This window comes from Danaus plexippus, chromosome 12 (genome assembly GCF_018135715.1).
Source record: "Danaus plexippus chromosome 12, MEX_DaPlex, whole genome shotgun sequence".
Taxonomy (NCBI): Eukaryota; Metazoa; Arthropoda; class Insecta; order Lepidoptera; family Nymphalidae; genus Danaus; species Danaus plexippus.
The window spans coordinates 7,098,427-7,656,213 of record NC_083545.1 but is presented as its reverse complement, the minus strand read 5'-3'; the positions used below and the strand labels follow the sequence as shown (position 1 = coordinate 7,656,213).

Here is a 557,787-nt window from a genome sequence, read left to right as displayed (position 1 = left end):
AAACGTAGCGAAACTCGCTTACAATTTGCCAGATAATACTACATATTAATAGTTTAATGCTGTTGAGCGACGGCCGGAAATTGTGAGCTGTTGTACTCGAGCTTTAAGGCTTAGCCTGAAACGCCACGTCGAAGGAAAATCTTTTTAATTAACTCGCATTGTTTGGAAAATTCGATGTTGTACTCGTTACTATTTCTACTTATTTGCAATTTAACATATCGTTAATACGATGTAGGTGTGAAATGAGAGAATACTTTTTTCTCTGTCAGTTCTTTAGCTTTAGTTTTCGGTTTTACATTAATTTAACATTTCGGGTGAAGTTTTATATATGTTTATTTTAACATTTTATTAGTCTACGAATTTTAATTACATTTCGTAGACAGTATTCTGAACTGAGACTAGTAAATTACGCAAATATTTAATATTTACGCAAACTCATGTCACCTCTATGTAAATAAAATCCTTTATAAAGGTAAGGATATATAATAATAGGATTAAAATTAAAAATATTTCTAAGATAATTAAACGTGACCGTAAATATAAGCAAAGTTTTTTTTGATGACACATGTACAGGGATTGGATTTAAATGAAGAAAGACAAACAAGTCTTCATGATAATTGACAACGATATCTCCACCTTATAAGAATTAAACGGTTGAAATGTACTTAATTGATGTGCAAAATGCAGTTGTTCCAGCTCTTCGTTTTCAGCGTGCTAATATAAATAGCCGTCTCACATGTGATGGCTGGCGACGAACGCCTTGCCGATCACACTTTCTTGGACGTTTCGTCTGTCATTGAGACTCCGGTGGCCATCAACGTTCGGTAAGATTAATTTCTATTTATTTCGAAATTTTTTCCAGCACAATAGAGTAGTAAGTAAACATAGCTCGCCGTTTACAAAAAGATGTCTATTTTGATATGTAAATAATTGATACATAGATAAATGGAGAAATCTATCCGTTTCTACTATTAGAAAGTGTAACAAAGCCCGGGAACTTTAACAATGCGGTGTAAATAGAACGGCTTCGGAGTACTTTATATGTAAAGGGTCGAGTCTAGGCAATTGTTTTGTAAGTTTTAATATAGACAACACAATGTTTGTATCTATTGCAAGATACACACAATCCTACAAGCCACAGTGGTAAATGACCGCACGTCTTCTAAGAATATGAATTTAGATATTATTATTTTTCAGGCGTTTTGTGATGAAGAAGACATGTTTATCGGAACGAAAGTGCTAAATTCAGTTCCCTAGAACTGTCCTCACAGATCGTCTAGTACATGGCGTAGTATTTTAATTCATGTATACAATAATTTAATGTATAAATGTAATGTCTGCGGTCCCTACGGACAAGTTTATCATTATAAATAAAGATCTCGTCTTAAAAATAAACAGAGAATATTCGTATACGAGCGAATATCACGATCGCAATACAATGTACAAGTTGAAATAAATCAGAGTCGGGTCATCGAGTCGCTATCGAGGGTTCGAGAGATCATTGATTTGACAGCCTCTTGCTCGCAAGACCTCACGGATTCCACTTGCAATGGGAGAATCATTGGAATATAACCCGTGTGTGTTACACCGTAGAGTTGTTAATGTTTTTCGTGGTCGATGTTGGTAGTTTGTCGGCATGTATCGGTATCCTTTGGTTTGTGATATAGACGTTCGGCACTTAAGGTGCCTTTGATGAGTTAAGTTGTAGCCGGAGTACCTTCACATCATATAAATTAATCATTGCTCAGGGATCCTCTGGAAGGGTTATCGCCTTTCTGATTATTAATTTGTTTTAATTGAATTTAGCTACTGTGATTATTAATCTACGAGTGATTTTGGAATGTATGGTATCACAATTTTGATATCTTTCACGGAAGACAATAAGTAGGATGTTAATTGTAGCATTCTGAACTTATAAGGAGAAGAGTTTTTATCTGGTAAAGGAAGTTTGAACTGTTATAAATGAATTTATTTTATATCGTTTACAAAGGGCTGTACACATCACGTCTAGACCGCGACCTTCTTGAGAGCCCTCTATATTATATTCTATATTTATACAGACTTGAGTCGTATATATTATTGTTTAATTTTTTCTAACGTGTATTTCTGTCCCACCTCACCGCGTGTTGGCCGCTGGCCAGACTTCTGACACGTAAAACACCCCGCTAATAGCCAATTATTGTCAGCAACAGTCTACACTGCACACTACACACTACACACTATACCACGGAAGTGTTGATAGTTCCCACTCACTTGAATTACGTTCGTTTTTAAGTTCAAAGCTTTGTTCTTAAATGTTTTGACTGTTTAGGTTGTATATGACAGTGTTGATATAATTTAACAAAAGCGATCGTTGTTCGAGTATGTGAGAGGAATAGTACTATTAGAACACACACACGCACACACACACACACACACACACACACACACACAGACACACACATCTTTTTATATTAGTTATAACATCATAATTAATTAAAACATTTTAAAATATATATTTATATGATTGTATTGAATCCATAGTTTGCACACGTATCACTCGTTAGCTATTGTAACATAATCCGTAGAGCAAGTGCTCCAAACCTGACTATTCCAGCTGTAACAGAGTAAACAGAGTGTGCTTGTTACTGTTGCTCTGTTTGCGTTCCCGGGGCGTTGGAAGTTGAGTTGAGGCACTGCAAATATGACGTTTCCAGCACAAAGCCTTTCCCTGAATTTCAGTCGTGCAAATGAAATTATGCGGATATTTTAGCATCGTGCTCCGTTGGTCTCCAGTTAAAACTTTGATTTAATTTCGTTTCACCGTCTCAAACTGTTTCGTTAATTGGTTGTTTTCCACGGACTTTACAACAGAAAAAAACTCCATGTTATAATGACGTTACAATATGTAGAGTTAATATAATATAATAGGTATTATATTTAAAAGTAAAATAATATTCGTTTCATATCTGTATGTTACTAGTATAGTGTCTTTATAGCTCTGTTTGCTGAGTGTCATCCGTGCTGTTATTTCGAGGACTGAATCACTTAGTACATGACAGTATGTTTAAGGCTTTATTTAAAAATCGGATATTATATTTCAAACGGTATATTAATTATTACTTAATATTTCACTACAATCCTGTTACACGCCGTATTGTTTGTTGTTTCGTTTATTAGTTATCTTAGGGACTTGGCAGCGATCATCTTCTTGGGATATCATTATATGGCTCCACACCTATTCTCTAGCGGGAGACTGTACTGATACAATAGTATGAATATAGTTGAAACAAATCCGTCTGGTTATATTCACGTAGGTACATTCATTATTTTTCTTGCCATAACGTTAAATTTAGGCTTATAACTTAAAAGACATTCTTGTTGTCTCTCCTCAGTTAACTACTGAAATTATTCGTATCAGATAATCCAAATATATCCTAAGTAAGATAGAAATAAACTCACAATAAAGTAACAATATTTCGCAGTTTTTGATATTAACGGTTTAAAAATATTATACTTATATATATAGGAATCAACTTATATTCATTAGCATTAACTATAACTGAGATAAGAAAACAGAATATTTTGCATGTTTGAAACGTGAAACACATTAGTCATTTCACGGAGAACTTTAACTTAATTAAAACATCTGTAATAATAATTGTATAAGCTATTCAGCTCATTTGTCTACAAGTATTTTTTTTTTATAAACTAGATATATATATATATATATATATATATGGACGAGCCACATTGTGAATGGTAATTTTGTTTTCCAAACGTACTCAAAGAATCTCATGGCTATTTTATAATAATGTTGAGTTTACAGAAATTTTAAACGTAACCAATATCAGTCGTACAAGCAAGATTTATTTGTAACTTTTATTGGTACGATTGCAGTTTATTTATCTAAGTGTCATATGCCTACTGAAGTAAATCTTTTCTTTCTACTTATCAAATAATCCGTAATTATATAGAGTGGCAACCGGAGGTTCCAGAAAGCTACGAAACATACTTATATGTATATTATAATAAGAATTACGTATTATAACTTATTACCTATACCTAAGACTACATGGTTGCCCCGATGTTAGGATAGCAATGCCATTCCGTTGCTTGTGTGGCATCAGGAATCTTCTGGTTATGATATTTTGTCCATACAGCGATGTTGCCCCGGCGATGTTCATTTATTTTTTACTACGTTACGTACGTAACGCCGTTGTAAAGATATTATCAAATAGAATTTAAAAAATGTTTCTCTTCTTTTCTAAATCCTTATTATTTTTTAAATACTTTAAATTTAATTATGCAATGAATGCTAATTTGGAAATCACTCAAATCTATTTATACGTCCTTGCCTTATATAATGTTAAATGATCAGTACATATTTTGTTCGGGCTTTTCATTATTATTTCATTTTTATTCATGTAATTATATAAATTTTGCTTCTCCTGAATCCAGTTTACTTCAACTGAATACGAAATTTTGATAATATAATAAAAGAAGAATTCAAGGAAAGGAATCATCTTTTCGGAAAAATATCATTAGATGTACAGTATTAAGAAAATAAAGAGGAATAGAGATAAAAGTAATAAATTTAGCTCGAGAAGAATAAAAAGCCATAAATAATATGATAATATCAAGTGAAGAGTGTTTTCGGAGAACGGTCACTGAAGTTATCTTTGACATCTGACATACTACCTAAATATAACTACTGCTTATATGTGTTCCTATGGATGGTTCAAGCTGTGATGGTTCTGGTTAACTGAGTATTCATTTTACATAATAGTTATAAGGAAACGTAACGTTCAGTGGTTTCTTTAAATCTCCGGTAACTATTTCTGTAAGATTTAATTCCTCACAATGAGACAGTTTGTTCTGCGATAAGCCTCGTGTTTTTGTTGTAAAGCGCATATTGATACCGGGAAGGAATGTTGTCGTGGCGTGACGTCAGCTACCCTATTTGGTTCCGCAGCTTACTACAATACATGCAGTAGGGTTCCGTGGTTAATGACTATAATATAGTTTTTAAGTTCATTAGCTGATTGAGGTTTGGATACCATTTCAGTGACTAAATGATGAAACTGCTAAAAGAATGCTTTTTTCAACATTTTATATGACAAAATTAATGAAAATGAGTAAAATACTGCAATAACTACATAACATCACTAGTAATTGTAGAATAATTGACTTGTTGCTTTAATAAAATCATTGCAAGTAAATAGTTATGAAAAATGTTCCAAACATTAGGAAACTATTGATTGTTCATTGAACGGTTATAGAATTATGAAATGTATAGTTTATAAGTGTAAATTAAGTGTTGTATTGAGCGCTGATATAAAACTGTCTGCGGAGCGACATCTGGCGGTAAAGGACATAACCACAAAAACTGTATTACTAGGAAGAATGTCACATACAAGAAGCAGTGAGCAGAATTGAGCTAAGGACTACGACATCGGCATGTAGAAGATATAAGCCTTACAGATACGTAAAGTACAAAACAAATACGCGAAAATATATTAAATGTATTGAAGTTGAATAAAACTATTATTATCTTATTATTTATTATTATATACGTAGCTTAGTTTAGTGTAAGTATTTTAGAGTGTATGTATTATCTCATTAACAGGTTGATGTTTATGAATGCTGTGAGCATGAGTGGAGACGGCCGAGTTCGAGGGCGGAGAGAGGGCGTCGTTGGTAAGTAATTGTCGGATAATCTGAGACACTGATACGTTTTTGTTGCTATCGAGCCTGCACGCCGTAATCGGCGATAAAACAGATTAATGAAAACACACACGAGAACACTTTATTGATAAAAGAATATCGGTAATAAACGTCATATAATAATATATAATCATTATATTATTGTGATTGTAATGGTCAGCGAGGCTACCAGGCGGCGGGCACGGGCTGTAGCCTCCATAGTATAGCTCCATTTAATGATGAAAGGAAAAGTTTCCTTTACATCATCTATTTCCATTTCCTGAGTGTTGCTTTTATTGTCACAGCTTAAGAAATTAAGTTATATTATATATTTAGTAAAATACACATTCAAACACTTTTTTCTTTTTCTATTAAATCTTTTGTCTTTTTCGTTTGTTTATCCATGTATATATTATAAAAATTTTAAGTATGACCACATCTAAAGCTGTATGTTTGTCTGTTCAGTACACTACGTGATATGTTTTTGTACTATTTTATTTTGTTTCTCGACTATCGTTTCGTTGGCAGCCTCTGTACGCAGCTCGTCTGTGCCGTAAGTAGTCGATGTCCATACTTAGATAATGGCATCTATTAGCTGCGGCAGCACCACTTTTTTTCTCGTTTCTCTTTCTCGTCGCTATAATAATTATCCTATTTTAGACACCGACTTAATCCACATTGTTGTTTCGCAATAAACTTAAGTATGTATCTCCAATTTGTCAGCAATGAATGTTTAATAGAACTTTTTGTCCGGTTTTTATTGTCTGATTAAAGTTACGGAGTGTTTGTTTTTACCGGCCGGACGTCGTATTATCATCAAATCCTATTAGATCATATGACGTCACCCGTCGTTCTGCCATCACACCTATGAGGATGTCTGTTTCCAATCTTATTTCGATTATCACCACGAGTCCTATCAGACACAGATGGCGCTACAAGCTACTTATTAATATCGTAACTGAATCGTATTATTGTTCCGACATTATTACATTCTCTTAAGCCGTAATTAATGCGCCCAGATAACTATGAAAACAATATTAATGAGCGATATACATTTCTGGCATTGTTGTCATCCATTGTTGATTAAATATTTAGCTCGTCGTCAATGGAAAGGCCTCTTTTGCTATAACTCGGTAACAGTTTGCCTCTCTCACAATGCGAAAGTCAACGAACGCGTGCTCCACACAAGTAATGAACGCAGTCTTAATACAATATTGTCTCGACGGTTTTAATATTATATTACTTAACACACAAATAACGACGGATTTGTTCGATTGATGAGGTTGATTGTAATTCAATGTTGCTATTGGGTAGCGTTCAGTGTAAATGAAATAAAACTGTTCATGAAAGTATAATGTCGTCTAGACTCTAGACCAATAAGTAATCGTCAGTCTCTGATATATATCAGGGTTTCGCGAAATCACTTTTTTTAGTCCTTTTATATAATAAATCTCATCCTTGATAAAAATGTCCGTCTTCTAATGTTTTTATTTCTGAAAAAATTATAGATTTATTTCTGAAACTTATAACGCAAAAAATGTGTGGGATAAATACGAAATGTATAATATTCTGCAGAAAGATAATCGTAGTGCAAGTCTGTGTTGAAGTTACAGTGATGTTTGTGTGACAATGGCCATAATGGCCGTCATTAGGCAAATGTAGGAAACAAAGAGCGACCTAGGGAGCATTGTTTTAACGTTTGACATATGTACATATCTCGTGTTAAGGATATGTTAAGTTTTCATAGTCGTTCAAAAACTAATGATACGCTTTGATGAAGTTCAAAATGGCGATCGCGACATTAAACTATTTATTTGAGTGCTTTCATTTCAATTTAATTCCTTAATTTGTTGGCGGCGCTCGTCCGTTTGAATAATGGCCCGAATATAAGTTAATTCCGCAAAACATTATGCTATTAAAGTAATAAATTAGGCAACCCTTCCCCCGGCCTGAGAAGTCCTATTTCATAATCAGCAAACGAGGAATGACAGCGGAGTTTAATGAATTTACCACCCGAGATGAGATTCTACACCAGCAGAGGAACAATTGAAGTTATCTCATTAGGGGCCGTTGGTCAATTATCATTACAATTGATAGATTTTTTATATGAAGGTTCCGATTCAAACTATAATTCAAATGTGAATAGTACGGTCTATGTATAAACTAGGGTACAATGTACTGGTAATGCTTGCTTATATGCGGAATACAGTCGGGTACAGTCAGCATAATAAGATGGAATTAATTGCCGGTCGCTGGTGTCTACGACGTACATATACTTTGAACATAATATTATGTATCTTCAATTTTGAAGCGTTAAGAGCCTTGATATTGTGTTAGCTATAAATACTGTAAGTATATATGTACTCTGAATATTCATATGCATTACAGGTATTCTACTTAAATATTCTAATATAATAATATATAATAACAACAAATCTCTCACAAATTTCGATACATAGAATTTATTTGTCATAATTTTTTTTTATATAATTTCAATTTTATTATAAAACATTTCTTATGTTTATTACAAATGAAATTAAAATGGCGTCATGTTTACGAAAACGGTTAGGAAAACGACAACTGAACATTTTGTAACAAACATACAAACATATAACGCGCCTCCAGGGGGAATAAGCTTCAAATAATTATACAAATACGTTTATTAAAACGCAATAATAAGTTTTTGATATCGAGCGTACAGAAAAGGAAAATTAAAAGTTGTCTGTAAGCGGGCACAGTGCATGCGGCACGTGATTGTATTATCTTCACGATCTTCTAGAAATAATAAAATCTATAGATATTCTATACTATACATGTCACTGACGAGAGTCAAAGTTCAACTTGACTTGTTTTTTTGATATATACATTAGCTAGTTGAGCTTTAACTATAACAATGACAGAGACATTGACGTTTCGCTATATTGTAACAGAGGTTCTTAGGCTTTAAATCCAGAGTTTTGTTATTCCAAAATATATTTGATTGTGTACTGGTCCGAGCAGTAGTGGTCTGTCCGTATAGCTAAGTTATTGATGGATTAAGGCAAGAATAAAGTAAATTCTATTGACTTATTAAGTTAAAATGAACTAGAGTCAGGTTTTTAGAATTTTATTACCTTCAATTCTTTATAAATTTTATATCGGAATGATCGTTAACTTAAAGAAATATCAAAAATAATAATGCTATTTACTGAGTTATTTAATTTGTAAAGCGATTTAAAGTAATTGTCGGTTGCAAAAAGTCAATTGACACGACCACACGAACTACGTTTTCTCACGGTTCTCTAAATTGTTTACATCGGACTGAGGTTTAAGAGATTTTGAAATGAAATAAGAAGTTCAGGTTAATCAAAAAACATAATGGATTGAAGTTATCACACAGATTATAATATTACGGAAGTAATTTTTGAATAAATCAATGTCAGGCATAGTAGTTTGTGATGTTTGTGGGGATTCAAGGACAACACTCAAAGATTTTTGTTATTTACGAACATAATGTGGACAGCCAAACTAAAAGTAAGTTTCACAAGCATCGGTAGTCGGCAGCTAAGTGAATAAAACGTCCAACGTCACATAATAAAAGCTAATATAAGTATTGCTATGTACTTCAAGTTCAGCGCGTATTAATTGAAGTCATAATATTTAATGTCATTAGTCCTAATAGGTTGAATATGTTTCTATTTTAAAGTAAGTCTGTTTTTTTATTGGATTATATTGAATGTTAGTAAAGTATGCGGGTCTCGCGTTATCTGAATTGTAATTTACAGTATTGTGATATGTTATAATACTTATGTATATCACTAATTTCATTAATTGTGTTTATTTAAAAAATATTTTAATTATTACGTGTATTGTCTGCTTTATTAATTTTCGAAGGATCTTTCTATCTTAAAGTAAATATATATATTTCTTTAAGGTAACTGGGTTGTAGGTTCAATTCCTGCTTGTGTCAAAGAATTTTTCTTTCTACATTTTGTAATTAAAATTTTGATTTAAGTTATTGCTTTAGGTTAAGAACACAACCGTCCGAACCCTCGAAGAATGTAAAAATCTAAGTCTATTAAAAAATCTCGGTGTCCATTACAATACTTTTTAAATATTTCAGACCACCGAGAGGTGTTTCAATAAAATTGTAATTCCAGCTGTGTTTCCGAGATTACTCGCAAGGGGAAGGCTGTGACAGACAAACACATAAATCAAGATAACCGCTATGTCTAAGACCTGTTTAATTTAAAATTGTAAACCGAGTTATTTGTAAATATCGTATTTTATGGAGAAAATTTTATGCTTTGAATCTTTCTTTGTTACTGTATCCTGTTTTTATTAATACTATTTACCGATAAATTACGTTTATTTGTGGGTTTTAAATTAAGGATTTGTATTCGGGATTCATTTATGTAAATAACAGTATTATCGTCAGATTTGAGAGGGGAATTCATGTTTCCTAAATATACTACTCATATACACCAGCTTGTATATCTCCTTTGGAAACAGAATCACATGTACTCAATTGATTCTTCATGTTATATACAATATATATACATATGAGTATATAACAATCGTCCTATCACATCGTGAAGAAAGGTGTTATAGGGAAATAAGATTTCGCATTTATAACACTAAATATAAGCATTGATAACTATTAAGTAACATGTCTATTCGTGTGTCTGTGTTGTATTAACTCAGTTACTGCTGGTGTACGGTAAGAGTAAGTAGTATACCGCTTCATCATAAACACCACAATGGGTTTATGAAATGTTTGGACGCGTTCGGAATTATAATATTTGATAAGCTTTCTCAAAACTGATAGGATGTTAGCCATAGGATGTATTTTTATGGGACACTCCTTCCTTAAGAATTCAATAGATACATCTTATTAATATAAAAAAGGGATATTAAAAAACTTTCTTATAACTTACAAGAGCATGAATCAAAAGGTAAAAACGTTGATAAAAGTTAAGTTTGTGGGATATATCTTTTCTTTCCTTTATATTTCCTTTCCAAACTTGTGCTAGTTATATGTTTAGGGATACGTATATGCTATATTTATATATATGCATATTACGATTACAATTGTACTTCACAGTTCCAATACTATGAACAATAGAAGTAACTCAGCATTGTTGTTAATGAAAGAATGCCCCTAATGTGGTTAGGCACCAACCCAGACGAAAATCAAAACCCTTCTTATTCTAGAGGTCCGTGTGAATGTAGACTCTCGTTATTAGTGCTTAAATATATTGTACGTGTGAATCTATCTTATAAATTGTTAAATAGTGAAAAATGAATGAAAATTATTACAACATTGTATAAAGCTTTAAGATTGAAGGTTTTCGAATAGATAGTAAATGCTATAATGATCTATGGTCGGCAATTACAAATTACTTATATATTTTTTTGTTTTTACAATATGTAAGACACAATTAACGGAAACAATAAAAGTAAATAAATGGCAATAAAACTACTAGAAGAAAAAACTTTCACTAACAAAGTCGCTGGGCGCGTAAGCTCGTAAGCTCCCGCCCCGCTAGCGAGTGGCGAGTCAGTCTGCCGGCGGCGTCGGACCGGAGTGTACGTGTGCCGCGAGTGAGTGCCGAGTGACATGCCCGCCCGCGCCGTGGCCCTGCTCGCCACCGCGGCCCTGGCCCTAGCGGCCGCCCCGCCCGACCCCTGCTATGAGGACACTCGGCCTCGTCGGTGCATTCCTGACTTCGTCAATGCCGCCTTCGGGAATCCGGTCGTCGCTTCCTCCATATGCGGAAGACGAGGGCCCGAAAAACTCTGCGACCCTCCCGGGGATCAGAACCCTGAGAACTCATGCAGGGTCTGTGATGCCACTCGCCAAGATAAACGGAATCCCCCCGCTCATTTGACCGATCTGAACAATCCCCACGACGTAACCTGCTGGAGATCAGCCGCTCTTCCTCCCGCCACCTACGACTCTCCCCCTGATAACGTTTCCCTCACTCTGTCCCTTGGGAAGAAGTACGAGCTGACCTATGTCAGCTTGCAGTTCTGCCCGAAAGCTGCGAGACCTGACTCCGTGGCCATCTACAAGAGCGCCGACTATGGTGTCACTTGGCAGCCATTTCAATTCTATTCTAGCCAATGTAGACGAGTCTACGGACGGCCGAATAAAGCCACGGTGACCGCTGCTAACGAACAAGAAGCTAGATGTTCCGATTCTCATAGATTGGCCGGTGAGAGTTCAGGGGGTGCGAGATTGGCCTTCAGTACATTGGAGGGTCGCCCCAGCGCCGCCAACTTTGACATATCTCCGGTGCTGCAAGACTGGGTTACGGCGACCGATGTAAGAGTCGTGTTTAACCGACTGCACATGGTGAACGAGGGTGATGAGGTCGACAGTAAAAAGCAGTCGGCCGCTGGAAGCCAGCACTATGCGGTCTCCGACTTCGCTGTCGGCGGGAGGTGCAAGTGCAATGGACACGCGTCCAGGTGCATCCCTTCCAAGGACGAGGGTCAGGGGACTCAGCTGGCCTGCGACTGTAAACACAACACCGCAGGAAGAGACTGCGAGAGGTGCAAGCCGTTCCACTTCGACCGGCCGTGGGGGCGAGCGACGGCCCGCGACGCTAACGAATGCAAAGGTTAGTTCTGTCGTAGATTAGATTAGACCTTCAAATATAATAAAAATGTTATCTTTGTTACAGAACTTATAAATCTGTTGCCGCTTATCTCACACTCTGTATTTATTCACATTCGGAGATAAATAATTTACATTGTGTTATCTGCCGTTAAAACAAATATATGTCTTGACGATGTCTTTGCCGTTATCAAAATCTCGTGTCAAAGTTTAAATAAGAAAGTTATTGAATTTTTGTTGAAAGAAGGTTCCTCAGCATTATATTTATTTACATAAATAATTGTACAATTTGTTTAATCGTGTAAATTACCATAATCATACCTAGGTTATTCAGGATAAATTAACATGGAAAGCTTTAAAATTAGAGTTATTCAGAATCAGCCAAAAGATAAATAATTTATTAAAGTTAGGTACTTACTCTATGAACAAAAATAAACAGACGTTAAACGTTAACAATTAGAAGTGATAATTGATTATGCCAAATAATTTATTGTACTATGGAAGCCGTATTAAAAACGATTGTCTTTGAAAAAGAATGAAAAAAGATCATATATAACTTAATTATCCTATTTTTTTTAAACTAAAAAGCATCTGAAAAGTCTTCAAGGCATTACTTTGACTATACGTTTTATTTTGAAGAAAACTTAAAAACAAATACAGCTTCACTTAAAGTGTATAAAGTCTATAATTTTCTAAACAATGATTTATCTTGAATATTTTTTTTCTATATCTTAAACGGATGCGTTAGTATCCGTAACTGCGATCATGTCGTAAAACTATCTATTACCATAATGGGAGCACCTCTTAAGTTTGGTATATATATTCACTAATGATACCCCGGTAAGGTATAATTTTTACTAATCAAAACTAATTTCATTATATATTTGTTATGGGAAATAATTACAGCCATAACAAGCCAACGGCAACGAGACCTTATTATAGTAATTTCTGGTACAATTCCGTGTTACCGTAAACTTCTCTATTGATAATATAACAAAATTGTTTTTGCTATAAGAATATTTAGACCTCCTCGGAGACCTTAATGTTAAATTTTCACGTTTTTTGTCTATTTGTCTTGTTGAATACGGTGATCTGTAAATAATAATAACACCGGCAATCACACTAACTAGCTTATTGAATTGGATCAGTCTTGTACACCTATTAGATTATTATCAAAGTAAAAGGAATTGTTTTATTTGTTGGAATAAGGTAAAATTTTGTCGGTACTTTAAAAAGTAGTACTACTTTGGATCAAGTCCTCACATTTAGTGAAACAAAACTCTGTATTATATTTAGTTACTATCTAAGGTAAAAAATATTAAACCTTTAAAGTTTAATAATAATAAACTGATTTATTGACATCAATTAAAAATAACGGCTATTTATCATTAGTTTGAACGGCCATAGAGATTTCAACAGGGTATCTTCTTTTGGCTAACGCTCCACCCACGACGAGCCAAAAATCGAAGATCTAAATATTGAACCCACACGAAAGTGATCAGAGGTTTCTCAATCCTCGTCTCATCGATGCTTAAGGCTTTATAAACACGACAGACTACAACAAACTCCAAATTTGTTAAGGTTCTAAGCTAACTGTAATCACAAATCACGGTTATTAAGCTAAAAACAACTATAAACAACGTGATAAATAAGAAACAACAACAGTCAGTAAGCTGTAGTCAGTATAACGTATCGAGTTCACATTAATTGAAGGCGGAGATAGCGTTAATTTAAAATTATCTCTATTTCACCATAAAACGAATTATCTCTGCCCAATTCATAACAATATGAGCTAAGTAACCCATATCTTCGCCCACGCAGCTCTATGATTTGTGGCCAGCGGCATTATAACGTCGTGCATTCTATATTATAAACAGATTTTAAAATTTGTAAGTGATAGCATTAAGTGAGTAGGAATTTATACTAAATGGAGTGGATATATATTTTTTTATGGAATATAAGATATGGACGGGAATTTGACAAAAAAAGACTTTGTTATATAACATGGTCATCATTAGAGATACGACAGAAAATATTCCAGAAGAGTAGTAACTAAAATTTCGTTACAACCGCTTTTACAATTCCAGTATGTTTCTGAACAATGGTGAGGCAATGTCAAAGGGGTGCACTCTGGCTGGTGTAATCAACGCGGCCCGTTTTGGACGGGTTTTGTTTCATCAGTTACAACACTATCACATACACAGACAGTTCCGTCTTCTTCAGTCAATTAGTAGTGGTAGAATGTGCTAACACAACAGCAACTATTAACAACATTAATATTTATAATGAGATCTAAGACTTTCGCGAGTATTCATTGAAATGAACCTTATATTTTGGGATTTCCTACGCGATTGTCATTATTTTAATTACACACTCCCTACGTTTCGGTTACTTTGCAGCAACCGTGATCCGTGATCACGTGACGGACAGACGAGTTGAGAGATTCTCATCATAGTGTTATTAAAATCGAGTAGTAAATCCAAAAATGTTAGTTTTATTTCAATTAATATTTATAATTACATCGTTCCACGGACAAGTCACAACATTTAGCCTTTAGGAATTCTTGACGTATGCATTGGCTGTATTCACAGGAATGATTAAGTTGGTCATCAAAAATAACCCGAAATGAGATCGTTCCCGATGTTCAGATAGCGATGGTTTATTACAATGTTTTAGCGTTAAAAGTTGAGAGGAATCTTTATGGGTCCATGAGATTTATTTTATTGGTCACACCTCAGTTTATTCAAATCCGGTTTAACGACCATTGACAAATCGTTTACCAATAAAAATAATGCAACGTAAAAAAACTTACTGCCTTCACAAACAGATGTGATTATTTTTATTACGGAACTGATTCTGTTAGGTAATTCAATTTTTTATTCTCATATAAAACGCGCACAAACCCTAAATTGTATTCAATGTTTAGTACAAATGACCAACATTCGACAATTCTCACATAACCTACGAGAGGACAATGTACTTACTAAAATCACACAGTCAGTATCATAGACAATAAATCTTTTCAAAATCACTCGTCTAAAAGCATAGACAACACGTCACCGAACAATGCCAGCACAAAAAAAAGGCGGTCTGCCTTTTTTGCCTCAGCAAAAATTCCGACGTCACCGCTAAAGAGTCATTGTTTTAGTCTAAACTCAGAACGCATCCGCTTTAATCCTAGCGTAAATCTTATAACTCTTTAAAATCTAACATCACATAAAAAGTACATCGTAACTTAACGTAGTGCAATATATAATAAATTTGACATTGAAGTAAATATTTTTGTATAAACTTGTTTAAGAAACTTGTGTTTGAGCTATGTTAGCTTATATGTAAGCTCTGTCTTACTATTCATTTTAAAATAGTAAAGATGTTTTATGTTGGCGTATAGGCAACAATAGTTTTGCAGAATGCAACAATTGTGTGAGTGATACGCCTCGGAATGCACTAATATCGTTACCAAAAAAGCGTAGATAAGCTTTTATTTACAGCAGCGTGTTTATGGCGAGTTATCTCTCACTAGCTCACTAGTTGGCACGCAGTCAACGTATCTCGTCCACTAGAACTATCAAAGATAGAAAGTAAAAAAGGAAATGTGGCGTTCGTTGATCGAACTTCTGGTTAAAAATAATACTATTATCATCGAACGAATACGGACTTGTAACGTTGCTCGGCATAAAATTATATTAGTGTCTCATTACACGTTTCAATTGCTCGATTTACGTCGGTTCAAACTTAAAAGTAATAAAATTATGAAAACTTTAATCTAACAAGCGTGCTGTATTCACGTTTCAATGCAAACCGCATTGCATCCCCTGTCAGCGTTTAGAGAGCTCTAAATGAATATGGCGCGTTTAAAATGACGCTGTCAGATCATTAGTGTTGAGCAAACAACGCGCGCGACGGGGGAGGGGTTGGCATCATCACAATGATGTCGTTTACTGTTACGGTGTTCTGTAACTATCATTGAGACGTGCACACACGCAGGACGACACGTATAACGCTATTTTCATTAACGTATCTACAGATTTTCTTTCAATTCATACTCCACAGTAAACGGATGAAGTGCTTATTTTTTATTACGATAAATAACTTTTGAAATTTACGATTATATTAGTTTTAGTAGTCGTAACACAAACCGGTGATTGTTTTACCGATAGATAATATTTATGCATTGATAAGACCCAGAGGTTATCGGTTTAATAATTTTATTGTATAATTAATCATTCCTTTCATAATTACTGTATTATTAATATACAGTGAATCAATCTTTTATAAATTTATTTGCTAGGCTTATTGATGGCCAGCCACACAGTCACTTTTAAGTAAAATATAATTAATTTATTATAATATCGGCTCGGGGCTCAATATTCTCAACTTGCTCATTTTATATGAGTACGTCCGCCATATGTTACAAGCAAGCGAACCAGACATCCTAAATTTCTTAGCTCATTACTCGTAAAAAGCTCTCAATCCTGGATATTCCATGTAGAAGCCTTTGAAAGTGTATATAAAAAATTAACATATCCTTACAAGATATACATATTTTAGGAGGTAGCTTACTTTTAATAGTTTAAATATAATTTAGAAACGGACATTTGATGTAGAGAAAGCATGTTAATATATCAACGGACGCCAAAAATGGGATGTGTTTATTTATGAGGCGAGTCGCTTACCTGTTTCATATATACGTATGTATGTATGTATGTATATATCAAGTGACCAACTCGTTTGTCCATCGCTCCAGCTACCGAATATCTTGGAGACCGACCTCGTATCAACTCATTGTTGTTTTAAACACCAGAAGCTTTTAGTTCGGATGAAGAGATGACAGCGAAGGGAACAGCTGTTTAATACAGCAAATAATATGACGTTGGAAAGTCTTAAGACTATTTTTGTGCTTACGAAACTATTTCATAGCAAGCATATTTATTTTCGATTTAAAGTTGACTAGGTTACGCTTGTATCTTCCTTTAAAAGTCTTTTTGTATGTCCTTCGCGAAACGCTTTTCTGGGTGAAGGGTATATGTTATTTACAGGTTTTTCTCATTATTCCTGACGGCTTTAAAATATCCTCAAACTGTTATATTGCTATGTAGTAAGAATGTATTACAGTAATAAACACTGCGGCATCCCCGAAATTGATTCAATGCGGTAGTTGATGTCAGGATAAGGCAATCACATCAACAACTGAGTATTATTAAGAATCCGTCTGAATGCAACGTCTCCGGAAGTCACGAGAGCATCCATCTTTCGTAGCCAACATTTTATCTCTTATTTTTTGTGTAACAAAGCATGTTATTCTCTGTTTTGTTTGTTTAGTGACTTTAATGTTAATACATATAATTGATTTAGAGTCTGACCGCCCACTTGGTAGGTCTGCTATTGTGTGGACAATAATGCGAGCAAGTTTCGATACCTGTGGTTTTATTTGTTTGAGGTTTACTCGGTAACACAATAGTTACCAGAAGATAAAAATATATCACACGTTTCAATATTAAAGTTCCGAATAATAATATGAAAACACATAGAACAATTAAATCGACAGATCACAGATGTTATATTTGTGAGCAATCATATAATCATATATTAATCAGTGTTCGTTTTGCGGTTATCGGAAAGGCGGGCTGTCAAATGAGCCATTGTGTTGCTAGACTTTGATTAATTTACACACTATCAATTAATATTCATTTTTGTGATGTAATCACTGTTTTTTATAACTATACTCAAGATTTAAATTGATCTTAAATTGAATAACAGATCAATGTAAATTAAAAAAAATGAAAGATTCGGTTAATCCATTGATTTTAAAGTAGAAATTTGTTCTGAATCTATAGAATTGAAATCCTCATTGTGGTTTATCCATTCACGTGTACAGTACGAGTGGATTCAGAATGCAAACAGCACACCCGACAGAGGTTCGTGATCTCTAGGTTTTATTCAAATTGACTCATTGAACTCAATACTTTCTATTTTTAAGTTATCGCTTAAAGGTTTTAGTATATTCACTGTTATAAACTTTTTTATGCGTCTCTAGCGGTCCTTTGAGCTCACTGAAAGAAAATCTGTCAGTTGACAAAATATTGGTATGCTAAAATAAAAATTATATTTAATCTGTGATCTTCATGGCTCTTACTATAAAAAATACATACAATTATTTGACTTCATTTATTGTTTTTATGTAAATTTATACTTTAAATATATTAACAAAAATAAACAAATTAACGATTGACTTATGAAGTGTGAACACGGTGTTTGTTGGTCGGACAGGAAGCTATGAAAGATTATTAAAGATGTAAGCTTTACCGCCGCCTTTGCTTAGCGACGATGGAGTTTCGTATATCAATAATAAATCCATCCACTATTGTAACTATAGACTCTGTTAGGGTTTTAATGTGTCAAAATGTTACTTACTCTTCTTTTTAATTAATTTTATTTCGTTTTTCTTCACATTATCGATACATCAATGAAGAGGTGACTCCCACAATAAAGTACAATGACACGTGACACAATTTTGAAATAAAATAATAGTGATTGTGAAATATAATTATAATTAATATTTAAAAGTAAATTTTTATAACTCTGTGTGTATAAGGCCTAATGTCATTTCTGACGGTACTAAACGTGTGTTATGTCAGGATTTATGACGTGTATTGTAATTTGCTTTTTGCTCCTTTTGTACGTTACTCTCAATGAAAGGGGTCAGCTTTAATTTAAGCGGTAATAACTATAGCGATTTAATATAATCTGTTCGGTTAAAACATTATATTTATGGCTTCGAAAAATTTTCTATATAATTTGCTTTTTATTTTTAGGACAACGTAAACTAATAATTCAGCTTGTGTAATATGATACAACTCTTTTAAGAGAGTACAAAATATGTACGTCAGCATAAAATATACTGCCTAAAAAGAAAAAACACAAACGATATTGAACGAGTTATGTTCTCGAAGACAGTGACAAACGGGGTTTAACAAAATATCGCATCTAACAGCCGCGAGGTGTTAATACGTCGCCTATTAGTACTATTTTAGTCGTAAATCATTCATTAACTAAATGAGAATGTTATTTTCATATATTAAGTGTTCTACTCATTCTATTCTGGATTTACCTGCGTCCTTTCTATGCGTGAAATATTAATTAGACGTTATCGAACACGTGTAGCTTCGATTAAAATATATATATTGTTACTTAATTCTTCTCCGAATGAGCAATATTTTTTTTGTCTTTGTGAATAGATTTCCCCTTGTATAATATTTTTATAAACAAAAGTATAGCACCGATGCCAAACCATTTATAGTTTTCTGGTGATTATATAATTCATGACATCAAATAACTATTATTCCGAAATACAGATGTTACACGCGTGCACATCGCCCTCGGAACAACTGACCTCTGCCATTTACAGACAGTACAAAATGGCCGCCCCCAACTGTCAAATGCATCGAATTCGCGTTCGATTTCGCATTGTTACCGAACTAATATATACGTTAAATTTGCGGGACAAATCATAATACGACAAATAATTTCATATATGAATAGAGTTAATTACGGCGTTTATTTATTGTATCCGTTTCACTGGTCGGGGGTCGTCCCCGATTTTATTAGCTCCATCCCTAAATAGGGGTGCACGTACTGTTGATTTATATACCGTGGAGATCGTGCGTAAAAAGTTTTGCATCCACAAAAAGAAGGTTCGTCGAAAAAAGTTCGAATAACTCTTGCTGAGCGTTTTATTTGTTGAGTTTGGTTTGTGTGTACATCATGATGTTTTGATCAAAATGGTACATGGAGAGGAAACTTGCGTTATAACAGATTTGCATGAGATTTTCTTATTAGGAGGTCGTTTATTACGTCGACGTTAATTTTATTTAATAAATCAGTTTCGACGGCGGGACTGCCATTAGTCAGGGGACTGGGATCCTCTCCGGGATCGCTCGCAGCAACGTGGCGGCTGAAGTACAAATGATCGCGTATGACGCTGATGGATGATATATTCGTCTGTCTGTCGGCGTTTAAGTTGTATTGTATTAAACGGATCTCTCTCTATACATAATTGAATGAGTTACTTTGTTTCTAGATGTCTCTAACTGAAATGCTCGATCCATAGACGCTTGTCCGTCGCTGGAGTGTTTGTCGTCGCACTTCATCTTAAGCAATGTTCATCTTAAGTCTTTTAATCGTCTGGTACCATTAGAAACAATACAAGAAGTTTAAAAAACATGAAATATGATTTGTACAGTGTAGTGATATGTGTCATTATAAATGATTGATACGACTGGTGCTGTAATTTAAATTTTCTTGTGGCAATTCGTAATTTTTTATTTGAATATTCATATTGTTTTGGATTAAAAAATGAGACAATGTTTACATTTACACGTATAGGTCTGATTTAAAAAAAAATCCGGAAAAATGCAACACATTTAATACAGAAAACGTTACAATTTTCCGTTTTTTAATCTCCCTAATATTTTAAGGGCACGTCTTGCTCAACGCTCACGCACGCCTCCAAAGGATTATCAATCTAATGGAGTCCAAACTCTGAAGTGTTACATACAAATGGCACCTCTATTGCAGTAATTATAAAGGTGATTTAGGCGTATTATAAATACAATTTTCCAATACAACTCAACGTTCCCGTTGTAATCTTGCAACCGGGAGACGGGGTTTGATTTTGTGTACATTGTAATATTAGGTAAATATCAGTCGCCCCGCACGCGTGTCCACGCATAATATTATCATCGTTCTCTTATTGGTGATGATTTGTCAGTTCTGATACGTACAATGAATTATAGACTCTATGTCCGGACATTAAAATATATTCTGGTGTTCGGTAACAGTCGGTAAGTTTATTTTCGTTGATGATAGTTTTATTAAATCCTTCACGGTATGATCTCGGAATGTGGAAAATTATGAAGTCCGTTTGCTGGTTGACGGTAAAGATAAAAAAAAACTCCTGTATGATATACCGCGGAGCTTTATATCTGTTGGGATATATTAAATTACGCGTATTTTCTCCGTTGTAGGAATAGAGAGAAGGAAATTTGTTACATCTTGGTATTAAATTAGTTTATTTCAAAGAGGCGGTAAGCAACGAGGTTTCTCTCAACCACCATCCAGCCCAACTTCATTACAATATTGTATATTTTTATGAGAAATTTAATTTGGATTTCACTTAAAATAAAGTTATTAAAAGATACGTAACACATTAAAATATCTAGATTACGATAAGGGTATTAATGTTTTGTAAAGAAAACTGTGTCTTTATTGGTCTTCAACATATTATTATGGAGTGAATGCAAATGATTTCTATATATATATTTATTAACTTACTTTATGCATTATATTAAACTTAAAACTATTTTATTATATATCTAATTAAATAACTTGATTAATTAATGAGCTAATTAACTTGACATAGTAGAATATTTAATACATAGGTGCAAATACATCTTCAGGCAGGCAGCGTTAGAGGGAAGTTTTCATAGAAAGTGCATACAGACGGACAGAATAATAAGGACTTGTGTAGGGTTTGTATGAATGGTAATAAGAGGCGTCCATAATTGCCTGCGGAGTCAACAGACTGTAAGGAGGGTAGCCGCGGTGAGACCTTCCATCACTCGCCATTTCGGTAATCAAAACCCTGGCCATGAATAATCAACTCGATTCGTTTATAACGCACGTTTAAAGCTTTTCAATTCACGTCCACTGATTAGAACAGCTACGTGCTTTAGTTTCTGTTCACCTCTTCATACATAAACCGCACGAATGTTCGAGTGAGAAGTATATACAGTGCTTATATACTTTATAGATTATGAAGGAATATAAGTTTTATGATAATGACTTATATTATCTTCAAGATATCGCTTAGCACAACGGTTTCCTGGTCTGTCCACTTGCCTTACTTTCTCGTCTGCTTTACAACACTTTTACGTCTTTTTTATTGTTAGTGATATCAAAGATATAATGTTTTACTTATATTATAGCGTTGCATTCAAAGATGCTATCGAATTTTTATAAAATGAATTAATTTTTTTATTAAACAGTGTCGAAACCTGTGCTGCCTCGCTTCAATTGTAATGAACATCGTAAAAATATTCGCAAAGCCTTCGAGGGATTGTAATGATGATGATGTTTATTATTAGACAGTATAGATGTTCTTTAAGAATTTTAAGATAAATTACTTTATATAGCGATGCTACGTGGATCGAATGCTGAATTATTTTATTACACTTCATGCCATTTGCTTTTAGATTTATGTCGGAGCTCTCTCCACTAATAAGGTTTTATGGCTATGTATATTACGAGAATAATAACTATGAATATTTCGAGTGAGAGCCTTTCTTAAACATTTAAAACGTTTATACATTTGATTGACCTTGATATTACATTAATACGGACACGTTTTAAAGCATTAGCTAAATATATTTTCTGCGGATATAAAACCTTCTTCTTATAATATTAAATATAACTACGAATTATAATCTGTTGCAAACCGAATATGTAACGTTACTTAATCGTAATTTAAAGTAATTTTAACTATTGATACATCAACCAATTGTCATTGTTCAAAATATGTATAAGATCTTGCTCAATGTAATTCATCTCAGTGCAATCATTTTATCAATGTACAACGAGGTCTCCTATCTATAATTATATCACTACAATGTTTTATTATTCGTCAAACAAATCTTGGATGAGTGATAGATGACGTGTCGCTCGCATTAACATTCATAAATACGAATTTTTATTGAAACATTAAATAAATGAACGGCGATAAGACACAGGTGCTGTTTACGAAACCCAATCGTTTCAATATTGTAATGGCGGCGTCACAACATTTATGCGGATTAATTATTAACAGCGATTAGATACGTAGCGATAAATTATAAAATATTCACGACCCAACTTATATTATCGACTTAGCCCAGACAAGATTTCCTGCAATTAAACAACTTTATGAATACGTACATAAAATGTAAATATTCTACTGCGTAATACATATACAAAAATTATAATACATATATATTTATGAAAATTAAGGAAATATTTACAATTTACGATATATCTGTATGCAAACATATTCTACCAGTAATTCTGATGGCTTGTATAATTATTTTCATCGTCAAATCAACAACAAAAGTATTAACTGTTTTCATTTTTCAATTCTAAGCGAAAAGTAAATGATTCTGCGCCAAAACGACCGAACTTTAGGTGTTTAGGTAAACACGAAAACTCATATTAAAGGTACTGTCGCAGTGTAAGATTCAATTAATAGAAATACTAATGTTGGTACTTTTTGAAGGCAATTTTTATAATTAATGTTTTTAGAGTAAGCTATAGTGCAATCCAGATCATTTTCTGGTCACGTCCCAGAGGTAGCTGTTGGTATAAATTCATTATAAACATGTTTTTTTTAGGAGTTATTATCTGGAAACTACATTTTTATATTCCCACGGTCCATAACTTTGTTTGTTTCATGCAAACATTACTGAACGTATTGCTTAACATCTCTTTAGCTACTGATTTTAGATTAAGACACGTATAAATAAAAAAATTCAACAAAATATTCGTTTTTAAAAATTATTATGTTAAATATTGTTATCGGATTATTGTGATGATTTACAATAGACACGCTACATAGAAACTTCGACAGAAAAACGAGGTATTTTTTTGAGTGATATTATTTAATGAGTGTCTTAGTCCTCGTTGTAACATGTTAGCGAAGTGTTAGTACGTTTAAGAAAACACAATTACGGAATACGCGGTGTTTACATAAACGTTTATTTCTTAAAACTTTAACAACTTTATATTAAATGATAAGCATCGAAATGAAACAATAAATGCGAATGTTATCTATATAATATGTTGGAAGATTTAAACTCTAAACTCTAAACGTGTAATATTAAGAATATTATTAAAATCACGTCAACTTAATGAATGACTCGCAACTTAAGTCATATTTCTGCTCGTATACTGTCAGCGGTAAGAATATTTCACAAGGACGCAGCAGCTTTGAACGTTCATGTGTAATATTTAATCGTGCAGCGACATCTAGCGTCGTAAATGATGAAACAACACTAAAACTATAGAGAGGATGTTGCAAACTCCTCGTTTATAGTTCTTACTAAACATTTTGTTGATTCGAGATGTATTATGTAAAGTATTTCGGTTTTATTGTCGTGAAAATGTCATCTGTTGCAATATTTATAAATGTATTAACAAATTTTTAAGAATCATTTTAACACTTTTATACAAAATATATTAAAAGGTAAAGTCCATTACTTACAGTTTAAAAGTAGGCATGAGATGAATGAAATAACCATGTATTAAAATATTTTAAATTTTTTGTTTATTTTTAGGGAATATATTAAATACACGACATTCTGTTATTGAAATGGACAATTTTGTTTATTAAAAACCGATTAGATCCAATAATGTTAGGTAACATTCGTATATATAAGTTTTAAAATATGAATATTGAAATTGTATAACAAGATATTTAATGCGAGGAACGCGGAATCCCATTAAAATATACATAAATATGTATCAGAAACCCTCCCCGACGTCCAGCAGTTACGGCGGACAGTCCGTGCGATACATTTATATGGAAATATGTAATTCCTCATTCAACGCCATTTAGTTATTTTGTTGAAGAGGAAACTCAAGATCTGCAAATGCAGGATTTCTAGTAAAACTCTGCGATCCACCTCAATACTAAAATTGATCTTAAAATCGTATTAAACTTATACGGTTTTCTCGTAACTAATCAATTAACCTATTACATTAACTCGCCATTTAAACGAAGCAAATTAATTACAACATTGCATTTCCTGTCATAAATGACAGACAGCTGTTATTCTTTTAAATTATTTTTTTATGTTTAGGTTTTCCTGCCTCTGCCAATAAATCGATTAAATTGTTTCTTACAGCCAAAAAGAGGTTTTATATCTGTATAATATGGTTCTATAACGTCGCGTTACAAACAAATTGGTTGTTGATTGTCCAACAGCTAATTATTTAATGTCGATGTCTCGCCAGTTTCCGCGAGCTTGTGCTCAATTTGTCATGTTATTGTTGGCTATGTTTAGTTTCTAATCTTTAACACTGTTTAGATTAACTTTATAACCCACGCTGTAAAGGGATCGTTGTAACTCAAATACCTAGTAGTTTACCACGACCCCATTAATATTACGTTTGAATACTACGAAAGTGAATTAAAAAATATATTTATTTATAAGAATTTTATTTTATTCAGCCATATGATGAGTCCTCAGGCAACGCTACATGGATCAGTTCGCTACGATATATATTTTCTCTATTTGTTTAATTTGAAAGATTTTTTACAAGGAAAGGTAAATACAAGAAAAAAAATTACTTTAAAACTGATTAAACATTTTTAATGCTTCAGTTATAGATATTAAATTGAATTAAAATTGCGTAAAGCAGATAGACCTTATACATACATTTAATATTATTTATATATAATATCTCTTTTAAATTAATACGAGGAAAGTCAAACACAGTCTTTAGGGGATGTAAATTAATTTTTTTGCCTTATTTAATTATTTCCGCCTTTACACCTGACTGTGTATATAAGTTTGTATTTATTGTTATTCTATACCCTGGCTTTGCACGTGAGACGAGTCCCGCGCATATCACAGATATCTTCGAGATCGTTTGTTGACATCACTATTGGAAAATATATTTACTTTACTTAGTACGTTTTCTGCTTAATCGGTTGGTAGCTGTTTAATGAGATAATATGTCCAAGGATTTTACCTTCGTAAGAATACACCATATTCTGCATGTAATTTGATATCCTTATAAAAAAACCGTATTTTTGTCATTAAAGGTTAGTCAACTCATTATATTTAAGTTAATTTTCCTTCTTCAGTAAGAATATCAAGTGTCGCGTAATGTCACCTCTCTTTATTTTACTCACGTATCCCAGGCCGTCATACTTTGACAGGTAATTTGTTCTGACAGTCTGCGTGTCACAATCAATTAAACGTTCAGTTTTCACAGATCATTAATGTATTGATTGATGTTCTTATTACTTTTCATTCTTCCATTCTTTTATTCCTGTTATTTTTTTACTCTGTTAATAATTCAAGCCGGTGTATTTAATGGAAGGAAAGTTATTATTTTTATTTAAGTTTTGTTTTCGAATAAGCGTATATGCATGTTTAAAATAGTTATAAAATATTCATTATGAAAGTTAAACCATTCTTAAAGGGCGACAGTAAAAGTAGCTTTTACTCAAACCTGTAAAAGTCATAAGTGAATGCCCGCAATTAGGTTCAAACCAGTTATTTATGGAAGTTAGATTTTATAAAATATATATAAGGGTAAATAAATTAAAATTTATATTAATGTCTTTGTGAAAGCATTCCTCTCCGAAGGCAGGATCCATTGAGATTCATCTGGTGTCACTAGTATTAGCATTTGCGACGCTCGCCCACGTGGCGATGTTATCACTAACGCTGTGGGTTTGTCCAATAAATATATTTAATACTATACTTGGATCAATAAGAATTAAGATAACGGACAGACGTTCATACATTCATTCATAAACTAAAAGATTTCTATTTGATAATCGTCTAGTCTTACACTCACTAGCAGATTGGACATTTGTTTAGATAAAATATTAAGTACCGTAAATTTAAAAAAATCGTTAAAAATATACATGTATTATTTTATTTAACAAACTATTATTCTTGTTTCAGGTATGAGAATTCAACGATAAGGTGAATTACCTTGGTCTATATAAATAAATATTAATTTAGTATAAATTTGTTTAATAACTTATAAAGTGCTAGTTTCTGAACGCGACTATTAATAGTCTGTAATTCCTTGTAACCATACGCTGTCATTTAATTTTAGAATATGTATATATATTTTTATTTGTCATATTAAACGTCAATCAGTTATTTGACAACTTGAAAAATTAAAATGTCTCGTTCAATGGCCGGCAATAAAGACATTTAACAACACGTACAAATAAATGCTTCTCTAACGACAAATTTACGCAACGAGTGACCCTAAAGGTGGAATTCCTGACCTCGGGTGCTGTATCGGCTTAGAGACCATTTAAATATATTTTTAACGGAATAACTCTCATATTTTTTAACGATATTCTGCTGTTAATATAACTAGAAATGTCCCAAGGTATAATATTATATCAATATAAATCTTAAACTTCGAATTATTCTTATAAAAACTGACTTTGATACCAAATTTAACTTATTTCTTAAACAGTATCGTGTTATGAAATGTTAAATAGGTTTGTTTTTGTGCACATATCTGTAGAAAAATAAACAAATGGTTAAAGTTGGTTTCTACTTTTAAAAATTAATGTATAAAATAGCGTACCACATACTAGCCATTACGTTGTGAGTACAAAGACTGCGTTTTTGTAGTAACACTAGCTGCGTAAGCCAGCCTTATAGCTTTTATTTAAGTATTTCAGCGTACCTTAAGTCTTTGAAGTTTGTTAATTACGGCAGTCAGTGTTCCAACTCGGGGTGACTGCTGGCTCTTTAGTTCTTAGAATGCCTTCTAATTTGACTTTTCGAGTATAGTTCTACAATTGTAGCTTATAAAATTTTCGTAGTATTGTTACAAATTCACAAAATCACGGAACAGAATAGCAAATATTACGAAATAAAATCCGCGTGTGAGTGCATTGCTTGAGGATATGCTTATACACATATACGTATCTTTCGTACTCTTTAAACAAAAATATATAGTAATTTATATTTATTTAACCACGAGTAAAAGCAAGGGTATATCTAGTATAACAGAAATACAATAATTTAATATGTAAATAACAATTAGTATTAATATGGTAATTATTATACTGTTTCGAATGAACAAAATTGATTTATTGCTGAATGATTGCTTGTCAGTAATTAGTTAAAGCCGCGATCGTTACCCAATGCTTCATGTATAGATAATTACAATTTCATATGACGTACATGATTAGAGAATTTGAACTTTATGTGCATACATATATGGAAGAAAATTATATTAATAATATTTTTTATAGTCATAAGCAAAACTGACCACAGATGATTAAATATTGAGACACACGTTTATGTTATAAAAATGTTTTATAGCGACTGTTGTGTTACACAACGTGTTCGGGTGTTATTAAAACAGATTAGTCCACCAAATTGTTTGATTAGGCAAAATAACAATTTAAAGTATTTAATTCAAATGTCAGTTATATACGGCTAAAGAAAAAAAAATGTTTGTCATATAACATTACGATAAATAGGAACTTCTTTGTAGGTACATTTCCCATTTGAAAATATTACTAATCTGTGTAACGAAAAGGAATCATTGCAGTTTTGATATTGTTATAGTAATAAAAAATGCTAATTTCATTATAAAATACAAAAAAATGTGAAGTTTAACATATCGATTTGTATTTTTATGTTATTTATATCGACAATTATGGTTTGATGATGGAGCGGCGAACAGAATGTAGGAACCGAGCGATTTTGAATGTCTTATATTTAATGTAAGCATTTACTTTTGTTTTAAAATTTTGCTGAATAAATATTGATATGTATTTCAAATTAATGTTTAAGTATTACGTTATAGCTATGTGTTAATGTTATGTAAGTTTGTTATATCAAAAGTAGTCTCCGATGTTTGGGCCACGTATCAAGACTGCGGGGGACAGTAAATACAATCTAAAGCTTTATTGCTTAGTAGTGGCCGCTGAGGATTTTTTGTTTGTTTTATAACAATATCTGGACGGAGTCAACCTTGTCCTCACACATATTATGCCGCACACATTTTGTTATTATCAACATAACTTTTTATGTACATATAAGGAATTTGAAAAAACAAGTTTTGATCAAATTCACATCAAAAGAATATGAAATATTCAAAGTGATTTAAATGAAATTTGATTTATGTTGTCGGTTGAGTGTAATAAAAAAAACATTTCTCAGTAGTAATTCATGATATCATTGTCGCTGCGGCCTTCCACTGCTATATTGCGTTTCCCTCTCCCCGTGTCTCTCTCCTGATGAGGTTCCACCACCAGTCGTAATCGAGGTCCCAGTAGCTGGACCTCTACACCGTCCTCTCTTGAGTATCACCATCTCAGAGTATCGCCCACGCTAACGTCAGCCATCTTCACACAATATATTTGTCTCTTTGCAAGTGCTACACACGCAACTAGCATCATATCCGTCAGGATCAGACTAGTTAGCTTCATTGTGAGCTGTGAACTGTTGCGGTTCCTCTGTTGATAATGGCGTCTGGGGGAACCTTCCCCGTTTCATATCACTCCGGGTTCATTAATATTCAACGAGGTATCCAGAGATCTTAATGAGACCTGAATATGAGCGTGTGGGTTGTGCTCGACGTGTATACTTCAGTGCTCATTGTGAAGACATGCGTGAGGGCTTAGTTTTTTAATTCCGTTACGATAACACACAGCATTTTCTATATTGTTTTAACAGAGCTGTCTCACTTTCCACCTCAAAAGCAATTCATTAAGTGAAAATGAGCACAGATTATTTTGAAGTATGCTTCGCTAGCGGCTTCGTCTGGTAGGAAACTGGTTTCATTGTTCGTTTTGGATAATATGTAATGAACGGAAAGTTAACAAACAAACAGACGGAGCTCTGAATTTAAATCCAATTAATGATTACTGAGCCATTATGTATATATCGAGTTAATGGAATTATTTTATATGTACAGGAATAGGATCACAACGAGAAATCAAATTAGCTTTGGTACAATAAGAATTCTTTATAAGTTTATTGAACATGTAACAATATAATTAACAAGCACTCAAAGTATCCATTGGTCGTTTCATAATGAGAACTGATGATAACGATTATATCTTTTGTATTAAGGATCATTTTTGAATAACAAACGTGTGAAATCCCGTGAATTCCTAGAACAAACATAAACCAATGACTTTACTCAGTTCATAAAACAGATGATTATCATCACTAAGGATCGCAAGGCCACTTTATCGTTGGATTTAAACTGTAAGCTTCAGCATTCACATATTATTTATTAGGTACTAGCTTTGCACGCAACTCCGTCCGAGCGGAATAGTTTATTTTTTATTGATAGGTATTCTAAAAAGAAATTATTATTTGTAATTCTTTATTAAATCAGTATTCTACTGGTGGAAGTGCTATCAAAATTGGTATGACCGTTTCAGACGTACGCCGTAACAAATGAGTTCAATCTCTGTCTGTGAGTAAGTAATGATATATGTATTTACGTTTTGTGTAACATTATAGACAGACATTCTAATTTTATTTACTGTGTATATATGTAGGTAGGGATGGTCACCAGATCACACCTGATAGGTCAATAACCTATGTTGCATTTTCTTTGACGATTGAACAATTTTTATTCCGTCCTAATCATCTATTGCCAACATATTTCATATTGAGAGGAAAACATTCGGTTTCTGTTTAATTCTATATGTATTTATTTATTTGTTGCAATTATTTTTAATAAAAATATAAATGGCACACCTTTATTAGCGCGTGTCGTATTGCAATTCTCGACTTATAGCTTCCATTTACAATTACCGCTTCAATAACAACCCGACACTTGAAAGTGTTTGCTTGTTTTATTACATTGTTTAATAGCTACGGCTAAAACTTAAGAAATATACATACATACATACAATATTATAATCATTTGAATATTTCTTCCTTGGGCAATTCTTCTCTGAATGCAATTTAATTACTTTTTCTTAAATAGAAATATAAAATAAATATTATATCGGCTTAATACTAATCGATTATAGCGTTCGAATAAAAAAAGTAATCATTGTAGCTTTTCCCACTTAAGTAATAATTTATAACCTTTATTTACTTAAATTTTTCTAGTAATGAGTATATATTGTCTTATTATCTCGTGACACATTAAAGTGTTATCTTCTAATACATCATTATCAGTGGATATCAAATAAATCACAGATAAGTTCGGAAGCTGGGAGATGAAGTCATTATCATTAAAATGAGAATACATTGAAATGTACTATCGCCGGATCAGCTATCTAAAGTGCTCATTGTAACGATAAGACGGGAATACACATACAGACATACATATGGTAATTGGATTCTGTTAATGGTGATTATAAAGGTTTTGAAAGATTCCTTATATAATGGAGACAAGAATAATATTACAGGATACAGGATTACATATACGAAATTTAATATAGATTATTGAAAACAACGTGTACAGATAATGTGTCCGTCTCGTCGTAAAAGTGTTATTCACGAGGAATATGTTAATATAAATATATTAGATAACCGTGTAATATTATATAAAATTAATATTGATAACACAATAAGAAGATATTAACGAGGTGCTCGTCTAGAGCTGCATTAACTTTCATCCCATCAAACTATTAAAACTCATCTTACGACTCACAAATTGTGGTTTAAATGTGGCGCAAGGTGTAGAATGTCGCGTTTTGGATTCACGATTGATCGCTGTTGCAAAATAATAGGATTTTTGGAATCGATTTATTGTGTTATATATGAAAAAAATAATATAATCTTTAAATGATTCAATTGTTATGTTTTTATTTCTATATGTCTGGCCAAATCCTCTGTATTCGGGGCTGTATTTCTACATTTTGCTTTCTTTTACAAACAATAATTACCTTTGAATGCACATGTTTCAGTCACTTGTAATATTTAAATTAATATAAATATATTTTTTTATTTCATTCGAGTCTTTTCGCTTATGTTTTGCCGCTCGACCAACTGGCTCGAGGAGGTATCACACTTCCCCGAAGATCACTATCGATACTTATTATCGATACAAATTATCGATGCATCGATACCCTATTAAGGACTGATATTTTGAGATATAAATTATATGGCTGGCATCGTTTGGACTCATTATTCTTTCTAATATGGCCGGTAATTTTGTTATGATATGATAATAACGTAAATGTCCGTCAAAACTGATTTCGAATTATGGTAAAGTTTTGCTACATATAGTTACATCATGTCATATATTACTATATAAAAAAATTGGTTTCAACGAATTCAAGACGTTTGTGCGGAAAAATATAAATGAAGCTTAATGTTGAAAATTTGAAAGTCTCTTTAATGAAGTTTGTACTATTGTGTGTCAGTCGTAAAAATGTTAAATAATAATAAAGTTATGTGTAACAAACATTTGAATAATTCAAGAGCCGCTTAACGTTTGATCGTGAAACAAATCACTGCGTACGGAGTATGCGTGTATGTGTGTATGTGTGTGTGTGTGTGTGTGTGTGTGTATGTGTGTATGTGTGTATGTTTATTTTTGTACAACAATAGTGCCGAAATTATAATTCACATCATACGATGATGTACACTGAATACAAATGGGATTTATACTTATTTAATATGGAACTTTTTGTTGCAACATTACCCTCAGACGCGATTTAAATGTTTTTATGTGGTCGGAGTTCTTCCTGGTGTAGTTGGCTGATTTCAGCTGGATCTGTTCTGGAATCGTCTGAGGAACTATTGCGTTGTTACAGAAAAGTATTCTAAAGCTTTGAAATAGTTTTTTTTATTTCAGTTATGTATATGCAAGGCTCATTCACCTGTTGACCAGCTTGTCCTAGCAGGGACCGCCTCTGTGCCTTTGTTCTTGTAAATTGCAGATTTGAAGTATAACATCCGTAAAAAACTCAAGTGACTGAATTAAGTATACTACATATTTTAAGGTAAGTTAGTGGCCGTAAATAAGACAATATAATAACCTGAAATAAACGTTTGGAACCGAACTGGTGACATTTTAATGTATGCAGTGGCGGCTGTAGTGTTATAGCAGTGAAAACTGAAGTATATATTATTGGCTTACATTTTCGCCTTTTATCAATACGTTAACATGGTAGAAAAATAAAATTCATATATTTTAAATAAATACATAAAAATTATGTATTTATTCGGATTATATGTTTTTATTTATTTAAAAAATCTTTTTAGCCAAAGCCACCCATATTAACTCTACGTTTTATGTCGTGAAGTCTTAAAGCTCAAATACAAAAACATGTCCGAGTAAGGTACTGAAGTAAGCGACATTTTTCCGGGTATAGTATTATTTAAAGTGGCGGAACATTGTCGAAGTTTAATTTGCGTTCTGAATGTTGGTAATGAATTGCTCATTGTGTATCGGAAGGTTGCTGTTCCGAGCCACACAATGGCGTCCGGTCGGAGGTATTTCAACTCAAAGCTGAGCTTGGTTAAATTGTATTGCTCACTTTAATAGAAGATTTTAATAAACATTTTAATAATATCTCATAGTTTATTATATTTTTAAGAACATTAATATTATATGTACTAAATTCTAACATGCTCAGTTTTACGAATTTCAATAATATAAAGTTATAACGAACAAGTGATAACTATACAAGATATATTTATACTGTATAGTAATAGATAGTCAATTGACTTAAATTTGACAAATTAATTTGCAGCACCGCTAACATAGTTCAACCTTTAAAGAGGATATAGTTCGAAATTAAAAGACCATTAAATTTGATTTTACACTGGGAGCCGTGTGAATAAACGTGCAACTCATGTCAGCGAGTTATTGTTTTATGTGAGGCGTTTTAAACGGGACAAATAGTTGTTTTATTGAATGTCTGTGCGTCCGTGACATCATAGCGTTATAAATGAACCCGTCTTCAAGTAAACTCGTCGTTTTAGTCAACATCGCAACTATAACACATTTATCATTACAATTACTTTACATTATTACAGCTACAACTCGCCGCTGAAAGATCCAATAAAGTATATCAACTTTCATTTTATTCAGAAATATTTCGACATGTTATGTTTTAAGAGATTAAAAAATCTTTTTTTTTTAATGGGATATTAACTAAAAGTAAATTTATATTTTGATATACATTTCACGCCCTTAAATCACAAGTATAATATAGTTAGGATTCCTTAAAAAAGCCAAAATCAAATTCCAATCAAAATCTTCTAATATAATATTTTTGTTATTATCGATCTCCAAACATCTCTACTCACTATTGTTTCATAGTTATCGATACGAATAGTGAAACAGCTTCATCTCACCCAGCGGTATAGATATCTATATTATATTTCCAAACTCCAAATTAAGTGAGTCATCGATAACAGTGATCGATGCACTATCACTTGATTCGTCAGTACGCAATGCGTCTCTACGTACGTAGTTACGGTTACGCATCTTTATCTGTCGTTCTCTACAATATAGTATTGTTGCTTCTAAGATAAATAAACCATTGTTTTCAGATATAAAATTATAACAGAGAGTAACGAGATCTTAGTGGAAATCGGGCAAAAATATTAGTAAAATAGTCGCGTCCATCCCCGTGTATTAATATTTGCAATCAAGAAACGGGAAAGTATTTAAGTTTGCTATTTTTTCATCGGAACCATTGATTTGTGCATGTTTTGCGATCCATTCATTCGTAACATTATGTTATGACAGAATTTTTAAAAGGCAGAAGTAATATTACCTAAATATATTTATCGTTCCAGGGATATCTTTCCAAGTCCATTCCGCACAACTCGCCCCTACATTTAATATCAACTCTTTTTATTTTAATCAATGCAACTGTTTTTGGTTTAATTATATTTAAGATAAGATCGATAGCGTTCATTGTTCTATATATTAATTATAAACGATGATACTTTAATATTCTGGCATCGTTTTCGTTCCTTAAATATGTTCACTCAAAGTAGCTAATTTGATGTTATTTTAAATTTCTTTTTTGGCGTTTTGCCACAGGATTATACAGTATCAAAGTTTTCATTAAGTCTATTTAATGAATTTCACTAACAAATACTCTCAATTATAACTCGGTGAACGGGTTCAGAGAAACTTTTAGGGTTTAATCTGAGTCAGATGAGCAGATTGAAAATGATTAGGCGGCTTTAACTTTGTACAACATCCGCTTGAACTAAGTATTGTTTGATCTGCTTAGGCACTTGACTCGACTGTTCAAATAAGATGTTTCTAATGGTCTTAATGTAAAAATATTATATAGTTTACATTGCGAATAAAGACAACAGAAATTCTCCAATCTACGCTACACACTGTACCCAAAACCTTCACTACAAGTTTAATTTAAAATATAGGCAGATTATTAGTATTTAAAAAAATATGATTGTAATTTTATTTAAATAATACAATGAAGGCTACAGTGAAACCTGTCACAGGCTGTGTCAAACGAATTGTTCAATGTATTCTGTAATCATACCAGGAACCAGGTTCTGGTCAGTGGAAAGGTCTTGCAAGTACGTTTATATTGAATCGATAAGTCTGTATTATGTATGACTATACATTCAGTGCTCCACATTTGTATGAAAGGTTAAGCTTTAAGTCTATAAGAGAGGCTTTTTAAAGAGATATGTATAATAGCTGATTTAACTGTTCGTCTGTTCCATTTCTTATTATTAATTAATATATATATTTGTAAAATGTATCGCGATAGTAAACAAAACTCAAGATTCAAAGTAAATCATATCCCAACCAACGTCGCAAATCCAGTTAGCGTCTGTCGGTTCGTTGTGACCTCTTTATCTATAAATTGCATATAAACTGATGTAATTATAAAAGCGTTTTAATAAATCTTATTTATTTAATTATTGAAGTAGTTTAATAGTGTTGTATGTGATCACGGAACTGTACAATGAGGTTACACTTGTAGTGTTTCAATTCGCTATGAATCCAATAAATAAAACACGCGTCCTGACAGCTTTAATACAATGCTGTTTTAACTTATGTTGGATCTCTTTAGAATGAATGAGTGAATGATTGATTAAAATATATTACGTTTATGGATTTTAAAACTCATTTGATTAAAGCTATGTTTTATCTGTGAACTCAATTAATACTTTTACTCGACTCCATGTTTTGTATCGTTCGATGTTCTGTTTGTTTCGTATGCACCCATCGTTTCACTTCGTTATCCTTCAATCGATAATCGACTTTATGATGCACACTAAGAATTTCTTTTTCTTTACATCAATGAACACATCAATCTTGAACAAGCGGCTAGGGAAATTGAATTTTCTTTAGTCGAGCATGAAGTTTATTTTTCTTTGTATATATATTTTTGATTAATAGTTTTCGCATGTCTTCGTTTTGAAGCTTTATTGTGTGGGTGTAAAGGTGATTTTTGAATGCATTACAATATTGAGGGGAAGTCAGCGTTAATTGGACGTACTTGTTACGGTTACCGTTCCGTTTGATTCGCATATAGTTATAATCTGTGATTTTGTTATCTGTTGTTTGTTTTTGTTTTCAAATTGAATGTTTGTTAGACATTCTGATTTAAAAAAAAACATGAAGTTTTTTTTTCATTATTCTTTTATTAACAATATTGGCTGTATAATGTCAGACATTAATTATTATCCAATAGTAAAAGCAACCTATCATTTTTTACTACAACTATTTAACTAATGTGTACTATATGTATTATTATTTTTATTTTGTTGATCGGGAAGCTTAAATATGTTTCCACGTCCCTCTGCCACCGCAATCCATTGTCTGCTGATCTGGTCCTGGGCTGGTCTCGTCCTGGTAGCGTGTTACATTCACCACATTGCATTGTTGCAAGCTCGATTGTTGCATAAACATTTTATTTTTCTTTTTACTTTTTCAAGAAAGGACGAAATTCTTTTCAAGCAAAAGTTTGATAAGAATTCTACAAATGATTCTTTATATTGTGAGATTCCACACATCGTCTATTTTCCATATGATATATTGCATGTGTTATGACAATAGATACATATATTGTATTGACATTTCTCCTATATCCGTCTGTCAAGACGAAACTACCGAGGCCACTGGCTTAGTTGTAAACAAAAATAATTTTATTCTGTAAATGATACGTTTCAATAAACTTAAATAATGTGCAGTCCGTGTCAAACGAAGTAACGTAACGAAAGTAGTGCGAAATAGTATTTTATTTTCTCATGTTTATAGCCTGTCGTTTAATCCAGAACTCATTTACAATCCTTTACTCAAACTATTTAAAAATAAATTTTCATTTCTTACTCCAATTTATTTATTATTAATCTCAATAATATTTTATTTGACATACATTTTTAATAGCAATTTTTTTTTAATTTCCAAACAGTTTTTCATTTTATAAAATTGAAAATACATACATTATAAAATAAATTAATGTCTTATATAAGTGATAAATATGAGTATTTCTTAAGATTTTCATCAAGTCGTGTTAAACACTACGTATTGTGGGAGTCAGTCGCGTGGAATCTCAAAATCTAAGGAGTTTTATGTATCAACCGACTTCATGAATTGTAATTATGTTAACAAATTATTGAAACTTAATCTTGTTCCACTTCACTCTTTTATTGTTTGTTTCTCGTGACTTCGGCAGCGTGAGATTTGGATTTGGGCTCAGAGAGGAATGCACAAAGCATGTTAAATCAATAGATGTAGTTACCGACCGCCGTTGATATCTATAGTCTGTCACGAGACTTCATAAAATAACTATTGTGCCGTGATCTCGCGTGAACAACTTAAAATATCATTTATAGCCTATGGTTTGACAGAACTCAGAGTGTTTAAGCAACATCACAGCAAAGTTTTATAAAAATTCGTTGAATAATTTCTGCAGACAAGACAACAATCCAAGCAGTTACAATCATGGTAGGATCTAAATACAAATGGCGGTCAACAGTACACAAAATATATTTATTAGATCTCATTTTGTATTTATTTGTATGGCAACGTTTGTAAACTCTAAACTAAGCTCACTCCAACTATTTATCCGATTTCGAATTATTCTTTTACGAGTATTTTTTTTAACGAATTCACCGTTAGTTTGATTTGCTTTATGGCAGGATTCAAATTTGTAAAGTGGGACGGAAAAAAACGCGGGAAAGTATTTTGTACGTTGCTGTTTTGAATGTAACTATTGTATGGAAAAGTAATAGGAATTAAAAAATATGTAATGGTAATTCCAAGATAATGTTTTAGCTACAACTATCTAATGCTTGTGAATTTCATTACAAAATAGGTGAAATAAAGTATGTAAAATATAATATCCACAAGTCAGGTTATGTGCAACAGTTTAAAACGTAATTTAGTTAGTTTAGGTAGGTTATAATGTTAAGTGAGTAGAAGATGAGAAAATTTTGTTTCTACGTGTGTGTGTGTGTGTAAATCACTCAAAACAAACGAATTTTAAGCGAAGCCAAAGTTGAAAACTATATAAACTAAGTATATAGACGCTACTTATTCAAAAAGAAACGTAAGTATTAGTCCCTTTATTTAAATGTAATGCGTTATTGAATATAATCAAATATTAAGACGATAAATATATAATATTATAATGTATCTATGTCCTGTGTAATACTTAGCTTAATGATCTTGTAACTAACGCATATAATACGGCCGACATTTTGTTGAACTCGACTCCACACGTTCTGCACCTAATGTAAAATGGCTGCCAATTACTTTGATGACGTATAATTAAACTTAACATGGAATTTAACGAAATAGCGGTTTCTGAACGAAATTATAATTTACTCGTAAAGTTCATATTATTTTCATTTTGTACTCTAACATCACCGAGTTAGATGACTCTCATTTAATTTAAAATTAAATTTTATCTATATGTACATTACACAGGACGTTTAATTTATTATCGTTTCCGTTTAGTAAGTGAAACCTATTATATGATATTAATTCACCATGACATCGAATAAATATTTTTTTTCGCAGTCAATAAAATATATCGATTTGAATTTTTGTCGTAAAACTGTAGGTATTAGCGTCATTTGCTGTATGAAATACGACGATGGTTTACGACTTGAATTGTAGCTTCGGCGATCTCAAGTCGTGGCTTACAAAACTTCTTGGATGATTAATAGAAGAATAAAATTATTTAATAACTATCCAGTGGTACTTCTATATGATTGTAGAACTTATAAGATATATATAACAAGGCTTTTACAAGGCCTTTATTAGTACTATCTCAGTAATATTATAGAAGTGAATGTCGGTGAGGCTGTCAGAGAGGCGCTGTTCAGGCTTTCACACAAAAATTTCTTAACGGATATTGATCTTATTTTACAGTAAGGAATGCTAGAGATCAGAATAAGTCATAGACTATAATTTATAACGAATATTTCGTGTAGCTACACATCTTTTGCATTAAGAGTTTTTTTTAATTTCACTCTGATCCTAGATCCCAACTCCATACGGACGAACTCGCAGACAAAATACTGCTTAGAAGAAAGGCTTGTCACTTGTAATTTGGTTTATCGATAGACTGATCTAGGCGCGCAAGAATTTAAATGCCCATCGCAGGGACACTAAATATATTTAAAATATAAAGAATATTTGTCGATATATTCTACAACAATAGTTTTGGTGATGCTTGTGAGGAAACAATTACCATAAATGGTAATAGATGCTATATCTACAAATCCATATTTTAACGACGCTAGGTGTGGTGACCACGGTGGTAGATCATCGCGGATTAATCGACCGTTAAAACTTCGGACATATTGTTTATTTATTTAGTAATGTTTATTTACACTATTATCGCTAGACAACGGTACTTTTTGTCATTTTTATGTTATTACAGCTTTGCATGCGGCGTGGTGAATTCGGTATGCGCCGTACGGGCTACAGAAACACATTTTTCTTACGGTATACGATGTTAATACATGAACTGGGACGTAACAAATCGTACATCGGAACGGACCATTAATTTACTCGTGTCAAAATACTATTACACGAATCACCATTGAGTTTGACGTTTCACTCGTATTCATACTTGGATGAATGTTTTTTTAAATATTAATTTTCTTATCATAAATATATTCTTTAAAATAATTACCGTTGAATTCAATGTTTTAACTTTTAATCGTAGTTGTGAAGCCGGTTCGTGTATTGCGTATGTAATTGATACAGCGCGCTCGTACTCTGCCATTGTAATTTACAAGCGAATGTTTGAGGTAATATTTTTATGTAAATTATTACTTATAATATAAACTTTCAAGACGGTTAAATATATAGTTTTTGCTTTATAGGTACTGTGTACATATGAGAGATGTTAAAGGATTCGCCAAAGAGGTTGTCGGAGCAAAATTATTAAATAATTTCTAAGGAATTTGCCATAGGACGAACAATTAAGTAAAATAATATATACTGTTTTTGGTGGACCTTATAACTTTACATAGATATTTCATTTTTTTAAATAATTATTTATGCGTTATTTTTCTTTTTATTTCTTGAAGAACTAATTTTGATTTCATCAAATCTCACTGCTACTATTTAGAGATTGAGAAAAGAATATGATCCAATGGAAGGTTAACGCATCAGAGAGCAGCTTTCTTCAAAATATCGTAAAAGAGACATAAAAATCCGGACAATTTTATAGTTAGTTTAACATTCAGGTAGTTAGCGCGCCATCTTGAGACATCAACTTTTTTTTTCGTTTCAACGGATGACGATTTACGGTAGACGTCGCGGCAACAAAAAGAATTATTTTTTCAATGAACATGACTGGCCATTCATAAAGATTTTTTTCTTTTTAAGTAAATATTTATGAGGAATTGAAATTCTTATCCCAATATTCATAGAGGTGATATTAGTGTACATTTTAATTGTTGTTTTAGGGCGTCTTGGAATATAGGGACGTTTTAAATGCTGAGATTCCGGAGTTTAACTGAATTATCTGTGGAAATAATATAAGTGGTCTCTATTCGATGAGATTGTATTATTATAAAATTTGCTAAACAAAGAAAAAAAAAACGTTTAGCTGTCGAAATAACAGGTTTTAGAAGTAAATGTGAAATGAACACAATAATTATTATATTGCTGCTGGTCACATTAATAAAATTAATGTCAAAAAGATTTTAACTGAACCGTTGTTATTCCAATAATTGACGTAACATTATTTTACTAATAAGCGATGTTATCGTTATTGAGTACAAATGCTACTTTTTCTTGAAGGGTTATTGATCTATCATTAATTACAGTGTCTATTTTTGTTCATCTAAATTCAAAAATATAAAGGTGAGAACAACAATGTGTATCTTTATTACTGGCAAGGTTTACGATCTGTGTAAACACGGTTTTATAAGCCGTTACAATGTTATCATGTAAATATTTGTCCGTTCGACCTGAGGTCGGAAATATAGTTTAATGCTCACCATATTTGATTGATGCTTTACAGACTTATCAATATGTCATATTCCTTTACGTTTCGTAAAAAATAAAAGGTATTTAAATATTTAAAATTTATTGAAAAAATTTACGTATATGTGACCTCATGACTGCTAAACTATGAGATAAATGTCCATATTTTTTTTAAGTTTAATATTTGGATACTTGACAGTTATAAACAAAAAAAACTTGTGCCATATTATTATTAACAAAGAGGTTTAGAAAAACTCCAGTGCCATGTTGTGTTGCACATACGGTGACGTTATTAGTATATCAGTGTATAGTCAGTGAATAATGAATATAACCGTGCTGTCACGTGACTCTCCTTCAAGTCAAAGTTAAGTCAATCCGATATTTGATTATATTTGTTATTTTTAAAGTGCACACCTCACCGTCTGGTTAACGGCAGACATTTAGTTATGGATGTGTTTATTAAACATTTCTCAGTAGAGTTGTTTAACTTAATGTATGTTTGTTACGCAGGTGTTAACCCTTATGTCCGTACAGGAATAATTTCTCTTTGTTACATCGCTCTGATATGTTATTGTTTATATTCGTCTCAGAATAGTACGCTTTAAGTTTAACTTAACGGCACCGTCAAGTTTGTTGATTTCGGATAAGAAGGTTCATGAAAATGTTTGAAAAGGTAATTTAATTTGTTAATTTCCTGTAAGCATTATCATTCGTTTTATAATGTGAGAGAAAACAGACAAAACCTCTTAGCACTCAATGGATTCACCTTGCGGGATGCCAGGTCCATCGCGTTGCAGGGCTTGAAGGAGCTTCAACAGTACCTGGGACTTGCGATGCAGAAGTAGGTTTAAGGTGCCCCTATCAGTAATGTGCTGGTTTGTCATAATTTATTCAAATTGATTTCAATATTATTTTGTTGAGATCAAAAAATTTTACGATGAATTTTAATGGAAATAATGATGACGTATTGTAGTAAAATCTTATGGTTTATCGTTACTGACGTCTTAAGACGATTTAAAACACACATTGTTTGCCACATACGATAAGAACTTTTATTAGGGAAGATTTAGGAAGAAATAAAATATAATTTAGTTTATTTTAATACATTATGTATTCCGTAACTATTGATTAAGTTACATCTCCACAATTATTTCAACTAACTAACTATGAAGTTATTAAGATCTCAATACCATATGTACGGCATAATTCTTAGTACGAGTCCATCGTTTTATGAAATACTGACAGTTTTAATGCTTTGTCGTATCACCGGTAATAAGTGTGTGACAGTTTTTTTATTTGAATATATATTTTTTTCTACTTTTTCCGCATTCATTCATCCGTCAGAAGTATTTTTTTGACGTAACTTATTGTTTTAGGACTTGACATAAAAAAGTAACTGACCCTCGTTAGACTATCATAAATCTCAATCAGAAGCAAACAAAAAACAAAACTATATTTTATTTCCGTTAGGTCGAAAATTGTTTATTCTTTCTGTATGATTATAATAAGCAGCAAGGAGTTCAGTTGTGCGGAAAGACAGATGGCTGTATAATGGAGGTCGTTGTATTTCGATTGATGACTTATTGTCGTATAATTACTTCAGATATGATTGCTTCTGAATCGTCTGTAAATGTAACAGAGCTATGACATAGAGCTTTAAAATGTACTATAGCCTCATCTCTTCTTAAAGTTTTCCTTTGTACTAGGTTTATAAATTGAATATTTAACTACGGTTCCTTGTTTCATATTATCATGGATGAAATGTTAAACATACTAACTGTCTTAATTTGTATTTAATTCCTCTGTAAACATATTACTCTGTGGTTGCGAGGTACGTGCGTTTTTCACAAAGCGGTCTCCGACTGACCTCCGAAACCCGTTGAGGGTACAGGCGATTAAATCTTCTATATGGGAGCCGCTTTGACAATTATAAGATGTCAGCAATTACATGGATGGGAGCTCGTGGCGGAGGGGAATATGCTTTAATTATATTACTCAGAACTTTTCGGTTAACTTTTAACCAGTCTGTGATGCGAAGTAAGGTCTGCCTGCTGGGATTATAATAGTAAAATATAAAATCAGAATAACCTGATCTCTCGAGAATAATAGCGTGAAATATAAAATAATAATAAAGGGGAATCGACGAACGATTTACGGAATGATTGAACGAAATGAGAGGCATTTTATGGAGCAACAATATTATTAAACGATACTCATGCAAGTACAATAGAATTAATTGGTACTCTTTACTGCCAAATATAAATTTTAAGTAGATCCAAAAATATATTTTCAATTAAAGTGTAGGTTACGATCTTAGGAAACATAAAAAGCAACGTTCTCTCCAATGAGATCCGCATCTGCTTGTAATTCACAGTGATATTATTTTTTTACATCCGACTACCGTCATTATATCTGATGATTGCTGATGCCAGACTCCTGATCACCGAAACTCTGAAATAACATATATTTTTTGTTGTTTCCGTAGGTCTTATAATGACACAGCAGCGAAAACATATTAGTCCTTCTAGTTACCTTTATTCCTAGTATTTTAAAATAACATGCATAGTTTATTAATTATGTAAAATATATGTATATGGTTTTTGTTATAAATCGAAATTAATTATCTTCATCAGCTAAAGTAAAAAATTAAGTATAAATACATATGTTACCTGCTGACTCTCCGTCCTTGTTATGATATTCCAATTTTTCTGTTATTACGTTCGCAAAAACTTTAATAACCCCATTGTTTTGAACAGACGTCACGGGCATTACGAGTCGATTGTTATACTTGTATCGTAATAGGTTCCAGGGAAATGATACAAATGGCATTCGTTCATTTGAAATATTTAATGATATGACATTATATTTTTTCTTTCATGATTCATGTATTAAGATGTAAAAAATATGAAAAAAAGGAGCAACATATACTTAATATTTATTTATTTAACAGCTGTTGTTTCAAATATATTGATTACTTATATACACGGGAGAAATACAATAATATTGAATACTGAATTATCATTACCGACTGATATCACTCAATGGATTGGATTGATTGTCGCGTTTATTTATTTTCAAACAACACAACTCAATTCATAATTGGAAAATTAAAACAATGCAATTAAAAAATCTACTGAACTGAACTCGTATATGTATTCATCAAATAAATATAATGTCAACGTAAACATTCAATTGCCGAGGGCTATCGATGTCAAAACAAATTAAAAAACCGCTAAATTCCAACGCGAGTGTCAACAAACGATCATAGAGGCTAGCTTGTTGAGTGTAAACAAAGCTGTAGAGCTGTTTGTGTCAAACAAGTGACGTGACAGTCATTACAGTTGTGTCAAACATTTGGCCAGTCCACAGTCCACAGGCCACTATACGCTGTAAAGTGTAGAGGTGCTTCTGATTTAGACTGAGATATATGTCGCGTCACATTTTGGTGTATTAAGCTCGTGTTTTAATAAATCTGCTAGCGTGTTAGTAAGTCTCCAATATTATATTATTATACTTAAACCGGTAAAAGTTTGATATTAAAATATACGAAACACTTGAAAGTAGGAAAAAAAAAGTTAAAAACAAAATTGAAAATTAAACCACTTAGGTTTTATATAAACGGTTAAAATTCTTAAATGGTTACAAACCACAAACCTTTCTTTTATGTTTTGACAGCTGTGGCGTATAATGTCACCGCCATATTTATTCCCCATTTCGTTAACATTAGTACATATGAAGAATTTTAACACGCCATATTAAGTTGTTGCGTAAGATAACACAATGATAGATAAAATTTTATTCATATTTAAATTTGTTTCAGGTAATTCAATATCCTCTTATTAGCGTGGTGACATACTTCATGGGTAATGTATTACAAGTGACAAAGAGATATAACTATAAAGTTACATAAGTAACACACAAAAAATATAAAAAAAAATATGCTTTACAAACACTACCTTCACTGTTATTGTAAAATCATATACACGCTCATCTAAACGCCAGTTAAAATTAAACTTTTTGTCGTCAACTCGCCTAGTAATTAACGGCAGTCGAGTATTCTTAAAGATATAAAGTCTACTGGTGACAATGACACGGCACAAGCACGTCCGATGAGAGATTTAATGGACCACCGAGAAAATTTGTTCCCGAGAGAACCGCACTGAACACAGAGCGTGTCTAATAAGGTTTTTTTTTATCTTTATAAACAAAATAACGATATCTTTTTCATTTCTCTATTAAAATTGTCATACTTCTTTCAAAATTAATTTATAAAACCAATTTGTGTACTCAGTTCGATAGGGAAGAGAAAAAAGTTTACATGTCTTTTATAAAAATATATCTGGAAAACAGCAATACCATAGACAATCATTATCTATATTTGAATCCAAAACAAAGTAATTGGATATGTAAGTGCAGGTGACCTGATTTCAGAATGATTTACAATAAATTATATTAAGGATGATTCAGTTCTGGAACAGCTCAATCGTTCAGAAATAGCTGGAGAGTGTCGTTAGCAGGTCATAAATATGTTACGAGTAAAGTCAACATCACACGTATCGTTATTACAAACACATGTACACCTTAATTAATATATCTATCATTACACTACTGACTATTGCACGGCGAAACAAAACCCACATCAAAATAGATCATGTATTTGATCTGTATATCTGAAGGTTTAAATCTAATACACAAACTCTAGGTTGTTCATATCTAAAAGGACAAGATATTATAGAATTAATATCTCTTTTTGTGATTTAGATTTTTCCTTTTTCATTTCAAACATTATCGTTTGAACAAGTGGATTCATAACATTCCTATATTGTTGGCGTCGACAAGTGAGAACGGGAACCTTTTAATGTGAATAAAAAGTGAGAACAATATTTAAGTGCTCATTAGTTTTGTTTGCTAACTTACTTGTACTTAATTCGTTTATAATACTAAATAAATTATTTTGTTCTCTTATAATAGATAAATAAAAGAATACTTCTTATTGGTATGAGAATATAACTAAATTATAATTGAGAATAATAATATTTTAAAGCTTAATTAATAAAATTAACTTCTAGTGTTAAATAATAATAAAAATTTAAAACAAGTAAACAGATAAACAGATTCTCGGAATCGCTATCGAAATAGAATCGACTGGGACGTATCGATCAATCGCTCGAGAGATCAGTTCTTTGATGGAGTCGGTTGATCAAAGACGGCTCAGCTGTTTTATGGACTTTCTCAACTGTTCAAAAGCACATGCGCTGTATCACTCTCATTGCACTCAGGAATTTGAATTTTACATTATTTATGTTGTCTGTCTTGTGTTATAGTCTATGCCTCCTTAATATTGTCTATGCCAAGATATTATATAGTTGATGTCGTTAAATTATTTTGTTTTTAATCTATACCTTCTTAGATATTTTAAATGTTTCACAGTTTCGTGTATTGATAATAATACTTTTGATGACCTTCGCAATACAATGAAATTAAATATGTAAAATAAACATAATAAATAATCAAAGTTTTAAATTATATCAAGAAAATGTAAGTTTGAATGAAAATAAATTAATTCCAGACGGATTTATTAGTTCCGATTGCGCTGAATCTCGCGTTTTGTTCACACTATAATAAATTAGGCCGAATGAACGACATCTTGCCTTTTCAATCTCAGTTATTTATTGTATCTTGTTTATTTTATCATTCGTAAGTAAATTGTGTAATTGTTCAGTCGCTAACGGTAATTGGGAACTGACCTTTGTGATTATTTATTACATTCTGGACGTTCGAACGAGATCACAAGCATGCTTTGATCGGTTACCGATTCTAGACTTTCTCATATATAAAAAATATAAATTTAATAAACTTGCAATACTTTTCATTCTGTGAGGCATTATACAGAACCCAAAAGGTACATATCGTGTTATATAAATCTCTATTTTTGGGATTGTAACGAACAAAACGTATATTTAAGTGTGCCATAAACTATATAACTTCTGTACAAATATTATTTATAAAGTTCAATACAAATTGTGACATTAATAATAAAAACACCGCCGGCCATTACCGTCCACCGTGACGCAACAAAACGCGGACAAGAATGACATAAATACTGACAAAAAGAAAACTCCACGGACCTTATCGCGACAATTTATCGTACACATGCGACGCGTTTATCGCGCGACAAATCAGTTAGGGCTTTATGATTTCATTCCTTCGCTATCACTTGACACTTGCCTAAATTATGTCAGGTGTAATGTGATTGATCATAGACAACATTGTTTTTTTTAATAATGTATTTTGAATCATATTGAAGCGTTCACTAACCGATGTTGGTGATATCATCGCTAGCAACATTGTATTTTGTAAATGCTCCATTGACGGCTCCTTACTGATAGTGTACTGCCTCGTAAAATATACATTTGATTTTATCGTCGGCAAATACTGTCCAAACAGACGTTTGTGTAACACCTTGTCTAATAAATTATGTAATATAACATTAACTACTTAGAACTATATCTGAGAACCGAACCGTCACTTAAAAATATAGTAACATGTAATGTATAATTCATAGTGTATACAACCCCTAATGTATAATTCAGGATGTATACAAATTCTTATATTTAATCTGTGCAAACATTGCGGACAGTAACATAAAGCGTGCGGCCAGTTATTTGATTAAATTGTTGATAAAGTCTCTCGACGAAACTTAGCAGTCTGTTAGTGAAATATATTCAGAAGCCTCGGCAGACGGGCCTCGTAAAACAGACAGTAAATTATAAATATGTCAAGAAGTTTTATCCTCGTTATATTCATTAATTAAAAACAAATCGTTTTTTGATATTAAAACGCCTTTAAAATTAATTACAAAACAAATATGAAATGAGTTAATGTTTTATAACTTCAATAAAACGTTAATGTAACTTTCAACACAATAACCGAGGATTTAAAGAAAAAAAATACAATTATAAACTCATCTGTCATTTCAGACGGCACAAGATGGCCGGTAATTACTGTCATTATCCGCAGTGTATCTACGGTTACTTGAATTATAAAAACCGCTTAAAAAAAATCTCCATTGTACGTAAACAAACATATTTGTAATTTGAGCATTCATTTTGGTTTGCGAATATGACTTCTGATTTAATTGTTTTTTATATTGGCAACACTTACCTATACATATTTTTATATATTCATAATATTATTATAATGTCGTAGTCGACTGCTCGTCTCGCTATGGACCGGTCGTGGTGTGATGATATTTTTGTTTGTAATCCCTCCTAGCAGATGTCGCACGTTCATTTGTCGGCCTGTCATCGCTTACATCATGCGATGTAGTTCACTGGCGGCGCGCGATTTACTTATAAAATTACCATTACTATAATATATAAATTTATGAAGTTAGTAATAAACTGATAACAGAAAAAAGGTACTCATACTTTTTTCATATGAAACTAATCGGAAATAAAATTGACAAAAACTTATAATATAGATGTTAAGATATATATGGCAATAATAAATTGTTTTTGTGAAGTAAATAAAAAAAAATATCGATTCTATTAAGAATACATATCGTCGAGAATTATAATTGGAAAAGTATTTGAGTATATTTATTTTGTGCCACACACTCTGCCGCGGCCGTGTTGACAGCGAAACACCACCTGGACGTAAAATACAAACCTAAGACTATAAGCTTGATTAAAAAATAAAATAAAGTAAAATAGATATATGTATTTGTAAATATTTTGTCGATAAAATTATCTTGCTATTTGTAATTTAAGTCACCGCTTTTTCTTTGTGTTTTTAGGATTATTGTTAAGGTCCATTTTTTTTTTTTTTTGATGACGCAGGGAAACTCTTTTTGCGAGCCGTCTAACCGGCCTTGGTGGGGAAGGTCCATAACATAGACTTCCTTAATCAGGACTAGTGAATTAATCGTCATATTTGTAAAACACAATCTTTATTGTGTTAAAAAGTAAAACGCGCCAAAATGGAGCAATCTTATTATATGCTTTGAGTCGCGAAACGTTGTTGATGCGTTTAATTTATTAGAAAATATTTTAAGCGTGTGTTTATGTCTTTTTAATTTCATTCTAAAGATATATTTATATATATTATTTATCAAAATTTCATCTGTAGAAATTTGTTTCTTTTGTGTAGACTCTGAATGAATTGAACTTAATCGGTTAACCAGGAAAAATATAGTTATTTGCATACGTGGCGTGCACATATATATTTTGCACATGGTAAAAACAACCAATGTCATATATTTTTATTGTTCCGTAACCCAAATGCCTCAACTCCGCAGCAATACCAATCAAAACACTAAAACCCATTAGAGCACAGGACATAGGACACAGGAAGTCGATCACTAACAATAATATTTACAAACCGAACCGAATACATCGCAAAAAGTTATTTTTTTATCAATCCGTATTGCTATTTCATTCTTTCAATATTTATTTAGAATGTATCGCCTTCATAACACATGTTTCTTTTTTTTTTAAACGAAGAAATATAATTGATAAAATCTACGGAAAGTTTCTAGTTAAAAGAAAAAGTTTAAATAAAAAGAGTTCATATATGAATAAAAAAAAACACGTAACAAATAGACGAAAGTAAACGTTCAAAATTCCTGTCCCAAATTAATTTAATGTGGGGCAAGTTTTTTTGTATGTTTGTAGGAGCGGCGTGCGGTGGTCGGTGGTAGATGGCAGAGGGTGTTTTTCTAATTCAATAACATTCAATTAAGGCGTCCCTGTAATTATCGCCCCTTCACACGCCAATAAATACACATATAAATATATTTTGCTCCTGTAGCATGAACTTAAGGAAGAATAATTAAAATATAGAAAAATAGTTTTAATTTGTAATAATATTATACACAATGAGTATTACGTGTGTTAGAGATGACGCATTCCATTGAAAAGGTTTAGTTTTTATAAAATTTTTGTAATGCTAAAATAAGTCTTATCCACAATATATAAACCCTTGTAAAACATCGTTACAAATAGTTACGTCATGTCTTCTTATATTTAATTATAACTGAGATCCAACAGCCGATTATTAAACAGGATGCGTTCCGACTCCTCACACGACATTAAATGCTTCAACACCCTGAGGCAAAATAAAATGATGCTATTAAGTAAATTAGACTCTTATAGATTTTGATTTAATAAAAAAATTCAAGAGGACTTGTAAATGTAAATAAAATTTAAATTTAATTCTAAAGACGATGTCAATTCGAATTGGACTAAAGAAAACATTGAGACGATAAAAAATAAAAGCAGCAAATCAAGTTCGAGATATTCTGAGAAGTTTTTAAAATTCAGTAACGGGATTGCCAAAGACAAGATACACTCGACCACGCGACATACACAAGTGATGGGAGGAATAGAAGGATCTGCAGAATGGCTTTTGTTGTATAATACTACTATATAAATCTTATCTTTAATACTATTTTATAAATCTTATCGGTTTTGTTGTAATTTTGGCATTGATTTCTATTTAAGGTAACTCTTCCCAGTGCTGTTGTTTTTTTATTCTACTGCTTGACGCCATAAAAGGAGGGTTATGTTCTTACCTTGTGTATAAGATGGTTTTAAAATGTTTGGTATTTGTCGGATGTCATCCAGTTTACGTTAAAGTATCTTGGAGCTGGTGAATGGACCTTTCAAGGACGTTTCTTAATACCATTGCTGTGGTAACTGATGAAGGATTGGTGAATGCTGACAACGAATACTGACACAATCTAAGACACTTAGGTTATCTCCAACTAAAAGAATTTATCTAGATGCAAAGTCTTACAGGAGCTTGAGATTTTTGATGTTTTTGAGATGGCAATCTTCAATCCCGTATGATCGTCTTGGTTGTTCTAGACTAATAGTTTTGGGACCTGGAGGAACATAAAGAGAGCGTTCTTACAATTGTCACATGTAATTCTCTTGATAGTAGATAAATTTGTATTTTTATTAGTAGTGTTAAGCGTTTTGATGCAAGCATTAACTTTATATGCACCATTGTCATTATTATCTTTGTTAAAGCAGGCCAGAAACTGCATGAGCATTTGATTAGAAACTTATGATACTTGAGACCTTTAGCTTTCTCAGGTGAAAGTCCTGTCAAAATATATCAAGTATAACTTTGAACAATTTGATTGCTATTTTCAATAACATGATGATCTTTATCTACAAGTATACTCAAAGAATGTTTCAAACCCAATTCCTCTTCCTTCATTATAAAGATAAACTTACAGACTCCCAAAACACAAGAAAAAAATCTTATGAAAAATCGCGAGGTACAAACATTGTTAATTGTTGTTAAAATTCATAGCGTTGTTTCTCATAAGTGGAACCTTTTTGGTATCATAATGGCCGCAAAACTTCTGATACGTAGTAAACACCGCCAATTAAAATGTTTCGATCGGCGGTGATTTAACGAGCTTTTAAGTGATTTTAAAATGGGCAGCTTTATCTTTTTTAAGTGCTGAATTACCTGAAGGCGATTTATGTAAAGTGAGAAGATTTAAACCCGCAAGGTCTTATCTGTGGCCTGTTTAGGAGAATTGATTAAAGTGGAACATTTTCTTTTCGTTTATATTTTATAAATTAGGCGTTTGATGTTATGTTTTTGACATTCTTATATGACGTAACGCAGATTACATTATGTACATATTTTCATTTATTTGTGTTTTCGAGCACAGAGTTTCATTAAAAATGTAGATCATATTATGTATTGGGTGAAATAATATACAACCAAATTATTTGTCACACGACACACCGTAAAATCCATACACCAGCGTATTTAATATGTTATTTAAACAATTGTAACAATTATTCGAAATCGGTATTGTTTATTAATAAATCGGTTTAAGTCGATAAATAATCTTTGGCTTTGAATCGTATAAAAAAGCTTAGTCGCGAAGATTATCACGGACGTCGTGATTCGATTGTCTCGATTCAGGATTTATTCGATCCCGCCGATAGTATCGAGAAGCGTGAACAGTTCCATGTTATTTTAAATTGAGTTATATTCTTATCATATGAGAGCTGCACGATCGAGATCCAGCCAATTAGAAATAAACACGGATGCTCCTGGATTCAGACAATTTGATTTATACTAATTACGTTGTCTTTGTGAATGGTTTATCGTCCAGTAAGGAGTTCGGTTAAACACAGCGTCTAGTCCGAATGATTTAATAGAAATTATTTGGATGTTTAACGAAAAATGCATCAAAAATCCAAAGCCTTCAAAGACTCCTCTAGCACACATGGTCAAGTACCGTAACTCGATATAAGAATCAACTTTCACAATGTTGTCTATACTTTCATTGTCTTATCCAAATATTAGAGTTCTCATAGCATTCTCAACTTTATGTATATAATAATAAGAGTCTCTGTATATATAGTGATCCTAATCGAACATGCATGTAGTCAATGTTAAAGCATAGCTAGCACATTATCCGTTTTTACGACTCCAGCTAATAGAAGCGGCTGTCTTACATCTTTGCAACGTGATATGAAAGGTATATATTCGAATATATGCCTTAATTCGTATGTAATAAAACTCGTAGCGGCCGCAATACAACGTTGCGGTCGTTTTGATTAGCAAGCCTTAGAGCCTTTAAAACATTTAGCATTAATCCATCTTCGAGATTTGCGTTAAACTATTCGTGATCAGTTTACATATAGACATGTAGGAATAGAACGTTAACCAAAAGGTTTACATGAACATTTCTTTATTTTATTTTCTTTAAATAACAGCCGAAGTAAACCTCCTTTGTAAATTATTATTTTTAAATGCACTTCAAACCCCGAGGGCAGATTCACGTCAGACGGTAAATCTCAAATAAGTATTCTTATAAAATGTATTTAAATAATATTTCTGCTCTTTTTTACATCCCGTCAAGTCCAAACTGAACTTTATGTGCCGAAGTATATAAAAATTACAAAGGAATACTTTTGTTAAAGCCGGGAATTATTTTATTTAAGCTTTTGTTCTGTATTTTTTTTTATTAAATATTATATAAATATGTATTGGGATCATTAAATTAAAATTCATGAAAATCCTAATTTACATTTCGCGAGATTTTTTTTTCGTTGTTTTTAAGGATAATAATTTTGATCGAGGTAGATACCGAGTTCTTGATATCTGGGGTTTTGAAACTATGATCAAAACTTATCTCTACTCTATATTTTACATAACTTTTGCCGTTATTTGGCGTCCGCTGAACCTTAAGTGAAATCTTCGCAATTCTTTAAAACGGCATGAAATTGTAACATATATCTACAATCTGTAGTAAACATATGCAATCATAACAGAATTTATCGCAAGTAAATTCGCCGGGCGCAACTATACCACCGATATCAGGGAGGTGTTATTTCCAGCGCTAAACCAATATTAGGTGAAACTCGAGAGTCCCCCGGGCGGCGGCCGTGGTCTTGACTTATGTGGTCCATGATTGTAAACTTTCAGCCGTGAGTCATGCAACCATATCATCTGGATGTAATCTGTGTATTATTTTGTTTGTGCAGTTCAGCCGCGGGGTTGACTCGATGAAATTATCTTCGCTTGCTATTATTTACGATATTCTTTGAATGAACTATTCTTCAATCGAAGAACCTGTCCTCTAGACTCTTGAGGTAATCACATACGCCCAAGCACTCGTTATTTAATCGTTCCGAGTGAAACATCGATTGATTTCTATTTCACTCTTTCGTATCAATGTATTCGTACCCCACTTATATCTAATCTCCCTCGTAAATACAAGACCGGGAGAGATTTAAACGTTTTGCGATGTTCCCTTTGTTACTCATTATATTTTAATTTGCCTTCGGTGATATCTGTTTTTGACACACTGCTTGAGTTGTAATAACGGTTTTGTTTAGATATATAAATAACATGTTTTCTATGTTGTATAATGTTTTGTATTGTTTATCTTAGTTAGGTATCACTCATGTATTTATTGTTCTTCTAAATTCTTCACTCCCCAAACAACTCATGGGACTGTAACTTTTGTCGCTTGAGCGGTAAAACTGCAATTATTTCAAAATTAAAACCGTGAAAACACAATCTAAAAGTTTTGCTCCAACGATGGAAGTTTCTTATCTGTTAGAGGTTTATGAAATTTATATTTAACAACGGTCCTTTGTTGAGGTGAAAACAGATACAATACTAACGTACCGAACAAAGCAAGTTCAGTAAACACTGGATTAAACCGCTCTATTTAATTAAAAATAATTTATATATGTATCATTATGAGACGAAATAAAAATATTAAAACGAACAGATCAACTATTATCTGTATGTTAATGATTAATTACTCACAATAACATATGCGAGAGCAAAACGTATAAAACAAAATGTCCGCTAAATGCTTTCCCCGAGGCAAATGAATCCTGTGATGCGAAGTACATTACAATCAATAATGAGTGTTCTCTTATCGGGTTACTTTGATGTCCGATTATTAGTATTTAATGTATAAACATTGGCCTTTGTGATTAATAATTATTAAAATACGACCAATTAAAAAAATACGACAGGTAAATACAATTTTAGAATAATATTGCTGTACAAATATTACTTTAAGTATACCGTTCATGTGTATATATAGAAATTACTTAAACGATCTTGATTCTAGGTTTGTATAAGTTATTTAATTTATGGCAACACTTAAAATTGACATGTGCCATGCAAAGCAAACCTTGCTGTCTACTTTACAATCTGCAGGATATTATTCAACGCTCGCAGCATTCTCATTTCCATCCATCAGAAGGTATCTTCGATCAGGTTATAGCCTCGCCAGCTCGTACGTTATTGGACTCCCACGTGGATAGGTTTTTGCTATTCCTTTTGACAATGGGCTCTTACAAATCACAGCACTGTCTTTTTAATTTCAATATTGTTATGGGTCAAATACTATTGAATTCAAGATTAATTTTTGTAGGCTATTAACAAAAATATGTAACTGGGCCTGCTATTGAAACTCACAGAAAACTTTCTATTAAAATTATAAGAGACATAATAAAAACATATTTGTGTCAATTAGTTAAGTGACATTAGTTATTTGGCACGTATTTTTAATGTGTTCAGTGAAACGCTCAAAGTATCTGTAAGTTTCTATCGCCTCTGACAGTTCACCAAAACTGACAGCAACGTGACGCCATTTTGAAAATGTGTTTCCGTGAGCGAGGGTAGGATGGCTGAAGTAAAGTGACAGTGGTCTTTATGTTGTGATGAATAACAACTTTCTAGCCAAGAAAAAGCAAACAAAACTTTTTACAGCTTTAAAATCACTTTAAAAAATAATTATCAACAATAATTGTCTATGATCAATGCAGACGGCTGGTTATAATATATATTTTTTGTAAATCGAAAAAGGACACGAATTAATCGTACAAGAGAACTGTGTGTGTGTAGTTGTGGTTAGACAGCCACTAGGCAGTAGATGTAAAGGCTACAAAATCTATTATAACATGTGTTGAACTAATCTATCACGTAATTTTATGTAGCGTCATGTAAGCTCAGTATCCGGCTTAGACACAAAGCATCACCCCTCGCAGGCGACTGTCAGCTATATATCAATTAAAATAAAAACTATATTCCCTTCGAATAATCTCATTCAGCTGTTCATTTCCAATCGGTTTCGGTTTCAATAAAATCGCTTCATTCAACATTGCGCTAAATACGATCAAAAAAAGTTTAGAAGACCGTCGATTCAATAGACGCTCAGTGAATTGGCTGCACGGCTTTTGCTATTTTTTGTCGATTTAAATAGATTATTGATGATAACCGATCCTTTCAATGGTTTTGTACGTATTTCCTATTTTGAAGAAATATTTAGGGATTAAAATGTTTCGATAAACGCGACAATAAATGTGAAAACGCCCAAAGAGAAACATTACCATTATAATATATAACCGGTTGTAAATCTCTTTTGATGTGTCAGATTTATTTGGCATTAAAAATTATTTATTGATCTTACGAAATCTATGTCACCTATTAACGGTGGACGATGGCGGCCATATTTTTTATGATATCTGTAATATGCGACCTCTGCACTGTATGACAGACAAAGTTATGGCGGGAGTCCTCCGTAATGAGGTCTTTTTGCATCGTTTATAAACAATTATTTATTTCTTGCGCCATTAACTACATTTCGCACATAACTCACTCGTAATTACCGCACGACTATATACATACATTATAATATTTAATGAGAATAAGGAAAAGGGCTATCAGAATTATATTTAATCTTTCACGTGGGCGTGAGGATTTATTTAAAAACGTTCGACACGTGAACGACCTCACCTTATTAGAGGAATGTAATTTATTATTTTAATTCGCATTTATTTATGTGTATTTTTATATAAGGACTGGTCGGTGTTAATATGTCTATATAAACTTTTTAATGAAAATTAAAAAAAAAACCTTTATCCCTATTCACAACATGTGATAAGAAATTATAAACGAATACAAATAGAGCGGTTAAATGTCTGTGGAGACGTCAAGAAATACATTAATATAAATATATATGAAGTAAATACAATGTTATATATTATTGATCCTCAGCGTGTGAACGCTTTATTCTCAAAGCCCTTGAATCCGCGCCGGTATTACGCCTTTGCGTTTGTTAAAGCGGATCTTTCTGCGATGTTGGTGAATGTAAAAAAGCTTTCTATTTTTAGAGTGACAATAATCAATTTAGCATGGCACGTCAAGCTGCGTGTATACGCGTGTCTAATCGGAGGAAAAGCGAATAAAACAATGAACTCCGCCGACCTTGACAGAGAATAGAAATGTAGCGTAAAATGAAAAAAATTGGTTAGAAATTTTTTAAGCATGTTTTTAACAAAATAAATATTCATAAGAATAAATATTTTTTTATGTCCACTGCCTCAAGACAAAAAGCCGGGCTTCCAATATGATAATTATATATTTAAATCAAACTTAAAAGGGCATCATAACAATATCTGTCTGGAGCTCATTAATTTAATATTATAATGGGATTTTTATTTTCAAAAAGTAATTATAACGAATTAGCATAATTGTTAAAAACAAAAAAGTTCAAACCCACATCAGATGAGCTTCCGAAATAGGACCCTCCTAAAGACCGATTGTGTCTTGTTGTATTGTAATTAATATCAAGTTATGTATGTTTGTTATCCAATTACTCAAGAACCTCAGAATTGATTTGTGTTTTTTTTAATTTATTTTTATATGATGTTAGAAAAACTAACACATATAGTATTGAATAGTTAATACAAAATGTGATTTACAAGATATTTTATAGAATTAACTAAAATATAACCATAATTCAAATATTCTATGAAACGCCTGAAGCTGAAGTTGAACTTTAAGACCCGGTCATTTAACGTGATATCTGAGATTAAAATCTGAATCAATTATCAATAATGGTTATGTCTCAGCATATGTATGTCTATATTCTTTAACAAACGCAGTTACTACATATACAGAGTAATTTATAATATTATCTAAGGAATGTTAAATCTCATTCCTCCCGACCGCTTCCAACACGCTCCCTAGAACAATTTTCTTATACATATATATTTTCGTGTGTAATCCTTGTTATAAGTCGTGCGAAGCCGGCGGCTAATCACTAGCTGGTAATAGAGGCAGACTGTGGTAATATCAAAATGAAATACTTGCACCGCCCGCGGCGAGCTCCTGTTAATAATATTATTATAGATCTATCCATTCTATAGAATGTAGTGTTTTTGTATTTTACCTCACCGACAAAGCTGAGAGGAACAGATGCATTATAGCTTTCATTCGATTTTATACTCCTTATCGCTGAAAACTGGAACATACTTTATTTCAAGCTCTTTTCTAGAAAATGATATACTTTAATAAAAATAATTTATTCTATTATATAGAAAACAATCTTATAATGTTAGAATATAAGAACAAAAATAAAAGTTTCAAAACGACAGACATGTTTTTAATTTTTAATGTAATTTCGAGTATTATCAATTTTATTTCTGAGAGATCCAACTCTTGTATCAAATATTAATAAAATTGTATATTGAAATACACACAATAAATGAAGGTAATGAAAAAATATACAGCACGGACTTGACAAAACAGTCTTCACAAAGATCTTAAATCATTTTATAATCGTATTGAGAATACTATTCCTGCAAGATGTTAACGTGAGGCTGATATTATACGAGAGTTGAAAGTTTTAAAAACTTGGGATAAATATAAAGCCTTATATAAAGCTTAGTTCGTAACAGGATCTCTGCGTCACGTATGTGTTTACAGCGGAAAGCTTTTTCAAGGATATTGTTGAGCAAATAACGTGATCACGGCGAGTGTAACAAACGTAAAAAGAGTTGTATATTATTGTATTTAATATATTTGTCCTATAATAATTTAAAGTGTATAAAATAGTTTATGCACGTGTAAAAAAAATGGATTTTCTTTTGAAATCTAGAAAATATAAGTCACTTTTATTCTTTCGAGTTCAACACAAAGACAAATATTTATAAAACTTGCGTGATGTAATAAAAAAATATATAAGAAATAATAATTAATTACATTTGGTTGTTTTATTCCGAGCGAGTCACTTGTTAAGAAAGTGTCAGCGATCCAAGAAATCGGATCTTATTTATAAACGTGAGGTATCCTTCGATGTCGTTCCGAAAGATTTACAGTAAAATTTGGTGTCGAACGATACGATAAAGGTCCGTGCAGAATGCTTACAATAACTACCAATTAAATTATTATTGCATGAAGTTTACGAAAAATGTAATGTTAATGAAACTAAGGTTTGGAATAAAACTAATATTTTTCGGATTTACTACGCGTTAATAATTATTTTTGACACAGACGTTCACATCTCGTCTGCCGGTGATCGCGGTTGCTGCGAAGTAACGAAAACGTCGAAAATATATTTTTAAAAATAATTATAAACGCGTAGTAAATATGAAAAATATATATTTTAAGTTTATACAATGAATACTCGCGAAAATCTTATATCTCATTAAACCTAGAAGAAATTTGGATGTACGCATTTTCTGATAGTATATTAAATAAGATTAATTTATTTATTTAATATGAGTACAGAGACTGTGCTTTTTGTTTTCCTTTCTTTAATACCGTGTAATTAAATTGTAGACTGTTAAATATAATCCCGTGATCGGTGGCGCAGGTTAAATTCGAATCCTTGAAGACACCTCGCTGCAAGGTTCACGCACTTCATCAAGATTAACGCTTTAGTAAACCCCTCGCGACTTACCGCAGACATTGATCAATCGATTTTGTTACGCGAATCGATATTGTCAGATGTCTCCGAGATGCTGTTGTTTTTATAATTTATGAAGATTTAGTGATTCGCAATCATGTTTTTGCTATGGAACTATATAAATTTAAGTTAGTAAGACTTATTATAATTGACATTATTTTTTATGTATTATGTAATCGGAATTAAAATATTATTTCTTTAAAGTATATATAAACTTTTTACTATATAAATGTGAAAGAATCGCAAAATCCCCGCTTCAGACTCAACCTCTTCGGATCCGAAAGCTTTGATTGACTTAATCTCAGCTTTGGGCTTACTTTTTTAGTTCTCGTAATATGTTCCGAATATCTTTTTGAATTGACGTGGGTTGTGCATACTTTACAATAAAACCGTATTCTTACTTTCTGAACTCGTTTTAATGATAAAATTAACGGTTAGTTTATCAGACAATTTACGACAAATGAAAAGTAAAATATTTTTTTACAAATTTTTACTTTAATATTTTAATAGATTTCCGTCGTCTGTATTTTCTGAGTTCCAAACTTTATATGATTTATTACTGTAACTAACTGAATACATAATTTCGTTGAAATCGAACATGTTAAGAGATAGTTTTTGAGTTATTTTTGGCAAATCCATACACGTTAGTAATTTTCGCGTCTATATTTCTACGTTACAGGTGCGATATAATTCTCTGCTGAGAAACCTTCGTTACTTAATATTTAATGTCGTTAAGCAGATGGGGCGCTAAAGTGACTATAATCTGATAAAACGACGCGACATTTAAAATTAAATCACGTTTCCAGGGATCACTTTACAAGCCGACATCCGAGCTTGACAGCATCGAGATGAAATCCTCATTAAACCCGTTACAAGTAATGATATTAAAACGAAAATATACTTCCCTTTCCCGAAACGGTAAATCTTGTATTGTCTAATGACAACTCTCGTTTGTGTTTTTGTATTTTCAGGACATTTTCTTTTTTGGTCACAGTAAATTAATTGCTATATATATCAAATGATTTTGTCTCAATCTTCGAGCCAAAACTACAATTCTACTAACAACAACAACTAACAAACAAGCATTAGTTTATATTTACGAGGACCATAATATTAATTTATATATAAAAGAAATAAAAAAAATGATGTTAAATTGTTTTATAAACATTTGCTATTAAAAAGCATGTCTTTGTATATTTTTTAATACACCTCTGAATTTCATGTTTATGTTTTTAAGGTAATTATTTCGACTGTCCTGACAGTTTCTAAAATATGGTTTGTGTTCAAGGTTCAATGTACACTGTGTATCTCTCATGTACACCATCTCATTAATTGGGTACTATTTAAACACACGGGATTACAAATTGCTTTGAGTTTTCACCTCAATACACCGATTAACTACTGCGATTCGTTTAATACGAATTTCTGCTTCGTAAACCTGACATGGGCATGTTATTCTGTGTACACAGCTATAACGGATTCGACGTAATCGGTTTAAAATGTTCCTCGAAACAAATGGAGGTTCCTCAAAACAAGATAATATTTATAACACATACGTTTAAGCAAACACAACATTCAGCCACACGTACGTTCAGTGGTTGGTTCTGAGAGGCTTTCATTCCATTCCATTCATTCATTCGGTCATGTGCCACCTGTCACCGCAATGATAACTCACTCATTACCGCTCACGCTAGGGTTAAGTAATTTATTTTGACGGTCGTTTCGACCCTTGACGTGTGAGGGTTCACATCCCCGAGCAAATGGGTTCGTAAAATTTGTCATGATTATATTTGTATGGAGGCCTCGCCTGGGGCTTTGCAAGTCTTAGACCCTTGCATAATCCCTAACAAGACATTTAATAAAATGTACACGTGATCCTTATACCGTAAGACCCTCGGGGTTGAAGTGCAAAACATATAATGATATATATATCAGAGACAGTTCAAAGAAATGTTTTGGTTACTGTTCAAGGGTTCTCTTACTTCTAATTTAATGACAAAGTTTCACCAAAATTAATCATAAAGAAAAATGATTCAAGTTCGCTTTTTAAAACAATAGCAAAAAAAATCTTACGACAGCTATATTAGGGTTCGAATTACTATAACTTAATTCATTCTAGGCGATATGACATGCAGTATAGGTAAATAAACAAATAAATTGCATAACACACGTTAATAATATTAAAACGAGTTCTGGTCCGGTGGATAAATTCCGTGTATTTGGTCACGCCCTCGCGACATATCACAAGACTGATTGCTTCCGACGTCTGATGGCGACCACGTTAAGACTGAGTGGAACTGCGCCTTCGCATTATGGCTTGATATAAAAACTATAATATCTATAATATTATTCTTATGTTGGTAGCCTGTCAATGCTTATTATAAAAAAAATAATATATCTATAGCAATAGTTTTCTTATGATGGCAGCTTGGTAGTCTCTTAAAAAATGCATGCAAACATTCTTGACATTTAGTTCAAGGTACTGAATAACATTTTCTCTGTAATGGTTAAGGTGTTATAAAATTTTATGTATATAAACTGTCTTCCTTACAAGGAATACTTTTGTTTACTAAATAACTTATTTGCAAAAAAAATATGATAAAAATCTTTAATATTTTTCGAAATTAACAATGGAATCGAAAATTTCCGTCTTGACCTTTTATTTAGTTAATATATTATTATAACCTGCGAAGGAAAGTGCACAAGTTGTTAGTAATAAATGAAAATAATAAAGAAAAATAATTGAAGTGTCCATTCAAAAGTCGCAACTAACACAAGTTTACGATCTGCGCTGAAATGAAGTAGACATCTAAATATAAAGAGCTGACGTTACGTTTGAAAGATTTGTCTTCGTGTAATGAGCTCTTTTGATAAAATATATGAATTCACATTTAATAAATCCAGCGTAATGTTGCACAAATGAATTAAATTTTAATTAAATGCATTAAATTAATGAAAAAATTTAATATTATATTAATATATATATTAATTGTTCGTTTTGTGTAATCTGTGTTTTATTGCGAACGACGCTAATAACGTTTCGTGTATAATTTAAACAAGGCATTGGTAAAGTCGCTGATATCTGTACAACATCGTTTGAAGCGACGCCGCGGGCAAATCTGCAACTGATTTTGTAAAGCTCACATATTGTAATAGCATTTTGTTGCGCGGACGGATTGTACTGTCGGATAGGATGATGGTATTACGTTTTATAATATTCATAACATTTTCATTTATACTAAAGCAATGAGGACATATGTTTGTTTGTAAACAACTGTAAATCTATAAAGATATATTGAGAATATAATATAGAAAGATATGATTTAAACAAATGAAATATTTTAAAGATTTGAAATATATTATCTGTGATTATTTGAATTCCTCATGTATATAAAGTTAAATGATCTCTATTCGCAAATTTTAATATATATATATATGTATGTATGCTGTGTGCTTGTCGTAATCCACAAATCAACTAATTTTTAACATGGCTTTATAATAAATGTTCGCGGGTAACATTAATTTATGATCCACAAACAACACCTCTAGCCAACAACACCTTATAACTTCCATATGGTTTTCTTCCACGACAAAAGTCTTTGTTATATTCTGTCAGTTCCTTATCCGTCCGTCATCATCTTGTGAGGTCGTCTGTACGCTGAAATAGCTTGGAGCTCGTAAACCTCATAATCGAGTTCAACTCGTAAACCTCTGGCTACCGAAAATCTGTTACGGTTTTTCTCAGTACGTTCACGTGATTCGCAAGATATTACCGCTTTGTTTTTGATATTTTAAACTGAATGTAAATAATACTTTAAAAGACCTTTTTATTTTGTGTAGCTATAGATTTAATAGGGACGCTAATAATATCATATAAATTAATTCTAAATGTAGTTAGGTGTTAGACTAATCGATACTAATGCTAGCTCTGCATCTTCCTGTGTTTCAATTATAAATAAATAAATATATCGTTTCTACGTTTTAAGATAATTGCAATCCCTTTTTCATCCTCGTGTTTATGATTTCATGGTACTTCGAGAACACTGTATATGAACAAGTGTAGTAATTAAAGGTATTATAAAAGCTATTTTGATCCCGTTGCATTGTTCGGCGGATCATAACATTAAACAGCCCCATTTTGAGGGTAGTAAAGCCAAACAGAGAGCTTATCTCCGTCTTATTGGCGTATCTGTATTTGCCAAACATTGGGATAAAGATGAGGGGTGGTCTTGCGTTTGGGGATGATTCCGTTCTGCGAAATTTAAGATTTAAAAAGTTTTAAATTAGTTTTTCAATAGCTACCCATTTTTAATATATCCCCCTAGAGATCCATCTTTCGTAACAAAATTTTCATTTTAATAAGGTCATAGAAAATATACTTCGGGAACAATGAAAATAGGATATTACAATACTTTAATGACTTTCAAATTGAAATGTACGTTTTCAATAATATGAGAAAAATAAAATTGAAGCTTTGTAAAAACAAAACAAAAAAAAATAATAACAATATTTATCATATAATAAAATTGTTCGTCAATATCCTTACCACGCGTTTGTATTATTTACAGACGCCGAATAGTTTCTTTTGTTTTCAATTCATGTTCCACATCGTGTTTAAACAGGCGATTCACTCTCCTAATAAGCGCGCGTTTTTCATCACGCAGCATCTGAAAGATTTTTATGTTTAACCGAATTCAAAATGCAAGAGTTCGTTTCTTCTGCATGTGTTTTCATTATGTTCCTAGCTTATAGATCTACGAATCGATACTCACAATAGCTTTGATTGTTTAAAAACGGAATTTGTGAGAGTACTATTAATATAGTGTTATCAATATCGAGATCAGAATACATTGGCTGGAGTCTGTCTCTCTCTAACATAAGTAATTGTAATCTTTTGTCCCTGTCTTAATAATGCTGCAGTGTAACTAATATTTCTGACACTTTCTCCGATGACCCGGGGGTCGTTTGTATATCCGGGAATTATATCTCTATAAAGCTCTTGTATATTATAATTGAATTCAGTACCTTTAATTGTTTAACACGTCATAGCTCTGACTTCAACTACTTTATATCACATTAAATTCTAAGCTCATTTCATATGAAGCTCACTCTATCTGTTTGTTACTAATCTTTACTCTATCCTTACTATCTTTACTCTCACTTATTCCTTAATATCCTTAGACGATAGAAACTTTTCTTTAGTAGAAATATCTTACGTTTTATAGTAAAATCAAAAAAAAATTATTAAATCATTTCTTTTGATCACGTCTTCATTTTGAATGACGATCAAGCAAGAGTCGCTGGTCGCTATCGTGAAAATGGGAAGTGTTGAGGAATCATTACATTACTGTGAGTTCTGTTGTAGCCGCAGTCCATGAAGCGGCTGTAGTGCAATTAACGCGCCGCTCGTTCAAGTTCCGCGACAATGCACCCGCTGATTGAAATTAATCACACCGAATCCAATCGCGGGATCTCTGAACTACATTTACAATTAATTTGACAGTTAGCACCAAATTTACCGCGAACTGCGGTTTCATTGTCCCGCGAATTTCGTCACTGAATTCGGAGTCGACTTTGAGGTATTTTGAACGCAGTTTTTAATTGTTTTTAACTTTCTAATCTTTCTCTCATACTATCGAGTATCAAGTAGATGCGACGTTTTTTCCGACACTGGCACGGCATATGAATTTCAATAACTTTTATATTTTATATCGAGGGTGCAGCTAACTCAATAAGGCGACATCTGTATTAGGCGCGGCCGTGAAAAGAATATTTTCTAATGAATAAATTTACAATCGATCAATAAATATAATCGTAAATCTCGACGTTTCACGGAGCTTGTTTCCGCCGGCATTAGAATCCGGTAAACAACTTTAGCCAAATTGGTTTCGACATATTAATGGGATGGAAAATATTTCTTTGCGGAGTATTTTATCATGAAAGCAGAAAGTTAATTTAAGGTTTCCATATCTCATCGAAGGAATGCGGGAAAATTTTAAGACAGCCATAAAACGATTTTTTATTGAATTTGACTTTACTATATAGACTTATGTCATGGCTAAATAAAATGTATTATAATTAATAAACGTTTTAATGGAAGTACTTCTCAAAGATAATTTATTTTATCTGTTTCACGTACGCCTCAAGGTTAACATTACCACCGCAGTCAGTATTAAATAACTTCAATATTAGCGTCATCCACAATTTAAAATAAAAAACGCTTACTTTACTGTAATAGTAAACTTTATACGTTACGATGCGAACTCTTGGTAAGGCTGCAAAACAGTATTTGTGCACAATTGCTTCATATCCCATTATTACATATTAACATCCTCTAAGACGTACATCGTTTATTAATGTGATATTCTAAGTTATCAATTTAATAATATATATCTCGTTTATATGAAGTATTCGGTGGACAAGTCGATTATTCTGGTTTAAATATATACTCTAAATCCTATTAAACGTAAGATTAACAATCAAAATATGTTTAAAATCAAAGCAAACACCATAAAATATTATTTAATATTTTTCGTATAATTTTAAAAAGAAATTGACATAATTATTCTCTTAGTGATAGTAAAAATTACATATATTTTTTTAAGTTACAAAGGGTTTCGATATTAAATAATTCTAATTAGCGAAAGAGGTATTTGTATTTCGCTTAATGACTTTAGATACAGAGCCGTTCAACATTCTATAGCTAAGTTGAACTTAACCCACGCAATGATCACAGAGGATCATGTTTCGCTTAGAAGTCATAAGAGCTTGTAGTAAGTAATTGCTCAATAGAATAAAGTGAAACAAAACCCGTATCAAATCAACGCGTTACGTTCACTGGAGCTTTCTCTTCTTAAACTACATTTAACGGCTAATTACTTTCCATAAACCATCGCTAACAAATTAGTGATGTGTCGAAGCGCATCCCCGATTCTATTTTAACGTTGCCAGCGTTTTACGACCTCGTAAATGTTCACCTGCGCCTGCGCCGGTAACGACGCGACGAAAAGTGATCTAAAATTAAATAATATAGTAAACTATAAAAATATATTGATTATTTGTTACAAAAATAATTTAAAGGCACAACTATATATGTGTTAATATTTTGGTTTATATCGATTAGAGTAAAATCAATGGATAAATAAAAAAGTGTAATACTTTCGTGCACAATGTTACCTGGCCACGTGGTGTCACAACGATTGTGACTTCCTGGATTTATATAGTGCCGGTTGGGGTGACTTGTGTTACCGACTGTACCTTTTAACTTTTAACCGGCGTCTTGTTATTATTCGATTTAGAGTTTTACCATGCGAGGCTCAGGTTAGCGTTTAGTCCTTTGTAATAAACTGTTCAGACCATTTAAGGTCGGTACGAGATTGTGCTTAAGCAATTTTTCTAGTACTTTATAAGGGTTTTCATTTATGTGTCTAGTATTTTATGGGAAGGCTTGTAGGTAGAACATTCCACATAACTACACGTTATGACGGTTTGGGAAGGTTCTAACTTATTTTTAATAACTCTCAAACAAACTGACACCCTCTTTAAACATTTACATAACACTAGATCGAATCATATAATCAATTCGTTAGTTTTATATGTATGAATTAAAAGGCATTTATCGGTTAGCGTATTGAGCGAGTGGAGCAATATTTGTCTGACAATTACCAACCTTATAAAACGTAATGGAATTTTTATTAAAACCAGTTACAAAATATGTACCGGCCTGTGAAAGCTGAAGCTGAGCTGAGTTTTTTTTAACTCTATGAACTTATAAAGAATCTATAACGTCCGATTGAATTGGAAAATGGTTTACGAGATCGAAACACATTTTAGTCGAATAGTTTAGATTGATAGGAACGATTGGATTACAAAGATACATTCGTTGTGAAATACATTTTGGTTTTCATTCATATATATTTTAATAGTAATGTTAGTTGGACCGCGTTCATCTTTAATCTTCTAGCGTCGTCCAGACAAGTCTTTGAAGACTGTTTATTAAATTTCCTTAATCCACATAGTCAGATCAAAGCTGCCTGTTATTATCCGTGCCAGCATCTTAATACTCATAGTGTTAACTTCTGTGACGATTTAAAGATTCACATCAAGTCTTAATATATTCTTGGTAAATATTTTGTTTGTTTTATTTTTGATCCTTGCCCTTTACTGCTATTGAGGACTGAAAATCCAGTTTAAAGGTAAAATTGTCTTTTGTGGTCCATTGAGAAAAAGCTTTCATCTTCTAGAAAAATAATGATAAAACAAATAAATGAATACTTTAAATAAATATTTCGTTGCGTTTAAATACCACACATTTTACTGGTAAATATTGTGTAAATATGATTTTGGTTGTAGAGAAAATGAATACTTTTTCTACGAACAAATTAATTCTCATTCCATTCATTCACTCTTTCTGTTATGGCGCGGCAAAACATCAACAAATTAAACATTTTATATAAACTATGCGGGTAATAAGTTAGAGCAATCAAGGTATAAACACAACACTTTATTGACGCACAGAAATACAGTCGTGATGTCCGCTGTTAATGTATAATAATATCTGTTAATGTTCTTCTACTTTATTTCATTTTAAATCATACGAATATATTGCAGTGGAACTTAAAGCTTTTGCAACTGATAAAAAAAAACATGGCATTGTAAAAGAAAACGTTCTAAATAAAACTCATTTTCGTTGAAATAAAATCCAATTTTACCAATCCAATAAAGTTACGCTCGTAAACATCTTTAATTATCTTTTAATTGTAAATAAGTCATTGGATAAAAACATATCTTTTCTGTACTAACGTCTTATATCTTATATATTTTAAGGAAAACTGTTTAAGAACATCGAACAACGTTCAATATGATTGTACAATCGTTAAAAACTTCGCCAAGTTACATCATAAAGTTAAAAATATATATTGAATAGAGATGGTGAAGCGGTTATTACTTTACGTAAAGAGAATATTGAACAAATACTTTAATGAATCAATGCATGTATCGCTAGTTATTCATGGATGTAGTTTGAATATCGGATTGTGAAATATTTTATATGTTTTTGAACGAAAAAGCTAATTTAATTTGTGTACCTCACTTACCTTACCTCGTTTATCTTATTTATTTATTTATTATTACATAAAATTTTCGAATTTCTGCACTGTGTCGCCATTTTGTTTAATATTTTATGTACAGCGATAGCTATAAGTTTCATAATTCCACGAAGACGGTATGAATGTAACATTTCCTCTTAATTGTTTCGCGAGTGAGAGGACATTCCTCATTAAATGTGTCTCAAATCTGGGTTCTGTCGTGATTCGTGATCTCAAAAGTATACCGGAGATAATGAGCTGGTACGAGACAAATTTGAGCTGCGTGGCCACGAAGTTTATATATGAGCGGTGTTACGAGCGAACACAACACTCGATAGATACGTTCTCATTCATCTTTACTTGACTTATATTATTTTCAGATTTGGTTACAAATCTCGTGGCCCCACATCGATTGTATAAAGACTGTTTCGTACAATATTTATAATATATTAATACTGGTCTTTAAAAAAAATGCTCAGCGTCCTAAGTGTTCTGCTCCTTCCATTCATCAATGAAAAGTAGTTATCGTATTACTAATGTACCGTTGGAGCTAAATACAGTATTCTCACAAATAGCTAAATATTTCCGAGCAGTCCGTTTATGCATCTTTTATTCAACTCCTAACCACTCAGAACATATGATCGCCAAGTATACTAACGTTAGCTGTTTCTCACAGAGCATGTTTTATTCATGGTCTCAGCTCGCTCCGACCAACTTACTCTGTATTTATATTCGTTGCATTTTATTGGCTTCAATTTGTCAACATGCAATATATAAACATACACACACATATATATACCCATCATACTATATACAGTTCAGTTCAAAACCTTACCGAAATAAGATATTCTTTGACTGTCTTCTATTTTAGATTATCGTCAGGTTCAGCCCTATCATATATAAGAAGGTTGTATAGTTAGTCTAATCGATGATCAATCAATTTCCAATGCAGAAGTAACTGGGCGAGAAGTATCATCACACTTAATAAATCAGTTGGGATCGCAAATAGTGAACATTCGCGCTGGCGACGCTCCAAACTCAGATCTATGGGACCTAGTTGGCTGTGAACACTCTTAGTCACTGTTAACAACTTTAATACCATTCATACATATATATGGATTATATATAGACTAAGTGATAGTTCCCACATAACTTTATGATAATGGTTATACGATAAACTCATTAGTCATAAGATATAATATGTATTTTATAACTTATATATGACGTATTATTATGTAATACAAATGAATATTTAACTATTATTACTTAACAAAACCAATAATTGGTTAATTTCAGATTGAATCACTTAAAATTTACGTTTTTATAATTAGTTGAATGCGTGAATTGAATGGGTGAGTGATTGTGGAAAAAAATATAAAAAAATAAATTTAAATTTATCAAAGATAACAATAACGTATCGTGTAACAACAATAACAATAACGTATTTTGTGCAAGTTTGCTATTCCGTGTTTTTATAACAATTGTGACATGCTGTTTTTCAACACTTTACACCACTGACTCCACGTTCATCAATGGCAAATATATACTAAGGAAAATTATATTAAAAGTACATTTCTAGGATCAAAGATTACATTATATATATATAAATAAATATCAATTTTAATATTGAAAATTATTAATATAATAATAACGTTATTATATTTTAAATTCAAATATCGCGTATAGCTCGTGCCAAAAGAAATTAAGTTTGCTAACCTCACACAATTATCTAATTTCATTTATTTATTATAAGTCTAATTTAATACGAATGTAAAACAATAAAATATATCCAAATAATATATTGATTGGATCCAAATCCGTGACCAAAGCTGTTGAACGTCGTAAACACGGTCATTTGAAGATGAAATTAAAAGAGCGTAATCAGTCAGAATCGCTCCCAGCGATCGGACACGTTGACACTGATTGACAAACGAGCATCGAGATATATCGTTTACCTCAGAACACCCTTACGTTGGAAAATGCTCGACCACAAATTGTTTTTAAATTGTATTCGAGCTTCAGTTATTTAAAACGTACAACGGTGGCTGTAAAATATTATTGATTCTCGTCGATTCTAACGGACAGTATATTATAAATAAAACGCAGCTTCAGTTCAGCTATCTTTAATTCTTTCTGATCACTAACGTTCTCCCATTCGTACTTCACATTCAACTTGGCGTTATCGAAAAATAACGTTTTAAGTTGATTAACAACCCAATAATATGAAATTGTTTCATATTGTTACTCTATTTAAACATGTATATTTAAGAGTATATTTCAGTATAACTTTTAATTCCTCTATCGAACCACCTTAGTGCTCACTGAGAACAATACGTCCGTCGTTCAGAGCTTCTAAAGTTCTATCACGTGTTCCGTTGAATTACCGGAGCGAATGTCAAAATTAATTACCATGTCTTGCTACATTCTACATAATTAAGTACGGATACACGGGGTGGATACAAATTTAATTAATAAACTCGTTATCTGAAGTGGCAATTCGGCAACCCCGCTAATGTTGTTACCGTCTGCCGGTCTTTGGCAACTTGCTACATAATGTGCTAAGTTAAGGATTATTGCGAGTACATGACATGTCTTTAATATCTAGGGAGTATCACACTCATATTATAAATTTATCTTGCTGCCTGTTGGTCTCTCAATGGACCCAGAATTTGGAAGACTGTTTGCGACAAGGAGTCAAGTTTGTTTAAGGATGGCTGACGAATACTTACGCTTTATACTAAATTTTATATCAGTTCGGAAATGATTGATTTATGTTATCATAAATGTATGTATGTCTGTATATGACGTATGTAATGTAGTCTAATTATATGGTACCAGGAAAGGACTAGGGTTCCGACCACGTGTGACGCGTGCCATACCGACGCCGCCGGTGCTTAGCAGCAATAAACGTGACCAAGAAGAAAGTCTACCTAATTTACTCTTAGCTCACATCCGACGAATTTCTTAATGATAGTTACGTGTTGGTACTCTTGTTTTGTGATTTAATTTGTACCAGCAACCGCTCCATTAAACGTTATCTCAGAATGTGCTGTTGAATTAAATACAAATATGTATGTAAACTATAATTTTTCCGTCGCTTGAAGTATTAAACGTCGATACAATGAATTAAGTCATAAATCAAGTAGACTGAGTGCAGTGGAAGCGTCATCAATTACAGGCTGCCTTCAGAAAAATGGTCCCTTCACTAACAAGCGACGTATAAAATGAAATATGGGAAATAGGAAAAAAAGATAGTTAAAGAATAACAAAACTAAAACAAAGGTGAAGGTTTCGAGGGGGATGGTTTGTTGGAAACGGTTTAATCTTCAACAGATAAAGTAAAATGACAATATTTTTAAACCTCCATAGATGCAGTCATATTTTAAACCGATTAAATTAAATATGATATTGAATTGCAACAATGAATAGATTAAAATGTTCACACTAAACCGTAAATAGGAATTATGTTAACTAGTAAATAGAAGTTATACCGAATATTTCACTAACCCAATAACAATGGACTCAAAAGCGTCCGTCCAATGTGAACCAGATCACAAAGGACGGCATCTGCTCTCACAGATGATACGATGACAGCTTTACACTGCGCGTACGCAGACCTGTTTGAGTTATGAGCTCTGGAAACCGTTTCGTTATTAACATTTTTATGGAAATGGTGATGTACTACTGTGATTACTCTAGATTTTTGTTTTCTTTTAACATTACTTATTGTTGAATCTGCAAAATTAAATATACGTATTTAAAAAGTTCCCATTATGTATCTTCAAAGTAATAGAGGAATAAGTCTTTTTTAAATATTGACTAAATCGGTATTTGGTCAGTTTTATTTCATTCAATTAGCCAAGTGAAGTACAATATTAAGTTTTTTTCAATATTTCGTTGTTATTGAAACTTAATAAAGGCACCATTTTACTTATTCCTTTGTTATTTATTACTCGTTAATTCAATCAACGATTATCGTCTTCAGAGACGTAATATCATCGTCAGATGATCACTCCCCGTCATTTCACAGTTACTTAATTTAAATTACAACATTCATTAACAGTTGTTTATTCAGTTGTTGGAATCGAAGTTTTTATTGCTTCAAATTTATTAGTTAAATTATCTTAAGAAACTGGTTATATGTTTATTGCTATTTACTGTTAGTTTGAATATATATGAGATTCGTGTAAAACAAGGAATGAAGGAATTGAACGAACGAATGAATGACAGTAAGTGAATGATTTAAGTACGTTCAAATGAGACTTATGATTTAAATGCATTATCTATCTCCCAAACAAATACAGTACTGTGGATAATTTTAATCTGTAGATTATCTTTAAACGAGATGTTAAAATTAACGAGATGTTATTTGTGGGCCCATTATTCATTAATTGGTGCTGTAGAATATGTTATACTTCTGTTTTACTATATTATTATACTTATAATAGTAGTGGTTGGAAACACCGCTAGATTGTGTATAAATTAGCAATAGGTTAGTCGTAAAAGGCTAACAAATGCAAGCGGCTGAGATGTGAAAGCTCTCTAGGGTCGCTAGTTAGTAGTTTACGAAGCTCATTCCGTGGATTTGCATACGGAGCCCTTAATAAATCACTTTTATATTTTAATTCTGTGCAACAAAGGAATTTCTATATCGTGTTATATTTTAACTATATGTCAACTTTTATAATGATCGCACCTTTCATATACCGCTGAACAATAAAATAATATATATGAATTTTATACACACGTAAAATACTTTGTGTCCTTGTTTCTTTCTTGATGAGCCAAAGTCTAGTGAGTGAGCAGTCATTCAGATTTCACGAAAATGACAAAATTTATAGCCAGAGTGTTTTTTTCTTATAAATTCTATATATTCAATGGACAGTTTGTCACGTATTTATCTATAGGGGTAGTTATACGTGCAAGCGAGGCAGCTCAGGCTAATATAAATGGTCTACATTCCCGTTGGACGTGTGCAACAGTTGGCTAATGTCCTCATATGTTATGTACATCTAGACACGGGGGGTCACTCTAAATTATCCTGGTGTATTTGCTTTACTGTTGAAATTCCCTCATATTATAATTAAAATTAACATTAAACATAATATTCCTGTCAGCCAAATAAAGACATGTCTTCTATGTGTTAAAGCAATATAAGTTTTACATTTTTATAAAGTAAATGTAATTAAAAAAAAGGTATCTAAACTATTAGAATGTGAATCAGAGTCCTAATTTCAAGAAAAATTATATCATTGAATGGGATAAATTCCATTTGATGGTGAGTAGTTTGGTGCACAAAATTAAAGGAAGCCTTCTTACAGAATGCAACTGCAATGGTCACGCGCGACGCTGCCGCTTCAACATGGAGTTATACAAGTTATCAGGTCGAGCGAGCGGTGGGGTCTGTCTCAAGTGTCGACATTACACAGCGGGTCGACACTGCCACTACTGTCGCGAGGGTTACTACAGAGACCCCACTAAACCCATCACTCACAAGAAGGCTTGCAAACGTGAGTATTAATATTATTGGTAACATGATATGGCGCTTAAATATAGAGATATACGAGATGAAATGAGATAGATGTAGCAAAGGGGAGGGTAATAGAGCAGGGTAGATGACCGTTGTCGAGTTAGGAACTAAATAATTAACTATATTATATCAGCAATTTTGGCAATTCATCACTTCTTTATAAATAAAGTTATGTCAAAATCAACATTATTATTAATTCAATCAATGAGACATACTAGCAGATAATACTATTACTAGGATATATGTATGTTTGATCTTCCTTTATTTAGGGATTTCTAAGAAACAAACCTAATGTAGGTCTCATAATAAATACTTCGTATTACAAACAACTTTGGAAATAAATAATGCTTCGGTTTCTGCGCTCGTTTTGTCCCCGTTGCAGTTCATAAAACTATTTAAAGCAACGAGCTGAAGTCATCATGAAGTGAGTATAAATATTCTGAAATCTTTTTGAGAATCACATGAAAATGTTGATATTTTTAAGCACATTCGTAATAATATGAACACAAAACCGATGGCCTATTGTAAGAAAATCAATAAGAACGTCCATTAGTTTCAGAAAAAGTTTTTATTTTCAAAATAACATGGGTTGTGTTCATATGAGAGATAAAGTTAAATATATATATATAGTTTTAAAGGAATAAAATGCTTTTACAACACCGTTTATGGTCGTCCGGAAAAAGGTAACGTCTGACGGTTATAACGATAATATGAAGCACATCGTCCCGAATCCATTAGTGTAGCAACAACTTGAGTTGTAAAAAACGTTCAGAGTTAGCCATCGGGTCAAATACCGATCGCAAAATCCAATTACGGGAATGGCTCGGAAAGGTGACCACTTGGACGGGGCGTGGGAAGGTTTCAGCTGGTATTGGACAATAAATACTAACATATTATATATATATGGAAATTGTCCGACTAAAAGATGTCCCACTGACCATACAGCAAGCTTACTTTTTCCTCAATAGCACCCAAATACTAAGACTGATACGAAGATTTTAAAAATCATAACTGCATGAAATGTATTTAAATTTTGATATTGCACTAACGAGTTTTATAGTTATTTATTACACCAAAAATGCTATTTTTACCAAATAACTTTAATAAAAGAGTAACTTATAACGAGATCTGTCGGAGATTTTTCGGTTGATTTACAAGCAAGCGTTCATCGTCACAGTTTAGATTCATTATATTTTCGACAGCGGAGCTCAAATTGCTGACCCGATTTGAGTAATTTTAGGAGCTTTTGATAACCGAGACTGCAATACGACGCTGTCAGAAGATCACTCACTACAGTGTTGGGTTAATTGTTACTTTTGTATATGTACGTTACATTGAAGAGCTAGGTTAAAAACCATAAAGTCTACAAATAGTTATAGTAGACAGTATGTTTAGTATATGGATATAAAAATTATTTCTTTATACTATACAGACATTCGTATAATACTCGTAACAATATTCTTGTAAGAAGTAATTTTTTAGCCATCAATATCATATTATAAGAACCAACACGAACAATGTTAGAGTTCTTATACACAATGAAAAACATTTCCTGCAAGTTTTTCACAATAGCAATTTAGCGGACCCAATCCGATTTTTGTCCTGAAATTTTGCTCCTTACATAACCGTGCCCTGGGGACCCATCCAGAGACCCATTTCCTAAGGGCGTGCGAAGACTTTGCTCGATTTCCGTCGGTTTTTATGGCGAAACTATTCGGACAGGAATGGCTTGCGGGCTCGTTTATTCGAGTTTTACAATGTCAGTACTCTCGTGACTTATGAGGGTTTACTTGACCAAAAACTATGTGATGATTCGGGAACTGCTTTCGATTATTTGTTTGTGTTCCTTTTCGGGATATTTTCACTTTATTTAACATCTATAAAGCCCCCGTATTATTTTTATTTTTTCTGAAACAATAAGTGTAAAATCTTTCCTGTTTATTGTGTTTCGAATATGTATCCAATATGTATATGTATATCAGATTTTTATCAAAGATAATGATTATATTGTGTGTTTATTTATGAAACGATTCCAAGACTTTTTGCTTTTAATCAATATTTGTATGTCATAAGGACCTATAGTCACAATATCTTTCATTTAACTCGGTAATTCCACCAGCTTGTGACTGTCACCCGGTGGGCGCCAGCGGTAAGACCTGTAACCAGACGAGCGGCCAGTGTCCCTGCAAGGATGGCGTCACAGGAACCACCTGCAACCGCTGTGCCAAGGGGTACCAGCAGTCTAGGAGCCACATTGCACCTTGCATACGTAAGATTAAATATTCAGCAAAAGAAATTTCAAGTACTCTGCTTATGTCGAGAAATAATACTATATTTTATAGCAAATTATTTCAGAAGAATGTAAATATCTTTTTAGAAGTTTCACTAAGTCTAATATATTGTTTTATAAATGAAGCTGTATTTTAAAAACTTGACTCAGGTCACACCGAGATCCATGTCTGTTTTGATTGCTCGATGGTCTTTATAATATTTTTTTTTACAGATATTACATGTATTTTTCGACCTTTTCCCTTATAAGTATTTTTATATATCTTTATGGTCTGTCTATCAGGTATACCTCGCGTGGTGACTGCGGTACAGGCTATGGAGGCTGTGGACTCGGAGCCCGGCCGCGGTAAGTAGTAAGTGGACCTTCATTGCACTCTCGCCTCATCACACCGCATGCTGGCATCAAACACGGTACAAACATCAGGAAACCAGGACACACTTAATGAGATCTAAGATTTTCGCGAGTATTCATTTAAATGAAACTAATATTTTCGGATTACTATTTTTTATGCGTTATTTCATTATTTTTAAAACTACATACTCCCGACGATACGATTCGGTTACTTTGTAGTTTCCGTGATCACGGGCAGACGAGATGTAGATGTCTGTCAGTTGGTCTTGTTATTTATGATCTACTGCCAACGATTTCTTAAATTTCTGGCGTACCGCTCTCGATGCCTGCAGTATGCACTTGTTAGAGAATAAATGAAAGAATAATTGAAATTCCACTATATACTATTTCCGAGAAACGTTACATACGTTTAGATATGTTATTGTCGAAAAATATAAAATCACAAATCTGTTCATACAAACATACTTTCATAAGGTTCTCAAACACTTAAAATTAATGGAATCGGTTGAGGATTTCATTATATTATAAAAAATTACTTATAATTTTTATTTTGTTTCTAAACGTGATTAACATTTATTGTCAAAAAAACACAGCTCACAAAAAAGCCTATCAATAAATAATAAAAACTTATTTTTTTATCGATTATTATCATAAATCAAGAGACAATTTTTTTAATGTTATCATAATGTCATCGTTCAAACAATTCCTACCAATAAAAATAATTGTCATTTGTATCAGATCCGTCGGAGTACTTTCACTTTATAACAGTTAAAAACGGGTTTTGTTTAAATAATAACAGATATAAATCACTTGCACAATATTGATCGATACATCCGGCGGTAGTGACGTTACTATTAATCAGAATCACTCATTACTTCATTACTTTGGCGTCATCTTTTTGATTCCCATCAGATATAAAGAGTTAGATATTAGTCTTGCCATAATTAAATAGTTGACATTTAAGCCTTAGGCCTTTTTGTGTTTTTTTTTATCTATCATATAATAATGAAGGTTAACATATATTTTTAAATCTTTCGTTGTTTTCTGTAACTGTACCGTGATTGAGTGCGTTTCTGAGTTAATGTATTTTTAAATAAATCACATTCAAATAAACGAGAATAACATAATTATCTTATAAGGTATTCTAATACATGAACTCGAGTTAAAATTGTTTGCACTTTACCGACATACAGAAATGTATTATCCAGTTTGATTCCAGGCTTGCCATATTATTCATCGCCAAATCATTACCCTTTTATTTTGTACCCGATCTGTGTTTTGTCAAGTGCGTGAAGGTAAACGATTTGTAGTATTATATGTGTCGTATTTATTAATAGATGTTGTATGTGCTTTAGATGTGTCCTCGTTTACCGCATTACAGTAGATAACAAAATTTAAACATTTGTTTAGTTAGAAGTTTTTTTATAAACCTGTCCTCATGTATTTGAAATAACTATAATTGATTTTTATTCTATTTAGAGGACGGTGTTCTTAATCTAGTTTGTTTTAATAGCGGAGCAGTGCGGGCGATGCCGCGCCGGCGCACGCACGCTAAATCTGAACAAGTTCTGCAGCCGAGACTACGGTGAGATTATAACTAAATGTATAATTTATGAGAATAAAACATATTGTACTAAAAAAGAGCACTACACGCACTACTCTTACAGTTTAAATTTAAATTTTAACTTCAACATCTACGTTGCTCATCCATCTTGACGAATACTCGTACATAGGATCTCCTATCGTAACAAGGAGTGAATGAAAATTCCAATTGAGACAGTATCTTATAAACATTATATCTTATATCTTATAATAACAATATCCCTTCCCCTTCGACGTCTAATTATGATGTCCAGACCGTAATGTGTCACGCTGTAATCCTTTAAGTCTCTATAACAATCAATTCGTCCATTATACGTGTCCCTGTTCCAGTCATAATGGGGCGCGTGACGGGTCGCGAGGGGGGCGGCGGCGGATGGGCCCGCCTGGCTCTGTCCGTTCAGGCCGTGTACAAGCGCGGTCCGCGAAGTCGCCTGCGCCGCGGAGGCCTACCCCTCTACGTTCGCGCCGGAGACCTGGCCTGCCGGTGCCCCAAGATCAAGATCAATAAGTAAGTTCACTTCATGCATAGGTTCGCTGTTTTAAAGTTGTTTTTGAATCCATAATTTATCATCTAATTCGTTTTTATAGCCCTTTTGTTAAAATAAAGATTTTACAGTTACGTACTGAAAACTGCTCTGTGCATAATGAGATCTAAGATTTTCGCGAGTATTCATTTAAATGAAACTAGTGTTATTCGGATTTACTACGCGGATTTTATCACGGGCAGACGAGGTGTGATCACGGTTGCTGCAAAGTAACCGAAACGTCGGGATTATGTAGTTTTTAAATAATAAAATCCGCGTAGTAAATCCGAATAACACTAGTTTCATTTAACTGCTCTGTGCAGTTAAGAAGTAACCTTCCAGCTTGTTGTACGTGACAAAAAATTGTTATTGAAAGAATGATATTGTAGAATCTTTCGTGTATTAAAACTAAAATTTCATATTTTTCCGTAGGTCCTATTTAATCCTAGGAGTGGAAAAAGAAGGTGCATCGTCTGGTTTGCCGGGACTGACGGTAGGGGATAGAACATTAATACTAGAATGGCGAGACGATTGGCACAGACGCATCCGACGCCTGCAGCGGCGAGCGATCAACTGCCATTAGTCGACATCTTGGAAGGAAGCGAAGCAAAGGACGCGCGTGATACAGCCGACGCTATGGCCTATTTCAAAGGAGTTTGTATTCCGTCTATGTTCCGTGCATTTGAAAAAATTACTGCCATTATAACAATAGTTTTGACTAGTCGATTAAGGATATGTCTGTCCGTATGAAATTGCGTAGTTTTTTTTCTATTTGTTAGGGATGCAATATCGACCCACTTTCATTGTATCGATTTTTAAATTCAATTTCATTGTTGTTACTTAATTTCTTCCTCCCTAGGATTTCGTTATGCGTGTACTTTTAACAACAAAGCAAATATCACCGAATGGATCTATTTAAATTATTTATATTTAATCTTTGTTGTTAACAGTACTCTATTTTAATTTGATAAGATTATTTATTCTAATAATTAGATGCTAGAGCTGACAAAAGTTTCGTTCCATTTTATGCATTTTATGTAAAATTGTTATTTTATATAAAAATGTGTGTTGAAATTGTTTTTTAGTACTGGCAACATATATCATGTAACAAAATGGACGCGTTCGTATTTACGCGCTCTCTTGATAAATGATATTATTTTTTATTGTATAATATAGTTTTAGATCATTTTGATAATGTCTCCACAAAGCATAGTCATAATGTTTTAATGTACCTCATTTATTAAGAAAACATAGTTAGGAGTTACTACCTATTATTTAATAACTCTTTTTGACTTATAACAATAACGAATTTTTTTTTTCTATGACGTTCTCTTGCCAAAGTGACTATTTGACTTCGAAGTATTTCTATAAAATAATAATAATATCAAAATAGTATCCTTCTTTCACAACCTAACAAAAGGTATGTACAGTATTATTAGCTTTACTAAAAATATTTTTTAAACTTAAGTATAACATTGCCGGAATGTACAGACGTGGGTAAAGGTGAACGTATAAGAAAACAATCCCCAGCTACACTCGAGTAATCATGTTCAATTGAGCCGTCAAAATTATAGGTTCGTGTACGGTTAGCAGCACAATGAAACAAATCATTCGACAATCCGAATCCATTGTGCCGCAAATAGCTGTCGGACAAACAAATATGGCGGTAATTGTACCGTGGGCAGAATGTACGAGAACACTTATCAATCGTTTGTACTTTTTGGAAATGTTTGAAAAAAAAATAATCGTCTAGATAAAGTATTTAAAAGTTAGAGATCGCTTGATTGTATTGCGGATTGTAAAAAGTGTATTTAGATGTAGAATCTATTATCTATTAACCTGTTTCTAGTTATGCATATCTTTAGATTACGTAATGTCCCGTTCAAAGTTTTATCGAATCTCGGGGCGTTCGGGATGACTAAGGCTAAAATAATGAATGTATTCAATATAAGTATCTGAATGTAAAATTTTTATATATATATATATATATTTTAAAATTTCTTTATATATGTCGTCATCAAAACTATTAGGGCTTACGCACAAATACTGCTAACCCAATATTCGGATTCATTTCACTCAGAAAATTATTTAGGCTATACTTATTTATTATAAGGAATGTCAATTGAAAGCGGCATCAAACACGAAAGAACCAAAGACAAGTTTTGTTATAAAACCATTGTCTATGGTCATCGTGTCGTATTTGCGATCAAATTGTGTTTATGGTACCCTGCTCCTGTGATGTAATAAATGTTATTGGTTATATTTATTTAAAATAAAAGTACATTAATATACGGAATTTTTGTTTTATTCAACATTCTCTTCTCTTAAATTATCTATGAAAAAAAAAAAAACAATAAAATTTTACTGTAAAGTTACGACTTACAAGTAAAGCTATAACCGTCCATAACATAACAAATGTACCTGTCGAAAGGCTATTTCTTGATTTCCCTCGGGAGCTCCTGCCCTATGGTTCACGTGTTTGATGGGCATTGCTTTATAAAATATTGGCACAACTTATTCAGAAGCGAAGGGAAATGAAATCAAATTTATATATGTACTACGATTTCCATATTTAGGCTTTTTTAAAGTATTGAAGGCATTCTATTTACGAGCATAACGAAGCGTCACATTTAAAGTATTAAATAAATATATTTCTGTTTGATTCGCTTCAAATAGCCGACGGTACTCAAACTATTATTTGTTTAAATCTATATAACAATGCGGTGCTAAATGTACGTTTGTATTTCACAACTTATTATGGGGTATTGTGCGAGCTTATAATGACCGGCTTCAACTTAGAATAAGCCCGTGATCACACGAGTCCTAAATGAAGAAACTGTTATTTCGCTTATATATTTTGTGACGTCTTGAAAATTAATTTTGATGGACCAAAAAAATCTATTGTTTTATACTAGTAAATTTTAAAAGTTTCCAAATATATATATCTACCTTTTAATATTTTATGATATAAGTATTTTTAGCACGTTTCTTTGGGATAAAATTTTTAAAGCTCAGAGTGGTATTGAGTAAAAATGTATTAAATATAAAAAAAAAATATTAAATAGAAAGATATAGAGGAGTTATGACTTCGGTTTTATAAATTAAGAAATCCATCCATTAAAAATTTAACAACAAAAATAAAAAACAAGAATGGTTGATCAGTTTTTCTAAAGTATAAGTAATTTTTTTAGAAAATTATAAGGGATAGAGAAAAATAATTATTATATTAAAGCTACTAAGTGTATACTGGACTTTATGCTATCCCATCAGTAGGCAGAAATGCGCCCAATAGATTCGGAATCCGAACTAACGGCATTTATCTCGTGTTTAGTTCTAAATATTTGTAATCTGCAAAATAACAACCATTCGTAAATGATTTATAATGAGTCCGCGAGATTTATAGCGATGTTTATTGTTAGACGGCCATAAAGTGATAAAGAAATATGTAAAAATCTGTTTACGATGATATATTGGACGTTTTGATTTGATTTAGCATAACAAGCACAAACAATTAGCTCGTTTCCTTTTAAACAAATCCAGTTATTGCTGAAACTAAAACAATGTATGTTAATGTAAATAAATCACGTATGAACAATGGTGTTTCGTTCCCAGTTCATACAAATAACATGTTATAATAAACATTGAAACTAGCGGCTTGATAGCGTTCACAAAATACCGGCACTGTTCGATAATTAATAGTCACAAGGGTTTTGCAATTAGTTTTCATTCCGCACTCCGATACTGATAGCTATAACGATTTAACTGAAAATATGTTATAAAAATCTTAATATTAAGACTGCAGTGAAATATTTGTATGTTTTTACAAAAAGCCCCATTCAATGAAGTCATCTATCAAGCCTCTAACACGTTCTTCAAAGAGTGTGCCGGGCTCGAATGATACGTCGGTCAAACACGTGTTCTCTACATCATGACCTTCCACACCACCAAACAGGAAAGGAGCGCCAAAAATCATCATCAACAAACCATAATCCAGTCGTTCCCTATACATCTGTTCGAACTCCTTCCTCGGAAATACATCTTCGGCTGCTATATCAAAATAGTTTAGGAAATTTGTCATAGTGTCGTAATAGAGATCTTTAAGGTGGTTCATGTGTTGGCGCCTGAACTTCTGGTCAGTGCCAGAGAATATAAAATATAGAAAGTCTCTGATAGGACAACCGCAGTCTAGTAACTGATAGTCCACTGGGACTACTTCAACCGCCTCACCGTCCTACATTAAAAAATATTTTATTTCATTTCGATTTCAAAAAGGCAATTCATTTAATTTAATTAATATCATTTTTTTTATTAATACTTACTTTTTCCCGTACCATTACATTGCTTATTCTGAAATCGCCGTGTGTCATGCAGCATACACAATTTCTGTCCAAGTTATATTTCTTAAACTTTTGTAATATAGAGCATGCGAATTTCTCAATTCTCATTTTTTCGTCACCCTCAAATAAATTGATTGTGTAAGCGGAGTTTTGCTTCACTAATTTTTCTAATTCATCGTTGTAAAGTACTGGATGTTTTAGTGTTTTAATTCTCTTATTAAAGAACTCTGGCATTTTTTTCTCTATGACGAAGGAAAGTCCATGGAATCTTGCCAGCTGTTGAATACATAATTCGGCAAACTTCAAAGGCATCACATCCAATCTATTGTACACCTTGAAACCTTTTCTGTTCAAGTTCTCTAATACTATCATATTAGAATTAGTCTGTTGATACGACCTGGCGATGTTGAATCGTTCTGTGATTGGTACTTTAGCCTCTTCTTGCAGATCGTGGAATATTTTCGACAGCTCATTGTATACAAACAATTCCATCAAATACAAATCCTCAATACAAACGGTAGTTGTAACTTCTGGATTTAATATAACTTTGGCGAATATATTAGTTTCTTTCTTTTCATCTTCAACCACACCCTTGATGTCTATTTCGTAGAGACTGCCCATATAATTGTCGCCATTTGTTCTTAATTTTATTGCTTTAATATCATGATCTTTATATCCTTCTTTCTTAACAATGTTTCTGATAGTGTCCTGAAGTTCCACTCGCAAGTCCTCGACGCGCTGAACAACCCTATTAGCCATTATATCACCGATTTTACAGTTTCTGAACTTTCGTCACAAAAATTCTGTATATTATAAAAATTGTTTCCACAGTATCTGTTTTTATATGACCTTTAAATTAGGGTGTAGACATAATATGTTGTAATCATTGAGACAGTGAGATGAGCAAATTATTTTACTTTTAAAATACACTTATTGGAACATAAATTCAAAAACTTATATCACAGTTTAGAGTCAGTTTTTAAAACGATCTCAAAAAAGATTGAAGAAGAAAAAATCGTATTTTTATGATAATAGCAAGCATTGATTAATTTTTCATTATGAATATGCCCTAATATAAGACAAATCAAACAAAGTGATGATTAAAATTCACAAAGTTGTATAAATATAATATAGATTATTATGTTACATCATAATAAAAATACGATAAGATTAGATTAAAACGTCTCATAAGTTATTATTTTGCGTTTAAGTTTCCCCCAAACTTTTCCATCTTGAAATAATAAATTTTAAATATTCATATATTTTCCTTCCAGTAATATGTAAGACTACCTAAAATGCATGGATTTTTTTATGGTAAAGGGGCAAACTAGCAGTCGGCCTACCTGATGATAAGTAGTTACCGTCGCACATGGACATCTACAACATAAGACATGTTGCGGATGCATTGCCCACCTCGAGATCAAGGAAAGGATGCTAATGGTCCAATAATCATCCTGTTAAAGAGCATTAGTCATTAGTCTGATCTGAGAGTCGAGTTTTGTGTATCATTGGCACAGTTTCGGACGGGCTCCCGATACAACCAGCCGTTGTAGGCTCTTCCTGGACCACATGAAAATGAAACATGCTTAACACCTCAAAACAGGCGGATGCAGGACAGAAGTTCATGGCAAACATCAACATCCTGGGAAAGGAAAGGTTGGGAAAAAGGAAATCGGACAAAACGCCGATTTTCTATGAGAGGGCGGTACTCCGCAGGTCAAGCTATCCCATGTTCGAGCTGTAATAATTGACTACAGCTAGGCTCTACCACCTCCATTAGTAGAGAGGTTATAGAAATTTTCTTATAAGCCTTCTCGTGTGCCAGATTGATGCACATAGACGGGTCTCAAAAAAATGCACCAGCCATTAAAAACCACATTTAAGCTACAAAGTGCTACATAACTATATGAAAAGGGAGTTGCTGATAGAATTAGAACATTTTGAATTTTTTTTCTTCTTGGAGAAATTCTTGGAAAAAAGTAAAGAAATTCTTGGAGGTACATGACAAAAGACGAGACTAAGTGACAGATTACATTCGAAAATAAAAAATAATAATAATTTTATTTATTTACAGGAATTTTAAAATTTCGCTAAATGTAATGAATTCGATTATTTCTCTATATAATTTTATTATTTTCATTGAGTTCTTAAAGTAACGTACCATAAACTATTTAAATTCTAATATTGAATCTCAGAACCAAAAATTACAAGATAATAAAACTTACGTAAAAAAATAATAATATAGATTTTTTTATTTTATTTTGAATGTATTATTATTACTTTTAATATAATTTTGAAAACATATATATCTTGTATCGTGTAAACCGGCTGTTATCAAACTTACATCACAGTTTATTTTCATCAAATTCTCACGAATCATTCAGACTATTAAATATTTGTTTTATTTAATAATCTAAGCTCGTGTTGATTTGTTAAATAAAAAATTCTTTTGTTTATATGACATTTACTCACGGTAAATAGATTACTAATTGTCAAGAAAACAAGCATGATAAAGAAGTTCAACAGAAAAATACTTTAATTTTATTGAGTACGAACTAAATACAAAGAGAAAATTAATATATGAATTAAACAAGTATAAGGTTTTATCTCCCTTCATAAGTTTTATATAAAAGTCAATTCACTGATTTAAAACGACCCCTACCACGAAGTTACACGTCAGCATAGATTTGCAAGTGAAACTTAGAAGGTTTTTTCACAGTACTTAAGATCATAATTCGTAAATTAAATAAAAATGTTGACATAGGCAAAATATTCAACTGACAGTTCGAATGAGCCCATAGCATATTACACTTAAACTAGTTAAAATGATTTTTTTTTATATTATACATTTTTTTACTATCTCTGGGATGTAATTACATTTTAAAAACAGTGTCACAGACTTGCTAATAGACCCGTTTTAGCAATTCTAACTGCTAAGAAGAGAATATAAATGAATCACGTAAAAGTAAGCACTTAAAATGATTATCCGATGTTAGATGAAATTTATTTGGGACTAAGAAAACCGATTTAACAGTCCATAAAACAAACGGGGCGGATGAACGACCCAGCAGCATTAATACGTCATTAACGACTTGGATTTACAGAGTTTTTCTCATAGTTTCCTAATTCATGAAGTGAGAATTCTCAGGGGTGACTTTTATGTCGTTTGGGAACAATTTTCGTGACTACATTATTAGTTTCATAGATATTGTCCTATGCTGTTGCTTTTGATCTGCTATATACACTTATCTCAGAAAATATACAATACTTAGTTCTGGTGTTAAACTTCTATTCCTGAACCAACAGTTTTGATCTTTATAATTAGTAAAAGTACATCGAAAAGAAATAATATTTTAGTAACTTCATCTCCCAAACAAAATTGCATCCCAAATCATGAAGTGAAGCCAGTCTACACCACACGCACCAGGAAAACCATAACACAACTTCTTATTAACTTAACTCGTATCTTACTATTGACTTGCTTACAAATACGAAGCATACTCGAGGAAAATTAATTACTGCTTTGAAAAGGAAATCTGTTGATATAATATAAATATATATTATTATTTATATAAAGTCTCCAATATGTGTTGGTACATAATTGTAGAGCACAGAATAAAAAAATTAAAACTCTACATAAACCTCTTCAGCTAACAGACCTCTTTGTGCACACTTCTTCACGTTTGTCATTGTTTATTTCTATTAAACTTTTTACACGGCTGCTGGAAAAATGAATAATAAATGATGAATATACCTTCAGATCTGATCAATGAAAGAAACAAAAAAATGTGTAAACCGTGAAAGTTTCTAAATTATATAAACCACCATACCGATTTGGAAGGGTATGGTGGGATATTTTGCGTTCAACTTTCATATTTTCATTAATGTTTATGCGCGTTGAAACGTTTTATCGGCTTACATTTTCTTATCTTTATTTATATCTTTATTTTATATGAGAGGAGTTAAGTAGAACATCACTGCAGGTAAAAAACAAAATATAAGCATTAATATTTATCATACAGACAGATGCTATAATCTATATAGTTATAAGTTCCAAGTATTTCTATTATAACACAGAGATGTAAATTTAGCGTCTGTCGGTAGGATACAATTACTTCAGAGAACAGTAGAGGCGAGTTAAGATAATAGCGGTATATGTTAAGACTACCGATAGCGCCATTATTCACACCTGGCAACCCTGAGCCCGCGGGACGTTATCGCTCCAACACTCACCGTGATTTATATCGCGATCTGCGGATTAGCAACGGGTTTACCGCTCCTCGGGGATTCCTTGCGATTATGGCAACACTGAAACGGTTTCCTAGACTATTTAAGTGCATTGCTGTTCGGACTGTAGCTCACTTAGCGCTTAGCAAATACTTTTATGGAGTAGAGGAAATAGTTGATACTTTATCAATTATTTAAATGTGTAAAAAGTTAATAATTAATGAATAATTCTGATATGATCAGATAAAAAATATTTAATACCTTTTTTTTAACATTACTGTGATGTTCCATAGAAGTCGGATGTGTAGTTTTTGTATACAGCGTTACGTTTTTTTTTTTTTATCAATTGGTTAATTCTTTAGTATTAGGACTAATGTCCTCCAAAGAAAATAAAAATATAAAAAAATAAGTTATTACTTAAGTATTGTATATTATATATAATAATATAAGTCGGCGAAACGTTATTTAAATCCGTTATAAGGGTGATTGTTTTATAAGTATTTTACTTTAGAGGATACATGTGACATAATCAATGTCATGGCATTGTTTTAATAAAATTCTTTGTTCTACAGATCCTTGTGTGATTTGTATTAAAGAACAGTGAATGTTAATTAGTATGGTGATTTGTAAAGATTGGTCATTCTGTAAGTTTTAGTAAAAAGAAAACTTAAAACCAATTCGTAATCAATGTTAATCAATCAAATATTAAATTGCATTATAAAGATTGGATGTTTTAATAATTAATTACTAAACTTTATGTTATGATTTGTGCGTATTTGAATAACTAACATAACTCGTCGTAGCTTAATATTTAAAATTAAAAGACTAAATGTAATGACTTCACAAAGACCATTTTTATTCGCAAACGTTGGTGGAAGAGACACGGTAGTGTGAGAGCCATCCCGGAGAAACTTTATATAATTACAAGTGCAAGATTAAGTCTGAAATAAAGTAGGGCAAGTGTTTGTGAGTGTTTTATTAGTTAATCGAAAATGGAAAGAGGATGAGTCGGCTGTTGAAAATAGCGATAGTGACGGCAGCATCGCCGACGTAATATTTCTTAAAAATCAAATATGTCATGAGCACCAAGCCATATTTGATTTTTAAGACATATATAACACAGTTCCATCATACACATCCGGCAGTGCATCCTGCTGAGGTAAGTTCTGCCATATATTTGTCAAATAATAATAAATAAAATAACGAAATTTAATATAACAATATTAATAATGAAATTATTTGTATAAATTCTTTTTATATGTGTTTAAATTTAATAACTAATAATGACTCCATAATAATAAATATAACATGTACTTTTGATCTGTCATGTAATATTGCACTAAAACACTGTAAAAATAACAAACATTAAACAAAAAGTTAGTGAAATGAAGGTTTCGTAAACGTTTAAAGTAATAATTAAAATTACATTCACAAATGCATATAATCAAGAATGTTATCCAGTATCATAATCATATGAAGCTACGGCTATGTAAATATGGCTTTGTAAAGTGTGGCTATGTGAATATGAATGTATGGCTTTGATGTCGCCGCAGCTGGCCCGTAAATCTGCGCCAGCGCAAGCCCCATTCAAACTATCTATTCATACGAGGCTCGCTATCTTTGTTTTTATGATGCATTAAGCCGACTACATCAATAACAATTGATATTATTTATGTATCGTTCATTATTATTTAATAACTAGAAAATATACGTAAATAAATGTTTTCGGATTGCTACGCGTATTTTATTATTTTAAATTACATACTCCCGACTTTACGGTTACTTTGCAGCAAGCGTGATCACGGGCAGATGACATGAAAAATGAAAGTTTATAGTATAAAATAAATAAAAAGGCGAAGTAAGTCCAACAATATTCCTTAATAAACCCAAATCCCCAAAGACCACGCCATCAAGGTCAACAAGTATTACGAGCTCACTAACGAACTCACTAAGAATAGGTTCGTTGTAAATCTGTACGCCGTAGTAGTAGAAGCGAGAGGTATAACACTCAAATCTCTCTACAACCTACTAAAAGACTTGTCCAGAACTGACATCATTTTATTGTTGGAGCGTGCGTCGAAGGCAGCCCTAGCAGGTTCGTTTCAAATTTGGTTAGATAGAGAGAGGAGCTTGGACGTTGGAAAAGAGCGTTTAACGCGCGTTAGATAGGGGCCCCTTAAACCTACACCTAGGTCGCAAGTCCCAGGCACTGTTGAAAGTCCTCTCCCTGCAACGCGATGAACCCGGCTCCCGCACGGTGAATCCATTGAATGCTGAGAGTTTCGTCTCTTTATTTAAGAGAATAATCGCGAAAGTCTTAGATCTCATTATGTTATCGTCTTGTTATTATTATACATACATACAGGTATAGTGCCAAATTTAGTTAAATGTCTCCTCCCATACTTTTAGTAACCCATGTTTGGCGCGACTCGTTCCACATAATTTAAACATCTTTTCAATCACCAAGTCGCAGACGACACTTATGCTATTGCATATTTTACTGATGACTTTTCTTGCCTCTAAAGACTTTCATTACAAATAAATTCTAAACATAAAACTGAATTTTTTCTTCAACTCTTATGAATATTCTGCACTTTGAATTTATTCGCTTCAAGTGCTCTTTTGTTGTATCGCTCAGAACGTGCCGTTATGATGTATGTACGTGTGTTGTACCCAGTGACACTTGTTATACAAAAATAAATCAAAAGGTCAAATGTCAAAACACTACACACATTGTATTAATGATAAATCTTAAAATATAACCTTATACACCACACAGAAGCGTACCGTACCACTTATAAAGGCATTAAACATAAATTCATGCAATTTAACTTATTAAGAATATCTCACTTACAAACATTTTCTCATTTTACAGAAAGTTATGCTCTTAGCGTCTATTAATGGGGTACTTTAAGAAAAATATAACAAGCAAACTTAATGTTAACAAAGAATGAAAACAAATTTTTCAAGTGCTACCAACTAAGGCAGGAGAAAAAAATAGCAAACTATCAAGTGAGCTCCTCTCAAAAGATGTTTCAAACCGGTGACATGACTGGCTGTCCTACTGGCTGCATTCAGCTTACGTATGAATGTATGTAAAATTATATAATTAAAAGCTATTACTCATATAATTATTATTTATTATGCGCTCATGCGCGCTGTTCGGATGAATGTGCCGTGAAACGGGATACGAGACGGTGTAGAGCACTCGCGCTATAGAGCATTCGCGATATTTACTTTTAATTATTTTAATACACATTAATTTGTAAGCTCAAAGACATTCGAATAATATTCGTATATTTTGGTATGAGTATAAGTATTGTATGTCTTGATTTTTTTGATGTGTTATGAAAAAATAATAAAAAATTAATTATATCTTATGTAAAAGTCTTGGCTGTAATTTTTGGGTTTTTTAATTCTGTTGTATCTAAATATATCTTGTGAACGTTTCTAAACAGACTGCTGCAGCCAGTCTCTGAAGTGTGGTGCTCTGTAAACTTGAATAATATAGTCATTCATAATGAATATATGACCTACAAACTATTATATGGTTTAATAATTTAATTGGTTGCGTAATAGGTAAAGTGACCATACAGAATTAGCATTGACGAAGATTGAGGTAATGTCAAGTCACTAAAGATATTATTCGTGGAGGGTTTTAAACTTGAAGCCATTTTATTCTGGACGGAACGTTTATAAGAACTGCTGCGTTTTATAGATTGTATATCTACCTGTCTATAGAATAGTATAGAATAGTATAGAATAGAATAGAACACCTAATACACATATTATTACAAAAGCAGGGAAAGCCTTTTTGCAATGTTTTCTAAATATATGTATATATTTTTGTCTATCAAAGCATAACAAGAGGAATTTGCAAAATATAAAAGAAGTCGCAAGTCTAGAATAGAATAGAATTGTAAAGTAATAAAAGTCGTGATGTAAATCTCTGGCTGGTGGTTTTAATATGGCCAACATTGTAAATAGTGGTGTTTGTTCTTTCCGATATTGAACCGATAATGCCAACACCACGCTGTGTGCCAACGGCAAACTATCAGATACGTTGATATTTTGACATGGACTCAATACAGAAAAATATATTGTTGACACTATTCATTTGAATTTAAACCATATTAGTTTTATTTATTTTTTATTCAATTGATTTTAGGTTATTTAAATGCGTTTTATTTAAAACAGACACTGCATTTCCTGTACTTGCTCCAATAAAAATATACCATAGCTATTAAATATTCTACAATATGATTTATGAAATATCCTTCGAGTTTCTGGCAATAATTTGATAACAGACTCCATCATAAATAGCAAATGTCAGAAGGAATAGAAACGTCACATGAAATTGCCGGACCATGAAGGACCGCCGAAATAACAAGCTGCACTTTTTCATTCCCTTCAAACCTTTAGGGTAAGGGTCGAAAACATACGGCCAGAGAGTGTTACACTACAAGAGATTAAAATTAACTTTAACATTATACGTTTAACCGCCTTTAACTTTAGACACTTGAGCAATGTGAAAGTTCATCCTAAGTTATACCACAGAATCACAAGAAGTTCAAAATTTGAATTCATATTTTTAAACTGTTAACGTCAAGCTGTCAATGGTGGCCAATTCAATTAAATTTAATCATCACTTTATTTGACCTTTGACTTAATAAAATATATCAAAGTGAATATCGCCGCAATGTATCCCCATGTTTTTCATCAGACCCTCGCAGCAGTCGGGCTTCGCAATCACGGCTTTATCAAATAAATATAAACTTGGGGTTTATTAAAACGACTCTGTTATGGGAAGGAAGGTACGAGCGCTTTATGAATCTACTAACGAAGTTAAATGTTTCTCATGATAAATGTCTTACGTGTAGTTTTATTTGGGATGTCAAATGTCTACTTTTATATCAATGCTTTTTTCAATTTGTTCACATGCAAACGACTACAATCTTAAATATAGTGATATAATTTGTTTTAAATTACATATAAGTGAAAATATTATTGTACACACGCTTTTTTTAAAATAAAAGTAATTCTTTAAGGTTGTCGTATACTTAAAAATAGTCACTAATCTTAAAATAGTGAGGTTCTATTGAAAAAAAATATTAACATAAAACTATTCTGTTCCAACAGGAATCTCAGGCGTAATGATTGTGTTTGTATCGTCTGTTGTTGTGTCAACACACACGGCTAGGTTTGATTGGCTTAACTAACATTTGCTTAAATTAGCCTAACCGAGACTGACATAAGACAAATGGAAAGTGACTGACTTAGGACAAACAACAGAATTAGGAAGCCAAACTGATAATCAACATAGCAAACGGGATTATAGATTGTTATTTATTTATACAATACGAAGATTTTTATGTATGTTTGTTACTGTTATTATCAAAAGCTACAGAACCATTTTTTGTACTATATATGTATATACAATATGTACATATATAGTCATATGTACTTTCTAAGAGTATTTAGTCACCACTGACAAACGATGAAGGAAAACATCGTGAGGAAACCTGGACTTATAATTTCAAACAATAAGTTTAAAATCGCAAATCCGCCTTGAGCAAGCGTGGTTATTGATGCTCTAACCTTCTCCATGTGAGAAGAGGTCTTTGCTCAGCAGTGGGCTTGAATAGGCTGATGATGATGATGACTTATAAACCTATAGTGATAGTATAACATAAAAATACTTCTTCTCCGAGGAAGTCTACCTATCTGGAAAGTTCCGGTTAAGAATCATTTATATCCTCTATAACTTATTGCCAGTATTATATAAAATTGATGTTTGTGTCTAGAGCGCATATATCACAATCTATACAAATATCAACTTTGTTTGTTGTAAGTTTCAAATTAATAAATTGTAGAAGTTACGGTGATCGATACGGTGTAGTTAACAGCATCCTAAGTCCGAGTTCGACACAGACAATTGCAACGTTTTGCTTATACATACATAGAAATTGTATGTTAGATATCTGCAAGATAGCAACAAGTTGAAATAATTACACTGTATGTGGAGCTTAAAGAGTTTATCGCGGATACTCTCTCTTATTATAGCATAAACGCAATAAAATATAATTCTGACATTAATAAAACGAATTCATTTTATAGGAACAAGAAAGCGTAGTCCGAACAAATGCAATCAATGTTCTTCATGTTAAATTTATGTTAACCTAATTTGATACAATAATCTCTGTGTTGCCATACTTTAAGCTTACAAAAATTGTAACAATTCTAACTATAGCTTTACACCCGACTCTCCTCTGGCTATAATTAAATGTGTATCGCATAATGTATTGAGTATTCATAGTAATATTCACAAGCGGCATACATCACGCCGTAATGAGAGCGCATCAGCAGCACCTGCCGGTGATTGATGCCGTTAATGTGATCTGTAAAATCAATCTGCCGACCACCGCTGACCCATAAACTTGATCTTTACTGATGAATTGCTTCGCTAATGCACAATGTTATATATAACTCTATATACTTTCTTTATTTTTGCTTCTATATACTATTTTCATCGAGTTTTCATTCACACACAGTTTTCGTTCATCAAGCCAACTTATAGTGGTGCTGCTGATTTTGTGTTCAGCTGAATCTGCTCTGTATTTATCTGATCCAAACTCAAAGAAACGTAAAGAATTTATATTGAACTTATTCAATTCGATTTCAAATCTCTCGACTATCGAATATTTTAAACTGAAATTTCTTAAAGTATAAATATGAATTAAACTCGACAATTTTATATACAACATGAAAAGCGGTCAGAATCTATAGGATTTCAAAGGTATGGATCGCTTGGAACCATTAATTAAATAATTTATGTGTGAAATAATAGTAAGTAATGAAAAAATAAATAAAGTATATTATACACATATCTGTAATTAATTGCGAGTGCAGTAAACGATCAAGATACATTTTCAAAAAGGCTGCATGTCTCCTTTATCGCATGCCCCCATTGTTCTAAGCATCTTTTGTGCAGCATAACCAGTATATTCTGACCCCTCTTCAGTTCTTAACCCTTTTTATAACGTTTATGCTATACTGTCTAAATGCTGAACTTTGCACGCTTACATTTTTTTATTACATAATATATGTTCTCTAATATATTAAATAGTACTACTGCTAAAAAAAGATTTTGTAGCTATATCTTAATAGTATATGTTATATAACGACCTATCAACCTTATTTTCAAAACGAGTATCAAATATTTTACAACTTTGTAGATTACCTCATTAGTATTGAAAAAACTGTGTATTGTATATAAAATTTATAATGATCTAATTAGTCTGGACCTCGTAAAAATATGATATAATGAAATATCAACAATTTGAATAATGTGTGGGTATTTAAAATCTGTACGTAACATATTATACTAAGGGACGAACGCTGTGGTTCACGTTACGCTGGCTCTTAATCTCTCAAGCGCCCTCTGTCGAGAGCACGTTGGACTTTTCGAGATATTTCCAATAAATTCCTTTTCTAATACGTTATTTTAATGAAAATTCCTTTATTGAATCCGGTATATGAGATCATTTTTATCATACTTTAAGCAATTTCTTCTGTACAAGGTTGTGTTATATAAAAAATACATGAAACTACGTTATTTCCAACAAAGGTTGTAAATAAACTTCGCTTACAAAATTAATCTAAATGAAATATTAATTATTTTTTAATGCTCTTGCTCTTAATTATAATTAAAAAACATTACCTGAATGAAAGGAACACGTTTGAAGTAGTAATTGACAATTGTCATGACATATGACAAAATAAAATTATGCGATTTTAATGAAATAAAACATTTTTAATACAAAAATGCTATCAATTGAATCTTTCCTTTATACACTCCTTGTTTCTTTGTCTTTTTCTTTATTTTCTTTTCTTTACTTTAACATTATTTTGAGATAAGAAAAGATTGAAAAAATAGTGTAATAGATCTTTGTTCATAAAGTAATTGAGATCTTTTTATACATGATTTAAGAAAAAAATACTTGTACTTCTTAACTTTCAATATATAAAATGAAATTTATTGTTTTAACTTAATGAAATAAAGTTGTCTCATAATAAAACTACTGCGACAAACAACGAGGCTAAATGAAGAACGCCATATGTATGTAATGTGCTGTAAGACACAGCCTCGTGTTATTGCCACTTGTACCAACAAATACCACACCAAAAAACATTGAAAAACGCAATATTTTCTACCAACAGTAGTGTATTCTGAGTTTTATATATTATATGTACAATTAAATTCATTTTTGGTTTTGTTGTCCAATTCGTTATTTTTGGCTAAATTGACACAATATGACATTGACAGTTGGCACATGACAATTGACAAATGACACATGACACTGACTTAAATATTAATAGCCATCATCAATAAACTGAAAAATTTCCATGAAATAAAAAAAATGCTAGCTATCATAATACATATAAGTTTATACAAATATATAAAATTGTATATATTTTGCTGTGTAATTTATTCATGGAATTTAAATTTCTAAATTCATATTTATTCTAAATCAAATAATATATATGTTGTGAATGAAAAATTAATGTTACGTCATCTTCACGAAATATATTTCTCAGTGGAATACAAAAACATTAAACACAAATGAACACAGACTTTGGAAAACTATGAGCCAGTTATTAGTGAGTGATAATTTGACACGTAGCGCTACGAAGATGCTACGTGAGCTCTACGAACTACTACGACGGATCTACTCACATGATTGTCACTTAAAATAAACATCATTTATTGTCTTTATATACATAATAAATAATTACAAGTGTATATAAGTCGATATAAGATTGCACCAGTTAATTTTGTGGCTAGGAGATTATAAAACAGATTATAATACAAGTATTAGTATATTAGTTTTATTTAAAATAAATTATAGTAAATATGAAAAAATATATGTTTTGTTAATATAAAATTGTTTTTCATCTGTCATCCGATTTCATAACATATTTAATCTTAAAATGACGAAATGATGAAGTATATGCCATTATTTTTAGCTTGTTACTAATATTTGAAATGTCAGACATATTTTATATATTACTTTAAATCTTCAACGATATAAATCAAGCCAATAGTAGGAGACTGATCAGCGAGATTACGAACTTCATCAACCCCTGTAACAATCGGCTATTTTTAGGGGCAAATACGCACAACGGATGTTCGTGACGAACAAACTTAAGATCCGGTACTTGAAACTAGTTATAAATAAAGTATATTAGAATATACTGTGTATTAATATTGTTAAATTTAATTAACAATACTTATCATAGGATATTCTGTCTTCATAAAAAAATATTTTCTTTTATCAAACAAGGGCGTAAATATTTAAAAGCATGACAGAAATGACATGCATTAAAAAAATACTGTTACGAAAGTCAAGGGACTTTCTTTTAGACTGTAAGTTTCTGACTAATATTATATAAACAAAGTGTCACAAAATATATCGTAAAAGTATTTCCAAACGTGAAATATCACAGTAAGTAGATCCTTCGTTCTCACCGGAGGCTATTTACTCCGAGATTTTAAAGCTCCTCCTCCATTCAACCTTTTTATTTCTAACAAATCGTGTTACGTTTCGTTCTTTGTTTATTTTTGATAATGTTTTTATCTTAATTAAATTCTCATTTTAAACACTCACGTGTCTGTTACTATACAAGTTTCAACTAATGGTTGTATTCAAATTTTTTTATTATTCATTTTTTTGTAACTTTTTTTTATAACTATATATAATAAATATTTTCTGCCAAAGACCGTGCAAAGTGGAGGAGTTTAAGCAGGAAGGCAGACCCTGGCTAAAGCTGGGATAATTGCCAGCAAGAAGAAGAAGATTTAATTAATATTTTCATGAAATTTCATACAAGAGTTTTTAAACGTCTGATTTAGAAACAAACAAACACACATACAATAAAAATCGTTGAACAGGAATAGACAATAATCGTATAAATACAAACACAGCTCGTGGATGTTTAAATTAATAATTTTGTTTCCTTACATAACTCAAATGTTAAACTTCCACAGAGCCGTTATACCACATCCAGAGGATAAGGTGACGACCTCACTTTAATCTTATTCACTTCTCAATTTCATGCAAATTGAAAAATGTAGGTACTAGAAAATATTGTATACTTTAGAATTATTTGGATCCCACTCTCTTCGACGTTACGTTGTATGATGCGGTCTCGTTAAACAGAATGGCTAAAATAAGTATACGAATATATTAACGCGTCCGTGGAGTGAAAATGTTTTATTTTTGAAATAAACTGAATTACTATTTCAACCTTACCGTAATGAGATCTAAGATTTTTGCGAGTATTCATTTAAATGAAACTAGTGTTATTCGGATTTACTACGCGGATTTTATTATTTAAAAACTACATAATCCCCACGAGGTGTCCTCGTCTGCCCGTGATCACGGTTGCTGCAAAGTAACCGAAACGTCGGGATTATGTAGTTTTTAAATAATAAAATCCGCGTAGTAAATCCGAATAACACTAGTTTCATTCAACCTTACCTTTTTTTACAGTGAAGATGTACAAAGTAATGCATATTTAGAAGATAATTTTAATTTAAACATTAGGAATAAAAAAAAATATGAACTCGTCTTACATGGAATCCGTCTCAAATGGAATGACACTCCGGATATGTTACACGTCTTTCCCAAATAGAAAATGGAAGATAGATTTAAATCTTTGGATAAATGAATTTAAATTGAATAGAATTATTTCACATATCAGAAGTATGTTATGTATGTACATACATAAGTATAAATTACTTAAAAAATCGATATATCTGTTGATATTGAAGGATATATTAATGGAGTTTAGACAACATATTAATGAACCATATGTACGTGAGTTAGATTTAATACATAAAACTGATAAGGCTGTGTGTAAAGTCCTTAAGGGGGAAATCTGCATGATTGTGATCGGTCGTAAGAAGCATTAAATCGATGGCCGGGAAATTGGAGCGCGTGTCGCGAATACAGTCTTCTTAAATTCGTTTTGAATTGTGCTATATAAAATTTGTTTCAGCCCACTGGGTCGGATGATAGTGCGTGTCTCTGGATCACGTTGGATACATTTGGATCACGTTGGATACGATGTACGTGTAGAGGGGAATACATTAACGCTCAAGATAACTAGCACTGAATCTATTTACGGTTAGATTCATGAAAATTATGATCATGTTACAGATTTTTTATTAAATTTGTCTTTTTATATTATTTCTTTTCGAGAAATTGACGTAACGGAAGATTTAATGAACCTGATCGAATATTGAAAATGAACCGAAAATTTGTACATGAAAGGTTCCGCACCATTATCAATGACAAATACTGGAAGGATGGAGCATCCTTAAATGTTAATTTATTATATTTTTATTTATTATTTATCTGTAACAGAAATATTCTTTTTTCTGTCAAAATTTCAACTTTTTATCAAAGTTCATGACGTAGAGCCTGATGATAAGCAAACAGATGACTTGTCAGCGGAGTCTTAATAAAAAAGCCCCGTTTTACACTTTGAGTAAGGAACCCTAAATCTATAAACAATTACAAAGTGAAGTTAATATTATTTGTATTCGCAACAAATTCAAATAATGTATGTTTTTTTCATACTCATATTGAACAAAATTTAAGTGAAGTTATATAATTTCCGTTTATAGAAATTACATTTTAAAATCAAGTGCTTGTTGAGCAGATAGTGTGCAAAAAATAAGAAAGTAAAATCTTATTTCCAGCTCGTTTTAAACTCGAGACGAGAACGGATTGAAATAATTCTTAAAATATATACAGGCTGGAAATAAATGTTTTGAAGCCGCAGAAATATTTAGAACTTTTAAGAAATTCTAAACTTTAAAATGAAATGAACATTATAATTAACATATATGAATTAATAAAACTAACATTTTCGGATGTTCTAGTCGTTTTTTTATTATTTAGTTTAAAAATAATACAAAACGCATATTGATCCGTAAATATAAGTTTTATTTAAAATTTGAGTGAATACTCGCGAAAGTTTCAGATCTCATTACATATATAAATATTTTTATGAACACCTTTCTTTATATTATAATAGTGAATTCAATCTGCAATAGCAAAAACTCAAACGTTTTAAAATATCAAAATAGTAATAAAAGTAATACACATATGACACTTAACATAATATGACACTTCACGTCAAAGTCGTCAAATTCTCAGCCAACGTTTTTTTTTTTACGCTATGGCTTCAATCAAACTGGAATCATGGAATATTTCCTGAATGTCAACGTTTTATTTGTGTGACGTATTATAATGTTGAGTACTGTGTGAGAAAGTATTATATTTATCTTAATAACGTCAAAATTGACTTCAATTCTACTTCCATGACGTCCTGGTCTTTTCTGATTGGTGTTCGAAACTTAAGTAATAATATTTTGATTCGAGGGTCATTGTGTTGAAGATGGGGAGCCTAAGTAAATAGAATCCAAACAAATATAAATAAATACCCAGAATTAATTTCGGCTACCATTTAAATATTAAACTCGATAAGTAAAATATTAATAATTAATTTATATATATTATTATTTACTAGTAGAACAGACCTTTCTTCAATAAATTTATTTATGTACTTAAAGAACTTATTACGCTATAACTTATACTTTTCATAATTTATTAGATATTAATGTTAAAAATATATCTATACATATACTTAATTTCGCATTTATTTTGAATAATATTAGGATCCTTACAATATTCTCGTACGCTATAAGCAGAACAGTAAATATAGCAGATTTTTACTTTCTTACTTTTAGCGCGACAAGAAATCTTTTAATCGCGAAATAAATAAAATTAATAAAACTTAAATGTATAAAAAATATTGCATTATAACATCTGAAATATTCAAAATACAAGTTTCTCTCAAATCCCTTATTTGTGTATCGGGTCGTGAAAAGATCACCTTAACATACAAATAGGTTTAACGTAACAAATGTATATAACCTTTTCCGAGAGAACCTCTTTGACGTGAACTGACTGAACCGTCTACAATTTGGTGCCGACTTTTAGGTTATTTTACGTCTCAAACTTTGATTGGGGGCGACATTCGGCCGAATAAAAGGGAACGCATCTTGAATGTTAAAACCTCTTTGTTGGAAAACTTTTTAGTACCGCTCTATTGGAGATCGAACGAACAATTTATTAGTATTGAATCCCGTTTATATTCAAAGTTGGCATTTAGTTACGGAAAAAGAAACGAAACATTTTAATGTTATTAATTCTCATGAATATATATAAAAATGTGAGAATATTAGAAATCGGATGTGAAGATATAAGATAAATGGAGTTTTATTTAAAAAACGAATCCCTATGTAAATTATTTTTCTGGAGTTATAAGAAACAGACTATAGAAACATATCCTGACACGTTTAATTTCCACGAATATTAGAACGTAAATCTGAATGCAATTAAAATTCACCGGATCGCGGACGTTTGAGAAAACTCAACTAATTGCTGGATTCAGTCGCCTGATGAAATCATCTGAACTCTTCCTTTTCTGTCTGCCCATTACTATGTTAAGGTATTTAAGCAACCAGTTAAAACGGAATCGCTTTGTTAGATTTGACGTTGGAAACATTAAATTACAAATCACCAAATTTTTTATGATGTCAACTTAAATATACTTTTAATTTACTCTATTAGCGTATTTCATTAAAGACCACGAAAATTCTGAATTATTATTCAAGATACATTTATTGTTCTGGCAACACTGACATTAATACAAATATAATTTACCTCAATAATAACTACGCAACCTTTCAGCTGAATAAGCCTAATCATCGCCTTCCTCTACGTGACGGGAAAGTATAAACTGGGATGAGTTATACTTTGGGATAGATGTCTCTCGTTTACTTAATACATATGAAAATTATTCGTCCGTAAACTCTGGCGACTTTGATGTAACTCCAGAAGAGCTGAAAATTTTCAATTACATTTACACTTATATTAAAAACTGATATTAATTTATACTTGGGTGAAAATAATTTAAGTTTTAGATTAATTCTATTAAATTTTTATTTATTAAATCATGATAAAATAGGATCAAATATGTATTTGTAACAAATAATTATTGTAGTGCTAAGTTTGTTTTTTTTTTATTTAAAACTATTTTAATATTTATAAATTTTTCTTTTTTGTCATTTTTAGGTTTTTACCGCTTTCAGATGCTAGACATAAATTTCTGTGTGGCCATTTTATATTTTTTAAATATTTTAATATAACATATAAAACCTTTCTGGACTTGCTAACTGTAACATACAGTTGGGATGTATTTAATATTCAAAACTATTTTATAATGAAATCATTGTTACATATTCTTGTATATATTGTATTAATATGTTTTGCTGTTATTCATATCACCTAAGCTCTAACCACACTTGTGATGAAGCAAAACGCAGACGCGCCGATGTTACAATCACCAAGAACTTTCCCCATTAGCATGTTATGGGAGAAGTTTGGAGACGGCTACCTTCGAAAGCTTTCTGAATTATAGATTGAAATTTAATTTATTCCTAATATGGAAAATCATCTTCATAATAAGATCTATAGAACGTCATTTTATTTTCATACTTAATTTTTATAATTCCACGTTTTCAATCATTAGCTATCCACGAACTGTACATTTAAAAAATCAGAATTTTATAAGCCGTTGGAAATATCTGCAATCAGTAACTGATTTATATATTTAGGAAATAAAAGATTATGAGTATAAAAGCGTGCAAACTATACTTAAGGAAACAAGAGATACACAGAATAAAACATGGTATTGCATTAAAACTTTTTATTTAAGTCCATAAAATGTGTGACATTAATAATTTTCGTCTTTAAAATAATTTTTTTTAATAAATATAAAGTCAACAAATTAAATAATAATTCACGACACGATCTCCATTTTTTATATTATTATAATATCAGTTGCTCTGTGATAGGAGCCTATTAACATACAACAAGAATTCGGGTCGTGACCAGCGAGGGTAGTGGGATCCTAAGACAGGCGCTCCGCTGGCTCTCACGCAGTTAGTAGAAGCCTCTATTCATGAGCTATCCACTCTTGAAAAGCCTACTCCGCCAATTGTGTTTATTCTCTCTATCTTTCTCTCTCTATAAACTATCTATCATCTATCGGGATTTCGGAAGTCTCCAAATCAAACACCCACTAGTACACCAAGTCTTGCTGAGACGTTGGGTTACAATTCTAAGGCCTTGTTCAACTTCTATCTTCCGTACTTCTATTAAAGGAAACACTTGGTCTATGTCCTATAGACTCGGAATATTTAATGTACCTAGGTTACGCTCTTCGGCGTAAGTTGACATCTGCTATCAATATCTTAATCAACTTGAACTCTCCATATTTTCAACTCTGTGGACATTGACAGAACAAATGTGAGAGAAATAGTTTATGCCTCTGTGTGCCGATCGCACAAAGGTACCAGATGAAGATTTTTCTTATTTTAATATGTCAGCAAGACTGCTGATGTGGCTCTACTTCGATACTATTTACCAAAGATGGTCGTCTGAAGACTTTAATACATCAAAACTGGCTATTTTCAGAATCACTTCAAGCCTTATATTTCGTTATAGACTATCCTCGAACACGGACGAAGCGACACGGTTTCTTTTATATCATGCGTCCAACAAAAGACTGGACCAGTTGCTGACATGTGTATTTCCTTCCAATCATAATTTGGGTGTATTGAGGCCAGAGTAAAAAGGCTGTTAGTTAGGTTGTGCATTGACCTAGGACTTTATTTTCAACCAATAGATGAAATGACAGTCAAGCACTATTCGCTTGATATAAAAATTAGGAACATAAATCGTAAAAATATGACTTTATCATGAGAATAGAATGTTACAAACCAAGTGCTTAGTGCCTAATAAGACTTCATGGTTTCAATAACGGTCTTCCTAGAAACTCATTTTTGAGAGTTATAAAGCGCGTGACAAAATATCTGAGAATTCTTTTCAAAGAAGTGTTATATTATTAATCTTGTTTTAACCATTACGATCCTTAATTATTAGACACTATAACTAAAATTATAAATCGGATATTGGCTGCTGAAAGAAGTAAATTTCCAATCCAAAAACTCGTATACGTATTTACAGGTGTTAGTTTCGGCTCAAAAAACATTCCCTTATTTTCTATTTCTTTTTATATACATTTGAAGTCCTCTACTATACTTTGTAAAACTATAAATCATTAAATATTAAATTTCTGCGTTGCTTTACTGCGCCTGAAATGGTGTGAACGCAAATTGGTATGTCAGAATTTAAAATTATTCTTCAAACAAATTACACAATTCCTATTTTTATTATTTTTTACCCAAAACAGAAAATTGTAATTACATTATTAATGCTATTTATATGTTACTTGTCTTTCATCTACATATTTCTAATAAAAGAAAAATGTCAACATCAATCCTAAACCTTATAACGGAACGTTTTGTACTCGTTCAGAAACACAAAATCAATATCTTAAGTTATAAGTCAAATAAAACTGCAACTTAGACAGGTTTATGTATAGAACAATATTGTCTAATTAAAATTCATCAAGTATAATTGTAAATTATGGAATAATAGGAAAAACTCTCTAACATATTTTGACGTCAATGATGCAGCAAAATGTGTACGTGTGACGCAGTTTCAGGACGACTAGCGATAAATGTCAGTCGTCAAAATCAGTACCTGCGTGTGCTTGAACGTGAATAAAACAAATTGATCACTTTTTTAAGAAAAAAATTGTTTCCTACTCTACATAAACTCAAGTGATGTCTCTGAAGCTGAACAAATTTGAGACTCCAAGCTCTGCTAGCTCAGATAGGTAAAACGTGTACGCTAACCTTAATTATTGTTTGTTTGCACAGCTGTCTCGTGTCAACAAATTTATCGTTTTGCAAAGGTTCTTTGAGTTCTCGTTCAGAAACTACTATACGAATTCGTTGATTTGATGTTTTTAGTAGTAGTACCAGTAATAAATACTGTTAGTAATGTGTATGTAGTCTGAATCGATCACTTTCATAACCTATGCATCCACACATTGTGATTTATTTTTAGAATTGTATTTAGTACTCAGGCATCTCGCTTAGTTCTGTACAGTTTCGCTATAAATCGCGCACGTGCTTCATACCGCTAGTTTTCAGGAAATATATCTTATTCATGAGTTATTTAGTCATTTACAATTGATACAGATCATGTACCATATCCTTCGCAAATTCGTCCGTGACGAAAGTGTAGCCGACGTCAAAATATTATAGACATGACATTTGATTTTCCAAGTATTCAAAAAAAATGAATTGAATCTAAAAATATTAACAAATCCCACAAATTCAATGCACATGTTATAAAACAACAAACATCCATGTGATAACCATAATGTAAATAAACACACATGCAAATACTATTTGATAAGATAAATAATTTTTAAAGTACTGACTTAGTCACACATCATGATAAAAAATACAGACTCAGATTTTGTATTGCTGACATTGAAATTAAAAAAAAAAGCAAGGTAAAACCTCATTTGATTGTTGTCCAACAATTCAATATAAAAAAATTCTTTCTAAATGAATATAGCAAAAACCATGATCTGTGAAAACAGTATTAATAATACAGATTGATCTCATACACCAGTCCAAACAGTGACAAATATTATTAATGACAAAATAATGAAATTTGATTGTACTCAATTGTATTATACTGGCCCGAATGAATCAAGTGATTTTAACTCGATAAAATAAATGAATGACTGGTCTTGTTTTGTGTCCACATTATAAACAAGGTTAATAGATCTCGCACATAAAACATTCAGCGGTCTCTCTCTTTAAGTTATTGGCATTTCCTTATATATTTTATCAATGTCGTGTGTGAATATTACACTGATATATGTAAAGAGGTTTTGTCTTGAAAAATAAGATTTTTACTGTACATTATTAGATTATTTTTAAATTACTTAAAGAGAAGATTGGATTAGTCGGTTATAGCACATAACATCAGCTCTTACAGTGTCTGAGAGCCTTAATGAGGTCGGAGAGTTTGAGAAACATAATTAAATTGCATTGAGTTACTACACTAGTTATTATCAACGACTTTCCTTGTATTCTTCCTGTCTATATTCATGTGTTATAGCAAAACATGTCAATGTACTATGGAGTAGGTGGAGGACATTATCTTATAATTTGCTAATTATGGAGCAATGTGGCATAATGAACTGTCGTAAAAAGGATTTGAGCGATAATAAATTGAATTTCAATTCTTAAGATTCATGCTTCTTTTATTTTTTAGACCGAATAAGTTTTACGTTACAAATACGTAATTAAGATAATTATATAATAATGTATTTGAACATAAATTTGTTTATTTTCATCTGTATTTCTTATTTGCAAGAAGGTTAAATGTTTTCTGTACTGTCATTTTGATGATTCGTTATAAATTTTTCAATATAGCAGCATTGTCACTTCTTTGTTTAACTAGTGACACAGAATTGGCCCTAGAGCCGGAGCAGGTGTTCCTAGATGATGAGGACTACACACGAGCCCCGGCCTCACCTACAACCGTACCCAATGTACGGACATATAGACCACCTTCAACAGGTATGTGTTTACTTAAAATATATATAAGTATTGTTAATCAATTATACATAATCATATATATTGAGATACTAAGAATTTTTTAAAATATTTTTAATTTATAAAAACGTAGTTTTTTTATTAATTAAATTAATATAATCAGCTGTATTAGAAATTTATTTTTATTACTTAAAATAAAAATATAGGAAATATAGATAACTCATAAAATTATAACAAAATAATGGTTATATAAATTTATTCTCGGTACGACTATTGTAATCTATAAGAAATCTATGAAGGTGTAATTAAAATATTTTTTCAATTCAACTAATCTGTTATTGTGTCTATCGACTATCCACTTTGGTTGCACGTTTCTACTCGGCAGTATCTTATCATAGCTATAACTTCAGCTCATTAAGATACCGGCATTAATTAATTATAGAGAAAGACATGATAATAGTTACATTAATTTCACGACAGTTATCGTCCGTCATCATAACAATGGCGTTATCGTTGGGGATGTTAATAATGTTGACCTCCAGAAGACCAAGGTTGCTTACTTGTTTTAAATCAACAAAGTTTTTAAGAAATTAAATGTTCGTTAATATGTTAAATAATAAAGCACTTGACCTGCTTTCCTTTATCTCCACGTTCAAAGAAATCAGGATTTTAAAGGTCAAGTTTGAATGCCATTAGTTTTTTTTTTATTATTTTTAACGTAATATGTTAATGTATGTATAAAATTATGTTTCTTTCTATTGGTTTTATTAGGTTCGAATATAATGAAGTCCCCCCGAACGCCTCGTGTTCGTACAGCGTCTATGTCGCAGTCGAACAAACGGACAGCGGCGGGTAGCATTTTACACGCGGACAGACGGACTATATATACAGCTGGAAGGCCCCCTTGGTATAACTGTACCGGGGGTCAGGAGGTGGAGCCCTTTCTTATAGGTAAGTCAGAAAGCGAGAACCTCAAAGGCCCCACTACGTAACAGTCAGGGGGCCTAAGCTTTACAGAAATAACTTTTATCTGTAACTTGCAAAATGCACGTCTAGTAAATGTAGTTTCAATGGAAAATTTATTCTTTAGCTGATCTCTCACTCATTGGACACGTCACGACAGTTAAAAGCATAACTTATTGATACTAAAGTCGTGTGATGTATATACAGGAGTTATTTATTTGCTACGTGCAGCCCGCGGCCTCGCTCTCCTAAATCGATATTTCAGATATAAGTTGCAGTTTTACTCGGGTGTCATATTTCTGAATAACTACTACTCGTGTTTCAAAACGTTGGGTTACTGCTTTTTCATTACGAATAGCATAAATCGATGTCGAAATTGAACCCTGAATATTTAAGAGATATAATTCGATGCAATTTTTTTCAGCCGTTACCAAACAAACAGACAAACAAAAAAAATAAGACTGCTTTTTATACCAAATAAATTGTCGAAAGTAAATGAGTAAAAAAATATTTTAAAATGTCGAACGACATTTATTTTAAATGAAACTAATATTTTGCGGATTACACTAAGTACGCGTATTTTATTGTTATAAAAACTACATACTCCCGAGGTTTTGGTTAATTTGAAGCAACCGTGATCACCAGCAGACGAGATGTGAAGTAAGTTTTTAAAATAATAAAATACGCGTACTTAGTACAATCCGGAAAATATTCGTTTCATTTATATGAACACTCGCGAAAGTCTTAGATCTCATGACATTTATTTTATTTATAAGACTGAACGACGTTATGACATGAGGCAAAGTTCAGAGATCGGGAATCGAGATCGTGACGAGGAAAACAGTTGGTAATTATAGACTATGAGAAATTGAATGTTACTAAAGGTATCTGCGGAGCGAGCGCGTCGGGGAAGACGACTGTCGCCGAAAAAATAGTAGAATCCCTTAACATACCCTGGGTCACCATCGTCAGCATGGACTCCTTCTATAAGGTCAGGTCACTATGAATATGTAAGTAGGGGTATTGTGACGAAAGACTTTTATAAACAGACAAACATTTAACTATCGAATCGCGTTCCAAACAAGCACCGACCATCACTGACCTCGTCATATGCAGGTGCTGACGGAGAAGCAGCACATAGCCTCGATGCATAATGAATACAACTTCGATCACCCGGACGCGTTCGACATGGACCTGCTGGTGGGGGTGCTGCAGAGGCTGCGCGAGGGGAAGAAGGTCGAGGTGCCCATATACAACTACGTGACGCACTCCAGGGAGAACAGGACGGTGAGTGACACGGAAACGAAATAATACAGAGAATATGACATAACGTCGACTGAACCCTGATGACTCTTCCATGAAACCCAAGGTTCCGTACCATCCCGATTGGGAATTCCTATTCTGAACGAATATTTTTTACCTAGTCTTGTACTGAGTTGGGAATCGTGAGAAGGAAAAGCACTGTCAAGCCACCCCCTTTCAATCTGTCAAAATTTTCATAGTTTACGATTGCGTACTTATGTATTGTAAGACGAACATACAGTTTAAGCCTCGTCTACACAGCGCGTTTAATGTTAGTTGTGTTTCAGAAAACAATGTACGGTGCGAACGTCATAATATTTGAGGGTATTCTGGCGTTTTATAACACGGAGGTGCTGAAGTTGCTGGATATGAAGGTGTTCGTTGACACTGACGCGGACATCAGGCTCGCGAGGAGACTGAGGAGGTGAATATATTACCCAAAACACATTGCTCTCAGATGATGTTTTTTTTTTGGTACCCTCAATTCCTCGTAACAGACGTAACATACAGAACTGTCGATTCTGTTAAATCATTACTGATACAGATTACAGATACCATGCCCTATATTTATTAGACCGGCATCGAAAATTATAAGTATATGTAAAAAATGGGTTTCGAATGTGTTAATGAAGTTCAACTTGAGAGTAAACAGACTGTTTGCCACGTGAGGTTACGTTATAGACTACCTTCAGGCGAAATGAAATTCTAGTTAATTAAACTAACTTTAAAGCTATAATTGAGGCTCTAGTAAAGCGGTGAAGAAGTAGAAAATATTCATTGTTTTTGGTCACAGAGATATCGTCCAACGAGGTCGAGACCTCGAAGGCGTCCTGAAGCAGTACATGACGTACGTGAAGCCTTCCTACCAGAGTTACATAGCGCCGTGCATGGCACACGCGGACATTATAGTGCCGAGGGGCGGAGAGAACAAGGTGGCCATTAGCCTCATAGTACAACACGTCCACAAACAACTACAACTGGTGAGCATCTGCGGACAGACAGACATACACACAGTTTTGGAAATATTTAGTATGTACACATAAATACACACATCACTTATTACATAGCTGTAAAAACATCACAGTGCAAATACATATACAGTCGTAGAGAGTGTTTTATACTCAGCCATGGGTACATTGAATGTACTACACTTGACTAACTCGCTAAAACAACCGATTCACATTCGTAGTTTTAAAAATCATTGTCTACACAAATACTTCACAAAGCAGAATGACACATACAAGTAACGATGATACGATGTCTGTTCCAGCGAGGCTTCAAGGTCCGGGAGAAGTTGGCGGTGGCGCACATAGGCCAGCCAGTGCCGGACTCGTTGTACGTACTCAAAGATACCCCGCAGGTTGGTGTTCGATATTTTTTTATATAAATGTATAAAAATTTCCTTGTATTCCATGGCTGAAGAGAGAGAGAGAGAGAGAGCATTCCATGACATAAAGACCGATCCCACACACGGGTTTTATATCACAAAGTGATAACCTTGAGGGAAGTTAATAAACATGTGTATAGTATTATTCGTATATAATTTTGAGATAAATCTTAATATCATTTGCCTGACATCAAGACAAGTCAAAGGAATTTATTCATCAACCCTCAAATTTTAACAATTTTCTTAATTTTTTTTCAGTTTTATAAAAAACATTTTTAATTCTTTAAACTTTCATATAATTTAATTATAACAATATCCGCATAGTACTGTAATAAAAAGCAGCTTTCATTAAATAGCTCTTCCGAAGCTTCACACTTATAACATACGGATAGCCGTATAGTGATAGTAATAGTGAATAACGAGTATGTATCTCCCCTCCCAGGTCCAGGGTCTGCACACGTTCATCCGCAACAAGGACACTCCCCGTGACGAGTTCATCTTCTACTCCAAGCGTCTCATGCGCCTGGTCATAGAGTTCGCCCTGTCGCTCATGCCCTACTCCGACCACTCCGTGGACACGCCGCAGGGGATTCCCTACACCGGTGACTTACATTCAAATATATCATGAGCTACACTGTTGTGGAATAGGAGGAAATTGTACGAAGGTTAAGAAGACTTAAGATTCGACTATAAACATAGAATAAAGGTGTATCGGCACGAACAGGATCTGACCTGGCGTCTAAATAGACGATCAGTCATCATTCAGTTGATGATTCAGACGCCAGCTGCCTCCGACAGAGGGACGGAGCACGGTTTAAACTCTAGTTATTTTAGTTGTCCTTAAACCTAAGTAATATACCAACAAATACCACCCACACTTATTTCCAGCTGATATAGATATTTCCAGGTTTTAAATAATATGTTTTGCTAGGTCGGAAGTGCGACGTGGAGAAGATCTGCGGCGTTTCCATCCTCAGGGCGGGAGAGACGATGGAGCAGGCCGTCTGTGATGTGTGTAAGGACATACGGATCGGAAAGATCCTCATCCAGACCAACCAGCAGACGGACGAGCCAGAGGTACGGACTGTGTGGAGGGAGGGCTCGTGTTATAATGGTTTCCAGCTTAATGTTGTGCGGCAAATATTTATTGAATTAGAAATTAATTAGTTATTGAATATTAGCATTTGTATTGCTAGGATTCATTAGTCAGGGATCGATTTCAGGGTCACCTCAGTTCATATAACAGTTACCCTGAAGTCTGAGCCACAATGGCGTCCTATCGATCGCCACAAGTGTAGTGTTCGCCATTAATACTACGTTCACCTCTCCAGCTGTACTACCTGCGCCTGCCGAAGGACATCAAGGACTACCAGGTGATCCTGATGGACGCCACGGTGGCGACGGGCGCCGCCGCCATCATGGCCATCCGCGTGCTGCTCGACCACGACGTGCCCGAGACCAACATCTCGCTCGTGTCGCTGCTCATGGCCGAGATCGGCGTGCACTCCATAGCGTACGCCTTCCCGCAGGTCGGTGGAGGGAGTTAATACGTCACTGTGTCTGTGTATGTGTGCGCGCGTATGTGTGTGTCAAATTCAGATTAGATATGGCCGAGACTGGAGCGCTTACTGGTGCCTCACGCCAGGATGACATATTCTATTGTATCTGTATACAGTCGCATAGTTGTAAGTTCCGCCTTGAAGTGATAGCTATATAGCGTATATAGCATACATGATTGTCAAGAATGATCTAATCAATAGTATAATACTTAACAGAGGTTAGACTCCAGCTGTTCGACGTGTTGCCATTTTCGGTCAGTTAAGCGTCTCTCCGGACACTTTGTCGATGTAAATAAAGAAGTATAACATTATATCTCAGGTAAAAATCGTCACATCGGCCCTGGACCCGGAGATAAACGAAAAGTTCTACGTGCTGCCGGGGATCGGCAACTTCGGGGATCGATACTTCGGTACGGAACCCGCCGACGACGAGTGAGGAGGAGCCGCGACAGACAGACGGACACGCCTTCCACGCCAGTGCTGCACGTATGTGACGGAAGATGTTGGCAACACAGCTTCTAGTGTTTATCATAGGATATATTTTCTTACCGCAGCGACCAGGTCGGGACTGGAGGCAGTTCTGTGTAGATGAATGTTAACCATATGATATAAAGTGCGTGCACAAGCATTGTATTGCCGATATCTGTCCGCGCGGATATAGACTGAATGCCGTTCACTTAAAGGCCAGACTCGCCTGCCGGTGACGAGCGACTGGATCTTCGTACTGCTCGCTTCGTTCTAGCTTCTCCGATGCTATGGGAGTGTTTATATACCAAATATTTAATGTATACAAACGTGTATAAAACGTCTAGTCATTTTTTTTAGTGTCGTAACGTTGCTATCAGCGAAATTATATTAGTGTATTATTATTTAATGTGAATTAAATTATTTATTCTTGTGAATTACTATTATTGTCTTTAATATTTGTTATCTATTCTTGAGTATCGTATGACACTTCCATAGCAACACCCCTGTATGCAAACGTGCGAGCCATATTGTTTTAATATAATTTTAAGAACTGTAATCTTCGTACCCAAATCACTTGATGTGTATTGAGAATAACATATAATATTGTATTATAGGTGTGCTCTATTGGAGAACCTAAATAATGTTCTGTTTGTAGATATAGTACTGATAGATTGTATTGAAAATTAATATAGCACAAAGGTACATGGATCTACTGCTAGGGCTACAGAATATAATCAAAATACATTGCACAATCCGGAGCCAGGAAATAAAATGAATGTATATTTAAATAAATTTTCCCCTTTTTATTGTGACATTTAAAACATTGTAAAACACTACATTAATTATCTATATGTAAGTACTGGAGTGATACTGTCCGGATCAATAAATGTCTATCTTCAATCAATGTATGCTATACTAAGAGTATTTCCGAGGTTTACTTGTTACGAGCCACAAATGAACTGATCCCATGGAATTGTTCTATAAACATTACAGGAAATAATGTTGTCCTGGAATTCCATGGAGAAGTTGCAACGCTAACTCCAACCCAAAACATTATGGTGCTTTTATGAAATGTACTGTGTTCAAATACAATAGATGTAACCTGACTCTGATCTTAAACAGATTGTAAAGCGCTCATTCCGTTCTCTGCCACACTTTATTTACTGTAGGTGATACGTTTCTAGCATGTTTTTTAAGTTATATGAGTGACAGACAGACTTACGTTTGTAAGTAGCTTATTTTTAATGATCATATGCTGCCGAATGACTGTTCCGTTATGTGGGGAACTCGCTGTAAGATAAACGTTTTAGTTGTAATTTTTATTTATTAGTTAACTTTAATTTATAAAACATTTTCTCTACACTTAAACCGTGCTTAATTACTATTATAAGTTATGTATGTGAACCTGTATTTATGGTGGGTGCGACTGTCGCGCGACTTATCTGTCGTTCGTCCGACTGTCGCATATTTTCTCTTTGTTATTCTAACTGGTTTATGTTATGTACATATTATGGCACAAGCGTGTTAGTACCACATGTAAATTTCTGTGAATATACAATTATAATGAAACAAAACCAATAAAACTTAAGAATACGTCACTGTCTTTTTTTTGGTCGTTTTTTATTAGAAATTTTAACTGAAATCTCTACATAACAGTTCTGAAGATCTCTACATAACAGTTTTGAATTAATTGTGAATTTCGTTATATTAATTCGTGTATGAACCACTTTTTGACATTAACCAATGTCACCCGTCACCGAAAGTTGCTATCACAGTTCCTGCGAGGTCCGTAGCTGGTAGCATTACAGATATTCTAAATATTATAAAATATACTATTTTAATTCATTACGTTATAATTATATCCTATTAGATTATATAGAAACAATGTCAAGTAAGTATTTATTTATGCATTTGAAACTAAACAATGCTGAAAAAGTCTTTATAGCATAACAATAACAGTTAAATAAAATACTCCAGCTGTCTGTACTTATAATCTAAGAAAACCTTAAAAATTAAATATAATTTAATAATATAAGTAAATCTTATTATTCGGTCCTAAGTAAACGAATCCTTTGACAGCTATGTCATTTAGTTTTGAAGGTTATTTTTTCATGTTCACACGTGGTCGCACGCGTCTAGGTATCGTTGGAAGACCAATTCGTAATTCCCGCGCCTCCCGCTTTGTATTTCAGTTTGCGCTTGATTTTTCCTAAAGACAATATTTTTGCATTTTAGATAAGTTGATAAACTTTAAAATGATAACGTTTTCTACGTACTTGTATAATTCTTCACACTCTTCCATAGACACGTCTCCGCTCACTAGTCGAGCTCCGAAGCCGCTGTAGTATGAGGAGTAACGTTGCTGAAATAGTCCGATTTTGTTTAGGACTTTTAAGACGTGACGTACGGAATAATAATAATCTATATTCTTCGATTACAAAATCAAACTGTTAACTAAATTTTGTATAAATAAAGTATATATAAAAGGTGGATAGTGATAGTCGTGTTGAATGAAAGGGGGTATTATGTTAGAAAACTTAATAAATAACATAAACACTAATTTAATTTACGTATAACTTAAATTTTTAAGATTAAGCTGAAATAACTACGGTGTCTTATTAAATATAAGTTAGTAAAAATAATCTCGATTTGTTAACCTTATCACATCGACCAACCTGTACATGCTTCACGAACACCTGTTCTGCGAGCACAGCGGCTGCGACCCTGAGTCCTCTGGCGCACTCGTCGATATAATTAATGTACATCGCTAGCTGGTCACGGATGGTACCGCCGCGGGGACACAACACTCGCAGGGATATCCCACCCGGGGGGGCGGAACCCTAAACACGAGTTATAGAAGAGTCGAGCAAATTATATATTAAAACTTAAAAGGTCTAAAATAACGACAACTGGGATAATAAAATTTTTGTATTGTTATAATATGTAATCTATTTCTATCCTATAAAAAATATTTTTTTTCCTTAAATAATGGGACCCATGAATAATATGATAATGATGATACAGTTGTCTTTCAAGTTATTTTGGAATCCTTATTTTTTGGGAGGACCTATTTAAACATAGTAGCTTTGAACTATGACTGATGTTGCCACGTCAAAAAATAATTTTCAATTCATCCGTCAATTAATGCACGTGGACAATATAAAGTACTTGAAATTACCCAAATTACATTAATCTTTGTCCGTTTTAAAATATTTCTTTAACACTCACTTGATCAATAATACATTTCAACATGAGCGTCATAGTCTTAATGTCCGAGGGATCGAAAGTATTAGTCATTGTCACTCCTCCGAACGCGTTGTAACTGTGGAAGAACTTTGACATAAAAACGACGATTTTTGGATATTATAGTATTCGGAATGAGCAATAATGGATAAATAGCTTTCAAATAGCAAGCAGCTAAAATTGTGATGGATCTGACAATAGTAAAACAATAAACTTACACTCCAGCTAAATAGACATGTTGTCCTGGAGGAGAGCACACTTTATAATAGCGATCTAAACTATGGAACTTCAGGAAGTACAAGCAGCTGGTCACGTCCCACATGTACCTATTCAGTGTATCGCTATCAAAGTCACATCTCGGTCGCCATATCTCCGTACTTCTGCAGTTCTTACCAAAGCTCGGGTACGGCATCAGCAGCAGCTGACATTTATAACTCAACCTGTCCCTGTATTCCGCTGTTATCTTTAAAAGTTTAGCGAACAGTTTGATCTCTCTGGCGACGTCTGTTTGGAACACAGCGTCGTAGCCCTCCCTGTACGGCCAGAGGAGGAAGCATTCGGCGTTCAGACGCTGAGACACTTCCAGACATTTCTTGATCTGACTGGCTGCTTGCAAGAAAGTTGTCGCTTCGTTACTCGTGAAAGCTCCTGACGCATATCTAAGTATGGAAAACTACTTTAATGTAAAAATTCTATTTATAATAAATCCATAGATATTATATATTCTATAACCTCTGATGGGAATGCAGGTCGGGCGCCATCCATAACAATTTGATCTGTGTTTTTTGCGCCATTTCCGTTATATAATCAGTGATTTCATCCCAATTACTTTTGTTTTCTTCCCAGTTGTCTGTTTGTGGCACTAGATCATAATCAAACGCGGTCCAGTACTTCACTCCGAGCTTTGTACAGAAGTCGTAGAAAGCTCTGATACAACGTTTGCAATTATCTATGGTGTTTGTGTGATCATCCCATTGCCGGTTAAAAGTAGGTCTTCCTTGAGCATCTGAACCTAAGATATCGGGATTTGATCTTTTTTAATGTTTTCTAAATACAAACCTACATATTGTTTACCCACGTTATACTCAATATTATTCATAACTAGAGAATTTCTTACCGTCATATTTAAATTCTGTGAAGGATACACTATATTTAAGCCATTCTTCCATATCTTTGGACAGTATTTTCTCTCCGCTGTTGTAATGGCGATAGTAAGCTGTGTCTGTTACAGTGGCCATGTTGTTGTACTCTATTCTGTCTATGCCTTAAATTTAATGTCACGAACTATTACACTTACAAAAATTAACACAGGTTTAACGTGTATTTGCTTACTCAGAGTTTCAATACATGCGCATATCTCAATTACATACAACAATCACTTAATGACCGGATTAACATGATATGTTAGCTGTTTGCAAACAAAGAACGATCCTACTACAATAAAAATCGGGAAAAAACTCTAATTTGTTTTTATTTAAACAAGTATATTAAAAATGATTATCATTACTATTTACCTTGAAAGTAGTCAATGTTTTCTGTCCTTGCATCCCTAGTTTTCTGTCTTTTCCCGGCTTGGACGTGGGACATCGTTAATTATTAAAATTAAAACACAATAATGTCATATAGTCCGGGAGTGTTGCCAGCTCAGAGCTTGTGCCCGGCCAACAGGCGTCAACACTCTTATATGTGATGGTATGAATGGAACCAGCGAGGCGTTGTGTGTCGGGTTGCGCTTTGTTTTAAACCTGTCCCGAATCAGCAACCAGACATTAACATTGTATTCAAATGTAATAAATACTATACGGACACAAATTTTTTTTTAATGACTTCGTTAAACACATACATTATATACACGTAAGAATTATTTTAGTAAATCTATTTTACGGTCGTTAGATGTGATCTGTAGATTCTGTTTCGTTTTATAATCAATAGATCGGAAAGGTTTCGCTGTCGGTTCAAGGTCGTCGTAATTTTACGCTTTTGTATCGTCATAACCAAACCACAGATTTCATTTATTATTTTTTATAGGAATCGTAAACGATTTGGCGTTTCACACTTCGTGATAACCAAGTTTTATTTATATAAATATTTCTTGGTGCTGCAGAAAATACATATGACTGGTGTCGGCGGGGCGACTTACCGTATGAACTTCAATAAAGTCATCTAAAAACCACGAACGGATTCGTGACCCAAAAGAAACACCAACCATTCGACGAAAATGGCCGAATCAAATAATAATAATAATATTTACTTACTCACAGTGTAATTTTTTTTAATTACCTCCATAATATAGTTTTTTTTTTTAATAAAACAAATACGAAACTGTAAACTATTTTATTGTTAATCCTATATAAACATCCATAACAAGCGTGCGACGACGGCTATTAGTAACATAAGTATGGGCACAGGAAGCGAGGCCTTGCTTTGTTTCCAATAACCCGACACTTCCCCTTTCTTCAACGGTTTCACTAAGCCGGGCATTTTAGGTTTATCAACAGGGTGTCCCATCATGGAGAACTTCGAGGCGCTCGTTATTCTGACCGTAACCAGCTTCCCCATGTATCTCTCCTCCTTGGGCACCAGCACCTGTTCGTAGAACTCGTTGTGTGCCACGTAATAGTTTTTGTCGTGGGACACGTCCGTCACCAGCACCTCCTGTATCTCGCCGACCTTGTGACCGTAAGGTTCATACGAGCGGAAGAATTCCGATAATTTCTTCGTCCTTTTCTTGACGTCTTGAGGCGGGACCTGGTCGTGAGAGAAAATTTCACTACAGACAACAAATATATACCGTTATATATAAATATATATTATTGGCTCGTTATGTAGAAAACCACGAAAAAACTTAACTTGACTCTATAACCAGTAGATTAAACATATATATATAAGCTCACAGAAAACCTGTAGTCACGGAAGTCTATACTAATGGACAAAAGCTAAGCGAGCGAAAATGTTCCTTATTTGTTTGTCATAAGGTTCTCACTCGTGTCATGTTAGCGGCCGGCGTGCCCGGGCGAGGGAAGAACTGGTTGATGAAGAGCGATGAGAAGCGATACTTCATACAGAGCTGCATGGTATCCTCGAAGTCCGCGTCCGTCTCCGTCGGGAACCCGCAGATGATGTCCGTGGCTATCGTGATCCCGGGGACCCTGGGGACGACGAATCTCATCTATATCTATACTCTATATCTCATCTATATCAACTCAGTGTATAGCCATTCCATTCTACTAAACCCTTTCCAATCTCCAGGCCATGTTTTCGTATATTATTGTACACAGATAGTTCCACCCTCACTTAACAATCCTCTAAACAGTATTAAGTAATACAAAATCTTGGAAATCTTATAACAAGAAACCATAACGTTACTGGAACGTAAAACGTTAAGCTCAACTAAACAATTAACCAATCCACTTACCTCTCTGCGAGGTAGTCCACGACCCTCTCGAAGTCCTTCCTGGAGTACTCCCTCTTCATGTCGGCCAACACCTGGTCACTCCCGGACTGAACCGGCACGTGGAGGAACCTGCAACATCACCAGCTGTCACCCCAGTACTTCCAAGGATCTCCAACGTACCACAAATTACACGGTGACTTACTGTTCACACTCGTATGTGGTCATTTCATTGACTTATTTCTATATACATATTTTTTTAAATTTCTTTAATTTTAAATATGATAAGATGTATATAATTGCTATAAACGACGTCACAGCATTAGCTTTTGTAAATACTTTTTTCCTTTCAATTAGATCGCAGCATTTGCAACACAATAGTCCACAAATGTTCAAGTTGCGTGTTTGGTGTGGTCGTTTAGATTATACATATAAGTTACTGCAAGCGAAAACTACTGTCGACGAGTGATTTTGACCAAAAATTGGTAATAATTTTAAGATTCCTGAAAATCTGTTTTCTTTGTTGGTACTATAGGGGAGTGGAATGTATTATATGTAGAGGTTTAGAAAAAAATAATTAAAATCAATTAGTGTTAGTTTTATATACTCTTCTAGGGGAGTTACAAATGTAACCTGCGATCGACAAAGCCGGCGTAATGAATTTAAAGCACGGGATATTACAAGAGTGTGTGACTCTGCGAACTTCACAAGTGCTAGTGAACGCATTTAGTCCCCACAAGAAGCGAATCAGATCCAGCAGACCGCAGCCATAGATACATAAGCTAACTTAATTTCTTCTCTGAAAATAAAAACCGTCGAGAAACAAAAAGAGGTGTGGAGATATTAAGAAGATGCGGCGAGGAGGTTTTTAAAATTTTTATCTAAATTCAGTTCGAAATACTGTTTGCGACGGGATAATTCGAAGAACAGAAATAGCGCTCAACCCGGTGTCGAGTCGGTCAGGGAATTTTCAACTTAAGTTTGTCTTAAAAACATACATATAATACTATCGGCGTGATTGTTTTCATATATTTGTTGGCTGAACTTTTGACATTCAATGTCCCAAATACTTGTATTATGTTTTATGTCAATCATCCAAGGTAACAGATATCCTCTAAAAATTAAAGTCTATGGAACGGATTAAAATTTTCTTGAACATTGTCGTCGGATCTTTGCCTTTCTGTTCTATCGTGCCTTCATCCAAATTGACGTTTTTTCCCGCACAGCCGGAAGTTGTACATGATCACTGACAGTATACACATTCTTAATCAGCGTTTGCAGCGCCGCCCTCAGATATACAACAGCGCTCCGTTATCAATCCAGAGAATATTTCGAATATATTTTATGAATATTTTATTTCAAGCTATTTCATTAGTATATAAAAATTGTGACGTAAGAAGAGTATAGATTCATTAAAATAACCAAAAGTCTGCAACTAAAATAAACTTAAAACGTTCAGTTAAAATAAAATACATTAAACTTTCTCGTCGGTTGTTGATCGCTATAGTCACATTTTTTATTCACACTAAGCAACCTCTGATGCGCGGAGAGGTCAGTCGTGCCGTCTACTCACTTATATACCCTGGGATGGTGCATGATCTCGGCGACCTCGGCCAGGTGCTCCAGGATGTAGGGAGGGTTCGTCATGCCCAGGCGAAGACGACAGCCCTCAGGAATAACGGCCACCAGCTGTTTGAGGAGGTATGGGAGGGACGTGCCTATGTCCCGACCGTATGTTCCTTGAACAATATGTCGTTGTCAAGTGAGACTGGCGTATACGATGAGGTCTAATGTATGGAGTAGTGAGTATTTCTTACCGGTGTCTTCGCTAGTCAGCCATATTTCGCACACTCCCTCCTTGAAGGACTGTGTCGCCCTCTCGACTATTTCCTCCGGGGGATAACTCCCCAGCTCGCCCCTCGCGTGTTTCGTTTTACAGTATGTACACTGGTTCAAACACCCTGTATTTATCGGTATGATCTCTATGAGGGGATTTTTCCTCACTTTCGGGAGCAACAAAGAAGCCCCGCCCGCCTTCCGACCCTCCTCCGTTTTCTTTTGACCAAAAAGACGCACTGTGTGACCTGTTGAAAAAAAAGATATATATTATATTATATATTTATAATTTAATAAAAAAAAAGATCCCAAACAAATGACACTGGGCAAAAATTTAATAAAAAAAAAATATTAGCAACATTATAGAAAAATTATGAAAAAACTGTAACGCGAGCCGACAACCCATACTATAGTTATTGAGACGACTGAATCAGCATATTAATATAAGTCACACATATGACTCCTTTTGAGTATAATGTAACGAGTACTTTTTGAAACTAAAATACCTCATTATTTAAACAGTTGACTAACAGTATTTCTGTTCGTTTTATTTTATTTTATTAATTTTTAATATCAAATAAAGTATTCAATGAAAAAATGTTCCGTCACACATGCTTGCTATTTGAGTAAATTATCAACAAATATTTTTCCATAAAATTGATACTGTTCCAACATAGTCAATATGTCACCGGTACACTCATCTTTATATACAAAAGAAAGTTGTGTTAGTTACACTATTTATAGCTCAAAGACGGCTGTGTGGGTTTCGCTGGAAAATTGTGGGGAGTTAGGTTGGAATCAGGAGACGGACATATGATACTTTTGAATTCGTTCAACAAAAAAAAATAAATTTGCTAACAAAAATCAAAATCTGTTTATTTACTGCCTCTGAACTGGAACACTTCACCTGGTCACACGAACAGAGTCGCGGGCAGAAGCTAGTATTAAATAAAAATTCTGTTATGTATTATTAAGACTAGAGCGGTGTTGTCAAATAATATGGTGTCAAGTGTAATGTAGGGAGATCACTTTATGTCATGAGCTTCTGTCATTCAGTCTTGATACTCAGCATGATACACATGCTACCAATTTGATATAGTTCTATTGACGACTACAAATTGAAAATAAATAGCATTTACCTTTCAATGTTTCCTCAACGATCTCAACGATTCTATCAATCTGGTGTACTCCGACCACGCTGAGTCCCGCAAGATATCCCGAGCGTGGGGCTCCCTGCGGCACACATCCGGCTAACACCAAGTGGATACCGCGCCTCTGAGCCAGTTCAATCTCATTCCTGAAGAATATTAGCTTCATCAGTTTAATATAGCTCCAGTACATAAGAAATAAATGGATACTTATTCAGTTTTTTCAGACATGGTTTGGATTACTGAAAACCTATCTGTTTACTATACTTTATAATTTGAACTCTTGCAAGATTGTCTCACAATTAAAATAGACCGGATCTTTATTTAATTTTACTTATTCAACTAGAAGATGGATATCAATATAAAGATTATTAAACAGCCAACTAAGATTTACCCAAGTATTAATTTAAAGAGATTTTTATTATTTAAACTACATACAACTGCAAAGCAACCAAATGTCAGGATGTTTCGGTTACTTTGCAGCAGCCGTGCGAGATGAAAATGTCAGACGTTTTCATAAAATAAAGCATAGTAAATCCGAAAATATAAGATTTATTTAACATATTAAACATTATTTGTTTCTTTATAGAAATAATACGAGTATCATGATATTATAGGATTAGTGAGTGCTATACTTCATTTTTAAAACTGTGGGTTGTAGAGTCACTAACTATGACATATAGACTTACTTAAAATGGTCTTCAGCAGGGCTCTTCACAGTACAAGAGTTCAGCAGCCACAGCTGTGCAGAAAACTTGTCTTCTGTCAGTTTGTAGCCATGTGCAGCCAGTAGACCTGCCATATACTCTGAATCCGAGTTGTTGTGTGCACAGCCCCATGTTTTCACGTAAATTGTTTGAGTTCCTTCAATTAATATAATTATGCCGTATTACATTTTACTTATTTTTTTATTTTGCGGCAAACAAATTTCGTTATTTGATGATAAATAAATAATGAGTAGGTTTATTAATGTTACACAGATGCTTTTTTGTTAGTATTATCATCTAATCATTATAAACGGAACTTAAATATGTTACAGATATTTTCTTTACATTTTATACTTGTAAGAGGTTACTAATAATAGTAGGTTACCTGGTACAACACTCTCCAAAATAACCTTCTCAACACATTCCGTCTCCTTTTTTTCTTTCTTTTTTGACCGGACGCTTACACTTTTCCTACTGGCGTATCTTTCTTTTGGTGTGATATCCTGTGAAGATATTAAATCCTCAATATCATCAATAAACTCCGATACGGCACCTGGCATTTTCACGTTTGTCAATGTGACATTTGACATCTCAGACCAAAACAAATAATGTTCAGAAAAGATATCTTTTTTAAATGTGTCATCAGCATAATAAAAGAATAATAAGATAGTAAAATTTTTAATGAGTGATAATTATTCAAGACTAAGGATATTTTGAAATAATAAATTTCACTTTTAAAAGTACTCGAATTTCAAAAACAGGGTCTCTCATGGATTTGAAAGTTTATATATTTTTTTATAATATTAACTTTCAATAAGCATAAGCAGAATTGATATTTTAATTTGGTATTTTTACGAATATACTTCTCTTCTTAAGATTTTTTTTTCTGTAGACCCATTCTTCTTATTTAGGTACCGACTACAAAATTTATAACGAATATATTATAATAAATAAAGAAATGAATTGATGGACATGGTACACAATGACAGCAGTAACCCCTGTGATGTACGAAGTGTTAACGGATGTATAACTTTCTTCATATGGAAGTAATTATCCTGCTTTACATTTATTTAAACGTCCAAGGTATATTTCCATAGATATATTACCATATTCATATAAATAAAGTATACCTTGTGCAAGCCGCTGTAATACCTCAATATATATCCTAAAAAACGATTTAAAAAGGATACGATATCAATTGACAAAAGGCTCATTACAATAGGACCCCAATAAAATGGTCGCTTCCGATAATAATACCGCAAATATATTATTCAAGACACAAACACATTACTGTGTAATTTTAAGTTGTATTGCAAGTGAATAAAGTCTAGTTTTATTTTTATATAACGATTATTTTATAATGTTGACAATGGGTCGTACAGCTGCTTAGGAAAGATACCCTTGGCCTTACTGATCACCTTTGGCGCCTTTATCCTGTTATAACATTGCTTTTAGACGAGAGTAAACTTTATAAAGTCAAACATTGATTCTCATATGAATGTGTATGAGATAAAAGTAGAATCTATTATTTTCCGTCTTAAAGATTTTGGATATAAATATTTATTTTGTCTTAAATATAAATAACTTCCTATATTTAACCCTAGTCCATTGCTAAGGTCTAATTATAGATTTGGTATATAACTTACCGGTAGTTATATTTTTTAACGTATATAAAAACTATTTCAATTCTTTTATTATTTTTGAAGTGATTATAAATCAAGTCGAATTAGTCAATAAAGAGTACAGTTACACCTATCTACTATCTATTTTACATGTTCTGTTGTAAAAAAATAAAATTATTGAAAAAAATATATATTTGCTTGAAATGACAAGTCATTTTATGTAAAAGCAAAACTTTTTCCCTCCAATTTTTTGTTTCTCTCACTTGTCATTTATGTTTCAGTATCACGCCAGTCTTCGTCCAATAAAGTTGTGTGTTTAGTGATCGAACTGCGGATAGAATTTTGTGTTCGTTGTTGTGAATTTTATAGATATTTTTTTAAATGCATTTCTTAAATGTAACATCGGTAAGTTTAATTACATTTTGGTTATATATTTCAATAATTTATAAAATAAGTTAATTTTATAAAATACCCGCCTTTATTCTGATAGTTTGAATTTTATTTTAAATACATACACATTAAAATTTCTTCAGTAGTTGTAAGGGTCAAAATATTCAAATTTATTTAATAAAAAGTACATATTGAATAATTATGAAGGATTAAAATTATTAAAATTTGAAAAGAAAATAATTTCATTCAATTTAGCGAAAGCTTAATAGTATTAATAACAAAAATCCCTCTTTTAATTTGTCTCTTTTGACCTACTAAGGATATATGTAAACATTTGAGAGTTTTTCAAACAGGTTTTAGGACTTACAGTATGTATTATGTTTATTTTTTGTGTGAGATGTAACGTATTAGTATATTTTTTTGTAAACAAGTCCGTTACACTCCGTCTGTCAGGGAATCCTTACCGCAGGGGTGGATCGGGACGGCACGCGTCAACCACCTGCCCAAATATTTTCCAAATTATAAAACATAACAGCAACCTACAATATAGTAACGTTTTGTTACCTAATATAACCTCATCGCAGATTGAAGTTAATAAGAATATTATTTAGTAATTTAATGACGTTAATTGGTCCTGCTACGTATAATTAATAATTTTATATAAAACAACAAAGTTTTCAAAATCATTTAGTTAATATATTCAACATTCAGTGGTTTATTCGATATTATAAAAAACTAAACACGGTCAGTTTGTAGTTTTTTCATTCGTATATCACATACATATAATCATATTAATGCAGCCACATATATCAGAACATTATTTGAGAGTTCTTTCCTAATGCAGTTTTTTAGTAAACTAATTTTCACATCACTGTCGGCTAGCAATAGTAAGCACCAAATTAACTTAACTCACAAATCCTTCTTTGAATCCTTTGAATATTGTTCCCCATAGAGGTTCCATTTTTGTGCAGAAGTAATAGGCCTTCTTTGAAATTTTTAAGGATATCCCCAGAAATGTATGTATGAAAAACACTCGCAATTTTTAAATTAGGTTAAAAAACAATCTGACATGTTGTAATTGATGAAATAATTATCTTTAGTTACTTAATTAATTTATTTTTTAAGTTTTGATAAATATAAGACCTCTTTTTCTCTGATTAATGTTTTAATAATAGACTTTAAAGCAATGTTTTTTTTTGTGCAGTAATGACGTCACCGAGATTTAGTTTTGCTCGCCTACTAAGTGTCTCTTATTCTTGACTCTCTATATCGAATCAAATATTGATTTAATTCTGATCTTAGGAAAAAAAAATTATGGATATTCTATAACTCAATGAGAGTTCCTCACATAAAGATTAACTATACAGTAAATGTTCTTGTTACGGTTTTATTTAGGCGTTCAAAATTGTTTATGTCAATTACATTATAGCGCAGTGTACTTGTAGCTTGAGCATTTAAAATAATGACTATCAAGAATAAATATTATTTTTACCATCGGTTTGTATCGTAGAACTACCAGTATAACGTTTCTTTTTCACACATCGTAACACATGATAAACTGGGAACTCTCAGTATGTAGTTTATCGTACCAAACACATATTAAGGGTGCGGGTTTGAGTGTGCCATAACTCGTTGGTGATAACAATTTAGTATCTGTTAGTGGTCACAATCGTGCGAGAGTGGTGTCAGTGGTGATCTGATAAGTCCGCGTTCATATTCGCAGACTTCGATTCAGGTCGTCAGATCGCGATAACTCTTGACCTTTCATAAGTATTTATAGAAGACATCACGGAGAGTGTTTATTATCTCACATATTTTTGGTAAATTAATTAATATAATTAAATATCAAACCACGTTTTGTCTATTTTTCAGGATAACTTCGTAAACCATTTCTTTATTCGTGATATGTATATTAATACAGTTTTTGTTATACAAACCTAGCAATATATATTAATTTTAAACTATAGAACGAAATCCATTTAGGAGATAAATCATTTGCAGCTTATTCAATAGCTTAATTCTAAGTTACGAGTAAAAAGCTACACCAGGGCTGGCAATGAGAAAGATTTGAATAAAAAATAACTATTTATGCGATAAAATAGCATATATCAAATTATTAATAAACAAAGCAGTCTCATATCAAATTTTCGTCAGACCTTAATCTTTCTGTATTTGGTCTCTTGAAGACTACATAATGCTTCATGAGTGGATCGCCTTGATAGTTTTATACGGTTAAACGGCCATAACAACATAAACACAAGAGTAAAAACAGTTCTGTACTAATAAATACACACCGTACATTTTGGACGTAAGTTTACTTTATCAGACATATGTCAATTTAAAGATAAGCGTGGCTTTAAATGGGTTTGGAATTGATGTACAAAAGCTAAAACAATATTAACTATATATATATATTGTATTACATAATTTGAGTTGAGAGTATTGTCAGCAGAGGTTACGTCATTCATATGTCATAGCTCTAATTAGTGCTCGGGATAGGTGACCCAGATCTAATAATTACAACGCTCTCGTTAATTGCATGTTATATTTAAAAGTATACACTTAAAACGTTGGTTTTATCTGTAACTTGCGTCGGTTCACAGTTTAAAATAACTAACATAAATGTTAAACTTTTGTTAAGTATATTCTTTAAATCACACTTACGTGATGTTAGCGATTTTCGAAATATTTGGATGTTTATACGATAAATATATAATACATATAAAACGTATACATTCCTCGTTGCTAAGAAAGTTCTTAATGTTTGCACGGAATGACAAACGGCTCGTATTTGGGGGATGGCAATTGTACATGACTTAAGGGGCAGCTCTGATCGATAATATTGTTGAGAAATTAGGGGAAATTTATTGAGTCTCTGTGAGAATGTGTGGATATAAATTCTGTAATAGATTAATCGTCTGGAATGACTTTAAGGACGGACAGCCCCCCGTCCTGGTGCTGCAGGGAACGTACGTCTACATTGACTTAAAACTAACAATAAACTATTCCTTTTATATTCAGTTTTAACTGATGTTAGCTGAAAAAAATAATATCGCATATAATTATATTTAATTCACAATATACTGATTTATTAATAATGAAGTTGTTTTTCTCCGCGACTAAATCTAAAATGAAAATTTTGTTGTCAAAAATGTTGACAAACCGCGTGATGCCTATAGAAACTGTATCACAAGTCCTAATACAACTGTTACGTCGTGATTTTTATATTCTTATACATATATAAGAGTGATTGGGAAGCTAAATCAAATTCCTTTCAGTAGTGTTTGAGAAGCAAATGCATACGTGGAGACATGCTTAAAAAATCGCTTATATATCTCAGTAGAATGTTATGATAGACAGCTCACTTAGTACTAAGATATAAATCATATACATCGGCTATCTCGGCATACACAGTGTTCCTTGAAAGCATATATCATAATCAAAATGGCGCCTGTCATGTTTAATCCTTGACGTAACAGCGGTCCTTCAACAAGAGCTTTTATTTCGGTAATATAAAATTTAAAACAAATATGGCTCTGGGTCGAAATAATCGATTTATTTAGTCACATTAGTGAGTGTACGTGTTTGACATCAATTCGTCATCACTCATCACACACCAGGTATTTCCTTAGAACGTAATATTACAATGTCGATAATTCACTTACGAAAATGATTCAATATGAATACTTGGTATAAATGTTACGAAACGCAGCGAAATTCCCCAAAAATATATTTTCATTTGGTTTCGTATAATGGACGTTTTCTCTGGACGTAGCAGTTTAGCGCCATCCAATCGTTGGGATGAGGATAATCCTATTTTAACTAACTTGATCTATATTTTATGTAAGAAATAAATTAAACTTGCTATTTGAATGTCTATATATAAAAAAAAAATATATAAATAACAAAGCACGAATATGTATACGAATATGTATACGAATATTAAAGAAATCTTCTTTAAATTCTTGTGAAAATTAATAATTTTAATCAAAACGTTGTAACCATCCCATCGCTTTCAAAACTTATAATATCAATGTTATATAACATGTAGGTCAAAGCAAGTTTCACTAATACTTATATTAAATGTGTAAATGTATTTTAATTCGGTCATTAAAACCCTTTGATCGGCCTTTCATGTTAAACCATAAACTACAGTTGAAATGTATGTAAGTCTCCACATCAAAGTACCAATCATTAGTAACCGACATGAGCGGGCTCTAGAGATGCAGCACGCTTACCTCGAGTCCGCATCGTCCCACTACACGCAGCGTTAACAGTATTTCAATCATACCTTCGCATTATAGTTTTAAAGTAGCTTGTTAAATGTGAAACATTGAACGGGTTTGTACTAAGGATCCGACTAGTAGTAAGGAAGATAATTAAACACAAGTAAAAAGGAAAATCACAACCATATAATGTGTCATAATTAGATAGGATCCCCTTTAACCTACACCTGGGTGTCAAGTCCCAGGCACTGTTGAAGCTCCTCTCCCTACAACGCGACGGACCCGGCACCCTCACGGGGAATCCACTGAGAAGTTTCGTCTCTGAACCATAATTATACTCGTTTATTATATACTACGTAATATCGCAGATCTTAATACAGCTATACATTATCTATGAACCTAAGACCGATGTTTCCAATTTTATTATGATTAAAAAAAAAATCACTTTTCAAATTTATATGACTTAGGAACATCTTTAGTTACTTGTTAATAAATACTCTAGTTTCTACAAATGATCCATTATGTACGAGAATGAAACACGTAGATGAGATAAATTAAAATAATAAATTAATTTAATGTAACAGTGATAATAATAATATTTTAGCGATCCCCATCTCCATGACTAAGAATATTTTTATATGGAAAACTGTCAACATATGGCTTAGACTTAGATCATTATTTTGTGTACTTGACAAATGTACCGTCATATAGTATTCTAATAACTAACATGTATAGAAATTTATAGACATATATGAAGTAAATTTTAAGTTTCTAAGCCCCGCTTTATAAAGATTTTTATAAAATTCTTATTATTTCGACAAATGTTATGTTTTTAGATCAATGTTAAGTACTACTTTTTTATTAATTTCTATCCTATTCAGAGCATCGATTTTATCTCGGATTTAATCGATTTCGATGTTATAGATTACAGAAAATATAATTCTAATTTATTGAAACTTATATAAAATATAGGTTTAGTGAAAGCTCTTAGAAGACACAACGTTACTCTGCTATTGCACATATGATACTGAAATAAACAGTTCTATATATAATGAATAACAAAAACAAACAAACTAACAATAGGACATCCGTTTTGTTGCTTTTAGCAAATTAGTGATGCGATCAAATACACTCGATGGAATTATATTGACACGTTACAATGGAGCTGGTATCGTGTGACACGCGCCCATCACTAGCGTTAAGTGGTTATTGCAATTATTGCTAATGTAGAATGATTTTGATGTAACAGTTTAAAACCAAACGATACCAGGATGTGTGTATGTATGTACTCACATAATCACTAAACTGATATTAATATAAATATAAGACAGTAGCTTGCGTATCAAAGTTACTTACTCACTTTTGTTCTATAGGCATTTGATTGGGATTTGTTGTCCGGAGTGCTGGCACAATTACCTTCTTCAACTTCTACTTCTCATAAACTTAATATTGTATGAACCGGGTTACTCATAAGTGTTTATCCAAAAGAATCAATATCGAAAAAATCCTTCTTAACAATCAACAGAATGATATCAAAATCGTCTATGTCAGCACTAAAACAAATAATTCAAATAATAATTTCGTTAACTAACATACATATTAAAGATTCAAGTTTAATGTGTCAATGTATTTCTCATACATTATTATTTAAATTCATTAATACATAGTATACAGGACTGTGAAGAATACTCACTTCTGATAACATTTAAAACGTATTGTTGGCTATTAAGATATACAACACGTAATTGGCGACGCTTTATCCAGAACCATTAGCGTCGCTATAAATTATTCCAGAAGAGATAAGTTTTATATTTAAAATGTGTGTGACAATTTAAACAATGTCCTAATTAAGTATCTTTAAGTCTCAGTCTCAATTCAATATACTTTTAAATAATGGAGATGTGCGAGTGTATGGTGAGCTATGGTCGTCAGTGCCATAACAGTAACTTAACAACTTGCATTATTGTCCAGCCATTGTGAGTGATAAAGCGACCTTGCTAGTTGGAAGCCATAAATACAGTGACCTCCAATATTGTACGAATGTTTTCGACTAACAAGCAACACAAAAAGGTAACGACGGGCAGGTAATATTTAATTTCAAAAGATTAATCGTTATAATTTTTATATTTAAGACTGATTGCATCACCAGACTAAGTTTTTCGGTTACTATGTTTACTTGTTATTTATCATCTACCGCCAACTATTTCTCAATTTCCCAGCGTACCGCTCTGGATGCACGCAGAATGCACGAACTCAATCGGTTTGATATTTATCTTGAACAAGGAATGTTCAGAAGTCTAAACAATCGGCGATATATAATAACGTAATCTGAGTCAGTAGACAACGCATTGTTCTGTTTCGGAGATGTATCTTAACGAATGTAAATACAAACAGACACGCAACAAACGCATGCGAGGTCAACGAACTGCAGACTATCGCTCGAATATATTTTACGTTAATCTCCATTACGCTTACTCCGAGTTCTCATCCTTACAATATGCGTTTCCGATACTCATTATAATCTACGTCAGTAATGTACGATGATTATGAATGCAAAACTGATAACTCTGCGTATGTAGTATTGTACAAACCCCTAGTAAAGGTAGGAAATACGTACAAAATTATTTATATCAAATACTTTTTTTATAATTGAATTATCTTTTAGATTTAATGAACTATACTAACTAGAGTTGAACAATTAAATCTATAGTTATAAACATATATAATAACAATCAATAATTGTTAGTCTCACGAACACACTGTCCGCACTCCAATCTTTATAAGTCGAATTATATTTTTTATCATTTATATATACATATATAACAATAAATAAGTTTTCTAAAATAAAAATAGGCCTTAATTACTAATGGTATCAGCCTTTTCATAGTAAAGATCCGGTGTGAAACAGCCGTTTCAGAGCTCACTGGTATCACACAGACGGACAGTAACAAATTCCTTAAATTATTTTGCTACACATACTGCGTGTGTAATGTATTGTAAGTATGAATAAAACCATTCATAGGAAACGTTTGTTTCAGATAAACAACGCCTCCAAATGGAATTGAGAGGAGGTAGAGGTTCAACGTTTGAGTTCGAGTGACGTGCTCGAGTGTTATCGATAAAACAAAATGGATTTGGATTGTAACTCGACGATGGACACCATTTACCCACGAGAGGCGACCATCATGGCGGCCGCCTGCGCCTGCATATTCAGTGTAGTTGGAGTATTAGGTAAAGTATACACAAACAAGTAACGCGTCACTTTATAAAAAAAATCTCAATTATTTAATCTTTGCTATGGATAAACAGTGCTACTTATATGTAATAAGTTGATACTTACTACTTACGACAGTCGTCAACTCATGATCTCCGCTTTACACAATCGTTAAATCAATCGACACATGATTTTCAATTTATAGTCATGACATTCGGTAGGCATGATGTGGCGATAAACGAATTCATATACTATACAAATACGGACAATGGCGTTGAATTGATTCGTTTTTTTTTATTTACGTAACGGAAGTCTTTTTCTTATAATGAGTTTTAATATTTGTTTAGATATTAAACGTACACGCCATTTCTTTTAGCACAGGAGAAATGATGATCAAAAAAGTTTTTATTTACTGCACTGAATTATATTGAAATATATATATATTTTAAGGGTTGCATTAAAGAGGAAGGAGACTTGATTTACAAGCCTTTCGGTAACCTGTACCTGTAAAATATATTAATTTACAATGTTTAACTTGAAGTATTGAAAATAAGATGATTAAGAACTACTTAACTAAGAAGTTTCTCTAATAGGTAATGAAGTCGGTTAAAATCCAGAATTAAATTTTGTTGAATGTTTAAGTTATTAGTACCCAAATATTTAATTTCTTTAATAACATCCAACAAGGAGTTTTAAAATCAATATTAATATATTGTCATAAGTGTAAACTGTAAACAATTAGGTAATCAACTATGATCGTTAGTTTTTAAAGGGCATTCAGTGGTACGTAATTGGACTCTCACTAAGGACCTGTGTTATCCCTAATGTAAGCACTAAATCTAGATTTATACCAAGAAAATATAGTTAAGATATTTATTTGTATTATAGTAAAGTTTTGTTAAAATATATTCGTTAGTTTTTATATTAAAGTGTAATAAACATACATACATACATACATATTAATTCAATCAACTCGCAGGCTCAGTAGTCAGTACGTGTTATTATCATCCATATATTTTTCACGCCAATACGTTACCCTATAAGTTTCGCAGTAAAACTTTCTGCTTCATGAATATAAATCGGTATTATTTTTTTATGAAATACCATTAAACCGTCGGTGTTTAGTTCCACAATGCGAACATGTGTTAAGGTTGGTCTAATGATATCGTTAAAGTGTGGTGTATTGTTATTATAACAATTACTAATCAAGTAAAAGCATACAAAATGATAATTATTGTCATAACTTTATCATGTCTTCAACTCAACAAGTGTATGAACGACCTATTTGTCGATAAATTGTCATAACGCCCGTCACTAGCGGGGTGTGTTCACTAACATGTCCTAACATTTACAAGACGCTTCCAGCATCAGCTCGCGTTGGTTTCATGACTCAAAGCGACCGACTTTATATACTAAGTAAATAAAAACTCTGTATTCACTAAGTCATATCCAACTTTATGTACACCAAGCTTAAACATCTTTCGATAACGCTTACGTCATCTAAGAAATTTCTCTTAACATACCAATGCAAGAAAATATATATGGAATATATAAACAATACTCTTGCCTAATGACATTTAAGACTCGCGACTATTCATTTAAATAACAATAATATTTTCATTTTGATCTCGTCTGGCCGTGATCACGGCTGGTGAAAACTGTGAAGTAACAGAAACGTGGTGAGGACGTAGTTTAAAATAAAAACCGCGTAGTACATCCAGAAATATTAGTTACTTCTAAAGCTTATGTTGAGTATACCATGACCGTAGGTTAAATTAAATATAAGAAAAATGCATTCGTTCATAATAAACACGTAATAGTATTTAATGTTTACATGTTAAGACAAAACAGACATACACACATACAATCTTAAAACACGTGTGATGATGTCATTTCAATAGATGAATTCATCGGTCGAATTTCAATACAATATACATATATATATGTGTATATATATATATATATATATATATATATATATATATATATATATATATATATATATATATACATATATATATATACATATACATACATATATATATACATATATATACATATATGTATATATATATATATATATATACATATATATATATATATATACATACATATACACATATATATATATGTGTATATATATAATTGTAAAGAAGATTATTTCAGAAGTTTAGAGCTCACAGATAAAGAAAGTATGGGGTTTTCCAATAGGGACGCTTGAACTTTGACAGCTGATTGCGGCCATGTTGTTTGAGTGACAGCTGTCAAATGCAGTGTGTTATATTCATTCCGTCCTCCCAAACCACCATGGCAGGTTACAGTGTCGAGCAGCACGTGCAAATCATAAAATTGTTTTATGAAAATGGGTCTTCAGTTCGAGCAACGTTCCGCGCACTTCGCCCGTTTTACGGTCGCGATGATCGTCCTGCCGAGTCGACTATCCGTCGATTGGTGGACAAATTCGAGTCAACCGGGTCAGTTAACAATCAGCCGGTTCCCGTGCGTCAACGTAACGCGAGATCTGCCGAGAATATCGCCGCTGTGCGCGACAGTGTCCTCGAAAACCCGCGGCAGTCAATTCCGCGTCGCGCACAGGAACTCGGCCTTTCGCAGACGACAACTTGGCGAATTTTGCGTTGTGACTTGAGCCTGCACCCGTACAAGATCCAGCTGACCCAAGAGCTCAAGGTTAATGACCATAGACAGCGCCGTGTGTTCGCTGACTGGGCATTAGAGCAGTTGGAAGTTGACGCCGATTTTGGCAAAAAAATCATCTTCAGCGACGAGGCGCATTTTTGGATGAATGGCTATGTCAACAAGCAAAATTGCCGTATTTGGGACGAGACCAATCCACACGAGGTTCACCAAGTGGCAATGCACCCGCAGAAAGTGACTGTTTGGTGCGGATTTTGGGCCGGAGGCGTGATTGGTCCGTATTTTTTCGAAAACGATAATGGTGTGGCCGTCACCGTCAATGGTGAGCGATACCGGTCGATGATAACCAACTTCTTTTGGCGTGAAATCGAGAATATGGATCTGGACAACATGTGGTTTCAACATGACGGCGCTACGTGCCACACAGCACACGCTACGATGGAAGTTCTGCACGAGCAATTTCTGGACATGGTCATCTCGCGCGGAGGCGACGTGAACTGGCCACCGAGATCGTGCGATTTGACCCCGCTGGACTTTTTCTTGTGGGGTTTTCTTAAGTCGCAGGTCTATGCCAACAAGCCGCAAACCACCGATGCCCTCAAAGTCAACATACGCCACGCCATCGATCAAATACAGTCCGATTTGTGCGCCAGAGTCATCGAAAATTGGACCTTTCGTGTGCGCGCCACCAACCGAAGCCGTGGCGGTCATTTGAATGATGTTATATTCCATACATAATGGGGTCGATAGACCTTCCAAATAAAAAAAAAATTTCGCAAATATCTTTCCTACATGTATTTTTTTTTGCATTTCAAAGATCAAGCGCCCTTAATGGAAAACCCTATACTTATATATGTGGGTTCTTGTGTCTGGTGGTTGGAAATATCACTTTAAGATTACGTCATTATCTTCTCAATTAAGGATCATGAATTCTTAATTTTGTTTATGTCATACTACGTCCGAAAACCTCCTTTAAAAACGTGTTCATAATAAAGTCCTCTATGATAGAACATGAGGACGTTTCTTTAACAGCATGTCAATAATATGAGCTATACAGTATGGCGTCCGTGGAAATGAGACAAACGTGTAAAGAGATGGCATTTGAAATGGTAATGAGCCTGACATTGTTTTCATAATTCTAAAGCCGGTTTGAATCAAACAAACAAAACAATATATATATAACATTTTTGTTCGAGCAACCTCTACGCTTAAATCCGTCCACTCGTTCGCTCAAGCGTCAAGGCCTCACACGTCTTTCACTAATTGACATCGGTAATGGAACTTATTTGTAAAAATATTTAAAGACACTTATTATGTATTTTCGTTAAAAATCATCATCATCGTCGCAAGAGTCTTTGCAGACTCGGCGTGGTCATCACGTGTCTGTGTCCGTATACAGGATGACTTTCATGGGAAGATAGTTGCAGTGGTTTCCCCTTGCCTACTGCACCAGCACTTTTTGGGGCTATTCAGACCCCAGGGCTTGCTGTAGCCTGTTCCAGCCAGAAAAGATCACATTGGTACTTGCCAGGTTTCGAACCCGCGCCCACACTTATGAGAGGCGGGCCTCTTAACCTCCAGGCCACCACGACTATCGTTATAGTTAAGTCATTAATATTCATTAAATAATTTCGATACATAAAATTACGATATAATAATAATTTTTTAATGGCTTATCTTATACAATGTACTCGTATGTATGTATATAGCGTATCAAAATTAGTGACAAAACAAATTACTCTTCAACACAAACATGTCTAATATATAAAGTATCTAATATCTTATAATAATATAATGTCCATAGAATAGTTACAGTTGAACCGAGTTCAGGTAACACTCAAAATTGATCTGCCGTTTGAATAGTAAGTTACAAATAGGTTAAATCTGAACCGGGAATCGAAGTCACGTCCCACACGGATCCTAGCTTTGGACAAAACAGACGGACATATTGTGAATCATAAATAATGATTACACGGTAGTTTAAACTGCTTCAAGCTCAAACCGGATGTTGTGATTAAAAAAAATTAATACGTACCTTATACATAACCTTTCTTCGATAAATCATTTTATTTGCGTTACAATATATACTTAGTCTAAAATAAATATTCTCTAACTGAACTGTCATTAAATATTTTGATAAAACTATACAATTATTATTTTTTATTTCAACTGAAAGGATAAATAAATATTTTTTTAAAATGTTACTAAGATTAATCTTACCACTGGTTTTCATATCGAAACTAAAGACAGGCAGTTTTAAGTTATTCATTATGTTGTGAATAGATGTGAACAAAGTAGTTATTACAAACACATTTTAATGATTATCGCTAAAGAAGACGCAAATACACACACACATAAACACGCTAATAATGTGATTACACACACATAGATTTTAATTACATAGTTACAGTCACATACATACAGACAATCACAAAGCATCACGTGCTCCGTCATAGCGGAGTAATTAAGGCCCCGGCACACACACATATTGTTCACACATCTGATGGGATCCTTCGTTCCTATGTTGCAATACATTCAGTTATTGTCTCTACATAGGAATGTACACATTTAAGTTATGAATTTAAATATATACGACATTAATAACAGACACTGCCTTCTGAATGTGATTTAATTATGATTTTCTGCTTAATTCACAAAAAGTTCCGAAAGGTTCAGTTTTCTTGGAGATAAGCCGATACAAGTGACAGATCATTTGAGTTATACTTAGCATTGCGAGCATATTATTGAACCCACACTATCTTCAATTTAATATAACATATAATAATGAAAACATTCTACAATTTTGCCTGATATTTTTCACTTAATATATAAATAAAATTTACTTTTGTTTCTTTCCTATTTTATCGTTATTTTTTGTAACCCGATCACTTATATAAAAAACATCAACTTAATATTGTGAATTATGACATAATAATTTAAATGTAAAGGAGACGGATCTCTCTCTTCCCGGGATATCCGGCACGTTATTAATATTGAAGAAAATACGATAATTGTACCCTTACTTCTAAGTACGAGTTTACGTTTTAAACACAGACAAACAGTAGTTTCGGAGTTTTGGTTTTTAAAACGTTGTATATAAATAATAGTACTTAGTATTTAAATATAATTTTATACTATTTTCCGTAATAAAACAATATGAGCTATTAAAATAATAAAAATTTATTAGTATAAGCCTTCCTCCAGTCTCCTGCCAGGGTATGATCATTTATCTATATATATTAATCATTATATATCTATTAATCATCACGTGTTATAATAACTATATTTTATTAAGTAAAAAACACCTACGATTGATTGTCGTTTAACGATTTAATTATCGATTAATCATAAGACAAAAATGTATTACATTATTTTTGAAACAGCTGACACTCCTACACCCTTAGGCCGATATGTACGAAACATACCCAAGATCAAGTGCAAGGAATTGACAATAAAATGATAAAACAGCATCGAAAGCGGCCGATCTGTTTGAGAGCTACGATTCTAAAGCACACAGACCTCAACGACAAACTTATAATTAATTTTTTTTTTGGGTAGGAGGTTAAAACCAAAATTTTGATTAACATAGGATTTTTTTGTTATTTCATGGATTTCATTCAGCTCACAAACAGATTTCAAAATTGAGTCCAATACGAGTAAGTTAACAATATGTATATATATATGTATGTATATTTTTTTATTTGTATGACAGTATTTTAATATTCTGTACTGAATGAAATACTAAAAACTCAATAAGTATATACGGATTAAAAAAAAAATACACAAAAGACTTCATCTGGAACAAATTATAATCAAATGGATGTGCCCCATACTAACGAACCCGCGACCCGACATGTGGGTCCCATACATCACGGGTCAAATATTATGACAGCCGGGGTTACACCAATAATATCCTGTCACTAACTATTGATACAAACAATTAATATATGAATAGGAAACATGTATTTTTATTTTTTTATTATACGAAGACGTTGTTTATTCAACTCTATTTCTCCGACCTTATTTTCTATCTAGACTGATGATTATTTTTCTTTCCTCCTTGATTTTAAATGTACAGTGTGTACGACACATCAGGAACGTATTATCGTCCTTAGTACTAGCTCTTATCGTACAACATACGCAGCGTTTCCAGTTCTCCATCCATAAATATTCGCATACGACGAAAATCATCTGTAAAAAACCGTTTACGCTCCGAATGTAGTGTAACAAGACATGCTCGTACTAACGTTACTGGGAATTAAAGCATTTTATTTAAGCAAGAATTAATATATGTATGTATATATATATATATATATTATAAGCGTGTTCTACGCATATATAGAGTACATATAGTAATCTTATTTATGATTATGTAACGCTATGTTAATCATTCTTGTATTTTTCCCCGGTTCATCGCCCGGACGACATCGCTCATCAGTCAGAGCGTCGGATCGCATTTCGCGTTAAAAAAAAAATCACAAACAAACAAACCTCTTATTCATTATTGTCGTTTACTTGATATGGTGAGAGATAATGACATGACAGGCGGACAAACAATACATATTGTAATATTTTAATATATATGTCGTATATGGAAAATATTTAGAATTATATTAGTGTATAGATTTTTAATACACGATATAGTATTATATACTACAATAGAAATATCACTCTGAGAGACATTTGTGAACTTTTATAATTTGTTGAGATTCGATATATTATGTAGATTTCATCACAGCAACGATGAAATGTTATTAGGTGTGAGCTCCAGACATTAAGTCTTTTTTGAACTTTTCATTAACAATTAAAGATCACCTATTCTTACACCATTTTCATAAAGATATTAATAAACGCTGAACAATTGTTATAGAATTTAAAATAAAATTATATTATTTTTATGACTACTTACGTTCTATACAAATAGATTCAAAATAACAAAGCTGCGGAATTAGTAATGTGATCAAACTTACAATCACACGTAACATTTTATTTAATATCATATAACAGTAATCATATCTAAAGGCGCCGTACACACTGGACACTCGAGCCTTATTCACAGCCAGACTTCCACTCAACGTACAAATGTACATGTGTTAGTTGCTCACATTCATTGGGGATTCAGTCATTCAATGAGTGCTAGTGAATCATCGGTCGTTACAGGATATGACAGATCGGCTCACTCGAAATATTTTTCAAAAAATACTTTAATTTTGCTCCATGTTTGTATTATTTAAATCATATTTGAACTGTCCGGGCTGATTCGACTTTCTCGAGATGTTATCGAGCGTCAATAGCAGTTCCCTTTCTATGTCTTTGTTTGTCTTAAAATCCCACTCCAAATTACTCTTTATTGTACTTATGTATAAGTTTGATTATCCTCTGTTAATAAGACGGCCATTTTTTTGAAAATGAAACAGTTTTAACAGTCTCAATGGCATTACCATAGTCAAACCATTACAAACTAAGACATCAATATACATCTCAGAAGAAAGCGTGAAACATTAAGCTAAAGTGAACGGTATTCAAGTAAATGTTTAACGTAATTAGCTTTCGTACATTCACTCACATAGAGGGCATAACGAATATAATACGCCAGGGAATAGAGACAGACAAATATGCTCATCAAATATAATAGTAAAAATGATATTTAAAAGAGAGAATAAGAATGAAAAAATGATCTACACGAGCTGGAATAGAATTTGCGACCTCCGGAATGTTTCGTTCTACTTGCTGTAACAACTGAGCTATCGTGTATTTAGTAATTTTGTTAGCTCACGGGCTGGAACTAGATGGTTAATAGCGTAAATCCACTGATACGGATTCCATTTTTATATTACCCAGATAGCGCACGACTGTCTGACTTTATAGTGGGTGTGAATTAAATCTTAGATTGTTGCACTATCCGAGGGGAAGAATATTTACTTGTCTTGAAGATATACAGACATTAGATTCATTTTCTATGAAAAAATATGTTAATTAATTGTCTAGACTTAGTCTGTTAGGTCAGGGAGTTGGGTTATATTAATGAGATCTAAGACTTTCGCGAGTATTCATTTAAATGAAGCTAATGTTTTACGGATTTTACTACGCGTATTTTATTATTTTAAAAACTTACTTCACATCTCGTCTGCCCGTGATCACGGTTGCTGCGAAGTAACCGAACGTCGCGTCGGGAGTATGTAGTTTTTTTTAATAATAAAGTACGCGTAGTAATCCGAAAAATATAAGTTTCATTTGGTTAATATTATTTACGTGTTAAGTTCTGAACTCATTCCAGGTAACCTCATAACGACAGTGGCTCTCATGATGCATCCCAAGCTACGCGGTCACGTCACCACCATGTTCGTTCTCTCTCTCTGCGTGTCTGATCTTCTGTTCTGCAGCATCAACTTGCCCCTCACCGCCAGCCGGTGAGTCTTACATAACATTGACCAATATACTTGGAACTAAATACTTGCTCGACTCATTAATTGGTGACCTAGCTCCAAGCATTGCATCGAGCTGATTATCAATGAAAAATAAATCCACTTTACAATGAAACGATAGATTATTGCGACATGGTTTCAATTATTAAGTAAATATAATAAATACATCAGGTATATAAAACAGCAGTGGGTGTTGGGTCCGCGGCTATGTCAGATGTTCGCCTTCGTGTTCTATGGGAACGAGGCCGTGTCGCTCCTGTCCATGGTGGCCATAACGATTAACAGGTAACGAAACATGACATACACACACGCGCGCGCATTGTACCTTCTTGAAAAATGAACTGACTTCGGCGAATTAAAGACATTAAAATGTATGAAAGAATTTAATAATTTAGCTGTCATCTGAAGTCATGTTATATTCACTATGAAATATATATGTTTCTGAGGAACTCTCATGTCTCATTGATATAAAACTACAGATAGGACTTTGTTTCGTTACTGCGATATAAAAGCAATGCTCTCATACAAACACGTGTATTTTGTTCTTAATATACAGAAAAATATAAATAAATCTCGTCTAAAACGCTCTCTTAAAGTTGTTTAATGCCATTAGTCCGCATGAAAGAAAACAGTACATCTCGATACCGAACGTAAATTACAGCCAAAGATGTTAGTAGTACTGGAACGGACAAAGGATTTGTACAAGTTGATGCCTCAATATATAACGTCTCGAAGAATGCTCCCTTCCGTTACGACCAGGAAGATATAAAAAAGATAAAAGTGCTATCAAACTGCACTAGGGCTGGCAAACATAAAAACTTTTAGATTGAAAAAGGGATAAAATTAAGACGTTCCGAATACAACACATCGTTGTACACGCGAGTCTATTGTGGATGAGTTCAGTAAATAAATATCTTTCGACAACCCTGATCCCAACAACATTAGAGTGTATCGTAAAATAAAAATAATTGTTGGGAACACTCAGTTAAAGTATTTCCGTGTTTAATTTATTGCGCGTCGTGTTTACTTACAAACTGTACGTGTTCCAGTTCTCATGATACGAGTTTAAAAAATTATACACATTTATTACAAGATGACTTAAAACAAGATTACATTTAACTTTCGCTGCCACATAAGGAAGTCAGATATGTGTGTTACCACAATGGACCGTGTTTATGACCAAACGATTTAAAATAATAGACGGAAGGGCATAAAGCAAGTAACAAAATATATTTACGACACCATTTTTTGTCCTTTTTTTTAACGACGTTAGGTTTTGGGACAAAAAATCAATGGAACACAGTCACACACATATACAATCGCACCAAGATGAAAATCCCGCCCTCTATAGATTTAATTCAATTTAAATGCACCATTGTGAAGACGGCGTATTTTCATCACAATTCTTATTGTCATTCCACTTCCTAAGCAACCTTCTTAAATTATATACTATCGCATAGATAAAAAAACATATATAACATAATTTAAAATACATTTAACCGTGTTTCCTGCTTGGAGGCTGATTTGTAATTATTTTTATCTCTGAAACACAATTAATGAAACTATAGAAGTAACTGGTTCAATATTCGATTAGATTTATAAATACTACTATTGATTTCTAAAATAAAAACAATAACGCCGTTAATCGCAGCTTTCTAAACGAGAAAAATAATCGGTTTCTCTATTGTTAAGCATTTTAACTTAAACGATATACTTAATTAGACGTAATGTTTAAAAAACTGATAGATACTTTCTACTTCATATATTTTCACAGTTATCCCTCATATATATAATCCCTCTTTAACATAAATACAGGAGTTTAATAATCTTATTTGTACTAAAAACATAAACTAAAAACGTAGCGAGCGTATCGCCTTACCGTTAGTATGAATTATGAGATCTTATGATTTTATCTTAAGAGGAATATATCACAAAAAAACATTCGACTTCTGTTAGTAACGACACGCTTTAATGAACGTGCATTAAAACCTCATTTCACGTTAGATCTTTATATTTTTGATCTACATCCGAATCTGGATAGTCTATTAAAAAAAAAGATGTCAAAATGGCATATAATATTTGACGGCTAAAAGACTCAATTTGAAAACGAATAAATAAATCGTGCCATCTGACAGAGATGTGTCATTGGCTGAATGTAAATATGTTTTATATTTTTTACCACGCGTCCCGATTGCCACCGTCCACCTCCCGTCATAAAAATACTCCATTCATGGCCGGGGTCGGCAGCCCGAGCACAAGGAGACGTTGTCTTGGACCCCTCAGCTTTCATCTCACCGGCGCGGCGCACCAAGGACGTGCTGAGTGCCAGTGATATCATGAGATGGATGTTAAAACATCATTCTATTTAATATCGCAAGTTGAACGTGATTCAGCCACATTATTATTAATTAAAAACGAATAAGTTGCCATTAATTAATTCATTTATTATATAAATTCAGTACAAAACAAGCCCTTCATATATATATATATATATATATATATATAATAACCACTCGATATGAAATAATATTTATTAAAATATAAAACTTACGTAAGGAAAGAGTCAAAGTGGAAATTATAAAGTCACTAAAAAAAGCGACTTGAAATGATTCAAAAACGTGATTTTGTTTAAAGAAAATCTTAATATGTTATATAATATAAAATTTAATCTTCAATTATTTGACACTAAAAAAACTTTTTTTTTATATAATCAATACGACAATCGCTTAATTTTTATCATAATTACCTTATATATAATGAAATAATATTAACACTATAAAAATAATTAAAAAATAACTTAAAGCTATCGATATCAAGAAACGAGCCCCAAAACAAACTCAACTAATCTTATCTCAGAGCAAACAGTCGATTCTCACGAGGATAAGTGATTTTTAAATGAAGTAACCGAGGCGGTTATGATTTATGTAACACTTACACGAAGCGTTGACTGATATTAAAAACTTATAATACACAATACAGAGGACTGATATCGATTTATTATAAAATATTTCTTTATACTAAACAGTATCCCAATTAATATGCAACACAATTTTTTTTATTAAGTCTATAAAGATTCAATGTTTAATATTTTCTTTAAATATTTTAGTAGATTCTTCTGTTACACTATGTATTTACATGTTAAGGTATTTTAAAAAACATAACTAAACTAAATTGACAAAACGTCCAGCGTAGCGTCTCCAATTAAAAATCACGTCTTCTGAGACATAGAAACTATTTATTGAATGGAACGTTGTTTTAGTGTAATAAATATCACTTAATATAAGGGCACCAAATAATTTCATAGCACATATAACATCCGTGACTATTCCAGGTACACTCTGATAGCGTACTACGACATGTACTCTCAGATCTATACGACTACGAAGATTTGGATCCAACTCCTCTTGATATGGCTGGTTTCCTTCGGTCTAATGGTGAGTAACTGAAAAAAAAGAGAATTAAAATTTATAACTGGCAAAAGTTTAAAGTTTAGAGCCAATGTACTAAATCAAATCTAAGTAAAAAAAAGTTTTAACTTCTCCAAATTGTTCATATTTTTGTATACTAATTTTGCTTAAGTATTTTGAATATTTCTTTATCATTTAATGTCGTCGTAATTTCCCAAACCTATAACACCACAGATAATGATAGAGGAAGTCTAATACAGAGACGCTTTAACGCGGTAATTGTACCGAATTAAGGAACATCCGCGCGCTACAACACAATGGAATTAGCTTTAATGTCGCTTCCATCATTTATGTTAAGTCCAAATACTTTTATGACATCACATAAAAAAGTAATAATATTAATTGGTCGACACATGTTTTAATTCGGAACTGCAATTATGTACAGTACTATGATACATAAACACGATGAGATGATTTTTTCTAAATTATACATTATAAATATATTAGCGCAATAATAAATTCTATGAAGATTTTCATCGATGTGGCGTCAGATGAGCCGATGATATTTAAATACATTTAACTAAACACACAATGGTTCATATTGCAGAATAAACTGAACCTTATATTTTGGTAGTTCTGTTGAATTTTGATTTTGTTTTCTGTATCCATACAAACAAATATATAATTTGAAAGCGTCACAGATTATACAATTTTAAAGTGATCTGCCATCTTGCATTAATTTTCTTTGTAACCCTAGAACGAGTTGCCGAACGTTGCGAGTTAGTCATGATCAGTCATTGAGAGTTTAAACTTGCACTAATCAATTTACATTCGTCCTATCGTTAGTTCAGCAGCGTTTCAGCCGTTAATATCCGAGTTGACAATTACAGACAATTGTCATCATGGCTGACACGATGTAAGCGCGGCTAGTGTCACGTGACGTCACCACACACATGTCATTAGTTACGTTTATGATCCATTCGAATTAGACGCGAGCGGAACGAAACGACCACTCGAGATGCAGGAGTCGATGAACTGTAGCCGGTCGTAGATGTGGGGCGCGCGACGTGTAGGGCTCTAGATCTGATTCATCAATTATATATTCTGAATTCTAAATTATTATCCAAAATTAAAGGAGCAAAGTAAAATTTAAGTTAAGGGTTATTTTTCATTGAAATGATATTAATCAGGTGCCCCCATTGCTCGGTATCTGGGGCCAACTGGGCCTAGACCCCAACACATTTTCCTGTACCATACTCCCCAAAGACGACCGGAGTCCTAAGAAGTACCTGTTCGTGTTCGGGTTCGCGTTGCCGTGCGTGGTGATCATAGTGTCGTACAGCTGCATCTACTGGAGAGTCAGAGAGAGCAAGCGCAAGCTGGAAGGACGCAGGTGTGTATGTGGGTGAGGCTTACTCTGTGTTGTCTATACTCACTGTAACGTCGAAGTACTCACATTTGTCCATAGTAATATTTTTAATTTATACTTCGTAAACACCTTATAAATATTTGCTAATCGATAAGTCGTATTAAATTTTAGACTGAAAGCCTTAAAATATACTGGAATTAGTTAAAATATCAATTTAACGTTTTAAAGTTATTGTGGCACGGTTTGTATCTTAATGGTTCAAACACCGTCCTTATTTTCTGTTGCAGCAAACTAAGCGGACAAACGGCCAGAGAGAAGGAAGAGGACTCGCGCCTGACGACGTTGATGCTAACAATATTCCTGTGCTTCCTCGCCTGTTTCCTCCCGCTGATGATCATGAACGTGTCGGACGACGGCATCCGCTACCCCTGGCTGCACATCATAGCCTCCATACTGGCGTGGGCGTCCAGTGTCATCAACCCGCTGATATACGCCGCGACCAATAGACAATACAGAGCGGCGTACGGCAATCTGTTGAGGTTCTGCAAGAACAACCCCGTAGCTCGCAGGACGACGTGGGGTAGCAGGACGGTCGGCCATTCCTCCAACTCGCCGCACTACGTCGACAAACGGAACCCCGCTAAGGATAAGCCGACGAAACTATAAGACATTGACTGAGTACGATTAGACTGGGACCACTCGCCTTACGGAGCTTACTTTAGTTTCGTAGATAATATACGATATATTGAAGTCAAGGAAATATGTAAATATACGTTGTACATAATATGATAAGTGGTACTTATGCGATACCAAAGTAATTTATTGAAATAGTCACACAGATTATAACATTCACGGTAAGTTGTGTCGAGTGCAGCAGGCTGGCGCGAGATGCTTATGATGGACCGTCTTTATTCCACAAGAAATATCGCTCAGAACAAGTTTTTCATTAATTACAATAAAACTAATTAATTTCTTACACTTCTTTCTAAAACCATAAAAAAAATTTAACCGATTTGAAACCAACGGGACGTGATAAATTTTGTAAACATTATGACTAATTTTTGTTTCTAGAAAATCACATAATATACATTGATTTGGGAAATTACGTCCGCGCAAAGTTATAGGAGATTTATAGAAAATTATTAACAACTGATTGACAATTGTAGCCGTTAAGATTTAAGACAGACGAAGGGTCGTTATTCTCGTAGAAACATTCCGTTCAGAAACACGTTACGTCATTGATGTGAACATTACAGAATTGCCTCAAAACTAATATTATTCCTCAAGACTGATTCTAGAAAGTCAATTAGAATATAATGAAACGCGGTTCTGCTAATATTTTATATTAATAATGTTTGTTTTGTAATTCATATTAGAGCTTAATATTAATTTAGTTTTGATTTTTGTAATTTGTAATACTTATTTAGAATAAAAAATACCAAAGGATAAATAAACATATTTATATATAAAATGGTGTCATTTTTACTTTGAATGCTTTATTTTAGTGGCTCATTTCGTGAATATTGATAAATAATATAAAAACAAAGTAAACAAGCACAATATTTAAAATCTATTTCCACATTTGTAGAGAACAAAATATTTTGTAAGAAATATTTAAAAGATTTTAAATTTTAAACCTCGTGACATATAATGAGTATGCCAATAACATTTACTTGTCTTAACTACTGTTGACTAACATTTTCACTTTGGTTTTTTTTTAAATATAAATAATAGGAAACATAGATAGAGGAAAAAAAGCTCTTAACCTGAAGATATTAACGAAAAAAGTATAGTATTCTTTTTAATCAGGATTGTCATTAAATTCATTCTCATAATAATATCAGTATAAATAAAAGTACATGCAATCGATACTACATATATTTTAAAAATATAACTGGCTTTTCATTCAAAAACCGCTTCGAATTTTTTATCTTTGGTTGAGTCTGCCGCGATCTTCTACAGAACCGTTTTATTAGTCAAACCGAAAGTAAATATATTAATCAAGTACAAGGGAAAGTAAGTAGGAGGATCAGTTATGGGAAGTTTATAAATTTATGAATTTCAAAGATTGAATCTTGCTTAGTTTAATCGATACATTTGTACCGTAACCCTTAAGATCGCATATTCATAGATAATATGCAACTCTAAAGTCTCCGAAGTGACCTGATTTCGATACAATGGTCAATATTTCGGGGTATTCTTGGACATCTTCCCATTATAAACACTATTACTATTACACTCTTCGATGGAAATAGCATTGTCGACCACATCATCAGCGAGTATTTGATTGTAAGACTTCCTTTTATTGTTATGGTATGTTTTCAAAACTTTTTAATAATTAAAGGCGGTAACGCATATCTAAGATCCTTTATGATTAACATATTAGTGGGTATTAAATAAATGACAATAATATTTAAAAATCTGTGCGGCATTACTATTTTACATAATATTAATAAATATACAATTTATTGTCTATGTATACCTTTAAAACAACAATGAATCTGGCAACATTTTTTGACAGTGACTGCGTATTCGTTGACAGATTTGTGATCAAATTTGTCTTTGGTTACTCGTAGTTGTCAGTCGAGAGGTCTGCAATTTATAGAAAAATTTAGCTTCAAATATGGCGAAACGTATAAGCCAGAGCTCTATCAACTGGGCCGCCCTAGCCGAGAGGGTCCCTGCGGAACAAAAGTCGAACTTAGCTGCTTTTAAAGTTAAGTCTGATGGCTACCTTCGCAGGTTAGTTTTGACGTTCATGTTACTGTTACATAATTTTATCATTGATTTTTTTGTTTCATGAATGATTTTACAGGTTTACCTCAATTTATCCATCAATAACCCATTAATAAACATAATTGTGAGGTTAAGGAGTTGAATAAAAAGAAAGAATTTTTAAATGGACCACAAATATATTCCCTGCGTTCATTATTTTTGAAATAACTTCATAGAACTTTAATATGTATATTCGATCTTTATAGGGTATTGGCTAGCCCTCCGGAGCCACCAAAGATCAACTGGGCAAATTACAAGCAGGTTGTTCCCATACCCGGCATGGTGGACAACTTCCAAAAACAGTATGAAGCCCTCAAGATCCCATACCCCTCGGACACCATGACTGCTAAGGTTGAGGCTCAGTGGGGGGAAATTAAGAAGGCCATTGAATCATTTGTCCAGGAATCAAACAAAAACATTGCTAAGTATGAATTTCATTATATAATTGTATATATTTTGTGATCACTTACATTTGAAGATCTAGCTAAGATATTTTCTCTTACTAAAACAGTAAAACTATTCTCACTCTTTTAAATATGAAAAAGGGTTGCTGAACATAAACTGCATCTAGAAGTTAAAAATATTATATTTTGTTGGTAAAATAAAATGAAAAACATTGCTGTGATTCTTTGAACAGATAGAAACTATTTCATTGGCATTTGTATATAATTCATATGTGTTTAATTCAATTTTAATTGGAAAGATATCACTTGCATTGTGACATCACCTCAAAATATAAATATATATTCTTTGACGAAATATTGCTCGATTTAAATAAATATATCAAAATATGTTAATTTACAAAAAAATAGTAATATCATTGACCTTAACCTCAGTTACTGAGCCAAGATGTTCGTGACTCCTGCTGTATATTGCCATGTGTAAATGGTGAATTACATATACCTTGCAATCATGATTAATAATATTTCAAAAATTTCAGATACCAACAGCAAATTGATGAACTCAATGCCCTGCTGCCATACAACCAGATGACTCTAGAAGACTTCAAGGATGCCCACCCTGAATTGGCCATTGACCCCATCAACAAGCCGACCTTCTGGCCGCACACACCAGAGGAACAGCCAGACTATGTCGACCCCGAAAAACCAGCACAGAGCGGCCACTGAACAAATCATGGCAATACACATTCAATACAAGTGCATTAGATTTTTGTTTGTGAAACACTCGGTGGTTAAATCTGTATTTATAATGTAGGAATAAATAACTGTCTACATACAAGGGATATTTTATTTTTATATTCTGTATTCCATTCAAAGGTTTCAATTCATCTGCAAACACATTTATCATTAAAGTCAAGTCAAGTTAAGCAATAAAGACTAATCACATTTACAAGTTGCGGCTCAAACGATAAGCTGTGGTAAATTTCAAAAGGTTAATAAAATAATGAACAGTACCCTTTCAATATATTTATTAAGTGATCCCTAGTAAAACAGTATTGTAATTGTACAGGAATGTTAAAAATTTAAACAGTTCAAAGTGATGTCCTAGTAACTTCACCGTTTCACAATATTTTCCATAACGTTTATTTTCTCTTGGGTGTAAGTGGGACTTAATAATACAATTTCCACTAAACGCTAGACTATCGTTACTCAACTTTAAACTTTATGTAGTATATACACGATAACGGCTTCTGTATTAAGAGAAACATTCAACTTGATATAATATATTGCATCTCGTTTCCGAACGAAACAGATACGCTAATGTAACTGTATACTGATTGTTTTAACTCGTGTGTTTTCATATAGAGTAAGGAATCTTTTATTAATGTGAGGGTGGGGGTTGGGAGTACATGTTGTAGTAACTGTTCGGGGCCGAGTACCCCTGGCCCTGATTCTGATTGTTGCCATAGCCGCTCGAGCTGAACCCCCTCCCGCGACCTCTACCCCGGAACCCCTCGCGGTCTCTACTGAAGCTGTTTTCTCGGCTGCTTCCAAAACTCTGCCGGGTGCTATAGCCGTCTGATCGACTGTAACCCGAACTGGAGCTTTGGTTGTATCCAGAACCTTGTCCATTACTACTGTCCCACCTCGAACCTCCTGAGTATAATGATTAAAATCAGAGTGTGTTTTGATAAATATTTCTGAACAAGTTTCTGTCTTGCAACGACGTAAGTTCAAAAATTATGAAACTGACAAAGAAAAATATATAAGTAGTAGTTATCCTCGGACATAGGCTGTATATAAATAGCGGTTATAGTTTAGAGAAGTCAAAAACATGCAAAACTAATATATTTTCTCACCTCTGTCTCCCGTGTACCGCCCTCCCCCTCGACCGCCCCTACCGCGACCCCCGCTGTCGTCGCGCTCACGGAACCTGCCGCGACCTGTCACACATCAACATTGGCAGGGTAATTGTCGTCACAAATAATAATTCTGCATTTTCAAATCTTTATACACTAAATAGCGTTAAATGTCAGATGTCTGTAGGATTCTTTTTCCAAAGACCAATGTTGGCCAGGGCTATTCTGTGCCAGCTACATTATGTGACAATCCTATGAGGATAAACTGTATACTAGAAACAATACCGACCGACAAAATGAGTGAACTAATGTAATATTGTAATACGAACCATATTTTCCCTTGAATCCCATCCCGCACTGCGCCAACTCTAAGAGCTTCGGATTGACAACTTGATTCGCTTCTTGTAGGACTGACAGCAGGTCTTTGGCCTGAAAAAAATACATAAATACCCAAATTGGAGCACTTTTCCGATCAAAACCGTCACAGGAATGTCACAGTGCTACCTTAGCGGAATTGTTCGGTGTGAAGAGCGTGTAGGCTGTCCCCGTGTTGTGCGACCTGCCAGTCCTGCCGATGCGATGCACGTAGTCCTCAGAGTTGTTGGGATAGTCGTAATTGATGACGAACTTCACGTCTTCCACGTCTGTATGGAGCTGGTGTTAGTGTTTGCCAACGCCGCTGATGAGAGGACGGGAGGACACGCCACCCTTGAGGGTGACGCGCTGTCTTGGGAGGGATATGGCTTTAGATCGATTTTCCGAGCATTAAATGGAAGGCAATGGTCAAACGAGTGTCATAAGCGTGTAACCGGACCCAGAGCCAGCCCCTCCCGTCGTCCAATCAACATATTTACCTCATGTCCGTAGCCGTACACTGTATATGCCCGTCAGTCCGGGCGCGACGCGACCGTATCTGGTTCCTAACGTCAGCGGCGTAGCACTTAGTTTAGTTCAAATCTCTCATGACATCTAACCAAGCAAATATTGCTCTATGTAGTCTCGTTTTGGACTGTCTATATAAGTCATGGCTCTACATTTAAGATTAATTTGCACCCAGATTATTATTATATATATTCAGTTAACAAGCCTCCCTTTGGATATCGATCCGCCTCACGATAAAGTGGAACAAGTAACGTGGATTCGAGTCCCCAGTGAAGTTATCGTGCGTTGCGTTTAGCGCGGCCTCTTTATATAGACAGCCGCTGTACCCCACAGAATAAAATCGATTCAAGGCTATGATCGATGTCAACCCCAGAGTACGTTAGAGGCAGCATGCTCTCAACAGTGTGCGCTGACAATTCACTGTCATAATAGTATCACGAGACCGTGACGTCATCATCGTTAAATGTCAATCAATAATCGGAGTCAGCAACACACCGCAAAGTTAGCCCTGTCTGCACGCATGCGCCTCTGAAATGAAAACATTGAGAATAATGCTGAGTAGGTCATGGAAATTTTACAAAAGGGCCGGTTTCGTACCTTATGGTGGCAAACATAAAGCACTCATCCCCGTGGCCTTGGAACATCTCTAAATGGACTTGGGCCATTGCTGTGTCATTTCTGTTTTGTCAGTTCCAATATTCACAGCGTTTGAAACACAATATTAACGACAGTCTGTGTCGTGTGCATAGACTTAACAACGTGACGTGTTGTGAATACTGGAACACAAAAGTATAAAATTGTCACCAATGAAAAATGTTTAACTATTTCTGTGGATGCCTACATAATAATGTATTGCGATTTCGAACAACAATTAATCAGCAAATCTTGCTATGTGCTCATCCTAACTCATCTATCGTCCTCTCGCTGGATATTCCTATCGATTAGGTATTTTATGTCAAAACTACTAAAGTACCTTTAATAAAGTCGTCCTCACCAAACAAATACTAATTTTACCACAATTAGGTCCAATAGATGTGGAACTATGATGTCACCCCCCCCCCCACATCATATCTTTGAATGCTCTAGATTTTTGTACTATTGGCATATTTTCTAAATCTATTTGAACACAAATAAGCGAACGGCTACCGAGCTCGGTGTCCACAGAAATGTTTTATCTTCATTGGTAGTTCATGTTCGTGGACCGCACATAATGTAACCACAGACTTGCCATTGGACCACAGACCTCGAGGCTTCCTAATGACTGCGGACCCATGACAAGTCTCCGTCCCCGTGTATGTGAGGCCCAACGCTACAAATCACTTAGCAATGGCGAAGACCGGAGCTACGCTTCTGACGTTCTATCTTTATATCTTTTGTTTGTGAAATATTCGCAAAGATTTCTTTCATTTCTGATAATACCTTTTTTGTTTTATATTTTTTTGTTCTCTGTTTGTTGCCGATGATTATTATTTGCGCATATTTCAAGTTCTTTTTAACAGACAGACAGCATGCATGCATGCATGCACCACCTGCATCGCATAAAGGTGGCACAAACATAAGAACAAAGATACATCCACTTCTGGGCAAGTACAGCGACAAAGGATATACATGTTTGTGAAAGGTTCGGTTTGTTCGTGTTACCAACTTAAAAAGCCGTCGCGAACTAGACATTTCTTTGACTAGTGTCAAGCCATTCACCCATAAACATTATGGACGACTGGAACATATAATCTAATAGCTATATGAACGCGCGCGTGTGTGTGTGTGTGCGCGTGTTGATATCAGCTATTACATATATCTATATGTGTGCATGTGTCCGTTTGAGCAGTCTGTGCGTGAATTTATAAAAAGCTCTCCGCTCGCACCTCAGTTCATTTCTGTTCATCTTTAGGAGAGTGTAATCTGAGTGTGTGTGCTGTACATATATATTTATATTTTGCATCAGTTCTTTTAATTATAATATTTACGCGGTATGCTTCTAGATGTACATGTTCTATCCCACAGGTCCTACACGTAGTAAGAGTTTATTGTAACCCACGGATATCGTCACGGCCCGAATAGTTTATGCCGGCGTGTATGTGTGTGTGTGTGTCTGCGTGTCCGTGTGTGCCCGCGTGTGTGTGTGTGTAGTACCGAGTCCTCTCGCCGCCACGTCGGTGGCGACCAGTATGGCGGTCCTGGAAGAGCGGAACTGCGCCAGCACGTAGTCCCTGTCCTGCTGGTTCTTGTCCCCGTGTATGGAGAGGGCGCGCCAGCCGGCACGGTTTATGCTCTTGGTTATGTCATCCACCTACAGAACAAAAACACATCCTTAATACTACACACTTTAGCAGCCTTTGCTACAGTTACCGTAGTGGGATTAATCTGCTTGTATCGTAAGCTCGTAGCACCAAGTTTTTAATCGAACACGTCAGTTTTTGAGGAAAAAAAGAAAAAATGTTTAAAATTTATTAGGTATACAGCGTGCGCATCAAGCAAATAATTGATAAAATATTTATTTGCATCGCTGATTGCAGCGACTGCGTTCACCAATCCGCCTGTCGTGTGTGGTGGCTCATGCAGTATCCCCAACGTGCAACTCCTCAGAGTCAATGCATCAGACCTCGGCAGTTTTGGTCATTGCATCAAGGAGACGGTATTTTGGATCGCGCTTAGAAATTTCAGGTTGCGCAGGAAACCAAAAACGACATATGGCTATTGGATGATACTGGATGAACAACAAACACTGGAAAACCTCGTCTAATTGAAGGTACAGTTAATTAGAGTAGATTTGTCAGAAATTCGAAATAAGTTTCGTACTTTACTTCCGACAGAGACAGCAACCGTCCCAAAGTGCCAGAGGATTTTTAAACTTCTAGTTGGTTTAAGAATAATGTCATACAAGTTTAAATTATGTCGGCCAGGACATCAGTCTTTGATAAAAAAGTGAGCAACAGACACTGCCATAAGGCTAGACGAGAAGACAGTACTACAAACACACACCCCGACTTATTGTATTGAAAAAGGCAAGCAAGATAGCTTAAGAACTTTGAAGGAGGCCTAGTGTATAAGCCATTTAAAATAGAACGAGCATCACAGACAGGGAGAAGGGTACTCTGAACTAACAGAAACTCTTTTGTAAAAAAGTTAGACAATAATGGAAGAGCGATATCACACTCCTCATATCATAAGTTGGCTTGCCTTCCGTTTCGTCTCAGCAAAGATGATGGTCTTGGTTTCCTCCTCCGATGATATTTCAGTGAGTAGAGTGAGCAGTTTGTCGTTCTTCTCCCACTCCTCGCAAACGTCCACTATCTGCAGGATGTTGTGGTTGGCAGACAGCGACAGCGACCCAATGTTGATCTGGATGTAATCATGTAGGAACTCCTCCGCTAAATTCTGCACCTCCTTGGGCCAAGTTGCCGACCACATTAGGACCTGAAGTATTGTTGAATAAAATTATTGGATTTAAGACGTGTTTAACGTACAATGAAAGTTTTGTTTGTGGCCGCTATCCAATGTAGACTTAATATAACAATTTACATTATCCTTTTTATGGCATTGCAATAAATTTCAAGATTATAAGGACTACTTTATATATCCCATAGTTATGTTATACCGACCTGCCGATCAGGTCGTATCTGTTCAATGATCTTCCTAATCTGAGGTTCAAAACCCATGTCCAACATCCTGTCTGCCTCGTCAAGTACCAAGTAGGTGCAGCGACGGAGGTTTGTTGTGTCTGAAATAAGATAACATGCTAATAATATCCTTTGCTCTTTTATCTCAGATACAAATTTTTATTTGACAATGACAGATAAATAAAGGAAGTGTCCACGAGAACATTAAATTTGAAAAATCCTTGTTAGTTTTCAAGAAAATATTAAAAAATACACAGAATTTTTTCATGAAATAATGTGTGATGGGTAATGTCCTATTGTTAGTGCTGATTTAGATTATAGCTTGTAAACTGCGACTGTAACATTGTCATTATAATGCATCTAAATTTCCAACCAATATTGGTTGCAGGGATCACAACCAAATATTAATGATGAAGCAATTACCCTTCTCAAGGAAGTCTATAAGTCTCCCGGGGGTAGCGATGACAATTTCAACACCTCTTTCCAGTGTGCGCCCTTGAGGACCCTTGGGAGCCCCGCCAAATATACACGTGTTCCGTACTTGAACGCTCTGACCAAATTCATTTGCCACCTGTAACACAAATGTTAACATACAGGTTAGTTGCTACGGGTTAGGAAACATGATTAATTACTGTTCTAAGTATAATTTTATATATATAATTATTATTGGTTTGCAAGATACAATCAAAGATAAATGTTTTGATAAATTTTCAATCATCTTGGACATAGAATTGAAATCGGACACTTATCTTTGATTTAAATCAAAATAACACAAGAACTGTGAGTGCAAGCAGTACTTGTGACAATTTATAGAGAAGAAAATACAATAAGCAAACATGTAAACGAGATCAAAATAAGTCAGTGCCTTTTGAAAATATCTATTAAAATGTCAAGTCTACTGTATGTATGTGTACGCAATAAAGTCCTGCTAAAGTACAAGCTAAGAAAAGAAACAACTAAATAACTAAAAACACAAAATGTGCTCATAAAATAATTTGAAGGTTACGTTCAGAAACCTTAATACTATAAATTTAACAATGTTTTGTTACAATTGCAGGTTTTCGAACATAGCCTGACCGAACTAGTGTCACTACAGAATATATTAAAAATGTTTACTATATCCATGTTGTTTGAATTTCCATCTGAGACATCTGTTGTTATCCCATTCATGGATAGAAGGGCCTTGGTAGCGTGACGGACAAAACACATTCTCAATTAGATTATATCTTAAAAAATTATTTATTCATAAAGTAACGATAAGGATCTGAACTCGATTGCTATGATCAATTTATTAAAGGTTTCTGAATGATATGAGCACACGAGACAATATAAATTAAATGTTTTTTAAATCTTCCATAATTCATGCATCTCTAAGTTAGTTGCAATGCTTCTTAAAACTAATAGGCTTTTATGAATTGTGATATACAATTTACCGTTTGTATTTGCTGGGCCAGCTCTCTAGTTGGAGCTAAAACGAGGACTATGGGTCCTTCGTCTCTCAGGAGCCGAGGCTGATTTATAATGTGTACAATAGCTGGCAGAATATAGGCTAGGGTTTTTCCGGAGCCTGTTTGAGCAATTCCGACCATGTCCCGCCCGGACAGAGCAATTGGCCATCCTTGAGCCTGAATTGGAGTCGGATTAGGGAAGCCTTGTTTAAGTATTTCCTTCATGGCATAATCAGGAAAGCCACCTTCATCAAAAAACATACTGGGTGCAGGAACATCCCTCCCCTTGACCGTAATCTGATGTTGACTACGGTATGCTTCCACTTCAGCCTGGGAACGCATTTCGACATTAGGATGGGGAACGTAAAAGTTTTTCTGGAACGGCGTCAACTGGACATTGTCCCAGCGGATTTTCCGTAACGCACCACCGGGCTGGTCATTCTTATTGAATTTACCACGGAAGTCATCGCGGTTATCACTTCGTCCTCCTCCGCCTCGGCTTCCCATGCCCCGTCCTCCCCGACCGACATCTCTTCCGCGGCCGCCACCGCTAAACCTATTGCCTCTCTCTTGTGACCTATCGCTAGATCTACCACCCCTAGAACTCATAGACCCACGGCTACCACCACGCCCACGTGGGGCACCACGTCCACCGCCACGGCCGCCTCTTCTATCATCATACCTAAATAAATACAAAAAATTAGACTATTGAAAAATAACAAGAATTAAAGAGGATAACATTAACGTACATTTTAAGAGCCGTTTGACGAATGTCACGAAAAGAATAATAACTAACACAAATATTTAATTAATATTTTAAAATTTTTAGTACGCATAAGATAAATATTTAGGAAAAACTCAGTCCAAACACCGAGACAATTACGAAGCTATATAGCCGCCATATTTCTTAATGAATCTTTTATTTTGGCTTTGGACGTTTGACAACTGACGTGTCATGAATTATATTTTTTGTCTATTGTTATAACGATAACGATACTATAGTTAATTAAAACAATTATTACTTCTCCATTGGCTCATTTTCCTCTAATAACACTCCTGAAAACGTCTTTGAAAATATTTTATTTAATGACTATATAATTTTAATAGTTAACGGTTCTGTTTAAAGATGAATATAGATTGACAGTTTTTAAAATACATATTTAACGATTTAGTAAAGAGAAATAGTTCTAACTCTGGTAATAAATAAAGTTTACTTGAGATATATGTTTAATATATATATATATATAAAACTAGATTTTGTATGGTTATCGATTAAACAGTTCCCAAGTAACAAGTCTTCAATTTCCGTGACATGGACTCGTCTGTTCCAGTTTATGAAAAGCCTCATCCGTCTTTAACCGTTTTAGACTGGACAAGAAATATACAAAGATTGCAACATGAGGCAAGATGTCGTCGATTTGAATCATATGAACTTAGACAGAGAGCTAATCAACTCCGTAATGAAACTTCTGTCACTACACGATGGGATAATTATGTTAACAATGAGTTGATGAGAGATAGGTATGACAAAAAATACGAATAATTCATTTTTCCTATATAAAGACAACAGTTCCGAATTTTTTTTTCTGTTTTACGTTATGGATTATTGGATACATTATGGAAATATAACAATCAATCTGAACTTGTCCGTGTAGTAGGAAAGCGGACCTAAAAAAATAAAATTTAACTAATATGTTACAGTCAATAAAAAGTAAAAAACTATGGTTCTCATTTGATGTATGCTGAGATTAAATCATTTTGCACACTTGTTTTATATCAATTTAATTTATTTATAATTTTAGAATATTCGAAGTTACGTCGTTTAGAGAAAAGCAAAGATTTACAAAAGAGCAAGTTAGAGATGAGACGAGAGCACTAAAAGAAGAAAAGAATAACACTGAATTGTATTTAGAATCTCTACAAATACCGCTTATGGTTGTGTCACAGTGTCTCACTAACAGGGACACGAGAGTTCCCTCTGAACTAACCAGGGATCAGCTGGGAGAGGAATTAAGAAAGGTATATATAATAATGTAAAAAAATCGGTATTCCTAATTAGATAGTACGTGACTTTCACTTGAAGATTAAACGTGCCATCGCAGTAAAATACTATTAATCTTGCCGTGAAAATATCCAAATTGTAAGTGTAAGGGAACACCGACAAAATATCAAACTCCAAGTTCGTTTTATGTTTTAATAACATTTTTATTTATACCTACATAGGAACTACACATTATCGAAAACAACAAGCGTGTTCTAACAGACGTCTGTCACATGGGTTGGGAGAAGATAAGGGACCTCAACAACGTGTTCTGTAGACTTGAGAGAGAGATTCAGAATAAGGATGACGCATTGGAACTTGAGTACCAAGTTAAGGATCTTAACAGAGACTGTTCTGATATATCGTACAAGATGGACCCAACAAGGATACCCCCGGAGTAAACTTCTCTTTACACTCCATTTAAATATTACTAACTAAATTGTTCCTCTAGTAACTTAATACGTTTAGGGATTTCTTATAGCCTAATAAACTAAAATGCAGTCGAAAATTGTTTCTAGAATTACAAATAACACGTTTCATACGACCATCCTATCAAATCTGTCGTCCCATAAATCACCAAAAAAACCCCATTTAATGGCCCTCCTAGCAAAATCATCGACTTCCAAACTAAATAGTATTACAAATATTTTCAGTACAATGACAGAGGAGAGCTATGTCCACTGCATAGAGAATACTATACAAATAGCGAATCAACTAATGAGGGAGTCCAAGACCTTACGAGAGACTATGTTCAGGTCCTGTGAACAGGCCCGCAATCAGATGTACGACCAGAGCCAGCGAGTGGAGGCGGTCATGAGAAGACGAGTGTATGACGTGCAGAGAGCGCGGAACGAAATGGAATGGCAAAAATATAAGGTTTGGTGGTTTTACGTGGATAAGGATTTAGTTTTCTAATAACTTTTTTTGTATAAGGATTCTGTAAATCCACTTTCTTATTCAGCAAAATAATATCTTGTGATACTTATTTTCTATAACACCATCAAACTATAATTACAGTTGGAAACAAACCTTCAAAAACAAGATCGCGAAATAGAGGCCCTACGAGCCGCTGTCGCAGATAAAATAAATCCAACAAAATTAGTACACACGAGACTTGAAATACGCACTAGACGACCTGTTTTGGAGAGAGTGGAGGTAATAAATGAATTTTATATGGACAAATTAACAATTCGTTTATACGTCAAAATTATTCTTAAAATTTAAAAGAGTTTGCTAATGTACTTTATTTATTATGAGTTTAGACTTTTGGATAATATAAAACATTTGATTACTGTCATAGGATAAACCCATGAGAGGTTTGATAGAAGAAACAGAAAGAGTCCAAACCAGCTCTAAGTTATTGGAACAGAAATTGGAAGATTCTTTGTAAGTACGCTTATATTACTATATAGAAAATTAATTGGTATTCATAGTACGTCTGTACAAATTAATTATATGTTATAACTTATTAAGGCTATTAAATTGAAGGCAAGAACTCTAATTTTTTAACAATTTTTTTCATAGATCTATATACCACGGAATGTATAATCATTACGAACGACTAATTAAAGATCTTCAATATAAGAATCAAGCGCTGGAAACAGATCGACGGTTGATCGAAATAAGAAAACCGCTACACAAAGACAACGAAACTGACTTCAAACGAAACGTCGGTTACTGTCACATGTCAGATGAATTAGTCACTGATTAAAATGCTAGATTCCAAAGCTGACAGAACATAATAACAAAAACTTGCAATGAGTAGGCTGCACATGTCATGTTTGAATTTTTAAAAATGGAAGCTGTAATTCATAATTATAAAAATACCTTTAGTTAATTAGGACAATCCCAAAAAAAAAGTTAGTCGAAAAGTATTATTGTTTTTGTAATGTCGAAACTATAATTAAAACTTGTTTATGCAAGCACTGTGAACTGTAGTAGAATATAATAAAAAAATCGTTTAATTCATAACAATTTATTAATACAAGTTAATATTTTATGGTCACCGAAACACTATTTAAATATATTAAGGTTAGTTTATAGGAAAAAAATTATGTTTGGAATGTATTAATTTGTGATACAAACTTTGTGCTTTAAATAAATTGCAACTATTGTTTGAAATAAAACATCACATATATTAAAGAAACATAAAAAAATATTCTTTTTATTAAATAGTACTGTCTAATTATTTGTGCAAAAAATATATATTTCAATAGCATGTACTTATAAAAACCTTAATTTACTATTACTATAAGGCAATACTTAATTTTTTAATGTAACAAATTATTTTCTACCTACGACTTCACTGGGGTGTGATTGCTCGCCTAGCATATTTATTGAATATTATTAAATGCATTGCTATTCATATTTGAAGCAAACTAAAATAAACCTAGAAACTCACAAACTGATAGAAAGGAATTAACAATTAAGATAACAAAAATAAATTTATCATTATTAAAAATAAAAACGTTTTAATTTTGTGCCCTACAATAAAATCTCAGAGGTTCTCAGATGTGTAATACCATAGACAATGAATAACAATAAAAATGAGAACATGTTCTCTGGTAATTATTACTATTTAGGACCAACTCTTTCATAGGCCTCATCCAAAAGTTCGCAGATCTGCTTTATATTGTCATCAGTTAATTTTCTATTTGAGGCCAAGCGTATGGAAGGTTCCGGACATTTGACCTCCTGGTCTTTAAGGTAGGCAGCTGTCGTCATAGCTATGCCTTTCTCCATACAATACTTGGTTATCTTTTTGAGATATGATTCTTTATCGTTGTGTGACATATCATCTTTGAGGTAAACATGTTTTACAGGTGACAATTCATCCCCGCTATATGTGTAGTGTTTCAGATTGTCGAGGGCCCTGGAAGGTAAGTTTGATAACGGATTTAATTAACCTCTCATTTCACATCTTAATCTGTTGTGTGGGTTACTTTTAAGATACAAGTGGTTAAGTACTGCATAATAAAAATGTGAATTAAATCTGACCAATATTTTTTATTTTAATATTACCTACTAATATATAATATAACCTTTATAGGTGCTGTTCAATTTATACTACTTCATTTTTCTAACATTTTTTTAAGAAAATTAATAAGTTAAAAATAATATAGTTCCTAAATATTCACTTGTTCAATTTAACGGACACTTCGTCCAACTCCTTAACCACGACTGGTTGGGACTCCAGTATATCCAGGGCGGTGATGGCCGCCTCTGTTAGCATCGGTGGAAGGGACGCGCTGAAACAGTACCCTGTAAGAAATTGTTCATGAATACGATGGTTGGATTAAGTTTAAAACTGTCTCAGATTTGGTTCAAATTTCGGTGTCCCTAAGACACCTTTTCGTCACCTTTGCTTTTCCCTGTATTATTAAAAGAAATTGTCTGTCTTGTCTCTATTCGTAAGTTACAAATGCTAATTCGGGTCATAAAGGATCAAGCAGATGGCAAACTTGTTATAATCATTGAAAATACGAAGGTACGTAAAAACATATAAATGTATATTGTATATTGAGGCTCATGTAAAATAAATATACCTAAAAATGAATTTCCAGATGTATGGACAGCACAAGCTGAAGGATTATAATACATTCTCTAACATGTATGAATAATATATATATTATGTCTCGTAAAACTGGTGATTTTAACAAATTTCAGTACATAATTTAATTTAGAATTCTTTAATATTAATTTAACTAAGTGCCGTCGATCTGTCTTGCGCCTTATATATCATAAGATGTTAGTACATTAACGATATCTATGTATTTATACGAGTTATATATCAATATGTTTGTCAATTAATATTATTTTGTAGTGGCAACATTTTTATATCTGGTAAGTATTTTTAGACATACATTTTAATCGGGTCTGCAGTGTTTAGGTACGCAAGAAATAAAAATAATATTTTCGGGTGTACTATAACATTTTAAACCACATACACCCGACGCGATCCCGGTTGCTGCAAAGTAACCGAAACGTCGGGAGTATGTGGTTTAGAATAATACAACCGAAAATATTACATATTTTTATTTAAATAAATACTCTCGAAGGTCAGCAATAGGTATGAGGTCTTGATACTAGTTGTACCACTAACCTAGGCCTGACAGCCTTTGGTGTTCTACGATGAAGTGCGTCCCAGCGCAGAAGCCGCCGATGGTGGCGAACGAGTGTTCCAGCGAGCCCATGATCAGATCCACTTCATCACGAGGCACGTTCAAGTGTTCGGTCAGACCGCGGCCGTTCTTACCTATTACCTGAATATTCATAATTATACTTTAGCTTTAATTGCCCATGAGCAAAAATACCATTATATAACAAAAAGTTGGAACGAAATTAATTTACACATTAATAATCGAGCAAACTCTAGGTCAGTTTTATTGAGCATCAATTAGCATAGTAATGTTGTGAATGTTTTGTGTATCGTCTACTCACACCAATGCTCAAGCTCTCGTCCAGCATGATTCTTAATTTGTACCTCCTCGCCAGTTCCACAGCCTTCCTCAAAGGGCACATTTTACCGGAATTAAAGTATATAGCTTCAACGACCAGGAAGGCACGTCTCTTAGGATGCAATTCCTTTTTCTGGACGCCCTCCTCGAGCAACCTTTCTAAATCCTTCATGTCGTTGTGTTTGAAGTATTTAACATTGCTGCGGGACGCTTCTATGCCTTTCTGGATTGCGAACCAGACCTTTTCATCTCTAAAAATATGCAGCATGATACGTTATTAGGTAACGATAAAGCAGTCATTGCATGGTTTCCTAATTTATTGATAAAAATGTCTCCTCGTTCGTTTTTTAAAACCAGGTTCTATTTGAAGTGAAGCTTCTTATGCGACTTCGACGTGAGACATGACATTACGCCATGATAAATAAATATAATATATTATAGATTCGAATATTTCTCCACTCGAAAATGTTAATTCAGAAAAACAACCACTTGTGACTTGTAAGCAACGTTAATAAAGTTTGTCTTATAGAAACAATACGAGTACATTAAAAATCAATTCCTACCCTGTCTCATTACCATTTCCACATTACGAATTTTCATTTCTCCCGCGCGGAGGGACTCAACGCACTATTTTTTTTTTTAATTGTACGACATATTATATTTTTTTTTAATTGTACGACATATTAAAGCGGCTCACATCCATTTATATCCAGAGGGTGTCCTACTAAGTATTTTTCCGATATTTAGCCTTGGGCATACGGGTACGCGACCCCGGATCCTCGAGCCACCACTTTCATACCTCTATCCTCAGTCCATGAAGGTGGTGTCCTGTACCTCCCCTCATTCCCCTCCCTAACCTCTTTCCCCCCTTCTCTATCTTTTCCTTTCCTGGTTTTACCCGTAAAACGGGGTTTTGGAGGTCAGACGGCAGTCGCTCCGTTAAAACCACTCCCGCCACTCTTATGGTTGCAAAAGTTTATGGACTGGGTACGGCTAGGGTGTCGCCGAGAAACGACGCGCAGGCACATCGCCCTACACCTGCGATAAGTGGGCAAGGGCTACCGTGTCAAGTACGGGCACGGCTAAAGACGTTAGTACCCCAAAGGAAACTCCGCTTTGCAACGTGGAATATTGCCTCTCTAACCGGACGATGCAGAGAACTCGCAGATGTACTCATGAGACGTCGGGTCCAGTGTGCGTTCCTCCAGGAAACTCGCTGGAAGGGCAATAAGTCTCGGAACATCGGACAGGGTTACCGGCTGATATACACTGGGTCGCCTTCAGGTAAAGCTGGTGTAGCGGTAGTGCTATCTGAAGAGCTTCAGAATGGTCTTCTTGAAGTTGATCGTCGCTGCGACCGCCTGATGCGGGTGCGGGTACTGATCGAGGGAGTGATTACTAACTTGATCAGTGCTTATACTCCTCAGGCTGGATGTAGCAGGTCCGAAAAAGAGTCATTCTGGGAGCAATTTGAAGAGGTTCTACGTGCTATACCAGCTGCTGAAGTAATCATAGTTGGGGGGGACTTAAATGGCCACGTAGGTAGGGCTGCGGAAACGTTTGACCGTGTACACGGTGGTTTTGGTTATGGTCGCCGCAATGCAGAGGGAGAAAATATTCTCAGAACCTGTATTGCGTCTGACTTAGCCGTCGTGAACACGTTCTTCCAAAAGACTCCACAGCACCTTATCACGTATAAGAGCGGGTCCCACTCAACCCAAATAGATTACCTGCTAACCAGACGGTGTCATATCGGCAAGGTGACTAACTGTAAAGTCATTCCTGGTGAAAGCCTGACGGCCCAACATCGACTTCTTGTCATGGACTATGTCGTTACCCCGAAAAAGAAAGTGGCCGAGAAACGTAAGCCTCGCATCAGGTGGTGGTTGCTGAATGGAACGATGCAGACCAGCTTTCGGGCAGAGGTTGAGAGTCAAAATCTGTCGACTAATACCGAAACTGCTCAGGAAGTTTGGGATCGAGCCCAGTCAGCAATTATTACAGCAGGTAAACGAGTTCTAGGCCTTTCTAAGGGAGGACGGGTCATTGACAAGGAGACATGGTGGTGGAATGACGAAGTGCAGGAGGTGATTCGTGAAAAGAAGACTGCCTTTAAGAAGTGGCAGCAATCAAACTCTCCTGAAGACAGACTAGAGTACATAGCAGCGAAACGTGCCAGTAAAAGGGCTGTTGCCAGAGCCCGCAGTGATAGGTTATCACCATTATATGATACACTTGAAACTGCGGAGGGGCAGAAGCTCATTTACAAATTGGCACGAGCTCGGGATAAGGCGACGCAAGATATCGCAAAATGTCTTAGCGTCAAAGACTCCCAAGGCACGTTGCTGTGTAATCATGCCTCTGTGAAGGAGAGATGGAGATGCTACTTCAAGGAGTTGCTAAATACTCAGCACCCGTGCAGTCTTCCAACCGAAATACCTCCTAATCTTGGACTTATTGCCCCGATAACACCTGACGAAACTCGGAATTGTCTTCGACGCATGAAGAATCGGAAAGCGGTGGGACCTGACGATATTCCGATCGAAGCGTGGAAATCATTGGGCTCTCTTGGTGTGCTCATACTGACGGACCTTTTTAACCGCGTCTTGAACACTGGGACTATGCCACATCAGTGGCGTTATAGTTACATTACCCCTATATACAAAGGCAGGGGCAGTGTTCAAGATTGTGGTAGTTATAGGGGCGTTAAGATCATGAGTCACACCATGAAGCTCTTTGAGCGTATGATCGACCTCAGGCTCCGCCGAGAGTGTACTGTCTCGGAATGTCAATATGGATTTCAGCCAGGATCGGGCACCTTGGACGCCATCTTTGCCATCAGAACTCTGATGGAGGCATACAGGGAAAAAAGGAGAGCTCTGCATGTCGCATTCCTAGATCTGCAGAAGGCCTTTGACTGCGTGCCTCGTCAATGTATCTGGTGGGCATTGCGATTCAAAGGGATCCCTGAGGCCTATATTGACATCATCAGAGACATGTACCGCGATTCCGTTTCAATGGTTAGGACTGCTGTTGGCGATACAAAACCCTTTCCGATCTCAGTAGGGGTTCACCAAGGCTCGGCTCTTAGCCCCTTCTTGTTCAATGTAGTGCTGGACACTATCTCGGCTAACATCCAGGACCAGCCTCCTTGGCTGATGATGTATGCCGATGACATAGCGCTCATTGATGAGAGCAGGTTGACGCTAGAGCGAAGAGTGAACCTCTGGAAGGATACGCTTGAGAACGGTGGTCTTAAACTAAATGTGACGAAGACCGAGTACATGGCTTGCGGAAGCCCGGACTCTTGCACTATCCATATAGGTCCTGAACCAGCCGTTAAGTCGGAATCGTTCAGGTACCTTGGATCTATTCTGCATGAGTCCGGAGGCATCGATCACGATGTCCAAGCCCGGATCAGCGCTGCTTGGGCGAAATGGCGTGAGGTCACAGGTGTGGTCTGCGACCGCAGAATACCGCCCAAGCTCAAGGGACTAATATACAAGAGCATAATCCGACCGGTTCTCTTATATGGAAGCGAATGTTGGCCAACACTGTCCAGGCACACTCAGGAGCTTCACGTCACGGAGATGAAGATGCTGAGGTGGATGTGTGGCGTAACGCGGGCTGACCGTATACGTAACACATTTATCCGAGGTAGTCTTGGAGTCCGTGACGTAGCGGATAAGCTTCAAGAGAGTCGCCTGAGATGGTATGGCCACGTTGCACGCCGGGCTGAGAATTACGTCGGAAAAATTTGCCTTAATATGTCGGTCCCTGGAGCAAGACCCCCAGGACGCCCAAGAAAGCGATGGCTGGACACCGTGAAGCAGGATATGAGAGCCAATGGACTTACCACCGCGGATGCTAAAGACCGTGCAAAGTGGAGGAGTTTGAGCAGAAAGGCAGACCCTGGCTAATGCTGGGATAATTGCCAGGAAGAAGAAGAAGAAGATTAAAGCGGCTCACAGAATTTAAACACCATCTTATAATGTAATAACATCTTACGCCTTATCTGGTGTAAACTATTTAGAATGCAAGTCTATTAATGAGAGACTTCGTATAACGTCGCGATTGATTGAATTTGATTTTAATTTATTTTCCGCACCAAAATACACGCTGTATAATGCTTCACTGACGTTAGGTAACGACGTTTATGGCATTAAAACTATTTGGCATTATCTTTTCAATTATTACTGAACATAACATTCTAAATTACATACTAAAATTGATGAGTACTTTAGCGGTCAAAGTTTGTTTGTCAAATGTTTACTTTGTCTGTGGATCAGATTCTATGAAGTTTGGTTTTATATTTTAATAAATTACCTTAAGCATGAAATGTTAGAAAAGTTGCTGCATATTATCTTGGCTATGGTTAGTTTAAATTCAGTTGCAGTTGCAGTTTTAAGTATAATGTGTAATATATTAAGTATTATAATGGAACAACAACATAATATTTTCATTCAACATGCACTCCATACGGTTGAAAATGCTCGGTTCACTAATTACCATTATGAAGGGTTTAAAGTCATAGAAAGATGGTGCTCAGAGTTTTAATAGACAATATCTTAATTATATTCATTTCAAAGGAACAATGAGATAAGAATATTATTTGAAAATCCCAGAACAATAATTGTCCCTATTGATAATTCCGGCTCAGATTTTCCTGCATATTGAGGAAAATAATAAGTCTGATTCACATAAAATTGTCTTAGATTTTCCCTGTCTGTATGGCACATTCACTTGATCATATGTATTATATATTAGCTTATTTAGAATGGAAAGTACAATACATTAAAAAATATATCTGCAATATAACAAAAATGTGAATGCATGTTTTAACTTACGCAAATATGATGTCCCCTTTCTTAGCATAGGCTGGTATGGCGCTGGCCATGGTGGAAAATCCATATGAATACACACAAGTCTCTTCAACCTGCAAAAACTTTGCCAATCTCTCTTCAAGTTCCAGATGCACATCAATTGTGCCATAAAAACCTCTCGGCCCACATGATCCTACACCATATTTATGGAGGGATGCAATAGCATTTTCCATTATTTGGGGCTCCTTATCAAAATTCAGAAAACTAGTAGCGCCAACATTGAGAACATTTTCGTCAATTTTACCCATCAATGGAGGCTCATCAACTTTCAGGTCGTATTCTACAAGAGGTAAAGGTTTCCATTCATTGAACTTTTTATAAGTCAACTTATCTTCCGGTTCTCTCTTCTTTTTAGTCCATAAGAAGTACGCGCTGCCGATAACCACTTGGGCTGCAATTACCAATGTCCACCAACTCGCCTAAAAATTAAGAATGTTATCAACTAATTGTTCATTGATTGGAAACTAACCTTGCGAATTTATTTCTATGATAGCTTACAGTATCGTATATGTCCATTAAAATCATTATTATAACTGCTTCCAAAAAGGTACAATAGAACAGAATTCTTGAAATTATTAATCAAAAAAAGTCAAGTATTAAGTCTCTGTTGTAATCTTCAAACGGTTTGAATTCTGAAATTACAGAGTACAGCTCCCGAGTCAAAAGCGTACTGAGACTCGAATATAAACTACTAAGTAATAATTACCAAGTTATGAAATGTCAATTATGATTTGAATTCTGACTTCGGTATTTATGACGTGATTGTCATTGAGAACGTATACGTACGAACGAGAATAATAAATTATTTTTTATATATGTACGAAATTGCATGTTTTAGAGTAGCAATAAATTTTTACAATCTACAAAATGGTTTTCTATTCAAAGAGTAGTTGTATTTATCAAATATCTACATATTAAGTATATCCAAGAGTATTCTTATCAATTGTCAAAAATTGTCATGTGTCAACTTCTACTTGTATACTGTTGTACCTTAAACGTTTATTTGTAAATGTTGTGAATGACGACTTCTCAAGAGGTCTACGACATTAATATTATTTTTTAAACAAACTGAATGATTTAAATTAAAAAAAATTGTGAAGTTATAGCTGGAACCTAGAAAATAAAAACATAATGAATTTCGGCGGCACTCTAAGATTTAACAAATTTGCTTGTTTTACGCTAGGTTTTATTTTATTTCTAATTATTTATTGGCGCTCTGGTGGTTCAGGATATCCCATTGAAAAAGAAGACCTCATTAATCTGAAATCTTTACTTAAAGCTGCTATATATGCTGCCGAGCGAGGTGGTAAGAAAGTCATAGATGGCAAGAATCACGACTTAAACATAAAGAGTAAGGGGAAAACGAAGGAAGGTCTAAACGACCCCGTCACTGATGCAGACTACGCATCTCATTGTGCCATGTACTATAGCCTTAAAAACACATTTTCAAATTTAAAAATTATATCAGAAGAACATTCAAGTGATGACCCGAGTTGTAAAAATCAAGAAAAGATAGATGTTGACTCGGTGATACCCGAACACAGGATTATAGAACACTTGAATGATGAACATGTGTTAACCAATCAGGTCACTATGTGGATTGATCCCCTCGACGCAACTAAAGAATATACAGGTATATCAGTGTATTTATATCAGTACCTCAAATTTTGTGTTCCTGCATTTATTATTTGCAGTGATGTCAAGTAAATAATTAAATAAATTGTAGTATAGGTATACCATATATGTTATAATAATTTTTGTCATACCTATTGTTGTTATTTATTATATAGAATTAATAAAAGGTGCTTTATCAGCAATCTATTTATTATAGTTGCATGTGTACACCTTACTTCCTAGCTTACCTGGGGCAAGATGACGACTGTCTTAGCGCTTTCAATAAGACTGTGTCCCCACACAGAGTATAGAGAGATAATGTTTTTTTTTTAAATATATACAACAGTTTTTTGTTGCAAAAAAGTCATTAAAACTTTGAACAGTAGTTTAAAATTTTTCATACAATGACTTTCAGAGGGACTATATGAGTATGTGACGACCATGGCCTGTGTAGCCATCAATGGAGTGCCAATTGTGGGTGTTATACACTACCCATTCCCTCCTCGAACTTATTGGGGCTGGTTCACAAAGAAAACATCCAGTAACATAGCTAATATACAACATGTAAGTGAAATATGTATAGTCTCAATCATCCAATGACAATGTATTTAAATTTCTACAGATTTAAGTACTTCTAAGTTTGAATTTAATGCAAAATTATCCTCTACTTATTATTCCATTGGAGCAGTTAAAATTGTGTTAATTTTTAATCTGTGATATTGCTTGAGTATTTATTTTTTTTTATCTATAAAATATCTTGATACATCATAAGTTAATTTTTAAATATTATATTTGTTCTTGCACTTGATATATGAAGTTCAAGTTTGAATGGTTTTACTAAATAACTTTAAAATAAATTGTCCAAACAAATTTCTTTCACTTGATTAATTATTTGACAGAAAATGTGTTTCCAAGTAATATTTAAAATAAAGATACATTGTCATTGCATATTCTCAATAATCATAATGTTATTTTTTTAACAAATTGTGTCTTTATTTTCTAAGAAAAGATTAATATTCTTTATACTATCTCTATTCTTTTGACTACAAGTTTTTCAAAATTACAATAATAGTTATATATTATCGTATAAATTCTATGTTTATCCTATTAAGATGGTATTTTTAAATTTCTAGTCTCTCAAATATTTTTGGCACATTATGAAATATTGTGATTTGTGCTGTTTTTCATAACAAATAACAATTCACAGATAGCTGAGAACAAGGAACATCCAAGAGTTGTTATCTCACGTTCACATCCAGGTAAAGTTGAGGATTTAGTTAAAAGATCATTCGGCCCCAAGACTACAGTGATCCAAGCGGCCGGGGCGGGAGACAAAGTCATGGGAGTGGTGAATGGTAACTTTGACGTTTACCTTCACGCTACTGCCATCAAGAAGTGGGATCTTTGCGCGGGAAACGCCATCATAAAAGCCGTCGACGGTAAAATGACGACCCTGAAAGGCGAAGACATTAATTATTCTTCCGACAGCGAACCGAAAGTCACAGATGGCATTTTAGTATCGAGATACGACCACGATTATTATTTGAGTAAAATTCCCAAAAATGACGCCTGATAATGATTTTTTTTTAGGTTCCACGTTGTGATGCATAATTTATTAATAATAACTAAACTCGAATATTTATTGTGACATTTTTTTATGTTTTATTTATTTAGATGATATATCGGATTAAAAACTTAAATCATATTTGTGGGAATAATTTGACTGGCTCTTATAGTATATCGATTGGTTTGACGTTAAGTACATAGGAAACGCATTATTTTTTCTGATAGTGTTGTGCAGCTAGTATCTTATAAATCATACATTTCATTTAGAACACGAGACGTCATCAATTTATTTTACAAAGCTAATGGTTTATGTTTATTCAATGAGGATTACTAAATATTATACTTACCTAAAATATATATTTTTGATGTATAATTTTTTTTCTCATTTTCATAACAAGTTATAAGGTTGCATAGGTAACCTTTTAAGAACTATTGAGCTGTGGTTTCAAATTATTTATTAAATTGTACAATATTCTTTGTTGGGAGAATTAATGTTTTTTTTAATAGAATTATATTTAAATCGATTAGGAGTTAAAGAATATATTTATTGATGTACATATGTATTTTTTGTGAATAGTAAAACCTTTTTAAATTGAATAATTCATGTAACAAAAAAAAAAAACGAAACAGCAAAATGACAATACAAAAACTATGTAATCAAAGATAAGTCAATATATTATGTAAAGAAAAGCATGTTAAATGTCATACAAGGACGAAAATGATTTTGTGTATGATTAAAAATCTACCAACATATGTAGTTCGTAGTGACTTCGGTTGAGACTGTTAAATTTTATTTCATTCAAAAGTCAATCCCGGATCGTGTCTCCTCCATTCTGCATGAAACTGGCAGAATATAATGTGCACATCTTTGCACGGATGAAGGCCATATTATTTAAAAAAAAATATCATTAATATTAATTTTTAATACAATGACTAGATAACCTTCAGTCTGTGGTATAGTGAACTTTGTGTGATAAATTAAATCATTTGGATAGCCTTTTAATAGTTTTATTCTAATAATATAATAGAGTACCTTGATTCAAAAGCATTGTATAATATTTCCACCTGCGATACACATGTTAATTGACTATATTAATGCTAGAACGTGGTATAAATTAATGTAAACACCGAATCGATTTTTATTTCCATATATTTATATAAAATATAGCATATATGATAAGAAGGTACAGTATATCACACCTGGTAGACCAAGCTGGTAGTTTTGGCAAACAAAATGCACCTCTAACGTAATACTAACAGAGCTGATAGTTGTACATTTACATTTTTATATGTGAATGTTTGTACTTAAAACGCTGATAACTCATTAAATAGCCTTCGAAGTTGATCGCTATTTAAAAGATGCTTCAAATTTGTTTTGCTAAGCGAATATAACATACTTTTACATAGTGTACAAATTATTTGAAAGAATTGTGACCGCAATTTTATAATGAAAGTGTGAAATTATAGAGGTGTCAGAAAGAGAATTTAATGGGGGAAATTAATGCATAGGATTATATATAATTTGTTATCCTATAACTATTATTAACTATCATCAATTGCTAGCATTGTTTATTTTTAAAAATCCATATCAGAATTAAAGTGGTCTAAATTATTTTTTTTTTTTTTTAAATGACATTATTGTCAAAGATTTGCTTTTAAAAGTATTCCACGGATATTATTTTAGGCCACTTTAACACACAAAGCATTATTTCCTTTATATAAAGCAAAGCATTGTAAACAGACTAAAAGTATAAAAAAAAAATTTCAAAACAAATTAAAAATTAAACATAGTGATACAACGCTGAAGTTTGAGGAACACATTCAGAAATAATTTTCAAATGAATACATTAGGTGTCCGCACACCGAGCTACCAACGGAAAAACCACAGAGACCAATCATATATTAATATTCAATGGAACAAGTGCTTCTCATGATATTCATTACTTTATTAACCGGCGTACATGAGGTTCAAACTATATTTTCATACAGTTACCTATACTTATCACCATTTAACATCGATGTAGCTCCTTGAATGACGATCTGGAAACGCTACTTAGCATGTACGACGATGCAGACTTGTGATAATAGTACAGATATCCTATGACTGAGATATGAAGCGTGTTTTGTATTATCGTAAATCGATTCAGCGCCATCTGCCGCCGGATAGCGTCATCCCAGCGTCATCTACCGTGGAGTAGCACTAACCAGATTTAGCACAGACCTGGTAGCCGAGTGTGAAGCACAGCACAACACTCACAAATATTATCACCGCACTATATACATATGTTATAGTTCAGAACACTTATCACATTAGGATTTTATCGTCCGCTCGATAAAGCCGCGTTTTACTGTTAAACTGAATCATCTGAAAATAGATGTATTAATTAATGCAAGTAGTGTGAACGCGGGACATTTATTTTGTATGAGATGGGAATATTAATGGATATTTATAAACTAAGTATACATCAGGGATGAATACTGCATGGAATTAGAATGAGAAAACTGAGACGGGCACTGTTTTTTTAATGAGACGAAAAAAAATTATTAATTTAGTACTACCCTCAAAAAATTATATAATATATTTAAAATATTATTCTTATATGACAGAAAGTTATGCAAGAAACCATTCATGGAATTAATTGTCACCACTTGCAGTGATTTAAAATGGACTCCATTTAACAACTATCGCAGCCATAGTTTTATAGCCGTTACAAAATGCCATGCTGATAGCTATGGTTGAATGTGTAAATAAGTCATTATTTTTCCTATACTTCAAATAATAAGTGACATTTGTTTTGTTAATTTAAATTTTACATTTAGCAAACCCGAATGTCTTGTGTCTAATAAAACGGTCACTTATTTTATTTAAACTGTTACATACCATGGTACCACCATTTCGTTTTTTTGGGGTTTTTGTTGCATGTCTTAACATAAAACGAATTATCCGGCGGCCGTTTCTGCAATGTGAGAGAAGATATTACAATTTTGTATACTATTAAACATTTCTTTATGAAGTCCTCGGTACAAATCATAATTTAATCTGTATTTAATTTTTTTTCACATCGAGTTTGTCACAATGTTATTCATTAACAAAATAAAGCAAAGTGTTTAGAATGAAAAATTTCAAAGTGACTTTTCAGTGGAAATATTGGAACCTGGTGATTTCAATAATGACTCATTAATGTCTTTATATAATGATGAAACTTTTCAAAACAAAACCTTGATGCTTGATTATTTGTGTTGTTGTGAGATATATTGCGTATGTGTGTGTGTGTCTCTGGTGTGTGTGTGTCTGTCTGGTGTGTGTGTGTTTGTGTCTGTGTGTGTGTGTGTGTCTGTGTGTGTGTCTGTCTGGTGTGTGTGTGTTTGTGTCTGTGTGTGTGTGTGTGTGTCTGTGTGTGTCTCTCTCTCTGTGTGTGTGTCTCTGGTGTGTGTGTTTGTGTATGCATTACCTTCTCCTTACAGCTACTGAGCATGGAAACTATCGAGAGACAGACGGACTGTACGGAGAGCGCCGGCGACCAGTCGTCGGTGAGGATGGACAAACAGATGTGGCCGTTGGAGTACACGTGCGGGTGGACCGGGATATTGTTACCCACGAAGGTCACCTGCTTGATCAAATTTACCCTCGTATATTACATCAGACGGACATATATACTTTAGTCTGGGTATATATATAACTTTATTGAAAATAGCATCTTGTTTTGGATCACATACATACACATACTAGCTGTTACCCGTGACTCCGTCCGAAGTGTTCGATATATGAACGATGTATTTAAATGTAGTGCTTGTAATAGTTTTTCATTGAAGATTAACTACATTATATTAAGTGATGATATAGCCAGATTTTAGCCAAGGGCCAGGAGTCTAATAGTTACGAAGATTTCAAATACATTAAGTAGGTTTGTCGCGATGCGCGCTAAACAGAACTCTATCGTATAACACACATGGTTCATTTCGAGTTACTTCAATATAATTTCCTTGAACCCAGTGTTGGTATCTTCTATAGTATTTTCGATTTATAGAAACGGCACGCGTGTTTATTTCGGTAATTAAGTTATCTTATCCAATTACAAGCAGAAAACCTACATTTTTTTTATTTGTTGTTATTCAAACGATATAAATTTATTTTCCAGCAATTTCTCGTTGTTTATGAATACATTGCCTGCACACGTCATTCACAGAATAATAAATAATTTAATTTGAAGTTTTCGGTATTTGGTGGGGTCATTATCGTAAGTGGGTACATTAGGCATTCGGTGCTGTCGCGAGTGACGCATTTTTGTGGCTTTCCCTGATTTTGGACGCATTTTAAAAATTGGGCGAACTCAAAAAGAGTACACACATTGTCTGTAGGAAATAAAATATAATAACATAAGAAATATCTGCGTCTAGAGTCTGATAGTGTCTCATATTCTCTGCCTATATGTAAATGACACTCCGTCTATATTATTTATTACAGATGTTTGAGAATAAATTTAAAAATTATCATAAGTTGAGCAGAACGTAAACTACATCGACACTACGGACGTGTTGTTACCAGTTACTATTCATTTGTACAATCCGTGGGATCTTTTAGTGGACGTCTGTTAATTTGTGACGTAGGTGCGTTACACGCAACCTTGACTTATCAAGGTTTTTGCAAATGAAAGTGTAAACAGTATTACATAGTGGAATTAAATCGACCGTTCGCGTATTACACGGCGTCTAAATGAGAAAACAAAAATGCTTTTCAATCAACTCTATCGTAATTTTCGTATTCAAAGCTGAAAACGAGCAACGGACGAGTGACAAATACTTGACGATGGCTCGGATGGTGCAACGGAGACTACACCTGAATCACAACGAGTTGGTCTGTAATTAATTTATTGCGATTGCAGCGACAACGTTGTTTCATCACAGAACAATCTAGAACTTATCAGGACATGCGATGCTTTATCTTAATTGTTAGGAAATATTTAATTGTTAGGAAATAATGAATTATTTTGCTGTTCGAATTATTTCAACGCCACTCGAACAATGGTTATAATCATCTTTGTACCTGAAGGTAGGCGGTAAAACATAAGATTCATCTCATTAAAACTACTTTCTCGGTATTAAAACTGTTTTCTAATTAATAAAAAAAAAAACTTTAAAAAAAAGTTTCTAATGATTTCTAAATTATAATTTTAAAGTAAACAAAAAAATATAAATATGGTAAAATAATCGGTAGACTATCAATGATATTAAATAAGACGCGTTACGAACTAATGGGGGAGCGTTTACGACACAAAAATAGAAAGAACCGATCCCATAATACCATTAACCATACAAGTGATGAGATCCGCCGAAGACGATAGATTCAGCTAATCAGATTACACAGACGACGTGATTCCAGTAAACAGTAAGCGAAAACCGCTTGTTACAACACAGACACCGTTATTAAATTAAAAAAATCTAAATTAGTAATGCTCGTTCCTTTATATTTATTGTACTAAACTAGTTGCTCACCTCACCTTTTTTCATGATATTCGTGGACAGTTAGAATAAAAAATATATATATAAATTTCGTATATTTTAGATGATTGATGATAACTCAGTTATTTATATGTGTAATGCTGCATATATTATTTTGTATTTCAATTTATTGTCGCTGTAAGACACATTGGTTTCGACATCACCGAGGAGAAAATATTAGTTGAGTTAGGTTATAACTCATTATTAGCTATAAACCTAAATTAATTTAAATCAAATATTATTACAGTAACTCGGTAACCAATTCAAAGCTAAACTTCTTGTTCGCATAATGTATGAGACAAATTAATCAACTTACCTACTCTATATATAAAATATTCTTACCTCAGGCGAATCGAAGGGATATTTATTAGTGAATTTAAACTGCAATACAAATTTTTCACCCTCGTAAAGTGTTCCGGGGACACCTTCCATGTGAACTGTCCACCTTGAACAATATACACATACATACATATTATACTCGTACATAGAATTTACTCTTGATGAAAGATGATAAGTAAAATAATTTTAAATACTCAACTAGAAGCTTAATCTGTAAGCTACAAAGAAATAAAATATTGAAGAAATATATATTACTATTAAATGCATATTTTGAAGTCTTCAAAGATATCAAAGAAACAAAATTTAAATGAAAGTTCCTAATCGAATACACAATTAATTGGCAATGTGATCAAAATTATAATCCACATTTGATTGCTTTCATTTTACTACAACACACTCACACACACACATATGTGTATGTGTGTGTGTTATTTACTTCTATAAGTTGAATGTTTATTCAAATGTATGAGATCTTTAACATCATTGTCAAAATAGATATTTATAGTGCCAACGTTGGACACAATTATAGATTGGGTTTAAAAATATCAGGCCATAAATAGCTCGTTATTCATAAGCGAAGTCACCAATCAAATGTAACCCTTATTGCAATTGAATAGAAATCAATTTTCAATATATCGTTTTTCGTCAATCTGTTATTATTTATTCAATCTGTGATGTTTAACAAACAATAAGTTCCGTATTCGGAGACATTACCATTTGCCAGTATTTTTTTTTTTTAAATCAATGGTTGCATATTATTCAGCCCAAAAAATATATATTATTTGAAATACTGAAACTTTTACAAGTGTAGAATTAAATGAAAAATGCATTCAATTTCAATAAATAAATGTAGATATATTTGAGAGAGCAATTAAGATATAGTAGACTTAGTTCCTGCCTCAGTCCTTGTATAAGGGATTCTCATTGGAAAGACACAAGATTTATACAATGGCTTCATAAATTACAAAATTCAAAAAACAAAGCAACATACTAAAGAATTGTGAGGATAAGTTGAATATTGTATGATAAAATTTTAAATTATTCTATATATAACTTAACTTATATCTAAATATGTTTATTTACTTTATATGAACAAATAATTGCTTTAATTTTTTATTATTATACATACATGTGTATATTTACATTCAATTGTAGGTACCTCAACAGGTGATAAGTATCCTGTATGTAAATTTAACAAATACTTGTTATAGTGAAAGCCAATGATTAGTAAACTAGTCTACTAATTTTAGAGCGCTCATTTTTGATAAAAACATGTTTTATTATTATTATTTTTTTTGTGATAATGACTATTATTTGTCAAATGATTAATTTTTAAATGTTTTAGTAGTACATTTCCTACAACTGAACATAATATTTACTAAAATATTCTACTAGCAAATTAATGCTTTATAGAAAAGTATAAATAAACTATTCTTGTTAAACAATATCAGTCTCCCTGAGTCACAAAAGGAGACACTTCCGCAAAAGCGGTACAAAAAAAAGAATTCTAATCAGGATGTCACGTACAATCACGAGGAAGGACACTTTCCAATATGTAACTGATTTTTCTGGAATTAGTTAAGTTGAATTAACTTACAGTGTCAGATTTTGGCTGGCCTGGTCTCCGTCAACCGTGACACCTGGTGGAGGTTCCTTCATCAACGACATAAGCTCTTTCTGTAAACGTCGCTGAAAGATATATTCACATATCAATCCAGTTCATATTAACTTTAAAAACAAACATATCGACAACACAACAATAGAAAGAGAAAAGTACTAAGAAAACTGTCACAACAGTTACGTATAGGTAATTTATAAAATAATTAAATTACAATGTTTTTTACTTTATAATAATTTGCAATGGGTCATCACGTATATATTGAAAATACTTTTACTTAATTTTCAAGTTTATTCGTAATATTATTTTTAATTAACTTTACAAACCTCCGACGGGGACATAGCCGCCATTGTACCAAATTAGACGTCTAATGTTACCATTAAATATTTTGAATTATGTGCCGTCAATAATAATTATCTGATGCGGTAACCCAACCATACTGAAATGAAGTGGAACGTTTTAGTAACAAAAATAGTTTATCATATATTTCATAAATTTGTAATGGAAATGAAATTTCTTGAAAAAAACGTTTTTAGAAAAACAGTTGATGCTTTTCTCTTCACTGCAAATTAAGCCTTAAATTCCAAAACTTCAAGCAAGATTAAAAAGTTAAACCGGCTTATCAATTATCAACAAAATACGAATGTCAATGTCAAATGCATAATAGAAATATTTTTCTAATCTATTGTTTTCCTTTCGTGAAATGTGAATTACTAAAGACTTCAAATTACCTCACTAAATATTTCCTATAAAGATTATGGGAAAATTATCGATGCATCAATTTATTATATAAGATAGTTAATTCTTTAAAACTTGAAATTTAAGGAAAAGCTTGTGCCCAGCTCTATTTATTTGAATATCATGGGTACTTACCCAAAAAAAAGTTCTGCAGAATGGTTCATAGACCAATTAAATGTAGAAAATGCTAAATTACTGGCATTCGCACTAGTCATAGGATTTATTGGGTACCACGGTATACTACATTTACGTTATGGTAGGAAGATTTATAACTTATTTTGAAAAATAATAATGGACAACGTGATTAAATGGAGGACACAATTTTTCAGGACCTGACTCATGCACTTGGTTGTTATCATCAGGAAGGTACAAAGGAGATCATGAATGGCAACCTTATGGATGTATGTTGCATAAATATTCTAAAACGTATGTTTGTACTACTGATACATATTCTAGAAACTCCTATCCCTTTTTATAAGAATTGTACCTGTTGTCTATTTTCCAATAAGAATTGTACTGTCTAGTAATATGCACCTGCCATAGTACAAAATAAGTTCGTTGATATAAGCCTTTATTTTCTATAACAAATACAATAAGCTCTCTTTCAGTTAGAGATATTCTAGTTTTTATCTGAAGTCCACTTTAGATCCGAGACAATGTTGTTTATGTTTACATTTTATGACTAAATATTTAGACTTTTTTTACTTTTTAGTATATTTACATTACAGCTATATAAAAGGTAAAGTTAATATCTATGCAAATGCATTTTTTACTTGATAAATATAATTTTATTACTATTTTACACTAATTGGTTTGATGTGGCTATCAATTAAAAAGAAATGTTTGTTGCGTGTTACCATGTTTTAAATTCTCAGCACTTGGATATTAAGAGTCATATAAACTTTTTAAAATATCGTTTTAACTGTATTTAATGTTAACGGTTACAGGGATGCAAGAAGATGTTTGCGGTATTTAGCGTTTTGGGGTAAATATAATAGTTTTGCATTCATCGGGGACTCGAGATTGGAACAGTTATATGAGTATTTTATTGGTATGTAGATTTTTTTATTAATCCTATACAATACAACATGTAATATAGAATAAACTAATACAGCATATACTATAGAATAAAATAATACTAATACTATAGAATAAACTATAAATCTTTTGAATTAATTAAAAAATAATAAGTAGTATGTCTATAGTACTCACCAAGATGTGACACTATTCCTGTTGTCTCGTTTAGTCTCTACTTATATATTATCTTTGAACCATGTACAAATACTTGTTGCATTAAAAATGATTCCCTACAATTAATTTTTACAACAATGAGCCCGTTCATTTTGATAAGATATTGCCTTTGTTAATAATAAATGCGAATTATTAGGAAATCAATATTATCTACAATCAACTTAAGTTATTGCTTTAATGAGCTGTGACTGTTCAGGACCCTTTTTGTAGTAATTTTGAAGTTTTTTTTTTTTAATTTCATTGCCATAACAAAGCCTTTTACTTTGTAATATTAAACTATGATATTCCAGAAATACCTTTTCTAAATGTCAGTGTTTTTTTTTTTAATATAATGATTTCCTGCTTAGTTTTGTTTTAAATGATCTCTGTCATCTTATAGACATATTTTACCATCACACAGCCGTTTGTAGATATATGCTCTCATACTATGACAAATGATTTCATATTCTGAGATAATTTATGATAAATAATTAAAGTGTCTTTATACATGTTATACTATAATTAAAATTCAATAATATAATCATGTTTACATACGTAATTTACATCTATAAACTTCAGGACTTGTCTTGATAGATTTTTCATTATACATAAACATTAATATACAAAAATAGGCCCATTTATTAGACACTAGTTTTTGCCCGCGACTTCGTCCGCGTTAATTTCGACATTAGTAATATATATATGTATAGCTGACCGGGCCAACTCTATTCCGCCCCAGAGGCCACAAATAACCAGATATTGGAATTTATTAAGTTTTTTTTCGATTGAACAGCATTAAATATCCTATGTCCGTCTCCCGGCTCTAAGCCATTTCCCCACCAGTTATCCCAACAGCCGTTCTTGAGTTATAAATGGTGTATCTAAAACAACTTTCTTTTATAAATACAGATGAATATTTTTTTACACTTGGTGTTATCCTATCCAGGTGTGCTCAGGACTCGCCTGAAGCTAGATTCTTCATACTCAACTATAGATCACCATCAGCCGAACTACACATACGTTGATAATAAATTAAAGTTGTCAGTAACATTCATATGGAGCGAAGATGTCTCCAGGACTATGGTGGAACAGTTTAGGAGCTGGTAATGTCAACAGATGATTATTTTACTATAACTGTATGCGATGTGTGAGGAGTTATTATAATGTTTGGATCAAAATTGAAATAGGAAATTCGTCTGAACTAGAACAATTTACACCTGCGACTTCCAGAGTGAAGCAACTGAAGCGGAATATTCCAGATGTAGTTTTAAATTCGGAAAATGCTGATGAACTTCCTATTCATTATTGTTTTTTTTTTATTCTGTGCTTTGCAAAGTCGTTTAAATGTCAAGCTCTTAACTTTGGCTCTGCTCCTACAGGATGGGTATTTCGCTTTTTGCGATAAACTTAAAACTTTATTCTTCTTTCTTTGAAATAATGTAATTTCTTCTTCCATCAGGCAATATTCCGACAGGCCTCCATCTGTGATAGTGGCTAGCATCGGTCTCAATTTGGTGAAGATCCACAACGCTACGGAACCTATACTAGAGGAATATAAACGGAACCTCACACAGCTGGTCCAGCCGATAGATTCGTTATCGGGGAGAGGAACCCAGGTGTTGTGGAAGTTGTTGGAGGACGTTGATCAGAAGACGGTCAAGATCAGCAACAGTGATATAGACGCTTACAACAGAGCTGCCATGGAGGTGAGCTCCAACTGTGCTACTTATAATGAGATCAATGTACATACACACACATAATAATATTTCAAATATTATTTTAAGCGGTTTAATAATATAGTCTTATTATAATTTTAATATTTTCTTCACAATCTGGTTGAGTGTTTGAAATGTCTCACTAGATATCTTAAGCGTAAGTTTCTATAAACATTTCATGTAGAGTATCTAAATGTAATTTAAAAACAATCACCCTGTTATTCAATCGACACTGAACACAAACAAACAAAATTGCAACGAAAACCTAAAAAAGAAAGATAAAAGTGGAACATGAGAAATGCCTTGAAATAAAACGAATATCTTCCGGATTCACATCTGGACCGCCCGAGATCGAGGCGGTTAAGAAGTGACCGAATCGTCGGCGGCATGTAGTTTAAAGTAATCATAAAGCGAAGTAAATTCCGAAAAATATTTGTTTCATTTCATTGAATACCCGCGAGTCTTCGACCTGATTATAAGAGAAGTATTTCTCGTATATCTATGAAAATATGTTATCGGAGCTGTAGATCCTCCAACACAGCGCAACCAAGATATGGAACTCCGCCCGCCTGGCCGGAGCCCCGGGCGCCGGGCCGGGGCTGCAGCACACGGCTCAGATCCTCCTCAACATGTTCTGCAACGACCACATGAATTTCAACGACGGCACTTGTTGCGCCCAACCCGAGCCCTGCACACAACTACAGTTACTCACATTTGCGTTGTTCCTGCTCTGGTGAGTTGTGTATATACGGAGTAGGGGACAGGAGGACGTTATATGACGAGTCAGATCCGTCGCTGAATATGAACCGCCAATGGACACGGTCAGGTCCTTGGGTCGTAAAAATTTTGTGATAACCTACACAGCATAAAGTACCTATTCACTTCTACAGCAAAAAATTTTACGTTATAGAAATGATATATATATACATAAGGAATTTTTCATATTTTCTTCATATTAAAATGCGCTAAGTATTTACTTGAAATTCTCTTCTGTCAATTAGGTGAAAAATTCTGACGAATATATATAACATGGGCAATCAAACTGAAAAATGTAATCGAGATAGTTTTTATTTATAAAGATAGCCGTCTGAAATCTGTGCAGCACTCAGTGACTTATAAACTTCGCTCCCAACAACATGATACGTAACTTCTTTATAACTTAAGTGAGTTTTCCCACTCGCCACCAGCGCAGTACTGGCCTGCGGACGATGGTTGTGGAAGTGGTCGCAGGGCATCAAGCAGCGCATGGAAGGTTACGCTCTCGTGAACGCAGTACACAACGAAACGCCATCAGCCATGGTGGCTATGGCGAAATTGGGCATGATTATGGCCTACTTCTATCTATGTGATAGAACTAATTTCTTCATGAAGGAAAACAAATATTATTCTGAATGGAGTTTTTGGCTACCCGTCGGCTATGTGTTCGCGTTGGGACTGTTTTTTACCGATGAATCTAGATCCAGCAGGTATATGGAATGTTCAATATTTGTTCGCTTCAGTTAAGTAGAGCCATCACATGTTATATAGGTCTTAGTTATCATCAAAGTTAAGTTCCAAACTTTATATGAAAGAAAAATATAATATCGATCGAACTAGTCGAATGACTTTATAAATTCGTAAGAATCAAAATGTATTTAGTTATATATTTTCATACAAAAACTTTAACATGTCATTCCTAGTCCAAATTTGATGTTGTTTCAGTCATTCGAGGGTGCTCCATCGCGAACAGACGAACGAATGGAAGGGCTGGATGCAGCTGGTGATTCTGGTGTACCAGGTCACAGGTGCCAGCAAGGTCCTGCCGATATACATGATGGTGAGGGCGCTCGTGTCCTCGTACCTGTTCCTGACCGGATATGGTCACTTCTACTACACGTGGAAGACCGGGGACACGGGCCTCGTGAGATACTTCAGGGTTATCTTCAGACTGAACTTCCTGACCGTGGTCCTCTGTCTGACCATGAACAGACCGTATCAGTTCTACAGCTTCATACCGCTGGTGTCGTTTTGGTACACCTTGGTGAGTTTTCGTACAGTCTATATATATTTTCATACACAGGTTAATTTGGTCTTTGGACTCGAAGGTCATTTGGACTTAAATGATTTTTTTTAATTTATAATCGTGAAACTTTTTTAGGAGTATCGTTTTAATTAAATCCAAATACAGAGTTACAACACAGAGTTAGTAATAGATCTCTTTAAGGTCAATAACAAGCAAGACAGATGTATCTTTCAAGGTACAAAAAGTTAAACCATGACTATCATTTTTTGAGTCGGTTAAGAATGTGCATGTATATATCGCCAGATGTTCGCGATTTTCTCGCTGCCTCCTCAACTCTCTCCGCCTCACACCCTGGAGCCTTACCAGCCTGTTTACACAGTTATAAAGACCCTGGGCCTGCTGGCGATGGTGACCGTGCTGTACATGAGCGAAGTGTTCTTCCAGAAGATCTTCCTCATGAGACCCTGGAAGGCGCTGTTTGTGAACTCCGACGACGACATCCGACAGTGGTGGCTGGACTGGAAACAGGACCGGTCAGTATGCTATATGGGATATGGGATATTTGATGGACATTTTTTGAATTTTTCCATACTTTTGGTCCATTTCTCATGTTTTTGTTTAAGACTTGGACTTGAAGTTCATAGTATATAATAGTTCATAATAATTCAAGCAAGCCTTCGTTTCACAAGCAGTTTTTTTTTTGCTTCATAAATATAATTTGAATAAAATGAGAATTTAGATAGTTTCACGAAAGTAAATCAGAGTTCACTTAAAAGATGCACTTTTTTTCAGTAATATTTATGGTATTTGTCCCGATTACAATAAAAATATTACTATAGATTTTTCAATGATGATGATTGAAAACTATTTAAACGAGGAGTTCGATCTGTTGGAGGCTGACATTATGTTTATACGACAACCCGTGTCTCAGCCCGTGTATATTATTTGGTGGATTTAAGCGCAAACAGATTGAAAATATATTTTTCATCTATCCAGGATCCTTTGGAGTAGAAAATTGTACGGGAATTTTAATTTCAGCTACTCGATGGCGTACGGTATAATATTCGCGGCGGCTTACCTTTTAGCGCAGAAGTATAGCTTACTGGACGACAACAACCACAGCAACCTGTTCACGCCGGGCATCGCGTTGACCGCTACCCTGCTGGCGTTCATCGCGCTCGGAAGTTACATAACCTTCACATTTTTCTGCACCAACACATTCGACTGCAACGAGATACACTCCTACGTGACCTTTCTGCCCATCATCGGGTACATCATATTGAGGAACGTGTCCGGCGTGCTCCGCACGAGACATTCGAGTCTCTTCGCGTGGTTTGGGACCATAACGCTCGAATTGTTCGCCAGTCAGTCGCATATCTGGTTGGCCGCCGATACCCACGGCGTGTTGGTCCTAGTTCCCGGCGTGCCTGTCTTCAATCTGATCCTGACCTCGTATATTTTCATATTCACCGCCCACGAAATACATAAATTAACAGGAATCATTCTCCCCTACGCCGTTCCGGACGACTGGCGGCTAGTTTTAAGGAACTTTGCTATTTTCCTAGCGGTTTTGGTACCAATTGGCATCCACGATGGTATGTTTTAAGAATATATTTCTCAACTTCATCCTCAATACCCGTCAAGGTCGAGAGCGCTTGCGAAAAAATTACTTTCAATTACATTTCATAATAACTTGTAGATAGCGAACCGGTTCTCGAGTGTGTAGGAGATATGTATTTATTTAATTTTTAATTTTTTATAGTATTATAATCGTACTGTCTTACGTAATATCGTACAGATAAAAAAAATAATAAAAAAAATGGCAATAATTTTTTTCTTATGTAATAATAATAATGTTTGATCTCTGTTGGTTGTTTTTTAAGTTATTTTCATTAAGTATTAAATACGTACGTTACTATGTGACACGCACAAGTACAGCCGCGACGCGACGGAATGTAAAAATTGATCTAAAAATATTTTTATATCGACGTAATGATTTTGTAACAAATGGTTTGTGATATAACGTACTGTGAACAGATCTAGTACAAATAAAAACTTAAATGCATAATGCTATATTCGTGATTTGCTATGATATAGGAACTAGGGCAGCCATGATGACCGTAAAGCATCATGATTAAGTTTCTTTTTATTTTACGATAGTATATAGTGTTGTGTTGAAATCGTTAAAAACCGTCAAGTACAAGGCTAAAGACATAACATTAGATAAAACTTTTTTTTTATATTAAATATTGGTGATGCTCACACAAGTTTGATCCTATTTTTAACGAACGTACTGTCAGTCAGATAGCGGTAATCTTACTTCATGTGCGCATTATTAAACTAGATACGATGCGTTTCCAGTTACTCGCGAATAGATCTTCACACGTGATAACGTTAACGTCTGTTTAGGGAACACTCGAAACGTTCAGTATTTAGTTCGGTTACGCAAACTTATGTTTGGAGTCCTTTTTGTTTTTATATAATGGATGGTACAATACTGGCGGTCATATTGCTGTGTCAATTTTACGTTTGTTAATTTTTAACATATTTGTAACAGTGTGTACAAATTATCGATGTGTGTGTGAGTGTGTTTTTGTGTGTGTGAAGATTATTTTAATTGGATTTTTAAAGCAATGTAAAGTATTGGTCATCTAAATGTAACTATATATTGTATTTTGTGTTAAAAATACTTTTCTGAACCTCAAAGAATACATATTACTGTGTCCTTAATGAGCGATTGTTTAGATTTTTATCTTTTAAATGATTTCAATACAAACTTGTGTATAAACTGTTGCAGGAGCGTATTTGTATTAGTTCATTGTGTGTGTGTATTAGTATTTCAACATAATAAATTAAATAATAAAATAAGCAATAAAAAGCCCTGTCTATTTTTTTTTCAACTTGTTTTTTTATTATTAATGTAAATATGCAATAAATAATATAAATAATTATAGGTTTTTTTTTTAATAAATCTTCACCGATTCCTAAACGAATTTATCCTCCAAATACTTTTTTACACTATTAATAAACTTATCCTGGGCGAACTATTTTTAATGGTTTATTCGTATAGATAATAAATAAAATAATTTTCTCTTCCATCATACCTTTTCAGCAAAATATCCTCAGTACTTGTTGCTGTGGAAAGAAAATGTATTGTGTTTTTCTGTTTCGATTACAGACGACAAAAATAGCGTCCGATAATTTGTATTAAATCTTATCTAACAGCTTTTGCCAAAAAAAAAAACAACTATTTTAAAGGAAAATTTTCTTCTTAAAGAAAAATTTTAAGTGGTGTGATATGGTCGAGGCAATGGAAATTGATTACAGAATGAATTTTAAAAGGTAATATACAATAAAATAGAAAATAGCTTTTCGTTACCTTAAAATTTGCTCCCTCTAACGAGGCCTACCTGTGCGAAGCTAAAAAAAATGCAGACCTAAGTCGTAAGTAGGTTAATGATAATAAAACATTTCAGTAACAAGCAAAATTTATTTGTTTTACACTGTGGTGAATAAAATTGTGATTATAATGATTATACATCTTTAAACGTGTAAGTGTAAACATTTCTATTTACAATTAAGAAAATTAGGTTCATCGAAGGTATGGAACGGACGAAAGATTACACTCGCTTCACAAGTAACTTCTATACGGCTAAATAATTAATGTCGTACTATGAATAGCTATGCGTCATATCAAGACCTTAACCTAAAAAGGTGCACTTTATTCTTATAAATAAGTGAATTATCTAATATTAAGTAAATGGTCCTACGAGATGACTTATGTTAAATTCGAAGTTTAGATTTCTAGAATAAAAAAAGTATAGGGATGAGGGGTTAACAACATTTATTTAAAAGAAAGTTATTTAGAAGATGCGGTGTATGAGATCCTAATACAGCAATCACAGCGGTTTTCAACATGTATGTATAATTAACGTTACCGATACTTAAAGTATTGCTCGCGATTTATTCTATGATTTGGACAAACAAAGGAATAGATCGATGATGGGAAAGTTAGACGAAAGCAACGGACATATTAAAACATTGTGATCAAAGGCACAATCAACGGAAGGGAATAATAATAAGTATAGTTAATTGAGAGCAATGAAAGTTTCCCATTTTGTTATTATATTTTGTGAATTAATAATTTAATTATGAAAATCATAGAAGGTAAGGAAATATATAGCAAGCAAAAATAAATACAATGTTAAGAATAAGTTTTAGAAAATCAGTCTCAATAAACAGGCCATAGTTTTGTATTTAGCGACGCTAGTGCTCCTAAGCCACAACTTGTATACAATTATTATATATTCAGAAATAAAGAGCAAAGGAAGATATCTACAGAGACATAACATTTTTATTCTTAATAAGTGCGATTGTAATATTGTTTTCTGACAACTATACTTTATGTGCTTATTGTATAAGAGTAATAGTAATTGTGCATTTGGTATACCATTTTTTTTGGGCCTTTTGAATTATTTTCATCTTACCGTCTAACGATTTACAAGTCTTTTAGCAAATATTTTAGTTACAAAGAAAAAAAAATTCTCTCGAACTCCGGTATTTACATCGACAAACAATCATGTATTTACAAAGTAGCAAAAAGTGCACAAAAAGACAGCTCACAAAATATGCATTTGAGCAATATGTTTAAAAATATTTACAAAAAACTTTGTTACAATAGACTTAGTATTTAAGAAATGATAGCAAAGTGCAAAAAACAGAATATCACTCATAAATGCGTCGTAATTATCCGCTAACCGAGTATAACAATAGGTTACTTCATAAGGTTGTATTCTAAATATCCTAACAACTTTCAATAAAATATTTACCGCCTATAAAATAAGTTATTGCTTCGGGAAATTATTTACAAAGTTATCTACGAAATCGAAGACATCAAAATTTAACGAAAGAGTAACGAATCATTATTATTATTATTTAATATAAATTAAAAGTAACTTTTCTACTTTTATAGTACATGATATCACATTAGGTTAGAATCTTGTAAATAACACTCGCACGAGGATTGCACGACACGGATCCAGCTTTCCGTCCGACCGACTTTAGCAAGTATAAAATTGTTTCCATCGAACAGTTCTGAAGATATAAATTGACTAGAAAAAGGTATCAATAAAAAAGTTACGTTTCAGCATCTTCACCCCAGTTTGCATCCTGAAACTACTCACGAAGATTTCCAGTCTTTTAGATGTGAATCTTCGCCAGTTAGTGTTAACGTACGCTAACGACAAAAAACTTTACACTCTCCGTGTGTAGTTTGACGCTGCAAGTTTGAGGTGAGGATACATAACATTTATTAAAATTAAAGACAGTTCAATCGGAGTTATCGTAGCCAGGCGCAGTACTCAAAGTCCTCGTCTCTTCGCCAAGGAGGGATCTCTCGTACCGTCTCTGTCGCGAGATCTTGGGTCTTGCAGCCCCCAGCAGAGGAGCGGAGATCGCGTGGCCCGTCATACGGTTCAGGTCCTTCCTACCTTGTAACAAGGGTGACGTCACGCTGGACGACTCGTCTCCTTCGTCGTCTGAGATCGCCGGGTAGCTTTCTTTCATTTTTAAACTTTTTTCTAACCGACGGAGAAATCTGTAATTTATACATAAATATAATTAACTCATTTTTATTCTACTATAATATGCAACTGTGCCAGCGATCCCACGACTTGGCTTTGCACATTGCGACGGGTTTTCATTTCACGTAGAAGATAGCGGTAGTAATTGCTAGATTACATGTAAATCAAAACATTCCATGAACATCAAAGCTAATTTCTTTTCTACAGATCACTACATAGAATTCATTACGACGTAAGACGAAGAAGGACAGTTGATGATAAATAAATACATTATAGATATAGAAAAATGCAAAATTAAGATATAATAAGCGTAGCAATATCAAAACCTTATTTGATTTCCGATGGACCGGAGTTTGCTAATTTTATTCGGTTTCTTCGAGTCCTCGGTTAGGTCCAAGCTTGATGATATTTTAGACGACGTGTCCTGAAAATTACATCACATGAATGCCAATTCATCTACTTCTGAGGTGATTTCAGGAAAATACTCTAAATTTCTACATCTCGAAGAAGCTCAACAGTCTAATACTCGAAGAAGAACATTCGGAATATACATTAGGAATCTTCAGCGTCATCATAACTTCGAAACCCGACTATGGAATTTTGATAGACATTGTTTTATATTGATTCAATATTTTACGGCTACGATTACATAATATTTCGAGATTAAGACAAGAAGTATAAAGGTAAAAGATAAAAGACGTATTTCTCTTTAAAGCTATCTGATTACACTCAATCACCTCAGAGCTTCGGCATTTTTGACGCTTCAACGGCTTCTTAGTTCTGACAGGCTCAGGCTGTGAACAGACATACTAAACATAGCAAAATGAAAATATAATAAGCGAAACATATCACATCAAATAGAAGACAACTAGACTTTGTGCTTGTTCAAGAAACATTCAAATAATTAGTGTCAAAGACCATGATTGTGATTATACAAGTCTAGTTTCTTTTCCGAAATAAAATAGCAAGTGCTGAAGCTCAAAGTAAAAATAGAAATGTGTGAAACGAAGATGGAAAATATTGAGGATTTAAATTTAATAATAAAGTGGAGGATTTTCAATTAAATTTATTGTCTAAAGATGAACCAGTTTGTATGTTAAAGTGATGTAATTAATTAGTGTCCTTTAAAACATTTAAAGGTCAATATTAATAACAAATAGAGTTATGATTAAGATAAGTTAATTTTTCTAATGATCAATAGAATGACGACAAATTTATTAACGGTGGTATTAATATAAAAAGTGCATAAAATTCATACCAAAGGTTACGTGAAATAAATATTACAAAAACAAAAGCACACTGATTAATAATCCACCTGCATTTCCAAGTCGGGTAGTCTGAGTTCTCGAGCTGATGCCACAGAGGCCACGGATGCGTTGGACACAGACTCTTCAGATGATGATGAGGTAGCTAGAGCTGGCGCCTGAGACCTCGACCTCCTTCTTCCACCTTTGCGACCACGATTGCCATACGGCACCTTAGATAGATATTAAAATGTAGAATAATATAGCGATTCAATAAAATGTGAGGACAATTTTTTTGAAATATGTAACGTTATTCTATGAAAATATTTACTAAACCTTTATTATTTACCTCTAATAAATTATGCATGGAGTGCGGCATGTGTGGTAGAGTAGATTTAGTAGTTCCTGTGGGCTCATGTGACGTTGTCCTGGTCGTTTTTCTGTCTCTTCTTCTACCGGCTTTTCTGTGAGATGCGCTCCCACTCTTACAACTACCGCCTTTAACGCATTCGGAACTTGGAAAATCATAAAGTCCATCGGAATCAGTAAAAGGTAGTTGTCTACCGTAAAATTGTGGAGAGAATCTACCTAAACCAGTTTTGTCACTTAAAGGACTCTCACTTCTTGAACTGACAGGGCTCAATGGTCTACTACAATCTGAGAACAAAATTGGCGGTTTAAGACTCGCCTTTTCATCTAAACCTCGTTCAACACTTATGCACTTTACGATGGTACATTTAGTGACACCGCTCGGGGAGCATAAAGTTGTTTGTGGTATATCTAAGCATTCTTTTAACACTGTCAAAGTTTCCATTTCTTTTGCACTTGAAGGAACATCGTCTACTCTTTCATCCGTACCGATTCCTTCGTCGTTGGATTCTAACAATGGATCGTCTGAAAGTGTTTCAGAATCAGACCTACCTCTTCTTCTCTCATTGCCTCCATCATTAGAGCCCGCTGGACTTGAATTTGTCTTCATGAGTGGTCTCCGCCTAGATTGAAAACAAGATGGACCTCCTCCTGATCCAGGATCTTCCATTTCAGATGGACACAAGGGATTACTAGACCCACATCTCGACGGGCCAGGACTTGCCATTGAACTGTATCCCGATGATGACAAATTAGATTCTGATGGTGCTCTCTCTCCTCTTGCCGACATCGAAAAGGGGCTCAGATAGCACATATTTGCTGTTGGCGGAGGTGGTCTTGGTGACATAGGTTCATCTGATTCTTCACTGGGGTTATATGTGACTGTTATTAATGGCGGTGGTTGATAGTCTAAATGTGGTGGGGTTCTTCTCGGTGGAGGGGATCCAGGCGAGGGTCGTTCAATAGTGAGGACGGGAACTCTCAGCGAGGGCGGGGCGGGGGAGAGAGGTGACATTTCTCTCTCAGAGTCCTGACTGTGTGTAAAACTAGGGCTGGGTGAGTCCGTGACGTGAGTGGACGGCGTTGGGGTTTCAGAACACACTGCCGGCTGTCGAAGCTGTAGAAGAAAATGTGAAAAATTCAATTTATATTCGCTACTTCATAGCTTCATTGTATGAATTGATATTTTTTATTATTTTAAAAATATAATGATTAAATTTATGTGAATTATAGAAAAAAAATTAAATGTTAAATTAAATTTACAATAAATATCTTTAAAAGATAAAGAATATATCCTATAGTGATTTTAAAAAGTCGCGACATGATCTTACCTTTAATCTCAGTCCCATTGTTGGTCTTTCAGCTTTCTCATATCTTATCTCCTCTAATTCGTCTTCGCTTGGTGATATGCAAGAAATTACAGAATCTTTTTTGATATCCTGTTCCAGTTTGACCCGTGGCATTCGTGGTGATGGTAGTGGGGTTGGCAGTGGTGTAGGGAGCGGAGTTGGCAGTGGTGTTGGGAGTTCTCGAATAGGAGACAGACACTTATTGATGCTACTGGGTACTTCAAGTAGGATGGATGGAGGGTGTAGGAGATTACCAGATGTAGAAGATTTATGAGAGCTTAGTGGGTCAACAACCTGAAAATATATGTATATTAAATTTCTTTACTGAAATGACAGTTATATTAATTAAAACTTTCAAAATTTTACCTGTATTTCGATAGTTGTGTGTGGTCTTGAAATGGGAGAATCGGGTGCTAAAGAAGGTATATGTGAAGAGGCTATTGACAGATCATCGCCATCGACGGTGTCGTCTTGAGGTGATGATGCTGTGGGTGTGCTGGATGCGGATATAGCTCCAGAGGAAGCGCGAGAAACTATAGCAGCTGACGAAGAAAAGTTTCGGAACATTGCGAGTATGGAATCAGCGCTTGATATTTTTGGTGCTCTGTAATTTTAGTGATAAATTAAATAAATATAAATGATTCGATAATAAAATCATCGTAATAACATTAATAGTTATTCACTTATTTGCCATTATACCTAGAAAATTTCTTTATAGCACCGTTAGCCAAGGTCAAATCAAGACTGGACAGGGAGTCGCTTCCTTGATTACTTGACGTACTGTGGGGGGATCTTACTTCTACACCAGGTGAGGGTGGAGTGCTCGAGGCTTTTGTCTTTATAGTTCTATCAGCTATGACGGCCATCGGAATTGCAATAGTATTAACCATATCGACATCTGAACTCGAGCTCATTTCGGCTGAAACTTTGTTCAATAATCTTGCAAACGTCACTTTCTTTTCCAGTTTAGGGTCAGATACTTGACGCATTGACGGTGACGTGGAGGGTGACGAGGCTTCACTAGCGAATGACGTGTCTTTAATGTCTAATCCATATTCTACAAACGCAGGGGCACTCTCTACTGTACTCAGTGTTCTCTTCTCTGACATCTGTATTAATTCCCCCATACTTATTTTCTTCGAGTGATCATTGGCTGGCGCCGGGCTTATGAGTTGCTGTAATATCTGTTTTTTTTCCGCTGCGTTTTTCTTTGTTGGTGTTGAATTGTTGCGTTTTTTACGAGGCGAAGGAGATCCTGTATAAAAATGGCATCGATGAAATACATTCTTTAAAAACATTAATAGTACTACATACAATGTTCATGATAAATAAATATTAATAAAATCAGTACCTATCGTCAAGAGGTATTCAGTTGCAAATATTATGTAAAATTACTAACATGCTTTAAAGTTTAAAAAGAAGTAAGTGCAACTAATGGAAGCCAATTCTTTAGGATACTGGTGCTTAAAATATTTATTAAATGTATTTTTCGTGCCAATTTTAATTTGTGTTCATCTTGTTAAGTGTCAAAATGCAATCTAATATTTATATTAAAAAAAAAATAAAAAATATGTTGGTGAGTCATCTACAAAGTGTATAGTTTTTTAATAGATGCGAGAAAAAAAAATTGAAAGTACTTCAGCTTCATACCGACTGCATTGCAAAAACTATACAATTTTTAAGGACATAGTTATGGGCGGTCATCAAAGCATTGAAACGGTTCCAATAATTATAAAATAACAAAGTTTAAAAGAAAGAGTTGTTAAAAGTAGTGCACAGAACGATGTCCAGAACATGCTAAGCGACATCTAATTAGTATTTAATACCAGATTACATATCTTCAGATTCAGTTTTGAAACTGCTAATATGAACGAGTGTGTGTGATTAAAGAACTCTTATGAGTATAGAGTATAAAGATATATCGCTGATGATTTATAATCTGGTGAAATAATTTGGACGATCTAGTAAGGTGCTAACGAAGGAAGGAGCGTCTACTGAAGAGTTGCTAAGTGGTTTAGGGTGCATACAACATAGAGTCGGTGGCAAGACGGTTAGGATAGCATTCCACACCAGGTTACATCCAAGAACAGTTAACATCGCGCCCTCCGCAACGGTATATAGCTGGTGCGCTTCAAATGAATGAACTTCATGACTGAGAAACGATTTTGACATTTTTTACACATGAATATAATACTAATAAGATATATCATTTAATTTCAGATCGTAAAACAGTTTGATCGTAATAATTTACTCATTGATAAAATATCAAGTTTAGTAATACAGAAATATAAATACAGAAGACATGCAAATATATACGTATTCGTAATAAATTTGCGATCTAAGCCAGTTCTCGTTGATTAGCCACAACAAAACTTAGATTCACAAGAACAAAAATTATATAAAAAGGACAATACAAAAAATAAAGAACCGACAAGAATGTGTAACAGTGATGGTTTTAAAATGAGAATGTGATGAATGATTGCGGAGTGCACGGCCCACGCTCCACTCCTTACGTCCGTGTGGCGGCTTTAACAGATCGTCCAAACTAAAGGTGCGCGCGCGCGGGTGAGCCCCCGTCATCGATGGCTTGCGGATACCCAGCCGCGTGAGCAGTGTGCGCGCCTCCGGCCCCGGCCCTGGACCCGCCACCCCTCCCGCACTTCCTCCCCCTCCCCCTCCCCCGCCCGCGCCCATTGTCCTCGCTGTGGACAAACGCGCCGTCACTAGCCTCGGTCTGCGGCACCGCGGCGTACTTCCCGCCGCGCGCCGCTAGCGTTGTCGACGGACAACCACCAATTTGATTCACATTATTATGTATAAAACTGCCACTTATGGGTTGCTTATACAGCAATGCTCATAAAGCGATTTCTCGGTTTGGATGGTCCAAATAAAACAATGTATGTCAAGGAAAGATTACGGATATTTATAACATCTATTCTAGGGACAAGAATACCAATGGCTGTTGAGATTTTACCATTAAACATTGATAACAACATACAGTAATCTACACACCAAAATGCGTTTTGGAAACACAATCTCATGGACCTACGGGCTTGGGAATTCTCAATTTTATATTTGATGGCACACAATTAGCCCGTATAGAATGGAAATCTATACAAAGCATGGAAATTACACAAATATTTATTAAGGATGGTTTTTGCTTATTAGATTTAATATTGAGATTATCATTAACAATGAAATAAAAAAATGTTTTTAATCAAGTCCTCTTCTTATTGTGCTATAGCTTGCTTTTCTTTTCATATTTGATAAATTGCATAAAGTGTTAATCCCGCATAGTATAATTAAAATAGCAAGGTTGAAAGAATTGTGTTTCGTCTGTGATACCAGAAACGTAAATATTAATATATATATCAAATATTTATTGTAGCAAAACAACATTTTCGTAGTTAGCTTAGTCCAAAAATTATTTCATAATACAGTTTCTGATACCGTTTCATAACAGAAAGAAATAAGAAATAGAAGAAATAAATTGTAAATGTGTCCTTACCATTTGAGACGGTGCAGTAAGAAACGAAACAGCGGTAATGATTTCATAGACATAGAAAAAGCTTGAATGAACGGTGACTGTATTCATAAAATATGTGAAAATATGTGACCAGTGATTCAACTGTGAAAGCTGGTACATTGTGTTAAATATATAATTCCAATGTAAAATTCTGATTTCTTTCCGTGTTAGCCTAAAGATTTGTCCTCCAATATAGTAATGAAGAATATATAAGCAAACTCACGTCTCGCGCATCTGTCGGCTTCTTCAGCTAGGAGTTTTTCTATTTTTTCAGGGAAGTGTCTTTTTCCACACCAAATTAGGCCAATAAAACCGAGGACGACGAAAACAGCGAATAAACCAAGCCAAAATGGTTCTTGCATCATTCTTGTACCCAAACCTACGATATTTGGCGTAGGATTAGGTATTTCACATCTGAAAATTTTTGGGTATAACACACTTTTAATGATATACAGAATTTGTTCCGAACAGGCATTATTTGATTTCAGTTAAAAAAGTTTCCAAAAAAAGTAATACTTCGTGTCGAAGAATTTGGTTTATCAATGTGTGGTTAGAATTTTTACTTAGACAAGACCTCAAAGGTTTCAATTACCAAACGTACCTTTTTCCTTTCCATGAAGGGTTACATTGACACAAGAAGCCGGCGTCCCTTTCAACGCAAGCCCCCCGGTGGTTGCAGGGCCGCGCTGCGCAAGGTCTCACTCGCTCGGCACAGCGCCGGCCTCTCCAGCCACGAGCACAGGCACACAGCGCACCGTCCGCCGCCAGCGAACAGTTACCGTTCACACAGGGGGATCGCTCGCATGCCGTCAGGAGACAGAAAACACCTGGATAAGAACGTTTAGGGATGAAGTGGTTGTTCTGTGTAACATTTCATTGTCATTTAAAGAATCATAGGCTTAGTTTAAGGTAAGTTACGTGCTTTGTTTGGATTAAACATTATATTTTTTATTGTATACAGAAATAAAAAGTTAAAGATCAGAGATGAGCTTTTAAAGATATGATTCTCGTCATCGTTATAAAGAAAGCACCTTTTGCATGTTAAATTCGTGAATTACCTGTATAATATCCTGAGCATTGACACATGTTTCTGGAATCCTCAAAAGCGCATTGTCCACCGTGCAGACACGGGTTCGGGTAACAGGACTCTAAATTAGTTTCATCCGGTAGTAGGAGAACCTTATTGTGATATTCTGTATCTGAAATTATTTTAACTATTTTCTAATAATTTTCTTTAAATTCGTCATTAAAAAACATTTCACAACATTGAATTTATATTTATTTTTGAGATAAGTTTATTTACTCACCAATATTTACTACTACAGCTACGTCTAGTCCCATAGGTTCTTCACCAGAGTGATGCGTCACTATCAATGAGTGCAAATATGAGGTGATGACAAGTGGAGCACTCTCGACGGCTCTTTTTCGAAGGTTCGCCTCGCAAAGAGTCCATTGTGTGCCATTATTGTCCGTGTAACTATCAACCACCTGGTGCAAAATAATTTATATGGATATTTTAAGACTTATTTATTTCAACTACTAGGTTTTTCAGAAACATTAAGTAAAATTTAACAGAAGCAACGTTTAATCTTCAGCATTTTATTATTAACCAACACAATAAAATCCCACCTCGATCCAGCCTGCCTCCCTTCCACACGGGTATTCACCAGCTGGTACAAGGGCAGTGGAACTGAACGCTACTGCGAGCGTGTGCCCGTGAGGAGCCACCAGTCGCATGCGGAGCGTACTCCGGGACGGACCCATCTCTGGATAGTTTATAGAAGCCAGACGACCGGCGTTCGATAAACTGATCGTGATGGAAGCATTTAAATGCCACACTGAACAAAAGATTGGTTTATTAGGGGAAGTACTTTAATTACAAAATTAATTTTAAAAGTTTTTTTTACCAGTCTTGAAATGAGCAAGAAATCCGATCCCGGTAACGTTCTCCCCAGTTTTCAGTCGTATTCTCATGATTTCAGATTGTGACACGAACAGTCCGTTTGTTAAAATTTTTGAATTTTGGAATGGTCTTATAGGTCGACTTTGAGAGTCGACTTGAATTTCTAAATAATTGTCTTCGGATATGACATCCGACACGTTGTTCGGAATTCCGTTCTCGAATTGTCCATACCCGAAATCAAAAAAACTAATATTTAAGTACACCCTTTTTCCTGTAACATGAAAAAGAATATAGGTATGTTTTAAAATAATAATAATTTAACATTTTGTTGAAAATTACAATCTTACCCGCTGGAGCAAATATGTCGATTGTACAATCCATATCTGGTAGTAAAAAGTGGGGGTAATTAGGACTGTGAATGATTCCTTCCTTGGACGTGAACGTCTGAGATGGGCATCCCGCCAGCTCGACCGCCCACCAGTTCACTGAGAAACCTGCTCCCTGGGTACTGTTGAAGAGAGGTTCTGTTAATGTCCGATCCCATTACGGATTTTTAATATAATATGTATGTATAAATTATTTTTTATGTAGAGATTATTTCATATGATTTGACTGAGGTTTCATTACTGTAAGATTCGATAGTGAGAACTTTATTTTATATCACAATTTACACGAACACTTAATAACATATTTTCAGAACAATTTGTCGAAATTAAGATAATTTTATATACGTTATTTTACGTAACAAATATGTAGAGGCAAAACAAAGAAACTTATCTTATTTATAAAAAAAATCTGAGAAAAGAATTGTTAAGATTAAAAGTTTATAGAATATTTAATTGCTAAACATACTTATAGTCAGAATGAAAGTGAAGTATCGCTTCGTTGGTGGCGGCGACCCATCTCGTCTCTCCGACCGAACCGCAGTATCTCGATGACTTCGAACTGACTTTACGATCTCGTAACTTTAGAACGAGACAATAAAAATGAACTTTAACATTCCTCAAAATAAAACTTTAGCATATCAAAGCAATAATATTAGAATTATTATCAAGTAAGAGACACTTCTAGTGTCAGTATGAACACACATAAAATGTTATCTTAATGTTATTAATACGTTACCAACCAGTACGCTTAGTATAAGTTGGCGTTGTCACTCTAAATACGGCAAAGTCAATAGTTTTTTGTATGGGTACACATTATAGTATTAATGCAGGCTATTGAATAAGAAACGGTGGATATTCCGTGCGAAACAAACTTGGTACAGAAACTGAACTGTTTTGTATGAGAACTAATAAACTAAATAAATGTATGTAAGCCGTTAACTTAAGTTACCTTTCTAGTTAATTTTGATATTCACGCTAAGGTTAAAGAAATAAAAAGTCTATTTAATACATTCCTTTCTGAAAATCCCCTTAGAATAAGTCCACATAAAAAAAGCAGATATTTTAAATCGTCTTTTTGATACCCGTTCACCTTTTTACGCGTTTCAGAGCATCGTCGCACTTGAAATAAGGTTCTGAGTCTATCAAAATACGCACCTCTATAAAGTCATAAAGGCAGTCGTTTTGATATTCCAAGTTGATGGAAGCGAAAACGAATACTAGGCGTGTGTCCGGGGCACTTCTGACATGAACCCAATAATCCAGATCGTTGTCATACAGACCGGGATAGTTAGGACTCCTTAATGTACCTGCATAGATGTTTAAAGTTGTTAAATATACACACATGTTCCTCGATGTCACTGATATTACGTAAGCAATAGTATAAGATGTTTTTATGTATATAAATAAATTGAAAAAACTTTTTTTATTCAGAGATTTGTACAAAACTATAACTATGTACCTGTATTTTTAATACAAATATCCTTTATGGTATTTAGATTAAAAAAGAACTCTTAAAAATCGCATAGCAAAGAAATTTTCGCAAAAACATGTATGTGTGTAATTTTCAATTCCAACAAGCACATAAATTATTTAAATCAGATGTCACAAAGTAGAGAACTTTTCTGAATTTTATCTGCGGAAAACCTTTCATGTAATTTATTATGCTTTTGAGGTAATTGTGACGGGTAAAGTTTTAAGTATGAAACAATCTCAAGATTATTTGAGTTTCCCTCACTCAATTAAAAGCGTTTTAAGCTTGCCCATGACTTAACCAGTTTTACCAAGTGCTTATAACTGTGATGAAGCCAGCACACGTATGTCAGTGTGCACTTGTATTGAGGTTACTCCAACTCAGCTAAAGCACTGTTAGCGGTGTTTCCTACTTACCCGAAGTGCCCTCGACGGTAGTATTTCTGAGGACGTGCTCTGATGTGAGGCGTCTCCTGCACACGTAGCCACCAGTGGCCGAGCACTTGTATGGAGTCCAGTACAGTCCCGATGGCTGTGAGGGTACTGGAGAGGTTTTCCACTGAGGACATGTAAATCAGTGTTTTCGAAATGATAAATTGTGAACCAAATGCCAATTTTATATTGATCTGAGGAATTCCTAGTCAGGTAATTTAATTTAATTGAGAATTTGATTATAATTGAGTCTTTACTTATTGTAATTTTATTTAATGGACTTGAAACGTCTCAATTTCGTTAAAGAAATGAAATACATAATAACTCAGAGGTGGATCACACGTTGAGAACACCATAGACAGGGAATATTTTACGATTTTCTACAGACTTTTAATATGACGCGGTTTCAATTGAGCTATGAAGTTGGATGTCATTACTTTTGAACTATTAAGCGAGAATCAGGAAATAAAATGTACCAACACTTGTCTCCCATGTTCTATATACGAAGACTACATGCCGTACTTGAGGGTATTAAGCAAATTTTTAAACTTTTCCTAAAATAGAAGAAGAAGTATCAATAAAGAGGAAGTAGTAAAAAAGAAATATCACTCTTAATAATTTCTGCTTGGTTACTCCAAAATTGGTTTAAGCTTATATGGGCAAATTTATATATTGGGTGTCCCAAAATTAACGCAAGATTATCTTTAATCAAAATTATCTATATATAATATAACGCAATCTTGCGTTAATTTTGGGACAGCCTATATAAGAACCTATAAAACGTCTTTCATTATTCTGAACAGTTTTATGTTTATTTAGAACCTATTTTTTCTTTCTTCAAAATTTTTTAGAAGCATCAGTATTTAACTTCTTTAGTCATGAGAGTTGTTGAATATTTCAATCCTGTTTCTTTACTGTTATTAACACTGTTAGGACTGGTCCAAATAAGATAAAGTAATAACTTGAGTAGATGTATATACTGTGACTGCTAAAGGTCATTTTTTCCGTGTCTTCTCTGTGTCTTTTTCATTTTCCCTAATTAAGGTGAGTTCTAAGACATGATCTCCATAGTTAAGATTTCCGTTTCTGTATAAATTATCTTGTTACATATATTACACAATATGAATTTATATGGATGACTTTAAAAGTAACAATAAAAAAAATTCTATTTTAGTTTGTTTTGATTTAAATGAACGAATCACGATGATCTTTATTTATGAATTTTAGGTCTGTATTTTTCTTCTGCCATACAATGAATATTCATAAATAAGGAATATCTTACTAATTTAATGTAAATATAAAACCTTTTCTGTAGTCTAGAAGATGTACCCAAGTAATGTAGTGTGATGTCGGTCATTAATTTGTTTATCTCATGTTACCGAGTAGTCTAACGCCACTAAGGACGTGACTATTTTGCTTAAATACGTCCTGAACAAGACTCGTTGTTAACAGATTGCGATGAAATAAAATGCAAATGATTAGTTATATAACTTTTGTCCTGCTGTATTATCTAATGAAGAAAACCGTTAAGTCGCTAAATACAAAAAAAATATTTTTAAATTTTATAAACTCTGTGTGTTTTATTTACTTCTGACCATTATTATACATGTCATCAACCACATACAAACATACTCAGATAGTCACCAACAGTAAAATCCGTTAAATCCTGTCGTTATCTCACCTGAACACCTAAACAGCTGTCTTCGACTTCCTCGGTGTCATTATAAGGAGGCCAGGCTTGGTAATCTAAAGTGCTTCCATCGATCCAACTTATTGCATTATCGTCTAGACGGGAACCGAGCCAGTATACAGATCCAGCGCTGTAATCGCTGGATTGTCTGATACCGGTCACTATAAAGCGCTCCTCTTCCGCTGTATGTATCGAAGACAGATGCATGTTGAGACCTTCACAAACCTACAAAGAAAACAAATTTATAAGCAAAATTCTTCTAATGATTCTTTTTTTGGTATAATTAAAAAAATATGCCGAAATGTTTGTTAGAATTAAACCTATTTCAGGGTTTTTATCAAGTCACATAAGGTTTAACAAAATATTTAAATTATTTGCTATATATTTACTCGTAAATTATTGTTTTACTTATTTATTCTAAATGAAGCTTTTTGTTTGGAAATAATGCAACTAAGTACTTTTATAAAATCCTCCATAGATTAAAATTATATAAACTTTTAGGAAGTCCAGTTAAATGAAGTCACAGTGACTTTATTATGCACATATTAAAAAGACGGTTCAATCCGCAAAAAATTCTGCTAATACTTAATAGAGTGATAAGATGTAAATTGAATTTATTTACTTGAATGTTCCAGAGTCTTACATCAAAGTCAAGTTACGACAAACGAGAAGAAATATTAAAAATTATCCAAACTCATCTGTTAAATGGAGTAAGAAAGATTTTTTGGATCGTTAGATTCTACGTCGACTTGGGAGGAAGTTTAGATCGGGAGCTGATAAACATTTCTTTAAAAGAACTCACGTAGAATAATAGCTAGGAATGAAAATATAAGTATATTAATATATATATATATATAACAATAATTAAAATAAATCAATATGAAAATTTTTCTTATGACTTGCCATTTTTCCTGCTTCTAATATGTTTTTTTAAACCACAAACTTATTTTTTTTTAATCTTTTGAACATGTATTATTAAAATTCCTATTTTAGTTTTCTTTTTCATCCGTTGCTGTCTCCTGGACTACTTGTCGGTTGATGCGACCTGGGAGGGACTTAAAAGAGAAAACTTTGCAGCTCTAATTATTATGAATATCGCGATCATCGACGGTGAAAATCAAATTAAATCGTTCGTTAAAATCTTGTTGAATATAATTAGCTGAGTGGAAATATTTAAGATCTTCACTGCGCTTATGAATTTAAAATGAAAACAGTTTTCCAGTCCTATAAATCTTTTATGCTTCAGTTTACTTTTAAATGTCAGATGTGACGTAAAAATTTTGATATTTTTAAGACGCACACTACACTTTTACGCTACTTAAAGCACTATCTCGTGTCAGACGCGCGAGTGACACTTACGTCCTGCGTCATAAATGGCCAATAACAGCATTTAAATACTCTATCAAGATTTTTTGTTATAAGGTTGCTGTTTGCTGTTTTAAGCGAAAAAAATAACTCTGAATGAATCTTAAAGTGACATTAAATTGAGTCCATATGAAAAACTCATGCCCAACAAGGAAGTAACGTTACTCTCTCTTCCGTGAAATTAAAGCAACTTTGTAAAGATTATGTCAAAGTCTGAAAGAACCAACCCGTATTGGTCAGACGGTTTGTAAGATGAATTGTAATATACAATATACATACAAACAAATAGACCCTTACCATAAACGCATATACCGTCTAGCCTGTCGTTGGTGAAATATTCAATTAAATATGTCGATTTTTTAAAATTAATGTCACGATATGATCAACTTTGACTTTGTAGTCTCATCGAGGCAAGGATTTAAACGGGAGTGGAGTGTTACATTAAAATTATTAGACTTAAGTTTGAAAGTGACATGGCACTTCCATAGAAAAGGCAATAAGATCTTCAGGTTAATATAGTTTTCTTAGAAACATTTTTATTTTAAAGAAGATAACAAAAAGTATATGAATTAATGTTTTTCAATAAACAACGCTACGAGGCGCCTGTTTATCCATTATTAAAATGTCTGTACTCAAATACGATCCGATGTAATCTAAAGTCAATCAATAGATACTTTATGATTGATATTCGCTCTCCATTGAATCGTACAAAAATAATAAAAATATAGTTAATACGTGTGTCATATTCTGCAGCGGATATTTAATTTTTAATAAAAGACAGTCGAATACACATACATGTATTTGTAAATTGCAGATCGAGATATTATTACTGTGTGAAATTTTAAAAGAGAATTAATGCAGAGGCAGATGTAAGTGTTGGTACGTTTTAAGACTGTAAAACTGTTTAAAAGCTCATGAATGCGACGGGTCTTCACATGTATCTTTATTTCGGGCATGAAGTGCTTTCAGCCATTAGCGGTCGGTAACGTTCTCACTGCCAACTGTACGAGTTATTCATTTTAAAATACACATTGTAATGTAGTTTTTATTGTATAAAATATAGTCGAGTTCTGTAACGGCCAGGTGTTTTTTAAATATAGAATTGTTTCATATATAATGGATATTTAATTGGAGACCGATCACTTAAACCACCTTTTATAGATTGAACTTAATATTAATGTAATATTTAAATCTTAATACGAACTCGGGAGGGTCTTTTTCTTATGATAACAGTGTTTGATTGTCTTAATTATCAGACAGACGGCCACCTTGGAGAGTATTGTTTAATTATATAGAATATAGACTTGGGAACAACGCCAGTTACCACATCAGTGGTTTTTAATGACTCCGGCGTCTGGCTTAATGTAACTAGATATTTAATATATCAGAGTTCCTACGGTCACTTCATTTTACTAATGCTGTCTAATGTAAGAATTTTGAATCTATATTTAAATGATAGTGTTATGTTTATTATTTTTATAGATTTACCTGTTTCGCGGTTGACCAAGAAGCCTGTGGGTAGCCGGAGAAAAGGTAGCAGTAACCGTTGAACAGTACCTGTTTCACGTCCATACACGACTGTGCTGTTAATGAAAATATAATGATATGATTAGTTGACGTTTAACTGTTTTTTTTCAGAACACAAATTTTTGACATTCATGACAGATAGATAACATATTTTAAAGGGAACAATGTTGTCCTTTGTCGATTGTGGAATAAAGTTAATAGTGAACTAGTATCCGATATGTAATAATACTAAAAAATAAGCATCCCAGATAAAAAAATCAAATCTACTCAGTACAAATATGAAGAAAACGAAACAGTTTTTTTTATGTACTAGATATAGACAAACTTTTAAGTTTAATGGAAGCAATATTTACAAGTTGTCCTAACATAAATGTTTCCTTGAAACGGAGCAAAACTATATTGACTTATAAAATATAATTCCAATATAAGCAACGTTTAGAACGGAAACGAACAGAAAATATGAGATGCTTTTCAATGTTACATAAATATTATTGCCATCATAGACTGAATGCCGCCATGATTAGTTTTCCGAATGAGAAGGTATTTTCAATTCTCGCTAGCGCGAATGTAAAGTTGGAATATAGTATATGATTTTTATTTTAAATGAAAAAATGCTTTCAGTTAGTGGGATATTACTAAGAAGTTGTATTAGAGAGAGAATAGAAGTTGTTACACAATGAAGACACACGGCAGTCTGACAGATAAGTTCGAGATAAAATATTTTTTATAGGAAACCTTACAATACTAAAAAAAAATCTATTCATATATAACCATGAATGAATTTAAGGTCGAATCTTAAGTAATTTGGTATTTTCATAATACTTGTCATAGTATTATCTATCTGTAAGGTATGTCTCGGGCTTTGAGTCTTGAAGCGTTGTACATTATAAATGACAGTCGGACCACGTTTAATGGACCGAGAGTAATTGTTTGAAGATTATTTTATGTCAAATAAAATTATATAAATTAGTTCAAGTAATTAAGGTAACTTATATTTTAATGTGTAATTGTTAATGTTTTCACAAATAGTGATAGAACCGATCTATTTTATGCTATCTATCTCTTATTTTACATCAAACAATAAGATGGATTAAGATTCTATATGAACTACGGTAGTTAAGGCTCTTTGTATAAATATATTTTAGAAGGACACATAAAATCAAAAGTTTATAAGTCCCTTTAACATAATAAAATCTAATTTGAATTCATATGAGACGTTGAAAATATTTTTAGAATATAAAAAAATATTGCAGTGGATCATCTCGACTCCATATCAATAGCAGATCCTGACACATGTTACAATGTTTTCAAAGAGCGGAATAATGCTATTCATATATATACGATTTAGATCATTGAGAATATTTTTCTTAATCACGTGACAATCTCGATTAAAAAATGTAGTAGTTTGTTGTCGCTTTAAAAAAATAATTAAATTATGTGTCAGTCAAGCTACAAAGTTTAGTTAAATAGGTATAGCGTATCAGCATATTACGTTATGCTCAAAATTTATCGTCTAAACGTAGTTTGTTAAAATATGTTGTTGCTCGTACACCACCCATGTGCCTTATATTTTAAGAATAAACTTGGCACACTGATATGACAGACGTATAATCCAGGTGTAATAATTTCCTATTTTTCAAGGTATTTCGCGATATTGAATAGCATTTGATATACAGGAATTGAAAATTTTCAATATTTTTTTGTATGAAGATAATATTTTCTTATATCATAGGATATGTACTTCCAATGCTTGAGAATTACCAAAAGATTAAAAATATATATGTTCTACTTAGGAAAAACTATACTTTCATATTTTAATATAAGAAATACTTATTTGTGTTATAGTCAATAGGATAACTATGAAATTAAAATGTGTAAGCGTATGCTTACGTGTTAGTGTATCCTTACTAACTTACCCACATACTTAACTCTTTATTAGAAGTATAATGCAATAAAGAACTGTAACTTATTTTGCGAGTCGCAGTGTTCAAAACATTTTGTATTGTAGCACGCTAATATTAGGAGAAGAGAACCTATTCAATACTCGTTCATACCTTATGTTGTTTAATATTGGATGTAGCTCTTTTAAACTTAAATTGGAGCGTACGTTGAAATTCGTGCTGAAAATTCTTTCTACTGTTGAACGAGTGAATGGAACGAGTTAACGAAGTTTTTTGCTATCGAATGAAATTGTACAGACGCAGCTTACTTTATTATCAGCGATGGTTTACATAATTTTTAAAACAAGCCTAATTGGTAATATAAAAAAATTACGACAAATTTACGAGCTATAAGATGTAGCTATGGAAATACAATGCTATTTATCGAAACGAAATCGATAGGAATGATAATGTAATTGCAATTCTGATAATAAATTGCCTAAATTTCACACCGTCTAGACACTCCATCTGATTCATTAATTCGATGTCAAAAGCACTTCTACTTAATTCATAATTCAATTATGTAGTTAAATGGTAACGACTTAGCTCTTGGCGTAATATTCAAATTGAATAGTTTTTGAAGTATTCATTTGTAAAGTTACAATAACAGTTACAGCTAAAAATGAAAGCTAACCTTGCGTAAACAATAAAGCTGATTGCCCATTAAAAATTATGTGAAATGTAAGCCAATTTAGTTCATTAGCGCGAAGCTACGAGTTTATTCCATAAAAGATTTTTGCTGCAAAAACAACCGAAAATGAACTCTATTCCGTTAAATATAAAACATCCGCTGTGAGCATTGGCAATTGGTGGTAGGAGGAAAGTTGCACGTGTAACAGAACTTGGCAAGTTGTGGGACAAGCGATTTAGAATTCTATTGAATAGCAACAAAGTTGCGAGTTGTTCGTGTGGGAAGTAGATGTATTTCCGCACTCGTTGTATGCAGCACCATTCAAAACTAAGGCGGCAACAGAAGTCCGAAGTTGGAATTGAAAAACAATGTTCTTTGATTATTTGATATGAAATGAATAGTGACGTGTCTCCAGATTGAGGACAGAAGAAGGAGTGGGGTCTAAGTCTATGTGTGGAGCAAATAACCCTCTAATAATATGTTTATAGTAAAGTAATTGTGAGCCAGTAGAAAGTAATATAATTGAATAGAAAATGAATTAGCCGGATGGATTTGCATCTCAATTATAATGTTGCATTTCATATTTTCCATGTGAATTTTTATTTGGACCAAATTTAACTGAATTACGCTGGAAGGGTAACGATATTGAACCTTAAATAAGTTGCTGAAGGTTGCTGAAAATTGCGTTAAGCTTACTGCATGTTTCTGCGAAGGAAGTTGTTTAAAATTTTATGGCAATTCAACTTCAGTGCCCATTACAATTCTGACCCTTGCATCTTATACCTATTATATATTCTTAAATTCACTAAAGACATAATATGTTTTCAGTCTTTGTAATATTTAACAAAACCTCTTTGACTACAATAAGCGAAAACTTGTTTTATTTTCTATATAAATCTGCTCCCAATTCATATGGAAGACGGTTGATGTTACATAAAGCCCGCCGTTGTATAGAGTTAGTAATTATGAAAAGTGCGGTCGACAACGTTTTTGAATTCTGTTGAAGTCTTTCTAATGACGTAATGACTGGCTGGAGTGCTGTTATGTAACATTCATCTTCATTTAAGACTAGCTCCAGTCTGCGACGTTTGCTAGGCATCAATAGAAACACTAGAGAATAAGTAAACTATTTTTAGTAACAAAGTGTGTGTAGAGTTATAAAACATGGTTTGCGAATTGGGCAACGGTTGAAATACTGTTCGAACAAACTGTTTACGGCCACTGAATTTATATAGCCTGAGGCTTACTCACTGTCAGTCAGAGTTACTTTCGCTCGATAGCCCGCAAAGTGTCTAGAGTGGTCCGATTTAAATCGAAGCCGCAGTGTGTGGCCACGAGACTGGTAGCGCAGCAGCTTAAGCTTCCCGCTCCAATCGCCGCAGAGGCGCCTCGCTCGTGTGCTGTGAGTGTCTCGTGACCAGCCCGCACTCACCGCATCCGATTCCGGTAAAAGAGTTTCTAATTCCTCCCAAACCTGTTTGAAATAAACCTTTTTTGGGTGCCTTATGTACGAACCAGACTATATTTAAAAAAATTAAAAGATTGGAAGATACGTCCTTTGACGGATATATATTCGTAACGTCAAGAACGTTATACAAGCAAAATAGCTTTGTTGCTGCAATTAAAGATAGTTAATTCAGTCGTTCTTTTGCGTAGCTTCAGAGAGATCATTTCACTTGTAACGTGGTAACGCTACAAGTGAAATTTTTTCATTAAAATTTCTTTGATTACGAGAAGTGAATCGTTATATTATTTATTTTTACCTCATTTTCGGAGCCAAAGTGATGATCATGGGGTATCCATTCCACTGGACCGTATTCTGTGATATTTTCCAGGCCGGACTCTATTATATCCAGAAAGTCGTAACTGCAACTGCAATATACCAAATAAAATAAGATTTTAATATATTTTTATATGTAATTTATTTCATATTCATTAAAATAGTCATTATTTACAACAATATATAATTATAAAGTGAAAAGCCAACGAAATTGAACATTATAAGGCCTTATATATGTTTCGTATTTAGTGTTACAATATATCAGTCGTATCGATCGACTGTTTGTTAATTTTGGCGGAGAACTCATTAAAACGTCATTATGTTTTAAGTGATGCTTCAATAAGTAAGGCTCGCTTCACACAGTGGTGATGCTTATATATAAACGTGACGAGTAAATCTTTCCATTTTGACGGAATAATAAGTGAAAAAATATACTGTTACCATCTTTGATTGTTACCGTCGGTTTATGTGTGTACATATGTTAAGAATTACGTTTTTAATGTTAATATTGATGTATTCATATATGTATTTATTTAAAGCTTAAACATTGAATGTATGGACGTATTTATTCCATAAAGCCTCTTTAATCAATACGCGAGATATAAAAACTTGTTTTTAAAAATTTAAAAAACAAAAAAGATATTTTGTTTTTATTCATAACCCATATATTTTTATTCATCTGTATATAATGTCGAAGTTAATGATTAAACAGTCTGGTGGTTTATTTGCTTTTTGCGTGTAATATAATTGAATATTTCGATTACTCGCTATGATGAAGCATTTGTTTATTGAAGTGAAGTGAAGTTTTAATTGAAGTAGATTAATAAAACAAAATTAATTGGAGAAATAAGAGATATATTGAATATTATCTATAACAAAAATATATCCTCTTTAAGTGTAATATTTTCTGATAATGGCTTAAAAAAAATACTTTCAGTTCTTGAATGTCGGTTTTGACAAAATTGTTACATTGTAGTAACCTACAAACACGCAAATTATTTAATAATTACAGCACACGCAATGCTCTAAACCCTACGGTTTGGAGAATTGCGTGTGCCGGGATTGTCGACTTAGATTTCGATATACGAAGTGTGGGTAAAATTTAGTTTTGTACGGGTAAGAAATTATTACCTAATTATTTAATATAATCTCGAAGAATTTATATAACTTTAAAAAATAAATGAAACTAATATTTTCGGATTACTACGCGTATTTTATTATTTTTAAAAAACTACATACTCCCGACGTTTAGGTTGGCTTTGTTGTTGTTGTTTCGGTTGACTTTGCCGCAACCGTGATCACGGGCAGACGAGATGTGAATTCACATCGTCGGGAGTACATAGTTTTTAAAAATAATAAAACACGCGTAGTAATCCGAAAATATCCCTTTCATTAAAATGAATACTCGCGAAAGTCTTAGATCTCATAACTTAAAAAATGTATAATTTTTCTTACAATAAGAAACAAATTTCTATGTAGACAAACAAGAAAATCAGTAAATTAACTATACCGCAACAAATCATTGTTAATTATGATCTATATCCAATAGGAAAAGTATTTTGAAACAAAAAAATTGTCTTAAAATAGTTTATGTTATAAAATTAGCAAATTTTTTTGAAGTGTCAAAGTTTTTAAAATCTTTTGGGAACTAAATAAGCCCTGCTCTTATTCGACCTGTAGATATGAAAGCTTTAAAAAAATAATAAACGAAGTAGTATGGAAGTGTCATCATACTTCTAAGATGCGTGCAATTTATACATATTATATAATTTTAATTCGAGATGGCTTCAGTTTCAAAAACATCTATAGATTTTGTTATCATGAGAAAATGTGAGGTTTTTTTATTGTTTGTATTTAGATTCTAAACCACATTAGAAGTTCCGTTCTAAATATACTTTAATATCAATTGTATGTCGTCATCATCATCATCATCAGCCTATCGGAACCCACCGCTGAGCAAAGGCCTCTTCTCATAAGGAGAAGGTTAGGGCATTAATCACCACGCTTGTTCAAGACGGGTTGGCGATTTCAAACTTATAATTTGAAATTATAAGTCCAGGTTTCCTCACTATATTTTCCTTCACCGTTTGTCAGTGGTGTCTATATGCTCTTAGAAAGTACATATGACTCGGAAAAGTTCACATTGGTACTTGCCAGGTTTCCAATCCTCGCCCTCACGTATGAGAGACGATCCGTCAACCTCCAGGCCACCACGATTATACAATTGTATTTACTTTCTTAGAATTAATTTGTCTAGCGTTTTGAATTCTTGCTATGTTATAAAGTATTTACAACGCGTCTCCTAGGAGTTGAAGTTGGAGAGGTGAAGGATATTCGGATTACAAACATATAAACTCCCGTCTGTTATAAATGACTTTCGCGTTGGAACCATTATTTTAACTTGTAACCGTTTCAGAATAGAATAGTGAGGTTGTCTGTCTTTTGTTTTATGGCCATGTTAAGCGCATTATGAATATATTTCTATTATTATAGCTTTAGAAATATTAAAAATATGTTAGTATGTATGAATGTTTGCATTGACGTTTGTCTATATCTCATGGACAGACGTCTTCATACCTTGTCTAACATTTCATTAAGGTATACCTTGTTAGTCATTCTAGAAAAAATAACAAATTATTACAGTTCATTAATGCGTTTCAGTGAAGCAGAACAAGCTGTTAGGAGAAGCTAGTCCTTCATAGGATTCTTTGTTTTTAGAAGCCCTTTAATTTTGATTACCAAATAAAATAGTATCTAGAAAATCAATTTCAATAAAAACATAAATCAATATTTGGCTTATAACTTATATTTGTCACGCAATATTAAATTTTCAAACATTTCCATAACAATATCGTGTCAACACTTCATTGCTGTTACTACAGACATTCATTTATACACATACACAAATAAGTAAGTAGTGTCGTATGTATATCCTTTTGTGTTGAATCGGTTAAAAGGGGTAAGAAGTTACGTTGCCGGTAAACGTTTCCAGACCCAGTTTTTAGTTAAAAAAGAAATCTGGGACGATCTCATAAGAGACAGCAAAATAATTTTCTAAAAGAGCTTCCGTTCTGCAGATAAAATCTTTTTCACTCAATCCTGGTGACGTAACAGCATCTATTCCTCTCTGCGTCCTATGCGCCTGTCGTCTAATGGGCGATGTATCCTGTATCGTTGTAATTGCTAGAGACGTCTACGAAGAGACAATGTTAGTTAATTATTCTTCTAATATTTATTTTAAACAACAAGTAATTCAACACATTGTATATTAAAAGTTCCTCATAAATTTATAGATAATAATTTTAAATTATTATTATCAATTTTATTAAGGTCGTTGATAAGACTAATTAGTGTAATAATGTCATTGAGCTATTTAAATTGGGAGTGTAATATAGGTACTATTAAATAAATGCCATGTCTGGACACTATTGGGAGTATACATTCAAGGCGAGTCACCAAATTTTGCCAAGATGCCTGCCAAGTGAAGAAGCCAAGTTGTCAGTTTAATTTCACGGATTGGTTTATGTACGAACTTGTATAGGAAGTGTAAATTTATATATATCAACAAAGTTACGAACTAGGAAAGGATTTTCAGACCAAATATTTAGTGAACATGAAGAAATTCAATTGTATCTCTCATGTAATCATTGTTCAAGTAAAGTTATTTGTTAAGTACTGAAAATGTATTTTTGTTTATTAAAAGAAAGTAATTTTAATACACAATTAAATAATATTATATACATGTAATGATGCTATCCCTCCAATCAAAGCCAATTTTGAATATCCAATAGCCAATTTTAAATCTATGTCATTTGATTATAATTTTCGAATAACTTTATCTGTTATATTATCTCTTTACAATATTCCCGTATCACTGTTATTACACGAATAGATTTCTTTTTTCTGAGAATACTAAAAAAACTATAAAAAAATAAATGATATCTAAAATTTTTGCGAGTAGACATTCGAAATTTGATTTTTTTCGGATATAACTACTCGGTTTCATTTTTTTATATAACATTTTTCGGATGCGACGTTTCGATTGCTTTACAGTAACCGTAATTACTGGCAGCCGAGATGAAAGTGGTCACGGTTGTTGCAAAGTAATCGAAACGTCGGAAAAATGTAAACGAAATACATGAAACCGCGTTCAGTCGTTTGCAGAGTTTCATAGCAGTAGGTTTAAAATATCTACTAATTATCTCCTAACAGGAACGTCCATAACTCAAGCAAGTACAGTACCTACCGATATTATTCATTTGCTTTTAATGAAATGATAATTTCCTACTTTGTATACAAGTTGAGGATTTACTTTATATTAACGTACAGAGAAGCATTATTAATTACGAACCTCATCGTTTATAATTTATGAATAATTTAAAATTCATTTGTAACACACAAAGTAATTAAATTGTGTTTTTGTGGAAGATAATTAGTTATAATTAAATCCTCTCAACCTTTCTGTTACACTGACGTTTAGTTTCGAGGGCTAGGAAAGAGCAAAATTACTAAATTCTTATAAATACTGAGGGTAATTTTTTTCATTACATACTTTAATATAACGTTTTCTTTGTATAAAATGATTTTTTTATGTAAATGATAATAAAGTTTCGAATGTATACATCAAAGCTTTTTCACCTCACTCTAGTCGAAGCTATTGTCGGCATCGCAGATAATATAAACAGAATAAAAAATTGTTCATATAGAAAAAAATATATCCGCTGACCAAAAGTATATCGTAACTAAATATGGGGGATACAAAAGAAATCGGATGGGTCGTGAGTTAAGTCACAAATCATAGGGATTGTCCAAATATATACGAATTCTTTTCTAAACATTAGGTTCGATGTATGCTTTATAAAATATTAATATATTTCGGGTGAGTTATAGTTGTCTCTGAGGTTGTTATTTTTCCCTATCAGAATATTTTTATGTATTTTTTAAATATCGAAACATTTATAAACATCAGAAGCAATCAGTCTCATTGTTACTGAGTAATATATTTCCCAGTTGTTTGAGACAATGAGCGGTGTTATTAATCGCGATCGACTGATAAATTCGACCTTTATTTTGAGTAAATCTTATATGAGTATTGTTTTTAAGAAATAATTGTGTAAATCGAAGTTTTTAAAATCTATCAATGATTAATTTATGTTACAAGTAATGTAATATCAGATTATTTTTATCAAGTCGTAGATGATGGCGTTGTCGGGTGTACGTTTTTTACTTGTTCATATATATTATTTGTATATAAAAGTATTTACAGCACATATTTCAAGAAATAAAGAAACTGATATGGACCTAAATAATTAAAAAATATATGAATGTGCCGGTGGTGAAAAAACAAAGTGTTCAGAATAAGTAGCTTATTTCGTGGTTCTCTTAGACTGATTAAAGATCCTTACAAATGTTGTTTACATACTTATAAACATATGCATGCATGCATACATTCACACATGTACATTCATACGTCGGTCAGTAAAATAAAATCAATACTTCATGACACTCCATTAAATAAATCACAAATTAAATGGAAGCCGGAATAAAGTCGTCTAAGCTATCAAGATAACAGGCGAACGGTTCCGGGATTAGTTCCATAGCAGATTTATTGAGATCGGGATGCTGCGATAGTGTGACATCTGTCGATACCTACCGGTTTAATTGACTTATTAACAAATAAATAGCTTTGAGCACAAAATAAATTATCGAAAAAACAATAAATATATGAACAAACTATTCTCTTTGATAAATTATGTGTTTCATATTTTGAGAGAATTTCAGGAGAGTTGACATTTGGGGTATCTAGGGTAAGCCTTTTCACGTTTCTAAGGCTATGTTTCACAAACATTCGGTAATTACCCGACATTATAAGACCAAACACTCCGTAGCATTCCAACTAAATTACATCTGGTAGTAGTGCTACGTCATGCTACGAGATTCTAGAAAGACGTAGTACGGTTAAAGATTGTAGTTATTAATTTAAAGGCAAGTTAAAATGATAATATTTACATATATAAAAGTCTCTCTTTTGCAAATAAAATACGAGATTTTTTTTAAATAAAATTTTCATATAATTTAATATTTTTGTTATTTTTCATAAGTAAAAAGTGAAGGTATTATAATATTATATTTTAATATATGTTTTTTAAATATAAAAACAATTTGATAATATAAATATGTTTCAGGCTGTTAAATTCTTTAAGTTTTCCCAGCGATTCAAAAGTACTGATCTTATTTCGATCTTTAAGACTTTAAAAGAATTTTACGTCATAAGAAAATTTACCGGTTTTAAAATATTTAACAGATGTCAGTTTCTTATAAAAATATAAAAAGAGAAGTCAGATCCACTGTTCTACAGAATGCGGTTATTTCATTTGGATTTTTCCGCTTTCCTTTTCTCAATAAGTACACTTTACTTACGTGAAAAATTTTCAAATCGCATAAGTCATATGTAAGCTTTACGATAAATTTTAGTGGATGTAATAAAACGATATTTTTATTTAATAAATAAAAAAAAAAAAACAAAAATAAAAATTCTATGATATATACGTATATATGCTAATTAATAGGCCTGGTAATATTAAACATTATTAAAAAAATTTAATTAGTAAACTTTTTACTTTGAACATTTGTCGTTAAATAACTTTTTAAGAATTCGATTTTTAAAATAGATTTAACTTTATTTTGTTATTAAATTGTTTCATAAAGCCTTACTATGAAAAGTTTTACTATGACTATAAAACCTTTTTGGTGTTTCTATCATATAAATTGACAGCCATTTTTCACAGTCATCTGTGTTCCTGTTGTACGTGTGTATAGAAGATTATTTTTATCTTGTTGTTTGTCGTTGTACGTTCTCTCTTAGTATTTTTATATTTAAATTTATAATAAGAGATTATTTCACAAAAGGTATTTTATTTAAAAGATTCTACTTTAAATAATTAATAAATTTTACACGAGCTGAGAATTAATAGATACATGTATTTTCTAGCGGACATTATTTAGGAATGCACCTTTATAGTCCTATTGAGGTGTAACATAAGATTTTATTTAGTTTTACACAACACTATAAGACAAGGTTTCCTGGTGAAATTCGTTCAGGAACTATAAAACCTTCACAGAGTCTTGAAGTTGTTTGAATAAATATTATTCAACTACATTTGATATTTCACGTCGTCTGTCTGTCTTACTTTTTATAAAAAAAATCTCTATATGACTAAGATTCAAAACTGTGACCTCTGGAATGTCGCTTTTCAATTGCTTTTCTCATTAAGCTATCTTACGATATTGAAATTGTTGTTTTTAACGTTCTATGTATGTACTGTTCGAAGACAGTTTAATATTTTAAATACTATATTTTTTTTGGAATCTCATTTTAAATATAAGCTACACATTGTTTTACTGTTAAAAACATACATATATATATGTTTACTAATACTTTTATTTTACTCTTTTTAGCTAATACTCGAACAGTGCTAATACCTTAATATATGACACGGTTGTTATGGGACCGGTGTTCAATGTCTTAAAATGATATAACAGAAGTATAATTCTCACGCTGCAATTAATATTCCTGTGACTTGTTCCTTTCTTTTATCCTTCCTTCTCAATTCACACATATGAATAAAAATTCTAGAAACATTCACAAATACATCTTGTTATTTTACGTGTTCCCATTTCAATTGTTTGTTGGAAATATTGGAAGTGTGTACTGTATTATTTGAAGTACATAGTTGTTGCTAGTGCCACGTGAACGGAATCTTACTTGTTTAACACGATTTCCATCCTCGCTTATGGTTTAACACAAATATGGTAGGAGTTATTACGCGTGGAGAATAATTTATATAAAACACTGCCGTTAGCCTAACCGAGAGAAGTAAAGGATTAAATATACTTATTCAAGTCAAAGTTTTGTTTGTTTTACAAATTATATAATATTAAATATTATAAGTCGGAGAGAACGTATTATTTTGTTGTTCTTATTGCTGAACTAATTTAAATCACTCGCCCCTATACTGTGTTTATCTGATAATAGTGTTTTTTAATCGAAAATGTTGTCATGAATTTATTTATTTTTCATAATAAACATATTTTCTCTTTTTTATAATCAACATTAATCTGGATAGGCTTAAAGTTTAAAACGATATCTAAAAGTTTAACTAATATTAACATAAGAAGTTTCTTGTGTCTTTAGAAAGCATGAAAGCTATTTGAAATGTAATATTAACGTCCGATGTATAATGAAGTATCTGAAAAGCTTTTTTTTTTAATGTAATAAATTCATTTTTTATTTCTTTAGTAATTTGTAACGCTTTCTCGACTTTCGTATAATGTTATTTAAATTTCTAAACGAGGGTTTTTTGTCAAAGCCGAACTAACGACCGTTTAATTTATTCAAAAACAAAATTATGAATATAAAACATAAAATATAGATGTCAACACACCGTCCATTTAAATGAAATTTGTAAAATAATAAAAAATATGACGCCGAAAGTGGTTTTCAAATTGAGAACATTATTTGTGTAATAATTCATAAATTTAAATAGTCCAATAGAATCTGAATTATCATAATGATTTATATATCATGATAACTGAATGAAAATTAATGTAAATTTCTGTGCTAAGCACGAACTGCTGATAAATGCTTAGTTGAATAATTAAACACGGTATGTGATGAGCCAACTTATCATGCTGTGTGCTACCGGAGATTTAATACTTATTTGTTATAGTAACTGTCATTGCAATGGATTTAATTGGACCGTAGTTCATTACAAATGATGATTTATTGCCAGCGATCTCCGCCATTAATATTTTTTACATCTCCTATAATATTGGTATGGCTTCATCTAAAATAATGTTTGTCAGTGCTAAAGCTACGCTAGCAATTGTTGTATATATATTGAAATAATTATAAATTGATTTATTTTTTTATGTATTGTATGTGTTTCCTTACTGTTAGACAAATATTTCTTTTTCCTCCTCCAATTTAAAACAAGCTGGAGTCCACAAGGAATAATTCATTTTGTTTTAAGAATCATCTAGCTTTGATACAAGTTATGTTTATTATTTACAGAGTCGGTAGGATATCGATATTTTTGTTTTTTTTTTTTTTTTTTTTTAGTTTAGAACTTAATTTTAAACGATTCCAAACATTTATTTAGAAGTCTGCCAGTACAAAAGTAATCATTAAATGGCTAAGCAACATCTTGTTATACTACTTTCTGTGAGATTCCATCCTATTAAGGTTTCAATGCAGACATCATTATAACCTAGTATCCAATAAATAACTCAAATTTAAAGTTTATAATAAACTAACATACACAATCTTTAGCTCTATAGAAGTCAGTTACATGAAGATTACTGTATATCCCAAAGTAATCTGATCAGCTGTGCAGGTTTATTTCGAAACCAATTCAAAAGGCTTACTCAGATGTATACAGATGCCTTTGCTGAACACTCCTCGTATGTTAAATGGAATATATTATGTATTTAGCATAAATTTCTGTGTAAATGGATGTAAGGATTTCATCTTTTTGGTCTACGGAGTAGATAAGGTCAATTTGATGGTAAGCTAGTATCGTTCCCTACATCAGTAGAAGCAGCTTAATGTGGTACGTCACTTTAAGATTATGGAGTGGAAAGATAGGAAGGTAATAGTGGGATGAAGATGTCATAAAAACTAGCGATTGAAATACAATAAACATCTTCAATAAGAGACGAAACCTCTTAGCATTCAATGGATTCACCGTGCGGGGGCCGGGCCCATCGTTTCTTTTTTAATATTGCTCGTTAAAGTAGTCGTAAATACCTAGCATTTTGGAAAGTTTAATTTCATTGCTTTAAACGTATAATATATAATGTGGTAGAACTGATATATATATTTCGCAGACCTTACAAGAGGAAAATCTATCCTGAATGAGACTGCCTTTAATAGTTATAGAGCAAGTCTCATGTCCGAACTCGGATACTTTAAAATTTCTCAACCGAGTAAACTGATGTTACTAAAGAAAAAAGTTCTTAAGGAACCAATATGTTCGGTGACTTAAAATATTGTTTTTCAACTTAAGTTCTTATTTCTTGAAACGTGAACGTATTCTGATTGAAATTAATAATTTCACACAACTTTTCATTTTGCGGTTTATTCAGTAACACAGTGGAACATTTCAATCTTCCCGCTTGTTTATATACAATAAATTTTTAAATAGCAATCGCTATGTAACCGATGTTTTTTATATTAATAAATGCTTTCACATATTAATGTCACTAATATCAATGCATATTATACTCTGTATTGTAAGTGATGCTTGATGAACCGTATGATATGTGTTATAAAATAAAATTGTAATGTATTTAAATATTCAAGCAAATGGAATGTAGCGCAAACCAGATGTTGTCTTTTTTCTAAAGTTTTTTTTCCAAAATGGACGATAAGGAAAGGGGGGAGGCCAATTAAAAGTTTGTGAATAAATTAACAATTACGCTAATGTGTATCATACCTTTTGTCATTAGTAATATATCAATATTCATATTAATATATTAAACTAAGTTGGAATGAATGAATAAAATTAAATAATTAATTATATTCACGATGAATTAATTCAAAAATTTCTGTCGTTTACTCGGAGCTTGATGTTAACTAATTTAAATTGTAAACGAGCTCTCCCTCTACATTTCACAATGTTTTTGACATTTTATATTGAATAATGAAATCTTATAAACAAATAAAGATATTGAATACATACGTCCGTCTGTTTGTTTTCATAATTTTAATAAATAGACGTCAAAGTCATCTAAATTAAAGAAAAATTCAGCTTCTGTAACTATCACAAGTTTAAAGATTTATACTGTGGTAAAAGTGACATTATATTATATAATCTGTGCCCGTATCGTAATTGCATTGGTACCAGAATGTGGTCCATTTTGAAAACGCTTTGTCATGCAAATATTCAACTTGCATGTCAGAACGTATCAAATAAGTGTAAATCAGAATAAAAATATAGTTTTCCTTTATTTTATCTTTTTCAATGTTGAAAACATGTTACTTATGACTTTTAAAATATTAAGCAACAATTTGTTCTTAACAAGTTTCTTGTAAACATTTTATTTCGGATAACATTGTAATCCAAAACAAACATTTTGGCATTTAACGTTCAAATTTGCTGCATAAATCCTAAATTTTCTGTGATGCTCTTTTTTTTATTTGAGTAAAAATTCCGTGACAGAGCTTTTTAGTTGACGAGTGTTGAGTGGACTGTATGATAAACCTGTGGATGAATCAAAGTTCAATGACTTTTCGTGTGTTATTTGTGATGGACTTAAAAGAAATGTTCTCACCTACATCATGCATACATGAAAGTTGTATACATGAAACGATTACCGTGCATCAACTTTGATGCAACTTTATAAAATTTTATGACAGTCAAGAACTATCCAGTCGAATTAAAAAAATATATGTTTTTACAACCCGACCTCTTAGACAGGACCCTAAACCCGAAAAAAGTTCTAAAGATAACTTTGTAGAGTAGGGATATGTTTGCTTAATTTATTTATGTATTGACGAAAAATATTTAAGTAAGAATATTACTAGAACAAATATCTTAAAGATTTGGATATATATATATATACTTTATTGTATTAAAGACAAATTATTAGCAATAAAAGATAGAAATTACGCAAACAATACGGACCAAGTAAGAAGTTTTTCAACTTCCAGAGACAAAACCTTTTTTTCTCTGCGATAAAATGGCGGACATTTTTCTCCGACATCTGTATCCTTGTTGTTTAACGGAAGATGTATTCTTTATCTTGTGATTTATTAGATGCTCCCTTATTTTTGCAGATATTTCTGTGTTTTTAGTATAATGGAGAGATAGGTTTATAAAATAGCTATTCATGAAAAAATACGTAAAGAATAGTCATATTTAGAGATTGATTCATATATAAATAATAGCTTCGTTACATGTTAGATGTCATTATGTTTCGGTTTATTCATACGTAACGTAATCCATATTTTATGAGATTCTATAGAAGATATAAAAGACGGCCAAATTATATATTGAATGTAGTGCTTATTCCTTTTCTTATAAATCTTAAGGTTTTTTCTCCCGTCTTATTAAGAGGATTTTTATTAATTGATAACATGTTTTAGTGCACATAAAAAATAATTTAACGAAATAAGGGTGCTTTTAATGCTGTAATGACATTTTCTGTCATCAACAAGCCATCGATGTTATTTAGATCATATTTATATAATAAATTCCAACATACAGCCTTAAATATATTAAAAATACATTAGGAGCTTCACTTTGTAATTTTATATGTTTTTATATATATGTAATTATTTATTATTATAGACATGCGTTTAAGGAATCAAAGATGAAATTCTTCGCGTGTTATTAAGCTTCATAGATGATAAAGTATTGTCTAAAATATATAGCCTTCGTTACAAAAATTTTGATAATTTATAAAAAAAATATAGAAATATATTAAAAATCCATTTGTTAATGTTGAACCATTTTATCATTCATGTATAACTAGAGTATTTCTAAGACGAACGTAAACTTACAAAGGCTCTTGGTGGGATTAGTTGGAGCGGGAAATGAATTATGTTATTGTAATCTTTTAAGCGCCATCCATTCTTAGGTATTTGTTGTAGAATGAGCTAAACTATTTTAAATGACGGAATTTTCTGGCACAATATCTTAGATAGATACAGATGAAAAGAAAATGTTAAGAATAACGACATAGTCTGATAAGATTAACTTAAATCAAATTCACACATTATTAACTGGTATTGACTGTTTTGATATTAAATCAGGATAAATATTGTGTAATAAAAATATTTTGGTGCCAATAGTTGAAGTCGTTTTATATTTCTTGTAAAATAGAAAAAGAAATGGGAAAACTTTTTCGTATTTTTTTTTGCACTATGTTGACGAAAGAAGAATAGTTCTGAACATTAAAAAAGTAAATAATTTAAGTAATGATATTAAAAAAGGGATTAACTGCCACTATTTTATTTGCCAAAAAAATTCTAGGGACTTAAATAGCGGATTTAACAGTGGAAATTCGTTTCAAAACGTTTAGGATATAACGGAAAATATTTTTGATGTTAGAATTACAAATGTTACTTAGAATTTATCAAGGATGAAAACCAGAGAAGGGGAAAAGGTTGTAACAGCTGACGCGAATAGGGTTAAAAAAAAAAATTGTCTTTAACAGTTTTGGGTTCACTTTGGTTGAGAAAATTCATGTTCATGTTGAGAAGGTTCATGCGCAGATAAAGTTGGTAAAAATAAAGAAGTTAAAATAGTCAGATATGAAACGCGTTCAAAGTTAGCATCAGATGTGGTTTTCTCTTTAACATATACAAGTTTTTGTATCAATTCAAAGTAGGAGAGTCTTATTGTTGTATTGTTGATTAACAGAGCTGGTTTGTTGTTTTTTTTTAATGAAGAATTTCCCCAGAAAACTAAATTCATGTGACTTTAATACCGTCCGGCCATATAGGCCGTATAGGTGTTCGGTTCGATGGAGCGGCCACGGGCTAGAATGAAGAACAAGGCTAAGCAAACATAGAGAAGGATGCCCTACATTCGAAGGAAATGTGGACAACGGATGCATGAAAGACGCTCAGAACTGAGGTAGTTGGTGATTTATAAAGAAGGGATACGTTCAGGTTGAAGGCGGTCGTGTATGATCACCTAATAGTGACCCTATAATATTTAACTGTCTTATGGCATGTACCATTATATTCTACACTGCTTCAGTATTCCAGCTCACTAGAATAAATTGTATATCAATGGTATTTCTTTGGACAGCCAAAAAGTATTCCCTGTACTGAAATTATTGCCGCGTGAAAAAGTTGGACTGTAAGTTAGATTCGTCGGATTTGAATTCCGGAAGTAAATGAGATGAGCAGTTAGTTCTCGATAAAAGAATTTGATCTAATGCTCTGTTGAAGAGGGGAAGTGAGTGAGTGAGTGAAGTGAGCTTTTCCTTGTACAGAACTATCTGATGGCTAGTACTGTTTTCCTACCACTTATCAAGTTCATTTGCACTACTACCAAATATGTACGTTAAGTTTTTCCTGAAGAAGGATTTATTGGATATTTTTACCTGGGAATTGTCTAGGAAAATTGACTGCAGCTCATTTAAGATGAATAAGGTAATAAATCAATCTACCTTGAGAAAGCTTGTAAATTTTTATCTCAGGATTCATATCTCAGATTTCTACGGGTAAAATTGGCACTATAGCCTTTCTCCAGAATGAGACAATTTCGCCAAAATAGAATGTATTGAAACATAAATCATACCATAAATTCATATATCTTTAGTGAAGTGTATAATTTCTTCGCGACTTTATTCACATCAATATTCATAAAGTTTGGACATTTAGGTTTTGGAGTTTATTATTAAAAGGATATAACTAATTGATAATAATAATAATAATTAATTTTTACTTTTTACTACATGTCCATGACATGATGTGACCTCACAACACATTCTATATAAGCGACGTCCAATAGCACCTTGACCACGTAACAGCCTACAAATTGTGTGTTTTATTTTTAATTGAAAAATAACTTTCATGGCTCTGTGATTTTGAATATCGCACTAAATAATATATTTTAGAGGTCTTTAAATAATCCTAAAAGATACGTTTTCAAGATATAATAAACAATAAACATATAAACTCGTGAAGTGATCAAGCTTGTCAGTTGTCACCATCAATGGCATGTATGTAATATGTTATTTGAAGTAAATATCCGCTTCTTTAGATAATACGCAGCAACTTTGTTATGTAAAATATGGAATAGAATTCAATTTAACCACAATGTCTCTCATCCGAAGCCTGAATCTTTTTGTTCTCAATTTTATAACCTAATTTACATAACATAAGCTACACCATCGTAAAGCTGGTATTAAATATTTTATTAAGGAAACATAACGGAAAGGTTCCTTTAACATTATTGTAAATTCTATAATTTAATTTTAATTTCCTTGTGACGTAGTATTAAATTGTTTTAAGTGAAACGACACGGTATACTTTAATAAAGGAAAGAAAAGAGCTCCCAAAGGATATTCAGTCCAAAATTATTTCTCGGGAGAGTGAGAGCCAAAACTTAGTGTATTAATAAAGATACAATGATGTAACTTGCCTTTTAAATGTCAACTACGTCCCGCCACGACCTTAAAAGTATCTTCAGTCATAAACGAGGGTTTTACATTAGTGTTAAGGATAATTAACATAAAAGATATTTAGAATAAAACATAAGGTGGTATAACACTGGATTATTTTAATAACATTATATAGCTCGTTTGAAATTTTGCTATTACAAAGATAGTGAGTTTTTATGAGTAGCATAATAAAAATGAAGTTGAGTAATTCGTTATTAAGATATATATGCTTAGATTTAAACATGCAAATGCATCTCAGTCGTGTAGATTTTATTTTTTGAATATGGAGAGGAATCTGTTTAACGTAACCCAGAGCGGTTACATGTCTCTTTCCTACCGTCGTTTATAGTTTTATATATAAGATTTATTGAAATCATTTAATAGTTGAGAACTACAATAACATAGAATTATATCCCTTTTAACATATTATGCATTATTTTTATAATTCTTAAAAAGAAAACTTATGCAACCCACACACTTGCATTTCTAAGTTAACTCATTATCGTAAGATTCATAGCTCAGTTAAATATGTTTGTCTTTCAAGTCAACATCCATCGACTTAAATGAATTAAATCAAGAAATAAAGGGTTTTGAAACAGTAATTACTACACAGTTAAGTAAGGACTTAGTCTTTAAAAGTTATATAAATTTTGAGATGATTTACGACAAACTAACACATAACTCATTCTGATATTGGACAGTATTCTTATGTGTACTATGAATAACATTCGTTTTTGATTGCAATATAGATAATTCCATTTTTTTAAACATACTTACTGAGGTTCATGTTCGGTGAGCAGTTCCTCAAAATGTAAACGTATAGTGTGTGCTGGCGGAGCTTTGATCTGTGTAACACAATGCACGTCGTCGGGATAGGGGCGAGGGAAGCCGGGGCTCGAGATTGTAGCCTGCGGGTGCAAGTGTGACAGCACTATCGATTCGTTGCACTGGACTTTAGAAGCTTTGTACGGATCTGAAACAAATTGACAAAGGACATTATATGTGCCGGCTAATTCACGAAGCTCATCGGTCTTCGTGTTTATAGCTATATAGGTCTTCGTGTTTATTTCAAAAAAAATTTAACCACATTCATATCATGCTTTAATATTCTTAACAAACATCATTAACAAGTAACAAGTGTGCTAACATTTCGTTACAATTGTTTTATGCAGGCAAATAATACTTGAATTGAAATAGAAAATCGTCTGATAAATTTTTTATTGAAGCATCAGAATAACATTACATTAATTTTAAAATCATAATTACGATTTACTCTTTCTTTGATTCAGTCCAAGTTAATTCTTTTTTAAACTATGAACACAATAAGACCTATGTAATAAATCATTTGTTCCGCCTGAATGTGGACTATTGAAATGAGATTATCATAAATCAGAGGCGTCATCGGAATTAAGTAAGCGAAAAATAAATCTTTCGAGAGATGTGATGCTATAATGAAGGATGTTGGTATATTTACTGAATACTAATGAACTATTGACAGACTCGTAATATATTGTACCTTCGAGATGTTAGAAGAATTTCCTCTTTGGAGTTAGATTTATTGAATTCAACAGTTTGTGATTTAATAATGAAAAAATATAAGATGTAAGCTCGAGAAAGTATGACAGTGCTTCGTATTAATAGTTTCGAGATCGGAAAATGTACATGTGTGTTTGTGAATGCGCATTCGATTGGTACATCTTTTACTCACACTACATAAATAATTTATAGCTTCTGTATAAAATACGAAAAAATCGCTGAATCGCTGAAAACGTCTAAAATAAATATAATTTTGACCGTAACTCCATTCCGTCCTTTCTGAATCGCAAACGAATCGAGAACAAAAGTAACATTCGATCCTTCATTAATAAAGATAAACAGCATCGCCGCGATACAGTGCCAACGAAACAAAGGCCGGTTATTACATAGATAGGCATTCAAATTCGCCCGGAGGAAACATTAGGAGTGCAGCCAAAGTAATTTAGGCTGGAACGTTCTGGGACATTTGGTTAACAGAAGCGTACTAAATATGAAAAAGCTTCGTATTGGAATAATAACCAACTAAAAGGGCCATAAAGCTATATTGTGTATCTTCTCGTGATGTATTATAAAAATGTGTAATTATAAACAGAGCAAAAACAACGCCACGGATAAAGGCTACGAACAACTCGTGCCATTTGTCTCCATCAAACAGGAGAAGTTTAGAGAATTAAATCCTGAAGCGAATTAATATTTAATAGAGCCGTCGTGTGCAGTAAGGTTTTATAAAAATAATATAAAATTTCTAAAATAATCTCCCTAACCAGCGCACCTACGTTTTTTAATCCGTACCCATTAATTAGTTCAAAACGAACGATTATTATGCTTTAATCCAATACAAACATGGCACGTTAATTTACGTTCACACAAGCATGATTTCGTCTGAATTATATTATTTATAATATTGGAAATAACAAAATACGTCTTTTAAACTTAACAAGTTAAATGTCAAATCATAAATCGATACTAAGCGAAGCTCATGAATTAATTTATAAACTTGTCTGAAACCAAAAGACGACGTTAAATGTATAAGTTAGAACTTATTCCTGTTTATATTGCTAATACAAGAGTGCGGCGAGAACTTGCATGATGTTAATGTGAATTTTTGCACTGTTCTATCGTAAATAAGATAATTAAAGTATAATGAAGAATAAATACAGAAGGTTACTAAAAAAGCTTTATATTTATGTACGCAATCAAAGTAAATAAAGTAGTCTTTTATAAATAATAATGAATTAAAATATTTCTGAAGGTTGATGTGGGATATTGGTAAATTTTTAAACTACTTAAGGAATTTTTATCTCACTGTACAATAATGTTTCCATGTTAGAATAAACTAATTTAAAACAAGCAGGTATCACTTTATCCAGCTCGACAATCTGTGTACATTCTTTTCTACACTGTAATAAAATTAAATGGTAAAATTATGTCTTTCATATAAAAGTAATATTGAGTTTATACTTGAATGAAATTTCAAATACAAGAAATAGAAAGCTCAGTTCAATGACTCGACCAGGTTTGAAATTGCAACCCGTGGAATTTCGGTTTCCAATCCGTTTTGCCAATTAAGCTGTCGTGTCCTTATATGAGATAGTGAGTTGAGCCTTCTACATAATGTCTCCCGTTGGGATTTCTTAAGGAAATCCTAATCACTGTTTTCTTATTTTGCAATATAAAAATAATATTGCAAGCCTCCGCTATCGATACTAAATACCTATAATTATGTTTATTTCTGTATGCAAATGCTGTTGTGTGAATGCTTGAAATAAAGTTAGGTAAGTAACACTAGTTTGTATATATTTTTTTTATGTAAAAGATGGCAAACGGGCAGACGGTCTACATGATGGGCAGTAGTGACCGTCACCCATGGACATCCGCAACATAGATGTTGCCAACCTTGAATGTTGAAGAAAAGGGACGGGTGGGAATAAGGAAATGGCAGGAAAGGGTGGGACGGGGAAAGGGCAACCGGCTCTCTCACTCATCGGACGAAACGCAGCCACTAAAAGCTACTTCACGCCGATCTTCTGTGAGAGGGTGGTACTTCCTCGATTGAGCCAGCCCATGTTGAGCTGTAGTAAGTGACCACAGCTAGGCTGTACCACCTAAGCTGACTTGTAATTAATATCTAATTATAACAAACTATGGCAAACACGTATCAGCACCTACTAGCATGACATATATAACTACATCGTTTAACATATTACGTCATTTAACTTCTATAACGAAATTGAAAACAAAAATGTCACAAAAAATAATCAATTCCTTGTTCGAAATTTAAATTTTTATAAAACTGTTTTGTGTTTGTGGCTGACATTTTAAAAAGCAATTATCTATTTTAATAGGTAGTCTACATTTTCATAGAAGTATATAATATTTAATACGAAGCTTTTATTATAAAAAAATTATAAAGCATACTTTTTTAATATGCCATTATTTTTAATGAGCAAGTAAAAATATTAAAAGATTGTTAAACATATTTGATGTAGAATAGTTTCAAAAGAAATAATTGGACTATTGACTTACTACATAAACATTGGTAACTTGTTTATTTCGATAATGCTATTTTATTTTCACTGCTCATTTAAAGTTATTCGTCAATCTCATTTACAGATGGGGAAGTGTACACTTATTTTAGGTTACGATGCAATAAACGTAACGATTTAACATTTCGTATCCGTCCCAAAGTTATTTTTTTACGAAATTATGTGAAGCTAACATAATTTTATTTCCAGTCGATTAAGATATTTAATGTATTTGATATAATAATATATATATAAATACACAACGATCTTATTTACAGGATTCACTGAAACGATGTTTTTGAATTATGGCTATGGATTTGACAGCCCAAACAAAGAACATAACAGAGAATGTCATTTATTTCAATAGACTTGCATTTTATGTCTTTGAATTTTTAATCTAAATTCGATCTAGATTTGATATAAATTTTCAGTCGTTAAAGTAACCGCAGAAATACAAAATATCAGGCAATATGTAACCCTAATGGATGTCAAAGGTCAAAAGGTAATAGCTTTTGTGGAATTATATTAAAACACTGAGGATAATTTCTAAGCCATTACGTTTTAAAACTTGCTTTTATACATTTTTCAGACTGTAGTTTAAGTTTTATAACAAAATGTTTTCGATAGTAAAATAAATATATTAGTTTTATGAACCCGACATGTCCATTAAAAACGCTTTATTTGCAACTATTTCTGCTTACAAAAAACACAAATTTCATACTTTGTTGATAATTAAAAGGTGTTGTTTTTCGGAATAAGATTCTGTAGTGTGTTAACATTAAATATACATAAATATATTATAAAAAAAAATCTTTATTTTGAATAAATATATTTTACAATCGCAAATGCCTTTTCTAGTTTTAATTGAGTAAACAAAATAATTGTTATCCGGAATGGTATCAACTAATAATTATAGTGAACCGCGGCTTCACCTGTCATTAATTGTCATTGATTAGTGACAGTGACGCAGTTTGTTTAATTGAAATAGTTTTGGTGATGATTTAGCTTAAATGAGTTCTTTACTAAATAAGAGATTTTAATATAGATGGTACAAACATTAATAATACAATGAACACAGTATAAACGTTTTGTTAGAACACAAGTGATATTTATTTTTCGAATTGAAACGTTATGAGGCCTTGCGTGAAATGAAACAGAAAGATCATGTTTTATATCACAACATCAGTTGTGTTGTGATTATAAAAAAAAAAGTTTGGATACATTTTCCAAGACTGGACCTTGTACCTGAATGTAACATTGAGATCGAACAATCAGTGTCTTGACATGTCGTCCACATATGTGATATATAAGCAAAATATTTTGTAAAAAGATATCTTCATAGAATAATATGTCATAAACACGAAAGTAATTTTGTATAAAATTTTGAATTTAAAACATCCATTACACGAACTCGTCGCAGACTCACTTGGGGGATTTTAATGCCGTGACAATAATCACTAAGTGTGTCATCTAGAATAACTCCCCTGACTATTAAAATTTCAGTATCATATAAAAAGGTGAACTTAAAAATCTATACTCTTATATTTAGGGTGTAAATTTATATGCAGAAATTTTTGTTGTAATATTGAGATTCGATAAACTTTGTTCCAAGTGTCATTTACGACTTATAACCATGATTGAGAATAACCTCTTAATCGTAATAAAGTAGAAGCGTTATCACGAAAATATATTTAGTTATATTTAATAATGCTAATGACTACATACAATTCTTGCTTCCTTGCATGTTTATATGACAAGAAAGTCAACCCTTCAGTTAAATCTAAACCCAGTAGACTTTAGTAGCATTGAATGATTTATAGTTCAATATATCTCTATAGATAGAGGGTATGGCTGGAATTCGCTACTGAATGTCAAACCTGAATTCTGTATTTGTACATCGTCTTATATTCATATAGTAATGCTAGTATGTACGTATGTTCATATTATTGTAGATAGATAAGTAAAGTTTAACAAAAAATTAATTAAATTTGGTGGGTTTTTTAATTTTATTTTTTATTAATAAATAATGTTTTAATGTGGTTGATAAAAATAAAATAGTTATTTTGTATCTGTTCTGTGTCATCTTGCGTTGAATATGTTTCGATATTATTTTGAATTAGACTCACATAATATATAGTCTTTTAATGTGCCGTTTTTTTGTTTACTAAAATTTTTTAAATGAGCCAGTTATAAAATTGCACAAATAACTGGATTACTTTATTTCTGTCCGATCAAGTTTTTCATTTGATTTTAAATATATATTTAAAAAAATTCAGACCGTGATTGGAGTTAAAAAATAACATTTAAGAACATTATTAAAGACCATAAAAAATTCTTACAACTTATGTTTTCATAGTGCATTTTAGGAGACGTTAACCGCGACTGTAAACATAAAACAGTACTTAAATAGTTCATAAATGAACTTAATAGACCCGTTCGAAGCAAGATGATCGTCTGTAACCCTAAGCTTAGCGTTTGTAATAAATTTTAACTTCTCTAAACTGTGTATCGGTATTAATATTTAAAACAAACGAATGTATTATTAGTATCTCTAATTATTTATTTATTATACCAAACGGGTGTGTCAAACGATGACAGTTCGTGAACGTTAAGGTCGTAACGAAACACGACTTTGCCATAAACATGACAAATTAGGCATAAAAGCCATTGTTTCCACGTGTCATGACGGTCGCCGTTTGAAGCGATTGCTGTGAAGCGTATTATGCTAATCAGAGGTACATATAGTGTGCAGAATCTGTGAAATTATGTGTTAAGTTTTGTGTGACTCTCATCATTATGATAACTTCTTGCGAATCAAGATAGCGATATACATTGTTGGAGCTATTCTTTAAGTTTGTACATTTTCTATACAAATTTTATACTTACGAATCAAATTGAACTTGAGGTGAATTTACTGCGAAATGTCTTTCAGTGATTCAATAATTATTTGAGTTCAATTCACTTCAATACAATGCCACTATACGTTATTGTAAACGTAGATATTATTTGCAATCATATTAAATCTCACTGTATCGTAGATAGCAATCTAAATGCATATCAAACCACTACATAAATATATAACAAGCTTTTCACCGGCGAAAGGCTGTGTCGTGTTGAATGCGTTACGTTTTGTCTAACTGGGTCATAAGGGTAATCGAGTAACATAAAGAAAAAAGGGATATATTCTTTTAATACATATAAACTATGGAGAAATAAACAGACTGGTTTGAAAGTTGCTAGCTTCGCTTGATGATTCTATCGATTGCTTAATACCTGGGTCTCATCTTAAAACAGTATGAAGAAGTCTAAGAATTTAACATTTATTACGTGCATGAATTAAAGGACCTTGATTTGGAATGGAGTGATAGCAAATGAGGGGGTAACAAGTGATATTTATCTATGGAATCGTAATTGAATTGACATATTTTTACTGTCAATATTTCAAATTACAGAAATAAAACGAGTGTTCTGTAAGTCAATAAACACGTTACCTTATCATCAAGATAAACAAAATATGTCTGCTGTCAGATAGCACGTCGGGGACATTTATATATGAAATCGTCAATCTTTATGAATGTGTATGAAGTGACATTTATTATGTGATTGGATGTCAAGCTGTGTACATGGTATTGACAGTTAATTTGAAGTTGTATTCGGAAACTTGTCTTAACATTAGAGTTTATGTTTAAATAGTAATAAAATCGTTAGGATGTGTATTAGGGAAACCTTATTATATATTGGTTCATTTTACAAATTACGCGACATTTATATCTTCTGTTAAAATTAACTTAAACAATATAAATTATAATTATTTGTGGATATAAAAAAAAATTAAATGCCAATGCAAATGTTCAATATTTTAAGCCTTTTGAAGGTGTGAAAATAAATAAAGATAGATATTCAGAATACGGATTATTTATACAAATACCGTGTTTGAAGTTTCTAGACAAACTCGATTCGTCCAAATATAAACAGCTCTGTAAATTGAGAACGAAATTTACATGGCGGTAAAATGAACATATTTGACCGTTGATTCAAATACAAACAACACTTGTTAATATTTATGTTTTTTCCTCTATAGTACATATTATTGTTGGACGAAGTGTAGATTTTTGTGACGTAGTTTTAACTAACATTAAATAAGTTCATAATGTGTAGCTATAATATAATTAAATTATTTGAAATGAATTATATTGTAATGTATGCAAACAGTGTCGAATAGAAGAAAAACATTTTGAACAAGAACTAGATTTGGATGCACATTTTTTGTTGTAGAAATAAAATGCTACGGGAAGCGATTTTTCGTTTTGTTATAATACGAATTTATATTACATAAACGGTTTTATTTCACATCACGTCTCGCTTTCCTCAATTTAACACAATTATGCTCAATCAACGGTTATTGACAAGGAATTTGTTACATTTTTACAGTTCATAAATCCAAATGTTGTGGCGTCGAGATGTTCTACAACAATTTGTGGAAAATAAGTCACCTTATAAAGTAATAAATTTTGGGACATAACAGCTCAGCGCAACGAAGGGTCAATAAAGATCTCGAAGATTCGGTCGATTAAACAATTTTAAACCTTATTAAACCCACTTAGGACCGCTCTTACAACGGTATACGAATATTTATTGGATATTTACGATGTGAAATAATTCGTGTGGATTTAAATTAAGATACAAAAGTGTGTAGTAGGATATAGGTGTTGGGTGCGGATGGTACGTGTTTGCAATATAAGATGTCGCTCATTGTTAATGCACTCGCCCGCACAAGGAGTATTTATCTCATTTCAGTGTAACTTTGTTCACATTTTCTAGATCGTACATTCTATTAGATTCAGAAAAACGGAACGTTCCTCACCTTCGATAAGACACAGTGTGAGTACTTTCAGAAAGCTAAATACAAAAATATTAGAGTTCGTCTGAAAATACCAATTTTTAACTTCTTGATATTATATTATGCAATATTTTTCTCACACTAAATGGTTTTAATTAATATATTTATAGAAAATTAAACTATACGCATATGTATAAAACGTCGCACAAAAAAGTTCTACCAAAAGTGACATGCAAAACAATGTTGTACATATTTGCAGAAAATTATTTTCAAGAAGCATTTCTTTGAAAACTCCAACCGAACAATGTAAGTATTAAAACTTATGCAAAGAGAGAACATTTATTTTTTTATAACCAAACTTCCGAGCGCTCGGTCATTGGCTTACTGAAACAACGAAACTTTAAGTCTGAGCAAATTTTCAAATAGTATAATCATAGTACGTTCGGAATTCCGCATTAAAAAATTTAGAAGCAAGCTTTTATCTTAACAATTTCTTTATTCCCATTTGTATAATGATGCTAGAACGTGGTAAATGAATAGACATTCATGGGGCTCGTGTTTGCAGAGCATATAAAATTATAATGAGAGTTAAGTATGAAGCGAACTATAACGTACTATATATGAATTTTTTGCATGAAAATGAAATTAGTACTTGAGATGTATATTGTCTTTGCAAGTGCTAACGTTTCCATTATTATTATTGTAAATAAGTTTAATATGGCTATAACAATATTTATAGCTAATACTGTATTAAATGAATTAAAATTCACGTATAAGGAATAACAGGATTCGAAGTTGCAACCCCTGGGATAACGATGCAATTCCGTCGCCATTTGAGCTACCGTGCCTTGAATTGAGTAAATTAAACCTCATATTTGGTTCTTAGTATGTTCTTTAAATATTTTTTTTTTACAAAACGTAATAGAGTGTAAAGTCACAATAAGTATAACACTTTTTTTTGTAGTAAGAAGGTGTATTGCTTTGGTCATTTTGACTTCCCAAATAAAACATATTTTATAAAAACTTATTACGAAATCTATGTTCTTAAACCATAAAGAAGACATCAATGGAAGTAATTTTCTAAATTTTTCTCAAGAATATTTCCTCACCTTCAACGCCTGGTCTTTCGCAAACGTAGTAGTTCCTCTCCCTGCAGCTTCTATCGTTCCACATGAAGGTTGGATGAGCTGGTCTGGGGGGCAGTTCTCGTCGTACCTCCACACAGTCCTGCCCTGAGGTGCCATCGTCGTTTGGTTGGCCGGCGTGTTTACGCCAACCGGGAAACCAGTCTGGTATAACATGCATTTATGTAAGTTTGAGACTATAGTTTCATAAATTAATTATTTTAAGTATTTTTTTATATGCAAAAGTCTTAGAAATAACACTAATGTTTATTGAAACTTAAAGTACGTTTTTTTGTTATAATAGCGATATAATGGTGGTTTTTGTTTTCATGAACGTGGCTTTTACTTGTATGTTGTAGAAAAACATATATTTATTAATATAGTATTAAAAAAATCTCAGCATTGTTGGCCTTATTATAATGAATATTAAAAAGATTTTTTTAGTTATATTCGACTGTATTAATATATTTTGTTGAACACATAAAATAGGTAAGGTTTAAAAAGAATTATAGCTTTAATTAACAAAGAGTATGTATTTAGTCAATATAATGTTAACTAAGCGCTAAGTAATTAAAGAGCGGCACTTACTAAGCGACTTAAAAAATTAATTGGTTTAGGATGGGTACTTACAGTATCGAATGTCAAAGATTAATTTAATTTTATATAAGATATACGAAACGGACTGAAAAATACTGCTATTAATTGAAAAGAGCAATCTTGCATGGAAAAATAATTAAATATATAACTTTTGTATTAAAACAATCCATATTTTGTTTGCAACGTAAAGTTTATGTACATTTAACTGTATGTCGATATATTTCAATATTGACCTGACCCGTTCTCCAGTCGGGCTTTGACATTAGTTTGGCATTTTTATTAAGCGATTTATTGCTGATTTATAATATTTAGCTTTCATCGGAAAATTGGAGTGTACCTACAGAAATATTTTATATTTTAGGTCATGACATTCTGTATTTAATTTGCTCGCTACGCAGTATTGAAAAGGGGAGGAAGGGGAAAATACAATGTACATTTGACATTTATTATATAGCTATATACAAGTAAATTCTTATATAGGTATATTATACGAGACAATCGAGATATATCAACAGATATTTGATACACAAAGAAACTATGGTTCCGAATCTGTCATGCCAATTTCATGAAGCACGGTCTAGATTTGTATGTTAATTAGATACAATAATTATTTGGATTTTATATACTATTGGCCGGTTTTACTCGGTTCCTTGAGGCCTTTTAGTTACGTGATATTTCAATGGAAAGGTTTATAGCAAGGTTCGTAGAGCTAACGGATTAAAGCAGTTAAGAAATGAGATAAGTCAATTTGAAAGCTATATGAGATGTGTCATCTCGATAATCAAGTACATGTGGGGCGAAACGGAGTTTAAAAACGATTGACTATAAGTTATAACGGTCTTATTAAATATTAGACAGTCTTTTATCAAATTCGTGAGGTAAATTTTGAAATAAATATTATAGTGGGTATATATATTTTATAAATGACAAAATAAAAGTAAACAACTGCTTCTAAATTAACAGAGCGAATCACAAATACTTTTTAACATTACAATTTACCTATACTTTTCCATTGACTTGAGATTTTGGTTTAACAAAATACAAATCTTACTACAAGTTACAAGATAAACTCGTAAGCTACTTACAGAATTCATCTAAAATAACAATTTGGAATGAGATTACGTTGAAACTAAGTTTCGTGTTGAGGCGTCAGAAACAAGCCATACAAGTCAAGAATAACTGATTCTGAGAAAGTTTTGAGACCGCGAGAAAACAAGTAATAAGGATCACACTTAAAATATATTGCGTCTATTTATTCTCATTACCTATTACCCAGAATTTCAAAAAATGTTTTATATTTTTATAGAAATAAAAGTAAATGATCAGTTAGATATTAAGATTTGTGATGCTCCTTATGAAAAGTTAACTCGTAGTAATAGTTTTAACTTGTACTTTTCGCAATCCTGTTACGTATAATTTCACGATTAGAATGGATTTGGCCCTCTTGCTGTACGCGATGCTTCCGTTGCGTGTTTAAGGCGTGTTAAGAAGTTTTTGCATTTTAGTTACACGTACAGATACCGTTTGTTGGTGTTTTATTTGTCTAAAAGAAAGTTTAAATCAATTACGTAATTTCTACTCCTTAAATAATATATCTAATATCAATTCATTCTTGGAATGTACTTCGATGTCAGCCCTAGTAGGTTCTTTTCAAATTTGGTTAGGTAGGAAGAGGGGCTTGGACTGTGGAGGTGAGCGTTTAACGAGCGTTAGATAGGGGCCCCTTAAACCGAAGCCTGGGTTCCAAGTCCCAGGCACTGTTGAAGCTCCTCTCCCTGCTACACGATGGACCCGGCACCCGCACGGTGAATCCATTGAATGCTAAGAGGTTTCGTGTCTTTATATAATAATTACAATATATGTTGAAAACATATCTAAGATTGGAAAGAATGACAGTTGAAATATATAGAATAGGTTTCATATTTAATTGTCTAGAAAAATTTTAATTAGTAAAGTAAATTATGTATATCTAATAATTGTCCATTATTAAGTTATCGATAAAGAAAGGCCTTCGACTGTAAGTGTAGTAAAAAGTATAACCTATATAACCTTAAAGAAAATATATTCTTATGAAAATATATTATTTCCCATACACATTTTGTTGTATGATAATCAAAGTATATCTATGTAAGATACTCGTAAAGTAACTGTGTGCGTTGTTATGAGTTACAATAGGATTTTTTAAGACTAACTTTACTTCGTAAGTAAAGTAATTTGAATATTTGTTCAGATAGGATATGGAGAAAATGTATTGGAGAATATATATTAGAGATAAATATGATTAAATAATAATGTTAAGCTATACTTAACAATTGATTCTTTTGCTTATAATTGAATGTATGGGATAATTACTTTTCGAAGCCTCAGATTCAGGTCCATTAAGCCTAAGACATTTAAGCCATGTAAGTATCGGCTCAGGTGGCGTTAGTCAGTAATATGGGCGTCTTAGATGTAAACAATTTGTTTAGGATAAAACCACTTTGGCTATTTGGCGATTCTTGGATAGATTTAGTGAAGTCACACATTAGGTACCGCAAGCGTGAAGCTTAAAGTGTTTTAAACACTTGAAAGTGATTTTTAAATGAAATATTAGTTTATTTTCATAACCGCTTAAAAGGGAGAGAGCGGGAAATCTTCCTGTAAGTGCCTATACTAACTGTAATTAGGCTTTGTCCTAAATGTCAACTAAATCGACATCTGCAACATGTTGCAAATACATAATGGATTTTGTATGTATAAGATACGTGTACAGCTGACGCAAAACCTCATTTTGTTCTCAAGAAAACCACAGGTGAAAGATAATTATATTCTTCACGTATGTTGAAAGTATGATTAAAAAGTTTTAAAGAAAAAACATCTAACGTAACTTTGGTTACTGATTAAATTTATCACCGGATCAGAAAACGATTCTTTGGAGAAGAAATCGACGGGAAAATTATGTCTCCTCTTTTGAAAACCGTATTATAAAAGCTTAATAATGAAATGATGGCATCTAGTTTAGTTATCCCGAAATATGGCATACATAAAGATTTAAAACTACAACTTAATCTGCGGTGTATCTGTTACCAAAAGTTTAGAGAATGCTGTATATACCAACCAATAACGTAATAGTTAGCATAATCACTGTAATCAAGAGCTAATAAAATCCATGAACAATATTTTTATTCATAAATTACACTTAGATGTTATAACTATTCGAAAATAACAATCGATAAATAAAAATTTTCTTTTAAATGTTTTGATAATACGCTGAAAATGTGTTATACGCTTGGCATTATAAAAAGATCTGGCAGTAAATACTGACTGTGGCGTCGCCGTTACGTCTAGACTGGGCTTTTGTGTGATAAGATGTGACCAATTTACCTAATTGTGCCTTCTTGAACTTTGTCTGTATCGTTATTACGGCATTTGTAACAAAACACAAGACCCGAATTCACAAATAAATATGTTTTCAAAACAACCTTGAAAGCTGAATATAACTTGTTCAATAATTTATATGTTTTCAATATTCATCATATTTGATGTTACATATAAAAGACTACGAGCAGTATGAAACTTGTATATACTGGTATATGCGTGTTTATGAATAGCTATGAATATTATATAACTTACGTGCATATGAAAAAGGTAGTCCATCCGACCAACGGAATTCTCCTTCGTGGACGGAGTCGGTGGCACCTATCCAATAGACGTCATCGACGCCGGCTCCTGGTCTGTTGAACGAACAATACATGAGTGACGCATCTATCCCACAGCGATGCAGTGAGGCGACGTTTCAAGTTTACGCGTTTTTGCCCTCGTTAACGTACTCCGTAGACTGAACGTGAGCAGGTTTAAAAATATAAATCTACATCAACTCCCTTTTGTTAAAATCTATTCATCCAGACCGACTAAATCTAGTATCAGGATTTTATATCAAATTGACCAAACAATTTTTGAAATTTAAATAACAAGTTTGTGAGAATTTACATTAAAATGTTTATTTTTAATACTGCTGATCTGTGTAGATTATATCGACTAACTAGTTGATAAGGACTTACGTGTGAATAAGTAGTTGGTCCATAATTTGTTGCTGACGTTCGTTAAGGATGCTTGCCAGATGACCACCAAGTCGAACACACTCGAGCTCGGCTTGTCGCCACGAACTCTTTGTTTCCCTCACAGAGGTAACACAAAAATCTCCGGACACCACCCAACCAAAATCACATTGTCCTATAACTTCCTCGATAGGTTTATCCATCCACCATACTTTTAACCACATTGCGGATGAATTTTTCTTTGCTAAAATACTTATATTAAGCTTGACTGAATTTCTTTCTGAAATTATTTGCACACTTCGCAAAGGATCCCCCGGCTGTGAGCAATGTTTCCATCTTGAATCACCATCTACTAGGTTCAACTCCATACCTTTGCAAAAGCTATGACCGTCTTCGTGAATAATATTAAAATTGTCTGAATTCTTTTTAACCATCGGACCAGTTCCCATTTGGAGGCGTAAGGCAACTCGGTTTCCATAAGGCAAGTGAATTTTATAGGAGCAAAATAGTTTGAATGTTGGGCCGACTTCGAACGAGCCGTTTCTTTCCGTTAGAAGAACATCATGACAATGATCTACAACACGATAAGTCGCGGCGAACGTGGGTCGACCATGGATTTCAATTTCCGGCTTGCTCGAGGATTGGTATAAATGTCGTCTGTTCGGTATTGCTATCTGTTCCAGCTTTCCACATACCGGTGGAAAACCGGTAGCAAATCTTAGGTATCCGCTGGAACATGGTACATTTAGCTTGTGGAGCTCGACTAAAAGAGCGTTTTTTGGAGAGGGTATGGGGAAGAGCAGTTTGCAACCGTGACTCCTTGGGAGGTAACCGGAGTGAACACGGCCTGCCCGAACCTCTCGGACACGTATCACACAATCTGCAACAAATATTATATACATATCAAATTATAAACTTCTTAAATCTCAATTTTCGTCAGAATGTCAATATCTGAATTCTATAAGAGAAAAAGTCCCACCAACAAGAGTTCTCATTTCAAGGATTTCGATAATAACTTTGATGGCTATAAATTAATACATTACTAAATTAAGGGAATCTTGTCTTGAGACAACAGATAAATTTTACATTTGGAAAATAAAAATTGTCAGTGGCCGTGTCTCAATATGGACACTACAAAACTTAGCCTTGAGATGGGTTATATACAATAAATTGTGCCGACTACATGTAATAGTATTCCTTTTATAATTGCAACACAACTCATGATTTAGATTACCTACTGGCAAAGATTCAAACCACACGATTTCACTGATGTTAGTTGAAAACTATTTAGTCAATTACGGTTGATACTTAATTATTAAGACAGAAATTTCCATTATGAATTTAAAAGCATAAACTCTAAAATAAGGAAAAAATTGTTTTCCTTAACCCCAGTACTAAATTATTAAGTTAAGAAAGTAGATCATTTTTTATATGTATAAAAGTATAAAAGCAATTTCGTAGATTTGCTGAAGTCATATTATTTAATAAAACCGGTCCTCTCTGAAGTATCGTTTCTTAAATTATTGCATCCAAGAGAATATGACGCAGGGCACCTTTGTAGTCGCTCCACAGAATACAAAGCTTTGCATCTTCAGAACCACAACTTTAATGACATTCCAGAAGCCCAGACCGCAGGCTTGTAAAGCTAATTTATGTTTCCGCAGATGCTAACACTGTAACTTCTATACAATATATTATTTCATGGAATATACCTAATAATTTAAACATTTGTTATTGCCCTCACACAGTTTATTATAAAAACTCACGAATTATCAGATTTTACAACGGTTTAATTTGTTCAAATGTTTACTTACATTTATAAGTTTTATTTTATATGTATGAAGTATACTATCCTTTAATGTATTATTACGATCTAACAATCTTCAATAGCATGTGAAAGCTTTAGTTGTGACGAAAAAATCCCTTACGGGTATTTTGTTGCCTTTTACTTACCAGACGTTACGTCGCAAGACCATGAAACGTAGAAAAGACAATAATGTTGTTAGAAACAATGTAAAATTTGTCAGCGTATTACTTTTGATTATTTGGGACGAATAATTATTTATTAATTTTAGCTATGAGTTAAATGTTATTCTGTTTTTAATGGTATATAACATGTATACATCATTTATTATCTTTTGGTTAAATTAAATAGATATTATAGGGCCCAGTTCTCATCTGTACCTTTCATAACATATTTCTGTAATAAGATAAATGTCAAAGGCTCGGTATTCCCTTTCGAGCGTAGGTTAAGTAGAATAGTATGCTTTTAACAATATACCGAGCGCTGGGACAAGACTCAACAGGGTCTTTGTTCTTGCAATTTACCATGATATGAATACTTCTTTTTCCTCTTACTTGAAATTAAAAACGTCAACTAGCAATTGTTTTACAAAAATTGTCTAAATATTTTCGTTATATAAATGTCGTTTTATAAAAAAAAGTCATAAACCAATATATAGACGAAACGCAAAAGGAAAAACAAAACAGATCAAAACTGCGCCAACTTGGGATTCAGTCTGATAAAGGAAAGTTTAGGAGTTAGCAAAAAAGTCGAGAGGAGCTATTTTTATGTATTTAGCTTTTATCAAATGGAGGTTAGATTTTTATAGAACTGTGTACGGCACTTAAGAGTTAAGAGAGTGCGCTAACAGCACTTCCACAACCTAGAGCGTAATTTAACGACACGTTATACTAATAAGCAACCTTGGATTCAATCTGAAGCACTAAGCCGAGATTGTTACTATGTGCTCAAGTAGGAAATGCAAAAAATATCAATTCATTTGTTAATCTATTTAACAGTGAATAAGGTTTTATTTCGCGTGTTGTAACATTTTTACAGCGGTGTATATATTTTTTCTATAGACGACTTAATCCAGTTTAAATAACTTACATAAAATTTTCGTTTCATTTATTTCCTTAATACCTTTTCCTTTCAAACATATTCATAAAATATTTAGTTATATTGTTGAAATGAGAAAGTCAAGTCCGGATATTATATTTTCAACCCATGTTCTGTTCCGGATCAATATAAGTCTATCCGAAAACAAATGCAATGGCTGTGTTAATTCTATATAACACAACAATGTGAGATAGAGTTTATCTTTCCGGTTAATGTTGTGGAGGATAAGGTTACGTAGAATATTATTGTTTATTATATTCATTATGAAAAAATAATTTTTGTATAACCACACTCATACTCTTGATTAATTGTTTAAGTCATAGCTTCATTAATAGTTTGTACTTTGTAACAACAACACCTCTAGTTTTGGTTCACGAGTATGTAATAATCAAGCCAAGATTTTCAATTGTTGCATTACCAATTATTCCACCGCATTGCTTATAAACGTGATCAGCCGTGTTTCCTGTAATTATATTGACATTTTTTTTCCTTTGTAAAAATGACTTCACCTTTTGGAATTAACTTTACAATCTGTCACTTTGCGAGGTCGGCATGAGCTTATATTTTCCGACCAAGCAACCTCATTGACAAGTTTTATTGACAACTGTTGAGTGATTCCGGTTTTTGAGTAACAAATGTGAATCTGTCCGAAATATCACAACATTAGAATTACGTAAAATTCAATGAAAAACATTAAATTTAACGTATTATTTGTTTTTGGTTATTTATTACTAATATATTTAGATTATCTTTGTCTGGTTTTGCTGTAATAAAGTTTTGGTAATAATTTTAATCATAAATACAATATTTTCAATACACAGACCCAGTTCAGTAAAGATTAATGTACACGCATTGATTTACAAAAAAATATATGTTTTGTAAAAAAATGTATCTGAACGTACTCAATGTCAACATTACATGATTTTCATTGATATGATTGAAATATTAATTCATCATTACGCTAAGATTTAATAATTCAAGACACTCATTATACATAATTAATTTGTATTCTAATTTAACAAATATTTATTTAACTCGATTATGTAAATCCAACGTAAGTGTAGAGAGTATTAATTAACACTGTTCAGAGCCTGTGGTGTTTTGAAAACAAATATTGGATTGCATCTATTAGTGACGTCATGCGATTGTGATGTGTTTTGTAATTTATGATAAATTATCTGATCTTTATCTTATATTTATTAATATAATATTATAAAAAAGAATAACTAATAAAAGACTTGAATGTGCCTCTAAGTAATTAAAAATAAAACATAAATTATACGAAGGTATAATGTCTGAATATTAGTCATCTTCTGCAACAGTTTTCTTTTTCTAGTTTAACTTCGGGTTCTATTTATCTCGCGGCGATAATTTTTGCCCGGGATTCGTCGACAACTGAATATCATGCTTTCTAGTCTTATTCAATAGCAGACCAAAAGATATCTCTCTCTCTCTCTCTCTTCAGCCATGTGAGGTCCACTGCTGGACATTGGCCTCCCTCATCGACTTACAAGCGGTTCGGTCGGAAGCGGCCTGCATCCACCGTGAACCCGCGGCCTTGACTAAGTCGTCCAGCCATCTCGTTGGTGGACTCCCGACGCTGCGCTTTCCGATCCGTGGTCTCCATTCGAGCACTTTTTGGCCCCAACGGCCAACTGTTCTCCGGGATATATGACCTGTCCACTAGCACTTCAAAGAGCTAATCCGTTAAGTTATCTCATAATTTCTGATTCGATCCCGTAGAGAAACTCCGAGCATAGCTGTCTCCATAGCTCTTTGAGCGACTCTGAGTCTGTTCATAAGCCCTTTGGTGAAGTACCACGTTTCGGATCCGTACGTCATCACTGGCAACACACACTGATTAAATACCTTGATCTTAAGGCACTAAGGTATTTTGGACGAAAAGACGTTATGGAGCTTCCCGAACGCTGCCCATCCGAGCTGGATTAGGCGATTGATCTCTTTCGCGAAGTTGGACCTTCCTAACTGGACTGTCTGTCCCAGGTATACATACGCGTCAACAACTGTAAGTACCAAGTTCTCAACCATAACAGGGGTAGGTGCAACATGGACATTAGACATGAGTTTCGTCTTGTCCATGTTCATTTCAAGACCTACCCGTTGGGAGACTCGATTTAGGCCTTCGAGCATCGTACTGAGTTCTTCCATCGACTTTGCCATGACTATTATATCGTCGGCAAACCGAAGGTGAGTAATGTATTCGCTGTTAATGTTGATGCCCAGTCATTCCCATTCCAGAAGCTTGAAGGCGTCTTCCAAAGTGGCCGTGAACAGTTTCGGAGATATGACGTCTCCCTGTCTTACGCCTCTTTTTAAGGGAATCGCCCTCGAACTTTGTTTTTGAAGTCGGACCGACATAGTGGCGTTTCTATACAAATACTTCAGGACTTCGATATACCGATAGACAATATGGCATCTCTGGAGAGTACTGCCCATGTTTCGACTAAATCAAAGGCTTTTTCGTGGTCCAGAAATGCTAGACAGAGCGGAAAGTAATACTTCTCGTTCTTCTGTATAACCTCACGCAATGTATGTATGTGGTCTACGGTACTATAGTCTTTTCGGAACCCGGCTTGATCGGGAGGCTGGAAGTCATCAAACCTCGTTCGAGCGTTCAAGCGTTCGAGATGATTTACAATGAAAACAGCTTGTAAACGTGGCTCAAGAGCGAGATGGGTCTGTAGCTCTTCAATAGGGTGTTATTACCTTTTTTGAAGAACAACACCACTACGCTCTTGTTCCATGCCTTAAGCGTGGTACCTTCAAATAAGACAGAATTGAAAAGCTTCTGAAGGACTTTAAGTACCGGTGATTCACCCGCTTTCAGAAGTTCAGAAGTAACTCCGTCCTCCCCCGGTGCCTTTTTGTTCTTTAGCTGTTTTAGGGCCATCTCAATCTCCAACAGGGTGATGTCCGGGATATCCTTGATAAAGTGTCGGGTCAGGTTGGCTCTCGGTTGGTTGATTGGTTGTCCAATTGGTTATATGTAGCCGTACTAGAAACGGGCCGTTGATAACTCTACAGTCATCCATAGAAGTTCTCAACTTCCGTTAAGACTTTCGCTTTTGTAGACACTACGCTGCCATCATCCCGCTTCAACTTTGTCAACTGGCTTTAGTCAATTGACATATCTATTGCGAACACTTTGGAGCCTTTGATTCGCTCAATTGTATCTTTGATATAAGCAGTATTGAAGTTACGAATGTCGTCTCTCAAGGATTTCCAGATACGTCTATTAAGCTGGCCATGCGACTCAGCATCATCAGGAGACTGTAATCTATGCAAGGGTCGTTCAGCCATAAGTTTAAGGGTACAGTGGGAGAGCCTCTGAGTTCTAGTGGTACGGTGAATCTTGAAGAACTGAGACCCAACCGTATGGTCGGTTTCTAAGAAGCTGTTGTAGATCTCGTCCACCGATGCATGATCTTCCAGGCAATCAAAGCGATTTGAAAGCTCGAGTTGAAAGCTCTCAGGGTTTTCGATCTAAGTGCGAGTACTTTGCAGCAACCGTGATCACAGGCAGACGAGATGTGAATGTCTGTCAGTTGGTCTTGTTATTTATCATCTACCACCATCGATTTCTTAATTTTCTGGCGTACCGCTCTGGATGCTGGCAGAATTTTTACAAAAATAAAGCACGCGTAGTATATCCGAAAAATATAAGTTTCATTGAAAAGCTCTTTTAAATTTTAAAGCGTTGACCACAAAAAATTGCGAACTGATTTTGCAGTCCGAGACATTTTGACAGCCCTTTTTTCAAGGTCGTGCAATAAACCAAAACGAGCAAGTAAGTAAAACTTACTTCTATTCATCTCAAGAAGACGTCTCGACTGAAATTTACATGTGTCCAAACATACGAAGTTTTTATTTGAACGATAAACAAATTCTTTATAAAACAAAAACAAAATTATATATACCCAATTACTTTAATGATTAGTTTTTAATAGAAAAAAGTTCGTAATTTTGATTTACATTTGTGTTGATATTTAAAAAATACATGTTATATGTATTCTCATTTGTATATGTATTTTTATAAAAAATCAAACCAATCAGTCAGTGTAACTTAATATAAACCTATATGGAAAATATTTAGTTTTTCCAATTATCAGTTAACTTATATAGAACTAAGAAAAATATATAATAAACAGAATGGACTACAACTGAATGAGCTACTTCATGTTAAGATCTCCAGGGCTAATTCTGGAGTTCTAAGCAGTTTCCGTAGAAGTGAAGTTTTGTTAACATTGCCCTTCGACCTTGTCGAGGCTTCTATATGTCACAGCTTACACGCACGTAGGTGCGATAGTAACTATTCATCAACGTCAAATGAAACTACCCTTGGGAGGCTAATTTTTTAAAGTAGTTCGTTTACCGGCTAAGTAACAGGTCTAAGGGATACTTCTCCGTATATTAATTAATAAAATATTCAATTGTTTATATTATAGTATATAAAATATTTATGAAACTTTCAACAATAATATTACTGTAAATAATGAAAATGGCTTTTTTTTGTTCCGAATAAAATTAAAAAGATACTCACCTAATCTTAAAGTTTTAGTAAAGAACACTTGGTATATGGTGGCACTCGTTGTTTTTCTATAACGTAATCTGTAACAAAGCAGAATATATTAATTATTAGGTTTTAATTAAAGCAACACTAGACATTGAGTTTATAATTTTATATTTTTATTTCTATTAAGTTCGAAATAGCGTTATGTTTGTTATATATTCGAAAATAATTTCTTTATGAACCTATATTTTTATGTCAAAGGGGCAAACGAGCAGACGGCCTACTTGATGGGATGTAGTCACCGTCGCCATGGACATTTGCAACGTAAGGGATGTTGCGGATGCGTCACCGACCTTGCCTGTGAGAGATGGAGAGGAAAGGGAAAGGGAAACCGGCTCTCTCACTCATCAGACTAAACGCAGACATCAAAGACTACTTCACGCCGATTTTCTGTGTAAGGGTGGTACTGCCCCAGTCGGGCCAGCCCATGTTCGAGCTGTAGTAACTTGACCACAGCTAAGCTCTACCTTTTAAACATTTTATTTTATTTTTACTTCAATGTCCAAATTTATCCAGAAGGCTCAGCCAATACAACGACAATTTTCGACACCTTACTTCTCGTTTCTTTTCAACTTTTGTTCAAATAATAGTAATTACAATGAGAGTTGATAGATTTTCCGTTCTTGGAAAACAGTCTCCAGAGATTGAAAGTGTTTAAAGTGGAGTGCGTGAAACAGAGGAGTGTACATCATTCACTCCTCAGTTTCCAGCACTCCTTTCACAAAATAATTAAAAAGTATTTCTTAGAAGCGGAAAACGATTTTAATATTAAATGTAATTAATGATTAATCGTTATATTACCTGGATTAACTCAACGTTCTTACACAGTTGTTAAAGCATTATGAAAGTCATTTCCAGCGTCCAGAAAGAAATTCTTCACTTTGAGTTTCTAGAAACTATACTTTTTCTTTCTAAACTTCGGAAGGGAAAGAAGTACAAAGTCTCGAAAATATTATGTGAGGTAAATTTAAAAATGTATAACATTCAAGCTTTTGAATATAACGTAAACAAAAGAGTAAAACGTGAAGGAGCCGTATTTTTTACGTAAACAATAAGTGTTTCCACTTCGTTTTTGTAATAATAATACCAAAAACCCGCACGACACTGGCTTCCTTATTTGCGTATGTAAATTTTATCAACGGGCTTTTAATAATAAGGGCTAAAATTGCCTGTGGCCAATAACCCGCGTGCGTGGGTGTTACATCAGGCCTTGATTAGCTGAGCGATGTGTTCAGTGATGAATTGTTGGAATTGACCTTCTACTCGTACTGCGTTTGAATATTCGAGTCACACGCTAAATATATGTTCCTGAATAAAACACACATTTCCATTTTGATGTCAAATTTTATCAGATCGATGACACTTATTCAGTGATCAGCAGCGATCTGTGTAGATAAATTAGTCTGAACAAATTTTCGTAAATATTAAAACGAATGAGAAACAAAACAATACGAAATTATTTTTATATCATTTTTATTGATTATCGTTTACACTTTGTGGTGCTTTATTTTATTGTAACGATGTATGCTAGAGTGCAAAGACGGGAAAAAGTTAGGATATGCCAACAAAGTAGAAGAAAAGACAGAGACTAAGCTGGACATCGATGGATAATCGTGAGATAAAAGGCATAAAAAATGTCAGATAAAGATCATTCTAATTACTATAGATTATTTTACAGTTCTTTAACAACTGTTTGAATTGATTAATATCATTGATCTATCTACAAAAGTTATTTTTATTTTAAAGCACACATACCATTAATTAATTTTTAATCATTAACAGTCCGTTCAATGTCCTGATCAACCAATAAACACGTCCTCACCTTCAACCTTTAAAATTTAATTTAAAATGTAAATGCAAAAGATAGTTGAGATAAAAGAAAGTCGATTTAATTAAAAATGTTATAAGAGTACATTACAATGAGATTCCACAAAAAAGCAGGCACTAAAAGGAGCAGCAATTACTTTGTGAGGCAAATCACGTTGCTTATTTCAGTACTTATCTAGTTTATGACATATGTATTTATGTTGATTTACCGAACTATGGTCTACACTGTTTAAGATTTCTTAATATACGTTGAGAGCGAATACCTATGTTACTGTATAGCTTGTACGGATGTTAGCAATTAGTAACATATGTAGCAAACTAACTATTTGTTTGTTGGTTACTTGTTACAAAAATCATCAACTTTATATATCATTATCTAGGGAGGTTAGATTTTGGTTGATCAAGCCGTTCTCAAGCGATACTCCTGGTCTTCGAATACCTTTTTAGATCCATTATGAATAATTTGGTGTAAAACTTACAAAATTCATTGCATAATAAGAAGAGTTCAGTATATTGATAACAAAAAAACCTTTGTTTTGAATTAAAATAAAAACACTTTATTAAGGACAGTTTTTGTACTAAATTTTGAAGTCAGAAAGATTTAAAAAGTATACTCTTGCTAAAGGATTACGATAAAAAATTTATAAACAGATGCATAACATCTTATTTGGTGATTAAATTCTTTGAAGCTAGGCGTGTTAAGGGATGGTAGACTTTCAGAGAACACATGTGGGTTATAAGAGTAAAATTTGTAAGTTAATCGCTTTTATGTAAAAATTGTGTCATGACAGCCAAAGAGTTTTTACTTCACGTGATATTTTCATTACTTATGTCAACATGTTTGTGCTCAGCGGTCATTCGTAACCTAGAACGTGTAATTAGCAAAGATTTATTTTAAACAGCTCATACAGCGCTATAACCGTTGCGAATCTGCGAGTTAGTTTCAGTCGGAATTTCGTAATTGTATTAAGAAACAACGAATGTAGAGTGATTTAATTAAAAATAATCACACTCTCACCTACATTTGGATATTACGTTAATTAAGTTTTCTGTTTTATAATTTAATTTTTTTATAAGAATTCTAGTGTTAGAATTGTAGAAATTTAATTGTAGTTATTTGTATAAATATTTTAAGTTGATTGATTGTCGTGATGATAGCTATCCTGACGACTATAGTCTGCGGTTGGAGACAGATATAAGTGTTACCTGTTAAAAATAAATGTATGTCTTGCCGCTTGTTAGAAAGGAAAAGACTTTGAAATTTGTAACCTTTGAAGACACAGTATTGTGGCTTAAAATTCAAAATTGATTTAATATTTTTCACAACTTATTATAACAGAGGAAATCATATTATATTCTTTGTACTAATATTCACTAATTAGTATCAAATTAAAATATGTGCAAGCTATAGAAATTAATCTCACAAAAACAATGAATATCAAATGCAAAATTCCAATTTTGATTAATAACTTAATTAAAATAAACATTGCTATTAGAAAGCAAGTTATTCGTTGAAGTCAAACAATGCGAACTATGCACGATTATATGTACTCATTGTGATTATTGATTTAAAGTGCTTAGTCAGAGCTCGGTTCGGCTTAATTATGCATGAGCTAATATTGAGGTCTGAAACCTGACATCGAAGCATTAGAGACAATAAAGCCACAATTATTTAGCGCCGTATGAATTTAATGTGTATTTAAATATTAAATTTTATACTTTATTCATTATACGAATGAATGAAGAGTTTGTGACACATAAATAGATCGTACGTAGACTATAAGTCATTCTTAAAATGTGAGAGCCTGTGCCGTAGAAACGCATATAACGTTTGTATTTGTGATTGAAACAGACGTTAGATAGCGCGATCGTGTTCTAATCTTATATATTTTAAGAAAACTATGCGCCTCTATCTGAAGTTTATTGAAAGTGAAACGGCGCATTCAAAAAGGACAAATTATTTGAGAAAAATGAAATTTCCAACAATCCTCATTTAACGGACACATGATGATAATGTGCAACGATTGATTTTTAAGGAGACTTTATTTATATTAATATTAAGATTTATTCAACATCTACGTATATTGATGTGTAGTGATTAAAATACCGCCCTTGGCTAGAACTGAAAATGTCGTTACAACTTAAGGTGCTGGAGGTAAACCATTACGATACTAATGATTCTTAACTTTAACTTTCCGAAAATAGCACTATTATACGGATGGATTGTTTTATATATACTAAAGTTCAAAATTAACCTCATACGTATAGTATAAGATACAAAATTATATATATGTATAATATAAGTTTATCTTAAAACTTTAAGAACAGTGAAAACGTCTGTAGATTATTATACCACTATTATCTTGGCCAGGCTCTCAAACTTATTTATAATTTCCAAATCGGGATCCGATGTATATTTTTGGTAATTCCTAATAACTTAAGCGATTTAATAGCTTTCGGTAATTCATATTGTTTGTGCCGTATCAGTTTCGGTCGGTCTGTTATATTTGTTTATTATAGTTATGTTATATTTTTTGTTTTGTTTTTACTAATTTTATGATTTAGATGAATTTAATAGCATGTGGTTAATAGCTAATACTTTGTTTGTTTGGGAGACGATTGTACGAAATAAGTCGAGACTACTCTGACCAATTCATGCACATAACTTTGTTTTTAAGGTTATTTCTAGTAGTAGTAGTATTGCGATAAGTGAAAAAAAAAAATCAGTTGCATAATGTTATTTTTGTACAAAATATAGTTAAAATTTGTAGCTCCGCAAATTGAAATATTTATTTCAATTCCATTTTATTATTAGTATCAAGATTAAAATTTCCATAATGAGTTAATATGGCAGATTTTATCATACTTTAAGTGTACGTTATACAATTATGTTTTGGAGAACTAACGCTTCATTAGAAATCCTTAATACTATAAAGAAACATAACTCGATTTTTTGTATATATTATTTAAGGATATAATATATAGGTAAGTGTTTCATTTTTTTTATTGAAATTTACATGAATATATTGCGTGTTATTAAGAAACGAATTTGATTCGCTTGTTTCAAATGTTTATAAGCGAGGGAACGAAGCATCCGCCATACATATAGTTATTCATTGCAGTGCTAACTTACGAAGCAGTTAGTTAATTTATTAACAACAAACTTAGTAGTTCAAAGCCAAACCTTTGAAGCAGTACATACTCGTAACTTTACATCTTCCAGTGTTAAGAGAAAAAGAAATAAATTAGTATACTAATACTATGTTCATATATTATTTGAAGTTTGAAAAGCCATCAATATAATTGGGTTAAATGATTTTGGTGACGAAAGTCACTATTTGTATAAGTAAAAAATCCTTACCGATATCCCATAAGCTCTCTGTTTGCAAGTCAATAAAGAGCTGACAACTTGATCTATAAGCAATTATAGAGAAAAGAATGATCTTTATATTAGTAGTACCGACCGACATTTTGTTGATTTGACATTGAAATAGTGCAAATGGGAGTAGCGGAAATCCTTTGTTGGATAGCACAAAGAAGCACTTAGTGGAACAAGCCAAATAAGGAAGACCCAAATTCTAGCTGTACCTACTGCCGATTTTATTATTTTATGTCAATACACGTAGTTAATTCAGTGCGTGAAAATATTTAAGAGTATAGTGTTGATATAATAAAGCGAATGTTATGCTATTTAATTATTAATTAATTCCATATCATGAAGACTTTTATGGTCTTTTAAGACTAACTAATCATAGTACATGGAATTAATTTAACAAATATTAAATTTAGAGGGATGTAATTGTATTTTTTGTATAGCAACATTCATAACCAGAATAATTTTAGCTAATTTTAAAAGTTAAAGAAAACATTGTTGTGTTTTGAAAGAAAAGTAAGGTGCCTGCGCCGGAGTAAGACGTAATTCAGTTGTGGAATACATCAGTTAACTTTTACAATTTGTATAGTAAAATAATAAATATGTCCATAAAAGATATAATCAAATGAGTTCAATAAAATCATGAAAACAATACAAGTAAATTGGCAACATGCATTTCTTTTTTAAGAATATATGACTTTGAGAAAATATTACAAAAGATCGTTAAATGTTAAGTGAATTCAAAAGAGTAGTAGTAGTTGACGTTTAAATCTCTTAAATATACGAGTCTGCGATTGATTTCCACATTTACACCAAAGTTCAGTGATTAATAAAGCAAACTCGTCCAAGAAAAATAGTTGATCCCGGAGCGATTACAGCTTTGATTTATGGACCTAGGAAGCAAGTTAGAACTTTACAAAACTGTGTTCGGAAACCACCTCCGAGAATACCAATTACGTTCCGTCAGAGATCTAAAAACTTCGTTCCCTGTTCTGAATATAAGTTTCCGTTAATTTAACAGTCATAAATGCGAGAGTATAAGATAAAGCTTCCTGACATCATTTGCATCTGGAAGTCTCTATTGATAGACTAACTAAATTAGTTTCCGATACTCTCTGTAAAGACTGATCGGAGACAGATTAAGTTTACTGAACTTATTTCTTGTGCGCGACATTTAATGACATACTAAACTTAAAGCCTTCGATGTATTTTAATTAACAGATTTAAAATTAGCAATACTAATTATATTTTTTTTAACATCTTTTGAATAAAATTTCTCTTCTTCGATATAGAATCTCTTTTTTGATAAGGTCACGACCAGGTTAAAGAAAAACTACGAATATGCTCATGGCAGCAACCAGGTGTTTTGCTGAGGGAGTCTGGACCTTGAGTCATAACCATTAAATTAATTACGTTGTCCGGTTATTGATTGATTGAGTGAATGGAATACGACATAATTCATTAAAATAAAGTAAAATGTTCTACAAGCAATTAATTAAATTTGTTTCATTTAAACCACGAACATGGAAAGATAAAAGAATCAATATTGTATGCTGCAACAGAGAATTATCCGCTTTTAGTGAAAGTCTATAGGATAAAATCTGTAACGAACATAAGTTAATCAAAATTATTTGCATAAATTATTATGTGTATAAAACGAAATATATTTGTATAGGGTTTTCCATTAAGGGCGCTTGATCTTTGAAATGCAAAAAAAAATACATGTAGGAAAGATATTTGCGAAATTTTTTTTTTATTTGGAAGGTCTATCGACCCCATTATGTATGGAATATGACATCATTCAAATGACCGCCACGGCTTCGGTTGGTGGCGCGCACACGAAAGGTCCAATTTTCGATGACTCTGGCGCACAAATCGGGCTGTATTTGATCGATGGCGTGGCGTATGTTGACTTTGAGGGCATCGGTGGTTTGCGGCTTGTTGGCATAGACCTGCGACTTAAGAAAACCCCACAAGAAAAAGTCCAGCGGGGTCAAATCGCACGATCTCGGTGGCCAGTTCACGTCGCCTCCGCGCGAGATGACCATGTCCAGAAATTGCTCGTGCAGAACTTCCATCGTAGCGTGTGCTGTGTGGCACGTAGCGCCGTCCTGTTGAAGCCACATGTTGTCCAGATCCATATTCTCGATTTCAGGCCAAAAGAAGTTGGTTATCATCGACCGGTATCGCTCACCGTTGACGGTGACGGCCACACCATTATCGTTTTCGAAAAAATACGGACCAATCACGCCTCCGGCCCAAAATCCGCACCAAACAGTCACTTTCTGCGGGTGCATTGCCACTTGGTGAACCTCGTGTGGATTGGTCTCGTCCCAAATACGGCAATTTTGCTTGTTGACATAGCCATTCATCCAAAAATGCGCCTCGTCGCTGAAGATGATTTTTTTGCCAAAATCGGCGTCAACTTCCAACTGCTCTAATGCCCAGTCAGCGAACACACGGCGCTGTCTATGGTCATTAACCTTGAGCTCTTGGGTCAGCTGGATCTTGTACGGGTGCAGGCTCAAGTCACAACGCAAAATTTGCCAAGTTGTCGTCTGCGAAAGGCCGAGTTCCTGTGCGCGACGCGGAATTGACTGCCGCGGGTTTTCGAGGACACTGTCGCGCACAGCGGCGATATTCTCGGCAGATCTCGCATTACGTTGACGCACGGGAACCGGCTGATTGTTAACTGACCCGGTTGACTCGAATTTGTCCACCAATCGACGGATAGTCGACTCGGCAGGACGATCATCGCGACCGTAAAACGGGCGAAGTGCGCGGAACGTTGCTCGAACTGAAGACCCATTTTCATAAAACAATTTTATGATTTGCACGTGCTGCTCGACACTGTAACCTGCCATGGTGGTTTGGAAGGACGGAATGAATGTAACACACTGCATTTGACAGCTGTCACTCAAACAACATGGCCGCAATCAGCTGTCAAAGTTCAAGCGTCCCTATTGGAAAACCCCATATTAGGAGGACAGGTTTTTATAACAGTATTGATAAGAAAATGTCATGTTTATGTTTATTTAAACGAGATATTCATATCTCAGGAATAAAAATATAAGTTAATCCTGTTGCGCAAGCATAACCGAGGAATAAGCTTATACATCAATGGTGTTAAGAACCAAATGCTGACGCTGAACTATCGGTGTGAATGAGGAACTTGTTTTAACAAACTTATATTCAGTCCAAGTCCATCATGACTAATGATCAGTCTTAATTCTAACTAGAATATATTTATGAGGTAAACTGCTCTTGAAGCCTTCGCCACCAAACGTAATTACCGTGCATAAATAACACCGCATAATTGTTTTGATCATTCGTAAGAATATTTATATACCCGCCTGTATAAATAACATCATAAATAAAAAGCTATTAAATCCTATTTGTCATAGATTTATAATTAAAATATAATAATATATATGTTTATAAAATAATAAATTTTAATGTAGCATAAGTATAAAATCGAGTATAGACTAGTAGTGCTTTTTCACACCAGTATCCTCCCGGTAAGCCCAGGGTTCCGGAGCAGCTGCGTCTTCATCATTTTTTAATCTGCGCGTGATGTTTCTGTGTGGTGCCAGGTCACACGTGATTTATCTTCATCATGTCTTCCACTACTTTTGCATGTGAAGAGACTTAATGCATTCATACACTTCGTAACGGATGTCTGAATGATTTATACAATATTATAGATTATTATTAATAGTTAAGACTTTAGAGGGATCCGAAAACTGTATGTCAGACTATATAGCAAATCAAATCAGCAAAGAATCATCCCTGAAACGTCTGAAAGTTGTTTGCGGTGGGAAGTAAATTTTTACAGTTATAAGTAGTAAGTTTCTTACGTATAATGTTATGCATGGCTGTTCTGGGACGAGTCTGTTACGTGTTCCGAATATAGATGATGGTATCTCATGACATGTTTATCACTTCACTAATGTTGCTATTCCACAAAATTTTGCCACACAATAAACGTAAAATGTCTATTTAACATTCATGTAATAATAACTATTTGGTTTAATATCAATATTCTACGTTGTTTTATAGCCACTGGCCATTATGAATTATGGTCATCAGAGTGTCAGAGGGATCGATTATTTTAGTATGATACCTCTGATTCAAACCTATTAACGCTTCGAAACTTCTTGAACTTAATAAAAAAATAATGAAACAGCATTTATGCTGAAATAATCTAAGATAGCGTATTAAATAGAACAAGTAAAGTGTTGGAAATGAATTCTAGAACTTACCTAAAGACGACACTAGTTTGTTTTCTCTCTAAATGTGAAGCGTCATTCAAAGACCATTGCAACGTGAGAGACCTCCTGTCTCGCAATGGTCCGCTCACGATCGCTGCTGGTAGGAACCTGTATCTCATTTTGCCGAACTTGTAAATCGAACGCTCCACTCGCGATAGAAATTTTGGTCTAAAATAGTAACCATCGAAATCACTGTCACCCCTCGTCCTATAACTGTCACTTTCATCATGCCATTTGGTCTTCGAGTGCTTCGAACGCACGGCTCTCGCGTGTTTAGGCTTGAAGTAGGGGAGAGGCTCTTCGTCCCTGCAAGGTCTCTCAGAGAAGCTGGTCGGAGTGAAGTTGCCCCGGATGAAGTTACCAACTATCGAGTAAAGAACGTAGTCCCTTAACGTCGGTTGGTTCACTTGTAGATGAACTGAAAGAGAAAAATTAAATTTTAATTCATAATTATGATTTAAACATTAAAATTCATGAAATGTGTAAAAGGTCATTCTCAAAGCTCTTATCTTAAAGAATTGTTAGTATGAGTGTTCTTGATCAAGTGTAAGATACTCGAGGAGAAGTATTCTTGTTATCACGAATTATTACTTTGGACAGCTCCAAAGAGCCCTTCAATGTAGATATAACCCATTTGAGCAACTTCAGAGACATTAAGATTGTAAAAATGACAAATGTATTACAGTTTTCTTCCAAGTTAAAAACAGAGTATTAAAAATGAATCATGGACGCATAAAAACATTTTTATAATGAGTATTAATTTGACTCTTATTTGCTATCCAGCTGTAGATTATATTTATCGAGTTTTGGTAAGAAAACGAAAGACTTATCATCAACTACGCTAAGATGGATTCTGATCAATTGCAGAACAAAAGTACGCTAATATCAAGTTATATTGTATCGTCTATGATATAAGTAATAAAGAGAAATTATTCTTTAAAATATCATTTACATAGTTTTAATATATTCAGTTGAAAAACATGCCATTTTCCGTTCTTTAGTAATCTAGTTGTTTATGTAAAGTGTTTACTTTCAGGCAATCAAAATAAGAATCTTATTAAAAAAGGCATAAAAATCTCACAATTGTTCTTTCAGACTGAACAAATGGTCGTAAAACACATTGCCGAGATTTATTTCTTGTTTCAGTCCTCAGGAGAGATGAAGCCATCTTAAATGCCAAGACTGAGACGACGAGTATTGTAGTAAAACAGAAATTATAAAAGTCGTAACTTTTCTTAACGCTCAAATACTGACAGCTTTTTATTCTGTATTACATCTCAATTAACTATAAGCAAATAGACAATTCTTGCAAAAATAACTTCATATACAATTTCAATTCTGAAACTAGGGGCGATGTGGAATCGTTAAACCTTCGAGGTCATGCCCTAAACTATATCAGGCCACGGAAACACCGATGTAAACGATACAGGAAATGGAGGCCCCAAAACGGATCGAGGACCAATTTCCGCGTGATGTCAAAATGTCTGGGTGTCAAAATCTTGAGGTGATAAATCTTTGTCGATCCCATGATACAATTCTTAGAGGAACAATAGTCGGAAACTAAATTACGTCTCAGATATATTGTCGTCATCTCACAAGACTGTGAAATATAAAAGCTTTGATGTAAGATGTGTTAAATTTGCTATAAGTTTCAGGAGATCGAAATATTAACCTTTGACTTTTGTTGTAGGAATATTATTTAACAACAATACATTTAACGGTGTGCAAAAGGCAATGACCTGTATTAATATGTTAGGTATTAAGACCGATAAATATTATAATAATTTATTTTATATGTTTGTCCCAATAATTGTATCGTAGTGAGCTCATTTTTATTACTTATTTTGTGCCAATTGATCTTTGTACTTTTTTGTTCTCCAAAATCTAGACTAATATTTTCAAAATATTATTAGTATTAATTACACTGTCTTCAAAAATGTTAACAATTTTCATATTTTCTACATGTAAATGATATTTAATATAGTTTTCTACTACGTTTAGAAATTATCAACAATATTCGAAGGAACAAAAGATTGAAATGATATAATAAAAATTACATTTGAATATTTCAGAGTAAATGTTGAAATGGAGAAAAGTTTTATTAAGCGGGGAATATTTTTTTACAATCTTTCTTAGTTCATTATTATCGGCAATTCCCCGGGAGACCGCAAATTTCGATGAATGGTGGTCATAACTCTAATAAAGATTTGGTGTAATTTTCATCTTCCCTCAAAAAAATCTTTACTCTGGAGGCTTCGAGTATTAAGGCTTCTATACCTTAATTAAATAATATTTTAATTTACCTACGATTCTTGCTAGTAGGTTTATATTTTCTTGTAACGTTTCTTAAAGTTTAAAAATGAATTTGTCTTAAGATAATTTATACGAGTATATTCCTGCTTTACAACTGTACAAATGTATGAAAAATTTCGTCTATATTAACAGACAATCTCATGCAAACTTTATAACAATAAACGTATAAAAGTAGAATTATATCAAATTATTATTGAAACAAATTAATCTAATTCAATCAAGAAAAAAATCTGAATTAAGTTGGTTTATGTTTTATTACGAGCCCGACATTTAGACACTTTCATCTTGTTAACCCCTGAAAACGGTTACTGTAATTAAAGAAAATTTAATCCAAAATAACAAAGGCAACTTGGAAAATATAGGTTTAATTAACTGTATTCTACCTGTTAAAAACTTAAAGATACGTACAAGTGTTCAACAATATATACTAATGATTCTTTCTAACTTCAAGTTTACAATTTGTTTTAAACGAAGGTGAGAACGTTCAAGTAAGAACAAGTCTGCATTGAGCAATTCATCAAAGTTCTAACCCACTTTTAGTAAACTTTCATCGTGTTATAATGCCGTCTTCCATTATTCATATCTGAGAGGAATAATGAATTATCCCAAGGATAATTTATATAACGGGATAAAAAAAATGAGACTTAGTTAGTAACACAAAAACGGGGTAGACATTTTGTTACGGTGACATTTAATTTCCCGCCAATTCGAAAATGTTGCTAGCTTATTAAAATTGTTTTTACCATTTGGGGTTTCGACAAGGGTCTAGTTATAATTAATCATTAAACTTTTGGGCCTTAAATAATTTATTGTTTATTTATATTTCTATTTGAATATTGATTACAATTTTCTTTTATTCAAACCAAAGAAATAATTTTGTAAGGAAATTGTAAAAGTATTTAATTCAATAATGTTGCCATAAAATAAGAAAATATATATTTAATCAACCATTATGAACTTCCCTAAAGCCTATTGATTAACTTTGTGTTCTAGAATGAAATAGTTGACATTTTAAAACCACAATTTATAGTTAATATCCCAAATTGAAATAAATACTGTTGATAAAATGTAAATTGTAACCTAATTAATTCTGAGATATTAATTAAAACATCTACATAAATGTGTGTATGCGTGTGTGTGTGTGTGTGTGTGTGTGTGTGTGTGTGTGTGTGTGTGTTTTCAAAACCATATATTTATTCGAGTTACTAATTCTATACGCGAGAAGTAATAGTTGGTAAAAGGCAGTTCCTTCTCTTAATATCACTAAACTTTCCAACAAGCTTAAAATTTTTATTTTTGACGCTCCAGTACTTGCCCTTACTAATAATAATAATATTATATGTGAAAAAAAAAATGATATACTTTTAAAAACTTTTAATATTTTGTTATTTATCTAGTTCAGTGGGCGAGCCTGTTAATACAGATAATATACGGAAATAAATTGCGTCTTAAGCTTTAACCATTTTTTTTTTTAAATGTGTTGATTCAGAGCGTTAAACATAAATAAAATAAAAAATAACACCAAAAATAATAACAATAAATATATATGTATTATTCTTAACTCTTACAACATTCTTTTTTTACCAATCCATTTCCAACTGTTTGCAATTAGGGTAACATTTAGAAAGTATCATCTGTCAAATCCGAATTTTTTAAAAATTTCAAAAAAGATAAAAAAAGTCTTAAGCAGTTAAAAGACTTGATTTTTTTTTATTAATTGGAAAAGCCTGTTGTGTAGCACAGTCTTATTTGTGTGATTTTATAAGGAAAGTTTGTTATATTTGTGCCCATTTATTATAAGAAAGATATGTGCCTTCTAATATAAATTATGAAAGAAATTGGAGCATATTTAAAATAAAAGCCAACTCATTTTGAGGTTTGAGATACGAGATTGAAATATAAATGCAATGTTCTTTGAGCTATTCCACGAACCTTTTAAAATGCATATTTTGTATCAACAGTTAAATTATTTCGATATTTACGCTTATTATAGTAAGATAACATTCAAAATACTTTGCTTATTTAAAATATATCGGTTGCGTCTATTAGGTGGTACCATTTTTGTTTTACGAAATCATGTCGTTATTAAATTCTTCTTCTTCTTCCTGGCAATTTATCCCAGCATTAGCCAAGCTCTGCCATGTCGTTATTAAATATATTGTGAAATTATTTCAAATAAATCAATCAAAGGGGAGCCGTTAGATGAATCTAAACACAACCAAGTTTAATAAAACCGTGCATCACATGTGTTTTCCCAAGTCCTAGTTAGTATATGAGATACCATTTCACGATAAAATACGTAATGCAATCTCATTCTGTATTCGCCGTGCCATACTTTTTATTCTGTCCGTTTTTCCACTCCCCGCTATTTTATTCAGTGTTAACCGAGTTTTCCGACGTGACGTCATACGTGTCGGTGACCTGAAATCGATTTGTGCTCGTTCGGAATTAGCATCAGCGCTTCATGTTTTCGATTCAGTCAGAAAACGTCCCGGTTTATTATATGAAAGTTTTATCTGTCATTAAATTGTTTCTTATTTAATTTGTATATCTCTACGTATATGGGATATAAAATTATCATCTGATATGCACTGTTATGTAACTCAATCTCACACTCATATAAAATTCTTTATGTTACAATTTTTAGTTTTCTGTGTAGAGTGTTTTAAAAGTGTTTGTGGAGTGTTGATACTATGAATATTTTGACGAAATTTACTATTATTTTGGACTCTATAAGGTTTTTTGTGCAATTCGTTGTAAAGTTATTGATAAAGGTGTAATTTTCTAATTCCACTTTGTATTGCACTAGAAATTTAAACTTTCCACTAACGGTATTGAAATGAGTGAATGATATTTATAAAAATTAATAAAAAAAACAATATTAAAAAAAACCCGCGCTTGTATGTTGTTCCGTTTCGATTGGTTCCTGAGTTTGTCAGTTTAGAAATTTCTAAATTGATTTCTGAAAATACATTCCTATACGATCTGGTGTTGATGTTAGTTTTTAATTTTAAATGAAGCTAAGGTTTTCGGATGATACTCCTAGTAGATAAAGGAACCGAAACGTCGGGATTTTGTTGTTTAAACAAGAAAAAAACTTTTAATATTCTCCGAAAAAAAATAATCTTAGATGGCATTATGTAAACTAGTTTTTAATTATGTTATGTGACCAAAAATTATACCTTATATATCATGATTCACTGTAGATGTTAGCATCCAACTTTTAGGATTTAGTTTGGAAATAGCATTTTTTTTTTAATGTGAAAACAAGCAGATGGCCTGCTTGATGGGCAGCGGTGACCATCGCCCATGGACATCCACAGCATAGGTGTTATGGATGCGTTGTTAACTTTGATTGTTGAGGAAAAGGAAGGGGTGGCAATAAGGAAATGGCAGAAAAGGGTGGTAATAGGAAAAGGGCAAACGGCTCTCTCACTCATCGGACGAAACGCAGCCACTAAAGGCTACTTCACGCCGATTTTCTGAGAGAGGGTGGTACTTAACCGGTCGAGCCTGTCCATGTTCGAGCTGTAGTAACTTGACCACACCCAGGCTCTACCACCTCAGAGCTCAAACAATTAAAATGAATTCCAAAAATTTTGTAATATTTTACGAGGACTTTGAGTTATTCTTATTTTAATCTTTACAATACACTTTTTTTCTAAAGTTATTGTTAGTAATATTGACCACTTTATTATTCAAACTTACCACAGTGGACTTTTTTGTTCCAACATGTATACACAGTGTAATTCTTAATTAATACACATGTAATAAAAAACTAATAAATTATGCTTTAAAGTAATGAAATGGCTGTAATAATCTTAAATCTTCACGAGATACTGAATATGAATACACGTTATTAATTTTTTTGATGCATTTGCAATGAATACGAGAAGATTTTTTGATAATGTGCTATTAATTTGTAAGTAATTTACTTATAGTTGATTTATTTTATTTTTAAAAATATTTATAGAAAAAAAAATATAAACAAGAAATTTAAATAACTTCTTTCATGTGGTTTGTCATGATAGATTTTAATTTTAATTTTGTCGGTTCCAATCCTTGTTCGGTTATTAATGAACAGTTTTTAAGATGTCTTAAAGACATTTACAAAGAATTTATTACTCGGACAACAATCTGTCTATAACACTACAGTTACCGTGAGACAACTTATGACTTCATTTCATGATTAAAATACAATCGTAGTCATACAATACATTCATAATATATTTTTCATTTCATAAAATAATTTGTTTAAAAGGTTTATTTATGCCAAAATTTGAATTAAAAGATATATTTGACGTAAAGTCTGACGACATGATACAGGAAGTGCTAAAAGGCGTGTATCGAGGTAAACTAGGAAGATTTTTAAATATTCCTGAAACTTCTTTGTTACACTTTAGTCCAACAACCAAAATGACAGTTGAAATCACCAAAAATATACCCGAAAAAGGAAATACGCAGAAAGTTGATAATATGACGGTAGAAAAATTTCTTATCAGAAAACGTCGAATGCAGCTAAAGGAACTGCTAGAAGATAATATAAACGCTAAACCAAATTTTGGGGACAAAGAAGACGAAATAACTATACAATCGAGAAGATTCGGTTCAATAATCAACTCAACTAGTAAAGAACCCGACGCACTCAGAGAAATATACTTTGACGACGGGCAAAAATGGATAACAATTCGTGAAAAGAAAAAAGCAATCGCCTTGATGGAGCAGTTCGTTTATGAAACTCATTACATGCTACCGTTCATGCAAGTCATCAGAAATAAGTATAAAAACTATCGGAAGTATCAAATGGGATACTGTTTCTCTTTACTTCGAACTTTGAAAGCGCAACAGATGAAACTTTACACCAATTTAAAGACATACCAGGAATTATACCTGACATTTTACACTTTTGCAAAAGTATACGAGAAAATAGTTAGATTGGATATAGACATAAAAGATGTGTTAAAAGTCATGTACAAATTAAATGTCAGCGTAAAAAAGAGAAAGAGACGTAAATCTACAGCTTCTTTCGGTAACTACGGACGTTAACTAAATAAAATAATTAATAATAAAAGTAATAAATTTCGAAAGTATTTTGTTCTTAATTAATCGAAAACAAAAAGCTCCAAATCATATTTAAATATTTTGTATGTAATCAGCATGTTTATAAAATGAGACTGATTGCATATGCAATGTAATGTAAACTACAATATATTTTTTTATACATTTAATTTTTTAATCCCAAGCATTTTACAAGGGCTTCTAAGGAAATTTATTTGTTTATCTATTATATATAAAGTAGAAATTCATACTAAGTAAAAAGAAATATTCTTTTTTTTTACAACCTACATAAGTTGAATGACTAATGATTATTGTTTTTGTAAGAGAAACAGTACATGCAACTCTTGAAACAAGCCCACATTCTCTCAGCACATCATTCAGCATCCCGCAATTGTGTGGAAAGAGAAACCGCTATAAACGTAGTTTTGCAGCAGAAAATATATAGTGTAAATGACACCTAACAGTGAAGGTAAAAAATGGTTATGGGTCTTTAGCAATTCTTTATAAATATTTTGTATGAGATAGACAATGGAACACGTAGTGACCAAACGTCACCTTGCAGTTATTAGAACTTAGGGTTATTTATCGTTTGGAAGTATCACCAGTTCTTCTCTGGTACACAAAAAATAAACATCCCTAAAACGGTCATTGAATTGAACTCAGAAACACAACTCCAACTCGGTGAAAGTAACGAATTTAGGCCGCGAGAATCAAAACGTTTATAGCCATTACAAGTGGGGTTATGACTCACTTGTTGATACAACTGAGAACACCTGGATTCGTCTGGAAGATGTCCCTACTGATATTTCACTATTTTAATGTACAAATATGTAGACATGAAGTGCTGGTGTGCTTGAGTTTTACATGGTGGTGTTTTAAAGCCGGCTATATATAAAATGTATATAAATTAACAACATTTTTAATTCATAATCGTCATTTTGTTGTTATAAGTACTTCATTATTAAATCCAAAAAATAATATATTTATCGCTGTAAAAACAGACGATCTTAATTTTTAAAAAAGCCAATCGCTAGCAAAATTATTGTAGATTGGAGAAAACCTTTTACACTGCTTAGCGAATACATACCATATGACTGAATATATATAATAATGACTGTAGACTGAAAGCTGAAACTTTATAGCCATTGGAATTTAATATATTGTTATTTGCTAGTTTGTTTACTTTCAAGCCCAACGTAAGGGCTATTTAAGAAGAGAAAATCGATAGAAAGGTTTAGAAACACAATTGAAAGCGTCTGAAAGTTACGATAACGTTATGATTCCACTGCATATTTCACCTAAGAATATGTACGAAATATCCCTACTATTATTATAAATGTGTAAGTTACTCTATCTGTCTGTCTGCTACTTTTTCACGCCTAAACCACTGAACAAATTTAGATGATTTTTGGTATGGTGTAGATGGAACCTTGGATAATGACATAGGGTACCTTTTATACCGATCCCGAATTTCAATTCCAATCCCGATTCCAACCCCAAAACTACACGGGTGGAACCATAAAGTGCAGTTCAGATTCAGTGGCTGTAACAGCAAAGAACAACACTGACCTATACGTGGACGGGGTCACATAAGAAAAATATTGGTTAATAAATAAATCTAAGAGCATCATAATAACATATGTATATATCAAAATTATAAAATAGTAGATTTACGAAAAGTGATGTTTTTCAACCATATGTTACAGGCAAAAATTTATATAAGGTATTTAATATATTCCTATGGGATATAAAAGCGTTGCAATATGTTCAGACTTTCAAATATAGGTTACTAGCAGGTTTAAAATTCTTATTTTTGGAAATTGCTATTTAAACCAAATTATACTGCAACAATAAAAAATGTACCAACAAATCTTTACTTAAATGACAATCTAGTGAACTAAAAAAAACTAAACTAAAAACTAAAAAAATAAATAATGACCCTTTGAATTCTTTGATCAAGTTAAAAATTATATCTCTTGGATAAGTCAGTTTCTTTATAGCGTATAGTTAAAATAAATGCTATTTTTAAAATTTTATCACAAAAAGATAAATTTTAAAAGAAGCCTCAGCGGTATTTGGAGAACTTGTCGGAAAGGTGCTATCTCTCTTTGGTAGGCTCCAGGTATATAGGGTCATTATGACTTATAAAGTATATCTATAAACAAGAAATTTAACAGATCCATGATATATTATAATACGCTAGTAACAAATTAAGAATGAAGTATTACATACATTTTATTATAGTATTTTATTTAACAAAACAAAATGGATTTTAATAATCATTTTCATTTCATCCTAGATCCCGATACGTCCAATTGTATAGCTAAGTTGTTTCATTATTGGGAGCACATAACAAATGTACTCTCGTTGATAAGACATCAATTAAATATATATATAATTTAAATAATCTGAGAATGTTCGTTGGTGATTTTTGAAATGATAAACTTCCTCGTTTTCAATGATGCTCAACACGCACTTTGGTTATACCAGCTATGAAAGTAGGTCATAGTTACATAAGGTATTGGTACAATTTGAAATAGTGGTAGAATTTGAAGCATCTGTGTTATATTGAGCTGCATTTATTTTCATGCAAAAACTTACTTTAAATATAATATTGTAATATTGATTTCAACTATTTAAATTTATCGGAAAACGATTGTCATCTGTATGGTACTCGGGCAGATAAATGTGGGATCATTTCGATTGCCTTTTGCTTATTAAGTGCGCCACTCGCTCATAGTGTCCCGGCTTAAATAACTTAAATTAAGCGATAAGTAGCACTTTCCTGTTTCAAGGCACTATCGAGGTAAATAACGATAAAGTTAATGGTAATTTACGAGTGAAAGTTAAATGGAACGTATTCTCGGCGAGCTCTGGCTATACTTGTCAAATGGCTGCTCATTAATGTATTCGAGTCTACTTGTGCTAATTATAAGTTCCGTCGTGTTTGCAGCAGGCTTTAAGTTGTCGTAAATTACAGGTTACTTTTGTTTTAAATCAAAAGAAAACGCCATGGCTATGGCTTATGGCTGAATAAAATCCATTTTTCTCAGCCGAGACACTGGTGTAGAGTGTTAGCTATTGTTTCATAAAGATGTGGTGTATTGATCATGGAAAATATATTTATTAACAATATAACATTGCTAACAGTTAACTGAACTAAGAGGATGAATAATTAATGATATTGTAGCTAAGAAAGATTTTGAAGAGATAGTTACAACTACAGTTGAAATAGTTGTAGATTGAGATAGAGACAGTTATAGTTATTATAGTTTTTGTATTGAAATCATCGCAAACTTCCATTACATTTACTTTCCGTGTTCACGGTTATTGCAAAGTAGTCAATACGTCTCGTGAAGTGTATAATTATAAAAGAGCGAAGGGAATCCGAAAGAAAATAGTCAAATCAAAAAATACCTTAAAAACGTTTCACGTAACCATTAATTTCGGAAACCTTATTTATTATTTATTCTTAAATTTTCCTTTTAATTAAAAAATAATAACAAAAACAACAGTAAATACAATAACATGTACAAGTTACAAACAATTAATCATAGTTTTTGTGAACAAATAATAAATCTTCATAATTAATTACGTCCCTTTGAGCGTGTATCCGAGGCGCCGCTGCTCGGGATAATCCAGGAAGCTTGGAGAATACTTCCTTTATTAATAGCCACTTAGGTGATAGATCGCACTCATTTGATATGTCAAAACATTATCTATACTAGCTTATACCCGCAACCTCATCTGGATTGTGAAATAAAATTGATTTAAATTTATATTTATCACATTGCTTATCTCCATATTAAAAAAAATGAGAATGACATTGGCACAATATTAAACGATTCCAGTGCGAATGAAGCCATAGCATAAAAAAATAAGAATGAAAAAGAAAAACCACATATTTTCGTAATATCTTAATGTTATGAAGAAATTAATCCATTATTTGTTACATAAAAAACAAACTTCCCACTAATTTTTTATTTATGAATAGTTACATAAAAACAATATCGTGAGACTAGTATTCGTGCTTAGAAACTTTGATTCAAAGACTATTAAATTCGTGCGTACGTAGCGTGCGTGCGTACGGTAATTGCTTTTTTAAATCTACCCAGATTTTAGGCATGAAAGGCTATTAGATGTGAAAACTTTTTATGTGCTGTTTAAGATCTTTGTGTTCGTTTATTTAACTAAGCAAACAGTTTTTAACGTCTCATATAATTAGTTTTGTCTTATATGGTTCTAAGATGGAAAACCTTATACTATGCAGCCTAAAAAACAAATTGAACTCACGATCACTTTGTCACCTTCACTGACTTCATTCAGACAACCAAACAATATCAGCTTCATTTTTGTTTCTTTGTGATATTTATAAATCTATAATATTTTGGTCATGAAATTTTTTCTTTAATTTTTGTCTGTAATTATTAATTTATAACTTGACGATATTTAGATAAATATAATAATTATGATATTTAAATACAAGTCAAATATTATTCAATAGACTTTCTTCTTTCTCTTATGAAAATTTCATTTATATAGTATGTTCGGCTTTACCGAGCAATCGGGTTCACGGTCTTGGTATCGTGAATAATCGTCTTAGTTGATTGCTATTTAACGACATAATTTATGTAACTTTCCATGAATTTTCATCTTGTTTTTATTTCGATAAACCAGTTTTCATATAAATAAATTATTATCTTAAAAATTTAACAAAATATAGTCTACGATCTGAGTGTTTTACGTAAGCGATGAGTTAAAATATTCCAAACACAATAAAAATTGGTAATCTTTTGAAACTATTAATTAATTATCATTTTTCAAACAAAAACCTAACATATATCAGGTTTCAATTCATCTAAGTAATGACTGTACATGGAGTTCAGACGAAACGTAAAACCTGTTTCAAGAGCTTTACACTCAACTGGATTTCCTGAAACATTAATTGAAGACGTCGGCGAGATTAGTTTTAATCAGCTACCTGAGATTTGGTTACTTAAAAGGAAATGTCAGTGGAATATTATCTGTTTGAAACATTGCTTAAATTTTCAGTGCATACATAATTATTAAGAAGTATTAGGGATTTTTTTAATATATTATTATATTACGGAACACACATTTAATTTGAACCGAATTTCAAAAACTCCGGAACGCACCCGAATTGTCGTTGAACAATGACATTTGGTTTGTTCACTTTTACGCGGGAAAGTATTTATCGACGCGATTTGTGAGTGACTTTGTAAATGAAATTTAAGTAGTTTAAAGTGTTTTGGTTTTAGATATGATTTGTAAAAACTCTTTAAGACAAGTTTGTTCCAGTTTAGTTGTGTGTAAATATATATATATATATATATATATATATCTCATACAAGTTTCATAAGCGACCTTCGTCATGAACAAACATGACTGATTCGTTAGTGTCAGTAAAGTCATCAGAAGAATGAAAAATCAACTATTTTTATTTTAAAGAACAATACATTTTTTTTTTTTTGGATTTTAAAAATATATCGTGTTCAGATTCGAAATGTGCTGTGACATTTTATTAGTGGTAAAATAATTGGCTATTAGTTATTCGTAAAAATACGTATATACACATACATTGTATTTTGTTTACAATGTTATTGCGTATTTTTGAATTTATATAAATTAATTGAAACAAGAAGGTACATGGTTCAATGATAGACCTTGATTAAAAATTTTGCCCTAAAAAGTCTTCCTTTGTAAAACACTAACGATCTGGAGTGATAATTTTGGTGACTAAAATAAAATGAACTATCCTTTAACATTACGGTTGTAAATTAAATTCTTATTGACCAAGCTCTCGTTGAAGGTGTTTTAAAACACGGTAATGAGTTTCATAGTGGGATGTCTACAAGAAATGTCGTCTCTCAGTGAAAGTTAGTTAACAGTTAAGAGAAAAGGATTTCTTCTTATTTTCTGTCGTCTTATCATGTCTTGGATATCTCGACGAAGTACGCGTTTTTTATAAATTTCAACATAAATACAATTAATTACATAATAATTATATTTTTAAAGTTACGTGCAATTGTTACTGAGCGACAAACTTATTTTTGACTTAGTAATTTTTTTGTTCTTTTTTGTTACTATAACACGTTGCGTCTAAGTACCAACTACCTACCTTTCTTACTTCCATAAATCAACACGAAGTCCACTTTAATTTTGATCTTTATCTTTATATCCTAAGATTATTATTGATTTTCACTATTCAAAAATGCTTCCGAAAAGATTATAATGGCCAGCGAGGAAGATTAAAATGTTTAAAATATTTCTTTGAATTAAGAATTCTTGTGATAGTTATAACAGGAACTTTGGTGTCAACCACGCATCTGGCTATCAAACTGTAATAAGCCGTAAAAGGTATAATTATGACACGAAATGTATAATAACGAAATCCCGTTCTTTATACATTAATCACATATAATTGGGCAATATCAAAATGTACACATTAAGTTTAATAGGCATTTCAATTTACAAAATTAATGCTAATAAATTGGCATGTATCGCAAAAGACCATTTTGCTTTTGCGGATGACCATTACATTCGAAGTCCGCTGCGGTATTCATTGGATGCTTGCATTCGTTTCATAGTATATGACAATACAAACTTTTATCTGCAACTTTTTCCACTTCATTAATTATATCCATAGAATATATATTATTAAAATATTCCTCAAAACTACTTGTGAATGTTGTCTCACTAACTTGTTGACTCTTTGTAAAAAAAAAAAACCGATATCAAACTGAAGACTAAAATAAATTCAATTAAGATATTATTAAATTATCGTTTTATATTTTTTATGTTCATAGAAGACGACGCTCCGAAAAAGAAGTTAAGATTAATTAATACAAATAAAATCAAAAACAACTATATTGAGTTGGTGGAAATCTGGTATGGAAATAATTTGATATCTAGAGAATGGGAACTATGTGTATATATATATATATATATTAATATATATATCGGCGCTATCAGCTTCATTGACGGATGCAACGTGAAAATAACTCAAGGCTGTCATCAATTATTATAACAACTTATTGGTCGTCGCTACTATTGTTAAAAGTAAAACGAAATCAAAGAGAATAGAACTATGTTTGAATTCTGGTATAAATACGACGTCTGGACGCACGACAGCGGACTGCAGAGTTCAGCGAGTGCGGAGCATAAAGAATGTGATTATGAAGAACCTTCGAGAAATACAAGAACATTTAGAAGAATTGAAGTTTCATTTTAAAATATCTGGAACGTACTGGAACAAGTGTAATTAGTGACGTCAGCGAGGCTGGCGTCCTGTCTTTAAAACAATGAATTTGTAATAAATCTGATTTATAAATTCAATCAAAAACTTATCCATCTAAATAAAAAGCTATATACCACTTGAGGAAGGTATCTGTTCATAATAACAGAGGCAGCTTTTTGTTCGATAAATCATTCAAATAAAGAAAGTTAAGACCCGATCGAAGCCGGGGTTAAAATATTGTATGCCAAATTAAAAAATACACTGTTTACGAATTTTAAGAAATATGAATTTCACATATCACTGTTAGATGATCTTTGATTTATGTTATGTGGAAGGTATATCTTAACAGGGCATTGTTTGTAAAGTAAAAGCCAAACTAAAAAATTAAGAAAAAAATATATATATTAAGCCAAAACATCTTTAAAATAACATTTGATCAGTTTATACAGTATTTCAGGTACATAACATGCGCGAACTGCTTGCCAGGTTCGCTAATTTTATAAATGTTGGAAGCGGGTATACATCCAGAATGCAATGCTTAAAACATGACATTCTGGAAATATAATTACGGGTCCGACTTAATTGGTGGCAGTAAAAGAAACAGGACTGACATTAAAATCTTTACACCGGTCTAGACTGTGAAACAGCTTCATGACTTTTTTATTAAAATAATGATTATTCTTTCACAAAGATGTCTGGAATACGTAATCTCCCTTTATGCTACGTGTGTGAAAATAAAGACTTATTTCTTGTAGGATACCGCATATACCGCATGTACGTATATATTGCACCCTATTTAAGAATCTATCGATAGTTCACGCAAATGAAAATTTTATTGATGTACCATAAAAGGTCAATTTATTCAAATTAGACTTATTAAAATGTTTAATTGTTTTTAATGTGACTGTTACAATATATTTTTTTAATACGAAACCTTGTTCGTGTTGATAAATTATCTAAATCCGCTGTAATGATTTCTGTCGTCATAGTCTAAGATGTCATTGTTAAAGTCTCGTTATTTACGATGGCAACATTTGTTTTTCTTGTCATCCACGATATTAAACTATGCACCCAAAGCTGAATACAATATACATAGTGTTATGTAGCTATCTTCTATGACTGGTCAGCGTAAAGAAGTGAAAAAAATACATTTAAATCTTATATATTTTATAAGCAAACGAAAGACTGCTTCATTTCATAATGAAATTAAAGGTAAATAGGTATATGATGTGTTTAGAGAATTATAAAGTGTAATTTCTTTCTAGTTTTTTTAGTGAAATCATATAAAAGATTTTCCTCTCGATTTAAATTATACAAAAACATGCGGCGAGTCCATATACTTTAGCATTTCAATTTAAAAATTAATATAAAATAAACTTGTATTGTAAAGACTATTTTTCGTTTGAGCATTCTGATCATATTCAAACGCTGCGGGTTTTCAAACAAGGCTTGCTTTTTACACTATTACTTATTTTTACGACAGACTGGGGCCTCACGTTTGGACTCCTGTATTAGGTCAAAGCCTTCTACCATATTGCACTTCTGTTCAAACTTTATTACGACACTCCATTGTTGTATAAATTAAGATTTTGACTATGCTGGCAGCGGTGTAACAAATTACTCTGTTATTAAACGTGTACCTGTCTAGACTGTGTAAAATCGTTGCGCCTGATGAAAAGCGATGGCAACATAAACTTATTTATATATTCTTAAACATAAATGAAAACAAATGTTTAGACCGAATGGTCTGCATGTTTTTTTATAACTTACTTTAGTTACACCAAGGACTCAAAAAACAGAGACAAAAAATTTTAGTTTAATATTAATATAAAAATTGTGCTTAATGCTACTAAAACATATATCTCCCATCCTTATAACTGTACCATATAATGGTTAGTAAAATTATGAACTGAATTCATACTATCCCTAAGATTAATTTCACATTCCCGGTAATTGTATTTAATTGTTTATATTGGAGAAAACCAACATCATCCACATTCCTGGAATACGTCAATAACTAGAGTAAGTAAGTAGAATAAGTATAATTAATAAGCAATAATGTAACTTAATATCAGGAAATAAACAGATTTTATTAATAGTAACATTCAATAAAACAATCCCAATCTGCTCGTTTCAATATTTCGAGCAGGTCACTTCTGAGAATTGATCATTGATTTAGTAAACGATAACCATTTCAATCTTTGCTATTTATTGAAGTCATTTTTTACATTAATAGATAAGGTTTAAAAGTAGTTCGAGGAAAAATGTTTGTTGCAATTCATTTTAATTTATAATGATTGACACAAAGGCGACATTAATAGCCGAAATCGGGTTATTTCATGACTTATTTCTGGCTAACAGCTTTTATCTGCGATTTAGCGTACTCTTTAATAATACAATTACCGCGATCTCTTAAAATGGATGGTTTTTATAAGAATTTATTTACTTTTCCATATAAAAATTTGAAAACTAAAAGCCGCCAATGTTTTCAGATCATACATGAATATTAAAGTTACATTTCACTATAGAATTTTTACCGCTCTCCTTCTATCTTTAGATTAAGCAACTTCATCTCTGCGCTGCAAAACTGTTCAAAGATATTGATCCAAGAACACTTTATTGTTGAGAGGCAACGTAATCACCAAATCCAGGTATGTAAAGATTCAGGATTACAGATTTAAAATGTTCTGATAGACTTCTGTTACGATCATGTAAGAAACTGAGTTAAAGCATCTTTATCTTTATGCCATATCATACCATCAAAGTGACTGTAGTGACTTGGTTTGTCCATTGTGTGTTCAAACATATTCTATGTATGTTCTTTGACCCTTGTACTGATGCTCCTCTTCATTTGTCCGATGTATGAAAAACAAATCTTGGTGGTAAAGCCTAGCTGTGGTCAAGTTACTGGAGCTCGAACATGGCTCGACTGGGCAGTACCACCCTCTCACAGAAGATCGGCGTGGAGTAGCCTTTAGTGGCTGCGTTTCGTCCGATGAGTAAGAGAGCCGGTTGCCCTTACCTTTACCCACTCTTTCCCTTTTCCAACACTTTCCTCCCCCTCTTCCACATTCAAGGCCGCAACGCAACTGCCACATTCCTTATGTTGCAGATTTCTACGGGCGACGGTCGCTACTGCCCATCAAGTAGGCCGTCTGCTCGTTTGCCACCTTTCACATAAAAAAACGACAGGTCCTCGTGTGGAGACAAATTTATAGAGATTAATCCGCGAGGCTATTGAATTAAAAAAAAAGAAAGATCTTAATGTCATTGTAGAAGATGGTTGTTAATTATCATCAAAATGTTAAATTTTTTGTCCGTAAACAAATTTCCCGCCTTTAAGAAACAGTCAGCGTATTTTGTGTTCATTCCGAGTAGTTTGGTAGAAATTTAAGAAATAGTTAGCAGTAGATGGCACATAACAAGACCAACTTACAGACACTGTCATCTCGTTTGCCCTTGATTACTCCTGTGAAATAATGAAAAACTTTCAGAACAACAAAGTAAAATTTAAAATGAAAATTATAGTTCCATTTAAAGGAAAATTATAGTTTCATTTAAAATTTAGCCTAAGGTTAATTGAAGTTTAAGGTAGCGCTCAAAACTTACACAACTTGTCAGCTTTAAGGCAATCGATATACTGAAAGATGCCTCCTCTTGATAGTTGTGGATTAAGGATAAGAGAGACTGCAAGATAAACTGAAAGAAAGTATCCCTTACTTTGATAATTAAATTTAACAAACGAACCTAACAGGTTCATGAGTATAAACTGAATAACTTCACTACGATTTATGATTTCTTATTCGTAAAAATTCTCGTTTCTTTGATATCACGTAATCTTTGTTTTAATATAAATGTCTTAGAATCAATATCAAAGTCTGGCGCTTTAAATTTTTATCATCAAAAATATCAATCTATTTTTAATGCGACTGAACGTTAACGCATCAAAAAACATGAAAGAGAGTATGTAAATATTTGCGAATGTCGATCAAAAAGCCTTTTGCTGACAAAAGGCTTGATTTATATTTGATTAAGCATAGCTATACTATTTTTTGACGATCGTTGATTTTTTTTTATTATACATATGTAAATATTACGCCGTGATCATTCTAACTCTTACGTAAATGCAATTATCAAGTATATTTTTGTGAAGTGCATTGTATAAGAACTTAATATTATATTAGAAGTTAGCAATAATAGCTTCGTTTCTCTAACTGACCTGTATATCGATTTCAGCACAGAGAGCACAATATGCTGTAATCTGATAAGACTAGGTCTAGTGCTCTCGTAAATGTCTGTTGAAATTGAGTGCTTCTAACAACTAAAGAATGTTACATAAAATGCAATCTTTTTGATACATCTCAATTCTCAATCTTTTTAAAATAAAGTATTGAAAAAAATGTTAACAGAAATGTGATTTTTCATATAATTATAAGTTATTTTCTTATGTGATCATATATTAGCATGATATATCATTTTCATGCAAAGGTAAAATAATTAACTTACTATCTTAGTTAATAAGCTCATACAGATATATTTCAAATAATGAAAGGTTTATAATATCAAATACGTGGATTAATTGATTTATTAATTCTTTGTGCAATGATTTATCGTATGAAATAGAGGTGGAGTAAAAATTCCAGCAGTTATAAAAGGTGGCCTTGCTGTGATAAATAGAAATAATGACTTTCATGGTTCAATAGAATACGTGCCCTTGTTCATACTGTGTGGGCGACATCGGCGTCACCACTCCCAGGTTGGCATGTTCAAGGCCGCCTCCTGAACATTATAACCGAATTATAATAAACCTTGCAGGCTTTATAATCATGGAGGATGTACATAATCCAAAACCTGTTTAGCTCTAAGTAGATTAAGTTGAGACACTTTCCACATATTGATGAGCACTGCTGTAAGGCGACGTGTAATACAAAACAGTATTTTATAATAGAAAGTTAACCTTCAACTAGATTTAAGGACGTGAAGTTGTCGAAAATGTCTTATAAAATCAAAGTATGAAAATTCATCGATTATTTTTAACGTTTACGATGACAAATTAATTCTGAAAAGCTTCATTAGTTTTAAAAAGCAATTTCATTGATAGGCGAAGTGTTAATTTCATATAATTAAGGGAAATCGATCAGCATTGCACTGCACCCTTCGAGTCAAGGTCAAAACTTAATAAACCTACTTGATTAAATAACGTACCCTGGATTTATAAGCCTGGTGCTTGTATTTTTATTAATTAATTCCTTTATGAGAGTGTGATATTATCTGCGCTATTTATCTACTTATTAAAAAAGTTCCGAAATTTATATTTCAGTGTATTAATAACTAACTCATCAAGTTAATGGGTTAGACGCCGGTTTATATATCTGGTATTGGAAGAAAATGCCGATTTGTAATAAAATTCCCTCTTAATGTATCTTGACAAGGAAGATGCTCAAATGAATATTTTTGACAGACAATGTTATTTCTTGCAGCTTGTTTCGTGTAAGTCCTTCCTTAAAAACTACGGAGATAAAGGAATTACCTGTTAAATGAAACTAGTATTCTTCGGATTTACTACGCGGATTTTATTATTTAAAAACTACATAATCCCGTGATCACGGTTGCTGCAAAGTAACTGAAACGTCGGGATTATGTAGTTTTTAAATAATAAAATCCGCGTAGTAAATCCGAAGAATACTAGTTTCATTTATATGAATACTCGCGAAAATCTTAGATCTCTTTACCTGTTAAATTTTAATGTTATCTTATCATTTACGTTCTAATTCGATTCCTAAATTAATATTATGAATATTAAGGAACACTATGTTAGCTCTTACGCCCCGTTCGCAGTTTTTCATTAGGCAATCTTTGCATATCATCGACGTAGGTAAATAAATGAAAAACTATCAAATCTCTGTATGTATTGTGACGATGTAAACCTTTCGGTAAAATTACTTAAGTTTTAATTTTTATTCTTCTTAAACTTAAATTAAAAAGGTCCAAAAAAAATGCGTGACCATTTTGCACTCAGAAGTTTTGCTACATAGGTTGGAGCTTGAAGCGATCCCTTTGTTTATGATTATGATTTTTGTGAAGGTAGTCCCAAATTATTTTCTTTTATTTCCGGCTTAATGAAAAATTACCTCATTTTTACAATCCCACTGTAAGGTAAGATTGAAATTGTTATTCTGTGGAAAAAACAAAGGTAAACAAAAAATAAAGATAAAAATAAAAACTGTTTTGGATAACAGAAATTTGTATGAAAAACAACAATCCAGTAATTAGTGTAACTACCTTATTACAGTTGCAAACTTGAATTAATATTGGAAAAGTTTTAAGAGCAAGAATGATCTTAAAATTTATGAAAACCTATAAAATTATGTCACAGGTTTAAAATAAAAAGCCAACAACACACGTTGTGCAATCAACTATGTTTTCGGACGGTGCGACAGCGGACGCTTGAATGTCGTTTTGTTTGTGTCCACACTGGCCGTTCTGCAATACAATTTGGTCCATTCGATACAAAAAGCTATCATATTGACCATTCATCTATAAAATATGGAAAGCTTTTAAAAATTTCCACTTCGTATATTTTAAATCAAACTAGATTTTCTATAAAAAATTGTTGGAAGCAGACGGCCTAGCTTACGTTAAGTGCTTATTCAATGGAAAATGCATCTTAGATTCACTTGCGGTTCAATTGCCCGGGAAAATATATGTGACTGACGAAAGTATGAAGAGATATTAACAGTCCGAGTCGTAACAAAACCACTTAACATTATTTTGATCTATGTTTTTTATTTTAATATGAAATAATATATGAAGATTGTAACATTTATTTTCCAACTTAAGTCGGTGTAAATGTCACTTGCAAAAACAGAAATAAAACGAAATTTCAAAATTGTATTCATTAGCTGACACTGTCTAATCATATTTTGTCTTAAGTATTAATTTATTATTATGTACCGGGATATTATTACTATACGAGAAATAATTCCTCGATAATGAAATTTAATCAGCAGCATGTTGTTATTCCTAGCTGTATAATAATGTCAACTACATATAAAGACTTACCATAAAAAATAACTGAACAATAAAATGCTGCAATCCTAAGAGTCGTGTGTTTTCTTATTTATGCACAATACGATCATGGGTAATTCCATTAATATCCATATTGCATTACAGCAAAATAAAATAATAAGTAAATAAACTAGAATATTAAAATCTTAGATCTCAAGAATATTTGAAATTTTATCAAACATATAAATTTGTCGTAATATATATAAGTTAAAAACAAATAAAAACTTAGTAATTTTGGTCCTGACTTAGCCTCCCCTGCGTTTGTGAGAGTGTTACAATTAACCCGCGGTTGGTCTATTAGTGCACTTGGCTGTCACAATAGCATTATCTTCTGGTGGGATGTGGCAGGTTGGTTTGTGGTTTGTTAACAGCAAAAGCGGTTCATATTGGGTTTGATTATTTCGTGTAAGAATAGGAACATCAAAATTTCCATTTGATTATCGTCGCTTATGTTCTTAACAAAGATGTACATTATAACATTACATTAATAAATTTATATAAAATTTTATATTGAAAACTATAAAGATAGTGTTTTAAATTAGAGGATTAAAACAGATAAATTCAAAATAATAGTAACGAAGATTTTAAGATGTTGAAAGCGATACATGTTTTACAATAATCATTTATAAAATACATTTTTATAAAAACAAAAGATGAATTTGATTTTATCATAGCAGAAATTTTGTTTGAACTATGTTGAAACAGAAATGATTTTACAGCGAAAACTTGGTTCTGTATTTCTAAAGTTTTTCAAGAAGAATCCCTTAAAAAAATACAAGAAACTTGAAAGTAGCGATGGCTCAAGAAACTTCTGATTGGTTGAAATAGAATTAAACAATTGTGGACTGAAATGCAACAAAAAAAAACCATTTAAATAAAAAGCTGAGTGAGAATTGATATTTTTGTGTAAAGAATATTAAACATCATTATTTTTCCTCTTTATTCTGTATGTACCACAACTTTCTAAATCAATTTAATTTTCAATCATTGTTAAACTACGTTACATAGAAACATATAAAACATCGAATTCTCATATGTCTGAAAATAATTTTAGGTCGATAATGCCTTCCTGAAACTACATTCATAAAATAATTAACAAACAACTATTATCTTACATAAAACTCCAATTAAATAAATAGTGTACTAGAAAATTACATTCAACTACATGATTTAAACAATCGCCATTTTACTCAAAGTGTTGAACATACAAAAAATTTATAAAACAGAATGATAGAAGGAAGTAATGAAAATATTCCATTAAAATTGATCGTAACCAAAATTGATACATGAAGTGTTGTTTTAAACCAAGTATATTTTATAATATCGATAATCAACTCAACGATGAATTCATTTATCAAACAATACAACGTGTGCAGTAATGTATGAATAATTTTATTACCTCGACAAATTAATACATTGTTGCGCTCCACGAAATTTGTTCCGGAATTATATTTATTTTTCGCCAGATTAAAATTTTCTGTTAAAATGCAATTTGTTACCGCTTTTAATATTGAAACGAATAAACTCATTACTGATAAATGAATTGTTGTACCATGCAACAATACGTCAACTCTAACGATACAATATAATGAAATAAAAAGAGTCGAAATTCTCACGTCAAAGTCTTTGTCTGATGAAGAAATTGTATCGCAACTATTGTTACATATTTATACATTGATTTTATATTATTAAGTCATTTATTTTTTATTCTGAAAAACGAGTAACAAAACCAAACTTGGGATAAAAACACTAAATGTCTATTCACAAAATAAATGACGTCACGAAATTTTATAACATGGGTAACAATCTTAGCCCGTCTTTGTAAATTTTCCTATTTAAATCATGTTGCAAAACTCCTGGTACTTCTATATCTTCACTTATGGGCACATATCTTTTGACGGGATCAAAATGTTTATCTTTCTTTGACAAATACATTTCCGGCATTTTATAAGATGTGATGCCGTATTTGCTTAAAACGCTATTTCCTTTTTCATTCGATTCAGTCACATTTTTCGCCGTATGTTCTTTGTTCCTGTCTACAGTGTTGTTCTCAATGTCTGTAACTTTATTTGCAGCGTCTCTTCCAAGAACATTCTCCTCGGGATGCAAATCATTCTGATCCTTATCGCTCTGCTTGTGTATAGATAATCTCGTAGGATTTGCATTAGATATGAATTCTATTGTTTTTAATGGAATGACTTTTGCGAATATCAAATCGTGTTGAAGTAAACACAGAGCTGTTAGGTAAAGTAACATTTTACCAACGACTTTTATTATATCTAGTCAGTAATGCGATCTGTGCGGCTGAATCACGCGGAATGTTATGAAATCTTAAATGCTTTCAACCGTACAAAATCGTTAAATTAAAAATTACTATAAAGCAATTACCTTCATTCGTTTATGTACATCAAAATTTGTTTCCTTTTTTATTGCGCCGGAGTGAAAATTATTTATACAACGTATTTTATGGTTATTCAAATCAGCTATTTTATTTTACTACAGTTGTCATTATTAATACTAGTAAGCACAAACCGATTACCGCACGCCACAAATGGGATGAAATAGATCAATCTCACTATTAACTTAATTTAGAATTAAAAATGTTGTACTTTTTTTAAAGAACTCTATTTAATATTAAATAAAACAAAATAAACTTTCAAGCTAGTTTCAAAATCACCTTGTTGTATACATTTTTTTAAAAGGTATCTGGTAAAAAAAAATATTCTACAGAATCAATGAGGTGAAGGAGCATATTTTTTTTTAATCTTTATAGATAAAGGTATTTCCATACAAGTATATTATGTTTAGAGTTATCTTATTGGAAAGACGTCATTAAATTAATTTATAGGTATAGACGGGATATTTGGTTGTAGTACGTCGGTATTTAGCAATATGCGTATATTTGTGGCTTAATGCGATTTCATTATGGCTTGTTCGGTACACGGCTGTCAGGCGGGATTAATTTTGACATAAACGAAATGGACATTTGTTTATTTTTAGAAATAATAGTGTTTTATGTAATTATTAAATAAACCTTTTTTGTGCGTGTTATGTTCTTTATAGAGGAATGTAATGTAATAAAGAAAAAAAAAGGAAATAACGTGTCTTCATCACAAATAAGGCATTTGAATGATGTTTGTTTTTTTTAATTTATTCTATGAGTAATTATATAACCGAAAAAAATATAAAACACTTGCATAATTATATTAGATAAACTGTAAATAAATAACTCCAACTACTCCAGTTTTCGTTCGATTTAAATGACGTCATTTTAGCGCACTTTTTTTGGTGACGTCACAGTACTATCGGAGTAATAGCATCCAAGCGTTTGTTTCACGTATTCCCGATTTTTTTGACTATAACATAAATATTTTCAACTTATTGTAATGGAAGAACATAACAACATTGTTATTTTATAATAATAATGTTTTCAGAACTTTCAAACAATTCAGAACAATACTTTAATTCCACTGTAAAATGCATCCGCAGTTGAGCTTTTGAAGAAACTTTTTTTTTTTTTTTATATATATATGTCGTTCTTCATTTAATGTTTTCCCAAATAAAGGGCATTTTACTTCTATAATATTATCATCAGTTACTTTATCAGGTCAAGCACCTACAATAGAGTTTTCTCAGCTTAATATTAACCCATACTTTTAAGTTTTTCTTATTTCTTCACCCTTTTTAATTCTACGTGTTAGATAAAATAGCCTCTTTCCATGGCCTCTACGTCTTTCAATTTAATTGCTCCCATTATAGATTTAGTTAACGTACCATGCGATGTTTTACAGCGGGCTGCTTCATGAACTTTGGAAGCTAATGTAAAATGTGCAATCTAAGTTCATACCACAATGGTCAATTATTTTGATCAACTGTCACGAGTGCAGTTTCCTCTCAAAAACTTTCAACCATCTTCAGTTTACAAGAGTCAATGAATTCTAAAACATTTTTAGGTATATTTTGCACGTTCCTATTTGAATTATGAATTGAATATTTTTCCAAGTGTTTAGGTTCTCTGTTGTATTTCCTAAGTTGGTTATATATATTATCAACAATGCTCGTGTAATCTTTAAAAATTGAGAGATGTGACACTGTGTTTGTTAGAAACTTTACTAGTTTCCGGCAATGAACACATATCTTTTGCTTTTATAAATTTTAAGCTTGTGTCTATTGAAGATAACTTAGACTTTTTCTAATAACAATCTACTCTGTTAGATGGTGGATTCTCGCGTTTTACTTCTAATCTAACAATCTCCATTCATTTCTCGTTCAAATCTCTTTCCGAAAGAAAAATTAAAATTAGCGGTGTATTTTATGTAGGTTGTAATGTCTTGTTCGACTCGTCTCAGTACTCGAGCATAACAATGAGTATTATGAAATTTATCGAATATAGGAAACTTATTTACCTTGCAGATTTAATTCCTCTAACTTCAGCATACGTAGTCAGGATTATTTGTAAAGTATATAGTCATCATCAATTCGATTTTAAGTAGATTATCTGACTGTGCCTTGACAAAACCACTTCCAGTCTTGGTGAGTATACTTTCGCAAGAAGTTAACGCTATTAGTAAAAAAAATTCAAAAAAACACTAGTATTTTATCTTAAAAACGCACAAAACGAGCAAAGCGTTTTGAAAACTTACGACGTAATGTGTAAATTACTACATTGAAATAATTAATTTTAATAATAAAAACATGATTTTGTAAAAGTATTTACGTAAGTATATTTCTTTAGCAATTAAGATCACGTATTTTTTTGGTTAATATTTAAATGATGAGGATTGTTTAACATTTGGCTAAAATCGAAACTTATGTTAAATATTTGGTGTCGCATAAATCTATATTAATTTTTGTATTTATAACTTTTTATTTATTAGTCGTGGAGAGCATCTAAAGTTGCCGTTCCAACCCCCAGCAGGCAATATAGCTAGTAATTTGTTTAATAAATTTCATTACCGCTAAAGTTATTGCAGTTTAAAACTCAAGAACTCTCGATGTTGCAACTTATTTTCATTGCTAGTAATATTAAAGAATCTTTGCACCTAAAGTTTTATAAAAAGCTGGATGCGAACAGCACTCCAACATCAAACAAACGTCTATCAAGGAAATGGCAAATTTAATATTTTTTTCCATGGTAACACTATACGTATATTTTAATTTCTTTGTTGTGTGGTGTTAAAGTTAATTTGAATGACTGTACAATTTACCAATATTAGTTATTAAATTTAAAGAAAAAAAATCACGAAATAAATATCAAAAAATAATGAATATGTAATTCACGCATACGTAGTTTATGCTTTCCTTTGGGAAATATTATAATAACAAAATCATATTATAAATTTAAGTCACACTATCTCGTTGTGATATCGAATAATATATCATTAAAACGGATTTATTATAAAACGGGAACATGTCATTTTAATTAACGATATCAAAATCAAAATATTATTCATTATATCAAAGTGACGTTTCGCAAAATCAACTTTAAGGTTGAAAAACAAACGCGCTGTGAGAGCCGACCAGTTTATAATTAAAAGTAAATTAACCCGCGTGTCGAGGATTCTGAGACGGAAAATACATGAGGATATTACTTCAAATGTACCAACGTAGTATTAATAAATTTAACACCATTTGAAATTGTAAGTGTAAGATCTGACTGCATTATATTTTCCAAAGTTACATTTCATGTATAGGATTTTTAATGAATGCAATGTCGAGGCAGATGCCACCCTGTGTGCAACTTTCATTTATACGATTAAATTCCGAATAAAGAATTTAAAAATTTCTTATATATTTCAAATAGCTTAGTGATCTAACAGCAATAGATTTTTGCAAATAATACTTCTGTGTTGAATCCTGTTTGGGTGGCAGTCTCATAGTTTCTTAAGTTTTAATGATCCAGTCTTCAGACAATGTGATTGATTAGGAAAACAGAATCAACTTACAAGGGACTGTTGCGTAATTTAATTAATCGGAGAATTTTGAGACAATAACAAATCGTCGCCAGTTCCCAACTTAATTAAACGGATTATAAATGCGCCCTAGTTATAAATTAGGAAAAGTTTTATTTAACATGTTCTCATACGACATAACTTCTCATTAAAAATTTATATTAATCTGTATCTAAAAGTATCTTAACAAATCAAATACTAGAAACATAGAAATCGAACAAAGTAAATATAAGGAGTAGGATAATGAATGTCGCAGAGAGCTCATTAAGTATGTATTTAGTTTAAGAAACAACAGAGTGAGAGGTCAAGATTGAGAATAAAATCGTAAAACCATACCCTACTGTGTTATTCAAGACACAATAGATGTTTCCCCAGAACAAAAAAACTGCGATCTATTTCTTTTTTTTTTCTTTTAAACACATTAAAATATTACGGTTAAGGCTATGTCGTATGATGGCTGAATAAAGTTGGACATTTTACTGAATATTTTGCTAATTGAAAGAAGCCTTGGCCCGCTTACTGATATAAAGAGTTATTTTTGCATTCAACGAAAACAACATTTCAACCCTGGCTAAGAATTTCACTCCGACATTATAACATAATGGTATTATAACTCCTTATTTATTTATAAACATATTTTTATTATGTGTATTGTTAAATCAATCAAATAGATGTACATAGTTTGTTTAAAATAACGTCTTAAAATAATTAGGGTTTGATTGGAAATTTGATTTTGAGTGCTTTACAAAAAAAAACAGTGTAGCAAGCCACGTGTATCCAATTGACCTTTGAGTGATCCAACATCGACGGAGGTTTTTACGTCATACCTCTGTTTGTAATAGTGTAATGGACGATAAGGGTGTGTTATTTTGCTGACTAACATGTTCCTAGCCTATTGTTTCTTTTGATTTATATTGTCACATATTCATGAACTACTGACTAATTAATACAATCCAAAAGTTCTATATGCAATTGTTATATTTTATATACGGTACGAAATAATTTATTCATCAAGACCATAGATTTATAGTTTTTGAAAGTTCGTAGTACCTTATAAATTATTTAACATAAACATCTTGACCGGCACGAATCCTGTGGAATTAAGTTTACCCTGACGAATAAAGAGAAGCATTTTAACCTCCAAGTGAATTTTATAATATGCAAGGAGAGGTTGCAATGTGTTGAATATAATATGTTTTTTTAATTATGATATACCACACTGAAATAATGAAATATTTTGCCGATATCAATGACCGTTTTTATCTATTGAACGAATAATAATATAATTTTCGATACTGGCTCGACAAAACACTAAGTAGTTTGTCTAATAGAATTTGTAACAAAATAAAAAGCACACTAACGTTGTCTGGACATATCTATTAGTTGGAAAATCTTTTATTTTTTCAACACGAAATCATGACGGCGCCAAGTCAACGTTATGATAAAGATATTATAATAATAATAAGAATGAAATAGAAGAAATGTTGAGTAACGTCACGTTCTTCTTGACTCAGAAATGCTTTTGATAGATAAGTTGAAATTTATATATTTTTTTTATTAAAACACACCTCGACCCGTTAACAGTAACTGTAAAATATTAATCAGATGTTACAAATGTGCCGAGGACCTTTAAATAAATTGTTTTAAGTAGTGTCTTTATATTCAGACCACGAACAGTTAAAATTATGAATAAGCCATACCTGTTAAAATTATAATTGAATTAAAGTTTTTGTTTGTGTTGTCGATTTCTTTTTGTTTCTAGAAAAAAAATATTATAGACACATCAGACATTAAGATTATTTTATATCAAATAATAAATAAAACACAATATTCAAAAATATATATTTTTTCCTTAACTACATTATGCTAAAATTATTTTGGGTCTGAGAAACCCTACCAAGTATATCGTGTCACTTTTATGCATGTACTTCATGGAAGATCAGCATCCGATGAAGCGTATGGGCCTGACAAACTGAAGTCTACCCAGAACCCCAATGGCCTAACTTAAGGTTTGTTAGATAGATCATATTTACTCAAAATATATACCGTTTTCATTATCCCTGTCAATAATTTTTAACGACATATTCTCTAAGTAGAGTATAATAAGGCTGACAATACTAAAATTTTACATAAATCTCAAGATTTAATATTGTCATAATTTTGAGTTTCGTAAAACGAAAATATGTATATATTTTGAATATTCTTTTTTGCTTTTTTTTTATTTTATTTAAGCAATTAAATTTATTAATGAACATTATAAAATGACACATAAATTGTACAACTAATATTATAATGCATCAGCTTTTGATAAATACTATTATGTGTATGAAGCTTAAGGAGACGCTTTTGTTGCAGAAAGCTATTAATAAGCTCATTAAGGCCGTATTTGAATCATCGAACTGTCATCCTACAAGTCTTGTGTAAACTCACCTTTACATTTGTCAAACACAACCAGTGGAGCCTAAAGCAGATTACCTTCTGTTCAGTGTCAACAACGTTAGCTGAAACGCAATTAGCTCCGTTCGTGTGGTCGGTGTGAGAGTTCATGGGAGATTAAGGTTATTCCGCTCGGCAAGGCGACATAAAAAATAGTGTGGTCATATGAAAAAAGTACTTGGAACAAGGTAACATCACATACATAGCAATTGCTTCCATTTTAAGGCATCCAATATGGAATCTTTCAATTAGTTATATTAATTTAAGCCCTCTTACGTTAACCGTAGGTTAATATTTAAAACAATCCTATTTTCTATTTTACTGACCAGTTAAAGTGGAACACTTAATTTGGAACAGGAAAAATATTAGCATCAAATTTTATTTCCTTGAATCCGCAAAATCGCAGTTAAAAGCAATTTCCATAAACACAAGACAGACTGAAAGGGGTCAATGGTCTAATAGTTCCCCTTCACGCTTCTTGCCGGACGCGATTTAATGTCAGGAAACACGTACAACAGACACCACTACTTCAGTCTTTAGAATATTTTAACTACCTGTTTTAGATAATGAGATCTAAGACTTTCGCGAGTATTCATTTAAGTGACACTAATATAATTTGCAGCAACCGAAACGTCGGAAGTATGTTGTTTTAAAAATAATAAAATAAAGCGTAGTGATCCGCAAATATAACTTCCGTTTACCTGTTCTAGTTTCTTGATGTATTTAATTGTTTTGAGATACCTCTTTATATTTGGCCAAGTTAACATCAGCTTTACAAGTAGTGCTAGCCAAAGTGTCACACTGCGCTTCAGCGTCAGATTTAAATATATATCTTAGTTGCCAGTCCAACAACACAAATATCTCTTCATCAACTTATATCTCTCCAATAAACTATATCAGTTGTTTGTGGGATGGATCAACGCATATATTCAAAGTTTTTTTTTTTTGCTTTGTAACGTTTTCATTTATCAACGACTCAAGTTTCTTTCAAGAAAGCACTTTTTCCGTGGCTTCATAATTTTTGGGACTATTTATAATTGCAAATACATAGTGCTTGGTTATCAACTATAGCTATATATATTTTGCACCTTCCTATTATATATATATCACGGTTTCAATAAACTTTGGTGAAGTTCGAATAAATATTGACCAAATAACAAAATACATATTCATATAAAATATTAAAACTAACACAGCAGACAGTGCCGATAAGTGACCTTAATGTATGCATTTCGATACAAGTCCGTTGTTTTTTTTATTTTAAAATCTCTCATATTATAATAGATGATAACATTGTCGAATATAAAATTATTATTCTAACAATAAATTCTAATAAAAACACAAATATGAAGTGAAATGATGAAGAATTTTGAAAACTGTAGCAATTTTGAAGTCTGGGTGAAATGACAATGTGAAATTATATCAAGAATGATTCATAATTAATAAGGTTCCAAATTGTTATCATAGAGTAAAACCTAAGTTTTTGAACCTTGCTATTAAAAGACAGACGAAACCTCTTAGCATTCAATGGATGCACCGTGCGGGTGCCGGGTCCATCGCGTCGCAGGGAGAATTCTTTTGACAACTATGTATTTGTAAGTTTTTTAAGACGTTGCTCGAAAATATCTCAAATTCGAAATTGGCCATTACTTTTATAGCTTTTATGGAATAAAAAAAATCGCTAGTAATTTACTTTTGAACCAACAGAATAAGATAATTAAAATAAGTTTACTAAAACATAATTTGAATAATACATTAAAAAAATTTGCTACAAAATTTTAAAGTATTAATAGTTTAAAAACAAGCTTTCCATTCTCTATTTTAACAATTTTTCTATACCGATATTGTGCACTAAAAATATCCAGTCCGCCATCTTGGGTGCTCCGACATGTTAGTTCTGGTTACGATTGCGATTTATTGTTAAGGAAATAATAAGTTAAAATTTTGGGTATCAATCCTTATACTATTTTCAAAACCAAAAGAAAATATAAGTCTCAGTCCAATTTTAAAACGTCTAATTAAACATATGCACAAAGTTAAATGTCCGTTTTTCATCCATTATATCCAGCAACTAATCATTAGTATATTGTATGTTACAACTATTCACAAAGTTATTAATTTTACGACAAAAATAACTAATTTTTAATGATCCAAGGAATATACAATATTTTTTAATATAAGAACAATGTATTTTTTATTTTGCGGATATTAAAAATTATATAAAAAATCGTTTATCGGTTTTGATGGTCCTACTTAAAAAAAAGGTATGTCATTGTTAATAGCATAAATACTGTGTCTTAACTCCTAACTATGTAAACTCTACCACTTGGCATACAACCTCATTATACTTTTTAAATCCTTGACGTTAACTGTGAGACTAATTGGTTTGTGTTTTTTTTTTAATCCTCATAAACCATTACATTAACTTAGACAAAATTATAGCCAGTAATTAATTATATATTTCCAACGCGGACTAGAGGATTTAAAACAGGTAAATAAAATCTAGCAAGACTTATACATGAAACTTATATACTATAAGGCTAAAATTTTTCCTTACTCTGACACTCAGTCGTGTTTATGACACGTGTCTGAATATAAAATAGATTACTGAAACGTAAAAGGCATTGTATAATATTAACAACCATATATTTCACTATGCTTACAATGTATAAGTTGTTGCTTATTGCTTACACTATGCTTACATTGTAACGACATACAAAAACATAATAATTTTTTATTTTTTTTTTTAATAATAATTAATGCTTTTCTTTTTCGTGACCACATCTCAGTTGTCATAATTTTAAATAGTTGTACATGTAACGTTTACAAAAAAATATATACCTTAAACATTTCAGTTAAAGATTATATGATACTAAAATTTCCATTTTCTAATATTGGGTGGAGGCCAGAACGCATCTAGCCAAGTCACTAATCATAATAGGAATTTTCGTGCTGACCTTATTTGAGAATGGATATCAAGTTTGCGTTTAACAAATAATATTTCAAAGTAAAATAGACTAATGCTAGCCGTATTTCAATCCAAGTCAGTCCACCGCGAGCGGTACATACAAGCTGCCAAGCTTCATTGTTATTTGACAAGAGAATTCAAATTTAATAAGCATTTCTAAAACAATTTGCGAGCGACGCCCAATAAACAACAGGACCATGGATAGTTCTCACTCGCTTAGATTCAATGCTTAAAGTATTTACATTCACTGAGTATTTCTTTAGTTTTGTACATAACAACTTTTGAATTAACTCTTTTAAGTATAAATATTCACAGGATAAAACATAAAACAAGGTTTCGATTCATTTTCTTCAATTAAACAAGTTAAACGTAAGCTATTGAGTAACATAAGGTTAAAAAACCATGGATTCGATAGTGCATTGAACTGTTGACACTAAATGAATGACTTGTTACGAGAACACGATTCAGACAAATACATATTTCAGTACTTTGTTGGCGATGTCCAGTCGGTACTGGTTCACATGAGATCTAAGACTTTCGCGAGTTTTATTCATTTAAATGAAACTAATATATTTCGGATATACTACGCGGATTTTTATTATTTTAAAACTACATAATCCCGACGTTTCGGTTACTTTTCAGCAACCGTGATCACGGGCACATCTCGTCTGCCAAACATCCGAAACGTCGGGATTATGTAGTTTTAAAATAATAAAAATTCGCGTAGTATATTTCAGTACTGCTAATAATATCGGATTATGATGACGTCACACACTAGTTCGTGTTGGTTTCTGATTATGTATTTTTATAATAACATATTATTTAACTTTTACATTATTAAGATTTTGTGACACTAGACCAGAGACATGAACAAGGTATAGACATATCGGTTGCAATATATTAGACCTAAATTGGAATAATCTCATTTTAAAAAACAGCTTTCTTTTTGATAAAAAATAATTTATATTTCATCTATGACAGCAATGACGTTTTGTTGACAATCACTGTAACAAAGCAGTTTAAAACTTACTAGTACGTTTTAAAAGTGGAATACCATATTCTAATGTCCCAAAAAAATCAATCGTCACCATTTTAAATGACCCACATCAATCACGAATCTCAACCGTCGTATCATTAGGGACGTACTGTATAATGAATTGTACATTTTCCGTTGAAGGCGACACGCACCAAAAACTTCCTCCGTGGTAACTATTGGGCCTTAAGCCTGTCGTTGGTTGGACGAACGCCAATATATCAAATACATTAGAGAAACCCTTCAGCAATTATTTCAATAAGGTCGTGTCTTGATATCTATTTCTTTATTTATTTATAATTTGAGTGATTTGTACAATCTTGTCCGTAGAAACAAGTTGCTGGTGGTTATAATTTGTTGCTATAAATCTTGGCAGAGGAGAACTAAAAAATATATTGGTCTGTAGAACTATGCTCTAATTCTTTGAAGTTCTTCTGAAATAAATAGTTTACGAGACATTTCCCTCAACGATCGAAGGTTGATATAAGTCCTTGTAATTTCTAGGACAAATATCGAACTCGAGCGACACTAATTCGGTATTCCAAAAAAAATTTTATAAATTCGTTTCATATAATTAGAAATTTTGTCTGGAAATAAAAATCAGTTTTCATTCCTACATATTTTAAAATTCCTTTTCCGTGCTCTTACTGAAAAGACTGCTTGGACTAATTATTTCTTTTACTCAAATACCGTAATTTATATTTTAAATGCATGAAGTTTTAGAAAAACGTGTTTAAAATTATAAAAATTTCTACTTTAATCTTATAGCGAGATCATTTTAAAACGGTGGTTATGATTCTTTAAATCATTACCTACTTTTTTCCGAAACAGTTGACGTTGACGTGATTAATAAAAAGAGATAATTTATATTAGGACGTACTGAAACGAAAAATGGGTTAAGTCTCGACTTTCCATTTAATCAGTGACGTAACACTTTAAGAAAAATTTCAGCAGCAATTTAATAGAGCGTTTCATGAAATCGTATGGTCATTATTTAAATTAATAGGATGAATAGTTAACGGCCTTTGTAGTTATTTAATCTCATAAAAAACAGCCAACAGAAAGAGGTTTAAGGAAAACTTTTGAAACGACGACAACCTCTTTTTAAAATGTTTCTATTTTGCTCTTGAGTTGACATCCAAATATAAACTTCATGGTTGGAAGCAAAATTCATGTTGTTCCCAACAGCCTAGGACTATATAATAATTTGAAAATAAAAGAACAGTCTCAAGATTTCATATTGAATAATAAACTTTCACAAGATGAACATAAAAAATATGTTCAGTAAAAAGTTGGTAAAAATCATGTTTTACTAATTTACAAACGGCTTATCAGTATGAAGTGTATGTTCTTGAGATATTAAAAATTTTAATATATACAGATTAAAAATTGACAATTCTAAAGCCAACTACACACTTTTGTAAGACTGAATCAGAAAAATATCTTTGGGTCTCGCTTTTCATTTTAAGACAACGAAATTATTTTTCAGGGATTATATTCTTTATTCAAATGTAATGCCTTCATTTCCATTCAAACAATGTTGTCTAACAAAAACAATATCAATAGAAGTTTCCTTCATAAATAATGTATTGTTGCGATTTATCTGAGATCAAAGATAACTTACGTTGGATTTCCTCTTGGTCCTAAAGATATTCCAAGGAATCTTTATCATGTGAGATCTCGTATGATGAAAATGATATCACTTATACAATAATTCTGTTTCTATATATAAAAAATATACCCTTCAATTTCACTATGAAAAGCATGTACATAAATTATTACAAAGTATTTATATATATGAACATAAATGTATTAAACACGGTCGCGGAATTGGAATCATGTCTACAGAAATCAATTATGAACATCGCCGATGTTCCGTGTTGATTAAAATAATTAATATATAAAATTATCAAAATTTTATTTACTTGTGCTCCAAAAGCATTTATTTCATTACGTTTATCACTCGGAGATAGCACCCATTAATTAACGAGACCCAGTTTCTATATTTTCAATGATGATATTCAAGGAAATATACCCGAATTATTAAATATTCATATTGGATGCGGAATAAAACTGGGAACCTTATTTTGCGAATAAGAACCTTATACTTCTACATGTGTTATTTTTAATAAAAAATTGTAATTCCAATAATTAATAATCTAGTATATTTTATCAAAAATCATGACTCATTCGTCTAAAATATGTTTAATATTACGAATATTCTCCCCAAAAATTGTTTAGACATTATCCTTCAATGTTTTATCTCAATTTACTTTCGTATTCCGTTGTAATGGGGTTTAGATACGCACCATTTACGAGTAATACGATGCTTTCAAACTCGTTACTAAGTTCTTGGGGACTTCACTTCATGATCTGTTAACATTTATATAAATTTATTTATATGACATCTGAAGTACCCGTCTCGGTAAGTTATAATGTGATATTGCTGTAAATAAATTGATACCTAAAAATATTCGTACTTTATGTTTGTGAATGAATTACATATACTGCTTTAATACATCAAAATTTATGAGAGAAAATGGACTTACCACCGACGATGCCAAAGACCGTGCAAAGTGGAGGAGTTTGACCAGGAAGGCAGACCCTGGCTAAAGCTGGGATAATTGCCAGGAAGAAAAAGAAGAAATTAAAATATAATAATTATTAGAATTTTGGTCCAGTCGTCATGAAATGAATTGTATTTAAACAAATTTGAACACCCATTCAGTGAAATGAGTAAAATATTATTTTATATGTCATAAGGCCATCGACCTCGTAATGGTTTTTGAAATTATCATGTCATTTGAATGATATGTATGATATTTCAATAAAGATTCATATCATACACAGAACATATTATGCCAACAGTCTATTGTTGTTGAGAGTTCAATAAATCAATTGTGTAGAAGATCCTTTGTGAAGATACGAAGTGCTTGGAGCAAAAATAATTTTGCTTTAACATACTATATTATTTTTCGGCACTGAGCACTCCGTTATAAATGAATTCAGAAAGAGCAACAGAGTCTGATTAATGAGAAATTATATTAGCTTAGCTTAGCTTAGCTACATGATATTTTTGTATCCTGGTGTTAAAAACAAGGCATAGACAAATAGACAGTATGAACCTTATCATACAGTAAATATGCATAAAGCTGATGTTGTTTAGATTTTTACCAACCTCTCAAACACTAACCGCTTAATATAATGCACCGTACCTTCTTGTTACTTAATGAGTGTATAATTTAATCTTGCATCCTTTCTTTATTATGTCCCAATCCCGTTCTACTCTCCTACATAAATAATCATGCAAAGAATTAAAACGAACAGATGTCGGTATGATGACCGCACCTTACCGTCGTATTAAAAATAGCAAAATTATTATTTTTTGGTACTTTATAGCTTGAATACTAAGACGAACAAATCATTGCTTAGCTTAAGTAAAAAATAGCAATTTTTCTTAATCACTAAAAGTCCGTTTAAATCCTTATACGTTTCTGTACTCCTGGTCCTTTATTACAGATATCCAGCAATGGATTTTAATTGTCCCCAAGGGTTCCATTCACTGAGAAGATCAGGATAAAATATTTCAAATACACGTATTTACCTAGACGAAAACCAAGAACCTCCTTATATATGATATGATTTATGTATCGAGGGTATAGAAAATTAAAATAGATTTATTATATATTAAAATTGTTGGCCAGTTGCGTGTCGGGGATATCATTTAGTAACCCACGATAGACATGAACAACCAAATAAGATTATTCCTGTTTTAATAGGCTCCATAATGAAAAAAAAACTAATCAATAAAAAACTATTCGCTAACTTTGTTACATATTTTTTTTAGTTAGACGGGTTACGTCGGTGTATATCGGGCTATATCGGGCGTATATCGGTGATAGATACCGCCACGTCGCCGATTACACCATGCCAGTAAAAAATCGGTAACGAGAAGACTACTCACCTGGTAGTATGTCTCAACAACATTCTATATAAACACAGATGTTTATGCGTATCAGAATACATAACGGGAAATACAAATGTCAGTTCTTTTAATAGTTTTGTGTACGACAACATTAATCGTATTAACTTTTTACGAAAAAGGAACTTAAAATCACAATAACACGAGACGTAGATGCGCAGGTTGTGTTTATGAGTGATAGAATAATTTAATACCTCCGGCACTGTTCCAGTCATTCTAAATATAAAGCATACATCTTTTTCTTTATCTCTGTATATAATATTTTTTATAAAACTCATGAAAAGTTTCACCTTGAAACGTGAACATAAAATATGTTTTTAAAAAGCACACATGTTTTTAATTTTTATGTGTGTCATGTTTTTATGTTCGAATATAAAAGCTGTGTTTGTGTCGTCGCGACCTTAAATGAAGTACCAATGACCTTGATATAAACATTCTCGTAATTAGTAGCTACTCGCATACTATAGTGGTACGTGTTATTGTGTTTTTCCGTACTCTTTTCCGTAATTAGGCTATAATTTCCTTGATAAAAAAGTTTTAACATTACTCTAGATCTTAAACATCGTAAGGATTGATTATAAGTGTCATTGTCACTTATACATTACTATATCGAAGCTCAAGGTAAACACAAATCCGAATGTTTAAATAATGAGCCACGAGCGATAACATCACCGATACTATATATAAGTACGGCTTTTGTTATATTCAATTGATATAATTATATTTTTCTAAAACCAATCAAATGGTATTGTAATGTCACTGTCTTGTAAAAAAAATACACAAATAAATAAGTATCAATCAATGAAACGAAATCAATATTTATCGGCACAACTCCTTTTATTTGAATAATCGATAATTGAGGGTAGTTGAAATTATCAAGTGTCACCTGCATAACCATCTGCGTTGGTATAAATAAAGGCGAGAGAACAGATTACGGGGGTCTCACTTGTGCCGCTGCAGGGATCGGATCTCTTCGTAGTAAGGTGTTTGTCAAATCGTCTACGAGGTTACCTTCAAGAGCCTGAGATCCTGACGACATTAAAGAATAGAGTCATCGGTGACGTCAGTTATGCTGACGACACTAGTTTAAAAAAAACGACTAAGTGCTCTACTCCGACATATTCAAAAATATATCAAATTTTACTATTATATTAAAAAAATATATTTACAAACAGTTTTCAATTTAAACGTTTTTAAATACCCACAAATTTATCAAAATAATAGCGTCATGTTTATAGTTGTAGGAGGAGAATGTTATATGGAATATTAAAATATTGTTCAAAGCAAATGTAAAGCGGGATTATGAATTTACGTTTAAGTGTATGATGATGTCGGTAATGGGGTTTTGGCAATCAGCATTTGAAATTGCTTCACACAGACTGTCCCTCATCAGTTGACGTGTTTCATAGGGAATAACTAATCAGCCTGGCCTCGGTTAACGGATAATGGTCGCAATATTACTCAATCGGATATTAATCAGACATTCTGAACATCAAACACAGATTATTGCGAATTAATTATTTTAACGAACTAAATATTAACGGTAATTTAATATTAAAGAAATTGATAAATTCAATCTAATCGTGATTTATTGTTTTTGTCTTCACACAATCGGCGTGTAAAAGAAAATACATAAAACATTAGCACTTATGTGGGTAGTTTTGAGGTAATGGTGTTTATAGTGAAAGACTAACAACACTACACAAAATTTTGAGCGTGAACAAAGACTGAGCAAATAAGGTGAATTGTTTATTAATATGAGAACAACATAGCTGACTTTATGTAGATTACGTTTTAATGGTTAAATCCCTTCGTAATTATTAAATCGTTCTCCCTAAATATACAAAGTATAAATATGGCATTTAGTAAAAGTAATCATATGAATAGTAACACTCTAGTGAAAAAAAAACACAAAACAAAGATATATTAGTTCTAAACATTCTTAAGCCATGCCAACTATGTTAATTAATTAGAATTCAAGAGTTAAAACTTACACAAAACAAACAAGTAAATTATATTAAGGATAAAATACGATATGATTCGAACAGCCACTACAATATGCCCACACTCCAATGGTTATTAATAGTCTTCGACAGACCTGATCGCACTAAAGGGTTTTGTCACGTCACGCCCTATCCTCATTTATGGCCCCTTATCCTGGCCATTTCGTAATCCTTGAGGATACCCTAATCTTCGAGTTATAAATTCAAAGATAGCTTAATTTTAGATCTTTGGGAAAGTCGTAAATCGTAAGACCTTCAGAATACCATCTTTGATACATTTTGTGTTATATATATTTTGATCGAAATAATGAATATGCTCTAAAGCGTTTTTGGTATCATTTAATACTAGTACTTTTTATATCAGTTGCAGACGCACACACATATAGGTGTATATCGTTTAATAGGACTGATGCAACATATTAATCGATTATAATAATTTAATGCTCATTTTATAACAAACGATTTACAAGCCAGCAGACTCTTTGATAATACTGGAAGGGAAAAAGTTGAGTCAAGAACACAGCGAAAGTTTGTATAATGCCAAAACTTTGAGGAAGTGGCGAGGTCAAGAAAGTTTGTAGGATTAGTCTATTATGCGCGGATTGACGCGTTTGAACGGCCTGTCGAAACGTTAGGTTACGATACGGAACTTACACTTATTGGGTTTCTCTGATACCTTGAAGAGCCGGTACCAGCTTGAAACGAAATAAACTATAATTAAAATATAAATAAAGGTATACCGCAACAAGATGTTATTTTTTAGATGAATTTAATGGAAACTAAAACAGTAAGATCTGAGGCTGATAATATGATTTCAACACACATCTACTCTTAAATAAAAAAGTCTAACTTACGACATTTATAATCTATTAGATCTTTGATCTAAATTAATTTGTTCTCGCATAACCTCTTGAGATAATGAAGAAATGTAAAGTTACCTCTACATAAATTATTTCTGTAACGAGTATTTATTATTCACTATGCATTTATGGATGCGATTAACAAAATGAATATTTTGAAAAAAAAAAATACTTTCAATTACGTGTTACTTCATGTTTTCTTTAATTGAATGATTATATTGAAATAATAATAAACATATATCGCCAATTAGTAATCGTAGTAACGCTAAAAAATAATTGTAATTGATAAAGGCCTACGTTAGTTACCAGCAACACTACTACTTACCTTCATAATCGAAACCCCTGACCAGTTCCTCAGCCTCGAAGACCGAATGAGTGAACGTAACGTTGATATCACTATTCCGTTCACTCAGAGTCACAATGTCTTCACTGTCACTCGGGATTCGGGCGAAGGCACAGGCATCGCCAACTATTCTTTCACTAACACTCGCTTCACTGACCGCTGTCGTCGCGATCTCGTCATTCGTCGTCACTTCGTCATATATAGTATCATCGATTGGTATTTTTATATTAGTTTCTAATTTATCACCAATCCCTTCTAGATTTTTATTGATAATGTTAATAGGCGGTCCAGGTGACCTCCCGGGCGCGGGGTCCCCGCTAGGTAGATTCAGAGTGGAACTATAAGGCAACGAGGCAAGTATGAGTACTCTTACTATAATATTCGTAGGACATTTGTTCATCTTGAATTTGGTCGGACTCTTGAAGCGCTCTGTGGTTTCTTGGCATAGCTGTTTCAGCATCACTCTCGTTACAGTCATCTTATTTGCTAACCCCGACGATATCTTGATATTGATCCATAACTTTGCACTGAAAAGAAAATTAATAATTATAACATCAATAATATAACTAACTTGAAATTTCGCGTAGTTCTGTAGTAATGAACATCTTTTATATAATCTCAAAATTTAGGAAAACATAAATGAGATATTCTGTGGGCCCACTTTTGTAGAACCTAATTAAAGGTTACGTGCAACCGCGAAGTGCTCAAAAAAATTTAATTTGCATAATATTTGCAATGTAAGAGGAAATATGAATTTAATTTTCGCGCGAGCAAAAAGGCTGCCAGTTTAAACAGAACACGCTTTATTTTATACCTGGTTGGTCTTAAAATTTTCTAGAAAAACGAATGAAAAGTGTTAATTCAAATTATAAATTAGCATCTGTAATATTTTAACGGGATATTCAATGCTTAAAAAGTTCTTAATTGGGTGAAATATATGAAGAATATTCACTTGCTTAATTTTCTATGTAATTATATAGAAACTTTCATTTTATTCGCCAATTTTAAAAAGAAATCATTCGTCTAAATGAGATCGTCTTAGATGTTAATTTTTAAACATTCTCTATTAAATTAAAATTGCTTCAAATTGAAAGTCGAGAGGCAAAATTAGGTTATCAATTATTCATCCAGGCCCACTTTAATCTCGCTTCTGGCAATAACATCGATCACTTTGTTTTCGCAAACATGTTTTCCGAGAAGGCAAAAAATAATTCATTTAAAGCCAATGGTTTTCTGGCATCCTTTTGAGAACCAAAATAAAGAAAACGAAAGAAAACTGGCCGTTAATGGTACGTCATAAGTTATAATCAAATAAATTATATTCAAACTTAAGGTGTTGTTATAAGCTAGTTAAGACGAGGCAAAGAAAGTATTGTAATAGTCATATTTACAAGAAGAATGGGTACATAGATGAAAGTTTCTTGTCTACTGAAATGTATTGTTTTTTGGAAAATATTAGAAACCATTCAATTAATTTAATTCTCCTATTTTAAATATGATATCCCGTTTTTACAGAGACGATTAGTTTGTCTACTTTTCAATGTTCCTGTGTATTTCTTAATGTTTAATCGATTTTACGATATTTTACGGTATTTTTAATAGAATACCTTGAAATATTGAATTTTAGAAAACAAGATCTAATGGCTATAGAATTCTGTAGCATTGTACACAATGATGAATCTATTGGACATAAAATTAGTATTGACTAAGTTTAGCAGTACTTACGATTCAGAACATTTGGACACGCTCTAATAAAGATTTATCAATTAGAGTATTTATTTTTATCCCTATTCAACCTTATGTAATTTAGTTGCATGTGATAAAAACTATGCAAAATGTTATTTAGAATGTGCAGGATATATACAGAAAATATTTAACTGTCCCATAGAACGTAACACGAAAAAATTTGTGAAACACAAAAGCAAATGTTATCCAGCGCAATGTATGGATTTTGATATATAAGAGGTCAAGAAATGCAATATGGGGCAACGATGAATCCTATTGTTTCCAAAACAAATTTCTATTTGAAAGAAATTTCTATCTAGACGTCTGCATTTTTATAAGCGAGCGAGGAAGCCTTGTTTGAACCCATGTAAATTTCCCACATCAAATATTGTAACCTTAAGAGACCGCATAATCGTCACACCTGCTCCCAAGTCGTTAGTAACCGCTCGACGTATCCCCAAACTTTAGTGGTCATTTATTTTCGACGGTTCACACAAATCCATAATGTAACGACTTTATAATAATATTGTGGTTGAATGCCACTTTCATCTGTAGGTAATAGAAGTTTCCGCTCTCATTTTTAATTAAGAACACGCAAATAGACTCGGTCTTAATTTAATCGTTATTGAGATTTCATAAGCCATATATTTTCGGTTAAATGATTTACATGTTTTGGTTCCGTAACAGCAAACAATGAAAAATCAAAGACGAAATTTGTAATTAATAGAAAACTCATATATATATATAATTATTATTGACATTGAATATTTGACAAAATTAAAAAGTTAACTATTTTGAATATAAATTAATATTTTAAAACCAAAGAGCGAATAAGATACAGCGAATCTAAAATTATTATATTTTTTGAACATTATTCGCCCCTTTTACCCGTTTTCGCCAAAAAAATGTGAATTTAATTAACTTAATTAGCTAAATGAAATGTACTTGACCTCATCTCAATTGCAACGCTGTCTGTATCTTTTGACTATTTCATAGTTAAAACGTTCAAAATCTTTTTTTTTTTTTTTCTTACAACAGAAATAATTTTTCATTTAAAACATTTTACAATTCCAAATCTTAAAAAGAAAAATATTTTTCATAAACATTAGTACAACGTGACATTCGTGGCTTTTGTATACACAAAGCCTTTTCTTTTTCATTTTCTTCAGTCATTATTTCTATAGTGCGATTATTGTGTAACAGCGTTCAGGTTCTGAGAACCTGCTGGGCAATCGTTAAAATGTCAGGTCACTGTTCACAATAACATAATAATATCATAGGCATGTATAGAAAATGACATTTTTTATTCATATAGATGCCGTCGTTTTACCAATTACATATTTTCATTCTTTTTAACAACCTCGACTTATAATGACCTAAATTTTAGGTACCGTAAATCTTTATTGAGAATAGCAAAAAATGGCGCTAACAGCAAAAGGCAAGCAGGATAAAGGGTATTCGATAAAATGATTAAGTGTCGTAATGTTTGTGAAATGGGTCGATCTGCTCAAGGTTAAGCCGAAGCGAAGTTAAGTGACCTTCTGTCACACCAAACACGAAGCATGTCCTCGAGAAAATATACCTACTTGATAATAGTACAATGTGGCTTTCGACTTGACAAACCATTCTTACATTCAACAAGCTATAAATTAAAATCAAAAAAATATTTTTTTTGCATTTACAAGTAGGTATAAAGTGTATCAATTAGGTTTCCATATTAATATTTTGAGGTTCACGTACACGTTCACGTACACATTTAAAATTAAAAATTTTCTTATTATCCGAATAATATAGATTCATTAAAATTTTGGCTTCATCTAAATCATTGAAACCTGTTTAGTTTCAAGATATAATTCGTGGCTTAACAATCAGAATGTTGTCGTTCTGATAATACACAACTATGTAACGACTTCCATCTCACTAATGGCACTGTTCTATTGTCTAATGGTCGCGTAATGTCTATGTATATTTGGTATTCGAACAAAGCACTACTTTCTCTGTCGTACCCCGACCGCTCAATTTGATAATCATTTGGACGATTTTACGTAAAATGATAATTAATTCTCCATAATATAAGTTTTAAATGTACATTCGAAATTTAAATCTGGAACAGTTATTGATTTCAATTATGACAACTATAGATCAATAAAATAAAATAAAAAAGTTAAAAGGAAATATTTTTAATATTAAATATAATAAAAAATATATATAGTTCTGTATAATTTGTAACATCGTAGATGTAATTGAAACGAAGATTATTTTATTTTAAACATTCCATAGAAGGATTCATGAAACAAAACCTTTTTGCCTGCATTTTTTTAATTTCTTTTTTTTATTTTTCATTTTTACATTCACGATATTAACTTAATAAGAAACTACTGACATGATACTTGGTGAAAGGCAGTTTTCATGTAGGAGGATTATAAGACGATGGACGATGACTTCTTTGATCTGATATTAAAATTACTTAAATAAAAAGGTAATCTGTTTTGGAGACAATAGGTCTATGTTTATGAATACGTGTTTTTCATTTTATATTCAAATACCTCAAATTAAAACTATATTTTATGCCCATTGTAAAATGTATTTAAAGGACCTACTTATTTAAATTTTGTTAGTAGTTTTATTGTACAACTTTTTCGTCATTTTTTTTTTATCTTTAAATGTATATTTATTTTTATAAAGCTCGATAAACAAATAACATGACAACTAACCCATTACATCTAATAACACGGATTCAAACTTGTTTATCCACAAATTTATATGTCATCAAAAATCTCGTGTGCGTCAGGTCACTAACATATAAGTCGTGTCTTCAACGTCTCTGACCTCATATACCGCAGGAGGTGATTAGAATTAGCAGAACTACATACAAGTTAACATACTCGTATCATTGAAAATTTTGCTTGAAGTATTAAAGTCTGAAAAACGTCTTGATTTATTATATTAAGGAATCAATAAACGAATAACGGTTTAATAACATAGGGCGAGGTGCTTGAAAATATACTGCTTGTTTAAAAAAAGAATTAAAGTGTTCTCAACATTTGCTAGTGAAATAAAGAGCTGTAAGTGCGTGCGACGCTCTGTTTTAATATTTGATTGACAAACGTATAAAAACTTTAAATATATTGCTCAGTGTCTTAAATTGGACACAAAGTAGTCTCAAAAATGAAACTCCACATTAAAGTTTTATGGTTTTACTAAGATTTGTTACAACTGATCTTTTTGCGGCAAAGCACGAAGAGTTAATAACAATTTTGTACAGGTAATTGAAAAAAAAAAAAATGACATTACATATATCAAACTCCTGCTTAAAAAAATTAGCAATACCGTGTGGTGCGTAAATGCGGAAAAATAAGACGAGGCTAAGTTAGGAACAATCAGTAAGTAACAACTGAGAAATGATTGTTGTAAAATTATATAAAAATAAAATTGCTGTAAAAATAACAGTAATTGTATTTATTTTGAAATCTGTATGAAAATATAAACATTTCAGTTAGGCATAACATATTTTTTCAAAGTCTATCATAAAACATAATTTACATGCGCACATGTCAATTTCAAGTAATTTTTGTTCACGGTAGTCTGTCTAGATAATAACTTCCTCCATTTATATGCCACTATATGTCCTGTAACTCACGGTTCTTCATGGCTGTTCCGTTTATAAATGTCATGTAATCACTTCTGTTGTTCATAACTTAAATGTTTCATTTGATAGTAAATATATAATTTTTTACTTATTAAACTATATTGTTCACATTCCCAAAAGAGAACAATCATTAATGTTAAGATTGTAACTTAAGTCATGTAAAAGATTTTTGTCCGATATTATCCAGCCTCTACTTTATGCAAGTAAAAGTTTCCTATAATACTGAAGAGATTTCACAAAATCCTTTAATATATATGTACAACGAATGTATATTATGTAGCTATTTTGATTGTACCAAAAGACCGCGCGGGCTTCTTTGTAATCATTGCTTATTGTTACAGTGCCCTTTACTTTTTGCACTTTCAATGACTTTAACAGAATATTTTGGCCCGAATTAGGCCAACGTAATGTTATGATTAACGTATATAAAGAATAAATATATTTATAATAATATAGATATAGAGACGAGTGTTAAAAGAAATTAAGGATTTATTATTTTTTTATATAACTTGTACCAAGCGATTTAAGAAATCATGCATCTTGTCCTCACTAACACCGATGAGCTTAGAGTTTTTAATTAAGTCTAGTGATTAGTTATTTATTTGTATTTTTATAATAAGGAAAATTATTATTTCATGTTAATTAATTTTCCGCAACTAATGGTTGTATATGCTGTCATGTCAGTAGTTTGCAAACCTCATCTCATATCCTAAAACTATTATGACTGACAAAATATAACAACTACATATTTCGTAAATATTTACAATTTTTAAAATCCTTTGTGATTAAACAAATAAAAAATACGAAGCAAAATATGGTATTATTTAAGAAATATTTTTTTCTGATAGATACGAGGCATTTCGTGAATAAAATTATAAAATACATTTAGAATATACACAAAAGTATCGTAATCAGGTTACTATTTTTAAATAAACAACGCCAATGATCTATACGCCTTCATTATAAGGTTATCTGTGTTGTATGAAAATTCAAAAAGTGTATGCACACCAAATAAAAGCATTGTTAACGAAACACGTGAAGGAATAATAGTTCATTTCAGAAAAATATTCAATTGCTTAAAATTTATATGAATAAAGTATAAAAGGCAAGGAACATTCGAGTGTCAATAAATTACAAAAAGTATGCTGGAACATTTTAAAATCACCCAGCAGCAACACAAAAGTACCCAATATATTAAGCCTCTATGATTTTCTATCATCGTGTTAAATGAAATGCATTAGAGTTTTTAATGATTGATTGTGTGACAACGTTATATATTTCCATTATTTCTACGATAGCGCATTATGACAAGTCTTTTGGATGCTTAACTCTTACCCAAAATATTATCTGACAGTTATCGTGAAACATCGCGTGGTAACCTGGATTTAAAATTTCAAAATATAAATCTGAAATCGCCAATCCGCCTTGAACAAACGCGGTGATTAATGCTCTAACCATCTAAACTTCGTCAGTAGGCACCTTTCCCCAGCAATGAACGGCTGATGGTCAGTGATCCATGCAATATATTTTTATAGCGACGGATTTTTCAGTATATTTACATAAAGCTTATTTTAATATCAACCATCAATGTTGGATTACGCGATTAAAACTCCTAAACTGAGTTGATTATTATGTAGGATTTCAATTTTCAAGTACGTACATATTTGTATCTCCATATAATCCCTTTCAATTGAAATATTCTTACCGACCTAATTTTCCTTTGTCTATACAAATGAATAATTATACTGAATTTTGTTTTATATTTATTGTGTTATTTTAATAGTGGTAACACTGTTTTATCTAAATCGTCTCAGTCCCAGCCGCAAAACTTATATAACACGAGGGATGTCGGAATATGACTCAACGTTTAATAAAATATTGAATATCAGACAATAAATCGCTACCAGTGTAATATTTTACATTTAAACGAACAATTTCTTTTATTTTTATTTCTTATATGAGAGTTATGTTAAAATTATAATACAATTATAATAAATGAGTGTACATGAAACAAATCTATCGACATCTGAATACTCACGGCTTTATACTCTAACAGATAATGAATTCAGTTTAGTACAGAGTATTCAACGAGGATTGTATTTGGTGAACGGAACAAACGAGCACCCAATTAACCAATCAATTTAAACAAACGAGACAAATAAAGCGCTTAAAGCGATGTCACAGTATTATGTAGCGATATGTTTTCATTATTCAATGTTTTTTTTTCTATCTCATAAAAAAGCAATTTAATTCTATTAAAATTTGTTTAATGCATATATTTATTCCTAATTAATGGCCTTCTATTTAGAGATTGGATTCTCATGTTATGAAGGTGAAACGTGAAAGAGGTTTCTACCGTTTAACCGAGGGAAGTATCTGAGAACGGCTTCTCAAATAGCTTGAAAACGCCAGATCTCAGTAAGGACGAGCCGCTGGATGTGACCATACGTGTCGACGATAAGTTTTATGCTATAATGAATGAGAACGTCGAAGAGTTTGGGGAATATGGAATAATACATATATATAGTATTGAAAGTTTTCAGGACATGTGTGGTTTTCTTGAATGGATCTCAAACGCACTACAAACAGACGCACGTCTAATATTTTTACTGTATATATTCATTAGTGACATTATTGTTACTAAATGTTTATTCAAGGCAGTGAAAAGTAGGGTCTCCTAACACAAGTACATTGTACTTAAAAGGGTACCTGTCCACTTCACAATGCAAATTATATTTGATTTTTAATGTCAGAGCGTTTATACTTAATAAATTTCTTTTAGGTTTAATTAAACAACAAACTAGAACACATAAGTTATGTTTTTATTATATGTAGCAGTTTTAATATAAATGTATATATGTATATATAATTATCATCGCTGTAGAAGCGGTAAACAACAAAACAAAGTTTTCCTTGTGTTGTCACAATTTTATATTGATACAGCTTCATGTGATTTTCGCTTCAATTATAAAATTGTATTGGAAAAATAACAATGTGTTGATTATTTTGTTTTTACTGTACCATAATATAATTCCAATACCATAATTTTGTCGAAATTATATTTCAGAATGACATCGAAGTTTATACAATGACCATAAATGATTTTTTTATTTTCTAAAATTAATTTCTTTGAAATAAGATTTAAATTCGTTCGATGTAGTAAAATTAATTAATAGTCGATAATAATTGAACCTGATTATAATATTTTCAACAGTTTAAAACGGTGTTGAAGACCAATCAATTTATTTCAACAGGCTGAGAAAATGCGTTTTGACTATATTTTCCTTTTACAATCTGGCTGTACCTAGACTTGTTTTGATACTCATAGATTAACTTCCAAGTACGGCGACGGTTGCCAGCGACGAAACAGCTGAGTGCTGAATAATTTAATAAAAAAAAAAACACGAACGACAGTAGAATTATACATTTGAAACAGGAATTCATTGTGTTTTTGCTTCATAAAATTATGGTTTAAAAGTAAATACAATATATATTTTTGTATTATTTATTAATATGCATAATTTTGCGTGAATAACTCAATATATAATAATATAAATGTATATCAGTCACAGCTAATACAATATCTTAAAATCTGATTTACAGCAAGGTTTACTTTCATGACTATTTCTCCAAAAAACGAATGCTTTCAGAAAGCAGCCATCGCAAAGGTGTAGACCCTTATTAACTGCATTATATTCAACAAAAATTATACATTAATTATTATTAGTGCGAAAGAATATGAAATATTATTATAATTCTAATCACAAATGAACAATCGCAGTTTAATTAAATGAAGATGGTCTAATTAAAACCGTGGTGATTTGATAAAATCAAGGGTCGCTGTAAATTTTCCTAAAACAATCTCGATAATAATGGCGTTGGATTCGCGGGATGAAATTTTATAATAGGTTTTTTTTGTTAATGTCTCCTTCAATTATTATATATTTAATTGAATATAGCAAAAGGAAAGTTTGACACAAGATTGAGCAACTGTTCATAATTTATTTATTTTCAATATTAATTCTTTGATACTAACTTCATTATTATAAGAACTTTTTGGTTGCGTATTATATTTACATTACATTGCAATCCGCTTGATGTAACTGGTTTTAAGCTATCAGTCATGAAACAGTTGCTTTGTGTCATAAAAATCTGTTAGCTATATATTCGAAATATACCTAACCAACATGACGTTAGCTAACGAAAGCAAATTTTCTATAGACATTTAAAGAATGACAAATAAGGAAAATAAAAACTCCACAACTTAGGAAACCACAGTTTCGAAATGACCTGGTGATGTTGCTGAATTAATGAAAATGTCTTTCATGAGATAGTGGACGTTACAAAAAAAGTAAAACAATTCACTGATAATAGGAACTAGTTTTAGAATTGAGCGTTTAGCGCGAGCTAGATAGGGACTCCTTAAAACTTAAGTCCCAGGCATTGTTGAAGCTCCTCTCCCTGCAACGATGGACCCGCGCGGTGAATCCATTGAATGCTGAGAAGTTTTGGGTAATTGTATAATGAATAGAACCTTGAATTATACTTCTAAAACTAGATAATTAATTTAACAAATTAAGATACACAGAATAATCGTACCGGCCATAAATATTACAGCAATTGAGATGCAACATAAATCACAGTCTTAATATATTGTACCTTCATGATCCGTTGTTTATATAACATCTTTACATAAAATTATTTATGTGTTTAAAGCATCTGATATACTTAACTAAAAACTTATCAGACTTATTGCAGCTTCTCCAAAAAAAAAAACAGCTCGAAAAGAAAAGAAAATAATTGATTATAATGTAATATCTTTATATTAATTATAACTAAGGTCTGATAAGTGTTTTGCACCCTAAACATTTTATTAAATTAATTACAAAAAATACATATTAAAAATAATGCCATTTAATTTTGTTCCGTAATGTTACTACTTGTAAAACTTATTTATATAAATTAACTAAGTACAGCCGCATATTAATGTACCCAAATTTATTGTTCAAACGTAACTCGGTAAGAGGATACAGACGATCAGGAAATTCACAAATTTTATCTGAGTTATATATGACAAAGCGTGGTTTGTATTCTCAAATGGCATATTTATTGAAGTAATAATTGCTTTGGAGAACGGTACATAATATTTCTAGGAAGAAATTATAGTTTTCGTGATTCCATAGCATTAAGGACTACAACATGCAAACCGCTCGTTCCAATGAAGTCCTTTACAACAATGTTACTGCGCTAGTATAGATTTGAAACTTTGCAGTTCATTGTACTGTCGTGCCATTCTGTAGTCTTTTATATTCATCAAATTAATTATCACACATACATTAATAAAACACTATTAATGCCAATCCTTGATTAATGAAAAGTATAAAGAATAAAAAATTATTGTGTATAACTGTCTCGAAATGTTTGTAAATGCTGCACAATTATTTAATATCAAATAAAGAAACTTAAAGAAAAATAAAATTGTGGACTCTTACTTGATAATTGGCTTTTTGTACCAATTCATACTAATTTCTCTAAATAAAATTATTACAATAAAGTCTTAAACTCTGTTCATTAATATATCGTTCTAGAAAAAAAAAATCTATATTTTGAAGTTAATTTTCTTTCACAGTAACAATAAAATCGAAATAAAAGATTTAACCAACAAAAATTATGTCTATGACATTGAAAATGATATTATAATACAAAATGTAATTCAACAGATTCTTGGAATTTTGATCTGATTAATAAAAAATACATGTTGTAATCTTTCATAAATCAACAAAAAGATCATGTACCTACCCTCATGTGTCGTACAAACAGATAATGAACCACTACTGCTCTGAAATGCAACCTTTATTGCCTTGCGAGTAAAAGCAACTTTAAAAAGTAAGTTTAGATCATCAAGCTATTGTTAGACATGCATCTTCTACAGCAAGTCACTGAAGTTGAACTTCAGGCTTCTCCTCCAATAACTCCCTGCCAACTTACTTATATCATCTTTCCACCTAGCTCCAGACCGTCCTACACTTCGAGTACCTGTTCACTGTCTACATATTAGAACCTATATGCCCTAGCATCCAGCCTCTGAAACATATGCGACCTGCCAACTGCTACTTCAGCTTGCTAGTAGAGCTATGCTATGGCTCAGCTCTCTGAAGAATAACTTCGTTAAACTAAAAATTTGATCCGTTAGAGAAATTCCGAGCGTAGCTCTCCATACTTAATTTGATATATTTACAAAATCTTTAAAAATGGATAGAATAATTATGAATTGATAAATAATGTATTAATGTACTGTGTGTTTCCGGTTAAGAACTGCTATCAATTTGTAATAAATAATATATAGATAATAATGAAGTATTAAATTTATTTCTTAGGGAGAATGCGGTTTGTTAAGATCAACTTATTTTAGCTACAAATCATTAAGCTTTAAAATGACAACAAGACGTTATGGCAACACTAATGAGAAAAACTATAAAACGTATGTTCCATTACCAATCCAATGTTTTATAAGGACCGTAGATGATTTTTTTTTATTAAATTACTTTAGTAAACCTTTTTTTTTACTGGCTGATGCCGGCGGATTTGCCAGCGTAGTATACCTTTTTTAACGGATTATTTATCATCACTACGTGCTTTCATTCGATTACTCGATGATCTCTTCATCGGAACCTTGACTTAGTCACTATAGAACTACATCTGGACAATTCCACCTGACAAAAGATGGAATGACAGTTAAGTACAGGGCTGTCGAAATTTATAAAAAAAAATATCAATCTACTGAGTTACTTGAATCAATTTATGTTATAGACAAAAGTGCTGTAAAAGCTTTAAGAATTATATGCTATCCTTTAACAATGAATATATGGATATGAATTTAAAATTGAAAAGGCCTTCTGAAAATATAAAACGCAAAAAAATGTACAAATGGATTTGATGAAAAGTGAACAAAAGAATCCATAATTTTTATTTAATTTAAGGTGATATTTTTAAATGAGAAATTATTTAAGTCTATTGTATGACGCAAATAATAAAAATTACACCAATAAAAAAATTATTAGACCCTCATTGAAAAGTATTACATATGACATCGGTGAACATTTTTAACAAATACATAGAGACCGAAATTTTTCTACATGTACTAAATTGTTAGACGATCGCCATTGTTCACAGCTGTAAGTTGATTTGAAAGATTCTAAACTATTGATGTCTTTACGTAATATATTTTGACACCTTATTTTTAGGCAATAAATAATCTTTGATTGAATGCAAAGTGTAGGATACAACGTGTACAGAATTATTTCCAGAAAGATAATTCAATAACAGATGCGGGCGTTCCGATTCTAAAACACATTCGTGCAATGACGCATTTGAAATTTCATGAAACGCATTCATTTTCTATGCCATTATTAAAACCCGTTGCTCATGAATATCCTCAAACATTGGCTCCACGATTAAAATGCGTGATATTATGCTGGGAACAAGACGGTAAATATATAGAACATAAAAATATTTTAATGTTCTTTAAAAACTGCTGAAATAATTAAAATAACAACTGCTGAATTTCTAACCCGCTTTTCTAGACGTATCCGCTTGCGAAGTCAACTCAAGCTCTTTTCAATCTGACTATACTGGCATGTTGAATTATTTACATATTACACAACAAGTTGATATATAATTCTTTGTTCTGCTAACAAAAGTTACATAAAACAAGAATCTCATGAAGAAAAGCACATAGTTTACATTTATTTTTGTTGCAAGAAAAATAAAACTTCTAAATTTTAATTATTACAAGAAATCGAAAATAAGTAAATAGTTTAGTAAGTTAAATTGTTACCTATATTTTTTATTAAATCCATATACCTGACGTTAAAAAATCAACAAATATCTGTACATCAATAAAAGCTTGTTGGTTACATTCGCCAACAGAAAAATAGAATACTTTCTTAATGTATTCAGCAATAATAAAACTAATACTTCAAATATCTAAACGTAAACTGCATTGAGTCACTGTTCCCGTAAACAAAAACAAATGTAATGTAGTGACAGTGAATTGAAACATCTTCCTCTGTATCATGAAGTAATTACATCAAACAGAACCCACACGGTTATTCTTTCATTCCTGTGGTGTTTAAAAAACGCTTTGATTTCTGTAAACTCGTAAGCTATGAGGGAAATACAGCTACCTCGCTTTGAATTCCATTTTAGATTTTTTGTTGTTGTCACCAAATTTATATTTTATTTCAGTAAGACTACTCAAATATATATATTTTTATCTGCTTAATTAATGTCAAAGACGATCTGACAGCTGCCATAAATGTTACATTACTAAAGTGTCACTGTGTGTCGGATATACGAATTTTCGAAAGACATGTTTTACCGGTATAACAGTTTTAAAACGTAAACTTTTATCAACTATATCTATTTATTGTAATAGTGATTTTTAATAAACGACTTTCTTAAAAATTAAAAAAACTAATTAAAAAAACAGGAAAATAAAAATTGCGCCTGCGACTTTTTAATGCATATTTTATTTATATCGTATTTGCTATATTTAACCTTGCATGTAGCGATCTAAGCTATCGTGTTCATCACGATACTGTCTGATAAGATATACCCGTTTCTGTTGATATTAAGAATAAAATATATTAGTGTAAGAGTGTCTAAGAAATACAGTTTAGTGATAAAATAAAATTATATAAAAATGGAAAAAGACTGCATCACAAAGATTTCAATTACAGATTTTTCGAACAATTTACAGGAATCTATTCAAGGTACTATAAATAATTTAGGTTATGTCGAATATGACGCAGATGTCAAAAAAGTATCCACAGACGGTAATAACTTTTTGGGTGAACTTTTTGAAATTGATGTCACCGGAAGAACGAGCGATGGGACGGAAACTACGCACATTTTTATAAAACGCATTATACGTAATGAAGATTTCAAAGTGTATTCCATTCCAGAGGTGTATAGAAAGGAGGCGTTCGTCTATAATGAATTAAACAACATTTATAACGAGCTTCAAAAGAAAGTTACTATTCCGACGAATGAAAAATTCAAATTTATAAAAAGTTACGGAACTAACGAAGAAGCTATTATTCTTGAAAACGTCAGTAAAGAAGGATTCAAAACCATGGAACGTATGGACATAATGACCAGAGATTTTGCCGAACTTTCGATAAAACAATTAGCAAAATTTCACGGACTGTCGTTAGCATTGGAAAGGTACGATCCAGATTATTTCAATGAAAAGGTGAAAACAATCAAACAATCCTTTGTATACGACGATTATTGGAATGAATTAGTTAAAAGGATGTACGAGCTATCTACTTCTAAATTGGATCTAAAAATTAAAAAGAGGACCGATGAATTCTTTTTACATTCATTAGAGAAGTATCCGAAATACATGAACGGAATAAATTCGGGCATAAAATGTTTATGTCACGGAGATTATAAGATGAATAATGTATTATTTAGAGAAACTGTAAGTATATATTTAATGGTAATTTTATTTATAAATTAAATTAAATATTGTCTAATTTCGATACTCGAGCGCAATTGAGTGATTATTTCAAGATCAATAGTATAATAGAAATGTCATTATGTTTGACATTTGATGACACACACACACACACACCATTGAGAAATCCTGACGTATTGACGTATACCTGTGTGTGTTAAATCCATGGTAGTGTGTGTTACCACTATCTAATCAGATGTTTATTTTAAATAATTGATATCTGTTTTTTAATAGACTCTCTGTAAAAACAGGTACATGCACATTTTCTCTATATAAAATTTGAGCCTTAAATTCCAAATTTAAATGTTCGAGCCATTCTCATAGAAAGACAGAAAAGTTTTTGCTACGCTTATATTATGATACTGAGAAAACGCTGATATTTTAAAGACGGAAAACTAATGAATAACAATTCAAATCTCACATGTATTTGAAATCTTCTTACTTCCATATAATATTATCACATCAGCTAGAGACTTAACTGTCTTCATCAGGACTCTAGCGTCGGCCGCGCTAACGAGCAGACTCGAAACTCGATAAGACCTCTCAATGTGTCTCCATTCTGACATATATATCTAGAAAGCTTATTCTATATAATATATAACGATATAATTTTCACAAGTTTAAAACTATATTAATTATTATACATTTTAATTATGATATATTATAGGTAAATTCGTACACAGCCGATTAATGTGTTTGTGTAATTTTAATACAATGTCTCACAATTGTGGACCGCTTTAATGAGTTAACTCATATGTATAGGGAATAGAATATTCCAACAGGAGCTAATAAACATCATTAGGAATCACATTTCGTGTTAAGCTAAGTGCTTGTAAAAATGTATTAATAGAATTGAAATGAAAACTATTTAAAAAACACAAGTCCCTAGAATATCATATACGATTCATGTATGTAGCTATATATCTACATATAGCATACACAGTAATTCATTTTCAATATTTTAGCCGTTCAATAAAGGCGGTAAAACCCGAAATGTACATCATAAAAACGTCTTACTAGTTTGCCGTTATTATATCAAATTTACATTCGCTTCTGTTCCTTCTGTATTTAGACGTATAGTTAAAATAAACCGTATTGAAGTAATTTATTATTATTAATATTTTAAAATGTACAAAAAAATACATATATATATTATAATATTATATAATAAGCAACTTCGATTCTGTTGCATACAAAACAATAAAATAACATAATCATGTTATTTACAGATAACGACTTCGTAAATGGATTTAATATTCTGCGTTTTAGATATTGTATCATTTAACACAGTCCCAGCGAAACCTAAAACCTTCCAGAATATTAATCCTATTTAAATTCAACTAAAACGTAAATTTGCCCAATACGTATTCAGTTTGTCCATCCGTCGATCCAAACTAATTTAATCCAGCAAAATGTGGACAAATTTTTAACGTGTATTCACAATTTTTTTAGGAAGGAAAAATAACTGAAGTTATTCCTATAGATTACCAACAGATCTACTACGGATGTCCGGTCATTGACCTCATATACTTTATCTATGCAGCCAGCGACCGGAGCTTCAGAAAACAACACTTAAATTATCTCAAAGATGTTTACTTTGGAAGTTTAACGACGTTTCTGAACTACTTCGGAATTGACGTCGCTACGGTTTACCCGAGGGAAGTATTTGAGGACAGCTTCTCAAATAGCTTGGACTACGCCTTGATGTATACTTTGTATATGCTGCCGTTTCTGTATGTCAAGGAACAAACGCCAGACCTCAGCAAGGACGAGCTGCTGGATGTGACCATACGTGTGGACGATAAGTTTTATGTTATAATGAACGAGATCGTCGAAGAGTTTGTGGAATATGGAATTATATGAATAGCGCCTTTTTTATACAATAAACAATTTATCTTTAAATTCGTATATTATTTCAATTCGTATTTTTATTAAATTATGTAGTGCCTTTGTTGCGAATTTTCATTTTCACTGAGTTCATGTTAATTCTTCTTTTATAAAGTAAATCAACACGCAGCAGCACTAATACAAATTACCTTTCATATTAACTAATATGTAATACGTTATAACTTATCAAATAATTAATATTACAAAGGCCACGACTGCTCATTTTCAAACAAATATTCAGTTGATTTGTCCTAACTTATTCTCCATCGGTATATTAAAAGGGATTACTAGAGACGTCACATCCGATGAACAATTCATGTAGTCCTTGAACATAATAATATTACCTTCACTAATCAGTTACCCATCTTGGAGATATATGAAGATAAAACTTTTGTTTTTATAAAATAACGAAAGGCAACCCTGATGAGGTCTCAGGCTATATAGCTGATTATACGTTTATTTTTTATTAATTTAAGACTTAAGAAAGTATATAGAGGGAAAGATTATCTTTTATAGCATATTAATTCTAATATGAACACTACCCCATTGAGATTTTGACCTTTCATTTAGCGACAAACTGAAGGTTAAAAAGATAACTTATTTTTTAATTGCGACAAAACTTCAATCGAAAACAAAAGCATTATACTACACTGATATGAAATGACATTATATGGAAATAATTTTATAGAGACCTTTGATAGGACCATTGCCCCTTAAATCCGACTTCTTCATTCAGATCGCCAGAAATTTATCAGAGAATCAAATAGAAAACAAATCTTATCTTACAAAGAAAATAAATCATTTTATTTCGCAACATATACAAACAGGAAAACTGTTTAATGGAAAACTTGATAGTTTTGACATCGGTCGGAAATAATGGTTTGACAACAGTTTTAAACATACTAGCTGAGTTGGTTTACCCACTTTATAAAGTCTACTTTCCCAATCACAGCACCCAATAGCAACTTCAACCCAATCACAATTAATTTACATCAGTTTGTATAAAGTCTGCTCGTAATTTATCCAAAGGTACTATAACTGTCACAGAAGTTTTTTGTTTTGTTGTTGGGACAGAAACTTACAATTCTTCTTTCCTTCCGCTTCATTCGTATCACAAGATCTCATGATGATTGTAACTGTGATCTGATAGCCCTCAATCGCACAGTGGATATTCCATTTGTAACTTAAAAAACATTCCGCATTTAACTCACGCTATTTTTGTTTAATTTGGACTTTTTTTTTAAATTCACCAATTTTCCAATGACTTGGCACTTCAGCATTAACTATACATTATTTATAACTTGTGGTGTTTGGTTCTTTCTGGTATTTCGAACCAGATTTGCGATATGAACCAAGAGTGTTAATTTCATATAATAAATAATATCAAAATATATTTATCTACACACGTAATGCATGTACCATTAAATGCGTAATATTTTTAGTGGCTGTATACATTGACAGTATTTGTAGCTCGCGTAAACCTACGAAATATAATACAAACTGTGCTAACTCTCGCAAAATGTAAAATTCGGTGAAAATATATCTGCATTGTGCAACAGAATGCACTGGGAAGATATGAGGTTTCGTGATTGCATAGCATTAACCTACAACCTACAAGTCGTACGTGCTGACTACAAGTTCCAATGATTTCCTTTACAACTAACTTTCTTTAATTATGTAAATTTGAAACACGGCTTGTGAAGCTCTACGCTGAAATTATAGAAACATGTTTTTCTCGATAAAAATACATCATGTGATGGTCATTTCCAATACGTGTCTTTGTGTTCCTAATTTTTGATTTTCGGCTGGAAAAACGTTTTTAACAACTTGAAGTTGATTTTGACTTTAGTTTCATACGATTTTCTTTGGTTTTATAGTGGTAGTAATATTTGTTTGTATTTACAAATAATAGTTTAATATAATTATTTAGGCTGACCAAACCTGTACAAATCACCTTTTTTCGTATTTGCATTCTGATTTCTTAAACAGAAGCTAAAATTATGTCGAAGTTAATAACGATGTTGCTTCGTAATGGACATAACTTTAAAATTCCCTTTTCGTCATATATGGACGTCGTGGTGGCCTGGAAGTTAAAAGCCCGACTCTCATACGTGAGCAAGCGTGGAGAATAATGCTCTAACCTTCTCCGTGTGAGAAGAGGCCTTTACTCAGCAGTGGGCTCCGATAGGCTGATGATGATGATGATATATGGACAGATCCAGTCAGTTAAAATTTATTTATGTAATATAGAATATCCTTCTATAATCCTTTAGATCTTTTAAACAAACTCATCGTTAATCACTTTATCCTCATTTATTTGTTAGATAAACAAGATACACATCATGCATTTACAGTCGTACATATGAATATAAATTTTATTAAGCTAATAATTATGGGATGAAATCATTATACACTCCAGCTCTCCAGCTGCGCAGATGTTGCTATGCATTAAATAATAAAAGCCAACTCGATGACGTAATCTAATGCATACCTAACTAACTCATTTAAGTTCGTCAAACTTGATTCGTAACCAACCGAACTCTACCACATTACTAAAACGTTCTAATGCGACTTCAGAATATAACGACCGGCTATATTTAGTAGATACACAGACATTATTCAATAAAGGTACGATTAAATAAAGGATTCAGTTGAATTTAAATTAAATTTTCATTTAAATTTATATCGATTTAATGAATGCAAGTTCCCGATGATTAAATAAAAATTCTCATACAATTTTCTGAATACCAGCTTGTGGAATCATTTAAGCGTCTTAATTATCTGTGACGAAAGAAGAAGAAATCTCAATGTCTGCTTCGTATATTTTTCAATATTTAAATTATGACACATATTTGACCTGCATTCCCGGTTAATGTTTATTGAACTGTCAATTTAAGATGAAATATTGTAACGAGTCCATCGAGATTTACTAAATAGGTAATATATTATCTATAATTTATATTTAAACATCTGTTTTATTGTCACTGTACTAATTTTAAATGACCCAAACTCATTTCTTGGTGCAGAGGGATGAAGACTCAGTATAAAACTGTATAAACAGTTCTGTACTGATGACTACGAGAATTCTTAGTGAATACACTAAACATAAAACTTTCAATGCATTACTTATGTGTGAAATTAAAAAAAATACTTAAAAATTATAGCATATTTCAATAATATTTTTTACTACGCGAATTTTTATTATTTTAAACTACATAATCCCGACGTGTCGGTTACTTTTCAGCAACCGTGATCACGGTAAAATCCGAAAAGGTATTAGTTTTATTTACTCGCGAAAGTCTTAGATCTCGTAATATTTTTTAAGAGGAATAGCTATTAAAATATGAAGATGTTAATCAAAGTAATTTAGTTTATACAAACAACGTAGATTGTAAATCTGACTGAAGGACACAAGGACGCTGTCGTTATTGAACTTTCTGTAGGATTATCCAGGATTTATTTGAAAGCCTGACCGACGTTCTATCTTGGAAAATTAATCAATTCACACACAACAGTTAACGAGTCACGCTAACCTTAATACAAACTGTCACAACAACCGAAGCAATCTCTAATAGATGTTTAACCATTATCAATTCACTCTAGTATCAAGTTTTTCATTTCATACCAAACAAAGAACACTGATTTATAATTAACAGGTTTTAATTCTCTTGTCTGCAAAAATTAATCTATCACAAGTTCATATACGGGCTTCCGTTAATTATCCAGACGAGGTTAGCAGTGTCAATCTCATTTAAAGAGAGTTCACTAGTTCAAGAAGCCCCTCGCGTAGATATTCAAATGTTTTTTTTTCTTGTCACAAAATTTTGTTCCATTAAACAGTTAATGGAGTGTGTGATTGAAGCTTTGTGTATTAAAAAATATATAATAACATTCATCTCAGTCAAGTAGCGGTTGTTACAGCATTAATTTCTCCAATAATTGTGCAAAGATATGGATCCCTTTGATATGACGAGAACAACAGAAAACCCGAAATAAAATGAATAAGGAAATCTAATCAAATATTACGTAAAACATAACAGCGTGCAATAATCGTGGCTATTAGGTAGAATTATCCGGACGTGGTACCGTCGACATTTTTACCCCAATATTTGTTTGAAACAACACCATGAGATGGCTCTGAACACCGACACACAATAACACTGCTGTCAGATGACCTTAATTTATGGTTATATTTTATAGAATTTGAATAAAATTTAAGTTTTAAACATATTTTTCATTGCTTCGTCTGTTATTTATATTAGCATTAAAATCTATTCAGTCGATGATAGTCGATTTTGAGACCTTAATATGTCTCTTTACTTGCACACTAACGTTTCATTACAAAATTTTGGTCTACCTTCTTCGTTATATTGACGGTACTGTCGTCCATATAAAAACAAATTGTAATTTTAATATTATTTGACTTTAATCATATGTTTTGTACAAACAAAAATTTTTAACGCTGACTCAGAAATTATTGAATAAATATAATTATCATTAAATAATAATTTAACTATTTCTGCGTCATATCATAAATCACTGCAGAAAAACAATTTAACGAGTAACAGATGTATAATATTGTTATCATGCAATTTACTCAATGAATATTTTTTTCACGTTAATAGTCCAGAATTTTATATCCGTCAGCGATTTTCATGGAATTCGAAACTGTTTTGTTGTAAAGTTTAAATACTTAAATAGCTGTTATTTTGCTCTTAAATTGTATATTGTTACAAAAAATATTGAATATAAAAGATGCTTTTATACTTTTTATTATATTCTTTATCGGAATAAACTTAGCTGATACCAAACTGGGCTCAAAGAGTTCAGGTTCGACCCATTCGTATCAGGCCGATATCATATAACTTATCGGGAAAAATTAATACAAGCAATCTTGGATGAAACTCAAAACCTGGTCACAGCAATCCCAATTAAAGCAACGCAGTGGACTTCAAAATTTTTTCATCTGAAATATTGTTTTATATTTTAAAATAACCAATTATGGAAAAATATGTTGCTCCTTACGTATTTTAGTCTAATAAAATTTAACTAGTTTATGTGACGCTTTGACCCATGTAAAATGTATACGTATTGTTAAAAGTGAAGTCCTAATTTATAATTTTATTTTTATAAAACAAAAACAGGTTAATAAAACAGATTTCTTTATACGAATATTTAATATAAATAAAGTCTCCATTGATTGTTTTAATATGCGAATAAAAAATATTATAATTTTAAATTTACAAGCAGAAAATGCATTTAGTTACAAATAAATAATTGGTAGGAAATATCATAGTTATATTAATTTACTTTTTTTATAGCATATATGTTAAAGCCTTATTTATCAAGCCGAAGAAAATGTGTGCAGAATAAGGGATTTGAAGGACAAAATGAAAGCCTTCCACAAACGGCGAGCCATTGAAGTTTACAACAAAGAATACCGTGTGCTTAAACCCGTGAAAAGACCATTTCGGTTTAAAGAAAATAACTGTCATTTTTGACAACTAAAGAAAATTAAAATATCTTTAAATTTAAAAGGATTTTTTTTTATAAAATGATTCTTAATACTTAATTGGCTTGTTAAAAAACTGATATTATTATAACAATTATATAACGTAATTCCTTCATTAAAAGTTTTGATATTCATGATTGCATAAACAAATATTTCATTATAGTAAGTTTGTACAACAGTACTTTATAACGATCCGAATGTACAAGTTACTGTGAGTGTACATTGGGGCGGTATATCACATTAATAGCGTAACATTTCGTTCCCCATACTATTTATAGGAGTCGTTTGCTATATAATGTTTAGTGTTTTTCCCCTAAGTTCCTTATAAATATTAATGTATTATTTTTCATAATATAAAACAAGTCAGTTGAGATGAAACTACTTTTTGCTATTTCATTTCCATTTTACTAATATAATAACTGTCATTAGTATTTTAAATTTTAAGCATTAGCCAAGAATCTCGGAGGGTATTACGGAAAAAATATGGTCTGTTCTTCATTATATCCTCTTTGTTCTCATAGAATTGTATCGTTGTATTAACCGAAAATGATTGATGGACTTTCTTTGTTTGAAAAACGGAGTGTATTTCAACAATAGAGGTTTTGAAGTATTACGACATTGTATTATAAATTATATACCCACATATAAATATCTAAGTTTAAAAAGCTTCTAAGCGTCTAAAATGTTTTCGTCATTATTTTATATTTTGAGATTAATTTTAATACTTTACTTTCTATATTTTGAGATGAAATAAAATGTAAGACTATAAACGATATAATAAAATGGAACATAATTAAACAACAAGAAAATATCATTTCAGTATTATTTTCAAAAATTTACAAATTTAATTTCTTTATTTAGTTTCAACTTCAAAATTAACATATTTTTTGATACACTCCAAACGTACGCAGCTGACGGAGACACCTTTATTCAGAAATCATCCCATCCCTAAGGATTGTCGGACACTATCTATAATCCGAACAAAGCCACGACAAAACCTAACGTTTATTAATGTGCTCGCCGTTCGTGGAATTGGCTGGCATTTATATTGATGTGTATGAGATCAACGACGTACTTTGCCGGGTTATAAATTGCATGTAATACACCCTTGGGAGCCCTCAATTAATCACTCGTTTCACAATTAACACAGAATATTAGTTGTCACTAACAACTAACAGTTGATAGTGGTATATTATAATATTTTTTTAGTCAAAAGTGGATGAATTTCTGGTGAAAATGACAAAAAATGAACTAAGAGCGAGCCGAACTCACGTATACCGGTTCCGTACCCTTATCTGTAAAAGTGATAAAAGAAAATGCCTTTATTGTGTGAAAGCCTCCTTTAATAATTAATTTATCGCGTTTTTGTCTTTGTTATCGTAACAACAACAAAGATACATCATCTGAGATGTTTTCAACTGTCTGACTATTATGGTTTATGAGATAGGGTCTGGTGCGAAAGGAACAGACAAATGGACAGCGGAGTCGAAATTATTGGCTCCCGTTTTAATAAATTAAATATAAAAAGGCAGTTCCACACTTCTAAAAGACCAGAGGTATACCATACCTCTCATCTCGGAGTTCAATTTTATCAAATTTAGATATTGACACAATTATGATCATAACACAATATACACACATGTGTATGTACATATGTATGTATAGTAAAAAAGCGTGGAAACTGTGCCTAAGTAACTTTGGTCACAAACATTCTGATCTCTTAATGGTGTCGCAAAAAGTCATTGCTAGTATTTCAATGGTTAATTTTGTGACCCGTGACACAGCATGATTTGCATTAGTCTTTGACATCTGACCATTTATTTTCCATAATCCTGCCTAGTTTGGTGTTTTTGCTAATTAATTATGTATTATACCATTAACTCAAATTAATTTAATATGTATTACCAGTTCTGAAACTATGTTTGTCATTTAAATTCAAGAGAACGTTCGGGGCAAATGAAGTGATAAATATTCGTACTTTGCCTACAGGTATTTTCAGACACACCGTCGCACGCTAAGTAATTAAATGAACATTATAATCAATGTACGGTATTCTGAATCTGTGCAAATGTAAGAATTTATAAATATATATATTTTAAAAAATACTTACGCATGTATCAGCGGGCTTACTGTGCTACACACAAGGTTTAAACAGAAGGTAGCTTAATTCGGTCTATCATCGCTTTACTCGAAAAAATTATAAATAATTAACAAATAACTCGCTGTTTTAATGAAATCCTAATCTTATCTACGCGTACAAACATCTTTTTCATGTCTATCAAGCACTATGCGAGAATGGACTTGTTTTCCACACTTATCTCTCAAAACCAATCAAAACCTTCTTCAGCAATCAAATAACATGATTTCGCTAGCTATTTTATCTCTGTCGTATACTGACAGAACGCAATCATTACACGGCTTATACCTTACTATACCAATAACACATGTACAGTACATAACCCCAAATGTTATGCCCGTGTACTTAACAAATTGCTACTGCAGTATGAACTTAGACTAATGTGAGGCTTAACGCCGCTATTAAATTGATTTAAATTTTGTATCGATCTGTTTTAAATAGTGCCATTAGACATATAATAACTAAATAAACTCTCTTTACGGAAGTATAAGAATTATATGCGACGAATAACTTCACTCAGATGATCTTCATGCATGTTGTCTTTGTCTAAATATATAAAATTATCAATACTAGTAGATGACTGCTGTTCACACACGATACAAACAGCTTTGAACGGATTGCGGTCATGAACAAATCAATCAATTGATCAGAATACCTCAAAAAGGAATAATATTATCTCATCCCATTAAGTAATAATATTGAAGTTAACAATTACAGTAAATTATTTTAATTTAACAATTCATAAACTGATATCATGAAATATGGCTGGCTCATTATCGTGTGAGATTGCCATGAACGCTTAAAAGCCGCAAGGCGATTAGTAATTCTATGGAAGACCTTACACGCGATCTTTATAGGACACACCAAAAAATAAAGAATAAGTTCAGGTAACCATTAATTATAAATATTTATAAAACATTTTGACATCCATTTAGGAAATATTAAGAATAAATTAATATCAAAATCAAAGTTGGACATAAAACTGATATATTTTTGTAAGCATTCTCTAAACATTACGAAACTCGCAAAACCACAGATGGTTTCAACAAGGCCATCCTCAAAACCGATGAAAAATTACAGCAAATTTAATAAATGATCAGTCTTATAAACGACTCTAGTTTTTTAACTGTGAAGATATTCGAGGCGTCTCGTTTATTACATATTGTCGTTAGGAAGCTGTACTCCCAGGAACGTCAGATGAGGCGGTTCTTTGAATTCTGGCTGGCCATATTGCGGATGTCTTGACATCTTACCGAGATATTTAATATATATTTTAAGGCAACACTAATTAAAGCGAATCAGCTGCATTCATTTTGAGTAACGTTTTTTCAAAAACGGCATTCTCGGTAAAAAATTCTAGTATATTTTTCTTATATTTCTTGTAACTTGTACTGTTTTCAGTTAAAGATGAATGTAGGAATTAATAAAGGCAAATAAATAAAACATTCCAATATCGTATGTGTAGTCAAAACTTCCGTGTAATACAAAAGAAATTAGTAATTTAAAGGGAGGTAGGTTTAGTAATGAAAAGGGAGGTACAAATCAAAAAATATCTCGTGATTCTTAAATTCAAAAACATTAATTATTAAATAATTTTATAACCGTTATTCTAAAACATATTTATTGTAAATAAAGTGTGTGAAAATATAAATGCCACAGGCTAGCGTGGCATCTAATGCCAACCGACCAATTAACACGCGACCCGAGACCTTTCATAAACACTGGGAATATTAATAAACCTAGATAAAACTTCGGTTTTAAGGAATTATAAGGCCATTACTGGAACAAACTCTAAACGCCTCTAAATCGGTAAAATATTCACTAATAGTATTCATAAAATTTTGCAACTGGCGTAATTATTTCTGTGACGGTTCTGATTAAATCTGAATAACTGTTTTTTTTTACGCTACAAGACAATTCTTTGCAAACACACATAATCAATACACTCATAAAGTTATCTTAAAATCGTTAGATAGATAACATTTTAAAGTCATAAAAGCGTGAAAGAAAAATAACAGAAAGAATGTCTGAGTTGAAAAATAACAAAGTTTGAGCTACCATAAAGATCTTTTATTCATTCGTCAGATAATCTACATTGAATCATTTGTTTTATTTTGTATATAAGAAACGATCGATGGCATATCGTAAGACGAATAACACGCTCCTTTATATAGCTGGCGATATTCCAAAATAATCCTGGCCAAGTCGGTAGTTACATAAGTTGCAAGGGATGCCACGGGCGGTGCTCCGGAATAGGTCGGTTCTGCTATGAGAAATTACTTTGTTATTGCTATTACATATGAACGAAAAAATAATGATAATAATATTTGGTAAGAGATATTTTTTTTATAAACATGTCGTTTAGATTTTTTTTCTATTCAACAGATAAATGTACATATATAGCTACATATATATTCAATTCCATGACACAAACGTCATAAGTATTTCACGAGCCGCTTCATATCGTCTAATGGAGTCTCAATAATGCAAATTGCTCGCTCCCTCCGCTCGAACTTTATATATTTTTAATGCATTCTATCTCAGTCTAGATCCATGAAGTCTCGATCTAATATCTCTAATTAGACTGAATCCCGAGTCTTTACTTATCCAAATTTAGTAACTAAGTGACCGCTTCGGTTTATGTTGCTATAGCTTCCGACTTCTATAAATATTCTACAAGTTATCCACTACTTCAATATTCAAGGATCAATACTCCCTCTTAGTGTAACGCTATGTCCCACTTCTGAAAGACCTCATCGAACACTGCTCCCATACAACGAACGACTTTCAACTTGTAAAACATCAAGTACAGAAATATAATTAATCATTACAATCCGAAATATTCAGCACTATGCTCACAATTTTTATATTTTTTTTATATGGAAAAAATATTTATTTCTACTCCATAAATGTCAAATGTTTTAATTGATAGAAAAATATGTATTTTAGTGATATATTCCATTAATTTTGAATTACCATAATTTGTTATAGTGTTTGCAACTAACTGTTAAACACCAAAAATACTATAAAAGGCTTAACACGCCAACACCACGTGTTCTGTCTTACATTGCGTTTGTTACGGATAATTGAAAAAAATATTAAAATCAAGAAGCATTTTTACTTGCCATTGATTTAAATTGAATAAAAAACTTATACACATCATATTTTTGGCTACAACTTTTATATAAATTTTATTTTCGTCGATTATTCTATTAAAACGATCACAAAGACGTTATTATATCTAATATTTTGAAAATAGCTTCTTTCAAAATATACTCAAATACAGACAGGAGACACAAAACATATAACTTTTTAAATAATAGAAAAAATATATCCCAAAGTAACATATACACAACAGGCTTCATTTTTTTCACATCACTCAGTTACGTTACGTTATAATATATAAGGCATTATGTTTAATTTTAACGTAAACAGACGAACGAGTTAATTACGTATATAGAAAGCTTTATCACATAATATGTGACAGAAACAGCGTACTATAAAATGATTTACTACACTTATGTATGGATATAAACTTTTCAATTTATATTAAATAATTTACATTATAATAAAATGAATAGAACCGTTAAAAAAACCAATGAAAAAAATATATAATAGACAACAATAAATTGTCTTGAAAAAACATATAAAATATAAAATAATATAGGACTTGGTAATGACTTGTAAGTCTTAATTATTATATATAAATATTTTAGTAATACTTAAATGACTTGAAGACAGCTCACCTGTAATCTTCTCACAAAAAGCCGGAGTCGAATGCAAACGTATGCATTACTCGGTTCACGCCACTTCAATTATAACCAACATTTAAAATATATTAATCGAAAATTAAAATAATAATAACACCATATATATTGTTGTAATTCACGTGTTCTTGTGTGATGTCATTTACATAATTCTTATCGTGTTTATTTCCCCGTTCCTCAGACGTGTGGACGTCTGAACGCACCTTATTACACTGAGCCGAGGGGTAGGAAAACCGTATTTCGATACTACGTTGTCACAGATTATTAAGACAGAGGAGCCATTAAAAATAACGCCGTAGTTATACCTAATATATTAAAGGATATATTCTAAGTATATAAAAATTAGACAATATACAACTTTGTCTTGTGTAAGGATTTTTTATTTTTAATCTTTTATAAGATGACTTTTTTCATTTTTATAATGACAATTGAAATTACAGACTTTGTATTTTTAATACATTTTAAAGCAAAAAAACATTTCAATATATAAATGAAAAATAAATTAAATTTAAATAATCTGTGGTCGTTACGGGCGAGTGCTAGACAGAGAGGAGGAATCGGTTTCTTTGTTATAAGAAAGGGACGGCACGTATTGACGATTGTAGACCTTATTTGACCAACCTTTCTTTCGACTCAAATAAAATATGAGTTTCCAGAAGGCTTTAGGCTTGCGCAAGTGACGAATTATTAAAGGATTACTGAAGCCTCGTCTTGTATAGATGTTAGTCCAATACTTTCACGACTTTTATTTGTATTGTAAAAGTAATTTAAAACTGTTTTTAATTAAAGTAAAGTTTTGTGTTTCTATCGATCCTCATCCCGCTGTTGAGTTTTGTTTCAAAGTTTTCTACTTATTTTGTAAGAAGGAATTGTTTGCTCAAAGTATAACTTCAACTGTCAGATACAGATTTTCAATAGATTTTCCATTTTCATTACTCAAATAGAAAGTGAGATTATGTTTGACTATATCGTTGTAATTTATAGTTGTATAAACTTTCCATTTTTAAAAATCAATTTTTATTCATATGAATAAGTGTTTTTCAAAATACTAGTTTGTTTATATATTTTAATGAAGAAAATGTGTGAATAATTAAATTTTATTAGTAGACCTTTCTTTTATCTCACTTTTAAAACCACTTCCTGTAACATAGAGCTACGAAGCTTGTGCTACGGCGCTACGGTGCTACGACACTACGCTTGCTACGAATATGCGTCGCTAGTCTCTGCAAGACTAAATCCCATTACTTGCTCATTACATTCGTGCAATTACAGCTATTTTGTTATATTTGTTATAAAACACAATAGAAACGGCTGTATGTATACAAACATACACCTTAATAGTATACAATATATTGCATATGTCTATCATACTATATATATTGTAAACCAATATATATATATATATATTGGTTTTTCAAAATATTGCTGTGTTTTTGGTCACCAAGAGTAAAACCGCAGGGTTTGTTATAACAAATAGAACTGTATTGTAATTTTCATAACGAGAATTAATGGGCTTTAAAAACCTTATAGTTCAATATAATGTTTTGATTCAGTCTTGGTGGTTATACGATGTGAAATATAAAATACGTTTATAAATATGTTAGGTACGTTTTTATTGATAAAAAAAAATACTTTTAGCATTTTTATTTGATAATTTGTTGTATTTTAGGTATAATGGTATTTGGAATGCTAATAGTTCATACGACATCGAACTTTACTGCAGAAATCAACCAAAGTTATAACACTACTTTCAAGGACTATCTGGATAAGTTCAAACCTAGTCAAGTTTGGATGGAGATTGAGGAAAGAAATAGATTGAATGGCTTAAACTGCAGTTTCAAAGACGAATTAGAAACGATACTGAAACGCATCGACCCCATAGATGAATTACTAGCGGTGAAAGTCAAAAATGGAAACCCTAGAGTTGTGATCGATAAGGACAAGGAAGCTAGGAGACAATTCAACCCACCGGGGAAGCTGTTGAATACGAAATTCGATCAGTTCCGAGTCAGAAACAGGTTGGTCGAGCTGATGAAGCAAGCGATCTACCAGGCTAGAAACAAGATGGTAATCATGCAGGAACTAAGGGCGAAATACAATAAGATATCGGTCTACAAGATGGGGTTCCTTATGTCCAAAACAGACAATGCGTGTAGAATTTTCGCCACGTTCGCCTACAAGTCTTTTAAATTCTGCACGTTACAGAGACAATACTCTGTCAAGAATTATCAAATGCTGCAAAACTTGGAAGCCATAGAAAGATTGTTGGACCTGTGGTTTGATGTGGACCTCCTCATAGATCTGATTTTCCTCAACCATGAAAACTGTCTGCGGATGTTGAGGATGGTGATAAGTAATAGGAAACATGCCTGGAAGTTCGTTGACTAAGCGGATTGCTAATACAATTCATCATATAATACAAATTCTCTATATTAAATCATAACATACTTTTAGAAAGACAGAAATGTTAATTTTATTTTCTTTGCACATACTATATAACTTATTGATGACAATATTTAATTTTTAAATCTAGACAATATTTCAAATAGTTTTTGTTACAAACACGAGAAGATTTGCTTATTTTCCCTATTTAAGTTTATTTTTTGCCACTTAAGGTACACATTGAATCTTGTTTAAGATATAATGTCAATACTGTTAACTGAATATAAAATATTTATGTAGGCTCTGTTAATGTTAGAGTGAACAGTTGTTGGATTTATATCGTGATAAATAAAAATTAATGTTCAAAAATGGATAGCGATGTTAAATGTTATGAAAAATACAAAACTAGATTATAACATTTATTCTCTAAAGAACTATTTCACTTGCTAAATAAACTTATTTTTCCATGAATGAAATCAAAATAAAAATATATTTAAATAATCTTATTTCTAAGGGATTATGCCAAAAAAATAGTTTTGACTCATCTATAATTTAAAATCTTAGGCATTGCACAAACAAAGTAAATTTTACATTGAATAACATAAGATGAAAATTGGTAGTTTTGATCATTTATATAAAACGATAACCCATCATTGGAACCCATCGAAAAAAAACCTCGGAGAAATCTCTGACAAAATGTTATAAAATAATATCAGCTGTTTTATAAATATGTTACAGACAATTACCAAAAAGTAATTAATGGGCTATAGAACGATGTATTAACCTATTAATTTTTTTGAAGATTTTTATCAACAACACTTATTCAAAGTAATGTTGAAAATTTCATACATTTATATCGAACTCGGCTTAAGACGACACGCAGTATTTATTTCAACAAAATTAGATTCCAGGAAATAGAATATCAGTTGACGATGTTATCAATGTATTCTACTGATTTGATACATAGTAAAAAAGAAAAAATCTTTAGGTAATAAAAAGGAAGAAAGGAAAAAGAAAAGGTCATATTAAAAAAGGCCTAGATAAAGTACTAAGTTCCTAGGAATCTCAGTCATCACGCTTGTGATTTGTATTATATTATATTATACATCGGATATATGAACTATGAGACGAAACCTGTCAGCATTCCATGGATTCACCGAGCGGGTGCCGGGTTCATCGCGTTGCAGGGAGAGGAGCTTCATCAGTACCTGGGACTTGCGACCCAGGAGTAGGTTTAAGGGGCCCCTATCTAATGCTCTATTAAATGCTGTATTGAAATATCCGTAGTCATTTTTTTTTTATGTCCCAAGGGGGCAAACGAGTAGACGGCCTACTTGGTGGGAAGAAGTCACCGTCCCCCATTTACATCTGCAACACAAACGGTGTCGTAGATGCGTTACCGACCTTGTTTGTGGAGGGGCCACCTGAACACTTGATGTTTAAAATACCCCATGTTGTTGCTCTTTGGGAATATTCTCGGAATATTCCCCGTTGTACAGACGACAGAACCCACAGAGGGAAGTCACATCCCTTGGGAGGTGTAAGGGTTCTTGATCGTTTGTCAGCATGAGATCGTCGATAATGCGAACTGGCCGACGTTGGATAGAGTCAAATGGACGAAATTAGTAAGTTCTGTAGGGCATCGGACCAGGGGTGAGAAAAGTACTCCTTGTATTAACGAACCTAGGCTTTATATTTTCTCATTAATTTATTACTTATTGCGATTATTCATCAGTTCATCTATGTGAACAACTTATATTAGAAATAAATAAAACTAATATTTTTTCAGATTATTCTACACGTATTTTATTATTTTAAAACACTACATACTCCCAACGTTTCGGTTACTTTTCAGCAACTGTGATCACGGGCAGACGAGATGTGAATGCCTGTCAGTTGGTCCTGTTACTTATCACATACCGCCAACGATTTCTTAATGTTCTGGCTAACCGCTCTGGATGCCGGCAGAATGAGCTTACGGTGTCGCGAGGTTCTGCAGTGTGGTCACGGACATGGGATTTTTTATATTTTTAAGGGGGGGTCCCAGATGTTAGCCTCACGGATTAACCTCGGTATATACTTGTCTTCATGAGCGAGGATTTGTGGTTTATCAAACCGAATGTAGTGGTCTGGTTGGTCCATTGTGTGTTCACACACTGCTGACTTCGACGCACGCCTATTTTTGAACCTTCGCCTTCAAGAACCACTTGAAGCCACCCACATTTGAGCGACAACTTGCGATATTACCATATGTAAAGGGAGTTACTGACAGAATATGCAACATCTTGAAGCATGTTTCGATCATAAATAGTATAAACTATATACAAACTACACAAGAAAGTGAGCTAACTCTTGAGACCTATTAAGAATACCATTCCTTTACAACAAACGGGTGTATACAAACTCGTTTGTCACTGTGGCTTGTCATAAATTAGACAGAAAAAGAGGAGCATCGGTACAAGGGTGAAAGAACATAACTCAGACATCAAAATTAGGCAGGCGTCGAAGTCACCAGTGTGTGAACACACAATGGACAAACGAGACCACTACATTCGGTTTGATAAATCACAAATCCTCGCTCGTGAAGACAGGTACATAACGAGGTTAATCCGCGAAGCTATTGAATTTTAAAAAAATCCCAACTTCAATAGAGCAGATGGCGGTGGGCTCGAGGACGTCGCGACACCGTAAGCGCATTCTGCCGGCATACAGAGCGGTACGCCAGAAATTAAGAAATTGTTGGCGGTAGATGATAAATAACAGGACCAGCTCGACCAACAGACATTCACATCTCGTCTGCCTGTGATCACAATTCCTGAAAAGTAACCGAAACGGTGGGAACATTTAGTTTTTTAAAATAATAAAATACGCGTAGTATAAACGGAAAAAATATTAGTCTTATTTAAATGAATAGTCGCGAAAGTCTTAGATCTCATTAACTAATTTTCCATTTAAATAGCTTTTTTAAAATACATAGTAATTACATATTAAATCCATCCATCCATCGACACGAGCAGGATCGAACCAGCAGCCTTCGCAATATCGATATTATAAGTTAAACATTGCTTTAATATTAAAAACAGTTATACCTACAAATATACTGATCGCCCACTGACATAATACTTCCTATTAATGTATTTTCTTAAGCTGTGGCATTATTTTTGTTGCTATTTAGTTTGTTACACCTGTACTCTGCATATAGCATTTCATGCAATACAATTTCATCACTATTATACTCTATAAACTTCAGTATATACTATATATCTAATATAAGTAGAGATTCAAGTATTTTAATTATTGGTAGGATTTTTTTTAAACATTTCATCTTCAATTACCGTATAATGAAGGGTATCCCAATATTTGAATGTATTCATGATAAGCTCTAGATATTCCTCATTATGTATGTATATATCTTATATCAGCTATTATTGTTAATTCCAACAGAGTAAGCCATTTCCCTTATAAGGTTTTAATAATCTAAATAATGAATTATGTAAAATTTAAAATAATTAAAAAAAAAACCTGTGTTATGTGTATGTTTATAAATTATGATTTTTTATTGGAGAATCATAAATGAGATTTAATGGCACGCGATAAAAAAAACCATATGATAAACATTTCATATAATATTAACATGTTGAGAGTGAGCCGTAAATTCCTAACATGATTTTAAAATATCTGCTTCTATTCATCCGTCTCAGTAAGTATATTTTAACTGACCCTTTTGTCGAACAAATATAATCGACGGTTCCTAAAATCTTTATCTATTTTCTACATTTTAACAGATGATTATTAACAGAGAATTTACTTTTTAACATAATCCCCAATTTTCTAATAGCAGGTGGGAACGAAAATCAAATTGAATTTATAGATGTAAGAGTATACGATAACACTATTGATGTGGATCGTCTCTTGTTTGGTGATATCACTAGGATGGACGATCTCCATCTGCCACCCTTGAAAAACGATATAGACTACAAGCTATCTGAAAGAACACCAGAAGAAGGAACTCTAGAAAACGAAATTCCCGCTCATATTATGGATATGACCGATATAAACCTCCCCAACATGGAAAATAGCTCTGATGTTAAAGAATTCAATGAAATAAGCAAATCGGTGAGGAACTTAACTGATGCTTACAAAAACAAACCTGGAATACTATCGAGGCGACATGGATTTCAAGACAGAGAAGACAGCTCTGGAGAGGGCCCTAAAAAATATTTCAAAGAAACTGATAAGAAGAATAAATTAATTAACATAATGATGACATTCCTGATTCACGCCAGATATCAAATAAAGAAGGGCCTAGAGGAGAAACAGCCGATACGTGGTGACACCAGGTACAGAATAGGATATCTCTTCAACAGGATGAGACACTTACAGTACGAACAGCAAAAACTAGTAAGCGCAGCTCAGAAACAACGCAACCACGACCACTTCAGTCTCTATTCTATGACGAAACTTTACGAGAAAATAGTCCGCTGTGATGTTGACATCAGGGATACCATAAATTATTTGGAGGCGATAAACAAAGCACGTGATGTGCGCATCAAATATAGTTTGGATGGAAATTGACACATTATATTCTATAATTAACCACAAATTTACAACCTAAATCTAAATAATGAGCATTTTGTGTTTATCATTCATAAATCCTCGCAAACGATTACAGTGAAGTAGGTTCTTGTTTAAAAAAATAAGAAACGTTCCGTATTAAACTTATAGTTAGGTTACAGCTCCAAACGGACGTTCGACATTTTTTGGCTTCGATAATATTTTTTTTGTTTCCGATATAGATTATTTTTATTAAAACACATTATTGGTCTTGGTATAAAAACTATATATTGGAATAAATACAATTTGAGTTAATTAATTCAGATAAATTGCTTCCAATGTTTGCTCGCGTATACTGCTAATACTACTTCTTATTGTTGTTTTATTCATAGGAAACAAATAAATAAAACAGAAGAATAAGACTCCATTACTAATGTCGTGATTAATTCTTAACTCCAAAATATTTTTTTGTATAATATTTTTTATTGCTCATTAAATACGTTTGGTACACAACACATTTTCTAAATGATTATTTATTAATTTTAATTTTTATGATTATAAAAACATATACTTAAATAATATTTAAAGAGCTCTAAATGTTTACTTTTTTTGTTAAACACGATTGAATTTGTAATAGGTATTCATGTTTTGGATCGTGTTACTTATTACCGTCAGTGCGACATTATGATGTATTTTATCTTTATTTAGCTTAAAGTCAATGGCATGCTTTTAAAAAAAAACTTCTTTTAACACATCATTGCTTCTAATGGAAATGAATTGTTTAAGGTGTGAATGCAATTAATTCCACAAACATCACCATACCAAGTTTGGATGCTATGTTCAAATCGTTATCTGAAGATTTACTGGACGATTATCCCTCGAATTTGGTTGTGAAGAAACTCTCAATTGATCTGGAGAAGCTGGATATGAATAACATAACGAAGAAACTAGAAGTGATGAGAAGAAACCTTAATGATTCAGACGATACAGGTGCTCTGGAAGAATTCAACACTCGACGTTTAGGAACCCACGGAAGTGCATGGCAGAGAAACAGAGCGATAGACCTATTAGAAAGAGTAAAAGTTTATGACATTATGTTACAACTGATTTATCAAGCGAGACATAAAGTCAAACAGATCGAAAGTGAAAAGTACTACAATTCAAAGGACACGTCATATCGTATAGCGTTCTTATACAGACGATTAAGAAGGATTTGGAAGAGAATGCACGACATCTACACTACCATGAAGCTCAATATGTAAGAAATTTACGAGTTAAGTATTTATATAATAAATTTATTAATGACCTAAAAACGAACCTGAGTTACAGTAAACTTGTAAACATATTTGACACATTGGTGCGTTGCATATGCATCACTTAATCCACTCATGCGACTAAATGCATACCGTAAATGAAGCTGCATGTTTTGTAACGAAATAAAAATGCTAACCATAACTCTTTCTAGATACGAAAATAACAAACACAGAGGGAAGTTCCAAGTGATTGAAACGTATTTGATCCTCCACCACAAAGCCGCCAAACTCCACGTCGAGTTCCTCTACATGTGGTGGGTCCTTATAAAGTTACATGAGAAATACCATTTCCGACACAACGCACCCAATACGACGCCAAAACAAAAATATATTTGGTAAACTAATATACCTTTACTCTCATAGGATGTTTTATTTCAATGAGCCTTTAAACTTTATACGCGCCTCTAAAGCCTTAAATTACAATAGGCATTTAACAGTCATTCTCAATTTTTATTACTTTCCATCCACCATTTAAACACTGAAATTAATTTAAAAAGATTTCACAGCGTAATCAAAATTAAAACTTTATCTCTTACTCTGTTTTAAAGAACAGGCAAAATACTCTATAATTTCAATGTGAATGAAGCCATAGCATAAATAAATAATAGTTTAAAAAAACAACCTAACCTAACCTAACCTAACCTAACCGAACTATAGAAGAGAACAGAATTTTCAATTATAAAGTAATTATATTACAGTAGAAGAAGGTGAAACAAACATTCATAGTTAATCACCTCGAAGTAAAATTATAATAAAATTTAAGTTATTAACAGAATAATTTAAATCAGAGTTAAAAGCGTGGATTGCTTGATGTTGAATACAATAATTCTAGTAGCAACTATCTATGAGAGGAAAGTTATGAAATGTAGTCCAATACACCCCACGCTTTTACGTTTTGAAGAAAAACTTGATAAATCTGCACATAACGAATTATGAGTTAAAAAATAAACAAACACAATGTTATAGGTTTAAACGAATAAAGCTAGCGAAAGCTCATTGCAGTCTTGTAGGCTTTACATTAATCGACTGTCATAATGACCCGACAATTTTGTATGTTATCATTATTCGTGAAACAAAACAAAACACGTCGCAGCCGTTGAACTAAGAACGTGTTACGTACGCGCTACATATTATAAAATAAATGAACATCGCCGGGGTAACATCGTTGCATGGATAAGATAACAAGTGACGACGCTGACTCCGCGGAACGAACACCAAGCCGTGTGAACCAGGAGATTCCTGATACGAAACAAGCAATAGAATGGCATTGCTATCCTAACATCAGGGCAATCATGTAGTCTTAGGTATAGGTTATAATTTTAATATGTAATTTTTATTATAATATACATATACAAGTATGTTTCCTAGTTTTCCTGGAACCTCCAGTTGCCACCTTATATAATTAACGGACTATTCTAAGACGAAACCACTTAGCGTTCAATGAAAGTCTTACCACTCGTTCTGAATCTCTAAGCTCTTATATTTATTATTCTCGTCATGCCGAATAAAAGACTTCAATGTATTCGTATCTTGGGCCTTGTTACTTGATCCTAACCCGACCCTGTTACTTTGTGCACCTATTATAAACTGCTTATGGAATTGAAGTCGTGACTCTAGCTCTGGGGCATCTTTGTCTTTTGGGAGCGATGTAACGACTTTAACATGGGATTTCCCCAGGATATATCTCTTGGAAACTCTCAGGTGTTTATAGAGCTCCGATAGCCTTTTCCGACTCATTCCAAAACTTTTGCGATCCCTGAATAAAGCTGACGAATCAGCCTTAAGCGCGAGGTCGAGCCACAACTTCAACATCTTTATGACGCATGCATCTAAATTTGACAAAAGGGTTTTATTAAAATCATAGACGAGGAAACGCCAATTTAAACGTGAAGTTGGGTAACTGTCGTTGATGTCGTTGAAGCTTTTTTCACGTTACTGATCTGTTGGCCATCTACCTTAAGATCGTTTAAAAAGCTATCTACTATTCCCTGATGATGAAGTACGACCTATATTATCAATCTTACCACCGAGAAATTTAAATGGTGCATTTTTCGCAACTGTAAAATGTTAAGCTTCTAGCATAAGTAAAATAATTCACAAAAGCTAGAAATACTCTTATACGCCACTCATTGTGAAATCTGCTTTGACGGTTTTGAAAGTTCTGTACTATCAACAATTGCTAGGTTTGGATTAAAAACTATCTTTTGGAAAACCGAGACTGATTTAACATGTTATGTTGCCTATTTTAACCTAATGTTGTTTCATGAGAACACTATATGCCTATACTTTCCACCGGTAGCAGAGATAGGAATATCGACAAATAAACTTTGACCTCATTTCAATAAATTTCGCCATCTTTGGAAATTTGCAACTATATGAAAGAGAAACGTACCTATTAAGTAAAATGAGAGTCCAAATATCTTTGAAATATACATATACGCTCACTTAAAACATTTCATACCTCAATAGGTATGGTAGGTATCGGTAGGTAAGATTTTTGTGTCATTGATTCAATAATCAATGAATCAAAAAACTGAGTAAACGTATACATGAATGCGCATACACCTAAGAAGATTTACAGAACACAACATTTTATGGAATAAATTTTATTATTCGACCTTAATACCAATATTTAATTTTAAAAATGTGATAAATAATAAAAGGTATGACCTCATGTGTTTTTCATATTTTTTAATTTAAAAAAAAAAAAACCTAAAGAACTTGAAGGCGGTAGTAAAGTCTCTATGAAAACAGTAATAAACAATTTATGTGGTTCTTAATGATTAATATAAAGAAGTATAAAATGAACCGTAAAATGATTATCGCGTACACGGCGGCTGTGTTTATAAATAGTGAGTAGCTAGGATTAAGATTTCAGCGTTTAATCAAGGAAATTTCCAACATTACAAAAGGATATATCAAATAGGTTATATAGCCATATAAGGCAAACTTTACCGAAATAATTGATATCATTGTATTTAGTCGCTTTGAATGAAACGTGAAATGATAAGTCTAAATTCCTTAAAATATAATCTATGCATCAAATTTAATTTATAATGTTATATTTATAACATTTATTTAATTTTTTTTTTTATTTATAGTAAACATGATTTTAATGGACAAAAAATTAAAGATTTTTTTAAGTTATCTAAGTATTCTAGACAAGCGTGTGATGTGTAACGACATACAGATCAGAGGTAGTACCTATCTTAAAATAAACCTATTGCTGTGACAAGTGAATTATGAATCATAACAACAACTAAAAACTCCCTTTATTCAAGGAAAGACAAAAAGGAAAACCTCTGAAATACTATCTTAATTTCAATAGACCTTTTCTTTATACGACACTATCATTTAATTCAAATATTTTCTTTAATTCCAGTCTGCTATTTAACATTCGCTGATAATGAGACGGTATATATAAACGAGACGGCCATAAACAACATCATAACTTCAAATGTACCAGTTAATCTGAACGAGGTTGATGGTGAGAAAGTCAATAACTTTTTATATGGAGATATGGATTTAGAAGAAGAACCATTGGACTTGAGCGATCTGGATCCATACCTGAACAAACTGGCATACGAAACGGCTCACTCAAAGTTGCGAATGGTTGAAATCGAAGTGAACAAATCTAGAAGGTTCCACGACACGCCCGGATACATATTGAATCCGTATTTCGAGAAAAAAGCCATGGATTTAATGCAGCAGTCGATTTATGTAACGAGGGACAGGTTGAACGACACGCGACATATCAGGCGAATGTATTCAAGGGATCCGGCCTACAACATAGCCATTTTGTACGGATCGTTGATGCAGATAAGAATCAAAATGGACCATATATATGGTACCATTAACAGATTTGGTAAATATACAAGATTTTTATGGTACATTGTGTTGTATGAGAAGTGTTTAGCTGCCAGTATTGACGTGGAGTTTATGGTGCACAAGATATATATGTTGGCTACGCAGTTGAAGAGTCTGTTTCAGGACGTTGAGTACGGCGATTACGGACCAGATCCAAATGAGATGGCAATGTTGAAAAATATAACAGGGTATTTGCCCTCCCCATGAAATACAACTTTTATCATCTTGTTCTAAAATTGGTGATTTATTTTCATATTAATAAGATAATAATAAATAAAATCTTCCAAATAACTAGCCAAAATACATTCTTATTATACCAAATTAAACAGTTATTAAGCTTTTATATAATGACAAAAAATCTTCTTTACATTTCAAAATAATTTTATACGACCTGTGGCTCGTGCTCGTTCTATCGGCTCGTGATTCGTCAGCTTTATTCAGAGATCGAAATAGTTTTGGAATGAGTCTAAAAAGGCCATCGGAGCTCTATACACACTTACGGGTTTCCAAGAGACATATCCTGCTGAAATCCCATGATAACGTCTTTACATCACTCCCAAAACAAAGATCCCCGGAGCTAGAATCTAGACTTCAATTCCATAAATAGTTTATGATAGGAGCACAAAGTAACAGTGTAGGGCTAGGGACAAGTAAACTGGCCAAAACTACGGACTCACTAAAGTCTTTTATTCGGCAAAACGAGAATTATAATTATAAGATCCATTCAATGAGTTTAGAAATGCACAAGGGGTGGTTAGATGTAGGAGATTTTTCAATCCCTTTAGCACTCAAATGGTTCACCTTTATTCATAATTGGTGGCCACCACTGCAATAATTTTATCTCAATGCGTTCTAAATGACTCTCCTAGACCAGAGTAATTAAGTAAGCTAGATGCTGGATGTAGAGTACTTCTGGATAGCGATCAATACTCGCGTCGCCACGATGGAGCTCTAAAAACAACAAACGAGCGACCAATAGGTTTTGTGAAGGAAGGCACTAGGGCTGCAAAATCAAACGTCAGGCCTTACTTAATCCTTAGAACGGCTACAGATTGTGCTTTAATGATAGATACGTATGAGAACTCACTAAAGACTTCACTTAAAGACCTCACTCACTCACAAAAATAAGTTCCGCGTAAATTTGTACGCGGTAGAAGTGCAAGTGAGAGGTCCCTAGGTATCACTGACAATGTTTAGAACTGGCAAGTTAAAAACATTATTAATGAAAACTTTTTATGAATTTAAATTTTAGAAGTCTTTGGTAATCTAATATAGTATATAGCATTTATTTGTCATTTGTTTTTGTGAAGTAGCAGTAAATCTAAAACTCTTGTTACACATGGAAATAAACCTAACTCGAGAAAGTTTTCGGTCAATAAATTATTGTGACTTCCTTTGTGGGCTTACTCAACAACAAAGCTATGATTGGCTGCGATTAGCATTTCTTAATGAAGCCCTAACTCGTGCCCCTATTTGCAATCAGTTTAACGAGTTAAAGCGTTGATGTAGCATCTCAATGACCCGCTTTAGGGATGTTCCTTAACAGCTAAACCTCTCTACAGCCTACTAAAAGACTTGGGCCTGTCCAAAACTAACATCAATTCATTCTTAGAAAGTAGTTCGACGGCAGTTCTAGTGGGTTCGTTCCAAATTTGGTTAGGTAGAGAGAGGAGCTTAGACAGTGGAGGTGAGTCCCAGGCACTGTTAAACAACGCGATCTACCAGGAGCCCCACAGTGAACCCATTGAATGCTGTGAAGTTTTGTCTCACTACACACACACACACACACACACATATATATATATATGTCGTAGTTGTCTCTTATTGCTATAAATAAGTTTTTATTATTACTAAAGATAAATAAAATTTTTGAAATAAATAGTAATAGTACTTACTCTATTACTTTAACCATATATTAATGAAAGTCCCAATCACTATTTCGCTGCCTATTTTAGAAATAAGTCCGAACTAAAAATATATAAACATACTAGTTTTTGCCCTTGACTTCGTCAGCATTAGTTTCAGAATTAGAAATGCATAGCTGACCAAGTGAGCTCTATTCTTCCTTAAAGACAGTAGATAAGAAGATTTTGCATTTCATCAACTTATTATTATTTTTTTCAATCGGATGAAAAGTATCCTATGATGACCTTTCCCTTGTTCTAAGCTACCTGTCCACCAATTTTCAGCCAAACCCGTACAGCCATCCTTGAGCTATAAATAGTGTAACTAGCACAACTTTCTTTTATATATAAAGATTTAGATAAGTGTACTACATATATATTTATACATATACAACAAGCAAAAATTGATTATTTTAGTATTAAACCAGATATTTCAAAGTTGTCTATATAAACTGACTATATTTAATGGTTTTTCTTGTACCTTGTTGCCATTTTTCACCTAAAGTTTTGCAGACTAAAAAAAAATACATTTTTTGTAAAACATTTTATTAAGAATCAATACAATAATATTAAAAACATTACAAGAATGGAATGGTCAAACAAAAATAATCTCACTTTGGAACAGGAAACCTAGATGTACTTACAAGCTTGTCCGGCTTCGCAAAATCACCTTTAAACTTAGCCTCTAAATATAGTTAAGGAAATTTATATCTTAGTAACATTTTTTTTTTTTGTAAGATATAAAGATTTAATTAAGCCTTGTTATAAAGCCAGGTATAAATTGCAATGCAATACACATAATTTTAATTGACCCTATATGTTGCAAATATATTCTATTAAAATAGTTCATAAATTATACACTGGTTTAAAATAAACTGATTAAAGTCAATGAGTATTACATTTTATGTAAAAGAAATATAAAATAAACCATCTTTTTCTATTTGGTAATTACTTTTAACCTATGCTACTTCTATTTACAAGTTTCAAATTTGACTTAGGCACTACACATAACTTATTTCAAAATCTAAAAATTACATTTTTAATTATTACACAGAAGTCTAGACTTTGTTTAAATCTACTTATATTTTTTTTCTTTTATCGGAGTATATGGTATATTGCATGAATATTTTAGCTATTAAATGAACTTTTAAAACAAGCAACAAACCTCACCGCAATTTTTCATAAGGAAGCACATCATCGAGCAGATTGCTAGTTACGACACAAACTTCATTCTTCTTAGTAGGCATTAGAACAATATCAAAACTTTTATAAGCAAATTCTGCTACACCGTCTATATTTTCGATACTGTTTAAAGATTATCACATTAACAATAACGTCGAAGCTCTGTGAATGCAACGCTTACGCTAAACAATATAATATTTACATTATATATATAATGTTAATTGCAACAAGTTTATAACTAGTCATTATACACACAAATAGAACCAAGTACTTATCGTAAAAACTGAAAATTGAAATCAGAAATTGACAAGTGACAATTGACAAGACGTGTCAACTGTTAGATATACATAATTTACCCGCCATCTCAGACTGCAGAGTGCAGACTAAACAAATAAAATAAGTATGTAGCGAAAATACTTTACCAACTTTTATATTATGGAATAGGTACTATTCGAGTATTTTGTACCTAGTGAACGTAACTACAGATATTCAAATTAGGTAGTAAATCTAAATAACAGATTTGCTTTTTAAAATAATCTTAACATTGCAATACGAAAATATACATTTATAATTAATTACATAGAAAAGCAAATCTTACTCATAATAATTTGAAGTCATAAAAGCAAATATGTTTAAGTTTTCCATCATAGCAAAAATAGAAATAGTTAAATACGCAATATCTATAAATTTACTAAAATATTGACATAAAGGTTTCGTTACGCATGTTAAAAGATATGGATTTTATGATAAAATATTTAAAAATGGACAAAGAGAATTCAATATCCTTAGAATAGGGATTGCCATATCCATAATTCCCCCTCAATTCGTAATCTCTTTTTCGTCAATTCTGTATAAGCGGTACCTGACTGCAAACGGTCGGGACGCTCGCCCGCCATCACTGAGTCTTCGGTTTTGTTGAATCACTTGTGAAGATAAATGAGAATTCCGCCTTTTTCTGAGCGAAGTTTATGAAGTCATCTGGAATTAAAATGTTACTTGATGGTGCAATTATAATGATTACTTAAGTGGGATACTTATAAATAAATGTTTTGTAATAAAACAAAATTCGTCAAACGAATTTAATAAAATTGATCGGGACTTGAACTTGAGGGGGCCTTATTTTATTATATTTTTTTTATGATTTGTTATTTCATCATCATCATCATCATCATCATCAGCCTATCGGAAGCCCACTGCTGAGCATAAGCCTCTTCTCGCATGGAGAAGGTTTGAGCATTAATCGCCACGCTTGCTCAAGACGGGTTGGCGATTTCAAACTTATAATTTGAAATTATAAGTCCAGGTTTCCTCACGATGTTTTCCTTCACCGTCCGTCAGTGGCGTCTAAATACTGTTAGAAAGTACATATGACTAAGAAAAATCACATTGGTACTTGCCAGGTTTCGAACCTGCGCCCTCACGCATGAGAGGCGGTCCTTTAACCTCCAGGCCACAACGACATTTTGTTATTTAATAATTTCTTATAATTTTGGCAATATATTTATTTTTCTATGGGTAAAAGGAAAGACCAATTGAAAAATAAATAATAGATTCGAGATTTATACAAATATTACAGACCTTTGTATATCAAAGAAACTAATTAACAATCGACCTGAGAGTTTCAAGACTTCCCCCCTCCCACCGTCAAGATTTTTAAAACGAACCCCACCCCTCTCACCATTGATGTGACATCACACATTTTCCACTTTTTTCTCAATCAATCTCGAGCGATCTCTCACCGACAATAAAACCTACGGCCCCCTCTACTAAATATATGACGTATCTATGTTAGGGATAAACGGAACTATGGTCTTAAGCCATGCCAGATCTTCAACATTTTTTGTCAGCAATGCTATAAAACTGAATGTATCTAACGAAAAATTAAAATTAATGAAATACAAAATAAAACGTTCTAATATCAAAAATTAACAATAAAAAAAAAGATTAGTTCCACAAAATCTAACCCAGAACCCTCACAATTTTATTCTTAAATATTCGCAAATAATATGATAACCGTAGTTCTATGGATAAAAAACGGTATATTCTACGTGTAAAGTGAGTTGCGGACTAGTGGAAAGGTTGCAGAACACCCTGTATAGTGATCGTGTGGCGAAACTAACCGTATGTTATGAACGTCTTCTCGTCAATATCCGCCTGAGTGAAGGCGTGACCCGCGTCCTCCACACACAGGCCGAGACAGCGGGCGGCGACGTGCTCGAACTGGTTACGACTCAATCGACCTGACGCCTCGTACAGCTGGAACGAGCACAGGTATCAAAACATTTTAATAGCAAATACATATTTCTCGTCTCACCTCGTCCGCCCGTGATCACGGTTGATGGGAAGTAACCGAAACGTCGAGAGGATGTAGTCAAAAATAATAAAACGACGCATAGTAAACCGAAAATATTTAAATCAAAATTTAGTTTTATTTAAATTAACAATTTTTTTTTTTGCCTGACACATAAGTAAAAAATGTCTCACAAATTATTAATAAGACACACATTTAGTATTAACTTATTAGCGGTACATTTCATTACAGTTTGTTTCGATTCGATTACGTTAGGGAGTATTTTATCAATGTGAATGTTACGGACATTCAAGTAACCTTAATTCCCGTGTCCCACATGCAATGATTACAATAAATATCTTGTGATGGTATCTATCTTCAGATTAGAATAATTGTAGTAATAATTTTCCTGGTCCGCATTGAATTCATTTTTTCTTCACACTTATAACCAATTCCTTCGATTCAAAATATCTTATCATGTCTTTATTTACCGATATCTGAGACTTTCGCGTGTATTCATTTAAATGATACCAAGGTTGTTTTTTACAATCTCAAGCCACAGTAAACGCATTCGACGGGAAACAAGACCAACTGACGGATACTCTCATCTCGTCGACCTTTGATCGCGGTTGATGCAAAGGAACCAAAATGACGGAAATATGTAATTACAAAATAACAAAAATCCTTGTAATTTCTATTTTTTCTGCCTTCAGTAGATTTCATTTTGGTTAATCTGTTCTTAAGGAATCCACAAAACCCTCCGCTTTGTTTTATTGATACAACTATCATAGGATATTCGTCTAATTATACCTTCTATTCGTATAAAAAATAGCACAAAATCTATATATATTAGTCAAAATTTACCTTAAAGGCGTGTTGTAGAATCGTCGCGACAGGCTCATGCTGAAGAGACAGATAACACGCACACAGCTGGTAGTCCGGGAAGAAGACCAGGCCGTTGGACCTCTGGGTAACAGAAACGAGTGGTATGCTATACAACATACTGCAACCCCAGAAAGTCACATGACTGCTAAGGACCAACGTACGTGAAAAGCTACCGTAGCTTTTCAGTATTACATTACTCTGGAGCTCATCCTTCCAGGATTATTTAGTAGGAACATCCAGGCTAAATATATATGTATTGGACACATTACTATATACATTGTGGATGTAACCATAGCAATATTTTGAATGATAATAATGACTTACTATTTATCCTCATTTTTTTTTTCGTACAAAATAATTATTGTTTACAACCTAAACCTGTGATACATTACATCTGGCTTTATTTCACTCTTTAGCCGCAATTAAATAGCAGACATACAACAAAGACAAATTAACACTAACAGTACGTAAAGAAGTCTTAATGGACACAGTTCTACTTGTACAATGGAAGTTTTAGTAACAACCCACGCCTCGCGACCAGTGTTTTCAAGAACTACTATAACTTGGTAAAAAATATGTTACAAGACAGAGACGAAACTTCTCAGCATTCCATGGATTCACCGTAAGGGTGCCGGGTCCATCGCGTTGTAGGAAGAGGAGCCACATTAGTGCCTGGGACTTGACACCCAGGCGTAGTTTTAAGAGGCCCCTATCTAACGCACGTTAAACGCTCGCCTCCGCTGTCCAAGCTCCTCTCTGTGCCTAACCAAATTTGAAAAGAACCTACTAGGGCTGCCTTCGTCTCACGTTCGACGAATAAACTAATGTTAGTTCTGGACAGGCCCAAGTCTTTTAGCAGGTTGTAAAGAGATTTGGCTGTTATACCTCTCGCTCCTACTTCTACCGCCTACAAATTTACAACGAACCTATTGTTAGTTAATTCGTTAGAGAGCTTTATAACAATCCTAAAACTTTTGAAAGTATACTTAAGAATATACGACTTCCCTATGTTACGACAAAAATATAATCATATTTATATTGTGTAATCAAAAATCCCCAAATTCCACGGTCAGGTGTTTGGTCCGCGGGACAATGAACTCACACAACGATATTTTGTCCAAACATTTCTTCTAAAACAAGTATGGTACATGATACAAATATTGAACTGGACTAATTCGAAGAATTCTTGCCATTAGTAACCTGAGACCAGATCTCTGACTCACCTGTTTGTAAATGTCGAAGAGACGTCGAGCGTGAGGGTTCTGCGCGTCTGTGCCGAGACGACGCGCGAACTGCTGCAAGTCATACCAGGCGCCTGGAGACGGCTCCATATCTGAAGGGGAACTGTCCAAACTACCAGCAGTGAAGAGTTAATGAAATGTTGAAGCTTATAGCTATGTTAGGGACGTTGATGAAAAATGTCTTTGGAGAAAATAAATTTGTTTTCCAATCCGTTTATAGGTGTACGAAGAAATATACCCATGATGTCTTTAATTAAATAAAAACGCAGCAATTAGCTTCAATTAAAAGAAGATGGCGACCAATTTTCTAAATAATTTAGAAATTTTCAAGAAATGAAAAATAAACTTTTATTTGTAAGTATAGTGTGTTTACCAACTACGGCTACAATTTCATTTACCATCAGGCGGGGAGATAATCAAGCGATATTAGTAGGTAAATTAGAAAAGATCAAAGACCATTCTGCTATTTTAAGAGTACCGGTTTCCTTATAGTAAAAAGAAAAACTTACCCCAAGTGGGCCCTAAGTTCGCTGACTTCCCTACATAGCGCGCCGCCCGGTATGCCGAGCTGCTTGGCGCGGGCGATCAGTCTACAGTCGTCGTATGTGTAGTCTAGAACTGGCACCCCCAGAGCTCTGGAAGATTGAATAATGTTGACTTTTATTTAATGCTGATAAGAAAACGCTCTGATTTTCAATTCTAAGCATTCGGTAATTAAAGTTTAGGTCTAATGGAGGTCCACCTAGCTTAATCTTTATTTCGTCGAGGAAACGATACATTACTCTGCACTGAACCAGGGAGAGGTTAGGGGTATGTTGGGCTAGTTATGGGTATCCAGGGATAGTCCCGGGACTTCCCACGAGACGCTAAAGGTTAGCCTCATCACTTTAGCGGAGAGTTGTGTCCTCGCCTAACCTAACACATACTGTACACATAATTTGGCACACTTCATTTTATTTGTGATATTATGCAGATTCCAGAAGAATAACAGGCAGAGCATTTAGTTCGTTTTACAATAAAACTTTTCCGTCCAAACACCAAATCAAAATAAATTAATTAACACCACAAAGTCAAGACATACACACCTTATTTATAAGTACTCAAAATTAAAGTTATTGTCAGTCCCTCAGTTACTTACTTGGCCATAACATCTCTAACGTTTCTCGCGTACAGCTTGGGATCCTTTTTCTCTTCTTCACTGGGATAGTAGACCGGAAGGAACTCGATTTCGCAGGAGCTATGCACTTGAGTTAACGTCAGCCATAGGAGCTTCAATCTGGGAAGCAGATTCCTCACTAAAGCAACGTTTTTGCAACAAAATATGTCAGCCCTACGAACCATGATAAATCAAGAAATTGCTATATATAAATATATATAATATAGAACCAGCTATAACTTCAGCTTCGGACACGCGAAATTTTTTTTTTTTATTATTAAATATGTATACAAAAATATTAATAAAAATAAATGGGATTTCTAAAATAAAATAGACAAAGTAAGTCCTGAAAGTAAGAACCAAGTAGAAATCGGGAAAATTTTTAGAGATAAGCCAGACAAAGAGTGAAACAAAATTGTATACAATTTTTTTGTGTGTGGTGTTTTCATTCCAAACAGACACAAAACTTTTATTTATCTGTATATTTTGACTTTTAAGTCCACATAAAATTATAAAATAATGTTAATGCCATTGACAAAACCAGCCCTTGGCATTACAACAGCCTCACATTGAACAGGGTCACGTTTAAATTACTTTCAAGTAAAAAGAAAGTAAATCCCACTTCCGGACTTCCCCGAACATAGTTTATCCTGATACATCGTACATTATTTTTCATTGTATTTTTCTTAATTATTAATTCTTCAGTCGTATAGTTACACCAAACAAACACTCTTCTTCGTATAGAGAAAAGAAAGTGTTAAATAAACATTTTGTTTGTTTAAAAAAATTAAAGTGGCAATAAAAAGTAAAGAAAGTTATTTTAATTAAGGAAAATATAAAGGAGTAATACTAACAATAAAAAGACACGTTAAGGAACTTATATGAGCAAATTACGTAAGTGAGACATCACCCCGTACCTATAAATTTATAGTATGGATTTAAAAGCGAGTACTCTGTCAATTGGTAAACGGAGACATTGGCATGAAGATGGTATTTCTGGATTACTCACGCGCCAGGTCCTTCCCAGGTCCAAGTGACCGTGTCTTTAGCGTTGGGATACCTGATCGTCACAGGCTGTACCGGTACCCCAGGGTAGAAGCCACCAGGCTTGAATGTGATGAGACAAGAGCGGTTCGTGCAAGTTCCTTCGGGGAAAATTAGCACCTGAAATAAAAGACGAAGAAGAATAGACTCTTTTTTAAAGTAAATCTGGACATATTTGCTTCCTAATTGGGACCGTATAATTTTTATTTCTACCTTCAATGACTGCGATGGCTTATCGGTTTGATAAATTTTGATTCAAAATTAATATTTTCACTGGATCAGATAAAAACAAGTGAAAATGATAATAAAATGTAATGAGTGCTTATATAAATGTAATTAATAATTAATTGTCATTATACTTTCGAAAGTGTAGAATAATTATGCTACAATTATTATGGCGTATCTGATGGATGCTGTTAAGATTCAATAGCAATGGGAGCCGCGAATCAAAATAATTACAGATCATTGATTAGAAAAGTGTGTGAAATTGAGATTTGAATTGAATATTAAGCTATCATAGTCACCATCTGTGGTGTTTGTTTGGGCGTTATTAGAACCATGACTTGAACGTTCCGAACAAAGGCTTCATGGCGATATCGAAATTACTTGACCCAGTTAGTTCAATGGTATAAATAAATACGTTACGCTCAAAGACGCAAAAAGAAGCCCCATCTTATAGCACATTTGCAAGGCATCTGAATTACTTTCTAACGCCTATTGATTCCAGATATAGCCTGATTGAACTAGCTACAGTGATATTCATATGTGCTCACTTCCAAAATCGTTACAATTTATTACTGGTTTTATATTATATTATATTAAAAGTATGAAGTGAAGTGCCATTGAAATATTAAGTTCAATTGAATTAGAAATCGCTATTTGACTATAATCATTTTAAATGAAACTAATATTTTATCGGATTACTACGCGTTTTTTATTATTAATGAGTAATTCAGATCTCGTCTGCTCGTGATCACGGTTGCTGTAAAGTAACCGATACGTCGGGAGTATGTAGTTTTTTCAATAATAAAATACGAGTAGTAAACCAAAATATATGAATTTAATTTAAATGAATACTCACGAAAGTCTAAGATCTCATTATATTTATTATTTTAGATCTGCAATCCAAACGTATACAACCTTTTTAATTCAAGAAATTATTTCATGCAACCCGTATCTTTTAAACCAATTTTTTTAAACGAATATTAATTTAATTTGCCTTCTATATATAACACTATTCTTATTAGTTTAAATGCATAATATTACCGATCAATGAGAAAGTGTATCTCTACTATAATTTATCTGGGCGGTATAAATACACAGTGCCATCGTTTGTCGTAAAATTATACCTGAAGTATCGCTGTTTAATTTAAGACTCATACTATGTACGGGAGTATATCTTCTATCAACACAAATAGTTTTAAAGTGTTCACAAATATATTTTTTCGATGGCGAGACGATGGAACTGTCAGTCATTAAGTTAACCCTTGAAATATACTAAGGTCACTGCACAAAACTATTCAGGATTCAATGTCAAGACCTTGAAAAAAAGTATGATTTTATATAGAGATTTTTTCAATACATATCGTTCTTAAAATCATGTTTTCATCCAACATATAACTATAGAAATAATGTAAAATGAATGCCCTGTATTATTTATTACAACTCGCTTTAAAGTTTCGTTGATTCCAGTATTATTCGTATCCAAAAAATATAACATGAAAACGTAAAGGTCAATGTTGTTGTTTACGTGTCTATACAAATTTGAAATTATATTGTTATACAAATCGAACAATTCAAACGATTTATTGGATTTTATTCCGAAAATGAAATAGACTCAAAAACTGTCGAAATAAATAAAACTTATATCTTTGAGACATGTGAATGAGACATAGATAATTTTATTCGAAATATCTTGTAAACTAATCGTGTTATAACGTAGGGTTTCAACTGACCCTTATTTTAATAAAAAATATATAATAACAAATATTAAAACATACACACGAATTGACAACCGCCTTCTTTTTGAAGTCGGTTGAAAAATCCAACTGTTTCGAACAGTGTCATACAAACGATTAGATTGTATAATTCTTCTTCATTAGCAGCTTATACAGGCAACAGATACAATGTGATGAATAGATAACGTGTAAACGCAGACCAATCCGAGATAAAGAGCAAACATATTTTATAACCATTTCTACTTCTCAAGCTGTCACTATACAGTATCAAGGTCGAAGAACAGATAAAAAAGTCCATGAATATGCACCATAATATATCCCTATTAATTCAGCCAATAATATTTTGCGTTTCGGTCTTTTGTTTAACATGAATATATAAAATGTTTTTATGATAACGCAGAAGCAAGTAGTCAATACAAAGAGTTCAGAAACGTAAAAATAATTATTCCTAGAGAATGTTTCCTGAATACAAATATAATATCATTTTTTGTACATTGTAGCCGCAGAAAATTTAACAATTTGTATTCACTTTAATGTTGACGAAAAGATTTTTATTGTCAAAAATATGTGAGATATTTTAGATGGAAATGAATGATGAAATACAAATGCTGTGATGGAATTAATGAAGTTTCTTATGAAAATAATTTAATATGTTTTTCCTCAAATAATCGTTTTAGTTTTTTTTTAGTTATTTTCAAACCGAATTGATTTATATATTCTATACTTGATATGTCAAATTTAAATGTTATGAAGTCATGAAGAAGTTGTAAGGAAACATGAAACTAGAATAGCTACTACACTATGTGACATATAAAATGTCCACGTATTTCTTTTAAATCTTAACGATATCTGTCACGTTTTTGGTATCATTACCATCTCACTGAAGCTAAAGTCATTTTTATTAATATATTTAATCCTTACTACATGTTCTTGTCAAAGCAACGTTGTTTTAGAAATGTTAAAAAAAAAACTCTCCGTACAAAGTTTGATCGTGCGGATCTATCGTAATATATTTTTAGTCAATGTCGATTAAAAGGGTTTCTAAGGACAAGATTTGTTTGATCCTGTACCTGAGGCCAGTCTTCTTTGGAGGTCGCTCGTTCTATAATCTCTTTGATGGTGTTCTGTCTCGAGTTAGGGTCATCCCGCCACACATACACCGGCTGCGTGTAGTTTATTAACTCTGTAATTACAGCAAAAGTTGTTTTATTTGAATTAATAATGTTTATCTAAAGAATAACACTTCTAAGAAGGAGAAAATGTACAATGAAAATCGTTAGACTTTCTAGATAGATTTATATAAAAAATATATACACAAAATTCTTTATTAACACAAATTTCAAATTATATTTTTTTCCTATAACAAAAAAACGTAAAGACATCTAGGTTTTTCTTATGTGAAAAACCCATTTTCCTTGGGAACATACAAAAATATACATGTCAAAAAATTGTTATAACATGCGTTTTACAAGCGTATAAAATACTAACTACGACAACGATATAAAAGTTAACTGACACATTAATACGATTAGAAAACTAGACTAGTTCTAGGACTGTTTTTAAGAATAAATTTCGTAAAATCTACAACGTACTTTCTATGTCATTCAACGAAGTAAGGTAAGCCATTTTAAAATCAATTCACAATATTCAAGTCACTATAACATAATATATTACACTGTATATAAAATATATAAAACACTCGTGGACGGATTGACGATATTTTGTGTCTCAAATCAAATTTATATCTAAGGTTTAAAAAATACGAAAATACTCTTCGTATTAGACTTAACTGAAATTAAAACCAAAGTCGTAATGGCAGTACAAAAGCTTTTTATTTATCACATATTTTTTTTTCTTTTAAAAATAAATATAAAATTCATTTCATACTTATTTGGGAAGAAAATTTACGTAAAACATGAATTCTAATGATAATTTAAACTGTAATAGAATTTAGATGTATATATTTTTGAATTTATTTTCGCGGTACAAGACTTTCTCGCTTAGCTCATCACCGAATAGTGTATAATTTATAACAAATTTCCTCTAACAAAAAACTGTATAATATTATCTGACTGGAAACACGTTTTTATAAATTGACCAGAAACCTGTCCAAGATAATTACAGAATAATCATTGAAATTTTTTTTAATTGAATTTTTTGAAATTTTTAATTGATATCATTAAAAATATTTCGTGTGTTAATTTGCATTTACGCCATTATATCATAATAATATTATTATTATTTGTTTCATAAAAATATATAAATCTAAAGTCAAACGTGAGGATGGAAAATAAATTCAAACAATCAGTCACATTTCCCTTTTTTCTTTTAATTAAAAGACATTTTTTTAATTTGAACTTAATAGTTAAAATTATTCAAAAAATAGGAGTCTTCAGGAAAAAGAACTTTATGTTATCTGATAGGATTAAATATTAAAACAAAAGAATAACATACGTCCTTATGTTTTCAAAGCGAATATTTCAGTCTGACATTCACCTAATAATAGACACGTGAGTCTAAAAATATGACACGCACACACGTAACTAGAGAGTATATTGATATAAAATCAATATTTACTGTTATAATATAATAAGATTTCATATAACGAAGCGTGATTCGGTACAGTTATGAGAATATTCAACACTCGATTGCTATATTTAGTATTTGACGAGCGTATCAAAAGGCGAACCGGACGAACAAAGAGTTGAATATGTCGTTCTTTCTTTCAAAAACCCATCGAAGCGTAATCCTCGACCGTCTTCATGATTTGGAATAAATCAAAGATCATAAGACTATTCAAATGAATCTAAAGCAATTTTGACAAGATTTAAAACATTATTACAATAGTATCACCATCAGTGGCTGAGATTAATTAATCCTGAGTGTAAAGAATTCGAGCAATCGTTCAAGATAAACAATTCCGTCTGCACACCACGCGTCAGCCGACTAAATAAATAATACTCAATTAATTTCATTCAAATCTCACTGACAGTAATACGGAGTGTTCATCAGTGAGTATATTTTTTGTAAGGCACCGTAATGATCACAGAGACGAATGTTAGCAATGTTACCATTTAGTTAGACTGAAATGCATTTGGCTTCTCTGTAAACGAAAAATCAATAGCCCGCTGAGAACCGAGCGAGTCGTGGGGTAATTGCATTTTAAGCTCTTTTGATGTTTTAGACAGTTTCGTTACGAGATTTATGTTAGTATACGTACTTTATTTATAAACTAAACTATTTCGTATATATTTTTTTTAATCTGTTAACCATCATCGCTTACTAATTTGCTAAAACAAAAGAAAATCTCACAGTGAAACCATGAAAATATATGGATGAAAAAACATACCGACACCAAAAACGTCGAGCAAAAAGATATTTTAGAATTAGAAATCCAAAGTAAATCCTCCACCACAAAAAGTACCACCACCACAAAAATGTCCACCTACTTCCCACATAATTGTCCATGCTTTCCTTCCTCACTATGACAGAAGACATCCTCGTTGCATACACTATACAGCTGTCCAAAAACGAGGAATGCGGTGCCACTACCAGAATGGGAGCCTCCTTGCGGCTAGCCTGGCGACCACGGATAGATATCGCCATCCCACCAGCCAAGTAGGACATCTTGCCGATAAAGCATATTAGCGGTTTCAACGACCTAGAATGTATGCAATTAATTTTATACGACACACTCAATAAACAAACTGACAAGCTGACACGATGAAAAATAGTAGAAATTTTGACGTCACTTATACAAATCCGGATGCGTTATCTTGTATGACAAAGAATGTAGAATCCGTTACAATCAACAAACATTTCTTTACATCATATGAAGATGATGACGTCATCATGGTGCCATGTAAATTGAGGTGTTCCTTTTTTTTAAATAAAATTTGTAGTCAGTTTTACGATATTCAGGCAGATATTCGAGTGAGACTTTGAGTTTATTCTACGACACAAAGAGGTTTCTCTTGTGGATCAGTAAAGGAAATAAATTTTTTAATATTCTGTATTACAATTTTTTTCAAAAGCTGGTGACGGTCTAAGTTTTCTCATTTATTTTTATACCCTCACCGATCACCATCTTATCCACAGTTAAAAATTTTACAATATATTTTAACAACCAATTTACGTCGTGGAAAATGTCCAACAAAATTATCGCTAGTGATTGAATAGTGAAGATTATTATATAATTTTATAAAATGCGACGATCCATCATAGAAATTGAAGTGAGCTGTTTACGTTGTACAAAGCAAATATTGTACAATGATTGAGTAAGACTATCGCTCTGAATGTACACATCATTAGTTTCCCTTTTGTCCTAATTGTATACAAAATTAATTAATTTTTTCAAAAGCTATATGTGAATTGTTAATTTTTTTTTCTCATTCATAACATTTTTGTGGAACACATTATACAGAACAATATCACAATTGTTTTACAAATTATTACCAATACGTAAATTGTAACATTTGAACATTATTTCAAAATAATTGTTTTACAACTTAAGCTGTTACAAGAATCGAAGAAGACCGTGAAAAATACGAGTAGACTGTGCCAGATAAATTTAAGGAGTTCGTACATCCAGAAACAAAGTTTGATAGTTATATGGAAGATAATAACAGTTTTGCAGACCACGTATATAAAGTAGGACATATATTTATTTTTATGCCTCAATCCAGCTCATAGTCGGTCTTTCAACTCTACGACTTACCGACCACAAAACGTAGAAAGTCTTTTAATAATACGCAAGTACGTCTACATTGTTACGTCAACTGCAGTGAACGCTCGATTTAATGCACTCATGTAAAATTACACTTAACTTTATCGTCTCAAAAAATATATAAATAGTTCTTAGCCGATTATATCGGCAAGTTATTGGTAACAAAAGAATAGAAGGAACAAACATATTTTTAAAGTTTTATCGACCTTTAATAATGATAGACGTAATAACTTGTGGTGTTTCGTGTGAAAAACGGTACCATGGCTATTAAGGTGTCTTCCGATGATGGCTGATTAATGGGATTTTTTGTGTACGAGCAGATCTATTGGATGGTAAGAGGCTACTGACGAAAAAAAAAACGAATGACAGCAATATGACAAAAAAAATAAAATAATTCCTTATCTTAGGAGTTTCTAGTACTCTTACTCCTCGGTCGAAATATGTAAAGGCCCTTAAAGGCGTTAAATTGATTTAAGCGTAAAGAATAAGGTTATTCAACTAAACATAATTATACAGTAACATTGTATTATAAATAAATGAGACAAAAAAAGTGAATGAAATTGGTGTTTACTTGAAAAACTCCTGACATTCGTAAAATTACCTGTCACATTGTACGCCTTGATAGCTCTAATTAAAGAATGGGTAGTCAGACATAACGGGAACATTGTAATTATATGAAAATAGACTTTATAACAACGATTGAAGATAGGTTTTTACTATTCAGGTGTTATTGTTTCAGATCATAGACTAGTTCGGTAAAAACTTATCTCGTTATAATTTACCAATTTACTTTATATATCCAATTAAAATTTATATTTCGATATTATTCGCTGGTTATTTAAATTTTTATATAAATTTACCGATTTTAGTTTCTTTTTAGAAAGTATACAATTTTTTTTACATATGATATGAAAACATCTTAACAGCACATAATACTGAAGAATCCGAGTTTATTCCGTTTTTCACGCTTTTTATTTATAAATCGTGAAAAATATTTATTAATCATTAATTTTAAACCATTTTCTATCGAATATATACGGTAAATAAGTTGTATCTCTTATACATGTAAATAGAAATCTAAGAAATGAAAGTTATAATGAATTTTCTGATATTCGTATAACTAACTAAATAATTATTACTATTAACAAATTTAACCCAGTTTTGAGGTACTAGCAAACCTAGTTTGGATGTGATTTAGAAAGAAGAGTCAGTAAACAGTGAGGAAAGGAACTTTTATTGACTGACCTTAACTAAAATATGTATGATATGAATTAATACCAAATTTTGCGAATGTGAATTAAATATTAATATAGTATAAAATCCAACTTAATATGGTTCCATAAATTTTAGAACCTGTTTTTACTTTAAATTATTATTTTTTTTAACTTCAAGAACAGTACCTAATGTTTCAAAATAAAATTTTTGATGTGCCTTTTTGAACAACCGATTTTTTGTTAGTAAGGAACCCAAAAATTATCGACCCGCATATATTCTTAATAAAGTTTAATGAGTGAAATTCTGTATTGAATAATACCTTGTGTAACCAAAGACGTGCCTCCATACCGATACATTAAGTAAAAATTACAAAACATTATGTAAGCCGCTCGACAATGTGTTGGTACTTTTATTCACTGCTGTAAAATTCTTGGCACGTTAAAAGTTGGCCGAACTTCAGTTTCGATTTTAATTAGCAGTTAAGACGGCATGGCGATAAGCATACACCAGTTCCGTTCGGTTGGGTGAGGCCATTAAGCAAACGTAACGGTCCCGAGAGTACACCATAAACTGGTTTAAGCAAATAAAGTGGATTGGACACGAGACTCTAAGATGTATGTCACGATGTTTGAGTTGTATGTAAAAACTAAGGCTGTTATGAATATTGACGTTTACATTCGTAAAAATAATAGCTGTTGCCCGCGGCTCCGTCCGCGTGAACATCAGAGTTGCACATCGAGAGAAATGCATGAAGTGTTTTTAAACACGATATAAATTAACGTACTGTCATTTTGAGTTATCTAGATTCTAGATAACGACTGCAGCGCCACCTGCCGGGCTGATTGGTAAATCTATAACATATGGGGTGCCATCCAAATGCATCCAGCCATTTAGAAGTTCAGGGACATCCACATGTACACTAGAATTAATTATATGACGATAAATGAACTGTATTATAACCTATATTTACATAGAAAAAGTAAAAAAAATCTAAGAACATTTTTAGAGAGCGACAGTCGAGTAACTTTTCACGAGAGCGCTCACTGTCATTCTCAGACTGTATATTTTGAGCACGAGAATAAAAAGTACAATTAAAAATAGTAAAATATAAAAAGAAACTACAGCCGGAAAGTAATATATATGTGTGCGAGAGGAAATTAAATAAATCTGACTTTTATATCATGACGTGATTATAAAATAAGTAAGGTCAAGGTCCAATAAAACGGACAAATTCCGCGGACCTCAATACGTTCGTTGTGAATATCTCATAAACTGTTATACACCGTTAGATTTACCGCCAGCTTGTATTTTTTGTATCAAATCATCTTATTATGTAAATGACATTTGTATATAGAGAAAATTTATTATGTATATATATACCTATATATATTTGTAATTTATTTTATTCGTTACGTGCTTTTCTTGTGAAGTAAACATTATTATATGTAATACTTCAATTTATAACAATGAAGATTATAACATTTCAGGAGCGAAGAAAACTCTTATATTAAAGGAAAGACTCGGACTTACGACCTTCAAGGACAAAAAGACATAAATAAATTGATTTAACCAATACTGTGTTTAGTGTTTACAAATACTAAGTAAATGCCAACTCAATATTGGTAGCAAATAGCAACAAAACAAGGAAAAGCAAATATATTAGGTTAGTCTATAAGGAAAAATAAAAAATCACACATCACGCAAATGCAAGAAAAACCAAACTGAAACAAAAAAACACAGATCGAATAATTTATACCAAAAACATCAAATCTACTGCTCGTTGAAGCTTTAAAATAATTTAGCACAAAGAAATAGCGATCTACACATGCCATAGCAAACGTACGTCCAATGAATGGAAGCCTTGCGGTGTCAGCTTTAGCGACGACACTTGGAGCGCCAAGGCAGACGATGGCGATCGCGTCGAAGAAGGAGGAGTGTGGTGCCATCACCACCACCGGCGCATCCCTCGGACTGGACGGTAGGTGGTGACGGCCCAGAACACGCACGCGGTGGAAACCAGCAGCTACCACCACCAACCGCATGAGGGACAGAATATAGAAGCGCAGTTTGCTAGAATAAGACCGCTGTGTTAATTGTTAAAGTGATTTTAGAATCGACAAGTTTGATGAAGAAATCACTACAATCTGGTCTCGAAATAACTTTATTGGTTATTATTTTTTGGACGTTACTTTTTAAAATGATTGTTCTGTTTTAATTAATAATTTTATCACTTCTCTATAATATTTTATTAGTTTCTCCTAAAAAAAAAATTTAGAATCCCCACTGACAGCTGTCTTTATAAACCAATACAAATAAAATTAAAGACTCACAAATCGATCACTCTTATAATAGTCTATTCACACTGAAACATAACCATACTTAATAAAACCTCCGATAAAAATTGTAATAATGAAATAAATCAATGAAAAATTCAATCAAAGAATAATGAATGCTCCAAATAAGACACATTGGTGTCGAGTATCATTTAAATATATAGAAATATCTTAAAGTTTTCACCAAAAGTACCGCTACATCCGACCGGTACATCAAGCTTGACCTTGACTTAACTAACAAGTGATGTGCCTGCGCAGAAAACAGGGAAGCCGAACCGTCACATAAATCTTTTGCTTCGTTACTTTAAACGTTACATCCTAATATACACAAATAGACTTACTGAATTTAGAGGTACATTATTTTTTGTAATTTTTGTACGACTCTTTTTATTGAGTCTAGATCGCGATGACAGACTACTGTTAGAGCAAAAAAACATAATCGTGAGGTACCTATTAGTAGTTTAACATGATCTACGAGTCAGATAAAATCTTGAATAAAAAAAAAATCAATACATACAAACCTCAAAGCAGTGTAATCAATAAAAAATAAATATTAAAAAAAACTGTCAACTTGCAGAATCTCATTTGTCACATGTTATACGAAAAATCGTGCGTGTGAGGAAAGTTAACAGAAATAAAGGATTTTACCTGATTCTCTGTATCGAAAAGGAAAAGTAATGAAAAATACATACTGTAAGTAATTAATTTTAGATTGGACATAATCCAACATGTTAAAAGATATTTATTCTCTTATTTACTAACAAAGTTTACGTCGTCAGTTAAGATAAACTCTTTAAATATAAAATTACGTGGAACCTATAAAGATATTTTTAATACCGTTACAAGAAACGTAATCAAAATTTTATAAAAAATAGACAAAAAAATAAATAAGAATTGGTACACTTTCATTAAAATTATTACTAAGGAAAAGATTTCAAACCAGTTTCACAGGCGTGCAAAATATAAAACCTCACTCGAGGCCTTGCACGCGGAAATATAAAAAAAAAAAACAATTAAAATAGCAAATGTTATTTCTCAGAAACAAAGTACATAGTAAGCGGGTCAGTGACAAAACTTTCTCGCTTTCTTGTTTATAGTAACGAGACTTTGATGTATTCCGCCAGAATTAGCTCTCACTCAATTTGTACCATCTTGAATCTTGATAACATCCATGTTACACTAGCCTCTGCATTCGACATTACTTGTGTTAAAACCAGTGTTACAGAAAGTCGACGTGAACATCACCTTTATTTATTTTTGAACTATTCAGCTTAGGCTCCAGGTGATATTCCTTTCCCAAACACTGATATTTATGGGTACGAATTATAATTTATGTAATATGAACAATTAGAAATATAATAATAATTAAAAAATACATACAAATTAAATATAAAATGAAAGAGTGAACTTTATATCGCAACATTGTATCATTTATTGCATTATGCCTTCCATTTTATTATTTACGATCCTAATAAGGTCATAATGGAATTAACCAAGACCCCAACCTCGCTTTTAAATCATGAAAACATAAAAAATTGCATAAATAAGTTATTACATAATCAAATATATTCATTATTATATTTTCATTTATATAAAACCGCGTTACGCTATAACAACCAACTCAAGCGACTGTATGTAGGGATAGTGACAATTAATATTGTTTGTTTGTCACGAATTTTTATCTCATTTATTGATATTCGTCGTCGGTTTTTGTTGAGACACAGGTATTGTCTGATTCGCCGCACTCCGCTCCACTTGACTCCAAGGTGACGGAGTATTGTTGCGTCTACCGAACAGAGTGCAACAGAAAATCTGCTGACCATATAATATATAAATATTATACCGTATAGACGTCCCTTCCATATCTATGGAGGTATTAATCTAATATAGGAGGTACTAATCTTAGTGAGGTAATTTTGCTTTGAACTATAACATAAAATAAATCTAAATCGATTCATCTAAGGACTTTTAACATTATAATGAGCACAACTTTATGTTAAATGCAAAGAGAACTATTTTTTTCTAACTCCCTCATAGTAAAAGTACCTACTTTCCAAGTAAGAGTATAAAAAAAATAGTTTAAAAATATTATCAATATAAAATTAATTTTCAATGATATAAATGAGTCATATTGAAAAAGACATTGAATCGCGTTGGATAACACAATTTTTAATAATGAATATGTATTTAGAATCCAGATGCAGCGCCTAAGAAATATCTCGATCGCGAGTAACGTAAGTCGCTGTAGTTAAAGTGAGCTTCATAAAAAATTCTTAGTATTTCAAACGATAATGATGTCCTCAAAAATGTTTACATTGAACGTTGGGTGTGAGACTTACAAAGCCCTTAAATACAGTGTCGTAAATATTGAGTATAGTTTCAATTAAGGTAAAAAAATTATTGTAGTTCAATTACATTATGATAGAGACCAAACAACCTATTGTTTTAAGACATTGCTACATACATATAAGTTGTATATTTACTCTGTATTCCAGAAACGGTTAAAACATTGGTAATAGGTACCTATGGATAAAAAAATCACTATTATATGCACACAAGACAATTCAAATTTAAGTATTATAACTATGGGTTAAAATAAAGAAGCTATTTAAAATAATAGTTTAATCTCTTAAAGAGAGATGTGAACAAATTCACGATACTCTTGTTTTGTGCCAATAGAATGTTGTCTGACGAAATGACCGATCCGGCACAACCTTCATTAAAAAAGTTAAAGTGAAATTTTTGTGTTAAATTTAAGCAATACTTTAAAAAACGTACCAATACCTTCAGAGAGCATTGGTTAAACGAGTCCTTGAAATTATACTTTCTTGAGACATTTCTTTAAATAAAGATACATTTAATTAACATTTTTTGACGTAATTCGTTGTGTTTTAAGTCTAATAACGTTCTTCTTAAAATTATATCATAAAAATAACCTATAATAATAATAATAAAATATTAAAAATATAGATATATTAAAAGTATACAAAGTGTCAGCCGTATAATAGGTAATAAAATATTGAATATTGACTAAAACAAGATGTATATAAATTATTTCTAATAAAAAACGTAACAGGTTTTTTTGGTCACAAGTTTATAAGAAAACTGAATGTATGCGAATTAAATTAATCTCGCACAATCATAAAGAACAAAGTGTTATACCTCGTCGTATTCAGTTAAATGGGTTATTGTCTTCACATCATTAATTTTAGTACGACGACCTTCAAATATTGGAATGCACAACACAAAAAAAAAACACTACAATTCTAGACATAGTTTTTCTGTATAAACGGACGTTCGGAACGAGTGAATCATTATAAAAAATAACGACGACGTCTTATAATCTAATATTCAATAATAAGTTTAGAAATTAAATAAATATATAAAGCTGTCTTTAATCAAAATATCATTCAAATTTCCAGACGTGACGGAAAACTTACGTCTGCATAATCCTTATTGGATTTACGAAACTCAATAGGTTTCCTCGATCTTAATTTGGTTGTCATAATCCCATTACATTAACTTAATGTTTAAGTGTTTTATGACGTTATACACAACAATTAATGTCCTATCAAACTATATATAGAAAATATATATTTTTCGAACATTATCAAGTAAGACATTTAAGTATTTAAATTACAATGACTAATATCGCTCAACGTTAGATAGGCTTTCGAGTAATTTGTTTGATTTGAAATGTTGAAATATATTTTCAATAGAATTAATAATACCAATGATTAGAATATTTATTGTATTATAGTTGATTATGATATAATAACATGACTTTATTCTTCATAGATTTTTCTAGACGTTGAAGATTTTATAATCCTATGATTGGCCCCGGTTTTTATCGTTCGTTACCTACGGAAGGTTTACTGTGTATCATTAATAAATATTCGCACATAATAACGTAGGTTATTGAATCAGAAACGGCAAACGCTTCGCATGCAGTGTGAACTTGGAAACTTGTGGTAATCTTGCTATTTCCATAATACATCAATATTTTGTAAGTACATTAATTTATTAATCTAAATGAAATGGATTACGAATAAGGGTTGTGAATGAAAAACCCAGTAACTATTAGTATAACGAGTCGCACTCGGAGTGAATAGTATAAGATACTTCAAATTGATGCTATTTACAAATCTCTGACAAGCTCCGTAAACTAAATGGTTTTTATTTTCGCACTAGGAAATAAAACTTTTTAATTTTCTTCTAAATCTTAATTATAATAACCTCTCGAGTATTTGACGCCTTAATTAAAACAGAAATATCATCTCCCCATTCACTATCGCTCAATCAAACTAACCTTTCGCGAGTTTAGACGGCATAGTTAGACAATGTATGCCATTGTTATAACAATACAATCATCTTAAAACGGATACACGAACAATACAGTCAACAATTCACATTCATTGAGAAGCTGGATATTGAAATTATCTTAGATCTGCATAAAAAATGTACTTTAATATAGATTTTCTAGACGTTCCTCTGTCACGCTAAATATAACGAAACGAATTAAGCATACTGTGTACTTTTTTCGTGGACAAAAGTTGTACTCTTACGTAACTTTTCCCTAAAAAAAAATGTAAAATGAATAAATATAACAGTGTCGGAGACGTTAAGCGGAACTTAGGCTAAAGATGTTTAAGATTATATAATTTGAATTATATAGGAACGAAAAACAAACTATCAGTTGTATCTACTCGGTAAACTAAATCAAAAGATTTAAGTCTTGGAATTCCTGGAAGGAGAACGGTTTATTTTATGTCCTGGTATTGATCATGCCACTTTCGACTCATTAATTATACTATACAGGGTGTTTAATAATTATGTAACTGAAATTACCAACGTGCGTCGACTACTGACTACGAGAAAGCAACGTATTTGGTAAGCATCGAAGTACCCAAGGACATTAGCGGTTATGCGCTTCGATCAATCGGCGCATCACTACGTTATGAGCATGTTAAAATTAGTGAAATTTCAATACTATTATCATATTCATATAAATTTGATTACGCAATACCATGAAAAAAAAAACAAAAGTATGTTATTTAAAAATCCAAATGAGTTCCGACAAATAAGATTGCATATGACCGAAGATTTTTTTAAATATTAACTATAGATGATGTCATAAACATAAAAAAGAACCACGCACCTTCTCCAGCCGGTCATTGGTTTCCTTCTCAAATCCTCCTCACTGAGTCCATACAAGCCGATGCAGGCCAAAAACCAAGCAGATACAATCAGATAACAAATGACGATAACTCTGAATGGCAGAAGAATCACTGTGAAGATCGCCGTCTGAAACAAAAAAATACAGACTAGGAACACAACAGTGTAATGATAGGAGTAGATTTTTTAACCTAAATTATAGAAAATTACCTTTTTATTTGTATGTACGTGAGAGGTACAGATAAAAAATTACCGATATAAATCGCAGGCTAAATTTAAACAGGAGACATACAATACTAGTGATGAGAGTGCATCAACCTGAACAGTGGAATGTTAAAAATGAATCATCCGTCAAATTTAATCCACTGATCATACTATTCAAGATTTAAGCTCATTAAAAAAGATTTCTATTCGAAAAAGACAGTAAGATACATTTGTATGTATGTATGATCGCGAAATTTTTTTCATTCAGAGTTATTAGACGATCAAAAATCTCACCATAACCTTAATGCTTTATTTACATTTTTGTTTAAATTCACGTCATAAAATTTGGCATCCCAACAGATTCCTAAACGCGTTAGGTATTAAACAGTGCATGTCTTTTATAAAATGAAAAGCATTTTCCTTTCTTTTTCTTTTCCAAATAAATATCCATTATTTCCACAACTCCTCTTCGTTGAGGTTAACTTTTATACGTTGTTTTTTTTTATTGATGTCGTAGTTTAGTACATGTTAGTACTTTAGAAGTGTGTTATTATAATTAAAGCCGTATATTCTATGACCAAATTTGAATGAATATATAAATCCTGAGCTTTATCAAATCACGAAAAATAATATTCATTTTATTATCTATTATATAAATAGAAATAATTTAAATGAAAAATATCTCCTTGGAAGTTATTTGACCGCACGCGACATTATATTGATAAGAAATAATATTATTATGAAAGTATAACATATATGTGACCTAGGCTTGAATTTCGATAATGCCAGAATACAATACTCACAATAACTAACTCAACTAATATAACAAATTCTATTTTAAATGACCCAAACAGACGCTTCCTTAGTTAAACGTAAATAGTTAAATCTAAAAAACTCTATCACAAAGGAAACAAGAAAATTTTTCAGCAATCCATGGATTCACTGTGCGGGTGCCGGGTCCATCGCGTGGCAGGGAGATGAGCTTGAACAGAACCTGGACTTGCGACCCAGGTGTAGGTTTAATAGGCCCCTGTCTATCGCGCACAAAACGTTCACCTCCACATTATAATCTGTCCATATTGATGAATTTAATAAGACAAATAACCAACTAAATCATTGTCAATGCTAAGCTTTCTATCCGTAGTAAAAACGTGTTTTTTATGAGACATATTTGATCTTTCACAGCTTATTGTTAAATTTCGTTTGTAAACTTCTTATCTTAATTAAATATTATTACACAGCTAGTAACAGGACCGGCAAAAAAATTCATTAAGTTATAAAGAAACATGTAACAAAAATACATATTATATCAATGTGTAATCAGATCAGTTTTGTTGAAACGTGAATGAAATAACTTTCGAAGAGAATCTCATAATTTAAATAACAATTAATATAATCAAGAATAGTTAGTTAATAAATACAACTAGGAGTAAATAAGCTTTCACAAATAAATATGCAATTTTAAGACATTATTGACTTTTACAGCCTCGGATGTTGTGTTCTTGTTTATTGCTGTCTTAAAATCATTATGTTTGAAAGTTGTTTGTGGATTTTATTATTCCAAGCTTCGATACCGGATACGGTCTTCGTAAGGAGCGATGTATTCGAAAAATTTTAAAATATTTGCAAAGAAAATCGCCACATACTATGAAACATTAAGTAGAGTCCCACGCAATAGACGCTACCTCAATCAAGTATACATAATTGTATATATTTTAAGCGTCCATATATGGTCATAATTCTCATACTGTTATTGAGTGAAATATGTAAAAGTTTCTATCTTAAATTAACCCACGGACGTCGTTAAACAATAAATCAATCAAATATATTATAATAAGAATCAATATAGAAATGTGAAGGCGAGAATCAACGTCACGCAAGTCTAAAACGCGTGCTGGTTACACCTTGACACGGAATATATATTATCAATTTATAATACAATAATTAAATAACTTTTATAACGTATTATGTAAACTAATTATATTATATGTTATGTAATCAATCGACTTAGGCAGCTCCTCACGTGGAGCTCATTAGAAGAATATTTACTATTGAGTATTGGTGTTAAATAGGTTTAAAACCATCCGTTCTTCGGAGCGCTAATTTAAAGTGGATTAAATAATATCGCAAATAAAACGATACTAAGGGTATAGCGGAGACGATATCAACGAAGATACGTCACGTGACGTCTACGTGACCGTAAAGATTGCTATTCCTATCACTTATCAGTAGCAGAATTCGTCTCTTATTTCTTCTGTGAAACTGCATATTGTTATAATTCCGGTCACCAAAAGCCAAAGTGAAAATTGTAAGCCGTAGTTTGTAAAAAAAAAGAATCATGAACGTGTACACTGTATACCTAAAGTTAGTAGTTTGCTTTGACCAACTAGACAATGGTTGTATGATAGTTTTACGTTCGTTAATCTTTTTCAATGTGATATGCGATTATTAAAATAAAGATAATATCGATAAAGCTGCTATTAAAACTAAATATGTAAGTCGGACTTAAAAAATATCGGGTTTAAATTATTAAAACACTCAATAGTTATGATTTGAAATGTATTAATTATATGAATTGATTGTAAAAATGCACTTGTAGTTTTAGGGCTGGCTATGATTTTGCCTTTACGTCAAAATCGGTTTTGATTTTTTTAAATTAGCGAACTTAATCTAGACTGTAAAATTAGTATTTCAGTTTGTTTCAGTATGCATTCAATACATTTCTTCTTACGGAAATTTTAAACAAAAATAAAACTACTGAAATACGTATGTCTTTTAATAGAAATGACAGTTAATTTCAGGTCTAAGTAACTCGTGACTATGCGGATTTTTCTTTTTTTAAACGATTCATGGGAATCTAGACTTTATTGACATATGAACTATATAACGATATGATAAAAAACCCTCTAAATATAACTAGTTAGCTGCCAAAAAGCTTGAGCATATTTTATACAAATATCTAGTCCGAGATATGCATCTTAAGAGTATAGTTATTACGGTTGAGCGGTGGCAGTCCGATTTATGTCTACAAGATATTTGAATATTAAGCATTCAGACTGTAAAGGTCATAGGTTTAATATTGGGTGTAATTAGAAACGAGTTGAGTCTTTATAGTATTAATTTTTTTATCTGTTGCAATAACAAGTTATGCTGTCTGTGGTTTTGAATGTCATGCTGTACTATAAAATATTTTGTTGTCTGTGATAAATTAATTCGAATTTCAAAAATAAACCATCACCATGTTGATTACAAGTGATTAAAATGAAGGTAAATAAACAATACGAATTTCGACGACATCTGCTAAACCTAAAGAATAAACTAATGACATAATAATTTGCCTTTCTGAAACAGATATTTGCAGATATTATTGTACTGACCTATTCATATTATAGGTGCTAAAGTTTGTCAGGTAATTTTGGTAAATTGTTTGTCTGTTTGTAATTCTCTGAGGGAGACACCACCTACAAAACGCAATTTCTATGAAACTTAAATATTTTAACTAAAAGATCATCATCATCATCGTCGCAAGAGTCTTTACAGACTCGTCGTGGTCATCACATATCATTGTCCGTATACATGATGACTTTCTTGGGAAGATAGTTGCAGTGGTTTCCCCTTGCCTTCTTCACTAGCACTTTCTGGGGCTATTTAGACCCCAAGGCTTGCTGTAGACTCTTCTAGCCAGTTTCCCGGCTGGGCTTGTGGTTATCCCGCCACTGCTCGGTGACACCGTCTGTCAGTGGTGTCTAAAGACTCTTAGCAAGTACATAGTACTCGGAAAAAATCAAATTGGTACTTGCCAGGTTTCGAACCCGCGCCCTCACGTATGAGAGGCGGGGCTTTTAACCTCCAGGCCGCCACGACTTTTATTAAAAGATAATGTGCATTAATTGTGTTGTTTGACAACTAAATATTTACCTAATTTAATCTTTTCACTGGTCCGTCTAGGACCGGTCAAATTATAATATACTAGTCGCCAAGGTTGTTTTATATGTTCGTCTTAATTTTACGACTGTTCACTGATAATATATTCGTTGTATACACAAATATGTTAGTGGCTCTATATTCTGTCCACATCTTATTTACTAATAAATAAAATTAAAGTGTCCGTTTGTAATTTCAAATGAAAATCGTTTCACTAAACGCATATGAAAATATACCATATTTAAATCAGAAGTACGCATTTTTTTTTGTCTGTCTGTCGAAAATCAAAGGAAGCCTCAGAAAGTCACCCTTAACATTAAAGCGTATCTTAAAGGGGGTTTAATAAGAGGGTAAAGATGGGGGCAAAGCCGCAGTCAACAACTATTATAAATATATAATGATAGTTGTGCTATACTTGCATGAATAAACATCACAGAAAACTACCGAATGGATTGTAATAAAACTTTTATAAGTTCATTTCCTATTTTAAAGTACAGATATTAGAGATTTCTAAAATGCCTTTTTCTCAATTCTTCACTGATGTGTCTTCGTCGTGAAAAGTGAAAAAAGTCGTGGTGGCCTGGAGGTTAAAGGCCCGCCTCTCATACGTGAAGGCTCGTGTTCGAAACATGGCAAGTACCAATGTGATCTTTTCCGAGTCATATGTACTTTCTAAGAGTATTTAGACACCACTGATTGACGGTGAAGTTAAACATCGTGTAGAAACCTGGTCTTATAATTTCAAATTATAAGATTGTAATCGCCAACCCGCCTTGAACAAGCGTGGTGATTAATGCTCTAATCTTCTCCATGTGAGAAGAGGCCTTTGCTTAGCAGTGGGCTCCGATAGGCTGATGATGATGATGATGATGTGTCTTCTAGTATCTATATGATTACATAGAGCACATATTTTAATGAAATAATAAACATATTTCATAGCCATTGACATTCAAAATACTATGATATAGAGGAAGTACATCTATTTTCAGGTGACGGAAGAACTAAACTAAAATATATTTTAAAAAATGCATTCTTTGGCACATGACATGCCAATCTTTGAAACCTTGAAACATTACGACCTTCCTAAAAGTATACGTTACAAACAATTAAATGATAAATATTTTGAAATAAAAAATAGGAAGACGGAAGCTTATGGTGGTTTTTTTTTTATTTTCAAAGTAGGTTTTCTAGTTTCTAGTAGGTTTTAAAGTAGAGTTTCTAAGTTTCCAAACCGCTATTCAGCCTTCTAGATGTTTCTATCACAATACACTCACTCTAACGTTACGCAAGTATATATAAACTATACAAGCTATGTTTGTGTACGTTAATATATGAAAGACTTTCCCTCAAGGTTCAACGCTTATCAAACGATTTATAACTTTCTTTTAAAACATTTCGTGATTATGTTTGTTTTATTATGTTATACGAAATAATATTGTAATGTATGATTTTTCTATTGTACATGGATTTATACGTATAATCCTTTGTTATTTCGACTTTATTCTTGTTTGACATTGACAGTATATTGCCGTTTTCTTAAAATTATATTAACTTATCCAACTAGTTGTAGTATTCTATGTTATAGTGAATATATAAACATATATGTAACGTGCTGTTATATAACTTCATATGAAATACGTATAGATACTTTCTTTTCCAGAAGCTTCTACAGATATATATCTTCTACAAATTGGATACAAACCATTGAAAAGAAATTTAATTCATGTATTCATCTCAAAATGTTGGTCATAATTCAAAGGTTTCATATAAGGCTTTGTTACTTAATGTGTCTGTCGGTTTGTTTTTAAAACGAGACAAATCTCGTGAACTCACGGGTACAAGCTGATATTAATCAACGAAAGACTAGTTTTTGTTTGACACTCCGTTAACAATATTGTCGGTATTGTGTTCAAAGAGGAATGTGTTATAATCATAGACCTGTTAACCAGAGTCACGTGACTTTATTATACATCCAACTGTTATGATGCGTTCGTGCAAACTACACGGAAAGAAAAGATAAATTAAAAGGAACATTTGTATGTAGATGTTTTAAACAATAACCCAATCGAAATTTCATTAACACAAGCAAGATTCGAAACTGATTTCAAAGCAGCAGGAACGATAATAATTTGTAATAAAACGAAATATTTACTCCATTATCGGAAACTTTCATAGCAATCTCATTCGTATACTTTACTTGAAAATCAACAAACTTCCATACATCACCACTAACTTTCGCATTTATAAGTAGAAGCTCGGAGTTGTGAATAAAAAACTCTAAAATTGAACGCTACCTAAAGTTAAAGCCCGTTACGTGTTATATTTTAACGCTCGAAAAAAATTTATAATATAACCTTCATGTTGACCTAGAATCATTTAATTCAACAAGAAGCAATGTCATGTAGGACAAGCGGAGGGAAAGAACTAAATCCTTAAATATATACTAGCATGAAGCATCATAATATAATAAGTTTATGATTCAGTTGTTTAACATACAGCCGATGTCGATGTATTTAAAATAAGAATTTTCAAATTTCACTCCCAAATTTTAGTTTATTTCTTTTCTTGTTTTTTTTTTTCATATTTTCAAATTATAATCTTTTCTAACTTAATGTAGAATTTAATAACAAAATTACTGCAATTTATTTTTCGTTCTAAGTATGTTCAGGTACAAAAACCTCGGATTGACAGAGAATATCGCATCTCTATGATTTTTTCGTATTAAATATATCGTTATAAAAAAGTGTAACAAAATAGTCTTAAAACACAAAAATACTTACGTGTTTCAATAAAATCGATATTTTAATGTTACAGATTTTGTAAAACATTTATATCTGTTTATTTATTCTATATGCAGCAATCAATGAAGCCGTTAGAAGGTTATACGAGATGGTATTACTTTACGATTGAAAGGATTCGAAAAGACTCAAGGGCAAAAAGGCAGCGAATAATTCAATACAATTTATTCTAAATAGAAGAAATAGTACAATATATATAAATTTAAAAAATTCTTTGTGCTAACGTTTTATTAGATGCTGTTTTTTTTTATGACCGGCACCTGGAAATGTCCAGCAAAAAAGGCTTCGCTTCCGTACTTTTTACAATAACTTATCAACAATATATTTACTAAAGTCTTATAAATCATAAACCTGGCATAAACCATATATACCTGCAATGTTATGCCTGTATGATTGGAAAAAACTGAATATTATACTTAGGACTTTCTTTCAATAATCTAATTATATCGTTACATTATTTTATAATATGAATAATTCACAATACCATTTATTTTAAAATAATAGCAAATAATAAGATAATACGAATATGCAGTAACTGTGTAGCAAAATTTTTCCGAGTCTGCGCAATCGACTTTGGCTGTATATTTTTATTATATTTTTTAATGAGTCACTGACTAACAATATTGTTATGTCTTACCCTTATCTTGTCGTATGTATTGTCCAGTTCAAGCTTGTGGACGAAAGGATTTAATATTTCGGCTCTCATACCATCGGATGAGAAAGTGCCCGTTTCGCTGTGCATTTTACCATTCATTTTCACAGTCATTAAATGCAAATATAGTGTAAGAACACGTTAAACACTCATTTTATTTAACGCATTAACGATGTGTAGTGATACTTGTACAACGCGCAAATAATAATAAATCCGAAACGAATTTGTAGTCGGAATTATTCGCGAGTGAGTACTACGTACTCTCATCTAGGAGAAAAGATCAAAACTGAATGCTTTAAACGATTGCCGACCAAAGCGCCACAGCCGCCACTAAACTATCACTCTGACATTTAATGAAATTGAAAGAGAAGTCCAAATCCATTGCGAAGCTCTATTCTTTTATTATACTAATATTACCCTTTATTGAAATAAAGTCCTAAAATCATACATACTGTTTTTCTAATTTCATTGATTTATTTATTATTACGATATGAATAATGCATTTTAATAAATTGAATCCTGAATTGTATTTATTAATATAAACATTAATTAAGTTTAACACTCAAATTTAAGAAAATACAACTAATTCTAAACATTAAATAATTGCAATATTATATTTATTACCTATTTTCTTGAACAGTCTTAGTTTTTTTAATCTGTAGTTATCTGACTATAAACTGACACAGATCAGTTGATTTATAATTTGTTTTCTTTTTCAGACCGTTGACACTAACAACTATATGCTAGGCTTGATTTCAAAAGTTATCTTTTAACTAACAAAGCAGCACCTTTACCGGGCAAGAGTATAAAAATGAAGTTTGAGATTTATAATGGAAACGACAATTCAAAAACAAATTATTGACTTCTTTTCGGTTTACGAGGAATTTTATAATACTTCCAAAACGTGTTTGAAAATCTGCCAAAACTGCGCAATATCTATTAATAAATTTATTCAACGGTGCCGAAATATAAAAGAGTAAATAATATTGTTCAAGTTATAAAATTATATAGTTGTATACATTATATTCAAAGCGTGATTGTTTAAGGGCGCAGGTAGCTGGGTCGCCTCTCGAAGAGTTCCGAGGATTGCAAAGCAAATTGTTATCGTCTTTACATAACCTTATTTCTAAAGATATTCAAGAGATTAAACATCAACGGTATGTACACGTTATATATTTTACAATAAACCTAAATTCAATTAAATAAATATAATATATCAATAAAAAAATTTATCACAATATATGATAAAATTTTGCAGGACTGTGATAGAAGAAGCTTTTGAAAATCTTTGTTTAAAACACAAAGTTTTACTGGGGAGCTGTAGAGGTATTGAATTTTCTCAAGAACTGCCATTAGTCAAAGGAACCTGTCTTCAGCCTCCATTGGAAGATATATTAGAATTGGCCGGCCACAGCCTATCATTTGGTGCAGAAATCTGTGAGCAGATCAATACAGCATTAACTGTTTTATCATTAAAAGGTTTAAACACAGATAACTTTGTTGATAGTTTCAAAATATCATCAGACTGGCAAAGAAAAGTATCAGAAATACTTGCTTATACTTCATTCTGTAGTCAAAATCGAATATAATAATGGATCTACTGGGCTCTATATTAAATTCCATGCAAAAACCACCTTCAACCAGTGAAGCAGAAAAGAAAGCTATGAAAAAGCATAAGGAGGCCTTGGAACGGAAGCAGAAAGAGGAAAAGAGCATTTTAAGTAAATTTTGTAAGAGAATTGAAGAGAAAATTAGTGATTTTATAAAAGATGGTAACAAACCATATCTACAGTTTGATCCTATGGATCAGATGTACAGGTCAGTGATCAGAGATGTGGCCACAACAGCCGGTGCACAAGTATACTCATTCGGCCAGGAAGGTGTCGACAGATACTGTGTAGTATACCTCAAGGACAAAGGACCCTCCGAAGATGAGTTGGAGGTACGTAGATCAGGCGGAATATGGGATGAGGAAAAAGCAATAGAAATGGCCCAGAGACGCATCGAAATGGAAAAAGAAGCCGCATTAGACAATGAAAGAAGTAGGAAACGGAAACATGACAAAGAACAATTGAGCGGTACATTCTATAAACAGAAATATGCACATTTGATAGGTGAAGACGCGGCGATAAACGCTGCTCAGAAAACAAACATGAATAAAAGTTACGGGGAGGTACCGAGCGAGAACAAAAAGGATTTGCGCTCTATAGAACAGACTATGGCAGATATCAAAGCTAAGAAGGTCAAGAAAGCTGAAACGGAAAAATTGCCGGAAGGTATTTGATTCATGATTCACTTAAGTCTTATCAACACTACACAGTTATGACGATCGACTATAATGTCTGCAAAAACAACAAAGACATCATTGTAGACTCAGATAGTATTTAGTCGTACCTGTTGAGATTTTACAACAATGTCATTGATAAAAAATTACTTCGGTTTAAACAGTTTGAGGTGAAGTGAAACAAATTAATCATATTTTACATGTCCATCCCACCAATCGAGATCGGAAGAAGAGTATAGACCAAAGCCACATTGTTTAAAGATAGTATGAAAATGTCATTCGAGTGGAAAATTGGGAAAAGACCACGGTCCTTATTTTTATGCCAGTGTATGACGATCTCACTTTTGAGGTTTATTCTTCGAGCTACAATATTAGCTAAACTCTTTCAAAGGCATCCCACAGAAATAACACTCATATGAAGACTCATTTTCTATTTGTGATAAGCACTTACCCTTAAGTGGTCTGTCTGCTTGCTTCCTTATATATATACACATGTATGTTATGGCTGTCTTAAGTGATAACATGTCAAGTAAGAGCTGTTATCACACAATGATAACATTTTGTGTATCTGATTTTGAACTTAGAATGAAGACATTAAAAATATATTATCAATGGTGCTAGTGCACTAGGAATTTTTTTTCTGTTTAATAGAATATTGTAATTACATCTGATTCTGTACTTAAAAGATGTTCCAAAGGAAATATGTCAATTTTCACAGATATAATGTAGAAAGATTTAAATTCTCTGTCACACTATAGTTGAAATATTCAAGAATCTTTTTTAAATTTTCAACAAAAGTATATGGTAACCTTATTGTGGTGTAATGCATGTGTTATGTATAAAACCTATGGAAATAAAATTACAAATTTAATTTATTTTTATGTGTGTTATGATATAAATCTTATGGGTACTACATATTATATAAACATTAAATTTTCTTGAGACGCTATGTTGTGTATAGCTCAAAGAAGTAAGTGGCAAAATAGTTTTAATTCAATAAAAACTTTTTGGTGAAAAAAAGTATGTATATTGGCATTTAAAAACTGGAATAACTCCTGAACTAAATCAAACAATATGATAGTTATGAACAAACCTCAATGTATTGATACTGTAAGTATAAAATAAAGTGATTACTCATTAAAATGATACATCACGTTCGGAGATCCTTTTTAGTACCACCGTTAACTGTTTTCAAGACATAGCTGGGCTCGAGCTTTGTCACCTAACCACAAGTGGGCATTGTTAAACTAAACAGTGCTACTAGTATTTCAATCATTATTCTTATACACTATAAATAAAAACAAAAGAACCGTCTCGGTCTGTTTTGAAGTCAATAGAGCAAACTGGTTGTAAAATATTGAAATACTTTGAAATAGTTAACGTTAGTTAGGCTATGAAAGAAAATACTTTTTCTGTTTCATTTAGAATATTTCTCTTTGTAATTAATTTTTTTTTTTTGTTTTACTTTCTAGTATATAATGTAATCTTAAACTGCCTTTAGCAATAATTGCAATGATTAATTTTTAATGAATTAGGTATCCTATCTTCTGTACCTGATAAGTTCAAATTAAATAAATAATTAATACTGATACATGTTTTTTTTTTATTAAAAGCCGCAGGGCTAACAGCATTATACATACCAAAAAAAAAAATCTATTAGACAGTATGTCATTATACATATATTGTATATATATGTCCGCGTGAAATAATGACTTTCGGAAGAATTTGGGATTTTCACTTAGGTCGTCTTTTCCATGGTCTATCGATTACATGGCTGTGTAAACAAATATTGAAAAAATCAAATTGTCTCTCTTATATTATCTTAGCTGTGTGCTGTCAGTGAACTCCAGTGCGGGTGACGTTACCTACGACAAATTTATTGTTAATCTCATTTTTCAGTTCGGTGTCGGTCTAGTAACAAATCTACTCCAGCAATACGAAAATTCTGCGTTGCGATTGCGAAGCACGGGGAACACAAAATATAAGGTGAAATATTGTGAGTGTTCCCTGCGCTTCCGACAGTTGACGCATTTAGGGGTATGTCAGTATCGTGAAAAATTGATAAAAACAATCCTTGAAGCGGTTTGTATATCGTGTCAAAATTTCAACTGAATCGGTGCAGAACATTTTAAGTTTTTGAGGCATACACAAACTAAACATTTAGATATATATATATGTATTATATACATGTATTATATACATGTATATATATATGTATATATATATATATATATAAATATAATACATGTTTAATAACACTATGATAATCAGACTATTTTTTTGTAAATGATTAATTAATCCATTCTCAAAATATATTTCCATTTTGTTCGTCACACACACTAGTTCGTCGTTATCGGTTTTTAAAATTCTTTTAAGTATCAAATATTTCAATTAGGTATTAATTTTATTTTAAATAAAACCAAATGTTTCTTTGAACGTTTATTTACCATCAACACGCAATAGATAGACAAATTTTTACAACAACGAGTTAGATAGATACAATCACAAATAACAGTATTATAATAGATTAGTATTATACTTATTGTCTATGTTGGAGTTTAAGCATAGACTATAACATGTTTTTACTACGACAAAATATCTTTTTTATATATAATAAAACATTATTGTCTTTTGAAGTTTCCTTATATTATGCAAAGTATGTATATTAAAATAATATGCTGTAAATAAAGTTTTTTTTTATTAGGTAAGACCTAAAATATCGATTTAAAAGCATATTTATTTTCTATAAATTATTATTTTTTCTATATGAACTAACTATGCAACAATTAGGTAATACAATAAGTTTGTTTAAGTATTTGTAAATATAATATGCATACTTAATTAAAAATCTGTGCGATTTACAATATTCGATGTCTTGTGTTCTATATTTTCCAAATATTATTTTCAGCAAACAACAAAAGGTTTAAACGTTAAAGAAATAATCGCGCATTAAATCTTAATTTACAAAAAATAATATTTTTATGACATGACATTTTAATTGACGCCATCTTGAAATAACCCTAAAAGCTGTGCGCAGACTGAAGTAGGTATAACATGTCTAGATTTAATATATTAAGACGTATGTATTATAATATCTGATTGCAGTATCAGAGGACGCTAGATTATGGCAGATACTTGTAAATATTAAATGCTCGAATAAGCTTACTATTTAAATTACAATTAACTACTTTTTTTCCAAACAATTTAATTATTCCAAAATCCTAATAAAATATGAAAAAAATATTGATCCTGAAAAAGTTTCATAAATTTAAGTTCACATTTACGGTTGATCAAATTTTACTGTACTAAAAAACATGAAATGGATTATATTTTTATAACACAATATAAAAAAATACATTAAAAAAAAATCTGTATAGATATGTATTTTATAAATATTGAAAGTGTTATGTTTATCTTAACGTTATATAATTTTTCTTATACATATTATTTTGTTCTAAAAAATAACAACAATTAAATATTTTGTATAGGTAACAAAATTGCAGTCTACATAATCATATATATATAAATATATTTAATATAAAGAAAAAATTCTTTATAAAACTTGACTAGTCGAAATTTCCCTAAATACTACAAAAATTATTGTCTCGAGCAGAGCATATATTGTAATAAATGAGTATGAAATACTAACACGTATAAGGTTATGTATATTGTTATGATATAATCCTATTATTGTCTTAAACTATGGGTTAATTAATATGTTTTTATCGAAAACTAAAAGAAAATTTGAACCACAATAATTCGCTGAGCTAGTCAATAGATATTTTATATTTAACACACAATTAATCACATTCATTTTGAAAATAAATGTTATATTAAATAAATGTGGCTGTAACACAGTTTAGCTGAATACCATAAATCTTAAAAACGTGTTAAAACCCATTCTAATACCTGACTTTTATTGTCTGTAACAACGCTTAAATAGCTTTATAAAACGCATGTAAATGTTTCCCAAACATTTCCGATAAAGTATCGATTATGTTTTTAATTAGTCTATATTAAAAATATTCAAAAACTAAAAAAATATGTTGCTAATTACGTAACTAGAGAACAAGAATATGTCATAAGATATGTTGCCGTTATTTAATTATGATTGTTTATATTCACTACGGTGGCATAAACATTTTTTTTTTAAATTACTAAATGAAAAATATAATCTAGCAACACCTTGGCTGTATGATTTCATGCAAACAATAAAGTCAACTAATAATACATTAACTTGTGCGTTTTTTTTTTTATTATCATAACGCTTTGTTCTTATAACATGAGAAACATTGTTTACTTATATGATTGTGCTCATTAATGTAGAGAGTACATTTATTGTCGTAGTTACTATATTCGTAAATGTCACATCAAGCATAATTTTAATTAAAAATGATTGGGTACTTAACTTTTATTCAAATTTCTTTCCATTGAACCTGAACCTGGAACCTCATGCTGGGTTGAGCAAACTGTAAACCTCGAATCCTGATCAAACCGAAGTCAACCATCTTCCGTCTCTCTCTATTCAGATCTCTCTCTCACTCACTCATCACCTCTTCTATTCCTCGTCGTCGGTATCGCAGCACCCCGGCCAACAGCACTTCTCACTGCCGTCCGGTCGTGTACAGAACAGCAGCGTCTCCAACGCGGAGACAGGCCTCGGCTCCAAGCCGTGGAAATCACGTAACTCCTCGGCCGGGAACCACGCGCGCTCCTCATCATCTATAACCTGGATACCCAAATATCTGGAACACGGATTAGTTTGGATAAACTAACAATCATTCACCTGAACACGAGTTATCCCTTGACAGAAGGAGTAGACGACAAATAAAGACGACAGAATAGAAAGAGAATATACCCTAAGAGGTGTAAAATTGGAAAAGTCGACGGTCAAAACTATTGACAATTAGTAGTAAAGAGTCGAATAAATATATTATAGGTAGTGATTGCATCAGCTCCGTACTGGTTGTGGTTTGAAACACTGGAACACTCAAAGAGATTGGGAAAATAATTGTTCTTTTCTGAATGAATAAAGAGCTGATGTTTTATGAAGCACTCCATCTTTAATTATAAAACACAGTAAGGTTATAATAATTTTCTTGATCAATATAAATAACCTTTTTATGGATGGATGGATATAAAACCAAAAAAATATAATTACGGTCATTTTTATTCTACATTTGGTGATACGTTTTTTTGAATATCGATAAAGAGTATAGAGTATGATATGTTTATGAAATGTAAAATTTCTTAATAGTACCTATCGAACTAAACATATTCGTGCTCATGACACGCGATGAAATATAATTAATTATCGTGTATAGTAATTAATGTTCGACAATATCTCACCTGCAAATCGCCAGTCCTGGTATCCAAAGTACCGAAGCGAGCACCATCACCAACACCAACAAAACAGCCCACAGAGGCCAGGGCTTCTTCACAGTATCGCCTTCGGAGCTGATCCAAGCTTCGTAGCTCGAACCTTCCATGATCAGCTCCGCGAACGAGGATATCAGTATGGACAGCATCGCCAGAGGCGAGAGATACTTCCAGCAGATCAACCAATATATCCCGGGACGTTGACCCGTCATCAGCTCTATGTCATCCGCGAATCTAAAACATTTCTCACACGTATACTATGTCACAAAGAAACATAATGAAAACTCATACACGTATGTTTAGGTATAGTATTATTATAAATTAAGGTTAATATATTAATGCGAGAAGTAACAAAAGACGTCCATCTAAATTGTACACACGTAGATACATGTTTGAATGTTTTGGTTACTGAAAGTAAGACATAAACACCATTTCAATTAAACAGTTATCATTGTCAAGTGACATTTCATTTACTTCGCAATGGTAAATTCATAATTTGAAAATTCTTTAATATATTTTATTTCGTACTGAATCCTTATCACCCACCTACGATCAAGACGAAAAGGAGGACGGCGTTTTTAGCATATACGAAATTGTCTAGTTGGAACTATGTATATGATTTAGAATCATATAACTAGACTCTTTAAGGTATGTTTAATCTTCTGCTTTATATACTAACGTATAATAAATGTATTAAATGTGAAAAAATAACTAACGTTTTAGTCTTGAATATTTTGTTTGAATATCGAGATGTTTTGTCAAGAAAGTCTTTACGAAAGTGATAATATTTTAATACGCATCACTACTTTGCAATATCTTTCTAACCTTATGGGAAGGTAACTTAAAAACAACATATTGCAGGTTAATTGTAATACATTGACAATTTAAATATGGAATAATCGTATTGGACTTTTGACAGTTCATTTTAAATAAATGTAAATTATCTGAAAACGTTTTTTAAGTCTCTGACTATTCATCATCATCATCATCAGCCTATCGGAGTTCACTGCTGAGCAAAGCCCTCTTCTCAGATGAAGAAGGTTAGAGCATTAATCACCATGCTTGCTCAAGGCGAACTGGCGATTTCAAACTTATAATTTGAAATTATAAGTCCAGGTTTCCTCACGATGTTTTCCTTCACCGTCTATCAGTGGTGTCTAAATACTCTTAGAAAGTACATATTATGACTAGGAAAAATGACATTGGTACTTGTCAGGTTTCGAACCCGCGCCCTCATGCACGAGAGGCGGTCCTTTAACCTCCAGGCCACCACCACCTCCCAACCGTGTAATTTTAATTTTATTCATTATGTATCAACTTGTGTCATATAATATTTCTAATTTGCTTTTTCACGTCTGCTTTAATTACTCGACCCTTTTAAAAGCACTCATAAAATTAATTGAGTCATGCGAAACAAAACGAATAAACCCATTCATGGAGACATCTAAAGTGGGATTTGGATTTTAAACGAGACTTTTTATCATCACGGACAGGTTGATATATATATGTATATATATATCCATATATCGCACGTGATAGCATCAAATTATATGAACGAAAAATTCGTTACTATCTGTTTCAAAAGAAGAACTTGTCGTAAGGCTTTTCAATATAAGTTTGGCTACAAATTAGTATCTTCACACCATATACGAGGCTTTTCCTGAATCTTATTCCATAAACTACAATATAAAGTGCGAACATTTGTGAATGAAAACGTGTCAACGATCCGTGGCTTAGGCTAAGCTGAGCAATAAAACCTCGTTTTAAAGCGATCAGATGCCGTAGACAGAAACAAACGTTATAGAGTTGAAACCATTTAACATTCGCACAACAAAGGCTTTATTCGAAATTTAAAACGAAAACAATAACAAAACTACTCAAATCTATATCAATATTTCATTTTTTTTTAAATTTATCAATAAATTTTATCCAACAATTTGGTTATTATAATTTATAACAGTTATATTATTATAGTTCAAATTTCTATGCATACGAAATTAATCTTTAATAATTTGAATTTCATATCACTTAAAAAATTCAAAGTCTGGCCTTCAAATCAAAATCTTATTAAAATGAGTGTTTTCTGATCAATTTATTTTTTGGTCCGTAAATATTTTGTTATCTCCATCATCGATTTAAGAATAAAAATATATTTTTTACAACAATTTATAACGCCCCAATAAGAAAAAACCTTTCCAAACTTTTATATTCAACAGATACAACATATAATGAACATAGAACGTAGAGCTGTCTACTGTCAAAAATATTTAATTCCTGACAAAATTATTAATTTATTCAAGAGAAGGATCCAAATAATTATGTTGAACTAACTTATATTCTTTGAAACCTTTGGGAATAATTTTTAATAAATAAAGCATGTATTTATTATTTTTATTTTGAATATAGTTTTAATGTTTAAGATTATACTCTACTTTAAGAAGCTTGTACGTCATCTTTAGGAAAAAGTATTTCTCTCAATTGAGAATCAATAGCTTAGTATATTATGTGTACAACTATATTTGTGTAATATTAAAACTACTAGCATGTGCCAAATCGTATATAAAAAAAAATCCATAAACTTTAAATTTATTAAGTGTTGCCAGATATAAAATTAAACACGTACTAACCTCTTCACGCCATAGACGTATGCTATCCCAATACATTCACAGAAAGCGATGATCAGTAACGGGAAGTTTCCACTGTACATGTCAAAGAGCAGGAATATATAGCTCCCAGAGCCATGAGCGAAACCCATAGACAATAAACAGCAGATCAGACATAGACCTCCAGTGAGGTACTCCTTGCGAAGATTTGGAAACAGTTTCATATCAACAATACTGGTAACCACGCCTTCCAGCGTCCCGAACTGCGAGTCGATGCCGAGAGTGAACAGCATCAAGAAGAACAGCACGGACCAGAACTGAGCACCAGGGAACTGGTTGATGGCCTCCGTAAATATTATGAAGGCTAGACCAGTGCCCGATGCAGTCTGGAATATAACAAATTTTAAATAGAGCCACATTTAAAATAAGAAAATATAATGCTTAACTATCGAACCAAATTACTTATTTTTAATAAATATTAAAAAAAAAAACTATTCGATTTTTTTTATACAATATCCGAATGAGAAGTTTTCGAAAACATGGAAATAAAAAAACAAACAGATTACATAGACATGAAAACTAGAATTAAGACAAACTAGAAACCGAAGCGTAAATTATATAGTTTTTTAAATCACAGCTGCGGATGGCTTGTTTGAATATTGATATTAATTAAACATGTGTATATATTACAAAGACAAAGTAAGATAGATATTTTATAGGAAAACGGTAAGTGGTCTTAAAATAACTACCTTAATAGGTCTGGATTGTGGATACACTACATACGCACCTAACATACAACAAAAGAGTCACATAGTGTACTTAAAAGTTAAATATTCTGATATATTAAAATTGTTTCATGTACAATGTTTTCCATTAATTAGATTATGTTATCATAATTTAACCAAATCCGCTTTAATTGAGGGTGAAGTAATGAATTGCGGAATGTCTGGAAACCAGTACGTAAGCGCGCCGCAATTAAGGTATGAATGTTTAGAATTTTGATATAAATATTATAGCTATATATGCAAATTTATAAGGTAAGCGATATAAATGATACAATTGAAATATAACCTTCTGATAATGAAAATGAAAATAGTGAGAAGAAATTTTCCGTACATTTCACTGAGAATAATGTTGTTATATTAATTTCTACGGAATTATACTTACGTTGTCCAGCTCTTTCTGGAGATCGCATTCCGGTAGATGTGGCATAATAAAATTGGTTACGGTATCGTTCAGCATGACGGCCAATTTTTGACCGGCTTCGGGAAACGACATTCTAGTATACTCAGGACCAAACACTTCAAGGAGGGTCTCATTTCGTATGGCCAAACATTTCTCATAAACCATAGTTGCTTTAAAACCGATGATAGAGAAAACAACAATGCCAGCGAACATGGACGTTAGACAGTTCGTCATTGAGACCATGATCGCATCTCTGTAGCAGTTATTGTCCACCGGGTTGTATGAGCTGAATGCGATAAGGCCTCCGAAAGCGAGGCCCAAGGAGAAGAAAATTTGGGTGCCCGCTTCCAACCAGACAACTGGATCTAGGATTTTATGCCATTTTGGCGTAAAGAGATGAACGAGCCCATCTCCCATTCCTTTCAAAGTTATCCCTCTGAAGAAAAATATAACCAGAACTATATATGGGAAGGTGGCTGTGACGTAGACAACTTTCCCAGAAGACGCTATGCCTTTGATCATACACATGTAGACTAAGATCCAGGCGATGATGAGAGCGAGCGCGATCTTGTAATTAAATGTTTCGGGATGATTGATGTCTTCCGATATCTGGAGAGTGGTTCGGTACCAGAAATATTGAGTGGGACTGCTTACCTGAAACGAGATACATTAATGTAAGCAAAATAATTAATAAAATAAACTACCGATTTAAATAAGCTACGACTTTGTTTATTTAGTTCTTCGTGCTTTATAGAGACTTTATTGATTAAATCTATGTATGAGTCGTAAAAGGTATATATTTACAATATTTATTGAAATAAACTTTATTGACTCATGTTCGAGGTACAGTTTCAGTCTTACAAATTTTGTTGAAAACTATAAATACAAGGTGATACTTTAATGTTGCCATTACAAAATTACAATGGTTCAGTGTTATAATTAATTATAATTAATCATAAAAATAATTGTAAGGATTATAGTATATTATAATTTACTAACTAAATGACACGGATGGCGCCACTAGCAACACCCACTATTGTAAATGTTTTTCACGGTACACCAGAAACGTCTATTTTAAAAAAGTTCTACTGATTAATGTAAAGAACGGTTTCAGACCATGTTTTAAGTGAACCCACATCAAGGTTAAAGCACTTTGTTCAAATGTCTGACGAATAGAAAATCTTAAATAACAACTACTGATTATATAAAGTATCTTATTATGATTCGAGGTCGGGTAACTTATTATTCCAGAAAAAATGCAAAACAATTCTTATTTCACAATAATATTATATATATCGGCGCGAGCAGCTTCAATGACGGATGCAACATGAAAATAACTTAAGGCTGTCATCAATTATTATAACAACTTATTGGTCGTCGTTACTATTGTTAAAAGTAAAACGAAATCAAAGAGAATAGAACTATGTTTGAATTCTGGTATAAATATGACGTCTGGATGCACGACAGCGGACTGCAGAGTTCAGCGAGTGCGGAGCATAAAGAATGTGATTATGAAGAACCTTCGAGAAATACAAGAACATTTACAAGAATTGAAGTTTCATTTTAAAATATCGGGAACGTACTGAAACAAGTGACATTAGTGACGTCAGCGAGGCTGGCGTCCTCTCTTTAAAATAATGAATTTGTATTAAATCCGATATATATAATATTGTTTTATTCAAAGCGCATTGGTCTTTTCATTCTATATCCTATAATATCCTTTCAGATGCGAATTGAATACGTTCCGTTTAAGTTCCACTGTTTTATTCGCTTCGACTGTAACATTGTGTTTATATTCATTCTATTTCTGTATTAATATATGGAAATTCTTTTTGTCAAATACGCTTTGCTCTATCTAAACACCGTATTTGTGGGGATAGATAATAATTTTAAATATTTTCTGAAACAGCAGTATCTTTTTTGTTACGTATTCAGAGAAAAAAAAAATTCTTTCTAAATCGATTTTTGTCAATATAACAAACAAATTTTTTAAATTTATTATAAATATATTTCTCTTACATTAAAATTAAGACAAAGTAGGTAATAAGCAAGTTATAATTTCATTTATTTTATATTTACGTAAACCAGCTACGACTCGGTAGCTGCTAACTCGTAGCTGCCTACGCAACGCCTACGTCAATACGACACAGCTTTAAGGTTATAGGGGAAAGGTCATCACTGCAACGATTTGCTTTCGAACGCCAAAATTAAACCAACCTTTAAAAAGTAAGAATAAAAGAGATGATTTTTTTCAAATAATATTTTAGGCCATAAAATATTCTAGAACATAATCTAAATTATAAGGAATCTAAACAAAACTCTTAATTTTTATAAATGTATTTCAATTTTATATGACAACAAAGACGTAAAAGTCATAAGAATTATCGGCTCTCAGTACATTACGTAATCTTTATAAGATACGACAAAGGTTTTGGGGCTAAAGTTTTGTGTTGTATTGGAACTATTCAGAGTAAAATCACATGTTCATTGTTGAAACGTGGCGCCTATAACGTATAAAGAAATACAGATAACTTGCAAGAACCTTTTTATGTCTCTGCCTCTTTTTTATTCCCGACTACAGGACCAAAAAGGTTTTCTGTTATATTTTAAAAGTTTCCTATTCTATTTTCAAGTATTAGGTACATCGGGTACCATTTATTTTAAACATTTCAGACATCTAAATACAATAACATTGCTGTAAACGAAAATAATATAGTAAATAAAAGATAAACCACCAATAACGTCTTGTTTATAATCTTGTTGTTTTAGGACCCAATTTCATTTACACAAAGCAAACATAAAATATAAGATTCCTTTACGAATATTTATTTTTTTAACATTTTGTAATAAATTGCTAATCTCATTGATAAATAAATCTTTAAATAACGATACTATCACGTTACATTTCAGAACGACCAACTGTAAAATCTCCGTATTTAGTTTTACGATAAAAATTTTATATAAATAATGAGTAATAATCAATTAGTAAAACATTTAAAACTAATTAAATTCCATTCTAGCGAAATCGGCGACAACATAGTACAGAACATATCCTATAGAGTTAATACATGTTAAGTTATAAATATTACTGTATCAAGGGATAAAGAGGAACTAGACTGATAACCAACAGCTATAATATATACATCGGCGCAAGCAGGTTCAATGACGGATGTAACATGAAAATAACTGGCATCAATTACTATAACAACTTATTGGTCGTCGTTACTATTGTTAAAAGTAAAACGAAATCAAAGAGAATAGAACTATGTTTAAATTCTGGAATAAATATGACGTCTGGACGCACGACAGCGGACTGCAGAGTTCAGCGAGTGCGGATCATAAAGAATGTGATTATGAAGAACCTTCGAGAAATACAAGAACATTTAGAAGAATTGAAGTTTCATTTTCAAATATCGGGAACGTACTGAAACAAGTGACATTAGTGACGTCAGCGAGGCTGGCTTCCTGTCTTTAAAACAATGAATTTATAATAAATCCGATATATATTTCATACTGTTCAATTAAAGTCAGAAAATAGTTTCTGAATAATATTGCCTCAATAACATCCAGAGGGTGTCCTACTAAGTATTTTTCCGATATTTAGCCTTGGGCATACGGGTACGCGACCCCGGATACTCGAGCCACCACTTTCATACCTTTATCCTTAGTCCATGAAGGTGGTGTCCTGTACCTCCCCCCATTCCCCTTTCTAACCTCTTTCCGCCCTTCTCTATCTTTTCCTATCCTGGTTTTACCCGTAAAACGGGGTTTTGCAGGTCAGACGGCAGTCGCTCCCTTAAAACCACTCCTCGCCACTCACATGGTTGAAACAGGAAGGCAGACCCTGGCTAATGCTAGGATAAATTGCCAGGAAGAAGAAGATTGCCTCAATAACATATTAAAACTGACTCTCCCACTATAATGTATTGCTGTTCAAGACACTTTAAATAATATATTCATTGCATAGAAATAATTAAAATTTATTTAGTTAATATTAATATTTCATTTTCATAAAAACTATAATTTATACAAAATTCATTACATTTCGTTGTTTAATTTAAAAGTGAAAGAATTGCATGGAATAATTCTGATATCATGTGATTGTTTTAAACATTGCCTAAATATTTCAAAGATTTAGAAATAAAAAAAAAACTATTTTTTTAATATAGAGTATGGGATAATTTTACATGTATTAAATATACAATATACTTGTACTGTGTAAAACAAAGCCGAGCTCAGTCATTAATAGATCAATACTGAATCCAAATCCACGATGAGCCTATTTCGAGCGAGTTCGTTAGTGAGCTCGTTATATTTGTTGACCTTGATGGTATGGTCTTTGGGGATGTTGGTTTCCCAAGGATCCGTAAGCTCCATCATGAATACGCTCTTTAAATTTTGCTAATACGTAAATATGTCTGGTCTGGAGGCCGGCGCGCAAACATCCTCGGGGATTACGTATTGTTTTTATCAAGAACACGAATGGTTTACGCTATTTAGTATTATTTAATCCAATTGTTGTATGTACGTAGCTTATTTGAATAAAAATCTAAAACAAGTGAGTGAACATATTTTTAACATGAAAGTCTTTTTATCGTGTGAATAAGTATTTAATCTTTCAAGTGTACTCCAGCGACTGTTCGCGAATGCTTTGTTTTTTCTTCAAAAGCTTCTCTTCCAATGAGTTTAGGCTTGAAATAAGCTATTGAATAAACATGTTAACTTTGTTTATAAGTATAGGCAAAGTTACTCCTAAACAGGTTTATTCTGAGAATAAACAAAAGCAAGAAATTGTTTTATAAAACTAATCTTAAATCATAAAGTTCTTCTTTTCACAGTTTCCTCTGTATGCCGGTTGTTATAGGAATCTATATAAAATTCTACTACAGGCAGCCTACACACGAACGCAACATAAAAAATATTTTTGAAAATGTTCTGGTTTAAAAAAAAAAATACATTTTACCTATACATATAATAAGACAGTAAAAATCGAATGTCTGTACATTAAATATTTTTCCAAAAAACTGATAGGAGGCAATTAAAGAAGGGTCATAGAAACCAAAAAGCAATTTTTGGAATTTTTGTCTGTCTGTCTGGTACGTTATAACTTCAAAATTACTCCAGGGATTTGAACGCGGTTTACACAGTTGGATTACATATAATTAGGAGCATTGTCAAAACTTTGTTTCGTCAAAATCGGTTAATTGAAAAAGAAGTTACGATCAATTGAAAATTTACTTCAAGCACTGCTTCAAAACTTTTAAACACTACAACTTAATATGATTAGTAAGGTATATATTATATGTTAGTTAATAGCTAATTAGATATATTAGTTACTAAAGAAATATGTTCTAATATATGTTAATCTTAATATTAAAACTTACGAGAGGTAACATAAATAACAAATAACGCAGTGCGCGCGAGCGCGGTTGAAGTGTTGCATATTGTGCTCGATAGATGGCGTTGATACGTCAGCAACCTAGATCGCGGTGTTAACATTCACCGTTGTGTAATGACTACCATGCGGTTCGTATGTTCATTGTTGTTAGGTGGTTGTAGTTGTCTATCATTTGTTATCATCCCTTTTCTGTTTGTAATTATTTTAAGTTTGATATATATATATGGTTATGCGAAAAACGACCAACACGCGGGCGGAGCCGGAGCCGCGGGCAACAGCTAGTATACAATAATCCCGATCTTCTTACAATTAGATTTCATTGCATCCGGTGTTGTCATTTCAAAATCAGTTTCCTTTCCTCCGTTTCCTTCCAATAAACAACACCTTCCAATAAATGCAGACCGATTGGAACTAATATAAAAATCATTAACATGTGACCACTGAAAAATATACCCTGAAAGATATTTAGCTTAGAAATACTTTACAAAATAATGTTCAAAAAGTAAATTCTACCACAGAATTACTATGCGAGGATATATAGAAATATCCTATCAGTAATTTCGAATCACAAAATTCAAGGTACCTAACTATGTACTTTTAACAAAAACTTTTTTCATTAATACGGGTTCAAAGAAAATTCTAAGCAGAAAAATTCGCTAACGTGGCCAACTTTTTTTGATGGCAATACTGAATGTACCTTTATTTTAGGGCATTTCAATTAAAAAGCCTTACCTCACATCTGCTGACCCAAACTGTTTGCCATGATCGAGAAAATTAATCCTTGTATTAATTTGGTACATTCAGACATATTTTTTTTATATATAATGATATCAAAGACTTTCGCGAGTATTCATTTAAATTAAATTATTAATCCGACAAGGATTACCAAAAATTTTTTATTACTTCAAAATTCATGCTCCCGACGCTTCGGGACAACAATCGTGCAGCAACCGTGATCACGGGCAGACGAGATGTCAATGTCTGTCAGTTGGTTTTGTTATTAATTATCTACCGCCAACAATTTCTTAATTTTCTGGCGTACCGCTCTGGATGCCAGCAGAATGTGCTTAGGGTGTCGCAAAGTCCTGTGGTTTGTCAAGGACATGGCATTTAATATTTTTAATGACGGGGTCCCGAAGTTAGATAGATGCCAGCCTCCTTCTCTATTGAAATCGGATAATCCTTAATTTCAATATACTCTCGGATGAGTCTCGATATGTACCTGTCTATTTTTTTTATAATTTCAATGTTATTTAACAATTTTGATTTTAAAATGAACATTCATATATAATAAAAGCAACACGGATCAAAATATTATTCTATATAATGCTCCTGGTATGCTCCAGGAATGCTCCTCGACTTCTACAGCTTTATATTTTAACTGTATTTCTATTTGAAGGTATAAATAACCGTCTGGCAGGACTTTATCTAGAGAGTAAGAAGAGATATAAGCTGACTGTGGTCCATTTTATAATTACGTTTACAAAACTATTATTATATTGTATATAGCTTCGAATAAAAGTTAATGAAAAAATAAGGTACTTTTTTTTAATTTAAAGAAAATAAACCTTATTTTTTATTAATTTTGAAAGAATTTTCTAATAGAGATTATAAGTTAGTCTATTATTCCTTCTTGTAATATCTCTATTCTTCAGTAGTAGACTTTATTATCTAAGTCCACGTTGCGATACATGTTACAAAGTTGTTTGCTTCAAAATCCGTCGGCAGCAATATATGGTCTAATCTATTAGCACACAGAGCTTAATACCTAACAACTTTTCATTCGTTGCATAAAATTCTTCTCTGTTATCTCCTTATTTAGTTCTAAAAATGAGTTGTCTTTTTTCGTATTTTACTTTTAATTTATATAATCTCATATAAAATAACGTCAGTAGTAACGCTGTTGTCGATAGTGTTTTATATACCTTTAAGTAACTTAGACGTCAGTTTAATTATGTTAAAAGACTAAGGTAATTAAATGTTCCTGCGTCAAGTTTCACATTTATAGCTAAAACGGTGTTGCCTTAGCTGAGTAATTAATAAAGAAGTAAATAGTAATTACAACGTCTAACAGACACTTGAAATATCGTATTTCATTTTAAAAAAATCTTAATAACTGTACAACTTTTCTTGGAGGGACTCTTTAAATATTGTTAGGTTCTAAACCACAAACTTGCTTCCCTAGTTTTAACCTAGATGCAAATGTAGAGTCTATTACCCTTCTGTCGATCGACAGATTTTACTCCTACACCAAAAAGAGAACCGCAATGTAAATATACATTAAGAAGAGTTCACTAATTCAGAAACATATTTTACAAGTGTTTTCATATTGAAATTAAAAAATATAAATATTTTACAACCGTAGGTTAACTTTTTATATTTTATTAAATTACTCTATAGGTTTTTTAAATAATGAATTTTTTATATTGATCTTTTAATACTAAATATGTGTTCATTTTAGTTTTCTGAACGAAACCTTTATGGGACAAGATTATTGTACGATTGTAAGTCCATATATTTTATATTTTTTATTCTGAGGAAGATGTAGGGGTCATTCTAGAGCTAAAATTTATGTCGTATACTTTGGTTTAGATTCCTAAAGTTTTTTGTTTTAGTTTAAAGCCATAAAATATAATAATATAGATATATAAAAAAGACATATTATACGATGTATTTGGAGTACATTCTCCCGACGGTCACGTCAAGTTTATCAATACAAATGTTTCGATGCAACATTAGTTATGTAATCATAATGAAGAGATGTGATAAAAAATATTTACAGAATTACTGCTCTATGCTTCAGACTGAAATACAGTTGTCATTTATAATATGAAACCCTTTTTATAGTAAGTTAGAAATGTAGTTATCTGGTTATTTAATAAAAAATATAACATATTTACTAGTCAATAAGACAAGTTGAAATATGAAAAATTTAACAGTGGCGTATTTAATTGAAATATCCTATACGGCTGCCATGAGTATAAATTATTTGATCAATATTGAAAAATAATTAAATACTTACAGCACACTCTGGTTCGCTGATGTAGGATCCATTGTTGAAGTATTTCTTCGGGCACTCCGACCAAGGCAGCTCAGCTTGGAAGCTCTGCGCAAAGTAGAACAGACACCAGGCGATGATGGAATTATAGTACAACGCTACGTTGAAAGATACCACAGCTGAGCTGATACCAATCCCACCCAAGTACGGTGAGACCTGGTGCCAAACACCAATCGCGCCTTTCCTTAATCTTTGCCCGATGGCCAGCTCCAAATAAAAAATCGGTATACCCTCAATAGCTAACATCACAAAATACGGGATTAAGAACGCTCCACCGCCATTTTTCTGTGCTAAATAGGGGAATCTCCAAACGTTACCAAGACCCACAGCATATCCGACGGTCGCAAGTAAGAACGTCAACTTGCTGTCCCAAGATTCCCGTTCGCACTCGCCTCCTTCGGGCTTTAAGCCCGTGGGACCTTCTGTGGAGCTGGCCTTGCTAGTCGGTGTCTCAGAGGATCTTCTATTGGGGCTCGTGTCCTCAAAGGCTTGATTGGTGGCGCCGTATATGACGTGGGTGCGGTGTATGGGATGTCCATTTTCCATGGTCACCAGCCGACCTCTCAGTTCCTTCATCTCCATTCTATCCAAAGATCGTTGGGCGTACAAATCTCGCGAGCTCTGTCGCCTCATCAAATGTGCCGTGTTCGCCATCTTCTATTGATTATAACGGTTGTATATTCTATGTAACTTACTTGTAATATACGTATCCTATTGTCATGTTATTTATTGAATTAATACGAATCCTCCTCGCCGTCGTGGCACATGACGGAAAAGATCAGAAACAATGCTAAAACCGATTCAATAAAATATGATAAAAAATATTCGACCATTGATTTGAATACAATTTGGGTCATGTTTAAAATATATTAATCGATATGGTATGACGGATATGATCTGGTGTTTTAACAATTTTTTGGCTATGAGAGACCTTCACAGACACAATTCTGGAAGGGCACTGGCGGGAAACTATCCAAAAATGGGGTGAGGGAACTCTGAACGCGCATGCGTCGTGGAAATAGGTTTATAGAATGAAAGATGCCAATGAAAACCTCTTTGTACCCCCTGACCATTAATCCTCATACCACACGTATTATAGAAGGGATTTTTCGTTTCATTCAATAGTGTAATGAATTTTTCACAAGCTTATGTAATTATGTTATATAAAAAACTATGTTTCTAAACATTTGTTGATATCAAATCAATAGTTTTATGTATAACTTGTAGTTATACATTAATAGTCAATGGATAAATTGAGATAGGACATCTGATAGCACTATAAAATTGGGTTAATTGGTATATAAACATTACTGTTACTATACGGTTTTTGGGGCTTTATTCGTGTTACTATAATTCACCCTCACATTATTATATTTTTAGGTCATGACTGTAATTATGGGTATAAGGATTACTGAGGTGGCCTGACAATTAGTTTGTAATTACACAAACAACTGATTCTAGAACGTGTTAATGCGAAGTGATTCTCAATTGCAATGAACCGTGACCTAAGTTTGAGATGCTATCAGCTAATATTAAAGTGAATTATCATTTATTATCATTTAAAACATTAAACATACAAATAATATAGTTATGGTTCTCATAAGAAAAGTAGGTATAATTCTAGTAATTGGTGTTTATTTACTTGAAAACATATGAATATTCTTAAACATCGATTTCTTTAATAATTTAAATTTTTACCTTTATAGTTTTATTTAAGAATATTAAATATAGAAGATTGAACATATCATTTTATTAATCACTCTTTGTGAAATACAGACGCCATTTGTTTTGTAGCCTTTGGACGAAATTAGACTTACAGTAATTAGTTGTTAACCTAGGTAACATAACTACTAGAGTATAAATATAGAGTTCTGATAATTTGTTTTCAAATTAAATTTATGATTTATTTATAACTTCTTCATCAGTCATCAAAAACTGGTTAAAGTATAGGAAACTATTTTAATAAAAAATTGAACGGTGATTCAAATAAATTCTGGTTTCATGCGTAAGAAAACGCTAATTACACGTAATAAGTCCAAGCAACTAAGATTGGCTCGTTTATAATAATGTATATACACCATGAACCCCAATTATACATATATATTACATATGAGTCAAAACAAATATTTCCATACATTATTTTATAAAATAATATTTCAAATAAGAAAAACATACAGTAATAATGTTGTACGAATCATATAAATATTTAATTAAAAATAAAATTTAAACCTGGTCGCATGTAAGGGAATTTATCTTCAATTAATTAATAATTAACAATTACATATAAACATGAGTAACACAAAGAGTATACCATGTAAAAATAATACTGGACTTTACTATATAATCCTGAAAAACCGCTTCATACAATACATTTCTTATAATCTATATTGAAATACTAAAAACTACATTGTTATAATACCAAAATTAGTCGATAAAAGAGTTGTGTTACATTATGTTTTTTTATATGGCATTCTTCCAAGAAGTAGGTACAATTATTAGAGGCTACTGTCAATAGACACCTGTCAAAAACAAAATCTGTAGTTAAGCACCTATACTGTATAACTTACTGCAAATGTCAACTGTTCCACATTCCGCATTTAATGGATTCCTTGACATTATTTTAATGGATGGCTCATTAACAATGATATCATTCAAAACATGTCATTTGCAGTAATCAGTCGTGCCCTACATATAATTAATTCTGATTCTATAGTTTTCGTATCGGCGTAATCATTGACGAGATGTATTGTTTGCAATGGCTGATTCCCGTGCTGCTAATTCCAAAACCTGTGCACCCGGCGTTGGTGAATACGCACGTAATGTTTATGGTGTTGTACCTGATCGGATTTTTCTTAGAAAGGAAGCCATGTACGGTGTGCAGTGTAGTTTTTCTTGCAGCGGTCATCCTAATATGTTATAGTGGTATAGGAAATTGCTTATTTTGGGGAAGTCAGTGCGAAAGTGAGAAATACGACACCTAGTATCGTCTTTCGGAGCGCAGTGTGATCAAAGTGCAAAGTGATTTGTCTCTGTGGAGTGGCCACCAACAAAAATGACTTGTGTATATTTTTGTAAATAGATATGAGTTATTTACAATGTAATTAATGATGTTGAAGCGAGTCTGTGCCGATATGTACTTATGTATCCCGATTGTTATGTTTATTATTGAATATGTGATCCGATATGTATAGTAACTGTTAACAAATAAAGTTATTGATATGTGAATAAAAATTCAAATATACAACATAATGTTCATTTTCATTTCTGTTAACTTGTAATTAATTAGTTATAACAGCAAATTATATAATAAGTAGATGGTTTTAATAAAAATATGATAAGAACTTTGTGATAACACATAGATGATAATAATGAGGTTGTAAAAGGACGCTATGCCGTAATCCAATGTAAACTAGGATATGTGTATATTAACTCTAGACAAACTATATTCCGACCGTCTTACATGTAAACAAAATTCGCTAAACATTTCACTGTAGAAAAATTATATTAATAGAGTTATTTACAAAGTAAGCTCATGAAGATCATGAAGCCTATAAAAATATTTAAAACTATTTCTGACGTCTTCTTAAATAATTTTGTAGGTTTTTAAAAGATTTAATTTCACACAGTGTCAAATCTACGTAACGGAAATCAAAAGACTGTGTTTATTTTGACATTATAAAACAATAAAACTCTATTACGGAAGAAAACAGGTTCATTTTGGACTGTTGTTGATAATAACATAGAATCAAGGCTTATTAGAATACTAATGCCTTAGTGTTATGTTTGACGTCTTTCACCTCAAAAGTAATTTTGTAGTTTATTTTATTCATGCTGTGTGATGCGGGAGCATATTCATGGTAACAAAAGTCAAAAGTTGTCAAAATTTTCATTTATTCACAATGATCTTGTCTTGATCACAGCTCAAAACTTTGTGGCCAATGACAAATAACATATAGGTAATTCATGACTTAATACAGTGTACATGTGTAAGCGATCCTAACTTGTAAATAAAAGAACGGATTTCTTGGAAAGCTTAATTTGTATGATGCTGAGAGTTTATTTCGGACTAAAAAGGACTTTTTATTATCTAAACTGTGTGAAGACAAGACAAGAGTGATTATGTCGCTCGGGAGCTTGATGATAAAAATGGACATTGCATTTCATTTCAAATTGTTTACAATTATATAAATTATGCACTTGTATCAAATATTTAAATAAAATTAACTTATCTATTATATATAAAATAGAAGAAACTTACTAAATTATGTTGGATCGGTAACCTTTTTAAAGATTTTGAATATAGAATTCATAAAATGTGCTAAACACATTTGAATGAGTGTTGCTAGTTAATGATGATTTTATAGAAACTTCTCAAAATTATACTGTATACATTTGTAACATTTCACTTGTCTGTTTGTAAATATTTTTTGTTAACTCTAATAAATATCTTTGTAATATTGAAATGTATATATTTCAAGTTTGACTGTCTGTTTGCTTCCCTTGTGCAACCCCTTATGTCTAATTATTTCTCAAAGAAGTATGCGAAGGTAAATGAAAGGCAAAATGTTATTTAAGTCGTATATTTATGAGCTGGTTACATCTTTGACGGTTTTATATTTCACAACTTGAATAACTGTTACATGTAAGAGCTTAACCTAGTAGTTTCTCCACACCCTGGAAAAGAAAACTTCACATTAGTTATGTGACTGGGAGCTATAGTGACTAAGAAAATATAATTCATAAGAAAGTTGAATGCAAATAGAAAGTCATATTTGATCTTCAGGACATAATTATTTTGGTTTCGGACTGCGATGCTGTCAAATGCAAGGATATAAGGATTATAGTACAGCTACCATTAGATGACGATTTTGCCACAACTAGGTTGTGTTAACGATAAATTCCTCACCTATCTTAATCTTCTGGCTTCACGCTCAGATTCCAACAGCGTGAGGATGTCTCCGTCTCTGACCGGTCCTTTCACGTTTCTGATAATTTGACGGCTGGTCTCTCCGATGAACTCAACTTTGACCTGAGTACATTGTCCCTGGGAACCGGTACGGCCCAGGACCTTAACAACGCGAGCGAGAACGTTAGGTTTATCCATTTTATTCAGATATCGAGCGAGTAACTCAAAATAACACGTGCAACGCAAAGAGCGTGTACGAAAAAAGGAAAGATTGACAGATAAAAAATATTAAAAGGAAAATTTACCGATTCAGTGTTGCCAACAGATTACTGACTTAAATCGGTTTTTCTATTGCCATTTGGAAATTTGATATTTATAACAAATTATTTTAGTTTATTTATGTCATATATTACAAAATATTCACTCGATTCTTCTTTTTAATATTTATACATTTTACTTTTGCACATGAGTTGACAACGAATTGTATTTGAGTTTGCAATAATATTAAACCGTCGGAAACTAATTTAGAAAATATTTAAATAAATATGTCAACAATTGATCTCATGTTCATTTTCTTTATTACTCTATACATTATTTTTTTTCTCTTTTTAGTATATTTTTCTTAAGTATTCAGTTAAATAAAAATAGTCAGCCAATATTTTGCTGACCAAATAAGATTTTTTGCTAATATAATTTATTATTCTATTTAATATAATTAATTTAATACTTATTCGCATAAATTAATTGTAATAAAATATACTCGTCAAGATAAATATACAGAATAGTTTTGGTTGAATTAGGTACTTAATTGGAAATGAATTTATGGAAATCAATGCGTGATTTTGATGATATAATATGTATGAAAATTTCACATTGAAGTTTATTATGTATTTTAATTATACAAGCATCGATTTTTTATTTGTCTATTTAAGGTACTAAATGAAAATCAACGTATATTATAATGCTGACGAGTTGGTTTGATTGAACACTTAATCTAAGAAACTACACATTTTATAAAAAATAGTAAAATAAATTCATAAATAACGTTTGCAAATAAGAATGCCATGTTAATTGTAAATATCTCTCTCGTTAGATCTTTCTCGACGTCGTCTCCAGGACCATTTGCTGCATACTACTTTTCTTTATTTAATAGCTTACTCTCTCTTCTTGGACAAAATCATATAATTTTTTTTTGTCACTAATATTATTATCATTGCGTTTCATCCGCAAATATCGACCATCATACACTTTAAGAAGTTTCACTTCATATATCAATACCATAAAGAATGCAAAATAAAACAAAATAAAAAATTAACATTTTAATTAAATTATGTCTTCTCATCACCGCAAACATTACAAGGCTGTCCACACATTTTGTTCCATAACTTACTCATCAACTAAAAATCACACAGTCTTAATTCAACACAACTTAAATAAGATTAGGCTGGCTACATTCAACCATGGATGATGTTCGTAAAAAAAATTAGTTTGACAGAACTATAAGACCTAATCTTATTTTAGCTGCGTTCACAATCACACACTGCATCTTCTCACACGTGGGTGTGATGTTTCTTAAATAACTGGACTTCTTAATCATCGCCGGCAGATCTTTTCGCTTTCCTCGCGCGTGGTGACTGTTTGGGGGTTTTGGGTGATTTTTCTGTGAACACATATCATATTAATATACCATCAGATACTCGACTTGATACAAGCAACAGACGTGTATTTGTTTATATTTCATATACATCTAATATCTGTACAAGTAAATGAAATGGGAAGCGTCTGTTTATAATTTTAGAATTATATATTTCTCACTGAATGCATATGCAAGCATACATGATAAAGGATATATGCATAAGAAATTTAATTAAACATGGTTGCTTTTTCATCTGTTTTGGATGTCTCAAACCAATTGACCAATTTTGTTACGACTTTCACTGGTCATAAAAAGTATGTTAGCCTACTTGTTTACTGATTTCTATATAGAGCAAGTTTTTTATTGGACTCTTGTTTGTAATGCTATTACTAATTCAATTGTGATAAAAAAAAAATTTTGGTCAAAAATAATTTGTCCTGAGGTGGGTCAAGCCACCCAGACAGGATTGGGTGAAGAAAGATGATGACACAAATATCAAAGGCGATTAAATATACAAGCATAGCTAGTTAAAGTATTCTGGGTGAAAATAATGACTTACTAAGTTGGTTAGCCACATCCTTTGGCAACCAGTCATAGTCAACATTAGTGGCAGTTCCGGTCTCAATGGGCTTAGACACGGATCGTGGGGACCTTGATCTTCTTGCGAGTGAAGATAATGCTTGTTGTCCAAGAACTAAGGTCAACACACAGGCGGCACCAAGGAAGACATACAAGAAAAATGTCTCTCCATCAAGTCCTTCGGATACTTCGACAATGTTGATTGTCTGGTTGTATACGGCTTCCTGAGATATAAAAGTAATGATAAATATATATATGTAACAACAATTTATACATTATATGAATATTGAAGGATTTTTTTTGAAAAAAAAAGATTAATTGATTCCATATCTTACCTGATAGTAGTTTCCGCTGGCGTCTCTATAGTTGAGCTGAATGTTAAGTCCGAATGGACGTCCGGCATAAGCCTCGTTGGGGATGAATGAGTAAGCGAATGTAGCCTCTTGTTTAGGCTTGACCTCTCTGTAGTAAGGTAGTGCTGTGAAATTCTGAATGTAATAGTTGTAGTCCATGGGATAACGGAAAGAGGCCTCCATAGTCTCAACGATGTAGTCTTCAGAGCCCTTGTTAATGAAGCCAACGAGGAACTCAACAGGGTAGCCAGCTTGAAGATCTACAACCAAATAGTGTGAAAATATATTAAAACAGAGTATTTTTAAAATGGTATATAGATAATTGAGGAAATTCAATTAGTTAAAAGTAATATTTAATAATGACATAGGTCATAAGTCTACTATTTTAATATCATCTGTATATAAAACATTGGAATTATCAAGTGATTTACAATATTTTAAAAGTTGAATTTTTACAAGATGTAGTCAATAATCTTACCGAATGCCACATCACCGTAACTGGTGATGGGTTTCATGAACAGTATAGTTGTGTCAACATCTTGTGATGATTTAACAATTGAATCATCGTCATCACCGAGAGCGTCGTCTCCCACCACCTGGTTGTCTTCACCCTCAATGTCCACTACATCATCAAGTTCATCCTCATCTGCTCTAGCAAATATTGTGCTGGCTGAAATTAAAAAAAATTATTCATAGAGAGCTCAAAATTTTATCAGTATCTTTTGAAAGTGCACAATTAGATTATGGTAAGGAGAAATGTATTAATTTTAGAAGGGCCTTTGAATAAATATATCACATTTTTTGAATAATATACATTTTTAATTATCATTTAACTCAACATAAGTAAAACAAAGTAGAAGTAACAGGTATTCAACATTATGTTATAGTCAGCAGATGGATAGTAAGATTTTGTTGTGTTATTGAAGATTCTTGTTTGTCATTATCATATTTATTTAATAAAATATATAATTATAATCGTAGAATTTACGTAACATTAGTAAAAGTAACAAAGGATGATTTATTTTCAATTTGTAGATTACGTTAGAAGTTCATAAGAGAACATACTAATTTTATGAATAAAATACAAGAAATTTGTATATTATACTTAAATCTTGTATCATTTATATCTCATGTCTCTTCGTACAGAAGGTATTAATAGGTACTTTATTTTAAATATCACTGAAAAGCTATGCCACGTACATGACACTTTCTATAAAACGGTAAAATACTTACAGCTTTGGAAGCAGAGTAGTGCCGGTAGAACCAATAACGTAATAAAAAATAGTTTCATTTTGATTTTTATTGTATTAACTTATTTTTGTCTAATATGTAAATGATATATTGAAGTGACTGACCATTCACTTCATTCGATACAATACAGCCACCACCGCGTACACTCAATCTCACCAATGCCAATTTTATTTCCAACTCGATTGACGTGGAAGTAACCTTGTCACTAGTGACACACCAGTTGGGCTAACTTTCTTTAAGTTCCGATATTGTAAATTTACCGGTTATTTATACAAAAGTATTTATTATACTATAGATTAATAAATGTTTAGTTCTCAGTTATAAGTAGTAAAAAGCATTATTTAAATATTTTTTAACACTAGTGTTTATAAAGGTAAAGTAAATTTTTTATAATTTTTATAGTCAAGCCTTTATTACATTGTCCAAAATTGTAATGCAATCTATAGCATGTTGTATGATAGCTAGCCTCAGTGTAAAAATAATGTCAAAGGTTCTTGATATATGTTTCTTCGGTTCGCTTAAGTCCAAGGTGTAGGAATGATATTACCATTTAATGGTGGAAGTGTTGTTGAATGATTTAATAGATATTGTGACTTTTTTTGGATAACATGTAATCTGTACTGTAATGTGCAGATAAAATTCCAAATATGTATGTTGTCTACTTTTCAATTTTCATTATGATTTCCCTTTTCCGATGTTGAAATTAAGGTTAAAAACAAGAATTTAAATATTAAGTTTTGAAATCTGTAGCACTCACCAAATGGCAACATTTTCAATTTTTCATTATAAGTTTAGTTTTAGACAAGGGATAATAAAATTTATCATTTAAATTTATTGTATTCAAAAGTGTGAATAAATTTTTTTTTTTCAGTTCTTGGTCAATCCATTATAAGTTGATTAATTTTCATAAAATTTTAAATGATATCAAGTACATGAATTATGAGCATAGAAAAAATATACTCGCTGATCTAACCTGTGCTATATACAAAAATACACCTTTATTTTATAATAGAATGGGAAAATACGAATATTATTATAAAATCGTATAAGTGATAATTAATTAACAAGTAATTCAAAAATTAACGCCCTCCTCGATATATTTTAGATTTTTTAAAACAGTTTATTTTGGAATATGTTTTTAGGTATAGAGACTGAATTAGAGATAATTAAGAAAGCCTCCATGACATAAAAACAATGAATACTTATATAAACATGCAATTTTGGGTAATATATAACTTAATAATTTTCTTATGACCGGATGTACATAAAACATAATTTTATTATAAAGCAGAAATGTATTATCGAAGTGACGAAAAGCTTTATAATATTTTGACCTCAGAGGTCAAGTCTTTGGTAACCTAGTATAAGTTAGGAGGCAGGTAAGTTATGTAAGTCACTAATACATATATGTAAACCGTTAAAAAAATCATCCAACAAAGGGTTTTTACAAATTGTTCTTACTAGTTACAAAAATACATTCAACAAGCCATAGAAATAAACTATTGTTTATAAAAAAAAAACTGATTATAATATTTATAAATACTAAAATAAATTTATTTTAAAGGGTAAACAAACATACGTAATAAAGATAAATACGATCTCAATAAGCCGATTATATTTACAATTTAAAAATAAGATAAAGTGACGTGTACACATGTAGTAGAACTATACTTATGTTTTAAGTCCTTATAATATATTTTTTTTAAATATTCGGTTAGTGTTAAGGCTCAAAGCAAATTAACGGGCATGTTATTTACGTCATTAATAAATTAATTGTTATAAACGCCACATTAAAGTGGCATTAAAACCTTTGTTTTAAAAAAATTGGTATAGCTATAACCTAATGTAAATGTCCATAAATTATTGAAATTCTATTCAAATATGAACCGGTGAGTTCGCCGTATAATATAGTATTTAATACGTTTGAAGTCAACGGTCATGTTTTGTTATTCAAAATAATTTTCAGTCGCGTTTCTGTCGTTCGACTGTCGGCTTACATTATGGCGAATATATGTAACTTTTATTTCAATATAAATATATATTATAGTAACTTCTAAATAAAGGGATTATCGAAGATTTCAATGTAATGTAAATGTTTGATTTATATTAATAAGTTATAATATAGTTTGTTTGTTACAGTTGTTAGATATTGCCATAACTCAATCTTCAGGCGAAACGCAGTTACGCTACCCAAATATGACTTTACACCAAAACCATATACGGTGAGTTAAATATTTTGGTTGTTTACCGAATAATTACTATCGTAACATATAATGGCTGACTTAGAACGCGAGGTCACGTTACTTACGTTTCAAAAATATATATTTTTTACTTAGGGTCCATCACTACAAAGAACTGATGAAATAAAAGCCAATCACATCCCTCCCGCAGTGTACAATATATATAGGAAGCCATTGGTGCTGCATCAGGGTCGAATGCAGTGGTTGTTTGACCACGAAGGTCGGAGATACTTGGATCTTTTTGGAGGGATTGTCACAGTTTCCGTTGGACATTGCCATCCGTAAGAAAATATAAGTCATCTTTTATTTGTTTTTCTGATAATATGTTATTTACCACCGACTTTTGGCATAATATCACAGTTACATTTAAAAAAAGTTAATCTGATAAAGTGGATAAAAAAAGGAAATCACAACAGTAAAGCATGTAAGATGTTTTTAAGTTAGATAATAAAGGGCATGGATTCTGACAAAATAGGCCCCTGATTGAATAAACTACAATTGTCTGCCACGGCATATTATGTGGAAGAAAAATCTCTTTAGCTCAAGTACTTACTGTACAGTCATTATAAATATATTATAAATTAAATATTTTATTTTTAGAAAAGTTACCGCCGCTTTACATGATCAAATTAACACACTATGGCACACGACGAATATATACCGACACCCAAAAATATATGAATACGTAGAAAAACTTATTTCTAAATTCCCAGCAGATTTAAAGGTGTGTACAAAATTACACTAGTGAGCATACCTAATCGAAATTCAGATATGAAGAATCAAAATTTAGGTAACTGTTTTGGAGGTTTTATATAATAATAAAAAAAAAAATTAATCACCAGACAGTGTACTTGGTGAATAGTGGCACGGAAGCCAATGATCTGGCCATTCTGTTGGCGCGTGCCTTCACCGGCCACGAGGACGTCATTTCGCTCCAAAGCTGTTACCATGGTTACTCCAGCACGATAATGGCGCTCACCGCTTCACAGGCTTACCGCATGCCGCTCTCCGTACCGGCTGGTTTTCATCATGTAATTTATGTTCAATGACTTTAATTATTCACGTCACACATAAAATAATGTTATCGTGACAGGCAGGTCAATGACCCTGTGATTAATTCAGCCCTGACCTACAGGCCCTGAACGCGACAACCACGTAATGATGACGAACTATCAAAATTTTAAAACTTTACATCGGATTGGGCGGGTGGACTATTGACTTATCGTAAATCGTAACGTATATTTGACATAAAATGTCTTGATGAGTGAATTTCATTTTAAAATAATTATTAATATATATGTATGTATATACTAAATGAATTAAATTAACTTAAAATGTGTATACAGGCGATATTGCCGGACCCGTACCGCGGTATCTGGGGCGGATGCAGAGACTCCTTGTCACAAATAGCTGGCTCATGTTCGTGTGTTGGAGACTGTGTGACGTCAGAGAAATATGTTCACCAACTCTCTGAGGTGATATTTTTTTAATAGCTAGTTTGATACGAAAATAACTTCTTATTTCCTTTCACTTTCAATATATATCGACACAACAACAAATGTGTCGTTTTTTGATAGAAGTAATAAAAAAAAAATATTGAACCCACAATAATATTAGAGAGTAATCAGATGTCAATTAATATATTTAAAAAAAATAAACTGTTAAGGAGTAGTTGAATACAAAAATCGGTAAATTAATGAAACCAATCAGAAACATTTTATAGATTAAACGTCACTAGTAACATCCTTTTCAATGTATTTAAATTTGGAACACAATAAAATGTAGTGCAACTAACACAGCTCGTAGATAATTCAATACCAGCGGGTCGCGTGGCCGCATTGTTTGCGGAGTCCGTGCAGGGCGTTAATGGGACTGTACAGTTCACGCGAGGCTACCTCAAGCAGGCCGCTGAGCTGATTAGAAGCAAGGGAGGCCTGTTTGTCGCTGATGAGGTAAATGTATATTTATAATACATATGTATCATAAAAAGCACTATTTGAACAGAATAGCAAAGAGAATAATCAATAGAAACAATAAACCTAACATATATTTCTTATATTATGGAAATTTGAATGTCGCTTAAAAATATTTAAGGTACAAACAGGTTTCGGGAGGACCGGCGATGCGTTTTGGGGATTTGAAAAGCACGATGTAGTTCCCGATATAGTCACTATGGCCAAAGGAATTGGAAATGGATTTCCGATGGCAGCAGTTGTTACTAGGAAAGAGATCGCCGAAGCTCACACAAGGGCTGCCTACTTTAACACTTTCGGGGGAAACCCAATGGCGGCTACAGTTGGGAAGGCCGTGTTGGAGGTGGGGCAGTTTTATAATTTTACTTTATTCGATATTTTACTCAGTAAACAAAAAACGTCGTATTTTTTTTTAAAGTATGGTTTTTATAAAAGAACTATAAAATTGAACACAAATTTGTTTTATATTTAGGTTATCGAAGAAGAAAATCTTCAACAAAATTGCAAAGATACAGGAAAATATTTTATTGAACAGCTAATGCAATTACAAAAGCAATATCCGGTGATAGGTGATGTCCGCGGTAAAGGGCTCATGTTGGGAATAGAACTCGTTGAACCTTGCACTAAAAAGCCGCTAGACAGAAGTGATGTAACAGACATCATGGAATCCATAAAGGACCTTGGAGTTTTGATCGGACGGGGCGGGCGTTGGAGCAATGTAAGTCCAAGAAAACAAAAAAAAACTCACCATTAATATTATTATAATTATATTTAAACGTACATTTTACAGGTTCTGAGGATTAAGCCACCCATGTGCATAAATAAGATGGATGTAAATTACGCCATATCGGTTTTAGATCAGTCCCTAAAGGATTATTTACAAAATAAAATCTGAACACATTAGATTAAACATTGTTATATAAAATACAATAAAAATATTATTCACATTGTCTATTTATTTAAGACTGATTCAACTTCAAATTCAGACTGATTTCTGACCACTATCCCTTTAAGTATCGTATTACGACCATTGAAGTAAAAACACATAATTGTCAATCGTCAATAAAAAAAAAAGAAAATGTGTATTCCTACGAATCTATAAAAAATATGTCTAGACCTGAACTTAAAATATTTTGTTAACTTATTTATATTGAAGATTTTACACATTTCTCTTCTTCAAAGTTTTCTCCATTACTTATTGTTATTGATTCTTGTAATGGCAACACACTAATACGAATTCATAATATTTGGTTCCTATTTCCGAATATTTTTAAATACAAGTAATTCGTAGACCTTTGTCAAATAATATTTCTTACTGTTATAAAACTCTGGAGTTTCAGTTTTCAAAAGAAAATTATATATTTCATTTTAAGTAAAAATGGTATTTAAATGTCAGGAGGACAGTTTTCTCAGAGAGGTGAGCCAATAATATAAATATATTTTAACAGAAAATTATAAAATATAAATAATAACTACTTATCTATCAATACACAACTTGCAAAGGTGTTAGTCTATTATAAGTTCTAGCAGAGGTTATTTGTAGAACTCCTAATATATAACATTAAATTTATTAATTGATAATTTTGGATTTGTTTATTATCTTCTGTAAACGTTTAAGAAAATTCCCAGTAATGTTAAACAGTGAAACGTATATTGTGTTTAATAGAATTTATTAGACGAGTTTATTTTTCGGTTTATGAGTTGATTGCAATGTATAAAACATACAAATTTTGAATTATTTACAAAGTTTACATATTATTATTAATAGTACACTTCTAAAGTCTTGAAGTGTGAGAAAACAAATGAATCGATTGTTGAATATGGAAAAGTTTCAAAATTTGATGGATATCAAATTACGTTGGAGAATACAATACTATTTCCAGCAGGAGGGGGCCAGGTAATAAATAGTGTTATTGAGCAATAACTTAACATGCACATTAATAAAATAGTACTGTTTGAATATTACTTTCCCATGAACAAATTAATATTTCGATTTTAAAGTTTGTCAAATACATTAAATTATTTTATCATTAATATAAACCAGTAAAAAATTTAAGAAACACATGTCAAGGCATGCACTATTTGATATCATAAATTGGCAAAAAACAAAACCTTTACATAATCAACTTATCAAATCTGTTACCAGCCTCATGATAAAGGCTGGTTGAATGACACAGAAGTGCTACAAGTATTACGTAAAGGTGACGAAGCCCTCCACTTCACACTTGAACCTATAACAGAAGGATCGGAGGTAGTACAGAAGATTGATTGGCAAAGAAGGTTTGATCATATGCAGCAACATACAGGTGTATATAGACATCTCAAGATAACTTGAAATTTTTTGTATACATGTTTTAATATAAAAGCAATGTTGAGCATATACTGAAATTGAAATGAATATTGGATAATATAGAGTGAAAAATTATTGCAATCTTCCGAATAGCTAATTATCGTTGTGTGACAAAGTAATTGAAATGAGATACTTCGGAGTTTGCGAGTTCAAATCTTGCTCATCTTACTGCATGTTTTGTTATTTATTTACTAATTTACTTTTGATAATAACTCTTTGTAATCATTGTTAAATAATTTGAAATCAAATATCGTAATTAAGAAGGCTATTATTTAGTAAGATCTTACAATATCAATGATTATATCGATTGGCCAGAATCTTATTATATAATGTTCAAATTAATCCTATTAAATAAATAAACTTTTCTTAACTACCTTCATAGTGACATCAAAGAGTTTTCATGTAATTATGGGAAGGTGTTGTCAAAACTTTATGCCTTTAACCTCTTTTTACCTATCTATTGTCAGGACAGCATCTCTTATCAGCAATTCTTGAGAAAGAACACAATCTACCAACAACGAGCTGGTGGTTGGGAGCCGAGGAATGTTTTGTGGAACTCGATTCAACAACTATCAAATATGAAAACATAAAAACTGCTGAAGAAAGATGTAACAAACTAATCAGTGATGGGATTTCTGTTAATGTAAAATTTTTCAAAGCAAATGATCCAGCTTTAAATGAGGTCTGTTTTTGTACATATAATATTTTTTCTACTAACAAATTATTGCAAGTACATTCATATTTAAAAGATACCAAAACCTATTTATAATATTTATTGTCTCTATTTAATGAAAAATTTTTACGAAATTGACCTGTCACTTTAATTCAGGTGGCTCTCCAAATGTATATAAACCCTTCCATATGCCTATATTTTTCTTGGTTTTTCTGCAGCATTTGCATTATTTCTTATTGAATTAATATAAAAATTTGTATCTTAGAAGTATTGTTGTTTAAAAATGTTTCGATATTCAGAGAATTCTACATCTTATGTTAATATTCTGTTTGCATATAAATGTACTAAACAATTTTCAGGCACATACACGAGGTCTACCTAAAGATTGCATTGATACCATCAGAGTCATATGTATTGGAGATGTTGATGAGAACATGTGCTGTGGAACTCATGTTACTAATTTAAGGTCAATTGATATTAATTTTATGTATAAATAATATAATATCTATAGGAAAAAAAGTCGTGGTGGCCTGGAGGTTAAAGGACCGCCTCTCATGCGTGAGGGCGCGGGTTCGAAACCTGGCAAGTACCAATGTGATTTTTCATAGTCATATGTACTTTCTTATAGTATTTAGACACCACTGACGAACGGTGAAGGAAAACATCGTGAGGAAACCTGAACTTATAATTTCAAATTATAAGTTTGAAATCGCCAACCCGTCTTGAGCAAGCATGGCGATTAATGCTCAAACCTTCTCCATGCGAGAAGAGGCTTATGCTCAGCAGTGGGCTTCCGATAGGCTGATGATGATGATGATGATGAGGAAAAAAATATGTAACAAATATTATCATATTTTAGCCAGCTACAAATGATAAAACTCTTAGGCACGGAACCGGGAAAGAAAGGAAAGACAAATCTAAGGTTTATTGTAGGGAATAGAGTTGTTAAGACATTCCAGAAGATGTTAGATAGAGAGAAAGCTCTGACAGGTCTATTAAAGTAAGCAAAAATACATAATTAAATTAATATGTTAATATAAAACTTAAAATAATAAACAAATGTTTATTTTCTTAGAAATGAACCCAGCAAACACGAAGAGCTCGTATCAAAAATGCAGAAAAACATGAAATTAAGTAATAAGAATCTACAAAATGTGTTGGCGGAGTTGGCACAGTGTCAAATAGATAACATAAAAAATAGCAACCCCAAGCCTAAGTATTTCTGTTTGTTCAAGAGAGAGAGTACGCCGGAGTTTAATAGAATTATATGTAAGGGGCTTGAATCGGATGATATATTTATATTACTAGCATCTGAAGACCCCGATAAGACGAAGGAGGGCCAAATTATTTTACAAGGTCCAGAAGTTCATTGCAATGCTTTGGGACAACAGTGAGTAGAGTTAAAATTATTAATATGATATACAAACACCCGTACAAGCTACGCTCGACATAACTAGGATATCATGTGTGTACCGTATACATATTCGTATGCGTGTAGTAAAAAACGGTTATTTCAATATTACACACTAATCTGACTAATCTATACAATTTTATTTATTTATATAGATTAGACTGACCAATCTAAAGAGTATGGGGCCATCCACAAACTACGTCACACGAATTTTAGTACTTTTGAACCCCTTCCCCCGTCCTTGTCATAGGTTGTCACATTTTAATAACACCCCCCCCTCCCCATGATGTGACGTCACAAATAAATTTTTAAATTCGATTCGCTCGAACTTCCTTAAACCTATTTAATTCCTCACCATTCAAAATTCTCGTGTATTCGAGTGTCTCACTTGCACTACAACGCCGCTCTAGAAGTCAAATGACGTGTCATGGGAGATTATCTCATAGCGAGAATGTTAAATTATTAATAAATATAGATCAAGTTCGTAAATTTTCAATTCACATCTAAATTTTGCGTTTTAGTGTTTTAAATGTGACGTCATAAAACTATTGAGCTCCCATGCCTCTTGTCACGCTTCTGTGCTATCCTCCCCCCCCCCCAATTAAACGTGTCACCTACTTCATGGGTGGCCCCTATTATCAATTCACATCATTTTATTAAGTTTATGTAGAGAAAATTGCCTGTACAACACCATTTACTTATTTTGTATCCCGGTAACCTAACCTGTTAAATCTTTATTTCTGGTTGGAAACTTTTCCAGTGCAAAAATACAGCAGAATTTGGCATTTATTTACCTGAAAGCAATAATATAGAAGCAGAATATCTTTCTCAATTAATATTTCACAATATATGTTATTATGGATGTTGTGATATATGACTTTTTTGTTTTCAGAATAATGGATACATTGAAAGGCAAGGGTGCTTTCAAGAATGGAAAGTTTCAAGGGAAGGCCGGTGATGTCGGTAACTTCAATAAATGCACCAAGATAATTGAGGAATACTTTAATAATGTATGATTAAATGATAAAACACACATTTATACCATTTCACCTCACCAAACGATTTATAATGAGCTAAATTCTCTCAGAAATAACCGAAAATAGTTTGATATTTATTACCCAAAACAACCTTTATATCAATAAATATTAAGATATTTTCATCATGATAATAATAAAAAAAAAATCCCTTTTTTTTTCTCTGAACACAACTCTCTCATTTGTGTTAATTAAAAAAAAAAAAACAATATTTCCTTATTCAAACGATTTAAAAGTACATTCACATTAGTTGTGAAAATATCAGAAACAATAACAGGATTTAAGAATTGTATAATTTAATGTGTTGTCAGTACATAACTTAACAGATTGATATAATAAACACATTAATTAACTAAAAATTTATTTACTTACATAAAATATTTCATAAATATATTAACTGAATGTTATTCATTCTTAAAATCTATAGAATTTGAAGCATTTATACTCGCAATCAGTTTTTCTATGCCAAGATTTGTCCAATCCTGAGATATATCGTCCAAGTAATTGTCAAAATCCACTAAATCTTTCTGGACGCCCTTGTGGAGTAACAACGACACTGTTTCCAATACGTATGGTGTTTCTGTAATAGTAATGTTGGATCCATTTAAGTTAATTGTTTTGTTGTACAAGCAATGCTTCCTAGTCATAAAGAAAATGTTACAATAAATATATTTTAACATCTTGATAAATGACCCAAATGTTGTTTACTACTGTCATTTAGAGCTTAGACCTAACATCCTCATTTAAGTACATGAAGAAAATATGAGTTTACTTAAAAAGTAATAGTAATATTGGAATTGTTTCTTCATGAAAAAATAAATCGGAATCGGAATAAATTGACTGCTACTGACTTTAACACACAAAAATTCAAGTACAAAACAGTGAAAGCAGCAAGTTTAACAATGATTACGGTAAATTTTACTATATTCATAGTATTGTAAGCGGCTTATTTCAAAGTGTCGTTGACATCAGAATTATATTAGTTAAGCTATTTGTAACTTACGGAAAAGCACTTTATTGGCATCCATGACCTTCCACTTGCCTTCACTGTAGTTGTGTAGTTTTATAGCTGGGTTGCTCAAATGGTGTTTGAATTTTTTGTTATCAACCTAGTAAAATATGATAGTATTCACAAATTATTATTTATATACAAAAGAAATACAATAAAGTATTAATGACAAAATATAATAATCCATTCATATAAGTTTTATCGTACTCACCACAACAAATACAGCCGATGGGAAAAATTCCACTATTTTCTCTGCAATTTTCTGGCCTGGACATTTTTCTACTGTGTTATCCCTGAAGTTCTCACATGCGGCGTAATAACCAGCTATTACCCTATTATTGGCTTGTGCCAACGCGTCTACCTGCAAACAAAACAAAATTATTGGAGAAAAGAAAAAACCAAAGGGCTTAACATGTCATAATAATTCTAGTAATATTTTATACCTGTGTCATAGCTACTTCTGCCATGGGAGACAAATAGTGACTATGATGAAACAAGGGAATAGCATCCACGATATCTAGATCTTGAGACTTTGCTCCATCTCGGATTTTACTTCCATCGGCTAAAAGCACTCCGGTAACAGCACAATGCGGATAACTTGCTGCATGCAGCATTATTTTAGCATATGCAACGGTATCTAAAGTAACTTCACCCATCGTTTTAATTATTTACAATTGTTTTAATTTAAATTATTGGAAAACAATAATTGCAGCGAGCCCAAATGAGAATCCCCTTTACTTTTAAGACAATATCTTCCTGTCATAATTAAACGATTTTTTTTTATGTAGTTCTGGTTTGCCGTCAAATGTTTTGGTGTCGATGTATAATAAAATAATTGTGTTAAAAAAAAATGAAACTCCTTTCTGATGATATTATTTTCTCTTTTAGGGAATTAATTAAATAATGTCCAAAATGGCTTGATAATAAAAAAAAAATTGTATTGTTTTTTGTTTTCTAAAAAGGTATTTTGAGTTCTTGTAGCTCAATTATTATCCTCAAAAGTAGTTTCCTGCTTATATAAGATTTAGCGGATTGTATATGAAATAATAATTTTATTTTATGAATATCAATAATATTTCGAGATAGACAACTCCAAATAAGCTTTACATTTGTTTAAGATTTAAATTGTTCAAATGTCAATATGACAATTATTGACAGTGACTTAAAGAGAGGGAGAGAGAGAGATGGTTGTAATCTATATTCTAAATTTTAGAATTATGACTGCTGACAAGTGACAGTTATGTTTACTGTATATTATTCATAACAAATAAAATAGCTTTATTTTATTACAATTTCGCTCATATTATGGAGAAATATGATACTTCTCAGCTCACTGAGTTTCCCCGTTTCGAGGGTGATTCCAATCAAGGTGGAGTTACTAATTTTTTAAATAAATTGTGGAAGTTCCCGATATTTACGGGAAGTGAAACTGGTGATAGTGAAGTTAAAACTAACGAGATTAAGCAGAATGAGGTCCATAATATTGAGAAGCAGGATTATGAAGAGAATAAAGTAGAAACAGCAAGTGTTGTGGAATGTGAGGGAAGGAGTCTGCAGAATATAGTTAATCGTATAAGTGGTTACGCAAAGGTATGTTAGTTAACTGTTCACGTTGGATAATTTATTAACTGACTTTCTTTCCTATGAACATATATATGAATATGCTACATAGTAGTTTCTTTGTTATTATTTAGTCCGGAACACGTTATGCCGATACTGAACTCGCTCGGTACTGGATGCCGGACGACATATCCCGTGAGTGCTACGAGTGTGCGGTTCGGTTCAGCGCACTGAGACGCAGACATCACTGTCGCGTGTGTGGGCAGATATTCTGTTCCCGCTGTTGTAGCCAAAGAGTCCCAGGTTCACAATACAATAATATTCTTATACTTATGCAGAGAATTTATCTGAAACAATACAAGATATTTTTCTTGTATAAATTATTAAAATGTACAGTAATATAAATGTAATAATTTTTTTTTTGGATATTAATTTGTTTGATAAACAGAAAAAACTAAAGTTAAAGATTTTGAAAATAATATATAAAATAGATTTTTATTATTATATTATTATTCTAAATATAAATAGTTATGTTTTAATGACCAGTACATTGTTTATTTCAGGTCACATATTTGGCTGTGCTGGTGGTCTAAGGGTGTGCACTTATTGCTGCAATGTAGTACTGACATATTTAAGAGAAAATGATATGACGGAGGATATATCACCCGATCTTAAAACACTTCAAGAGAGCTTGCAGGTAGAAAGCAATCTTCATTTACCAGGAAATTGTTTACTAAAATTTAAATAGGAGAATTACTAACATAACATATTCTAACCATAATAATATTAATATTTAGATTGAAACTTGTACCAGATTTAACTTTCTAATGTTATTGCAAACAATTCCTCCAAAAAATAGGAAGCAGTGCAATAACATTATAATCGTTTTAACATTATGACATAATTAATAAAAACTGGCTGAAATGAAGCTCACAAAATAAAAATAAAAAATTTGATTGATTCAGTAAAACTATATTGTTAATATTTGCACAAATAATATATATATATAGATATTACCACATTTAAAACCATCGTAATGACAGAGAATTAAAGCCTAGTGTCATGCTTGAATTGAAAGGAGTTGTTTGAATGAGGAATGAATGAATGAGTTGAATGAAATGAACAAACTTGTAATAATGAAGGAATATCCGTCTAGTAGTCAATAGAACTATATTAAATTGGTAGCATGTGTGTCATGCTGAGTATCAAGACTGAATGACAGAAGCTCATACAATAAAGTGGTCTCCCTACATTACACTTGACACCATATTATTTAACACATGTGCTGCAGGTGAAGTTCCCATCTAACAAGCCGTCTCCATCGAGCAGGGAGTTTCTGTTCTCTCATGAAGTGGAGCCCGGGGATGTCCGCAGCAACAAGGAGCCGCTGGCCGATGTCTTTAGACAGCTGTACTATGCTCTGCCCACGCAACAACACAGGTATATGACGCTGAAAAAGATTCTTACTGCCATTGAAAGACGTGGTTGGTAATAGTTGATAATGGTTTATGATTGTTAACAAAGTATACAGTCTTGTTATTAACAATCTATTTAAAACATTCCATATTTTTAGGACAAAATCAGATGTTCGTGATACAATTTGGGAATTATTAAAAAAAAATTGTAACTATTGTTATTTTGTTTTAGATACAGACTGGTGCGGTACACGGGAGTGTGGCGAGGATGTGACGTCATGCAGTGGGTGATGGAGAATACGTCACATAAGACAAGGTTCAGTTGCATATTAATAAGGCTAAAATAAAAAATGAACCTTAACATAAGGGAATACATTTCAATATGACATAATTTTTTTATGTTGGTCGAACCAAACTTAATATCTAGTTGTTATCCTAATTTCTTGGTGTAATAATTTTAGAAATTCTTCCATTGAGAGTGTTTTGGTTTGTGGAGTTAGCTCGTATAATCTGCAACACTGTCAATGCTTCTATTTCCAGGCTTAAAGTCCGATAGAACCCAATGTTGCTGTATTTTTGGCATATTTATATTATATAAAAGTAGTTAATGGGCTAAAGCAAGTACAATATATATTTTGATAATTGTGTCAATAGTTCATTGTAAGCTATATCTATGTTATCTGTATTTGTTTAGAGCTCAGGCTGTACTCTTGTGTCAGAATCTCCTGCACGCTGGTCTCATGGAGCGAGTCACTGAGCCGGCTCAGTTTGCGGACTACGCCCTCTACCGGCCGCTACAGCTAGAGACAAATGACTCTGCTGATATTACAACAGGTGGTACTCTACCTTCTCTTACTCTAATCTTTTGTCTCTTTCTATCACAAGTATATAATATTCTATATCTCTAGATGTTATCTGAAGATATCAATATATATGAATATATATATATATTTTTCTTGTATAGCTCGAATGTGTTGCCTTTAGAAAAAAACATTTGACTATCCTGTATTAATACCATATCTAGTGAATATCTGAAAAATAACTCTATTTTAGACTAAAGATGATAATAAGTGCTTTATATTTAAATAACTTAATAAAATAATGAGATATTATTTGCTATTATGTATTTTAATCACAAGTAAAAATCATATATTAGTTATTTACAGATATATTTATATATACTTTGTTTGGGAGCTGTCTATTGATGTTAATAAAACTTTTAAAGGAGAGGATCCGTCCGAGGAATGCAACAACAGACTTGTTGAGAGCGTTTCTTCATACTGTTTGGATCTCAACCTAGGAAACAGTTCAGCGAGGTTGATCAAAGCTACAAAAACTGGTATGGATGGATAAAAGATAAATTACTGTTATCCTTATCCATACTATATTCTTATACAGATAAAAAATCATAATAATAATTAAATATAATGAAAGAAAGTGAGACCTCATCACAGAACAGCTATCTGGGACAGATACAATATATATTTATAACTAACAAGTATTTATACCTTTTTTAGAAGTGAAAGCGACATCTACCGGCGACGAAGAGGAACCGGTTTTAGACAATTCCGAAGGTAAATAATCATTAAAATGTTATGTTAGTTGTTAATAAAATTCATAAAAAAGATAAATAACAAATAGACAGATTTATATTGAATAAAACAATAATGTTAAAATGAAGTTAGCCAGTTCATTGGTGAAAAATGAGATGAAAAAATCTTTATATTAGTGAAATTGTAATAGTAAATTGGTTGCAAGTCAATTAAGCACTTTGTGTGATGAGAGAAATTTTTATAGAACACAATTTTCTAAGGAATCCACAGGTTAGATCATTCAAATATCTGTTTATATAAGTATTGACAGATTTTAGCGAGTGCATATTTTAATATAACTGTACTTCTAGGCTTTACACGTATATTTTATTTAACATTTTAACCGAGGTCTGGATTCTTTTACCTCATTGATGATAAAGGTCAGGCTATATGAGATATATATATATATGTCCGATCGCCGAGCCCATTAGGGTCTTGTGAACCACTCATATTGCAATCCAATGACTAAAACTTCAATACACTTTGCAATAACTTTATTTCACTTGTCACTATTTGATCAACACCACGAAAGTAATTTACTATTATAGAATAGCAATTATGAATTTGAGCCATGTGGATTGGCGAGTGTGCGTCCAACACCGTGTCCAAGTGAACACTGCCCTCTCAATGCGACTGCTCCCATTTATATACCTTGGTGACTGCTACGACGTTGGCGCCACTAGCAACCCCACTCGACAATCTAACTGACGTTAGCGTCGGCTCTTAGCAAAATTGAAATAAATTGAGTTTCTTTTTAAAATTACATTTGTAATATTTATCAACTAATTATAATCACATAAATAAACGAACACATTTAAATATAAACATAAAAGAAATATAATCAAAACATCAAACAATTTTCTTAAAATGAGTTAGTTTATACGATATTTTCTGGATACGCCGTCATATATATATATATATATATATATATGAGGACTAAGATTTTCGCGAGTATTCGTCTAAATGAAACTAATATTTTCGGATCACTATACATTATTTTATTACTTCTAAACATGCTCCCGACGTTTCGGTCAGTCTGCACTAATCCGGAAACATTATTTTCATTTGCCAAATAGACTGTTTGTCATCGGCTATAATCTAGGATATTTTTGCTTTTGTTTTGTTTATGCATGAATATCTGTACACGTGTTGTTCCAGAGACCCGCCAGCCGTGCAAGTCTATCGAGCAGTCGGGCGAGGATCACCTCAAGCTGCTGATGCGCCAGCAAATGGCCCGCGAGGCGCTGCCGGCGGGTTGGCTGGACACCCTGTACCCGCTGTGCGTTCGAGCCGCTGATGTTATGGCTATAGGTGACGCGGAACACTCTCAATAGACTCCTATCAACCTTTACCTGTCTCTCTCATACTTTCATGTTTTAGTATTGCTGTCTAAGATTGTCTCTTTCGCACGTTTAAGTTAGTCGATGTACTGGCTACAGGTGAGATGAAAGACGGCATCATTTATGTTCGTCTCGGTCAATTCATTAGATGGAGAGATCTGAAATCAAGGAATTCTTACAGCCGTCTCTTTCACTCCTTTAGATTAAAAGATAGAAGATGAAGATGTCATTATGATTGTCTCTTTCGCACGTTATAACTTATGTGTCTCGGTATGAAATCAAATGAATATGTTTGTCTCTTTCACTCTCTAAGGTTATGAGAGAGACAGAAAATTAAGTATTAAATACATTCGTAGATATGATGAGCAACGACATCGATATCCGGAACTACGTCCAAGTGAAGAAAGTTCCGGGCGGGGAGATGACCGACAGCTGTCTCATACACGGAGTGGTCATGACCAAGAACGTGGCTCACAGGTACATAATGTATAGTTTGGTTTGTACAGAGAGTGACACGATATTTAATCGGCTGTATACAACAGGGGCATGCCGAAAAGAATAACGAATCCGTCCGTACTGCTTCTGGATTGTTCGATCGCTTACCAGAGGGTCGAGGGTAAACTGACGTCTCTGGAGCCGCTTCTGATGCAGGTGAAGACATTCTTCCAATGTGAACATCATTTTTAGGCTACGAATTAACTCAATTATGATTATAGGAGCAGGAATACTTAGTGCGTTGCGCTGCGAGGATCTCGGCGCTTCGCCCTAAAGTGGTTTTGGTGAGGGGCAGCGCCGCCCGCGCTGTACAGGATGCTCTGCGGGCGGAGGGCGTCGCTCTAGCTGTGGGTGTGCGAGATAAGGCTCTCAAGCGAAGCGCCAGGTGCGCTAAGGCTGATCTGGTCACTTCCATAGACGCAAGGATAGGAATGCCTAGATTAGGTGTCTGTAAAAATTTCTACGTTAAAAATTGTAAGTAGGATATCATTTTTATTGTTGTTAATACTCTTTAATGAGGAAGTTACGCTATTTACTTATCATTTCAGTCACGAGCAAGACTCTCATGGTGCTAGAAGGTTGTGCGGAACCAAATCTAGGCTGTTGTATTTTACTCCGCGGCGGATGTCTACAGGAGTTGGTCCGCGTGAAAAGGATAGTAAAGTTCATGTTATTGGCCTGCTACAACTGGAAGTTGGAGAAGTCTTTCCTGGCCGACATCGAAGCCATACTCCCCGAACCAGACACGTTCGTGGACGACAGCGAGGAGCCGGTTCTCGACGACAGATATAAGAAAGACGCCAAAGACAAAGCCAGTGACGCTGCAGAGGATGACAGTATCTTCGGCAGCGCTGATATGGAATCGATAAGCGACCTCGGACACAAGGAAGACATGAGCCGATACAACAGGGAGGAGGTCGAATCTCCCGGAGAAAACAAGACGGTGGGTGATGGAAACGCTGCGAGCGATCAAAATGAGGCCAAAAATAGCGAAGACTCGTACACGAGATACAAGCACTTCGCTAGGAAACTGGATTGTGATAAGAATTTAAGTTGCGGAGTTCCCATACAGGATTTCAGTGATCCCTTACACTCCCGCTTGTCTCTGGACGAAGACGTGTTCCTGCCTAAGGAGGAAGCTGAGCTGAAAGCGGACACTCACAGCGAGAGGTGAGCTTTAATGTGTCGGTGACCTAACCTTGGGACCACGAAGGAATTTTAGTAAATAGAGACGGCTCAGGTCCTTAATTAATAGAAGTACAAGTCCAGGCGACTGTTGGGGGATTATCCTTATGTTCACTAGTTACACAATAGTTTCAGTTGAGGGCTTGAGTATGCCATATTTCCTATATTCTGATGTTTTTTCCATATAAAATACATGTTCACTAAAATAATCCTCTGTTTCTGTAATGAGATGGTGTACCGATGACGTGGTCCTGTCGATGTCCCCTAACATAGTGATACCGGCGCCCGAATTGTCGCTGCTCAGTCGGCCTTCGCCCCACACGCCTCGGGCTCACAGGAAGGATTCAGGGAGACTCCCCTCGGAGAAAGAGAGAGAGAAGGTAAAGGAGTTAAAGTACTTCATCCTTAAAAACACAACCGTCCACAGATAATTGGAAGTTAAATGTGGCTGGCCTGTAACTTAATGGATTTAAAAATTACCAATGAATATTTTATGCCGTACATACATATGTATCGGGGATTTTTTCGCGAAGAAATATTACAAGGAAAATTGTATTTGCTAAAATCGCAATCATTACTCGTCTGTGGCGTTTTCTGCAAGTATCTTAATTACGTACAAGACAATATTATAGCTGTCAACAGCTGTGTGAAGACTTACAGACACAGAGCCTCCCCTCTCATGAGCCGTGGTAGTGTGCCATGGGCGTGTGCTGTGTCCTACACGTGCGTTCTTAGGTAATTGGTTTATAATAAGAATCCCTGCCGCAGTTTTCAAAGGGTATGTGACGTCAGCATACTGACGTCACCATCGCTTTCTTGACTGTCGTCAGGTTCGCGGGCTATCGAAGGAAACCTCGTAGACGTATGACTAATCCTTTATTTGGAAGAGCTTGGACGCTGTAACGGCTCGAGCGAGAGTGTTTTCATTTTTACCCTCGCCTGTTTCATACCAACCGACAATCATTGTTGTGACTTCACTTGCTACGCCGGTGGTTATCCGGGTGACACCTGATAATTACAACTACCCTCGGTTATTGATCACGTGATATGTTATAATGTATATATCTCACGTTCCAGGAGCGTCACCCGTTCGTGACCCAGCCGATAACGACTTCAATGGACGACCCCGCGCTCAGAGCGTCGCTCGCACACTTCAGAGCGACGGGCGGCGTGCTGGCGGCGGGGAAACACAGCCGTGAGATAGCTAACATACATATGTTCATAATTAATTTAGGCCAACTGGACCAACTAATGCAAGAATCACATCACGATGTCCATTCCAGCCGAGTGTCCTCAATACAGCCCGTCCATCGTGAGGCCGGTGGAGAGGGACGAGGCGCCCCGTGTGGACCCGGACCCGGACCCGCTGTCCCCTGAGAAACACCAGCGGCTCAGCGTGTTGCTCTACAGTTACAGCAGCAAGAGTCCCAACGTGCCGGACTTCTGTGTCAACCCCTGGTGAGGACAAACACGAGTATAGCAGAGCATAGTGTTGGGTAGTGTAGTAGCCGGCACGTGTGGCAAGAGACGATAGATAAACGGAATGAGACACAATCCGTGCGAGTGTTTGGATGTTTGCCTATAATACACTCGCGAGCAGTAGATGGGGTCAATATGTTTTGTCCTGATGAGTATCAAAAGTGACCAGTTTTGGTCGCACTAAGTGTACCCGCGTACTACTCCCACTAGGATGAAGCCTCGCCAAGAGACGTGCCGCCTGATATGCCAGTGTGACTTACACGACATACTACAGAATATACTGATACTGACGGTTTTAAATAATAATTAAACAAGTTGGAGGTCATAATAAAATATAAGTGTGATATTTTTATTGTCTTCTGAGAATATATCGAAACAGAAAAATTTGGAGACTTAATTTCAGTCATTGTATTGTTACTTGTGCTTTGTCTGTGCTGTGATGTGTCTGCATGTATTGCGGGCAGTAACCATTAAGAGTCCCCGTAATGTCCAGGATAGTCACCATGGAAATGTACGGCCGCCACGACATATCCCTGGGCGCCTTCCTGGAGAAGTATTGTTTCAACGCGGAGCAGAAGTGCTCGTCGCCCAACTGTCCGGTGCCCATGAACCAGCACGTCCGGCGGTTAGCACATAATTAACTAAAAAAATTATATCGCGTGAAGGCCCTTAACGCGGGAAAACGACACGGCGTAATGTTGGTACGAAAAGAGGAAATGGTAGGAATTGAATTTTACGAATTTTTCTTGTGTTTAAGACAAACTTTATTAACATTACGTACAAGTCACAATTGATTGCCCGCCTCGCCTCTCGCTCTCTCTCTTTATAAGAAACGTTAAACGTCAACGCAACCTTTTCGGAAGTCGCATAAGAAGTTTCACTTCAAGAAACTTTCCTGTTTTTACCAAATTATTACTAACCAGGTCTATATGATTGAAGATTATTAAAAAAAAATCACTTTAGAATTATATGTCTGTATTTTATGAACTAACATCTGTACCAAAATATATACTACAACCTCACTACCTTATCCTACCCCCATATCACCATGGTTGTGTCTAAAGCCACTCATGACTGGGAGCCCTCGTCACAGCATATATTATGACTTGGGATTTCGACTAAATAATCTTCTTTTGGTTGAATATATACACATTGAACTATTCATGAGCAGGTTCGTGCACGAGGACGTCTGCATCACCATAACGTGCAACACGATAGGACACAGCAGCGTGGACAAGCCCAAGGAGGAGCGGAACAAACAGGTTGGCATTACTATGTTCTACATTCTTATTGAAGTTCGTATAATTTGAATGAAAAATTGAAAACACGACCTCGGGATATGAACCCGCTACCTCTGGTTGGTCTGGCATGGAGGTTAAAGGCCCGCCGCTCATGCATGCATATATTCAGCGTGTTTTCAGCGCTGTAGAGTTAGTTTTTAATTTATTTAACACATATTATTCGGTACTGTAATTTACGACTCGGTCGTTGTGTCACTATCAGTCCTTAATGCTGATAAGAAATAGTAAGTTCAAGCGTACCCTCGAGGAAGCCTCCCACATGATTACGGAGGCCGTTTCATTTCATATATCAACTCTGCGACCTCGTGCACGTGTGCCGTGCGACCGGTTGAGGTCCAGGTTATACATTATAAACCGATATCTGGTGGGTCTGATCTCATCACATGTGAGCCACATACACATAGTGATGTCTGAGACCTCCGCGTGTGTTCATTAAAATAAAAATAAGATTTTTTTGATATACTCCGCGTTTTTTTATTATTTTAAACTTTAAAGCCACATACTTCCAAATTCCCATCCGATGATACTTTGATCCCGTCTGGCCGTGATCAGCGTCGGGAGTGTGTAGTATCAAAATAGTAAAAAGTACGTACATGGTATCCTAAAATGGTAGTGTAACTCATATATGCGCGTTGTCTACGTGCAGGTGATGTTCTGGTGCCGCTGCGAGTGCTGCGGCAGCACCTCCCGCGGGCGGCGCGTGTGTCGCTCGTCGCTGGGCCTGTCCCTGGCGCAGTACATCCGCTTCCGAGTCCGCGCTCCCCGCTACGCCCTCCGCCAATGCCCGCACGCCCTCAACTCCCACCACCACGCCTTCGTCAGCCGCCTCACCACCGCCTGCTTCCGGTCTGTACTAGTGTCCATGACTACATACGAAATGTTCAGACTTCCTGTTCAGTGATAGTGTAGACGTATAGATGGAAAATTTCTCTTATCTTTGGTTGTTTTAAACGTAACAGCTGATAGACATTTCTTCGGTGCGTTTCTAAGACGAGACTTCATGACGCCATCCGGCTTGATGAGGACGGCTGACCTGTTGTAACGAAAGAACAGAAAAGCTGCGTAGTGTAGTGTGATAGACTAGGCGAGACTGAACACGTGTGTTGTGACGTCAACAGGTACGAGAAGATCCAGTCCTACTCGATCCAGCTTCCGCCGGAAGTGATCGCCGTCCGCCATGACACGCGCCGCATGAGAGACGACCTCATCGCGACCCTCAACGAACTGATGCTGAAAGGTGTCTTCGCTCAGAATTACATTGAAAGTTAAATTTGACCGTCAATGTTAAATTAACTCTAGTTAATTTTGAATCTTTTAACTAAAACAATATTCCAATATTTGGCGTAAAAAAATCTAAAAGGCGTCACGGAACTCACAAAAAAAACTCCTTTTGATAGCTTTAAATGAGTAAAACTGTTTATTTATCTATCGGGAAACGTGCAGGCTATATCACGAGAAAATATTACTCAACCGGTATAACTTGGAGTGTGCGGGTTAGAGAGGCCTTGCATTAGAAACAACACAAATTAAACAGGGAGAGTAACATCGGGAGATATCAAACACACATGTTAAGGCAATAAACACTTATAGAGTAAACAACAGTATATAATATAATTGTTCCTGTGCCAAAATGTCCCAAACATATAGTATAATGTACACTTGTGGCAGGTCACGAGACCTTCAGTAACTGCACGGATGTGGATGTGGAGAAGGAGTACGCGGCCTTCAAACAGCTCATGGAACAGATACACCTGGCGCTCACCTCGGCCGGGGGCGACACGCACGCCGGTACACCGCCTGCACATGCTATGAAACTAAACGGGAGTTGCGATACTAAACGGTCATGTAATGTTGTGACGCAGAGCGGGTGCGCCGGTTGTGGTCCGTGGCCGACAGTCTGCTGGCCGCCGAGCGGGCGCTCAGGGACGCCGCCTCGCGGACCCGGCCCGCGGAACATGCGGGTCAGTGAACACACGCACACACACACACACGCACACACAGACATACACAAACGACTTGCAATAAGATCTCGCCTATAGATTATCCAATATTATACATTATATAAAGGCATGGATCCCAGCGGAAGGGTCATATATTCCTTGGTACACACCAATTCTTCGGAACATAAATAAAATTTCTACAAAAACAATATGAGCTTCATTTACTCCTCGGTACAAAACCTACCTGCCTAAGCTACCTGTGAAAAACGCGTCAAATTCTGTCCCTCCGTCTCAGAGCTTAACTGGAACAGACTGACAGGGACGAATTAAAAATATATATGTGTATACAGTACAGGGTATACAGGATACCTTGATATTGATTGTAGAAATCTTTTTATCACAATAAACAAACAGACCTCGCTATTATATATTTGTATATTTTATAATAAGCACGGTCCCCGGTTACAGCAGCGGACGACAGGCAGGATGTAGAGGAGCAGCACGACGCCGCCAGCGACGGCGCCGGTGAGCTGACGGGAAACAGGTTACTAGGAAATGAGCTCGATATATGTTACTATATATATACTTACTTACAGATAATCCGCCGAGAGACACGGACAAGGAGCATACTGGTGAGTGTTTCATATATGTATATTATTCTTAGAACCGAGAACAGAATTGATATTTTTAAAAATTATATTCGTTACAAATTCACCATCAATTTTATTAAATTTCAACAAAACTGAAAACAATTTTGAATTAATAACTTTCCGCTGTGTCGATTTAAACTAATCGCGAATTGATATCTGAATATAACGCAGCGGATGGTCCAGACGTTAAATCCGCCGAGATCTGTGGTCGATTAACCTATCAGCCAACGCGCGGTATTTCTTCTGGCAACTGCTCATGTGGTTCGCCCCTCGTCCGCCCTCTCACATTCTTACAATCATTGAAAATGAGAAAAACAGTTGTCTCATAAAGACAATACTTTTAAATAACAAATCAGGCCTTAACTAGAACAAACTAATTATTTACAAAACGCCTTAAATTACTCAAATTTAATTTACGAACACACTCACAAAACGCGTCTACAAATATTTTCCCGCGCAAAAGTGAACCGACCTAATGTCATCGCTTCAACGTCACTTCGGGTGCGTTCCGGAATTTAAAGGTTCGGTTCACATTAAAAGTGTTCCCTAAACAAATATACATATATATAAAGTGTATATGTATATATTTGTTTCCAATAATAATAAAGTCCCTAATGAAGGTACAGAGGGTGACGAAGACCGCGGCGACAAGAAGACGGTGAAGCAGATCATATCACAGCTCCTGACCACCAACCAGCCGGCCAGTCAGGTGCGGTGACAAAAATACATATATTTCATAAAAAATATCAAGCGTCGACTTGAAAATTCCTTTATTTGTGAGATTTGAGTGTTTTTATTAATTTCATATATATATTTCTGAATGTATTGTCAGTGTTGAGGAATTTCATTAGTCATTGGCACACTCGAGGACTTGGATCTCAACACGTTCAGATGTGTCATATTAGTACGAGTGTGACATCTCTCAGTCCTTACCAATAGCGATCTCAACTTACTCTGATAAGGCTTATTCCTTGCCTCAATATATATATGAGCCGTCATCATATAAATGTGTCCAGGGCATGCTGGTGTCGGGCGGGCTGGTGTCGGTGCTGGTTCACGTCGGGCAGGTGGGGTCCGTCATCGCCGCGTCCCTCGCCTCGCTCGCCTACCATCGGTCGCTACACTTACATAGAGCGTGAGATATTATTATTATTACTAGCTCTGACACGCGGATTCGCTTACTTTAACTGAAGATAGGAGATAATGAGTGCGTTTAAAAAAATCGTTCATGGCCAGCGCCATCTGTTGTGTATAACGGGAGTTCGTGACATGTTCTTACAAACCACACGGAATAAAGGGATGCTGTATAAGCTATACGTCATTCTCGCGCGTGTTCGGTGTTGGTGTGAAGTTTCATGTGAATAAGTTCGTTAGTTTTTTCATTGAAGCGTCACAGACGTCCGCGACATTCATCCCGCGGTCGCAAGCTATCGGCTTTAACATTAGTATGTATATTGACAGATATATGTATCGCTTACACGAGGTCGATGCATCATACACACATTGACATATAGCATCATATACTGAAAATATTACTGCAGGAGTGTGCACGAGAACGAGGAGTTGGAGAACGGGAGCTCGGGACGAGACAAGGGCGACGCCGACAAAACCAGGGCCAAGACTAACGAACATATAGAAGTCTTACTCAAGGTATATGTTATATATATCTTACACACATACGCACCCATACACACACACAAGCGTGCGCGCACACACACACACACTCAAAGTATTACATTCTGTTTTTGATGTAGCTTTGTCATCACTTTTATTTTTTATATTTAAAGTGCGATCGTCAGACCTGTAAATAATATTAAGACATCTAGAACATTCTAGCTTGTCGCATGTTTACGGTCTGGTGAAGTGTAGCTGAGTGTATATATACTTTACAGGACGGTCTGCTGTGTCGCGTGTACTATGCGTCTCAGTTCCACCGTCTCCGACACATGCTGCTGGCTTCCCTGGAGGGTGACCGGCTGGAGGCGGGCTGCTGCGACGACCCCAAGGACAAAGGTCACATTATATATAACAATACATGACATACTCTACATGTAGCATAATAAGTTGAGAATTATCGAGACCGATTTGTTCTGGTCTCCCACTGGTAAATGTTGCTGTTTATTCCGTTAACGTTATCCCCGTGTGTGTGTTTGTTTATAGACAAAGGCCTGTGTGAGATCGAGGAAGGGTTCATTCGTTCGTTGGCGAGCTGCGTCCCGTGGGCGGCGAGGGGCGGCAAGTCCGGCTCGACATTCTGTAAAACCAAAGGTCAGAACTATTATATGGGAACATTCACTACACACGAGCAAGTGTAACTAAACATGAGAACTACCAACAAAAGACATGAAAGTATTGTAGAATAACAGAGTGTAATTACTATTCTGTCGTGTATATAATATTGTAATATTTATCGTACCCGCCAGACGACCGCTACGTGCTCAAGGAGATGACGAAGCCCGAGTGGCAGCAGTTCCTGGAGTTCGCGCCGCACTACTTCAAGTACGTCACCAGATGCACGCAACACAAGCTGCCCAGTCTCCTGGGTGAGTCGCTCACTCGCTCACTCGTTCATTCAATGTAATATAACCTATAATGACGTCTCTGCGTGTCCCTCCAGCTCGCATAGTGGGCGTGTACAGCGTGGGCGGGGCGGGCAGCGGGGTGCTGGTGATGGAGAACGTGTGGTATCCGCCCCCGGCCCCGAGCCCGCCGGGCCCCGAGCAGGCCCCGGAACAGACTCAGCTAAGGTTCGACCTGAAGGGAGCCAGCAGACAGAGACTCGCGTCGCCCGACAACAACCAAGTCATGTTCGACGAGAACTTGCTGAGACGTGCGTTACATGACAGTTATATTGAGAGAGACATCAGTTGACGCTATATCGAAGGCTCTGGACATTAAGTTATCTATGTTTCTATAAAACAAATCAATTTACCACATACGTTAATTCGATGAAAATATTTTAAGCGAAATATTATTCTATTTACAAAAATAACAAATTGCTTATGTTGAATGATTTATCCGCAGTCCGTTGGGAGAAACAACTGTACGTGGGCGGCGTGGGCGCGCGCGCTCTGTGGGCGGCCATCGATAGAGACACGCGCTTCCTGGCTGACAACCACGTCATGGACTACTCGCTACTGCTGGGCCTGCGAGGACAACACATAGAGCTGGGGATCATTGGTGAGGAAATATATACAGACATACATACATCAGGTCATCGGTCATTCATCCACGAAGATGATTTTGTTTTTTTGTTCGATATCTTCGCTATTCGGCGTGGTTTTTTATCTGAAAAAAATTAGAACATACTGCCAATATCCATTTTAGGACCAGAAAAAGGAACCCATGTCCAAAAAAAATGCAAAGGTTCATCTCCTAGTAATATGACTTTTCACTCGTTTCAATCGTATCTTTGGTTAACAATAACCTTTTAATCCTTGTACCACAATACTTTGACCTCCCCCTCTCCTCAGACTACATCAGAACCTTCACGTGGGACAAGAAGCTGGAGCACCTCGTGAAGAAGAACCTGGGCTCCGGCCAGCCGACCGTGGTCTCCCCGGACCAGTACCGCCGCAGGTTCAGCGCCGCCACCAGGAAGTACTTCCTGCACTGTCCCTCGCACTGGGACCATCTTTATAACGACCAGTACTGAGCTTACTGCACCAGCTCCTCCGGACACGAGCTCGGATCAAACGAGATACAACTAACTAGTGCGAACGCGGTTTATTAAAACTCCGCATGTTATTTCTTAAGGCAAATCGAATAAAGGCTTCAAGCAATGAACTATAATTTGGGTAATATTCAAGAAATCCCAAAACTAGCGATTCTCGATCTTAGTGGCGTTATAAATATAAATTTAAATATTTTATTTAAAAAATTAAATGCAGTCACAAACTGCGGTCGACCTTGACTCTTAGTAGTAAGGAACACGTATTAAACATTCCGAATGATATTTATTGTGTAGAACAAATGTGATATAGAGCATAATAAAGGTTCAAAGCAAAGTGTTGGCTCATTATGACCCTGATGTGATAATGTACATGCTACAGAGGACTTGACGCAGTTTAGTCAGTAATAAGGTCATTCATCCCGTGTTAGCGGATTCTAGCGAGATTAACCTTCAAGAAACTTCATCCAGTCGCACAAATAGAACGATAAAATTGTCTAAATTCTATCCATAGCCCAAGCTAAACAAAAAATCATTAATTAGTTTAAAAAAAAATGAAACAATATTAAAAGAAAATGTATTTATTTGGGGCTCACATGAGTTATATTTCGAGTTTTAAATAAACCTCGAGCGAACCGAAGTTACACAGAGTATACACGAATAAGTCACGAGACGCGCTCGGTCAGACACTACAGATCCAGCCGCACGCAGAGCAGTTAGTCAGAACACGTCACATAAAATACAATATAATTCGTTAGCCTCGGCTCCGCTCCGGGGTCCGACACATCCCGCGCCATCTTTACACTGTACAATATCGACATTTCCATTCAATCATTTCCAAACACTTGTCAATTTCTAATGTCAGCGTCAATTTACAAAGTCTCACTAAAATTTCAATAACTTCGAATGAGCAGAAATTAATGATATAAATTTACTATATTTTACGTCTATTTTATTTTTATACATTTCATGGATTCGAGTTCGAGAAGTACGCTTAGTCTGAGATTGCATCGACGTAGTACGGAGAGTTAACCGTACTTAACACTAGTATTATGGTATTCAATGAGGAACGAACTATTATTACGTCGTGGCGATGCGTACTGAATGCCAAACGCTTTTAACCGCTCGGTTATAAAATTAACAAAATCTCAAATCTTATCCTCGAATACACCTATTAGTAATTAATGTATTAAATGCAAAAATTGTAGCCAAAGTTATTCGTTAACATCGGACATGACTTTCATCGAACAATGTTCTCTATGTGCTGTATTCTTATACATTGCAAGAATTTTTCTTAACTTTTAAATCAGCTCATTAAGACTTCTAACTACTTCAAAATAAGATGCTCTGATTATTATTGAATTAGAAAATATATTTTAAGCAGCTGTTGCGACACTGATGCCATCTATAGGTGAAAATATCAAAGAAAATTATGCCGAGTTATTCTTGTTTCCGAGCTAAGCTGTTAGTTGCTACATAATAAGCGCCTAGTGTTGATGCTAGATGTATCCGTAGGAACTCTATATAATTGTAACGGAAGCTTTTATTAAATTTATATTTAAAAATACTTCTCTCTCAGACAACATTTCTGTCTGCAGACAAATGTTGAAGCACTTTAAAGTGAATACAATTCAAGCCGTTAAGTCATATTTTGTTGGGAGCAACGGTAATTGTGATGATACGTTGTCTATAACATTCCTGTCACATAATTAAAATAAAACTGTCTTTTCAATTAAAAAATATAAATAAAATAAAGAATATTTCCCTAACCGTTTAGTAATATTAGCTCACTTTATTAATTTAATTATTATATACAAACATTGTGTTTCATTTTATGTCCCGTGTCAGCATTCCTCTGACAAGGCCCGAGGGCGTTCGAGAGTCAAAAGTTGAAGGAAACTGACATTAATCGATTGGTTTATTAGAAAAATATCTTCTACAGAAAATTTCTTAGAACAATAGTTTGAATGTTAAAAAGGTATGTTTAAAGAACATTATGTTATTACAAATTTCATATTTACATACATTTATTGTGAGTTTTTTTTTTATTTTTAATAAAAAAACGTAATTCTAACTATCAACATAGAACGTCCACGTGCGTGTTGCATGAGTGCTATGCAAACAATACGCCCCCTTGTCTGATTACATCATGCGTTGTACTTAGATGTAGCTCCATAAAAATACAGGAACAGTCAAAGACTAAGCACGTATAAAACAATATTACATATATATAAAAATAACTAATAAAAATCACAACTATTTCATTGTTACGGAATTTCTCTTTGAAAACCAATCCCAATTGAACCTGTTGGTTTTCCGCTCATTCTTTCATCATTACATACATATAAAAAAAAATGTTTCCATAAAACAACATTTCTAAACTTAGTGTTTGACTGTTACAGTTATTCTACATTGAGTTAAACTACACACGTCAGTATACAGGAGATAAATAATAATAAATTATCTTATAAATTATCATTTGAGAGGCTTCATGGAGATGTCCGTGTCACATCATGTCGGATCCAAAGTGGAACTTAAAGCCCTTAACCTCTCCAAGCCCGCCAACAACTCTCTGAAAATAAGACAATCATTTGCATTAACTATGGACAATACATTGTAGCGGAAATTTTGTGAGCATCATTACTTCTAGACAATTGTTGCTGTAAAATATTATGAACACATATCGATGAAACTTTCCAATTATGTAGCTGAGACATCGGAGTGACATCGTATCAATAGTGGTTAGTGTGAAGTCACACCACACAGACGACAGATGTCGCTGACAGATAATTGGCACATTCAATAATATATTTAGAGCACATTATACAAATCCCTCCGAACGCAATACAGAGAATAACGCAGACGAGGTCACGGAAATAACTAGTTTTTATAAAGTAAACGTATTTATGTATGGTTAAAGTGTTAACCTTAGTGAAGTATCCGCTACGTTCGTCGCCTGTCGGAGGTGAGCGGCCGCGTCGCTCTGAGAGTTCCTCAGGTGACGCACTTCCTCCTGGGAAGCCGCCAACTCTTCCTGGATAGATAACACACCTTTCATTATATGGGAGTGGATAAAAATCTATGGGTTTTATGTTTCTAATCTCTGGAACAGCTGGCCAAATTGACCAGTTTGGGACAAATGACAGACAGTAGTCAGAAGTAGCTAAGGCTACTTATATTATTATTATCTTTTGTCTATATGAATAATAAAAAATGACAATTTACGAGGTAACCAGCATGAGATTTGTTGGAACGTCTAAGTTTATATTAAAAATGAAGTTTCACTTACTTTTAACCGTTTAATTTCATTCTTTAACTTCGTCACAACACTCTCTGCTTCTGTCGCTCTGGCCTGTCGACAATAAAATCAGTGGTAAGAATTCCATACTACAAGATTATCCTTTGCTGACCTGCACCTTCTCTGATATAGTCATTATATAATATATAGTTACTTACAGCAGTATCAATGAGATTGTTTTCAACGCGATGTGCTGCCGCTTCCAGTTGTCCAGCGTACTGTCTGTCGGCGTGTCTGACGTCACTGAGGCGAGCGCGCGCCGCATTCAGCTCGACCCTCAGCGCGGCAACCGCGGCGCGCGACTCGCGTGCGTCCTCCTCCGCGTGCGAGCGGCGACTGCGCTCGGTGAACAGCTCCGATCTATTTTTTTAAATATTATTATTTTTATGTTCTCTAGGCTAAGATCTCAGACCATTCTGCCTGTTTTTTTTTAAATTTACTATAACAATAGTAAAGTTTTTCTGCCAGTTCAAAAATGATAATTTTTATATTTCTGATATCTAATAGCTAGCAAATATAAAATTTATAATACTTTTACGATATATTCATTATACCAAACGGACACAAAATGTTACAATGCAGAACTTGTTTACAAATTCCTTTAACAACTATGTCAATATGTTTATACATATCTTCTTTAAGTACATTTTTGTTACCAAGTCACTTTAATTTTCTATGAGCATATTGATTTATAATGTAATCATTTACAACCTTTATATCACTGTCTTTATTTCTTTACAACATGTAAGAAGGCTGATTTCATGCATAAAAATGATGATGAAATGTCTTTGGCACCACCATTGAAATATCCAATATAAGTCACCTGGTACGTTCAAGTTCAGCTATGATCTGTGTGAGTTGTTCGTCCTGGTGCTCTGGTTCAGGAGAGGTCCTTCCGGGATGGACAGGAAGAAAATCAGGAAGCCTCATAGACTCGGCACCTGGAATTTAAAAATATTATCCAGTTATTTATCAAAATATCTCAAAATCCAAAGTGTTATGGTTTTCTACGAAATTATTATGTAACATTAATATCAACTTAAAACCTTAATCCACAAAGAATTACAAACCATAGACAACTTTTGTTTCAATAATTTATAATATAATGTATAGTTATATAAAAAACAGCATGTAACTTATGATTTATTAGTTGTATGTAAATATCCTAATTCTTACAAAATTTAACTGAGGTTTTATTCTATATACTTTACAAATAATAGCCATTAATTCTGACACTTGACTTGGTATTTTTAATTTTTTATATGTGAATAAAATATACGACCTTTTTCAGGAGGACGCAAGAGATATTTATCTATTGTAGAAAAAATGCAGTCTTAAATAATAAAAATCTATTCAATAACAAACACAACATTACAATGGCAATACCATAATTGTGTTGCTATTATATCTTAATATGAGCAGAATATTAATGCCTTTCTAAATAAGTAATGAATAAAATTTATTTTATACTAACATCCACCTACGACTTTGTCTGCATTTTTAGATTATATTTAAAGGATTTTGTGGCGAATATTAGTGTTATGCTAAGCTCTCATTATTTAATGTCTGTTTTGTGTGACTTCATATTACATACAACTATTTATATGTTCTCAAGCAAACGATGAGCGAAGGGATAAATTATAGCCATATAACATTCTGATGTCTTAGCTACAATACTGGAATGTTTGATCAAAATTGATTCGGTATATTTTATATGAAAAAATAACAAACAAACTTTCATATTTATAATATTAGTTGATGTAAGTCAATCATGATTAATGAATTTTGGTCTTACCAGCGTTAGGCGGCAGGTCCAATGGGAAGCTGTTTCTTGGGGACACATTTCTTCGGTCAGCAGAATTAACAGATTCTGTGAGATCCAAAATGAGATGTGGGGGAATCCATCCGTCTAAAGGCTTTGGGCCCGAAGCCTCGGCCCCCGTGGGCAGGTCGAGAGGAATATTACGATTTGATGGTCCCGAATCAGCCGAGGTCGAAGCTACTCCCATGTACGCATTATAATCATTGTAACCTCTGTTTGCGCTATAACCATTTTTATTACGTCTTCCCAAAGATGATGAACCGGCATTGTAATTGGTGTTGAAAGTAAAATCTGGTAAATTATCTAAATCTACTGATATAGGGCCGTTTGAGTTCAAATAAGCCTGCTCTACTAAGATGTGGTCTTGAACGAAGTCTGGAAGCGACGGCATCCCTAATGGTTCAGAGGCTATATTCGGCCTGTTAAAGAATGGTCCCTCCGAACTATCCGCGTAGAGATTATGCTTAGAGTCTGAATTATACACTACACTAAAAGGAATCTCTATTTCCACAGAACTACTCGAAGACGTATCATCACTGTTACGATGGTTGACACCCTCGATTTGTTTATCTTTGGCTTGGATTTCACTCGGGCGATTTTTTTCTTTTTTCGTTTCCGTGTGAAGATCTATTTTAGTCGGTGAATGCTGCACTGTGTTAGCGTAAACTTTCGGTCGCGCTCCGGTGTTTTCATATGTTGAATTGCCGGGTAGAGACAAGTCTCGCTTTAGAAAGTGGCGAAATGAAAATGGATTCTCCTCTTTACGCATCGCACCTGTAGATTCTGTAAAAGAGAGCATCGTTTAATGATATGCCTTCATATTTTGGGAACAAAAAACAACTCCACCAAACACATACTGGATGATGAACTAACGGGCTCCGACGGCCCGCTATCTCCATTTTCTTTGACGTCATACTTGGCTTCCTCAATTCCTAAGTCCGGCTTCTTCGAATTTTGTTGGTTGTCTTGCGGAGTTTTAGCATTATTCGAATTTTGAGGTGATTTTTTATCCGAAACACCGTCTTCATCCTCCGCCATGATAATAAGAATGACAATTAATAGGTGCGTTCAGGAAAAACAATATTTTTATTAACAACGGTGAATGTGCAGAAATGTCAAATAATAATGATTAAAGTAATAAACACGATTAAAAACATTTTCCGTATTACCTCAATTTTATTTTAGTAATATTATAAATGGTAAAGATTGTTATACAATGTGCTATAAAACTTAATACTTTTTGAGATGTCAGATATAAATGCTTAAAGTGTAACGTAATTAATCTTTCTATGAATCTCAATTATGAGACAGGATAATAGTATTGATCATAGCGGGCAAAAATGTTTGTGTAAATCAATACTAAGAGTTACTCTCAGTCTATTTTAAGTTTTCGAAAGTCTTTTATGCTTAGTGTCATTATATAAAAAAAAATTATGGAAAAATTACAGAATTTTTTAAACATTATAAAATATGTATAATACATACTAATATGAAAATAATTGATAGTTCTAAATATATTTTTCATTAATTCCAATACAGTAATTCTTAGTAAAGATATAAAAAAATTCAAGAGTTTCTTTTAAGATATGTCTGAGCCCTTTCCTATTGATACTAAATCACAATTTTTATCTCAAATTGAATGTCTACGTATAAAATATATCACATGGTTTTATTTAACTATATGCCGTGTTCTATAAAGTAGGTATATTATGATTATTGACATGTTAAAATTTAAATTATAACTCAAATAAAATATCTCTTAATTCCAATAATCTCTGACATATACATATATATTTCCTAAAATGTTGATAGGTACTTACATTGGCTAGTTGTATGAGCTGAACCCAAAACAACAATAACTGGGTAAAATATACCAGAAGTGATGTTAGGTGGAGGAAGAGAACAGCAAAATATTTCTATTCTAAGGTAAAGGTATACTTCGAGATTGAATGTAGGTCATGGTAGGTCCTGGACACTAAAAACCTTATGATACACCTTTGTTTTCGTTTTAAGGAGTTGAGGATTTTTTTTTCCAGCTTCGTTGATGGTTGTTCTGCTATTGCGTTTCATTTATTGTTTACAATTTTATATCACACTAAAAGTTAATTATATAGACCATAGAGTATACTATTCTTCAGAGAATAGACAAAACAGATTTTTAATCTGAATTTAAATCATTTAGTTTTTAAGAGAGTTTCCCTTTTTTTGTGACGAAACTAATTTTGTTTTGAGAAAGGAATTGTTCATGACATTAAGATATCTAAAAACGATGCGTCTGTTTAATAAAAAAACGTTAAAAAATAAAACGCTGCCCGAGGTGTAATAATAATGTTTATTTTTTTAACAGACAAGTGAAGTCGTTTAATAGGTTATTTTAAAATTACACAAAATAAATTCGTTTACAATAAATGCACAATTATACGCTAGAGTATTACAAAAATAGTTTTAAACTGAGCATATATTAGCTTTAGAAGCATCGTTTATTTCAATACAAAGTTTAGTTTTAAGGAATTAAGTATAAAATTGCACTAGCAATATCACTTGCACCATGGATCTTATACATACAGTATATGGAAGTGACGTATAGAAAAAGTAGATTAAATCTCAAATAATAATACAGATGTTCGTGTGATAGTAATTTAAGAATCGGTAAAACAAATTAATATATTTTATTAGTACTATAAAATTAATATGGAAATTAGAAATAAAATATTTTTTGGCACCTGCTTCGATATAAATGAAAATTATAAGAAGTCATTGTGTTATGGCACAGATTTTAAATATAGAACGAATATAATATAAACATAAGAACCGGGGATGTCGATTATATTTTATAATCTACAATAAGATTACAAAGAAAGAAATAATGTTAAAAAAAGTCTAAATCTTCATATAAAATCAGTCTTCAGAATGTCAAAAGGAAGAATCAAATACGAATAAACAAAGAAGTCGAGGCGCTGAATACGTTGAATGAAATTGCTTCTTATATTTTAGTAACATTTAAAACACATCTTTTGACATCATTAATGTAATATCGTTTACACGACACGACACGACATTACACCCCACGACACTCGATACGACATTTGTTTTATTAAACATACATTTTATATACAATTGAAATAATTAAATATTTATCCTCGTTACTTTATACTGTATATATATTGTTAGTAATATTGAATAACAAAAACAAAAAGGAGTAATGAATATAATTTAAACATTCCTCCGAAAATACATTTTGACGGTTGACATTTTTATGACATTCGAAATTACGAGCCTATTAAATATTAAAAAAATTGTAAGAAATAAATAAAAAAAAAAACACGGTGACAAGATTGAATACCGAATACTACATTTATGAATATAATATATTTACATAATTTAATTTTTAAAAGTATGGCCATGGTCGAGAGAGTAAAGAGAAAACTGTACAGGAGACATTATTCAAAATTAAATATTTTTTGCACTATGAGTATAGGAAGTACCAAGTATGATTAAATACAAAAAAATATATATCAGGTTTTGGATGAGTTGTACTTAGATGAGCTTATATGACATTTTATATTGAACTGTTTTACTCAACAATAGATTTTTTTATTTAAAGATAATATTTTATTTAATTATTCGATATTTTCCGTATACATCTTGCACTATAGAAATTTCCTATTGAATGCTTTCCGTGTTGAATACGCCCGTATTGAATGTATTAATTGAAAATATTTTTTGTAACCTATTATAATATAAAAAATAAATAAATAGGATCGTTCGGGAAGGGGACCAGTGACTTATCTTAGATGTATGAAACACAGAAATAGAATACTAAAAATATTTCTGAACGTACAATAAAGTAACATTTCTTTCTAATTTTTGCTGCATTTTTATAACTATTTTAAGAAATATGGCCCCATTTTTCAATAAGTTTATTGTAAATATAAATCTTGATTGAAGTAATAGAATTTTCAATAATTTAATAATTATTACCAAAATCATTTCCTTCTACTTTTTTTTACATCTTTCGTTATGATGGCACATGGCAACTCTAACGACCATAATCATAATTTAAGTCATTTGGCAACATTTTGAGTGCTAGTCGTAATTAAATACAATTCTCCAAAGGGCTGTCCGTTGTTACTTTAAATACATTATAAGATATAATCAACTAATATTTATCATATAAACAATTGTACACCTCACAGTAGACAATATACTTTATCACAATACACCAATAATTATTACTTGTTTTCTATTCACCTAACAGATGGCAGCCCTAAGAACACAGACTGAATACACGTCGATCGTTACATTGGAGTTTTGCGAAGAGAAAAAAAATCTACGTAAAATCCACCAATAGCATTCGTTTATTTTGTCAACCCGTAACTTTTAGGTTTCTAGAATAAGCGAATCTCATTGGTGTATTTTGATCGTTCTTTTTTTTCACTGTCATCTAAAGAGGTTGATATTTTTAGTTCATATAAAGTGCGAGTCCTTCTTACCTAATTGTATTAAATTGAATTAAATGCTGACAACGTGCAATATTTTCATCTTACTTTTTATACCTTCTTTATTAAAAATAAGAAGTAAATAAAATAATACGCTTACATTTAAAATTAGAACTGAATTTTCAGAATGTAGTATTAATGACATTTTCAATGAATGTAGAACGAAATTTCTTTACGATTATAAATAATAATATAAATTATTTATGATAACTATCTGCAAGAGTTAACATTGTAAAATGAAGCAGAGTTAAAATCCTTCGTTCAAAAAAATATTTAACAGATGATAAATATAACATATTTTTATTTCATCAACAAAGACATTCTTTGGACTGATTCCAATGAATAAAGTCAAACAGAATATTGACCTTGGTGTTTGTTTTGCAATTTAGTAAAACATTAACGCCAGTTAATTATTATAATTACAACATTTTGACTTTGTATTTATTAAATTTTAAAATTTAATTTGTTATTAGAATATTAACCGCTTCATTATATTTTCATCTATTATTCCGTAATTATTCAAGCGTGTAATTTGTCAACTACCTTCAAAAAGGTATCGTCGGTTAGATTACCCACATTCTGTTAGGATTAATTTAAAATTATATCATAATGTTTAATAAATCTATGTTTAACCTGTATAATTGAGTTACCACAGATGTGACAGTAGTTAAAAGGTTGTGTTAGCTTATTTGTGTCTTCGTAATTGGATTCCAAGTGACAAGGCCGTGTACGACAGACATCTAGTGTCGACTGGTAGATATTTTAAAGATATTCAATTAGTTTAGTTAAAATTGTTAATTTTCACACATTTCGATGATACGATAAAGTTGTATTTTAGAAATATGAAACACTCAAGCCAGATTGGATTTTTTTTTGGTAGTTTGTTAAGTAAGAAGCTTCAGATATTGGTATTATTTCCGAGGCTTTGGAAGGTATAGGTTGTGGGCTTGTATTCTATCATTGGCATAATCATTGGTGTCAAACAAAGTCGAGAGCAGAAATAAAAAAAAAAAGATTTTTAAAGCACGTTATCAGCTATAAGATAAACAGAGACAGACATCTGCCAGAGCGATAAGCACGTGATGATAACATCAAAGCATCGACTCCATTGACAGCGATTTAGAAATATAATAAACTCCGTGGCGAGTCAGGAACAGCTCGACTCGGACGCGTCTGACGGACAGTAAATTACTTATAAAATACATTCTTCGCAACACCTAACACCTTTTCCTACACTAATAATCTTAATATCACAGGTTGGAGGACCTCCCGGGGTCTCTCAGTGGCCAGTTACTTCACTGTCGTTGGGTCGACTAGCTGCGGGTTATCATGTGTACACTTTATTGCCATGATGATGAACATATCGCCGTGGTATATTGGCGAGGTCCTGTCGAGCGAGTGTCACTAAACGTACGTCTCACACTGCCGGGCGAAGCACCCGGGGGCGAAGCCCTAGCTGTCACTCACGCTGTCCGCATCGGACGAGCGTGCCGTGGGCTAGCTCGAGGAACTACTGGTAGACAAAGTCTCGCGTCCCAACTCAGCCGCTAATATAGCGATAGTCAACTCCTTTCTCGCTTTCTGTACCACCCAAACCATCAACGTGATGCCGATCAATATCTGTAATACACAATTATACTATTAGAGCATAGTTATATTAACAAATAATATTATTATAGAGTACATAATTAAATACTAGAGCCGTTTTTATCAGGCCAGCGATAACAGCGCCATCACGTCCCCAAGGAAGGACGAATTGCAATTTATAAATTTAACACGTGAGCTACGAGTGGATTAGTTCAATGTGTTTATTGTGATGGTTATATAAATAGTTTCTGTTGTAACTAAAAAATAAAAAAGTTAATAATAAACGTATGAGAAAATGGCATGGGCATGGTGTGCAAACCGACTTCCGCAAACATACGGATTGAGATAACTAGGTGACTGTTTCAGTATGTATGTCAAGGGTTATAGTATAAAAATATTTATTTAAAAGAAAACCTCACATTTTACTATGAAAATTCAGTTTGAATAATTCTTTCAACCTGTTGTAACTAAAGAGTTTTTATTCATATTTAAACTTGGACTTAATAATACAAAAAAAAAAAACATTTAATAGTAGGTATATAGCAACACTTTGTGGAAAAACCATATCGTTGATTCACATAAAAGTCAAGCCTAACCTTTATGGGATAAACTTATTTTTCTTAATGGAACTGAATGAGAAGTTGTTTTGTTTTTCGTCGTATATTGAAAATAAAATACAGTGAAAAATTGGGGTATGGTTTAACAAATATGAGAAATAAGGACGTCCTTGAGAAGAAAGTCCTGACGGAATAATTGAAAATGACCTTTAGTAGCATATCTATATGCAAAGTATCCACCATTAAAATGTATTGTAATGTCAAGGAAGTCGCCGTTAAAAACAGTCTGAGGTTAAATCAAAGGTTACGTCTTAAGATATTCTACCATCGCTTGCTCACATAAACGGCTCCGTCATTGCTTGCAAATTTTTAACCGATACTAGCTCATTATATTTCTAAAGCCGCAACGTTTGTTTAAGTAAAATATTATAATCAGATATCCTTGAAGTAATCTCATTGTTAAACTAAAACTTTTTCCTCGACAGTGCCCATTTGAGACGGCGATTCATTATAATCAAGATAAAAATCATGGCCAGTGTACGTAATAAAAAGTAGCATAAAATGTTCATATAGATTAAAAATCGCGACGGAAACTGAATATTCTGACGGTATATAAAAATTTATAGCGGATGTTTTACAAGTCGGGTACTGCTTCATGCTTATGAATTACAATATTATTTCAATAACGGTACATTTTACGTTTGAATACTTGTTCGCTATTGTTCCTTACCGAGTTAAAGTCGTAAAAACTGGTGCTTATTTATTCGTCGATTGACTATACTAGCCTTGGATACAAAGAAATTTTCCTGTATCATGAATCTCTTGGTGGCAAATCGGATTGCCCTACTAGAATCTAGGCTCATTGACGCTAAGAAGGCTCTTCTTCTTCCTCTTTCTTATTTTGAAGGTCTTATAACAAGGCCCAGGGAGTTACAATACTGGTTGAAGTATGTTGGTCTAACTCGGAAATGAAAGAGTATATGGCGCTCTACACGAAGTTCAACAATACTATCGCTGATTATAACAAACAGTTCTTTTTTTGTATGGAAATATTATGTAGGTATACATTGGCCGTACTTGAGCAAATTCTCCGTCCTTCTACCGTTGAGTTATGCAGACTGAGTAGATGATGTGCAAGTTATCTGCTTCGTTGTTGGCTGATCCGGCACAAAAAACTTCTAAGTTTCATCTTGTACAATGTACAGATGCTTACTGGGTAGAGTTGCTTCAAAAACAACATGTACCAGATGTCAATACCGGAGATAACTTTCGCCAACAAGCAGGTGCAGAATGGCTATGATCTCCTAAAATTCAGGAAAAAATTTGAATGGCAAAGAAGTAATTCTAATGCTCTAGAGTCTACCTGATCTGATTGGACGAAGGACGAGGGGATTAAGTAGGAGAGTATATGCAAAATCTCGCCTATGCCAACCGGAACTCGTGTTAGGGAAACCGTTCCATCAGCATTAAGTAATTATGAGGACTGGAATTGCTTAGGATTCGGGCTGAATAATGAATATTGGTGACGTCATTAAGGCGTGACCATAGTCACGATCAAATTATCTTAATCGTAAAAGCCATATTTATTATCTCTACGAAAACATTAAATGTTTTATAGCCCATGCTTTCATTTCACAAATAAACGACGTAGGAACGTAATTTATTTGCGGATTTAGACTATAATTATTTCAATACTTGAAACATATTTTTCTATGGATCATTTTTATTGAAAAAAATAATTAATAAAAATGCTACTAACATTCTTATCAGAAGATACGAATATCACAAACAGATGATACGAAATAATTTATCGGCTAAAGATAATTTTATAAATAAACTACATCGCTGTATCTAAAATTACGACACTAAATAGTGTCAATGTCTCGTGTTCAATACTAACTTGTTAAGGACGTTGTTTATTTGTTATTCATTGTCACAGTATTTGGCACAATATTGCACCTAGGACTATATAGTGCTTTGGACTATAAAGTATTTGGGATTATACAGTAATTAGTACTACACATTTCTTTATAGCCCAAAGTAAGATAGTCTCAAGTACTATATATTTCAACGTTATGTTGTCTCAGAAACTGTATAGTCCAGTACTTGGTGCCAAACAGTACGAGATGAAAAAAAATGACAAACGATATAGTTTTCCTTCGAGTTACTCTTTGTTGGTTAATATGCGAATGTATGCTGACGGTACACAATAAAATATTTATAATGTGTCAGAACTAAGAACTGATGCTTATCTTCTAATAATGATGGACGTCATCGACATTCATCATATATTAACTGATATTTGCTTATTTAGAACACGTATCTCTTGTCTTTTATAGCAGATAATACTTTAAATAGGATTAACATAGTTATTAGGGTTAATGAGATTCTGAAATAAGAATTAGTTATAAGATAAAATTTTACCTAATCTAATGTATGCATATATATTAACTTGGTTTGTGTATGCGTCAAAAACCTAAACGTTCTGCACCCCTACTAACGTACCCCTAAGTGCGCCATTAACGAGCCAAAACGCTGTAACGGCATAAGACTCGCAGTTAAAAAAATAATAAAAGTGAAAGCAACAGTTTCAACAGAGCCTTTTAAAGGTGAAGATGTCATCATTCCTCGAATTCCCAGGATCTCGACCGATACACCACTTTAATTTCAAAGACTGCAATCACCAATTCGGTTGGCGTTCGCGGTCACAATCAACAAAGCTCAAGGTCAACCTTTAGAAACGTTTGGTGTAGATTTGGTGTGGATAGCATTACACACGGACAACTATATGTTGCGTGTTCCCGTGTTGGATAACCAGCTAGCCTTTATATCTATACGAACAATGGGAAAACAAAAAATTTTACCCACAAGTTTTGCAAAATTGCTCTACAATAAAACATATGCTGCCTTTTCTGTGGCAGGGAACAGTTAATAGTCTGTAATATCTAACTCGGTTTTCTAGCAGTTTTTCAACAAGGCATACAAAGCCTAGGAAGTTGTTCAAGTAACTAGTAATCTTATTATATTTCTCCTTCACATCCCTGCTGAATCAGCGGCTTCGTGTCATAGCTAGCCAAGGAATTATCTTAAGCCTTGGCTAGTTACATACAAAAACCTCATCGAAATCAATTGAGTCATGAATGTCATAGTCCGATAAAGTAATACTTTGTTTATTGAAGTAAATGAAAATAAAATAACTCTTGATAAACCAAAGTATTTCGCGTCATTGAAATTTTAGTCACTCATCGGAACGTGAATGTTGTGAAAGTGGTAATAGTTACAATATCATTTTTCATTCACGATTCGATTAATACTAAGTTAATAGTTAAATAATCATTAAAGCTAACAATCTTTATAGTGACGTCAGCGAACACTGATAATAAATCATATATATGCGTAATTCCCCGTGTTTACACGTCATAATTGTGAATTACCTCTATACATTTTACTTGCAATAAACCTTGAATTAGGGTAAATATGAGCGAAAATTGTTCATGTGTCAACAATTTTAATCTGTCTGTATAATGTTTACCCACTCGAATGGGATTCGGAGATTTAGCTGGCAACTTTGACTATCGGAATATACTGCTACTTTAAATAAAATGTACTGTAAATGTTTTAGATATATATTCGCGTCAAGTTTCAGCGTCGTGTTTTTTTATGTTATGGCTTCATTCGCATTCGAATCGTGAAACATATTGCCAATGTCAACCATCTTATTTGTTGGACGAATTAGTATCTTGAGTACCTTGGAGGGAACACGAAGGAGTTTGTCGAATAAGGTCGTCTTTGTATCGTCAGTGGCAACCGGTGAGAACTCTGTGCTAACGTAACGAGATGTCAATTGGTACACCAATTGACAAATTGAAGACGTAATGAAGCGACTGCGTGACAAACGACAGGAACCACACAGTTGTATATGTATACTTTCGGATACATTCGAAATTTAAATTTAATAAATCTCGTTATATATATAATTGAAGTTATAAATTTTCTTACGAGATATTTTTTGTCGTTAAATTAAAAAATTATTAACTATATATAAATATCACACACGCTGTAATATTGTCTTTGAAATCAATCGACCTCTAATATCGTACATTAGAAGCGACTAAAATTTCTATAGGCCTTCCAATGACGTCTTTAGCCGAGTTTTCTAAAAAAGACCTTGACGTATCAACCAGAGCCTTTAAAACTGGCAGGTAGGTCCAATATAGACAATCAAATCCAAATGCGTCAACAACTACTATTTGTATTTATAGACCCATATTAGTCCAACATTCACACATTGAAAGTAAATTTAGACAGTACAATCGTAAACTTGAAACAAAGTAATTAATTGCATATGTAAATACAATTTACTATAACGCATTACTGTTAGCACTGAAGAAATTTATTTTTACACTTTAAATTATCTAAGATATTTAATGGGTTCCCGTCTAGAACGTCTCGCGGCAGCGTGTTGTCAAGTGTTAGGCCTTTTTCACATATTTCTAGTGGCTCTCGTAAACCATAGCGAATGTTTATGTACGTGACTAAGCCTCTGCCGCATTTCTTGATGAAAAACGCTGAACTAAAAATAGAAATATGTTCCACTTTCTTTTGAAAATTTTATAAAGATGTTAAAACAAATTATGATTTTGATAAAACATAGGACGGCCGCGAAAAGATACGAGTTCAAATGTTAGTATGAACAAAACTAACAATATCTCGACCTAAATACAATTGAGATTAATTTAATAAATTTTTATACTACGTTTATTGGTTAAATTGTTCGATTATTTAAAATATATTATCAGTTTATTTTCATTTTGTGGTTTAGAATCAATGACTTTACACACAATTAAATTAAGGTTAAATTAAGGTCCTTCGTGTGTGGTGTAAAGCCTTGACTGTAGGTCGAGGTCATGTTAGTTCTGATTTACTATGAAAACTAAAGATATTTGTTGAACAATTGCACTGCAATGGGCTAACAAATAATATACGTCTGGTCAAATAAATTAACATTAATGTAAACAGAAATATTAAAAAAACAAATCAGTTTATATCTTCTTGCTTCATACGAAAATAAAAATGGTATCTTTATGGAGAATATTAAGAAATAGGTTGTAACAGAAATTCGGAGGCGTCATTCCTCTAACCTCAAATGAATTAAAAAAAAAAATAGCACATTTTCACTGTTTTAGAAGCAAAATTTTAAATATAAATAAACGCAGAATTAAGTCATTCCCATTATAACTCATGCTATGTTGTTTTATTTAATTCATATAGTAAGAAAACACTTTAAAAATATTTTTGCTAATGCCGTATAGTATACATATCAATGTCCCCCAAATATGAAAGACGTTTCTATATTTAGAATTTATTAATGCAGTTGTGATTCCACTACAGTCTACTTCTATACATGCTAAGTCCGGGTAAAAAAACTTGGATGAAAAGAAACATACAGATTATATCAGGAACTGGCTGTCATAACTACAACATTTTAAAATATAAAAGGAGCGTATATAAGTTAAATAAATCTATAAGTCTTCTACTGTATTGAGGACATGTTTGTAATATTTAGTGTTGTTTATTCTCTAATTCTACAGGCATAGTTGGGGAACAAGTTTATATTACCTGAAAAGCGAACACGATATATCCCGTAACGTGTGACTCGTGAAGCACGTCGTGCATAGACCGCAGCGTCGATCCCAAGTAGACATTGATGACCTGGGCCGGCAGCAGGCCCAGCATGGTCGCCAGGTGATAACCACAGCCGCGGACATCACTCACCTGGAAATTAGGGTCATTTGTCATATGGTACTCCTTTAAAGTGAAACATCTGGAAAAGCTGCAAAAACTCTCACGAGCTTTCGACCGACTCCTTACAGTTATGGTATTAAAAAGAAGAATTGCTAGTTTAGAAGAAAAATTCCACCCAGATTTGATAACCCAAGTAAGCGAGTATTATTTAATTTACTTAATTTAAAAAACATATAATTTAAATTTTTATATTATAAATGCGTTCCATGTGAATAATAAACTCGTTGAAACATTGATTGTCCTTTAAATAACACGAGTCGTTTCCAGCACGCAACCTTTAAATACGTAATTGGTTTAAGAAAATGGTATTTAAACATGACACAGCCATTAGACGAGCTGGCGGTTACAGAGTATTATTTAGCCTTTAGAACCTGATAATTAGAAGTCATGGTCGGCGTCCATTAGGGATATTAGATTATTAGGATTTTGATGGAAACATAATTAAAACTGTTTTATTGGTAACATTTTTATACTATGAGTACTAGAATATCATGCAAGGGATAATTCTCTGTATTTTTTCATTAAACGGCCGGGTAAAGTTCCACTTGTGTCTTTGTGTCACATAAATATATCACTTTTTTATGACAAATCCATCAAACTGGTTCTTTGTCGGGTGAATCTCAGACTTACACTTCTCGCTATTATTTCGCTATTTTTTTTCAAGCTAAGGCTCTATTCGCACTGGTATAGTGGAATGTTTTTTCAATGTCAATGTTTTTTTGGTCGGACGAGTTATATCGCGTTTATTTTATTGTTGAAAGTTGTACATAATTTTATTGATGTATTAATAAAAATAAGAAAAAGCATCGAGTTATAAATAAATGCAGAGTTTATGTAATTTTCATCAAAGACTACATAAATTAATATCTCTATATAGCCTATATACCTGTGTTTTTATTTTGTAAGTATGAAAATATGAATTTCATTCCACATAAAACTAACTGGTAAACCTAACTGCTACGTAGTTAATTAAACGGAGCGACAAGTTTAAATGTCAGTCAAATATCACTAACTGCGGTTACTTTCGTAGCCAGGTATTGTGGAACAAATAGATATACCTATACTTATATTTACTCGTCTGAATAAATAATAGTTACATTTATTTTATTGCATTAATTTATTTCGTAAAAATTATTATAAACGTATATAAATTTAAATTAAATACAGATAAAGTATGATGTATCTTATTAAATAGTTGATATTTTTTTTAATTAAGTAGTGAAAATATCCAAAAAAATATATATCCAGTGCAGTAAGGATTCGTTTGAAGCGACCATTAATACTTGCCGTGTTTAGTTTTAGTTACCAAGTAAAGCAATAGCGCGATAAGCTGCAATTGTTTTAACTGGACGTTTACTACAAGTTTTACGTCGAATCGTCACACTACCTACCCAGAGTTAACGGTATTTCATTCACATATCTCCACGCGTTACATAATTAACGTAACTTAAATTAAAAACTATATCACAAACTCGCTAACGTTGCGAACTCGTACTAAACATACTGAATTATAGAGTAATACTGAGTTATTGACAATTCAACGGAAGGTATCACTATTTATCTTTTTAATATTTAATGCCTATATGCGAGCGAAAAAAAAAACCACAGAATGATATTCAACAATCATAGTTGTATTCACCGAAGTCGTGAACTATAAATTCTAGTATTCATGAAGTAATTTCAACATGTACGATAAGCTGAAGTCATGTCACCGAGGCCGCGTCATCTCTTCGATCGGATATTTTCGAATACAGACTAACGCACAAACGTAAACATTCCTATTTCATGTATGATTTTAGGAACGCAGACAGATTTCTTTTTCTGTTATTTAGACGTTTTTATGATACTTATGAATATGTAAAGGTATATTCAAATGTAATTATAATAAAATAATATATAGAAACATGTAATATGTTTAGTATACATATACATAGAACATTATTATTTTGAGTGTGTTAAATTATTTCAATAGAGTAAAACACGTATGTGAAATAAAAATTATATAAAATTTACATAAAAAGAAAGAAATTAAATGATTTTTATGTGACTTAATGAATAATTTATTAACTATACTTATTTGTTTTATAACGATTGTATGTCACTAGTTTATGAATATTAAATTGTACATGGACACGTTTTTTTTTTACAAAACTAAATGTTTTTTAAATTTATTTGATTACCACACTATCGACAAATATAAAAATTTATTTACATTAGGTACGTATATATATATAAATATATACACGTATATACATGTGATAGTATTAACGTCTGTCCATTTCCATTGTCTGAAATTGTAAGACATATTTCGATAGGATTAGACGTTTAAAAAGGTTATGACCACGACTAACCTTCGATTTGGTTTACTATTTTATGCATACACGTACAAGCACACACACACACACGCACACGCACACATGAACATATACCTGCATTTACAAACACACATTCAGAGGTGAGCTTTATTCTAGCTAAAAAAACATACAATGTCTTTTAATTATTTCCTTTTGTAACATGTTTTAGTCACTCAAGTATATGATACATAAGTATGAGTACCGACTTTGTTGACATTTGATCTTTATGATCTCGCTAGTAAAAGAAATCGACGTCTACTCTTAGGGCTGACGCACACGAGTCGCCGGTCACGTTTCACTTGTAGTTGTATTATAATAAGTTAATATTTCATCTCCAATTCCAAACTATATGCATTAAAAAAAAAACGGACGCGGTTATCAAAACAGAAACGTTGTTAGGAAACACTCGTGTGCGCCAGACCTTATATTACAGACTCGTTATTACGAAGTTTTCTAACGTGTAACATTTTCAAGCATTTCCTTTGTATCTTTATTGTTGAAGTCAAGCTGTATGCATGACGTAAAGTACATTTAACGTCATTTTATAAATTATTATTATAATTGACATAATTATATGTTGTCATGTTTTTATTGTGTAGATAAAAAAAAACATGTCACGTTTGATTCATTGTGGGAGATCGTTATAATTTTAGAACCGTTGAAAATACCGTAGAGACTTTGTAGTTCTGTATATCCTTGACATAGTACGGGGATAGACTAGCCATATATAAAATACAAATCCGTGTAGGATTTGTATTTTTCGCGTAAACATTTTATCATATAAAACTTTTTATAGATATTATATATGTCACTTTGTGAATACTTTTGTGACTGGTTGTGTTTAAAAAAATATTTAAATGTAAACATTGAAACATATTCTATGAGAATAATATTAATAGAAGTCTGGGAAATGAATGGAAATACATATATATTTTTATTGTATATAAAGCAAAAAGTAAAACAACATGCGTCCCACTCCACTCATAAAACAAAAGTCGAGTTTGCAAGAATGTGCGTAATTAAATGTGGCTTAAAAAATATATCATATAATATAAGAATAAGAATTATTATAAGACTAGAATATAGGGTACAAATTATAAATACATATATTGTTTAAACCAAGATATAATTGTCAAGATTAAGGTAAAACAGCCGTATGTAGAAATATAGTTACCATTATTTACATTGTTACGTATTTCAAATTTCTTTAAAACACTTATGAAATCCTATCATATGTCGAGGCATGCAAAACAAACACACACACATACAAACACACAAACACGAACATACACACACGCACGCAAACAAACATAACTACTTAAAACAGAGACGTAAAAACAAAGTTTTACGGCGGATGCATTCCACTCAAACTATGTCTGTATGTCTTAATATTTGTTACACATTAGTTCTGGTTTCATCAACACGAGATCTACAGCCTCTTATTCTCGGACAACTTTTGGCAACATCTCAAATACCTACAGACGAAACTTGATTTTGTAGTTGGGTTAAATTCATCCTTTTCTTGGTACCATTTTATAAACATTGGCATCGGCTATATTAATTTTCATTTCTTTTTTTAATAATTAAATATAGACAATAGTCCACAGCCTATTTTCCGATTCATCTGAAACCGAGCTATTTAATTTTAAACCACCGGTAAATTCTCAATGATGTTAGATCTATATAAGCAAGCACTATTTGAGCTTTAGAATGAATCCAGCTATTATTAAAATATATTTAATATAAACGCAAAAGGATATCTCGTGGTACTATTTATATTATACCATTGGACAATACTGAGAAGTCTATTATAAATAAAAGCGAAGTCCGTCTAAAACCGGATAAATCGGGATCAGCCCTCCGCCATTGAGTCGCTTTGGCATATGTCGATAAACATACTAGAAAACTTATATAACACATACAAAACAACTTGTTTTGAATCTATTGGATTGTTTGTGACCGACTTATATTCCTATACGTTTAAGTACCTCTTCAAATGTATGTTAATTGTTATATTTTTCCAATTTAAAACATTTTCAACTCATCTCAGGTTCAAAATTTATTTGATTCAAAAAACACAGACGTAAAATGATATTCGAAATTCAAATACACAATAGTTATTTTATCTACTTAAAAAGATTTTTCAAGGTCATAGTTTTTTTTTATGTGCAAAGTCGAAAGTCATGTTCAAATTATTATTAATTTATATCATATATCACAGATAAAAAAGCTAATAAAATATATTGTTTTGTTAATAGCGAATTGTGCTGATAAAACTGTAAGCACATATATCAAAATAAATACTTTTATTAGTTAAATATATTCATTTCAACAACAGCTAATATATTTCTGTGATTTAAAAAAAATGTGAGACAAAGCGATTAGTATGTAGAGGGTTTTTACTGTAATGTAATATTGTATTTTCCTCAATTATTTTATAATTTACAAACACAGAAAACGATGGAGAACATTTAAAATTTACTTTAAAATATATTTATATTTTTTATAACAAGTTACAGAAACAGATGCATTTATTTTATCTACGTAAAACATTTTATTGGCCATCATTGTTTTTAATGGAGACCGATGTGAACGACTTTTACCTCTTTATACTTTATTTATAATAATTTATCTTCATAGGGAAAGGACGTTTGATTTATTTATTATAAACTTAAATATGTAACAAATAACAATCAATGGATTCGTCTAGCAAAATGGGTGGTTGTGGGGACAGTAAACATGACAGAATAGCAAAACATGCGAATGTTATATCACTCATCTGATTATATTTAGAAAACCTTACTGGGAAGTTATTAAATATAACATAAAAATTTGCTAATGAGTATTACTGTCAAACCTGCGGCTTTGACAGCGTCGCTGAGAAATTAAAACAATGTTTTGTTGTGGGGACCTGATCTTCACGGAAAAATTATCAATTCTGTTTGTATTTAAAATTTATAAGCGAAAATTTTAAAGAATATATACTATAACCTTTTTTCTATCTCTCCAAATATAAGTACGGATGGTTATTCATATAATAAATTGTTATCTACTAAGAACGGTGACGCCATTATCATTATGTATGTTTCACTTTAGCTGTCAGAATTTCTTTTAGACTTTTCTCATCGTCTGAGAATTATTTAATCCAATAAGCATTCCAATGATTCCAGTTTTACATTTATTTCAATATTTTCTTTAAGAGTTTTATATAAACTAAAATTATCTTAATTCGGTACAAAATTATATGTGTTAAAATATCGATCTGTCAATAGCGATTGGCGCGTAATATTTTTTTTTTTCTTCACGCGTCAACGATTCGGGAACGTTAAGGCGGAGTTTAGAAAACTATTCCAATAACAAAACATGTTTATGAAACTCTTTATTATGCACAGAACCAAAATGTCTGAAAATTTACGGAAATAGAACTGAGGATATTAAGAAAAATAAAACCAGTCCACGATCATACATCCAACAAGGAATTCCGTAAATATACCGGCTTTTGATTTACTAGTCATAAAAGTTTTGCAGCCAGTCTAAACAGAATATAGCATATTTTATAGTGTCCAAGAATAAAGAGAAACGAATTGCGTCAACGTTACAGATAATAGAGATAAATTAGTTTATTGATTAATATTTGTTTTATTATCTCTATATAGAAAGAAATAGTGTTGTCATATTAAAATAAACAGATATAATTTTGCAATTAATGCAATTGAGACACAATTTTAAGAGCATGAAGACATGATTTCTATCTAGTTATGTCTGTAATGGTATTTTATTTATTTATTTATTTAAATAAGAAGCCAACATTGTATGCAATTTTAGAAAATTAATATTACATTTGAACTTGCAGACTTTAATTTGCAAAATTAAGGAATAAATAAAATCTGATTGTTCGATTGCAGTTAACAAAAAATCACTTTTAACTAAATATCTATTGATATATACATGGTGTATACACCAACATTTTTTACCAGTCTAATTGTCTATCTGAAAATTTTCTAGTAATTTTAGATTAGTTCGAGAATGTATAAGTATTAAACAGATAAGCGTTATTCCAATTTCCTAATAATGTTATCTCCAATTCCAATCATATTATGATAAGATTACGGCTAATACTTAGTGATATAAAAAAAAAAACACACACAACGAACTAATTATATACAGTTCTGTACATTCATGAAACGAGACGTAATTGGTAGGTTAATCAAAGTAATTACTAATTACGTCAGATATTAATGTGATTAAAAATTTTAATGGTTCATTAGAATTGTCTGTAGTAATGCGATATGAGAATAATCATGAAATATACCATGTTAAGTGATTTCATCATACAAATGTTATATTTAGTAGGAATTTAATATTATTAAGGAATTGTATTGTACTAATCTCATATAGAATAGGATGAGCGAGGAGTAACTCAATATTTATATTTATCTGTGTGTATGTATGTATATAATTCAGTATTTAAAGCAATGAATTAATTTTGATTAATTTTTTTATATTTAAGGTAATTATGACATTTAATCTTTAAAGATATTATTGTCTTTTTAAATATATTAACAAACCAAATGTTACACATACATATATGTTTGTGTGTGTGTGTGCGTTTGTATGTAGATATATAGCTCGTTGAACACGTCTGTTCTACATGAGTGCAGTTAGTACAAAATAAATCAATTATGATCAAGAAACACTAAAGAGATATAACAACGAAGCCAGTTAAAAAAAATCATCATGAATTTTCATTCAATGTCTGAGTTACTATTGAAACGAAGTTTGACTTTTTCTTATATTTTATATAAAATAAATATAATGAGCTATATAAATAAATCAAAGTGATGGTTTAAAAAATAAATTGACTATGAAAAAAAAAAACTTAATACAACATTCCATATTTAAATTGTTTTTTTTTTAAGTCATATAAGTTCTGACGGTTAACTTCATACATTTCAAGTTTTTGTAAACTCATTCAAAAGAATGTCATTGTAATGTAAAATTTACATTCATTATTGAAATTTATTCCAATTGCATTGATATATAGTTTCTCTAGTTACTGAGTATAATTTATTTATACAAGACAATCATTGTGACTAATATAGTCCATAATACGAGTTATTTAAGAATTAATTCAGTTTTAATTTCATGATTTGCCAATTACATTTGTTTCTCCTTTCATTTATTAAACACTAGTTTTTGCCTGCGACTATGTCTGCATTAATTTCAGAATTAGTAATATATGTATAACTGATCGGGCAAACTCTATTCCTCCCCAGAGGCCATAAATAACCAGATATTGGAATTTATTAAGTTTTTTTGATCGAACAGCATTAAATATCCTATGTCCGTCTCCTGGTTCTAAGCTATTTCTCCACCAATTTTCAGCAATATCCCAACAGCCGTTCTTGAGTTATAAATAGTGTAACTAACACAACTTTCTTTTGTATATATGGATATATTAAATTGATTGATTATTAATTAATTTTATTAATGTGCACTTGTTAAATGTAAATCTTTTAAACATATTTTTATCCATCATAATATTTTACACACAGACTATTTACATTAGATAATACTAGAATAATATTATAGGATCATTAAAATTTGAATTTTTAAAATACATCTTATATATAAGTATATTTGTCTATGGTACTTAAAATTAATATGTCATATGCATATGTATAGTATGTATATATTTTGTAAACATCTCACCTTTTATAATGAAAAATATACCCACAAGTAAGGAAACCTTGGGAAATCATTTGAATTATAAACAAGGCAGGGTGTTGACTGTGAGCTTTGGCCTCCACACACAGTTTATTTAAGCTAAGCTGTCAGTTAATATGTTATGACTTCAGAACCGCTTATTAAGTTGATTACTAATAAAATATTCATATACATACCTAGAAAATGCTTCATTCAATAAATAATATTTTTAATATGTTGAAGACTGATAAATTTTTAACTATTAATCATTATCATTATGGATAGTTTTTTTATGGTCTGTTAAATACATATTTTCGAATATATTAAGATATATATAATATAAATAAATTAATAAAAGTATTTATAGATGAGTATTCTACATTATTTTAAGGTACTGAGAATTTTGTGTGGAAGCACACTTAATTAGAATATAATATAATTATATTTTATAATATATTTGTAAAGAATACTTATGTCCTTCACAGATTGGATTGAAGAGAATCATGCATGTATATTCTTTATGATTTTCGTAAATTTTTCAAAAATATACTGTATTAAATTTATAAAATAAATGTAATATTACTTACAGCGAATATCGTGTTTTGAAGACCGAACGGTATTGGAGTTAGCCTGGCAAAAAACACGATCTTGAGCGCTTGCGGGCCGGCGATCACTTTGAGAAGAGCTCTTGCCGTTTCGTTCTTCAAGAGTCTGTCGAGAGGCAGATATCCCCTCAGCATTTTTAAAGTAAAATGTGCAACAGCCACTCCAAAGTTTGCGCTCACCACAACCGTCCCTAGACCCTTTACGATACCAAACAAATATCCACTAGTTATAATCAACACAAGATAACCAATTGTCACGGGAAAGCTTACTATTAAAAAGAGTCCCATAAATAATAAAAATATAATCTTAGGGTCCTGAGCATCCACCCAGTACAATATAGTTTTTAAATACTCCTTAAAGAAATATAACACTAACACTAAACACGTAACTAACAATATCGATATAGCAATATTAAATAAATAACTGTAAGTCGTCCTACTGTTTATTTTTGACCACAAACTTTTTTTTCTTGTCACCGCCGTATCGGACTGGCCGTCTTCAACGTTAACTATTTCCATATTTAATAATTTGTACACTAAAAAAATAAACAATGCCTATAGCACGATCCAGAAAAAGACAGTGAATAAAGTGGACTAACACTCGCCATGGCCTACTTTCTGCTACTGTTTATTTCGATTTTATTACGGCTTAAAATTGACCGAAGAAATGTGTCTGACGTGCCGAACCGATTAATGAATCCTAGAAATCTAGTTTAAAAAAATATATTGTACTTGTATTTGGTGAATAGTAACTATATCATAATAAAAAATTCAAATCATATGAAAAATTTAAATAATTGAATATGATATTGTTATATTTGTCTTATTATAAATATATTTTACTCTTTTAAATCGATTAATTACCAAATAATATCGATGTTTTCATCGTTATATATGACAACAATCTCACAAACGTCACTTTTAACATTTCACATGATTTTTTTTTGCAGTTAAAATTATTGTTTTTTAAATTGGTTTATTTCCAAAAAAAAATTCCTTTACCTTAAAAGATTAAAAAAAAAAGATCAAGTATAATTTACATTATTAATAACACTGAATGTGATTCTGATTAATCGAAACTGTACCTGATTAAACAAAAAAAAAAAACAAACTGTCAAAAACCGAGAACGTCAAGACATTATATGTCACTTAGCAATCTCCCTCAATTCCACGACGGTTTTCATTTTACAATACTTTTTTCAGTTTTTCTTGGTAAATCCTGTGATGATTTATGTAACATCACAGAGTTTAATAGAATTATTTAAAAGAAGTTGGGTGGATATTACAGAGTCATATTTATTTGTATTTTAAATATAAGATTATAAAAACTAACCATGCCGCCCAAAAAAGCTGCTGCAGCCAGCAAAAAGACTGAGGCGAAGAAGAAGGACAAAGTTATAGAGGTAAGCATTGATGTTGGATATATATATTGTGCAGTAATACTTTTTTCTTACCATTAAAATGTTGTTAACCAACTGTTATCCATATTTTTTTATAAGAAAATTGCTACTCATGATAACATAATAGTCCTTAAGTATATATGAATACAGAATACAATTAAATGTATTTGTATCTTTGAATAATAAAAAATGTTAAATTCCCTTACTAGGATAAAACCTTTGGTCTCAAGAACAAGAAAGGTGCCAAACAACAGAAATTCATCCAGCAAGTGGAAAAACAAGTTAAAAGTGGCGGCATTCATCCAGCTAAGCCCATGGATGATAAGAAGAAGGATAAAGAACAGAAATTAAAGGAACAGAAAGAACTGGCCATGTTGTTCAAACCGGTGCAGACTCAAAAAGTTGAAAAAGGTTATAACCGACATCTATAGATTTAAGTGGTAGTGTCTACATTCAGACAATGCTTCACAACTATAAGCTCAAAGTTTTTATTAATAAAATTAAGCTGTTTGTTTTGAATGCAATATTCTCTTACACATACTGTGCTGTTATCTATAAAAAAAATAATTAATAAATATTTGCAGGTATTGATCCTAAGTCGGTGGTGTGTACATTCTTTAAGCAGGGCCAGTGCACGAAAGGAGACAAATGTAAATTCTCACACGACCTTAGCATTGAAAGAAAAGTATGTACATACATTTCCATAATAAGATTTGATATCATAATGTTACCATTAAGAGTAAATACATAAATGAGAAAATTTACTTTATTAAGAATATTAGCGAATCTTATGTTGAATAATTAATTTGATGGTTTCAAGGAATATTAATATAATCTGTGTTATATTTTAGGCAGAAAAGAGGTCGCTCTATGTAGATATGAGAGATGATGAAGACACTATGGACAATTGGGACGAGGATAAATTAAAAGAGGTTGTTGAGAAGAAACACGGGGAAGGCAACAAACAGAGACCAGGCACCGACATTGTAAGACATTATCTGTTGTATTATGTTACTTTAGATATAGTATATGAAGGGAGAGTCAGCAAAGAAATCTTTTCCTATAATTATAGTTTTATTTTTTATTAATTCAAATATTGCAATGAAATATCATAAAGAAAATATCTAACCCATCCTGATTGTGTTGGTGAAATTTTAATTCCAAAATTATTATTTTTTTTATATAAATTCAAATAAATCCTTTACAAACTAAAAAAGTATTATCAGTTATGATAAACAAACATTTATAAACCACATGCATACAGAAAACTGAAAGAAAAAAAATGTTCAGAGTGAGCATTCATACAGTTTTACTGAATGGAGGTCAGACTTTAGAGTGAAACAATCATGATTAAGTTGTATTATATGTTTTGATAAAAATGTTTTGGGCCAAAAATGTGGTTCAAATCTTACCTCGCTTTGTTTCACGACGAAAATTTCTCAACATTCCAAGGAAAGAAAAATTATTATAAAGATTTCGAACATAAACATGAAACAAAGCCTACTAAAGTATAGCTGCAGGTGCCCATCAGTACAGTGTGGCTGTACTCTGGGCTGTATACTTACGTTTTACACCAAACACAGAATCATTCACAATCTGAACTGAATCTCATTCTACCCAGAGTTTAGTTTCATTTTCTCTAACTCTCAAGAACTATTCATTGATTTATTATTTTAAAGTTTTTTTATCATCATCATCGTCATCATCAGCCTATCGAAGCCCACTGCTGAGCAAAGGCCTCTTCTCACATGGAGAAGGTTAGAGCATTAATCACCATACTTGCTCAAGACGGGTTGGCGATTTCATTCTTATAATTTGAAATTATAAGTCCAGGTTTCCTCACGATGTTTTCCTTCACCGTCCGTCAGTGGTGTCTAAATACTCTTAGAAAGTACTTATGAAAAGGTCACATTAGTGTTTGCCAGGTTTCGAACCCGCGCCCTCAGGTGTGAGAGGCGGACCTTTAACCTCTAGGCCAGCACGTCTTTTTTTTATATAATAGTATAATTTTTTGTCTGATGAGACATTTCGGTACACTTTTTCCATTCCTTATATTTACATAGATATCTGCAAAATTATGAATTACTCATCATTGTTCATAAAATGTTCGTATTTAGCTTAGAATATGTCTATATTACATAATTGCTATGTCTATCGGTTCTAATGATAGCTAATTTTTATCGGACGTCATATGCATTACATAGTTATTGTATGTTATAACTCTTAAAAATACACGCTTCATATAATAATCTAAATATGTTGTAGATTTGCAAGCACTTTTTGGAGGCTGTCGAGAAATCTAAATATGGTTGGTTCTGGGAATGTCCGTCGGGTACCAAGTGTATTTATAGACATGCCTTGCCGCCCGGCTTCGTCCTGAAACGTGATAAGAAGAAGTTGGAGGACAAGAAAAATGAGATTTCGCTTGTAGATCTCATCGAAAGGGAAAGAGCAGCGCTTGGACCTAATCAGACAAAAATAACGTTGGAGACATTCCTCGCTTGGAAAAAGAAGAAAATCAAAGAAAAACAGGTATTTAATATAGAATGTACTTAATGATGCAGGGAAAATACTGATATATTATTGGTTAAAGTTATATAAAGATGTTATAAGCGGGAAACAGTTTAATGCGCTATATGTGGGTTTTGATAGCAGTACGGAGTCAAGTCTGGGTCACAAGGTAGGGTTGTTTAGATTCAAAAGACACATCGAGGACATTTGGAACAATGCTTACTCCATAGTGTCATTAACAAATTTCTTAACTACAGTACTACTACTTATTAACTACAGTAATGTAACAGTTTTGATGCACAGAAAATTTAATGTTTGCAGCAACCTTACCTGATGAGTACATGAAAAATAAAATTAATATTTGTATTAATTTAATGAATGTCTCAATCGACAGGAAGCGTTCACGCAAGCCGAAGAACAGAAGAGGAATGACTTCAAGGCTGGTCGAGCTGTGGGCTTGTCTGGACGGGAGATGTTCGCCTTCGACCCGGCGCTAGCAGCGGATGACGATGATGATGAAGCCGTGGACCTGCGGTACTATGATGATGAAGAGGAACAAGACGACACGGAGTACAGGGACATACAGCTGGACCTCATCGGCATGGAAGCCGCGGAGGTATGTCATATGTCATGTCTATTACCACTACTAATGAAGCTATCAAGTCGATTGTTAAGTAAGATCCGGGGACTAACACCCATTTTGCATATTTTCTATTGGATACTCGGAACTGTTGATTATGAACGCATTTCAGTAGTAGTGGGCAGAAAGTGCTACACTCATGTGGTACCAGGTTAACCGTATAGCAGTAATTGCATTTGGTATCGGTTCCGCGTAAGATACGTTCTAGTAAATTTAAGCCCGCTTATCTTTTAGGGCGTATATTATTATTTAAGTATATACACTCACTACAATATATCTATGTCACACGACCCGAAGCTAAACACATAGTTTTGATTTGAGTTTGTTCGTGTAATAATAAAGAATTCTCGGTAATTTAATGGCGTCGAATATAATTCACTGCGCCCGGATAGAGGGCATAGGTTTAGTGACATGTTATTTTATCACAGGTGGATGGCAGCGGCACTAAAGCGACGGAAGACAGGTTGCAGCAGCTGAGTCAAGGGTTAGAGAACGGAGAGAAGCAACCAGCGAGTGCTGAAGATGGATCGACCGCCGTCCCTATCAATGAGAACCTGTTCCTCGACGAAGACCTGGACGAGGAGCTGCAAAATCTTGATCTGGAAGATTAGGGCCAATATAATGTTAAAATAAAATATTCGTGTTTCATTTAATATTGAATTTTTATTTAGATAAACGTATATATATTTTGTCCTACCCTCATTATTGAACAACTAAAGTAAGTTTAGTTTAGTATGTCAGTATGGTACGGCCAGCCACCTCGCGGGGTTGGTGATAGTGATCATGTCTATTTCTCCCTTCGAGAATCCTTTCATTGCCATCTTGGGAAGGACGTTTACGTTTATATGTGCGTATCCGTGGCCGCCGTACTCCAACTGCAAAAAGATGATAAAGAATGTTTTCGTCCTGATATTTACATAGAAAAGACTGCATTTGTTAATGATAACAATTTGTTGATAGGAAGTTTGATAAAGATATCCTCACCAATCTATGTTTGGTGTGTATGTCATGTGACATGAGAACTCTGTCGACTTTGCCTTCGTTCACGATCTGACGGATCATGTTTATTCTCTGCGCGTCTGAAGGCATGTCCGTAGCGACGTTCAGTTGGTAGAACGAAACCTCGGTACCGAACAGATCGAACTGGCAGTATGAACCGAGTTCAGCAAACTCCAAAAGCTTCACGGGATCCAGCAAAGTTCCTATAAGGCAAAGAAAATTACAAAGGATGAGATATTTCTTGGATCCAGTATAATATAACAATAGGATGGTTATACTTTAAAATAATTAATTGTCTTTTTCTACCAGGAGTTACTATTCGTTTTCAAAAAATATTAGGAAGACGTGACCTCCAGTGGGCTGTGCAAAATTCTAAGATATTTATAAAGATGATTGTTTTATGTTCTAACTTGTATATGTACGTACTATCCAAATGCGACATGACGGCTTTATCGGCTCGTCCGCCAGCTTCAGTGAATATACGTAGAATTTCTTCCGGCGCGTTCTCATCTCGATGTGGATGGAAACTGACGCCACACCTCACTTGCGTCTGCACCTCGCCGGCAGCTTTGATAGCCCTACGTTCGAAATCTACAAAATGATTTTGGTCTCTATTTGTTTTTCATATTTACTGGTGATGTGATTAATTTTTAGAATACTAAGTACCTCTTATGGGCCACACACTAGCTATTTCCCCCATAAAGCCGCTTTTGACTTCAGGATATCCCACACATCCGTTCGTCAATTCTTGAATCATATGGTTATACATATCCTCTACTTTATAATTAATTGTTTGGTGTTCTTGAACATCCTCTATATAGAAACCCGTTCCAGCGACCACGTGTACTCCTGTCTCCTCTGACACTTGTTTGTAAAAATGTATATCTCGTTCCAGACCTTCAGTAGAATTCTCCACTATAGTTCCTGTTCAAGTCAAGTCATTACGTTTATAATTTTAATTTTTATTTTATAGCAATATCTAAATAATTCCTATCATAAATACGCACCTCCATGGTGTAATTTATAATGTTTGACATCTTTACGAACGGCATTCTTAGCATTCTCATCGTTCAGCAATAAATTACTCTTATTGCTGTACGGATATTGTCTTATGTATCCCAAATGTTCACGCGGAAAATTCGGGTTTTCGCATTCATGGCGTATTTCGCTGGGTGGTTCTCGGTAAAAATGTGAAAATTTCATCGCTAAATGCTCATGTGTCAAAGTTTTTCCTAACCGTTCAGGACTTACGTCACCTAAAACTGTTTATTCAAATCATTGTTGATTTTTCGTATCATGAAATGGTTTTAAGTAATATAGTTAGGAAAATTAAGCTAATTTTCACTTTATATATAGTTTTAAATTTCTATAATTATTAATATGCCTCTAGTATTGTAATCACATGTTTTCATTTACAAACATGTATGTATATTTATCAAATTACAGATAAGTTTCATATAATTTGAGACGAGAAATAAACAATAGATACGTCAATGGTTAAGCTTACCCGTTTGGACCTTGAAGGACATGGTAAATTACATAAACGCGTAGCCTAAATAACTAAATTATTTTATAGCTTTACAAAAAATAAGTCTCCGCAGGGCGGCGGTAACGCAATAACTGACTATATTTATAAATAGATAACACATTACATAACATATATATACATTACTATTAGAAATTCCACGATATCTCGAGTATTTCAAAGATATTTAATGCTTCCGCTGACATAATTATTAAGTATGTGATGTCTTATAAAGACTTTTATGAAATACAACATTAGGTACTAGCTAAAAGTCATATATCTAGGTCTTTTTCGGATGTTGCTTTTATAACATTCTAGGACTTTATACGGTATTTTGTTGGCAGAACTAAAAAGTTAAAATTTGCGTTTGTTACTCCTCTAAACTATTAAAATGTTGTTAATATACCAATCAAGAGACTGTCTGCTTTGAGCGGCCGTTCATCCACAACCTCGTTCATTACATCAGGACTTTTGTTAATGTTTTATTTAAACCGAAACATATTTCTAGTTTAGGTAGCTACGGTGATTTTTTAACAACATACAATTTGTTGAAATCTGTATCCTGATTTTTCAGCTTGTTAAGAACATTGAACGTAAATCTGATTAAAATGCAACTAATTAGGTATTAAGTGAAACGTCCTTCTTAAATTTTCATTAAAATAAATATAAGCAAATTCCGCATTCGATTTGAGTTATTAAATTCAACAAGAAAATTCAAATTCAAGAAAAAATAAAGAATTTTATAAAACCGAATAATTTTGTGGAAATGTTTTTTTAAGTAATATTAAGTTGTACCAATATACATGCTTGCAATAACAGTTCACTTTGTTCAAGGACAGTTAGAAATATTGCCATGGAAACAACAACCGCTATTGTCTGAATATCGCAGTATTGCATTGTATTTTCTCTCTTTCAACTTATTGAAGATGCCTATATTAGTGAAGGATTATACGTGGATCCAAACTCCTACAAATATAAGCATACGTGTCCCCTTAGATCCAGTTTATAGAGAAAATGTAGATATGTTCACAGCTGATTGCTATATCAAAGCACATTTCAGTCCATATCTTTTGGAATTATTCTTATTACATGACGTAAACATTGAAAAGAGCAAATGTGTTGTAAACAAGAATATGATTTCAATGGATTTAGTCAAACGACAAGAGATTGATTGGGAAAATTTAGAAAAAAATATATCCAAGGAAGAAAAGAAAGCAATACGGCAACGAGTGTTAGAGGAGAGCCAAGAAAAAGCTAAAAAAGCGGCAGAAGAAAGAACGATCAAGAAGAATGAATTGGACAGATTCACCGTGCAAAGGGCCATGGATATAGATACACAACAACACGCGTTGATGGACTCGAGACGAGATGACGAGCGTCAGAAAGCTATGAGCGAGTTAGAAAAGTGGAAAGAGCGATCACATCAAGAAAATGATTTTAACAATGGGAATATGCTTGTTAATAATAAACAGTCAGGTGTTAAAATTGTCGAGTTGCCAGACTCGGACACAGAATCAAAAGATAAAGCGAAAGATGTGGCTCCACAACCTTCCAAACGTCAATTGACTCCAAAATCACCGCCGAAAACTGTCGTGAAGTCTGAATATGTCGATAAGAAAAAGCAGGAAACAGCTACAAGAGTTTTACCGAAGTTAAGGCAAATGATGCAATTGGAGATAACACACACGAAGCGCACTTTTCCCACTCCCAGCAGGGAATCCACGGCGCAAGAAGAAGAGGCGTGGCTTAAGAATATTACGTTAGCTCGTAGGGCTACAGGTGGTTTATTTGATATAAGCTTTGGATAAGTTTAGAGGTATGTTCGTATAAGTTTTTATATAATATTTTTTTTTATTAAGGTTTCGTTTCGGAAGACCTTCGTCCAGAAGAGCAAGATCCTCAGTGGTGTAAAGAAAAAGGTGATGAGTTCTTTCGTTGTGGTAACTTTTTGGGAGCAATCAGCGCTTACACTCATGGTATTACTCTGTCCGAAAAGCTGCCCAGCCTCTATGCAAACAGAGCCGCTGCACATTTCGCTTTAGGGAACTTTAACAAATGTGTAAGTTATCATCTTAAATTGTATATAGGATATTTAAACAGCCATGCTTGATGGCAGCCATAGATAGTAGCCGATGTATGGCCAGATTGTATTATGTGCTAACAGTCTGTTGGTATGTATTTAAGTTATAATCTATATATAAACGTATTGCAAAATGCAATTTTTAATCAGGATGGCGTACACGTTTGGTAAAATAGTAAAATGTTTAGTCGATTAAGGACCTAGGATAGCATATTTCGTTTCCAGGCGAATGATTCTTCCACGGCGCTGGATTTAATGAAGCCAGCTTGTGAGGGGAACCGTCAGAGTCGTGCCAAATGTATTGCTCGACGAGCGGCCGCGCTTGCCAGAATGGGCTACTTGAACAAAGCCATCGATGAAATGAAGGCAGCTTCAAAGTTGATGCCAGAAGATGAGAAAATCAAAAAGGATATTCATAACATGGAAAGAGCCTGGGAGCAAAATCCAGATTCCGATTAAAGTATTTATTATAATGTGTTCCGCGAGTTCATTAAATAATATTAGGATTATTTCTTAAATAACAATGTCATTCACTTCCGAACGTAACCTCTATAATATTAAGAAATAAACTATTACACAATATTTAATTTTTATTCTATTGCTCTAAGACTTTTTGGTTGAGTCCAAGGTTGTTTAATAATGCTTTCGGTGACGGATCCCTTCCTCGGAACCTTCTGAAGACCTCGCTAGGATGGCAGCTGCCGCCGGTCGTGAGGAAAGTGTCTTTGTATCTCTTACCCACTTCCAGTATATCTTGATCCGTGTCCCTGGCCTCTTCGAAGGCACTGTAAATGTCGGCAGCGATCATCTTAGACCACAAATGGCAATAGTAGGCCGCTCCCCATTCCTCAGAGAAAATCTTGGTGAACGAAAGTATATGTGAATTGTATTTGTCAAATGGCAGTGCTATATATTTGGGCCACAACTCTCGCACGATATCCCTCCAGAAAGTTGTTTTCGAGTGTAAATCTAGATCTAGGCGTGATAGATATAGCTCCTGGCACAAATCGTAACCAGACATGTGTTTGCGGACATTCTGCAGATTTTGGACACTTTCATCCGGAAGAGGTTCGTCAGTTCTGTAATGGCCACTGATTGCTCGGATAGTGTGCGGATGGTAGAGCCAGTGCGTCATCACCTGGCCGCAAACTTCAGCAGCGTCCCATTCAACGTTCGAGAGACCCGCAACCTCGGAATAATTGGCTCTAGCCAGTAAATGCCGCAAAGAATGTCCAAACCGTTGAAACAGTACATTGACTTCTTTAAATGAAAGTAGGGATTGCTTCCCGTCTGATGGCGGTTGGAAGTTGAAGATTAGAGCCGAAAGTGGGTTTGTGCTGGTGAATGTGCTTTTATTTCGTATGGACACATGCCAACCCGCGTCGTCGTACACACGTATTTTCTCATCCTGCCTAGCGTAAGGGTCGAAGTACAACCCTGAAATCGGTTCGTTACTGCCTTCGTCATAGATATCATAGAATTTTACGTCCTTGTGCCAAGTATGCGCCTCTGGTCTTTCAACGATCTGAATCCTGAACAGTGTGCTGCATAAATTGAACAGACTGTTTATTACTTTGGGTAGTGGGAAGTATTCCCGGATTTTATTCTCATCGAAGTTGTATAATGACCATTTCTGCTTCCTTTGCCAGTAGGGAATATCCCAGAGCTGTAGTTTATTGTCAAATCCCCTTTCTTTTGCAAAATGTTCTAACATTTCCAGCTCAACATCTTGCATTGGACGAGCATTACTTAAAAGCGTGTCAAGCATATTTGTAACATTCTCAATGGAGCCAGCCATTTTGGTTTCCATACTCATATCAACAAAGGTGTCAAAACCCAAGATTTTCGCTTGCTCGGCTCTAGAATCACGTAATTTCTCAATATGCGTACTAGTTTCCAATTCCTTATTGCCATAACCGGAACATCGTTGAACATGGGCCTGCCATGCGTTCCAACGTAAACTTCTATCTGGACAGTACTGCATGAAGGGTTCATAAATGTGCGGTTGCAGAGTCAATTTCCAAGGACCTTTGCTAGCGTCATTACTGGCGGACATACTCATAGCAAGGTTTTCAGGAAATTCTTTAGCCACTTGTTCGTCATTGATAAAACAGCTAAACAGTTTAGTTGCAGCATTTACTTTCTCCCTTATAATGTTTTTCTCCTTCTGCTGATTATTCAGCACATTGTTGAGTCTCTCACGCTTCACTCCTTTAATGTCCAAACCGTTGAGTCTGCCTTCAAGTATATATTTATCTAAAAGCCGTTGCTCTTCATCTGTTAATTTTTTCAAACGGTTTTTTTCATTCACAGCTGCATGGAATATGGGAATGCTGTTAAACTTTGCCAACCTCGCTTTATGTGCCCTTTGATGTATTTGTATGTATGACTTTGTTGGCATGAGGGAGCTGTTCCCTAGATATAATGTTTTAGCCATACCCCACGTTAGTTCTAATTGGTTGTCCAGTTTCTCTAAAGGCTGGAATATTTCAACAAATGCGTTCTTGCAGTTCGCGCTGGACTCCTCAATTTGTCTGACTCCATTTTCATATTCCATACTTTGTTTACTGATAGTTGCAATGCATTTTTCAATTGTTATATCATTAAACTCGGGCAAGCCATTGTTTGACAGAAGGGTGTCTTTTTCCCCATCCTCCCCAATCTCTGGAATTCTGGAAAAGTGGGATAACAATATGTTTTATAGGAAATTCCAAAATAAATGCACAAAAATCAGAAGTTAAAATTAAATGATTCACATGTGAATGAAAAGAAAGTTCATAAGCTAAGTAAGTAAGTAAGTCATTACATATGCTGTAATTTAATATCATAAATAAGACAGTTTTATTTTCATCAGACAAATATGAATCATAAAACCCAAAATATGCTTTAATATTAGAAACATAATTGTGTTTTTAGAAATAGTTTTTAAAAAAATATAAGACTTATTTAGAAATATTGCCTATTAATCAAAAGTTTATAGTTGTATGTGATCCCCAAATAGGAAATCGATTTTTTATGTTTATTGCTTTAGGATAGTTAGCCTAAATTTTTTTGTCTTTATATCGATCCTCTCATCTATCTTGATATTAATACATTAATGAAGTGATTATTTACAGGTACAAAGTTATCAAAAACCGTTTTATAACATTTTAATGCAACTTTCATTAACTTACAACACAACATATCCAGAATGACGTTTGCTTTGATAAAAAGGTCCTTTCATGTATCGAGTAACCACATTACTACGTAAAAATGAAGCCATTTTAATAAAATATTGATATAAAATTATTTCATAATATGATAATATTCGCCGCAAGATGAATTAAAAGTGACATAAAATTCTTTGACAGACGTTTTGGCAATCTGACATTTTAGTATAGTATAGAAAAAAAATCATAGACAATGGAGTTATGTATACTAACCGTATAATAGTATTTTTTTGTTCGAATTCTATACTAAATACCATAAAAATACATGACAGTAAAATGAATGCAGCTTTTATAACATCACCTCAATGTTTTCTTATCAAACTCTTGTGCTGTATTATGGCTGGAGTTGGAGTCTGATCAAAGCAGATTAGCAGAGCAGCCAAGGAAGTGCATTTATTAATGTGTAATAGTGCTTTATTTATCATGTTTTATGTCCTCTCATTAGCAGAATGAATTTGAAATGAATAATTAAATATCTTATTTGCTGTCCATATTATCGATATCCCATTTTCAGTTAATTTTGTTGACATTAAAAACATGATTATAAAATCGTTAATCAAATGCCTAAAGTACAATAATTTACAGTAAGTAAAGTTTCAAATTCCTCGGCTCTTATAAACAACCCTTAATATTCTTTAAACTTTGTAATGCCCACACTATTTTAATATTTTTTTTAAGCTCTTCATTAAATTTGGTAGTAAGTTAATAAATTATCTAATATAAAAAAAATATATAATCGCTTGTTTCTTTTAAATTATAGTTTTTGAGGTTTCATCTAAAGAACTTTTTATTTATTTTTTTCTTTCGTCTATGAAGGCTAAGAAAGGTCGAGGTGGCCTAGAGGTTAAAGGCCCGCCTCTAGTGCATGAGGACGCGGGTTCGAAACCTGGAAAGTAGCAATGTGATTTTTCCGAATTATATGTACTTTCTTAGAAAATTTAAACATCACTGACAGACGGTCAAGGAAAACATCGTGAGAAAACCTGGACTTATAATTTCAAATTATAAGTTTAAAATCGCCAATCCGCCTTGAGCAAGCGTGGTAATTAATGATCTAACCTTCTCCATGTGAGAAGAGGGCTTTGCTGAGCAGGGCGCTCTGATAGGCTGATGATGATGATGATGATGAAGGCTAAAAGAATTTATGTTATCTCAAAAGAGTTTTGCTTATTGTAGTGCTATAATAATTAATTAAAAAGCAAATAAATGGTAATAATTTATAAATTAGATTTATTCATAAAAGAATTTAGTTCAAGACAACAAATTCAACTTTTTCCTCATCCTTATCCATAATGGTAACTATGTCTTCTGCAAGAGATACGTTTACCATTTGACATGTACATAATGCGCTGCAATTTTTACAACTTTTATTTTTGTCTTCTTTATTCGATGTCGAGCCGGATTCCTTTACTGGCGGGCTACAGCAGAAATCGGTATCTAACCCCATCTTTTCGCCATCTTCTAAAGTCTGGGGTAAGTGCTGATTTAATGTCTCTGGTAGAAGTAAACTTGCTATGCCACCAGCTACTAACAACGCTCCCATAATTATTAGCGGTAGGACCATGATGTCGGATCCCTACAAATATTCGTTGTTAATACGATTATAGATTCTAATAAATGTCATTACGATTAAACTAAGAAGAAATAGTAACAAAATAAAAAGATTTAACTAAGTTACGTTTCTAATAGACTTACCAAATAATTAACTAGTGGAATAAATATAGGTCCTAACATCCCCAAAACGGAACTCAGACTCATACCGAGACCTCTAACAACGGTAGGATACAGTTCTGAGGCCATTAGTGGCAGCACCACGAACGCTGAGGAGATACCCATTTTGCCGACGCAATAGAGAGCGAGGGTCACGTTTGTTTCTGTAATTTAATAAGGTTTTTATTATGTGGGGATTCCAGAATATACGCCCTTATTTAGTGATGTTCATTACTGACCATGTTGAACTAAAAATGTTGTCAAACATGCGATTCCTCCTACAACCATGCTCATACAAAGCGTCCATCTTCTTCCAAGTCTTTCCATTGATGGCCAGAGAAACATATATGTGGGTAGTTCCACCACACCAGCTAAGAAGAAATTCAAATATTCGTCACCCCCTAGAACAGGTGCGTAATACGAAAGACCCACATACACGCTGGTGTTAGTGAACCAAATAAATGTGATGATAATCGTTTTTTTCCTCAAGTTGGGAGTTCTAAACAGATCTAGGATTCCATATTTTCTGGACTTTTCTTTTTCTAAGTCCTGTTTCAACTTGTCAGATTCGTATTTACGTCGTAGATGCACCATGTAATTTGCTGGTAGAGATTTTCCATTTATCCTAAATTAATTTTGACACATTTAAAATGTAATTAAATAAGTAGTGACTTGTTGTATGAGAAGAGGAAATGGATATATACCTGGCCATTTTCTTTAAAATAACTTCAGCCTTTTCGAATTGACCTCTAGCTAATAGCCACCTAGGGCTTTCTGGCATTGGCCATAGATAAAGGAAAAACACTAGAAACGGCATAGTGGTGGCTAAAGCTAGGTGACGCCAGTCACGAACTAAGTAGACTACAGCAGATAGCAAAATAAGCCCCAAAGAGTAAGCGATATTGGAGAGAATGGTACATAAAGTTCTACATTTAGGTCCTACTAGTTCTATAGCTGTAAAAATATATGTATTTAATTAATGACGTAAACACAGTTCAAAATAAAAGTTATTTAACACACAATATAATTAAAATGATAAAAAAAACATAGACCAACTTTTTTTTACCATACACACCCAGAACGTAAGGAGTGGCCATTATTGCTGGTACTGTAAATCCGACTCCAAATCTGTATACAATCCAAATGTAATAATTTTGAGCGAATGCGGTGGCTATTCCGAAAATGGATTCAATTATAAGATAAATAAAGAAAGACGGCTTTCTTCCAAAGGTATCCTGGAGGTAGCCGAATATATAATTGCCGATGATCCCACCGACCGCCAGTAACACGAGACCAAGAGTTGGGTAAAAGTCTTTATTGCACACTAGACTCCACTGAAATTTTGATTTCATTGATAAAACCATAAAAAAATACATGATAATTAAATTTTATTACAGCGAAGATTACTTTTATATGTACATGCTTCTTAGTTTTTAAGATATTTATTCAGTAAAGTTTATAGTTGTTAAAAGTCTCACCTCCGAAACTACGGTTGTTTGATTGGTTTCAAAAGTCCACCCGTCCATACATGGAACGATCTCAGCTAAAACTGGCGTTTCTATATTCGGGTAATTTTCTATAACATTGCTGTAGTTCAATTTATACATGTTGCATTGAGAATATTCGAATTCTCCGTTTTTCAATTCGAGAGGTATACTAGAAGGGGAATATATATTTGTACACACGAATATTTCGCTAATGTTGTGGCTAGGCAGAATTGTTTTTTGTCCATTTAATAAGTATTCATTTTAGGGGTTCGAATTAAAAAAATATTTTAGCCTACCTGAGATTCTTAATCAAGTCTAAGTTATTAAGTGATTCAAGATCAGGGACATTACACCAGTGCTTCACATCTGAAGCCATGAAAAGTTGAGCATACGCGTGAAAACCGCACGGTATGACTGCTGGCAGTAGAATGAAATAGACAACCAATTTCTGGTACCGTCCAAAGGTTCCGACATCTTCGAGTATGGCGTCAAAATCCATTGTTTCCTAAGTAGCAGAATCTATTAAAATTTAATTTAAACCCTTTATTTTGTATAGTAGTTTATAAGGCTTTTTCATTATTACGTAAAAGCTTACCCACGCTAGCGTTTTCTGTTGGTTCAGAGTTAGTTAACTAAAAATGTATTCCCGGAGTCGCTTTTGTCTACATTGTCCAGTGTGAACCGATCGACTGTTGCAACGTACGAATATGTAGGGACCTATACTTAGGACCCTAAACACAATCGTTTATATATACAGTGGGTTTAGAAAACTCCACCATATTTTTTTACCCTGATAAGAGTGTATGTTGATTCTTTTCGTTTTAAGAAAAATTTATAATGTTTTTGAAAATTTTATGTGAGTTATTTCGTACCAACTCCACGTTTATTATGTATTACATACATTTAGTAGGTACGTTGAGTTATATTTTTTACGCATTTATTAAACAAACACAAAAAAATAAAGCATCTCTACAGAATCCTATTTTCAGAATACAATCACTATTGATCGTGTTTTATAAATATTACTAAGTTTCAATCAGTCATAATTATATTAATTTGTAACGATTGTGGTTTAAAAAACATTTTCGAACTGTACTTATATTTATTTTTTCTTACTCTTATAATGCACATGCAGTATTTACAGAAATAAATTCTTTTCAACGAGATGTCGCCTGAAATGAACTGGTTTTTTTCGAAGCGTCCTTATTTTGAAAAATGCTCGTTTCAAATTTCATACGAGTTATTGGTTAGTATACATAACTATCTGAGATGTATACAAATTTCTTTTTTACACTTCAAAAGTGTACTTTTTTCATAGATACATCGAGTAAAACGTGGACGATTGTTTTCATGGTGTAAAATGTACAATTTATAATAATAGTTTTTCTATTGAATAGTCAATGGACATCACCCAATATAAGTCATGGGATGCGTATGCGCAATTATCTCATTTGTAGAGCAGTCAGTCAATTCGATTAGTAATATAATTGGAGTAGCGAAAGGCCAGTTGTGACTTGTCAAGGTCGTTGTTGATGAAACAATGGCTATCATCCAATGATGGCATGTCAAAGAGATATCAAACATATTTGATTATATAACAGCAATGTATTAGATTCAGCGTGGGAAATTACAAATAACGTGAATCCACAAGGCTCTGTCATGGTCGATAGTTATTTATTAGGAAATATTACTGAAAAGTTACATCAATACTAAAAGAAATATATATAAGTTAGTGGAGAAAAAAACAACAATAGTGGTAATTATTGTGTCATGAATAATTTATTAACAATTTTTTTTTAATTATTATATTCAATATAAAATTTATAAAAATGTCAAACCTTACATTGCATTGTCAGCTACGTTTCATTTTAGTATATAAAATAAATTGCTAAAGTGACCAAATTCTGACACAAAGCAATTTATTACAAAAAGCTTGTATCAGTAACGTTCGTTCTTAAAAATACAATAACTTGATGTCACCACAACCTACAGATATAATAACAGACACATCGTGACCCCGATCTATATCTTATGGCACATCTTCCTGTACCACTCGGGGTCATTCTGCGCGACCTCATCTGGCCGTCCTCCGTGGTGTCTGTAATGGAACTCAGACACCCCTCGCCCCGGGACGCCGTTCACCACAAACTTGCAGAAGCGCTCCACCATTCGGGCGTCCCAATCTTGAGACACAAAGTGTATAGACTCGTATTCCACCAACACCTAGTAGATAACAATTCAATCTTTGTGTAAAGTTTCAGAGGCACTTATAATATTAATTGTTAGAATCAGCATTCTGGAGTCGAAGTTAATAGTGAATTTATAAATAAATATAGCTTGAATGTCAAACCTGAGCCAACATACCCAAAGCTTGTTATGATTCTTGAGCTTCTAAATAATGTTCTCTAAAAAAACTATTGTTATTGTTAAAAAAGCTTAGTTAACCCACTGAGGAAATAATTCATTTACCTGAACAATGTAAACAACATCTCCAGCCTTTATCCTGAACGCGTAGTCTTTAGGCGCGGCGCCGCCCTCCCCGTGTTGGTACAACTGCATCTCCACCCACTCGACAGACAAAGTCTCACCGCTCGGAAGAACAACGTAGCCGACCTCCATGCTACCATGATCAAAAATAAAGCAAACAGTAGCTACCGATCGAATCTCAGTACAGGATTTCAATTTTAACAAAGATTTGGCAACTTGTTATCGAGAAATCGTCGTTGATCGTTAATGATCCTACGATCGATTTTTCTTAAATTAATTATAGAAACTGTCAATGTTTCCGAGTAGTCCTCTAAAAAACAGTTTAGACTTAGCTTTAGTTTAATGTCTGCTTTGAGAAATTAAGATATCAATTAACTTATATATGTATAACAATAGTAACTGAAAATCTTAACTTTTATTTAAACTTTAATAAATAACGTTTCATACACTATTTATTTAAGTTTAATTTAAAAAATTCTACTTAAGTATTAGTAAGACAATTTTAAACAAATTCTGTGAAATGTTTGTTTCCAATACATTTGGGACTCACCGTGTCGCGGTGGAAGGCTGACAGATGACTCCAACGCTGATGTTGGTGCCGTCGTTTAAGAAAATATGATGGAAGGCGTATCTGTGCATAAGCGTCCAGTCCCGCTTTTGCCCTTCAGAAAAAATATGGAAATTTATTATCACATAAAAGCTGGCCAATTATTCTTCGAGTTAGGAGAAGTTGAGGTCCCAGTCATCATAATGAGCTAGAGATTTAACAATTAGCTATTTTATATTTTACTTTTGAAGGTATCTTTATTCATGTAATTAAAATCAGAGATAGAGTAAGATAATTTTCTAACAAATCGTTATGACAAATACTGAATTTTATAAGCCTCACCAAAGCTGTGATCCCTGAACGAGGGTAAGGTGAATTCAAAGGATTCCTTTTCAATAGTAAATTTACACTTCATTACGCCGAACTGTTCATAGTGAGATTGGTGAGCTCTAAAACATATAATAATTTCTTAATTATCACTTGTACATTTACCTAAAATTAAATTACTTTAAATATGTCAATTAAACGAAAATTTTAGTTACGTTTTCAGGTTATTAAAGTATTTTCGACTCCACTTTTCTCTTGCAATTGATCGGATTACAGCTGGAGGGTGTAAATCGGTGTCGTAATCAAAGTAGTTGCTCGTCGCTGTCCATTCACCATTGAATTCTACTTCTACTATTTTGCTGGGCTCATTTTGATACCTTGATAAAAAATATTTAGTATAATTATCGTAGTATATTTATATTATGAATATATATGCACATAAGCATAAAAGGAGGTATGTTCAATATTAGTAGTGCTAGAGAAAAAAATTACCAAAGAAGAATTAAGTCTACAACAATCTGCTTTTAGGTCAATAGGAAGAAGTTGAGATCGTGGGGTATTAAAGATAAGATCAATAACCAAATACTCAGTTTGATTTTAAGAAAAGCGCCCTTGAAAAAAAAAGAGCAACATTATATAGGGTCTTATCATTAGTTAGACCAGATTTTGTGCTAATTTGAAAGTGGTGTAAGAGCGAAGGGAGGAATTAAGGTAATGACTACGTTACCCTTACTCCAAAAAAAGCTAGCTATGATATAATACAAATACATCGACTCATATATAATCTGTAGTCACATAGGCTCTACAGTCTACAACATAAGCTTACTACAACAAGTATTTAACTGCATACCACATAGGTCCTTTATAAGAGACGGTCCATTTCTTCATCGGTTCCGCGGGGGTAATAAGAACCCCTTCAGCTCCAAATTCACCGATTTGAGCACCGAAGAGGACCGTGTCCGGAATCTTTTTACTGCACAAAAGTCCTTTTCCTGGCAACTATTTATTTAAATTTAATATATTAGTTTCTAAGTGATCTGGTATACCTTCATAATAAAGATATTTGTGTAGTCATAACGACAAACGTCAAACGGAAACAATGCTTCAATTACCCCAATGTAGAAAAGTCCATTGCACATTCCCAAAGGCCGTCTCTCACAACCAGCGATTACATATATTCCCTTGTCATGTTCGTCCTTTTTTGCGGATATGAAAAATACCGCATCGAAAGCCTGTAACAGTAGTGTTGCTATCATTATACGCACAATTAAATTGTTTTGTTATAAGGCGACTTTTTGAAGTGAAAATTCCAACAAGGTTGGGTTAAACCTTAAACTCCTGGAGTGGGGGAATAGAAAGAGAAGGAGCGAAAACAAATTGGTGGGTCACTTGTGTATTGTAAGCAATGTTAATAAAGTTCGTTTTAAACAAACAGTTTGAGTTCACTAAAAATCGATTGGGGTAGAAATCCTATTCCTAGAATTCCTATTTTCATTTAAACATAACGAAGTTTCGTTTTTTCCGCGCGGAGGGACTCCACGCACTAATTTTCTTTTATTTCTCCACACGGAGAGAACATTGGAACAAATGGTTAGGTAATTGCGACTTGTTACCTTAGCGTGGTCACTCAGGGGCTGAGCCTTGTCCATTTCTTTCGGGTCTGAGATAGCCTTCACACCTTGACCCGCTCCACCATCAGCACCAACCGCTTTGCTCTTATTCGAGTACTGTTACAAATAATTAACTAGTTAAAGCGGATCATTAATTATTTTATTACATATTTTGGAAAAATATTATATAAAAACGTACCTAGTATCTACATAGTTAAGATTATTTAAGATTGATAATGTTAATTAAATTTTTCGAGCGATATAACATAGGACGTTAAACTCGGTGTAAAGCGAACAAGCAAACGAATGTAGAGTATAGCCGTTTTGATTGAACTAATACTGACTGTTTAAACTCTTATACCATAGTTTAGTTAGGAATTATTCTTATGATTTTATATTATAAATTAAAATAAACTTACCCGTCTATAATAATAAATACAGGAAAAGGCGACATATTTCAAATAGTACCACTTTCCTGCTACAGTATACACGCCGAATATCGGCTCGGGATCTTTTCTCTTTAGATAAATCACAATAAATACTATAAATATAACAGCTGTGATGAGTAAAGGTGTCATTTTGTGAGTATTTAATAAACGATTGCATTGGATTTTAAATTGTCACTTGATAGGGCGCCGGCTGATAAGACATGACGTTATAAGATAACAATGTTAATTTATCGACTTGTTGCTATTCAATTCACATTGTTGAAGTAATAATTAATATTTGTTTTTTTTTTTTTTTTATCATTATTTGCATGCTCATAACTTTCGTTATAATGCTTACTATGTGTGAGTCTTTATATCCACGTTAATCATGCTGTTTTTTTGTTAATTGGTTTTTAAGTCTTAATTTTTATTCGCGTAACTTTCAGTATTGCATTAAAAAAAAAAGAATAACGATTCATTTCTATTTTATTTTTTATGTAACGAAATAAAATTTCACATATTTTATTACATTCTTTTATTAATACATATTAAAATACTTTCATCGTCAATTTGTAGAATAATTAAATAGCCATTATGGACAAATTGAGATCTTATACTATAGCTAAATTAAATACACTTCCAAGTTATCTAATAACTTCGACCAATAGTTTCTTGGCTCATGTTATGTATAATCATTTATATCTTTTAATCATCTATGAGTAATGATAGATGATTAAAGAATACGTTATTTAGGTATTTGTAAAAATTTTTTGAAGGAAAATAAATAAAGCAATATTGGATACTATCTACCAGTTAGCAAAGAGAGCATTTCTATCCACTGTAATTAATTAGAAGGGTCAAATTGAGCTAAATTTCTTCGAACGGAAAAAATTATAATTAAAGGAATAGGTATTAATGATCATGACTTAGAAGACAGCGAGAGGATGAAGATGAAAATGTTTATAATGTCTACGTATAAGTTGAGGGCAGCGAAGATGTACTCTTCCGGTGAGATGCTGTACTTGTGTTTGCCTCCCATCATCAGCTGAGTGTCGTACACCAAATACAGAGAGAAGATGAGAGCGCCGGCAGCCGCATACGCAGTATGAAGAATATTATTTCTGAATATTATCGCTAGTATACCTAGTTGGATAATTAAGAATACTTCATTATAATTACGTACAAATATGAATTCAATTAATTATCTTAATTTTCTTCCAATACTTTTTTTGTGTACACAATGTCTTTACATATAAAGTTTCTTTGATTCGTTTGTTTTCTCACCGAATACCAGAAGTACCATGCTCAAAGCCACTAGAGCTCCTCCCATCATGGTAAAGTCCCATTTGGTTTGGAACGCGAACAAAGTCAGGCCAAGGCACACAGCCGCTGTGATACCAACTGCCATCAACACCTAGGACATTTAAGCGAACAATTCGCATGAGAAAAAACAAGTGGTCACAAATAATATTAGGAGCGTTTATTTTTAATTTACTTCAATAAATGGTTGAAGTTTAAATCAAACTATTTTCTTTAAAGTTCTGACAACAATTGCTAAGGCTTGCTCTCGAATTCGAACCCATTAAATACTGTTCGATTCTAATAAAGTAATTCAATGTAAAGAACAAAATCTATTGAATCTCCTCTCCCTACAACGCGATGGACCCGTTTCTGGAATGATTTCTAGACATAACAAACAAAAACTAACGATTAAAAATACCTAAATATCATATGTATTTCCTCTTAATTTAGTTATAATTTTGAAATAGTTAAATATTTGTCATTTCCTTAAAACTTATTGATTTTTATTTTAAATATAACTTACAATCTTTTTGACAAATAATAGGTCGGACGCACAAAAGCTTTTTTATTCATTTCTAATAAGTAAGTAAGTCTGTTACTTGCTCTATCATACTCGCAAAGTTTAGCTCACCTGATTGACTTCATACAGACTGCATACAACTCCCAGAATGAAGCTCTCCGCACACGTAAATATTGCTAGGAATATAAAATTTAAGGGAAACTGACGTCTCATCTCCGTACAGCATGCGAGGACTATTATAGCAATGAAAAGGACCGCCATTGCAATCCATCTATGAACAAAAAGATACTTTAACTATATTTTTAATTGTGATAGTTATAGAGGTTTAAGACTATATAAATCTCTGCAAACAAAAAATGTCCAAACAGAATAATTATATGATGAGCTATTTTTTGGACAGTTCGTCAGTTGCGCTGTGGTTCAAAGTTAAAATGTATTAAAAATTTTATAGTTCACATCATAATTCAAATGTAATTATAAATGTTACAGTGAATTGCCAGCCGAGCCTGTCTCTCAGAGCTGAGTTTATTTTTAATCTAATTTATTTTAATCCTTTAAGTATTATTGTACCAATTGCTACAATATATGGGTACATGGGATATGCATCAATTTAACTTTTTCCTGTGATATAAAGGAGGAGAGCATGACCGCTGGTGCTGTATATTTTAAAATATGTAGTGTTATACTTTTTGGTTCAAGAGTAATAATGTCCTGGCCACGAGGTACCACAGAATAATCGCGTACATTTCAGAATATTTACAAAAATACATATATATCAGTTACGTTTATATATTTAGAAGAGGGATAATTAAAACATATATAAAAATAAATCTCTTTCAGATATGAGGCAGTATTTTTAAATTTGTCTTTAAGAAGTCAAATAAAATGCATTATCACATGTTAATGTTTGTTATTGCAACACCAGCATGAGTATCAACAAGCGGAGTACTCGAACAATTACTTCAGTCTCTGGCGATAATTACTTTTCCGTTATATCTAATTACGTTCTAAGTAATTGAAATTATCATTTTTGCCAACTGAAAAAAGTTAACAAAGCGGAATTTAAGGAAAACTTACAGGAGGTAAAAGTTTTGCCTGACGAAAACTTTGGTCGGTTCGTGGAAGAGAAAGAATGCTATGATCCCCATCGTCACCAATAACTGGCTCATTAAAATGGCGTACACCTGAAAACAATATTATTATTTTGTTTGATACTTCAAACTGACCACTATAAACAAGAGTATGGTTTGACAATTTTCTTATTAAAGATAGATTTGAATTTAGTGTCGTAAATATGATATAAGTTTCCTTAAAATGTAAATGGTAAAACTAATGTACTAATTGTGGACAAAGGTCGAAAAAGGCTAAAAATTGTCAAAGGAATGTTTTGTTGCGTCTCTTTAATATTAACTCTAATTCGTTTTAAAATAATTTTTAATTAAGAAAGTCAATAAAATACCTTTCTTATAAAACCTCTGCGTATACTTTTTTCTGTGAAGTCGAAGTTGTCCATATTTCCATCTTCGAAGGATCCCGGTCCGATATAAATTGACTAAAATAGAAACTTGGAATTAAGGCAACTATAGAAAAAATATTAAGTGGGTTTAAAAGTCCTTACAAAGTCAGGTTTTTAAATTTAAAAAATATGATCAGTTTAGGCAACGTAATCAAATGCATATTACTTTCTAGAAGGAAATAAATAAGCCATTGAACTAGCATGCAAAAAATATCATACTCTTTTCCTACTGATTTAAATTTGCTATGATAGATAATTGGATATAAAATACTAGTTGATCACATATACAAGCATATATGTAGTAGTAAGGTTTTAAAATCGTGGCCTTAAATAAGATAGAAACCAATGAGAAAATCCATTTCCACATCCACACCCATTAACATCGGTAATTGCTGAAAGACATACCTACATTAACGTATCGTTATAGGGCTCTGAGAATAATTGTTAGCTACAACTTATAAAAGAAATTTGATTATGAAGATTTTAATAATTTAACTCGTGATTGTATACACATTTTAAGTTTTCCAAATCAAACGAGACCAAGTTTCAAATACGCAGCAAAATAGCGTACACAAACCTACTTATGTATTCAATATTTGACAACACCTTTGTTAGCCCATTTTGTAGTTTTCATTTCTATAATAATGAATAATATATGACTCATTACGTACCTATATACATAAATATATATAAACATTCATATGTTAAAGATATGTTCGTATGTGATAGATCAATAACTAATAAGGCGACGAACACCTGTCACAAACAATACTGATCTCTGTAAACGTTATTAAGTGTACCAACATCATAGCTTTAATTAAATTTGGGACGAAATTGCAACAATATTTTTATAACTCTACGCACCTGTGCCATATTGAAGCGTTTGTGTGCTAACGCACTATCTTTGTGACTGATATGATAGTAAGGTAACTTCGTGTGCTGATAATAATCACGTCTGTTGATTATGAGTATTTTTTTTGAATAGTTGATGCATTTAAAGGAATAGGTTTTGGTGTTTCAACCTATGCAAAATTTGGGAACAGGTTTACTTGGCCTTGTTATTTGTTAAAAAATCTCATAGTGTAGCTTTTAAGACAACCTACTCGTTATTGAAAGATTATTCTGTGTGAAAAAGACAAATAAAAAAATTTAACCCGTTCGAATGACCAAATAAAATAATGAAGTTGTAATAATTTGGGCCCCGCTTAGAGTTTTCGAAGACCAGACCATTAAAGACCATAAAATCAGTATAAATTTTCCGGGTCTCAGATCGATGAGGACATTTTACTTTTTTGATGTCATTCATAATAGTTTAAAGAACAGTCAGACTACATTTTTGTTGGATGCGCGTTATTAAACCTAAGATGTCTGAATTGATCGATTTAAATGTCCTCAGAACGCAGATTATACTGGGACGATAGGTATCGAGATAAAAATGTGTTCACCATTGTGTCTAAAATAGCCGTGATTAAGCGACGGAACACTAACAAAAAAACAAAGGACATTCCTCGTGTTAAGAACAATAGAAAGGAAATCTATATACAAGTAGTAAGTATACAACGTCACTTTGATGCATTAAGACAGAATGTAGTTTGTTTTGAAAGAGAAGGATGGTTGGTGATTTGAAAAGTCTGCTTCAACGGCAGATTTGAAATTACTCTTACTCTTACTATAAGTTAGCAGTTTCTAACATACGGATAGTTAGATCTAAGACTTTCACGATTTTTTTTAAATAATAAAATACGCGTAGTATAATCCAAAAAATATTAGTTTCATCTATACGGATAGTTTCCAGTATTATTCATAAAGCTATGATCATGTGAGGCGACACGATTTATGAGTAAACAGCTGGAAGCTTTAGTTGGATGTTTACCACAGAAGAGCAGCCTCTAACTACATACTGTAAGTTTTCAGTTTTCGTTCAGTAACCTGTTAACTCTATAATGCAAACTTTTATTCATTTAACGTGCCGGCAGCTGTCTTGCTGAATTAAACTTATATGTAGTTTGTAAAACAACTTACCGCGGATTAAATTTATCGCAGTAAGTGTAGTCAAAGTTTTAACTTTTATTTTTCTTAAATCTCTGTGTGTATATAACACTCAGTTAATTTGTATGAAAAATTTAAACTTGCTTTCTAGATCACACTCACTGGAAGGTGTGGACCTTAACACTCCATGAGACTATCCTGGGGACCTGGACACTACCATAAACGAAATAAATCTATAGATATAAATGAAACACTGATAAATTTTACGACAATTTTTAATTAAAACTACAACATAGTTTGAACAACGAAACCTTAACACATTACGATATAAATAATATCTTACCATCAATTACACGAGTTGCATATATACAGTGTGGGAACCGGGCGTGTGCTTCACTACACAAAACACGGGGCTGGGAAACACGGGACAGAGACGAACACTTTAACATTTTTACAACAACGCCACCTAGCGGCTGCAAACTGGTTATTCGAACGTGTTCACGAGTTTTAAGTAGAGTTAAGCAATACAATAAATTTAAGACACATTTTGTAACACTTAAATGCAACGTCTACTAAACATTTCAAATATATATTTGTTGAAAAGAGATGGCAATAGGAGTTTTGTTTCTTTTATATCAGAAAAGAAAATACAGTCATAGCGTAACATACAGACAAACGAACAAGAGAAGGTTTTATTTAATTAGTTGTTACAATGTTAATCAGCTTCTAATTTTCTGCATAGATATAAATCTTTTATTAACTAAATATTCGATTAAAATTTATAGATTCTGTAATTAAAGCAGTGATTTACATGTTTACATGAGGAACGGAATAAACCTATATAAAGACAGTCCCTTTATATGTACATAAGGAGTGTCCGTTCACAGTGAGGAATGCCAGCGGGTGATGCTATAGTTGCAGCCGGAAGCGAATTGACCAAAATAATACATATATACTGTTCTGGATGTGATCTAATCCCTCGCCGCTCCGATGATGGTGAGGATGTAGATGAATATGTTGATGATGTCCAGGTACAGGTTGAGGGCGGCGAAGATGTACTCTTCCGGGGAGATGCTGTACTTGTGTTTGCCTCCCATCATCAGCTGAGTGTCGTATATCAAGTATAGGGAGAAGATTATGGCCCCCAGTGAAGCGTACACCAGAGTTACAACTTTACCCTTCACAAAGATCGCCACAATACCTGCAAAGTTATCACCAGTATTAACATAGTGATATTTAATTAAGTCTCTCAATAAATAGTTCGACTTCTTGATCATTCAATTTGAATTATTTTTTGTATTTTATAATACATCAGTACATAATATAAACAAGTCCCTCGCCGCGTCTGTCTGTCTGTGTGTTCCCGAGAAACGGAAAAACTACTGCAGCGATTATCAAACAGTTATCGCCACTCATAGCGTGTAGCCGGGGCTGGTATCCAGTACTATTACTATATTTATCTGAATGCTTTCTGTTTTTATCAGGTTATATGAAGCTATTTAAAGTAATTCCGAAGTTTTAGCAAGTACTATTTGTAAAAACTTTGAATGTTTGTAAAAACAGAATTCTTAGTTTGTTCGATAGCATGTGTCTCGGATAGTGTAGCAACACTTTGCTTCGCGTCCGTTCTTTGTGCCGTCAGTCAGCGATGACCGACAGACGGACGGAATCACAGAAGCTTCACTGCACGTGTAAGCTGTCTGATTGTTGAAAATGTCTCGCTGCCAGTAATCTACCAGAATCATTATAAGTCTATCTGACATCTAAATCATCTAAACCAACTGGATTTCCGTTTACAAAATAAATACGTTGTTTTGATTACATTACACCCGTTTATATCAAGAGTAATAATTTAATTGTATATTAATTTTTATATAGTACAAGATGCCTTTTAGGATAACAAGCACTTCAATTTTGCATTGAAAAAAATATATTTTCTATTTTTTAGAAACACAAATAAAAATTTAAGTCACATGTGCCTTGAAAGTTAAAAGTACACAAAAAAATTCTCATCTGATGGAGCTTGCAGAGATCAACTCAAACAAATCACGCCAAATACTTTTTATCCCTGGGCTATAGAGTTATACTAACTTAAATAATGTATTTTTTTTTCCACAAACTTATCTGTACGTATTTTTTGTAACTAATGCGCGGGTAAATATTACAAGACGTTCAATCTGAGAATCAAATCTGCTCCTACCTTCATTTTTATATTTAATGCCTAAACTAGATTGTAATCAGTTTTTCCTTAATATCCTTGATGTGAACAGAGCCCAGGCGTCGGGACGACACAGCATGTGAAGCTTGTTATATAACATAGCAGACATAATACAAAGTAAATTCTAACCGAAAATCAGCAGGACTACGGTGGCCACGATCAACGCCCCTCCCATCATAGTGAAGTCCCATTTGGTCTGCATGGCGAATATCGTGAGAGCCAGACACACGGCCGCTGTTATACCGACAGCCATCATCACCTGGAAGATATCGTCATACATGATATATCATGGCTAATCATAGATATGTGTGATGCCTAAGACTTCCGCAAATATTCATTTAAATAAAACTAATATTTTCGGACGTACTACATACTCCCGACGTTTCTGTTACTTTGCAGCAACCGTGATCACCGGCAGACTGGATGTGACTGTCTGTCAGTTGGTCTTATTACTTGTCATTTAGCGCCAAAGATTTATTAATTTAATTAATTAATAGTCTCTGCATTTTTGTCTTACCGCCTCGCTCTGATACATGCTGCTAGTGACGCCCAACAGGAAGCTCTCGGCCACGGTGAAGATGCCGAGGAAGATGAAATTCATAGGAGCGGTGCGGCGGACGGACGGGCAGCACGCCATCGCTATCAGACACACCAGCACCACGGCGAACGCGATCCAACTGAAAGGCAGACAGAGATGGAACGTACAGTTAGAGCGAGATGGACATATAATGTTGCACATACCGACTACCGAGTAAGTTGAGTTCATATAAAAACAAACTATTGAGACCTGAATCCAGTACTGAATTTTATTACTGTATATATTCAACATTAATATGGTCAGTGGCGCCATCTATTAGGATTTCTTAGGAAAAACATATTACGACTGGTAGAATAAGTATAACAACCGATACAAATAAGTTTTTTCTTCTACCAAAACCCGTTTTAATATTTGGATCAAAACGTATTTCAAGTGATTTAAACCGATATCACTAATAATAGGTCAGGTCATGTCAAAACATGCATGCGTGTGTGTTACACTCTCCTATGTATGTATATGTGTGTGTACTTACAACATGAACGGATTCTTCTGCACCCACAGCTTGGTGGGGGCGTGATACACGAACAGCGTTATGAAAGCCATCGTCACCAACAGCTGCGTCATCAAGATACTGTACACCTGGATATAAAGACAAATTTTATTTCATTTAATTATTGCTGTCTATCACTGTGTTACATAAGCGACATGCTTTTTAACAGACTAACAAACCTTAAAGGAAAAATATCACATAGCGTGATGATGCCGACTGCTAAGATAGTGCTCTGACTTCAGATAGGGGATCGAAATATAAATATTTAGGGTTCAATAATTTTTTATAATTGTAACATGAAATTATGTCCTTCTGTATTTCTTTGGATACCCAGCACGGACAGGCAACTTCCGGGTCGCATCAAATAGTGTTTGCACTTAGTTCGCTATAGCTGTATATAGTTAGTGAATTTACAAAGCAATGCAAAACTATTGACACACTTGAGACTTGTTACAATGTTGCACTCTATTCTGTTTACTGTCTTTTGATTTACAAATAGCAATGCTTAAGGTGTGCCATAGCCGTGTTATATTGGACGTGAGAAATATTTAAATGTAGAGACGAAAGCTATCACGCATTCAATGGAATCACCGTGCGGGCGCCGGGTCCATGATGCAGGGAGAGGAGGTTCAACAGTCCTTGGGACCTGCGACCCAGGTGTAGGTTTAAGGGGCCCCTATCTAACGCGCGTTAACGCTTATATTAAGATTTACTATACGGTACAAATTATATTCAAGCAAAGATATGATTCATTATATTTATAATATCACAGCAAAGTAAAAAAAATTAATTACACTTTTGTTTGTGTATTTTGTATAAATTTAACGCTTAGATAGATTTCACAGAGATCTTTCATATAAATAATTCAAAATTGAAAATGCTTTGAGTATTTGTATGTATAAGAAAAGGTTCGACTTCGTTCAATTACACAACGGACCTCCAACTGCGTATTTAATTTTAAATTTTATTTAAAAGATTATATATATATGTATTGAATTGATCTTTTAATATGAAATTTTTGTCCAAATTAAAATTAATCTTAATAGTTATAGGATGTAAAAAAATACATACAGAAATAGCATCAACGCCACATAGCTTCGCATACTGAGCGACACAGACATATGATACATATGATACATATGATACGCCTTCAAAACTATATTATCACGAACAGTTCTGTTTGTAGACTAACGAGTGACACTTGCTACAACTAATATCCTTAATATAAGTCGTCATTGTCACATCACATACGGAGCGTTTACAGTATTTCGTTCATAAATCTTCGCATGTATAGCATTATCGTAGGTTGCCAAATGAGAAACGTGAAACGCTTCGTATGTAGTCGACGATGTTAACTTGGACTAAGTTGACAGATAATTTAATATTTCTCATACTTTACTAATATAATAAATTTATTTTATAAAAGTTTTTATAAATATATATAATAAAGGAAGTAGTAAAAGATCATAGTTACGGTAATAGTACAGATTTTAAGTTTTTAAATTTTTAGTGATTTTTTAAATAAATAACAACGTACCTAAAACAGTATCGGTTAGTTTTTTCATTTTAATTTTACCGGTACATCACTAGTATCAATGATGTGAGAGCCAATATACGAATAAAAACAAACTATTCGAAATATATTTTGTATAGTAATATGTCAAATATGTTTATCTATTTATATTTTACTGCCAGAATTATTGATTAAAAAGTTTTGTTTGTCTATTGCGTGTTGCATTACACTCGGCCGTAGAGTGGGGATAGAGAGTAGTCCATCATTTGAATTTTAGTTTGTAAAACATATTTCATATTCTGATATGCGAAACAAATATTATTATTTAAATTAAAAACTTAAATTATTTGACGTCGTGTCTACTATGGATACGGATTTACGGTTTAATAATTAAGATATTTTAAACATTTTTTTTGCATCATTTCTTAAAAATCAACTATATCTTATTTTATATGTAGTTTTCTAACAATCTGAGGTTGGAAGCAATTAATAATTTTTAAAAGTATTATTTTGACGGAAAATAATCTTAAAGATAATGTTATAGTTAATATGAATAAAGTCCGCTAAGCTTCCAAATACAATAATGTCCGAGATTTTTTTAAACCAATATTAATTATAGTATATTTTAAACACACCAATACATATTATATCCTGATAGTTATTTAAATTCCAACGACATCGAAACTTAATGAAAGCTGAACCCCACAAGTGTGCGACACAAGTAGTAATTATCTCATTATTTAACAGAGTTTCGCGTGTAATAAATAAAACACTGTATAGTTGTTATTAATATATAAAGAAAATAATACAATACCTTCCTCACGAAGAGTTTCCTGATGCTCTGGTCGTTGAAATCAAATCCTTTGACATCAGCGTCTTCGCCCAAACCGCCTCCGTAGCCGGCCTTTAAATACATAACCAGAATAAGAAACATATACATATATATATATATTGTTTATTTCTATAGCCGTTTCTTATTAATTTAAACAGTCGGCGAATACACTCCATATAGATTAAAGAAATTGTCATATGTGTATGTGAATAAATTAATTCCATACACGTAAATACAAAACTAGTTTGTCGCCACGTAAAACTCACAAATGTTAAGGCATGTCCACGCACCATTACAACAGCGATCCGACATTATTATTTGACAATATAAATGTACATAAAAACCGATGGCCGTCTCGATTGATATCTTGACGTCAATGAGGTATATTAATGTAGAGATAAAAATCACTGAAGATATCGCATTATGCACGTATGCTTAAGACGCGAATGTTTTGTTTTTGTTTTTGACGGCGACTTCGCATGCATGGAGTACCGAATTAATATCAGAGGAATGCATAATATAACAAAATATGCATGCTATCAAACTCCAAGCACACTTCTGCCTGCCGTGATCCAATACGTTATGTCGGTAAATTAAACTATGTCCCGTGTATGAAGTACGTTACTATAGTTTTATCAAAATCGATAGAACAACAAAAATTTATACATATATCCTGACAGTTTCATTTTTATAATTATAGTAAGACAGCCGTAGGTTAAAGGGAAAACGTTAAAATAATATTGCATAAAAGTAGGGAAGTGTAGCTTAGGGGCCGTTCAAGTATTGCGTAAGCAGATTTATTACAATACTTTACCCCCCCCAACCCCCTTGTCAGCAAAAGTAAGCAAAGCACTTACCCCCTCCCCCCATGCTTACGTAAACATTTTCAAATACTGTATCTTTTTTTAAATATTATAATAACTATAATTTTAAAAATAAGAAAATAGATTGAGGATAAAGATACGATTTTATTGATACGGTACTCAATATACAGTAAGGTCCAAAAATATTATAATCTTACAAACATAAACTTATTTAATTTTTGGTACACGCATGAAATTCAAATTAACAATCTTCAGTCCGTGATACCCGTATCCATGATCCTAAGTTTTCGATGACATTGGATTGCTTGGATTGCTGCTCAGTATTGTGAGTCTGCTCCCTTTCATCCAATTTTGGAATGTCTACGTCGTTATCATCGAGCCCTTCAACATCATGGTGCTCTAAATCTTGAATAATGCACACCAGGTCATTAGCACGACGAGCAGCGACTCTTACAGGTCTTACTTTCCTATCAGTGTGCGTGTTTACTTTGTTATGGATCTCCTCGATGTGTCGAGTTAGTGACTTGACGGAAGCGTGATATAGAACTTGAACGAAGTCAGTAGTCTACTCGCTATAGTATCCGAACGAAACAATACACTGACAGAGGAAATTACGACAAGTGAATAGCGCGCGGTAATTCCCCTTCTCGGTTCTAAAGCGAGTGCCTAAACGTCTGCATTTTTTGGGGGAATCCCCGAAAATGGGTTTTGTTTTCAAGCTAAGACAATGTGAGGGTTCCCATTCGGTAAAAGGGTTAATAACTACCGATGACGTAATCATCATCTAGACTCCCCTACCCCGCATGTCATCCAAAATAAGCAAAGCAAAGAACCCCCCGCCCCCATAGTGCTTACGTACCTAATACTTGAACGGCCCCTTAAGGACAAAATGCGAAATAAAATACGGCGGCCTAGACTTCTGGTGGAGTTATGTTATTTAGCCTTATAGCAGTCCTCGGAATAGTGAGCATCGAATAACGATGGGATTTTACAAACGTGACCATCATTCTCTGAGGTTACCGCGTTCCAACAAACAACTGGCATGCCTAAAATCTATACTAAATTTAAGTATAGATATCGAATGCAAATACATATCCTGGATAAGTCGTGATCATTGTTTGAATGGTTTTACGTTACCTCTCCATAACCGCCTCCTCCGTAAGCTGATGGACTTTGGAACCCAGGTTGAGGAGGAGGGGGGTAGCCGCCTTGGGGGTAACCGCCTTGAGGGTAACCGCCCTGAGGATAACCGCCTTGAGGGTAACCGCCTTGAGGGTACCCAGCTTGAGGGTACCCAGCTTGAGGGTACCCAGCTTGAGGGTACCCAGCTTGTGGATACCCGCCTTGTGACTGATCTGAAATTACAAAATTATTTTTATATATAAGCTAATTAATTTGGTTACACACACACACACGATGACTTTATTTTTGTAATTCCATACGGACATCGTTTTATTTATAAATAATAAAGAAGAACTATGCGGATTCGTTTTTTGGAATACAAGTCCATGAGATTTCAGGGATTTGAAAAATAACAATATGACGAGAATATCTAAGGACTAAGGAAGGTATTTTTGTTTTTTAATTTGTTGAAAATTCTTCTTGAAGCAATAAAAATTATATATACAATAATACTGGCATTAAATGACGTTTATATTTGTTTATTTAATCTGTTATACCTTTATTTTCCGCCATAATTGAACAACACCAATGACAAGTGTATGCATCAGTGCATGACACCTTACTGACAAGAAAGACGATAATGCATTTTTTCATGATGTTTGCGTACATACAATTATAATACTTATGCTATATACAATAAAGACAAATATGTCATAACACAATTAGTGTCTGATGGTGAGAACTATATCCGCAGTATATTTTAATTTAGTATTGGATTGCTCTGGGATAAAGAGCTGTAATAATTCTCAATATGGTATAGATTTGCGTGAGTTCAGTATAACAAGTACTAATTATATTAGTAGTTTGTTTGTAAGGAAATCTCTTTAGTAGATAAATATCGCGTTTCAGGGCTGCCAGAGGTGAAAATATCAAACAGGGTCGGTTTTTAAACGCCGGAGATGCGATTCTATTACTTCCACGTATGGAGCGGAGTTACGTTGCTACATACATTTAACACCCGTGAGAAACGACTGCAACTGTTATAAGTAAGCAATACGTGTAAGTTATAGGTTATGCTTTTATGGTGCAATGAAAATATATATAGAAATATCACTGGATAATAACTTGCAATCAATAGTTTATATTGAGTAACTATTTTTTACTCGCACGCTTCCAAGTTCACTTCCGAGAGCTCAGAGAAAAATATATAGTGTATTAAAACTATAAATATAGTAACCGTCTTTAAGCGACATCGATAGACTGTGTCTTCATACGCAATACAGCTGTTACGATCCCGCGGGAACTACACGGAGTCCCGGAATACATTATATAAGATCTTATCCTTGATGTTTAAGTTAAATTAGTGTAAAATTAAATCTATATCTGTTAAGCAGTTTTTAATGACAATACCTTATAATACGAGTAACATATATTAAGACTACATATAAAGGTACGTCTCCACATTCCTGTACATATATAAGTGACATTGAATCGATTTGTCTGTCCGTGGGTGTAAACATTACTCACTTAATCGTCCGTCTGTCGCTACACTCACAACAAACATTTGTAATAATTCAATAATACGTTTATGATTGCACTAGATAAATAAGGAAATATACACTTTGTCCACAACAGTAACGTCTGCCCAATGTACCAATTAACCACGAAGGTTTTGAACTCCTTCTATTCAATAGGATGTTAACATTGGTTCTGGAATGAAAAAAAATCATCGACCCCATCGGGATTCGAACCTACGACCCACGGAGTACATTTTAAAGCTGCTTTCCCATCTAAGCTATCGTACCTTGTATTGAGTCAATGAAATGTTCTATTTGTACATTAAAGTTCTGGAAGTGTTAGACTGATAACGCCAGTATTGGTTTAACAACTTCTTATAAATGATTCTCATCTCGCAGACAATAAGATAAGATAATGTTGCAGATTAGAATCATCTTTTTATTTTAATGATAATAATACGTTCTTTTATAAAAATTCAGTATTATATACCACATAATATTACTAAGATTAAAAAAATAATAAATAAATATTTCGGTGGATTTGGAAAAAAAAATATTGAAATATATATTTTTTTAATATGTACAATCTACCATAGATAACAAATCGTTGTTTGGCACTAAAAAAAATTTTTTTTTTTCATTCGTATTTAATATATAAACATTAAAATGTATTTTTGTATCATTTTAAAACAGTAGAATCTGAATTACTTAGTAATATTCAATGATATTTCCCGTTTCTGACAACCCTATTCTGAATTCTTTACTTTTTAACACGCTTATATTAGCTTCACCTGTATGTTTGTATGTTTGTAACCGACTCCTTTGAGCTCGATTTTGCCATACTTTGACCGATCAGATTTAATTGAAACTTAGCACACCTGTCAAAGACCGATGACACTGCAATAATTCGATTAAAAATCCGATTATCCCAATTAGATTCGCCAGGATTAATTAATTCCTTTCCGCATCCTTTGCATGCGAGTAAGAGAGATTGAGCTAATGTGCGAACTACGCATGCGTAGTTAATAACTACGCATTAATGTCTGGCCCGGTTCATGTTCTTAAAAATAATATTTTAAAAAACTAAAAAAATCACGCTTTTATGGAAAACCCAACGAAAAAAATCAACTAAAAAATGAAAAATAAATAATAGTTTAAAAAAACTAAAAAAACACGCTTTTATAAAAAATCCAACTAAAAAACAGAAAATAAAATTTAATAAATTTAGATTAAGAATAGTGTAAATAAAAAATAAATGTACATTATTGTAAAAAAAGCGTGGGGTGCATTTACAGTGCTTTTTTATGATATTATCAAATTAAAGATCATTCTACTCATCTGTCAATTAAATGTTTATAACTATTGACACTATGCACCCCACGCTTTTTTACAATAATGTACATTTATTTTTTATTTACACTATTCTTAATCTAAATTTATTAAATTTTATTTTCTGTTTTTTAGTTGGATTTTTTATAAAAGCGTGTTTTTTTAAACTATTATTTATTTTAAAATATTTTTTACTATTCCAGTATAAAGTTCAGAAAACGCTCTAAGAATATGTACAAGTGTACAAAACGAACGAGCAAGAAAAGAGCTATAATTGCGGGTTCACGTGGCAGTAAACAAAAACGTATACATATCTTTCCTAATCACTTATTTTTTTTCTTTAACTGTAACGAAAATCGATTTTCACTTCACGGCCATTTAATATTAGTTTACTTTGTATACATTTACTACAGTAACACATACGTATAATACATCCAACAACCTTGGCAAGAGAAAGTATTCAAAGTTTCAGAGAAAGTAGCTCATTAAAAGAAGCCACAACACTATTTACATAAGTGACAGTTATCCATTCAGTTCTTACAAAACGTTGATAAAAAAAAGACAGCAAAACGTAAATTTCGTAAACATGTTATAAATTTACGAAAAAATACATCGCGTAAAAATCATACGCTAATGGCGTCCCAAATAAGTCACTGTGACATTCAAAGCTCACGATAGAAACTATACCATCGATTGCTCATAAAGCAAGCGACGTTACGTCATATGGGAAACGTGCCAAGTGTAACACCCACGCGCTTAGACATACAAAGAGGGATTTCCCCGAATGATATGCAATCGCCCAAATGCATTCATACTCTTAGTTGATTTTAAACTCGGACAAAACTCATGCATTTTTCATTCAAAAATATCATGTTCCTGAGCAAATATTTTATTAAATGTTACAGCAAATCTCATATAAAATGAATTGTATGAGAAAGACAGAATCGGGCAGATTAAAACGTATATATAGTTAAAAAAATTAATTGCTTCAAGATCTATGCGAAATACTTCCTTATATATGATACCGAAAATTGTTATTGTATGAGAAATTTAAAAAAAACCGCAAGTCCCGAACTTGTTTAAATCTACACGTAATAGGAGTACAGATTAAATCTATTCAGATTTAAATTTATGTAAAGGTCATCGAATTAATTATAGACATGTTTTGTCTTGAATAGTCTCTATAAATATAAATATTTTAACTATTATAAGAAAATACTATAGCTGTTAAACAGAAGAAACACATTTCTTTGGCATATACATACATACATACATATATACATATATATATATATATATATATATATATATATAATATTGAGTAAGTAAATGTATATAACCTTTTTAATCAATCATAAGTTTAAAGTTAATAGCAACCCTTTAAATCTGTTAATTTTTAGTTAATTGTTAATATTATATAAGTGGTATATTTTTATAGGTTATATTTGTGTGGCTTAAAATCTTCCTTTTATGCACTTGTGCAACACTTCACATATATCCATACATATATAATTCACAATAATGATTCAAATATTCTTGTTATGTAGTTTGAGACCAGCCACAAATTTTGGATAGACATATGAGGTAAGCCTAAAACTTGTGATGTACCTTAACCATTATATCCCGACCCCTAATCCAACCAACAAACCAAAGTTTATGAACCCCGCCTCCTCTATTTCTATCTCTTTTAACATTTAACTGCACTATATAAAAGTTGAATTTGTGGTAAATATATTTTAGAAAAAAAAAACCTTTTCTAAAATTAAGATCACGTAGAGCACTACTCACTAGTTAGGTCTGTAATTCATGCTGGCATATAATGGGAGAGCTAAATGACAAATTTTCCTCAAATATGTGATTCCTCACCTACCCACCAAAAGTTTGGTTAGCTCTCACACTATATATGTCTATACATATCAGACATGTTAACTAGAGCAAGGGTTTAAATGTATAAATGGAATGACTTGTTTAATCTCATTATTGCACAATGTCGGAGAAACACTGCTAAGTACCGCAAAGTGGATAAGTTACTGTCATTTAGCATAACTTGTTATTAAATTTAATATCCATGAAGAATTTTAATATATATATATATATATATATAAATATTAAAATTCTTCATTATTAGGAACAATGTATATGGTACAGTGTACGAACAACTTAAAACATGCTATATAGTTTGAAGTAGCAACACACACAAAGCATATTACTGATAATTATTTTAAATTTATGCTCAACAGTCTCATTTCAAGTTTAATCTAAAATTGAAAAATAACATTATAAACCAAGGGAAGTCATTAACTGATAAGATATCAATGTGACATATAAATAAATGCAATGTTTGTTTAACGGGAAGAGATGATTCATAACCAGTGAGCATAAACGGGCACACCAATCAATATCGACAAGTCTAAATTATGCAATGAGCATGAAAAATGGAATGTATTAAAGTTTAAGTGTGTTCAGGCAGTCTTGATGAAGACAGCTTTAATAGTGCTTTGAACAACATTTATACAAGGTCTGGACAACAGTGGTGCACATCAAAATATATTGAATATATAACCTCCGGGATAGACTCCGGTGTTCTGCCACATTTTCCAAAGATATTACTGTAAAGAAAAAATATGGTCAATATATTAAAAAATATATACGTACACATCGTGTTGTAGTTTTGCTTGTCAGACGGGTTAAGCTTTTCGGAGGCCGTTTTGAACAACTTCAAAAATCACAAAGTGAAAGATTTACTGTAAAGAAATTGAAGAAATACAATTAGTTATCACTACTTAAAGCATATACGAATGACTCGCGGAATATATGAAGGACTGAAAAACGTAAAAACCCTAGTAAAGTGAAATTAAAATCTATCAACGTCAAAAATGCATCAGCCATTTTTTTTTCTTTGAAAAGGACTGCAGCTTGAGACAATGTTTATTGTAGATAAAAAGTAATCAATTACTATCAATAAATATTTTATGTACAAAAAACCCAGTTGAAACTAAGAAATATAAGAAAATATTATTACTACTTGTTATATTTTTAACACCATGTTGTGGTGGAAAATGTCGGTCACTAAATTAATTTCAACGAAAGATGTAAACAATAGAATAACCAATTTAATTACTGATTTTGAGTAGAAACTATACGATAATTTAAATAATTACAAAAGTATTCTATGCTATTAATCTAGATTTATTCAATGTATTTTTTTATTTACTAATTCAATAACTTAAACCATCTGCTAAATCATTTTAGCACCATTGTTAAAAATATTTTTTATACATCTTAATTAAGTAAATTTACCTCAAAGGGTAATGGAAAGTACTAGATATTCCGATGTCGCAATAAGCATTAATCGATAGTTTTGAAACTGAACATAGCAGTTATTAAATATTGATACTTACATCTATCAAGCCTTAAAAGCTGAAATTTTAAAGCAATAATGTACACGGATTGTGAAATAAAGGACTCACTTCGACAATGCACGTATGATCTCACTGTTTAGGTTTTTCACTTCTGCGAATGAGAATTGACTTGAGCTATGACAACAAAGATTCTTGAAACAGACAACAATTGTCTATGGATTTATTTTTCTAGAACCTATAGATGCTACACTTTCTATATTATTTTATAGATTTTGTTTTTAGTTTATTTATCATTCGCTGAGGATTGAGAAAAATTTAGTTTTTACCTAAATGGTATAATTTTAAGGTTGATTAGATTTTAGTTTATGTGAATAAGAAATAAATATAATTTAAGATATCTCTGATGACACTTTCAACCTTTTAAACAAATATGAATACTAATTTATATCTAACATAAACTATATACAAATATATCAATAAAATTAGAATACTAAATATAATTTAGATTCATATTTTAAGTTTTGTATAAAATCTCAAAATTTATTTTTAATTCAACCTTTTTTTTGCTCTAATTATTAAATTAAAATTTCAATATGCTATGACTTAATTTTATTAAAATTCTCACAAATATTTTTCTTATAACAAGTTACTGAACAATAATATTTGTTTGACTTTATTTGACAAGAGTTCAAAACTAACCTAAAATTGTATGAAGTTTTAGTAATATTATAAGTTTCCTAATAATATTCAATTATTCAATAAATAGAAAATGAGTGCAATTCTTACGAATATAATTCGAACCAAAAATATAGGTACAATTGTGATAACATATTCTATTTCCATTTTTTATTAGTTTAAAAATAATAGAATTCTGTTTACGACTTTCAGCAGTACAATGCTTGGTTCGTCAGCTTAGTAGCACTTCATCCATGAATACGAAACAGTGGCGACTGGAGAGAGGTCTACCGGCCAACCGCTTGACCGAAGGAGTGCTAATTGACGCACCCGACTATACTTACTTAGATGGGCGTCCTACACCTTTGCTGGTATTTTAAGAACTTTACTAAATAATCTATTATTAAGTAAAAGGGAAATAAGAGAAACACAAAACACGATAATTAATTGCAATGGAAATAATTTAAATTTGTCATACATATTTTTAAAATCTAATTAATCTTATTGTTATTTTTGGCAGTTCAAATATATGTGTAATGAATATTGGTAACATTTATAATTTTCAGCAAAAGCAGAAGAAAAGGATGCTAAGACAACAGGATTATGCTCGGCAAATTATTGCAAATATATCAGAAATTGATTTTGCCAAACAGAGATATTTTGATAACATGAAAGCTGCAGAGGAAGACAGAAATAACATAATTAATAATAGACTGAAACCAAAAGGCAAGGCATTGTTAAGGAAAAAGTAGATTATAAAGAATTTAGATGTATGAATTTAGTTTAAATATAGATTAAAATATTAATTGACAGTCTTATTTATTTTTGCAAAACCGGTTATTTTTTTTTGTCTGTGACTCAATAAAAAAAATTAAAGAATGGCATCATGGTTTGTTTCATAAATATGCATTTAGTTTATAAGTTTATAAAAAAAGAGATTCTTGAATTTTCATAAACTCAGTGATTTTTAATGGGAGGTTGGATTAAAACCATTTTTTTAATCCAAGTGAGGTTTTTTGCATGTTAAAAATGTCTGAAAGATATACAGACATATTCATTTTGTCTTCCTTTGACAGTGATTGTGAACAAGTAACTACAAACAACATATAAAAAAATGTAGTCATGTGATACTTGAAAAAGGCTACAAACTTTGATAAACTGAATGGAATCAAGTGCAATATGTTGTTACAGAGGTACATATGTTAATTCCAAATATTGAAAAATATCCAAATTATTTATTATCAAAAATTTGTTATATATTTAAGTGAAGATATTATAATGAGTATACATGTATGTTATATGGTTGGTTGCCAACACGTCCGGAACAGAGATATGGACATCCATGGGCGACGTTAGCAACTGCCCACCAAGTAGGCCGTCTGCTTGTTTGCCACCTATAGGCTTTAACATAAAAAACAATAATTAATTTAATATGAATATTTTTGCACTTGTTACTATCAACTTACTATCGATTCTAAAACTGCTAAAGGATTTAATCCTACTCTACAATAATGCTCTTAAAATTTAATGACATACATATATATCTGTTGCAAATGATAGTATCTAGGCAAATGTAGATAAAACCTATATAAACACATAATTAGTGCCATATTATTTGTAACTATCTTCTACTACAGTTAGTGCTTCTGAAGTATTGACTGAATTAATAGATATTAGATCATAACATACAAATAAATGTAGTGATATTATTGACAACTGACAATCTGGCCCAGTATAAATATGGTCCTAAAAAATTATGTTCCGAATTCGTCCTATTAACTTTTTCTTATATTCTTTTCACAAATAAAGAATAATCAAGTTAAGAATGTTTAATAAAAAATTCACTAGCTTGTGTAGCTCCTAGCTGTAAATAATTTTCAAACTGCATCATTTCTTATGTTTTCTTCTAACTTTTTTTTCATTGGTCCTTATATGCCTATTAGATGTAGCATCCTCTCAATTACACAATATTTCACGTTTTTTGATGTAAGTGTTGCCAGTAATTAATTGTAGTATTTTAAAGCTGATAATGGGTCTGTTGTGGGTTGGATCCTATATCTACATTTATTTTTAACTTATGCCAAACATGTTCTCGTTGTATAACGTCCGGAATAAAAAAAAATTGCTGCAATTTTTGATAGTAAACTTCTGAAGCTTCTCATTGAGGCATAGTGATTGTGCATTATCGCAATGTAAAATTATAAGAAAATCATATCCAATAACCCCCTTTAACGTATGACATGTTCTTAAAGAACCACCTTAGAAGCCTTATAGACAGTTTTTAATTCCATGGACAGCGGAACGAAACCTATGCCATATCATTAGTGATCCTCTGCCAAAACTCATCTTGGAGTGAAAGTATTCGTAGTATGTAGTTCGCCTTCGCGTTGTTGATCAACAGGTGCAATTAAAGTTGTCCTTTCCTCGTCTGGAAACAGAACCCTTGATCACTGCTGTCACGACGTAAAAGATACGTGTCATGAGCTTGTCTTATTGCTCGTATTTTTTTTCTCCATACGTGTTCTCACGTTACATTCAATGACAATTTCATCCCCGGCGGTTTGAAACCGTTTACGGATCTCGATAGAGGTCAGGAAGGGATAAGGTAAAGTAAAACGATTAAGTAATTGACACATGTTGCGTATCATGTCGCGACCAGCCTGTTCATACTGCTTCTTTGCGTATTGCATCAAAGAATGTGGTACCTTAGGACAGAAGATACTTTAAGATAGGTCAACACTTTTTCTATTGATGCTACTTCCTGTGCTGTTTGACTTGGTATCAAAAGCATTTGTTATATAAAGGATTTTAAAACAACTTCATCATTCACAATAAGGCCTTGAAACTTTATCAAGCAGCACACTTTAAATTTCCAAAAAATAATTCAAAATATCGACTCAACCCGAAAATCGGCTCAACTAAATTTTAAAGAATAAAGACAAACTACGATGCACTTCAACTATGTTAATTAAATTTTCAGGATTAAAGTTTACGTTATTTATGACTATTTACATGATAAGAACAAAGCGAGACACGTAAAAAACGTGTTATGTAAATGAGTTAGCCCAAGTTTCGGTGCCGCTGAGTGTATAAACATTAACGGGGACTAGGTGTTTTTGGGAACATACCTAAGACCTTATTTCATTTGTTTATTAAGGAACATTTCAATTTAGCCTCTATTTAGTGCAACATGTACCTAATTGTTTTCAAGTATTGTTGTCGCTTATGACAAATAAGTAAGGCAGGAGATTTGATTTCCCAGTTTTTTACACAACACAATTGCGTTAAAACCTAATCATCGCTGTCCGATAAAAGTTCTTAATTTGAAACTTTCTCTCAAATCATGATTCCGTTAATTTGAAATATTGCGTTTTATGGATAGTAGAATCATTATTGTGGTTTAGTTAGTGTCGATTCTGCCCTAACATAAGTTACATATATAAAATTTAGAACTTGGATTTTAAATAAAAAACTAACAGAATGACTTAATTGCATTTTATTGTGAGGATAATTATCTGAAATTTTGATACTTACATTGCATCAATATATTGTTTTATAGAAAACATGCTTTTTTTGTTCTAAACATGCATTTCTAGGCTTCATACATCATCATCATCATCATCATCATCAGCCTATAGGAGCCCACTGCTGAGCAAAGGCCTCTTCTCACATGAAGAAGGTTAGAGCATTAATCACCACGCTTGCTCAAGACGGGTTTGCGATTTCAATCATATAATTTGAAATTATAAGACCAGCATTCCTCACGATGTTTTCCTTCACCGTCCGTCAGTGGTGTCTAAATACTCTTAGAAAATACACATGATTCGGAAAAGATCACATTGGTACTTGCCAGGTTTCGAACCCGCGCCCTCACGTATGAGAGGCGGGACTTTTAACCTCCAGGCCACCACGACTTCATATAAGCAAAAAAATATTTTACTTACTAAAAAAAATATTATATTACTCAATTTGTACTTAGCGAAGTTTTTAAAGATTTTTTTATTCTACCTTCATTACTTTATGAATTGACACGAATGTCAAATCTAAAAATTAAAAAAACTTCCATATTCCAAGGGCTCCGTTAACGAAGCGTAATTCCAGAAAATTCAACACTTTCTTGTGTAATTACATTATCCTAAAAAACAATCTGCGTCTACTTGTTATACGCTGACTGGCCTAATTTCTTAAGAACAGTATGTTTACCCCGAGTTTGCTTCGTCACACGACATACGGAACGTTGACAGTTTTACAATGATTCTTTTTGGCATATTCTGTCAATAAAATAGGTTATTGAACACAAAAAAGGAAACGCTCTGTAGGCAGTTTGACGCTAGAAAGTTATAGTCAGAGGTACAGTTACAACAAAATATTAAAAAGTTAAGCCTTATTGAATTTAGTCACAGCCTGTCAGTATGTCATTTGACTTACTGGAGGATCCACCAACAAATAAAACTCCGGCTCACCGGCTGTATAGGTGGAATAGCCTAGTTTTGGTCAAATAACTAGTTTGAAAATGGGCTGGCTCGACTGAGGAAGTAGATGACCGGGGAAGAAGAGAGCTTTCACAGAAGATCGGCATGAAGTAGTCTTAAACGGCTGCGTTTTGTACAATGAGTGAAAAAACGGTTGACTTTTCCCTTTTCCGACCCCTTCCTGCCCTTTCTCTTTCCCTACCCTTTCCTCTCTCTCTCTCTCCCAACTAAGGTCGGCAACGCATCTGTTTAGTTGCAGATGTCCATGGGCAACGGCGATTACCTTCTATTAGGTAGGCTATGTGCTCGTTTGCCACCTTTAAAATAAAATAAAAAAATAACCAAGTTAAAATCAGTCTTATTGATGGTATGAATAAAATTTACCCATATTTTTTAAATTGTGTAGTTAAAAAAATAAATAAATGCAATAATAAAATTCGGCAATACGTAAGGTTTTATGGTATAAAAAATATTCAAACTAAAATCTACTAAATATTAAGTACTAGTTTAAGTGTAAAGGTTGATGGATGTACACAACATATAGATTTAACAAGATTAGACAGTTTGACAGTTTGTATGAAACTTGCTTGAAGCGGTGTATCTGACATCCCATCACATATTGAGTCAATGTTGTCATGAGGTATGTTTTTGAGCTACGTAGTCTTTTTCTATGTGCTTAGTAAAACTTTACTTTAGGTCGTGTCCTTTATAATATAAAGAATTATTAATAAAAGGAATTGACGTTAATGACGTTTAGTATGTAATTTAAACGTTTGTTCTGTATGTTTTCCTGTAACGTCACAATCATTAAACCAGAAAATAAGGCTAAATAATATTCTAATGACAAAAAAAGGAAACAATTAAACTTAAATTAAGCAGAATAATTATTGGTGTGAATGTAATATTTAAAACTATTTTATTACTAAATCAGAATCAACGTAAACGACTTTCAATCGTATTAGGCTTATGATGTATTTAGCGGTTTTCAAAATGTTGCCGGGCTAAGCACTAATGGACACTGAGCATTAAGCAGTGGTCGCATGAAAAAATTTGAACACAGAATTTTTCCAATCAGCTCAGTTCATGTAATATCACCAACAATTTGAAATTCGTACGTGATGTATATTTTTTGTTTTACTTTTTATACTGGTATGAGATATAATGTTTACCATATTTTCTTATCCTCATTGCGACAATGAGCGAAAAAGATTATCTCATATTTAATTTCACATATTTATGGCTATGCCCTACGAAAAAAGAATCATAAAAATACTCTCTCTCTCTCTCTCTTTCGATTATTTGTAAATATATTTTTGTGCATTGACACTAGATACGACTATATATAATGTTTACCCTAACCTATAATTTAGTATGTATAAAGTAGGTACATATACAATAATTAGACGTTACTAGTTTCTGTCCAAAAAAACCTATGCCTCCTGTGAGGTTTGAACTCACGACCCCTGGTTTACGAGACCAGTGCTCTACCACTGAGCTAAAGAGGCTTACATGTTCGTCGTTAAAAATAATATTTAAGTTCCAACTTAAAGGCAGTTAAAAAAACATTATTAGACGATGTTGTTGTCGAAGACTTCCTGCGAAATAAGTATAGCCTATAGGAGATGGAAAATTATCTTTTCTACTTCATTTGTAAGTTTTTAAACTAGAGTAAGACAGACTCTTGTGTTTTGGTTACGCGGCATTTTAATAATTCAAAGTAATCACAGACGTGATAATTTCATAAACCCTTTTTCATTTATATAAAAATATTCTTATTTAATTACAGTTCAAAGCTTGCTTAATTTTTAATTATATTTAATTTTGCAAAATACCTGAGTAATTTAGTACGTTCATATTACAAAGGAAATATAAGGTGTTTTTTTTTTAATATTAATTTTTTTTTATATTTATTTAATTAATTGACTTAATTTATTAATTTATATTTGTATATTTTAATATTTTAACAACAACAAATCTTAACAAGAACAAGTAACAAAGTTATTGTTACTGTTTGAGCCGAATAATAAAGACCGTTGCAATAATGTTAGGTAGGTACATACATTGAATAAAAAAAAAACATTAATCATAATTAATTTTTTTTTAGAATTACATATTTGTTTTTTTTTTATTTATTTATAAAAGCATTACCCACAATTTGACTATAAATAAATCAATATTAGAAATCAATAGAATATAATAAGCGAGTCCGAATTATAAACTAATTAATTCAAATGATTTAATAAGTTTTTGCCAATATTAAGAGTTTTCATTGATAAATATTGACCTGTACTAACCTTCGTCAAGGACTAAGATACCTACGTAAAAATTAACGTTGAATTTCTAGTTAGTTACTTTATATTATTCTGTTCTTATCTCCAAATGTTATACAATCCACTAATTAATTAACAGATTAGAACACATGATGGAATATTAAATGTTAAACAATCGTATATACTTTTAGAAATATATATGTCGTGTAATTAGGTGTCGTATTTAGCGTAGCTTTCTGAAAGAAGGTATTGTGTCCAATGAAATAGTATTACGAGATAGGGAGGAAGTAATGTCTTCCTTGATGAGACTGGTTCTTTAGCGTTAATATCTAAATCGACCATATTGCTAGAGGACTAGAAGTAACGCTACTGGCTCCTGGTATTATACTAAAAACGTCCGTCAAGTGACAAGCTGGAGGTATAATGAGATTATGAGGTACATTTATTATGGTCTATGAGGACATTTAGAAAAAGTGAGTTATCTAGCACCAGTCAAACCTTGCTTATTTTTTTTTTATTTTATCATTAATCTTTTCCTTTAGTTAAACTTATGAATTAAAAAAAATATGGATGGATGGTTAAAAATATTTAAATTGTTTTTGCTATCTGTGAAATGCAAATTATCTCCAAAAAAAAAAAAACTGTATAACTTCATTTTCACCTAACGTTTGGAATTATCAAGAATTTTTTACGTCATATGTATATATAAGTATTAAGAAAACAAAACACAACGTATATTTGTTCTCATATATACCTACAACGAATATATCCCAACTTTACGGTCATAATCTGTTCCACTGTTTTATTGTTCTAATTAGAAATTTCGTTGCATAATTATGTGGAGCCATTAGATGTTCATATGAAATGCTTTGTGCATTTGACGTAAAATATGCGGGCAATGGATTAATCTATTGCAATATAATGTTTATTTTTAAATAATCCAAACAAATACGTATTAATAAAAAACTATTCGTATCATTGTTCTTTCTTTGCAAGCCTTTTGTGTTATGACAGTCATGGTCTTCACTTCTGTCACAAAGCTGTACGAATCATGGCAATATTTGAAATTTAAAAAAAAAGTGTATTATCTGCCTCCTGTGAGGATTGAACTCACGACCCCTGGTTTACAAGACCAGTGCTCTGCCACTGAGCTAAAGAGGCTTGTATGAAAACTTTTATTTTTTTAATCTAATGTCATTTATTAATTTCAAATTAACAGCTTAACACTAAATGTTTATGAAAGTATTCCCGATATATTTTTATTTTTATTTTTGTTTGTCTATCCGTCTGTTGTTCCGTCTAAATATCGAACAGAACAGACGAAGAGAATCGTCTAAATTTCGAATCTAAACCAAATTTTGACATGAATTTGAATAATGGTTACATAATGTCATAAGGAGTAACTTAGGTCACTTTTGATCCGACTGCAAAAAGGAGGAAGATTATATATGTATGTGTAAATGTTTGTTACGTTATAACTCCCTGAACTGAAAGCCGATTATCAAAATTTAAATTAACAGAAAGTTTCTTTGGTTAAAATATTATATAGACATTTTTCTAGAATTATCTTTGAATTAAGTACAATTATCTGTGAGTTCAGCGAATCATGACAAAGGTTTGCGTTATCAACAAAATGAATCAAGAGTTATTAAATATTCATTTTGTTACTAAATAAGTTTAGAAGTCTTGAAATTTTTTATAATAATTTAGGTTGGATTACTTTATTTTGTATCCTAAGAACCTTCAAATTAATTTCAACGTTACTTATCTGTTAGTTTTGTATACAATGTATATATTAATGTTTTGCAAAAAATCTATCTCTTTGATAATTGCCTCCTGTGAGGATTGAACTCACGACCCCTGGTTTACGAGACCAGTGCTCTACCACTGAGCTAAAGAGGCTCATGAAAATCCTTATCCTTATATAGCTATGCCCCTAATTTAAAGAGCTTGTTTTTATATATGCCCCTTATTTAAAGGACTTGTCTTTTGGCTTTAAGTGTTGGGTCCATGTCAAAACGAAATCATTATTTTATGTTGAGGCCATAAGCCATTTTAGGATGAATATGCTTTAGGATTACGATTTCGTTCTTGGTGATACTCCATACTTCAAATATCAATTGATGTTCCTGATCCTTTAGTTAAAATATATGTGAGTATAAAATAGAAAGGAACTAGACAAAATAATTGTCTAATAATAATTTAAATTCACGATTAATGTTATTTATCGATTGAGTATTAAATTATGACTTAATTTTCGTCTGGAAGTTACAATTATTATTAGAGTTAATGAGATCTAAGACTTTCGCGAGTTTTATCCATTTAAATGAAATTAATATTTTTCGGATATACTACGCGTGCTTTATTTTTTGTTAAAACTACATACTCCCGACGTTTCGGTTACTTTTCAGCAACCGTGATCACATCTCGTCTGCCCTTGTCAAAAAATATAGCACGCGTAGTATATCCGAAAAATATTAGTTTCACTTAAATATTATTATAGTTCAAAAAATCTATGATAGTATTGCCTCCTGTGAGAATTGAACTCACGACCCCTGGTTTACAAGACCAGTGCTCTGCCACTGAGCTAAGGAGGCTTATGATTCGTTTATTTCTAAATGTATAAGATGAGAGTTAAATAATTTTCAAAGTAAACCCTAAAAAGTATTTAGCATGTGTATTTTTCCAAAACCTTGGATTTCACTAATTAAAAAATCGGTATTTTTTATCTAGCTGTTTTTTTTCCTCATGAAATTAAGGATCAAACAATTTAAAATACATATTTTTTTAAGTTTTAGGATACAAACATAACAATAAATACATTTATTTGCATATTCTTATTTAATTCAAAAGAATTTATTTCATCTTCATTAATTTTTAACAGAAGATTACATTATGGAATGTCATACAACTTTTAATTCGTTGTAAAAATTAAATAATTGACGATCTATTAGACATAGAACTCAATTTAACTTTGCATCCAAAGTACTGAGCCAGAATATGAAGAAATCGTCGGCGGTAGCTAACAAATAACAAGACTAACTGACAGACACTTTCATCTCATCTTTCAGTGATCTTGGTTGCTGTAAAGTAATCGAAACGTCAGTAAAATGTACAAATAAACTAATAAAATCGAATACTCGTATTCGATATACAGTTTCATTTTAAATTCATAAATTTTTCAGGATTATTTTTTTTTTTAAGTAACTAACACATACATAGTTTTTTGCAACCGAAAAATTTGATGGATATTGCTTTACATAATTTAGAAAACCGAATATTTTATATAATAAAGTTAAAAGCGAAAAATTTAATAAAAAATACTTACAAAGTGAAATATTTTAACAAGGTCTGCATATTTTAATATCATCACAGTTTCTAGAATAAAGTTCGTGGTTCCCTTTTCATGTACAGTTGAAATTTCGTATCATCCGCGACATCTTCAATTAGTCTTGTTGAATATGCTACGACTGTGATGAACATGTCTGTCGTACATTTATTTATATGTATATATTTTATAATTTTATTGGCATGTTTTTTATTTATCGGTTCTCTTAATAATAAAATCTTGTGTTAACTAATGTATGAACTGACTTAGAAATGTCATTTGTATTTTAGAATCATACATTGTAATTGGTAATTTACATATCTGATGAGGGGCGTTTGATAGGAAATGGCGGGATGTAGTCGATTGTTAGAGTAATAAATTTATTTAAAAAAAATATATATTTTCTGTTACAAAAGAATAAATTAAAGGAGCCCAATCAATGGATTAGGTTACGTGTATGTGAACAAAATGTATTCAAGGTAACTAATGAGGCACATGTGTTCCTGACATTAGGGCATTGGATAGAATCAAAGATCAGGATTAAACATTACATTCAAGCACATGGACCTCACACTTAATGACTAATTTTTTTTTTTATAATATGGCCTTCATCCTTGCAAAGACGTGCCAGTGTCATGTAGAATGGAGGAGACACGATCCAGGATTGATTTTTGAATGAAATAAAATTTAACAGTCTCGACTGAAGTCACAATTAGGAACTGCATGTGTTGGTAGATCTAAAACAACACAAATTCAATTAATTGCAAACATAGGCGATATATACTGTATAAAAAAAATTAAAGGGACCAAACACCAACGACGACAAAAATTCGATATTTAAAGAAAGGGGAATGTTGACGGGGAGGATACCATATAGGAGATGGAGGAGTTTAGGACAGCTGAAGAGAAGATGGGGACTAATATTTGATGTATGAAAGCATCGATTGACATCGACACAGATCTGACACTGACAGCTAACATTCATATCTTGAATGAGTGTAGAGGGAGCTACGAGAGAGTGATTTGCAGAATTTTTTCCTCATTGTATAAAATAAAAACCAGTAAATTTTGTTTATAATTAGAATCAAGAATCTAAATAAGAAAACTTATCGTTAATTGAGTGCAAATTGCACCCAAGGAAAGCATTAACATTTAATTGTTGAATCTCTTTTTGTTTTAGACGAATCACATAGTTGTTTATTGCTTGAAGAATCAAAAGTAATCTTATAAGTATTTAATGATATTCCCTATACCTTTGATTAATTTTTCGTAAATAATTTAGCTTTTCAGCTTGGATCTCGACAGGTCTTCAGAAGGAAAACGAACTTGACACCAAGGATAAGATACAAAGAAAAGAAATATTACATCCCAGTCTGATAATAGAAGAGCTTATGTTAAGATAGATGATATGTCTATACAAACTTGATTAGGCAGACGTCATGGGCCCTTAATCGAGATGAAATTTCGATGTATGCTCTGTGTGGATCTGTTAGCAGCAGATCTGTGTGATCGTCCACATTCGGCAATCTTATAGTTTCACAAGACAAAAAGAAAATTTCGCTTCTCATGCAGAGCTATAGACAAATTATATGAAAACAGTTAGGCTTGGTGGTAGGCGTTAATGTCACCTACAAATACCTATACTGAAGAATACTGAAGGTCACATCGGCTGATTCACTGAAATGTACACTTGGATGATTTCCCTCTTTGTCACCGATCAGTTTTTGAAAGACTGTTTCTTGTACATAACACAAGATGCGTGTTGGTTCAACCGTGTCGTCATTTTATGATACAAGACGTGTTTACATTATACATAACATGGTTAGTTCTCTATGGTTAATTTCAAAATTTTCTGAACTACCTCCAAAATATTACCGTGATTCTACCTTAATAGTGTAACATAAGCCCTACTCTATACTAGCGTGAAGTCAAAGTTATTCATAAATATCCAGTACGTGTATTTAATTATGAAATAGAGCTAACTAGCTCTAGGGCTAACAAACATTTTAGTTAAATTAGAAACTATTCCTGACGCTCAGCGTTAGTGGTCATAGGCCGAATCAAAGATTATTTCTTTCCAAGTTAAAGCTATTGAGCATGCAGTCCAAATCGTAAAGTGAGATTTATACTTATAAAATTAGCCCGTATTAATCAATCATTTATATTCTAGGAATGACTTACTTTTTTATACATCTAAGTTACTGCAGTGAACAGAGTAGTACTTGATAACGCGACTCAGTAGTTTATATCATTATTTTCTGCCGTCACCAAGGACGGAAATAGTGTGTAGGCATTTTTTTTTTATTTATATATTTTATAAAATACTTGAATTTATTTTGTTATTAATAATGCACTTTAAAGTTTATGTAACTTTAATAAGTTTTGACATAAAATATAACATTAAAAAAGGAAATTATACTTAAAATTTTTTTCATTAATTGACTTATTAAAATTGGATTTTATTATTTCACTTCAACGCAAAAAAAAACGAAACTATAATATTTTTTTATGTAAACTTGGTGTGATATAAACTGGGAGCAAATAATCATGGAATTTAATATCACCTGAGTTCAAAGCACCAACTGCCAATTATTACTTTGAAATCGTAAAAAATGTGTTTAAAACTTTATTTCATTGCAACCTTAAAAGTTAAAATAAAGCAAGCTTTGATAATTAAAACCCTGGTGAAACTTTTCGGTTTTTTGACATACCTGTTCGAGTTCAGGAACCACATAACTTTTTTAAAACTTTATTTTTTAATTATAGGAAACTATAGCTTTATTGGAAAGGCAAATATAATGGGTTGGACGTTCTCATCCTGCTAAATAATATAAAGATATTTTTTGTTATTCTATATTATATATTCATTTTCATAATCAGTAATCATAAAAAGGTTTACTAGAACTATTATATATTTACTTTATCGTCTATTAAAACATAATGTTCTTGTCTATCATAGTCATCGCTATACATAAAACTATGAAAATCTATACGTAATTTTCATATTCACTTCAATTAAATTATATATAGATACAATGCTCTGTTCATTGTTGAGATTCTAGAATTGTGCGAGACTATTTCTTTTGTTTAATAAGTTGATGTACTTTTAAATAGCCTTAAATTTGTAATTTGACATTTAAAACAGAATAGAAGACAAAAATTAAATAAAACAATACATATTTTAAGCTTTTTGTAATTAAGTCACGAAATTTTTTTTAATGTAGAAACCTCATTCAATCAAAAAACAAAAGCAATTATTAATTACAAAAAGAAATATGTACACGTATAAAATATTATTCACGAGGAATGTAACGTCAAAAGTAAGTATTATAAATATATAAATAAGCACTCGTATACCACAAAGTTGAATGAACAGAAGCTTATACAAACATCAGTGAAATGTGTCCTCAAACGGGATCCAGTAGTCCGGAGAACTCTTTGATGAGTTATATATGTTTTACCAAGTGATAGCTGCGAGAGTGTTTGATGCATAATTCAAAGAGAGTGATGCGCAGAAATTAAATATATAAAATGTTTTTCTGTGGAATATTCTAATAATGTTAATGAGGGCGAATATTATTAAAAATATATTGATTGTTATAAAAATATAAAAAAAAATCATACAAAAACACTTAATTCGAATTATCGTTTTTTTTTTCGGTCAGGTCGTTTACATATCTCATCGTCATTTTTATTGTAAAATCATACGAATTTTACGTGTACCAAGTGGGTGTCCTGAAGTTTTGTAAAAATTTTGGGAAGAGATGTGGAAAAAGATCGTGGAAGGTAAAAAAAAAAAAAGATTTATGGTGTATATTTTGGTTTTAAATGAAATTTAAATATAGGCATTAGATATAACATATTAGTAATAGTTAGATAAAATTTACCTCAATATTTAAGTTTTAATATTTTACCTAGGCGCATGATGTAATAGCACATAGGTAGCCAGAATGATAATTACAAGATTATAAATCAATTGTTTGTCTGTTTGTATGTACGAATATAATATGCCAGGTTATTTATTTGTGGTTATCAATCGCCCCAGTTTTTGTATATTTATCAATTGCATTGAAAATTCCACAGTAAAAAGTAAAGAATTTTTTATTCCATATGTAATGTAATAAGTTATATAGTTAATGAAAATACCAATTATATTTGTGGTTATGATTGACTTTATCTATTCCAACAATGTAGGTACATATATACTTAAAACGATTAAAATCTATTTTGTTTATTTTTAAGTTTTTTCCCCTGTTTCGTCTGCGAGAACTAACATGTTAAATAAGACCGTGTCTGTAGTATTTTAAGTATGATTGCTTTTTGTTGATGCATTAAATTATTCTGACATTTAATAGAAACAATTCAAAAGCCTTTTATCAAAAACTACTGAACAGAAAATCACTCAATCAGGCTAGTGTGATAGTAATAGTAATAATGAAAGTGCTCGTCACATTAATATGTATAGCATTTGACTGAAAAAAAAAAAATTATCGTTACTACCTTCATAAAAGTCATACCAATCTTTTGTCTCAGTTATTAAGATCGGATTATTAAGTATCAGAACTTCGTTTAGGACGTCACCAATATGGTGTTGCAATTTCGTTATGAAAATTCAATATCTAAAAAACTTAAGATAAGTTTTATACTTTTGTTGGCAGTGTTTATGTTAGATTTCGGTTACAGGTCTGACTCCAAGTTCGTCAAAACTGTCAAATATTTGGCTGTAGTTGCATTTTCTTTTTTCGCTTTTATCTTCATCTTTGTGACGATCTGCAACGGCGGAACATTTTTTTCATCGATGACATGCTTAAATTTATTTCAATATCTCCTTAATATTTACATTCTTATATTTTGTGATCGAGAGAAAACGTTATATGCTTTGTTGGAAAGGTTATTTCTGATTGATTCTGAATTAAATTTTCAAAAGTCACGTAAAATTGAATTAATAATATTTTTTTATATAATATCCACATTTATATTAAATTTGTTTCTTTTTGTTGGCATTTTTGAATATTACCGGATGTCTTTATTCGTATCCTTTTTTGGTAGTGTCCTAGCTTTTATAGTTCCTTTTGCTTTACATTTTTCCTTATTTTTTTTCTTTTTTTTATTATTATCTGTTTATTGCCGTTTGAAGAAGTTGAGGAAGTGTGTTGAAAATAATCATTATAACGTAATTATATATCAAAAGATTTATAAATTGCTATTAAATTCAACCGAGAGATCAAAGGATGTATTTGATTACTTAGTGAGTTCATAATACTCGCAAGTTAACATGCTTAGAGCCGCGACTCTCCGTCTAAATGCCATGTTGTTAACTGTTTCAGTATTTATTGATTTTAATAGTTCAAGTACCGCAAGTAATGCATTTTCTATTTATTACGTTAAAAGAACTTAAAACTATTTCGGTATGTACATTTTTTGGCTTTTAGAATATAATTAATTCAGTCCAATAATTGTTGTTAAAACGTTGTCATTTTCTTATTCAACAACCTGTCTTCTAATCAATTTCAGACGCAAATCAAAATCTCTTTGATAATGAGTTGTTACATTGTTGAATTAATCGTAAACCTGTTTGTTCCGGCTTTCTTTGGCACATTGTTGACTATTGAAGCAGACACGATAAAGCTTCTTTTGCACGACCAGCTCCTTATTGAAAGAGGTATGTAAAAAAAATACTATTAAGTGTAAATTGATTGTAAAAACTAAAAAATTTTTTAAGATTACACTCGATATTATGATATTTTACGTTATTTATGATGAAAAATATATAGTGTATATCCATCCTTATTATATCAAATACATTGAAAGATCATGTAGCGGCAAACTCATATTAAATTTATTTATACATTAAATTGATTTTAGAAATCGAGTTCTGGAGGTGCTGTAATCATTAATTCAGTTCTGTATCCACTAACTATTAATTTAATTTACTTCAGATACTGTACATACTCGACAAACGAAGCTCTTCATTCAGTATATTGAAGCGAGGCCGTTCCAGTTGTATTTCTGTGGCCTTATTCCTTTGGATTATAAATTACCGTTTATTGTTCTTAATATTTATGTAACGTATACTATAGTGTTGGCCCAGTTGTAAAATATATAATTTCTACGTTCTATTTGCTCTGAAGTATTAAAAAAGTGTATCAAAATGCTGACTGTTATTTTGTTCCTGCTACATGCTGTGTTTTTAAGTAATGTAAGCTGACAAATTGCGGATGAAAGTATCAATCTCCTACGGCGATTATTCTGCCAGTTTCTGTTTCTTTTCACTTTTAATTTCTGAAATTTTAATTTTGATTTATTATAAAACTTCATTCAGAATACGATATCTAAATTGGAAAAGTGACTGGGACGAGATCTCCTGGAAGCATACTCGAGAAGTCTTGATTTAATTAATTTATTTATTAACGTGTAAATAATAATAGAAATTTAGTCATAGTGAAAGTGTAAGTTCAGAATGCCTGAATTTTTGATTTTTTGAGGGACCGTGCTCTATGATCAGGTGATAATGGCTGATCGTCCGAACCAACGGCAGTCAACACAGCGATCCTTCAAGTTTTTGTCCCCTCCGCAACTTTTTTGTACAGCATATTAATAAATTATTTTAACAGATAATTTTGTTAACCCTGATGATGATGAAGTCTCATCACTCCTGCTCTAGAACTAGCCAGGATGAAATAAACTTTAAAACACAGATCGCGGCAGCGCATGTTAAATTTACATTTCAGACTATCCTCGAATGTGGTGAAGTCAATCTTGTAAGATTTATTTCCAACGAAACCCAACGGTATCTTTTCATCATCAAGTGGGGTACGGTCATCTTGACTGGAAGTTTTTGGAAAGAAATCTTGCAATTCATCGTCCTCCTAAAGTTATTAGCTATTTAAGTATTCTCGAACCTTAATTTTTGGTGTTTCATTAAGTTCTAAGCTGAACATCTGCAAGAAAGCATTTATTTCTTTTCTAAGACTCATTATAAAATGAATTGTTGAAAATAATTCGTAATGGCCATTAAGGAATAGACACTTCCACAATTCTTTATTGATCTTCTCCTAGAGTACTAAACACCCGGCCGAGTTTTAAGTTGATGCTGTCAGTGGTTTCAAAATCAGGAAAGCCATTTCTCAGCCAAAAACTGATGCGTTTGGGCACTTACATTGATTTGTATTAAATATCTGTTGTTATATATAATCAGTGCATAATTCTTCCCGACCTTGAATGTGTACCTTGTGGTCAGCCTAAACATGAATCAATAGAAATCGGTTGGCATATCGGTTTTCACATGGATGCCCTTGTCAGAACTGGTCTCGATTTAATTGAGACCACAAGGAAAGTACCAGCTTTCAAATAAAAAATTCTTTAAAATTGCTTCGCCAGGTAATAAATATAACAGAAAATAAAATAAATAAAGACGAATTGATAACTTAACTAATTAAAAAATTGACAACCTCCTCCTTTTTTGAAGTCGGTTGGAAACATGAAGTTCGAAGAGTGCTTAATAACGATAGATGGGTGTGCTACCCACGAGTATTAAAGCACAAATATTTGTGAGCTTCGACGGTGTTGTGTATCACAGCGTAGGATCGAGATATATATACAAGCACATAAGGATTCTTCGACTATTTCCTTAATATTTGAGAATTAGTTTATGAATTAGGATTCCATTTTTGTTAACAGTGTACAAATTATTAATAAAATCCCCTGACCATTTTATGAGTTATGTAGTATAAACAATTACACAAAGACAAAAGTCCCTGAAAACCTTAAATAATATCAATCATATTTCTAGTTATCTTTAATTTTATCGATAAAAACCTTGTAAATACTTTTAAAAAAATTAAGATAATATTAATTTATCAGTTCTAGTCCCGTTCTGTAGCTTTGCTTGCAAAACTTTGAAATTTATTTCAAGCAACTAGTTTGTAATCTGAAGCACAAATGTTTTTTTAAAGCAAAGATATCGAAACCAAAATTTTTTATTTAAATTAACTAATATATTTATATATATACTACGCCGATTTTATTATTTTAATACTACATAATCCCGACATTTCGGCTACTTTTCAGCAACCCCAGCGGAGCCGCGGGCAACAGCTAGTTTTAAATATAAATTCAATATGTTTGTGTTCATACATAAACAAACGCACAGAATTATTTGAGGCTTTAGAGAAATAACGTTACTAATATTGTAAGTGCTCAAGTGTCCCAATTACTTTTGAATATAAAAAACATTACACAGATTATTAATTATTTTATCATTATTGGAGTTATGGAACGCAATACAAAAGTTGTGTTTTAGTTACCGTGAATCAATGGAAAAGAACTTCACTTTTGCATAGTACAAAGTTGTCAAATAAGTTATAAATACGATGATTCAATTTCGACATGATAATTCAATATCGAATACGCTTAAAATAATGTTTGTAATACTACTGGTTGTTTTTATGTTGGATTTTGGCTACAAATCTGACTCCAGGGTCGTCAGAATATACAAATATTTCATTTTAGTCGTGTCTACTCTTTTTGTTCTGGTTATCTTAGTATTAACGGGCCTCGGTCTCAACACATTTGTTTTACCGGGTCCATGGTTAAGTATATTTCTTTATCTTTGTAATATTTACATTCTTATATTTTGTGATCGACAGAAAACATTATATGCCTTGTTTGAAAGATTTTTTCAGATTGATGCTGAATTAAATTTTAAAAAGTCACGTAAAACTGAAGCAATACTAATAGTTTATATTTTATCCATGTTGCTATTTGAAATTGTTATATATATCGTTTTTATTAAACATTTTAAATTGTCTGAGTTAGTATCCGTTTTCGAGTTAGTGTTTTATTTCGTAATTGCTTTTAGTTCACATTTTCCCGTTTTCTTTTTCTTCTTTTTACTATTTTCTGTCTATTTTCGATTGAAGGAGTTAAGGAACTGTATTGATAATAGTTATACCAACTTTATTTTATATCGACAAATTTATAAATTGTTATTGGATTCCACGGAGAGCTCGAAGGCTGTATTTGATTACTTAGTGAGTTCTTGATAATAATTTGCTATTTACAGAGCTGATGCTATTTACAGATGTCTCTATGGCTATTATTTTCTTAATTTGTTGCAGTATTTATTGCTTTTAATGTGCCGTGTTCCACAAGTAATGTATTTGCTGTATAATATCCTGATTGGACTTCGATCAACATCGGTATGTGCTTATTATATTTTATTTATGACTAATGTCTATAATTTACTTTTAGAGTACTCTTCAAGGTTACACGCTTTCAAATTGATTTCAACATTATCATTTAGTCTATTTATTTTGTTTGATTTTAAGGCAGAGATTTTCTAATGATGTTGACCTAAGAAATAATAGAAGAGACTTGGGTGATTCTATTTGTTGGACCAGTCAGCGAAATTATACCTCAGTTTTTCTGTATTGGCAACATTATCCCTCATTATGACTTTTTAGTCCAGGTTTAGTGATAATACCTATTATTTTCGGTGATATGCAGTTGGGCAAAGATAAGTGAAACAAGTCTACGATCTGTCACCGATAGGCATCACAGAGAGTGGAATAAAAAAGTTTGATACTCGGTTACCACTTCAGTGACAGAACTAACAATGGTATTGAGTTTGTCCCGGGTGAAGGAAACTTTCTTCAATGACAAGATGTAAAACAGATAATATAGGCTTGCATACCATAAACAGTCTTATATAGAGATTAGGAATTAGAATCATTCCGTTTCGGAGTCACCGTTTTACGAACTGTTCATGAAAAAGTGCCGTGACGCTTAGAGTATATCAGAATAGTGAATATAACATATCTGCGTCTTGTGGCAAAGAACAAGGCCAGTTAAACTGCCTCAAGGTAGAGGAAGGCGCAGTGGGTATTAGAATTCACGCGATTTAGTGCACAAAGAGCGCTGCAAGGATCTATGTCGCAATTCGGTCCTTCCATCCCGCCTACGAATACAAAAGCATTTTCAAATTAGTGTAATGAGAGCGGATCAAGAGTGTTAAGATTCTCCAAGGGGATTCTCCAATGAAAGAGCAGTTCGTATATCCCTGGTGTTGAATTCTCTTAGCTTGCTTGTTTTGGAAAAAATAGCCTACTTAATGGGTAGTAGTTGTGATCGATATTGCAGAAAGTTACACACTGTCAATCTAATAATAACAAATTCATATTTTTACTTCGAATATGTTTAAGATGACGAAACCTCTTAGCATTCAATGTATTCACCGTGCGGGTGTCAGTTCCATCTCGTTGCAGGGAGAGGAGCTTCAACAGTGCTTGGGACTTTCGACCCAGGTGTAGGTTTAAGGGGCCCCTAACTAACGCGCGTTAAACGCTCACCTCCACTTTCCAAGCTCCTCTCCCTACCTAACCATATTTGAAAAGAACCTACTAGGGCTGCCTTCGAAGTACGTTCCAAGAACGAATTGATGTGAGTTCTGGACAGGCTCAAGTCTTTTAGTAGGTTGTAGAGAGATTTAGCCTTTATACCTCTCGCTCCCACTTCTACCGCATATAAATCCACGACGAACCTATTTCGAGTGAGTTCGTTTGTGAGCTCGTAATATTTGTTGACCTCGATGGTATGGTCTTTGGGGATGTTGGTTTCCCAAGGAACCGTAAGCTCTATCATCACAACGCGCTTTAAGATTCGCGAATACATACATGTCTGGTCTGGAGGCCGACGCACAAATACCCTCTAGGTTTTGTATTGTTTCTCATACGTATCTATCGTTATAGTTGAGTATTTATATTGAAAATAACTAAATCTGTCAGTACATATTTTATTATTATTTTCAATTAAATTCGATAATAGACTAAAAATGTATAACGATTACAATAAATAGCGTTACAAAATATTACAAATGCTATTGTTATATATATGTTATAGTCATTAAGTTTTGACAGGTATCAGAAACGTAAACTCTGAACGGCCGATCTGCAGAAAAATTTATACTTTGGTTTTATTTCAGGTCAACATCAACACTCTTTTTATTATAGGTTTATGGATCTTAGAATCCCTTATACAACAGTTAGTTCCTGCTTTTTTTGGAACTATGTTGACGATTGAATCGACCAAAATAAAGATTGTGCTGTACGACAAGCTGCTTACTTTTAAAGGTGACAAAGTTAATGTGTAACTTTAAACTTATTTTTCCTTACATTGCAAGCTATTCAAATAATTCATTGAACAAGATCTGTTCGTGATAAACTATAGAGATATCTTGAGAAGTAGGAAATACACAAAACTGTAATATGGACGAAAATTATTAAAACAATTTATCGTATGATTAGTAAATGGATTTTTTTCTGGGTATATCGCTTTGTTGGACTATGTAGAGGCGTACATTGCTCTGGTATTTCCTTTGACCTCACTAATAAACGATTATAATTTCAGAAAGTATGCATACTGGCGACCTCCGTCTCTTCATTCAGTACATTGAAGCCAGACCATTTGAGTTGGTCTTCTGTGGCCTAATTTCTTTAGATTATAAATTACCACTTGTTATTGTAAATGTTTACGTTACATACACTATTTTTATGGCGCAGTTGTAAATTATATAACATAACACACCCTATTTGTACTTGAAAATAAAAAAATAATTAATGCTGAATTGTTATTATTTTCCTGCTGCTGGTGTATAATTTTGAGGATTTTTCTTTTTTTTCTGTAACGATCGGACATTGACCACAAAGTATCTAGATGTGCAAGCTGTTATTGATATGTTATGTTACTATTATTAGTTATGTTAGTAATTTTTACATTTGCTTCATTTAGAGTAGCTTGGCCATTCTTTCAGGTCTGGAAAATTATAAACGGGCTTCGAGATATACAAATACATATAGCCAGAGTGCACAGGGAAATAACCACAAACGACCGATCAGTAGGTTTTATGAAAGAAGGCACTAGGGCTATAAAAACAAACGTCAAGCCTTACTCTATCCTTAAAGCGGCTTCGGATTGGACTATAACGATAGATATGTATGAGAAACTATATAAGATCCCAGAGAATATTTGTGCGTCGGCCTCCAGACCAGGCATATTTATGGATTCGTGAATTTTAAAGAGCGTTGTGATAATAGATCATACGGTTCCATTGAAAACCAAAATTCCCAAAGACCATGCCATCAAGGTCAATAAATATGACGAGCTCACTAAAGAACTCACTAGAAATAGGTTTGTCGTGGATTTGTACGTGTTAGAAGTGGGAGCGAGAGGTATAACGGCTAAATCTCCCTACAACCTACTAAAAGACTTGGCCCTGTCGAGAACTCATATCAATTCATTCTTGGAACGTACTTCGAAGGCAGCCCTAAAAGGTTCTTTTCAAGTTTGGTGTGGTAGAGAGAGGAGCTTGGACGGTGGAGGTGAACGTTTAACGCGCGTTAGATAAGGGCCCTTTAAACCTACACCTGGGTCGCAAATCCCTGGCACTGTTGAAGCTCTTCCACCTGCAAACACAACAGCCGTTTTCGAATCGTCCTTTTTCTCTATTGAAATTTTTCTAGTGTTGCTACTCTAAACTCTGGGTTAACTCACAAAAATACCCAGTGGTAGAAAATAATTAAATTAAATAAAATCCTCTTCCTACATATTTATGTATATATACCAAATATGAACGAGTCTAACGACGCTTGGTTAGTCCAATCCACTAACAATCTCTCTCTATCCAATCCACTTCCTCTCATTTTTGAAGTACATTTGTAGGAGTTACTCTATTGAAATAAAAATGACGAGGCAGTGAGGGGAGCAAAAGATCTTTGGATCTTTGTTTATACGAAACTACATACTAAACACTCGTTATAGTGAAACACAAGTTATTGAATAAACATGATAAAAAAGTGAAGAGAGACCTTCTCAAATGCGCATTCATATAAAAAGAATTCATTTCGAAAACTTCTTGATTTTTTTTTTCCTTAAATATTTATGGGATCCCATTGTAAAAACCTGACTTGGTGACCATAAAACTACCTGAGAGATGAAATCTTTTAGACCAAAAAAATAATTAAATCGGTCAAGTAATTCGAGAAATCGGGGTATTAAAGAAATACATAAAAAAGATTCAGACAAATTGCAAACCTCTTCCTCATTTGAAGTCGGTTAATATCAAGATTACGAGGTCTGTCTTCATGCAGGAGGTAAAACATCACTCCTTAATTAATACCATTACTATAGGTGTATGTATGATTTGTAGGAAATTCCTCAATTTTCTCAAGATTAAATAATGAGGTCTGGTTGTAATCATCATGGGACCATCTGTAAAGCGTACCTTTGTAAAATAAATAAATCGAAATAAATTGGCGTTGAAGCTACTCGTTTATTTGTCGTACACATACTTAATGCAAATTAGATTTATGATTTGTCATTAAGTTGGAAAAGTGCTTAATTTCGTTAGATGGTTAGCACACTATTATTAAAGCATTAATATTTGAGAGCTGGGACAGTGTTTTGGATTACAGGGTAGGATCGAGATATATATACGTGATATATATAAGGATTCTCCAACTATTCCTTAATATTGTGAATTGGTGTGAGAAGTGGTCTCCGATTTTTGTTAACGTTGCACAAGTTCTTAATAAAATCCCATGACCATTTTATGAGTTACGAAGTATAAATAATTACACAAAGACAAAAGTCCCTGAAAACCTTGAATAATAGCAATCATATTCCTAGTTATCTTTAATTTTATCGATACCAACATTGTAAATACTTTTTAAACAATTAAGATAATATTAATTTATTTGTTCTAGTCGTGTACTGCAGCTTTGTTTGCAAACAATGAAATTTATAACGAGCAACACGCTTATAATCTGAAGCACTAATATTTTTATAAACGATGACATAAAAAAAAATGAAATACAAAGATTTAAAATTATTATATTTTTTTTATGCGAAAGGTGGCCAACGAGGAGACGGCGTACTTGATGGGCAGTAGACGTTGCGGATGGATTCCAACCTTATTGTTGAGAAAAGCGAGGGGTGGGGATAAGGAGATAGCAGGAAACAGTAGGAACGAGGAAACGGCAACCGACTCTCTTACTCATCAGACGAAACGTAGCAATTAAAGGTTCCTTCACGCTGATTTTCTGTAAGAGGGTGGGACTCCCCCGGTTGAGCCAGCTCATATTCGAGCTATAGTAACTTGACCACAGCTAGGCTAGGCTAGACCATTTAAAATTTATTATATATTTTCTATTTTGAACCTTAAGTCAGGTGTTCTTGACACGAATATGGGGAAGAACCTCGAGAAGGCCTATTTGTAAGAGCTATCTGTCAGCAAAGTGGCCTCTAAAGAATTTCGTTTTGCAACTCTACATTTATAATATATCTGTAAGTAGTATGCAGGTCAAAATTTGGTATGATCAGTAAATAAAGGCTCTTATTGATATTATTATTGAAAAGGGGAACAATATACTGAAATTGGTTGTTCAAAAAGGATGAAAAAAGATAAAAATGCATTTATTTTTTTAACTAACATCCTAATGATATGTGTTTTGGTATATGGCTTAGGTTTTTGGACATGTATCACAATTCCTTATATATTTATAAAAATGTCTTTTAATAACAATAGTTTTCCAAGAATTAAACTTCAAAATTGGAAAACCTGTTTTTTTTTTATTTTGTATGTATAATTCAGAATTGCTACTCATCAATCCCAATATTATAAATAATATGATTCTCTCACTGTCGTTTTTTAGCTTTATTCACGAAGACTAATGTTGCAATCAAATAAAAATTTCAAAATTTAATCCAGATCGTACCAAGTTATTTTAGTATTTATTTTAAATATAAATTCTATATGTTTGTGTGCATACATTAACAAACACACAGATTTATTTGAGGCTTTAGAGAAATAACGTTACTAATATTGTAAGTGCTCAAGTGTCCCAATTACTTTTGAATATAAAAAGCATTACACAGATTATTAATTATTTTACCATTATTGGAGTTATGGAACGCAGTACAAAAGTTGTGATCTAGTTATCGTGAACCAATGGAATAGAACTTCACTTTTGCACAGCACAAAATTGTCAAATAAGTTATAAATACGATGATCCAATTACGACATGATAATTCAATATCGAATACGCTTAAAATAATGTTTGTAATACTACTGGTTGTTTTTATGTTGGATTTTGGCTACAAATCTGACTCCAGGGTCGTCAGAATATACAAATATTTCATTTTAGTCGTGTCTACTCTTTTTGTTCTGGTTATCTTAGTATTAACGGGCCTCGGTCTCAACACATTTGTTTTACCGGGCCCATGGTTAAGTATATTTCTTTATCTTTGTAATATTTACATTCTTATATTTTGTGATCGACAGAAAACATTATATGCCTTGTTTGAAAGATTTTTTCAGATTGATGCTGAATTAAATTTTAAAAAGTCACGTAAAACTGAAGTAATACTAATAGTTTATATTTTATCCATGTTGTTATTTGAAATTGTTATATATATCGTTTTTATTAAACATTTCAAATTGTCTGAGTTAGTATCCGTTTTCGAGTTAGTGTTGTGTTTCGTAATTGCTTTTAGTTCACATTTTCCCGTTTTCTTTTTCTTCTTTTTACTATTTTCTGTCTATTTTCGATTGAAGGAGTTAAGGAACTGTATTGATAATAGTTATACCAACTTTATTTTATACCGACAAATTTATAAATTGTTACTGGATTCCACGGAGAGCTCGAAGGCTGTATTTGATTACTTAGTGAGTTCTTGATAATAATTTGCTATTTACAGAGCTGATGCTATTTACAGATGTCTCTATGGCTATTATTTTCTTAATTTGTTGCAGTATTTATTGCTTTTAATGTGCCGTGTTCCACAAGTAATGTATTTCCTGTATAATATCCTGATTGGCCTTCGATCAACATCGGTATGTGCTTATTATATTTTATTTATGACTAGTGTCTATAATTTACTTTTAGAGTACTCTTCAACGTTACACACTTTCAAATTGATTTAAACATTATCATTTAGACTATTTATTTTGTTTGATTTTAAGGCAGAGATTTTCTAATGCTGTTGACCTAAGAAATAATAGAAGAGACTTGGGTGATTCTATTTGTTGGACCAGTCAGCGAAATTATACCTCAGTTTTTCTGTATTGGCAACATTATCCCTCATTATGACTCTTTAGAGTCCAGGTTTAGTGATAATACCTATTATTTTCGGTGATATGCAGTTGGGCAAAGATAAGTGAAACAGGTCTACGACCTGTCACCGATAGGCATCACAGAGAGTGGAATAAAAAAGTTTGATACTCGGTTACCACTTCAGTGACAGAACTAGCAATGGTATTGAGTTTGTCCCGGGTGAAGGAAGCTTTCTTCAATGACAAGACGTAAAACAAATAATATAGGCTTGCATACCATAAACAGTCTTATATAGAGATTAGGAATTAGAATCATTCCGTTTCGGAGTCACCGTTTTACAAACTGTTCATGAAAAAGCGCCGTGACGCTTAGAGTATATCAGAATAGTGAATATAACATATCTGCATCTTGTGGCAAAGAACAAGGCCAGTTAAACTGCCTCAAGGTAGAGGAAGGCGCCGTGAGTCTTAGAATTCACGCGATTTAGTGCACAAAGAGCGCTGCAAGGATCTATGTCGCAATTCGGTCCTTCCATCCCGCCTACGAATACAAAAGCATTTTCAAATTAGTGTAATGAGAGCGGATCAAGAGTGTTAAGAGGGGGATTCTCCAATGAAAGAGCAGTTCGTATATCCGTGGTGTTGAATCCTCTTAGCTTGCTTGTTTTGGAAAAATTAGCCTACTTAATGGAGAGTAGTTGTGATCGATATTGCAGAAAGTTACACACTGTCAATGTAATAATAACAAATTAATATTTTTATTTCGAATATGTTTAAGACGACGAAACCTCTTAGCATTCAATGTATTCACCGTGCGGGTGCCAGTTCCATCTCGTTGCAGGGAGAGGAGCTTCAACAGTGCTTGGGACTTTCGACCCAGGTGTAGGTTTAAGGGGCCTCTCTCTAAAGCGCGTTGAACGCTCAATTCCATCGTCCAAGCTCCTCTCTCCATGTAACCTAATTTGAAAAGAGCCTTCTAGGGCTGCCTTCTAAGAACGTTCCAAAAATGAACTGATATTAGTTGGACAGGCCCAAGTCTTTTAGTAGGTTGTAGAAAGATTTTGCCGTTATACCTCTTGCTCCCACTTCTACCGCGTACAAATTTACGATGAAACTATTTCGAGTGAGTTCGTTTGTGAGCTCATAATATTTGTTGACCTTGACAGCATGGTCTTTGGGCATGTTGGTTTCCCAAGGAATCGTAAGCTCTATAATTACAACACGCTTTAAAATTCGCGAATACATACATGTCTGGTCTGGAGGCCGACGCACAAATACCCTCTGGGATTTGTATTGTTTCTCATACGTAGCTATCATTATAGTTCAGTATTTCTATTGAAAATAACTAAATCTATCAGTACATATTTTATTATTTTTTTCAATTCAATTCGATAATAGACTAAAAATGTATAAAGAGTGTAATAAATAGCGTTACAAAATATTACAAATGCTATTGTTATATATATGTTATAGTCATTAAGTTTTGACAGGTATCAGAAACGTAAACTCTGAACGGCCGATCTGCAGAAAAATTTATACTTTGGTTTTATTTCAGGTCAACATCAACACTCTTTTTATTTTAGGTTTATGGATCTTAGAATCCCTTATACAACAGTTAGTTCCTGCTTTTTTTGGAACTATGTTGACAATTGAATCGACCAAAATAAAGATTGTGCTTTACGACAAGCTGCTTACTTTTAAAGGTGACAAAGTTAATGTGTAACTTTAAACTAATTTTTCTTTACATTGCAAGCTATTTAAATAATTCATTGAAAAAGATCTGTTTCTGATAAGCTATAGAGAAATCTTGAGAAATAGGAAATAAACAAAACTGTAATACAGACGAAAATTATTAAAACAATTTATCGTATGATTAGTAAATGGATTTTTTTCTGGGTATATCGCTTTGTTGGACTATGTAGAGGCATACATTGCTCTGGTATGTCCTTTGACCTCACTAATAAACTATTATAATTTCAGAAAGTATGCATACTGGCGACCTCCGTCTCTTCATTCAGTACATTGAAGCCAGACCATTTGAGTTGGTCTTCTGTGGCCTAATTTCTTTAGATTATAAATTACCACTTGTTATTGTAAATGTTTACGTTACATATACTATTTTTATGGCGCAGTTGTAAATTATATAACATAACACACCCTGTTTGTACTTGAAAATAAAAAAATAATTAATGCTCAATTGTTATTATTTTCCTGCTGCTGGTGCATAATTTTGAGGATTTTTCTTTTTTTTCTGTAATGATCGGACATTGACCACAAAGTACCTAGATGTGCAAGCTGTTAATGATATGTTATGTTACAATTATTAGTTATGTTAGTAATTTTTACATTTGTTTCATTTAGAGTAGCTTGGCCATTCTTTCAGGTCTGGAAAATTATAAACAGGCTTCGAGATATACAAATACATATAGCCAGAGCGCAAAGGGAAATAACCACAAACGACCGATCAGTAGGTTTTGTGAAAGAAGGCACTAGGGCTATAAAAACAAACGTCAAGCCTTACTCTATCCTTAAAGCGGCTTCGGATTGGACTATAACGATGGATATGTATGAGAAACTATATAAGATCCCAGAGAATATTTTTGCGTCGGTCTTCAGACCAGACATATTTATGGATTCGCGAATTTTAAAGAGCGTTGTGATAATAGATCATACGGTTCCATTGAAAACCAAAATTCCCAAAGACCATGCCATCAAGGTCAATAAATATTACGAGCTCACTAAAGAACTCACTAGAAATAGGTTTGTCGTGGATTTGTACGTGGTAGAAGTGGGAGCGAGAGGTATAACGGCTAAATCTCCCTACAACCTACTAAAAGACTTGGGCCTGTTTAGAACTCATATCAATTCATTCTTGGAACGTACGTCGAAGGCAGCCCTAAAAGGTATTTTTCAAGTTTGGTGTGGTAGAGAGAGGAGCTTGGACGGTGGAGGTGAACGTTTAACGCGCGTTAGATAAGGGCCCTTTAAACCTACACCTGGGTCGCGAATCCCAGGCACTGTTGAAGCTCTTCCACCTGCAAACACAACAGCCGTGTTCGAATTTTCCTTTTTCTCTATTGAAATTTTTCTAGTGTTGCTACTCTAAGCTCTGGGTTAACTTACAAAAATACCCAGTGGTAGAAAATAATTAAATTAAATAAAATCCTCTTCCTACATATTTATGTATATATACCAAATATGAACGAGTCTAACGACGCTTGGTTAGTCCAATCCACTAACAATCTCTCTCTCTCCAATCCACTTCCTCTCATTTTTGAAGTACATTTGTAGGAGTTACTCTATTGAAATAAAAATGACGAGGCAGTGATGGGAGGAAAAGATCTTTGGATCTTCGTTTATACGAAACTACATACTAAACACTCGTTATAGTGAAACACAAGTTATTGAATAAACGTGATAAAAGAGTGACGAGAGACCTTCTCAAATGCGCATTCATATAAAAAGAATTCATTTCGAAAATTGCTTGATTTTCTTTTTTTTTCCTTAAATATTTATGGGATCCCATTGTAAAAACCTGATTTGGTGACCATAAAACTACCTGGGAGATGAAATCTTTTAGACAAAAAAAAAAAAATTAAATCGGTCAAGTAATTCGAGAAATCGGGGTATTAAAGAAATACATAAAAAAAGAGTCCGACAAATTGCAAACCTCTTCCTCATTTGAAGTCGGTTAATATCAAGATTACGAGGTCTGTCTTCATGCAGGAGGTAAAACATCACTCCTTAATTAATACCATTACTATAGGTGTATGTATGATTTGTAGGAAATTCCTCAATTTTCTCAAGATTAAATAATGAGGTCTTGTTGTAATCATCATGGGACCATCTGTAAAGCGTACCTTAGTAAAATAAATAAATCGAAATCAATTGGCGTTGAAGCTACTCGTTTATTTGTCGCACACATACTTAATGCAAATTAGATTTATGATTTTCTCATTAAGTTGGAACAGTGCTTAATTTCGTTAGATGGTTAGCACACTATTATTAAAGCATTAATATTTGAGAGCTGGGACAGTGTTTTGGATTACAGGGTAGGATCGAGATATATATATACGTGATATATATAAGGATTCTCCAACTATTCCTTAATATTGTGATTTGGTGTGAGAAGTGGTCTCCGATTTTTGTTAACGTTGCACAAGTTCTTAATAAAATCCCATGACCATTTTATGAGTTACGAAGTATAAATAATTACACAAAGACAAAAGTCCCTGAAAACCTTGAATAATAGCAATCATATTTCTAGTTATCTTTAATTTTATCGATTCCAACATTGTAAATACTTTTTAAACAAATAAGATAATATTAATTTATTTGTTCTAGTCGTGTACTGCAGCTTTGTTTGCAAACAATGAAATTTATAACGAGCAACACGCGTATAATCTGAAGCACTAATATTTTTATAAACGATGACATCAAAAAAAATCAAATACAAAGATTTAAAATTATTATATTTTTTTTATGCGAAAGGTGGCTGGTGGATGCGTTGCCAACCTTGATTGTTGAGAAAAGCGAGGGGTGGGGATAAGGAGATAGTAGGAAACAGTAGGAACGAGGAAAGGGCAACCGACTCTCTTACTCATCAGACGAAACGTAGCAATTAAAGGTTCCTTCACGCTGATTTTCTGTAAGAGGGTGGGCCTTCCCCGGTCGAGCCAGCTCATATTCGAGCTATAGTAACTTGACCACAGCTAGGCTAGGCTAGACCGTTTATAATATATCTGTAAGTAGTATGCAGGTCAAAATTTGGTATGATCAGTAAATAAAGGCTCTTATTGATATTATTATTGAAAAGCCAACAATATACTGAAATTGGTTGTTCAAAAAGGACGAAAAAAGATAAAAATGCATTTATTTTTTTAACTAATATCCTAATGATATGTGTTTTGGTATATGGCTTAGGTTTTTGGACATGTATCACAATTCCTTATATATTTATAAAAATGTCTTTTAATAACAATAGTTTTCCAAGAATTAACCTTCAAAATTGTAAAACGGTTTTTTTTATATTGCATGTATAATTCAGAATTGCTACTCATCAATCCCAATATTATAAATAATATGATTCTCTCACTGTCGTTTTTTAGCTTTATTCACGAAGACTAATGTTGCAATCAAATAAAAATTTCAAAATTTAATCCAGATCGTACCAAGTTATTTTAGTATTTATTTTAAATATAAATTCTATATATTTGTGTGCATACATTAACAAACACACAGATTTATTTGAGGCTTTAGAGAAATAACGTTACTAATATTGTAAGTGCTCGAGTGTCCCAATTACTTTTGAATATAAAAAACATTACACAGATTATTAATTATTTTACCCTTATTGGAGTTATGGAACGCAGTACAAAAGTTTTGATCTAGTTACCGTGAACCAATGGAACAGAACTTCACTTTTGCACAGCACAAAATTGTCAAATAAGTTATAAATATAATGATCCAATTTCGACATGAAAATTCAATATCGAATACGCTTAAAATAATGTTTGTAATACTACTGGTTGTTTTTATGTTGGATTTTGGCTACAAATCTGACTCAAGGGTCGTCAGAATATACAAATATTTCATTTTAGTCGTGTCTACTCTTTTTGTTCTGGTTATCTTAGTATTAACGGGCCTCGGTCTCAACACATTTATTTTACCGGCCACATGGTTAAATTTATTTCTTTATCTTTGTAATATTTACATTCTTATATTTTGTGATCGACAAAAAACTTTATATGCCATGTTTGAAAGATTGTTTCACATTGATGCTGAATTAAATTTTAAAAAGTCACGTAAAACTGAAGTAATACTAATAGTTTATATTTTATCCATGTTGTTATTTGAAATTGTTATATATATCGTTTTTATTAAACATTTCAAATTGTCTGAGTTAGTATCCGTTTTCGAGTTAGTGTTGTGTTTCGTAATTGCTTTTAGTTCACATTTTCCCGTTTTCTTTTTCTTCTTTTTACTATTTTCTGTCTATTTTCGATTGAAGGAGTTAAGGAACTGTATTGATAATAGTTATACCAACTTTATTTTATACCGACAAATTTATAAATTGTTACTGGATTCCACGGAGAGCTCGAAGGCTGTATTTGATTACTTAGTGAGTTCTTGATAATAATTTGCTATTTACAGAGCTGATGCTATTTACAGATGTCTCTATGGCTATTATTTTCTTAATTTGTTGCAGTATTTATTGCTTTTAATGTGCCGTGTTCCACAAGTAATGCATTTCCTGTATAATATCCTGATTGGACTTCGATCAACATCGGTATGTGCTTATTATATTTTATTTATGACTAGTGTCTATAATTTACTTTTAGAGTACTCTTCAACGTTACACACTTTCCAATTGATTTCAACATTATCATTTAGACTATTTGTTTTGTTTGATTTTAAGGCAGAGAATTTCTTATGATGTTGACCTAAGAAATAATAGAAGAGACTTGGGTGATTCTATTGTTGGACCAGTCAGCGAAATTATACCTCACTTTTTCTGTATTGGCAACAATATCCCTCATTATGACTTTTTTAGTCCAGGTTTAGTGATAATACCTATTATTTTCGGTGATATGCAGTTGGGCAAAGATAAGTGAAACAGGTCTACGATCTGTCACCGATAGGCATCACAGAGAGTGGAATAAAAAAGTTTTGATACTCGATTACCACTTCAGTGACAGAACTAGCAATGGTATTGAGTTTGTCCCGGGTGAAGGAAACTTTCTTCAATGACAAGACCTAAAACAGATAATATAGGCTTGCATACCATAAACAGTCTTATATAGAGATTAGGAATTAGAATCATTCCGTTTCGGATTCACCGTTTTACGAACTGTTCATGAAAAAGTGCCGTGACGCTTAGACTATATCAGAATAGTGAATATAACATATCTGCGTCTTGTGTCAAAGAACAAGGCCAGTTAAACTGCCTCAAGGTAGAGGAAGGTGCCGTGGGTCTTAGAATTCACGCGATTTAGTGCACAAAGAGCGCTGCAAGGATCTATGTCGCAATTCGGTCCTTCCATCCCGCCTACGAATACAAAAGCATTTTCAAATTAGTGTAATGAGAGCGGATCAAGAGTGTTAAGAGGGGGATTCTCCAATGAAAGAGCAGTTCGTATATCCCTGGTGTTGAATCCTCTTAGCTTGCTTGTTTTGGAAAAATTAGCCTACTTAATGGGGAGTAGTTGTGATCGATATTGCAGAAAGTTACACACTGTCAATGTAATAATAACAAATTCATATTTTTATTTCGAATATGTTTAAGACGACGAAACCTCTTAGCATTCAATGGATTCACCGTGCGGGTGCCGGGTCCATCTCGTTGCAGGGAGAGGAACTTCAACAGTGCTTGGGACTTTCGACCCAGGTGTAGGTTTAAGGGGCCTCTCTCTAAAGCGCGTTGAACGCTCAATTCCATCGTCCAAGCTTCTCTCTCCATGTAACCTAATTTGAAAAGAGCCTACTAGGGCTGCCTTCTAAGAACGTTCCAAAAATGAACTGATATTAGTTGGACAGGCCCAAGTCTTTTTGTAGGTTGTAGAGAGATTTTGCCGTTATACCTCTTGCTCCCACTTCTACCGCGTACAACCTAGTTCGAATGTGTTCGTTTGTGAGCTCATAATATTTATTGACCTTGACAGCATGGTCTTTGGGCATGTTGGTTTCCCAAGGAATCGTAAGCTCTATAATTATAACACGCTTTAAAATTCGCGAATACATACATTTCTGGTCTGGAGGCCGATGCACAAATACCTTCTAGGATTTGTATTGTTTCTCATACGTAGCTATCATTATAGTTCAGTATTTCTATTGAAAATAACTAAATCTTTCAGTACATATTTTATAATTATTTTCAATTCAATTCAATAATAGACTAAAAATGTATAAAGAGTGCAATAAATAGCGTTACAAAATATTACAAATGCTGTTGTTATATATATATATATGTTATAGTCATTAAGTTTTGACAGGTATCAGAAACGTAAACTCTGAACGGCCGATCTGCAGAAAAATTTATACTTTGGTTTTATTTCAGGTCAACATCAACACTCTTTTTATTATAGGTTTATGGATCTTAGAATCCCTTATACAACAGTTAGTTCCTGCTTTTTTTGGAACTATGTTGACGATTGAATCGACCAAAATAAAGATTGTGCTGTACGACAAGCTGCTTACTTTTAAAGGTGACAAAGTTAATGTGTAAATTTAAACTAAGTTTTCCTTCAATTGCAAGCTATTCAAATAATTCATTGAACAAGATCTGTTCGTGATAAACTATAGAGATATCTTGAGAAGTAGGAAATACACAAAACTGTAATACAGACGAAAATTATTAAAACAATTTATCGTATAATTGGTAAATGGATTTTTTTCTGGGTATATCGCTTTGTTGGACTATGTAGAGGCGTACATTACTTTGGTATTTCCTTTGACCTCACTAATAAACGATTATAATTTCAGAAAGTATGCATACTGGCGACCTCCGTCTCTTCATTCAGTACATTGAAGCCAGACCATTTGAGTTGGTCTTCTGTGGCCTAATTTCTTTAGATTATAAATTACCACTTATTATTGTAAATGTTTACGTTACATACACTATTTTTATGGCGCAGTTGTAAATTATATAACATAACACACCCTATTTGTACTTGAAAATAAAAAAATAATTAATGCTGAATTGTTATTATTTTCCTGCTGCTGGTGTATAATTTTGAGGATTTTTCTTTTTTTTCTGTAACGATCGGACATTGACCACAAAGTACCTAGATGTGCAAGCTGTTATTGATATGTTATGTTACTATTATTAGTTATGTTAGTAATTTTTACATTTGTTTCTTTTAGAGTAGCTTGGCCATTCTTTCAGGACTGGAAAATTATAAACAGGCTTCGAGATATACAAATACATATAGCCAGAGCGCAAAGGGAAATAACCACAAACGATCGATCAGTAGGTTTTGTGAAAGAAGGCACCAGGGCTATAAAAACAAACGTCAAGCCTTACTCTATCCTTAAAGCGGCTTCGGATTGGACTATAACGAAAGATATGTATGAGAAACTATATAAGATTCCAGAGAATATTTGTGCGTCGGCCTCCAGACCAGGCATATTTATGGATTCGCGAATTTTATAGCGCGTTGTGATAATAGATCATACAGTTCCATTGAAAACCAAAATTCCCAAAGACCATGCCATCAAGGTCAATAAATATTACGAGCTCACTAAAGAACTCACTAGAAATAGGTTTGTCGTGGATTTGTACGTGTTAGAAGTGGGAGCGAGAGGTATAACGGCTAAATCTCCCTACAACCTACTAAAAGACTTGGGCCTTTTGAGAACTAATATCAATTCATTCTTGGAACGTACTTCGAAGGCAGCCCTAAAAGGTTCTTTTCAAGTTTGGTGTGGTAGAGAGAGGAGCTTGGACGGTGGAGGTGAACGTTTAACGCGCGTTAGATAAGGGCCCTTTAAACCTACACCTGGGTCGCAAATCCCTGGCACTGTTGAAGCTCTTCCACCTGCAAACACAACAGCCGTTTTCGAATCGTCCTTTTTCTCTACTGATTTTTTTCTAGTGTTGCTACACTAAACTCTGGGTTAATTTACAAAAATACCCAGTGGTAGAAAATAATTAAATTAAATAAAATCCTCTTCCTACATATTTATGTATATATACCAAATATGAACGAGTCTAACGACGCTTGGTTAGTCCAATCCGCTAACAATCTCTCTCTATCCAATCCACTTCCTCTCATTTTTTAAGTACATTTGTAGGAGTAACTCTATTGAAATAAAAATGACGAGGCAGTGATGGGATGAAAAGATCTTTGGATCTTCAAATAAACACTCGTTATAGTGAAACACAAGTTATTGAATAAACGTGATAAAACAGTGAAGAGAGACCTTCTCAAATGCGCATTCATATAAAAAGAATTCATTTCAAAAATTTCTTGATTTTCTTTTCTTTTTCCTTAAATATTTATGGGATCCCATTGTTAAAACCTGACTTGGTGACCATAAAACTACCTGGGAGATGAAATCTTTTAGACAAAAAAAAAAAAATTAAATCGGTCAAGTAATTCGAGAAATCGGGGTATTAAAGAAATACATAAAAAAAGAGTCCGACAAATTGCAAACCTCTTCCTCATTTGAAGTCGGTTAATATCAAGATTACGAGGTCTGTCTTCATGCAGGAGGTAAAACATCACTCCTTAATTAATACCATTACTATAGGTGTATGTATGATTTGTAGGAAATTCCTCAATTTTCTCAAGATTAAATAATGAGGTCTTGTTGTAATCATCATGGGACCATCTGTAAAGCGTACCTTAGTAAAATAAATAAATCGAAATCAATTGGCGTTGAAGCTACTCGTTTATTTGTCGCACACATACTTAATGCAAATTAGATTTATGATTTGTCATTAAGTTGGAAAAGTGCTTAATTTCGTTAGATGGTTAGCACACTATTATTAAAGCATTAATATTTGAGAGCTGGGACAGTGTTTTGGATTACAGGGTAGGATCGAGATATATATACGTGATATATATAAGGATTCTCCAACTATTCCTTAATATTGTGAATTGGTGTGAGAAGTGGTCTCCGATTTTTGTTAACGTTGCACAAGTTCTTAATAAAATCCCATGACCATTTTATGAGTTACGAAGTATAAATAATTACACAAAGACAAAAGTCCCTGAAAACCTTGAATAATAGCAATCATATTCCTAGTTATCTTTAATTTTATCGATACCAACATTGTAAATACTTTTTAAACAATTAAGATAATATTAATTTATTTGTTCTAGTCGTGTACTGCAGCTTTGTTTGCAAACAATGAAATTTATAACGAGCAACACGCTTATAATCTGAAGCACTAATATTTTTATAAACGATGACATCAAAAAAAATCAAATACAAAGATTTAAAATTATTATATTTTTTTTATGCGAAAGGTGGCCAACGAGGAGACGGCGTACTTGATGGGCAGTAGACGTTGCGGATGGATTCCAACCTTATTGTTGAGAAAAGCGAGGGGTGGGGATAAGGAGATAGCAGGAAACAGTAGGAACGAGGAAACGGCAACCGACTCTCTTACTCATCAGACGAAACGTAGCAATTAAAGGTTCCTTCACGCTGATTTTCTGTAAGAGGGTGGGACTCCCCCGGTTGAGCCAGCTCATATTCGAGCTATAGTAACTTGACCACAGCTAGGCTAGGCTAGACCATTTAAAATTTATTATATATTTTCTATTTTGAACCTTAAGTCAGGTGTTCTTGACACGAATATGGGGAAGAACCCCGAGAAGGCCTATTTGTAAGAGCTATCTGTCAGCAAAGTGGCCTCTAAAGAATTTCGTTTTGCAACTCTACATTTATAATATATCTGTAAGTAGTATGCAGGTCAAAATTTGGTATGTTCAGTAAATAAAGGCTCTTATTGATATTATTATTGAAAAGCCAACAATATACTGAAATTGGTTGTTCAAAAAGGATGAAAAAAGATAAAAATGCATTTATTTTTTTAACTAACATCCTAATGATATGTGTTTTGGTATATGGCTTAGGTTTTTGGACATGTATCACAATTCCTTATATATTTATAAAAATGTCTTTTAATAACAATAGTTTTCCAAGAATTAACCTTCAAAATTGGAAAACCTGTTTTTTTTTTATTTTGTATGTATAATTCAAAATTGCTACTCATCAATCCCAATATTATAAATAATATGATTCTCTCACTATCGTTTTTTAGCTTTATTCACGAAGACTAATGTTGCAATCAAATAAAAATTTCAAAATTTAATCCAGATCGTACCAAGTTATTTTAGTATTTATTTTAAATATAAATTCTATATGTTTGTGTGCATACATTAACAAACACACAGATTTATTTGAGGCTTTAGAGAAATAACGTTACTAATATTGTAAGTGCTCAAGTGTCCCAATTACTTTTGAATATAAAAAGCATTACACAGATTATTAATTATTTTACCCTTATTGGAGTTATGGAACGCAGTACAAAAGTTGTGATCTAGTTATCGTGAACCAATGGAATAGAACTTCACTTTTGCACAGCACAAAATTGTCAAATAAGTTATAAATACGATGATCCAATTTCGACATGATAATTCAATATCGAATACGCTTAAAATAATGTTTGTAATACTACTGGTTGTTTTTATGTTGGATTTTGGCTACAAATCTGACTCCAGGGTCGTCAGAATATACAAATATTTCATTTTAGTCGTGTCTACTCTTTTTGTTCTGGTTATCTTAGTATTAACGGGCCTCGGTCTCAACACATTTGTTTTACCGGGCCCATGGTTAAGTATATTTCTTTATCTTTGTAATATTTACATTCTTATATTTTGTGATCGACAGAAAACATTATATGCCTTGTTTGAAAGATTTTTTCAGATTGATGCTGAATTAAATTTTAAAAAGTCACGTAAAACTGAAGTAATACTAATAGTTTATATTTTATCCATGTTGTTATTTGAAATTGTTATATATATCGTTTTTATTAAACATTTCAAATTGTCTGAGTTAGTATCCGTTTTCGAGTTAGTGTTGTGTTTCGTAATTGCTTTTAGTTCACATTTTCCCGTTTTCTTTTTCTTCTTTTTACTATTTTCTGTCTATTTTCGATTGAAGGAGTTAAGGAACTGTATTGATAATAGTTATACCAACTTTATTTTATACCGACAAATTTATAAATTGTTACTGGATTCCACGGAGAGCTCGAAGGCTGTATTTGATTACTTAGTGAGTTCTTGATAATAATTTGCTATTTACAGAGCTGATGCTATTTACAGATGTCTCTATGGCTATTATTTTCTTAATTTGTTGCAGTATTTATTGCTTTTAATGTGCCGTGTTCCACAAGTAATGTATTTCCTGTATAATATCCTGATTGGCCTTCGATCAACATCGGTATGTGCTTATTATATTTTATTTATGACTAGTGTCTATAATTTACTTTTAGAGTACTCTTCAACGTTACACACTTTCAAATTGATTTAAACATTATCATTTAGACTATTTATTTTGTTTGATTTTAAGGCAGAGATTTTCTAATGCTGTTGACCTAAGAAATAATAGAAGAGACTTGGGTGATTCTATTTGTTGGACCAGTCAGCGAAATTATACCTCAGTTTTTCTGTATTGGCAACATTATCCCTCATTATGACTCTTTAGAGTCCAGGTTTAGTGATAATACCTATTATTTTCGGTGATATGCAGTTGGGCAAAGATAAGTGAAACAGGTCTACGACCTGTCACCGATAGGCATCACAGAGAGTGGAATAAAAAAGTTTGATACTCGGTTACCACTTCAGTGACAGAACTAGCAATGGTATTGAGTTTGTCCCGGGTGAAGGAAGCTTTCTTCAATGACAAGACGTAAAACAAATAATATAGGCTTACATACCATAAACAGTCTTATATAGAGATTAGGAATTAGAATCATTCCGTTTCGGAGTCACCGTTTTACAAACTGTTCATGAAAAAGCGCCGTGACGCTTAGAGTATATCAGAATAGTGAATATAACATATCTGCATCTTGTGGCAAAGAACGAGGCCAGTTAAACTGCCTCAAGGTAGAGGAAGGCGCCGTGAGTCTTAGAATTCACGCGATTTAGTGCACAAAGAGCGCTGCAAGGATCTATGTCGCAATTCGGTCCTTCCATCCCGCCTACGAATACAAAAGCATTTTCAAATTAGTGTAATGAGAGCGGATCAAGAGTGTTAAGAGGGGGATTCTCCAATGAAAGAGCAGTTCGTATATCCCTGGTGTTGAATCCTCTTAGCTTGCTAGTTTTGGAAAAATTAGCCTACTTAATGGGTAGTAGTTGTGATCGATATTGCAGAAAGTTACACACTGTCAATGTAATAATAACAAATTAATATTTTTATTTCGAATGTGTTTAAGACGACGAAACCTCTTAGTATTCAATGGATTCACCGTGCGGGTGCCAGTTCCATCTCGTTGCAGGGAGAGGAGCTTCAACAGTGCTTGGGACTTTCGACATAGGTGTAGGTTTAAGGGGCCTCTCTCTAAAGCGCGTTGAACGCTCAATTCCATCGTCCAAGCTCCTCTCTCCATGTAACCTAATTTGAAAAGAGCCTACTAGGGCTGCCTTCTAAGAACGTTCCAAAAATGAACTGATATTAGTTGGACAGGCCCAAGTCTTTTTGTAGGTTGTAGAGAGATTTTGCCGTTATACCTCTTGCTCCCACTTCTACCGCGTACAAATGTACGATGAATCTAGTTCGAATGAGTTCGTTTGTGAGCTCATAATATTTGTTGACCTTGACAGCATGGTCTTTGGGCATGTTGGTTTCCCAAGGAATCGTAAGCTCTATAATTACAACACGCTTTAAAATTCGCGAATACATACATGTCTGGTCTGGAGGCCGACGCACAAATACCCTCTGGGATTTGTATTGTTTCTCATACGTAGCTATCATTATAGTTCAGTATTTCTATTGAAAATAACTAAATCAATCAGTACATATTTTATTATTATTTTCAATTAAATTCGATAATAGACTAAAAATGTATAACGATTACAATAAATAGCGTTACAAAATATTACAAATGCTATTGTTATATATATGTTATAGTCATTAAGTTTTGACAGGTATCAGAAACGTAAACTCTGAACGGCCGATCTGCAGAAAAATTTATACTTTTGTTTTATTTCAGGTCAACATCAACACTCTTTTTATTATAGGTTTATGGATCTTAGAATCCCTTATACAACAGTTAGTTCCTGCTTTTTTTGGAACTATGTTGACAATTGAATCGACCAAAATAAAGATTGTGCTGTACGACAAGCTGCTCACTTTTAAAGGTGACAAAGTTAATGTGTAAATTTAAACTTATTTTTCCTTACATTGCAAGCTATTTAAATAATTCATTGAACAAGATCTGTTCCTGATAAACTATAGAGATATCTTGAGAAATAGGAAATACACAAAACTGTAATACAGGCGAAAATTATTAAAACAATTTATCGTATGATTAGTAAATGGATTTTTTCTGGGTATATCGCTTTGTTGGACTATGTAGAGGCGTACATTGCTGTGGTATTTCCTTTGACCTCACTAATAAACGATTATAATTTCAGAAAGTATGCATACTGGCGACCTCCGTCTCTTCATTCAGTACATTGAAGCCAGACCATTTGAGTTGGTCTTCTGTGGCCTAATTTCTTTAGATTATAAATTACCACTTGTTATTGTAAATGTTTACGTTACATACACTATTTTTATGGCGCAGTTGTAAATTATATAACATAACACACCCTATTTGTACTTGAAAATAAAAAAATAATTAATGCTGAATTGTTATTATTTTCCTGCTGCTGGTGTATAATTTTGAGGATTTCCTTTTTTTTCTGTAACGATCGGACATTGACCACAAAGTATCTAGATGTGCAAGCTGTTATTGATATGTTATGTTACTATTATTAGTTATGTTAGTAATTTTTACATTTGTTTCTTTAAGAGTAGCTTGGCCATTCTTTCAGGACTGGAAAATTATAAACAGGCTTCGAGATATACAAATACATATAGCCAGAGCGCAAAGGGAAATAACCACAAACGATCGATCAGTAGGTTTTGTGAAAGAAGGCACTAGGGCTATAAAAACAAACGTCAAGCCTTACTCTATCCTTAAAGCGGCTTCGGATTGGACTATAACGATAGATATGTATGAGAAACTATATAAGATCCCAGAGAATATTTGTGCGTCGGCCTCCAGACCAGGCATATTTATGGATTCGCGAATTTTAAAGCGCGTTGTGATAATAGATCATACGGTTCCATTGAAAACCAAAATTCCCAAAGACCATGCCATCAAGGTCAATAAATATGACGAGCTCACTAAAGAACTCACTAGAAATAGGTTTGTCGTGGATTTGTACGTGTTAGAAGTGGGAGCGAGAGGTATAACGGCTAAATCTCCCTACAACCTACTAAAAGACTTGGCCCTGTCGAGAACTCATATCAATTCATTCTTGGAACGTACTTCGAAGGCAGCCCTAAAAGGTTCTTTTCAAGTTTGGTGTGGTAGAGAGAGGAGCTTGGACGGTGGAGGTGAACGTTTAACGCGCGTTAGATAAGGGCCCTTTAAACCTACACCTGGGTCGCAAATCCCTGGCACTGTTGAAGCTCTTCCACCTGCAAACACAACAGCCGTTTTCGAATCGTCCTTTTTCTCTATTGAAATTTTTCTAGTGTTGCTACTCTAAACTCTGGGTTAACTTACAAAAATAGCCAGTGGTAGAAAATAATTAAATTAAATAAAATCCTCTTCCTACATATTTATGTATATATACCAAATATGAACGAGTCTAACGACGCTTGGTTAGTCCAATCCACTAACAATCTCTCTCTCTCCAATCCACTTCCTCTCATTTTTGAAGTACATTTGTAGGAGTTACTCTATTGAAATAAAAATGACGAGGCAGTGAGGGGAGCAAAAGATCTTTGGATCTTCGTTTATACGAAACTACATACTAAACACTCGTTATAGTGAAACACAAGTTATTGAATAAACGTGATAAAAAAGTGAAGAGAGACCTTCTCAAATGCGCATTCATATAAAAAGAATTCATTTCGAAAATTTCTTGATTTTCTTTTTTTTTCCTTAAATATTTATGGGATCCCATTGTAAAAACCTGACTTGGTGACCATAAAACTACCTGAGAGATGAAATCTTTTAGACAAAAAAAATAATTAAATCGGTCAAGTAATTCGAGAAATCGGGGTATTAAAGAAATACATAAAAAAGATTCCGACAAATTGCAAACCTCTTCCTCATTTGAAGTCGGTTAATATCAAGATTACGAGGTCTGTCTTCATGCAGGAGGTAAAACATCACTCCTTAATTAATACCATTACTATAGGTGTATGTATGATTTGTAGGAAATTCCTCAATTTTCTCAAGATTAAATAATGAGGTCTTGTTGTAATCATCATGGGACCATCTGTAAAGCGTACCTTTGTAAAATAAATAAATCGAAATCAATTGGCGTTGAAGCTACTCGTTTATTTGTCGCACACATACTTAATGCAAATTAGATTTATGATTTTCTCATTAAGTTGAAACAGTGCTTAATTTCGTTAGATGGTTAGCACACTATTATTAAAGCATTAATATTTGAGAGCTGGGACTGTTTTGGATTACAGGGTAGGATCGAGATATATATACGTGATATTTATAAGGATTCTCCAACTATTCCTTAATATTGTGAATTGGTGTGAGAAGTGGTCTCCGATTTTTGTTAACGTTGCACAAGTTCGTAATAAAATCCCATGACCATTTTATGAGTTACGAAGTATAAATAATTACACAAAGACAAAAGTCCCTGAAAACCTTGAATAATATCAATCATATTTCTAGTTATCTTTAATTTTATCGATTCCAACATTGTAAATACTTTTTAAACAATTAAGATAATATTAATTTATTTGTTCTAGTCGTGTACTGCAGCTTTGTTTGCAAACAATGAAATTTATAACGAGCAACACGCTTATAATCTGAAGCACTAATATTTTTATAAACGATGACATCAAAAAAAATCAAATACAAAGATTTAAAATTATTATATTTTTTTTATGCGAAAGGTGGCCAACGAGGAGACGGCGTACTTGATGGGCAGTAGACGTTGCGGATGGGTTCCAACCTTGATTGTTGAGAAAAGCGAGGGGTGGGGATAAGGAGATAGCAGGAAACAGTAGGAACGAGGAAAGGGCAACCGACTCTCTTACTCATCTGACGAAACGTAGCAATTAAAGGTTCCTTCACGCTGATTTTCTGTAAGAGGGTGGGACTCCCCCGGTTGAGCCAGCTCATATTGGAGCTATAGTAACTTGACCACAGCTAGGCTAGGCAAGACCATTTAAAATTTATTATATATTTTCTATTTTGAACCTTAAGTCAGGTGTTCTTGACACGAATATGGGGAAGAACCCCGAGAAGGCCTATTTGTAAGAGCTATCTGTCAGCAAAGTGGCCTCTAAAGAATTTCGTTTTGCAACTCTACATTTATAATATATCTGTAAGTAGTATGCAGGTCAAAATTTGGTATGTTCAGTAAATAAAGGCTCTTATTGATATTATTATTGAAAAGCCAACAATATACTGAAATTGGTTGTTCAAAAAGGATGAAAAAAGATAAAAATGCATTTATTTTTTTAACTAACATCCTAATGATATGTGTTTTGGTATATGGCTTAGGTTTTTGGACATGTATCACAATTCCTTATATATTTATAAAAATGTCTTTTAATAACAATAGTTTTCCAAGAATTAACCTTCAAAATTGGAAAACCTGTTTTTTTTTTATTTTGTATGTATAATTCAAAATTGCTACTCATCAATCCCAATATTATAAATAATATGATTCTCTCACTATCGTTTTTTAGCTTTATTCACGAAGACTAATGTTGCAATCAAATAAAAATTTCAAAATTTAATCCAGATCGTACCAAGTTATTTTAGTATTTATTTTAAATATAAATTCTATATATTTGTGTGCATACATTAACAAACACACAGATTTATTTGAGGCTTTAGAGAAATAACGTTACTAATATTGTAAGTGCTCAAGTGTCCCAATTACTTTTGAATATAAAAAGCATTACACAGATTATTAATTATTTTACCCTTATTGGAGTTATGGAACGCAGTACAAAAGTTGTGATCTAGTTATCGTGAACCAATGGAATAGAACTTCACTTTTGCACAGCACAAAATTGTCAAATAAGTTATAAATACGATGATCCAATTTCGACATGATAATTCAATATCGAATACGCTTAAAATAATGTTTGTAATACTACTGGTTGTTTTTATGTTGGATTTTGGCTACAAATCTGACTCCAGGGTCGTCAGAATATACAAATATTTCATTTTAGTCGTGTCTACTCTTTTTGTTCTGGTTATCTTAGTATTAACGGGCCTCGGTCTCAACACATTTGTTTTACCGGGCCCATGGTTAAGTATATTTCTTTATCTTTGTAATATTTACATTCTTATATTTTGTGATCGACAGAAAACATTATATGCCTTGTTTGAAAGATTTTTTCAGATTGATGCTGAATTAAATTTTAAAAAGTCACGTAAAACTGAAGTAATACTAATAGTTTATATTTTATCCATGTTGTTATTTGAAATTGTTATATATATCGTTTTTATTAAACATTTCAAATTGTCTGAGTTAGTATCCGTTTTCGAGTTAGTGTTGTGTTTCGTAATTGCTTTTAGTTCACATTTTCCCGTTTTCTTTTTCTTTTTTTACTATTTTCTGTCTATTTTCGATTGAAGGAGTTAAGGAACTGTATTGATAATAGTTATACCAACTTTATTTTATACCGACAAATTTATAAATTGTTACTGGATTCCACGGAGAGCTCGAAGGCTGTATTTGATTACTTAGTGAGTTCTTGATAATAATTTGCTATTTACAGAGCTGATGCTATTTACAGATGTCTCTATGGCTATTATTTTCTTAATTTGTTGCAGTATTTATTGCTTTTAATGTGCCGTGTTCCACAAGTAATGTATTTCCTGTATAATATCCTGATTGGCCTTCGATCAACATCGGTATGTGCTTATTATATTTTATTTATGACTAGTGTCTATAATTTACTTTTAGAGTACTCTTCAACGTTACACACTTTCAAATTGATTTAAACATTATCATTTAGACTATTTATTTTGTTTGATTTTAAGGCAGAGATTTTCTAATGCTGTTGACCTAAGAAATAATAGAAGAGACTTGGGTGATTCTATTTGTTGGACCAGTCAGCGAAATTATACCTCAGTTTTTCTGTATTGGCAACATTATCCCTCATTATGACTCTTTAGAGTCCAGGTTTAGTGATAATACCTATTATTTTCGGTGATATGCAGTTGGGCAAAGATAAGTGAAACAGGTCTACGACCTGTCACCGATAGGCATCACAGAGAGTGGAATAAAAAAGTTTGATACTCGGTTACCACTTCAGTGACAGAACTAGCAATGGTATTGAGTTTGTCCCGGGTGAAGGAAGCTTTCTTCAATGACAAGACGTAAAACAAATAATATAGGCTTACATACCATAAACAGTCTTATATAGAGATTAGGAATTAGAATCATTCCGTTTCGGAGTCACCGTTTTACAAACTGTTCATGAAAAAGCGCCGTGACGCTTAGAGTATATCAGAATAGTGAATATAACATATCTGCATCTTGTGGCAAAGAACGAGGCCAGTTAAACTGCCTCAAGGTAGAGGAAGGCGCCGTGAGTCTTAGAATTCACGCGATTTAGTGCACAAAGAGCGCTGCAAGGATCTATGTCGCAATTCGGTCCTTCCATCCCGCCTACGAATACAAAAGCATTTTCAAATTAGTGTAATGAGAGCGGATCAAGAGTGTTAAGAGGGGGATTCTCCAATGAAAGAGCAGTTCGTATATCCCTGGTGTTGAATCCTCTTAGCTTGCTAGTTTTGGAAAAATTAGCCTACTTAATGGGTAGTAGTTGTGATCGATATTGCAGAAAGTTACACACTGTCAATGTAATAATAACAAATTAATATTTTTATTTCGAATGTGTTTAAGACGACGAAACCTCTTAGTATTCAATGGATTCACCGTGCGGGTGCCAGTTCCATCTCGTTGCAGGGAGAGGAGCTTCAACAGTGCTTGGGACTTTCGACATAGGTGTAGGTTTAAGGGGCCTCTCTCTAAAGCGCGTTGAACGCTCAATTCCATCGTCCAAGCTCCTCTCTCCATGTAACCTAATTTGAAAAGAGCCTACTAGGGCTGCCTTCTAAGAACGTTCCAAAAATGAACTGATATTAGTTGGACAGGCCCAAGTCTTTTTGTAGGTTGTAGAGAGATTTTGCCGTTATACCTCTTGCTCCCACTTCTACCGCGTACAAATGTACGATGAATCTAGTTCGAATGAGTTCGTTTGTGAGCTCATAATATTTGTTGACCTTGACAGCATGGTCTTTGGGCATGTTGGTTTCCCAAGGAATCGTAAGCTCTATAATTACAACACGCTTTAAAATTCGCGAATACATACATGTCTGGTCTGGAGGCCGACGCACAAATACCCTCTGGGATTTGTATTGTTTCTCATACGTAGCTATCATTATAGTTCAGTATTTCTATTGAAAATAACTAAATCAATCAGTACATATTTTATTATTATTTTCAATTAAATTCGATAATAGACTAAAAATGTATAACGATTACAATAAATAGCGTTACAAAATATTACAAATGCTATTGTTATATATATGTTATAGTCATTAAGTTTTGACAGGTATCAGAAACGTAAACTCTGAACGGCCGATCTGCAGAAAAATTTATACTTTTGTTTTATTTCAGGTCAACATCAACACTCTTTTTATTATAGGTTTATGGATCTTAGAATCCCTTATACAACAGTTAGTTCCTGCTTTTTTTGGAACTATGTTGACAATTGAATCGACCAAAATAAAGATTGTGCTGTACGACAAGCTGCTCACTTTTAAAGGTGACAAAGTTAATGTGTAAATTTAAACTTATTTTTCCTTACATTGCAAGCTATTTAAATAATTCATTGAACAAGATCTGTTCCTGATAAACTATAGAGATATCTTGAGAAATAGGAAATACACAAAACTGTAATACAGGCGAAAATTATTAAAACAATTTATCGTATGATTAGTAAATGGATTTTTTCTGGGTATATCGCTTTGTTGGACTATGTAGAGGCGTACATTGCTTTGGTATTTCCTTTGACCTCACTAATAAACGATTATAATTTCAGAAAGTATGCATACTGGCGACCTCCGTCTCTTCATTCAGTACATTGAAGCCAGACCATTCGAGTTGGTCTTCTGTGGCCTAATTTCTTTAGATTATAAATTACCACTTATTATTGTAAATGTTTACGTTACATACACTATTTTTATGGCGCAGTTGTAAATTATATAACATAACACACCCTATTTGTACTTGAAAATAAAAAAATAATTAATGCTCAATTGTTATTATTTTCCTGCTGCTGGTGTATAATTTTGAGGATTTTTCTTTTTTTTCTGTAATGATCGGACATTGACCACAAAGTATCTAGATGTGCAAGCTGTTATTGATATGTTATGTTACTATTATTAGTTATGTTAGTAATTTTTACATTTGTTTCTTTAAGAGTAGCTTGGCCATTCTTTCAGGACTGGAAAATTATAAACAGGCTTCGAGATATACAAATACATATAGCCAGAGCGCAAAGGGAAATAACCACAAACGATCGATCAGTAGGTTTTGTGAAAGAAGGCACTAGGGCTATAAAAACAAACGTCAAGCCTTACTCTATCCTTAAAGCGGCTTCGGATTGGACTATAACGATAGATATGTATGAGAAACTATATAAGATCCCAGATAATATTTGTGCGTCGGCCTCCAGACCAGGCATATTTATGGATTCGCGAATTTTAAAGCGCGTTGTGATAATAGATCATACGGTTCCATTGAAAACCAAAATTCCCAAAGACCATGCCATCAAGGTCAATAAATATGACGAGCTCACTAAAGAACTCACTAGAAATAGATTTGTCGTGGATTTGTACGTGTTAGAAGTGGGAGCGAGAGGTATAACGGCTAAATCTCCCTACAACCTACTAAAAGACTTGGCCCTGTCGAGAACTCATATCAGTTCATTCTTGGAACGTACTTCGAAGGCAGCCCTAAAAGGTTCTTTTCAAGTTTGGTGTGGTAGAGAGAGGAGCTTGGACGGTGGAGGTGAACGTTTAACGCGCGTTAGATAAGGGCCCTTTAAACCTACACCTGGGTCGCAAATCCCTGGCACTGTTGAAGGTCTTCCACCTGCAAACACAACAGCCGTTTTCGAATCGTCCTTTTTCTCTATTGAAATTTTTCTAGTGTTGCTTCACTAAACTCTGAGTTAACTTACAAAAATACCCTGTGGTAGAAAATAATTAAATTAAATAAAATCCTCTTCCTACATATTTATGTATATATACCAAATATGAACGAGTCTAACGACGCTTGGTTAGTCCAATCCACTAACAATCTCTCTCTCTCCAAACAACTTCCTCTCATTTTTGAAGTACATTTGTAGGAGTTACTCTATTGAAATAAAAATGACGAGGCAGTGAGGGGAGCAAAAGATCTTTGGATCTTCGTTTATACGAAACTACATACTAAACACTCGTTATAGTGAAACACAAGTTATTGAATAAACCTGATAAAAAAGTGAAGAGAGACCTTCTGAAATGCGCATTCATATAAAAAGAATTCATTTCGAAAACTTCTTGATTTTCTTTTTTTTTTCCTTAAATATTTATGGGATCCCATTGTTAAAACCTGACTTGGTGACCATAAAACTACCTGAGAGATGAAATCTTTTAGACCAAAAAAATAATTAAATCGGTCAAGTAATTCGAGAAATCGGGGTATTAAAGAAATACATAAAAAAAGAGTCCGACAAATTGCAAACCTCTTCCTCATTTGAAGTCGGTTAATATCAAGATTACGAGGTCTGTCTTCATACAGGAGGTAAAACATCACTCCTTAATTAATACCATTACTATAGGTGTATGTATGTATGTATGATTTGTAGGAAATTCCTCAATTTTCTCAAGATTAAATAATGAGGTCTTGTTGTAATCATCATGGGACCATCTGTAAAGCGTACCTTTGTAAAATAAATAAATCGAAATCAATTGGCGTTGAAGCTACTCGTTTATTTGTCGCACACATACTTAATGCAAATTAGATTTATGATTTTCTCATTAAGTTGGAACAGTGCTTAATTTCGTTAGATGGTTAGCACACTATTATTAAAGCATTAATATTTGAGAGCTGGGAAAGTGTTTTGGATTACAGGGTAGGATCGAGATATATATACGTGATATATATAAGGATTCTCCAACTATTCCTTAATATTGTGAATTGGTGTGAGAAGTGGCCTCCGATTTTTGTTAACGTTGCACAAGTTCTTAATAAAATCCCATGGCCATTTTATGAGTTACGAAGTATAAACAATTACACAAAGACAAAAGTCCCTGAAAACCTTGAATAATATCAATCATATTTCTAGTTATCTTTAATTTTATCGATTCCAACATTGTAAATACTTTTTAAACAATTAAGATAATATTAATTTATTTGTTCTAGTCGTGTACTGCAGCTTTGTTTGCAAACAATGAAATTTATAACGAGCAACACGCTTATAATCTGAAGCACTAATATTTTTATAAACGATGACATCAAAAAAAATCAAATACAAAGATTTAAAATTATTATATTTTTTTTATGCGAAAGGTGGCCAACGAGGAGACGGCGTACTTGATGGGCAGTAGACGTTGCGGATGGGTTCCAACCTTGATTGTTGAGAAAAGCGAGGGGTGGGGATAAGGAGATAGCAGGAAACAGTAGGAACTAGGAAAGGGCAACCGACTCTCTCACTCATCAGACGAAACGTAGCAATTAAAGGTTCCTTCACGCTGATTTTCTGTAAGAGGGTGGGACTCCCCCGGTTGAGCCAGCTCATATTGGAGCTATAGTAACTTGACCACAGCTAGGCTAGGCAAGACCATTTAAAATTTATTATATATTTTCTATTTTGAACCTTAAGTCAGGTGTTCTTGACACGAATATGGGGAAGAAACTCGAGAAGGCCTATTTGTAAGAGCTATCTGTCAGCAAAGTGGCCTCTAAAGAATTTCGTTTTGCAACTCTACATTTATAATATATCTGTAAGTAGTATGCAGGTCAAAATTTGGTATGTTCAGTAAATAAAGGCTCTTATTGATATTATTATTGAAAAGCCAACAATATACTGAAATTGGTTGTTCAAAAAGGATGAAAAAAGATAAAAATGCATTTATTTTTTTAACTAACATCCTAATGATATGTGTTTTGGTATATGGCTTAGGTTTTTGGACATGTATCACAATTCCTTATATATTTATAAAAATGTCTTTTAATAACAATAGTTTTCCAAGAATTAACCTTCAAAATTGTAAAACTGTTTTTTTTTATTTTGTATGTATAATTCAGAATTGCTACTCATCAATCCCAATATTATAAATAATATGATTCTCTTACTGTCGTTTTTTAGCTTTATTCACGAAGACTAATGTTGCAATCAAATAAAAATTTCAAAATTTAATCCAGATCGTACCAAGTTATTTTAGTATTTATTTTAAATATAAATTCTATATGTTTGTGTGCATACATTAACAAACACACAGATTTATTTGAGGCTTTAGAGAAATAACGTTACTAATATTGTAAGTGCTCAAGTGTCCCAATTACTTTTGAATATAAAAAGCATTACACAGATTATTAATTATTTTACCCTTATTGGAGTTATGGAACGCAGTACAAAAGTTGTGATCTAGTTATCGTGAACCAATGGAATAGAACTTCACTTTTGCACAGCACAAAATTGTCAAATAAGTTATAAATACGATGATCCAATTTCGACATGATAATTCAATATCGAATACGCTTAAAATAATGTTTGTAATACTACTGGTTGTTTTTATGTTGGATTTTGGCTACAAATCTGACTCCAGGGTCGTCAGAATATACAAATATTTCATTTTAGTCGTGTCTACTCTTTTTGTTCTGGTTATCTTAGTATTAACGGGCCTCGGTCTCAACACATTTGTTTTACCGGGCCCATGGTTAAGTATATTTCTTTATCTTTGTAATATTTACATTCTTATATTTTGTGATCGACAGAAAACATTATATGCCTTGTTTGAAAGATTTTTTCAGATTGATGCTGAATTAAATTTTAAAAAGTCACGTAAAACTGAAGTAATACTAATAGTTTATATTTTATCCATGTTGTTATTTGAAATTGTTATATATATCGTTTTTATTAAACATTTCAAATTGTCTGAGTTAGTATCCGTTTTCGAGTTAGTGTTGTGTTTCGTAATTGCTTTTAGTTCACATTTTCCCGTTTTCTTTTTCTTCTTTTTACTATTTTCTGTCTATTTTCGATTGAAGGAGTTAAGGAACTGTATTGATAATAGTTATACCAACTTTATTTTATACCGACAAATTTATAAATTGTTACTGGATTCCACGGAGAGCTCGAAGGCTGTATTTGATTACTTAGTGAGTTCTTGATAATAATTTGCTATTTACAGAGCTGATGCTATTTACAGATGTCTCTATGGCTATTATTTTCTTAATTTGTTGCAGTATTTATTGCTTTTAATGTGCCGTGTTCCACAAGTAATGTATTTCCTGTATAATATCCTGATTGGCCTTCGATCAACATCGGTATGTGCTTATTATATTTTATTTATGACTAGTGTCTATAATTTACTTTTAGAGTACTCTTCAACGTTACACACTTTCAAATTGATTTAAACATTATCATTTAGACTATTTATTTTGTTTGATTTTAAGGCAGAGATTTTCTAATGCTGTTGACCTAAGAAATAATAGAAGAGACTTGGGTGATTCTATTTGTTGGACCAGTCAGCGAAATTATACCTCAGTTTTTCTGTATTGGCAACATTATCCCTCATTATGACTCTTTAGAGTCCAGGTTTAGTGATAATACCTATTATTTTCGGTGATATGCAGTTGGGCAAAGATAAGTGAAACAGGTCTACGACCTGTCACCGATAGGCATCACAGAGAGTGGAATAAAAAAGTTTGATACTCGGTTACCACTTCAGTGACAGAACTAGCAATGGTATTGAGTTTGTCCCGGGTGAAGGAAGCTTTCTTCAATGACAAGACGTAAAACAAATAATATAGGCTTGCATACCATAAACAGTCTTATATAGAGATTAGGAATTAGAATCATTCCGTTTCGGAGTCACCGTTTTACAAACTGTTCATGAAAAAGCGCCGTGACGCTTAGAGTATATCAGAATAGTGAATATAACATATCTGCATCTTGTGGCAAAGAACGAGGCCAGTTAAACTGCCTCAAGGTAGAGGAAGGCGCCGTGAGTCTTAGAATTCACGCGATTTAGTGCACAAAGAGCGCTGCAAGGATCTATGTCGCAATTCGGTCCTTCCATCCCGCCTACGAATACAAAAGCATTTTCAAATTAGTGTAATGAGGGCGGATCAAGAGTGTTAAGAGGGGGATTCTCCAATGAAAGAGCAGTTCGTATATCCCTGGTGTTGAATCCTCTTAGCTTGCTAGTTTTGGAAAAATTAGCCTACTTAATGGGGAGTAGTTGTGATCGATATTGCAGAAAGTTAGACACTGTCAATCTAATAATAACAAATTCATATTTTTATTTCGAATATGTTTAAGATGACGAAACCTCTTAGCATTCAATGTATTCACCGTGCGGGTGTCAGTTCCATATCGTTGCAGGGAGAGGAGCTTCAACAGTGCTTGGGACTTTCGACCCAGGTGTAGGTTTAAGGGGCCTCTCTCTAAAGCGCGTTGAACGCTCAATTCCATCGTCCAAGCTCCTCTCTCCATGTAACCTAATTTGAAAAGAGCCTACTAGGGCTGCCTTCTAAGAACGTTCCAAAAATGAACTGGTATAAGTGGGACAGGCCCAAGTCTTTTTGTAGGTTGTAGAGAGATTTTGCCGTTATACCTCTTGCTCCCACTTCTACCACGTACAAATGTACGATGAACCTATTTCGAGTGAGTTCGTTTGTGAGCTCATAATATTTATTGACCTTGACAGCATGGTCTTTGGACATGTTGGTTTCCCAAGGAATCGTAAGCTCTATAATTATAACACGCTTTAAATTTCGCGAATACATACATGTCTGGTCTGGAGGCCGACGCACAAATACCCTCTGGGATTTGTATTGTTTCTCATACGTATCTATCGTTATAGTTGAGTATTTCTTTTGAAAATAACTAAATCAATCAGTACATATTTTATTATTATTTTCAATTAAATTCGATAATAGACTAAAAATGTATAACGATTACAATAAATAGCGTTACAAAATATTACAAATGCTATTGTTATATATATGTTATAGTCATTAAGTTTTGACAGGTATCAGAAACGTAAACTCTGAACGGCCGATCTGCAGAAAAATTTATACTTTGGTTTTATTTCAGGTCAACATCAACACTCTTTTTATTTTAGGTTTATGGATCTTAGAATCCCTTATACAACAGTTAGTTCCTGCTTTTTTTGGAACTATGTTGACAATTGAATCGACCAAAATAAAGATTGTGCTTTACGACAAGCTGCTTACTTTTAAAGGTGACAAAGTTAATGTGTAACTTTAAACTAATTTTTCTTTACATTGCAAGCTATTTAAATAATTCATTGAAAAAGATCTGTTTCTGATAAGCTATAGAGAAATCTTGAGAAATAGGAAATAAACAAAACTGTAATACAGACGAAAATTATTAAAACAATTTATCGTATGATTAGTAAATGGATTTTTTTCTGGGTATATCGCTTTGTTGGACTATGTAGAGGCGTACATTGCTGTGGTATTTCCTTTGACCTCACTAATAAACGATTATAATTTCAGAAAGTATGCATACTGGCGACCTCCGTCTCTTCATTCAGTACATTGAAGCCAGACCATTTGAGTTGGTCTTCTGTGGCCTAATTTCTTTAGATTATAAATTACCACTTGTTATTGTAAATGTTTACGTTACATACACTATTTTTATGGCGCAGTTGTAAATTATATAACATAACACACCCTATTTGTACTTGAAAATAAAAAAATAATTAATGCTGAATTGTTATTATTTTCCTGCTGCTGGTGTATAATTTTGAGGATTTCCTTTTTTTTCTGTAACGATCGGACATTGACCACAAAGTATCTAGATGTGCAAGCTGTTATTGATATGTTATGTTACTATTATTAGTTATGTTAGTAATTTTTACATTTGTTTCTTTAAGAGTAGCTTGGCCATTCTTTCAGGACTGGAAAATTATAAACAGGCTTCGAGATATACAAATACATATAGCCAGAGCGCAAAGGGAAATAACCACAAACGATCGATCAGTAGGTTTTGTGAAAGAAGGCACTAGGGCTATAAAAACAAACGTCAAGCCTTACTCTATCCTTAAAGCGGCTTCGGATTGGACTATAACGATAGATATGTATGAGAAACTATATAAGATCCCAGATAATATTTGTGCGTCGGCCTCCAGACCAGGCATATTTATGGATTCGCGAATTTTAAAGCGCGTTGTGATAATAGATCATACGGTTCCATTGAAAACCAAAATTCCCAAAGACCATGCCATCAAGGTCAATAAATATGACGAGCTCACTAAAGAACTCACTAGAAATAGATTTGTCGTGGATTTGTACGTGTTAGAAGTGGGAGCGAGAGGTATAACGGCTAAATCTCCCTACAACCTACTAAAAGACTTGGCCCTGTCGAGAACTCATATCAGTTCATTCTTGGAACGTACTTCGAAGGCAGCCCTAAAAGGTTCTTTTCAAGTTTGGTGTGGTAGAGAGAGGAGCTTGGACGGTGGAGGTGAACGTTTAACGCGCGTTAGATAAGGGCCCTTTAAACCTACACCTGGGTCGCAAATCCCTGGCACTGTTGAAGGTCTTCCACCTGCAAACACAACAGCCGTTTTCGAATCGTCCTTTTTCTCTATTGAAATTTTTCTAGTGTTGCTTCACTAAACTCTGAGTTAACTTACAAAAATACCCTGTGGTAGAAAATAATTAAATTAAATAAAATCCTCTTCCTACATATTTATGTATATATACCAAATATGAACGAGTCTAACGACGCTTGGTTAGTCCAATCCACTAACAATCTCTCTCTCTCCAAACAACTTCCTCTCATTTTTGAAGTACATTTGTAGGAGTTACTCTATTGAAATAAAAATGACGAGGCAGTGAGGGGAGCAAAAGATCTTTGGATCTTCGTTTATACGAAACTACATACTAAACACTCGTTATAGTGAAACACAAGTTATTGAATAAACCTGATAAAAAAGTGAAGAGAGACCTTCTGAAATGCGCATTCATATAAAAAGAATTCATTTCGAAAACTTCTTGATTTTCTTTTTTTTTTCCTTAAATATTTATGGGATCCCATTGTTAAAACCTGACTTGGTGACCATAAAACTACCTGAGAGATGAAATCTTTTAGACCAAAAAAATAATTAAATCGGTCAAGTAATTCGAGAAATCGGGGTATTAAAGAAATACATAAAAAAAGAGTCCGACAAATTGCAAACCTCTTCCTCATTTGAAGTCGGTTAATATCAAGATTACGAGGTCTGTCTTCATACAGGAGGTAAAACATCACTCCTTAATTAATACCATTACTATAGGTGTATGTATGTATGTATGATTTGTAGGAAATTCCTCAATTTTCTCAAGATTAAATAATGAGGTCTTGTTGTAATCATCATGGGACCATCTGTAAAGCGTACCTTTGTAAAATAAATAAATCGAAATCAATTGGCGTTGAAGCTACTCGTTTATTTGTCGCACACATACTTAATGCAAATTAGATTTATGATTTTCTCATTAAGTTGGAACAGTGCTTAATTTCGTTAGATGGTTAGCACACTATTATTAAAGCATTAATATTTGAGAGCTGGGAAAGTGTTTTGGATTACAGGGTAGGATCGAGATATATATACGTGATATATATAAGGATTCTCCAACTATTCCTTAATATTGTGAATTGGTGTGAGAAGTGGCCTCCGATTTTTGTTAACGTTGCACAAGTTCTTAATAAAATCCCATGGCCATTTTATGAGTTACGAAGTATAAACAATTACACAAAGACAAAAGTCCCTGAAAACCTTGAATAATATCAATCATATTTCTAGTTATCTTTAATTTTATCGATTCCAACATTGTAAATACTTTTTAAACAATTAAGATAATATTAATTTATTTGTTCTAGTCGTGTACTGCAGCTTTGTTTGCAAACAATGAAATTTATAACGAGCAACACGCTTATAATCTGAAGCACTAATATTTTTATAAACGATGACATCAAAAAAAATCAAATACAAAGATTTAAAATTATTATATTTTTTTTATGCGAAAGGTGGCCAACGAGGAGACGGCGTACTTGATGGGCAGTAGACGTTGCGGATGGGTTCCAACCTTGATTGTTGAGAAAAGCGAGGGGTGGGGATAAGGAGATAGCAGGAAACAGTAGGAACTAGGAAAGGGCAACCGACTCTCTCACTCATCAGACGAAACGTAGCAATTAAAGGTTCCTTCACGCTGATTTTCTGTAAGAGGGTGGGACTCCCCCGGTTGAGCCAGCTCATATTGGAGCTATAGTAACTTGACCACAGCTAGGCTAGGCAAGACCATTTAAAATTTATTATATATTTTCTATTTTGAACCTTAAGTCAGGTGTTCTTGACACGAATATGGGGAAGAACCCCGAGAAGGCCTATTTGTAAGAGCTATCTGTCAGCAAAGTGGCCTCTAAAGAATTTCGTTTTGCAACTCTACATTTATAATATATCTGTAAGTAGTATGCAGGTCAAAATTTGGTATGTTCAGTAAATAAAGGCTCTTATTGATATTATTATTGAAAAGCCAACAATATACTGAAATTGGTTGTTCAAAAAGGATGAAAAAAGATAAAAATGCATTTATTTTTTTAACTAACATCCTAATGATATGTGTTTTGGTATATGGCTTAGGTTTTTGGACATGTATCACAATTCCTTATATATTTATAAAAATGTCTTTTAATAACAATAGTTTTCCAAGAATTAACCTTCAAAATTGGAAAACCTGTTTTTTTTTTATTTTGTATGTATAATTCAAAATTGCTACTCATCAATCCCAATATTATAAATAATATGATTCTCTCACTATCGTTTTTTAGCTTTATTCACGAAGACTAATGTTGCAATCAAATAAAAATTTCAAAATTTAATCCAGATCGTACCAAGTTATTTTAGTATTTATTTTAAATATAAATTCTATATATTTGTGTGCATACATTAACAAACACACAGATTTATTTGAGGCTTTAGAGAAATAACGTTACTAATATTGTAAGTGCTCAAGTGTCCCAATTACTTTTGAATATAAAAAGCATTACACAGATTATTAATTATTTTACCCTTATTGGAGTTATGGAACGCAGTACAAAAGTTGTGATCTAGTTATCGTGAACCAATGGAATAGAACTTCACTTTTGCACAGCACAAAATTGTCAAATAAGTTATAAATACGATGATCCAATTTCGACATGATAATTCAATATCGAATACGCTTAAAATAATGTTTGTAATACTACTGGTTGTTTTTATGTTGGATTTTGGCTACAAATCTGACTCCAGGGTCGTCAGAATATACAAATATTTCATTTTAGTCGTGTCTACTCTTTTTGTTCTGGTTATCTTAGTATTAACGGGCCTCGGTCTCAACACATTTGTTTTACCGGGCCCATGGTTAAGTATATTTCTTTATCTTTGTAATATTTACATTCTTATATTTTGTGATCGACAGAAAACATTATATGCCTTGTTTGAAAGATTTTTTCAGATTGATGCTGAATTAAATTTTAAAAAGTCACGTAAAACTGAAGTAATACTAATAGTTTATATTTTATCCATGTTGTTATTTGAAATTGTTATATATATCGTTTTTATTAAACATTTCAAATTGTCTGAGTTAGTATCCGTTTTCGAGTTAGTGTTGTGTTTCGTAATTGCTTTTAGTTCACATTTTCCCGTTTTCTTTTTCTTCTTTTTACTATTTTCTGTCTATTTTCGATTGAAGGAGTTAAGGAACTGTATTGATAATAGTTATACCAACTTTATTTTATACCGACAAATTTATAAATTGTTACTGGATTCCACGGAGAGCTCGAAGGCTGTATTTGATTACTTAGTGAGTTCTTGATAATAATTTGCTATTTACAGAGCTGATGCTATTTACAGATGTCTCTATGGCTATTATTTTCTTAATTTGTTGCAGTATTTATTGCTTTTAATGTGCCGTGTTCCACAAGTAATGTATTTCCTGTATAATATCCTGATTGGCCTTCGATCAACATCGGTATGTGCTTATTATATTTTATTTATGACTAGTGTCTATAATTTACTTTTAGAGTACTCTTCAACGTTACACACTTTCAAATTGATTTAAACATTATCATTTAGACTATTTATTTTGTTTGATTTTAAGGCAGAGATTTTCTAATGCTGTTGACCTAAGAAATAATAGAAGAGACTTGGGTGATTCTATTTGTTGGACCAGTCAGCGAAATTATACCTCAGTTTTTCTGTATTGGCAACATTATCCCTCATTATGACTCTTTAGAGTCCAGGTTTAGTGATAATACCTATTATTTTCGGTGATATGCAGTTGGGCAAAGATAAGTGAAACAGGTCTACGACCTGTCACCGATAGGCATCACAGAGAGTGGAATAAAAAAGTTTGATACTCGGTTACCACTTCAGTGACAGAACTAGCAATGGTATTGAGTTTGTCCCGGGTGAAGGAAGCTTTCTTCAATGACAAGACGTAAAACAAATAATATAGGCTTGCATACCATAAACAGTCTTATATAGAGATTAGGAATTAGAATCATTCCGTTTCGGAGTCACCGTTTTACAAACTGTTCATGAAAAAGCGCCGTGACGCTTAGAGTATATCAGAATAGTGAATATAACATATCTGCATCTTGTGGCAAAGAACGAGGCCAGTTAAACTGCCTCAAGGTAGAGGAAGGCGCCGTGAGTCTTAGAATTCACGCGATTTAGTGCACAAAGAGCGCTGCAAGGATCTATGTCGCAATTCGGTCCTTCCATCCCGCCTACGAATACAAAAGCATTTTCAAATTAGTGTAATGAGGGCGGATCAAGAGTGTTAAGAGGGGGATTCTCCAATGAAAGAGCAGTTCGTATATCCCTGGTGTTGAATCCTCTTAGCTTGCTAGTTTTGGAAAAATTAGCCTACTTAATGGGGAGTAGTTGTGATCGATATTGCAGAAAGTTAGACACTGTCAATCTAATAATAACAAATTCATATTTTTATTTCGAATATGTTTAAGATGACGAAACCTCTTAGCATTCAATGTATTCACCGTGCGGGTGTCAGTTCCATATCGTTGCAGGGAGAGGAGCTTCAACAGTGCTTGGGACTTTCGACCCAGGTGTAGGTTTAAGGGGCCTCTCTCTAAAGCGCGTTGAACGCTCAATTCCATCGTCCAAGCTCCTCTCTCCATGTAACCTAATTTGAAAAGAGCCTACTAGGGCTGCCTTCTAAGAACGTTCCAAAAATGAACTGGTATAAGTGGGACAGGCCCAAGTCTTTTTGTAGGTTGTAGAGAGATTTTGCCGTTATACCTCTTGCTCCCACTTCTACCACGTACAAATGTACGATGAACCTATTTCGAGTGAGTTCGTTTGTGAGCTCATAATATTTATTGACCTTGACAGCATGGTCTTTGGACATGTTGGTTTCCCAAGGAATCGTAAGCTCTATAATTATAACACGCTTTAAATTTCGCGAATACATACATGTCTGGTCTGGAGGCCGACGCACAAATACCCTCTGGGATTTGTATTGTTTCTCATACGTATCTATCGTTATAGTTGAGTATTTCTTTTGAAAATAACTAAATCAATCAGTACATATTTTATTATTATTTTCAATTAAATTCGATAATAGACTAAAAATGTATAACGATTACAATAAATAGCGTTACAAAATATTACAAATGCTATTGTTATATATATGTTATAGTCATTAAGTTTTGACAGGTATCAGAAACGTAAACTCTGAACGGCCGATCTGCAGAAAAATTTATACTTTGGTTTTATTTCAGGTCAACATCAACACTCTTTTTATTTTAGGTTTATGGATCTTAGAATCCCTTATACAACAGTTAGTTCCTGCTTTTTTTGGAACTATGTTGACAATTGAATCGACCAAAATAAAGATTGTGCTTTACGACAAGCTGCTTACTTTTAAAGGTGACAAAGTTAATGTGTAACTTTAAACTAATTTTTCTTTACATTGCAAGCTATTTAAATAATTCATTGAAAAAGATCTGTTTCTGATAAGCTATAGAGAAATCTTGAGAAATAGGAAATAAACAAAACTGTAATACAGACGAAAATTATTAAAACAATTTATCGTATGATTAGTAAATGGATTTTTTTCTGGGTATATCGCTTTGTTGGACTATGTAGAGGCGTACATTGCTGTGGTATTTCCTTTGACCTCACTAATAAACGATTATAATTTCAGAAAGTATGCATACTGGCGACCTCCGTCTCTTCATTCAGTACATTGAAGCCAGACCATTTGAGTTGGTCTTCTGTGGCCTAATTTCTTTAGATTATAAATTACCACTTGTTATTGTAAATGTTTACGTTACATACACTATTTTTATGGCGCAGTTGTAAATTATATAACATAACACACCCTATTTGTACTTGAAAATAAAAAAATAATTAATGCTGAATTGTTATTATTTTCCTGCTGCTGGTGTATAATTTTGAGGATTTCCTTTTTTTTCTGTAACGATCGGACATTGACCACAAAGTATCTAGATGTGCAAGCTGTTATTGTTATTGTTATCTATATATTATGTAACTATTATTAGTTATGTTAGTAATTTTTATATTTGCTTCATTTAGAGTAGCTTGGCCATTCTTTCAGGTCTGGAAAATTATAAACAGGCTTCGAGATATACAAATACATATAGCCAGAGCGCAAAGGGAAATAACCACAAACGACCGATCAGTAGGTTTTGTGAAAGAAGGCAATAGGGCTATAAAAACAAATGTCAAGCCTTACTCTATCCTTAAAGCGGCTTCGGATTGGACTATAATGATGGATATATATGAGAAACTATATAAAATCGCAGAGAATATTTGTACGTCGGTCTCCAGACCAGACATATTTATGGATTCGCGAATATTAAAGCACGTTGTGATAATAGATCATACGGTTCCATTGAAAACCAAAATTCCCAAAGACCATGCCATCAAGGTCAATAAATATTACGAGCTCACTAAAGAACTCACTAGAAATAGGTTTGTCGTGGATTTGTACACGGTAGAAGTGGGAGCGAGAGGTACAACGGCTAAATCTCTCTACAACCTACTAAAAGACTTGGGCCTATTGAGAACTCATATCAATTCATTCTTGGAACGTACTTCGAAGGCAGCCCTAAAAGGTTCTTTTCAAGTTTGGTGTGGTAGAGAGACGAGCTTGGACGGTGGAGGTGAACGTTTAACGCGCGTTAGATAAGGGCTCTTTAAACCTGCACCTGGGTCGCAAATCCCAGGCACTGTTGAAGCTCTTCCACCTGCAAACACAACAGCCGTTTTCGAATTGTCCTTTTTCTCTATTGATTTTTTTCTAGTGTTGCTACACTAAACTCTGTGTTAACTTACAAAAATACCCAGTGGTAGAAAATAATTTAATTAAATTCCTACATATTTATGTATATATACCAAACATGAACGAGTCTAACAAACATATGGAAACAAAAACTTAAAGTTTAATATTAAAGAAACGAAATGAAGATAAGTAAAAATAGTAATTTTTAAAAGTAATGTATTTTTATAATTTATTACAATTCGATCAATACAAGTACAGTAAGTTAAACACAACATATAGCAGAAATTAAATAACACATGAGTTTTTAGTACCAATTAGTTGTAATTCTCCATGATAAGTATTTTTACAACGGAACTATTAAAATTGTATACGTCAGAAAAATATTCACAACAATGAGAGGAAATTTGTAATCCAAGAAAACAAGACCACTGAAGCACAAATTGAATGGCCTGGCCTCAATGTATTGAATGAAGAGTTTTATTCGTCGAATGTGTAAAGGTTCTAAAATAAGTTTTTTAATTCAAAAAAATAACTAAAACAATATAATAATTAGTTTATGATTGCTGTTATATAATATAACAAAGGTAAGAATACGACGCTACTTCTTAACCACGATAAACCTACAAAATAAGCCCTTCACTTGATTAACGGTAATAAAATAAAAATTAGAAACTACGCTCTCTGCCCATACTATTTGTTATTCAGAATAGATTACAATCTACCAAAAATATAAAAATACTTTAATATTACAATTAATATATTATTATACATGCCTCTTTCAACCAGGAGTTGGTCGTGAAGCAAGAGGATTATCTTACTCGCTTCACTACTTAACATTGTACTGAACAGAGCAGGGACAAACAGCTTTAGACTTAAATCGATAATATACCAAGCCATCACTACGATATAGATACCGATGGTCTGAAATAAGGATAACGTTAGATATAGTTAGTATTATTAAAATAAATCATCTTATATATTATATATAAACTACGTACCCTCCTGTGATTAAGTGTCTTGAAAACATGGAATAACATATACATTATTTGTGGAGCTTGGACCATCAAAATAAATAAATACTGAAAAAAAAAACATTGTTGTTACATGGGTGACTTTAACGTTACATGTGTTAATGTACTTTGAACTTACTAAATAATCAAACACATGCTTCGAACGTTCGGTTGAGTCGATCAACAATTTATATATTTTTGATTGTAAAATAATATTCGAATGTTTATTTTCAACACACTTCCTTAATTCCTTTAAACGACAATAGACAGAAAACAGCAAAAAGGAGAGAAAAAATGGTGGAAAGTGTATAATTAGTGACACAACGAAACTTAACACCGATTCAAAAACGGTTACATACTTAAATAAACCTAAATTAACACTAATAGTAATGTAAATAAAAACATTAATTATTAAAAAGATAATAATAAGATACACAGTACTACATTCAATTTTGTGTGACTTTCGAAAACTTAGTTCATCGTCGATCAGAAAAAATGTTTCCAACATAGCATACAGGGATTTTCTTCGATCACATAATATAAGAATATAAATATTAAACAGATATTGAATTACATAAAAGTAGGTTGAAGTATGGTCAAATTTGTAGAGACCGAAGCCTACTACAACAAACATAATAAGACTACAAACAGAAGTCACAATTAATATAAAGGATCTGAGAGCCTTGACGAACTTGGAATCAGATTTGTAACCGAAATCTAACATGAATACTATAAGTAACAATGTAAAAGTTATTTTAAG

General features: G+C 32.7%; 40 protein-coding genes, 1 long non-coding RNA gene and 4 other non-coding genes across 71 annotated transcripts; 20 read left to right on the top strand and 25 right to left on the bottom strand.

Moving 5' to 3' along the window:
* The first annotated feature begins 11,211 nt into the window (after positions 1-11,211).
* Positions 11,212-81,399, top strand: LOC116772436 (netrin-B-like). Of its 2 annotated transcripts, none has more exons than XM_061522265.1 (7): positions 11,212-12,290; positions 74,128-74,316; positions 76,456-76,605; positions 76,909-76,978; positions 78,491-78,562; positions 78,910-79,087; positions 79,536-79,676. In XM_061522265.1, exons 1-6 carry the CDS (start codon positions 11,285-11,287, stop codon positions 79,085-79,087), a joined length of 1,665 nt encoding a protein of 554 aa, XP_061378249.1. In that variant the 5' UTR covers positions 11,212-11,284; the 3' UTR covers positions 79,536-79,676. The 2 variants fall into 2 exon arrangements, with proteins under 2 accessions (XP_061378249.1, XP_061378248.1); XM_061522264.1 differs by having other exon boundaries at positions 11,213-12,290; positions 76,909-76,971; positions 79,536-81,399.
* An 88-nt stretch (positions 81,400-81,487) lies between these two features.
* LOC116772420 (uncharacterized) lies at positions 81,488-84,228 on the bottom strand. The gene is made up of 2 exons (XM_032664612.2): positions 83,423-84,228; positions 81,488-83,334 (listed from the first exon to the last, which is right to left on the bottom strand). Exons 1-2 carry the CDS (start codon positions 84,197-84,199, stop codon positions 82,924-82,926), a joined length of 1,188 nt encoding a protein of 395 aa, XP_032520503.2. The 5' UTR covers positions 84,200-84,228; the 3' UTR covers positions 81,488-82,923.
* Positions 84,229-104,379: 20,151 nt separating this feature from the next.
* LOC116772392 (uridine-cytidine kinase-like 1) lies at positions 104,380-113,564 on the top strand. Of its 2 annotated transcripts, XM_032664569.2 has the most exons (12): positions 104,380-104,548; positions 106,198-106,316; positions 107,064-107,243; positions 108,140-108,246; positions 108,372-108,542; positions 108,845-108,981; positions 109,351-109,537; positions 109,828-109,917; positions 110,387-110,546; positions 110,876-111,021; positions 111,276-111,473; positions 111,823-113,564. In XM_032664569.2, the coding sequence occupies exons 1-12, from the start codon at positions 104,496-104,498 to the stop codon at positions 111,937-111,939; spliced, it is 1,665 nt and encodes a 554-aa protein (XP_032520460.1). In that variant the 5' UTR covers positions 104,380-104,495; the 3' UTR covers positions 111,940-113,564. The 2 variants fall into 2 exon arrangements, with proteins under 2 accessions (XP_032520460.1, XP_061378167.1); XM_061522183.1 differs by lacking the exons at positions 104,380-104,548; positions 106,198-106,316; positions 107,064-107,243 and having other exon boundaries at positions 108,146-108,265.
* Positions 113,565-113,639: 75 nt separating this feature from the next.
* On the bottom strand, positions 113,640-116,854 carry LOC116772465 (xylose isomerase-like). Its single transcript, XM_061522182.1, has 8 exons — positions 116,729-116,854; positions 116,332-116,478; positions 115,947-116,226; positions 115,433-115,873; positions 115,200-115,293; positions 114,647-114,811; positions 114,248-114,333; positions 113,640-114,180 (listed from the first exon to the last, which is right to left on the bottom strand). The coding sequence occupies exons 1-8, from the start codon at positions 116,799-116,801 to the stop codon at positions 114,087-114,089; spliced, it is 1,380 nt and encodes a 459-aa protein (XP_061378166.1). The 5' UTR covers positions 116,802-116,854; the 3' UTR covers positions 113,640-114,086.
* A 679-nt stretch (positions 116,855-117,533) lies between these two features.
* LOC116772464 (threonylcarbamoyladenosine tRNA methylthiotransferase) lies at positions 117,534-122,882 on the bottom strand. The gene is made up of 8 exons (XM_032664663.2): positions 122,682-122,882; positions 122,279-122,453; positions 121,581-121,738; positions 120,423-120,689; positions 120,179-120,344; positions 118,630-118,737; positions 118,198-118,363; positions 117,534-117,962 (listed from the first exon to the last, which is right to left on the bottom strand). The coding sequence occupies exons 1-8, from the start codon at positions 122,854-122,856 to the stop codon at positions 117,561-117,563; spliced, it is 1,617 nt and encodes a 538-aa protein (XP_032520554.2). The 5' UTR covers positions 122,857-122,882; the 3' UTR covers positions 117,534-117,560.
* A 1,321-nt stretch (positions 122,883-124,203) lies between these two features.
* Positions 124,204-146,609, top strand: LOC116772735 (protein trapped in endoderm-1). Of its 3 annotated transcripts, none has more exons than XM_032665009.2 (7): positions 124,204-124,323; positions 131,573-131,765; positions 140,681-140,813; positions 141,000-141,113; positions 144,160-144,262; positions 145,426-145,628; positions 145,892-146,609. In XM_032665009.2, exons 2-7 carry the CDS (start codon positions 131,663-131,665, stop codon positions 146,268-146,270), a joined length of 1,035 nt encoding a protein of 344 aa, XP_032520900.2. In that variant the 5' UTR covers positions 124,204-124,323; positions 131,573-131,662; the 3' UTR covers positions 146,271-146,609. The 3 variants fall into 3 exon arrangements, with proteins under 3 accessions (XP_032520900.2, XP_032520899.2, XP_061378291.1); XM_032665008.2 differs by having other exon boundaries at positions 145,426-145,640; XM_061522307.1 differs by lacking the exon at positions 124,204-124,323 and adding an exon at positions 131,043-131,136 and having other exon boundaries at positions 145,426-145,640.
* LOC133319102 (uncharacterized) lies at positions 143,909-145,431 on the bottom strand. Its single transcript, XR_009752809.1, has 2 exons — positions 144,855-145,431; positions 143,909-144,270 (listed from the first exon to the last, which is right to left on the bottom strand). It is a non-coding gene; the product is annotated as an uncharacterized LOC133319102 (long non-coding RNA).
* Positions 146,610-148,156: 1,547 nt separating the features above from the next.
* On the top strand, positions 148,157-149,618 carry LOC116772736 (ATP synthase subunit d, mitochondrial). Its single transcript, XM_032665010.2, has 3 exons — positions 148,157-148,346; positions 148,586-148,804; positions 149,320-149,618. Exons 1-3 carry the CDS (start codon positions 148,228-148,230, stop codon positions 149,504-149,506), a joined length of 525 nt encoding a protein of 174 aa, XP_032520901.1. The 5' UTR covers positions 148,157-148,227; the 3' UTR covers positions 149,507-149,618.
* Positions 149,619-149,791: 173 nt separating this feature from the next.
* On the bottom strand, positions 149,792-157,512 carry LOC116772734 (uncharacterized). Of its 2 annotated transcripts, XM_032665005.2 has the most exons (11): positions 157,339-157,512; positions 156,575-157,271; positions 156,258-156,323; positions 155,565-155,712; positions 155,124-155,242; positions 154,702-154,938; positions 153,655-153,811; positions 151,144-151,283; positions 150,969-151,068; positions 150,640-150,723; positions 149,792-150,436 (listed from the first exon to the last, which is right to left on the bottom strand). In XM_032665005.2, coding segments are annotated over exons 1-11 (2,025 nt in total). In that variant the 5' UTR covers positions 157,341-157,512; the 3' UTR covers positions 149,792-150,161. The 2 variants fall into 2 exon arrangements, with proteins under 2 accessions (XP_032520896.1, XP_032520898.1); XM_032665007.2 differs by lacking the exon at positions 156,258-156,323 and having other exon boundaries at positions 157,339-157,510.
* A 474-nt stretch (positions 157,513-157,986) lies between these two features.
* LOC116772617 (tektin-B1-like) lies at positions 157,987-161,290 on the top strand. The gene is made up of 7 exons (XM_061522345.1): positions 157,987-157,991; positions 158,392-158,608; positions 158,813-159,027; positions 159,284-159,506; positions 159,648-159,785; positions 159,931-160,016; positions 160,155-161,290. Exons 1-7 carry the CDS (start codon positions 157,987-157,989, stop codon positions 160,339-160,341), a joined length of 1,071 nt encoding a protein of 356 aa, XP_061378329.1. The 3' UTR covers positions 160,342-161,290.
* LOC116772338 (serine palmitoyltransferase 1) lies at positions 160,766-168,659 on the bottom strand. The gene is made up of 6 exons (XM_032664491.2): positions 168,469-168,659; positions 167,935-168,389; positions 163,071-163,338; positions 162,733-162,892; positions 161,768-161,891; positions 160,766-161,502 (listed from the first exon to the last, which is right to left on the bottom strand). Exons 1-6 carry the CDS (start codon positions 168,493-168,495, stop codon positions 161,205-161,207), a joined length of 1,332 nt encoding a protein of 443 aa, XP_032520382.2. The 5' UTR covers positions 168,496-168,659; the 3' UTR covers positions 160,766-161,204.
* Positions 168,660-168,922: 263 nt separating this feature from the next.
* On the top strand, positions 168,923-172,147 carry LOC116772339 (putative inositol monophosphatase 3). The gene is made up of 3 exons (XM_032664492.2): positions 168,923-169,603; positions 170,000-170,148; positions 170,792-172,147. Exons 1-3 carry the CDS (start codon positions 169,102-169,104, stop codon positions 171,155-171,157), a joined length of 1,017 nt encoding a protein of 338 aa, XP_032520383.1. The 5' UTR covers positions 168,923-169,101; the 3' UTR covers positions 171,158-172,147.
* A 135-nt stretch (positions 172,148-172,282) lies between these two features.
* Positions 172,283-179,042, bottom strand: LOC116772414 (ubiquitin-conjugating enzyme E2 W). 2 transcript variants are annotated; one of them, XM_061522392.1, is made up of 6 exons: positions 178,933-179,042; positions 178,586-178,677; positions 176,992-177,094; positions 174,603-174,761; positions 174,032-174,107; positions 172,283-173,515 (listed from the first exon to the last, which is right to left on the bottom strand). In XM_061522392.1, the coding sequence occupies exons 1-6, from the start codon at positions 178,954-178,956 to the stop codon at positions 173,502-173,504; spliced, it is 468 nt and encodes a 155-aa protein (XP_061378376.1). In that variant the 5' UTR covers positions 178,957-179,042; the 3' UTR covers positions 172,283-173,501. The 2 variants fall into 2 exon arrangements, with proteins under 2 accessions (XP_061378376.1, XP_032520496.1); XM_032664605.2 differs by having other exon boundaries at positions 174,603-174,758.
* Positions 179,043-179,270: 228 nt separating this feature from the next.
* Positions 179,271-187,242, top strand: LOC116772440 (N-acetylneuraminate 9-O-acetyltransferase). 2 transcript variants are annotated; one of them, XM_061522290.1, is made up of 10 exons: positions 179,271-179,600; positions 179,674-179,770; positions 180,292-180,395; positions 181,521-181,677; positions 182,034-182,280; positions 182,817-183,022; positions 183,477-183,755; positions 183,991-184,309; positions 184,595-184,824; positions 185,330-187,242. In XM_061522290.1, the coding sequence occupies exons 1-10, from the start codon at positions 179,468-179,470 to the stop codon at positions 185,895-185,897; spliced, it is 2,340 nt and encodes a 779-aa protein (XP_061378274.1). In that variant the 5' UTR covers positions 179,271-179,467; the 3' UTR covers positions 185,898-187,242. The 2 variants fall into 2 exon arrangements, with proteins under 2 accessions (XP_061378274.1, XP_061378275.1); XM_061522291.1 differs by having other exon boundaries at positions 179,460-179,600; positions 179,674-179,745.
* Positions 187,243-187,767: 525 nt separating this feature from the next.
* On the bottom strand, positions 187,768-325,946 carry LOC116772662 (uncharacterized). The gene is made up of 31 exons (XM_061522346.1): positions 325,741-325,946; positions 297,544-298,088; positions 256,280-256,706; positions 246,788-246,855; positions 239,328-240,204; positions 238,900-239,000; positions 234,676-234,855; positions 225,443-225,638; positions 209,469-209,577; positions 208,957-209,179; positions 205,096-205,190; positions 202,234-202,467; positions 200,538-200,679; positions 199,806-199,957; positions 199,117-199,229; positions 198,612-198,772; positions 198,269-198,535; positions 197,991-198,199; positions 197,669-197,849; positions 197,420-197,560; positions 196,963-197,188; positions 196,585-196,775; positions 195,349-195,486; positions 193,535-194,090; positions 193,202-193,439; positions 192,818-193,129; positions 191,467-192,603; positions 191,189-191,350; positions 190,611-190,667; positions 190,200-190,297; positions 187,768-189,887 (listed from the first exon to the last, which is right to left on the bottom strand). Exons 2-31 carry the CDS (start codon positions 298,037-298,039, stop codon positions 189,620-189,622), a joined length of 7,755 nt encoding a protein of 2,584 aa, XP_061378330.1. The 5' UTR covers positions 298,040-298,088; positions 325,741-325,946; the 3' UTR covers positions 187,768-189,619.
* LOC116772664 (uncharacterized) lies at positions 262,415-263,781 on the top strand. Of its 2 annotated transcripts, none has more exons than XM_032664918.2 (2): positions 262,415-262,523; positions 263,005-263,779. In XM_032664918.2, the coding sequence occupies exon 2, from the start codon at positions 263,018-263,020 to the stop codon at positions 263,645-263,647; it is 630 nt and encodes a 209-aa protein (XP_032520809.1). In that variant the 5' UTR covers positions 262,415-262,523; positions 263,005-263,017; the 3' UTR covers positions 263,648-263,779. The 2 variants fall into 2 exon arrangements, with proteins under 2 accessions (XP_032520809.1, XP_032520808.1); XM_032664917.2 differs by having other exon boundaries at positions 262,416-262,523; positions 262,863-263,781.
* On the top strand, positions 310,297-314,360 carry LOC116772663 (uncharacterized). The gene is made up of 4 exons (XM_061522344.1): positions 310,297-310,423; positions 311,232-311,317; positions 311,697-312,422; positions 313,911-314,360. Exons 1-4 carry the CDS (start codon positions 310,297-310,299, stop codon positions 314,319-314,321), a joined length of 1,350 nt encoding a protein of 449 aa, XP_061378328.1. The 3' UTR covers positions 314,322-314,360.
* Positions 325,947-327,266: 1,320 nt separating the features above from the next.
* On the top strand, positions 327,267-328,536 carry LOC116772531 (uncharacterized). Its single transcript, XM_032664751.2, has 2 exons — positions 327,267-327,365; positions 327,431-328,536. Exons 1-2 carry the CDS (start codon positions 327,359-327,361, stop codon positions 328,147-328,149), a joined length of 726 nt encoding a protein of 241 aa, XP_032520642.2. The 5' UTR covers positions 327,267-327,358; the 3' UTR covers positions 328,150-328,536.
* A 3,155-nt stretch (positions 328,537-331,691) lies between these two features.
* LOC116772773 (uncharacterized) lies at positions 331,692-334,364 on the top strand. Of its 2 annotated transcripts, XM_032665073.2 has the most exons (3): positions 331,692-331,843; positions 333,484-333,955; positions 334,163-334,364. In XM_032665073.2, the coding sequence occupies exons 1-3, from the start codon at positions 331,807-331,809 to the stop codon at positions 334,347-334,349; spliced, it is 696 nt and encodes a 231-aa protein (XP_032520964.2). In that variant the 5' UTR covers positions 331,692-331,806; the 3' UTR covers positions 334,350-334,364. The 2 variants fall into 2 exon arrangements, with proteins under 2 accessions (XP_032520964.2, XP_032520963.2); XM_032665072.2 differs by lacking the exons at positions 333,484-333,955; positions 334,163-334,364 and adding an exon at positions 331,982-333,127 and having other exon boundaries at positions 331,697-331,843.
* Positions 334,365-336,751: 2,387 nt separating this feature from the next.
* On the top strand, positions 336,752-338,168 carry LOC133319109 (uncharacterized). The gene is made up of 2 exons (XM_061522325.1): positions 336,752-336,862; positions 337,393-338,168. The coding sequence occupies exons 1-2, from the start codon at positions 336,778-336,780 to the stop codon at positions 338,082-338,084; spliced, it is 777 nt and encodes a 258-aa protein (XP_061378309.1). The 5' UTR covers positions 336,752-336,777; the 3' UTR covers positions 338,085-338,168.
* A 2,334-nt stretch (positions 338,169-340,502) lies between these two features.
* Positions 340,503-370,924, bottom strand: LOC116772391 (lysophosphatidylcholine acyltransferase). 2 transcript variants are annotated; one of them, XM_061522320.1, is made up of 11 exons: positions 370,550-370,924; positions 362,970-363,115; positions 357,322-357,548; positions 350,608-350,720; positions 347,545-347,699; positions 346,518-346,655; positions 345,889-346,014; positions 345,362-345,491; positions 344,118-344,219; positions 343,084-343,219; positions 340,503-341,941 (listed from the first exon to the last, which is right to left on the bottom strand). In XM_061522320.1, the coding sequence occupies exons 1-11, from the start codon at positions 370,676-370,678 to the stop codon at positions 341,859-341,861; spliced, it is 1,485 nt and encodes a 494-aa protein (XP_061378304.1). In that variant the 5' UTR covers positions 370,679-370,924; the 3' UTR covers positions 340,503-341,858. The 2 variants fall into 2 exon arrangements, with proteins under 2 accessions (XP_061378304.1, XP_061378305.1); XM_061522321.1 differs by lacking the exon at positions 357,322-357,548 and adding an exon at positions 352,987-353,198 and having other exon boundaries at positions 370,550-370,919.
* Positions 370,925-371,266: 342 nt separating this feature from the next.
* Positions 371,267-374,439, top strand: LOC116772446 (sperm-associated antigen 7). The gene is made up of 3 exons (XM_032664644.2): positions 371,267-371,540; positions 371,611-371,721; positions 371,823-374,439. The coding sequence occupies exon 3, from the start codon at positions 372,156-372,158 to the stop codon at positions 372,846-372,848; it is 693 nt and encodes a 230-aa protein (XP_032520535.1). The 5' UTR covers positions 371,267-371,540; positions 371,611-371,721; positions 371,823-372,155; the 3' UTR covers positions 372,849-374,439.
* A 57-nt stretch (positions 374,440-374,496) lies between these two features.
* LOC116772449 (sodium-dependent neutral amino acid transporter B(0)AT3) lies at positions 374,497-391,519 on the bottom strand. The gene is made up of 6 exons (XM_032664646.2): positions 390,436-391,519; positions 381,998-382,669; positions 380,855-381,216; positions 378,198-378,461; positions 375,296-377,593; positions 374,497-374,713 (listed from the first exon to the last, which is right to left on the bottom strand). The coding sequence occupies exons 1-5, from the start codon at positions 391,123-391,125 to the stop codon at positions 377,407-377,409; spliced, it is 2,175 nt and encodes a 724-aa protein (XP_032520537.2). The 5' UTR covers positions 391,126-391,519; the 3' UTR covers positions 374,497-374,713; positions 375,296-377,406.
* A 1,476-nt stretch (positions 391,520-392,995) lies between these two features.
* Positions 392,996-393,590, top strand: LOC116772527 (bladder cancer-associated protein). The gene has a single exon (XM_032664744.2). It carries the CDS (start codon positions 393,213-393,215, stop codon positions 393,450-393,452), a length of 240 nt encoding a protein of 79 aa, XP_032520635.1. The 5' UTR covers positions 392,996-393,212; the 3' UTR covers positions 393,453-393,590.
* Positions 393,591-395,035: 1,445 nt separating this feature from the next.
* On the bottom strand, positions 395,036-395,657 carry LOC116772528 (small ribosomal subunit protein eS28). The gene is made up of 2 exons (XM_032664746.2): positions 395,378-395,657; positions 395,036-395,145 (listed from the first exon to the last, which is right to left on the bottom strand). The coding sequence occupies exon 1, from the start codon at positions 395,573-395,575 to the stop codon at positions 395,378-395,380; it is 198 nt and encodes a 65-aa protein (XP_032520637.1). The 5' UTR covers positions 395,576-395,657; the 3' UTR covers positions 395,036-395,145.
* Positions 395,658-396,683: 1,026 nt separating this feature from the next.
* LOC116772559 (translocon-associated protein subunit alpha) lies at positions 396,684-399,362 on the bottom strand. The gene is made up of 5 exons (XM_032664786.2): positions 399,179-399,362; positions 398,424-398,615; positions 397,928-398,205; positions 397,573-397,816; positions 396,684-397,037 (listed from the first exon to the last, which is right to left on the bottom strand). The coding sequence occupies exons 1-5, from the start codon at positions 399,234-399,236 to the stop codon at positions 396,967-396,969; spliced, it is 843 nt and encodes a 280-aa protein (XP_032520677.1). The 5' UTR covers positions 399,237-399,362; the 3' UTR covers positions 396,684-396,966.
* Positions 399,363-401,125: 1,763 nt separating this feature from the next.
* Positions 401,126-404,354, top strand: LOC116772389 (alanine--glyoxylate aminotransferase 2, mitochondrial). Its single transcript, XM_032664560.2, has 10 exons — positions 401,126-401,209; positions 401,336-401,418; positions 401,533-401,717; positions 402,037-402,160; positions 402,279-402,467; positions 402,783-402,911; positions 403,236-403,388; positions 403,531-403,752; positions 403,882-404,127; positions 404,200-404,354. The coding sequence occupies exons 1-10, from the start codon at positions 401,197-401,199 to the stop codon at positions 404,302-404,304; spliced, it is 1,449 nt and encodes a 482-aa protein (XP_032520451.2). The 5' UTR covers positions 401,126-401,196; the 3' UTR covers positions 404,305-404,354.
* A 282-nt stretch (positions 404,355-404,636) lies between these two features.
* LOC133319098 (alanyl-tRNA editing protein Aarsd1) lies at positions 404,637-408,876 on the top strand. The gene is made up of 8 exons (XM_061522269.1): positions 404,637-404,826; positions 405,178-405,306; positions 405,556-405,715; positions 406,227-406,441; positions 406,792-406,898; positions 407,292-407,432; positions 407,508-407,822; positions 408,736-408,876. The coding sequence occupies exons 1-8, from the start codon at positions 404,788-404,790 to the stop codon at positions 408,857-408,859; spliced, it is 1,230 nt and encodes a 409-aa protein (XP_061378253.1). The 5' UTR covers positions 404,637-404,787; the 3' UTR covers positions 408,860-408,876.
* A 345-nt stretch (positions 408,877-409,221) lies between these two features.
* LOC116772388 (ER membrane protein complex subunit 8/9 homolog) lies at positions 409,222-410,661 on the bottom strand. Its single transcript, XM_032664558.2, has 4 exons — positions 410,330-410,661; positions 410,098-410,247; positions 409,881-409,986; positions 409,222-409,457 (listed from the first exon to the last, which is right to left on the bottom strand). The coding sequence occupies exons 1-4, from the start codon at positions 410,540-410,542 to the stop codon at positions 409,282-409,284; spliced, it is 645 nt and encodes a 214-aa protein (XP_032520449.1). The 5' UTR covers positions 410,543-410,661; the 3' UTR covers positions 409,222-409,281.
* A 434-nt stretch (positions 410,662-411,095) lies between these two features.
* On the top strand, positions 411,096-426,850 carry LOC116772633 (putative 1-phosphatidylinositol 3-phosphate 5-kinase). Of its 5 annotated transcripts, none has more exons than XR_009752830.1 (33): positions 411,096-411,476; positions 411,581-411,749; positions 412,010-412,143; positions 412,738-412,886; positions 413,094-413,177; positions 413,556-413,695; positions 414,087-414,200; positions 414,379-414,435; positions 415,612-415,764; positions 416,150-416,270; positions 416,336-416,444; positions 416,510-416,762; positions 416,837-417,458; positions 417,703-417,853; positions 418,551-418,668; positions 418,757-418,931; positions 419,446-419,577; positions 420,124-420,214; positions 420,900-421,099; positions 421,372-421,490; positions 421,922-422,041; positions 422,116-422,214; positions 422,662-422,718; positions 422,790-422,825; positions 423,464-423,552; positions 423,860-423,978; positions 424,385-424,493; positions 424,736-424,856; positions 425,004-425,111; positions 425,267-425,386; positions 425,461-425,590; positions 425,868-426,023; positions 426,317-426,458. XR_009752830.1 is itself a non-coding variant. In XM_061522422.1 (33 exons), exons 1-33 carry the CDS (start codon positions 411,192-411,194, stop codon positions 426,496-426,498), a joined length of 4,896 nt encoding a protein of 1,631 aa, XP_061378406.1. In that variant the 5' UTR covers positions 411,097-411,191; the 3' UTR covers positions 426,499-426,850. The 5 variants fall into 5 exon arrangements, 4 of the variants coding, with proteins under 4 accessions (XP_061378406.1, XP_032520761.2, XP_032520762.2 ...); XM_061522422.1 differs by having other exon boundaries at positions 411,097-411,476; positions 422,665-422,718; positions 423,470-423,552; positions 425,461-425,673; positions 426,317-426,850; XM_032664870.2 differs by having other exon boundaries at positions 411,097-411,476; positions 422,665-422,718; positions 425,461-425,673; positions 426,317-426,850.
* A 228-nt stretch (positions 426,851-427,078) lies between these two features.
* Positions 427,079-433,639, bottom strand: LOC116772635 (uncharacterized). Of its 2 annotated transcripts, XM_061522423.1 has the most exons (8): positions 433,454-433,639; positions 432,491-432,662; positions 431,607-432,416; positions 430,635-430,752; positions 429,970-430,171; positions 429,803-429,865; positions 429,441-429,547; positions 427,079-429,085 (listed from the first exon to the last, which is right to left on the bottom strand). In XM_061522423.1, the coding sequence occupies exons 3-8, from the start codon at positions 432,400-432,402 to the stop codon at positions 429,025-429,027; spliced, it is 1,347 nt and encodes a 448-aa protein (XP_061378407.1). In that variant the 5' UTR covers positions 432,403-432,416; positions 432,491-432,662; positions 433,454-433,639; the 3' UTR covers positions 427,079-429,024. The 2 variants fall into 2 exon arrangements, with proteins under 2 accessions (XP_061378407.1, XP_032520764.1); XM_032664873.2 differs by lacking the exon at positions 433,454-433,639 and having other exon boundaries at positions 432,491-432,671.
* Positions 433,640-433,946: 307 nt separating this feature from the next.
* On the bottom strand, positions 433,947-453,395 carry LOC116772443 (transmembrane protein 64). The gene is made up of 3 exons (XM_032664641.2): positions 452,729-453,395; positions 443,896-444,051; positions 433,947-437,752 (listed from the first exon to the last, which is right to left on the bottom strand). Exons 1-3 carry the CDS (start codon positions 453,263-453,265, stop codon positions 437,630-437,632), a joined length of 816 nt encoding a protein of 271 aa, XP_032520532.1. The 5' UTR covers positions 453,266-453,395; the 3' UTR covers positions 433,947-437,629.
* Positions 453,396-453,884: 489 nt separating this feature from the next.
* Positions 453,885-457,950, top strand: LOC116772494 (zinc finger CCCH domain-containing protein 15 homolog). The gene is made up of 7 exons (XM_032664706.2): positions 453,885-454,149; positions 454,356-454,557; positions 454,731-454,831; positions 454,998-455,132; positions 456,412-456,678; positions 457,052-457,273; positions 457,726-457,950. Exons 1-7 carry the CDS (start codon positions 454,081-454,083, stop codon positions 457,906-457,908), a joined length of 1,179 nt encoding a protein of 392 aa, XP_032520597.1. The 5' UTR covers positions 453,885-454,080; the 3' UTR covers positions 457,909-457,950.
* On the bottom strand, positions 457,941-459,940 carry LOC116772495 (phosphotriesterase-related protein). Its single transcript, XM_032664707.2, has 6 exons — positions 459,804-459,940; positions 459,304-459,558; positions 458,963-459,220; positions 458,723-458,887; positions 458,282-458,499; positions 457,941-458,172 (listed from the first exon to the last, which is right to left on the bottom strand). Exons 1-6 carry the CDS (start codon positions 459,823-459,825, stop codon positions 458,035-458,037), a joined length of 1,056 nt encoding a protein of 351 aa, XP_032520598.2. The 5' UTR covers positions 459,826-459,940; the 3' UTR covers positions 457,941-458,034.
* A 742-nt stretch (positions 459,941-460,682) lies between these two features.
* On the top strand, positions 460,683-462,483 carry LOC116772372 (dynein axonemal assembly factor 4-like). Its single transcript, XM_032664540.2, has 3 exons — positions 460,683-461,600; positions 461,681-461,880; positions 462,127-462,483. The coding sequence occupies exons 1-3, from the start codon at positions 460,748-460,750 to the stop codon at positions 462,358-462,360; spliced, it is 1,287 nt and encodes a 428-aa protein (XP_032520431.2). The 5' UTR covers positions 460,683-460,747; the 3' UTR covers positions 462,361-462,483.
* On the bottom strand, positions 462,351-465,242 carry LOC116772371 (uncharacterized). Its single transcript, XM_032664539.2, has 2 exons — positions 465,075-465,242; positions 462,351-464,573 (listed from the first exon to the last, which is right to left on the bottom strand). Exons 1-2 carry the CDS (start codon positions 465,161-465,163, stop codon positions 462,497-462,499), a joined length of 2,166 nt encoding a protein of 721 aa, XP_032520430.2. The 5' UTR covers positions 465,164-465,242; the 3' UTR covers positions 462,351-462,496.
* Positions 465,243-466,334: 1,092 nt separating this feature from the next.
* Positions 466,335-469,094, bottom strand: LOC116772431 (beta-alanine transporter-like). 2 transcript variants are annotated; one of them, XM_032664625.2, is made up of 8 exons: positions 468,903-469,094; positions 468,604-468,826; positions 468,299-468,476; positions 467,896-468,154; positions 467,525-467,774; positions 467,060-467,445; positions 466,806-466,984; positions 466,335-466,686 (listed from the first exon to the last, which is right to left on the bottom strand). In XM_032664625.2, exons 2-8 carry the CDS (start codon positions 468,804-468,806, stop codon positions 466,357-466,359), a joined length of 1,785 nt encoding a protein of 594 aa, XP_032520516.2. In that variant the 5' UTR covers positions 468,807-468,826; positions 468,903-469,094; the 3' UTR covers positions 466,335-466,356. The 2 variants fall into 2 exon arrangements, with proteins under 2 accessions (XP_032520516.2, XP_032520517.2); XM_032664626.2 differs by having other exon boundaries at positions 468,604-468,812.
* A 984-nt stretch (positions 469,095-470,078) lies between these two features.
* LOC116772433 (uncharacterized) lies at positions 470,079-473,894 on the bottom strand. The gene is made up of 9 exons (XM_032664629.2): positions 473,698-473,894; positions 473,282-473,395; positions 472,781-472,900; positions 472,519-472,667; positions 471,884-472,045; positions 471,684-471,790; positions 471,345-471,456; positions 470,777-470,927; positions 470,079-470,530 (listed from the first exon to the last, which is right to left on the bottom strand). Exons 1-9 carry the CDS (start codon positions 473,854-473,856, stop codon positions 470,330-470,332), a joined length of 1,275 nt encoding a protein of 424 aa, XP_032520520.2. The 5' UTR covers positions 473,857-473,894; the 3' UTR covers positions 470,079-470,329.
* A 344-nt stretch (positions 473,895-474,238) lies between these two features.
* On the bottom strand, positions 474,239-477,953 carry LOC116772750 (protein lifeguard 1-like). The gene is made up of 6 exons (XM_032665029.2): positions 477,909-477,953; positions 476,988-477,080; positions 476,606-476,712; positions 475,640-475,799; positions 474,991-475,120; positions 474,239-474,849 (listed from the first exon to the last, which is right to left on the bottom strand). Exons 1-6 carry the CDS (start codon positions 477,915-477,917, stop codon positions 474,626-474,628), a joined length of 723 nt encoding a protein of 240 aa, XP_032520920.2. The 5' UTR covers positions 477,918-477,953; the 3' UTR covers positions 474,239-474,625.
* A 1,339-nt stretch (positions 477,954-479,292) lies between these two features.
* On the bottom strand, positions 479,293-493,089 carry LOC116772322 (protein lifeguard 1-like). 9 transcript variants are annotated; one of them, XM_061522411.1, is made up of 9 exons: positions 492,878-493,036; positions 492,132-492,220; positions 486,841-486,863; positions 486,646-486,810; positions 484,667-484,756; positions 482,322-482,428; positions 481,769-481,928; positions 481,381-481,510; positions 479,293-480,234 (listed from the first exon to the last, which is right to left on the bottom strand). In XM_061522411.1, the coding sequence occupies exons 2-9, from the start codon at positions 492,133-492,135 to the stop codon at positions 480,005-480,007; spliced, it is 909 nt and encodes a 302-aa protein (XP_061378395.1). In that variant the 5' UTR covers positions 492,136-492,220; positions 492,878-493,036; the 3' UTR covers positions 479,293-480,004. The 9 variants fall into 9 exon arrangements, with proteins under 9 accessions (XP_061378395.1, XP_061378393.1, XP_061378394.1 ...); XM_061522409.1 differs by lacking the exon at positions 492,132-492,220 and adding an exon at positions 492,040-492,085 and having other exon boundaries at positions 492,878-493,028; XM_061522410.1 differs by lacking the exon at positions 492,132-492,220 and adding an exon at positions 492,040-492,085 and having other exon boundaries at positions 492,947-492,978.
* A 421-nt stretch (positions 493,090-493,510) lies between these two features.
* LOC116772321 (large ribosomal subunit protein mL52) lies at positions 493,511-494,319 on the top strand. Of its 3 annotated transcripts, none has more exons than XM_032664459.2 (3): positions 493,511-493,650; positions 493,727-493,884; positions 494,080-494,319. In XM_032664459.2, exons 1-3 carry the CDS (start codon positions 493,608-493,610, stop codon positions 494,263-494,265), a joined length of 387 nt encoding a protein of 128 aa, XP_032520350.1. In that variant the 5' UTR covers positions 493,511-493,607; the 3' UTR covers positions 494,266-494,319. The 3 variants fall into 3 exon arrangements, with proteins under 3 accessions (XP_032520350.1, XP_061378247.1, XP_061378246.1); XM_061522263.1 differs by having other exon boundaries at positions 493,513-493,650; positions 493,730-493,884; XM_061522262.1 differs by having other exon boundaries at positions 493,518-493,650; positions 493,706-493,884.
* Positions 494,320-499,418: 5,099 nt separating this feature from the next.
* On the bottom strand, positions 499,419-499,490 carry Trnat-cgu (transfer RNA threonine (anticodon CGU)). The gene has a single exon. It is a non-coding gene; the product is annotated as a tRNA-Thr (tRNA).
* Positions 499,491-501,344: 1,854 nt separating this feature from the next.
* On the bottom strand, positions 501,345-501,416 carry Trnat-ugu (transfer RNA threonine (anticodon UGU)). The gene has a single exon. It is a non-coding gene; the product is annotated as a tRNA-Thr (tRNA).
* A 669-nt stretch (positions 501,417-502,085) lies between these two features.
* Trnat-cgu (transfer RNA threonine (anticodon CGU)) lies at positions 502,086-502,157 on the bottom strand. The gene has a single exon. It is a non-coding gene; the product is annotated as a tRNA-Thr (tRNA).
* Positions 502,158-502,780: 623 nt separating this feature from the next.
* Trnat-ugu (transfer RNA threonine (anticodon UGU)) lies at positions 502,781-502,852 on the bottom strand. Its single transcript has one exon. It is a non-coding gene; the product is annotated as a tRNA-Thr (tRNA).
* Between the last annotated feature and the right edge of the window lie 54,935 nt (positions 502,853-557,787).

Bases quoted from the DNA above. Each gene is read 5' to 3' on its own strand.
- LOC116772436 (XM_061522264.1), top strand. From the start codon at position 11,285: ATGCCCGCCCGCGCCGTGGCCCTGCTCGCCACCGCGGCCCTGGCCCTA. The intron at 12,291-74,127 runs GTTAGTTCTGTC...GCCTTCTTACAG, and splicing joins CGACGCTAACGAATGCAAAG to AATGCAACTGCAATGGTCAC. The intron at 78,563-78,909 runs GTGAGATTATAA...TCCCTGTTCCAG, and splicing joins GTTCTGCAGCCGAGACTACG to TCATAATGGGGCGCGTGACG.
- LOC116772420 (XM_032664612.2), bottom strand. From the start codon at position 84,199: ATGGCTAATAGGGTTGTTCAGCGCGTCGAGGACTTGCGAGTGGAACTT. The intron at 83,335-83,422 runs GTAAGTATTAAT...TTTTTAATGTAG, and splicing joins ATGTAATGGTACGGGAAAAA to GACGGTGAGGCGGTTGAAGT.
- LOC116772392 (XM_032664569.2), top strand. From the start codon at position 104,496: ATGTCTCTGAAGCTGAACAAATTTGAGACTCCAAGCTCTGCTAGCTCA. The intron at 109,918-110,386 runs GTTGGTGTTCGA...CTCCCCTCCCAG, and splicing joins TACTCAAAGATACCCCGCAG to GTCCAGGGTCTGCACACGTT. The intron at 111,474-111,822 runs GTCGGTGGAGGG...ATTATATCTCAG, and splicing joins TAGCGTACGCCTTCCCGCAG to GTAAAAATCGTCACATCGGC.
- LOC116772465 (XM_061522182.1), bottom strand. From the start codon at position 116,801: ATGTCCCACGTCCAAGCCGGGAAAAGACAGAAAACTAGGGATGCAAGG. The intron at 115,294-115,432 runs GTAAGTTTATTG...GTTCTTCCACAG, and splicing joins CATGTCTATTTAGCTGGAGT to TTACAACGCGTTCGGAGGAG. The intron at 114,812-115,199 runs GTGAGTGTTAAA...ACTCGTGTTTAG, and splicing joins TGAAATGTATTATTGATCAA to GGTTCCGCCCCCCCGGGTGG.
- LOC116772464 (XM_032664663.2), bottom strand. From the start codon at position 122,856: ATGCCAGGTGCCGTATCGGAGTTTATTGATGATATTGAGGATTTAATA. The intron at 118,364-118,629 runs GTAAGTGGATTG...CGTCGTCCCCAG, and splicing joins GTGGACTACCTCGCAGAGAG to GGTCCCCGGGATCACGATAG. The intron at 117,963-118,197 runs GTGAGAACCTTA...TCTCACGACCAG, and splicing joins CGGCCGCTAACATGACACGA to GTCCCGCCTCAAGACGTCAA.
- LOC116772735 (XM_032665008.2), top strand. From the start codon at position 131,663: ATGGATTTGGATTGTAACTCGACGATGGACACCATTTACCCACGAGAG. The intron at 140,814-140,999 runs GTGAGTCTTACA...TAAATACATCAG, and splicing joins TTGCCCCTCACCGCCAGCCG to GTATATAAAACAGCAGTGGG. The intron at 141,114-144,159 runs GTAACGAAACAT...TGACTATTCCAG, and splicing joins GTGGCCATAACGATTAACAG to GTACACTCTGATAGCGTACT.
- LOC116772736 (XM_032665010.2), top strand. From the start codon at position 148,228: ATGGCGAAACGTATAAGCCAGAGCTCTATCAACTGGGCCGCCCTAGCC. The intron at 148,347-148,585 runs GTTAGTTTTGAC...CGATCTTTATAG, and splicing joins TCTGATGGCTACCTTCGCAG to GGTATTGGCTAGCCCTCCGG. The intron at 148,805-149,319 runs GTATGAATTTCA...CAAAAATTTCAG, and splicing joins TCAAACAAAAACATTGCTAA to ATACCAACAGCAAATTGATG.
- LOC116772734 (XM_032665005.2), bottom strand. The intron at 156,324-156,574 runs GTAAATTGTATA...CACGCTACCAAG, and splicing joins TGGCCCAGCAAATACAAACG to GCCCTTCTATCCATGAATGG. The intron at 155,713-156,257 runs GTAAACATTTTT...TTTGTGTTACAG, and splicing joins ATTCAAACAACATGGATATA to GTGGCAAATGAATTTGGTCA.
- LOC116772617 (XM_061522345.1), top strand. The intron at 159,028-159,283 runs GTAAACTTCTCT...AAATATTTTCAG, and splicing joins CCAACAAGGATACCCCCGGA to TACAATGACAGAGGAGAGCT. The intron at 159,786-159,930 runs GTAATAAATGAA...TTACTGTCATAG, and splicing joins CTGTTTTGGAGAGAGTGGAG to GATAAACCCATGAGAGGTTT.
- LOC116772338 (XM_032664491.2), bottom strand. From the start codon at position 168,495: ATGATTTTAATGGACATATACGATACT. The intron at 168,390-168,468 runs GTAAGCTATCAT...CTTAATTTTTAG, and splicing joins TAATGGACATATACGATACT to GCGAGTTGGTGGACATTGGT. The intron at 161,503-161,767 runs GTGAATATTTAG...CTTACCTTCCAG, and splicing joins GTGTCCGTTAAATTGAACAA to GGCCCTCGACAATCTGAAAC.
- LOC116772339 (XM_032664492.2), top strand. From the start codon at position 169,102: ATGAATTTCGGCGGCACTCTAAGATTTAACAAATTTGCTTGTTTTACG. The intron at 169,604-169,999 runs GTATATCAGTGT...AATGACTTTCAG, and splicing joins CGCAACTAAAGAATATACAG to AGGGACTATATGAGTATGTG. The intron at 170,149-170,791 runs GTAAGTGAAATA...AACAATTCACAG, and splicing joins ACATAGCTAATATACAACAT to ATAGCTGAGAACAAGGAACA.
- LOC116772414 (XM_061522392.1), bottom strand. From the start codon at position 178,956: ATGGCGGCTATGTCCCCGTCGGAG. The intron at 177,095-178,585 runs GTAAGTTAATTC...ATATTGTTCAAG, and splicing joins GCCAGCCAAAATCTGACACT to GTGGACAGTTCACATGGAAG. The intron at 174,108-174,602 runs GTAATGCATACA...CTCACATTGCAG, and splicing joins TCAGTAGCTGTAAGGAGAAG to AAACGGCCGCCGGATAATTC.
- LOC116772440 (XM_061522290.1), top strand. From the start codon at position 179,468: ATGGGTACTTACCCAAAAAAAAGTTCTGCAGAATGGTTCATAGACCAA. The intron at 180,396-181,520 runs GTATGTAGATTT...TATCCTATCCAG, and splicing joins GTTATATGAGTATTTTATTG to GTGTGCTCAGGACTCGCCTG. The intron at 184,825-185,329 runs GTCAGTATGCTA...TTTTAATTTCAG, and splicing joins CTGGACTGGAAACAGGACCG to CTACTCGATGGCGTACGGTA.
- LOC116772664 (XM_032664917.2), top strand. From the start codon at position 262,484: ATGAATACGAGAAGATTTTTTGATAATGTGCTATTAATTT. The intron at 262,524-262,862 runs GTAAGTAATTTA...TTTGTTTAAAAG, and splicing joins TGATAATGTGCTATTAATTT to GTTTATTTATGCCAAAATTT.
- LOC116772662 (XM_061522346.1), bottom strand. From the start codon at position 298,039: ATGACTGTAACGAGAGTGATGCTGAAACAGCTATGCCAAGAAACCACA. The intron at 234,856-238,899 runs GTAAGTTATATA...ATGTTATACCAG, and splicing joins ACTACCTTTTTCATATGCAC to ACTGGTTTCCCGGTTGGCGT. The intron at 197,189-197,419 runs GTAATTCACGAA...GTTCTTATCCAG, and splicing joins ATGCTCAGGATATTATACAG to GTGTTTTCTGTCTCCTGACG.
- LOC116772663 (XM_061522344.1), top strand. From the start codon at position 310,297: ATGACGCATTTGAAATTTCATGAAACGCATTCATTTTCTATGCCATTA. The intron at 310,424-311,231 runs GTAAATATATAG...TTAATGTCAAAG, and splicing joins ATTATGCTGGGAACAAGACG to ACGATCTGACAGCTGCCATA. The intron at 312,423-313,910 runs GTAAGTATATAT...CAATTTTTTTAG, and splicing joins ATGTATTATTTAGAGAAACT to GAAGGAAAAATAACTGAAGT.
- LOC116772773 (XM_032665072.2), top strand. From the start codon at position 331,807: ATGATTTTAAAATATCTGCTTCTATTCATCCGTCTCA. The intron at 331,844-331,981 runs GTAAGTATATTT...ATTTTCTAATAG, and splicing joins GCTTCTATTCATCCGTCTCA to CAGGTGGGAACGAAAATCAA.
- LOC133319109 (XM_061522325.1), top strand. From the start codon at position 336,778: ATGTGGTTCTTAATGATTAATATAAAGAAGTATAAAATGAACCGTAAA. The intron at 336,863-337,392 runs GTGAGTAGCTAG...CTTTAATTCCAG, and splicing joins GGCGGCTGTGTTTATAAATA to TCTGCTATTTAACATTCGCT.
- LOC116772391 (XM_061522320.1), bottom strand. From the start codon at position 370,678: ATGACTGTGAAAATGAATGGTAAAATGCACAGCGAAACGGGCACTTTC. The intron at 357,549-362,969 runs GTGCGTGGTTCT...GTCTTATTCTAG, and splicing joins CCAATGACCGGCTGGAGAAG to CAAACTGCGCTTCTATATTC. The intron at 344,220-345,361 runs GTGAGTCAGAGA...TCTGTTACCCAG, and splicing joins TCTTCGACATTTACAAACAG to AGGTCCAACGGCCTGGTCTT.
- LOC116772446 (XM_032664644.2), top strand. From the start codon at position 372,156: ATGGATCTACTGGGCTCTATATTAAATTCCATGCAAAAACCACCTTCA.
- LOC116772449 (XM_032664646.2), bottom strand. From the start codon at position 391,125: ATGGCGAACACGGCACATTTGATGAGGCGACAGAGCTCGCGAGATTTG. The intron at 381,217-381,997 runs GTAAGTATAATT...GTTATATTCCAG, and splicing joins TCCAGAAAGAGCTGGACAAC to ACTGCATCGGGCACTGGTCT. The intron at 378,462-380,854 runs GTTAGTACGTGT...GAAATGTTTTAG, and splicing joins TACGTCTATGGCGTGAAGAG to ATTCGCGGATGACATAGAGC.
- LOC116772527 (XM_032664744.2), top strand. From the start codon at position 393,213: ATGTATTGTTTGCAATGGCTGATTCCCGTGCTGCTAATTCCAAAACCT.
- LOC116772528 (XM_032664746.2), bottom strand. From the start codon at position 395,575: ATGGATAAACCTAACGTTCTCGCTCGCGTTGTTAAGGTCCTGGGCCGT.
- LOC116772559 (XM_032664786.2), bottom strand. From the start codon at position 399,236: ATGAAACTATTTTTTATTACGTTATTGGTTCTACCGGCACTACTCTGC. The intron at 398,616-399,178 runs GTAAGTATTTTA...TTTTAATTTCAG, and splicing joins ACTACTCTGCTTCCAAAGCT to CCAGCACAATATTTGCTAGA. The intron at 397,038-397,572 runs GTAAGTCATTAT...ATGTGTTCACAG, and splicing joins GGATGTGGCTAACCAACTTA to AAAAATCACCCAAAACCCCC.
- LOC116772389 (XM_032664560.2), top strand. The intron at 401,718-402,036 runs GTAAGAAAATAT...TTTTATTTTTAG, and splicing joins TCCGTTGGACATTGCCATCC to AAAAGTTACCGCCGCTTTAC. The intron at 403,389-403,530 runs GTAAATGTATAT...AAAATATTTAAG, and splicing joins GCCTGTTTGTCGCTGATGAG to GTACAAACAGGTTTCGGGAG.
- LOC133319098 (XM_061522269.1), top strand. From the start codon at position 404,788: ATGGTATTTAAATGTCAGGAGGACAGTTTTCTCAGAGAG. The intron at 406,899-407,291 runs GTCAATTGATAT...ATCATATTTTAG, and splicing joins ACTCATGTTACTAATTTAAG to CCAGCTACAAATGATAAAAC. The intron at 407,823-408,735 runs GTGAGTAGAGTT...TTTTGTTTTCAG, and splicing joins TGCAATGCTTTGGGACAACA to AATAATGGATACATTGAAAG.
- LOC116772388 (XM_032664558.2), bottom strand. From the start codon at position 410,542: ATGGGTGAAGTTACTTTAGATACCGTTGCATATGCTAAAATAATGCTG. The intron at 409,987-410,097 runs GTGAGTACGATA...ATATTTTACTAG, and splicing joins CATCGGCTGTATTTGTTGTG to GTTGATAACAAAAAATTCAA. The intron at 409,458-409,880 runs GTAAGTTACAAA...TTACTATTACAG, and splicing joins TGCCAATAAAGTGCTTTTCC to AAACACCATACGTATTGGAA.
- LOC116772633 (XM_032664869.2), top strand. From the start codon at position 411,192: ATGGAGAAATATGATACTTCTCAGCTCACTGAGTTTCCCCGTTTCGAG. The intron at 416,271-416,335 runs GTACATAATGTA...TGTATACAACAG, and splicing joins ACCAAGAACGTGGCTCACAG to GGGCATGCCGAAAAGAATAA. The intron at 416,445-416,509 runs GTGAAGACATTC...TTATGATTATAG, and splicing joins TGGAGCCGCTTCTGATGCAG to GAGCAGGAATACTTAGTGCG.
- LOC116772635 (XM_032664873.2), bottom strand. From the start codon at position 432,671: ATGGCGGAGGATGAAGACGGTGTTTCGGATAAAAAATCACCTCAAAAT. The intron at 430,172-430,634 runs GTGACTTATATT...TTAAAAAAATAG, and splicing joins GCTGAACTTGAACGTACCAG to ATCGGAGCTGTTCACCGAGC. The intron at 429,548-429,802 runs GTAAGTGAAACT...TTATCTATCCAG, and splicing joins ATGAAATTAAACGGTTAAAA to GAAGAGTTGGCGGCTTCCCA.
- LOC116772443 (XM_032664641.2), bottom strand. From the start codon at position 453,265: ATGGAAATAGTTAACGTTGAAGACGGCCAGTCCGATACGGCGGTGACA. The intron at 444,052-452,728 runs GTAAGTAATATT...CCTAATTTCCAG, and splicing joins TTCAAAACACGATATTCGCT to GTGAGTGATGTCCGCGGCTG. The intron at 437,753-443,895 runs GTAATATAAACT...TGTGTATTACAG, and splicing joins ATATCGTGTTCGCTTTTCAG to ATATTGATCGGCATCACGTT.
- LOC116772494 (XM_032664706.2), top strand. From the start codon at position 454,081: ATGCCGCCCAAAAAAGCTGCTGCAGCCAGCAAAAAGACTGAGGCGAAG. The intron at 454,150-454,355 runs GTAAGCATTGAT...TTCCCTTACTAG, and splicing joins AGAAGGACAAAGTTATAGAG to GATAAAACCTTTGGTCTCAA. The intron at 454,558-454,730 runs GTTATAACCGAC...AAATATTTGCAG, and splicing joins GACTCAAAAAGTTGAAAAAG to GTATTGATCCTAAGTCGGTG.
- LOC116772495 (XM_032664707.2), bottom strand. From the start codon at position 459,825: ATGTCCTTCAAGGTCCAAACGG. The intron at 459,221-459,303 runs GTGCGTATTTAT...TGACTTGAACAG, and splicing joins TTATAAATTACACCATGGAG to GAACTATAGTGGAGAATTCT. The intron at 458,500-458,722 runs GTACGTACATAT...TTTGCCTTATAG, and splicing joins CGTCATGTCGCATTTGGATA to GAACTTTGCTGGATCCCGTG.
- LOC116772372 (XM_032664540.2), top strand. From the start codon at position 460,748: ATGCCTATATTAGTGAAGGATTATACGTGGATCCAAACTCCTACAAAT. The intron at 461,601-461,680 runs GTGGTTTATTTG...TTTTTTATTAAG, and splicing joins GTTAGCTCGTAGGGCTACAG to GTTTCGTTTCGGAAGACCTT. The intron at 461,881-462,126 runs GTAAGTTATCAT...TTTCGTTTCCAG, and splicing joins TAGGGAACTTTAACAAATGT to GCGAATGATTCTTCCACGGC.
- LOC116772371 (XM_032664539.2), bottom strand. From the start codon at position 465,163: ATGGCTTCATTTTTACGTAGTAATGTGGTTACTCGATACATGAAAGGA. The intron at 464,574-465,074 runs GTAAGTTAATGA...CCACTTTTCCAG, and splicing joins CATTCTGGATATGTTGTGTT to AATTCCAGAGATTGGGGAGG.
- LOC116772431 (XM_032664625.2), bottom strand. From the start codon at position 468,806: ATGGATTTTGACGCCATACTCGAAGATGTCGGAACCTTTGGACGGTAC. The intron at 468,155-468,298 runs GTGAGACTTTTA...TCAAAATTTCAG, and splicing joins AAACAACCGTAGTTTCGGAG to TGGAGTCTAGTGTGCAATAA. The intron at 466,687-466,805 runs GTAAGTCTATTA...GAATATTTGTAG, and splicing joins TTCCACTAGTTAATTATTTG to GGATCCGACATCATGGTCCT.
- LOC116772433 (XM_032664629.2), bottom strand. From the start codon at position 473,856: ATGACACCTTTACTCATCACAGCTGTTATATTTATAGTATTTATTGTG. The intron at 473,396-473,697 runs GTAAGTTTATTT...TATTTGTAACAG, and splicing joins GTATTTATTATTATAGACGG to TACTCGAATAAGAGCAAAGC. The intron at 471,457-471,683 runs GTGAGGCTTATA...TTTTTTCTGAAG, and splicing joins GTTCAGGGATCACAGCTTTG to GGCAAAAGCGGGACTGGACG.
- LOC116772750 (XM_032665029.2), bottom strand. The intron at 476,713-476,987 runs GTATTTTATTGA...TATTGTTTTCAG, and splicing joins GCAGAGGTTTTATAAGAAAG to GTGTACGCCATTTTAATGAG. The intron at 475,800-476,605 runs GTAAGTTTTCCT...TTTTGTTCATAG, and splicing joins AGGCAAAACTTTTACCTCCT to ATGGATTGCAATGGCGGTCC.
- LOC116772322 (XM_061522406.1), bottom strand. From the start codon at position 492,070: ATGTGGCAGAACACCGGAGTCTATCCCGGAG. The intron at 484,757-486,645 runs GTAACGTAAAAC...ATGTATTTAAAG, and splicing joins GAGGAGGCGGTTATGGAGAG to GCCGGCTACGGAGGCGGTTT. The intron at 482,429-484,666 runs GTATTGTATTAT...CTTTATATCCAG, and splicing joins GGAAACTCTTCGTGAGGAAG to GTGTACAGTATCTTGATGAC.
- LOC116772321 (XM_061522262.1), top strand. From the start codon at position 493,608: ATGAGTGCAATTCTTACGAATATAATTCGAACCAAAAATATAG. The intron at 493,651-493,705 runs GTACAATTGTGA...TAAAAATAATAG, and splicing joins AATTCGAACCAAAAATATAG to AATTCTGTTTACGACTTTCA. The intron at 493,885-494,079 runs GTATTTTAAGAA...TATAATTTTCAG, and splicing joins GGCGTCCTACACCTTTGCTG to CAAAAGCAGAAGAAAAGGAT.